The sequence below is a fragment of the Pleurodeles waltl genome, chromosome 9 (assembly GCF_031143425.1).
Source record: "Pleurodeles waltl isolate 20211129_DDA chromosome 9, aPleWal1.hap1.20221129, whole genome shotgun sequence".
Lineage (NCBI taxonomy): Eukaryota > Metazoa > Chordata > Amphibia > Caudata > Salamandridae > Pleurodeles > Pleurodeles waltl.
The window spans coordinates 809,138,933-809,715,648 of record NC_090448.1 but is presented as its reverse complement, the minus strand read 5'-3'; the positions used below and the strand labels follow the sequence as shown (position 1 = coordinate 809,715,648).

The following is a 576,716-nucleotide window of genomic DNA, read 5'->3' as shown; positions in this document are numbered from 1 at the left end:
CAAATCACAAGCGCGCAGCTGCATATTATTTTTCACAGTGACCATGTACAAAAGTGTTAGGATTTCTCTCAAATGAGGGCTATTCTTTTTCCAAAAATCAAACAAGCTAATGAAACTCGGGGTGTCTTGCTCTAAAATCCTTCGTTTTACTTGTGCATTTTGCAACGGTAACTCGTAAATCACATTCTGAGCTCTCTCGTCCGTGTTATCAGTTAAGGAATGCATATTGTTTGCCAAAAACCCTGGCTCACATGGAAACTCAGTGCAGCTCGGAGCTGTCTTAACCCCCTCATTACTGGAATGGGACAAGAAAGATTCTTCATTTTTATAACTTTCAGCATTATTTTGAATTATTGTATCCTGGCTAATTTGCTCACGTAAATTCCTATTTTCATGTTCCAACTTCCTACATTTCTCCTGCATTTCTCTGTAAGCAGATAAAGGTATCCAGACCTTTCTGTCATCATTACTTCCAAAACACACGTTTTCTACATATATACAACGGGAATTATTTCTCAAAACAACATCAGGCATTTTAGCTACACATGCATTTTCTTCTGTAATTCCCCAAACAGAAAACAATTCACAGTTTTTCTTAGCACCATCAGGCAGTTCATCAACACATGTATTCTCAGACATGGTCTGCCGTGCTACTGTGATTCTCCAAACAGAAAACAATTTCTGTAATTCTCCAAACAACAAAAAAACAATTACACTTTTAAAGTGTGCACTTAGAAATCTACTAACTCGTCAAACCCCTTTAATCACCTCTTAATGACCGACCCCACTTCTGGTACCAATTGTAGTGCTTTCCTCTTATTTAGTCTCTAAGCACTAACATAACACAACAGAAATGCACTTCTGAGGTCAAAGAAGACTTTTATTGTTATTTTATTCTTCCCCAACCACAATGTTTATGAATGAATGACGAATTAGTAGCTTTCAAGTCCGCGTTAATCAAACAAAATATATCAGTTTGCAATATACACAGCAGGTTATATTTATAAGATATTGAATGCAAAGCAAAACAAATACTTCACCGTGTAGGAAGTATTTACAGCTACATCTTTCTAAGGTCTGCAAGCTGATGACCCCTGTCAGCCGCGAGAAAGAGTGTCATCTACCCACACGGGATGCTGGCAGCTGGCGCCAAGCTCCAGCACGAGGTCCGGCAGATTCGAATCTGACTCTCTGCAGCCTGTTACATTCGTTACAAAGGTGTGCCCCCTCCTCTCAGACCTGGGAAACTGAGCAAGCCTTTTGGAGACTGGCCAGGTCTCCAAGACTACTCCTGTTCCCAAGCTCAAGGGAAGAGAAACGACGCCCATGTACTCTCTCTTATCAGGTCTAGTCTACTGTGAGAGCAAAACATCTTGGTTCTCTGGTGCAAAAACACAGCTTGGAAAAATACAGCTGGGATTCTCAACTGCAATGTCTAACTCCACGTTAAAGGCAATGGGCAGCTAACCTAAATATCAAATGCAATGTCATGTTAAAGGCAATAGGCAGCTAACCTAAATATCAAATGCAATGTCTAGTGTCAAGTCAAAGCCAATAGGCATCTAAGCTGAATACAAAATGCAATGTCTTATATCATGTCAAAGCCCATAGGCAGCTGAACTGAATATAAAATGCAATGTATAATATCATGTCAAAGCCAATAGGCAGCTGAGCTGAATACAAAATGCAATGTATAATATCATGTCAAAGCCAATAGGCAGTTAAGCTGAATACAAAATGCAATATATAATATCATGTCAAAGCCCATAGGCAGAATATCTGATAGCATGTCAAAGTCAATAGGCAGCTAAATTGAATACATCATGTCAAAGTCAATAGGCATGCAATGTCAAAGCCAATAGGCGGCTAGACTGGATACAGCATGTCAAAGCCAATAGGCAGAATACAGAATGTAATGGCTAATGCAATGTCAAAGCCCATAGGCGGCTCAACTGAATACAGAAAGTAATGGCTAATGCCATGTCAAAGCCAATAGGCGGCTAAACTGAACAAAACATACCATGTGCTACTGGTGAACATTGAGCAACTAATATGCGCAGTGGTGAAACACAAAGTCATTGGTCAAAACAAAACTCCATCAAATAGCAGGACAACACCCCTGCCCAATATCCCTCCGCAACAGGGCAGTTCCAGAACATATGTCCAAATTCAGCCCTCTCCAACCCGCACCTCGGGCATCCCAATCCCTCCACCCCAAAGTATCTGCTGATCCGTTCAGGAGTAAGATAAGCCCTATGTAGGACATAAAAATTAATCAGCTTAAATCTGGCATTGCGAGTCATCTTAGGGAAACCACCAAGCGTACGCTCCCAATCCTCGTCGGATATAGCTGTGCCCAGGTCTACCTCCCAGGACGATTTGAGCTGAGTCAAAGGTGTGGCCATATCCTCCCGAATTCTGTTGTAAAGGTTAGAAACTGCTCTGAAGGCCCCCGAAGAGGTCACCAAATATGTACAGGTTGTTTGTGTTGCGGGCCCCCCAGTTCCTGTTAACCAATGTTTTCTGATACTAGCCGCCACAGAGCCAAATAATAAAAAGTGTCCCCTCTGTAGATTAAATTGTGACCGCAGTGCTTCAAATGACATCAGTGTTCCCTCCCTAAACAGTGCTCCCACCGACTGTATCCCAGCTTCCACCCAGGACCGGAGGCCGCCCCAGTCTCCACGATGAGGTAAAGCCCTTAAGGACATGAGGGGCAGGTCCGGGGAGTAAGGAGCCCTTACTTTGAATTTACGCAAAAATCTCCTCCAACATCGCGCAAGGACTTTAAACTCAGGGGAGTCATTCTTCCCCATACTCGGGTACCCTAGTAACAATTCGTATAATCTAGCTTCTGGGGGAGTAAACGCCTTAACCCTCAACCCTGTTGCAGCCCTGCTGGATATCCATTGTGCCAACCATTGAAGTTGCGCTGCCAAGTAATAAGCCTCAAAATCCGGGACTGCTAGGCCACCATCTATTGAACGCCTCTGAAGTTTGGACAGAGCAACTCGCTTTCGACTGTCTCCCCAGATAAATGCTATGACCATGGTCTCCAGTTCTGTAAATATGGCCTTAGGGACCCATACCGGCAGGACTGTGAAATAGTACAGGAGACGAGGCAGTACCACCATCTTAAGGATGGCTACCCTCCCCGCCACAGATAAAGGCAAGGTTTGCCAAAAAGCCATGTTGGATCGGGTAGAACTCAGTGCGCCTCCAATATTGCTGTCGATTATATCCTGTGGGTCGTGAAAAACCTTGACCCCCAAGTATGAGAGGCATCTTGGAACCCACTGGACATTTCCCAATTCTAATGGAGGCGTTACTGTAGCATTCAAAGGAAACAAGCCGGTCTTACCCCAATTCACCCGAAGCCCAGAAAGCTCGCCAAATTGCGAAAGCAACTGTTGGGCCCGGGGTAGGTCTCTGTGTATATCGTCTAGGAAAATCAATAGATCGTCTGCATACAACGCTATTTGATGTCTCTTGTCCCCTGCCACTATACCAGGGCCCCCTCTCCCCCCACGCGCCGCCGCCGCCAACGGCTCCATAGCCAGTGCAAACAACAGCGGCGATAGGGGGCATCCCTGTCTGGTACCCCGTTCAACGACATAGTGGTTGGATATGATCCGCCCCGTACGTACTCTAGCAATGGGTTTAGTATATAGCAGTCTGACCCAGGCAATGTATTCCGGTCCCAATCCAAGATGGGACAACACTGTATAAAGGAATGACCACTCCAAGCTGTCAAAGGCCTTTTCTATATCGACTGCGAGGACTCCGGGGGCTGAGCTGGACGATTTTCGATCATTCATGACTGCTATAAATCTGCGTATGTTATCCGCTGTGCTGCGCCCCGGGATGAACCCCGCCTGATCAGTATGAATTAGTGTTGTCATGTGGGGGAGCAGTCTAGTGGCCAGAACCTTACTGAGGATCTTGTAGTCCAGGTTCAGCATGGATAGAGGTCTGTATGCCCCAGCTTCCGTCGGATTTTTCCCTGTTTTAAGCAAGGGTATTATTACTGCCTCCCTCGCTGTTGCCGGTAAGATTCCCCTATCTCTGGCAGATTGATATAGAATCTCGAGTCTAGGAGCTAACTGATCTATATATGCGGCATAGAATTCGATGGGAAGACCATCTGTACCCGGAGTCTTTCCCCTCGATAGCTCACTAATGGCCTTCCGAATCTCTGGTTGTGTAATGGGGCCCTCAAGTTGTGGTGTAGCATCTGGCGGCAGTGTCTGCAACTGCAGTCCAGATACATAATTATCGATAGAGCTACCGTCTGTACAGAGAGTGCTTTTATATAATCGTTCATAAAAGGCCATCAGGTGAGAGTTAATTTGCTCCTGCCCGTAAAGGGAATTCCCATCCTCCGAGATCATTTCCAGGATGGGCGACGTCTTATGTGTTTGCGATACCACCCAAGCTAACATCCGACCTGCTTTGTCTCTCTCCTCATGTGCCCGTGTAATATAGTTTTGGTAGTCAAAACATCGAAGGCGCTCCACACAGTCAGCCACCGTTGCTCTAAGCTCTAAGATAGAAGGCTGAAGGAGCGGATTTTCAGGCCTTTTTTTCTCCATCTCCCGCAGTTCACTCTCTGCTTTTTCAGTATCCCTGAGTAAAGACCTTCGGACCCCCACAGCACCCGCAATACAGCGCCCTCGCACTACCACCTTAAAAGCGTCCCATTCAATCAATGGGTTATTTGTCGAAGCCTCATTATCTGTAAAGTAATGGACAATATGCTGTCTTAGCTCCTCCTGAAAGAGTTTGTCTTCTAGGGATTCAATCTTCAGCCGCCAGGTGGGGATGCGGGGAGGGGGTGAACCCAAGCCTATCTCCAATAAAAGAGGATTATGATCGGAGATAGTGCGGGACAGGTATTCAACATTATGCACTCGAGGGGAAATGTCTGGCGAGCAGAAAAACACATCTAAACGGACATGGAGCTCGTGCCAAGGGGAGAAGAAGGAATAGTCTCTGGCCCCCGGGTGCAGCTTTCTCCAGACATCCACAAGTCCCCAACTCGCCTGCCAGGAAGAAAATAATCTTGCTACTCTCATCAAAGGAGAATCGTGTAACGGGGGGTGGGAGCGATCTCTAGAAGGATCGGCCACACAATTAAAATCGCCCCCCATCACGAGGGGGAACTGCATATAGGCGGCCAAGTGGCCCGATAAGCGAGTGAAGAACTCCCCCTGATCCCCGTTCGGGGCATAGACATTAATCAACGCCAGATCCCTTCCCTCCAATCGCCCTCGGATTGCTACAAAACGACCCTCCGGGTCTATAAGCTTGTCCAAAAGTTGGAATGGGACCCCAGCTCCGATCCATATCAAAGTACCCCTGGCAAATGCAGAATAAGAGGTATAGAATGTCTGGCCTCTCCACCTTTTCTGCAGAGCAAGCCCTTCAGACTGGGTTAAGTGTGTTTCTTGAAGCAGCGCAATCTGAATCCCCCTCCGCTTCAAATGAGAAAATACCTTATATCTTTTAGCCATTGTGTGCATACCCCGTACATTCCATGATAAAAATTTATAATTGCCTAATGACGCCATAGCTGTGTTTCAAGCCCCATCTGTGTCCAATCCTGTGTAGAGCTAGCATTTACCACTAGGAACCCTGTTCTCACTTCACACACCATCAGTAGATCAGTGATAGATACCCACCATTCATCACTCCCCGTAAACATACCCCAACAATTAACACCCCAACTCCCTCTCCCCAGGACAAAAGTTAAAACAGCTCTCATCCAAACGACTCAAAATCTTAACTAGCTTATTGTAATTGGGGTTACTCCAAGTTCTTCGAAGGCCATCCCACTGATCCCCACTACCGGATTACAGGGTGTCGTAGTACTTGTGGACCCATTTTCTCGCCCATCTGGTGAGGATAACCTCCACGGCAGCAGCCAGAGCTCCCTCCTCACTAAGCACCACGATGTCCGCCACTGGAAACCCTCATTACCAGGACAACTGCCACAAGAGCAGTTTGGCATGAGGGTTTTCATATGATACAGTCAGAGGTGCCCGGAGTTATGACTGGTCCCGATCTGTCGGATACCCAAGAGGACTCTGACTCATGCTCTGAATCAGATGGTTCACAGTTCGCTGCAGACTGCACTTGTGACCCGCGATCCGAGCCGTTCAATGAAGCTGCTGCCTCCATGGCTTTTCGCCTCTCCGTTTGCATCTCCCCATGCGAAGGACTGTTTACAGTACGGGCCGTTTTGTGTTTAGCCTCTCTCTTCCGCCCATGACCGGGGACTTGTCCCGGAGAACCATTCCCCTCTTGTGGAAGCTGGTCAAGCCATTGCCATACCTCTTCCGCCGTAGTGAAAAACTGTGTCCCTTCTTTGGTTACTACTCTAAGTTTTGCCGGGAACATCATGCCATATTGCAGACCTAATTGGCGCAGTTTCTGTTTTGCAGCATTGAAGGTGGCCCTTTGTTTCTGAACTTCCCGGGAAAAGTCTGGGAAAATACGAACCTTGTGGTTGTCCATTGTACGATCTCCTTTGGTTCTGCTTTGATGCAATAGGTAGTCTCTGTCTCGGTAATGGAGCAGCTTGGCTATTATAGGCCTTGGGGGAGTTCCCGGTGGGGGAGGGCGTGCTGGTACTCTATGAGCCCTTTCAATGGCAAAAAAGGGAGAAAGTCCATCGCCCGCTAAGCCCTCTCGAGGCCATCGCTCGAGGAACTCCGCCAGGCCTGTTTGAGGGACACTTTCAGGCATTCCAATCACCCGAATGTTATTGCGCCGTGACCTATTCTCGGCATCTTCTGCTCTTAGTTCTAAGGTCCTAATTCTGGACTCCAGCAGCTTTGTGGCCTTAGTAGAATCCTTGACCTCCGGGAAGAGCTCTTTAAGTTGTCTGTCTGTGGTGGACACCTTTTCAGCCAGGCGGCGGTGATCGTCTCGTAGTACTGTAAAATCCGTGGCTAATGCATCAATTTTCCCCTCCAGTGCTACCCGGGAAGCCGTTATAGCTTGCAGGACATCTTGAAGTGTGGGATCGGTATGTTCACCCCCCGAGGTGTCATTTCTGTGTTCGGGCGTATCTGCCTGTGTCTCGCCTGTGGGCCCCTCTTTTTGTTCTGTGTCTCTTCGGTGACCGGTTTTACCCATTTTCTGAGGTGTAGCTTCAACAACGACTGTTCAATGGTCATTAAACATTTATTCTTTCATCACAACTCGGTGCCCTGCTCCGCTAGGGGGAACTCCAGTCCTTCATTAATAAATTGCTGTTTCCAGCACACTATGCCCGCGTATGAGATTTATCGCCTCTTGTTACCAGCCATCCTCCTCACTCTAGACTACTGACCATTCCTGAGGGGTATTTCACTCCAGAAGGATGGGCCCCTCACACCCACCTCCTAGTCAGGGTGCGATCACATCAAGCCCAATTTCTTCACCGGTCATGGGGGGTACCTTCAAGTCTGACTGGCTCTCATCCTGGATTTTGGGATCGCCTGCGCTCTTATGCTCTCAGCACCGCGCAATCGGGGGAATCTCCGCAGCACGGGGTCCTTTGTGCCGCTTCACCGTCTCGTCCGTGAGTCAGGGTGCGATCTCATCCACCCCGATTATTTCGCTATTCATGGGGAGAACCTTCAAGTCGGAGTGGCTCTCAACCTGAATTTGGGGTCTCCTGCGCTCTTGTGCACACAGCGCCGCGTCATCAGGGGGAATCTCCGCAGTACGGGGACTTTTGCGCCGCTTCTCTGTCTCGTCCGAGTTCGCCCCTTCTAACCATTAGCTTCGCCTTTCTCGCTCCAGCCCCCCTCCGGCGGACCAAGGAGTCGGGCCGCACCGGAAAAGGCCCCTCGGATCCACCGCGTCTCTCTCAAGCAGTCGTCGCCAAAGGTAGGTTGTCTCTGGAGCCCCAAGAGAGATCCCGGCGCTATCGCCCCTTATCGAGTCCCACCCGATTCAGCCTTAGGGCGCGGGACGCCGCGCTGCGAATGCCCCGCGGTCCCTATCTGGTCTCCGCCGCAATACTGGACCTCTCTGTTCGTCGCTATGAGTCCCCAAAAGTATCTCCTAGTGCACCCTTTGTTCTCTGACTCCCGGGGGGATACACTGGAAGGGAGCAAGAACCTGCCTTTACTGGGTCCTCCGCCTCCAGAAACGCCGTTCAAGTCACGGCCGCCATCTTCTTTTTTTCTCTCCCTTCCTCGCGGCACTCCGTCGGGCGCTAATTCGGCCCCGAAATTCTCCCTTTTCCGGGGTCGGACCCCGCCAAATGAGTCTCCGGACCCCCCCGACCCTGCTGATAGTCCGTGGGGCGTGCAGGGGGTCCACCTCCTTTCAGACTGGACCGGAGTGGGGATCTCTGGTAGGAGCCTCACGGAGAGGCTTCCACTGCCATCGGCGTCAGGCCACGCCCCCTCATGGACAGAAAAATATATGTATGCACTTATTTATCAACTAATATACCTGATCTTTTCACAAGACTGTATACATGACAATTCCCTACATATTTGAATACACTAGATCGGCCCCTGTAACGCATGAGAGCAACTTTTTGGGATGCGGTGAGCGCTGTCCTTATCCTTCCATAGCTATGCGAATAAGCTTTTCTGTTATAATGAAACATGATTGGAGAAAAGGGAATCCCACTGCAGTGTCGGACTGGCCTAAAGGGCAATCAGAAAGCCCCTGGTGGGCTGGTCTTACAGACCAGTGTGGATCATTTTTTTTAGTTTTTAGTGGCTCCGTTTTATGGCCAGGTGGGTGTATTTTTATTGTTGATGTTCCACTCATGAAGACAAGTATTGGCTCTAGCAAACACAAATGCATGCCTCTCCCATATGTTGCAAAATACCCATACAGCATGTCTTTACAAGTTCTAAACTGCCCTGATTTGCAAATTTAGGACACTTTTTTTTAGCTCTCTGGTTTGCTAATGGAATCCACTATTATTTTTTATACCAGGCCTATTTTGTGTCCCAGTCCAATCCTGCTTTGGAGTATAGATTATTGAAAAATTTAATTTATGGGGTGTTTATGAGGAACTCGACTTCTATCACAAGGACTGAACAGGACATTGACCTCACAAATACCTCAACAATGAAGCTTACCTCGATTTGCAATGAACGAAAATGTACAGCCAGCTGTGATATGTGATGTCAACACTGCTTATTGCCTCACCCTGATGTTCTCTTTCTTATTTCATCTTAAAGTCTTATCAGATTCCTGGAGGATTGCCTGAGAGGAAGGATGGTGGAGGAGTTAATTCTTTGTCAGGACCGGAGAAGAGGATTATGCATAACTATCTTCACTTTATTAATACAGCAGATTCAAAGAACAAAAGAAAAAATAAAGACTACATATCCCATGAGACCCATGGAATCAGAGTCCATACATAGTCTAATCACAACAAAGTCCACCATATAAATAGGTATGATGACCCTTCCTGTTCCTCTTCCTCACTGGTCATTTGTTAAGTTAATTTCCTTCATTAACAACTCCCCTTTTGTCCTGTACTCTTGACTGTGGGAACAGTGTTTTTTAATACGATAATATTATTTGTATATCGGTAAATCTATTTAGATTACTAGCGTAGTAGGTTTCTGCCCGAGCGCTTCTTTGTTATTTTTCTCATAGGTCCTGCGAGGGCTCTCGAGCGCCTCTGGACGACCTGTCCGGCACGTCAACAACCTCTGAAGCAGCTTCGTGTGAGTGCTTCAGCTGACTCCTTCGTGGTTTCAGGGAAGCCCTGTCAGGAAATTCTTTGAATTCCTTTCAGACACATCACTTGCCAGAACCAACCCTCGCTTTTAATACAGGTTTTGGCGTTCTTCTCTAATACAATAGCACCACTTTGTGGTGTTTATATTTTTCTGAATAATATTGTAGGAGGCTGGCCTGGTTTGTAGTGGGTACCTAAGATACTTACAGCTCATACCAGGTCCAGTTATCCCTTACTAGTGAAATGCAGGCAGTGTTCTAGCAGCTTAGGCTGTCTAGGGGTAGCTGTAGCAGAGCAGCCATGGCTGAACTAGAAGACATGCAAAGCTCCTGTAAAACCATTATAGTTACACAGTACTTATACACAATAAAAGACAAGACTCACTGTTACCAAAAATAAAGGTACTTTATTTTCGTGACACAAGGCCAGAAGTATCTTAGAGACAATAATACTTCTGGAGGTAAGTATTATACACAATATATTCACTAGTAACCAAAATCAGGTAAGTAAACAGTCATAGAATAGTGCAAACAGTAGAAAATACCATAGATTGCAATGGGCCTAGAGGCAACACAAACTATATACTAAAATAGTGGAATGCAAATAACAAATTCCCCCCTAGGCAAGTGTAGTGTGTAGAGGGGCGCTGGAAGTGTAGGAAAACACCAAAGGTAAGTAAAGTACTCCACCCCAGAGCCCAGGAACGCAGGAGTAAAGTACAGCAAGTTTACTCAGGACACACTACAAGTCGTGATAAGAGATTTTGCAAGAACCAGGCAAGACTGCAAGCAACAAACAATAGATTCCTGGACATGAAGACCTGGGGAGAGAGGAGACTGAATCCAGAAGTCAAAGAAGAGTCCAGGAAGGACAGGAGCCCCTGCCAACCTAGAAGGTGGTGCAAACGTGGATTCTCCAATAAGAAGAAAAATACAGAAGTTCACCAAAGAAGATGGCTGCAGGTTCCTGCTTGGTGCAGGTGATGTCCCACGTCAAGTTGTTGGATGCAGGCTGTTTGCGTCGCTGGATTCCGCCAACAAGCCGTGGTTCAAGCAAGTACCCGGTTTCCGCCAAAAAGGAGCTGTCTGGACCAAGGAGGGACCTTAGGGTTCTAAACTCAGACTGAGGAGACAGAGGAAACTCTCATCACTTCAGAGAGCTCTCAGAAGATCAGGCAGCACCAACGGAAGTCCCAGAACATGGGACAAAGAAGATGAAAAGTGCGGTTGTCGCAGCACTACACTGGAAGGTCCCACGCTGCCGTAGAACAACTCAGGGAGCTGTGCGTCACAGGATGGAGTGCTGGGGACCTGGGCTATGCTTTGTACAAAGGATTCTTGGAAGAAGTGCACAGAAGCCCAAGGAGCTGCAGAAGATGCAGTGCACAGCAATACTGTCACAGCACGGGGAGGCAAGCTGTTATCTCCACTAAATTTGTACAGCTGGACCTTTGGACAGTCTAGGTCACATTGGTCCACCACCTGTGTTCCAGGGAGCACACTCGTTGTCAGGAGAGGTGTCCCAGAGTACCGGTCATCATTGCGGAAAGGTGCCCGCAGAAGCAGGGAAGTGACTCCATCACTCCACGGAGATTCCAGCAGTTCTTCTGGTGCAGGGTGAAGACAGGTAGTCCTCAGAGCATGCACACCTTGGAAACTGTTGCAAAAGCTGGCGGGAGGTGAAGTTGCAGCTCATAGGAGTCGTCCTGGATACTTTGTTGCAGTTAAGCAGTTCCTGGAGCAGTCTGCGGTTGATCCAACGGTCAGAAGCTGAAGCAGAGGATGCAGAGGAGTCCTGGAGGAATCTTGCAAACCGAATCTAAGGAAAAACCCTGAGAGGGGGATTGGCTACTTACTCAGGTATGCACCTATCAGACTCCGACTTCACCTGCTGGCACTGGGCACTCAGAGGTCTCCAGAGGGTCCCCACAACTTGGAATCCAAGATGGCTAATGCCAGGGACACTCTGGAGGAGCTCTGGGCCCCACCCGTGGGGGTGGTGATGGACAGGGGAGCGGTCACTCCCCTTTCCTTTGTCCAGTTTTGTGCCAAAGCAGGGACTGGGGGGCCCTGAACCTGTGTAGATTGGCCTATGCATGGAGGGCACCATCTGTGCACCATCAAAGCATTTCCAGAGGCTCTGGGAGGGTACCCCTCCCAAGTCTGTAACACCTATTTCCAAATGGAGAGGGTGTAACACCCTCCGCCCAAAGGAAATACATTCTTCTGCCTTCCTTGTATTGAGCTGCTCAGTCCCCAGGAGGGCAGAAACCTGTCTGTGAGGTGGCAGCAGCTGGGGCTGCAGTGGAAACCTCAGAGGGCTGGTTTGGCAGTCCTGGGGGGTCCATGGTGGAGCCGCAGGGTGCATGAGATTGGCCCTCCAATAACAAATTTGGAATAGGAGAGACAATTCCATGATCTTAGAACTCTCACATGGCCATATTCGGAGTTACCATTGTGAAGCTACATATATGTATTGACATATATGTAGTGCACGCGTATAATGGTATCCCCATACTCACGAAGTCCGGGGAATTGGCCCTGGACAACGTGGGGGCACCTTTACTAGTTCAAGGGTGCCCTCTCACACAGTAACTTTGCACCTAGCCTTCAGTAAATGAAGGTTAGACATATAGGTGACTTATAAGTTACTTAGTGCAGTGTAAAATGGCTGTGAAATAGTGTGTGCACTATTTCACTCAGGCTGCAGTGATGAGGTTTGTACGAGCTCCTTATGGGTGGCAAAAGAAATGCTGCAGCCCATAAGGATCTCCTACAACCCCAATGCCCTGGGTACCTAGGTACCATATACTAGGGACTTATAAGGGGTGTCCAGTGTGCCAATTAGAATTGGAAGATGTAGTCACTAAAGTGTAGTGACAAATTTGGTAAGTAGAGAGAGCATAAGCACTGGAGTTCTGGTTAGCAGAACTTCAGTGACACAGTTAAGCATACTGACACATGCACACAGGCCACAAACAATGAGCACTGGGGTCCTGGCTAGCAGGATCGCAGTGAGACAGGCAAAACGCACTGACAAACAGGCAGAAATTGGGGTTACCATGCCAAGAAAGATTATACTTTCCTACAAATATTATTTAAAAAGAATACCAGCGAGGGGGCTACCCATACATATTTATATTGGGTGAAATTTTATATTATATTAAAAAAAAAATGTTTTCCTTATTCACAAAAAAATTAATAGATATATTATTATTGTTTAAATATTACTGTTAATAAATCTGTGCTCTCACCCTCATAATATAGACAATAATATTGGCAGCGAAAGTGCATCCTTTCAGGATGCAGAACAATAGTGGCCGCCTCAGCGTTTTCCCCCAAAGGTGAATCAAGTGCTTTCCATCACCATTTCTAATGCCCTGGCACCTCTTCGGGAAAAAGTTGATAGGCTTGCTAAGAGCATTCCAGGGGTTTTTAGCAAACCCATTCAACCTAAAACAGGTCATAGTGGTAATAAATCCAGGATTAAAGAAGGCCACTAAGCATGATGCGGGGTACCTAGAAGGTTTCGATAAACTTACAAAGACCTTCCATAAGAGTGTGTGCACGCTTAAACATTTGCTCTACCCGGAGGAAGACCAACCTGGAGAAATGAGCAACTTCATCGCAAAAAATCCAGACTCTTTCTTTGGGGTCTCGCATGTAGGGGAGGGTGTATCGGATGCCATATTTTCCTTTCATGAGGACAAAGAAATGAGTAAGCTTTGGTGTCCCAACTCTGTTACCCCTGATTCTCCAGGTGAAGACATGGGTCAATCTGACATGTTTAACCCTTCAGATATTTATCACCCCAGATCCTCTGAATGGGTCCCTGAACCTAAAGTGGCTGACTATGTGGGCAATAAAACTCGCCAACCTTTAGAAAAAGATGTCAGGGCGAAACTTAGGGCAGAATGTCCCAGACCTTCCCTTTCTGGCAAAGTTGCAGTTACACCTGACATTGATCCTTAACTATGTACCTTTTTTAGCAAATATATTAAGGATCCCAAAAAGGGAATAGATAGATCCTGGAGGAGTTGCCAGGATGAACGTCTAGATGTTGTTGAACCTCTAATACAAATCATCCAGTTGGCTGAACAGGATAAACAATCTGGAAACCCGTTATCTATTGACATTATCGCCTGTTGGGCACAAAGGGCCATGTGTATCTTGGGGAATGCGAACTGCGCTTTGGCGGAATAACGCAGGAGATCCTTTCTCATTAAAATAGACCCTAAACTTTGGGAACTGGCGACACCAGAAGCGGGAGCCAGAGCCCAGGGCAACCTCTTTGGGGATCCTTTTGTTAAGGAACTAGGAAAATTTGTAGCAACTTTCTCTGCCTTAGACAAAGCCCAAACTTCTATAAAAAAAGATTTTCCCTGCTTTTATTGATGGGGCCGGACGAGGAAGGGATTGCTCCTCCGGTCATTTTTACCATCAAGGCCCCTCCAGAGGATATCCCAACAAAACAACGGCTGGAATGACGGTCGCCAGGGAACTTTCTATCCTTCCAGAGGTTCCGGCAGAGGCAAAACCCCCATAGGAGACCACATTGATGCCCTTTCCCACACAAAAAACCCTCATTGCCCTGTTCACTTTTTTTCGTGCTTTGTTGATTGTTGCATGTTTTACTGCCCCTCTCATATCCTACATGGCATAAATTCCGTCCACACCAAACATGCCCCAGAAAGTCTGTGCTTGAGACTCTCCAGATCCTTCTGCATATGTTGCAGCAGTTTCAGTCCCATTAACTCTACCAAATCGTTTTCCCCCACGTTCAAGACCGGACATCCTTTCTTAAGCACCATTGTTGCTAGCCAAGGCAGTAAACTACCCCATTGCATGCCACTCTTTCCCTACCAGAGCACCTCAGGCAGTCCAAGGTTGTGTTCATATGTCTGCGTTCAGCGTATTTAGCCGCTCAGTGGATGAACGAGTGCCCCACTATCCAAGTCATTGCCTTGCTTCTTGTTGGGCCTCTCACACACCCTAAGGAAAAAGAAAACATAATAGCCGCCCTCCACTGAAGCCATAACCCTCCCTCCTCTACACCCCTTCACTTTCGAACAATAATGCTCGCTACACTTGGACCTCCATCGCCCAATCTTGCGAACCTTCAGCATACCCCACCACGGATGCGCTGATGATGTAGCTGCCCCAAATCCGAAATGAGTGGGTCCCAAACGCAACTAGATCTCGGCCTAGCGCCACCAATGATCTGCACAACACCCTCAAAAGCTGAAAAGCCGTGACCCTGCTGCCATCCTGATGACAAAAAACACCCATTGCTTGCCCCCAGGCCATACCTGAAACAACCGCCACTCTATCACAGGGTGCACCGTCTCACCCCTTTTTTCATTCAGCCATACCCACTTACCTCTCCCCACCTGATCCGTCTTGGACTTCCGCAACCATATCCCCAGGTGACCAGATTCCATCCTCACCTCTTCACATCACACACCATCCTCACTTCCCAATCCTAGGACTTCAGACACCCAGAATGCCCCAAAAACTATCCACATCATGCACAAGCGGAACAACGCCACCTCGAACTTGTCATAGCAGCATCTATCCAGGCATCCCAAAATCTCCCCCAACAATTCAAATGTAATGGTTTCCCTCAATCTTCTCCCAGCGCCCACTTTCACGTTGCCCCACCCTTTCAGTACCTTGCCCAACATTTTGTCACCCGCCGGATCAAAACCCCACAAGAGCTTCCCATAAAAGGACAGACCAGCCAGTTTGCCTGCAATGGTTGTCGGGGATAAACCTCTGTCCATTAGTTCTAAAACATAAAGCATGACTGATGCTTTCCTGTCCTAGCGATCCCTGCTTGTGGTCTTCCCTGCTCCCTCCTGGAACGCCTAAAAATCTTTCCATGCTAGCTGATAGCATTTTCTGATAGACTCAGCTAAAGACATCTCCTACAGCCTACGAACTCTCAATCCCTGCCAGTTCACCAGCGCCACAATAGTCATGTTATCCACATGAAACATCACCGTCCTGTTCTGCAACTTGTCACCCCACACAGCCAATGCCACCAGCAATGGAAAAAACTCCAAGACTGCAATGCTGCGCCCCTGCCACAACCACTGCTGTGGCCAGCGCTCCGCATACCACCTGCCATCCAAGAACAATCCTAAACCATCCACTCTAGATGCATCTGAAAAAATGTGGACCTGCCACATTACTTTTTCCTCCTGAAACCACATAAGCACACCATTGAAGTCTCCCAGAAAAGAGAGCCACACCCTCAAATCCACCCTTATCGCCAAGGAAAGTCGAATCCTGTGGAGCGGCAGTGTGGCACCGGACATGGCCAGTCCCGGACATCTGCAGGATGTACGCCCCCCCCTCAGCACTCTGCAAGCAAAGTTGAGAAAACCCAACAGTTTCTGCACCCTCCGAAGCTCCAAGCTACCCTCACCAATCACCGCCTCCAAAAAAGTCTGAATCTCCCATACTTTCTGCCCTGGCACTCTTGCTACCATGGTGATCGTATCAAGCTCAATCCCCAGAAAAACCAAGGTTGTACAGGGGCCCTCTGTCTTTTTGGGGGCCAAAGGAACCCCAAACGCCTTTGCCATGACCTCAAAATTCTGCAGTGCTCCCCCACAAGCATCAGAAGCCAGTTGTCCCATGAACAAGAAGTAATCTAGATAGTGCATGACCTCCTTGTGCCCACTCCCCCTTGTGAAAACCCACTGGAAAAAGGAGCTAAAGCCTAAAAAAGAATGTAAGGAATAGCACAACCTATAGGCAGTACCCTGTCCACAGATGGCTCCCTCAAACTGCATCCCCAGCAAGGAAAAATCCTCAGGATGAATGGGCAACAAATGAAATGCCGATTTAATGTCGCACTTTGCCTACTCCGCTCCCTGTCCACACTGCCTGATCAGGCCAATGGCATCATCAACTGATGCGTATACCACCTTGGTATCCTCTGTGGCTATAAAACCATTGACAGATGCCCCCTCATGCCAGAATAATTGATGTATCAACCGGGAATCCCCTTCCCGCTTTTTAGTCACCACCCCCAAAGGAGATATCATCAGATCAGGTAACGGCCATTCTGAAAAGGGGCCCCAAATCTTCCCTTCCTGCACTTCCTTGCTCAATTAGTTCCTTACCACTTCTGGAAGCTCTTTGGCTAACCAAAATTGTCATCCCACCTCTGCCTTCTAGGTCGACGCCCACTGCATCCATAAATCTGAGTCCACTTCCCCCCATAGCTTCTCAGGGTTTAGGCTAACCCACGCTATGAATTCCTCATCATAGCTGAGCCAGGCAAACCCCCCAAAATGCATCTGAGCTTTCCTTTTGATGTCCATGTATTTAAACAAAGCAATGCCCCTGTCTGGGAATTTATCACAATATACGCTAGCGTGTATCAGGAACTCGAATGTCCAGTTCTCCATAGCAATGGGAACACTGGGTATCCTAGCTAGCTCCCACTCTTCTTCCTTTGACCCTTTGTCTGTATGGCCCTATGAAGGAGTATGAACACATCAACATACTCATGTCGCCAGCTTCTACCCTTCGTCTTGTCTGACAAATGGGACCCTAAAGGCCTGGCTAAGCCCATGTATGACAGGTGTTTCCTGTGACCTGTGTCCTCCTTACCTTCCTTGCTTACTGCCTCCCCTGTTGTAGCAGAATCCGCCAATGTTCCTGAAACACCTACTCCGTCCTTGCTCACAGACTCCTGTGGGGCCTTGCCATCCTTACCAATCACCCCATCCCCCACTCCTATCGATTTGCACTCCTTCTTTCCCGAGCCCACCCCGGCCCTCCCAGACCGTTCACCAATCCTTCTCACCTGCTGTTAAACCCGTTTCACTCCTCCTTGGGCACCTGGCTGCTGTGCTTGCTGGCTTCCGCCACTCTTGCGTGCCTCCGGTGTCTGCATGTGACTCCTGTAAGACACCAATCTCTGCCACCTGTGAATCCCACCTCCACCAGCCTTCACATCCCGACTACCCTCACCTTCATCCAAAACCTCACCTTCCTCCCACTTATCACTTGCATCCTCATAATCCAGCTCCAGCACAACCTCACCATCAAACGCTTCATCTAAACCCCGCTCCTTCACTCGCTCAACTGTGGAGGTGCACCTAGACCCTTCCCGGGTCGTCTGTTCCTTGGGTATAGCACGTGGTCCCTTGTGGTAGGGAGGGCCATTGTTAACCCCCCTAGTTCTTCAGACCAACGTCCAGGGCTGTCATGCTCCCCGCTGATGTCACCAACTTTCTGCCATTCTCGCCTGCTGGCCTCACTCCACCACCCGCCGGGCCGCTCCAACCTGGTGTGTCCACTACGCTACTGGACCCACAAGCCACACCAGCTCCCTCTGCCTGACCTCCATCTCCCGGCTCTTTAAACACCCACAACCAGTGGCCCCTGGGACATGTAATCTCTGGCCCCAACCTGTCTCTCCCTTTCATCAGTGTCCATTTTTCCATCTTGACTTGCTGCGCCTGCTCCGCCTCCGGCTCTCTGGCCCTGCACAACCTTTCCGAAAGGGCCTCAGTCTCCTCCGCAACCCCTGCGCTGCTCTCTAATCCTGGCTTCCAACTACACCACCACCTCACCCCGCCGACGCACCCCTTTGCTCGGTGCCCTGTGATAATCCGGCCGCACCATTCAAACCACCCCCCACAACCCCACTCCCACTGTGCATTGTACCATCGTCCCCCACCTTCTGCCTGTGAAACTGTCTCACATCTAGGCCTACTGGTGTCTCCCCCTACCTGCTTCCTCTTGGTGCCCACATTCTGCTCATGGGCACCTGTTTCCTGTCTTCTGCAGCTTGCTCTGACCACACAAGTCCACAGGGCCCACAAGCCCCATGTCCTCCCCTGTCCCTTCATCCTTCCCACCAACCCCTGGGCCTTCTCTGCAGACCCCATGACGGAGTCCCCCTCTCTTCCTCCCTACCTACCCTCGCTATGGGCTGCCAGGACCCCTGTCCCTCCTGATCCAGTGGGGCTCCTACGCCTCACTGGCACTTTTGTGTTTCCTGGCTTATGGGAAGTATTCCTACCCCTCCCCCACCCCTGTTTTTGCTGTGCCTTCCGTGGCGAGCTGCACACCAACACCGCAGCCTCCACACCCTTCGCAGCAGCCTTTTTCGGCCTTTCCAGACTGACCCAGGCATCCCCCAATACTCCGGGCCGCAGTAAATCTGCGCACCCGGCTTCTCCAAGGACGCGGAGCGCCGTGCATACCGCGTCCGTATCATGTTGAGCAGCCATCGTACTGCTTACCAAAAGGCCCTAAACTCCACTGAGTATATAAGGAAAGGAGCTCTAAACGCTCCTTTCCTTTACCGCTATTATCCAGGAGAGGACGTCACTTCCTCTCCTGGCCCCCTAAATAAAACTGTCCCATACCTATGTGACCCCCTGAGCCAAACCTGCCCCCCTCCCTCTGTCCCACAAAACTTCCCGGGGGAAGACTAGTCTGCGACTAGCTTCCCACAGGCCCCTCCCAAGTGGCACAGCTAGTCGATCTTCTGTGACCCTTTTTCCTCCTGCCTTACCATTGCCATAACCCCTTAGCCCCCTTACCTCATTGGTCAGTTTTTTTCATTCCCATATCCATCCAACTTCCTCTCATTCTGAGAAAGACAGTGAAGTTAGTGTATGCCAGGTATGTTGGTTTGACGGTATGCTACCACCTTTGTTTTATTTCATGGCACATGATGGACTTCCCTTGACCACCCTTAATGGTTTTATTTTGTGGCACATGACCGACATGCCTGGACCACTCTTAGTAGTTTTAATTCGTGGCACATGATGGGGATACCTAGGCCCGTATTTATAATTTTTTAGCGCCGCATTTGCGCCACTTTATAACGCAACAGTGGCGCAAACTTACAAAATATAATTGTATACTGTAAGTTTGTGCCGCTTTTGCGTCAAAAAATGATGCAACTGCGGTGCTAAAAAAGTATAAATATGGGCCCTGGTATGCTATTACTGTACATAGGCATGCAAAGCAGAGTATGTCCATAAGTGGAAGTAGTAAGGGTATATTTTAAAAATGATAAACCTGTTAATGCACCAAACATTTGTTTACTAAAAAATAAAAAACTGGTATGAAAATATTTTGTTTTGGGAAAAAGCTAGTTTTTGATAGCAAATGTGTACATTTTTATGAACTATTAAGTTGATGTTTGGTGGCAAAATATTGCATTTGAACATATATTTAAAGCTGGTATTTGCCAGATAATCACTACTGGTGTTTGCGACCTTAGCTTGTAAGATTTGTGTCACCTGTATTGCCAAGTCCCTTCCTCGGTGTATCAGTGATGCTATGAGAGAGAACTGTCTTGCATAGGGTAGGGTGGAAACATTAATGGATTTGAAATCTAGAGCAGGACATGCTTGGATAAATGGTAGTGTCTGTGTAAATGTGTTTTCTGACTGTATTGAAAGTATTTAATTTTCTCAACATTTTCTAGTACTTTCTTTGGTGGTGAACCAAAAAACCCGGGGGAGGTTCTGGTCTAATCTAATGTGAAAATTGTGCTACTAAGGCCCAGATTTAAGAGGGCCTAGCTCCTCCTTGCGCCACATTAGCGTCATATTTTTTTATGTTAATGTGGCCCAACGAGGCCAGAAACGCTGCACCATATTTACAAAGTGGCGCAATGCATGATGCCACTTTGTAACCTCTTGCACCACATGATGCCCACGCCAAATATAATGTATGCAAGGGGGGTGTTCCTCCGTTAGGGGGGCTAAAAAAATGTTGCAAAGAAATCTAAAAGATTTATTTGCGCCATTTCTTTGCCATTTTTAATGCCTGCTCAAAGCAGGCATTAAAAAGGGGCACACCATTATTTATAATGTGCCCCAGGTACTGTTCAGGGTTAGCGCCAAACGTTTGGTGCTAACCCTGTACAGTACATCAATAGTGTCAAAAATGTTGGTGCTATTGCCCCTACCCTGCGCCATGGTGCACCATATTTTAAATATGGTGCACACATGGTGGCAGTAGGGGGCGCTAAGGGATGAAGAAAAGTGGCACTGCACTGGGTGCAGCGCCACTTTTCTTAAATCTGCCTCTAAGTATTTTACTCTGCTAGGATCCATTTCTATCAATGAAGCCAAACAGGAGAAAGACTGGCCCTCTCTCTTTACTCCCTTGCTCAGTGCAATTCCCAATAGGTATTTACACACCCGGCTTTTAAAGATTACTAGCCACCAGTTGCGGCTCACTGCGCTCACAAGGGGTGGGGCGGGTGCGGTATGTGGGGGTGGGGGTAAAATATAATTTAAAAAATCAATAATAAAAATAAAAAACTAACCTGACCTGCCGTCGCGCTGCCCGTATTTCTCCCATCGCTGCAGGCACAGGCTCCCAGCCCTGCAACCAATCCTGATGCTGCTCAGAGCAGCGTCAGGATTGGCTTGGAGTGCCCAGCCATGGCTCTTCCAGGCAGACTAGGAGCCTGTGCCTGCTCTCTCCAGCCCGGCAACATAGTGCATGAGACGGCTGGCCAAACACACATGCACTCTGAGGGGAGTGCACAGTGCGCTCCCCTCACTGCTCGTTACCCTCTACGCCCCACCCCTTTCACAATGAAAGGATAATAAACACTGTTTCATTGTGAAAGGTTATGCAGCTTCTGCTACTGGGGTGGAGGGGTGATGCTCTTCCTCCCTAACGGAGGAGCCGTCGCTGCTAGTCACCACTGATGAGTATGTTCTTGTGTCCCCTTTTCCTGGAAAATTTCAAGGATCTGAGGAAGTTACACAAATGGCCAATAACTTTCAAAGGCTTTGGGGATGCCGTGACGTGGAATAAATAAGAGCAGGGTCAATGACTGTGGCAATCTGACTCGACGATTTGGTGGAAATAGGGACATAGTAGGGCCTGGTGTGGAGATGGTGTGAAGTGAGGTCCATTCTGCGGGTGCAGCAGAGTTACATAAAAGTATCAGGGGCACTGGTACCTTGTTTGTACTGATGCATAGCACAATTATTATACAGTGGCCCTTTATGACAAATTGTTGTTCTGAACTAATTAGTAAATACTCTGACCACGGGATGAAGATAAGTACTGGTTTCTTAGTAGAGGCTACACGAATGTGGAGCAGAACATCCAGCGAACATCCAGAGCATCTTCAGTTCATACAACAACTGTCCTACAAAATATCAACATTCTAAGAATATTCCTACTCACAGCTCAGCCCCAGAATGTATTACATCATCACAGTTCTCATCACAGGACTACACATCTTCCCTTCTTCGCACAAAAAACAACATAAAAATTCACTTAACATAACATCAACAGACCAGAGAAAAATGTAGCAATAAATAAATACCAACATTTATATGAATATGTAGAAAAATATATTAACCAAAAATCCTTCACAATATCTCCTCAGAATAACTATGTTTCTTAAACTCTGCCTCTTTTTCTTATTATTATTCCTTTCATCCTCATCATTTTCTTCATTGGGTCTTTTCACATCAAATTGTTCAGTTTCTGGATCACCAGCTTGACAGCAGCATTTTACCTTTACAACTTTAGCAGGATTACATCAATGACCTCCTTCAACTTGCATGGCATTGCAAACAATCTTCAAAACTCTAACAGATCTCCCAAGTTTGCTCTTCCCCTTTTTTACATGTATGGGTGACCTAATACGAACCATATTTCCAACTTGTAAAGGTGTTTATTTGACACCCTTTTTGGAGTCATACCATTTCTTTTATTTTTGTTGAATTTGATTCATGTTTTCTCTTACCATCTGCATCAAACTTGAACCATCAGATTTTTGTTTGAACCACTTTGCCATCCATGCTTGTCTAAAGCTTCTCTTTGCCATTCTTCCCCTTACTAACTCAAAATGAGAGACTTTTGTAGATGAGCGAGGTGTAGTTCTGTAAAACCAAATCATACTATTTAAAGACTTCTCTATATCAGGGTGTCCATTTTTGGCCTACCTAATACACTCACCCACAACCCGATTCATCCTCTCCACCAAACCATTGATTTCTGGATGATAAAGAGAACTCTTCACATGTTTAATGAAACAGGATTCCACAAACGTTTTAAAATCATGGCTTACAAATTGAGTATCATTATCTGAAATGAGAGTCTCTGGGAAACCTTCTCCCATAAACATTTCCTAAGGGAAGTCAACTATGACTCTAGTGGTAGGTTCCTTAACCATTTTAATCTCAGGCCATTTAGATGCATAATCCATCAACACCAAAATGTACTTATTACCACAAGACAACGCATCATAAGGTTCCATAACATCAATCCTTTACTTTTCCCATGGCATGTCTGGACACTCGATGGGCATAAGAGGAGGAGTGACCATTCTCAAGCTTTTATCAACCGATCCACAAACACAACAATTGCCTATTACCTCCTCCACCTCCACATCTGTTCTTGGCCACCAAAATGTTTCTCGAATACGACGTCTGGTAAGGGACATACCCAAATGGCCCTCATGTGCCTTCTTGATAATGTCCCCTCTGACTGAATGTGGTGGAATAATCTTATCTGTACGTAATAACATTCCATCTTCAATAGAAATCTCTCTACTTACTTTATAGTAAGGTTGCAACAACGGAGACAACATTTTCTCACAGGGCCACCCATTTCTAACCATTTTGTAAGCTTGTTACAAAATATCATCTGTCATACCAAGCATCATGCTCTGTCCATGTCCTCATATCAGGTACATCCAAAGATACTACAATACAATCTTCACAATCTTCCTCTACCAGATCAGAAAATTGTACTTCCTCATCTTCTTTCTTTAGAGGAAAATGTGACAACTCCACTCTGACCTAGCATCACTTTAATTTCTTCAAATGCTTTCATACACTCGTTCCCCCACACAAACTGTATTCCTTTCTTTAACAAATTGCTAAAGGGGCGCACCATGGTAGCAAAGTCTTGAATGTATCTGGAGTAAAAGTCACATGAAGCAAGTAAAGATTTAACCCCTGTCTTGTTTGTAGGAGGAGGAGCCATGGTAATTGCATCAACTAAACCTGGTCTCAGTCTGATTCCTTCTGCTGAAATCACTTGTCCTAAATACTCAACATTCTGTGCACCTAAACTTACTGTTTTCTGTTTTCAATACCACACCTTGTTTTTGAAAAATGCTTAATACTTTTTGAAGAATTGCTTCTTGAGCTTCTTCATTGTTAGCAAAGACCAGAACATAATCCTGAAACACAAGTACAACCTCAATCTCTTTAAGCAAATTATACATGACTCCTTCAAAGACTGAAGCCGCGGAGGCCAAGCCATAAGGCATGCGTCGATATTGAAAGGTCCTATATGAGAAATAAACGCAGTGAAATGACGTGAATCAGGATGAAGTTCAACTTGATGATTAGCACTGGCCAGATTGAGTTTAGAAAAAATGTTGGCACCCCTTAGACATGCAAAAATACCACTGACCTTTGATAGTGGGTGTGAGTTTACCCAAATTTCCTTGTTCAAGGACCTAACACATTATCTTAATTGTCCATCCCTTTTGCGAGCTACAACCAAAGGTGACAGCAATAATGAGGACTCAATGGGCTCAATAATGCCATTGTCGCACAACTTCATACGTTTTTTTCCTAAGTCTTCCCTAATACTTTAAGTAATATTCTAGAGTTTGTGTTTGGTGGGAACAGCCCCTTCTCTGATTTTAATGCTGTGTTTGAACCCATTAATTTTTTCCTAAATGATTTGTGAACACAGAAGGAAACCTGACCTTCCATTTTTTACTTTCCCCCTCACAATCCACAACTAGAACCTGTTCTTTCGCTCCAGGATTCAATACCATGCCAAATAAACCCTGGTGAAACCACCCCAGGATGCCAAGTCCTTTGACAGCAACATATGTTTTACCTCTGATCCTTCTACCTTTGAATTCTAAATCATCCTCAATGTAATCCAAAAGTTCAATTCTACGACCATCATATAAAACAGGAGAATGATCAAGAAGGATCAAATGTCTATCACCCCATGTTTCATTCAACAAAGATTGTGTGATCAAGGTGATTCTAGAACTAGAATCAACTAGTAATTTAGGAGCATTGTCCCCTACTTTTATTTCTACAATAGGGTCAACACAATCCTTACAATAATTGTCTTCTTTAGCATCATCAACCACAAAAACAATTTCAGGCTCTGATTCATTCTCAGATTCCACAATGCAAACTGTTGATTTATTTTGTGCCCTTTTTTAAAATACACTTTTTTGCAATAGTTACAAGAAACATTGATTGCTGAACACTTTCCCCCTTTTGCACGTGAAGCGTTACCACACCGAAAGCACACATTTTTTGTTGTTGAACCCAGAGTTAAAGCTCTTGTTTTATCTTGCTACTTCTTCAGAGGTTTGCTGATTGCAGTTACTTTCAGCATTTCAATTGGGTTATCATCAAGCTTCTTTAAGGAAACTTGTGAAATCTCACAGTTTTTTGCTACCTTGATGGTCTCTTCAAGAGTTGGATTACTCAAGGCTAATAATTTTTGCCTAATTTGTTTGTCTTTACATTGATACACAAACTGATCTCTAATAAGTTGGGCTGTGAAATTTTCAAATATACAAACTGAAAAAAGTCTGTGTAGTACTGAAATGTATGCCTCCACATCCTCTCCTTCATTTTGTTTTCTTTTAAAAATGTATGTCTCAAGACAATAAGACTGGGTTGCTCGTCAAACCTATTCTTCAATTTCAAAACAGATGTTTCATATTTATCTAAAGCACTATCAACCTCTTGTACAGGTATATCAGGTGGGTGTTTGTAGACAGATCTACCTTCAAACCATAAAGAATGAAGACATTTTTTTTTTTTTTCTTTCTGCACTAAATCCTAAGGCTCCAATGGCGTCTAAATACATTTCAAAAGCATCACATCATACATTCCACTTAACAGGAGGTTCGCCTGGCCTATCTAAAAGTGCTGGTGGTGGTGAAACCTCTTGAATATTAGACATGCTTAATGTTAAAACAACTAATTATAATATACGAGCTCTGTTTGAATCCTTTTTCTACTAGATAATATAGTAAGGTGTGCGAATCACTTTGATCCGCGCTGGGAATCCAAACAAAACACAGTATATAAATAAATATAGTATGGTGTGAGAAGTAAGGTGTTTGAATCACCGTGATTCACGCTAAGAAACAACAAAAACACAGTATTTAAGTAAAAATAGTATGGTGTGTGAATCACCGCAATCCTCTCTTTCAAGGCAGAACCAAGCACTGTCAACCATATAGAAACAGAACACGTTGTAGTTAAAAAAAAAACTGGATATCCTTGATTAGGTGTGTGAATAACCGCGATCAGTACAGTGACTGATGGAGCTCAGCAGACAACCGGCATACTGTGATGAACACAAGTCAGGCAACGCCAAACAAGAATGCCTCACTCATAGGACAGCGTACAGAAAGACATCACAAACAAGCAAAGTCAGGCAGAATAGGTCTGCATGTAAAATGCGATGACATGGCGCTACAAACCAAGAACGCCTCACTCCTCGGACGACGTACGAAGATAACGTCACAAACAGGCAGGATCAGGCACAATAGTAAAATGTCTGTACGTCTGACATCAAACGTGATGAAATAGCAAAGCAGATTCCTCATCGCAAATCCTCACCAGTTTTTCACAAAATGTAATATTTCCAAAAATATGCAAATGATGTTAAGATACACGTTCCTTTCCCCATCTATGTTCCTCCTTCCCCGTGGCACATCCACTGCAGGCTTGTTTATTACTATGGCAGTCTGAACTATACGTTGCCAAGTAATCCATTGCCATAGTCTCCACAAGCTGACAAATCAGAAAAGTAAGCAAATCCAGGGCAGTACTGTTCTGTGCTTAACTCCACCGTATGTACCACATAAATCTTTCTGTACAAAATAGGAAATAATTCCTCAAACAAACCATGTGTAGGTGCGTGTAGCCAGCTCATCGCCAAAAATGCTGTAGTAAGTACTCTGACCACGGGATGAAGATAAGTACTGGTTTATTCATAGAGGCTACAAGGTTGTGGAGCAGCACAGCCAGTGAACATGCAGAACATCCTCAGTTCATACAATAACTGTCCAACACTTGCAATATCAACATTCTAAGAATGTTTCTACTCACAGCGCAGCTCAAGAATGTATTATATCATCACAGTAATCATCACAGTACTACATACTATTATTCCATCACAGTTGAAAAGTGGAGCATGTCCACCCTGTGCAGATTAAACTACTGAACAATGCTAATACAGTGCTCAATGTAAAAGGGATCATGATTTGTTTGGATGTGAGAGTGCTGTTGTGTGGGAGACAGATGCAAGGGAGTAGCCAGAAAGGTATAAAAATACCCTCCACTTTGGTACATCTCTCTAATACATTGAGCAACCCCTTCCACCCTAGAATAGTTCCCCTCACCGTTCCACCCATCCATCTGTCCATCTATTTAGCCTTCCATACATCCATCCTTTTTCTATTCCATGCAGCCATTGTGCAGCATTCTATTAATCTATCTATCCTTATATCCATCAACCAATGTATCGACCCACCTTCAAACCATAATTTTATTTGTTCATCTATTCATCCAGCCATACCTGAACTATTCTATCCAACCATCCTTTCAACCTTCCATCCATCTACTCACTCTTCCATTCATTCAGCCTTTTACACATCCATCTATCCATCCATAGATCCTTCAGACCATGCTTCCATCTTTTTATCCATCCATCCGTTCACTCGTCCATCCATCTATTCACCCAATGATCATTTCACCCTTTTATCCATCTATCTTTTCATGCATCCATCTAGCTCTTCACTATTCAATCATTCTATTCATTCACCTGTACTTTCGCTTTTCCATACATCCATTGATCATTACACTCTTGCATTTGTCCTTTTATATTTCTATCCATTGCCGTTCCTTCTTTACACCTTGTATCCTTTCTCCTTTAATTCTTTTTACAATTTCTTTAAACATTTATTCATGTCATCAATATATCTTTCCTGTCACCCTTTCTTTCATCTTTTTCCTTCTCTTGATATTTTCTTCCTTCCTTTACTACCTTCCTTTTCTACTGTTCACCACCTGCCCATTTTCTTTCCTCTCCTACCTATTGTTTATTTCTTACCTTTCTTTTCCATGCATGTCTCTCTGTTCTTCTTTCTCCCATTTTTATCAGTTCTGTTTCCTAATCTCCTTAGCTATTCTTTACTTCAAACCCCGAATCTTTGTCATGATTCTCACCAACTATATTTTTGAGCTTTTATCTGCTGCCCTACTAAAAGAAGAGTTCTATAATAACTAATTGACTTGTTTTCAACCCAGTTAACCAACCCTTAATGCTCAGTGGGAAATACTCACAACCCCATCTAACTTTAGCTGCTAAAGCGGAGGTACAGGCACATCACAAAAGCAAACCAGGGAAAGGCAGGAACATCACATGGGTCAATACGAATTAATACATTTAGCTTAGGGGTGCACACTGATCTGATTCCAGCCATTCCCCAACATTTGACGGGCCTAGGGAACCAAGACACTGACACATGAAGGCCCTTATTTTGTGCAGGTAATTATTCCCAATTCATGTGTAAATGATTGCTTGTGCACCAATCCGGAGCACTGCCGTTGCACAAATACTGCAGAGACGCTGCGGTTTTCCAGCAGATTTTACCAGGTTATGGTGGTCAAATTGACCTTGGAGGTCAGGTTACCGCCACGCCGGCGATGGCGGTAGTACCATCGCCAGGCTGGCGGTAATGACCACCAAATCATGACCATGGCGGTGATTCCTCCCATAGACAGCCAATGTATCATACCAACACCAGCGTGGTACGAACACTGAACAAGCCACCTACAGGGAGGCGGAAGACATGGATCTGCCCACCAAATAATGGCATAGCACACCGCCAGGATTTCCAAGGCGGTAGCAACAACACCAAAAGCCTGGCAGAAACACATAATTTAAAAGAAGACACTCACCTCCAGGGACACAGTGGAGTCTGCGGCCGCCATGGAACCAGAACTGCAAGTTTTCCCGATGCTGTACCACGCCATGGCTGTCCTGGAGCACCAACGTAGATGAAGACGATGACGGTGGTGAGTACAGCCGCCTAGCGCACAAGGGAGAGAGGGGGGAGAGTGACACACACACACGCACAACACACACTACACATACACCACAACCCAGAACCTGCTGCAGAGCAAATCGACAGTAACAAGAGCCAGGAGCAAAGGAGGCCAGGACACGTACCTCTAATCCAACCACTGTAATCATGTTGGATGACAATTCACAATCAAAGAACATACAACTGCACATGTACATGCAGGCCCAAAGACCAGTAAATAGTCCCGAAAGCCCACAGGGCAAAGTCCTTGCCCTAACTTGACTCCTGACGACATCGGGACTCCACTGTTCAGGGGCATCATGTTGGAAATGGGCAGGCACCTCAGGGGGCAGGGGGTGGGGTGGTTGGGGGGTGCATCTCATTGTGAGGGGGCTCCTAGCCCACTGGTTCTGGAGGGGACCGTTGCCCACTGGACACTGAGTAGGCTCATTGCCCACTGGATACTGAGGGGGGTCCTTTCCCACTGGATACTGAGGGGACTCCTAGCCCACTGGTTCTGGAGGGGCTCCTTGCCCACTGGATACTGAGGGGCTCCAAGCCCACTGGTTACTGGGGCTGTCCTAGCCCACTGGTTCTGGAGGGGCTCCTTGCCCACTGATTACTGAGGGCTGTCCTTGCCCACTGGTATTACTAAGGGCTGTGTTTGGCCACTGGTTACTGAGGGATGTCCTTGCCCACTGGTTCTGGAGGGTTGTCCTTGCCCACTGGTTACTGAGGGCTGTCCTTGGCACCTGGGTACTGGGGGCTGTCCTTGGCCACTGGTTCTGGAGGGCTGTCCTTGGCCACTGGTTCTGGAGGGCTGTCCTGCCCACTGGTTATGGAGGGCTACCCTTGCCCACTGGTTTTGGAGGGCTGTCCTTGCCCACTGGCTCTGGAGGGCTGTCCTTGCCCACTGGTTCTGGAGGGTTGCCCTTGCCCACGGGTTCTGGAGGGATGTCCTTGCCCACTGGTTCTGGAGGGCTGTCCTTGCCCACTGGTTCTGGAGGAATGCCCTTGCCCATTGGTTCTGGAGGGTTGTCCTTGCCCACTGCTTCTGGAGGGATGTCCTTGGTCTTTGTTTTTTTTGGTGCCTCCTTGGCCTTTGTTTTTGTTGGGGCCTCGTTGGGCTTTGTTTGTTGGGGCCTCGTTGGTCTTTGTTTTTGTTGGGGCCTCCCTTGGCTTTGATTTTGTAGGGGCGTCCTTGGCCTTGGTCTTGGGAGGGGTCTCCTTGGCCCTAGGTTTTGGAGGTGGCCCATGCTCCTGGTTGTGTGTTTGGGAGGGGGCGGCATTTTAGTAGCTCTCTGTTTGGTGGGTGGAGGACTGTCTTTTGGACTGGGGCAGCGTAGCACTCATGTGCCCCTTAGTGGCTGCTGGAGACTGTGTGGGTGGTCCAATGTCAGACTGTGTGCTTGAGGGGATGTCCTGGGGGGTGTGGCCTTCCTCTTATGGGCAGGACAGGGGGGAGAGGAGGGAAGAGGTCAAGGCGAGCAAGGAAAAGCTTCTTAGGGCCAATGGGGCAGGATGTGGGAGGAGGGATGGGAGTGGAGGTAGAGGGAGTGTTTGTAGGAGGAGGTGTGCTGGACTTGGCTGCAGGTGCATGGACAGTGTGCGTGTGTGAGGTGGATGGCTGTTGGGGGTCTGAGTGCAAGGGTTTGTGTGTCTTTGGAGGGGGCAGACAGGGTGGGTGAGATCAAACACGATGTGCGGATGGATGTTTGGTGGTGTCTGCAAGTGAAGTGCGTGTGCTGCATGATGTGAAGATGGTGGTGGTGGTGACTGCACATGTGGTGTGTGGGGTGCAAGTCTGTGGGTCAGCTGTAGTGGTGACTGTGGGCAAGGCTGTGTAGGTGTTAGGTTCAGGGACTGTTGATGCACTGCATGCAGGTGTGAGTGCGGACGTGACTGTGAGGGAGGAGGAGGGGGAGACAGTGGAGGTAGTGGATGATGTTGTGTCTGCATCTGTCTGTTGGCTGTGTGATTGCTTATGGACTGAAGTGTGCTGTCTGTGTTTGTCTGTGTGAGTCTTGTGTGATGTTTTGTGTTCATGCTTGTCTTAATGTATGCGTGGGATGGGTTGGCGGTGATGAGACTGGGACTGGAAAGTGGTAATCGGAGGGGGGACGCAAGAAACATGGACACTTGCTGCCATCAGAGAGGAGGCAGAGCCTGAAACGGTCTCGGTAGGGCTGCCAAGCCATGGTGAATGCCCTCGAGGAAGGCATTGCATTGCTGCATCTACGATGCCAGCCCCTGGATGGCATTCACTATGGTTTACTGCCCTACAGAGATGGATCTCAGGAGGTCAATAGCCTCCTCACTAAGGGCAGCAGGGCTGACTGGGGCAGGGCCCTTAGATGCCTGGGGTGAAGGAGATGCCCACCCTCCTCGGTAATCGGGCACGGGCAACTCGGTGGGGACTGCTTGGAGGGCGGTGCTGGTACAAGGGGTGGCAGCAGAACCTGTAGCTGGGGTGGTCCCAGAGGGGTCCGCCACCACCAGGGAGCTCCCATTGGAGGAGGAATCAGAGTCAGTGGTATCACCTCCTGGCTCCGTCGTGGTGCTCCCCTCGCCCTCCGTCCCACTGGTCATTTCAGCATTGGTGGATTCTTCCTCCTGGGTCCTGTGGGCTGTAGCTCCTTCACTCGCTTGTGCCCCTGCTCTTTTGCCAGATGATGCTAATGCACTCAGGGACAGGATGACAAAAGGAGAGAGAGAGAGGGGGAGAAAGAAAGGGAGCACAGGATCAATCACAGCACCAACAGCACAGATGGCATACACATCACTATCACACACTGAGACTGTGAATGGGCAGTATGGACCACACTGGCATTCCATTGGCTAAGTATCACAGCAGGTAGGAGCCAAACACTGCCAGCTACACACCCACTGGGACCAACTGTGCCTTATCTGCCATGGAAAGCCAGCTACCTAGCTATCAAAAACATGCTTTACACCCTATGAACCTAAGCTGGACCTCGACCTGTATCAAGGGAGACAACCGAAAGAGAACTTATGCAGGTAGATACTGCTCGTGGTCCACTCTCTACTAGCGAGCGTGAAGATAGATAGAGAAGAGGACTGTGCCTATATTGTGGTGCAGCTGGCCATTTGCTCTGCACTTGTCCAGTTCATCCTATGAAGACCTCAGGAAACACCACTTCTCGTCCTCTGTGAGAAGGGAGGGGATGGGATCTTCTGCGATACCTTCCATCAGTTCTTCCAAGGAAAATGCCACTAATCTATTTTTGTTACCTGTTATCCTGCAATTACCTGATGGGATGGTTGTGAAGAAAGTACCCTGGCATTATTAGATTGTGGAGCTAGTGGCATTTATATGGATATGACCTGGGCTAAAAAACTACAAATTTCACAACTGCCTAAAGACGTTCCAGAACAAGTGCATACTGTAGACTGATCCTTATTATCATCCGGCCCTGTCATTAATACAACTTCAATTCTAGTTCTACACTTTGGGAAACATCAGGAACATGTCTCTTTTGATTTAATTTCCTCTCCCAACCATTCAATAATCCTAGGAATACCATGGTTTATGAGACACAATCCATATATTAACTGGGAAACTAGAACCATTTCTCTGTCATCTGCGTTTTGTCACGATCATTGCTATGCTTCTGACACCTATTGGTCTTCCAGAAAAATAATATCCTCAGAACCAAATTTAGGACAATCCATAAACTCAGTCCAAGGGGTACCAAGTCATTATCTGGAATTTATAGACGTATTTAAAAAACCATCAAAGCCTGTACTACCTCCACACAGAGACTATGATTGTGCCATTCTCCTGGAACCTGGAGCGATAGTTCCTTTTGGAAGAATGTATTCTCTCACTGAACCAGAAAAACAGATTCTCAAGGACTATCTTCAAGAAAATCTATAGAGTGGTCTTATTACACCATCTTCTGCTCCTGCGGGGGCTCCCCTCTTCTTTGTATCTGAAAAGACGAAAGATCCTGTGTAGACTTCCGTGGATTAAATAAAATCACCATAAAAGATCGATATCCACTATCCCTCATCAAAGACATTTTGGAGGCTGTCAGAGGGGCACAAATGTTCACAAAATTAGATCTTTGTGGAACATATCATCTCTTGCGTATTAAGGAGGGAAATGAGTGGAAAACTGCCTTTCGAACACCCTTTGGACATTACGAATATAAGTTAATGCCTTTTGGTTTAACAAATGCCCCCTCCGTTTTTCAAAGATTTATGGATTCAATATTCTCCGACTTATTAAATCACACTGTAGTGATTTATTTAGGTGATATCCTCATATTTTCCTGACGCCCTGAAATTCATCCTAAACATGTAAAGCAAGTCTTAAATTGACTTAGGCAATATCAGCTCTACTGTAAGCCGGAGAAATGCAAATTTAATAAGACCCAGGTGAAATATTTAGTCTATCACAATAATCGGATTGGTATCTCTATGGATCCGGAAAAAGTTCAAGACATTCTAGATTGGTCATCCCCTTCCTCAATCAAAGAAACTCAATGTTTCTTGGGGCTGGCCAACTTCTACTGTCAATTTATCCTGGACTTTGCTAAACAAACCAGTCAAATCACACAAACTCTCGAAAAAGAGAGTTTGCAAAACTTTTTCACCTGGACGGACATGGCTGAGACTGCTTTCCAAAACTTAAAACAGGCCTTCATCCAAGCACCCATACTGAGACATCCGGACACCAATAAACAATTTATAGTTGTTACTGACGCCTCAGAAAGAGCTATCGGGGCAGCATTACTACAACAACAAGACGACGATGGATTAGAACATCTGATCTTTTATCTATCTCATGTGCTCTCTGATTCTGAGCAAAATTATTCAGTACTGGAAAGATAACTTTTGGCTCTAAAAACAGCCTGTCAAGAGTTGAGACAATTCTCACGGGTTCAAAAGAACCTTTTGAAGTAAGAACGGACCATTGTAATCTGCAATGCTTAAGCAATTTTCAGTGTCGAAACAGTCGACAAGCTCGTTGGGCCTTTTTCTTTAGTCAAAACGATTTCTATATTACCTATATTCCAGGATCTCAATATATTTTGCCCGATGCCCTATCTCGCCATTATCCTGACAGTTCTAATACCCCTTCACAATATCTACTTGAGCCAGACAATATAATTGGTGTAGTCCAGTCATTCCTCGATGAAGTACAATCTGAATACTCAACCCTTTCAGAACAAGAACAAAAGGATCTAAGTCCCAAAGTACGCAAACATAAAGAATACTACTATTAGAAGGACACCTTATTTCTACCTTCAAAAAAAGTGCAAGAAAAGGCACTTCAGATGTGTCACGATTCCCGTGTAGCCGGTCATTGGGGTATTAAGGCCACGCAGGAATTACTTCTCCGCTCTTTTTGGTGGCCTACGTTGAAACAAGACACAGAAAGATACGTGGAATCTTGTCCCATTTGTGCCCAAGTGAAAGTACCCCGTACTAGGCCCGCAGGACTACTTCAACCATTACCAGTTCCACCAGCCACCTGGCATACAATATCAACTGATTTTATGTGTTCTTTGCTTCCATCAGCGAGAAACCGAGTTATAATGGTGACAATAGATTCATTTACTAAGATGGCTCATTTTACTGCCTTGAAGAAATTACCCACATCTCAAGAAATGAACCAGATCTTTATTCAAAATATTTTTCGTCTCCATGGTCTCCCACAAAGTATTGTGTCAGACAGTGGTCCTCAATACATATCACGGTTCGGAAACACTTTGTAAGCTCTTGAATATCAATGTAGCTTTATCTTCTAGATTTCATCCCCACACCAATGGGCAGACAGAACGTCTAAATTAGGGATTTGAAAAATATCTTTGTTGTTTTTGTAACTCCACTCAGAGCAACTGGAGCACTTACCTTCTCATTGCAGAGTTTTCTTACAATAATACCATCCATAGCGCCTCTAAAGTCACTCCTTTTGTCTGCTCATATGGATTCCATCCTACATCTTTTCCTACCACTCCTAAGACCTCTTCTACACTTCCTGCTATCACCTCTCTTTCCAAGAGACTACATAGAATCCAACGGTTTATTCGATCTAATCTACTAATCACTAAAAGATACATGAAAAGAATGGCCGATAAGAAACGAAGTGAGGCTCCAGCTTATCACGTCCAAGATAAAGTCTGGCTTTCTTCAAGATTTTTGCCCCTAAGTCTTTCCCAAAATAAGTTTAAACCCCGTTACTATGGACCCTTTTGTATTCTTCAAAAATGAATGCTGTATCTTTCCGTCTCCGTTTACCTTGAACCTGGAAGATCCATCCAGTATTTCATGTCTCTCAATTGAAACCCTATACACCTGATCCTTTTTCCCGACATTTCACATGTCCTCCTCCTTTGTTGGTGGACAATGAACCTGAATGTGAAGTACAAGAAATATGTGACTCTTGTATATTCCGGAACCATCTCCAATACCTTATTCATTGGAAAGGCTACCCTCTTAGTGAATGTTCTTGGGAAGATGCCTCTTTTGTTCATGCCCCACTTTGATTTGTCAGTTTTTTTGGCTGTTTCTGCACAAACCCAGGGCTCCCGGGGGGAGGGGGGGGACTTACTGTTGCAGCGCGAGCCACGGCATGAGCCAAACATTCAGCTCAGGGTGCGGCCGCCTTCCGCGGTGGCAGGACGTGCTATGTCCCTGCCATTCCATATATTAATCGAGGCCCCAAATTGGGCATGGGGCCTCGACGAGTTACGGGGGCGGTGCACACCTGCTAGTTCTTGCCTCCCTCCATACACACACTCACCCTCACTTACCTTATGCTTCCTTTTTCTTTCTTCTTTTCTTCTTTCCTTGTTTCTCCCTGTATTTATTCCCTTCTTTAGTTGCCATGATCCTTTCTCCTTCCTAGCATGCCTTCCTTCTCCCTGCATGCCTTTTGAACCTTTTTTAACATGGTGACTTCTCTATAGGTTTCTAAGCTATTGTCCCAAACCAATATGGTGTCTTTTACTTCCTGTTTGTCACTTCCTGTTCTTTGGGTATATAAGGTGTTTGATTCCTGTTCTCTTTGCGCTGCAACACTTCCTTTGGGTGGTGATCTTCGCTCCTGTTTCTTCTGCGTCAGTTATATTTTTTCTTAGCCTGTTCCAGCTTTTTTCATTGTCAATTTGTCTTTTGTTCAGATTTACTTTTTACTTTTGTTTTTGTTCCAGGAGTTCCTGCTTAGGTTTTTTTTTCCTTTTTTGGGATTTTTCCCTTTGGGACTCCTTCTGGAGGGCACGGACTGCCTTTGGCGTTCCCGCCGTCAGCAGCACCGTGGCTACCAGAAAGGGTCGCCCCTACTTGGGTCAAGGCAGAATCTATAGGAACCAAGACCTCGCCGCATTTCCAGTGGGCCACAGACATAGACAACGAGTAGTTTGTGACAGTGTGTTGTATTTCCCTGTTAGCTTGCTTTCTGACCCGTGAAACTGGTAATGCTAGGCTAATGCGGCACACAGGAAAAGTAAAAGCCTGTGTTACCAGTAATTCTATGTGCTTTACTGTCACACACTGCTGGCAAACTAGAGGACTTTAATCTAGATCACCAGTGCAGTTCCCAAATAGCTACACATTATGACCGCTTCTTCACATCTCACAATAGCATTCATTGATTGGATCATAGCAACAAACCCCATCCCAGCAGATCTCCTTCGCCCATTTCTCTCTCCCACCATGCCTGCTTGTGACCAAAACTCTAAACAAAAGTATCAGGTTTGGCAACCCTGTGTGGTGACCAGCTAAATAGACTGTGGTCTTAAGTAATATCATAAAGGGACCTGCAGTGCTACTCAAAGTTGTCAGCTGACAGAAAGCCATAAATTGTGCATCTCTCTTTCACTCCTCTTCACCCATCACACTGCTAAGCGGCATGTCACATACATGATAACCGCTCCTTGTTGGTCATCACGCATGTCATCGAAACACTTCCTGCATATGATCCAAAACTAAAGACAGGACCCTTCCAATCACACACCCTACACAGTGTAGCTTGCTACTCATGCAGGATAGCACTTCAGTGCCCCACATAGGGGTAGTAAGTGCTATATAAATGCTACAATATGATTAGAGAGAAAATGTTAGTGGGTATGAGGTTCAACCTTAGCCTGTTGAACATTTAATATAATTTTGTGGGAAGCTGGTCCTACTGATGTGAATGTTAGCTCCAATGTCTTCTCAAACATATGTTAACTCATTGTTCTCTCTTTCTTCCTCACCTATACTTACTGTGTCACCTAAAGGATTTGAGCTTACAATTAGAGACATTTTATCAGCTGCAAATTGTCCCAAAAGGATAAATCATGGAAATGTGAGAACACAACACAAGTTTAGAAATGCCTGTACTAAACACAAATTTCCGAAAGACCAGTGCTTTATTACTTAGTTCTAACATTGATGACTCTTAGGGGAAATGTAACATAACATTCACCATGTAAAGTAGCTTGCTCTTTATGCAGGGTATCTTGCAGGGCATATTGGTGGCCTCGCTGGCTGTAAACATGCAGCAATCAGCACCTTATTTATTGCTTCAGTCTGTGTGCAACAAGTTAATTAAAGCTAATATGAAGCTTGAACCTTCTTAGGTTTCAATTTTATGTCATGTAGGTGGGTCTTTGAGGATTCATCTGGAAATGTCATTTCTAATAACTCAAAGTCAATGAGAAAGTTGACAAAAAATACAGATAATGTATATAGTTCATATTCTCCTTGAAGGATTTTTAATGCTTTCAACATAAAAAGGAGATCACATGTGTTAATAAACAAGAAACAAAAAAGACTTAGGGCCTGATTTAGAACTTGGCAGATGAGCTACTGCGTCACAACAGTAACGGATGTCCTATATGCTGAAATCTAAATCCCATTATATTATATACAATGGGATTTAGATTTCGGCGGACGGGACGTCCGTCACCGTTGTGATGCAGTAACCCATCCGCCAAGTTCTAAATCAGCCCTTTGCAAAGATCCTAATATTTCTACCATTGACGTCAGTAACACAGATGGAAACATTTGAAAATTAAAACTAGGTGAAAAGCTAATTGGACAACGCTGAATCAGCATGGACTGAGTCAAACACAGATTTAGAAGCTGATCTAATTTCTGACCCCCTTTACAGTCTATACCGGAGGATTTGGGCCCATATGTACAAACGTTTTTTTACATTTCTTAACTGGCCGAATCACAATTTTGGCTCATTAAATACAAAGCTCTCTTTTCCAATGTACAAAAGGGCTCAGTGGTGTCGCAAACTGTGATTTGCACCCTGTAGAAATCACAATTTATAATTCACAAAATAGGAAATCTCAAATAGGGATTTTCTATTTGCAATTTCCTAACCACATGTACATAGCCTTTCCTAAATGCCAAAGGGGCACTTAGGAAATACTATTAACATCTGATTTAATCCGATGGTAAGCAGTTGCAATTTTTTAAAATGCACCCAAAATACAGTTTTTATAGTTCCATGTACAGCGCTCACTCGTCCTGAGGGCATAGGAGCGCTGTACATGAGCACCACTTTTGAGGTAAGTATGTTAAGCGGGGGCTTAGGCTCAAAGGTATGAAGGAATTTGTGTGCGTGGGGCGGAACATATGTGGGCAAAAGACAAAAAGGACAAAAAAGGAAAAAAAGAATTTGGAAAAAGATAGTCTCGGTTATCAGATCACTAACTAGATAGGGCAAAAAGTAAGAAAAAAAGGGAAAGCGTCAGCATGTCAGAAGCTCAATTAAGAGTCTTCTTCTTAGTCTTAGGGATAAAGCTATAAGTCTCAGCAAGGCATTTCAAAGGGGCAAGTGCATAGAGAGGAATACATCTCAGGGTCCAAGTGGTTCAGCAAACAATGGCAGGGCAAAAGGATTCTCCTTCGAGCTCCAGGAATTCTCTGTCCAAAGTCCACCTGGGCATCAATAATTTAAAGTTCATTTGGCAAGCTGATTCTTCAGTGCAACAATTCATTTGATGTAGAAGTGGCAACATTCAATCAAATTTGATCATGCTACACCAACTCAAAACATTTCCCAGGTTTGGCATGAGAATGGAATCCATCGGTATACTTCCACGCAAAATTGAAACAAATGTTTAAATTGCCAGTCCACAATCCAGGATGTTTTCTTTTCAAGAACATATTCTCACAACTCTCTATGTGTGGAACAATAGTTATCTATTAGCAAGCTATCATTCTCATGGGAACGGAGCCTGAATGAAAGGTCCACGATAGCAAGTTTACTTGAAATGTTCTGCACAGTCACAAATATGGGGCCCAGCAGGCTTCACTTAGGCTAATGCAAGTGAGTTAAAACAGCACATTAATACATTCAAATAAAACACAATTTAATAAGCAAACTATAAATTCAGTACTAATAAATCATGATTAGCATTCATGGAACAGTAATTTTTAAAACAAAATAACTTTGTCAGTACATTTCCATTATTATGACACTGAAGTGAGTTTCTCTATTTTTGCATACCAATTTAAAACACTTAGGGGCTGATTTAAGAGCCCCTAGAGCCTCTCTTTGCGCCAAATTAGCGTCATTTGTTTTTACTTTAATAAAGCCCAACGAGGCCAAAATTGACACCCCAAATTTACAAAGTCATGCATTGCGCCACTTTGTAACCCTTTGCTCTACTGCACCCGCCTGCAAGGGGATCTTTAATCCCTTTTGAAAGTGCACTTGGGTTGCTGCCTGCACAGAGAAACACTGAGCAGCTTTTAAACAGCTGCTCCGTATTTGTCCTGAATGCTCTGTCTTCAGGGCAGTGCAATTCTCGCTTGAATTCATTGTTAATACCAGTGACGACTCCTCTGCTATGGCGGAGGAGCATCGCCCTCACGCCAGCAGCAACGGCTGGCTATCCTTTCATTATTAAAGGGGTGGGACATTGGGGATGACAAGCACTGAGGGGAGTGGAGTGCACATGTGTGTTTCGCCGGCTGTCTCGGGCCGGACAAACACACATGTGCACTGTGCTCTCTCCAGCCCGGCACTGTGTTACCGGGCTGGAGAGAGCAGGCACAGGCTCCCAGTCTTCCTGAGAGCACCCTCGCAGGGAGCTCCCAGCCAATCCTAACGCTACTCTGAGCAGCATCAGGATTGGCCACAGGGCAGACTGGGAGCCTGTGCCTGCCTGCTGCTGAGGAGACAGAGAAGCAGCGGTGCGCCGCGGCATGCAGGTAAGTTTAAAAAAATGTATTTTGTAATTTTATAAATATTCCTCCCCGCGTGCGCCGCCCTGCCCCATGTAATCCCAGCGAGCCGCAACTGGGTAATACGCAAATGAACTCACAGCTCCACTTCTTGTAGTGCTCTGACTAAGTCTTCTCTCGGCTACAGAATGTGTGAATGCTCACTTGCAATTTCGTTCCTGATGATGAACAGGACTTACTTTATGTTACCATTCTTGTTGTCTCCCCAAACCTCACATGCCCTCTCACTTTATTCTTTATTTTCCGTGTTTATCATATATGTAAGGCACACAATTACCTTTGTGTACTGCTCTAAATGAGATAAAAAAGATTGGGAGTCTCTAAAAGGTTTATGGCCTAAGGGGCCATAACTAGAAATCCTTTTCAAGTGGAGTGACAAATGTAATTAAAGGTGTGGCTTAAAACATGTGAAGCAAAATCCAGTGCTCCACACAGTGTGCCACATGACCAGTATTTGGTGCCTCTTTGTGAGTTGTTTGTTATGACATGCAGACATCCCACATAACAACAAACATGGACCTAAAACGGACCAAACTTACTGGCTTTCACAGTGCTTACCGGCTAAATGAGCACTATATTGATGGTGTCATGAAAACAATTCAGTTTTGAAATTTCCAGAGTATGAGACTGTGAATTAGTCACTACTATGGCCGATGGAAGGGGTAAGGGTTTCAGGGATATTTCGCGAACTCCTGTTCTCCCCTTGACATCACTTTTCTCTGCAGTTTTCTCCCTCTCTCAGACCACAGCTGCCCTTTTCTCCCAACATCTTTTTGATATCCTCCATCAGCATATTTCACATGTCGTCTCCACCCTCTTTATCATTGTCTTTTCACTCTGTCCTTCAGCATGTTTTCCTTGTATCACCACACTAGTCAACATGTCCTCTCTCTCACAAACACACATACACTCTCTGTCCTCACTTGTAAATAAAGTATTTTCATTTCTTTTGATGCTGTCAATATTTTAACAGCTGTGTATACCACCTTCACACACTCTCACATAAAATAGTAATTACAACTGACATGTTTTGACCATCACTTTGTGCTCTCTGTAGAGAAGCTAAGGATTGAATGAGCATGTAATTTGAACACCTTTATGACCTAAAGATATGCACTGTGAGAAATTTAAAATGCCTTGAGCCTCAACTCTAGAGCCCCCAGTGGTGCCCCATCTTGAACTCAGACACCTAAAGGTGACTCTATTTCACAGTGCACTATTTGAGAGTCCTATGTTGCATGAAAAAACACAGAAATACAACATCTGGAAAAAGCAAACAAAGTGAAATCAAGATAGATTAAACAATGTGTACAGGGACTACGTTGCTGACTTACATTACCTCATGGGTTTTCAGTTATTGCTGAGGAATCAATTAGTAATTTTGTCTGCAAAGTTAAGGGCATGAAAATAGGGCCCGTAGGCACCAGTTTCACAGTCAATTTTTAATTGCTTCGGCGTCTGAGACATAGCAGAATCCTCAACATTCAAAGCTCAGCCCTACTGCTTTTAAGTTGCTGCTGAGGTGTAGGAGTAAGGAGAAGGTATGCATAATGCTAGTCTCTGATCTTGCCTTAAAATACCACCTTTTAGCAATCTGAAAGTTAAATTATCTTCATTTGGTGGGTTGGGGAGGCTTCTGGATAGAGCCAACCGCCAGACACCTGTAAGTAATAGAACGAACAGTTATAGATGGAGCATAAGCAGAGAGGATTTTCTGCAGATATGAGGTCTAAACCATTAAGTACCTTGTGGTAAAAGAACAAGCTCGTAAACAAGGGCCAGCATTTTGAGAACTGATGTATTGCTGCAACAGAAAAACGTTTGCTGTGGTACAACACTTTGATACAACATGGATGTGCTGTATTTACGGTACGGTGAAGCATGTTGTAAGGTCCCAGGGTGTGTCAAAAGTTTTGACGCATCTGTGGAAAGGATGATGTACAGTATTGTTACGCATCTGCTCCAAACATGAAGCAAATCTCATTTGCGGTCCATAAAGCATTTTTTATGTGCCACAAATCAGATTTGTGTCACATTGGAGTGCGTCAGAAAAGCTTAAAAAACAACACGTTTCAAAAATAAAAAGTTTTGCAATTCAGTAAAAACAAGAAATGGAGGGGGCTGCAAGCACAAGCTTTGAGGGCAACAACTCCAACAGCAGCCCAGATGTCCAGAAAGAAGTCCAGGGGAAGAGGAAGAGCAATTTCAGTGAAGAGGAGAACCAAATATTGATAGATAAACAAACACCTTCTCATTGTCACCTCCAAATTGCCATTAGGGAAGAAGGAAGCCATTTGACAGTCCCTAGTGGATAAGATTAACAGCGTTGGCCAAACAAAAACGACTGTGTCTGAGCTGAAAAGAAGGTGACATGATCATAAGTGCAGGACCAAGGAGAAACTGACCAAGAATCTGAGGGCAGCCATGCGGACTGGAGGAGGACCAGATGAACAGGAGGAGGAGTTGGACCCACTGGATGAGCAGGTAATGTCACTTATCCCAACAGAGTTGGTGGCAGGAGTTGCCGGATAGGACAGTGCTGCAGTTGAGGACCAGGATGATCTACAGGGTAAGTGTTATTAATAAACAATACGGTTAAACAAGTCATGTTGTGCTGTTCAGCAAAACACTTTGCTGGGCAGAACTGTGCTGCGTGCAAGGGAAAGGGCAGCAATATCTAAAATGTCAAACCATACTTCATATAAATGTCAGTTATTTTGCCAAGCGATAAGTTGTCCTCTCCAGCTCTGCAAAGTTTTTCATGTCCATGTAAGATGTGATGCCCCCGTCCAGGTTGACCATTGAATACTGCAACTTGTGGTCTAATGTTTAACATGAGTGACCAGGACTACAAGTCCCACAATACAAAACAAAAAAACGGGAATGGAGCAGCACATCATGCATGGAAAGGAGAAACCTGCAAAACCTTACTGTGACAATACCGGTCCTCTTGTACCATGAGGCAAATGTATGTGTCTTGGGCCTATCCAGCCAAAAATGAAGTGTAAAACTAATGGAATGCACAGATATTGCCACGTGTAAGGCAAAAACTGGTAGAAATACTTGTTCAACACATCTATGTGTAACATAAAGTGAATGTCAATAAAATCTATATGTCAACAAAATTAATAGTCAACATCTATCATAGATCAGCAATAACATTTTTAAATGTCATTGCAGAGGGACAAACAACACCTCCTGTCCAGCAGCCTGTCCTGGATGACCAAAGTGTTGGTGATGACATCTGCCCCCAATGGATAATGATACCTTCCAACAATTGTTGGACTTCATAGATTTTCAATCTCTGGTCATGGCAAGGGATGACAGCGTCGCAAAGTCTCCAGGGGGAACCGTCACCCACAGGACATACCCCATCTGCCAGTCCTAGGACCCCAAAGTTGTCTTCCAACGGCGAGTCGTCGGAGTCCAGCAGTGAATGGTTGATGTGGTATGGGCGGTGATGGAGACTATAGCGGGTAGCCTAGAGGGAGTCCGTAGGTGCCTCAGTCCTTATAAGGGTACATCTGAGGCAATTAAAGGCACCTACCCTTAGCTCCATAGGATAGATGAGTCTCTGGCTGACATTGCTGGTGTCATGAGGTAGAGGCAAGAACAACAGGTCTTACCCTCCGACTCCAGTGAGGTTGCCACCAGGCTGGGGACCATTCTTAACATCATGGCATCTATGGAGCACAAGTTGGACTCCTACATAACAACAATGGCTGCCCTCCATAGTGACATTGTTGCATTGTTGAGAAGCCATCAGTCCTTTGTCAGTGCTGGGCTGCCTTCCTTGCTGCAACAGACAAATGCTGCCGTGGACAGGAGAGCCACACTTCTGCCCTTGGTGTGCATGTGCCTAAGATGCCTTCCACACAAACACCCCAGCTGCAGGTGAGGCACAACAACCATCATAGGAGCAAAATGTGTACTTCTTGAATTTCCATCGGGGAACTGCCAGGTACCATTTGTCTGTGCCTTCTGCCAGTTCCCGAGTGGTCCTGTGTCTTAGTCAGTCAGCATTGTACCCTTTTTGTGTTCCTGGTAATCTTATCCGCTTATGGACTGATGATGAAGCCTGCCTTCCTTAATAGCAAATTCTACCTCTTCACTGAAATTCTCATCTCCTCTCCATGTCGCAAGACATGTCTCCTAAATGGACTATGGGGGTCATTCTGACCCTGGCGGTCAGTGTTAAAGCAGCGGCCAACCCGCCAACAGGCTGGCGGTAAAAAAAATGGAATTCTGACCCTGGCGGGAACCGCCAACACAGGCCGCCGCTTTAACACTCCGACCGCCACGGAGGCACAAACAAACAGCGCGGCAGTCACCGCCAACAGACAGGCGGCAGACAATGTACCGCCCACACTATCACAACTCACCAATCCGCCACCTTTTCCGGGGCGGGAGCCCCGCCGATAAAAACACGGCGGAAACGGACTACGAACGGGAAAACGCTCACACGAGGACGGAGAACAGCATGGAACCCGAATTAAACATCCTACCAGCTATTGTCTACCTGCTCATCTACCACGAGTACGAACGCCGGCGCAGACGACAACGGTGAGTACTGCACCTACGACACAGGGGAGGGGGGAGGAGGAAAGCTTACGGGCACACACATATGCGACCCCCCCCAACTATCTACACACCAATGCCGAGCACCAAGTCACAGTGACACCACCCAAACCCCCCGGAATTATGCAAAGACATAATTAAAGTGAGAAACAAAATTTATGTATAAAAGAGGTTCTTTGAAGTCATGGTAAAATAGCAATATGAATTGTAAAAAATCAAGTAAGAACATTGCGAAACCGATAAACATAGGCAAGAAGTCCTGCACAGTCACTTAAATTTCCACTGTCCATGGGCCAAAGTGTCTCAACACATGGGCAAAGCCCACACAGGAGACCTCAGTCCGTTGGAACACTGCTGGGGCATCAGATGACAAAACTACAGGCACCTCAGGGGGAAGGGAAGGGGGGGCACCTCAGCCACATGAGTCCACGACACCAGATCCACGAAGGGTCCACCATGCCCACTGTGCCATCCTGGGGAGTGCAAAGCCACAGTCTCACAAGTCTCTACAGTGGGTGGTCTGCCCACTGTGCCATCCTGGGGAGTGCAGAGACACAGGCCATCAGGTGGATTACAGACTCCACAGGTAATGGAGGAGGCAGTGTGCCCCGAGTGCAGCGTGACCACTAGCTCGACACAGAACCGGCACTGTCAATGGGCCAGCGGTGCTTGACAGGAAGGGCCCAGCGGAGCGGTGCTTGACAGGAAGGGCCCAGCGAAGCGGTGCTTGAGACGGCGGGGCCCAGCAGAGCGGTGCTTGACAGGAAGGGCCCAGCGGAGCGGTGCTTGACAGGAAGGGCCCAGCGGAGCGGTGCTTGAGATGGCGGGGCCCAGCGGAGCGGTGCTTGAGACGGCGGGGCCCAGCGGAGCGGTGCTTGACAGGAAGGGCCCAGCAGAGCGGTGCTTGAGACGGCGGGGCCCAGCACAGCGGTGCCTTTCTGCACGGCGGGGCCCTCTTCAGCGATGCCTTTCTGCACGGCGGGGCCCTCTTCAGCGGTGTCTTCCTGCACGGCGGGGCCCTCTTCAGCGGTGTCTGTCCAGTCATTCAAGGGAGCCAGACCTGGCCAGGACTCCCTGCTTAGTCGCCCTCCGACCGTGCAGTTGCTGGACCCTTCTGTGACGGAGTCCTGGGCCCGTGGGTGTCCTCCCTCACACCCGGGATGGGGCTTGTGGGGCCCTCCTGGTCCGCGCCCCTGCTGGCTGACTTCTCCGCCCTGCTACCCTTGCCCTCCTTCAATGAGGCTCTCTGGCCCTTGCCTCCCCTGTATGTTGTGGCAGGTGACGGCCCAGGACTTTGCTCCTTGGGGGCAGCCGTGTCAGTCTTCTCGCGGCGGCCCTTGATTTTACGGGTCCTCTTTCCAGGGGGGGGGCTGGCTGTCCCCTTGCTGCTGGCCGATGTATCAGTGCTGGGAAAGAGTGGACTCCAAAACCCGTGCACAGAAGTTATGTTTGGAGAGGTAAAGCTTTTTAGGACCAATGTAAAGGGTAGGTGTAGTGGTTATGGGAGTGGAGGAAGAGGATGTGGTTGTAGGAGAGTCAGGTGTGCTGTCTTTGGGTGCAGGTGCTTGTGCCGTCGGCTGTGGTGAGGTGGTTGGCTGTTGGGTGGGTGGCTGCCTGCGTTTGTGTGTCTTGGAAGAGGGGGTGACAGACACAGTGGGAGAGGACACAGGGGACGTGTAAATGGCAGTGGGGGTGGTGACTGCACGAGTGTGGACTGTACTGGAGGGTGTGCTGGTGATGGAAGTACTGGCTGATGGTGGTGTGCATGCAGGTGTGAGTGGAGACGTCACAGGGAGGGAGGAGGGAGACGAGGAGGAGGGGGACACAGAGGTGGTAGTGACTGTTGGCATGTCTGCATCTGGGTGTTGCTTGGGTGAATGCTTGTGTGATCTGTGGTGCTTATGTCTGGATGAGCTGCCCTTGGGTGTTGAGGTGTGTGCAGGCTGGTCTGATGGTGTGGATGGGATAGGCTGAGGAACAGTGACAGAGACAGGGTGGAGCCAGTTAGAAGAGGGAGGCTGGAAACAGGTACAATGGCTGCCGTCAGTGCTGAGGCCAGAGCATTGAGCGATCGTTGATGGGCAGCCTGACCCGAATGAATGCCCTCCAGGTATGCATTGCTCCGATGCACCTCCCTCTCTACCCCCTGGATGGCATTCAAAAGGGTAGACTGCCCAACAATGATGGTCTGTAGGAGGTCAATAACCTCCTCACTGAGGGCAGCAGGTGTAACAGGGGCAGGGCCTGAGGTGCCTGGGGCGAAGGAGATGCCCGCCTTCTTGGGCGAGAGTGCACGGAGCGAAGGCTGAGGGGCTGCTGGGAGGGCGGAGCTGGTGCGCTGGGTGGCTGCTGTACCTGTTGAGGCGGGGGGCACGGATGTTGCCGCCACCGCTAGGGAGCTCCCTTCCGAGGACGTGTCGGTGTCGCTGGTGTCACCACGCGTCCCCGTTGTGGTGCTCCCCTCGCCCTCCGTATCACTGGTGACCTCGGTGTCTGTACCATGGCCCACCGGGGCCTTGTGAGTTGCAGCTCCCTCGTGCTCCGATGCCAATTCTCCTCCGCCTGATGATGCTAATGCACACATGCACAAGAAGATAAAGAAAAAGGGTGGGGGGAGAAATAAAAACAGGTTGAGTGCATGCATTGTCAACACCGTTGGCGGAGAGGACAGACACAGGAGCCTCATGCACTACGCCGTGCAATCAGGGTACACTACTCAGTACTTGTGACTAGGCCAACAGGTCTATGGACAACAAATGCGCACATGGGTGATGCTGGACCATCGATTGCTGTACTTGGCACCCTACAGAGGTGGGGGGCGGGGGCACAGGGCCATGCCTAAAGGAGGGGACTACACTACAGAAAGCGCCCTGGCCTAATGTCACCCACAGACCTCCTCCCCCACCCAGACGCCTCCACTGCGTGTATAAATAGCAGAATGTGCTGCTACTCACCCCCTTGTGTCTGCTGTGATGTCCTCACGCGCCCATCCAAATCGGGGTAGGCCACCGCCAGGATCCGGGACATCAGGGGGGGTCAAGGTACGACTGGCACCCCTCCTACGTTGGGAGGCCATCCCCAGCAGTGACTCGGCGGTCTTCCTGGTCCCGCGGCGGATGTCCTCCCACCTCTTTCGGCAGTGGGTGCCCCGTCTGTTGTGGACCCCCAGGGCCCGGACTTCCTTGGCGATGGCACACCAAATGTCGACTTTCTGATGGGCGCTGACCTATTTGACATGTACAGGGTGGGAAAGGAATTTTCATAATTTTTCTGCATGTTAGATGTGATTGCCCCCCCTCCCCAACCCTGCCATGTGGCACATGCTCTCATCTGTCATGCCTTGCACTCCTCATTCGCTCCCCACACCACCATCTTACATCCACCATACACAACCCAGGCATAGCACATTCAACGTGCACCCAGTGTACTTACCTGTTGGTCTGGAGGACCGTAGAGTAGCGCATACTGGGGGAGGACCCCATCCACAAGTTTCTCCAACTCTTCTGAAGTGAAGGCAGGGGCCCTTTCCCCAGTCGCAGCAGCCATTGTTTCTTCCAGACCGAGGTCACAGCAGCACTTGCAGTATAGGTCCTCTCCTGTGGATGGTCAGGTCTCGAGTGGTTAAGCAGATAGAAAATGGCGGTCACGCCCGCGGCGGTGCGTACCGCCGCAGTGCGTACCGCGACCACCGGCGCACATCGTCATTGGCTCCTGAGACCCATAGGGTTCAATGTTAACCAATGCGCCTTCGCACTGCGGTCTTCGACCGCCTACCGCCATGGTGTGCCACGCCAGCGCGTTGACCTCATATCCCACTGTCACACTTCTCAGGTCAGGCAGCCGCCATTACAAGGGCCCACATGGCTTAATTTGTACTGCGTCACACAGGCCTACTCCTTGCATTGCCACTCATACAAGCCTTTCAATCCATAGCGATTCGTGTACTGTGCAAGCTGGGTGAACGTACCTGTGGGTTGCTTGACTCAGTGCTCCATGTTGTCCTTCCTAGGCACCGTCCGCTGGGACTTGCGAGGAGAAGGATGAATCCTCCCGTGTACCGACCGCTGGTGGATCTGTCGACAATGGAAGAACGACATATTATACTTCGATACCGACTTGACCGAGCCACTATACATGAACTGTGTGCCCAGCTGGAGCCTGACCTGATGTCCCCCATCCGCCAACCCACAGGGATTCCCCCTCTGGTGCAGGTTCTGTCAGTACTCCATTTTTTGGCAAGTGGGTCTTTTCAGACAACAGTGGCCATGTCATCAGGGATGTCTCAGCCTATGTTTTCTAAGGTTTTGTCCAGAGTGTTGTCTGCCCTGATGAAATACATGCGGAGATACATTGTTTTCCCTGAGGAGGGTGATTTGGCCACTGTGAAGGGTGATTTCTATGCCCTTGGACATATCCCCAACATCATTGGTGCCATTGATGGGACCCATGTGGCTTTAGTACCCCCAAAAGACGATGAGCAGGTGTACAGAAATCGAAAAAGTTACCATTCGATGAATGTCCAGGTGGTCTGTTTGGCTGACCAGTACATCTCCCATGTAAATGCCAAGTTCCCTGGATCAGTGCATGACGCGAATGTCATGCGAAATAGCAGCATCCCTTATGTGATGGAACAGCTACAGAGACACCGTGTGTGGCTAATAGGTGACTCAGGTTACCCCAACCTGCCTTGGCTATTGACCCCAGTGAGGAATCCCCGGACCAGGGCAGAGGAACGCTACAATGAGGCCCATGGGCGAACTAGGAGGATTATAGAGCGGACCTTCGGGGTCCTGAAGGCCAGGTTTAGGTGCCTGCATATGACAGGTGGATCCCTAATTTACTCACCAAAGAAGGTGTGTCATATCATCGTGGCCTGCTGTATGCTTCACAATCTTGCATTGCGACGCCAGGTGCCTTTCCTGCAGGAGGATGGTCCAGATGGTGGTGTTGTAGCAGCTGTGGAGCCTGTGGAGAGTGAAGAGGAGGAAGACGACGGGGACGACACGGACAACAGGGACACAGTTATACGACAGTATTTTCAGTAGCACACAGGTAAGAATCACCCACGCCTTTTTACATTTACTTCTGCCCTCCTGCATCTCTACTTTCTGTGTTTCCCCCAGTTCCTTTTAACTGATTTTTGACTTTCCCTTCCCTTTTCAGAGCTGTATGACCCACAGCGTGACTGCTGCTTTGTTTGCCCATGGACTAATGCTTATAGACATTGGTATGTTGTAATCACATTGTGACTGAACATTATTGCACCGTTATGTGTAATACATTTGTAAAGAATACAAGCAGACTTCTGATTTTTGAAGTGCAATTGGTGATTTATTTTAAGTGCTGCATATGGGTCCATGATAGTAAAACGGTGATGGGTGGGGGTGGAGTAATGTCCATGGCAGAGTCCAGTTCTCAGTCGCACAGGTGCATTGTCCATATGCCTGTGGAAGGATGGAGCAGGGGCAGTTCAAGGTTGGACAGGGTGACAATGTGGGACAGTGGGATGACATCAGGGGGTATTGTTTGCTGGCGGGGGTCTTGGCATCCTACTCTGTCTTCTTGTGAGATCTCAGGTTCCGCTTGCGGGGTGGTTGATCTTCAGCAGGAGGTGGGGTTCTGGTGGCCTGTCGTTGTGTGGGGGCCTCCTGTCCACTAGCGCCGGCGGAGGTGGTAGGCTGTTCGTGGTCCGGGCTAGTGACAGGGGCCCTTTGGGGTGCCACATGGTCCCGCAATGTGGTGACTATCTGGTTGAGGGCCAGGACGATGGTCCCCATTGCGGTACCTATGTTCCTGAGTTCGTCTCTGAACCCCATGTACCGTTCCTCCTGCTGTGCCTGGATCTCCTGGAACCTGGCTATCATCTGTTGCCGTCGCCATCGTCTCCTGGGAGTGGTGGTATGCTCCCATGATGGTGGTGAGGGCCTCTTGGAGAGTGGGTTCCCTGGGCCGGTCCACCCCCTCTCGCACTGCAGCCCTCCCAGTTGCCCTGTTTCCCTGGGCCTCTGTCCCCTGGACGGTGTGCCCACTACCACTGCCCCCAGGTCCCTGTTGTTGTTGGGGTGGTGGGTCAGCCTGGGTGCCCTGTAGTGGCGGACACACCGCTGATTGAGGCGTCCTGGAGACAGAGGCATGGGCCCTCTGGGTGGGAGCTGTGCTGGTATTCCCAGAGGGGGTTGGGTCTGCTGTGGCCTGTGTCTGTGTGTGGGGAACCGACTGTCCAGAGGTCCCCGATGGTCCGGGCTGGTTATCAGGTTCTAGGTCGACAGAGCTGCTGTCATCACTGGGGGCCTGTTCTGGGGGCGGGATGGACAAATCTGGACCCTCCTGGCCGGTGTGTTGGCGTTCGGGCCCTGCAGGGGTAAAAGAGTATGGTTATTGCTTCTGTGTGTGCCATGGCGTGCGATTTGTGGGTGCCCTTGTCCCCCAGTGCTGGCATTCCCTTGTGGGAGGAGTTGTGAGGGTGGTTTGTGGGGGGGGTGGGTATGTGCAGTGGTCATGCTTAGGTGATGGGTGTCCATGGTTTGTGTTGGCATTCAGGGCTTGGTGTTGGTTTGGGTGGGTTATGCTGGTGAGACATTGGCAGGGAGGATGTGTGCTGGGGGGTTGGGGGTGAGGGTGGGGGTGTGGGTTGGCATGCTGGTGGTTGGGGGGGGTAAGGTAGTTGAGATTAGACTTACCAGAGTCCATTCCTCCGCCTACTCCAGCGAGGCCCGCAGGATGCAGGATGTTCAAGACCTCTTGCTCCCATGCTGTGAATTCGGGTGGAGTGGGTGGGGGTCCGCCGCCAGTCTTCTGCACAGCGATGTTGTGTCTTGACACCATCGACCGCACCTTACCCCGTAGGTCGTTCCAGCGCTTTCGGATGTCTTCCCGGTTTCTGGGATGCTGTCCCACAGCGTTGACCCTGTCGACGATCCTTTGACATAGCTCCGCCTTCCTGGCTATTGTGGTGTGCTGCACCTGTGTGCCGAATAGCTGGGGCTCTACCCTGATTATTTCCTCCACCATGACCCTGAGTTCTTGGTCCGAGAACCTGGGGTGTTTTTGGGGTGCCATGGGGTGGTGTGGGGTGGTGTTTGTGGTGATGAGTGTGGTGTGTGTGGTGGCGTGTGGTGTTTTGTGCGTGGATGTAGCGTGGGTGATGATGTTGTGTTCCTGTGTGTGTTGGGGTTTTTGATAGCTGTGCTCTCTCTCTCTCTCTCTCTCTCTCTCGCCTTCTCTCCGAATTTCTAGTAGTGGGGGTTTGTGGGTGATGTGGGTGTGTGTTTTATATTGTATTGGATGTGTGGGAGTGGTGTTTGTATGTGTATCAGGTGTGTGTATTTCAAATTGTCCAATGTGGCTGTGTTTTGGAGCTGGGTGTGTATTTTGAGCGCGGCGGTGTGTACCGCCAATGGAATACCGCGGTTGAAAGACCGCCGCGTGGATTCGTGGGTCGTAATGGCATGGGCGTGTTTGTGTTGGCGTGACGGTGGAGGTTTGGTCATCTCCAGTTTATCGCTGACCGCTGATGTGGCGGCCTTCCGTGGATGTCGGGTTTTTGGCGGCTTGGCAGTTGTGGGTCAGAATGACCGTAGCGGTTTACCGCGCCCGCGGCGGTAGAATGGCGGTCTTCTGACCGGCAGTAAGAGCCTTTTACCGCCGAGGTCAGAATGACCCCCTATGTCTGGACATCTTTTGCTCACAATCAGTGTTGGTGTTGTTGCCCCAAACACTGAAGGGAAGCTCATGCTGAGCTAAACAGATATTTATCAATAGAATTCACTACTATAAACCAGAGTGGTGTATGTTTGTTGATTAACAGACTACCTTTACCATGGAGGATGTGTATTAACATTACACACTCTATAGCATCTCAAAGAGAGTGCGCAAAGGTCACTAAATATTGTTATGCACCAACAAGGAGTACATCCACTGCAATGGCATAATGAGGAATGTGTTGCTTCACAATGGAACTTCAGGGTGTGACAATACGCTCCAGGCATTTGACTGACACACAGTGGGAAGCTCCAACTAAACATAACAATAACAATGGTGTCTGTGAGATATGTGAGTCAATAACAGGGTTGCACTCATTCACATATTTCTGGCTCAGTGAACATGACAACTATGATAGCCTCAATGCTCACACTGAGGAGATGCTAAAGTACATAAAATATCAGATGTGCACTAATGATAGGCAGATATTCATGCCCATACTCTTTCAGAAGTAGCATCATGCCTGTGCCACACAAGGATGCACAAGGCCAGTCCTAAATCTTGCATGTCAGAATGCAAAAAATGCACACACCATTAAAATGGGAAACATTTTCAATGGCCAAATGCAGATTAATGCTACTTTGGGGTAAGACAGGCAAATGTGCAACTCAGTACCTGATAAGGCATCAAATGTATTAAATGCAAGTGTAACCGCACGTTACATATATGGTACATTGCACACACACATTTCTGCATAACAGACAGAGCGCAGAAGCAGTAACAAAGCAACACCCCCCCCAGGGGAAGATGACATGGGACACTTATGGCCATGATTCAACAGAATTAGTTACCCAAAGTGTACTGCATGTAATGCAACACTTACCAAGTACTCAGTGGCAATGATGATGACGGTTTTACAGACAGATGTGGATACGTTCGTTTTTGGAAACCAGTCAACCACAAAGAGCCACATGCACAATGGTGCAAGGGTGTGTGCGGTACTGCATGGTACCAGTGTGCCTCACTGCCATCTGGAATCTGTATTCTGTATTGCTAAAACTATGGCAACTATGTTACCTTCACACCGAGTGCAGTAGTAGTATGCTGCCTGTATTGAGCTGTGAGAAAATAATAAAAAATAGACCCACTTATAGTGGCTAATGCTCTAAAAGGCACCCTGTTTCACTCAGTTGTCATGTAACATTTCCACAGAGGCTTCTGACAAAACAGCAGTTACCTACAACGCCAACGGTTCAACCCACATCATGTACTCAACTTAAACTATTCCATGCTAGCAAATCATAATAAAGACATGATGACTAAGTAGTGGAGGTAGAAATGTGTTTACATATAATGGAAATCTAATCCAACTACACTTATCTAGCCCAAACTAACTATACTTAAAACTACCTTACACTATACTAACTAATCTAAAACTACCTACACCTACTTAGCCTATCCTAACTAACCTTAACTCTACCCTACATTAGCTTAACCTATCCTAAATTATCTTAACTACTATACACAAAGGACTAGTTAAACATATACCCTCCACCTTCCTAAAACACATACATCAGTACAATACAGAAAACAAGCACATCTTAAAGATACACAACCTATACATTGAAGTCTAAACAAACATTTACTTTTTTAAATTTATTTTTTTATTTTTGCTTTTTCTAAAATACACACTAAACATCAACTGCCACCTACTAACAACCCTGCCCATATAAAAACACATAAAAACGACTGACTAATTACATGTATTGTAAACCTACAAAAACCTACACTATACCTAGTCTAAATCCTAACCTACACTATGCCTAAATTGCTATAACTATTACAAACGTAAAAAATGGGGAAAGGGAAATGTCTGGGCGAGAGTCATATTTGTGCACTGATGCGCTCCATTGCCTGTTGTAGTGTATGCATCAGCTCAGTTCAAAAACTTTATTCGGCAGATACATTATAGCCATAAAAGTACAACAAATAAATAGATAAAACATTCCCAGCCAGGATCGTAATGTCAATTATCATAAAAATGAAAAACAATCAAAACAGACCAAACAGCACATACAATTATCATATCCAAATTATTCAAAAGCTAAAAACTGAAGCTTTTCCTAGCATAAATGGCATTTAAAATAAATAGTGCCACCTTATAGTGCACATAGGAATTGTTTAAGTTTAATAGAAATTCCAGTGCACCCAAGTGTGTTCTTATATTACAGTCAATAAAAAGGGGTTTGAGGTAAAAAATACTAAGGTGTGCATACAGTTTACAAAATAGCATAAAGTGCAGAGTGCTCTGTTTACTAACTCCATCGTAGGGGCAGCAGTCCAACTCATAGGGACAGGTCCTCATCCTGGGGAACGCTACTAGATGATGCACTATTCCCAATCTGAGTCTTGTCAGAACAAACCGATGCTGCATATTAGTGATGCTTGATAGATATCTTTTCTCTACTTACCCCCAGACAAAAAGGACATGTATGTACCAATGGTATTTTGTTATTTTGATGGTTTTCCTGCCACCCGGCCTATATTGCAGGAAGGTATCCTTAATAAATTTCTTTGGGAGTGTCAACACTTGTGTTGGGTCCACATTTATAGTTACAGAGTCTTGAAAGAAGAGTCAATATAGGAGAGCCAGGGGATACATAAAGCACTATCCAATTTGAAACAATCTAGGATAAGTTGTTTGGTAAAAATAGTTTTGTCTTTGGACCAGATACTGTGCCATAGGAGCAACGGGCTCAGCTGCAACACGTCCTCCAGATACTGGAGCCCCACCTCGTGATGTACAATCCAGTTGGATGTAGAGGTAGGTAAACTTAACAGCTGTTTTGAAAAACAAATATCGTCTATTTGCAGGGAAGTACTCTTAGCATGGCCCCACACTCCAGCTCTGTAAACTACCACAGATATAACTCTGGCCCTATACATTTCCACCATAAGTGTTATAGGATGATTCCCCAAATTGCTGGCAAATCTAAAAATAGCATATGAGTTCCTTTGCAATTTATCCCTCCCCGAGTGGATATGCTGTTCCCATTGTTGAATTAAGCCTCAGCAAGGCCTACTAGTGCAAGGGGTACACCCTTCTCTGCACAAAGTCCTCAGACCATGTAGGAAGAAGTTGGCACAGAAACTGAAATAAAAGACAAAGTTGATTAAACCTCATGAGGTGGTACTACAGTTCAAACAGCACCCTTCGGTAATGTTTGAAGTAGCACACTGAACTAAGAGAGCATGGTCCTTTTATACCCACGCAGGGGCTAAAAGAAGGTGGTACAATTATAGAAGCAAGACTTACATACATGTAAGGTCATATGGAAATGCACAGTCGACAGGTAGGAGGGGCTAACAGTTTCAAGGACTAGTTGACACATTACTGTCTGTTACTGATTACTAACAGCTGCAGATCTTACTGAGCATGTGCGAAAGTGGGAGATGCTAAATATAACTTGTCACTAGACAGATTTTCAAGAGTAGTTAACAGAAAGGTAGGACAGAGCACATGGCAGAGAAAATGGCTGCCATGAATACAAAATGGATTCCGCCAAATGTTCACAATAGTTGCTAAATACAAGATGTCTTCGGCTAATGCGTAATCTAATCGCTATTAGGTTACAACAGACGACCCTTTCAGCATTAGCTGAAGACATTCGTCTTTCTGGGATAATCTAAATATTCATCTTGTATATTTATGCTCATCATTTCAGCTATTTCCTTATCTAACGTATGTTGTGCTTTCATTTCTGTAATATTTCTTTTGGTAGGCATACAAGCAGTAATACACATGGAGCAGAACATTGGACCACACTGAATACAGATACAGCATGTGAAAAATATTGCAATCATTACACACAGGATAGTCAGTAGTTTCCAGCCCCAAGTTTAAACAAGAGCCCAAAACCATCCAGAAAAAGTCCAAGTACCAGTCTCTGTGTGGATTTCTGCAGCAATTTTATGCAATTTAGATATTGCATCATATACTGAAGGTGAGTGATCTGGAATAAAAACACAGCAACTACTACCGATGATGCAACACGCACCACCTCGATCAGCTAATATCACATCTAGTATCATATGATTTTGGAGCGCTACATTCCTCACAATTTGGAGCTCCTCTGTAATATTCCCAAGTGCCAGAGCTGCCTGATTGGTAACAGCTTCCACAACCCTAGTCAATCGTCTCACTTTCCTACTGTTTAACGCAGCACCCACAAAGGAAAACAACCCTAAATTAAAATCAACATATTGTTGCTGGCTAGTATCCGTTTGGTCTACCTCATTTGTACTTATTGTCCTTTTATATCTATTTTTAATGATGTCATTGAACAGTTTAAAATCTCGGTGATATGATGCAGGGGCCAAAAACACAGGGGGTAATAGAAAAGATACATAACGCACACCTGACCACCCAAAAGGTAGTTGGTAATATCCATAGTTACCACAAACAAAATATGTATTATGTGAAGCTGTAAAACTACTATTATTTACACCCTCAATAGTTAAAATCAAGGCACAATCGCTTATCCCACTGGAATTCGCCCAATGCTACATATATATAAATCTGCTTTAGTTTTTGTAACAGAAATCACAAATTGTTCTTTCTTGGCAGAGTCTCTTATATTTGTGAAGACATATGGGCCCTCATTCTGACCTTGGCGGGCGGCGGAGGCCGCCCGCCAAAGTCCCGCCGTCAGGTTACCGTTCCGCGGTCGAAAGACCGCGGCGGTAATTCTGACTTTCCCGCTGGGCTGGCGGGCGGTCGCCTTCAGACCGCCAGCCAGCCCAGCGGGAAAGAGGCTTCCACGATGAAGCCGGCTCGGAATCGAGCCGGCGGAGTGGAAGCTGTGCGACGGGTGCAGTTGCACCCGTCGCGTATTTCACTGTCTGCGCAGCAGACAGTGAAATACATGTAGGGGCCCTCTTACGGGGGCCCCTGCAATGCCCGTGCCAGTGGCATGGGCACTGCAGGGGCCCCCAGGGGCCCCGCGACCCCCCCTACCGCCATCCGGATCTCGGCGGTCCGACCGCCGGGATCTGGATGGCGGTAGGGGGGGTCGGAATCCCCGCGGCGGTGCAGCAAGCTGCGCCGCCGCGGAGGATTCAATGGGCCGCGGTACACTGGCGGGACCCCGCCAGTGGTGCCGGTCCGACCGCGGCTTTACCGCCGCGGTCGGAATCCCCATTGGAGCACCGCCGGCCTGTCGGCGGTGCTCCCGCGGTCCTCCGTCCTGGCGGTCAAAGACCGCCAGGGTCAGAATGACCCCCATGGTATTGAAACATTGTCCGGTTGATACTCTTCCCATTCCCATTTTGTTCCTTTGGCTTGGGGATACCCATCTTTGTCTTGGTAGCATACTTTATTAAGGCGAAAAAGAAGTCCGCCCTCTGTACGTTTTCCAGATGCCAACAAAAGCGTATACCAAGCTTGACAAGAACCATTGTGTGAAAAAGGAAGAGGAATGAAAGTTGTTCCTCCTTTCTTTTGATGCGCAGGTATCATTCCACATACCCAACAGTTAGTAGTATTTGTAGCATTATGAGTATAATGCAACATCTGAATGAAAGTATTGTTGAAGTACGATTGACGGTGCTTCTGCTCCTGATAGGGAAGTGTAAAGTAATAGTGATCCTCTGGTACTGGAGTAGTGGCAACAAAAAACTCACGAGCAGGAGCCTCCTTTTTAACAAACCAGGTGATTATTGCTATAACCACCAAAACAACAATAAACCCCATAGTACAAATGATCAGTTTGTTATTCATTTTAGCAACATTGATAATCGACCCTTCCTGAAATTAATTAAAAACAATCGTTGGAGCTCTCATCACTGGGCAGCCGCTGATTTCTTCACCACGGGCCAAGACGGGTGTCACTACTCTAATGCATGGCTGATCCCCCCCCTTGCCACATTGGCTCTCCGTTTCACTAACCCAGGGCGGTAGCTCAACCAGTTTTCTCCAGCACTACGGGGTCTTTTCTCGGTCTCAAATTATATCGCAACACTCCAGAAATCGTATGGTCTGGGGAGAACTCCGCAGATTAGTCAGGTGATATAGCACGGCCTTTCTCCGTAGTCAAGATCTCTCGATGATCGGTCAGCATAGCAGGTTCCACCAAGGTAGGTAGCACTCTCCTGCAGTGAGTACTATGGACCCAATTCTTTCGGTTCGTCACTCGAACTGCTGTCCTTGTCACAAGGAGCACCTGTTCTGGGCCTCGTCACCTTGGTTCCAAGCTGCTTGATCTTTCAAAGGACTTAATCATCACCTGGTCACCAGGTCGGAGTTCATGGCCTTCACCTGTAGATCTGTCAGGAAGTGCTTCTCGAACCTGTTGATGAATAGAAGCCAAATTGTCAGTTAACTGTGCCAAATAATCATTCATCAGGACACAAGGTACATCATATACAGAATTTGGCTTAGGAACTCCCCAAATGTTCATTGGCCTTCCAAACACTATTTCTTAGGGAGTAAGGCCAATTCGAGAGTGTGGCACTGACCTAATAGACAATAATGCCAACGGTAATGCATCCGGCCAAGTAAAGGATGTGGAAGCCTGTATCTCCGCTAACTTCAGCTTCAAAGTAGCATTATACCTTTCCACCAACCCTGCTGATTGTGGGTGGAAAACCGCATGGAACTTCTGTTTGATCCCTAATCCTTTCAGGACATACTTAATAACTTCCCCAACAAAATGAGGTCCGATATCATTCCATAAAAGTCTGCAAACACCAAACCTAGGGAAAAATTCTTTCAAAAGCACCTTCGCTGTGGTAATGGCAGTATTATCCTTTGTGGGCTACGCCTCTATCCATTTACTGAAGGCACATACCACCACCAAGACATACTTTAAATTGTTGCAGCGTTCAAGGTGAATATAATCCATTTGTAGAACTTCAAAAGGTGCAGTTGGTGTAGCAAACCCTCCCGCAGGAGTACGTGTCCCTTTTCCAGGAATGTATTGTAAACAGATCAAACAAAACTGTACTACTCTCTTAGCTGTAATGGAAATTTCTGGATGCTCCCAAACTTGCGTAAGTAACTTTGTTATTGTTGAAGCTCCAACATGTGCCAGCCCATGTGCCATCCGAACCATAGGTTGTACAAAAGCTATAGGCAATTTCCATTTATCCATCTGCTTATTCCGCCAACAGCCCTCATCATCCAATTCTCCTTCTTCAGTCCATTGCTCACGTTCTTTCACAGAAGCAGATTTCTGTATATCTAATACGTCTTGTCTAGCATTATGCCAACGTTCAGCTTGTGACTTCACTACATACATAGAAGTAGTACTTCGCTGCATCACAGTCTCACGTGCTACGCGGTCCGCAAGGGCATTACCTTGCCCTATCTTATCGGTCACTTTCTTGTGTGCACTACATTTCACAATAGCTAGTTTCTTTGGATATGTCAATGCAGTCAAGAGGTTATGCACTAATTCTCCGTGCATTATCTGCATCCCGGGAGATGTGAGAAAGGCTCTCTCTTTCCAAAGCAAACCAAAATCATGAACCACTCCAAAAGCATAGCGGCTATCTGTATAAATGTTCACACATAAGTCATTACTAAGCTCACATGCTCGTGTCAAAGCTATTAGTTCAGCTGCTTGAGCTGACTTCTGTGGTATATGAGCTGTCTCCACTACTGTGTGTATCATGGTGATTGCATATGCAGCTGAGGTCATACCGTCTGGCAACTTCAAATAAGACCCATCAACCCACAATTCCCCGTCTACATCTGGAAGCGGCGTATCTTGTAAATCAATACGACCCTTTGTCTGTTCTTCGGTAAGGAATATACAATCATGTGTTTCTTGTGACTGAGGGTGAGTCACCGGATATGGCAACAAAGTGGCTGGATTTAGTGTTGCACATCTCTTCAGTGTAATGTGAGGAGCCACCAATGTCAATTCATATCCTGTCAGGCGAGCGCTAGTTAAGTGTTGTGTCTTTGTTTGATTTTAAAGAGCATCAACCGCATGGGGTACTAACACCAACAGCTTATGTGACAAAACTATCCCTTCACTCTGACTTATTGACACAGCTGTTGCGGCAACTGAACGAAAACACCCAGGCAAAGCTCGAGCGACAGGATCAAGTACTGCTGAAAAATATGCACAGGGACGCTGCTCATCGCCATGTGTCTGTACTAAAACTGACAATGCACATCCATCTTTCTCATGTATGTAAAGTGCAAAAGGCTTCATGTAATCTGGAGTACCGACCACTGGTGCTGAACAAAGGGCTTGTCGTAGCTGCCGGAAAGCAGTCTCACATTCATCTGTCCATGGGAGGGGCATTGGAGTATCTTTAGTCAAAAGTGCTAGCAAAGGTTTGACAATGTGTGAAAACCCTAATACCCATTGCCTACAAAAAGAAGTACGACCAAGGAATGCACAAACATCTTTCTGAGTAGAGGGTACTGGTGTGTTTAAAATTGCTTGAATACGATCTGATGTAAGTGCACGGCCCTCCTTAGACAAAAGGTGACCTAAATAGGTTACCTTTGGTCTACAATATTGCAATTTCTTTCGTGACACTTTATGATGGTGTGAAGCAAAAAAAGAAAGTAAGGACAAAGTGCACTTTTCACATTGCTCAGGGGTATCAGCTGCCAACAAAATATCATCGACATATTGTATGAGAGCCACACCTTCAGCCAAAATCAAAGAATCAAGTTTTCCAAAGTGATAGTACAAGAACTAATTGCTCCCTCAACTTCCTCATAAAAGGCGGCTGTATTTTTCCACGGGTCAGGTAATGCTATTTTAAGTGCCATTACATCTGCCCTATTCCAAGGAGTATACACCCAATTATAAATAAAATAACCCTTAGCATCAACAGATGTTTTATCATCACTTGTACCCAATCCTTTAGGAGGAACATACAAAGGCGCGGCCTCCCGCATTGGTTTCGCGTGAACTATCATAATCTTATCTGTTCCAAAGATGAAAGCTTGCACCCCGCCGGTCTGAGATGTCCGTGCAACTACGTCCACGGCCCTTTTCTCCTCTCGCAAACGGTCTGCCACAACACATAATTTCACCAAACGCCTGATTGCATCAGCCACCTGGGAGAAAACAAAAAGACCATCACGCATTTGCTTAAGATCAGCTGCTACATCATCGGGCTCTAACTCATCAGAATATTTCCGATATAGTTCAATAACTTCTGTGCCAAATGCCTCAGTAAAATATAGCTGCTCCTTTTCAGTCCACCCTTTCATGTTGTCTAAAAGTTCAGAAGCAGAGACATCGCTTCGAATTGTTTTACGAGTAATAGATCTAAGCTCAGACGCACGGTCAGCAGGCAACATAGAGCGACTGTCTCGCATCTTCTGTTGCTCCGAACCGGAGACCTCAGCTAACTCATGAGGGGCAGAAGGAATGACATACGGAGGTGGAGGGTGATCTAGTAACAAAAAAATCATTGTGTGCTTTATTAAGGATTGGATAGAGAGGTTGCCTAACAGTGTATTGGCCAGTTACCTGTAATTTACGTTCTTTTTCTTCTATCGCCTTTAAGTCTTTCTTTCTCATTTCCAATGCTTTCACATCTACATTCTTCCGCTGCTCTTTCTCAAGCAAGGCTTACTCACGCTTCACTCGTCCACGCACTTCTTTCTCCCACATTCGTACACAGTCAAACATATCTTGCCTAGACTTTCGCTTACACATACATTGGTCCACATACTCAATCTTTCGCAAACCAAATGACCCATGCATAGGCCAACGTAACTCAGGATCCGCACAAGTGTAGTTATTCCATAATGTGCTGAACATTCTAGAAGAAAGACCGTATTTAACATACATATCTCTATTGGGCGTCCCCTCTGGGGGTGCCGGTTGCGATTCTTCCAGTCTCAAATTGGTACCATTACAAAAGCAACACATCCTACGAAGTGCGCTAAAAACAGGCATGCCAAAAATAGTGCAGAATATGCAATATTATAATCAAAGTAGCACTTAAGGTGCCGTTCAAATCAAAATTAAATTGGAGAAAATTCTCCTCATTGCCTGCCTATATAAATTGCAATTTATATATCAATTCAAAGGACACAAATTGACTAGTCACCCAAAACACGAGAGCCACAGTAAGTAGTGCTAAACTTCATTACCAAACAAAGGCATCAAAACCCACAGCAAGTGCCGTAAAACGGCTCTTACCAATCACAGGGCGTCCAGGTTCCAACTGCCAAGTTCTAAAATCGACCAAATGGTCAATGCATGACGAATGAACAAAAAGGATCTCAGTCGAGGACCGGCGCCACCTGGATGGTCAAGTCAGAAGGAAGGGAAAAATGCTGTGATTGCCAAGACTCGGGTCTCCTCAGGCATTTATCGTCCGCAGCGAGATCCCAATCCTTCGTCGCGACCAATCCGTCGGGCGTCTGAGTCGCCGATGAGTCCCTGTTCGGGCGCCAATTTGTTGAAGTAAGCCTCAGCAAGGCCTACTAGTGCAAAGGGTTCACCCTTCTCTGCACAAAGTCCTCAGACCATATAGGAAGAAGTTGGCACAGAAACTGAAATAAAAGACAAAGGCTGTCATTACAACTTTGGCGGTAAAAGCCGCTTACCGCCGTGCAGAAGACTGCCAATACACCGCTGCAGCCGCGGAATTCCGCCACAGCTATTATGACCCAAATCTGGTGATCCGCCGAAATTCAGACACCCATACAAGTCCGCCACACCAAAGGTCAGTGATAAACTGGCGAAAACAATTCCTCCACCGCCACGCCAACAGAAACACGCCCATGCTATCACGACCCACGAATCCACGCGGCGGTCTTTCAACCGTGGTATTCCATTGGCGGTACACACCGCCACGCTCAAAATACACACACATCTCCAAAACACTGCCACATTGGACAATTCAAAATACACACACCTGATACACATACACACACCACTCCCACACAATCAATATTATATAAAACACACACCCACATCACCCACAAACCCCTACGACCAAAAACTATAGACGAAGGCGACAGACAGAGAGCACAGTAATAGACCACCCCACCACACAGAGGCACACAACACCATCACCCATACAACATCCGCGCACAAAACACCCCACACCACCACACATCACCACACTCATCAACACATACACCACCCCACACATCACCTACACCACCCCATGTCACACCAAAGACACCCCAGGTTTTCCGAGGAGGAGCTCAGGGTCCTGGTGGAGGAAATCGTACGGGTAGAGCCACAGCTATTTGGAGCACAGGTGCAGCACACCTCCATAGCCAGGAAGATGGAGCTATGGCTAAGAATCGTGGACAGGGTCAACGCTGTGGGACAGCATCCAAGAAATCGGGAGGACATCAGGAAGAGGTGGAACGACCTACGGGGGAAGGTGCGTTCAGTGGTCTCCAGGCACAACATCGCGATTCAGCAGACTGGCGGCGGACCCCCCACCTTCTCCCCCACAACCAACAACATGGGAGGAGCAGGTCTTGACCATCATGCATCCAGAGGGCCTCGGAGGAGTCGGTGGAGGAATGGACACTGGTAAGTCAAATCTTAACTATCATATCCCCCACCCTACCTGCATGCTATCACACACCCCCACCCTCACCCCGTCCCCATCACTCCAACTCCTCACTAATGTACTAATAACACAAACCACACATCCCAACACCAAGCCCTGCATGACACAACTAAGCATGGTCACCCCTCACTAAAGCATGCTCACTGCACATACCCATAACAAACCCCCAACCATCATCACACAAGCCCCCACAAAGGAATGCTTGCACTGGGATACACGCACACCCACCCATTGCACACCATGACACACACACATGCAATAATCATGCTCTTATATCCCTGCAGGACCAATACGTAACGTCACCAGACAGGAGGGTCCAGACATCTCCACTCCACCCACAGAAGAGGCCCACAGTGACGACAGCAGCTCTGGCCAACTGGATCCAGATGACCAGCCCGGACCATTGTGGGCCTCGGGACAGTCGGTTCCCCTTGCACAGGCACAGCCCAACACTGACCTTCCACCCTCTGGTAACACCAGCACAGCACCCACCCAGCGGGCCAATACCTCCGTCCCCAGAACACGTCAATCAGCTGTGTGTCCACCACTACAGGGAACCCAGGATGACCCACCACCCCAACAACAATAGGGACCTGGGGGCAGTGGTAGTGGGCACACGGTCCAGGGGAAAGAGGCACAGGAACACAGGGGAACTGGGAGGGCTGCTGAGCGACAGGGGGCGTACAGGCCAAGGGAACCCACTCTCCACGAGGCTCTCTCCTGCATCATGGGGGCATACCACCACTCCCAGGAGACGATGGCTACGGTCCTGGCCAAGTTTCAGGAGACCCAGCGCCTGCAGGAAGAACAGTATTTGGGGTTCAGCGAGGAGTTTAGAACCATCAGCTCCGCCCTGGGCACCATCGTAGGGGTGCTGAAGGACATACAAAAGACCATGAGGGACACCGTGGCACTTCAAGGGGCCCCTGACACTAGCCTGGACGATGAACTGCCCACCGCCTCCGCCGGCGCTAGTGGACAGGGCGCCCCGCCACAGGACCACCACACCAGCACCCCACCCCCTGCAGACGGAGAACCACCCCTAAATCGGTTCCTGAGATCCAGGAACAGGACAGAGCAAGATGGCAAGACCCCCGCCAGGAAATGAGACCACCCTGATTGTCCTCCCACTGTCCCACTTTGTTACCCTGTCCAGATTGGAACTGCCCCAGCTCCACTTCCTATGCCCATATGGGCAAAGCACCTGTGAGACAAATAGACTGGACTCTGCCATGGACATTCCTCCACCATCACCCATCACCATTTTACAACCCCCCTCCATTATTGAGCACTTAAATAAACACCCTTGAACCATTAAACAATCTGAAGTCAGTCTGTGATTTAGAAAATGTGTATTAGCTATAACAGTGACAAAATCCGTTCGAAATTTTAATGTCAACATACCTATATCACACATCACAAGTCCATGAAGGATGCAAGCAGATGACACACGTTGGCAACCACACCTGTGAAACCGTAATGGAAATGTACAACTCAGTTACCAAATACTGCTTCAAATTGACAGACAGGATAGAGGTAGAAGTGTGAAAGTGAATGTAATAGTAAAAAAATTGTTCTTACCTGTGTGTCACTGGAAATATTGCTGTATGACTGACTCCCTGTTGCCAATGTCTTCTTCCTCAGCTTCCTCCTCATCACTGTCCACAGGCTCCACCGTCATTTGGACCATCCTCCTGCAGAAAAGGCACCTGGCGTCGCAAAGCAAGATTGTGAAGCATCGAGCAGGCGATGATGATCTGGCACACCTTCCTTGGTGAGTAGAACAGGGAACCACCTGTCATATGGAGGCACCTGAACCTGGCCTTCAGGAGGCCGAAGGTGCGTTTGATCACCATCCTAGTCCACCCATGGGTCTCATTGTAGTGTTCCTCTGCCCTGGTCCTGGGATTCCTCACTGGGGTCAGTAGCCAGGACAGGTTGGGGCAACCAGAGTTCCCTAATAGCCACACACGGTGCCTCTGGAGTTGGCCCATCACATACGGGATGCTGCTATTCCGCAGGATGTAGGCGTCATGCACTGAGCCAGGGAACATAGCATTTACCTGGGAGATGTACTGGTCTGCCAAACATACCATCTGTACATTCATCGAATGATAACTCTTCTGGTTCCTGTACACCTGTTCACTCCTGCGGGGGGGACCAGAGCTACATGGGTGCCATCAATAGCACCTATGATGTTGGGCATATGTCCCAGGGCATAGAAGTCACCTTTAACTGTAGCCAAATCCTCCTCCTGAGGGAAAACGATGTAGCTCCTTAACGTGTTTCAGCAGGGCAGACAACACTCTTGACAACACGTTGGAAAACATAGGCTGGGACATCCCTGATGCCATGGCCAATGTTGTTTGAAATGACCCACTTGCAAGGAAATGGAGCACTGATAGCACCTGCACTTCAGGGGGTATTCCTGTGGGATGGCGGATTGGTGAGATCAGGTCTGGCTCCAACTGGGTACACAGTTCCTGGATTGTGGCATGGTCAAACCTGTAGGTGATGATCAAATGTCACTTCTCCATTGTTAACAGGTCCACCAGCGGTCGGTACACCAGAGGATTCCGCCATCTCCTCAAATGTCCCAGCTGACGGTGCCTAAGAAGGACAACAGCGATCACAGAGTCAACAAATTCTCAGGTATGTACCCACAGCTACACAGAACACGACATCAAATACAAAACTCTTCCTGTATGTTTGTTGAGTGTAGGCCTAGGTATGTGTGACGCAGTAGTAAATTAAGCCATGTGGGCCCCTGAAATGGCGGCTGCCTGACCTGTAAACTGGGACAATGGGATGTGAGGTAACTGCACTGGCGTTGTACACCGTCACGGTAGGCGGTCGTAGACCGCGGCGCAATGCTCCATTGGTTAACATTGGACCCTATGGGTCCCAGGAGCCAATGATGAAGTGCGCCGGTGGTGATGATACGCACCGCCGCGGATGTCACCGCCGCGGACGTGACCGCCATTTTCTATCTGTTCAATCACTCGATACCTGATCTTCGACAGGAGAGGACCTACACTGCAAGTGCTGCTGTGACCTCGGTCTGGAAGAGACAATGGCTGCTGCGTCTGGGGAAAGGGCCCCTGCCTTCACTGCTCAGGAGTTGGAGAAGCTTGTGGACGGGGTCCTCCCCCAGTACACGCTACTCTACGGTCCTCCAGACCAACAGGTATGTAAACAGGGAGCACGTTGTATGGGCTATGCCTGGGTGGAGAGGGCTGGATGTCAGTAGGAAGGGGGCAGAGTTCTGCAAGCATGAAGGACTGTGAATGCATGTGCCACATGGCAAGGGTAGGGATGGGGGCCACTCACTTCGACGGTGCAGTTGGTAATGACTTCTCTTCTTCCCCTGTACATGTCATGTATGTAAGCACCCACCAGAAGAAGGACATTTGGCTTGCCATCGCCAAGGACGTCCGGACCCTGGGGGTCCACCAGAGACGGAGCATCCACTGCCGTAAAAGATGGGAGGACATTCGCCGCTGGAGCAAGAAGACGGCGGAGGCTCATCTGGGGATGGCCTCTCAACGTGGGAGGGGTGCCCGTCGCACCATGACCCCCCTGATGTACAGGATCCTGGCGGTGGCCTACCCTGAGTTGGATGGGCGCTTGAGGGCATCACAGCAGACACAAGGGGGTGAGTACCCTCTCATTCTGCGGACTTTGCGTGCAGTGGAGGGGTCTGGGTGGGGGAGGAGGGCTGTGGGTTTCCCTAGGCCAGGGCGAGTTACGTAGGCTGGTCCCTCCAGAATGCAGGCCATGTCCACTCAACCCCACCTCTGTAGAGTGCCAAGTACAGGTAAACATGCCCCTGTGTCATCTATGTGGACAGATGACACTCATAGCCATGTAAGCCATATCCCAGGAATTGCATCTGTAGAGGCCAAGAGCACGGCGTAGTGCAGGGGGCTGCTGTGTCTGTATTGTCCGCCAACGGTAGCGGTAAGCCATGCACTCAACCTGTCTTTCTTCTGTCGTTGTCCCCCCCTTTTTTTGCTCTCCCTGTTCTTTTGTGCATCAGCATCATCAGGCGGAGGTACAGTGGCACTGGAGCATGAGGGAGCTGCATCCCACATGGCCATGGAGGGCCACACCACGGACTCTGAATACACCAGTGGGACGGAGGGTGAGGGGAGCTTCACGTCGGTCACCGGATCAGCAAACAGCGACACGGACTCGTCCGCCGATGGGAGCTCCCTTGTGGTAGTGGCACCATCTATGCCCCCCACTTCTACAGGTACAGCCGCCACCCCCCCTACCAGCACCGCCCTCCCAGTAGCCCCTCAGACTTCGCTCCGTGCCCGCTCACCCAGGAGGGTGGGCATCACCTTCTCCCCAGGTACCTCAGCCCCTGCCCCTGCCACCCCTGCTGCCCTCAGTGAGGAGGCCATTGACCTCCTCAGATCACTCACTGTTGGGCAGTCTACCATTGTGAATGCCATCCAGGGTGTAGAAAGGGAGTTGCAACACAATAATGCATTCCTGGAGGGCATTCATTCTGGTCAGGCTGCCCATCGTCGAACCCTGCAATCTCTGGCCTCTGCACTGATGGCAGCCATTGTTCCTGTTTCTAGCCTCCCTCCTCCCCCTCCAACTTCCTCCACCCAGACCCAATCCCCTGTACCCCAGCCTATCCCAACCACACCATCAGACAAGCATGCACACACCTCAACACACAAAAGTATCTCAGGCAAACATAGGCACCACACATCCCACAGGCACTCACACAAGCATTACCCACATACAGGCACAGCAACATCCACTGCCTCCACTGTGTCCCCCTCCTCGTCGTCTCCCTCATCCCTCCCAGTGTCGTCTACACTTTCACCTGCATGCACTACATCTACAGCCACTAGGACTCGCACCAGAACACCCAGCACCACACCCCGCTCACATGCACTCACCACCCCCACTACCATTTACACGTCCCTTGTGTCCACTCCCAGTGTGTCTGTGATGCCCCCTCCCAAAGTACACAAACGCGGGCACCCACACACCCAACATCCATCCACCTCACGACAGCCTCCAGTACCGGCACCTGCACCCAAATCACCTAAAGTTACACCTCCTACAACCACCTCCACTTCATCCACTCCCAGACCCCCCCCAGCTACCCATCCCAGTGTTCGTCAGAAACTTTTCCTGAGCAACATTGACCTCTGTGCCACCACCCCCACCCCTCTAATTCATAGGTCCCATAGAAGCACCTCAGCCAAAAAAAAGTCCGGTATCAGTGGTGCGTGTTAGAGGTCTGTGGAGTGCACCGGCCACCATGGCAGCCAAAGCACTGCCAGTCCACCCCCTATAAAGCACCTTAAGTTGGAAAGTGCCCGACGGGAGAGGGTGAAGACTCCTGCCGGCAAAACAGCTCCCAAGGGTCCTGAGGGGAGTGCCGAGTCAGCTATGACTCCTCCCAAGGTGGTGAAGGGGCAGAAGAAGTCTCCAAAGTCTGGTAAGAGCAGCACGGCGGAAAAGGCTGCCATCCTCCCCGCCTGCCGGGACGCCACCACCAGCACTATCGTCACTGGTCCGGAGACCACCGCCAGAGTCAGTGCCCTGGAAGGCAGCACTATCGTCACTGGTCCGGAGACCACTGCCAGAGTCAGTGCCCTGGAGGGCACCGCTATCGTCACTGGTCCGGAGACCACCGCCAGAGTCAGTGCCCTGGAGGGCAGCACTATCGTCACTGGTCCGGAGACCACCACCAGCGTCAGTGCCCTGGAGGGCCCCGGCAGCCACAGCCCCGCTGGGCACTGAGGGACCATCATGCCACACACCACTGAACAGGTCAGAGACAGCAAAGTCAAGCACCGCTGAACAGGGCAAAGACCGCCATGGCAAAGACCGCTGAACAGGGCAAAGACCGCCATGGCAAAGCACCGCTGAACAGGTCAGAGACAGCAAAGTCAAGCACCGCTGAACAGGGCAAAGACCACCATGGCAAAGACCGCTGAACAGGGCAAAGACCGCCATGGTAAAGCACCGCTGAACAGGTCAGAGACAGCAAAGTCAAGCACCGCTGAACAGGGCAAAGACCGCCATGGCAAAGCACCGCTGAACAGGTCAGAGACAGCAAAGTCAAGCACCGCTGAACAGGGCAAAGACCGCCAACTCAAGCATCGTTAGCCCATGTATAGCTGCGACAGATACGGAACTGGGACCGTCACGGGGAGCGTGCGGCACTCTGGGCACCAGTCCCCCTCCAGAACCAGTGGAGAACAGCATCCACTCCGTCTGACCTTCACAGGATGAAGCACTCTGGGCACCAGTCGCCCTCCAGAACCAGTGGAGAACAGCATCCACTACCTCTGTCCTTCACAGGATGAAGCACTCTGGGCACCAGTCCCCCTCCAGAACCAGTGGAGAACAGCATCCACTACCTCTGTCCTTCACCGGATGAAGCACTCTTGGCACCAGTCCCCCTCCAGAACCAGTGGAGACTGTTATCCACTTGAGAGACAGTGGCTTGGCACTCCCCAGGATGGTACAGTGGGCAAACCACCCACTTGTGAGACTTGAGAGACTGTGGCTTTGCACTCCCCAGGATAAAGCAGTGGGCAAACCACCCACTGGAGAGACTTGAGAGACTGTGGCTTTGCACTCCCCAGGATAAAGCAGTGGGCAAACCACCCACTGGAGTGACTTGAGAGACTGTGGCTTTGCACTCCCCAGGATAAAGCAGTGGGCAAACCACCCACTGTAGAGACTTGAGAGACTGTGGCTTTGCACTCCCCAGGATACATCAATGGGCATGGAGCCCCGTCTTGGATCTGGCGTGGTGCTGTAAGCCGGCTGAGGTGCCCCCTCCTTCCCTTCCCCCTGAGGTGCCTGTTGTATTTCTATCTGATGCCCTTGCAGTGTTCTCTCCATTTGTGGACAGGTATCTAGTGTGGGCCTCGCCCATGCTTTGTGGGCCCAGTGGTCCACGGACATTGATATGTGCATACCTGCAGTACTAATTGTGATGTATAATTTTTAGAATGTTTATATATATCTGTATATATTTGGTTACTGTATTTTGATACATTACAATGGTTGAACTGATTTCCTTTTGTCTTTGCATTCTTCCGGGGGGGGGTTGTGGGTTGTTACTGTGATGTTTGGAAATGCATTGGTGTGTGTGTTGTAGTGTGCGAGGGTTGGGTTGGGGGTGGGGGTATTACGTGTGTGTCCCCCTGACTTTTGCCTCCCCCCTCCCCTATGTCGTAGATGCAGTACTCACCGTTGTCTTTGGCGCCGCCGTTGCTGGTGTTCGTAGAGGAGCAGGTAGACAAGCGCAGGGAGTATTTGTAGTTCCAGCTCCATGGTGGCCTCCTTCCTCGTGGAGTGTGTTGAGGTGAGCGTTTTCCCATTGCAAGAGCTGTTTCCGCCGTGTTTTTATCCACAGTGAATCCGCCCCGGAAAAGGTGGCGGATTGGCGGGTTGTGATACTGTGGGCGGTACATTGTCTTCCGCCTGTCTGTTGGCAGTGACCGCTGCGCTGCTTGTCTGTACCGCCGTGGCGGTCGGAGTGTTAAAGTGGCTGTCTATGTTGGCGGTTTCTGCCACGGTCATAATTCCCTTTTTTTCCGCCGCCCTGTTTGCGGTATTACCGCAGCTTTAACATCGTCCGCCAGGGTTGTAATGACCACCAAAGGTTATTAAACCTCATGAGGTGGTACTACAGTTCAAACAGCACCCTTCGGTAATGTTTGAAGTAGCACACTGAACTAAGAGAGCATGGTCCTTTTATACCCACGCAGGGGCTAAAAGAGGGTGGTACAATTATTGAAGCAAGACTTACATACATGTAAGGTCATATGGAAATGCACAGTCGACAGGTAGGAGGGGCTATCAGTTTCAAGGACTAGTTGACACATTACTGTCTGTTACTGATTACTGACAGCTGCAGATCTTACTGAGCGAAAGTGGGAGATGCTAAATATAACTTGTCACTAGACAGATTTTCAAGAGTAGTTAACAGAAAGGTAGGACAGAGCACATGGCGAGCACATGGCAGAGAAAATGGCTGCCATGAATACAAAATGGATTCCGCCAAATGTTCACAATAGTTGCTAAATCCAAGCTGTTATATTTATATTTCTTCCGCTAATGCTTAATCTAATCGCTATTAAGTTACAACACCATGATCCATTACTTGTAAACAGAACACCCAGATAGCTGAATGAACTAACAATAGTAATTTGGGTATTCTGCATATAAAAGCTTCTACATTTCTTTGCCTTTTCTCCACAGGCCATAGTAAAGGTTTTTGATTTATTGATCACCATTCCCTTAGATGTCAGAAATTGCTCAAAGCCATTCATTAATTTCTGAAATCCAATTGGAGTCCTAGAGATCAAGACTGCATCGTCTACGTATAGTAAAACAGATATAGAGCGCCCTGCCAAATAAGGTGGGTCTGCCTGAATACCCTGCAGGAAGTTATCCACCCCATTAATGACTAGCGAGAATAATAACCGGGGGAGGATGCAACCTTGCCGAATGCCTCTCTCAATCTTAAAAAGGGTGGTGCATTCTCCCATTGGCCCAAAGCAGACTTTACATGTTAAGTTTTTGTATAGAATGGCCAGGAAATCAATAATATACCTTGGGGCACCCAATTCTAATAATGTAGGCCACAGAAGGGCATTCTCTACTAGATCAAAGGCACTACTGAGATCCGAAAAACAAAGATATAGGGACATATTTTTAGTGCCCTAGCACCACCTTGCGCCAGATTAACAAAATTGTTTTTGACGTTATTGTGGCCCAATGAGGCTGAAATCCCCACGCCTTATTTACAGGGTGGCCAATGCATGCATTGTGCCACCCTGTAACCCTTCGTGCTACATTATGCCAGCGCCAGGCATAATGCATGCAAATGGGGGATTAGAGGAGCCCGAAAAATGGCCATTTTTACGGCACTTTTAACACCTGATCAAGATCAGGCGTTAAAAGGGTCCTTCCGTTCTTTAGAATGGGTTCTATGTACTCTGCAGGATTAGCACCAATATTTTGGCGCTACACCTGCAGAGTACATCAATAGCATTATGAAAAATTACGCTATTGCCCTCTACCCTGCGCCATGGTGTGCCGTATTTAAAATACGGCACACACATGGTGGCAGTAGGGGGGTTCTAAGGGGTACTGGAAAACTGGCACCGCACTCGTTGCAGTGCCACTTTCCATAAATCTGCCCCATAGTGCCCCTGCTTTAGCCTTCGTATATTTCCCTATCAGCAGGTCAAGATTAACACATTGCTCAATGGTACCTAGACCTTTCCTAAAACCAAACTGGACAGCAGAGAGGATGATATTATCCAATGCCCATTCATTGAGTGTTGTCAGTAAACCCTAATTAGGACTTTTATAGATGAGTCCAGCAGTGATATTGGGCTACAATTTTATCCTTTTTATGTATAGGTACGATAGTGGAGGACGTGCAAGACATCAGGATATCCCTGGTTATTACTGTATTATACACCTTAGTCAGGATAGGTTCCCAAAGATTACTATTAGATTTAAAAACAGCCACCAGTACCCCATCCGGGCCTGGGGCCTGCTTCTGGCGCTAGCTAAAATAGCCAAAAGAACCTAATCCATAGTAATATTTAAATGATTAGGGTACCCATCCCCTGGCTCCTGTGGTCCGATTATATCTGCTTCCCCTCTTTTCTGCTTAAAAACCTCAGAAAAGTGGTCCACCCAAGCTAAGCAGGACACACTAGAGCCTAATTCAGGAGACACCCTATCAGACAAAAAAAGAGTCATTTACTATTTCCTAGAACAAATTATTGTTGTTTGTTTTTGTAGCCAGGACTAGTTTTGACCAGACCTCTTCCCTCAACTGTTTCTTCCTTCACTCCAAGGCTTCCCTGTATTTAATGACCTATATTGCCACCAGGTCTCTAGGTGATGTGTGGAGAGCTATCTTGAGGTACCCCTTAGCTTTAGTGCACAGATGGTCAAACCACCCTTGTTTCCTCTCAGTCTGCCTGGCTTTCGGTTGGCATGTCAGGAGAACCCTAATATAAGAAATAACATGATTGAAGCAGCTAAGCAACCATAAAAGTTAAATTTAGTGTTACAAACAGTAGTTAAGTTCATACCAACACCCCCCACAATATTCTGTAGTAGACCCTCTGGGTCAATATCTTTCCATTTCTGTCTCACACCATTAACTCTGTGTGCTTTAACCTGGTTCATGATAGTATGAGAAACGCACTTTGGGCCCCAGAATACGGTTGAAAGGATAATTGGATCATGGTCACTCAATGATGATTAAACAATATGGGGAATATCACATACATTATTGGCAAACAAAGACACTACAATGTGATCAATAACAGATGATGAGTTAGTACCTCTAAAGGATGGCATCTCCTCCCCACTGTCTCCATGTTTTATCTCAATAACATCAAATTATTTTTGGATAGGGTCAAATTAAGTGCCTCACCATAGTCGTTGTGCAAAAATGGTCGTAGCCTACCCCCTAACGACTGATAAACCCACAGGTCCGGGATGCTGGGAAAGAGCATGGTTGGATATTAAAGTCGCCAACCCATACTATAATAAAAGTTGAGTGAATTGGGTGTAAAAGGTTGTGTAAACCCTGATCCAAAGCGCGGACTAGTCTGCAATGAATAGAATCAAAGACATTGTTATAGTAGTTGATTAGTACCACATCAACCATACTTCTATATTTTAACCACAACAATTAAAAATTGGGAGTCTCCCTGGAGTTTTAGTTTTTTTTACCCACTACAGGGAGTTTGTTTGTGATAAGCACCTGGAGTCCACCCTTGGCCCTGTGTGGTAAATTATTGTATGGGAATGGGGGAAACACACCATGTTTCTTGAATGCAGATTATATAAAGGTCATAGACAATAGTACACCACTCCTCTCCCTCAATCTTATTACATAAACCTTGCACATTCCATGTGGCAATATTATGACAGTCACTGTTACTCTTAGTACATTCATTTCCCCCAGGTACCGCCTCAGGCGGGCTAATAGTACATAAATTCATTCCAGATGTTTCCCCATTGGGATTGTTATTACATTTCACACTAACAACCCCATCTGGTCCCTGAATCATGTGAGAGGCAGTAAACATTGTCTCCCCGGTAATCCCCACTATAGTGGGCCCCCTCATCTGTCTATTCACATGGCCCCTATAAATTTGGCAATCATTATCTGAGTGAGCCCAGGACCTGGTATCTATTACTTAAAGGCACTGGTAAAGTGTTGGGTGGCTCAGGACGAGGATGCACCAGGGCATGCCCTGATTGTGCAAACTGCAGGTGTCAGTAAAATACATCCACCGGGAGCTATAGCGGAGTGATACCACACGATGGACACAAGGCATCCCTAAATAAAATATCCCTCACAAGTCTAGGGTTCCAGAAGTTAATGATTATACAGCCACCCCTGGAGTTTTTCATGAGGGGCCCAACCCACTCTTCTAGTTAAAAGAATTTGGGGGGCATTATCAAGTGAAAATAATTTATTTTGGGCCAACCAGTGCATAACTTTATTCTTCAGGGACTCATGGGATTCACTCTGTCCAGGCCATAAAGGGGGAACATTAGCCGTGGTAATTACATAGGAGCAGCACTCCAGTGGTAGATCAATAGTAGGGAGTTCCCCCAAGGAGAGAAAGGTGGCAGGTGCCATACTCTGGTTATTACATGGCTGGAGTGGGATGGTCTCTGTAGGAGTTATTATAGATCTTGAGCGACCCAATGTTGAACCATGCAACCTATTATTGATGATTGAGCAAAGCCCACTAGTTTGACCTACTCCATTGTCCTCCCTTGACTGACCCATAACAGGATCCCTCTGCCTAAGCCCCTCATAATTTTCAGCTACAGGATCTATGCCCTGTGGGGTAACTGCAGGGCCCAGCCCATTTGGTGGAGCAGCTGTCGGAATGTTAGGGACCACCATAGACAAAGAAAGCTTCTGGCACATGGCAGCTATTTTCTCTACCTCTCCTTTGAGTTTGTCCAACTTATCTTTAAGTGGCTTAAGCAAGTTTTTAATAGCAGATATAAAATTGTTCCATGATACAGGATCAGGGTTGGCTGATACAGGAGGGCCCAAGTCACCATCAACCCCCTTTCTCACCGTTTCTTCCTCTTTGCGGCAGGTGATTGCGCAACTGGTATGGGGGTAACGGTGGCTGAATCCATAGGGCCTGGATATTCTTCACCATTCCTCGTTACATCCATCTCTGGACTGTGATGAGCTTCGGTTACTATAGCCACTGGGCTTGAGAGGCCTCCTATTGCTTAATTCAATCCAGCAGCCCCTAGAGATAGGCACCTTTCAGCCAGGCCTATTTCGTTGGTGGTAACCCCCACCGCCCGTAATAAAAACAAGTCAATGGTGAAGCAACTTGTTTCAGTGACTGCTGTCTGACCTCCAACTTTGTTTGCCTGTATTTTATACTAGACATTAGCACCCTGTTCCATAAATCAACCTAGCACCTAGAATAGGCGGCCAAGGTACCTGGCCTTAGTCCTCTATGCAGAAAGGGTAGGTTAGCAGCAATAGCACAAATTGACATCCCAGTTACTTATTCATCTCTACTTATTTACCAGCCTGTTTACTATATCCACACACCATTAATAATGCTCCCTCTTGGCCCGGTCTTCGCCTGGGGACGTGCCTGGGTGCGTCCCGCGCAAGTTCCAGGCAGCAGAAGAGCAAATCTTGATTTATGTGCCTTCGGGCACGGCAAAGCGCAGTTGGCAGCCTCCTCCCACCTGTGTACCTGAGAGGTGTACTCCTTCTGGGCTCGTGACCCTTGTTTCAAACTGCAGAGTATTCCACGCAGCGGAAGTGCCTAGAAGGTGTAGTCCTTCTGGGCTCTAGACCCTCATTTTAAAAAGGACCGATTAGGCGGTTCTCTAGTCTATGCATCATTGCACGCATGCTTGACAGTTCACCCTCAAAGACTGCCATCCTTAATTTAAGTTCCTGTAAGTCTATGAGCGCCTGTACCTCAAATGTGGACCCTATGGCAGGGGTTGTCTATATGGCCTATGTGGCTGGCACATGATGGGCAGATGGTACAACTGTCAGCTGTTGGGTACCCTCTGGTTGTCTTTTGTCCTTTGACTATCCCTGGTGTTCCTGCCTGCTTTCCATGTTCCGGCCACCGTTCCTTGCTCTTGCAGGATAGCCATCTTCTTGTATGCCTTTGTCACATAACGGATGTGGCGATCTTGCCCCAAAGGGATGTAATCATTCTTTGCCTCTTCAGCTGTCATGTTGTCTGGAAATCTGTATCATATAAAGTTTCAAATGTACATGATGTCTGTAATAGTAGGCTTATATTTACAGACCATAACATGTGTCTGGCCTGCCGAATATTGAGAGAGAGATACAACAATACACCAATACACCTTCTGTACATACACTTTTCCAAATTGAACAAAGGGGAACATACTCAAGTGCTGGCAGTGTAGGTATACAATATGGCAATGTCATTACAAATTTCCTTGTAATCATATTATTCCTGAGACAGAGTATCAAGTATGATGTTGTGCACACATAGAATCAGACACATAACCGCATATGGACATGTTGGAGTTGGTATTGTAGCATGCAACTGGGTTAACTTTTAATCATTTACATATGTGAAATGATTTACTTCAAACAAGTACAGGTTGTGTGCCTCTTGTATTCGTTTACTCATCTGGCAATACACGAGGCAACACACATTCCTGTATTTACTGACACTGTGCTAGGTAGTCAGAACATGCATGGAGGATGGGCAGCTACCTCCTGTAAAACTTACCTGTTGTACACCTCACTAATATAGACTTTGCAAAATACCAAGAACCCTAACACAAAACATCTGGTATACAGTTGTAGCAATACCCTGGTGACCTTAACATATCCTAGTGTCTGTACACACGTTGGCAAGGCTACTTTCCTTGACCCACATTAAAAATTAGGCTATGCATATCAGGAGTGTATGCATGTGTTAGAAATGGGGTCTTTGGTTGGCAGTCAGGTAACCCCCTGTACAAGTAAGGACCCTCACTCCAGTCAGGTCAAAAGAGAAACACTCCTGGTTAACCCCCACTTACCCCTTTGGTAGCTTGGCATGAGCAGAAAGGCTTAACCCCAACAATGTGTAAAGTATTTTTACCAACACACGCAGTAATACAGTGAAAAAACTACAAAATGGACACCACACCAGTTTCGAAAAATAGGTAATATTTATTGAAATCAAACAAGACCAAAATGACAAAAATCTAACATGCACAAGTCAAGATATGAATTTTCAAAAGAATGAGTCTTACTCCATAGGAAATGGAAAAGTTGCTGTTACACAAAGTACCTGGTTTGATTAAAAAATAGAGCCACACGGGTGAGCATGTGTCGAAAAAGTTTGCGATGCATCGATTTCTCACTCGCAAGCAAGACTGTGTGTTGTTTTTTTCTCTGGTCGGGTAGGCACTGCATCGTTTTTCTCTCCCACAAGAGACCGATGCTTGGATTTCCGGACAGGCACCTGGGATCCACGCAGGCTTGTGTTGACTTTTGACTCCCAGCGATGATGCGTGTGAAATCTGGCCGCATGGTGCTGTAGAACGCCGCTACATGGGGTTTGCGTCGTTAAAAGCAGCCTCAAGCGGGTGTTGCATCATTTCTCCAGCTGCAATGTGTCCATCTCCCAGCCGCGATGCTGGTGGAGCGTTGATTTTTTACAGCGAAGTGGGTGGCACGTCGTTTTTCAGCCATGTTGTAGTTGGTGCGTCAAAGATTTCCCTGCATAGCGTTCTGTGCAGGGATTTCAGCACTTGTTCTGCTAACCTCACCTCTCAAGGGCCCAGGGATAGAACACCACTTGGCAGGGCAGGAGTCTCAGCAGAGAGTCCAGGTGCTGTCAGAGGAAGTCTTTGATGGCGCTGAGACTTCACAACAGGATGCAAGCTCAGTTCAAGCCCTTGGAGATTCTTCTCAAGCAGGAATGCACAACAAAGTCCAGTCTTTCTCCCCTTTCTCAGGTAGAAGCAGCAACTGCAGGATAGCCCAATAGACAGTCACAGGCAGGGCAGCACTTCTCTTCAGCTCTTCAGCTCTTCTCCTTGGCAGAGGTTACTATTGATCCCAGAAGTAATCTAAAAGTCTGGGGTTTCGGGTCTACTACTTATACCCCTTTCTGCATTGAAGTAGGCAAACTTCAAAGGACAGGCTCTGTTGTTCACAGGCCAGGCCCCGGACACACACCAGGGGGTTGGAGACTGCATTGTGTGAGGGCAGGCACAGCCTTTTCAGGTGTAAGTGACCACTATTCCCTCCACTCTAGCTCAGAAGGCCCATCAGGATATGCAGGCTAACCCCCAGCTCCCTTTGTCTCACTGTCTAGAGGGGATTCACAAACAGCCCAACTGTCAGTTTGACCCAGACAGGCAGGCAGAATCACATAATGGTTTAAGCAGGAAAATGCCCTCTTTCTAAAAGTTGCATTTTCAAACTAACAAATTAAAAACCAACTTTACCAAAAGATGTATTTTTAAATTGTGAGTTCAGAGTAACCAAACTCCACCTTTCAATCTGCTCCCAAAGGGAATCTGCACTTAAAAGTTATTTAAAGGCAGCCCCCATGTTAACCTATGAGAGAGATATGCCTTGCAATAGTGAAAAACTAATTTTGCAGTGTTTCACTGCTAGGACTTGTAAAACACATCAGTACATGTCCTACCTATAACATACACCTCATCCTGCCCATGGGGCTGCCAAGGGACTACCTTAGGGGTGCCTTACATGTATAAAAAGGAAAGGTTTGGGCCTGGCAAGTGGGTACACTTGCCAGGTCGGATTGGCAGTTTAAAACTGCACACACAGACATTGCAGTGGCAGGTCTGAGCCATGTTTACAGAGCTACTTATGTGGGTGGCACAACCAGAGCTGCATGCTCACTAGTAGCATTTCATTTATAGGCCCTGGGCACCTCTAGTGCACTTTACTGCACTCACTAGTAAATCAAATATACCAATCATGGAAAAGCCAATGACACATGTAATTTACACAGGAACACTTGTACTTTAGCACTGGTCAGCAGGGGTAATGTGCCCAGAGTACCACAAACAGCAGAAACACAGTCCAGTTCACATTCAAAACATGGGAAGTAGAGACAGAAATGACAGGGGAGACTATGCCAAGGATGCCAGGTCAAACAGCATGTATGCTGCAATTCACATCTGTACAAGTATTTTGAGCCATATGTATAACCTGGTGTGTGTCGCTCTTGTACCACACAACGTGGTGCAAGAGTGACGCAAACCTTAAGTGAGATTTGTGAAGCCATGCAAGGTAACCTTGCATGGCCCTACATGGCTTCATAAATCTTGAGTAATGTAACGCAGCACAAATTTCTGGGTTACATTACTCTGCGCCAGGGAGGAGTTTCCATGAGTGTTCCATGGTTGTCCCCACACAACATGAATGGATTTTGACACAGAATGCGCCAAAAATACACTCCTCCCCAGGAGAGTCGTAATCAAGAAAAATATCTTAATTTCTCCTTGGTTTTTCTTCTTTTTTGTGTGCTGCAGAATGCAGAACACATTGAAAGAAGAATATGCATCTAAGGATTGTTTTTTTGCAGGAAGGTTTACCTTCCTGCACAAAAACAATTCTGCATGTAACAAAGGCATCCTTGCACCATGGTGCAAGGGTGTCTGTGTTGGCACCAGACAGCCAAAACAGCACCAGCACAGGGGTAAAGGACAGGAATAAATATAGTGCTTTCCTGCCCTTTCCCTGTACCACAAGGGAGATGCAGCAAGGTGACTAGCTATTCTGCCTTTCACCACAAAGCCCATAAATATGGGCCTTTGTGCTGTATTTTGCAGCTAACCTTGTGCCATGAGTCAAGGGTGACAACATTGGTGTTAGCCAGTAGAAGTAACACTGCCAGTATGTGAGCAGTGTAATGGGCTGTATGCTGCTGCTGACCCAGTGAATATCTGCCTGTGGTCATTTCCACATTGAATCAAAATTACCAACGCCCTCCATTTTGTAAATGCCTCCCAGAAATGGGACATAGGGTATATGGGGGTATGAGGTGACCATTTCACTGCATCTGCATGCACAGACTGGTGATATGTGCCAAATGCACTGCAATCAAACCTGTTTGCACTGAGGTAGGATTCCTTACATCCTGTCATGGCCTGCCAAGTCACATGTCCATCCCCTGCCATGTGGACATCTGCACTCATAATGTCAATAAGCCAGCCACTCTGATGATGATTTACCCAACACCATGGTAAAAACAGATTTGCAGGCCTACATCCTTACAGCCTCCATGCCATCTGTGTAAATGTTCCTCGTCATTGTCTATTTTTTATTATACAGTGTCCAACTTTAATTGTGTTTGGACACTCATTGTAAATTTGTTACAGGTGGTTGATACACGCCCATACACATGACGATGTTACACCTATCATAGATCACACACAAACCTTCTATAGCTATAACCATGTACTAATTACACTCATTTGTATCTCGGTTGTATGGTGCAGGTCCACATGCAAGACAATAATTAGAACATTGCTTTGTGAATATTGCAAATACACCCTGTGTACTTGTCATGAACAGTACTATGACATTCCAGTGATCTTGTACTCATTGGACTCACATGTGTATACATTGTCTGTAAATATGTGATGCAACTAGTCACCTTACATGGCAGAGGTGCCTGTATGTTGACACTCAGAGCTATCCCACATCACAAGCCTGAAGCATGATTCAGGCATGTAATGTTTTGTGTACTGGTGGCATCATTTCAGACCATCTTGTCCCATGACATGGTAGGGGGAACCATTGGCCCTAGGCAAAGTAGAGCTGCTATATAAAAGGACAGATATGCACCGTATGTAACCTTGTAAGGGCAATATCAGACTATTAACCCATTAGCTGTTGGGCTTTTTCCGCCCAGTGCTGAGCCCTTTTTTGGCTATTTGGGGTAGTTCACACTTAGGGCTCCATAACGTTTTTTCCACATAAGCTATTCACACCAAATCTGTGTCCTTTTTTCCCACCCCCTGGGGATTCTAAAGGTACCCAGGGTTTAGCCAAAATACAGCTAAAATGTGTTTTTGGGGGGGAAAATGGGAAAACATTGCTTCAGAAGAAAGCTTCTATTTTTTCCCCTGCAAATTGCATCAACAAAGGGTTTGCGCTGCAAACTCACCATCTTCACAACTTTCAGGAACAGGCAGACTAGACTCAGAAAAACAAACTTTTCAACACAGTTTTGGCATTTTACTGGGACATCCCCCTTTTTTCCTATTTTTCATGCTTTCAACCTCCTTCCAGTTAGTGACAGAACTAGGTATAAAACCAATGGTGAATCCTAGAAGGCTATACATTTATGAAAATTAGACACAATTCTGAATTCATCAAGGGGCCATTTGTGTAGAGCATTCAAGGTTTCCCTATAGAAAGTAACAGTTGACGTAAAAACATATTGACATTGTGTTGGAAAAAACAGACATTTCTGTCTACATTTTCATCTGTAACTTTTTCCAGCTATGGCAAATTTCTGAAAGTAATATACCGTTATGTCTGCTGGACCCTTCTGGTTGCGGGGATATTCAGGGCTTGTAGATTTACCAAGAACCTGAGGTACCCAGAGCCAATAACTGAGCTGCACCTTGCAAAGGGTTTTCATTGTGTACCAGATATACAGCAATTCATTTGGTGAAATAGAAAGAGTGAAAAATAGGTATGAAGGAACCTATATAATTCTGAAATTGACACAAGATATGGAGTTTAGAAGCAGTGGTAATGTGCACATCTCTGAATTTGGGGGTCCACATACTAGCATTTCTCAAAATGACTTATTTCTTACAATCTGTCTTAAATTTGGAAGGCACAAATGCAGAGAAAGACAATTGGTAATAACACATGCTCTGCTATTCTGTTTTCCCCAAGTCTCCTGATAAAACTGGGACCTCACTTGTGTGGGTAGGCCTGGTGCCTGTGACAGGAAACTTCCCAAATTGCAATGTGGACACATGGGCTCTAGCTGAGCCAACCCCTAGGGAAACCTGGCAAACCTGTACATTTTTTAAAACCAGATGCCTAGGGAAATCCAGGATGGGATGACTTGTGGGGCTCTCACCAGGTTCTGTCACCCAGAATCCTCTGCAAACCTCAAATTTTGTATAAAAACACATTTTCCTCACATTTCGGTGCTGCAAAGTTTTGCAATCTCAGAGGAGCCACAATCTTCCTTCCAACCAGCATTTCCCTAAATCTCTTGATAAAAATAGCACTTCACTTGTGTGGGTAGGCCTAGACCTCGTGGCAGGAGACACCCCAAAATGCACCATGGACACATCACAGTTTTCCACTAAAAACTGATGCGTTGTACACAATATGCCTAGCTGTGAATTTTGGGCTTTAGCTCAGCTGGCACCTAGGGAAACCTAGTAAACCTGTACATTTCTGAAAACTAGACACCAAGGGAATCCAGGATGGGGTGACTTGTGAGGCTCTCACCAAGTTCTGTCATTCAGAATCCTGTGCAAACCTCAAATTTTGTCTATAAAAACAAAACACATCTTCCTCACATTTTGCTGGTGCAAAGTTCTGCAATCTGATGTAAGCCACAAACTTCCTCCACACATCATTCTCCTAAGTCTCCAGATAAAAATGGTACCTCACTCGTGTGGATAAGCCCAGGGCACACAACAGGAAATGCCCCAGAAGGCAACGTGGACACATCACATTTTTCCACTGAAAATGGATGAGTTTTTCACAAAGTGTCTAGCTGTGGAATTTGGGATCTAGTTGAGCTGGCACCTAGGGAAACCTAGCACACCTGTGCATTTTTTACAACTAAACACCTAGGGGAATCCAAGATAGGGTGACTTGTGGGGGGAGCTAGGATGGGATGACCTGTGGGGCTCTCACCAGGTTCTGTCACCCAGAATCATTTGCAAACCTCAAAATTTGTCTAAAAATACATTTTCCTCATATTTCAGTACTGAAAAGTCCTGCAATCTGAGGGGAGCTACAAACTTCCTTCCACCCAGCATTCCCTCAAGTCTCTCAATAAAAATGGTACGTCACTTGTGTGGGTAGGCCTAGTGCCTGCAACAGGAATCGCCCCAAAACACAGTATGGACACATCACATTTTTCCACTGAAAACAGATGCGTTTTTTGCAAAGTGCCTAGCTGTGGACTTGTTTGACTCTAGCTCAGCGGGCACTTGGGGAAACCTAGCAAACCTGTACATTTTTGAAGACTAGGGGGGTTATTACAACTTTGGAGGAGGTGTTAAATCGGCCCAAAAGTGAAGGTAAAGTGACGGATATACCACCAGCCGTATAACGAGTCCATTATATTCTATGGAACTCGTAATACGGCTGGTGGTATATCCGTCACTTTTGGGACGGATTAACAGCTCCTCCAAAGTTGTAATAACCCCCTTAGATACCTAGGGGAATCCCGGATGGGGGTGACGTTTGGGACTCTCACCAGGTTCTGTCACCCAGAATCCTTTGCAAACCTCAAATTTTGTCTAAAAACACATTTGCCTCACATTTTGGTGCTGCAAAGTTTTGCAGTCTCAGGGGAGCCACAAACTTCCTTCCACCCATCATTCCCCCGAGTCTATCGATAAATATCGTACTTCACTTGTGTGGGTAGGCCTACTGCCCGCGACAGGAAACGCCCCAAAACACAATATGGACAAATCACATTTTTCCACTGAAAACGGATGCGTTTTTCGCAATGTGCCTAACTGTGGATTTTTGGCTCTAGCTCAGCTGGCACCTGGGGAAACCTAGCAAACCTGTACATTTTTGAAAACTAAGGGGCATATTTATACTTTTTGGTGCAAACCTGCGCTAAAAATGACGCTAGGCTTGTTAGAGGAAAAACCAACCTAGCGTCATTTCATGACGCACAACCATCCATAATATATGACTCATGTCTTATAAAAGACAAGAGTCATGCCCAGTACCCCAAAGGCCAGCTCAGGGGACCAGTGTCACCTGGACATGGTCGTTGCACCCAGTGGCATGCAGGGGGCCTATCAAATCCAGACATTTCTGAACAGTAGACATCAAGGGGAGTCCAGAGAGGTATTGCTTGTGTGGATTCCCCTACATTTTTTTAAAAACTCAGAATACCCTGTCATAGTAATTCAGTGCAAGCGCTGCACCAATGTTTTTGATTCCACAGGGGTAGATGATGTGTATCTGTACTGCCTTTACTATCTGCCTTCTACTTTTGCAATATCCCTGAGAAAGCACACCTGCTGTGAGCTTTTCTTACCCATTCATGTCTCCATCCTCATCAAAGTCCTGACTAATCCTGTATAATTGGCTAGTGAACCTATACTAAAGCCTTCCGTCCCTAGCTACTTGAAGCTCAAGAAACATGTCTTTCATGCATCATCAGTGCACTTACCGTGCTAAACTCAACTTTTTCCAATTTGTGAATGCAAGTTGAGGGTGTCCGAGTATGCCTTGCAAGGCCTATTCATCAAACATAGTGAGCATATCTACCATTTAAACTAAGGCAGACATGATGGTGAATACTACCTAAGGTCTCTAAAGTAAAAAGCCAAACAAATATCCTGTGGGACTCATTTACCAACACTTCTACTTTAGCTTTAAAAGTGAAGCTACAAATTGAGTTTGCATGCTTTCAAACAAGTAGAAATATTGGTGAATATGTCACACAGGACATTTGTTTGACTTAATACACTTTCTCTGGTTCTCGTTGGCAATCAGGGTGGTCCTTGTGTAGTATACATAAGTTCCCTAACAGGCACTTCAAAATTCAGTCACCCCCTTAATATTTTTCTACACAGAATACTCCGTGACAGCGTGGCATATGTTCTATCCACTAGTGTGGGGACTATAATGCACGTTAATTGTCAAACATGACACCTAACACGTTCTTCCGGCGAATAAAGGTGTTGAGCAGGCCATAAGGAAGCCCTTGATTTCCTGAAGTAGATGAACTAAAATACTGTGGTTGCTTGCCTAACGAAGTAGTGGCCCATGGATAGGTATCCATGCACAGCCACTGGAAAGTTTACCCAATGGCAGCTCCACCTCGCGCAATTTTCCAGAAGTTTGCTTCAGTATGATACAACATAAAGTAGGAAAACACAGGCCTGGCTGAGATGGGAATTGGATACAGTAAACATGACTCTCTTGCCTCTTTCCCTGCTTCAAGCACCCTTTTAATCAATGACATGGTTGATACTTTTTGGGTGTTTTAGGAATGCGATCAGCAAAGTGTCACTCCTGCAGCCTTGACACATCCTCCAGAACATATGAAGTTGAAGCTGCTGCTTCTGTAGCAGCAGTGAGGCTTTCAATCACAGACAACTGAAAGTCAAGGAAAGACATGAGTCTTCCTGTGGTTGTCTGACAATAAACAACATACTCATTGTATATTGCCATCTGGATGAGGTGGGTAAACAGTTTCTTGTGCCAACTGTGAGTTTTACAACTCGCATTGCATGGTTGAAGAACCTGGTCGTTCTTGTCCACCCGCCCTGGTACGTATTGTAATCAAGTATACAGGTAGACGGTCAGGCATCTGACCCCAAACCATGATGGGGGAAGTGCTTAAATCATGAATTGTAGTGAGTACTTACACATCACACCTATCTGAGAACTTGACTGCAAGCAGCTCGTTGGAATGCCACGCAGTACTTTGGGATTTCGGGAGCTTCTTGCAAACAAGCTCCTGCGGGAATCCTTTGTGGTGACAATTATCTGTACCACAGGCCACAGTGACAGATTTGTGGAGCTTACTGAACAGCTCTACTTCTGTATAGAAAAATGTCGACATTAAGGTTATAACCTTTGTAAAGGAGTGGCTGGGCAAGCTCCCATACAATCTTTCCTGTGAGCCTTAACGTGGGAGGGCAACCTACAGGGCGAAGCACTCTGCAATCAGCATACAGTCGTGGTCATCTGGCTGGAACCTTCCTCTAATGTACATGGGTCAAAGTAGTGTTTTTATAATAAAACAGCTGATGTTCTAAAAAAGGATCCCCACTAAAGAGTGTGTATGTTTCTGAGAACATTAGAGACAAAGCGTACCACGTTTGCCGGCAACCTATCTTACTGCAGCCTTGAGAAAAGCACAGAGTGAAAGAAATGTCTTGTTTAAGAACACAGTGCTGGCCTAGGTAAAGAACAGCTAGATAGAGAAAATAAAACGAGGCCACAAATGTGGCTATTGTTAAAATAGTAAAACAAATTGAATAAAATATGTCTAGGTTAAAGTGCACAGCAGCAGGCCTAGTTTGCTAAAATTACGTGCATGAAACTATTACTAAAATGGATACACAACAAACAGTATTAGTGACCATGACAATGTGACCTTGGTTCAATGGAGTGAGGCCGACTTGGACACTCCCCTCTTAGTGTCTGTTGCTGTATATTACAATCACCCCTGCCCAACATCATGTTGATCAGAATATGTGTACACAATAAAACCAAGCGCAGAATGCATGTGACTGTGCAAGACATATGCAACACATTGGTTCAAATGTGGAACAGTGTTCACATGGTGAATGTGTGTGTGCTGGCAGTGTGTGTTCACCCTCACACACTGTAGCACAGTCCAAAGGGAGTGTAGAACCAAACAGTGTGTTGAGTCTGAATGTGTGTGCTCCATGCCATGATGTTGGTGTTAGACTGATACGTGTGGACCACTGTATTGCTCCCATAAAGTCCTGTAACTGTAAACAGAGAAGCATGTAATGTGCATGGCCACACAGTACAGCACAAGTAGTCAGCCTGCTGCCCGGCTATACCACAATGCATATTTTTAAGCAATGTGCTGTTTATAATTTTGTACAAATCATCTCTGGCTTATATCCTATGCTGGCCCATTTTAGGCTTTTTTGGGTCAACACAGGTTCCCTTGCACCATGGGGGATTATGTTGCATGCAGGAATGTATTAGTGCATGAAGGTTAACCTTCCTGCTACCCAAATTATCCTGTGAGCCATAACCCACCATCTCTGTGTGATGCAAACTGCAAGGCACATTGAATGAACAACTCCTTGTAATACCACTTGTGACGGGTTTACATCTTGGTGCATTCCCAGATACACATGGCTTGCTGAGTCTGGGAATGCATCTCATACCAGGGGATGCGATTGGGTAGCCGCATGCAACACACATTGAACCGCTCTCTGGTGCAGAGTAAGGAAATGCATTGATGGGCAAGGCATTGTGTCACCCAAATTCAATCACACTTTTCAGGGCAAAACAAGGAGCCCTTGGGTGGGTTAACAGTTATCATAATAGAATGGGGTTAAGCACGTTCCATGTTTTGTTGTGCATGCACCACACAAATCAAGTCCTCCAAATGTCCTTGAATGCAGAAGTGTCTCTGCCAGCACATTATATGGAGGGCCTACCCTAGCTTCATGTGTAAATCATGTATGCCTAACAAAGACATGTGCAATATTGGATTCATACTTGGGGTGTGCAGGGAGCTCCTCTCCGTTGGCAGAGCTAACAAAGTTTTTGGAACTCCATTCCGCTAGCCCCGCCAGTGGAGTGGAGCTCACCCGCTCCGTGCTGTAGCCCAGTATGGGCCTGCACAGCGCAAGCACAGACAGTCTTAACTGGGCTGCAGATAACTGGGCTGCAGCGCGCACCGGAGCAGAGGCCAGAGGGAGAAAGCCGCTGAAGACTCATTGCCATCGGACAACGCAAAGAGGGCGACCCCCTGGAAGACCCAGGTAAGTCCTTGTCTCTTTCTTTTGTTGTCGTTGTTGTGCACACTGGTGCACAAAGAAAGACTGAAACGACAGCTTTTGCTGCCTACGGCTAAGATGCAGTTACTTCAATAAAATCTTATTGAACTATATTCTGTCTCTGATTGTCCTTACATATGTGAGACTAAAGTAACTGAGAAAAACGGCGGAGATCTGAGGGACCATGATTTCCCTAAGGAGTCAATTGTGTCATTCGCTTGGTTCCCAATCATCCCTGCTCTTGGGTGGAGATGAGGCACTGCTAGTTAGCCAGAACAAAACCCGGATTAGGCCGACAGGTGTCACCTGTAGTGGGTTCAGACTGAGTCCCCCACAGTGCAAGTGATTCTGCTGCCAAAATCCAGTAGTCCCATTAGGATAATGAGAGCCTACGCGAAATGGCACCCAACGTTTGGCCAGGCACTAATTTTTGGGGCCTCCTGAGTATCTCTGTCTCACTACATGCAAAGACTCCTCAGTACTATATACGGAGATGTCCATGGTATTTAGGATTTTCCTCCTCAGCTAAGGAGGAAGTACCTAACTAACGCTGTACGTTGTTCAAGCTTGAACTCTAAAAGGATAATCCCCATTTGGTGTGCTTATCTCTGAACAAAAGTTTACCATTCATCATGGCAAACCCGCAACAGGTAGCAATTGCAGTCAATATGCGACCACCCCTTACTGCACATTTGTTTGCACATGGCCTAACGGCCCAAGGGGGTTCAGTTACATTTGTTGTTGAGGATCATCCAGCCTATAGAACAGAAATTTTCTATTCTTGGGTGACAATGCCAGCAGCTGATGGGAACACAAATACATTTTGTCACTATACACCTGCACAGTACAGAGGATAGGCATATCTAGAAATATCTCTATGTTATCAAGAACATAATAATTGGTTTGATGGTGCCCTACCCCATACAATTCAACATGTTAGGTTAGGTCCTCTAAGTAATGATGGTCCTACCTGGCCTTTATTGGCCACATATACACCACACCCTGCTGCTTCGAACTTGACGGTAGCTGAAGTCCATTGCTTATAAGCTGAGCTTATGGCAATACACAGACGATTAGTACAGTTCGTAATGCAAACATTAAATACAAACCCAGCACATGCTGCCCCGGCGCAACCACATGCAGAAACACCAGACATTAATCCTGTGACTGTACATTCAATAATGGGTAAAGTACCTGCTAAACAAGAAGGGATTCCATTTTGGTTAGCTCAAAAACTAAATGTACAAGGGGCAGTATTTCCCATACGGTACCTCAGGATAAGCATAGAATATTAACTATGTGCTAGCCATTTGGGATGGTTCCCACTGTAGATAACTGCAATACTTGAGGAACGGTATTTGCCACGCTCTATACTACAACACAGGGTACACCAACACTTGTCAATCTACAGGAAGTGTTAAAACAAATCCAAGATGAATATTGGGCTGCCCTGGACTTGGGAATGCAACTAATGGGCAATTTTGCCACAGTATCTTGAATTATATTAAGTAACCTTAAAGGGGAAGCAGTTGCACTAGCAGTACTCTTGTGGCCCGGGGACGTTCCTCCACAGGATCAAGAACGTTAGCTGCCAAACATTATCGCGGAGACCTACTCTAGTATTGGTCGAGATAGGCTGGGGGCCAGACCCACAACACCACTGTTTCAGGGTAAATCTAATAAAGATTCTACCACGCAAGCTCCTGAGGGATCTAAAAAACACTGGGATAAAAAACAACAAACACCTAAAAAAGAAAGGGGAGAATCTCCGCATACGGAGACCCCACAGAATAGATATAATCTTAGAAATAGAGATAATATAAAAATGCCTGACAGAAATCAATGTACTGATACACGCCAATCTCGTTCCTTTCAGTACTCACTGGAAAAACGCTGTGAGAGAGGTGGTCGGTCAGAGCGAAGAACTCAGTATGTGAAATCGAGACAGGAATCACAACGCTCTACAGAAGCTTCTGTTAAAAAAGAAGAGAAACTTCCCCAACAAAAACCCCAATTTAAAAAGAAGAAAGTGGCAGTAGTTGTGATTCGTCATGCCACAAGAAGAGGGCTTGATTGAAGAACAAGAAGTGGGCATTAGCTCTGCTAAACTGCGTGGCAGAGTTCACAATAGTTTGACGGAATCTTCAAGAGCATCTGGAGGTGAAAGCAACTGAGGACTTCTTACAAGCTGAAACTGCAGACATGCGAGTCTCCACTCCTGACAGGGTGTACAAAGTAATGTTACAGTTAGAAGGAGACATTGAACGCAATCTTTTGGGACAGTGTCGTAAACATATATGATATTGTACTGGCCGAAAGGAATTGGCCATCTGAATTTGTCCGTACTTGCCCATATGGGGAACATGTTATTAAACCTTCTTTGTTGCCTCTTGTTCCCAATGAGCTTGCAGAATCCTACGCCATTGATTATGCATTGGCGCAGGCACCCGCGTTATATCGCAACCACATAGGGTGGGATAAAGATTCCCGCTATCATGTAATTCCAATAAAAAATCAACCTCAAACTCAACCCCAATTTCCTATAAAACATGATGCTAAAGCACACATCTAGAGTACCAGGACGTAATGGAACCTTGTGTTTCACCAGTGATTAATCCTTTATGCCCAGTAGCTAAACCGGACCATTCATACAGAATAGTCTTAGACTACAGACATTTACACAGTCATACATGCACATATGCTATACAAAACTCTCACAGCACAGCACTCATGAACTACATAGTGTGCAGAAAATACAAAAAACACTGGATATTTCCAATGGTTTCTTCGACGAAAATATAGCGCCTGAGAGTAGAGACTTAACAAGTTTCAACGCACTAGGCTCCAGAAAAAATTATGTTGTTTACCCCAGGGGTAGAAGAACAGTCTAGGACTGTTCACGGCTCGTGTGACTTCAATATTGCACGACATTGACCCTGAAGCAATGTCCTATGTAGATGATATTTATCTCACGGATGATGAATTACGGCAACATCTAAGACGGGTAGCCCGCATTGTTGTAGGATTTGCCGAATTCGGCTATAAATTCAACTTCAAGAAAACAAAAATAGCCTTCTTTAGCATTCAGATTTTGGGAAATGAGCTATCAATTGAAGGAGAGTGCATAGCGCCACAATTCTTTGAAAAATGTGCACAGCTACAACCTCCAAATACTATTAAAAACTCCAATCACTATTGGGTTTCCTAAATTTTGGCAGAATTTATATTCCAGATTATGCATCACGTATAAAACCCTTATATGACTTAATATGTCCCAATTTTTCCAGTAAATTCTGGACAGTCGAACACACACGCGTTCTCAGAGCTCTGCAAACAGACATGCTTTCAGCACAACACTTACACACAAGGGATAATAAAAAACATCTGGTCATCAGAGTAATTGCTGGTGCCATTGGTTTCACCTATGTAACTTTTACTGAGGGTGAGACAATCCCGATTGCATACAAATCACATTTATATTCAGCAGCAGAACGCTTTGCTCCCACTGAGAAAATTGTCACTGCTGTACAGATGGCTGTCATTAAAGAAAGACCCAGTGGAAACGCATTATTGTCGTATCTCCAAATCCAGCCCTTGAGGCTGTTACCAAAGCCAGTGTTCCAAACGCTAAAGCATTACATCCATGTTGGATTCAATGGGCAACGTCTTTGACAGCCATTGATGTTGACTATATCTTTGACTTAAAATTACAAACTCAATAATTTTTGCAATATGAACTAGAATACCCTGTTCCGGCAAATACATTGCCAATTGATCAATATCAAAGAGTCATGTACACCGATGGCTCAGCACAACCGCAATAGGCAAAGAGCATTAATACTCCGCTGCTTGCGCAGTCTTAAGTGGCTACATGGAGGGTAATACATTTTATCCACAACATCCTTTCACGCAAATCTTAGGGGATTGCACTGCACCACTGGCAGAGCTAAAGGCTCTGGTGATGGCACTGGAACACACGGATCCTACACAGCTAACACTGATTGTTTGTGATTCATACTATTGTGTCCAGTCCTTCAATGAATACCTGCATTTCTGGTGCCAGAATGGGTTCAGAGATTACAAAGGCAACACCATCAAACACAGGCTTCTGTGGGGGAAAGTAGCGGATCTGAAGGAAATGCTATCAAATGTCCATGTTGTACATACACTTGGACACCAGCGCGTTGGAATACACGTGGCTGGAAATACACTGGCTGATGAAGCAGCCAAATCAGCAGTAGCTATGGCTGCTGTTCCTGCAGTAATTCGTTCTAGAACGAAACCAGACAATGACATATTGTCACTACCTGAACGCTTCTTACCGCTGTAATCTGCCAGTCTTTGGGCACCACCTGGTTTCTTGCTTGTTCTGGATTGACCCAGGTAAGGGCGATCCTTTACAGTAGCCATTATGCTGCTGATAATATAACACCAAGCAGGCCGTAACCTCCAGAAGGAGTCCCAGAGAAAAAAAACTAAACTTCGGAAAAACCTCAGATCAAGGAACTCCTGAAAAAGAAGTAAAAGGAAAAAAAAGAGGCACAAAAATAGTCTGGAACAAAAAACTGCAGACAGAGAAAAACAGGTGAAGTCCAAAATCACAGGATACGAGAGCGAGGAACACAACCAGGACGGAAGTGTTTGCAACGCAAGGAACAGAAGACAAACTGTGCTTATAATCTGACAAACAGGAAGTGACATGCAGGAAGTATTTAAGACACCATCTGGGATTGGGAAAAGACACATTAAAATGAATGGGAAAATAGCAATAGAATAAAAAGTAGGGAGCAAAGCATGCAGGGAATGAAACACAGACTCCTGGGAAGGAAAAGATATGGCCAAAGAAGAAAAAACGAAAGGAAGAAAAAAGAAGAAAAGGAGAAAAACAGCAAAAAACAGGTAAGTAAAACTAGGAGGGAAAAAAGCAGGCGCAGCGCAAAACAGAGCCCAAAGGAAAAGTTTCAGGTCGTGCTGCGGCCCGAAAAACAGGTTGCGACCCGAAAAGCAGCCACGGCAGAAACGGCTGTCCGAGACACGGACCGCCGATATGACCGCAGCCCGCAAGTAGGGAGCCGCTGGCCTTCGTGGCATCACAGTAGGTCCCCTCCCTGAAGTCCTAGGCTTGTCTGGAAAAGGCTGAAAAAATGTGCGGACCAAGCAAGGAGCATGGAATGAGGAAGCATCCTCCCACGAACAATCACTAATGGGGTATCCCTTTCAGCGAATCAAGAATTGGAGACGATTCCGAAAAATGCGAGAATCACATATATCTTGTACTTCATACTCAGGATGGCCGCCAACCAAAAGAGGAGGAGGACAATGGGCATTTCTCTTGTAGGAATCAGGAATAAAAGGTTTGAGTTTAGACACATGAAAACCAGGATGAACCTTTCAAGTCAATGGTAGACGAAGTCAATCAGACACTGGATTTAACACATGCAGGACTCTAAAAGGTCCATAGTAACGGGGTTTGAATTTATTCTGGGACAGTCAAAAAGGCAAAAACTTAGAAGAAAGCCAGACTTTGTTCCCAGGCTGGTAAGATGGTGCAGGACTACGCCGAGTATCAGCTACCTTCTTCATGTAACATTTTGTAGCTAAGAGATTGGTACATAGCAGGTCCTGAACCTGACGGTGATTTGGAACAACTGAGGTAACTGCGGGAACAGAGGAATCCTTATTAGTGATGGTAGGAAAAGCAGTATGGTGAAAACCATAATTACAAAAACAAGGTGTGGACTTTGTTGCACTATGGGCTGTATTATTATAGGAAAATTCAGCCAATGGTAGATATGAAGACCAATTACTTTGAGTTGCATTACAAAAGCAGCATAGATATTTTTGTAATCCTTGATTTAGGCATTCTGTTTGATCATTGGTCTGAGGATGGAATCCGGACGATAGAGCCACCTCAATATGTAAAAACTTCCAAAATGTTCTCAGAAAATGGGACACATATTGAGGTCCTCGATTGTAAGTGATTACTTGAGGGAGGCCATGCAATCAAAATATATATCGTACAAACACTTGACTCATTTCCATAGCGGTGGGTAATTTCTTTAGGGCTGATAAATGAGCCATCTTAGTAAAAGAGTCAACCGTTACCATTATGACCTGATAACCTGCAGAAGATGGCAAGGAACATATATAATCTGTGGTCAAGGTATGCCATGGAACAGATGGCATAGGCAAGGGCATCAATAAACCTGCTGGCATAGTCTGAGGTGTCTTAGTTTGAGCACATATTGGGCAAGATCTTACATATGTTTCAAAGTCAGATTTTAACGTGGGCCACCAAAAGGAGCGGAGGAGCAGTTCCTGTGTGTTCCTAATTCCACGAAGTCCAGCAATAGGGGAGTCATGACACATTTGCAAGGCTTCAGTTTGCACCTTCTTAGTAGGCAAAAATAAGGTGTTTTTATGATAGTAATATCCCTGATGCTTCTGTAAGTGGGGACTTAAAGTGTTCCATTCTTCCATGGGTAAGTTCTGATACTCTATTTTCACACGGTCGCGACTCCCACTATTTGACATGGCTCTATGATGTGTGGAAAAGTAGTAATTGTGCTCTCTGGATATCGGCGGGATAAAGCATCTGCTACAACATTTTGAGATCCAGGTATGTATGTTACTACAAAATTGTATTGGCTGAAAAAGAAAGCCCATCTGGCTTTCCGACTGTTCCGGCATTGAGAATAGCGGAAGTATTGTACATTGCGATGATCTGTTCTAGCTTCAAACATTTCATGTGAACCCATTAGAAAATGCCTCCATTCCTTGCAGGTAGGTTTTAATGCTAGTAATTCCATCTCAAACACAGAATAGTTTTGTTCTGCATCTGACAATATATGGGATAGATAAAAGACAGGACAGGCCATCATTGTCTCATCTTTGTAGTGACACGGCTCCAATAGCTCTATCTGATGCATCAGTGATCACTATAAATTTCTTTGTAGTGTCAGGATGACGTGATAGCGGAGCTTGTGTAAAGGCACGTTTTTTATTCTAAAAGGCTCTTTCTGCTTCTTCTGTCCAAATGAAACCCTTCTTTAGGCTTTCTTTTTTGATGGTCTGGGTTATATAACCTTGTTGTTGGGCAAAATCCTTTATAAATTGTCTATAGAAATTGGATAACCCTAGAAAGCACTGTGTCTCCTTAAGAGAAGCAGGAGAAGGCCAATCTAGTATGGCTTGTACTTTTCTGGGTCCATGGCGATGCCAACTTGAATGATACGGAAACCAAGATATTGGACCTCGGTCTTGTTGAACTCATACTTTTCGGGCTTACAGTACAGATTGTTTTGTCGGAGTCTTTCCAGAACCTGAAGAACATGCTTAGTATGGTGTTCAGGACAACGGGAATATACCAGAATGTCATCTAGATATATTATAACACTTTGGTTCAAAAGATCAGAGAAAATTGAATCCATAAATCTTTGGAACATGGAAGGTACATTAGTCAGGGCAAAAGGCATGACGTGGTATTCAAAATGGCCTAACGGAGTACGAAAAGTAGTCTTCCATTAATCACCTTCCTTAATTTGTAAATGATGATAGGAACCCCACAGATCTAACTTAGTGAATATCGTGGCCCCTTGGACTGCTTCCAAAATATCCTTAATAAGAGGTAGGGGATACCTATCCTTGATGGTAATTTTATTCAACTCTCGAAAGTCAATACGGGGTGGAGATCTTTAGTCTTCTTTGGTACAAAGAAAAGAGGAGCCCCGGCAGGTGATGAAGAGGGAACAATCAATCTGCTTTGCAAGTTTTCATCTATGTATTCCTTATGTACCTTCCTTTCCTGCTCTCATAAGAAATACATTCTTCCCAATGGAACCACTTCCCCAGGTATCAAAGGAATAGCACAGTTATAATCCTGATGAGGAGGCAAAATGGGTGTTTTGAGGTTTCTAGAACTCGTTGGAGTATCCTTGAAAGCATCTGGGTACTCCTTGAATCATATTAATGGCACTGCTTGCTTCATTAGAAGAGAAAATTGACCCTTTTGAAGACCAATAGGAATCTGTTAAATAGCAATGTATTTGGAAAAAATGGGATGAAAGTGATATAGTCTGTGTCTCCCAATTTATGTATGGATTATGTCATGTTAGGCAAGGAATACCCAGACTCATAGTATGTTAGGGGAAGATATCAAGCCAAAGGCAACGTATTCCTTATGTCTTCCGAATTGCAGGCAAAGGGTAGGAGTGGTATCCACCACTGGTTCGGAGGTTAAAGGAGAGCCATCTACTGTTTGAACATGTTCGGGGATCTCTTTAGGAGCACGAGGTACTCCTTTTTTCTTAGCCCATTTCTCATCTAGGAACATTCCACTGCCTCCACAATCCAATGACGTGATTACTTATTCTTCCTGGTAAGGGCACTGTAGAATTACTGAAAATATAAAAAGAGCTGTGGTATCTTCTCTCGAGGAGAAGATGGAAGGTATCTCAATACCTACGATCCTCTCCTTTCTCACAGGGGACGGAAGTTGGCGTTTCCCGACTGTCTGATGGGATGGATTTGACACATTCGAATTAAATGACCCACACTTCCCCAATAAAGACACAAGTCTTTGCGTTGTCTGTTTTCTCGCTCTGCTTCAGATAACGGTCCACGAGCAACATCTATTTGCATGAGTTCTTCTTCTGGTTTCTCTGATTGGTTTTCTTCAGGCCGACGTGCAGAACGGCACATCGTCACTGACTGGGACCTGAAACATGAACCTTCATTTCTCCAATCTACGTTCTCGTAAATGGCACTCAATATTAAGTGCCAGGTCCAGCAGTTCTTTCAATGATTCTATCTGGGTGGAATGTACCAGTTCATCCTTTATTTCGTCTCGTAACCCTTGACAGAAGAGTGTCACAAAAGTCAGTTCATCCCATGTGGTTTCAGCCGCTAGTTGTTTGAAACAGGTTATGTAAGTCAGGACATCCTGATTACCTTGTTGTATCTCACATAACGCCTCTTCTGCAGCGGCTTCAGTCCAGGTCATTCGTACATCTGTTTAAAGGCTTGAAGAAAATCTGAAAAGTTGGATAATAAAGAGTCATTGGCAGCTACCAAAGGGGTTGCCCAGGCTAGGGCTGGGCCAGACAGGGAGCTTATCAAATAACCAACCTTGATCTTATCCTGGGTAAACTGAGAGGGTTGAAATGCAAAATATACAGTTAAAGAGTCCAGAAATTCCTTTAACTTGTTTGGATCTCCAGAATAACGTGGTGTTGAGGCGGAGATAGTAGGTACATCAATGGATGGAGACGCCAGAGCTTGTCTCAGAGCAGTATTTTCAGCACGCAGTTGTTGTAATTCCTGTGCCTTTTGCTGTACAGTATGAAGCATAGACTGTGCAGTTTCCACAACATCTTCAGGTGGTCCTCCCATGGTTCCAGATCGATGCACAGGTTTTTGACCTTGCAATCTGTCACGACCTAAACACTTCTTACCACTGTAATCTGCCAGTCTTTGGGCACCACCTGGTTTCTTGCTTGTTCCGGATTGACCAAGGTAGGGGCGACCCTTTCCAGTAGCCACGGTGCTGCTGATAATATAACACCAAGTAGGCTGTAACCTCCAGAAGGAGTCCCAGAGGAAAAAACCCAAACTTGGGAAAAACTTCAGATCAAGGAACTCCTGAACAAGATGTAAAAGAGAAAAAAAGAGGCACAAAAATAGTCTGGAACAAAAACTGCAGACAGAGAAAAACAGGTGAAGTCCAAAATCACAGGATACGGGAGCGAGGAGCACAACCAGGGCGGACATGTTTGCAATGTAAGAAACAGAAGACCAACTGTGCTTATATACTGACAAATAGGAAGTGATATTCAGGAAGTATTGAAGACACCATCTTGGATTTGGAAAAGCCACATTAGAGTGAATGGGAAGATAGCCAGAGAATAAAAAGTAGGGAGCAAAGCATGCAGGGAAGGAAACACAGACTCCTGGAAAGGAGAAGATATGGCCAAAGATGAAAAAGGAAAGGAAGAAAAAAGAAGAAAAGAGGAAAAACAGCAAAAAACAGATAAGTAAATCTAGGAGGGCAAAAAGCGGGCACAGTGTGAAACAGAGCCCAAAGGGAAAGTTTCAGGTCGCGCTGTGGCCCAAAAAACAGGTTGTGACCCGAAAAGCAGCCTGCGCCAGAAACGGACGTCTGAAACACGGACTGCCGATCTGACCGCGGGCCGCAAGTGGGGTGCTTCCGGTCTTTGCAGCGTCACACGTATGGGCTGCCGTGAAAGCCACGGCTGAAGGCACGCCCTTTCCAAAAGCATTTCCTTCTAAATATTCCTACCGAATGGGAGGCTTCCGTGATTGAGAAGTAAAAATACCAAGCGTAGGGGTCGGATAATTCCCAATAAAGACCTGAGACCAGAGTTGATTAAAGCAGTACATGAGAGGGTTGCATCTGCCCATGCTGTTGTGGCGGCTACAATATCATTATTGCATGTACGTTATTGGTGGCCAGGTTTATACAACCAGACCAAGCAGTATGTACTTTGTTGTGACATCTGCCAACAAATTAAGGGCTCCACCGTCAAACGCCCACTGCAGACACCCCTCCTAATTTCCAACAAACCTTTACAATGTGTGTACTTTGACCATCCATTGTGGTCCCCTAACACCATGTGCATACAAATACATCTTAGTCGCTGTTGACTCATTCTCCAGATTTCTATGGGTATGGCCACAACGCTCGGCTGAAGCTCGGACTGTTATTAAAGATTTGCAAGTCTTTATCGGCACATATGCAGTTGCGACTTTCCACTTGAACCAGGGCCCTGCTTTTGCCTCAAGGGCATTCAGGGACGCCATTGATTCATTAGGGGTCCAACTCCATTGCTCGTCTCCATTTCATCCCGAGGGAAATAGTGTTGTGGAGCGACAAAACTGTGATTTAAAGCAATCCTTAACAGCCAGAGTATTAGGTACGGGTCGTAGTTGGCTCAATCACCTGTATGGAGTCCAGAGAACACTTAACAATCTGCCTAGAAGGTCCCAGGGGGGTCGTACTTCATACGAGTGCCTGTTTGAAACTCAAATGTATGTTCCAGATCTTGATGGTTCTGGCGTGGAGGTGTCAGAAACACCTTTTGATATAAATGAACTTGTCACTGTCTTGCAGGAATTACAACAGTTCAGTGACGACAACGCTTCTCCCAGTGCTGCTTCAACAGGAATTAAGGATGTATCAATAACATCTACCGGCTGGATTCCAAAGGTTGGGGATCCAGTACGTAAAAAAAGTTGCTGTGAAAAAGGAGTTTGGTCCTTCTTATCATGCACCAGGACCAGTCTTGGGAATACACAGTACCAGAACTGTCATTCTACCACCGTTGCCTGGTGCTAAAGAAAATCATTTTGTATCTATCGACAATGTCAAGTTACACCATGTGGCAGATCCTACACAGCAGACCAAGAAGAGCAGCCAGTAGTTCCTGAATCCCTCTCACTACTGGCCCAGATGTCCCTCTACATGTTTTGAGCAGCAACACTGACACCTCTTAGAGCTTGGGGAAGGTGGAAAATGATCTTGCATTAGTTCCACTAACATCTGTTACAACAAACAACACAGAAATTATTGATCGATTTGACACAACTTCTACACATACGGATGGCGTCATATACTGTGAACCACCACGGGAGACCCCTACCAGTTTCCCACCTTCAACTACGTCTCCAGCTTTTGCACAAACTGCTTCTGGATACTTTGCTGACATCAATGACACCTTCTCGGACTCATTTGCCTCTTCTACACCTGAACTGCCAAAAACATGTAAGCTGATAAATTGGCTTAAAACAAATTACTTTATTTTCCCATGGAACTATCTGTGGCTTTCCTTGACTATATTCGCTTTCCTCCTTTGGATCTCTTTGTTATCACTTTCTTTCTACTAATACATGGTCATTACCTTCCTCAAAGATCAACAGTTGAACGGGTGGATGAGCTCCTAAAACCCAATTTTTATTCTCACTAGTTCCACAGAGACTTGTCTTTCGTGAACATTTCCGCTATACCAATTACACACAATGGGAATATTGTCCAACTCCACCACAAGAGAGTTCTGAAGCATATTCTGAAAAATGTGCATATTTTTCTGGGCACAATGTTAGAAATGCTGAGTCATATTATTTCAAATTGCCATTAATGGAAAATGTACATATATTATTGACAGATCTGCGGGAACTTACTTTTTCCTCCTACACGACAGAGGGAAGTAGCTTAGATTTGGCCCCATATCACTACTTCAAATGTGAATTTTGACAAGTTGAGCAGTCTCAAGGCTTTATTGTTTCAAAAACATGTGGCGCTCCCATCTGCACGAGAGACCTATGCGTTTCAGGTTGCAAAGTCATCAGCAGAGATACAGTCCTTTTTAAGTGCCAACTTTCTGAGACACTTTGGTGAGCTCAGGGGAAGAAAAATGGTGTGTGCGTCGGTTTCGCCCCTTCACAAACAGACTTGCATTGTTATTTTTCACTCAGGGAAGACGTGTCTCGTTTTATGGCACACAGGCCGACTCCTTCTATGGGTCGCGGGATTACCAGCTGTCCCAGGGTCTGTGCGTGGAATCTTAGACTTGTTAACTGGCTGCGCGTCGTTCCGGGGAGCTGTGCGTGGAATTTTCTTCCTCACGGCAGGCGTCACGTCGATTTCCTCTCTGGAAGTCGGGCGGCGTTGTCCAGGCGAGGCCGTGCGTCGAAGTTCCAGTCACACCATAGGCGTCGCGTCGAGCAGGGCCTTTCCGGATTGGCGTGCAGTGAATTTCTCACCGCGGAACAAGCTGTGCGGCAAATTTTGCAGCGCACACGGCGTCCAGTTGAAAGAAAGAAGTCTTTTTGGTCCTGAGACTTCAGAAAACAGGAGGCAAGCTCTATCCAAGCCCTTGGAGAACACTTTTACAGCCAGACAAGAGTTTAGCAAGGCAGCAGGCCAAAAGCAAGGCAGCAGTCCTTTGTAGAAAGCAGACTGGTGAGTCCTTTGAGCAGCCAGGCAGTTCTTCTTGGCAGGATGTAGGTTCTGGTTTCTTCTCCAGCAAGTGTCTGAGGTGGTAGGGCAGAGGCCCTGTTTTATACCAAAATGTGCCTTTGAAGTGGGGGAGACTTCAAAGAGTGGCTAAGAAGTGCACCAGGTCCCCTTTCAGTTCCATCCTGTCTGCCAGGGTCCCAGTAGGGGGTGTGGCAGTCCTTTGTGTGAGAGCAGGCCCTCCACGCCAGCCCAGGAAGACCCATTCAAAATGCAGATGTATGCAAGTGAGGCTGAGTACCCTGTGTTTGGGGGGTGTCTGAGTGAATGCACAAGGAGCTGTCAACTAAATCCAGCCAGATGTGGATTGTAAGGCACAGAAAGATTTAAGTGCAAAGAAATGCTCTCTTTCTAAAAGTGGCATTTCTAGAATAGTAATATTAAATCCAACTTCACCAGTCAGCAGGATTTTGTATTACCATTCTGGCCATACTATATGACCTTCCTACTCCTTTCAGATGAGTAGCTACCACTTCAATAATGTATGAGGGCAGCCCCAATGTTAGCCTATGAAGGGAGCAGGCCTCACAGTAGTGTAAAAACAAATTTAGGAGTTTTACACTACCAGGACATGTAAACTACACAGGTACATGTCCTGCCTTTTACCCACACAGCGCCCTGCTCTAGGAGTTACCTAGGGCACACATTAGAGGTGACATATGTAGAAAAAAGGGAGATTTAGGCTTGGCAAGTACTTTTAAATGCCAAGTCGAAGTGACAGTGAAACTGCACACACAGGCCTTGCAATGGCAGGCCTGAGACAAGGTAAGGGGCTACTTAAGTGGGTGGCACAACCAGTGCTACAGGCCCACTAGTAGCATTTAATCTGCAGGCCCTAGGCACATACAGTGCACATTACTTGGGACTTATAAGTAAATTAAATAGTCCAATCAGGTATGATCCAAAGTTACCATGTTTAAAGGGAGAGAGCATATGCACTTTAGCACTGGTTAGCAGTGGTAAAGTGCGCAGAGTCTAAAAGCCAGCAAAGTCCAAAAAGTGGAGGGAGTCAGGCAAAAAGTTAGGGGTGACCACCCCAAGGCATGTTAGGTCTAACAAGCTTCATATGTGTTATTTTAGCAAACTAGGCCTGCCGCTGTGCACTTTAACTTAGACATATTTTATTCAGCTTTGTTTATTATTTTAACAATAGCCACATTTGCGGTCTTGTTTTATTTTCACTATCTAGCTGTTCTTTGCCTAGGCCAGCACTGCATTCTTAAACAAGACATTTCTTTCACTTTTCTCTAGGCTGCAGTAAGATAGGTCGGTGGCAAAAGTCGTATGCTTTGTCTCTAACGTTCACAAAAACATACACACTCTTACGTGGGGATCCTTTCTTGGCACATTAGCTGTTTTATTATAAAAACACTACTTTGACCATTGTACGTTAGAGGGAGATTCCAGCCAGGTGACCACGACTGTATGCTGATTGCTGTGTGCTTCGCTGCAGCTGCTTATGTAGACTACAGGCCTCTTGCTCAGGTATGAGGGATGTTGTCTTCCCAGGGGAACCTGAAAGGCAGAATTAGAGCTTAACATGGTGTGTTATAACATAGCCTAGGTAAGAGCTATTCTTAACAATCGTATTGACAATATGGTAGTGTTATTTTTATGTTTCACTCTCCTTGTCACGATTTTAATCCTGTCATGCTTCATCGTCCTAGTTATTGTAATACATGCTTTATTACCTAAGGTGCAGTTACTTCAAGAAAATCTTCTTGAACTATATTCTGTCTCTGATTATCCTGGCATATGTGAGACTAATGTAACTGAGAGAAACAGATGAGATCTGTGGGACCACGATTTACCTGAGGAGTCAATTGTGTCATGTGCTCGGTTGCCCAATCATCCCTGCTCTTGGGTGGAGATGAGGCACTGCTAGTTAGCCAGAAGAAAACCCGGATTAGGCCGACAGGTGTCACCTGTAGTGGGTTCAGACTGAGTCCCCCACAGTGCAAGTGATTCTGCTGCCCAAATCCAGTAGTCTCATTAGGATAATGAGAGCCTACACAACACTACTTTAGCTCTGGCTTATTCCTGGCAAAGTTAGGTGCAGTACATCTACTCTGCAGGCAGGTCTTTGTGTGGACCTTTGGGTCCAGAAATACTTCAGTCCAGTATACAAGCCTATGTATTGGCACAAACGCAAATGCCAGTTCCCTTTTGGATGATACAAGATTTGAGATCCCCTCAACTAAGCTCCTGTACACTCAGGTCAGAGGCAAAAACTCTTGCCATGCAAAGATAAGTTTATATCCATATTCCTCCATCAGACCATGTGCAATGAGTTGTGTGCACGCACATACAGTTTTGTCTCAGTTTTGACATGGACAATTCACAGTCTTGACATCTCTGTATCCTTCAGTTGCTCAGATGTTGGCATAAAACATATGCAATGTCATACTTCTCTGGCTATTTACTCACTGTACAATGTCAACTACTCATATTATTGTATTACAAACCTTTGTTTGCTCATTGCATTGCTGTGCAATCCGTGCAAAATGCGTCATTTGTCTACATTAGCATGATGTGGTCTATATGTCAATGTAGTCAGGAATTGGGTCACATGTGCTGTGTTCAGAGGAAAGCCCCACATGCAGGTATGTGTTCTTTAAAAGTGACAGCTTTTACAGGTTCACATGACATGAAGCCTTTATCCATGACAACTGTCACTCATTATTTCTGATGGTATCTGCAACTACATTAGTTCCTGCAAAATACAGCCATTCTTCATGCTACCATATTGGTGAGACACACTACAATGTGAGGTTTGTCTCAGGTATGGTAGTTGTTGGTTTGTGTTTCAAACTTCGCTGCGTGCCATCTAGAACACATTTTACTGCTGCAGAACACACCAATCTGCTATCTGTGCAGCTCTGCACTGCTCAAGCGCGTGAGGAAAGTAATGATCAATTTGGAATTGGAAATGTGACCTGCCTGGCATGTCCCTTTAATGCTGTACAATGCATCACATTGCATGTCTGTATTGGTGATAAATGAGAGGCATGACCCCATGTTGCCAACACAAAAGAATGGATTCAAATACCCATTTTTATGTTGTACATTTATATTATTTTCAGATATTTTGTTCATCAAAATAAAAAAAGTATTTTATGAAAAAGAATTTGCACAATGTGGTTGTGTCACTGCCTTCAGGCCACTGTGTGTTAGATCTCTTCTCCATCCTCCTCCTCTACCTCCATTGGGTCCTACTCATCATGATTCACGTCCCACTGGAAATTTGTCTGTATACATATGTTGTGGAGGATGGCACATACTAGGATCATCTTGCAGACCATAGGGGTAGAGTTTAGCAATCTCCCCCCTGAAATCTCCAGGCATCTGAACCGGGACTTCATCACACCAAATGTTCACTCCGCGATATTCCAGATCTTGACCAGTGCCTGGTTGTAGTGTCGCTCTACCTCAGTCTGGGGATGGACTCAATAATAGAGAGGGGCTCCTCAGACCAAGAGGACAGAGCACCTGTATCAGCAGTAACAACAAATTCACTCTCGGAGAAGCAAATCAAACATCCACAACGCTCTTACAACTACAGACACCACTCTTTTCTTGTATCCAAGATGTTTCCAGCCACCAGTATATGAAACTTTCAGTCAACCAACACCACTCTGTTCTAATATTACCAATTTATCTACACCATCGATTGGTACCCTGTCCGTTTGCACAGAACTTTAATCACATAGAAAATCAGGTTTTACAATCCATAATCAAAAATTCATCTTCAATATTGTGCAATAATATTCAAATGTATTTAAAAACAAACAGTACTGTAAAGTAGGCTTCACAGTCAAACCATTGATCATTTATGAATAGCCCTCCTCCCCACAATACAGCGAAAACATCTATAAAAAACTTTATCAAAAACATAAGCATATTAAAAGGGGAGAAAATACAAGACAGTATGCATAAATCTCTTCCAGTGTTGCTGGCACGCTATGATCATAAATAGTAATATATTGTGCTTCCATAGGACAATCATCTATCATATTAAAGTGCTTAGTGGATCCTGCATAAACTAGATACGTCGATGCATTCTGGTGGATCTTGTGATGTGGTACGACCTACTTCAGGACAAATATATCCATAAACAATCTCCCACAGTAGTTCACAACATACAATATTTTAAAAACCTTCATAAAGAATGATTAACAATTACTTCATTGCACAATTAAGTGAAACCAAAGTGTATGTGAAAACAATATTCTGGGGGCACATTAATCATACTCTCAAAACTAGTCTAGTGATGTACAATTTGAATCAACTGATTACATATGTCAATGATCTTGCTCTTTGTTACAGCAGCATTCCTATCCCTATGTGTTAGGTGTTCTGAATAACTTGTACGGGTGGGCGGAGCTCACAGAGTTCTGCATGTGGAGGAGTGCCGCCTGCTACACCACCGTGGCTAAATGCGCCCAATCTCAGAAGCGCTAAGCAGGGTTGGTCGACCTGACCCTGCTTAGGGCTTCCGAGATCGGGCGCATTCAGGCCAGGGTGTTATGCTGTAGGCAGCAAAAGCAGCTGTTTCAGGCCTCTTGTGCTGACACAGTCCATCGGCCTGGAGTCTGACGCTCTCCACACCTGCACACTTCCCTTCACCAACTACCCTCTTTCACAAACCTGCAAGCATACCTCCTGTCTTTCACTAGCCTTGCAGTTGCTTCCTCTGTACTTATATACAGCCTCAGATGGCCCTTTCCTTAAGGCCCAGCACTAGCAGCAGGAAACCAGCTCACCACCAGCTGCCTGGATTTTTTAGAAAGTGCCTAGCCTGGCTTGCCACTGGGCTCTAAGGCACTCTCTCAGGCCACATACATCTGTATGTGGCAGGGGCTGCCGGTTTACCACTCAGCAGCTGATGCTCACCCGGTCTCCAGCTCTCACTGCTGACCTCAGCACCGGACCCCATACTACCACTTCCTTTCCCAGGGATTCTGGGGAGATAGCTTCTTTTCAAGTGGAGCTGTGACTGCAGGTTTCCTTTTTTCCAAGCACAGACACCCCTCATATGCAAATACTGTCCATGCCCAGTGCCGGCCCCATATACACATAGAAGAGAAAGCAAAACAAGGGTCTTACCTTTGTCAAGGAGGGTCTCCATTGCAGGCAGCCTGGTTCTCTGGCTCTGCCCCTTGCTCCTGAGCTGCTGAGGGCAGTGAAAGGATGGAGGCCTGGATCTGGAGTTGGCACTGGTGCAGCCCCTCAGCAACAACCTGCAGCAGCTCCAAGTGTAAAGTGCGGCCCTTTTATGGGCCACACAGTGCAAGTGCAGACTGTCTGTGCTTGTGCTGTGTGGCCATAACTGGGCTGCGGTGCACGCCGGTGTGCTCTGCTCCTCTGCCAGGGCTAGCAGAGATTTTGGCTGATCTCAGCACTCCAAGCAGAGCGCGGATGCCAAAAGCAACCTTAACTCTGCCAGTGGAGCGGAGATCACTGCCCACCCTTAATAACTTGTACACATTTCTCACAGTATTTCACAATATGTGTTAGATATACAGTTGACCATAGGTTTACACATGGCTCTTCCCGTTCTCTGTGTAATAGCATATGATGAGCCTGGCCTGATACTTTGGACCACTCTGCATCCTGACTTTCATGTTCATTCACTTACTGTTATGGGTATTTAGAGATGTTCTTGATCACGGTCTGTTCTGTGTACTCACTACATGTGTAAAGTGACAGATTATTGATCAGACCTTTGGTCACTTGGTCCTCCCTAGGTAGGTAGTGACATTGCCAACATGTTTTACACTCACACATACATATGTCATGTAATCCCACTGATGTTGTTTGTGGACTACATGACATTGACGTAGCCATTTAAAATATCACTTACTTTAGCATGTGATTTTGGTGCATACATGTGGTGTGGTTAAAACATGCAACATGGATTGATATACAATTTATTGCCAGCCTTCAGCTCTAGTTTTTGACAGAGAAGTTGTCATGGGACACTTTGATTGACACATTTGTCTTGCAATGTGGGCCACCTTTATGAGGGACACGCTAATGTTGTTACAAGTAGCTACATACTACAAAACCTGGCACAATACTTTGTTTTTAACATGTATGTGCATGACTGTAACTTGAAGAGGATTCTGTGCTGCTATGCTTTAACTCTGTCATCATTGCTGTGACCACTGAATGTTGAAATTGGTATCCTGAGAACTGTGTTGCCTTTTGCAGGTTGCATTTTAATCTATGTCCATGACTGATGTGTAACATATTTTACAGCATAGTGTTTGACTTTGTGTGTTTCACATTGCTGGATTGATATGCATTTCATTTGGGCATCTTACACCACACAACTGGTGAACTATCATGTTGCTTACATAAGTCAATATGGCTTAATCCCTTTGCACATATATGTGTACCTAGACTGTCAGTATGGGTGATACATATGTGTGTTTCGTACTGTCGGTGTCACATTGTTCCACAATATTGAAATTTAGAGTTTTCTGGGGCCTACACCTACTTTGCTTGCCACACATGGACTTTGCATCAACTTCTTTCAGTGTTGCGCATTTAACTTTGGACAAAATGCAAGTATACCTCCATGTGTGACACACTTATTAATTTCCACAGTATTAGTTATCACACCATTAACCTTGTGGACCTTTGGCTGATGCCAAGAGAAGGTATATTACTGAGGATACACTCATCTCACACTTATCTACTGTGTAGCCTTTGCACTCATATGGACTTGTCTGGCATAGACATGATTTTTATTGTGATTCATTGACCAGTGCAGATGATGTGGTTCAGTTCATTCGCACAGAGAGGAAAGAAACATCACTGCTCACAGATGTTCTGTAGTTACTGACATTGACATATTAATGAAGGAATATTGGTCAGTTAAATCATTAGCTACATGTCGCTGTACATTGTTCCCATTATGTTCACATGGCACAAAGGGCCAGAAATTTTGGAAGGTGGCAGTGCAGCGTATCAAGTATCAAGTCACATGTCTATACTGCACTGTGTCACTGGGAAAGGCCAGTAGTGCACAGTATTTTGGCCAAAGAGCTCATTCCTGTCCTTTCACCCAGCACTGGCACACAAAGACTGCCTAGCACAAACATTGGCACCCTTGCACCATGGTGCAAGTGTGCCTGTGTTGCATGCAGAATTGCAGGGAACACTCCTGCACATAAATAACCCTTAGAGGCATAGTCAGCTATGTGTGTCTACCAAAGAATGCAGCACACATAGGAAGCGGAAGTGACTTCATGGACTAGAGATATTTACACATCAACTGAGGGGTACTATTTTTTGGACACATTCCCAGGTTTCCCTTGTTTGGTATACATGATATATGTCAACAGTCATGAAAGATGAATACAAAGACCCACACAACACACATGGAACATCTTCCATACACACAGTGATGCAACATACCATCTAGCACAGGATTTTGTTAGTCCAAAATGTTTTGCCATTCCAAACCTCCCAAAGTTGCTTTGTGTGTCTTGACATATCAGACTTATGGATTTGCATTACACAAGTACCATGATGCAAGTTTTAGGCACACCTCTCATAGAGATACCCCTATCTCCGTCAACAGACACAGAGATGGCTATTATGTCGTACACTTCAACAGTTTAGTTGGTGTATTATATGCCTAAGATTTACTTACCAATAAGTAGGGCATTCCCACATTGTCCATTCTGGAAGAGCTTGTTTATGATGCTTTGCCTGAAGATGAATGCATCATGTGCGCTTTCAGGGTATTTTGCACGCACATTGGTGAACCTTCCCGAATGATCCACATTGGCCTAGAGATTGATGGAGTATGTATATTTTCTGTTGCAGAACTGGTGTGCAGTTTCTGCTGGGGGAACCAATTGCACATGTGTGCAATCCATAGCACCTAAGACATGTGGAAACCCTGCAATGGCATAGAAGCCTTGCGTGGGCTCCATCTGTTGTTTTTATCTTGTGGAAGAGGAGGTACTGTGATGTGAGGCGAGTGATGGCATCTAGGACATGGGCAAGAAAGCAAAAAAAGATGTCTAGGATATCCCTGCCACCCATCCTGTTGTGACCTGGAATGACCCAGAGGCCATCATATGTAGCACAGCTATCAGTTTCACCTTGGGAGGAATGCTGGTGGGCCTGACATTTGGTGGCAGCAGACTTGGCCCGATCTTCTACAGCAATTCTATAGTTGATAAGGGAGATGTGCTGGGGGAACAAAAGCTCCCTCCTCCTTTTCTGCCTACGTGGTGGTGGTGGTGGGCTCCTCGCTATCACTAGTTGCAGAATGATGACCTCCATGACATAGTTGAGCTTGCCAAAGTGTTTTTGAATGTTCAGGTTTCTGTAACTGGGTTACCGACGTACAGAACGATTGGCACATTTGAGGCTTTGCGTGCAGCATCCATATGCTGCGTCAAACTTTGGCAGAGCCATAAATATCACTGTGTTAGTTTAGTTTTCCTTTACATCTTGCAGGGAACTGCCTACCTTGCATATATTAATTTCTGCATGGTGCAGCTGGTTTAGATGCAGCTTTTATACAACACAAATCTAAAAATAGAACATATTTAGGCAAATGTGTTGTCTCATAGATTTGGAGTAGTGCTTGCATTGCCAATGCGTGAAAACTGTAGACGCAATGGCAGTGCAAGCCTTTTGTAAATATGCCCCTTAAGTATGTAGCCACAGGAAGCCTATGGAGCTTGGCATAATGACAAGCCATCAAGAGATGGCTACTGAATTCTGGACCATTGGAAGACAGTTGGTAAGAAAGGCAGAAAAACTGAGGTAAAGGGTATTACAGCACTCAAGATAGGACACAATGATTGTCGGAAGGTAAAATGGCAGAAGGAAAAAGGGAAAAGGTGGAAGAATGTTCCTGAGATTCCTTAAGTTAAAAAAATAGCCAAATAATTCTTATCAATTTGGAGAGCAAGAGTCAGAGACTGACCAAACAAGATGCCCAGATTGTGGATAGTTGCCACCAAGGGAGATAGGGGGCAGGTTGAAAATCCTCAGATGAGACAACAAAATCGTGGGAGATGCTTCCATGTCAAGGCTTCTATCTTGTTCAATGTGTGAATTTGGCATGTGAATTTGGCATTGAGGGAGCACACAAGCTCCACTGATGCCATTTGTTAGTGCCAACTGAGAGAGATAATGTTTATTTTATTAGTTAATTAAAACCATAAAAGTATTCCTTCAACATACAATTCAACAGAACAATATTAATGCACTAAAACATATGTATTACATAAAATTATAAAATTGGGAAGAGTTAGATACATTCTACAAATTTTATTTGCTCCTACTTGGTGCAAGACTTCATAGCGGTCTGGCTGTGTGACCAGCGATGTTACCAAAAGACCTTTCTATCTTTGATGTGGTTACTCAAGGTAGATGGATTTTGTCTCTATTTGTGCCCTCCCTTTCACAGTCTTGTTTCGCAGATGTTACTTTACCAGAAAGGTTTTCCAAAAATTGAGCCAATATAATATTCAATATGGTGTTTTGTGGATTGAATGCTTCAGTTGGTGCTTGTCTACAGGATTTAATCCCTAGCCATTTAGTTCTTTTCTCAGTAAGCATTTTCTTTCAACAGCCAGGGCTGGGCAAAAGCAGACCACATGCACCAGGTTTTCTACCACCAGATGACAAAGGCGGCACTCATGCACGCCTGCTTGTGGCCCCTTTATCCATTTTGGCAGGAGGTCTAGCGTTGGAACTTCACCCAGTCTGAGCCTTAGAAAGCGTTGCTTAATTTTCCGTGAGTAGGGAGCAGCCATAAGTGACGATTCTTTGAGAGTTTTATAAGAGTTAAGAATCAACCAGCCATGTGACCTTTTAGTCAGAGCCTCCATGTCTTCTAACCAGCTTTGTAGTTTACTTGACTTGTTAACTGCTTTGTTAAAAGCTGGCGTGGGAAGTGACTGGTCCCATACCTCACCTAGGTTCAAGAGGCTTATACTCTTTTCCAGATACCTTTTGTAGTTACTATTCCCTCTTTCTAAAGTAAGTTCCTGCCAGACTAGATTGGCTATAGAGCCTTTTTGGGCGTGACTCAGTTTGTACCAGTATTTGCTGAATGCCGCGGGACGCGCCAGCGACTGCTTAACCAACATGACCTGGGCTGCAGAGGCATGCCTTGGTAACCGAAAGACACACTTATAAACCTTTATCAGAAGCTTCTCCAGGAGAAATACCTCCATCCCCCTCATTATTTCGGCCCCATAGGAGAGGGTTGGCAATAATTTTGCTCTCATTATGGCTGTTAAAGGGTTCAGGGCATGGCCACAGATTGAATTTGAGAGCTTGCAAAAGGCGTAAGCAAGTGTCAGCGCCTTATTTTTTATTGCTTCTCTTTGTAGCGCGTATTTGCACCTGGCATCAACCACAACACCTAGGTATCTATAGGAGCTTACTTCCTCCAATGTCTTTCCATTCAGGTACCATTTAAGCTGGCTGGTGGGTCTGCGGTTTATCGTAATCATTTTAGATTTATTATGGTTTACTTCTAATTCATTTATCCTTGCAAACTCTTCTAAATTGTTTAGCAGTTTTTGCATGCCTATTCTGGTGTTGCTAATTAGTAAAAGGTCATCAGCATATAGCATATTAGATAGTTGCTGGCGGCCCAGAGAGGTGGAATGGGATTATTCATTGTTTAACTTGGCAGAAAGATCCGCTACATACAGATTAAAGAGTGTTGGGGCCAATACACAGCCTTGTTTAACACCATGTTTTAACCGCCCTGGATAGATGTGAGTCTCACCCTAGTTTTACCTTCACCCATGTATCAGAGTAAATTATTTTGATAGCATTTAAAATAGTGACTGGTAGTCCCCAAAGCTGCAGTTTAGCCCACAGTTTGCCACGAGGGACACAATCAAAGGTGGCTTTAAAGTCAACAAAACACAAATAGGTGGGTGCCCCAGTTGCTTTTGTTCTGTTGGTAAGAAGTCCCAGTGCCATGAGGTATGTTAGAGTTCCTTGATGTTTGGTGAAACCGCTTTGATTTAAAGGCAGAATGGTTTTATCCGTAATCCAGGTCTCTAAGTGGTTTAACACACAAGATGAGAAATACTTGAGGTCAACATCTAGGAGAGCAATATAACTCTGTAATTACCTGGAGAAGCCACGTTCCCTCCTTTGTAGATGGGGTGAATTATTGAGCCTTTCCAGGTTGCCGGGACAATTCCTGTTGTGAGCACACAGTTGAACATTGCAGCTAGGACCTTGGCCCATCTTTCTGTTTCCTGTTTAAACAGTGCCTGCGGTAAACCGTTTGGTCCTGGTGCACAATCAGTTCGCGACTTCCCAATGACTTTTATTAATTTGGGTGCTGAGATCTTCAAACTTTCTGCACCATTGGGTTCCTGGTTTTTCAAAAACCCCTAGGTTTGCGGCTCATTTTGGTGGCCGACTCCTTTAGATGCGAATTTAAATGGCCCACCCATGCTTCCTCTGAAATGTTTGCATTATTAGCTGCCTTTGGGCCCTTATCCATTGTATTAATAATTTTCAAGAATCTTTTGGGGTCAGATGTTTTAGATGCAAAGTGAAGTTTGGCCCAAAGCGTCTCCTGCGGATGTTTTTTTAAAGGACCACAGTTCCCCTTTTAGAAGTTTCCTTTGCTCTCGCAGGGCCGCCAGTAGTGATCCATTGTCTGGGTATTTACGCATTTTCCTTAGTAGTTTACCTGCAGCTGCTTTTCTTCTACGGACTGGCTTAGGTAGCTGTAAACGTTTTTGATGGTTCAATTGTGCTCCCTTTCTTGTGTTTCCTACTGAGTCTTTATCAATAAGGTCGGCGGTAAAGTTCTCCCAGACCATTGTCAAATTTGCCCCACTCATGGCCATTGATTCTAGCCTTAGTAAAGCCCCTTCTGCTTGGCTTTCAATGGTGTTGGATGACCATTTAAGCCATTCTAGGTTTTCGGTGCCAATCACCCCTTCCAAGGCCACCGCTTTCTCTGGTTTATATGGTGATGAATGAATCCTGATTACCTGTGGCCTGTGATCACTTTCCACACGGTCCAAGATGCTGAAGTCACTCACTAATGTATACAGGGCGGGAGTTACCAGTGTGTAGTTAAGGTGGGAGACTGTTTTCCTGGAGGATCTTGTCCACACTGGTGGGATGTCAGGCGACTTTCGACCATTTAGTGCAAAAAGGCCTACCACTTCAAAGGTGCTTATAAAACTCTCACCTAACTTGTCTTTCCTACTTTTTATTGGGAGGGTTTGGGCGGGCGCTGTTGCTACTGTTTGGGTGTGATCTTCACCAGGATTGTGGAAGAGGTTGAGGTTGAAATCACCCGAAATTAGCCAATATGCCGATTGCACCATACTTTTCATCCTTATCAGTTTGTTTAATACCTTATTTGCTTCAACTGTTTTGTTTTTTGGGTTGATATATATATTGACTAGGATCAGTGGTTCGTGTATATTCTTTCCCCAACCATCAAGCATGACTGGTTGAAAGGGTAGATCTTCGTCCTTGTGGTCTGAGATCTTTGCTTGGATGCTCGCGCTAATATATATCGCTAGGCCACCCTTCGACCGACCAGGCCTGTTAGTTTTTGTGGCTGGACTGAGATATTCTATAAATCCTACTAATGGTATTGATTCCATCGCCCAGGATTCCTGTAGGAGTATAATATCAAAGGCGCTAAAAAACTTTGTTACCGCTGGATCCTCCATCTTTGCCCGCAGGCCACCTATGTTCCACGAGCAGATATTCAGTGTGCCCTGTGGTGATGGGTCTTCAGCTATTCTGCTGTTACCCATCGCTCCTGAAGGGGAAGACAACACTAGCCATTCCCTTTCATGGTGGGATCTCTGACCTAGGACCAGTCTTTTCCTGCCTTCTTCTTTCCATATTTGAACTTTCAGCGGGAACTTGGGAGGTCTTCTCTCGCTAATCGTTTCTTCAGAGACTCTGCTGTAAGGGATGACTGCGCATGCTCCACGCAAGACGGCCCACGTGCCTATGGGCATTTCCAGATGTTGAGAGTCTAGTAGTGGGGGTGGATATCGTTCCCCTTTATAGATGACCACCTCAACACCCCAGGCTTTCAAAAGGTCCTTTCTCTCCATAATCTGTTTGGGTAGGACCGGCTCTGCAAAGATGATAAGTGTTGGGTCTGTGTGTTGGCTGCCTCTTGCTTGAATAAATTTGATTGCAGCAATGTCGTCCGAGGCCACGTGCTGTAGGTCCGGGAGTGCTTTTATGAGTCTTAAAATAGTAGATCGATTGAGAACATCTGTGGGGGACCTTGAGGGGAATTCCGTAATCCAGAGCAGCTGGTAATTTGGTTTGTCATTTTGTTTACCTGTCTGAGAGGCCTGGATTTGCTCTGCATGTATGTTATGTTCCATGTAGCCCAATTCACCCAACCTTGTGCCATGGTCATTCCTCTTACTACTTGAAATTACCTGTGATGGTTGTCTGACTTGTCCAAGCATAGTGGTTTTTAGCCTAGTGCTCTGCTGGGCCCTTTGGGGACTTGTACAATTTTCTGTATGTTTGCCAAGTGCTGCCAGGGGCCTCAAAGGAGACTTTATTGGCTGGACAGCACCTATTGAGTCAGAGGGGGTATTTACTCCTGCTTTTGTGTCAGTGCTAGTACTTGCTGGAACAGAGATCTCTCTGTTCTGCCTTCCACTTGGTGCCATGTGCTCCTGGCTTTGTTCATTTGGGATGAATTTGATGGTTTTTAAGATGGATAATTGGAGCGATCGTGCAGACCTCATGCGTTTTCTTGCCCGTTTTCGTTCTCTTTTCAATAGAACCCGGGTTAAGGGTTTCTCAGAGTTCCCAGGCTTGGCGGTAGCTGGCGACGAACAATGATTCTCCATCATTTCTATACTGAGGCTTACTCAAGCATTGCTTTCTGCCAGCATTCTTTTCTCTCTTATGGTTGACGGTGAGGCTGTTTTGGGGGGCGGAGCCTCTCCTCTTGTTTTTGCACAAACAGGACAGATGTTAGCATGGTGGCAAGGGGAGTAGTATGTGACTGTTCCTCATTCTGGGCGGAGCCGATTTCTTTTAGTATTCCTTCTAGGATTAGCAGCAGTTGAGACAATTTGTCTACCACCTCCTTGCAGGAGCAGATAGTAAAGTCATTAGCTTGTTTAGCTTGCGCCCTTGTTATTAAAGCGTTTAACTCTTCCATCTTGCTGTCGATGCCGGAGACAAATACCGCCATTGTATTTAACAAGTCTACTTGGATATCCATTTTATTTGAGTGAAACTGCATAACCGTTGCTTGCATTGAGTTTAGGATTGCATCCCACATATCGTCTTCTCTTATAGCATCTGGGGGTCGTGGTTGTGATTGTGGTTGAGAGCTAGGCTTGTAGTCCCCGCTTAGGGCATCTTCCATTTTCGTTGCGTCATAGGCATGATTCTGGGCAGCTAACGCTATTTCTTCTTTGGGTGATCTAGTTGGGTAACCCTGTTCCGTGTCCCAGAGCTTCAGTTTCCCACTTTCACGTGGGAAGGAATGGATTTTTGGGCTTTGGCACAGAGGGCCACCTTGCCGGGGGTCTTGTTCTAGAATTTCCGCAGTTGCTACCATCTTTGAGTCCAAAATCGATTGGTTTACTGAGCTGGATGTCCGATTGTACTTGGTGGGATCTGACTGGTGCAACCTGCTTTGGGTTGTGGGTGACGCGCCACTTTACTTGAATATCCCTTGCGTTTGTAGAGGGCAGGCAGGTGTAGAAATCGCGAGCCTGTGATGCTGATGTGCGGTGATTCCGGTATTGATGCTAACAGGTGTTAGCCAGACTGCCTCTTACTGCTTTCTGTTCCTAGTGGGTGTGAAATTGACTCTGGTTTGTACGAGATCCGTCTGTAGATTCGTCTGTTTAGATTCAAGCTCTGGCTCCACTGTTCTCTGCTGTTGCTGTTCGCTGAGCTGGCGCACTTCCACGCGCTACCCTGTGGTTGCACTTCCTCAGGCTTCTTCAGGGTACTGAGGGCCAGAGTCCAGAGACCAAGGACCGAGGACGAGTTACGGCCCCGGATGCAGGGCCTGCCTGGTCCTGCACCACGCGCCACCCTGTGGTTGTACTTCCTCAGGCTTCTTCAGGATACTGAAGGCCGGGGTCCAGAGACCAAGTACTGAGGAGCAGTTACGGGCTGGGATCTAGCACCTGCCTAGTCCTGCACCAGCCCTGCAGTCAGCCCTAGTTGTGGTCGTGGTGAGATCCCGGCGATGCCCCGGTCCGCGTCCAGGTCCGGGTTGGGTGGGACCGAGCAGGGTTGAGGCCAGGGCAGGGGGCTGCAGGGGGTTGCAGGTGGACAGGCGATGTTTTAGAGACCAGGTGCCTGAGAGTGTCGCTCTTTCCCCCCCTGCTAATCGCCTGCCTCCCGAGGGTACTGGAGACCTGCTGAAAGATGGCGACAAGGCTCAGGGCCTTGAACTTTCTAGCGGGGTTTGGCCCGGGTTTCAGCGTGTCAGCGTGTCTGACCTCCAAGATGCTCCTACTTGCTCCCCAGCTATACGGAGCTGGAGAGGATTTAAGGTGGGGCCCCCGCAAGCCGCACCCGCGGTCGGGCCGCTTCCGCAGGGGTCAGCTGAGGGGTCGCTGGGGGCCGCTTGCCTAGATTGTCGCTGCCGTTAGCAATTGGGGAGGAACCGGCGAGCGGACCGCTCATCTGGGGAAAGCTGCAGTATCCACTGCTGCAGCTCCGGAGCTCTCGGACAGCCGGACGGACGGGTTGCGGGTGCTGGTGTGGCTGTGGAGTGCGAGCAGCAAGGCCTCTCCGGCTTCCCCTGCTCAAGGCTCCAAACCCCCCGACGAGGGCGAGGGCTGCGCTGCGGACTCCCATGGACTTGTTGAAGTAAGCCTCAGCAAGGCCTACTAGTGCAAGGGGTTCACCTTTCTCTGCACAAAGTCCTCAGACCATGTAGGAAGAAGTTGGCACGGAAACTGGAATAAAAGACAAAAGTTTATTAACCTCATGAGGTGGTACTACAGTTCAGACAGCACCCTTGGGTAATGTCTGAAGTAGCACACTGAACTGAGAGAGCATGGTCCTTTTATACCCACGCAGGGGCTAAAAGGAGGTGGTACAATTATGGAAACAAGACTTGTATTCATGTAAGGTCATGTGGAAAATGCACAGTCGACAGGTAGGAGGAGCTAACAGTTTCCAAGGACTAACAGCTGCAGACCTTATTGAGCATGTGCGAAAGTAAGAGATGCTAAATATAACTTGTCACTAGGCAGATTTCAAGAGCAGTTAACAGAAAGGTAGGACAGAGCACATGGTGAGCACATGGTAGCATGTAGCAGAGAAAATGGCTGCCATGAATACAAAATGGATTCCGCAAAATGTTCACAATAGTTACTAAATACAAGATGTCTTCTGCTAATGCTTAATCTAATCACTGCTAAATTACAACAGACGACCCTTTCAGCATTAGCTGAAGACATTCGTCTTTCTGGGATAATCTAAATATTCATCTTGTATATTTATGCTCATCATTTCAGCTATTTCCTTATCTAACATGTGTTGTGCTTTCATTTCTGTAATATTTCTTTTGGTAGGCATACAAGCAGTAATACACATGGAGCAGAACATTGGACTACACTGAATACAGATGCAGCATGTGAAAAATATTGCAATCATTACACACACATGACCTTCCAACAGGTAGTTGGTAATATCCATAGTTACCACAAACAAAATATGTATTATGTGAAGCTGTAAAACTACTATTATTTACACCCTCAATAGTTAAAATCAAGGCACAATCGCTTATTCCTACTGGAATTCGTCCAATGCTTCGTATACATAAATCTGCTTTAGTTTTTGTAACAGAAATCACAAATTGTTCTTTCTTGTCAGAGTCTCGTATATTTGTGAAGACATATGGTATTGAAACATTGTCCGGTTGATACTCTTCTGATTCCCATTTAGTTCCTTTAGCTTGGGGATACCCATCTTTGTCTTGGTAGCACACTTTATTAAGGCGAAAAAGAAGTCCGCCCTCTGTACGCTTTCCAGATGCAAACAAAAGCATGTACCAAGCTTGACAAGAACCATTGTGTGAAAAAGGAAGAGGAATGAAAGGTGTTCCTCCTTTCTTTTGATGCGAAGGTATCATTCCACATACCCAACAGTTAGTAGTATTTGTAGCATTATGAGTATGATGCAACATCTGAATGAAAGTATTATTGAAGTACGATTGACGGTGCTTCTGCTTCTGATAGGGAAGCGTAAAGTAATAGTGATCCTCTGGTACTGGAGTAGTGGCAACAAAAAACTCACGAGCAGGAGCCATCTCTTCAAAAAAACAGGTGATTGTTGCTGTAACCACCAAAACAACAACAAACCCCATAATACTAATGATCAATTTGTTATTCATTTTAGCAACAGTGATAATCGACCCTTTCAGGAATGAATTAAAAACAATCGTTGGAGCTCTTATCCCTGGGCAGCCGCTGATTTCTTCACCACGGGCCAAGACGGGTGTCACTACTCTAATGCATGGCTGATCCACCCCCCTTGCCACATTGGCTCTCCGTTTCACTAACCCAGGGCGGTAGCTCAACCAGTCTTTTCAAAACAATTTTCAGATTCTTTCCTTGGTCTCAAATTATATCGCGACACTCCAGAAGTCGTATGGTCCAGGAAGACCTCTGCAGATTCGTCAGGTGATATAGCACGGCCTTTCTCCGTAGTCAAAATCTCTCGATGATCGGTCAGCACAGCAGGTTTCACCAAGGTAGGTAGCACTCTCTTGCAGTGAGTACTATGGACCCAATTCTTTCGGTTCGTCACTCGAACTGCTGTCCTTGTCGCAAGGAGCACCGGTTCTGGCCCTCGCCACCTTGGTTCCAAGCTGCTTGATCTTTCAAAAAACTTAATCATCACCTGGTCACCAGGTCGGAGTTCATGGCCTTCACCTGTAGATCTGTCAGGAAGTGCTTCTCGAACCTGTTGATGAATAGAAACCAAATTGTCGGTTAACTGTGCCAAATAATCATTCATCAGGACACAAGGTACATCATATACAGATTTTGGTTTAGGAACTCCCCAAATATTCATTGGCCTCCCGAATACTATTTCATAGGGGCTAAGACCAAGTCGGGAGTGTGGCACTGACCTAATAGACAATAATGCCAATGGTAATGCATCTGGCCAAGTTAAGGATGTGGAAGCCTGTATCTTCGCTAACTTCAGCTTCAAAGTAGCATTATACCTTTCCACCAACCCTGCTGATTGTGGGTGGAAAACCGCATGGAACTTCTGTTTGATCCCTAATCCTTTCAGGACATACTTAATAACTTCCCCAACAAAATGAGGTCCGTTATCACTCCATAAAAGTCTGCAAACACCAAACCTAGGGAAAAATTCTTTCAAAAGCACCTTCGCTGTGGTAATGGCAGTATTATCCTTTGTGGGGTACGCCTCTATCCATTTACTGAAGGCACAAACCACCACCAAGACATACTTTAAATTGTTGCAGCGTTCAAGCTGAATATAATCCATTTGTAGAACTTCAAAAGGTGCAGTTGGTGTAGCAAACCCTCCTGCAGGAGTACGTGTCCCTTTTCCAGGATTGTATTGTAAGCAGATCAAACAAAACTGTACTACTCTCTTAGCTGTACTGGAAATTTCTGGATGCTCCCAAACTTGCATAAGCAACTTCGTTATTGTTGAAGCTCCAACATGTGCCAGCCCATGTGCCATCTGAACCATAGGTTGTACAAAAGCTATAGGCAATTTCCATTTATCCATCTGCTTATTCCGCCAACAGCCCTCATCATCCAATTCTTCATCTTTAGACCATTGCTCACGTTCTTTCACAGAAGCAGATTTCTGTATATCTAATACGTCTTTTCTAGCATTATGCCAACGTTCAGCTTGTGACTTCACTACATACATAGAAGTAGTACTTCGCTGCATCGCAGTCTCACGTGCTACACGGTCTGCAAGAGCATTACCTTGCCCTATCTTATCGGTTACTTTCTTATGTGCACTACATTTCACAATAGCTAGTTTATTTGGATATGTCAATGCAGTCAAGAGGTTATGCACTAATTCTCTGTGCATTATCTGCATCCCGTGGGATGTGAGAAAACCTCTCTCCTTCCAAAGCAAACCAAAATCATGAGCCACTTCAAAAGCATAGCGGCTGTCTGTATAAATGTTCACACTTAAATCAGTACTAAGCTCAAATGCTCGTGTCAAAGCTATTAGTTCAGCTGCTTGAGCTGACTTCTGTGGTATACGAGCTGTCTCCACTACCGTGTGTATTGTGGTGATTGCATATGCAGCTGAGGTCGTACCATCTGGCAACTTCAAACAAGACCCATCAACCCACAGTTCCCCGTCTACATCTAAAAGGGGCGTATCTTGTAAATCAACACGACCCTTTGTCTGTTCTTCGGTACGGAATATACAATCATGTGTTTCTTGTGACTGAGTCACCGGATATGGCAACAAAGTGGCTGTATTTAGTATTGCACATATCTTCAGTGTAATGTGAGGAGCCAGCAATGTCAACTCATAACCTGTCATACGGGCGCTAGTTAAATGTTGTGTCTTTGTTTGATTTAAAAGAGCATCAACTGCATGGGGTACTAGCACCAACAGCTTATGTGACAAAACTATCCCTTCACTCTGAATACGATCTGATGTAAGTGCACGGCCCTCCTTAGACAAAAGGTGACCTAAATAGGTTACCTTTGGTCTACAATATTGCAATTTCTTTTGTGACACTTTATAATGGTGTGAAGCAAGAAAAGAAGGTAAGGACAAAGTGCACTTTTCACATTGCTCCGGGGTATCAGCTGCCAACAAAATATCATCGACATATTGTATGAGAGCCACACCTTCAGGTAAAACAAAAGATTCAAGGGCCCGTATTTATACTTTTTGACGCTAAACTGCGCTAACGCAGTTTAGCGCCAAAAATTTTTGCGCCGGCTAACTCCATTCAGAAGCGCCATGCGGGCGCCGTGTTTATTGAATGGCGTTAGCCGGCGCAAGCAGACCGGCGCTGCCTGGTGTGCGTGGAAAAAAACCACATACACAAGGCAGCGCCGGTGTAGGGAAAAATGGCGTTAGGGCGTCTTAAAAATGGCGCAAGTCAGGTTGACGCTGAAAAATCGTCTTAACCCGATTTGCGCCATTTTAAACGACGCCCAGACGCCATTTACAGAGTCATGCCCCCTTGCCCAATGGCCATGCCCAGGGGACTTCTGTCCCCTGGGCATGGTCATTGGGCATTGTGGCATGTAGGGGGGCACAAATCAGGCCCCCCTATGCCAAAAAAAAAAAATAAAAAAAAAAAAGATGTATACTTACCTGAACTTACCTGAATGTCCCTGGGGTGGGTCCCTCCATCCTTGGGTGTCCTCCTGGGGTGGGCAAGGGTGGCAGGGGGGGTCCCTGGGGGCATGGGAGGGCAGCTGTGGGCTCATTTTGAGCCCACAGGTCCCTTAACGCCTGCCCTGACCCAGGCGTTAAAAAGAGGCACAAATGCGGGGTTTTTTGCCCCGACCACTCCCGGGCGTGATTTTTGCCCGGGGGTATAAATACGACGCATTTGCGTCGCCGTCATTTTTTTAGACGGGAACGCCTTCCTTGCATCTCATTAACGCAAGGAAGGCGTTCACGCAAAAAAATGACGCTATTTGCCCATACTTTGGCGCTAGACGCGTCTAACGCCAAAGTATAAATATGGCGTTAGTTTTGCACCGAATTTGCGTTGAAAAAAACGACGCTAATTCGGCGCAAACGGAGTATAAATATGCCCCTTATTTTCTAAGCAAGGTGTTCATTCTAGGGCCCGTATTTATACTTTTTGACGCTAAACTGCGCTAATGCAGTTTAGCGGCAAAAATTTTTGCGCCGGCTAACGCCATTCAGAAGCGCCATGCGGGCGCCGTATTTATTGAATGGCGTTAGCCGGCGCAAGCAGACCGGCGCTGCCTGGTGTGCGTGGAAAAAAACCACATACACCAGGCAGCGCCGGCGTAGGGAAAAATGGCGTTAGGGCGTCTTAAAAATGGCGCAAGTCAGGTTGACGCTGAAAAATCGTCTTAACCCGATTTGCGCCATTTTAAACGACGCCCAGACGCCATTTACATGACTCCTGTCTTAGTAAAGACAGGAGTCATGCCCCCTTGCCCAATGGCCATGCCCAGGGGACTTCTGTCCCCTGGGCATGGTCATTGGGCATTGTGGCATGTAGGGGGGCACAAATCAGGCCCCCCTATGCCAAAAAAAATATATAAAAAGAAAAAAATTATACTTACATGAACTTACCTGAATGTCCCTGGGGTGGGTCCCTCCATCCTTGGGTGTCCTCCTGGGGTGGGCAAGGGTGGCAGGGGGGGTCCCTGGGGGCATGGGAGGGCAGCTGTGGGCTCATTTTGAGCCCACAGGTCCCTTAACGCCTGCCCTGACCCAGGCATTAAAAAGAGGCGCAAATGCGGGGTTTTTTGCCCCGACCACTCCCGGGCGTGATTTTTGCCCGGGAGTATAAATACGACGCATTTGCGTCGCCGTCATTTTTTTAGACGGGAACACCTTGCTTACATCTCATTAACGCAAGGAAGGCGTTCACGCAAAAAAATGATGCTATTTGCCCATACTTTGGCGCTAGACGCGTCTAACGCCAAAGTATAAATATGGCGTTAGTTTTGCGCCGAATTTGCGTCGAAAAAAACGACGCTAATTCGGCGCAAACGGAGTATAAATATGCCCCAAGGTGTCCAAAGTCATAGTACAAGAACTAATTGCTCCCTCAACTTCCTCATAAAAGGTGGCTGGATTTTTCCGCGGGTCAGGTAATGCTGTTTTAAGTGCCATTACATCTGCCCTATTCCAAGGAGTATACACCCAATTATAAATAAAATAACCCTTAGCATCAACAGAAGTTTTATCATCACTTGTACCCAATCCTTTAGGAGGAACATACAAAGGCGTGGCCTCCCGCATTGGTTTCGCGTGAACTATCATAATCTTATCTGTTCCAAAGATGGAAGCTTGCACCCCGCCGGTCTGAGATGTCCGTGCAACTACGTCCACAGCCCTTTTCTCCTCTTGCAAACGGACTGCCATAACACATAATTTCATTAAAAGTCTGATTGCATCAGCCACCTGGGAGAAAACAAAAAGACCATCACGCATTTGCTTATGATCAGCTGCTACATCATCGGGCTCTAACTCATCAGAAAATTTCCGATATAGTTCAATAACTTCTGAGCCAAATGCCTCAGTAAAATATAGCTGCTCCTTTTCCGTCCACCCTTTCATGCTGTCTAAAAGTTCAGAAGCAGAAACAACGCTACGAATTGTTTTATGAGCAATAGATCTAAGCTCAGACGCACGGTCAGCAGGCAGCATAGAGCCACTGTCCCGCATCTTCTGTTGCTCCGAACTGGAGACCTCAGCTAACTCATGAGGGGCAGAAGGAACGACATACGGAGGTGGAGGGCGATCTAGTAACAAAAAATCATTGTGTGGTTTATTAAGGATAGGATAGAGAGGTTGCCTAACAGTGTATTGGCCAGTTACCTGTAATTTACGTTCTTTCTCTTCTAGCTCCTTTAAATCGTTTATTTCTTTCTTTCTCATTTCCAATGCTTTCACATATACATTCTTCCGCTGCTCTTTCTCAAGCAAGGCTTGCTCACGCTTCACTCGTCCACGTACTTCTTTCTCCCACATTCATACACAGTCAAACATATCTTGCCTAGACCTTCACTTACACATACATTGTTCAACATATTCAATCTTTTTCAAATCAAATGACCCATGCATAGGCCAACGTAACTCAGGATCCGCACGGGTGTATTTATTCCATAATGTGCTGTATATTATAGAAGAAAAACCATGTTTAACATACATATCTCTATTTGGCGTCCCCTCTGGGGGTGCCGGTTGCGATTCTTCCAGTCTCAAATTGGTACCATTACAAAAGCAACACATCCTACGAAGTGCGCTAAAAACAGGCATGCCAAAAATAGTGCAGAATATGCAATATTATAATCAAAGTAGCACTTAAGGTGCCGTTCAAATCAAAATTAAATTGGAGAAAACTCTCCTCATTACCTGCCTACATAAATTGCAATTTATATATCAAATCCAAAGAATACAAATTGACTAGTCACCCAAATCACGAGAGCCACAGTAAGTAGTGCTAAACTACATTACCAAACACAGGCATCAAAACCCACAGCAAGTGCCGTAAAACGGCTCTTACCAATCACAGGGTGTCCAGGTTCCAACTGCCAAGTTCTAAAATCGACCAAATGGTCACTGCATGACGAATGAACAAAAAGGATCTCAGTCGAGGACCGGCGCCACCTGGATGGTCAAGTCAGAAGGAAGGGAAAAACGCTGTGGTTGCCAAGACTCGGGTCTCCTCAGGCATTGATCGTCCGCAGCGAGATCCCAATCCTTCGTTGCGACCAATCGGTTGGGCATCCGAGTCGCCGATGAGTCCCTGTTCGGGCGCCAATTTGTTGAAGTAAGCCTCAGCAAGGCCTACTAGTGCAAGGGGTTCACCTTTCTCTGGACAAAGTCCTCAGACCATGTAGGAAGAAGTTGGCACAGAAACTGGAATAAAAGACAAAAGTTTATTAACCTCATGAGGTGGTCCTACAGTTCAGGCAGCACCCTTGGGTAATGTCTGAAGTAGCACACTGAACTGAGAGAGCATGGTCCTTTTATACCTACGCAGGGGCTAAAAGGAGGTGGTACAATTATGGAAACAAGACTTGTATACATGTAAGGTCATGTGGAAAATGCACAGTCGACAGGTAGGAGGAGCTAACAGTTTCCAAGGACTAACAGCTGCAGATCTTAATGAGCATGTGCGAAATTAAGAGATGCTAAATATAACTTGTCACTAGGCAGATTTCAAGAGCAATTAACAGAAAGGTAGGACAGAGCACATGGTGAGCACATGGTAGCATGTAGCAGAGAAAATGGCTGCCATGAATACAAAATGGATTCCGCAAAATGTTCACAATAGTTACTAAATACAAGATGTCTTCTGCTAATGCTTAATCTAATCACTGCTAAATTACAACAGACTCTCCTGGCCGGGCTAGACGTGACCGCAAGTGATCATTGGCTGCTCCGGAATCACGCGGGCCATGCGATCCTGTACCAATCTATCTCTACGCTTGCCAGTCAATGACCCTTCCCATTCACCGTCCCACAGCTCCTGTCTAATTCGTTCCTTCCTTCCAGTGAATTACCTTCCTCCCGCAACCGGCATCTTCTACAAGGAGCTCCGTGTTGCTCCGGAGGAACACCCGGTCCTGCTGACAGAAGCACCAATGAACCCTAAACTCGATCCTGTCAGGAGCAGCGGACGGACACTAATTAAGTTGAATCAATCAGTTCTTGGTCCCAGCTCCACACAGAGAAAAGGAAATAATGCCAGGGCTTCCATTCTACAAACGCCAATTATTCACACATGAAAAGATACTCTGCATGTCAGCCGCTCATAAACAACTTTACTTGGACCTTCTAGACACCTTTCGCAAAGTGGATTCTGGCTGGCAACTACCACTACTAACTCTTCAATGCTCAAGGGTATCTCTTCCTGACACTGCCTCGCTGCCACTGCTGTGCTGCCGTGCCTGTCCGCCCACTTCCGCTTTCACGTACCTGCGCTCTGCCGTGGACACCATGTAAGGGGCCAACCATCTACGGGACTGAGAGCCTTGATTGCAGGCAAGGAAATCCTGCCATTATTTTTAATTTTAAAGAAGTACTCTTCCACCTGTCCTGAAGCTATCTCTTTGTGAGGCAGGGAAGAATTTGCAGAAATTGCAGCAGAACATGGGGTCCCTGGGTGAGTGTCTCTGCCATTTTGGTGTCGAAAGCACAGAGCCTGGAGGTGGTTCAGGCACTTCTTCACCACTGTCTTTAAGCTTCTCAGGGAGCCGGGGGTGACAAGCAGCAGGATGAGGGTGGTGGTCTGCACCCCCTGAATCGAGGGTCCGTGGCCGATATTCAGGTTGTTGCATCCCGAAAGCTCTCGAGCCCCCAGCCTCCATCTTATCACCAGTTCATCACCATTCTGGAACCAGTTTATATGGATGAAATCAGCCTTATTGCTCCAACTGGCAGTTAAAGAAGTGCCTGGGTAATTACAGTGTGGTGTGGTGATGACAGTTATAGTGTGCTTTTGGTGGAGAGGCAAAGGAGGAAGTAAGTCATTTTTGCTGTTTTCTCTCTATTAATAATTAGGGCCATCTTCTGTGGTCATAGTGGCATTTAGGATCTATCATGGACCCTGCGCTTCATGTTCTCCACCTGCACTTTGCTATAAGAGGACAATGACTGGAATTTCAAAAGGCAAAGGGCAAAAAAGACCCAGTAAAATGAGGAAGGAAGGAAGGGACAAAAAACTAAAGGATCCAAGTGGTTTTAATTCCTTCACATCTGAATGGTTTTCAGTATCGAATGAAAATGCCTCTGTCACCCTTAGCTACCTCGATCAGGAATTTCATTCCCAAACACTTTAATGTTAGTACTCTCTCTCCCTCAAGGATTAGCCAAAGATGGGGTGTTTCCAGAAGACAATAATGGACAACAAGAGAACATCCTGAAGGACTCTTTGCCAGACACTCTGGACAGGGGCACTAGACTTTTGTGCTCACCCTGTCTGAAAGTGTTGGCAGCCTATTAGTGGCCTAAAGGTCTGGAGTCTTCAGGCCCCAACATAGCACTGACTCTCAGGAATAGAGTAGGTCCCTGCTTCAGAAGGATTCATTGCCTTGTGCGACTAATGTAAGTCAAGAATCAATGGGAGCATCTATTGCTATTCAGCCATCTGGTTTGTCGTCCTTGTTGGATGTAATCCAATGTAATGTTATTTATACAAAACACACTACAGTGCATCTGACATACACTTGTGGTTGTTAGTACAAATCAAGTTGCTCAGTCAAACCATTTAAAAGACATTCTTGTTGAGTTATGTAAATCTAACAAGAACATGCCAATAAAAAGGGAGGTAATGGAAGCCAAGGTAGTTCATCCTGGGGACGTTTTGGGGCAAGGGCCTGGCATATCAAAGGGTAGAGGGGAGCAGTCAATCCCAAAGATTACAGTTTTTATCTCAAAAACTCAAAACTAGTTGGGAAAAAACAGTTTATCTTTAGTCCCCCCAAGTTCTCCTTGAGCAATTTTTCAGATTAGATACTGGCTTCCAACTCCCCAAAAGATGCTACACATAAGGTAGCTGTTATATCGGCAAATAAAGCAATAAATCAGGTAAACCTCAGAAACATGTATTTAATCCAGGAGTAACATGAAGCAATAGCTATAGCCTCCCTAATGCCCAGCGAACTGCCTGGGAGCTCAGTGGGGTGTGTTGTAGTGTAAGGTGATATGTAAAGCACAACAGTAACCAGTGCTTAATTTGTAAATAAAAACGTGCCGGTTCCCAAACCCTCCTCTTAAACACTTGGCTGCTGCAATTAAATGTGCGAACATGGAATGCTGACGCAGCGTAATCCTGAAGCCATCCGGGGCCTCTTTAATCCATTTAAAGCCACTTCCTGCACCTTCAGCTCACTCTTGCAGCTTTCTGCTTCTACTTTTGTGACTTTTTTTTGTTTTTTTCTTCCTCCGTCTCTCCCAAATGTGTCTTTTACTCGCAGTAAATGCTTGAGGCTGAAAAGTAAGCGACGGCCCGCAAAAAAAGTGCTGGTGCTCCACACCAGAAGCAACAAGCACAAATTAAGCACTGACAGTAACCAAGAAAATGGGCATCCCTGTGCTATAATCTGGTAGAGACAGAAAAGCATGGGCAAGAGTTGCTTCAAAGATTAGCACCTAAGCCTAAAAGTAGTTTCCTCCTGTACAGTTCATCTTGTACTTAGGAGGAAGAAGACAACCAGAGTTAGAAGACTTGAGAATTCTCTTAAAGGAGAATGGGGGGATCACATTTTTAATACTTCTGTGGTCATTTTTAATGACCCTATGTGTCAGAGATGAAATCGTAAATTTGATGTTCTTTCCTATCAGTAGATTCATAAGTTTGGAAGAAAAGAACAATGTATTCAAAAGCTTGAGCAAAAGACATGCTGCTGCATTAGTTGCTGCCTGAAGTTACTGAATCAGATTGACAGGGAGGCCAAGGTACGGTGGGTTAGCATAATCTAGGTAATGAAAGCGTGCACCACGTTTTCCTTCCTGAGAGAGGAAGGTACGCCCTTCAACAGTATATAAGGGAATAAGGATTGAGGAAAAATGGGGGCACAGGTAATGGTAAGGAAAAAGAGAATAAAAAAACACATCTTACTTCAACAAAACTGTAAAGGAAAGAACAGGAAAAGGGAGTTAAAATCAATCTTGCAATATTCTGCAGGAGATAGTTCTAATTCTAGCAAAGTTGTTTGCCTGTTCCGAAATAGAGCATCTTCCAAAGAGTGATCTCTGGTGCCAAGAGATACACTTGATTCTTTAGAAGACTGCCTGCAATTACGTTGACAGTTGTTTTCCAGTGTAGAATGGAAATCATTCATTTGTGTTTAAAAAAGGGACCATTTAAAACTTTTTCAAAGTAAACATCCTTACTCATGCTCCCACTTCCATGCATCCTCTGAACAACACATGTGGCAACTCTTCTGACATTCCAACATGTCCCATCCTGTGTATTGACACAAATGGCACTCTCTTTGTTGATATTTCCAACCTTGATGGGTCTTGAAAACTTGACACAATCCTTCTCTACAGAATCATGAGACAAATGGAACCAAATCCCTGTCCAATATGTCAGTTAATCTAACCTGTGTGTAGTAGTGCACCCCTCACACTAAAGTAACACGGACACAGTAGTTGTTTAAAAGAATCTTCTTTTATTGCCAGTTCCTACCATACAGGAAACAGGTCCGCCTGGTTCCACTGCTGCAACCGTAATGAACCAGGAGCGCTCAGTGGAACCATACCATGTCATACTTAAACATTTCATCAGATACAAACCATAACACATACCCTTCCCTAATAATAAATAAATGAAAGAAGAGGAAATTACAAAATTTCAAATGATTAAAAATGAAAGCAACTAACAACACCACCCCCCTTAATTAAAATAAGTGAAAAGAAAAAAACCTAAAAACTGAAAACTACTTTATGCAATGACAAAATCCTTCATCCATTCTGTTATCCTTCTACCACCTTCAGAACACTTGTCCCGCAAACTTCCTTTGAAACCTTTTCCAACCTCACTAGTACTTCCTCCATCCACATTACCAGCACACTCTTCCCATGTCAGCATGTTAGTCACATTGCTATCTGGCAATGTTGACCATTCACCTCATAACTCAAGTATATCCTCTGACCAGATGGGATCCGTCATATTCCTCAACCCTGTATCTCCACACTCACTCTGTTGCACATTAGAACATAAAGCCACATGCTTAAGATTCCACACTTTCCCACTTTCCAGTTTGACTGCATTCCTTGGAATTTCCACCACTTTCTCAGAACAGAAAAATTGACTCTCGCTCTTAGGTACCTTAACCGGTTTCCTGATCCGCTCCCAATCACCCACCTTAATGTGGATCAATTTGACCTTGTTGCAAGCCTCATAGTATTTCTTGCTTTTGCTATGTGTGTCCTCTACTTAAACATTTTCTTTACCAACTCCGGTGACCATTTCTCAACTGTACTTTCACACAACCATTCCGGTGTAAATTTACACCTGGAAATCCTTCCTCTCATCATTACAAAGAGAGGCATACCTGCCAAGTCATTCCTGGTCACTCTGTAAGCCCACACTGCTTTTTTATTGCAATCCTCCAATCATACTTTTTACTAATAGCACCCTGAATAACCCCCTTGATCATACGATTAGATCTCTCCACTGTGCTGTTTCCACTGGGATTAAAGAAGGTGGTAGTCTTATGCCTTACACCTACCCTTTCAAAATATGTTTTAGCCGCATTAGAAACAAACTGCACTCCATTATCACTCAGGAGTACAGCCAAATCCTTCCGACCAAAATGTCTTGTCCACAAATTCCATCACTGTGGCAGTGTTTGCCCTCTCCACATTTTCTACCACAGGACATTTGGTGAACAGATCTACCAATACGATTGCATACTCTTGTGCTTCACTTACCGGGCCCAACAAATCTACTGCTACACTCTCCAGGGTTGTTTGGGAATTAAACCTGCACTCATGGGTGATCTCAAGGTACTTAAAGTTTCCTCGGATGAAGAACAAATACCATACTTCCGGATGAACCATTTCCACTGCTTTATCAACTCCAAACCATCAAATGACTCCTTTACAATTGCATTGGTCCTAACTATACCAAAATGGCCTTCATGACAAAGATACAAAATGACGTCCTCCACCTCAAATGTATCACATTTCTCTCCGTGGGCTCTCAAGCCCACCAGGGTGCTGAATTTTGGAACTTGCCAGTGCTCTAATAAGCTTCTGTACCTTACCCTCCATGCATGTCGTGACTTCCAGCCATATGGACCCTCTTTGAAAATTACCATCCATTACCAATCTATGCCGGCCTTTGTGGAAGCCGGTCTGCTCATGCTTGGAACTCCATTACCTAGAATCCCCTGCTCACTGCTTCTTCTCCACCCCTGGAGGCCAAGGATGGATGGAGGAATTCAGAACACCTGTGACTGACTGTTGCTAGCCTGCTCACACCTGATGCATGTGATTACTGTGAGCCCTTTTAAGCCTCCGCTACCTTCAGCCCAGTGTTGATCATTGTAGCTGTTTTCCGGTGAGACCGACCCTTGTCTTCCTGCCGTTTCTGAGCCATAGTTATTCCTTGTTTCTGTTCCAGAGCCTTAGTTAGTCCTCTCTTGTTTCCTGAGCTTTTATTATTCTTGAGCCATAGGTATTCCTTGTTCCTGAGCTGTAGATATCCTTGCTCCTGAGCTGTAGCAAATCCTTGTTCCTGAAGTTGCACTCCCCGGAGTGCTACCTGGCCTTTTGAGCCCTAGCAAGTCCTTGTTCTTGAGCTAGCACTCCCTGTAGTGCTACTTGACTCCTGAACCTCAGCTATTCCTTGTTCCTTGTACTTTTTCTTGCTGTAATGTTTCCTGGATTCCTTGACTCCAGCACTCCTTATGCTCCCTTCAAGCCTCTTCTGTATTTTCCTTTCCCCGTCCTTGTCTTTCTTTCCATTTCTTTGTTCCAGTTCCAGTTGCTGTTTTCCTGCTTTCTTGCCTCTATTTTCCTTGTATGTTTGTTACTTGCTTTCTGCCAAATGTGTCCTTTGTTTTCCTTCTTTAGTGTTATGCACTTCTCTTTCCCAGCTCCTTGTCTATCATGGTTGTATTTAGTTCTCCACCCTTGCTGTTACCACCTTGAGTGTTCCTTTTTGATCGCCCGGATCTGTGGGCTCAGCAGACAACTTAAGTGGTGTTTCTTGTCCACTGTGAGTATTGTCTTTCAAAGTTACCTTCATAACATCGCCATAGGGGACAGCTCTAGAGACCCTGCCTTTGCATGTATATCCAATATATGGGTGTTAGCAGTCAGAATCTGTAACAGCAATTGTGGGTGAGTAACTTACTGAGCTGCAGTCAACCCTGTGTGGAGCTCCCAAGTGCTTTACCCCACGTTCTCTTTATTGTTTATGCTGTGATATATATATATATATATATATATATGTATGTGGGTGTTAGTCTGGGTGCCGCATTGCCTCTTGAATACTTGAATACCTGTTCATTGTGAGTCTTATCTCTCTTATTCCCCTTGAATACAGCTTCCCCTTTGAATACCCTCTCTCATCTGACACCCCCAACAGTTCCTGACAAAACGGAGGAATGATCTTGCAACCTCTAAAAACAATATTTCTGTCCACTGACAACTGTAAACTAATCACCCAAAATGGTCTGCACTCATCAGGCAAAAATTACTTCTTAGGCCAACCATCAGACATGTACTTCAACATCTTTTACAAAATGTTATAGTTTTTCAGTTTTTTCCCCCAGTCCTTCTGCTTGATATCTGGTGACCCTGAATCATGAACTAACGCAACTTTAAAATCATCCCAAGGGTCATCCTCAATCACTTCTAAAGGACATGGCATTCTGGACAAACAATCTGCCACCAGGTTGTCCTTCCCTGGAACATATACTATGCTGTAAATGTCATCCTTCATTCACATTGACAGCCTCGCAATTCTGGCTGTTGCAGAAACACTCCCCTCTATAGTCTGCAACGTAACAGAACTCCTTTTCACACAACGGATCCCACGTAAACTTCACATGCTTCTTAAGCAACTGCTTAATCTTAAACATATTTTCTGCAGAATTGGGGATACATTTAGCTATCCCCAGGAATGACCTCATCCTTGTTTGTGGGAGCAGGGGACCCAGTGATAGCAACTATCAAGGAGGGTTTAGGTTTAACCCACCCCTTCTCCAATCACATGTCCCAAATAAGTCACACTCCTCTCTGCAAACTTGCACTTACTGTCAGGCAATCCTTTGCTCGCTAGCATACCTAACACTTTCTGAAACCTCTCATCATGTTTTGCTCTATTTTCGTCAAAAATCAAAATATCATCCTAGAAATATAGTACTCCACACTCCTTCCAAAACAAACTGTGCATGAGCTGTTGAAAAACAGCTGCCGCCGATGGAAGGCCAAACTGTATACTCGTAAACTGAAAACTCCCAAACGGCATAATGAATGCAATTATCTTCCTGGACCTCTGTGTAAGAGAGTACCTGATGATATGAGCTGGAGAGATCAATAGTTGAAATCTATATAACTCCCCTTTGGACTTGACACCACCTCTGTGATCTTAGGCAAAGGAATTCTGAGCAGGTTCAATAATAGCCATTCTTTCGGTACCATCATTGGCATAATTCTCATTTTGTGAACATTTTGAATGGCATTACTCTTGAGCACGATGTTGTGCTCAAATTCTTCAAACAAACCTAATTATTTATCAAAGACTTTTTGAAATTCCTTTGCCATCTCACTCTACCAAGCTTCTATCATCCACTACAAAAAAACTTTCTCCACGCTGTTCGGGTCCACAACAAAATATAGGTTGCCTTGAACCTGCCCTCCCAGGACAGTTGGCTCTCTTTTAGACACATCTAATTTACCCCTTGAATGTCTGCCGTAAAAAAAAGGATAACAATCTGAAACCTGAAATGACAATCCTTTCTTAAGTAAAACTTCCAGGTTTCATATCCGATGGCGAAAGCTGCGTGCCAATTTTCTCTACAAATTTGTTCCTCCAAACCTCCTCGTTGACAATAGTGAAAGGCGATCCTGAATCTGCATAGATTTTTATGCAAATCCCGCCTATAAATATATTTAATTCAGGTCACCTTTAATACTCCTTTCCCCTATATGAAGAACAATTTTTTCTTGCAAATTCAGTACACTGTCCAGCTTCTGAGACTCCTCATCTCCTTCCTGCACACATGAACTTCTTCCCTCATAAATACATTTCACTTTGTATTTCTTCTTGCACACCTTAACATAATGGCCAATAGTACCACAACTATTGCGCTTCTGCTTAAGAGCAGGACATGTTTTGGTAAATGCAAGGTTCTCATTGCTGCCACAACAATAGCGCTTCCTGTCATTACTTCCACATTTATCTTTATTTATCCCTCTTTTTCTCATACTTTACTTTGTGAGGCTTTACTGTACAGATAAAACTTTGTTCCTCGTCCAATTGCTTCAATTCCGTCGCACATTTCCCTGATATTTCTGCTTTATGCACTATGGTCAACACCTCCTCCAGTGGTGACTCTCCATTAACCCATAGTCGTTCTTGTATTGCTGGATTATTGGCTGCATGACCAACTAATCTCTAATTTAATCATCATAGATTTCTCCAAATTTACAATCAATGGGCAATTTGTTTAGCTCAGCGACAAAGTGGTCAGCTGACTTGCCTTCTCCCTGCTTATGTTGAAAAAATTGAAATCTGGTAATGCCTACGCACACTTTAGGTGCAAAATATTTATCCAGATCCTATGAAGCATCTATATACACATTAACATTCCCACCAACTGTAGCTTTTGGCATGCAACTATATGTTTTCAGGCTTACAGGATCCAAGGAATGCAAGACAATCCTCTTTTTCTGTTCTGCTGACATTTTGTTTGTGATGAATACCGATTCTAAAGTGCACGCATCAAGGAGATGGCGCCTGCAATGCTCCACTCACCGAACGTTGCCCACACCACACCCTGCCCCATGGGTTACCCAGGGCATACCTTTCGGGTGTCTTACATGTAGAAAAATTTGAGTTTTAAGCTTGGCAAGTACTTTTAAATGCCAAGTCGAATTGGCAGTGAAACTGCACACACAGGCCTTGCAATGGCAGGCCTGAGACAAGGTTAAGGAGCTACTTAAGTGGGTGGCACAATCAGTGCTGCAGGCCCACTAGTAGCATTTAACCTACAGGCCCTGGGCACATATAGTGCACTCTACTAGGGACTTATAAGTAAATTAAATAGTCCAATTGGGTATGATCCAATGTTACCATGTTTAAAGGGAGAGAGCATATGCACTTTAGCACTGGTTAGCAGTGGTGAAGTGCGCAGAGTCTTAAAACCAGCAAAAAATGTATCTAAAAAGTGGAGGGAGCCAGGCAAAAAGTTAGGTGTGACCACCTTAAGGCTGTCAGGTCTAACATGTGTCCCCCCAACTGAAAGTGGGGAGAGCTACCCAACCTCCTGGGAGTTCTCATCGCTAAGGCGGAAGCATCTGGATAGACCATCAGCATTGGCGTGGTCAATCCCCGTGCGATGCTCCACCATAAAGTCAATCCCCTGTAGGGAAATGGACCACTTCAAGAGTTTAGGATTCTCTCCCCTCATCTGCACGAGCCATCTGAGGGGCCTGTGGTCTGTCTGAACCCGGAAGTGAGTCCCAAACAGGTATGGTCTCAGCTTCTTCAATGCCCAGACCACAGCAAATGCTTCTCTCTCAATAGCACTCTACCTCTGTTCCCCTGGTAATAGTCTTCTGCTAATAAAGACTACTGGTTGGTCTGAGCCCTCCTCATTTATCTGTGCTAGAACAGCCCCTATGCCATACTCTGAAGCGTCTGTCTGCACAATACATTCCTGGGAGTAGTCAGGGGCCTTGAGCACATGGGCCGTGCACATGGCTTGCTTCAGGGAGTCAAAGGCTTTCTGACAAGCCTCTGTCCAATTCACCAACCTACGTTGCTTTTTGGAAGTAAGTTCTGTCAAGGGTTACACAATGGTACCATAGCCCTTGACAAAACTACGGTAGTATCCAATGAGGCCTAAGAAGGCTCCCACTTCGGTCTGTGTTCTAGGTGGTAACCAAGCCTTGATAGTTTCAATCTTGGCCTGGAGTGGCTGCACCTTGCCACCACCTACTAGGTGTCCCAAGTGCACCATGGAACCGTGCCCAATCTGGCACTTACTAGCCTTGATGGTCAGGCCTGCCTGTTGCAGAGCTTGAAGCACCTCCTTGAGGTGGAGCAGGTGTTCCTCCCAGCTGGAACTATAGACAGCTATGTCATCTAGGTAGGCTGCGCAGTAGGCATCCTTGCCAGCTAGGACACCGTTAACCAACCGTTGGACGGTAGCGGGGGCATTTTTTAACCCAAAGGGCATCACCCGGAACTGGTAATGGCCATCAGGTGTGGAAAATGCAGATCTCTCTTTAGCCCCCTCAGTCAAGGCGATCTGCCCTGATGTGAGATCTTGCCCTGATGTGAGATCAAACGTACTCAGGAACTTGGCAGCGCCTACCCTGTCAATGAGCTCATCAGCTCGGGGGATGGGGTGAGCGTCAGTCCGTGTGACTGAGTTGAGACCCCGGTAGTCCACACAGCACCAGAGTTCTGGCTTTGCACCGGGGGCAGCAGCCTTAGGTACCAGCACCACAGGGCTGGCCCAGGGACTGCTGGATTTCTGAATAACCCCTAGGGCTAACATCTTGGAGACTTCTTCCTTGATGCTGGCCTTCACCTTATCTGACAACCTGTAAATTTTGTTCTTTAAAGGGGGACTGTCTCCCTTGTCAATGTCATGGCCACACAGATTGGTGAGTCCATGAGTAAGGGAAAAGAGGGAAGAGAACTGCTCCAACAACTCATAGCAGTCTTCTCTCTGATCTAGAGTCAGGGAGTCAGAGAGATTGACACCCTCCACTGACCCATCACCTTCTTTGGCAGAGAGGAAGTCAGGGAGAGGTTTACTCTCCTCTTCCATGCCCTCATCTGTCACAAGGGGCATGCTGTCCTCAGACCTCTCAAAATGAGGTTTGAGTCCGTTATGATGGAGAACCCTTAGTGGGTGCCTAGGGGTCTTGATGTCCACTAGGTAATTGGCCTCCCGCTTCCGCTCCTTTATCTCAAACGGACCAGCGGTCCTGGAGAGCCCTAGGCTCTACTAGCTCCATTACCCAAATCTTGTCTCCAGGTGAGAACTCAACCAGAGTGGCCTTCTGGTCATACCACTCCTTCATCACCTCTTGACTGGCCTCAAGGTTACTCTTGGCCTGCTTCCAAAAGCTTTGGGTTAGGTTGCGGAGGGCCAGCATGTAGCTGACCACATCCTGGGGAGGGGTCTTGGGAGCTTTCTCCCAGCCCTTTGACTATGCTTACCGGTCCCCTGACAGGGTGACCATAGAGGAGCTCAAAGGGGCTGAACCCCACCCCTTTCTGGGGCACCTCTCTATAAGCAAACAGCAGGCATGGCAAGAGGATGTCCCACTTACGCCTCATGGCCTCAGGTAGGCCAGTGATCATGCCCTTAAGGGTCTTGTTGAATCTCTCAACAAGCCCATTAGATTGAGGATGATAAGGGGTGGTAAACCGGTAGGTAACCCCGCACTCATCCCACATGGACTTCATGTACGCAGACATGAAGTTTGTGCCTCTGTCAGACACAACTTCCTTAAGGAATCCCACATGGGCAAATATTCCCATCTGGGCTCTGGTCACCACCGGTGCAGTCACTGTTCTCAGAGGGATTGCTTCTGGATAGCGGGTGGCATGGTCCACCAAAACCAGGATAAACCTGTTGCCCAAGGCAGTTTTGGGGTCCAAGGGACCAATGAAGTCAATGCCCACCCTTTCAAAGGTGGTACCAACGACGGGGAGTGGGATTGGGGGGCTGTAAGCCTTTTCCCTGTCTTCCCACTAGCCTGGCAGGTAGGGCAGGCCCTGCAGAAATTATCTGAGGCTACCCACATTCTAGGCCAATGGAAGTGGGTGACAAGCCTGGCAACAGTCTTGTCTTGGCCCAAATGTCCTGCCAGGGAGATGTTGTGAGCCAGACCCAGTATGATGGTCCAATAACACTGGGGGACCACTAGCACATGTGCTGCCCCAATGGCCAGAAACTTAGGCTCACTGTAAAGGAGATCATTCTCCCAGTAGATATGGTGATCGCCAGAGGCTACACCAGCTGCTTGGGCTGTGGCCTGTAGCCTCAGACCCTCAAGGGTGGAGCATTCTTTCTGCACTTTGCAGAATTCTGCCCTGGTTGGCCCACCCTCTAATTGCCAACCAGCAAGTTCAGACAGGTTGCCCAGGTCAGCTCTGTCCTCTACAGTTAGCTCAGGGGCCTCTTCCTTCTCAGGGGCCCCGTCCACCACTGTGGGAACATCTGAGGCGGGTTTCCCATGCCTCTTGCCCTTCCTCTTTGCAGCTGTCTGGGCCATTGTTCCAGACTCCAGACGCCCTTGACTCCCTTCCCGGGCAGCCATGGACTTTGTGGTCATGCAGACCCACTCAGGCAAACCTAACATCTCCAGGTGGGATCTGAGTTCTACCTCCTTCCAGGCAGTATGCTCAAGATCATTGCCTAACAGACAATTTACACGCATAGCAGGACTCACACCTACTTTCAAAGTACCAGAGACCCCCCCAGTCAAAGGGAACCAGAGCCACCTGTAGGTTACTCTCACGATTGTCAGCGACTATGACCTGGTGGAATGTATTAGGGACTTTCTGCTCTACTGACACCAGCTGACTCTTGACAGTAATCATACTGGCTCCTGTGTCACGCAGAGCCTCCACCATTTGCCCATCAATGGTGACCCACTGCCTATACTTTAAAGTATTGGCAGGCATGTGGGCTTTAGGCACCATCTCTCTATCTCCCAGGGAAACTAGGGACACCTCTGTCTGTCCCCCAAAGCTAACTGGGACTATCTCCCCCCTGAGCTCTACACTAGCCAACCAGGGTATCTGTCCAGTGGTGGTCTATGCTCTTTTGGAGCACTGGGAGACGCCCTTAAAGTATCCATGCTGGTAGCGCTCTAAGCATTTGGGGATGAACTTCCCTAATTTCCTGTCAAAGAACCCTGGTTTCTTCCCAAATCTAGAGGAGGAATAGTTACCACCCTCCCCTTGGGAATTGTGTTGGGGGCCTTTTGAGAGTTCCTTATCTTTAAGTTTTTCTTCCCCCTCTTTCTTCTGTTGGGAACCCTGACCACCTTTGTGGGTGTCCCCCCCCAGATGCCTTCTCAAACACTCTGGTGCTAACCTAGAGGTCCGCCTTCACAGCAAGCCTCCTGGGATCCGTCAGCTTACTATCTACCAACTTTGTAAAAGAAATACTGAGCATATGCTCTCTAACAATCAAATCATACAACCCTTTGTAATCATTTACTTTGCTGCCCGCACCCATCCATTCAGTGCCTTATTGGAGAAATCAAAACAATCTACCCAAGTTTGTGTGGAAAGTTTGGTGCTGTCCCTAAACATCTGACGGTATTTCTCAGGGGTCAGCCCAAACTTGGCCAGTAAAGCGGCTTTCATGGGTGCATAGACATTCTGATCATGTGGAAGTAGTGTAAGAAGTGTATCCCTCCCCACTGCTGGTACATAAAACCACAAGGCCGCCCCCATTGCTCCTCAGAGGTCCCATGGGCCCTTAGTGCAACTTCATAGGCAGCCACCCACTTGTCAATGTCATCTCCCACCACAAAACTTGGCACCACATTCTTGGGTACACAAACCTTTTTCTCCCCAACAGGTCCTGCATGTATGCTGCCACCATCAATGCTGGATTCAGACTGTCTCGCCTTGATCTCCAGCTCCTTGAAACTCAGTTCATGAGCCAACAAAAGTTTCTTCTCAGCCAAGGCTCTCTCAGCTGCAGCTTCAGCTCTCTTGGCTTCAATTTGCTTGGCTGCTCTTTCGGCTTCAGCTTGTTTGGCTTCTCTCTCTGCCCTCCTTTAATCCTGTTGAGCCTCAATTTTCAACCTTGCCATTTGCAATTGAAACTGTCTCTCCTCTCTCCTTTCCTCTGTGGTCAGGCCTTGATCAGAGACACTGCTCCCTGGTTTGGCAGAGGGCACAATTGCAAAAAATCCTCTGAGGGGCCATCCTCTGGATCCTCCTCCTCAACATTCTCATCAGAATGGGCTTTGGCCCAGGGCCTCAGCACCATTTGGAATTTCTTCTTTCTGGAAGCCTTTTGGGTAGTGTTAGACCTGACAGCCTTAGCGTGGTCAACCCTAACCTTTTGCCTCCCTCCCTCCACTTTTTAGCTGTTTTTTGCTGGTTTTAAAATTCTGCGCACTTTACCACTGCTGACCAGTGCTAAAGTGCATATGCTCTCTTCCTTTAAATATGGCAACATTGAATCATACCCAATTGGACTATTTAATTTACTTAGAAGTTCTTAGTAGAGTACACTATATGTGCCCAGGGCCTGTAGATGAAGTGCTACAAGTGGGCCTGCAGCACTGATTGTGCCACCCACTTAAGTAGCTCCTTAACCTTGTTTCAGTCCTGCCGTTGCAAGGCCTGTGTGTGCAGTTTCACTGCCAATTTGACTTGGCATTTAAAAGTACTTGCCAAGCCTAAAACGCCCCTTTGTCCACATATAAGACACCCCTAAGGTATGCCCTAGGTAACGCATGGGGCAGGATGTGGTGGAGGCAAAAGGCAGGACATGTACCTGTTTAGTTTACACGTCCTGGTAGTGTAAAACTCCTAAATTCGGTTTTACACTTCTGTGAGGCCTGCTCCCTTCATAGGCTAACATTGGGGCTGCCGTCATGCATTGTCTGAGTGGTAGCTGCTGATCTAAAAGGAGTAGGAAGGTCATATTTAGTATGGCTAGAATGGTGATACAAAATCCTGCTGACTGGTGAAGTTGGATTTAATATTACTATTTTAGAAATGCCACTTTTAGAAAGTGAGCATTTCTCTGCACTTAAATCTTTCTGTGCCTTACAATGTACATCTGGCTGGGTTTAGTTGACAGCTCCTTGTGCATTCAGACACACCCCAAACACAGGATATTCAGCCTCGTTTGCATACATCTGCATTTTGAATGGGTCTTCCTGGGCTGGGAGGGTGGAGGGCCTGACACTTGCATGTCAAAGGACAGTAGCCTGCCCTCACAGAAAGGATTGCTACACCCCCTTCTGGGACCCTGACAGGCAAGATTGAACTGAAAGGGGACCTTGTGCACTTCTACGCCACTCTTTGAAGTCTCCCCCACTTCAAAGGCACATTTGGGTATTCAAACAGGGCCTCTGCCCCTACCAACTCAGACACTTCCTGGAGAAGAAACCTGAACCAGAATCTGCATCCTGCCAAGAAGGACTGCCTGGCTGCCCAAAGGACTCACCTGTCTGCTTTCTGTGAAGGACTGCTGCCTTGCTGTTGCCTTTCTGCCTTTCTGCCTTGCTGCTCTCTGGCTGTGGTGAAGAAGTGCTCTCCAAGGGCTTGGATAGAGCTTGCCTCCTGTTTCCTGAAGTCTCAGGACCAAAAAGACTTAATTTCTAGAAGAAGGACTCCTTGTGCAGCGAAATTCGATGCACAGCCTGCCAGAAACTATGCACAGCCTGCACTACGGTAAAATTTTCACCAGACGCCGAACCGGAATGACGCAGTCCGACTTCGCATCGAGAAGATTGACGCAGTGCCAGCGTAACAACCGGAAATTAGATGCACGGCCCACCGGATCGACGCACAGCTGAGCCGGAACGACGCAGCCTGACTTCCAGAGAGGAATCAACACATCGCCTGCCATGCAGTAGAAAATTTGACGCAACACCCACCGAATGTATGCAGCTCCTGTGACTTTGTCCTGCCAGCGCAGGAAATCCACACATCGTCCTCGGGGCATCCGAAAACCCACCAACCCGAAGAGGATCCACGACTGAGTGCCGTAAATCGACACACATCTACCCCTGCGTGAAAACGAAACAACGCATCACCGTGGGCGGCCAGAGAAATTGACGCACACCCCTTTGTTTCCATGCATCTGTTCCTCTGCGGTTCCTTGCGGAGATTTTGCACGTGAACCAGGCACTTTGTGCTTGAAAGAGACTCTGGGGGTCATTACGACCTCGGCGGTCTTTTCGCAAGACCACCGAGGTACCGCCGTGCTGAAGACCGCCAATGGTGGCGGTCTTCCGTGCCACGTATTATGACCGCTGGCAGCCCGCCGTCCTTTTTCGTACGGAAAGCCGTCAGCAGCCATACTGGCGGACGGCGGGAAAGTGGAGGTTGCTCAACCTCCACCGCCACGTCAACAGAACACCACCCACTGAATCACGTCCCATGATTCGGTGTGGCGGTGTTCTGGTGACGGTGTTCTGGTGGCGGAGCTGCCCCCATGGATCCTGTCCCCTCCCGGAGGATCAACAGACAAGGTAAGTTGATCGTCTGTTAGGGAAGGGGGTGGGGGGTGTTGTGTGTTGTGTGCGTGCATGGGGGTGTGCGTGGGATCGCCTCATTCCTCTCCGGCAGAACCCAGAGAGTCCGGCTCTCACCCTTCCACTCCGTAGCCACTAACCTCATCTGCGGTGTCCCCCAAGGCTCCTCGCTAAGCCCGACGCTGTTCAACGTCTACCCCTCGCACAACTGGCCCGTCAGCACAATCTCAGCATTCTCCCCTACGCCGACGACACCCAGCTCATCCTCTCCCTCACTAAAGATCCACACACCGCCAAAGCCAACCTCCATGAGGGATTGAAATCCATCGCCGAGTGGATGAGAAACAGCCGCCTGAAATTGAACTCCGACAAGACGGAGGTCCTCATCCTCGGACGCACCCCCTCGGCCTGGGACGACTCCTGGTGGCCCACCGCGCTGGGACCTCCCCCAACACCAGCCAACCACGCACGCAACCTCGGCTTCATCCTCGACTCCGCCCTCAACATGTCCAAACAGGTCAACGCAGTTTCCTCCTCCTGCTACAATATCCTCCGCATGCTCCGTAGAATCTACAAATGGATCCCGACGGAAACCAGAAAAACGGTGACCCAGGCCCTCGTCAGTAGCAGACTTGACTACGGCAATGCACCCTACACAGGCATCCCAGCAAAAGACATCCAACGACTCCAACGCATCCAAAACGCCTCCGCCCGCTTGGTCCTCGACGTACCCCGCCAATGCCACATCTCCCACCACCTGAAGGACCTCCACTGGCTCCCCGTGGATAAGAGGATCACCTTTAAGCTCCTCACCCACGCGCTCAAGGCACTCCACAATGCCGGACCCGCCTACCTGAACAACAGACTCAGCTTCTACGTCCCCTCCCGCCAACTCTGCTCTGCCAACCTCTCCCTTGCCATCGTTCCCCGCTTCCAACACAAGACTTCCGGCGGCAGATCCTTCTCCTACCTCGCCGCCAAGACCTGGAACTCCATCCCAACCCCCCTGCGCCAGACCCAGGACCTACTCACCTTCAGGAGACTCCTCAAGACCTGGCTCTTCGACCAATAGCAGCCCCCCCCCTCAGCGCTTTGAAACCCTAACGGGTACGTAGCGCGCTTTATAAATATTGTGATTGATTGATTGATTGATTGATAGAGGGGGTGAGTGAGTGAGTGTATGCGTGCGGGGGTGTTGTGTGTATGGGAAATGTGTGCGGGTCGGACGGTGTGCATGTCTGTTTGTATGTGTGCGGGTATGTGTTGTCGGGGTGTATGTGTGCGTGTAGGGGTGTTTGTGCATGTTGGGGGTGTGTGCGTGTAGGGGTGTGTATATGTGCATGTTCTGGTCGTGGTGGAGAGGGGGTTGTGCCACCTTTGGGGGGTGGCAGGGGTAGGGGGTGTGGGTGGAGGATTTGTGGTGGGTAGTGGGGGAGACCCCTATCAGTGCCAGGGAAGGAATTCCCTGGCACTAATAGTGCCTACCGCCATGGATCTCATGGCGGTTCCCAACCACCCGAGATCCATGGCGGAATGCAGGGTCCTGATACCGTCGGCGGTCTAGTGACGACAGCCGGGCTGGAGACCGCAATCCCCAGCTCAGCGGTCTTCACCACCATGGCGGTCGGAATGGTGAAGTGGCCACTGGCCTGTTTGCGGTCTTACCGCCGCTTTAACACCGACAGCCAGGGTCGTAATGACCCCCATTGTTTGCTTTTAAAAGACTTAAGGCACTGTGGCCCTCCTTACAACCCTGGTGGTAAATGCCTCCTACCGCAGTATTTCACTACAGCTATTGTGATCCACACTGATACATCCGCCACTATTCAGACACCCACACAAGTCCGCCAGACCAAAGGTCAGTGATAAATTGGCGGTAACAAAACCCACTCCGTTAGGCCAACAGGAATATGCCCACAGTATCATGACCCACGAATCACCGCGGCGGTCTTTCAATCGCGGTAAACCATTGGCGGTACACACCGCTGTGCTCAAAATACACACACACTTACAAAACTACACCACATTTGGCAATTCCAACTACGCACACCTAACACACATACACACACCACACACCACACACTCACACCATTATAAAACACACACCCACATTACCCACAACCCTTTCACCGAAGAAAAAAAAAATGCGAACAGAGAGAGACACAAGCCAGGAGCACCCACCCAATCTGAGCCACATAACATCATCACCCATACACCATCCAGGTACCTCACACCACACACCACAACACATCACCACACTCACCCTCACACATATCACTCACACCACATCCATGGCACCCCAAAGACACCCCAGGTTTTCAGAGAAGGAGCTAAGGGTCATGGTGGAGGAAATCATCCGGGTAGAGCCACAGCTATTCGGATCACAGGTGCAGCAGATGTCCATTGCTAGGAAGATGGAGTTAAGGCGGAGGATTGTGGACAGGGTCAGTGCCGTGGGACAGCACCCAAGAACAAGGGATGACATCAGGAAGAGGTGGAACAACCTACGGGGGAAGGTGCGTTCCGTGGTTGTAAGACACCAGGTAGCCGTTCAGAGGACTGGCGGTGGATCCCCACCTCCTCCCCCACAACTAACAACATGGGAGGAGCAAGTCTTGGCAACAATGCATGCTGAGTGCCTCGCAAGAGTAACAGGAGGACTGGACTCTGGTAAGTCAAATCTTTACTACTATATCCCCCACCCTACCTGCATGCCATCACAAACTCCTACCCCTACCCTCACCCCCATCCCTCCACCACCTCACATATACCCCACCATCACAACCCACCCATCCCAATACCAAGCCCTGCATGTAACACAAATCCATGGACCCCCATCACAGACCTACCTGGACACTCACCATCACCACAGCATGCCCATTAGAGAGAATCACCTAGCCCACAAAATCACCACTCACACATGGCAAAGCTGACAGGGCAATCATAACCAGACAGGGAAACTAACCCATGCACAAGATGGCACACGCAGATACAGTAACACTGCATGTTCATTCCCACAGGACCCCTACTCAACGTCACCGGAGAGGAGTAGCCACCAACATCCAGTCCCCCCCAGCGGAGGCCCACAGTGATGACAGCAGCTCTGCACGCCTGGATCACGATGACCAACCTGGCCCATCAGGGACCTCTGGACAGTCGGTTACCCTGCCACAGTCGCAACCCACCACAGAGCCTCCCCCTCAGGAAACACCAGCACAGCACCCACCCAGCGGGCCTATGCCACTGTCCCCAGGACACGTCAATCAGCAGTGTGCCCACCACTACAGGTACCCCAAGCAACCCCACAAACACAGCACGATCAGGGACCTTGGGTCAGTGGCAGTGGGCACACAGTTCAGGGGACAGAGGCAAAGGACAAACGGGAAGCTGGGAGGCTTGCTGTGCGACAGGGGAAGGACAGGCACAGGGAACCCACCCTCCAGGAGGCACTCTCCAACATCCTGCGAGCATACCACCATTCCCAGGAGACCATGGGTCAGATACTGTACAAGTTGCAGGAGACCCAGCAGCTGCCGGAGGGACAGTACCACGGGATCAGGGAGGACCTCAAAAACATCTACACCATCCTGGTCACCATCGCAGGGGTGCTGGCACACATGGGCAAGACCATGAGGGAGGCAGTGGCACACCAGCGGGCCCCTGACACTAGCCACACCGAAGAATAGCCCTCCACCTCCGCCGGCGCTAGTGGACAGGAGGCCCCGCCACAGGGCCAACAGGCCACCAGCACCCTACCCCCTGCAGAAGGAGAACCACACCGCAAATGGTCCCTGCGATCCAGGCAGAAGCCAGAGAACATTGCCAAGACCCCCGCAGGAAATAATACTCTCCTGATTGTCACCCGTCTGTCCCACTCTGTCACCCTGTCCACCTTGAACTGCCAGTACTCCCCTTCCTATGCCCCATTGGACAATGCACCTGTGATACAAAGAGACTGGACTCTAACTGGATATTCCTTCACCATCACCCCAGCCCATTGCACATCCCCCTCTACGTCTGAGCACTTAAATAAACACCCTTGGAACTAATACTAATCTTGAGTCTGTCAAATGATTGAATCATGTATTAGTACAACATTCTGAAAACATTGCAAGTCATTTATACAGTCACTTATACATTGGTATGACCTTTAGTGGGCAGCAGTAAACATACCAGGAGCTAGAGTGGGCCACAGAGATCTGAAAATAGAGATGCCAAAGGGTACAGTAAGTATCCATAAACATAGGGAAATCAGGCTGCCATGTACAATGTCACACAGAAAACTGAAATGTAAAGTGAAGTTACAGTGTCTTACCTGTGTGTCACTGGAAGTACTGCTGAATTATATTACTTCTGTTGTCCACATCTTCTTCCTCTGCCTCCTCTTCCTCACTGTCCACAGGCTCCACCGCTGCCACAAGACCATCTCCAGGCTCAACCTCCTGCAGAAAAGGCACCTGGTGTCTCAAGGCCAGGTTGTGCAACATGCAACATGCAACATGCAACAATGATCTGGCACACCTTCTTGGGTGAGTAGTACATGGATCCACCTGTAAGATGAAGGCACCGGAACCTGGCCTTCAGGAGGCCAAAGGTTCTTTCAATGATCCACCGTGTTCGCCCATGTGCCTCATTGTAACGTTCCTCTGCCCTTGTCCTGGCATTCCTCACTGGGATCAGTAGCCATGAGAGGTTGGGGTAACCAGAGTAACCTGCAAATATCAAGGCATACCTGTTAGACACACACTAACCCTTAGGGACAACCACATACCAAGACACCAATTTATACTGGGTGGTGACCTTGGGCTCACCTATTAGCCACACCCGGTGCCTCTGGAGTTGGCCCATCACATATGGGATGCTGCTATTCCTCCAGATAAAGGCATCATGCACAGAGCCAGGAAACTTGGCATTCACATGGGAGATGTACTGGTCCACCAAACACACCATCTGCACATTCATAGAGTGATAGTTTTTTCTATTCCTGAACACTTGTTCATTTCTCCGTGGTGGGACAAATGCTACATGTATACCATCTATGGCACCAATGATGTTGGGGATATGTCCCAGAGTATAAAAGTCAGCTTTCACTGAGGCCAAATCCTTCACCTGGGGGAATACAATGTAGCTGCACATGTGTTTCAGCAGGGCTGACAACACTCTGGTCAACACGTTTGAGAACATTGGCTGAGACATCCCTGATGCCATGGCCACCGTTGTTTGGAAAGAACCACTTGCCAGGAAATGGAGCACTGACAGGACCTGCACTAGATGGGGTATACCTGTGGGCTGGCAGATAGCTGACATCAGGTCTGGCTCCAATTGGGGACACAGTTCTTGGATTGTGGCCCGATCATGTCTGTAGGTTAGGATAATGTGTCTGTCCTCCATAGTCGCAAGGTCCACCAGGGGTCTGTACACCGGAGGATGTCGCTATCTCATATTCATCCTCAGCGGCAGAAGCCTATGGAGGGAAACATTGAGCAGAGGGTCTTATTCACACATCAATTGAAATAATGATGCATCTTTTACTTTACAGAACCTTTATGTGAATCTGAGAGTCAGTTGCTGTGCCAATGTCTGTTGTGACGCAGTTAGGTGCCACGGCCTGTGCCCCTCTGAAATGGCAGCTGCCTGACCTGTGAGGATGGACAAGTGGAAATGAGGTAATTCCGCTGGTGTGCGCCGTTGCGGTAGGCAGTCGACGACCACAGCGCAACTTCACATTGGTTATCATTGGGCCCTATGGGTTCCAGGAGCCAATGGCGATGTACGCCGGCAGGGACGGTTCACACCGCCGCGGACGTGACCGCCATTTTCTATCTGTTCACTCACTTACTACCTGACCTTATACTGTAGAAGACCTAAACTGCAAGTGCTGCTGTGACCTGTGTCTGGAAGCGAAATTGGCTCATGTGTCTGGGGGAAAGGGCCCCTGCCTTCACTACGGAGGAGTTGGAGACACTGGTGGATGGGGTCCTACCCCAGTACACTTTACTCTACAGTCCTCCAGACAAACAGGTAGTACACTGTGAGCATGATGCGTGGGCCATGAATGTATGGATTGCTGTGTGTAAGCCACATATAGGGGGAGCTGAGGCGTCCTGGCCAGGGTGATGCATGTATGGTAGTCAATGTATGTGCGTCAGGCGATGGGAGGGATCTGGTGGGCCATGAGTGTGACGATCTGGACGGGTAACTAATGCCATTTTCTGCTGTCTTTTCATTGCAGGTCAGTGCCCATCAGAAAAAGGGTATTTGGAGTGCCATCGCCAAGGAGGTGCGGACCCTGGGGGCCTTTGACAGGTGGAGCACCCACTGAAACAAACGGTGGGGGGACCTGCGCCGATGGGCAATGAAGACGGTGGAGGCACAGCTGGGGCTGGCCTCCCAACGAGAAGGGGTGTCCGTCCTACCCTGACGCCCTTGATGTTCCGCATCCTGGCGGTGGCCTATCCGGAGTTGGATGGGCGCTTGAAGGCATCACAGCAGCCACAAGGGGGTGAGTACAGATTCAGATTCATGACTGTGCGCGCGTTAAGGTTTACCTGGGTGGGGGATGTGGGTGCCCCTAGGCCAGGGCGCACATGACAGGATAGGTCCCTTGTTGGGCAGGCTCTGAAGCACTCTACCCCCAATAGTGTTAGTGGGTATCTACCACTGGGCAGGGTCCTGTGGGTTTCAGGTGTGCAGCTAATGGTGTTAGGCATTGTACCCCATGGGCTGGTGACTATCTTAGTAACTGGTAGTGCATGACCTAGTGCATGACCTAGTGCATAGGGCTGCTCCCTGTGAGTTGTGTACGCCAACGACAGTGTTGTTGCTGGCATTGAACAAGTGTATCCTCTCCCCCCCCTTTTTGTTTTGTCACCCTGTCCTTGGGTGCATTAGCATTATCTGGCGGAGGAGCAGAGGCAACGGCGACGTAGGGAGCTGCATCCCACATGGGCCTGGAGGCCGAATCCACCGACGATGAGGGCACCAGTGGGACGGAGGGCGAGGGGAGCACCACGACGGGGACAGGAGGGGATACCACAGACAGCGGCTCCTCCTACGATGGAGGCTCCCTGGTTGTGGTGGACTCCTCTGTGCCCACCCCAACCAACAACAGGTACAGCCACCATCCCCCTACCAGAACCGCCCTCTCAGCAGCCCCTCAGCGTGTTCCCGTGCCCGCTCACCCAGGAGGGTGGGCATCTCCTTCGCCCCAGGCACCTTAGGCCCTGCCCCAGGCCTCCCTGTTGCCCTCAGTGAGGAGGCTATTGACCTCCTGATATCCCTCACTGTTGGTCAGTCAACCATTCTGAATGCCATCCAGGGTGTCAAGAGGCATTTGCAACAAACAAATGCATACCTGGAGGGCATTCACTTTGGCGTGGCAGCCCAACAGAAAGCATTTCAGGCTCTGGCCTCAGCACTGATGGCAGCCATTGTTCCTGTCTCTAGCCTCCCTCCTCCAACTTCCTCTACCCACTCCCAATCCCCCCAACCTTAACCTATCCCAAGCACACCTTCAGACCATCATTCACCTAAATCACCACACAAAAGTGGCTCTGGCAAACACAAGCACCACACTTCATCTCACAGGCACTCACATAAGCACCATACCCATGCAGACACACCAACATCCACTGCCTCCACAGTGTCCCCCTCCTCCTCCTCGTCCACCTCCCTCCCGGTAGCGTCTCCACTCACACCTGCATGCACTACATCCTCATCCACTACCTCCATCACCAGAACGCCCATCACAACACACCCCTCACTGGCAGTCACCACCTCCACATCCATGCACCCGTCCGCTGTGTCCTCTCCCAGTGTGTCTGTGACCCCTCCTCCCAAAGAACATAAACGCAAGCACCGGCCCACCCATCAGCCATCCACCTCACAACAGCATCCAGTCCATGCACCTGCACCCAAACTCAGCAGACAGACACCTCCTACAACCACTCCCTCTTCCTCCATTCCCAAACCCTCTCCCTCTTCTCGCCCCAGTGTCCCTAAGAAACTTTTCCTGGCTAACATTGATCTCTTCCCTACCCCTCCCCCCGTCCTTACCCTCGGGCCAGGGTGGCGTGAACCCAGCCCAGCACCTCAGCCACCAAATCGTCATCCGCTGTGGTTCCTGCAGCTATCAAAGGCTCAAAGGGGGCACCCGTCAGCCCAGCCAGTGTGTCACCAATCCCTGCCAAAGCCATTCCGCCACTTGGCAAGGTGAAGAGAGGGACAGGATCAAGCAAGGGGAAGGAGCCACAACCACCCAGCAAGGCCACCTCAAAGACTCCAGCTGCCAGACCCAAGGTCACACCACCATCTGCCAAGGTGAGGAAGGTGCAGAAAAAACAAGCCATGGCACTTCAGCCGTCCGAGGATGTAGGTGAAGGCCTGGTGTGTACCAGCACAACCGCCAGCACCACCACCTGCACGCGGCCAGCACCACCAGCAGCCCGCCGCTAGCACCGCCACAAGCCCCGCCACCTTCACCGCCGCAAGTGCCACAACTGTCAGCAGCAGCAGCCCCAGTGGGCAGCCGTCCGAGGCTGCAGGGGAAGGGCTGGAGCCTCCCTCCACCACTGGCAGCACCGGCACCCAGGTGAGGGACTGTGAACTGCCAGACCCCAAGTGTTGCATCACTGGGCCAAAGCCCCCTCCAGAACCAGTGGAGATATGCATCCACTCTTCCCCTCCTTGGCAGGATGAAGCACACTAGGCACAAATTCCCCTCCAGAACCAGTGGAAGAAGGCATCCACTCACCCTATCCTTGGCAGGATAAAGCACACTGGGCACAAAGCACCCTCCAGAACCAGTGGAAGAAGGCATCCACTCACCCTATCCTTGGCAGGATGAAGCACACTGGGCACAAAGCACCCTCCAGAACCAGTGGAAGAAGGCATCCAATAACCCTATTCTTGGCAGGATGAAGCACACTGGGCACAAAGCACCCTCCAGAACCAGTGGAAGAAGGCATCCACTCACCCTATCCTTGGCAGGATGAAGCACACTGGGCTCAAAGACCCCTCCAGAACCAGTGGAAGAAGGCATCCACTCGAGAGACTGTGGCCTTGCACTCACCAGGAGCAAGCAGTGGGCAAACCACCCACTTGAGAGACTGTGGCCTTGCACTCCCCAGGACCAAGCAGTGAGCAAAGCACCCACTTGAGAGACTGTGGCCTTGCACTCCCCAGGACATCACTGTGGGCATGGAGCTCTCTCCAGGAGCAGTGGCGTTGTCCCATCTTCCGGCTGAGGTGCACCCCCCTTCACCCTCCCCCTGAGGTGCTTGTGTGTTTTCGACCTGATGCCCCTGCAGTGTTCTCTCCGTATTGAGGCAGGAGTCAAGTGTGGGCTTGGCCTATGATTTTTGGCCCAGTGGCCCACGGACATTTTGAGTGTACAATGTACCGCCTTATGTACATATTGTATATTTTTGAAAATACTATTTTAGAAATTCTTACGTATATCTGACTATTTCTAATATATCATTGATTTGACTCTGTTCCTTTTGCCATTGCGTTCTTCCAGAGGGTTACGGGGTGTAAATGTAATATTGATGCATATGTTTGTGTGTATCGTGTTGTGGGTGAGGGTGGGGTGTGTTGTGTTGCGTGTGTGTGTCACTCTCTTTTTCCTACCTTCTCCCCTGTCTCCTAGGTGCAGTACTCACCGTTGTCATTGCCGCCGCCGTTGGTACTTGTGGTAGATGAGGAGGTAGACCAGCATGGTGAGGACCTGCAGCTTTGGCTCCATGGCGTCCTGGTTCTTCATTGAGTGTCCAGAGGTTTCCCTTCTGTGTACTGTTTCCGCCGTGCTTTTGATGGCATTGGTACCGCCCCGGAAAAGCTGGCGGATGGGCGTGATGGGGTGGGCGGTACATTGTCTTCCGCCTGGCTGTTGGCGGTTACCACTGCGGTGTTTGTTGCTCCCGCCATGGCAGTCGGAGTGTTAAAGTAGCTGTATGTTTTGGCGGTTTCCGCCGTGGTCGTGATCCCATTTTTTTTACAGCCAGCCTGTTGGCGGTATTACTGCCGCCTTAACATCGACCGCCAGGGTTGTAATAAGAGCCTTTATGTCACTTTCAGTGATATCCCTACATATACTTATTGCATTTTTTTTTTTTTTACCTGATTCTTATAAGATAAATATTATATATTTTTCTAAACACTGTGTGGTTTATTTTTGTGGTGCTATCTTGTGTTATTTTATGAGTTATTGCACAGATACTTTACACATTGCCTTCTAAGTTAAGCCTGACTGCTCAGTGCCAAGCTACCAGAGGGTGGGCACAGGATACTTTGGATTGTGTGTGAGTTACCCTGACTAGAGTGAGGGTCCTTGCTTGGACAGGGGGTAACCTGACTGCGAACCAAAGTCCCCATTTCTAACATTGGTGATCACCGTTGAGGATAGGACTTGTATTTGTGCAGTGACATACAGTAGCTAAGTATTTCACTACCTACCCACAGTTAAAGGTCAGCTTGATTTTGATCTTTTCTGCAATTTCATTTTTCCTGACAATTTTTGACTAAAATCCTCATTCAACAGGAGGAGAGGAGGACAGAGAGAGAATCCAAACAGGCTGAAGCGGAAAGAGCAGCCAAACAAGCTGAGGCTGCAGCTGAGAAAGCCTTGGCGGAAATAAACTTTTGTTGGCTCATGAACTGAGTCTCAAGGAGCTGGATATCAAGGCAAGACAGTCTGAGTCCAGCAGTAATGGTGGCAGCATACATGCAGGACCTGTTGGGGAAAAAAAGGTTTTTATACCCAAAAGTGTAGTGCCAAGTTATGTGGTGGGAGATGACATTGATAAGTGGTTGGCTGCTTATGAAGTTGCACTAAGGGCCCATGGGGTCTCTGAGGAGCAATGGGGGGAGACCTTGTGGTTTTATGTACCAGTAGTGGGGAGGGACACACTTCTTACACTAGATCCAAAAGATCAAAATGTATATGCACCCATAAAAGCCGCTTTACTTGCCAAGTTTGGGCTGACTCCGGAGAAATACCGTCAGAGGTTCAGGGACAGCACCAAACTCTCCACACAAACTTGGGTGACTGATTTGATTTCTCCAATAAGGCACTGAATGGATGGGTGCAGGCAGCAAAGTATATGATTACACAGGGTTATTTAATTTAATTGTCAGAGAGCATATGCTCAGTATTTGTTCTATAGAGTTGCACCAGCACCTGGTTGACAGTAAGCTGACGGATCCTAGAAAGCTTGCTGAGGAGGCGGACCTCTGGACCAGCACCAGAGTATCAAAAAAGGTACGGGGGGGCCAAGAAGGGTGGTTGTGGTTCCTCCCAACAGAGTGAGTGGGAGGTTAAAGATGACCCTGACAAGTATTATAGTAAAGGTTGAGGAAAGGGTTCCCATGCCCCATCTGAGAAACAGGGTGGTGGTTCTGGTGGGTGGTGGCCCAAAGCATCCTAATTCCAACCCTGCTGCTTTGAGTGTTCCCAGCTAGGACACAGGAAGGGGGACTTTGTCTGTCCAAAGAAATCACCCACTGGTGGGACCTCTACAGCGGTGGCCAATGTGGCCCTAGGGGAAAGTAGTCCCCAGGGACAGGTCGTAGACCATGCCTTAATCTCCTTTAGTTGGGAGATAGACTCAGAGGGTGCGTTGGTGATCCCTGAGGGTGGGAGTTGTCACTTCCACCAGGTGGTAGTGAACAGGGTCCCAGTCACTGCTCTGAGGGACACAGGGGCTAGTCTTACCATGATGGTGGAGAGACTAGTTTCACCAGAGCAGTACACCGGCTTGGTGTGTAGGGAAACTCCAGCCCATGGGGAGAATTTCTTCCGCCCCATGGCCCTGGTGTCCCTGGAGTGGGGTGGGGAGGTGACCCAGAGGTGGGTCATACTTAGTCCCAAGCTGCCCATTGACTGCATTCTGGGAAATAAGTTATCCCTAGGGTTAGGAGAGCTGAGTGGGTTGACACCTAAGGGTGCCCTGACAGTTTAGTTATCTGGGACGACCACTCCCCAGAGAAGGGTACGTGAGCCCAGATGTGGGGGCAAGGTGAGGAAGGACTCACCCTTGTCCTCTGTTTGGCCTCAGGGTACAGAACCTGGGCTGAGTGACCAGTGTCAGGGTACCACACCTGAACTGGTGGGAGGTAGAATGGAGAAGGGGTGCAATACCCCTGGGGCTACTGCCCTCCATTCTAAGGTGCCTCAGGAGCCCCTTAAGAGCCCCCTACCAGCCCCCCAGCTGGAGGAGGAGCTCATCCAAAGGCCCCAGTCAGAACAGCGTAGAACTGGCAAGTGCCCCTGCAGTAGTGGGCCATTGTCCATGTTCTATCGCCTTAAACAAGGAAGTCCATCAGAGTGTTGATCAGCCTACCCTGGCTTTAGGCTGTAAGGGGGATATGTTGGAACTGGCCTTTCTGCAGGGTCACCCCCAAACTTTTTTCCTTCCTCCTTCTATTTTTCTGCCCTCATTTTTGCTGGCTTTAGGACTCTGCACACTTTACCACTGCTAATCAGTGCTAAAGTGCATATGCTCTCGCCTTAAAACATGGTGATATTGGCTCATACCCAATTTGCTTATTTAATTTTCTTGTAAGTCCCTAGTCAAGTGCATTACATGTGCCCAGGGCCTGCAAATTAAATGCTACTTGTGGACTGCAGCACTGGTTGTGTCACCCACATAAGTAGCCCCCTATCCATGTCTCAGGCCTGCCATTGCAGGGTCTGTGTGTGCAGTTTCACTGGCACTTCGACTTGGCATTTAAAAGTAATTGCCAAGTCTTAACTTCTCCTTTTTCTACATATAAGTCACCCCTAAGGTAGGCCTTAGGTAGCTAATAGGGCAGGGTGCTATGTAGGTAAAAGGCAGGACATGAACATGTGTGTTCTATATGTCCTGGTAGTGTAAAACTCCTAAATTCGTTTTTACACTGCTGTGAGGCCTGTTCCTTTCATAGGCTAGCATTAGGGCTACCCTCATATACTGTTTGAGTGGTAGATCCTGATCTGAAAGAAGTAGCCAGGTCATATTTAGTATGGCCAGAATGGTGATACAAAATCATGCTTAATGGTGAAGTTGGATTTTATATTACTATTTTAGAAATGATACTTTTAGAAAGTGGGCATTTCCCTCCACTTAAATCCTTCTGTGCCTTCCAATCCACGTCTGGCTAGGTTTAGTTGACAGCTCCTTTGTGCATTCACTTAGACAAACCCCATACACAGGATACTCAGTCACACTTGCACACATCTGCATATTGAATGGGTCTTCCTGGGCTGGGAGGGTGGTGGGCCTGACACATGGCAAAGGACAGTAGCCTGCCCTCACACAAAGGACTGCCACACCCCCTACTGGGACCCTGGCAGACAGGATGGAACTGAAAGGGGACCTTGTGCACTTCTAAACCACTCTTTGAAGTCTCCCCCACTTCAAAGGCACATTTGGGTATTCAAGCAGGGACTCAGACCCTACCAACTTAGACACTACTGAGGTAGACACTCTACTTCATCAAGACACTTCCTGGAGAAGAGAACCTGAACCAGAACCTGCAACCTGCCAAGAAGAACTGCTTGGCTGCCCAAAGGACTGACCTGACTGCTTTTCTGAGAAGGACTGCTGCCTTGCTGTTGCCCTGCTGCCTTGCTGCTCACTGGCTTTGCTGAGAAGTGCTCTCCAAGGGCTTAGATAGAGCTTGCCTCCTGTTCCCTGAAGACTCAGGACCAAAAAGACTTCATTCCTGCAAGAGAACTCCCTGTGCAGTGAAAATCGACGCACAGCGTGCAAGAAATGACACACAGCATGCATCCCGGTGAGAAAATCACTGCACGCTGAATTGGAATGATGCAGCCCGACTTCACAAGGAGAAGATCGATGCAGCGCCAACGTAGCAACCAAAAATTTGACGCTCTGCCCACTGGATCGACGCAAAGCCAAGCCAGAAAGACACAGCCCGACTTCCTGAGAGGAATCAATGCAGCACCTGCCGTGCGGTAGAAATTTCCACGCAACGCCCACCGGATCGACACAGCCCCTGTTACTTCATCCTGCAAGAGCCGGATTTCAACGCATCATCCCTGGGGCGTCCAAAAAACCCCGCAACCCAAAGAGGATCCCACTGCACCGGAAATCGTTGCAAAGTCTTCCCTGCGTGAAAACTCAATGATGCGTCGCCTGTGTGCACCAGAAAAATCGATGCACATCTCCCCATTTTCCACGCATCTCCTCCTCTGCGGTCCCTTGTGGAGAATTTGAACGCAAACCAACTTTATGCTTGTAAGAGACACTTGTTGCTTTTTAAGAGACTAGAGACACTTTATTTCATTTTTCCAGTGATATCTTAACATATACTTATGCTTGCAAACTAACTCCTCGTTTAATTATTTGCTGGCTGTTAAGGTAGACTACATATATTATTACCCTATCTTTCCTGTTTTTCTTCATTCACCTCTTTTACTAAAGACGCAGACTTTTCTATTGCTATGCCAGTCTCCACAACTTCCTCTTATGTGGATCAGCAGTTTTGGATACTTTTCCTGTTCGTATGGACTAATAGTTAATCTCTTAACATTTCATCTGTGGAGACACCAAAGCTGCATGTAGTTAAAAGACTTCTCAAGGCAGTTAAAATGTGTCTGATGTTTCTTGTCCTTCTGCTTCCTGGTATAAAAGGATACATCTCTAATGTGATGATACTTGTAGCTGGTTTAAAGTAGTTTTCTAACCAAATGGGTCCTAAAAATCATATTGCTCTCCCCGTTTGCTTGCTTCCACTTTATGTAATGTTGTAAATTTATATTGTCCCTGAGATCCAAGGCTATGTAGAAAGATACCCTTTTCTACGTTCCACAGGCATTCTATTGCCATACATGGCAGCCACGTAAGTGAGGAATTCTTCATTCCATCTTTCTCATCGAATTAGTGGATCCTTTCTTCTCTGGATAAGCTTTTATGGAGGAACAAATTGCATACTGTCTGCTAGTATGTGTTGTGTGTCCAGCAATAAATATTATTTTATATGCTGCAAGTGTGGTAATTGCCAATGGACTGGTAAGTGTGATTGAAAGTGCAAGGCAGTAACACTAAGATATAATACAAGTTCGAATTTCAAATCTAGTCAATATGGCACAGAATAAAGGATGAGCAATAACTGGCTGAAAATGGAGGTTGAATAAACAATGCTATGTGTTGCTTACTTTTCAATCAGAGTTATTGTGTCGCACATGTATCTGCATTATTGTTTTTTTTCCTGTAGAGGGGCGGCCGCGTATTTCAGTGGTACACATTTTCATTCACAATAATGCTAAACAAAATGGCTGTTGACGTTGAAAGAGAGGCTTGCAGAGCCGAACGTTGGAAGTACTCATGGAGAATATAGAGGGTACGCCCCTTCTTATGTTCCACCCAATGGAGTTCCTGGCTGAAGCAGCCTGGTTCAGCTATGGGTGGGACAGGCAAGGTGACAGATCTCCCCTGAGGTGGTCTTAATTGTCTTCTGTGTTCAGGTGTGACAGAGTTCACTTGAAGAAAAGGAGAACACTGGGAGCCGACTGTGTGCAGGGTGGTGTAGGTATGCCCAGTTACTGCCTCTCTAGGAGACATGTACTTCTTATTAAATGTGGCACAGTCCTCAGCGGTAATACAACTAGGTGTTGCAGTGGCATAAGTGCTCAGCTTTTGGGTGTGCGCTTAGGCTCCAACAATGGGTGGCAGCAACTTCGGAATATCCACAGGATGTCTCCTCCACACCAGAAAAAGTGCTACATCTGCAAATAAATCAAGAAATCAGGGATACTCAAATAGCAGTGCTTAATTTGTGCTTGTTGATTCCGGTGCTGAGCACCGGCACTTATTTGTGAGGGCCGGGGCTTATTCTTATGCCTCAAGTATTTGCGGCGAGCAAAAGACACATACGGAAAAGACGTAAGAAAGGAAAAACTAAAAAGCGTCATAAAGGGAGAAAGTAGAAACTTGCAGGATGAGCTGAAGAGGCAGGGGTGGCCTTAAATGGATTGAAGAGGCTCGAGATGGCTTCAGTATTACACTGTCTCAGTATTCAGCGCTGGCAGATTTAATTACAGCAGCATCGAGTTTAAAAGAAGGGTTTTGAGCACCGGCACCTCTTAATATACAAATTAAGCACTGTCTAATAGGATTTGTTTAAGACAAAAGTAACTTGAAGCAAAAGCTAGACTCTCAATAACGGCCAGTAAATTGATTGGGGCTTAAAGAACCTTGAAGAACCACTGAATGAAAAAAGGGGGGAGGGGGCAGGAAGAAAAAAGAAGGAAAACATAACAGTGGCTTAAGTATCAGCTACCACACTGTGCTTCCGATGTGTCCTGTTAACACCCAAGAAGACCTCCTCCCCCCTGCAATATGGATAGAGATGCAAGGATCTGGTGTTGAAATACTTAAATTCTAGCCCTATTGGAGGGTGGTAAGGCAAATCTGCCCAAAGTGTCTACATATGTGGTAAATCCATGAGCATACTGGTGAATTCAGAATTGAGCATGGAAATAAATGATGTCATTATGTAGGCCCAATATCGATTTTAGTAAGATGAGTCAATGACCAATTGGGACTTTGTAGCAATTATTTTTTCTGAACAAGTTCAATAGACACCATTGTGCAGCACACAGTATATGGCCAGGGAGTCTTTTCACTGTTCCTGATGAACACAAGGTGAAGATTTGCACCAGTTTATGAGGTGCAGCAGGGGATGTGTGGGGAAGGAGGTTGAAACAACATAAGCATAGCAAATTGAGGCTCAAGGATGGAGGAGTCAAGACCTTGCAAGAAGAAATCTAAAAAGAGTGGATAATAAAAATAAGGGCTGAGTAGCGAAGAGAGGCAGTTCTATGCCGCTTAGCTGTGTGGAAAAGTACGGAGACTCCCCTCCATCAAAGAAGTAGATGGAAAACGGGAGTGCTGCCTACTGTGGATAGTAGAATGAAAGTTGAGGCTAGGCATGTGGAGGGTATGAGGTCAAATTTATGGTACTCAATCTCGTACACTCATAAGAATACTGCTAGCCCATAATACTACTGATCATGCACTATGCCGACCCTGTACTAATACTGAGAGGCTTTTTTTCAGATCCCGAAATACTCTACGGATACTGTGTATTACTAGCAGCGTGTATTCCAGGTCTTCAGGAACAAGTGCACAATTATTGGATAAACATGTCATTGCCTTTGTACACTTGACTCTCCCGGGGTAGCAAGGGTGAGTAGTCACAGCTTACTCCACCAGTGGTAGGAACTCAGAAGCTCTATGAAACTCTATCAACTCAATGCCCAGTGACAACTTTACCGTTTTTAAAAGAATAGGCATTTAATTTACAAGTAGAAAAGTAGGTCAGGTGATAATAGACTAGCAATGCAATGGTGAAAGCGTGATTTCTCTGTCCTTCCTGATCTCTGAATGTCCCCCTAATCATCTGTAGAAAACAAAGAATTCCGTTCACCTCTATGAAATCATAAACCGCTGTCTTAGAGGTACTTTTGGACAACTGTTCTCATAGTATGACGAGCCCTGAACCACAGGGTCTTTGCTGGACCAGACTCATTGGCGTGGTTTTTCCCCAACTTTTTCCCCTCCATCCTCATGTTTTTGCTGACTTCATTTTTGCTGGCTTTAAGACCCTGCACACTTTACCACTGCTACTCAGTGCCTAAATGCTTATGCTGTTTCCTTTTGAACGTGGTGAAATTGGCTTAGACCCAATTGGCACATTTAACTTACTTGAAAGTCCCTAGCAAACTGGTAGTACATGTACCCCGGGCCTGTAAATTAAATGGTACTAGTTGGCCTGCAGCACTGTTTGTACCATCCACTTATGAAGCCCTCTAAACATGTCTCAGGCATTCCTTTTCAGCCTGTGTGTGCAGTGTAAACTGCTATTTCAACACCATTTCTTTGAATGCATATAAATCACCCTAAGGGTAGGCCATAAACAGCCAATAGAGCAAGGTACAGCACATTTAAAAAGTTTAACAGGTACTTGTAACTTTTACATGTCACGGCTGCGAAAAACTCATAAATTAGTTTTTCACTACAGGAAGGCCTACTTCTACTATAGGATTACATTGGGTTGCCTTATAAAAATTAACAAGTGATAACTTTCGATTGGGAGCAAGTGGGAATGTCGAATTTGGTGTCTAAAGAATTGTAATGTAACTTCCTCTTTAATAATAATGTTGGATTTTAAGTCACAATACAAAAAATGCCACTCCTGGAAAGTTGGCATTTTCTTGTTTAAACTATTTGGGACCTGCAACCTGGGTCACATGAATAGGTGGAGCTGGCATTTGGACTTTGTGTATTACTCCCAGACAGTGACACAAAGGAGAATAGGTGTTGGCAGAATGGGTCATCTTTGACTTGAGGAGGGGGGGGAGCTGTCACCTACAACATCTGCACATTACAAAGGCTCTGCCTAAGCACACTCAAAAAGGGTTTGGCTCTAGTCTTTTGTGACCCCAGACAAGCTGGGGTCCAGGGCAAAGAGGCACTACATTTTAAGTGCTACGGGGGTGGAAAGCCCCAGCGCCTTCTTCTCTTTCAAAGTGGACACCAGGTATAAATAATGGTCCCTCAGGCCCAACTCTTCAGTACAACCCCGGACCTGTGCAAGCCTGGGAAGGACTGTTGTGCCGCTCTGCAAGAGTACTGTTTCTCCTGATAACCTGCTGCCTTTATGAAAAGACAGGACCTGTAACTTGCACCCAAGACCACCAGATTGACTCCAAGGGCTAGTTGGCTGGGCTCCTGATCAGAACCTCGGGCACAGAAAAGGCTCCAACCCCTCAACCTAACACCTGGACCCTGTCTGCTGTGAGTCTTATCCCCCAAGTGGTTCCACCCCTAGCTTGGACCCTTGGAAGTGAGGCCTGAAGGTGCTCTGCCTGTTCAGGTGTTGTCAGAACTGACACAGTGTTATGCATCTTCTCGCATTGATGCTTCTGAAACCCACAGTGTGGTGCTTCCTTAATGCAGGCCTTTTGCGTCACAAGCTCCTCATTGGAGCCATCCTTCATTGACGATGCAGAACTCCACATCATAGCCCAATAGCTTCTTTGGAACCGCTGGTGCTCAACGCATCTTCGACACAGGACTTCACGTCACACGCCCCAAGTTGATGGCATCTTCAATGACGATGTAGGATTCAGCATCACAGCCTCACAGCTCCTCAGAACCGCAGATGTGCAACACATTCTTGACCTGGGGTCTTGCAAAGCTAAGCAACCCAAATTTGACATACTTTGTTCAGCTGGTCTAACTTGATCCTTGTATCCAGCCTGTGCTCCATTGCAGTTGGCCTGAACTTGTTACTTTTTCATAGTATGGCGCGACCAGATATCTACAGTTGGTCTTTTGTGCTTCTTGGCACTATTTGTTTACTTAAAACTTTGAAATTGCATATCCCCAGTTCTACTGGTTGAATTTTTGTTGTTTTGGTCTCACAATGATTTAGTAAATTTCACTCTATTTTTCTAAATTGGTGTGGGGTTGTTCTTGTGTAGTGTTTCACTTTCTTCCTGTTTGGAGTGCTCCATAAAAATACATTATACTTTGTCTCTAAGTAAAGCCTGACTGCTTGTGCACCAAGCTACCAGAGGGTTGGGCACAGGTTAATTTGCTTGTGTCTCACCCTGAAAGAGATTGTGGTTGCTGTTTGAGTAGGGGTTCACCCCCTCAAACAGTAAGCCAGTTTCCTGCAGTCCCCTATCTAGAACTGTGTAGCATTTCGTGATAGTCCAGTTTAGGTACAGCGTATAGTGGGGGTAGCATCCGTGTGTACATTTATAAAATTGTGTAGGGTTAGACTTTTCAATGATATGATATTTAGTAATGCCTCCCTGCCCACAAGGTTAAAAATGGTTAAAAATAAAAGTGTCTGTATCTCAGGCCTTGCATTTCTTTCTAGTCAATATGTTTCAACACCCTGTGTGAATATAATGCTTTCAAAAGGATTGCTTCCACAATTATAAAGGATACAGTGATCAAGCTGTCACCTGAAATAAAATGTATTGACTGTTCCTTGTGACGGTGTGAACTCGCAAACAAAAGTCCAGGGGAGACCAGGGCCAGCGTTTATATGTTCACACGGGTGGACTCAATTCTTTGTGTATGAGGTAATGTTAGGAACCACACAGAAAAACTGAAGGTCAATGCAAGCTTTTTTCAAGAATATGACAAAAACACAATTGTTGAGCTTATACATGAATAGCAAGATGGTAAAGCTTTCTTTACCATGTAATGGATTTCATCCATAAAGCCACTGTTGGGTATGAGCCACTAATAATTAGGACCACTGGTGACACTGAGCTGTCTCTGAAACTGAGAAATTGATCACACTGAGCTACGAAGAACACTCAGCTGTAGATGTTGCTCGGATATCCATAATACAGAGCTAGTATAAAGACAGAGTCACTGGTGATCAGAATATTAATTCCCAGTACTGAGCATGGGTGATACTGAGCCACTGGTGACACGGAGCCACCGATGATAGATGACTCTGGTAATTCCGTTTCACTGAAAATAGGGAACCTCATGTAGGGAAAATACTGAGAAACTGGGGATCAACATATTCAAACGTTTTGGATATTAGTTTGCGACACTTAGAAAAAAAAGTTTCAGGCACAATTAATACCCGTTCCTGACACTGTTCTGATAAACTTGAAAAAATATGGATGCTCTGCCCATCTCTGTCAGTGGCGTGTGTTTATCGTACATTTTGATGGTGCAATTTCTGCTGCAGTGCTTGTGGGTATTGGTGTATGGCTAATCTGTCTTTTTCGTATTTACACCATTGTTGGCATGTTTTTCTGTTGATTGTTGTATTTCTTAATGTGGGTTTATTGCCTGGTGTGTGTGTTGGGCTACGTCGGTTGGTGTGTGTTTCTGTCTTTCTCCCCTAGTGAACTGGGGGCCAGATGGAAGGGGCTACAGCACTTTAATAAAAACTCATCTTTGATGGCAGGCTAATATTGTCCTCAATTCTCAAATGATGATACTGACATAGTTTTTGATAATCATGCACCAGACTGACATCTGTTCAGTATAACTATTCCTGCACACACCTAAATAAACAAAACAAATTGAAGCCATAGACCAGCAGTGCGCCACATAGGGACAGGATCGCCGGATCCATAACCGATTTTCAGGATATCTACAGCAGATAAATGTACAGTCACTGAATCTAAATGGATTTCATTTACACAGTGGTTATCCTGAACACCCTGCATCGGTTGGCACTTATGTTGAGCTATTCTGCCACACACCTCTAATCACCACAATAAATATATTAAGCGTTATGTTTTTAAACTTTTAAATCATGTCTTTAACCAGTCAGAAGCCTGGAGCGAACGTATCCTTCAGGCACCGATGATAGTCTTACTTTTCTTGGACTTTGAAAAAAATCTGTTAGTTTGATTTCTGCAGCCTAGTGTACCCCACAGGAACCTTTCTAAGGAGGTAAAATTATTCAGACCTGCCCGGGGCTGTCCCAGGGTTCACAAGAAGATCTGGGGCAAGTGGTGGGCTCATCATGGGCTTGAAGCTGACACTGGTTGACTATCACTGTGATTGTATCTGGCTGACTACTGGTTCACTCTTAGTAATCCTCTTGGCTTGATAGGCAACGGTCCTTGTTTCGTTTTGTTTATGTTGTTGTGCAACTGCAAATAAGCAATAAAATGTGGTTACAATTGTTTAGTCCTTTGACTGGACAAAGGCATCTCTGTGTACCTTGTTGATATGAGGTTCAAATCCCACCAGGCCACCTCACCTTTGCATCCTTCCAAAGTCAACCATAAGTGCAATTGTTAATTAACACTGGATTTCACCTATGCTCAATTTGCAGTGCATATTCTATCAATTGTCAATACATCACCGGAGACGTCTCTTATGATAATTTTGGGTTCATTGGGTTGTGGGCATCTCTTGCTCTTGAGAAGATCAAGTCTCCGTGGGTCTCACTTGGCGAGGGCTGTTTAGCCAGGTGAGCACTGCAGCTGGCATAGAGCTCCTTGGCGTGGGCGTTCTGTACTATGACCTCTGGACATTTTTGATTGCATCATTCAGTTGGCTGGTTTCACCAACTGCTTGAAGAAGTAATAACACGTTAACAGGGTTTGGTATTAAAACTCTGAGTAGTCAAGAGGAGCCAGGTCAGAAGTGAGACGGTGTGAAGCTTTCTGGTGAGTGTAAGTGGATTTCTGCAAGCAGGCTAATGGGTGTCAACCCGGATACTAATGACATAGAGCTTGGATGTCTTATCGTAAAGACTAGTGGAGACACAAGAGGCTGTCTCCAGCCCCACAGACATCACAAAGGAGAATACTGCCCTGTGGGTTTCATATTCTCCTGATTCAGCCTTTCGTTTATGCCAGATGATATCGTGCAGCACAGGTATGTGATCATAACTGGGTCTGGAGAGAATCCTTTTATTTGTCTGACTTTGAGATAAAAACGTTTGATGAGAGTCTGACTTGCTACCTGTGTGTTAGTGCCCTTCAGTACCACTAACTAGCTCCCTACCCATTGTGACTTACTTTGTGACCATGTTTAATGCCCTTCCATTCAAGTGACAGGCCACTGGGACTCTCCAGTTTCTTTAACTGGACAACTGCCAATTTAAAACCATGTAACCGATTCTTGCACCTATGTGACTGTGACTCCCCCGGCTCATGTGAATGTTTTTTAGTTCATGTGACTGCTCCCTCCCTGCAATGACTTGTCCCTCCCCCACTGCTGTGGTCTGCTACGTTCGACTCCTCGTACCTGCATGCATCTGATGGGATCAGATTAGACCATCTGGTGCTGAGAAGTGGGTTTTAGAATCTTTGAAGCAGCAAGAGCAGGGAGAGAGTCATTCAAGAGATTGTAGTGCAGGCAGCAACATCTTCAGCTGTTCTGTCTGGTCAGGGAGTCAGGGAGACAGATATCTATCTATTACATGTATATGTTTCTGGTAGAGACATCACATTTGCTGTCAGTGCGTATGTTTCTATGCATAGTGAAAGATACCACTTGTTCTGTCACTTTATAAGTTTCCATGTTCAGTGAGAGACACTACGGGATATATTTACTAAGATTGTGTGCCGTTTGTGTCACAAAAGTGACGTAAATGAATGGCAAATCTTTTTTCCCCTAGTTTACTCACTTGAAAGTTATGTGCTGCTTTGCATTACTTAGTTCCAAGGGGGCGTTCCAATGGGCCTTCCCATGCACCCCTCATGGTTTTTGATGCAAAACTCTAACCCACATTTCATATAGGTCCTTTCTTTTCTGACTTTGCTTTTGTGCTGCACTGTACAACACACATACAAAGTTGAAAAAGTTTTTGAGTTAGTCTAAGCATAGTATTCCTTCCATTACAAAATCTATGTTAGACTCAAGCAGATACCCTTGCACTGTGGTGCAAAAGTGTGTATGGTGCCTGGCTGCCAGATTGTGTGATGGCATTAGGAAGAGGGGAGAAGATTGCCATATTTCTGTCTCCTCTCGCAGTGCAGCATTTTTGGCTGCTGCGCTACATGAGAATTTGGTAAACAGATCCCTATATATGTTTGTGTGGTAAATGAAAGGTACTATTCCTGCTATCTGTATATGGTACTGCTATCAGTAAAGCACAACTCCCTTTCTACTCACATTAACCCTTCTGAATTGTCTCCTTTCACTCTTGCGTTATATACTGGCCTGGGCAGAGGCAGGGGTAGCAGCTGCCAATAACGCTTGCTGGGACAGTGTGCTGGGAGGTCAGGAATAATAAAATACAAAATTACATACCTGCTGCTGCTGGACGACACCTCAGTGCTTTGTCTGCTTGCTCCCCTCTCCTCCAAGTCCATATGCTTCTCTCATGCTGTTACCCATCATGAGAGAAGCGCTGGCATTGGTCTAAGCAGGCTGAAATTACGCTCAATTGGGGCCTGGGAGCCTGCGCTGGTTCTCTTTCCGGCTGTGCAACACAACTTGGGTTGAGATTTTTAAGTGCGCATGTCGGTTTGGCTGGCCTAAGATGGCCAGCCAAACTGCCATATGCAGAGTTAGGGCCAAATTTACAAGGCCGGAGGTGCAGAGTGGTGCAGCAAGTGCTCACTGCACCACCCTGCACCACAGTGAAAAGGCATAAATGCACCATGTCTGCAAGATACAGCATAATTCTGTCCTTTTCCCCTGCTCTGACGCACAATGGGCTGCCATGCGCCAAAGCATGCAACTTTGCACCACAGTGCGAGGGTCCCTGCATTGTGGGGATGATTGTTTTTGTGCAGGAGGGGTCTCCTTCCCACACATAAACAATCACAAGGGGTTTTCTTCTTTCTACGTGTGCTGCACTTTGCAGCACACATGGAAAGAAAAAAAATGGGGAGAAATACATCTATTTCTCCTGTTGCGTCACACTTACGTCACTCCTGGAGTGGTGAAGGCCTTTGACGCATTCCCAGATTTACAATAGCTTGTAAATCTGGGAATGCGTAAAAATACATAGACGTTGCCTGGGATCCTCCACGCAACATCCATGGAAATGGCTCCCTGATCCAAAGTAAGGCAACGCAGTGGCTTGCGCTGCATTGCCTTACTCCACATCTACAAGGCAATGAAAAGGCACCCAAAGTGGTTTTCTGTGGCCTTGTAGATTTGGGTTAGAAGCCTGAGCCGCAGGTGCGTTGTGAGGATGGCCTCACCCACCCTAGACTGGCGGACTTGATAAGTGAAAAATAAATTAATAATAAAATAGTTTGATTATCATTTTATTTTTCTGCATTCTGCTGCCTTATAGCAGTGGGACAATGCTCCTCTGCCATAACGGAGGGGCTGCCCCTGCACAGAGGTGTCTGGTTTTTCCTCCAACGTTGTCATTCATCTTCCAATCTTTCAGAGGTGCTTATGAATTCTTATGCATTGTTCCTGCAGGTGGCGAAAGAAAATCCAGCAATGGGATTCAACTACTTGATAGAGGCAGTCGGAGGTGTGGGATGCTTCCAGATTATATTTATCATATTCTCACTCCTCTCAACTACCATGTCTGCCTGCCAAATATTCGTGCAAAACTTCTCCGCACATGTGACTGCTCATCACTGTCACCTCCCTTTTCTATCCAATGAGACGCGCAGGGTTAACCTCACCCACAAGGATTTCCTGAAGGCCTTCATCCCAGTTGGTGCCAACCAGCAACTAGAGAGGTGTTTTCGTTTCACCACGCCTCAGTGGGGCCTACTGACCACCAACGACACAGAGGTGAACAGGACAGAGGCAGTCAGAGAGCCATGTTCTGATGGATGGACATATGATACCAGCCTCTTTTCGTCAACCATTGTTTCTGAGGTAAGACACTCTAGCCATGTTGTAACAAAGTGGAATACTGGTGTATAACTCTCTTTTAGGGGCACACAGGCCTTCATTTTCATGTTGCCTGAAACCCTGTTTGAGACTTTTGGTGGTGATACCTGTGCAATTGTTGCACATTTGAGAACAGTGCAGCCTTAACATGTATATGCTGATTTTATGGCTCATTAACGTAACACAAAGTCCAGGTTTTTACAATTTCTGTTTTGTCATATGCCACAACTTTCTGCTTGACAACGGGCTGTGGCCTGTAAAGCAACTGCTGGGGTGTAGTTAGCTACACCATAATGACTGCTATTTATGTATTAAACATTGCCACCAAACTAGTGTAGTACTTAGGCATATGTTGGGCTCATTATCAGTACCAAAACACAATATGGTGGGGTAACTATATCCAATAGAATCCAGATATATTTGTTAAGTGCAGCTCATCACCCGTGAGAGTATACAGGCACTGTGGGTACTGCTGCCGGGGCAAAATTGAGTAACCAGATCTTGAGTCCTTTTCTGCATGAGGTCTGTAGGTGGATTGGGAGGGTGTTGCAGAACATCGCAGTGAGGTGGGAGAAAGAGCGTTCTCCACTGTTGCTGCGGCAGATGCGGGGGTGGGGATGGATGAGGAAGAGGTAGGCAAAGCGCAGGTGCCTGGACGAGAGTTGGAATTTCAGTTGGTTGTTGATGTACACAGGTCCTAGGTCGTGGAGGGCTCTGAAGGCATGAGTCAGCATCTTGAACAGGCATCTCTTCTGAATGAGGAGCCAGTGGAGTTTCTTCAGGTGGGGGTGAAGTGGGTCTGCTTGGGGGGGTCAAGGATGAATCTGGCAGCTGAGTATTGTATCGTCTGTAGTCTCTTGAGGAGTTGCCTGGTGATGCCTCCATAGAATGCATTGCCATAGTCCAGTCGGCTGGCAACCACAGCTTGTGTGACTGTGTGTCTGGTATAAATGGGGAGCCATTTGAAGATCTTGAGGAGCATGCAGACAGTGAGGAAGCTGGAAGACGAGACTGCGTTGATCCATTTTTTTTTGTCAGTTTATTGTTCAGGATGATGCCTAGGTTGCAGGTGTGGTTGCTTAGAGTAGGTGAGGAACCAAGTTTGGAGTGCTGTCATGCGTCATTCCATGGAGAGGCGTTTCCGAAGATCAGCACTTCCATCTTGTCTGTGTTGAGCTGTAGGCAGTTGGTTCTCATCTAGTCCATAATGTTCGTCATTCACTTATGGAAGTTTGACAGCATGGTGGCAAGGTCTTCTGATAGTGAGAGGATGAGCTGGGTGTTGTTGGATTTAATGTTTAGTCCATGTGTTCTTACGACATTTGCTTAGGGCGTCATGTAGGTGTTAAACAAGGTGGGGCTGAGGGATGAACCTTGAGGGACGCTGCAGATATTGTTCTTATGGTGAAGGGCGGGAGGTTCTCTGGGTTCTACCTGTGAGGAAGGAGGCAATCCATTTGATGGCATTTCTTTTCATTCTGATGTTGTGCAGCCTTTTGATCAGGATGTAATGTTATACTGTGTTGAATGCTGCTGAGAGGTCAAGCAGGGTCAGGCCCGCCATTTTTCGTTGGTCGAGGAGGGATCGGATGTCATCGGTGGCTGAAAGCAAGGCAGTTTCGGTGCATTGGTAGGTGCGGAATCTGGATTGGGAGATATCTAGAAGATTGTGGTTCTCCAGGTGTTCTGTGAGTTGTCGGTTGGTGGCCTTCTCGAGGACTTTGGTGGTAGTTCTTGAGTTTGTTGTGCTCAGTGTGTGGTTTCTTGAGTATGGGCTTGACTTCTGTGTGTTTCTATTCTTTGGGGAATGTGGCCATGGTGATCGATGTATTGAGAATGGTGGCGAGCTCATCGCTGATCGCCATTCTCCTGAGGTTGAAAATTTGGCGTGGGCATATGGCCACAGATGCTCCTGAGTGGATGGATTTCATGATGGAAGCCGTGTTCTGTGTGGTGTGCTGGTCCCAGGTGGTGAGCAGGTGGTAGTGTTCTTTGTTTGTGAGGTCGAAGTGGCTGAGGAGGTCAGTGGGCTGGGGTTCAAAGTTTTTGTAAATGGTGTAGAGCTTGTTGTGGAAGAAGTCCACCAGGGAGTTGCAGAGTTCTTGTGAAGGAGTGATGATGTTTTTGGTGGCTGAGGGATTGAAGTCTCTGACGGTGCTGAAGAGTTCCTTGCTGTGATCGGAACTTGCTTTGTAGTAGTAGGCAAGGGTGCTTCTTTTCATCTTTTTCAAGAGTTGGTGGGATTGGTTGAGGGCAGTTTCTAAGGTGGTAAGTTCTGCAGGCTCCCTGCTTGTGTGCCATTTCCTTTCAACTTGTTTGTAGGTACGCTTTGAGGTTCTTAGATCAGTCGTATACCAGCTGGCTTGCTTGGAGGATCCTTTGGACTTGTTGGGTTTTGTTGGAGATGACTATGTTGGCACAGTCTGTGATCCAGGAGGAAAAGTTCTTGACTGCCTGTTTGAGGTTGGTTGCGGTGTGAGGGTGAGAGGTGTTGAGGACGTCCATCCACTGCCAGGCTGAGATCTTGTTCCCACTGCAGCGGGTGTACAGGGTAGTTTGGGCGTAGTGCCAGGGACTCCCTTGATAGTGAAATAGACAATAACGTGGTCTGTCCAGGTGAGGTTGGTGACATGTCTGGATTTGATTCAGTCATTGGCAGAAAAGAAAGGGTCGGGTGTGTGTCCTGCAATGTGGGTGGGGTAATTAACCAGCTGGGTGATGCTGATGTTCATGCTTTTGAGGAGTTTGGCGGTGTTGGTGTCATTGGGGTCATTGAGGTGGAAGTTGAGATCACTGAGGAAGATGTCGTTTTTGGAGTGTAAGGTGAGTGGAGCGATGAAGTCAGGGATGACGTTGCAGTAGCTGGGGCGAGGTCCTGGGGGTCTGTAGGCGAGGGTGCCTCAGATTGTGGTTTTGCTGTCAGTTTGGAGCTAGAAGTTGAGATGTTCTATGATCCTGGTCACGTTATCTGGGATGGTGGTGCAGTTGATGTTTTCCTTGTGAATAATGGTGATTTCACCTCCATACTTGTTGATCCGATCTCAGTGTGCGATCTTGTAGCCTTCTGCTGAGGCAGTGGCAACGTCAAGTGCAGATGCAGGGTAGAGCCAGGTCTCGGTGAGGAAAGTGACACTGCGGGTGAGGGAGGTGACGGTGTCCCACATTTAGGCAACGTGTTTGCATAGAGATCGTGCGTTGAGCAGGAGGCGATGGTTATGGTCTGGAGTGGTTGAGGTCAGAGTGGTGGTGATATCCGTACATGCTGGAGTTTGGTGCTGCAGGAGCAAAGGCAGTGTCAGCAGGTGAAAGGTCCAGTTATGGAGCAGACGGGCTTGCCTTTGGCTCACCGGCAATGCACCTGCTGTGCTTGTCCATGCTGCGGCCTCCATAAGTAGACCTGGAAGGTGGGAGAGGCTAGCTGGCTGCAGAAGGGACAAGATGGGAAGGAAAATGGCGGATGCCGAGGGCAAACAGAAAATCACTGAAAATAAACAGAAAAATAACAGAAAATCCAATTAACACAGCCACGTACAGCAGAGAGGTTACAGGCACTAGACAGGCAGTCCCAGTGTAGGTGAGTAATGGTGCACTGACTATACAGGGGATTATCCATCCCTCAGTATCTGAATGTCATTGGTTTCCCCCTCGTAGACATTCTGATTCAGGGGAAAGATCAATTCCTTGGAAGAAGAATCCTCACCCACAGTAGGTGGCATGCTTCATCATAGGCAATGTTTCCCCACCCTGGTAGTATGATACCACCAGGGAATACTTGACCTCCAACCGGAGGGAATGCTTCCTGGACAATGTGGGATCCAGATTAGATAAATGTACTTAGAGATCACCAGTTATAAGCTTTAATAATAGTAACCTCTGGTGCCTCTAAAATTAGTTATGCAACGGAATGTGAGCACGATGGCTCAATGCAGTGCCCATGTGCCTACATGATGCTCCCCATTACAATTGCCTATATAAATCATGTGCATTCATCAGGGCCATGTATCCCGAAAATTATGTCCTATTCACTACTTAGACCTAAATGCGATTATTTAAGACATGAGTGGTTCCTACCAGTTCTGAGAGTCAATAAACCCTAACTTAGGGAATACCTTGGGAAGTCGTGCCCTGGCTTAACTCCCCTTCTCTACTTATGTGATTAAAGTAGTCACTTATCAGTCTCATACTGTCTATCTGTCTGTAATTATATTTTGATATACATATGTATTCACTGAAAAAAAACAAAGGGTACAAGGACTTTTTAGTTAGGTTGATGTTTTACCCATACCAAAACATAGAAATTCAGCAGTTATAGTTATAGTTATACTTATGTTAAGAAACTATAACTCATTGCCCAAAGTTACTTTCCAGCACGAGTTATAGTTTCTTTAGATATGTATAACTATAAGTATAACTGTAACTGCTGAATTTCTATGCATTTGTATGGGTAAAACATCCACCTAACTATAACATCCCTGTAACCTTTGTTTTTTTTTAGTTAATTTCTATGATTTTTTAATGCACAAGGTAATATTTCAGTCAGGTTGCAGCCAGCCAACCAGGGCCTTGCTTTTCCCAAGGATACGAAGAATATCTGAGCAGGATCCAGGGAGGATCCTCAAATCTATGTCTCGGCTGAAAAGAAGGGCAATTTATGGCCCATGAGGGGTCCCTAAGGGACTCGCGCCGTAAATATAACTCATACCCCTGACATGCAAAATGTTTGCTTTTTGTATTATTTGACCGCTAATGTTTAATTTATATTTTTAATATTGTTATAGAAGTTTTCATGAGTGCTGTAGTGTCTGAGGTAGTTAGTGGTGTATGGCGAGGGCAAGTGTTGTAGTTACCTTAGAGTTATTTCAAGTAACTATAACTCACGCACTAACTATAACTGCAGAATTTCTCTGGTTGTATATCATTAAATTCAGAACCTAACTATAACGTCCCTGTAACCTTTGTTTATTTCAGTGACTTTCAAAGTTTTTTTAAACATTTTTATTTCCTAACTATAATGTCCCTGTAACCTTTGTTTTTTTCAGTAAATTTCTACAGTTTTTTGACGTAAAGTAATTTTCATCACTATATGTTAATACAGCCACCACTGCGCATGGCAATTGCCTGTGCGCAGTGACGGTTGGCCACAGAGCTGGCGGCAAACCCCTATAACAACCCAACCCTGTGTATGGTCTTGCCCCCCCCCCCCTCCCAGGGCACCCAGTCACAATCTCAGGGACCCTGGGAGTCTGAAGATCCCCACGGTCCTAGCTGGCTCCCTGCCTCTGTGGCAGCCAGCATTGCTGTCACAGAGGAGGGAGCTGCTAAAGGAGCTCCCTCCTCTGTGAGAGCATTTGTTTCCTCTTTCTCCCTGACTGCATCTTTGTGGACAGAGAGACAGAGGAAACCTCTGCTCCCAGCGAGGGAGAGCTGTTTGACAGCTCTCCCTCGTTGCAAGCAAAGTGTTTGCTGTGACTTGGCAGCAGCTATAAAGCTGCAGCCAAGCCACAGCAAACAGCTATGTCCCTGAGTGGGCTCCCCAGGACATAGCAGGAACAGGCCCTTGGGGTGGTGGTCCCCTTGGCCATCATTGGCTCCTTGAGGATGGCCGTACCGCCCCCCCTCCAACAAATAGCCCAGGGGAGGTAGTGGTCCCCAGGGTGCGGGGGCCCACAACGGACCCCCTTTTCTTTTTTCAATATTTGCCCGAGGGGGGATGCTCTCCGGGGCTGGGGAGGGGGGGGTGTGCCCTCTCGCATACAATTACAAGTTTGCCTCAGGGCTGCAGCGGACCGCACGGTCGCCACCGCATATCAATACCATTACATGAATGCCCCTGTGGCTGTGGGAAGGAAGGGCCACAGACCCCCCTGCATACCATTACATGACTGCCCCGGGGAGGTGGTGCTCCCCGGGGCAGTGGAGGAGTCCCATATACCATTGCAGGAAAGCCCAGGGGAATTGGTGGTCCCTGGGGCTTTCCAAAGCCCACAAAGGGGCCTTAAAAAACAATGGCGGGAGCTTGTCTTTTTAAATTTGTTTGCCGGAAATTAGCAGCGAAAAGAGAAAATGCTTTTTTGGTCTGGCGGGCACCCCAACACCAGAGTTAAGGAGTCAAGGTGTCTCTACCCTGGCTCCCTTTCTTCTTTACGTACTTTTTTTTTTTAGAAACTTGGCTGAAGCCGAGTCCCAAGATGACTGCCAACACTTCTTGGTTGAAGTGTTGGCAGCCAATCAGAACTGTACATTTCCCCGCACAAGCTCGTCATTATTTACACAGGTTTTGTGGCCGGAAATATACAAATTTGGATGTGCCTGAATTTCTCAAAAACTACTGAATGGAGTTACACCAAATAAGCAAAAGTGTAATGTGTGTACCAAAAACTAACTTTCTGCCAAATTTGGTGTAATTCTGTCCAATGGATGAGGTTGTAGCCTGATTCAAAGGTCCCATGGAAATTAACATGGGAAATGCTACTTTTTTGCCCCCCCCCCCCTTTTGCTCTGGCGCTTACTTTTAATTTAGCCCCCGTGTGGGTCAGGCCCCAGGGTCATTGTGCTAATTTTAAAAAATCGAGATGGACGCAGAGGGTCCTCCTTCAAGGACTTAATGAAGCCATTGGGACTACCACCACCCTGGGGCTGAATTCTGCATTATGCGGGGGTCGAGCAGACCCCCCAGGCCCTGGGTGCCACCACCCCCCTGTGGCCTCAATGTTATAAAAATGTGGGGGGCTGTGTAGACCCCCTGGGCCCAGAGGGTCACCACCTACCCAGGGCTGAAACAAATCCAGTAGAAAGTACTCCACTTGGGTTGGCATTCTGGACAAAATGCTCGCCTCTTCTTGGATAAATATGCACAGCAGGATTCATTCTGGCATGACGCTCAATTCACAGAAATAGAAAGCTCAACAGAACGCATTTACACAAATAGACAAAGCAGGTGCTCAAGCTGAGGCCACACTTCTGTAAAGTACTAATTAACCAACTATCTTGTGCATTATAAAGTGTTTTTTCTCTGCATTTCGAGCTTCAAAAAGTTGTCTGTAAACCTTGATGAAGGTGATTGCATCCCCAGTGTGCATGGCTGAAAGCCTTGTGTGGTATGGGCTTGGGTGGGTATATTGGGTTGGCTGCAGTGTCTGGCCTCAGACAAGGCCCTGTGGCAAAATCCGTGGGGTTGGGTGTACATAGGGCGTTGGCCGCAAGGCCTGGCCGCAGCCAACCCCGCCGCATATGGGCGAAGGCTGTGTGTGGCGCGGGTTTGGATGGTTCAGACGTGCACTGCAGTGGTTGGATTAATGTAAAGTAATTAAAATTACTTTACGTTAAAAAAAACATAGAAATTCACTGAAAAAAACAAAGGTTACATAGAAATTCTGCTGTTATAGTTAGAGTTATTACAAGTAGCTATAGCTCGTGTCCTAAGGTAGCAATAACCCGCGCCCTCACCCTGCACTGCTAATTACCCCACATATTACAGCACTCATGACATCTTTGATAACATCAGGGATAATATCAATGTAATATTTGCAGTAACATTTTGAGGAAAAACTGGGCATGAGCTATAGTTACCTTAGGGCACTAGTTATAGTTACTTGAAATACATATGACAGCTACATTTCTATGGTTTTGTACTCTCAAAATGTGAGCCTATCTCTAACATCCCTGTAACCTTAGGTTTTTATATGATTTTCTCTGTTTTTTTAAATTCTATTTCCTAACTCTAACATCCCTGTAAACATTGGTGTCACAGAGAGAGAGCTGCTAAAGATGTAGCTCCCTCTCTGTAAGAGCAATTGTTTCCTCTGTTTCCCTCCCTGCATTTCTGAAGGCAGGAAAACAGAGGAAACCTCTGCGTCCAGCAAGTGGGAGCTGTTTGACAGCTCTCAGTGCTGGAACTGGAGTGTTTGCTCTGACTTGGCAGGAGCTGCTAAAGCTCCTGCCAAGTCAGAGCAAACAGCTATTCCCCAGGGGGTGGGCATCCCAGGACACAAGAGGAGTTTAAACAGCTGCGGGGAGGTGGGTGTCCCCAGGGCTGAAGGGGGACACACTGCCCCCCTTAATTTCCATTCATGGTGGGCTCCGGTGGGGTGCAGCGTGGCCCTCCTGCATATAATTCAACATTTAACCCGAGGAGGTAGCTGTCACTGGGGCTGCGGATGGGGCCACATGCCCCCCTTTAATTTTCATTAATAGCCCCAAAGAGGTGGTGGTCCCCAGGACAGCAGAGGGGCTGTACAGCCCCCTGCATACAATTCACCATTTGCCCTGGGGAGGTGACATTCCCCGGGGCTGTGGGGGGTCGCGCAAACCCTCCCTTAATTTCCATTAATAGCCCTGGAGAGGTGGTGGGTTTCAGGACTGCGAGGGGGTGGTGGGGTTTGTTCACTGAACTTTCACATCTCTAGATATACAAATTAGTTTTTTCTTTAATTTCTCAAAAACCACTGAACGGATTTACACCAAATAACAAAAAGGGTGTTTTCTCAACCAAGAGCTACCTTTCTGCCAAATTTGGTGTAATTCGTCCAGTGGTTTGGGTGCTGTTCCTGTTCAAAATCCCTATGGGAATTAACATGGAGAAAACACGTTTTGGAATCCCCCTTTTCTCGGCCCCCGCTTGACGGATTATCCCCAAACTTTCCAGACAGCAGCTGATGTGAACGTCTACATTTTTTGGAAACTTCGTGACGATTCGGCAACTGGAGCCAAAGATGTAGGCAGGTTAAAAAACGCTTTTTCAATAGAAACTAGAAACTAGGTCCTAACCCCTGTAAGGTGGACAAACCAGTAGACTGCATAAGCAAGAGTATGTTCACCAAATTAATTAACTTGGATGCCCTATTGCAGCATGTCCTCACCAACATCCAATGTCAAGTGTTCACAAAGTAGCTTTCATATCAGATGTTCACATAATGTATTCCATGTCACAGAAACTGTCTCAGCCCACATCTTCCTCCCTCAATGAAGGAACAATACTCAGTCGTCAATCTTGCTTGAGGAAGAGGCAGTCATTCCGTCAGACTTGTTCTCCAAGTGGGTTCTCTGTCCTGAGAAATGGTAAATAAGATAACCCTGTTGAGCACCACAGAACCTCGACTATCCTGTAGGACAATCTGCCTACATTTCCTGCCCATGCTATCAAAGTGCTGAGCTCCTACATATAGGGGACAGGGGTGAAGGCCAAATCTGTGTACGTTTGGAATCAAATGATGACATCTGATGAAGCAGAAAAAGAAAGACTAACATTCATATATCATGTAACAAAACCGTATAAGACAATGTGATTTTAGCAAAGAAAAATGATGTATGTAGAAAAATGTGCCCACAAAGTAGTTCGCCTTAGAATAAACAAGCTTAATTAATCATGAAAATCGACAAATGTATGACTGTGTCATAAATGAAACTATATTCTATGATTTTCTCGTTAAACTGTTATATGCTTAGCTTAAATTTAGCAGAGGCTTTGGCCTAGTCGCCTGGTCTCAATTTTAACTGCATAGCTTTCACTTGTATTAACAAAGACGTGTTTTTAACCTTTAAAAGCTGTATTTTTCTTGTAGAATGACTAATACACTTATCTTAAAGTTGCGTGCTAGGCAACTTTCATCCCCTTTGAAGCAAGGTCAGTTTCTGCAGGTGCAGACAATGAGGAAACTGATGAAAAATTAATTGGCAACTTTGTTGCTACCTGTGTTCCAAAACTCCAAGGACATCTTATGCGTAGATGAGCATTAAGAGAAAAGACACTATTGATTGGTTAAAGAGAAACCATCCCATGGACCCTCCAATGGAAGAACCTGAAGAATTTGGAACGTTTCTTATTTAATCCCACCGGACGAAGAGAAGCCAGCCATTTTCTTTGATGCCATTTTGAAGCCAGATTTGAGAAGCCATTTTGATGACACTTTGATGCCTTTTCTCTATCCCAGAGAGAGACTTTAAAGAATTCTCACCATAGAGACTTTAACTTTAACTTTACTTTGCCTTGCCCATATAATAACTTTTGCCCCCCCACTTTCCTTGCTGCTGCAAGGAAAACTTACCTTAAACTTTGCCCCTTTGAAGTCTGCCCCATGCTGATCGAACCGGTACCTGAAGGATGAAGACTTATCTTGAATGCTGATTATAGTTGGTAATTATAAAAGGATAAAATGTACTGTTCATTGTATTTTCCTTCTTAGGTACCAACTGCTTATTTTGACAGAGCCTAAGCTAGAAATTTTCTAAATTTGTGTTGATTAAATTCATTTTTGCATGAAGCCCCACATGCCAATGCTAATCAGAGGTTAGTTGAGGTATTCATTTGATTCACCATGCTGAATTGAAATCTTGTTATGCTGACCGATGTATGCAATTAGCCAAATTCAGTTACTTTTATTGGTGATTTGCATTGCTGTAGCTGAGTGCATCATAATCCAAGTTTTGCATAGATTGCGTTTCTTCCGTCGCTATGGACAGCCGGTAATGTTCGTATATGTGTACCATTTGATTTGGAGACTTACTTACATTGTGTTAGCTTTGTTAATATAGGGAAATAAACTCATTAAGTTTTAATAAACGGGTGTGGTTATTCATGACTGAAAGGTCATGGTGTGTTTAATTATACATTTTCTGTTTAACTAATTTGTTGATTGATCACTAATTGAGTATTGGTTATTGATTATAAATGATTATTGATTTGAGGGATCCGACAATTCTTTGGATGAGGAGAGCTCATTCAGGTCAAAAGGTTCACTGACCTCCAGCGTGTCCAAGTATAAGTAATTTATAAGGACTGGACGTGCTATCAGTAAATGGTAGCAGAGATTGATGGTTTGGCCCTTTGGGACCCCATCCGAACAATAGACAGATTCAAGTTAGAATTTTCTTTAATAAAACAAGTTGGAGAGATGATGATACCCTAAATCCCCAATGACTTTCCCGGAATCTCAGAGCTTGTGAATGGAGGAAATGGAGGTGTGAGAATATTTTCGGCGTTTCTAGTGACGGTATGAGTGAAGTTAGGGTTTCGCGCTTGCATAGCTTATGCCGCAGATGAATTGTGAAGTTTGTGAGGATTTTAGGGGGTTACGAACTCCAATCAAAAATGTTTTTTAGAGGAGTGGTACTCCAAAGTGTAAGAGTAGGGAAGTCGTCGAACTTCATATGTGTGTAGCGCTTTGTGCAGGAAAAATTGTCCACGTGGTTGTTGATGTTGAGACGTGACCTGCGAGGTCAAGAGATTCCGGAGTATGTTGAAATGTGTATGAGACACTTGTTTGATGTTGTAATTTGTTCGATTTAATAGGTTGATCGGGCGTGGTCAACGAGTCAGTACGAATATTGATGAATGAAAAAAAAATTCGACTTTGAGATTTGACAAATTCTAAGGTGCACTGGAATAGTTCATTGATCAGTTGAGAGTAAAGTTTGCAGGTAAAATTTTGCTTGCGAAAGTGGGAAACCGAGAAAGATGGAATAACTGCTGAGGCTAGTGAAAAATCCCTAAGGTTTCTGAAGTGATTGTATTACCTTTCCTGTAGTAAACCGACAGATTTGTTTTCTTCTTTTTGATTAGTGCTCTCGATATATTGCAGAAATTAGTTTTGAGTGAAGCTGAATGAAGGAGGACAAGCCACAAGTCTTTGTCAGCCACAGTGTGTGAGTGTGACGTCACTAGGAACCGCGCTGGGATAGGTTTGGTTGGTGAGAAGGGTCGCGCATGGATTGGACGCAGTCCGTGAAGCGCCATTGGTGGGGAAAGGCAAGCGAAGAGTATTCTGGGAATTAAAGTCATTTATTGATTACATTTTGAGAAAAATAAAAGACGGAAAGATGACATTTTTCAAAGCATGTAAGAGTGCCTTAAAAGTAGAAAAGACACTAGCGGATGCTAGATGGGATAGTGCTCAAAAAGTTTGGAGATCAGATATATTGCAGGGAGTTAAATTGTTTCCAGCAATTACTGACGAAGCAGAGATGGAAGGAAGGAAAGCTACCCATAAAACAAACAGGAGTCAGTCCAAAGATAGAGAAAACAAGAGAACCTCGAAAAGGTCAGATGAATCAGACGATGAGGAATTCATTCAGCAATTGCTAAATGACCGTCCACCACCATATGTGGAAAACAAAAATGCCCCAAGCACTAGTACTGCCCCTCCAGAACCAATACAGGGTACTGTAACACCGAATTTGAGAAAATTGGAGATGCAGAGTAGTCCTAATATGCCTTTTACACCAGAAATACCACAAGTTCAGAGAATATATCCTGACATGACTAAACTGGAACGTGTTAATGATTATCAGCCACAGGTCCAAAGACGCTATTATGATGAGCATAATTTGGAAATGACTTCTAATTTAATGGTGCAGAGAGGACAGAATTACCAAAGACCGACATTGATTCAAACCGAACCAACACAAATTTTGATGCCTCAAAAGCAGATTCAAGAAATGCCAAAGTACATTCAAACAGCAGAAACACAGTTAGACATGTCAGCAATGATGAACCATAATGCGGGAATTAACATGCCACAGAATTTGGGTAACAGACAGAATCCGGATGCAATATCTTTGCCTGTCACTGTAGGTCCGCCAGTACCATTATATATACAAGCAAAGCCAAATGTATGTGATCAAAGTGTAATGACGCAGAATGAGACAGGAAGAAGATACATAGAAAATACCCAAGAAACGACTCCAGTAGGAACATTGTCAAATAGATCTGGGTCTTTCTTGGAATTTAGTCCAATTCCAATTTGTGTTCCGTCAACTGTGGTAAGGTCAAGTCCACCACTAATAATACCGCAAACTTCAAAAACAGAAATATTACAGAAACCATCAGTAGCAGTAGACATAGATGCTACATTAATGGGACTAAACGCACAACAGTTTACACAATGGTTGAACAGTCTGAATTCCCTACAGAGTACACCCAAGGGGAAAGGAGAAGAATATTTGAATCAAATAAGATTGGGCATGGAAGCAGGTGAGCTCGTAGATGGAACGATGTGTTTGAACAGGTTAGAATCATACACAGAAGAAGAGCTGAGATACATTGCCCTAGAATTACAAGAGAAGTAAGCAGCATACATAAGAGGTTACAAGAAATTGCAGACAGACACAAAATAGACATAAATAAAACAAAGCATTTGAGCAGAAGTTACAGGTTAGACTTTGAGACAAAAGATTTTGAACATATGAGGTCTGCAGGAATGAAAACACACCTTAAAGAAATATTGCAAAGCGCGCAGGTTTGGAGATGTTTAGACAAGTGGGAGAGTAGGTGGGTTAAGAAAAAGGATAAGAAGAAAGAAAGTATCCCAGATCAAAATGTCAAAACACATCAGAATGATCATCTTATAACCATGTTACCGATGAGAGAAACAGCAGGAGGAAAACTTATCCATGTACCATGGCACAGGTGTGACATTCAATCTTTTACGGATGATTACCCTAAGTTAAGAGAGAAACCGATCGAATGGTATCAACAAACAGATAGATTTGTGAAACTCGCAAAATGTCTTTGGGAAGACCTGAATACTTTATTCGAAATTGTAGTTCCAGCAGATTTGTGGGAAGATTGTAAAAGGGCTGTAGAGTGGCCAACAAGTGAACCGGAAAGAGATAAGGACACAGGTGCACCATCGCCTAGGGTAATGAGCATATACCATAAAGTGATTGAGTATCTGAAAACAAAAGTTGCGTCGAAAAATGTAGATTGGCAGAAAATTTACATAACAGCACAGGAAGTTAAAGAGTACTATGCATAATATGAGAGATTGTTGAAAGCATTTAAAAATTACAGTGGCACGGAAACGATTGAGGCAAAGGACATGCTCCATTTTGTATTCAGATTTGTGGAAGGATTGAGACCCGAAATTAGCCAGATGATTAAAATGCATTTGATTTGTTGACAGTCAAAATCGATCGATGAAGTGTTGAACTATGCAAAATACTGCAGTGATGAGATTGAGACAAAGCAGAAAAGGTTGAAAGAAAAAGTGATGGTGATGCAGATTAGAGCAGCTCCATCAGGTTTGCAAGGTTTTCAACAACAATTGCCGCAGCAGCAACAGCAGGGAAATGCTATGTTTCAGCCACAGATGAGAGGCAGAGGCCAAAGAGGTTTTGTGAATAATGGTCCTGACTTAAATATTGTTGTGATTCCAAATGGTATACAGGCAATGAAGAAAGTGATGCCATGTCACACGTGCGAAATCGTCGGACATTGGAAACGGGAGTGCCCAATGTTGGTGCAGGAAGGTGTAGGTCAGCAAAAAAATGATGTCAGTACATTTCAGAATATGAGAGGACCAAAATTGAGAGGTCCAAACCCAAATTTCCCAAATAATGTGAATCAGATGCAAGGTCTACAACCTATACAACAACAGCAGGTGAAAATGCCTTGTGTACAAATGGTACAATCACAGCCAATGCAACAGCAGTTTCCTATGGTACCTAATCAGCAAATGCAAGTACCCTTAGCACCAATGAATCAGCAACAAGTAATGCTTCCTCAACAGGTTACAGGTCAAGGAATGAATCCAAGTAACAGAGTACACCAATTCCCGTTACACAGTGAGAATGGAATCAACAATGAATGGGAGAGTGAAAGTTCAGATGAGGAGGGAAATTGTATGCTTGCAGCATCTTTGGAAGTTGATCAAAAGGGACCATATGTGGAAGGAAGAGTTATGGGTCACAATGTTTCATTTCTGGTTGACACAGGAGCTACACACTCTACAGTCAGAAGTATCGAAGTACCAAATTTGCCACTTTCAGGGAGAACAGTTCAAGTAGTGGGAGTGGCAAATAGGTATCTGACAAACCCAATTACAGATCCAGTGCAGGTCAAAATTGGTAACTTTCAAGGGTTACATAAATTTGTGGTGTGTGACTCAAGTCCAACATCCCTATTAGGAAGAGATTTATTATGCAAACTAGGATGCTCAATTATGTGCTCACATAATGGAATTGAAATTCAGACAAACAGTGATGAGGAAGAAGAGGACAGCTTAGAAGAAGAAGAAGAAGAAATGGAAACTGTTGATGAAGAGTATCCCCTGATTACTCTCTATCCTATGCTCACTGAGGCAGATATTCCAGCTGATTTACAGGAAACTGTTGAGAAGGAGGTGTGGGATATGACAGGGAAAGAAGTAGGATTGATCAAAGGAGCAGAACCAGTGAAAGTGACTGTAAAACCTAATGTACATTTTCCTCAGACTCCACAATACCATGTCACAAGATACTCTCATGAAAGTTGCCCAACTCATTGACGAATTTGTGAAACAGGGAGTACTGAAAGAAGTACTAAGTGGTCCATGTAATTCACCAATCATGGGACTAATGAAACCAAGTGGAAAAGTCTGAATTGTTCAAGATTTGAGAAAAATAAATGACTTAATAGTCAAATGTTTCCCGTAGTACCAAATCCAGCTGTAATAATGTTTCAAATTCCCTGTGATGCAGAGTGGTTCTCAGTCATCGATTTGTCACAAGCATTCTTTTCTCTGCCTCTTCATGAGGACAGCCAATTTCTCTTTTGCTTCAAATTCCTGGACAGGGTCTACAGTTTGTGTCGAATTCCTCAAGGGTTTTCGGAGTCACCATCAATTTTCTATCAGATTTTAAAGAAAAATCTGGAATCATTGGAATTACCTTTTGAATCAACCTTAATACAGTATATTGACGATTTTCTGACCCCCACCTCCTCCCCCACAACTAACAACATGGGAGGAGCAAGTCTTGACCATCTTGCATCTTGAGGGCCTCGCAGGAGTCGGTGGAGGATGGGACACTGGTAAGTCAATTCTTAACTATCATATCCCCCACCCTACCTGCATGCTATCACACACCCCCACTCTCTCCCCTCCCCTATCACTACAACTCCTCACATATGTACCCATGACACAAACCGCCCATCCCAACACCAAGCCCTGCATGACACAACTAAGCATGGACACCCCTCACTAAAGCATACCCACTGCACATACCCAGTACACCCCCCCAACCATCACCACACAACCCCACACACAGGAATGCTTGCACTGGGGTACACAAACACCCACCCATTGCACACCATTACACACACACATGCAATAATCACGCTCTTATGCCCCTGCAGGAACCCAAAGGACTGTCACCACACCAGAGGGTCCAGACAACACCACTCCACCCCCAGAAGAGGCCCACAGTGACGATAGCAGCTCTGCCCTACTGGATCCTGATGACCAGCCCGGACCATCCTGGGCCTCGGGACAGTCGGTTCCCCTTGCACAGGCACAGCCCAACACCGACCTTCCGCCCTCTGGTAACACCAGCACAGCACCCACGCAGCGGGCCCAAACCTCCCTACCCAGGACAGGTCAATCAGCGGTGTGTCCACCACTGCAGGGCACCCAGGGTAACCCACCACCCCAACAACAACAGGGACCTGGGGGCAGTGGTAGTGGGCACACGGTCCAGGGGACGGAGGCACAGGAACACAGGGGAACTGGGAGGGCTGCTGTGCGACAGAGGGCGGACAGGCCAAGGGAAACCACTCTCCACGAGGCCCTATCCTCCATCATGGGAGCATACCACCACTCCCAGGAGACGATGGCGACGGTCCTGGACAAGTTGCAGGAGACCCTGCGCCTGCAGGACGAACTGTATTTGGGGTTCAGGGAGGAGCTCAGGATCATCAGCTCCGCCCTGGGCACCATTGTAGGGGTGCTGAAGGACATACAGCAGACCTTGAGGGACACTGTGGCACTCCAAGGGGCTCCTGACACTAGCCAGGACGATGAACTGCCCACCACCTCTGCCGGCGCTAGTGGACAGGACGCCCCGCCACAGGACCACCACACCAGCACCCCACCCCCTGCAGACGGACAACCACCACGCAAGCGGTCCCTGAGATCCAGGAACAGGACAGAGCAAGATGGCAAGACCCCCGCCAGGAAATAAGACCACCCTGATTGTCCTCCCACTGTCCCACTTTGTTACCCTGTCCATACTTAAACTGCCCCAGCTCTACTTCCTATGCCCAGATGGGCAGTGCACCTGTGAGACTAATTGACTGGACTCTGCCATGGACATTCCTACGCCATCACCCATCCTCATTTTACAACCCCCTCCCATTTCTGAGCACTTTATTAAACACCCTTGAAACACAAAACAATCTGGAGTCAGTCTGTGATTTAGTAAATATGTATTATCAATGACAGTGTCATAATGGGTGTACCATTCTAAAGCTAACATACCTATGTCACACATCACAAGCCCTTGAAGGATGCAAGCAGTTGACACATAGGTAACCACACCTGTGAAACGGTAATGGAAGGGTACAACTCAGTTACCAAATAGTGATTTAAATTGAAAAACAGGATAGAGGTAGACCTGTGAAAGTTAATGTAATGCTAAAAATGAAAATGTTCTCACCTGTGTCTCACTGGAAATATTGCTGTATGACTGACTCCCTGTTGTCGTTGTCTTCATCAGCTTCATCCTCATCACTGTCCACAGGCTCCAAAGCTGCTACAACACCGTCATCTGGATCATCCTCCTGCAGAAAAGGCACCTGGCGTCGCAAAGCCAAATTATGGAGCATGGAGCAGGCGATGATGATATCGCACACCTTCTTCGGTGAGTAGAATAGGGATCTACCTGTCATATGGAGGCACCTGAATCTGGCATTCAGGAGGCCGAAGGTGCGTTCGATCACCCTCCTAGTCCGTCCATGGGCCTCATTGTAGCGTTCCTCTGCCCTGGTCCTGGGATTCCTCACTGGGGTCAATAGCCAGGAAAGGTTGGGGTAACCAGAGTCCCTCAATAGCCATACACGGTGCCTCTGGAGTTGACCCATCAGATCAGGGATGCTGCTATTCCGCAGGATGTAGGCGTCATGCACTGAGCCAGGGAACATAGCATTTACCTGCAAGATGTACTGGTCTGCCAAACAGACCATCTGGACTTTCATGGAATGATAACTCTTCCGGTTCCTGTACACCTGTTCACTCCTGTGGGGGGGGGGGCCAAAGCCACATGTGTCCCATCAATGGCACCTATGACGTTGGGGATATGTCCAAGGGCATAGAAGTCACCTTTCACAGTAGGCAAATCCTCCACCTGAGGGAAAATGATGTATCTCCTTACGTGTTTCAGCAGGGCAGACAACACTCCGGACCACACGTTGGAAAACATAGGCTGGGACATCCCTGATGCCATGGCCACAGTTGTCTGAAAAGACCCACTTGCAAGGAAATGGAGCACTGACAGCACCTGCACGTCAGGGGGGATTCCAGTCGGATGGCGGATTGGTGACATCAGGTCTGGCTCCAACTGGGTACATAGTTCCTGGATTGTGGCACGGTCAAACCGGTAGGTTACGATGATATGTCGCTCTTCCATTGTCAACAGGTCCACCAGCGGTCAGTACACCGGAGGATTCCGCCATCTTCTCATATGTCCCAGCAGACAGTGCCTACGAAGGACAACAGTGAAGAACCAGTCATCATTCATCCAGGTATGTACCCACAGTCACACACAAGACTACACCACTCACAAAACCCTTCCTGTATGTGTGTTGAGTGTAGGCCTAGCTATGTGTGACTCAGTAGTAAATGAAGCCATGTGGGCCCCTGAAATGGCAGCTGCCTGACCTCTAAAGTGGGACAATGGGATTGTGGGGTAACTGCGCTGGCGTTACACACTGTTGCGGTAGGCGGTCGTAGACCGCGGCGCAATGCTGCATTGGTTAACATTGGACCCTATGGGTCCCAGAAGCCAATGAACAGGTGCGCTGGCGGTGATGATGCACACCGCCGCGGACGTCACCGCCGCAGACGTCACCGCCATTTTCTATCTGTTCAATCACTAGATACCTGACCTTCGACAGGAGAGGACCTACACTACAAGTGCTGCTGTGACCTCGGTCTGGAAGCGACTATGGCTGCTGCGTCTGGGGAAAGGGCCCCTGCCTTCACTGCACAGGAGTTGGAGAAACTGGTAGACGGGGTCCTCCCCCAGTACACGCTACTCTACGGTCCTCCAGACCAACAGGTTAGTACACAGGGAGCACATTGTATGGGCTAGGCCTGGGTGGAGATGGCTGGTTGGAAGAGGGAAGGGGGCAGAGTTCATAGAACATTAATGCATGGGAATGAATGGGCCACATGGCCAGAGTAGGGAGGGGGCCACTCACAACGACGGTGCAGTTGGTAATGACTGTTCCTCTTTCCTTGTGCATGTCATATAGGACAGCGCCCACCAGAAGAGGGACATTTGGCGTGCCATCGCCAAGGCGGTCCGGACCCTGGGGGCCCACCAGAGACGGGCACCTACTGCCGTAAGAGATGGGAGGACATTCGCCGCTGCAGCAAGAAGACGGCGGAGGCTCAGCTGGGGATGGCCTCCCAACGTGGGAGGGGTGCCTGTCGCACCATGACCCCCCTGATGTTCCGGATCCTGGCGGTGGCCTACCCAGAGTTGGATGGGCGCTTGAGGGCATCACAGCAGACACAAGGGGGTGAGTACACTCTCATTCTTCGGACTTTGCGTGCAGTGGAGGTGTCTGGGTGGGGGAGGTGGGCTGTGGGTGTCCCTAGGCCAGGGCGAGTTAGGTAGGCAAGGCCCCTCCGTAATGTAGGCCATGTGGCACTCTACCCCACCTCAGCAGAGTGCCAAGTCGAGGTATAGTTGCCCCTGTGGCATCCATGTGCGCCGATGTCAACCATTGCCATATAGGCCATATCCCAGAAATTGCATGTGCAGAGGGCAGGAGCACGGCGTAATGCAGGGGGCATCTGCGTTTGTCTTGTCCGCCAACGGTAGCGGTATGCCATGCACTAAAACCCTCTTTCTTCTGTCTCCCCCCCTTTTTCTGCTCTCCCTGTACTTTTGTACATCAGCATCAACAGGCGGAGGTAGAGTGGCACCGGAGCACGAGGGAGCTGCATCCCACATGGCCATGGAGGGCCACACCACGGACTCTGAATGCACCAGTGGGACGGAGGGCGAGGGGAGCCTCACGTCGGCCACCGGATCACCAAGCAGCAACACAGACTTGTTCGACGATGTGGGCTCCCTTGTGGTGGCGGCACCATCTGTGCCCCCCACCTCTACAGGTACAGCCTCCACCTCCCCTACCAGCACCACCCTCCCAGCAGCCCCTCAGTGTTCGCCCCGTGCCCGCTCACCCAGGAAGGTGGGCATCACCTTCGCCCCAGGCACCTCAGGCCCTGCCCCAGTCACCCCTGCTGCCCTCAGTGAGAAGGCCATTGACCTCCTCAGGTCACTCACTGTTGGGCGGTCTGCCATTGTGAATGCCATCCAGGGTGTAGAACGAGAGTTGCAACACGGTAATGCATTCCTGGAGGACATTCATTCTGGTCAGGCTGTCCTTCAGCGAACCCTGCAATCTTTGGCCTCAGCACTGATTGCAGCAATTGTCCCCTGTGTCTAGCCTCCCCCCTCCAACTTCCTCCACCCAGACCCAATCTCATGTACCCCAGCCCATCCCAAGCACACCTACAGACCAGCATGCACACAAGTCAACACACACAAGTAGCTCAAGCAAACATAGGCACCACACACACCACAGGCACTCACGCAAGCCTCACCCACATACAGACACAACAACATCCACTGCCTCCACTGTGTCCCCCTCCTCCTCTTCTCCCTCCTCCCTCCCAGTGTGGTCTACACACACACCTGCATGCACCACATCTACAGGCACCATGAATCGCACCAGGACACCCAGCACCACAAGCCGCTCACCTGCACTCACCACCTCCACTGCCTTTTACACGTCCCCTGTGTCCTCTCCCAGTGTGTCTGTGACGCCCCCTCCCAAAGTACACAAACGCCGGCAATCACTCACCCAACATCCATCCACCTCATGACAGCCTCCAATACCTGCACCTGCACCCAAAACACCTAAAGTGCCACCTCCGACAACCACCTCCTCTTCCTCCACTCCCAGACCCCCTCCAGCTACCCATCCCAGTGTTCGTCAGAAACTGTCCCTCTGTAAAGTTGACCTTTTTGCCCCCACCCCCCCTCCAATTAATCAGTCCCGTCGTAGCGCCTCAGCCAAAAAGCCTCCAATACCAGTGGTGCCTGTTCAAGGTTTTTGGAGTGCACCGGCCACCAGGGCAGGCAGTAGGACCCAGAGCCAAGGCACTGGCAGCCCACCCCCTGTAAAGGCTCTAAAATTGGAGAGTGGACGACGGGACCGTGTGAACACTCCTGGTGGGAAAACAACTGACATGGGTTCCAAGGGGATTGGAGAGTCAGCTGTGACTCCACCAAAGGTGGGGAAGGGCCAGAGGAAGTCTGCCCATCCTGTTGTGAGTGTCACGGCGGAGAAGTGCGCCATCAATTCCGGCGGTCGAGACACAACCGCCAGCACCGTCGTTACTGGTCCAGAGACCACCGCCAGAGTCACAGCCCAGGAGGGCCCCACTATCGTCAGTGGTCCAGAGACCACCGCCAGAGTCACAGCCCTGGAGTGCCCAAGTATCGTCACTGGTCCGGAAACCACAGCCAGAGTCACAGCCCAGGAGGGCCCCACTATCGTCACTGGTCCAGAGACCACTGCCAGAGTCACAGCCCTGGAGGGCCCAAGTATCATCACTGGTCCGGAGACCACCGCCAGAGTCACAGCCCTGGAGGGCCCAAGTATCGTCACTGGTCCGGAGACCACCGCCAGAGTCACAGCCCAAGAGGGCCCCACTATCCTCACTGGTCCAGAGACCACCGCCAGAGTCACAGCCCTGGAGGGCCCAAGTATCGTCACTGGTCCGGAGACCACCGCCAGAGTCACAGCCCAGGAGGGCCCCACTATCGTCACTGGTCCAGAGACCACCGCCAGAGTCACAGCCCAGGAGGGCCCCACTATCGTCACTGGTCCAGAGACCACCACCACCGCCGGAGTAAGTGCCCAGGAGGGCCCAAGTATCGTCACTGGTCAGGAGACCACCGCCGGAGTAAGTGCCCAGGAGGGCCCAAGTATCGTCACTGGTCAGGAGACCACTGCAGGAGTAAGTGCCCAGGAGGGCCCAAGTATCGTCACTGGTCAGGAGACCACCGCCGGAGTAAGTGCCCAGGAGGGCCTAAGTATCGTCACTGGTCCGGAAACCACCGCCGGAGTCAGTGTCCTGGAGGGCCCCGTCTGCCACAGCCCCGCTGGGCAAAGATGAAACGTCATGCCACACACCAATGTCCAGTGTAGAAGACGTCATCCCACACACCAATGTCCTTATCAGAACCGCCATGGCAAAGCACCGCTGAACAGTCCTGAACCGCCATGTCAAAGCACCGCTGAACAGGGCAAAGACCGCCATGGCAAAGCACCGCTGAACAGTCCTGAACTGCCATGTCAAAGCACCGCTGAACAGGGCAAAGACCGCCATAGCAAAGTACCGCTGAACAGGGCAAAGACCGCCATGTCAAAGCACCGCTGAACAGGGCAAAGACCGCCATGTCAAAGCACCGCTGAACAGGGCAAAGACCGCCATGGCAAAGCACCGCTGAACAGGGCAAAGACCGCCATGTCAAAGCACCGCTGAACAGGGCAAAGACCGCCATGGCAAAGTACCGCTGAACAGGGCAATGCACTGGGTAGGAATGAATGGACCGCCACATCAGGCATCCTTATCCCATGTGCAGCTGGGACAGTGACAGGACACGACCTTTCACTGGGAGACTCATCCAGTCTGGGCACCAGTCCCCCCCAGTACCAGTAGAGACCTGCATCAACTTGAGAGACTGTGTCTTTGCACTCCCCAGGATGGAACAGTGGGCAACCCACCCACTGTATAGACTTGAGAGACTGTGGCTTTGCACTCCCCAGGATGGAACAGTGGGCAACCCACCCACTGTAGAGACTTGAGTGACTGTGGCTTTGCACTCCCCAGGATGGCGCAGTGGGCAACCCACCCACTGTATAGACTTGAGAGACTGTGGCTTTGCACTCCCCAGGATGGAACAGTGGGCAACCCACCCACTGTATAGACTTGAGAGACTGTGGTTTTGCACTCCCCAGGATGGCACAGTGGGCAACCCTCCCACTGTAGAGACTTGAGAGACTGTGGCTTTGCACTCCCCAGGATGGTAGAGTGGGCAAACCACCCACTGTATAGACTTGAGAGACTGTGGCTTTGCACTCCCCAGGATGGCATAAATGGGCATGGAGCCCCGTCGTGGATCTGGCTTTGCAGTCATCTGGCTGAGGTGCCCCCCCTTCCCTTCCCCCTGAGGTGCCTGTAGTATTTCTATCTGATGCCCTGGCAGTGTTCTCTCCGATTGTGGTCAGGTATCGTTTGTGGGCCTCGCCCATGCATTTTTGGACTGATGGTGCACGGAAATTGTTATGTACATATCTGCACTACTTCTCGTATTGTATATAATTATGACTGATTTTCAAATATATATCTGTATATTTTTGTATGACATGTATATTGGCACATTACATTGTTTGACCGTTTTTCACTTTGTGTATTCATTCTTCCGGGGGGATTGTGGGTTGTTACTGTGTTTTTTGTGAATGCATTGGTGTGTATGTTGTAATATGCGAGGGTGGGGGTGGGGGTGTTTGGTGTGTGTCCCTCTAACTTTTGCCTCCCCCTCCCCCATGTCGTAGGTGCAGTACTCACCGTTGTCTGCGGCGCCTACGTAGCTGTTGGTCGTAGAGGAGCAGAAACACAAGGGGAGGGAGTATTTGTAGTTCCGGCTCCATGGATTCCTCGTTCCTCGTGGGATATGTTCAGGTGAGCGTTTTCCCATAGCAAAAGCTGTTTCCGCCGTGTTTTTATCCACGGTGAATCCGCCCCGGAAAAGGTGGCGGATTGGTGGGTTGTAATACTGTGGGCGGTACATTGTCTTCCGCCTGTCTGTTGGCGGTGACCGCCGCGCTGCTTGTCTGTACCGCCGTGGCGGGCGAAGTGTTAAAGTGGCTGTCTTTGTTGGCGGTGTCCGCCAGGGTCATAATTCCCTTTTTTTGTCCGCCGGCCTGTTTGCGGTATTTCTGCTGCTTTAACACCGTCCGCCAGGGTTGTAATGACCACCGAAGTGTCTCCTTCAAAATTGCAATACTGCCAAAAGAAAGTGAAATATTTGGGTCACCAAATAGAAAAAGGGTCGAGAAAAATAATGAAAGAAAGAATAACGAGTGTACTACAAATGAGTCCACCCAAAACAAGAAAAGAGGTGAGAAAGTTTTTTGGGAATGGTGGGCTACTGTCGCCAATGGATTCCCAATTTCTCAACTCTAGCCAAACCTTTACAGAAATTGACCCAGAAAGATGCGCAGGATGAAATAATGTTGAAAAGAGATGAAATGGATGCCTTTATTGAATTAAAGGAATGCATGTGCCGAGCTCCAGCTTTAGGTATGCCTGATTACACAAAGCCTTTCACATTGTTTTGTCATGAACGTGATGCATGTTCCTTGTCTGTCTTCACTCAAGCCCATGGTGGCATAAACAGACCAGTAGCATATTGTTCAGCTACTTTGGACCCAGTCGCAGCAGCCTTACCAGGATGCTTGCGTGCTGCAGCAGCAGTTGGTATGAGCCTGAATCAAAGTGAAGGAATAGTGATGGGACATCCTTTAACAGTTATGGTCCCTCACTCAGTCGAAATACTTTTGACATGTTCCCGAACACAGTACATGACTGGTGCTAGGCTTACAAGGTACGAGACAATAATTTTGGGATCACCTAATGTGCAGTTAAAAAGATGCACTATGTTAAATCCAGCAACTTTGTTTCCCAGTGAAAATGTTGACATTGAAAACGCCGATGATTGAGCATGACTGTCTTCAAGTGACTGAATTTTGTACTAAACCAAGACCTGATATCAAAGATACTCGATTGGAAGAAAATGACCAGATTATTTTTGTTGATGGTTTATGTTAAAGAGATGCACCAGGAATATTGAAAGCAGGAAATGCTGTATGTACAATAACTGGTGTTCTGGAAGCATCTTGGCTTCAAGGAATTTATTCTGCACAAGTAGCGGAACTAGTAGCCCTTACTAGAGCGTGCCAACTTTCTGCATTAATGAAAGTCACCATTTACACTGACAGTAATTACGGATTTGGAATAGTGCATGATTTTGGACAATTGTGGTCACAAAGAGGCTTTATGACCTCTTCAGGATCACCAGTGAAAAATGGTGAAAGAATAAGAGAATTGTTACATGCTATCCAGTTACCAGGAGAAGTAGCAGTGGTAAAATGCAGTGCACACTTGAAATCACAAGACTTTGTTTCTTTGGGAAATGGATATGCAGATCAAATCGCAAGGTTTTGCGCATTGTACTGTATATTGCTCAGAGACGAATGGAATTTGATAAGTGAGCCAGAACTTGAACCAAGTGAAGCCTTTCCTCTAAAAGTTGTAGACACAATAGAAGAATTGAAATTCCTACAAAATAATGTTAGTAAGGATGAAAAACTCTCATGGAGTAAATTACAATACGTAAAGAAACCAGATGATTTGTGGGTTTCAAGTGAAGGGAGATTAGTTTTCCCAGACAGTATTTTGATGCAAATAGCTAGGTTATATCATGGACAAGCACACATTGGAAGAGATGCCATGATTAGATTATTCAAAATTAATTGGTTTAATCCCAACTTTCGCCAAGTTGCTGAAGCAGTTTGCCATTGTTGCGTCATTTGCCAACAAAAGAACGCAGGGAAGGGAACCTTAGTAAATTTGAGCCACATTGGAAGAGCAGGTGGGCCATTCAGCAGGATGCAAATGGATTTCATTGAGATGCCTATGCATGCAGGATTGAAATATGTGTTGGTGATTGTGTGTATTTTTAGTCACTGGATTGAAGCATACCCTACACGCAGAAATGACAGTCTCACAGTTGCAAAACTACTCTTGAGAGAACTAATAACACGTTTCGGATTTCCGATCTCTTTAGAATCAGATAGGGGAAGTCACTTCAATAACGAAGTAATCAAATTGCTATGTGCAGCACTGAACATTGAACAAAAGTTGCTTTGTAGCTACCGCCCTGAAGCATCAGGACTAATGGAGCAAATGAATGGCACGCTGAAATCAAGAATGACGAAAATATGCGCATCCACAAACTTGAAATGGCCTGACGCGTTGCCTTTGGTGTTAATGTCAATGAGAAACACAACTGATAGAAAAACTGTACTATCACCACATGAAATACTCATGGGCAGAGCCATGAGACTTCCGGCAGTTCCTGTGAATGCCCTTGTAAATATTACAGATGATATGGTATTGGACTACTGCAAAGGTCTGGCTGATGTGGTTCGCTCTTTTTCTCACCAGGTAGAGGCAACTACCTTGCCACAGATCCAAGGTCCAGGACACGCCCTGAAAGCAGGTGACTTGGTTGTGGTAAAGAAGCACGTGAGAAAGTCGTGTTTGGAACCCCGTTGGAAAGGACCTTTTCAAGTGATTCTGACAACTACCACCGCTGTGAAGTGTGCGGGAGTTCCCAACTGGATTCATGCCAGTCACACGAAAAGGGTGACGTGTCCCACAGAAGAGGAAATTGAAGCACTGAAGTTACCAACAACTAACAGGAAAGTACTAGGCACTGAGACAGAACGAAGAGAGCCTGAAAACGAGCAAGAAGAAATTGAGACGGAATAAATATTCTCTGAGGAAGACTCAGTCGATCCTTTTGAGGACAACAGAGAAGAAGCCTCAGGAGGTGACAAAGACCCTATCTCAGGTGAAGAAGCAGGACAGCCTAATAAGAGGAAGGCTTTCCCAGAAGCAGACGATACGGGAAAAGAAGGAGAAAACCTGATTGACCTCCTAGGGGAAGGAGACAAGACAGAGCAAAGCGAAATTGTTCCAATTCTTCCAGAACCGGTTGCAGGTCCATCAGGTGAAAGCAACGTGAAACGGAGACAAAGCATATCACCAGTGAAATCAAAGACTAAAGAAACATTAAATGAAAACAAATGGCCAAAATTGAAAGAGAAAAGAAAACAAGTGTCTATCATAACAACATTGAATGAAGAAAAAGACACAGCCAAAGAACAAGACATAAGCGAAAGGGAATCAAAAGGAGATGCAAAATTGAAAAGGAAAAGAATAGCGAGCAGAAGATATTCTGGTCCAGAATGGGCGTACACAGCCACTAACGATTGGTCAGACGAATTTCCATCTCTTAGTCTTGAAAACGAAGAAGCAAAACAACACTTTGGTACTTGAAAAGTGAATTTCATGAACATTACCGAATAAGACATTGATAACCTGATTGACTTTTGAAACCGATTTTGATACAAAGCTGCTAAACCGATAAGAGACTAAGCTGTTAAAGAAAACTGTGTGAACTTTGACCTCCTTGATCCTACATATATATATATCTGCAAATTTGATTTGATAAAGTATCTTCAACTTTCTGATTCTCTATAGATCATGACAGACAATACTACACAAGGACATAAGATGAAATATTGTAATACATGTGAATAGGTCTAATAATTACATGTGTACTAATAATCATTGCAATAATTCTTGGAATGCATGGAGGGAATGAAAGAGACGCGAATGATGCTTCTATTTTTAAAATTACTACTGAATTAACTCCTTTGGAGAAACTCGAACGAGACGAAAAATACTTACATGACTATACTAATGACAAGAAAGAACTCTCATCTAATGTTTTCTATCGCTTGCTGAATGAGTATGTTGAGACAATGGACGCAAAAGATTGTTATATATGTACACAAATCCCTACATCAGTAATAGAAGGGGTGACATATCATAGCATGCCCCTTACGTATGGAATAACATGTAGTTTGTTACTAACCAGATTTTATGGCCAGGAGTATATTCAATACTTCTATTCCAATCATGATGTCGTATTTTCATATGTCCCCATAATTGAGTATTTGAGCAAAGTAGCAAGAGATTATTACATAAAATTAGTTAGAGGTTTCTTTGAACCATTATCACCTTTTTCCACAGTTCACACTCATAAAGAAAATCTTACATGCTTACTTTCACCCGTAGAGAAAAGCTTTTTAGACCACACTGAAGATAGAAGGAAAATGGTAAAGGAAAAATTAGAAAAGGAATTACATAAAAGGACATCTGTAGACAACTATGCTTTTGCCACAATAAAGACACAAGGGAAACTAGCTTTAGATGCATTACACATAGCGAAACTTTGTATATATAGACCTAAATCATATTATGACACAATCTTTGTAGGAACGAGTGAACGTAAACATGTGTTTTTATTCCAGAATAAATGGACGTTGATGTTGAATGGCCTAGATCCAGCTACTCCAGGAGTATATTATATTTGTGGACTCAATGCCTATTATCGTCTTCCAAAGGGATGGTATGGGAGATGTTATTTGGGAATAGTATTTCCAAAGATTTATCAACTAGATGACTTAAAGAAATTTCCAAAGCTCTCTGAATTACATCGTATTCAGAAAAGGGAGACAGCTTCTGGTGTGGGAGGAGACATATTTGGAGCAATAATTCCTTCAGTAGGAGTTATATTGAATTCAATCAAAATACAAAAGTTGTCTACTATTGTGGATAACATGCTGACAAATTTCTCAGGAGCAATGATCCTGATGGATACTGAAGTTGCTGCAGAAAGAGCTATGACTCTTCAAAATCAGCTTGCTTTAGACATTCTTTTAGCAATGAATGGCGGCGTTTGCAAAATGCTTAGTGCACGTCACTGTTGCTCTTATATACCAAACAACAGTAAACAAATTAGAAATATGCTTACAAATTTAACTAACAATAGTACAGATTTGAAAGAACTGAAAGAACCAGGAGTATGGGAAAAGGTTGGAAAAGGATTTGCTTCCGTGTGAAATTGGCTCAGCAACATTTGGAACTGAATATTACTGAAAATAGTAAAAGGGATATTAATAATACTAATTTGCTTAATAGGTATTTGGGGAATATGGAAAGCTATTAAAATACTGAAATCAAGAAACAAGAGAAGAATTGAAAAGAAAGAACAAAAGGAAATGGTAAAATTATACAGTGAAAAATCAAAGGGAGTAAAACGGAAATGTGAAATGATTGAACTGCAAAATTATTGAAACAGAATTTTAATTAAATAAAATTTGTGAAAGATTTAATGTGATGACATAATTAGTCATCAGAGGAGGGATTGATGAAGCAGAAAAAGCAAGACTAACAAACATTCATATATCATGTAACAAAACCGTATAAGACAATGTGATTTTAGCAAAGAAAAATAATGTATGTAGAAAAATGTGCCACGAAGTAGTTCGCCATTAGTATAAACAAGCTTAATTAATCATGAAAATCGACAAATGTATGAATGTGTCATAATTGAAGCTATATTCTATGATTTTCTTGTTAAACTGTTAGATGCTTAGCTTAAATTTAGCAGATGCTTTGGCCTAGTCGCCTGGTCTCAATTTTAACTGCGTAGCTTTCACTTGTATTAACAAAGACGTGTTTTTAACCTTTAAAATCTGTATTTTTCCAGTAGAATGACTAATACACTTATCATAAAGTTGCGTGCTAGGCAACTTTCATCCCCTTTGAAGCAAGGTCAGTTTCTGCAGGTGCAGATAGTGAGGACACTGATGCAAAATTAATTGGCAACTTTGTTGCTACTTGTGTTCCAAAACTCCAAGGACACCTTATGCGTAGATGAGCATTAAGAGAAAAGACACTATTCACTGGTTAAAGAGAAACCACCCCATGGACCCTCCAATGGAAGAACCTGAAGAATTTGGAACGTTTCTTATTTAATCCCACCGGACGAAGAGAAGCCAGCCATGTTCTTTGATGCCATTTTGAAGCCAGATTTGAGAAGCCATTTTGATGGCACTTTGATGCCTTTTCTCTATCCCAGAGAGAGACTTTAAAGAATTCTCACCCTAGAGACTTTAACTTTGACTTTACTTTGCCTTGCCCATATAATAACTTTTGCCCCCCCACTTTCCTTGCTGCTGCAAGGAAAACTTACCTTAAACTTTGCCCCTTTGAAGTCTGCCCCATGCTGATCGAACCGGTACCTGAAGGACGAAGACTTATCTTGAATGCTGATTATATTTGGTAATTATAAAAGGATAAAATGAACTTTTCATTGTATTTTCCTTCTTAGGTACCAACTGCTTATTTTGACAGAGCCTAAGCTAGAAGTTTTCTAAATTTGTGTTGATGAAATTCATTTTTGCATGAAGCCCCACATGCCAATGCTAATCAGAGGTTAGTTGAGGTATTCATTTGATGCACCATGCTGAATTGAAATCTTGTTATGCTGACCGATGTATGCAATTAGCCAAATTCAGTTACTTTTATTAGTGATTTGCATTGCTATAGCTGAGTGCATTATAATCCAAGTTTTGCGTAGATTGCGTTTCTTCCGTCGCTATGGACAGCCAGTAATGTTCGTATATGTGTATCATTTCATTTTGAGACTTACTTACATTGTGTTAGCTTTGTTAATATAGGGAAATAAACTCATTAACTTTTATTAAACGAGTGTGGCTATTCACGACTGAAAGGTCATGGTGTGTTTAATTATAGATTTTCTGTTTAACTAATTTGTTGATTGATCACTAATTGAGTATTGGTTATTGATTATAAATGATTATTGATTTTTGATTTGAGGGATCTGACAATTCTTTGGATGAGGAGAGCTCAACCAGGTCAAAAGGTTCACCGACCTCCGGCGTGTCCAAGTATAACTAATTTATAAGGACTGGACGCGCTATCACATCTATGTTGTAATCAAGAACAGTGTCGTACATATTAGCATAGACTACGCCTCTGAATGTACTGAGCTTATTTTTTATACACCATGCTGCCAAATGTGATTATCGCATGCACAGTTCCAAGTAAAATTAGTCAGTCCTAAAAAAAGGGAAGCCCATGGTATTGCCCTAGTGGAACACGATCTGCTAAGAAACTGTCAAACTCCTGCTTTCATGAAACAAACCCCGTGGAGGGAAAATGAACTAATCTGAAACCGCCTCTGGCTCCTCTTTTCTCTCTTTGACTCTTACAGTGGGACTTGGTGTGTAACCTGCAGGACCTGCGGCAGTTGTCGCAGTCTGTGTTCATGGCTGGGGTCTTGCTGGGTGCTATTGTGTTTGGACGTCTGGCAGACAGGTACTTGCTCATTTCCGTCTTGCTTCTTTGTTCTCCAAATTCTCACCTATGCCTCCCTGACCAGGTATCTCTGCAAGGACATAGTCAGCCTTACTGCTAAAAAAAAGATGTCTGCCCTATGATGCTAAATTCATGGTGTTAGCGCTGAGTGGGATAGTGAGAGTTTAAGGCCCAGATTTAAAACAACTTTGCTTCGGGTTTGCATTACTTTTTATTAATGCAGCCCACAATGCAAAGTCTACTGATGGGCTTTACAATCCAACGTAACTCACAATTTGCATTGGATTATATTCCAAAGCAACGCAAGACAATGCAAGGCTCTGCTTTGCCCCAGATTTATCAAACTAGAGTGCACACATTAATACTGTAAACAATTCCACCAGTTCGGTCTGAATGTAGTCCAAAAGATGAAAACCATCCAAGGGTCTTGAAGTGTGTTAAATTCCAAAACTTCAGCCTTCTTGTTTAATCATGAACAATTGGACATCCACAGCTGACGTGTTTCACCCCTAACAGGACTTTCTCAAGGTAAAGCATATGTGGTTTCTTATACATAAAACAGCAATCAGATAGCCAAAGTCAATTTTTACATCCATACTTTCTTTGCCAAGGTAATGGAGGACAGTTTTTCCACCTTGTCTATTTGAATAAAATAGTGGAGATGACGGTATGTTGACTGAGGACTTGTAGCCATAATACAATCTACAATCATAGTCTAGAACCCAGTTTGCAAGTCACCAACATTCGTAAATGTATACGATTGAACATTGGTGACAAACAACCTAAGAATAATAAAGTTTTGGAAACAAACACACTTCAAGACCCTTGGATATTTTTCATCGTTTTGGACTACTTTCAGCCCAAACTGGTTGTACTTTGTGCACATTAGTTTGATGAAACGTGTATGTATTCTATCACATAGACCGCTTTGGGTTCTGAGGTAGCTGGATCCACAGTGTATGCACCAGTCTTAACACTTTTGGAGTATGGATATTGAGTCACTGGACTACATATGAGTATTAGCTACTATTGTAACTCATTCTTTGCCTTGCCTTGCTTTGTGTCAAGGGGAGTTTCATGGATGGTGTATGGGATTTCCTATGCAACCACCTATGGGTTTTGATGCAAATTCCTACCTCCAAAGGATTGTAGACAGGGATCTGTACCAGAATCCTGCATGTACCTGGGGCAGGCATAATGAGGAGAAATTTTCCCATTTCTTTTTTTTTTTTTTAACTTAGAATGTGTGCTGTAGGATACAGAATGCATGCAAAGAGGAGAATTCCTGAAAGCATAGATTTTGTACTGGAAGGTACTCTTTCCTGCATAACAAATTGTGAAAAGATGATCCAGCTCAGGGAAAGAGAAGAACTGAGCCATTTTTTAGTAAACATGGCACAGTTTTGCTCTCTCCTGTTCATTCAACACAGCGCAGCAAATTGATTTGCTGCTCTGCGTAGCTTCAGCCCCTACTACATCTGGCCCTGCTTGTCCTGTTGGTGCCTCTAATACTAAAAATCAGTAAGAATTAGTGAGGGCCAATCATATGTCTCTATACAGCCTTTATGAGGTGTCAAACTGGCAGAATATTTCCTGAATTCCCTAAAGAAAAGTCCACCTTTGTCTTCCTAAACACAGGGAGGACTCATTTATTTGTTTATTAATCTAGGGCCATATGTGCGAACACATTTTCCCATAGACACAGAATGGGCAAAACTGCTTGCTACATCTGGCCCTAGTCTTGTAGGTAACATCAAAGTATTTGCGAGAAGTCAGAGGTGTTCCCACTTCCTTTTCTGATGAGTCCGCATGGTTGACTTTGGGAGACAAATATTGCTTTCTAATTATAGAATATCGATTAGCAGCTATGCCTCTTTAGGTTTGCAAGGTGTTGTCCCCCGCCCCACCCAGACTTAGCATAATCTTTTATAAATGTTTTACTTTTCCAGTTTTAAGAGAGTTTAACGTTTGACCCTGAGACTGTGCTCTTGCTATCTTTCCCTCTTGTCATGTTCACGTGGCAATGGACACAGGTTTGGACGGCGCGCCTTGATTATCTTGTCCTACCTGCAGATGAGTGTTGCTGGCACTTGTGCGGCTTTCCTGCCATCCTTCATCCTCTACTGCTCTTTCCGTTTCCTGACAGGCATGGCTTTCTCCGGACTCCACCTCAGCTCGATCTCTCTAAGTGAGTAGAAAAAATAACATTTTAGTAAAGCAGGGCGAAGAAAAGTAGGAATAAGTACTGTCAAAACTAAAGGATCTGGCTTATAAGTGAAAGTGCATGTTCATTGACCAGTGTGTTTAAGTGATTTATTGTATTGACATTTTGAATGCAACAATGATTCAATTGGTTGATGAATGGATGCTTCCATCGGTACACTTACTTATCCATCCATGCATCGATCATTTGTCACCTGTGCACAATTGGTTGATGAATGGATGCTTCCATACAACGCACTCTCTCATCCATCCAGGCATCGATCACATGTTGTCTGCGCACAATTGGTGGATGAATGGATACCTCCATCCACGCACTCACTCATCCATCCATGCATCGATCATGAGTCATCCATGCACTTTGAGCATTGGACCTGCACTGGATATGCACTAACAAAGATACTGGGAAAGAGGTGCTGTCAAAAATGACCAGCCAAGCCACACAGATAGGCTCACTAGGTGCTTCTTAATTCACAAACTTGCACCCAAGGCAGAGTTCTTAGATGACAACCACCCAGCGCATGCCATTTTGCTCTTTTTAGGGTCGAGCATGCAAAGCGTTCTCTCCCTGTTGTAATATCTCTATGGGCTTTGTAGGCAGCCCATGCCAAGGCCATCAGTTTGGTTGGTTCATGGGCTTAGCTTTTAAAATTCGCTTGATTTCATTAGTGAAAGGCATGCCTACCTCATGCATTTCTGGTGTTAAGCCCTCCTGGAGCGCACTGGCCAATTACTGAAAACATACTATTTTTTCTCTTTATTTCGTAGGCAGCGCGATCTCGCTGGGCAGTAATTGAGCGCTTTGCATGCCATCGACCCTGTTACATGGATAATTGCATTTTTGCCGGTTACATGGATGATTGCACTTTTTGCCAGTTACATGGATAATTGCACTTCAGCTGGTAACATGGATAATTGCACTTTTGCCGATACGTTTTACTGCAAGCCAACTTCTGTTTCCTTTTTGGTATCTGCTTCGTGCTCATGGCAGCGTTGGCTCGCTTATGTGAAACTGTTTATGTTTTCATTTTCAGTTTATGTCGCAAGAAAAGTCCGGTTAGGAGTTTACAACAGTGATAGCTGTAACTCGAGAAAACGCGAGACCCATTGCATTGCAAATGCTTTTTACAATTTAGATAAGGGACGCACCCAGTTGCTATGTACATTTCTGCGTGGGACTTGTCTAATGCGGGGCACTCACGATGTAGGTCTTGTATTTCCCTGAGGAAACCGAGAAACATGTATTGTTCTTTTGCCCTAAATACATTAATCATAGGCGTAAGTACATTGTCCCCTTATGCCGGTGCTTAAGTTTTACAAATCGTATTGATGCACTGAGAATGTGCAAGAGGATCTATCACTAGTGGTAGTGGTGTTGGTCTCCAAGTTTCCCTTTGCGGCATGGTCTTACTGACAAAAACTGATGAAAATATTACAGTGAATAGATGTGTGTGGGGTCCACCTCCATGATTCTTGTATTAGCAATTTAGAATTTTTTATCTGTGCAGGCATTGATTTTAGAGCCCCGCCTGCTGCTGCCTGCCTCTTCCAATAGGTTGAAGGCAGTGTTGCTCTTGTTGTGCTGCCTTCTAAGTGGTTTGGCAGCCCATACGTCACTTCCTGTACTTGGCCGAGGAGCACCGGCCAAGTACAGTTAACTTACGCCTCACATGTTTTTCTGTTGTTTGGATGGACTATTTTTCTTTGTTTTCAGCCTCTCGTGTTTGTCAGCACTCATGTTCAAGCTCGCAGTTCATTTTTTGCGTTTGCCTACCACTGGGTCCTTCCTTTTACATAGTCAGCAGTAACAAGTAGTTGTGTTGTACTTGTCGGTTTTTACTTTTTTGTCACTATAATAAACATGAAATCGCCCTAGGAATGAATCCTCAGACTCTCCCGACACAGCTGGAGAGCCTATACTACAATATTCACTGCACTCGGGAAACCTCGACCCATAATGTTCTGCAAGCTTTCGTTTTACCACACAGTTGTGCCCATAAATCAGCCTGCGGTGATCCTAGGACAATGGGACCACCCCCAAAACATTTATAACGATGTGCTCTTTCTGTTCAACCAATCTTGTGGGTCACACTAGGAGAGAGGGGACACAAATATCATAACCTATTCCATCATTTAGTGCATGTTTAACTTCTCTTATAGCTGAATTCTTTTTTTTTATACAGCTAGGAGGATTTTATGTTATAATGGCCTTGTTGGTACCTTGATATTTCTGCATGGCAGACATGTTATGCGCTATGTGCTCTTGACATTGAGAGAATAATTGTTCCAAAATAATAATACTGACTTAGTGGGCTTGACAAGAACATCTAGCCACCACTTATGGTACTGCGCCTTCTGTTAAGAACAATGACAATTTACTTCTGATAAAGATTTAATGTATTCATGGAAATTCAGCCCATAATGCTTTGCAGGCATTAGTTTTACAACAGGTTTGTGCCCATAACTCAGCCTTTGGTGGTCCTACAGTATGGGGACCATCCCCAAAACATTTAGAATGGTGTGCTCTTTCTGTTCAGGCAACCTTGTGGTGGCCCAAATATCATAACATCTTACACCACTCAGTGAAGCTTTAAATTCTCTCATAGCTGAAACATTTGTTTCTACAGCTGAGAACAGTTTGTGTTGTAAGGGCCTTCTTAGTATTCTGACAATTATGTCTGGCTGATAGATGTGTAATGCACTACATAAAAAAAGAATTGCTCCAGGGTGCTACTGATTTAATTGTCTCAACAGGACATCTAGCCACCACCAGTAGTACTGCATCTTCTGTTAATGGGATACCTAGCCACCACCAGTGGTACTGCACCTTCTGCTATTGAATGAACACACTTTATTTCTGATAAACGTTTAATGTATTCATGAAAAATCAGCCCCTAATGCTTTGCAGGCATGCGGTTTACAACACATTTCTGCTCTTAACTCAACCTGTGGTGGTCCTAGGGCAATAGAACCACCCCCAAAACATTTTGAATTATATGCTCTTTCTGTTCAGGCAATCTAGTGGGTCACACTGGGTGAGAGGAAGCCCAAATATCAATACCTCTTCTACCACTCAGTGTATCTTTGAATTTTCTCATAGGTGAAAGAATTTTTAAATATATAGTTGAGAGGAGTTTGTGTTATAAGAGCTTTGTTGATATTAGTATTCTGACAGTCCTGTTTGGCCTGCACGTGTGTAATGCACTGCGCTTTATTCAAAAGAATAATTGATCCCAAGGCATTACTAATTCAGTTGGCTCAACAGGGGCATCTAGCCCCCACCAGTAGTACTCCAGCTTCTGTTTTGGATTTTACAGGGACATCTAGCCATCACCAGTGATACTGCACCTTCTGCTGTTGACTCTACAGGGACATCCAGTAATGATCTGCGTCACAACATCCTTGTGCCACTGACTCCACAGTGAAATTATATTTAATTTAAAAGGCCTGTGAGGCATAAAAGGCCTGCTAGGCCATGTTTCCTCCAAATGCTATTTTTACTGTTGTTCTCTGTAGGGGCTTTTCCGACCATTACAGTCCAATGCCAATTGTATGAAGGAATACACAAACGCAGTTTATTTCTGATAAATGCTTAATGTGCTGCATGGCTAAATATTTATAAGGTCCCAAATGCGAGGTTGTCATTATCATTTACAATGCCAACAGCTCTAACTCTTGCCAATGCGTGAACTATTGCATTGCAAATGCTTGTTTTATCTTAGTATCCCATTGTCAGTTGTATTTAACTATTGTGTTTTATGATGTATTTATGCTTGCTATTTTGCACATTCTTGAAGTTGTGATCTAATTCTCGCTCAATCAATAAACTATGAACCTTTGAAGTGGGGTAGCGTAAAGGCAAAGTGAGTGACCTTGTAGAAGAAAAGGTGAGGGAGAGGAGAAAGGGTTTAAATATGGTTACGAAAAAGATGCCAACGACAAATAGCCCTAAATAGTAATGGATCAATGCAGATGCCTGACACCCCAGGGCCTGTACAAGAAGTGCATTCCTTAGAAGGTATTGTTTGTCTTTTATGGCAGCTAAACATCTTCCTAAATAGGGACCTTTTGGCCCAGTCAGGCTGTATCTAGCTCGGTCCAGAGAGGAGAGACACATTCTGGAACTGTCCATGCCTGCCAGAGGCTGGTGGTTATTATGACGAGTCATGGTGTCAGCAGTCCCCCTAAATCATGGAGGGGCTGAAGATGATCTGTCACACTGACCCTCAGGAATTCGCTATCTCTGGGGTTGCCAAAGCAAAGCAGACTTGAGGATAGGGTGCTTGCCTATGTCAGGTGCTGGAGAGAAGGGCAATAGTTTCTGCTTGTTAGAACATTTTAATTTTGCTGCATTAGACGAAGTTCACAAAATTTTGCATTGCGCAATTTTGCATAATTTTTAAGCCAGGAGTTTTAACGCTGGCTAATGCCTTTCCTACGCACCATGCGGGCACCTTATTTAAGGAATGACGTTAGCCGGCGCTGCGGACTGGTCTGAGTAAAAAAAATTTACTCAAACCAGGCAGCACCGGCGTAGGGGAAAATGGGGGTTGTGCGGCAAACAACGGTGCAAGTCAGGTTTGAGGCAAAAATCATGCCTCAAACCGGACATTTTTTGACGTACAACCTCCATTGAAATGACTCCTCTATTAGCAAAGACAGGAGTCATGCCCCCTTGCCCAATTACCCTGCCCAGGGGACTTCTGACCCCTGGGCATGGTCATTGGGCACAGTGGTATGTAGGGGGGCCCAAATTAGGCCCCCCTATGCCACTTTAAAAAAATAAAAAAATACTTACCTGTACTTACCTGGGATGGGTCCCCCCATCCATGGGTGTCCTCCAGGGGTGGACGAGGGTGGCAGGGGTTGTCCCTGGGGACAGGAAAGGGCACCTCTGGACTCCTTCCATGGTCAGAGACCATGGAAGTGAGCCCACAGGTCCCTTAACGCCTGCCCTGACCCAGGCGTTAAAAAACAGTGCACATCAGGCTGTGCGCCATCTTTTAAGGCCTGCCCCCTCCTGTGCGTCAAAATGTCGCTGGAGTATAAATAAGGTGCACAGGCCTGAAAGTAATTTTTTGGGCGGGAACACCTACCTTGCATGTCATTAACGCAAGGCAGTTTCCTGCATCCCAAAAATTACGCACACAGAGGAATTTTGACATCCGCGGGCTCGGGCGTCAAAGTTTAAATATGGTGCACGGTTTGCGCTGAATATGCAATGCACATTCGGCGCAAACAGAGTATAAATATGCCCCATAATGTCATTCGTGCACGTTTATATAACTTCCTGGAAATTTCTCAAAATGTTGACAAAAAATAACTGCATGATGTCCCACACTTGTCTGATAGGCACTGTGTTTATCACTGAGTTTGCAGTTAGAGATGTAATATAAAATGTTACGTTAAGGCCCTGTGCAGCGCCAGTATGCATCACATAGAGGACTTGACCGTGCTCACTGCACACAGTTGCATTGCACAAACAGGACATGGCTATGCAGAGCAAGTCCTTTATGTTACACACCGAGGGATGGGCTATACCCACTTACCCACTTTTCATGTACTCGTTAAAATTTTTTATACTGCACTTATGGATAGTGGGGCATATTTATCAAGCTTTCCCGCAGTGCATTGCAGCAAGCCACCTTGTTGTGCTGCATGAAAGGGAAAGGGCAGGAATGCTCTCTACTTAACATTATAGGGCACGTTCCTGCCATTTTCTTGCGCTGGCACACTTTTGGCTGCCTAGCACCAATGCAGGCACCTTTGCATCGTAGTGAAAGGGTGCCCACGTTGGAGACAGATTTGTTTTTGTGCAGCAAAGGACCCTAAGCAATGCACCTTTTATCGTCCGATTTCTTTACTAAATGTCGACGCCAACGTTTTACAGGCATCGTGGCACATAGATGAGCCCCTTATGTGCAAGGATAACATGAAAAGTATTTGTCACCTCATGGACAAAACACAACATTCTCGCAACCCGACTCTTCTCCTGTCTATTGATGCAGAGAAGTCCTTTGATCGGGTGCAGTGGCCATATCTCCACGTCGTTCTAACGCGCCTGTGCCTGGGACAGCGTTTTTGTCAATGGGTTCAGTGTTGCTATGCTTCCCTCAAGGTCAGGGTGTGGGTCAATGGGTCCTTATCTAGGCCCTTTCCAATCGCTCGGGGAACCCGACAGGGTTGCCCCTGTCACATTTACTGTTTGTCCTTTACATGGAGCCATTTGCAGAACACGTAATCATCCACATATTTTGGGCATCCATATGGGGGCAAGGAACAAAACATTTTGCTATATGCAGACAGTGCCCCTTTGACCTTGTCTTACCCTTCTACGTCCCTGCATGTGGTGATGGGGGAACTAGAGGCCTTTGGCAGAGCCTCTGGCTTTAAAGCTAATACCAGGCAGGGAACCCCATCCCCCACGGCTGAGTTAAAACTTATGGGCATGGGGTGTGCAGCACCCTCCCAAAGCCTCCTTAAGGTCCAAGAGGACACCACCCCTCCGAGGCCAATAAAATTAGTAGGGGGAGATGGGCCCTCCCTCCTGTGCGTTGCTATCGCCCCGTGATCACTTCCCTTGGAGCTGGCTCAGTGACAGTGTCCCAGGGTCCCCATTCCTTGACACACTGTCTATTTCCTACCCAAGGGAGCATGAGCAGGAAAGTTTTTTGTGCTCCCACTATGCAGCAGGGAAAAATAGAATTGCTCCTGCCTGGCAGGAGCAGAAAGAAAAGCGGCTCCCACTGGGTGCGAGGTATGGCGGCTCCCACTGCTCACAGGATGGGTGCTGATAGGGGAGCCAGTGAGGCTGTGAAGGCATCGGGGCTCCCCCAAAGCCCGAACATCAATGTTGTGGGGGTGCACCAGGCAGGCACCAGGGCATCCTAGTGATTTAAAATAAAATGTGCCCAGCTTATACAGTGGCGCCGTTTCCAGGAAGTTAGAAGGTCTGTGGGGCCCTGCTTCTCTCCCCATGACCCCTAAAGTAAAACATGTTTTGAGGTGTCCTGGGTGGGCACCCTGGGTTAAAAATATTATCAAAAAATGCTGTACCTCGTGCCTGCGTGGACCCCTCAATCTCTTCGGATGGCCCATTAAAAAAATTAAAGCAGTGAATATCCCAGGTGAGAGAATAATAATAAATAAGAGGCCGGAGCTGCTCATTTATTATTCACTGCTCCTGGCAAGCAGTGCCCCATAAAGCCCTAGGAATTTTTAAATAACATTCTTTATTCCTGGTGGTGCCCCCCAGAAGGGGAAGTGGCACCACCAACCGCCTTTATAGTGTTGTTGGAGGCTGCAGGGAGTCCAGCAGCCTCCCCTTAAACATTAAAATAAAAATACAGTAAGTCTCCTGGGTCAGTAAATCTCTGACATAAGAAAAGCTTATCATATTTTTTAAAGCGTTCTGAGCTGGAGTTGCAGGACTTCCTTGTGGTGCTATGGCTGTACCTTGTCACCTGAATAACGGTAAAAGAAAAGCTCAAAGACACATTGCTGTTTTTTTTTTACTAATGACTAATTTAAAAAAAATCACTTTAAAAAACATTATAATGTGTGACTTTGTATAATATACATTTGATTATAATTATTTGTGATTTTTTCACAAAGCTAATTGGTCCGCTTTAGAGATATTAATATGCTGAGCAATTCATGAAGCCAATATGCCTACTTTATTTATTTTGGTGCTCTGAGCCTTTGACAAAGTCAGTAGGTTTGCCTTACTTAAAATGACATCCTTTATATTGTAACACCTTTAGCCATGCGGCCCGCTGGTATTGGATACCAAAGTAGGAGGTTGGATGCAGGCCCTGCGCCCAACCCCATCCTGTGCATGGCCAAAGGCCACTATGCACTGCTAATTACCTCACATACTACATCAGTCATGATATGGTCTATGGCATCATTGATAACATCACTACAACATCTGTTGTTATGTTATGTCGTTATGCTCTGTAGATTTGTTGAGCCCACTTGCCAACTGTGAGGGTATCGAGGCAATTAAGCAGGTGTGTAGGTCAAGTGAGTAATCGAAAGGAGAACCACATGATTCAATCAATCAATCAATCACTCAGTGATTTCTAAAGCGCTGCTAATCACCCGTAGGGTCTCAGGGTGCTGTTTGCGGGCGAACTGCTCAATCCAGGAGCCAGGTCGTGAAGTCCTTCCTGTACTGCTTCAGTGATGCGGACTGCTTGAGTTTGAGAGGCAGCATGTTTTCCATGTCTGGGATGCGAGGTAGGAGAAGGATCTTCTTCCAGTCGTGCTTTTCTGGATCTTGGGAACGGCTGCAAGGGCAAGCTGAAAAGAACAGAGATGTCTGTTGGGTATGTAGAAGGTTGAGGTTTGCCAGTCCTTTGTTGTGAAGTGCCTTGTAGGCGTGGATCAGGAGTTTGTATGTGATGCATTTATTGACTGGGAGCCAGTGTAGGTCTCAGAGGTGGGAGGAAATGTTGCTGTGTCGGGGGTGTCCAGGATGAGCCTAGCTGCTGCATTCGGAATTCATTGTAGTTTTGATTGTAGTTTCTTGGTGATGCCGGCATAGAGTGCATTGCCATAGTCCAGTTTGCTAGTGACAAGTGCGTGGGTGTCTTCCTCATGTTGGAGGGGATCCACTTGAAAATCTTTTGAAGGAGTCAGAGGGTTTGGAAGCATGACGATGAGACAGTGTTGACTTGGGGGGTCATGGATGGAGAGGAGTCCAGGATAATGTCCAGATTGCATGCGTGGTCTGTTAGAGTGGGGTCATTTCCTCGCTAGTTGGTGAGTTGAAGAGCCATATCTTCAGCATTTTTTGGAAGTCAAGTTTTGAAGAAGAGGTCCTGATGTGTTAGGGAAGGTTGTTCCAGGTCTTGGTAGTAATGTAGAAAAAAATCTGTGACCTGCAGGTCCGCTTCTGTTGCTGCATGGGATATGTGCGAGAGAGAAAAACGTAGATCACAGTTGTCTGGTAGGTTGGTAGAAGTGTAGGCGGTGGTTGATGTAGGTAGGTCCAAACTTGTGATGGGTGTGTGAGCAGCTTGAATTGGCCGTGTTTCTGGATGGGGAGCCAGTGACGCTCTCTGAGGTGAAGCGAGATATGGGTGTACGAGGGAGGCGAGGATGAGTCTGGCGCCGAGCCTCACACCACAGCAGGACCCTTCACCTGCTTGCACTGTCATTTAATTTGTGACTACGCTCCTTCATGCACCACCAACACTCCTCCATGCACCACCTCGACACAGGCCTCCACACGCACTACCCCCCCACCACCTCCCCACCTTTCCTGCATGCTCCTCAAACAAAGACTTGCTCTGTAAACATGCCATCACCCCAATTCATCAAAATTGGAATGCAGGCCCCTACTAGGAGCATGTGGTATGGTTTATTATACCCAATCCCTCTCCCAGCACTCAACCAGCTGAGGTTGAGTTATACCTATATAATTTCCTACAGCAATCCCCTACTTTGTTTCCAAGGCTCCTATATTTTCTCAATTTTTGGGGACCCCCCTGGCTGACAACATATTTTCTGCTACCATGACCCAGTCGATATTCTGGGTCCATGACTTCACCGAAGACTCTACTGGGATAGGCATAGTATTGTCTTTCATTGTATATAACAATGCTATTTCTATAGGCTTTTCAAAGTCAGCCCCCTTAATTCTTTGAATCTGCTTTTTTACTCCATAGTCAAAGTTTGGTTAAAATGCTTACTTGTCCACATCCCTGAATTCTTATGTTCCCCTCAGTTCCGTTGAATTTAGCCAGTTGCACCTGATTATAAGAAGCCTATAGAGTATTTTAGGTGGACTAGCCCAAAGTCCGATCCAATGATTAGTTGTAGGCGTAACCAGAGAAATTTGCTGTTGTGAAATTACTTGTAATTACCTCAAAATGACTTGTAATTATGGGTAATTGTGTGAGAAGGATAATCCAGCATTCAGTGCTATTTTTTTGGTGCAAAATGCACACTCTTGCATCCAAAATGGGCCAGAGGATGCATTTTGCACTAAGGAACTAGCACAAAGTACTACAGAACATGAACAGCAGTAGCCAGCAGCTGCTTGCTCTCTCTTAGTTTGTTTTTCTGCACTCCTGCAGTAGGATGTTTGCCTCAAATTACTTTTATCACCTCAAATTTGCAAAATTGTGTTATTTTGGTAATTTCGCATCACAAGAGTAACGCATAATTACTGAAAGTACTCCAATTACTCTGCGTAAACAAAATTTTGCACAGGCCAAATAATGATACCTTCTCTTGGGTACCTATATGCCTCTTCTCAATCATTACTGTTCAGATGGTCCAGGTCATTTTGCGCCAGTCATGTGGCTTTGCAGGTTATTAATCTGTGTTCTATCCACCAGGACCCATATTTACTAAGCCCTCATGTTGCCATTGTGCCACACAAGAGCTTAAGTGATATTTAATAGGCCATGCAAAGCACCCTTGCATGGCACTGTGTGGCTTAGTGAATCTAGAGTAATGTAAGGCAGTGCAAATCACTGCCTTGTGTTGCTTTGCATTGGGAAGGCATTCACACGCATTCACCTTTGGATTTTGGCAAGTTCCAAGATTTAAAAAGGATTGTAAACTTGGGAACGAGTAAAAATGCCATGCCAACAGGGAGGACTATATATATATATATATATATATATATATATATATATATATATATATATATATATATATATGTCTCCCTGCTATTTCCTCTTTCTATGTGTGATGGATTTTGCAGCACACATAGAAAGAGGAGAATGCATCTGAAGATTGTTTTTGTGCAGTAAGGTGTCCATTCCTGCACAAAGCAATCTTGCCTGTAACTCAAGTACCCCTGCACCATGGTGCAAGGGGAACTGTATTGGCGCTATGGTGCACACAGTGTGCATGGCAGAGCGAGTGATCAGGAATTTACCATATTTTGACAAATTTGGCGGTTTCCTGCTCTCTCCAATTGACGCAGCGCAGGAAGTTGTCTTGCTGTGTTGCGTCAAATGTTCATAAATCTGGCACTCAGAATAATCCATGCTTGTGTAAAGGGGCAAAAAGCTCTCAATTCTTGTGGAGATTCCTCGTTTATCCTTTGCTTGTGTAAGTTATAATTCCTTAGTGCACAGGGTACTTGGAGATAGTGTTAGTTTCGGGACTCTGCCAGTTAGTACTCCATTGTAGTACCTAAATGCTTTGAGCCCTCTGGGGTCCCTTATTTCACCTAGTTTTGAGATGCCAATCAAATCACACTTTTGGAATTCTTCCACCTTCCCCAGTTTATTCAATGTTACTGATACTTGTAGGGAAGCTTCTAGTTTGGGTTGTTGTTCCCATCCAATTAGTAGGTTTGTCTTTTGCCATGTTTTACCCACAAGCAATGTGTGGGATGTCAATGTTGTTGGAGTACATCTGCCATACAGTGGCTCTAAATAACCTTTATCCCAGCTGCTCTTTTATCTGCCAGTATAGATGGTTTCTGTTGTTCACTGACTGCCCAGACACAGAAAGTAGCTGTTATTGGTGCACACTTGGTCAAGTAATTCCGCCCTCGTAGACTCCTCTCCAGAAAGTACTCACCAGTACCTTTCTGGTAATTCCACCATCCCACAGCAAGGTCCGGGCTAGCCCTTCCTTTCTTCCAAAGTAGCCCTCTGGGGTTTTACAGGGGATATTTTGGAGTACATATAAGAACTTGGGCTGAGAAGTCATTTTACATAGAGTGACACGCCCAATCAGGGCTAGAGGGAGTTTCAGCCAGTGTTGAATGTCTTCCTTGAAGTTTGTCAGTAAAATCATTAAGGGTCTAATTTAGAGTTAGGAGGATTAGGTACTCCATCTCAAATGTGACAGAGTACTCTGTCTGCCAAATTCTCATTCTGCCGTCTCGATTTAAACATAGTGGATGGTCAACCTTCCATTGGCTGTGCCCCCGTTGGCTCTGTCAAATTAAATCTTATTGTGATGGCTTGATGGAATGCTTGTGGCTGGACTCAGGGCATCAGACTGCCCACCCTATTTAAGATTGGCGGTCTGATGTCTTTTATTTTTCCTGTGTCGCTTCCAGAGAAGCCTGAGTTGACAAACACAAAAATTGAAAAAATTACCCCCTGATCCAGGGAAGAAACTACCTAGGTGTCATTAGATATTTGTTTTTCAAAAACAAACTCCAATTTTTTGGCAAAGGCCATCAAAACAGATGGCAACCATCCACCAACTGTTTTGTACCTTCAGCGGAACCTCCATACCTGCAGCTTCACTGAAGGTGCTGAGATCACCAACCAACTGTGTGAAGTAGTAGGCACACTGAGATCACCACTGGGCCGGTGGTGATCTCCAAATTTGACCGGTGGTCGTCTGTCAGAGTGACAGATGTATTACCTTCCTCATGTATAAAAGTGTCACTGTCTTTGGTCACTTTAATGCCAACATAACAGAAGCCCTCTCTAGATACCTTCAGTGGTCATTTTAACTTTTTTGGGGAGTGTGGGGGAAGGGAAATTAATTTAAGGGATACAGAATAAACTTAAACTAATGTACTCTAAGGCCTGAAATTTATCATATATTGCAGCTACTCTCAGCAACCTTAAGATGCATTCCTGGGGTCTGCCAGATATATGACGGGTTTGTCTATGCAGAGCAAAATCATATCCTACCAGCCCGATTCCATTTCATTCCTTTAATGTGGGTGGCAGGCTATTGGCTCTATGACTAAGATGAATAAGAGGGGGACAAAAGACATCCCTCCCTTGTCCACAGCCTCAATGGCAATGACTCAGAAATTGTCCCATTTGCCTATAGTCTGGCTCTGAGATGTGTATATATCATCCATGCCTTGGCAACAGAGTTTGGGCCATCCTTGTAAATATTGTGAGAAGGAACAGCCATTCAATTAAGTGAAATGCCTTCTCAGAGTCCCGGTTTAGGATTACTGCAAGTTCACGCAGATACCAAGCTCTACCCAAACTGCAATAGAGGCGATGTAAGTTATGCCTGGTGGAACCAAGAGGCATGAATCCCTGTTTAGCTGGGTGTATCAGTGTGCCTACTACTTCATACAGTTGGTTGGCAGGGATTCCCCTGCTTATATATACAGATAATATTGTCTAGGCATGTGTCTCCTGGCAAGTAGGCCTCCTCCCTGGCCGTCCTCATCAGAGCAGCATCCCTCTCTGCTGCCTAAGTTTCACTGGAAGTCATTAACCATTTCCACTGGTAACCCATTATGTCCAGAGACTTTCCCACTTTTCAATTGCTTTATTGCAGCTGCAATTTCTTCCATCTCAGTCTCTGCCTCCAGACCCCTCAGTCATCATAGGCAAGACACATAGGGGCATAGTTATACTTGTTTTGTGCTGAATTTGCATCATTTTGTTACGCAAATTCGATGGAAAACTAACTCCATATTTATACTTTGGCGCCATTTTTTTATGCCTGGGTCAGGGCAGGGGTTAGGGGACCTGTGGGCCTATTTCCATGGTGGAACACCATGGAATAAGCCCACAGGTGCCCTATCCAGGCACCAGGGACACCCCCACCCACCCCAGAGGGGACAGCGGAGGATGGGGGACCCCATTTCAGGTAAGTATAGGTAAGTACAGGTAAGTATGTATTTTTTTAAGTTCTATTGGGGGCCCTGAAATGGCCCCCCCTACATGGCACTGGGTGCAATGACCATGCCCAGGTGACCCTGGTCCCCTGGGCTGGCCATTGGGTGGTGGGCATGACTCCTGTCTTTTCTAAGACAGGAGTCATGTGGTATGGATGGCTTTGCATCAGAAAATAACTCTAGGCAGGTTAGAGTCATATTTGTTACTCGAACCTGCCTGACATAATTTCTTGGTGCAAACCCCCGTTCTTCCTTACCACCAGCCCCACCAGACTAACTTCATTTTTTTACACTAGCCTACCCTTTGCACCGGCTTGCGCCATTCCATAAATATGGTGCCTGGCTGGTGCACAGAAATGGTGCAAGCTGGTGTGAAACTTTTTGGTCAGACTGGACTGTTCCTGCATTATCAGCAAAGAAGGTATCAGTAGTGATGTTGAGACATTTCCTTACTCCCCCGTCCTTGGTCTTCCATGTCTCCAACCTCCAGCCTCCCTTTAATTTCCCTGACTTCCCCTGCATTGTTACATAAGCAGGGGGTGTCCCCATTTCCTTCTAGGAAGATATTGTGCAGCCGTGCTTCTCCAGCTCTGTGTGCTCAGTAGGAATATGTATTTTAGAATACAAACTCCGTGCGTCTGAAATCAGGAGCATTGACTAGCATTTGGATGTATTTATTTCCCTACAACGACCTGTATGGATTCTATAAAACCTCATATTGTGGTACCATTCATCGCACTTTGTGTCCTTTGTGTTATATCTGCTGCTTCGTGCTTATGAAATTTAAAACCCGCCAGGATCATCAGTGCTTCTGGGGTTTTAACATCAATTCACTCAGATTATATAGGACCATGCTCTGGAGCCTAGGTTGGAGGTATGTTGATATGACAGCTATTTTCTCTTTTCCCAGTGCTGCGAAGCAACGTTCAGGGCAAGTCTAGCTGTGGTTTCTAGTTAGTGGTAGGAATTTCCTGGCAGGAACCAGAGTCCCTCTCAAGCCTGAAGAGAAACACGAGTGACCAACACTTTTAGTAAACTCTATCTATGGATGTGCTTCTGTTCCCCCAGGTATGTCTCCTGTAGGAGGACAATGTCTTATCCATACCTTCTCAGATATTGCAGCACAACTCTATGATTTAGTTTGTGATTTAAGCCATTGATATTCTATATTAATATCTTCAACTACTCTTTACACTCACATTTGAATATTTTGTGTGTTATTCTGTTTGTCTGGTTCTGGGCTTTAATCCATGAACACGCAATTGTCCTAACTTTGTGGTCATCAGCATGTGTTGTGCTTTTGGTCTGAACTAACTTCCTTCGAAGACTCTATTAATTAAATAATAAGTGCCAGTGCCTAAAGATAACTCAGAAGCTCGCAGCTGAAGCTCTCGGACCTCTGGATTGACAAATATGAAGGCAGCTCAGTCGATTTTACATCATACTTTTTTCATCCACCACCTTCTACTCGTATCCCATTTATCTCACTTTTGCAAGTTATTTTTCTTTCCTGCTTTCTCCCTCATGTCACTGTTTTTCTTTTTTTTCTTCCTCCTTTTCTCTTTTTGTGTTTTTCTCACTTCCACTCTGGGTCAAAGTCTCATGGTGAAAAATAAGTGCCTGTCCCCTAAAATAAGCACTGTTGTGCCCCATCCCAACCACAAGCTCAAGTTAAGCGCTACTCACTTCCCGCACCATCCTCCCTATTACTGTGTGTGGCATGTGTAGCAGGTCTAGAATCTTGCTGAGACTCCCTGACTTGCCAAGTTGTGCCAAATCCAGTCCCTGGGCCCCTAGAAAGAGAAGCTGGAAGAACCTGAGTGAAAATCCACACACAAGAGCTGAGCGACAGAAAAATCAATGCAGTGGCTGCATCTTGACTGAAAAATCGACACAGCGCTAGTGAAATCAACATATGGCCAGCTCAGTGTAGATTCATCGCTGCTGTGCATCCTGATTTTCCACGCACTGTCCCTGGGCATCAAGATCTTCAACATCTCTGCACAGGCCCAGGGCTGCATGTCCGGAAATCGATGCATCGCTTACCCGGGCAGGAAAGAATCGATGAACGGCCTCACTTGCTAGTAAGGCATCAACACATCGCTTCCTTTTCTGACACACGCTCGCCCATGGGGCTTGATTTTGGATGCATACCAGGTATCCTGTACTAAAATCACACATCCGTTGATTTTTATGCATTAAGACTTTTTACTTTAAAAATTCACAGCTTTGCTTGTGTATGTTGGATTTTTGTTGTTTTGGTCTTGTTTGGTATAGATAAATGGCTATTTTTCTAAACTGGTGTGGAGTCATTTTGTGGTGTTTTCACTGTGTTACTGTGTGTGTTTGTGCAAATACTTTGCACATTGCCTCTGAAATAAGCCTGACTGCTTGGGCCAAGCCGCCAAGGGGGTGAGCAGGGGTTATCCTAGCTGTGTATCTCTCTAACCCTGACTAGAATGAGGGTCCCTCCTTGGACAGGGTGCAAACCACTGCCAACTAGAGTGCCCATTTCTTAAAGTCCCCACTTGCCAGAAAGGCCATACTGCACCCAATTTACTAACTGTAAGAGGATGGCCTGATTTGTAGTGGGCACGTATGGTACTTACACCTTATACCAGGTCCAGTTATCTATCCATTATTAGTGAAATGTAGGCAGTGTGTAGAAGCCAGGCTCTCTATAGGTAACTGTGGATGAGCAGCCAAGGCTTATCTAGGAGACATGCAAAGCTCATGCATTACCACTGTAGTCACACAGTACTCACGCACATGAAAGAAAACCCTCAGTGTCACCAAAATAAAGGTACTTTATTTTGGTGACACAAATACCAAAAATACCATAGAGGCTATACTCCCTTAGGAGGTAAGTAATACACAAAGTATATACACTAGTATGCAGAAATAGGTGTAAAAACAGCTAGAAAAGATTGCAATTAGTGAAAATCACAATAGTTACAAATGGGTCTAGGGGGAGCAAAAACAATATACTAAGAAAGTGGAATGCGAAAGTCGGTCTCCCACCTAGGCAAGTGTAGTGTGTAGAGGGAAGCTGGGAGTACTAGAAAACCCCAAAGGTAAGTACTAGAACCCCCTCCCCCCTCCAAGTGACCAGGAAAGCAGGAGTCAATCACAGTAACTTTCCCAGATCAGACACAGAAACAAAAAGAAGAATCATGGAAAAAACAGAAAAGATTGCAAGACACCAACAGTTGATTCCTGGACCAGAGAACCTGTGGAAGAAGGGGATCAAGTCCAAGAAGCACAGAAGAGTCCAGGAAGAACAGGAGCCCCTACTAACCAGGATGAAGGTGCTAAAGGAGAACCACAGGTGAAGAACAGTCAGTACTGCACCCAAGAAGACGAAGTTGGGTTCCTGGAGGATGCAAATGATGTCCCACACTGGATGGAGGATTGCAGTCTGGTTTGCGTTGCTGGAGTTTGCCATCAAGCCTTGGCACATGCAAAGCTCACAGTTAGTAGAAAATGGCGCTGCCTGGGGTCAGGAACAACCGGCTGGACTTTACCCAGGAGGGGAAGTCAGAGGAGGCTCTCAGCAATTCTGAGAGTCCACAGAACACCAGGCAGTATGCACATGAGTCCCACAGCACGGGGACAAGGAAGGTGCAAAAGAGGCCCACACAGCACAACGACAAAGGCTCCCACATCACCGGAGAACCACTCAGGAAGGTGTGCATCGCAGGATAGAGTGCTGGGGACCGGAGCTACAAGATGCATGAAGAGCTTGAAGGAAGGATGCCAACAAGTCTTGGCAGCTGCAAAACACGCAGTGTACAGGGGGTACTGTCTTGCGTGGGGAGGCAAGCTCTTACCTCCACCAAAGTTGGACAGTGGGATGTGAGGACTGTGGGGACCACTTCAGTCTACCACCTGTAATGCAGTATCCACGCAGCTCAGCAGAAGAGGGGATCCTCGCAGCCAGTTGTTGTTGCAATTGGTGCTTGCTGAAGCAGGGGAGTGACTCCTTCACCCCAAGGGAGATTTCTTTGCTCTTCTGGTGCAGGCTGAAGACATACTGTCCTCAGAGGATGCACAACTGGGAAACAGTTGCAGTTGCTGGCAGGAGCCGGAGATACAATGTTGGAGAAGGCATCTTGCTTCTTTGTTGCAGCTTGTAGAGTTCCTGGAGGGTCCAGATGGAGTTTCTTCAGTGAGAGTCTTGCAATCTGAATCTGAGGACCTACCAAAAGGAGAGACCTTAAATAGCCCTGAAAGGGGGATTGGTTATCTAAACAGGTAAGCATCTATCAGGGGAGGGCTCTGGCGTCACCTGCTGGCACTGGTCACTCGGATGCTCCCAGAGTTCCCTGCCAACTTGGAATCCAATATGGTAAAACCCGGGGACTCTCTGGAGGAGCTCTGAGCACCACCTTTGGGGTGGTGATGGATAGTGTAGTGGTCACTCCCTTTTCCCTTGTCCAGTTTCGCACCAGAGCAGGGCCTGGGGTTCCCTGAACCGGTGTAGACTGGTTTATGCAAGGAGAGCACCAAATGTGCCCTTCAGAGCATTCCTAGTGGCTTGGGGAGGCTAACTTTCCCAAGCCTGTAACACCAATTTCCAAAGGGAGATAGTGTAACACCCCTCTCCCAAAGGAAATCCTTTGTTCACCCTTCCTGGGCTCAAGCTTTGCAAGCAATAGGAGGACAGAAACCTGTCTGTGAGGTGGCAGCAGCTGGGGCTGCCTCGAAAACATCAGAGGGCTGGAATAGCAATACTGGGGGTCCTCTAAGGAGCCCCCAGGGTGCATGGAATCATACAACCAATGCTTGCAAAAGCCTTGGGGCATGATTCCTACATGTTTGATACCAAACATACCTATGTTCGGAGTTACCATTATGTAGCTGGACATAGGTAGTGACCCATGTCCACTACACGTGCAAAATGGTTTCCCCGCACTCACATAGTCTAGGGAAATGATCCTGGAGGTCATGGGGGCATCTCTGCTAGTGCAGGGGTACCCCCACACACAGGTACTGTGCAACCTGCCCTCAGGGCTGGAGGGCCTGCTATAGGGGTGACTTATAAGTGACCTGGTGCAGTGTAAATGGCAGTGAAAAGGGATTGACCCTTTTCACGCCGGCTGCAATGGCAGTCCTGCAGCAGCCCTTGCAATGGGCTCCCTAAGGGTGGCAAACTATATGCTGCAGCCCATAGGGATTCCCTGGAACCCAAATGTCCTGGGTACCTAGGTACCATATACTAGGGACTTATAAGGGGGCACCAGTATGCCAATTGTGGGTGACAAATGTGTTAACAGTAGCCTGAAATCAAATTTAAGGGGGAGAAAGCATAATCACTGGGTTCCTAGTTAGCAAGATCCCAGTGAACACAGTCAAGCACACTGACATCAGACAGAAAATGGGGGTAACCATGCCAAGAAAGAGGGTACTTTCCTACACTAACCTATGTGCTAAACATTAAAAAGTAAATCTCCAAAGGATGCAGAGAAGGGGCCCATGGTATTGAACCAGCAATCTTCAAGGAAGATCCACCTTATTGGGCACCCTCCTCATGGAATGGATTAGTGATTTGCCAATATATAAAAGAGATCCAAGAGTATACCTGAGAACTACCACCTCGAGGCCCTGATAGACAATGAAGCAAAATACTTTGTAGGAACCATTCTGGAAGAATTACACACTTCGGCTGAGGAAAACCATATAATTCCACTAAATCAGACTGGTTTCACCCAAAAAAAGACACGTGTCAATAAGTAACTTCATGGCCCTGTCCTTGCTGAGTAATTTTGCAAAGTCTTACAAACAACCTGTTCATCTATGCTTTATCAACTACAAATCCACATTCGATAGGGTAAGCCGCAGACAACTATGGGCAAAACTTGTGGTTTGGAAGGTGCTGGTAAACCTTCTAAGAGCACTACAAATGCTACATTTAAAAATGTGGACCAAGGTCATACTGGGAGATGGCTCCCAAATGTCCAGGATGATACCAACAACAGAAGAACTAAAACACGGCTGTGTTCTGTCCTGACTCCTTTTAATCTGTTCCTTTCTGATCATCTGCCATTACTAAATAAAATCAAGTCATGCACCAAAAATGGGAGGAATCTTGCTATCATGACTTTGTTCTGGTCAGCTGGACAAAAGTGGGGTTGCAACATCTTCTTGATGCAACCTTGAAATATACAAACAAAAATGAACTGACCATAAATGTGAAAAAAAAACATATTAAACATTCCATCGGAAAAACTGAACAACTATAATTGACATTTGGGAAATTAAAAGTTTGAGTCAGTGAATGTATGTAAATACCTTGGTGTTTTATTCTACTCTAATGGGAGGTTTGCAACAAAAACTGAGGAAACTAAGAAGAAAGACAAAGCACTAGCAGTTGGACTAGCTCTGCTGCAAAATAAGATGAAGGGCTACTTGCTTTGTCTGATTCTGGAGGTTTGTAAAGCTAAGGTCCTCCCAACCCTGGCTTATTAGAACGAGGCTCTGAAGGATCAGGACAGCACCGTATTGGAAAACACTGTCATAAAAATCTTCAAGACCATTTTCCACCTGCCACCGGATACATCCCCATCAAAAATCAGGATGAAGTTCAGCCTGGTAAAACAATCTTTGGGCAGGAAGATGGCTTTTGTGAACTGTTGCCAAAGCTTCAAATTTGCGAAGTAGGGATCCTTGGGCCACCATCTTTGGTTGGAAATACAGGTGAGGTATCGCTCACCCATGAGAGATTTTTTTTACAAACGTCACTTACATCCCTGGGCCTTTCATCCATATGGACCTCTAATTTCAGCCGCAGCAAATTGAAAAGAATATTGTAACTAAACAATAAAGCATTGTCTCACCTGGAAGACAAGCAGTTGCTGATAAGGAGGAGTCACAGATGGTTAACCCTCAATAACTTTAGGAAAATATCTCCTCAGGCATATTTAGCGACTCCTTATAGCATGTATAATAAGGAGCACTTTTTAAAATACAGATTGGGGATGCTGCCATCACTAAGACATCTTCTGCCTTGGAATAGAAAGGATAGTGGGGAACTCTGCAGACTCTGTGAACAAGCGCCAGAGAATATCATTCACATGCTGTGTCTTTGCAAAGCCTCTCGGAAAGAGTGTTGATGCTTCTCTTTGGTGAGTGTGATGTGGGCATCTTGTAACGGCTTGGCAAATTCTCAGAAATATGTCATCATGGTCTTCATATGACTTGCCAAAGAGTAGAATGGTATCACTCCAATTAAGGAAATTGGTATACCTTGAATTGATTTTCTTATTGATTTCTGAAATATTTCAGCTGCAGACGAAGCACCGAAGCTGAGGCATTTCTAACTGTAAAGTCTGCTGTGAATAGTGAATGTTGTGATATACCTCAACCCTTATTTTATTTGCAGATGCTGACAGCCTTTGTTGAGGTCTTGACTAGCTATCACACAGGCACCATTCAGCTGCTTTACCGTGCCCTGAATTCAGGATGCTACACACCTCTCTCTTTGAATTGCTTGAACAGGTTGATGCATGTCAACACAAATGTGTATTTTACCACCTGCTTGACGTTTTGATGCAGCTATGTCCATTATTAGTGATTTCCTTGTCTGAATGAATTGGGTAGTGTTTCAGATCGATGTAGGGTCCCCATTCTTGAGAGCGACCCAGATTGAAGTCAAAGAAATGGTTTTAATCTTAATTTTTTTTTATTTTTTTTCTTTCTCTCCTTCTTTCTTCCTTTCTTCTTTCTTTCTTTCTTTTTTTCTTTCTTTCTTTCTTTCTTTCTTTCTTTCTTTCTTTCTTTCTTTCTTTCTTTCTTTCTTTCTTTCTATGTTTTATTTGACTGTTTCCAACAAATCACATTAGATTGATTAAGTTGAAATCGGGTATAGTGAATATACACGCATATGCAAGTGATCCGCTTTCTGTGGTACTAACTTTTCACTGTTTATGTTTGCATTTATTTTTAATAAAGATGGGGCTTATTACCTTGAGAAAGGCTCATGTGAGCTGAAACTGTTTTTCTGCTGCATTAAAGGATTTGATATTGTCACCCTGGTGACAGTGTCAACCAGAATGGGATAGGATCACCATTCACTTTACCATTTAAGATGAGTACAGGTCAGTGTTTGTCCTCCCCAGCCATGACATTAATGGATCTTGGCCAGGCTGCACTGCAGGGCCAGTAGAAACTCCTCATTCTCATTGATCTGCTAGGAGCTGAAACTGGTAACGAGCCGATTGAGATGATTAACCAAGACAAAGAGAAGACATCTGAGTAGCCAGTAATGTAATCATGTGCAAGTCTTGAGAGAAATGTCTTCAGCCCTGTATGTCGAACCTGTCACAACATCAGAGTGCAAAGGAGCTCAGGGCATGCCCTGTTTGCAGTAGGGTCTGACACTTTTTTTTCTTCAATAAGCAGCAACAGTGTTCTGTGCATTGTCTTTGATCCTTTCAAGCTGTTTCGTGCATTCCATGCTTGAGATCAGGATAGGCTTTAGGGTAGTGCAACTGGTGCAGTTGCACCTGGCGCTGACGGGAAGTAGGGAGGCTGAGCGATTTACAGTCCAGCGCAAATCACAATTTGAGTTTTATTGTATTGCAAAGTAATGCAAAAGTGTGGAAGGCACTGCTTTGCTTTTAATTTGCATCTAGGGGCATTCCACTGGAGGGGTGTTCCTATGCCACCACACATGGGTTATGATGCAAATCCATACCTACCTTAAATTGTAAAAAATCCTGCTCCTTCTCGAGGCAGGCATAACAAGGAGAGATATTTTTATAGCTCCTGGTTTTTTTCCCTTTTGCATGTGTGCCGAACTGTAGAGCACACAAAGTATCAAACGCCTTAATGTGTATGTTTTATACTGGAAGGGACTCCTTCCAGCACAAAACCTACGTTTTCCCACAATGCAGACACCCTTGCACTAGTGCAGACAAAAATGCAGCTGCACAGTGAGAGAACATAATAGCATATTAGTAGATATGGCACTGTTCTGCTATTTGCCTTTCACACAACAGAGTATACAAAATTTACTGGCTGCACTCTGTAACCGGATATCTGGGCCTTAGATCATTGTAAGTGTATAATGTTCTTGTGAGAAAGCGCCAGCAACCTCCAGAAGAGATACAAGAAATGTACACTTCTACACACTGAGCAGGCTACTTGTGAATCCTCGCTTACAGCTTAGGCTAAATATTTCAGGAGCAGCTCAGCTTGTATGATTAACAAGGGCAAACAAAATGGTGGTTGGCTATCACAACTGCATTAAGGCAACTACGCACAATTTCTAACGCTTCCCTTTTGCACACTATTGTGCTATCACTTGGAGCAATTCTTTAGACCATAATCTGCTAATCTCAAGGATCTTTTCATCGTAACTGATGCAATTTTGTTAACCATACTGAGAATTGCTATCAGTACCATTATCTCCTTCGGGAAATATGAGAGGTAAATATGGGAATGATTCTTTATTTTGCATGAGACAATAAATAGCATTAATTATCATGTAAAAAAAGAAAGATATGACGAAAACAATAATTACTATACCCATTATTTTCATTTTAAGAAATACTCCACCAGTCAGATCAAGCCCATCATTAACTTTTCACTGTTCCTTTATGCTATTTGAATGTTGTCTATTTGGTCATGAATAATGAATGAGACATTACATGAGAATGAAAAATAGTCAGACTCTGCTATGGCACACATATTGTAGCAAGGACAAAATTTAGAGCCATTACAATTTGTAGAATAGCAGCCTCTTACGTGATCCAGAATCAATTCCAATGCAAGGGCTGTCACACTGGCAGCCTCCTCTAGAACTTTAGCAATAGCTGTTACTTCATGGATTGTGAGTCCTAATATATACATGTGGAGCAAAATGGCTAAAAAAGACACAGATTCAGAGATGAATTGGGTGTTCTTTCCTGTAAAAAAGTGCCTTTTTTGTATGGTCACCCCAACACGTTTTGCTCCAGTGCTGTTGGTTATGACCCTGAAAGTGTATTGGAGTCTGCTAACCAGGACCTAGTGTCAGTACTCTTCCTCTAAGTTTGATATGTGTAAATTAGTATCCCCAATTGGCAAGAACCTTAACCCCCTAGTTCCCCGGGACATGGTATCAGTGGTACCCAGGGCATGGGTGTTAAAGGGGTCACCAGGACCTGAAGTACTGATTGTGCTACCCCGAGTGATCCAATTGAACAGATGTCAGCAGGCCTGCCATTGCAGCCCACAGGAGCAGCGTAAACTTCTCGAACTTGCTATCTACAAAATGTATCTCCCTTACCAGCCCACAATTCTGCAACCAGACTTAGGCCCAAGTTGAAACCGCCGGGTGGCCTCCAATGCAGCCGCACTCCCGCAGGGTCTATTAGGAGATCCCCGCTGGGCCGACGGGCGGAAACTTGGTTTCTGCCCGCCGGCCCAGTTGGGATCTCGGCTGCAACACGGGAGCCGTCTCCAAATGGAGCCAGCGGTGTTGCGGCAGTGCGACGGGTGCAGTTGCACCCATCACGCTTTTCACTGTCTGCTATGCAGACAGTGAAAAGCTCCATGGGGCCGTGGCAGGTGGCCCCTGCACTGCCCATGCCACTGGCATGGGCAGTGCAAGGGCCTCCAGGGGCCCCACGACTTCCCTTTCCACCAGCCTTTTTATGGCGGTTCATACTGCCATGAAAAGGCTGGCGGGAGGGGGACTCGTAATCCCCTGGGCAGCGCTGCCCTGGGGGATTACAACCGCGGGACAAAAGTGGCGGGAAACCGCCGGTCCTGGCGGATCGACCGCAGCGCTTCGACCACGGTCGTAATGCCGAGTTTGTACCACCAGCCTGTTGGCGGTACAAACTCCAAAATAGCCCTGGCGGTCTTTTACCACCAGGGTTGTAATGAGGGCCTTAATCCACAATGTAAAGACCTAGTATATTCATATTTTCATTTTAACAGACATCATCTTTGCTTATATTTCCTTCTTTGTTATACATATCAGTGTTTCTCATAACATCAATTGCTGCATTTCTACATTGAAGAAATCTTACATGTACATTGAAAAATAAAAAAATAGAACAAGCATAATCAGAAATATCATCATAATCTACATTATTAACAATAAATCACAGAAAAATTTGTCGTGGCACATGCCATGCTTGCCACTCGGCTGTAACCACAGGAAAATGGGAGCATAATGGAAATGGATTCCAGCTAAAGCTGCAATGTAGTTTATCTACTTTTGTGCGCATGTGGCCTAGGATATGTTGGGTAAACCAGGAAAGAATTTCGGACACGCTATGGGGATCATAAGTAAGCGATTAGAACCAGGAAGATGCAAGCCCCATTGGTTAAACATTGTGCGGAAACTGGGCATGAGGAGGATGATCTCAAATGGCTGATCATAGAAAAAGTCAAAGGGAAAATGGGCCATTCACAGACCAAGGTATGGAAAGAGAGAGTAACCTTTTGGATTTTTTCATTTAAGACAAACATGCGGGGTCTAAATGAAGAAATGTTATAGGTTGGACCTTGAGAACATCACTTAATACCATTAATGATTTGAGGTATTGGGAAGTATGGACCAGTGAAAGACTAGAAGGGCATTTTGTGGCTCTGGATGCAGCATCATTGTTAAGTGTTGATGGCATTAAATACAGGCTACAGTTGTCTTTTGGAACACAAGATAAGGTTTTGGATTAATCTGAATGTGGCTCATTTTTGATACAGTAAATATGACATCGGTAATTGTGTACATGAGGGTCTGATAACAGTTAACATTTGAACAACTGTGTTCGGAATATCTGATTACCACAATAAGCTGGCGCCCGTGGAGAAAGGATGGAAATGCTTAGTGGTCTAGATGTTTTTGATTGAGCACAGCATAGTATAAAATCTATCTTTTAAGACAATTAGGAATTTTACTATTCCGCCGATTGAGGCTGACTGTTAGTACAATGTAGAGCAGGATATATTCTGTTTTTGGTTCGTGGTACAGCAGCTAGTTGCAGGAGATGGAAGCGTTTTTCCGATGGCACAAGAAAGGTTATGCAATAGATGACACAGGCAGAGGTCCAGCTGCAAGGGAGTCAGGGGGGTTAGACTTCCTTCAAGTAGCAGTGCGGAAGTAAGAGTGCAGAAGCAGGCAAGGAACAGCTGGTGAGTACAACACGCCGTATCTTGCCCCAAGAGAACAGGGTGAGTCAATATGCGACGTTAGTGAAAGCTCAGCCGGTTACGTACTGGTCGTTACTCGGTGACCTAGAAAACAAATGAAGGTGGTGTGTGACAAAGAGTGTAGTGTTAAAAGTCTTATACGAGTACCATTTTTTTCATAGAGAGACTGAGGCTGTATGCTGGTGATAGCGCGTCCAGTCTTTATAAATTACTTGTACTTGGACACGCCGGAGGTCGGTGAACCTTTTGACCGAGTTGGGTTCTCACTCATCCAAGAATAGTCGGATCATTCAAATCAATCATCAATAACCATTTTAATCAATAACCAATAATCAATTAATAATCAATCAACAATTAGTTAAACAGAAAAATCAGTAATTAGACACACCATGACCTTTCAGTCATGAATAACCACACCTGTTTATTATAGGTTAATGAGTTTATTTCCCTATATTAACAAAGCTAGCACAATATAAGTAAGTCTCAAAATCAAATGATATACGTATACGAACATTACTAGCTGTCCATAGCGACGGAAGAAAAGCAATCTACGCAATATCTGAAATATAATGCACTCGGTTTTAGCAATGCAAATTACTAATATAAGTAACTGAATTTGACTAATTGCATACATTGGTCAGCATAACAAGATTTCAATTTAGCATGGTGCATCAGATGAATACCTCGACTAGCCTCTAATTAGCATTGGCATGTGGGGCTTCATGCAAAACGAATTTAGTCAACACAAATTTAGGAAAACTTCTAGCTTGAGTTCTATCAAAATAAGCAGTTGGTACCTAAAAAGGAAAACACAATGCATAATACAATTATCCTTTCATATTTACCAAATACAATCAGCATTCAAGGAAAAGTCTTCGTCCTTCAGGTACAGGTTTGATCAGCATGGGCAGATTTCAAAGGGGTCAAATGTTACTGCATGGACAAAACGGGGCAAAATTAAAGTTAAAGTCTCTAGGGTGAGAATTCTTAAAGTCTTTTTCTCTGCGACAGAGAAAAGGCATCAAAGTGTCATTTAAATGGCGTCTTGAATCTGGCTTCAAAATGGCATCAAAGAAAATGGCTGATTTCTCTTTGTCCGGTGGGTTTAAGTAAGAAACGTTCCAAATTCTTCAGGGTCTTCCATTGGAGGGTTCATAGGGTGGCTTCCTTTTGACCAATGAATAGTGTCTTTCTTTTAGTACTCATTTATGCATAAGGAGTCCTTGGAGCTTTGGAACACAAGTAGCAACAAAGTTTGCCAGTTATTTCTGTATCAGAGTCTTTATTGTCTGCACCTGCAGAAACTGACCTTGCTTCAAAGGGGATGAAACTAGCCTAGCACAAAACCTTGAGATAAGTGCATTAGTCATTTCTACTGGAAAAATACAACCTTAAAGTAAAAGTATGTTTTTGTTAATACAAGTGAAAACCACGCAGTTAGATTTGAGACCAGGCAACTAGGCCAAAGCCTCTGCTAAATGTAAGCTAAGCATAAAACAGTTTCAGCAAGAAAATCATAGAATACATTTGCAATTATGATGGATTACTGCATTTGTCGATTCTTCATGATTAATTAAGTTCGTTTATAATAATGGCGAACTCCCTCGTGGGCACATTTTCCCACGTACATTATTTTTCTTGGCTAAAATCACACTAGCTTATACAATTTTGATACATGATATATGAATATTTGTTAGTCTTTCTTTTTCTGCTTCATCAATCCCTCCTCTGATGACTAATTATGCCATCACATTAAATCTTCCATCACAAATTTTATTTCATTAAAATTCTGTTTAGCAATTTGGCACTTCAGTCAATTCCCTCTTCCTTTTTGTTCCCTTTGATGTTTCCCTGTATATTTCCACTATTTTATTTTGTTCTTTCTCTTCTCTTCTCCTTTTGCTTCTTGATTTCAATATTTTAATAGCTTTCCATATTCCCCAAATACCTATTAAGCAGTTTAATATTATTACTATTCTTTTTACTATTTTCAATAATAGTCCGTTCCAAATGTTGCTGAGCCAATTTCCCACGGAAGCAAATCCTTTCCCAACCTTTTCCCATACTCCTGGTTCTTTCAATTCCTTCAATTCTGCACTCTCGTTAGTTAAATTTGTAAGCATTTTCCTAATTTGCCCACTGTTGTCCGGTATATAAGAACAACAGTGACGTGCACTAAGCATTTTGCAAAGCCGCCATTCTTTGCTAAAAGAATGCCTAAAGCAAGCCGATTTTGAAGAGTCATAGCTCTTTCTGCAGGAAGTTCAGTATCCATCAGGATCATTGCTCCTGAGAATTTTGTCAGCATGTTGTCCACAATAGTAGACAACTTTCGTATTTTGATTGAATTCAATATGACCCCTACTGAAGGAATCATCGCTCCAAATATATCTCCTACCACACCAGAAGCTGTCTCCCTTTTCTGAATACGATGTAATTCAGACATCTTTGAAAACGTCTTTAAGTCCTCTAGTTGATAGATCTTTGGAAAAACTATTCCCAAATGACATCTCCCATACCATCCCTTTGGAAGACGATAATAGGCGTTGAGTCCACATATATAATATACTCCTGGAATAGTTGGATCAAGGCCATTTAACATGAACGTCCATTTAGCTTGAAACAAAAACACGTGTTTACATTCACCCGTTCCTACAAAGACTGTGTCATAATATGACTTAGGTCTATATATACAAAGCTTCCCTATATGTATTGCGTCTAAAGCTAGTCTCCCTTGTGTCCTTATTGCGGCAAAAGCATAGTTTTCTACAGATGTTCTTTTGTGTAATTCCCTTTCTAATTTCTCCTTATCCACTTTCCTCTTATCTTCAGTGTGATCTAGAAAGCTTTTCTCTTCAGGCAAAAGTAAGCATGTAAGGTTTTCTCTATGGGCTTGAGCTGCGGAAAAAGGTGATAGTGGTTCAAAGAAACCCCTAACTATTTTTATATAATAATCCCTTGCTATTTTACTCAAGTACTCTATTATAGGGACATATGGAAACATGACATCATGATTGGAATAGAAGTATTGAATAGACTCCTGGCCATAAAATCTGGTCAGTAACAAGCTACACGAAATTCCATATGTAAGCGGCATGCTATGATATGTCACTCCTTATATTACTGAGGTAGGTATTTGTGTGCACACATAACAATCTTTCAAATCCATTGTCTCGACATACTCATTCAACAAGCGATAGAAGAAGTTAGATGAAAGCTCTTTCGTTATCGTGTAAATATTTCTCATCCTGTTCGAGTTTCTGCAGAGGAGTTAAGAGGAGTTAATTCAGTAGTAATTTTAGGAGTAGAAGCATCATTCGCGTCTCTTTCATTCTCTCATTGCATTCCAAGAACTATTGCTATAATTATTAGTACACATGCAGTTATTAGACCTATACACATGTATTTACAACATTTCATTTTATGTCCCTTTGTAGTACTGCCTGGCATGATCTATATAGAATCAGAAAGTTGAAGGCACTTTATCAAATCAGATTTGCATATATATATATGGATATATATATATATGTATATATATAAAGCTGAACGACTTCAATTCAATGTTCACACGGTTTTCTTTAGCAGCTTAGTCTCTTATCGGTTTAGCAGCTTTAGTCTCGAAATTGGTTTCAAAGTCAATCAAGTTATCAATGTCTTATCTGGTTCAAAAGTCAATCAGGTTGTCAATGTCTTATTCAGTAATGTTCATGGAATTTCACCTTTCAAGTACCAAAGTGTTGTTCTGCTTCCTCGTTTTCAAGACTGAGAGATAGAAATTGGTCTGACCAATCGATAGTGGCTGTGTATGCCCACACTGGACCAGAATATCTTCTGCTCGGTATTCTTTTCCTTTTCAATTTTGCATCTCCTTTTGATTCTCTCTAGCTTATGTCTTGTTCTTTGGCTGTGTCCTTTTCTTCACTCGGTGTTGTTATTACGATAGACACTTCTTTTCTTTTCTCCTTCAGTTTTGGCCCCTCATTTTCTTTTAATGTTTCTTTAGTCTTTGATTTCACTGGCGATATGCTTTGTCTCCGTTTCGCGCTGCTTTCAACTGATGGACCTGCAACCGGTTCTGGAAGAATTTGAACGATTTTGCTCTGTTCTGTCTTGTCTCCTTCCCCTAGGAGGTCAATCAGGTTCTCTTTTTCCTTTCCTGTATCGTCTGCTTCTGGGTGAGCCCTCCTCTTATTAGGCTCTCGTGTTTCTTCACCTGTGACAGGATCTTTGTCACCTTCAGGATCTTTGTCACTTCCTGAGGCTTCTTCTCTGTTGTCCTCAAAAGGATCGACTGCGTCTTCCTCAGAAAATATTTCTTCTGTCTCGATTTCTGCTTGTTCGCTTTCAGACTCTCTTTGTTCTGTCTGAGTGCCTGGTACTTTCCTGTCAGTTGCTGGTAATTTCAGCGCTTCAATTTCCTCTTCTTTGGGACACGTCACCCTTTTTGTGTGACTGGCGTGAATCCAGTTGGGAACTCCCGCACACTTCACAGCGGTGGTAGATGTCAGAATCACTTGAAAAGGTCCTTTCCAATTGGGTTCCAGACACGACTTCCTCACATGTTCCTTTATCACGACCCAGTCACCTACTTTCAGGGCGTGTCCTGGACCTTGGATCGGTGGCAAGGTGGTTGATTCACCCTGGTGAGAAAAAGAGCAGACCACATCAGCCAGACCTTTGCAGTAGTCCAACACCATATCATCTGTGATATTTACAAGAGCATTTGCAGGAACTGCTGGAAGTCTCATGGCTCTGCCCATGAGGATTTCATGCGGTGATAGTCCAGTTTTTCTATCAGGTGTGTTTCTCATTGACATTAACACCAAGGGCAATGCGTCAGGCCATTTCAAGTTTGTGGATGCGCATATTTTCGCCATCCTCGATTTCAATGTGCCATTCATTTGCTCCACTAGTCCTGATGCTTCAGGGCGGTAGCTACAATGCAACTTTTGTTCAATGTTCAGTGCTGCACACAGTAATTTGATCACTTTGTTATTGAAGTGACTTCCTCTATCTGATTCTAAAGAGATCGGGAATCCGAAACGTGGTATTAGTTCTCTCAAGAGTAATTTTGCAACTGTAAGGCTGTCATTTCTACGTGTAGGGTATGCTTCAATCCAGTGACTGAAAATACACACAATCACCAACACATACTTCAAGCCTGCATGCATAGGCATCTCAATGAAATCCATTTGCATCCTGCTGAATGGCCCACCTGCTCTTCCAATGTGGCTCAAATTTACTACTGTTCCCTTCCCTGCGTTCATTTGTTGGCAAATGATGCATCATTGGCAAACTGCTTCAGCAACTTGACGGAATTTGGGATTAAACCAATCAATTTTGAATAGTCTAATCATGGCATCCCTTCCAAGGTGGGCTTGTCCATGATACAACCTAGCTAATAGCGTCAAAAGACTTTCTGGCAGAACCAATCTCCCTTCACTTGAAACCCACAAATCATCTGGTTTCTTTATGCATTGTAATTTGCTCCATGAGAGTTTCTCATCCTTACTGACATTATTTTGTAGGAATTTCAATTCTTCGATTGTATCTACAACTTTTAGAGCAAAGGCTTCACTTGTTTCAAGTTCTGGCTCATTTATCAAGTTCCATTCGCCTCTAAGCAATACAGTTTAATGTGCAAAACCTCGCGACTTGATCTGCATATCCGTTTCCCAAAGAAACTAAGGCCCTCATTCTGACCTTGGCGGGCGGCGGAGGCCGCCCGCCAAAGTCCCGCCGTCAGGTTACCGTTCCGCGGTCGAAAGACCGCGGCGGTAATTCTGACATTCCCGCTGGGCTGGCGGGCGGCCGCCTTCAGGCCGCCCGCCAGCCCAGCGGGAAAGAGGCTTCCACGATGAAGCCGGCTCGGAATCGAGCCGGCGGAGTGGAAGCTGTGCGACGGGTGCAGTTGCACCCGTCGCATATTTCACTGTCTGCCAAGCAGACAGTGAAATACTTGTAGGGGCCCTCTTACGGGGGCCGGTCGGACCGCCGGGATCTGGATGGCGGTAGGGGGGGTCGGAATCCCCTCGGCGGCGCCGCCTTGGAGGATTCAATGGGGCGGCGGTACACTGGCGGGAGACCGCCAGTGTTGCCGGTCCGACCGCGGCTTTACCGCCGCGGTCGGAATCCCCATTGGAGCACCGCCGGCCTGTCTTTGACCGCCAGGGTCAGAATGACCGCCTAAGTCTTGTGATTTCGAGTGTGTACTGCATTTTACCACTGCCACTTCTCCTGGCAACTGGATAGCGTGTAACAATTCTCTTATTCTTTCACTATTTTTCACAGGTGACCCTGAAGAGGTCATGAAGCCTCTCTGTGACCACAATTGTCCAAAATCATGCACTATTCCAAATCCGAACTGACTGTCAGTGTAAATGGTGACTTTCATTAATGCGGAAAGTTGGCAAGCTCTAGTAAGGGCTACTACTTCCGCTACTTGTGCAGAGTAAACTCCCTGAAGCCAAGATGCTGTTATTGTACATACAGCATATCCGGCTTTCAATATTCCTAGTGCATCTCTTAAACATGAACCATCAACAAAAATTATTTGATCATTTTCTTTCAATCGGGTGTCTTTGAAATCAGGTCCTGGTTTTGTACAAAATTCAGTCACCTGAAGACAGTCGTGCTCAATGTCTTCAGCGTTCTCAATTGCGACATTTTCACTGGGAAACGCAGTTGCTGGATTCGACGTAGTGCACCTTTTCAGCTGCACATTGGGTGATCCCAAAATTATTGTCTCGTACCTTGTAAGCCTAGCACCGGTTATGTGCTGTGTTCGGGAACGTGTCAAAAGTATTTCGACTGAGTGAGGGACCATAACTGTTAAAGGATGTCCCATCACTATTCCTTCACTCTGAGTTAGGCTTACAGTATACCAACTGCTGCTACAGCACGCAAGCATCCCGTTAAGGTTGCTGCAACTGGATCCAAAGTAGTGGAAAAATATGCTACTGGTCTGTTCATGCCACCATGGGCTTGAGTCAAGACAGACAAGGAACATGTATCACGTTCATAACAAAACAATGTGAATGGCTTTGTGTAATCAGGCATACCTAAAGCTGGAGCTCTGCACATGCATTCCTTTAATTCAATAAAAGCATCCATTTCATCTCTTGTCAACACTATTTCATCCAACGCATCTTTCTGGGGTAGTTTCAGTGAAGGTTTGGCTAGAGTTGAATAATTGGGAATCCATTGGCGACAGTAGCTCACCATTCCCAAAACCTTTCTCACCTCTTTTCTCGTCTTGGGTGGACTCATTTGAAGTACACTTGTTATCCTTTCTTTCATGATTCTTCTCAACCCTTTCTCTATCTGATGACCCAAATATTTCACTTTCTTCTGGCAGAATTGTAATTTTGAAGGAGACACTTTGTGTCCATTCCTTCCCAAATGATTCAATAGAGCAATAGTGTCAACCGTACAATCATTTTCTGTTTTGAATGCGATCCGCAAATCGTCAATATACTGTACTAAGGTTGATTCAAATGGTAATTCCAATGATTCCAAATCTTTCTTTAGAATCTGATTGAAAATTGATGGTGAATCCGAAAACCCTTGAGGAATTCGACACCAACTGTAGACTCTGTCCAGGAATTTGAAGCAAAAGAGAAATTTGCTGTCCTCATGAAGAGGCACAGAAAAGAATGCTTGTGACAAGTCTATGACTGAGAACCACTCTGCATCACAGGGAATTTGAAACATTATCACAGCTGGATTTGGTACCACGGGACAACATTTGAATATTATGTCATTTATTTTTCTCAAATCTTGAACAATTTGAACCTTTCCACTCGGTTTTATTAGCCACCTTGATTAGTCAATTACATGGACTACTTAGTACTTCTTTCAGTACTCCCTGTTTCACAAACACGTCAATGAGTTGGGCGACTTTCATGAGAGTGTTTTGTGACATATGGTATTTTTGGAGTCTGAGGAAAGTTTACTTTGGGTTTTACAGTCACTTTCACTGGTTCTGCTCCTTTAACCAATCCTACTTCTTTCCCTGTCATATCCCACACTCCCTTTTCAACTGTTTCCTGTAACTCAGCAGGAATATCTGCTTCAGTGAACATTTGATAAAGAGTAATCAGGGGCTACTCTTCATCGACAGTTTCCACTTCGTCCTCTCCTAAACTGTCCTCTTCTTCCTCATCACTGTTCGTCTGAATTTTAATTCCATCATTTGAGCACATAATAGAGCATCCCAATTTGCACAATAAATCTCTCCCTAACAGGGATATCGGGCTTGAGTCACACACCACAAATTTATGTAAACCTCGAAAGTTACCAATTTTGACTTGCACTGAATCTGTAATTGGGTTTGCCAAATACCTATTTGCTACTCCTACTACTTGAACTGTTCTCCCTGAGAGTGGCAAATTTGGTACTTCGATACTTCTAACTGTAGAGCGTGTAGCCCCTATGTCAACCAGAAATGAAACGCTGTGTCCCATAACTCTTCCTTCCATATACGGTCCCTTTTGATAAACTTCCAAAGATGCTGCAAGCATACAATTTCCCTCCTCATCTGAACTTTCACTCTCCCATACATCGTTTATTCCATTCTCACTGTGTAATGGGAATTGGTGTACTGTGTCATTTTGATTCATTCCTTGACCCGTGACCTGTTGAGGAAGCATTACTTGTTGCTGATTCATTGATGCTAACGGTATTTGCATTTGTTGATTAGGTACCATAGGAAACTTCTGTTGCACTAGCTGCAACTGTGCCATTTGTACACAGGGCATTTGCACCTGCTGTGGTTGTATTGGTTGTAGACCCTGCATCTGATTTACATCATTTTGGAAATTTGGATTTGGACCTGTCGATTTCGGTCCTCTCATATTCTGAAATGTATTGACATCATTGTTTTGCTGACCTACACCTTCCTGCACCAACATTGGGCACTCCTGTTTCCAATGCCCGACGATTCTGCACGTGTGACATGGCATCACCTTCTTCATTGCCTGTATACCATTTGGAATCACAACAGTATTTAAATCAGGACCATTATTCACAAAACCTCCTCGGCCTCTGCCTCTCATCTGTGGCTGAAACATAGCATTTCCCTCCTGTTGCTGCTGCGGCAACTGTTGTTGGAAACCTTGCAAACCTGTCTGAGCTGCTCTAATTTGCATCACCATCACTTTTTCCTTCAACTTTTTCTGTTTTGTCTCAATCTCATCACTGCAGTATTTTGCATAGTTCAACACTTCATCGATCGATTTTGACTGCCAACAAATCAAATGCATTTTAATCATCTGACTGATTTCGGGTCTCAACCCTTCCACAAATCTGAACACAAAATGGAGCATGTCCTTTGCCTCAATCGTGTCCGTACCACTGTAATTTTTAAACGCTTCAACAATCTCTCATAGTATGCATGTATCGACTCCTTGACCTCCTGTGCTGTTCTGTCAATCTTCTGCCAATCTACATTTTTCGACGCAACCTTTGTTTTCAAATGCTCAATCACCTTATGGTATTAGCTCATTACCGTAGGTGATAGTGCACCTGTGTCCCTATCTCTTTCTGGTTCACTTGTTGGCCAACCTACAGCCCTTTTACAATCTTCCCACTAATCTGCCGGAACCACAATTTCAAATAAATTATTCAGGTCTTCCCAAAGACATTTTGCGAGTTTCACAAATCTATCTGTTTGTTGATACCATTCGATAGGTTTCTCTCTTAATTTAGGGAAGTCATCCATAAAGGATTGAATATCACACCTGTGCCATGGTACATGGACAAGCTTTCCCCCTGCCGTTTCTCTCATTGGTAACATGGTTATCAGATCATCATTCTGTTGTACTTTCTCATTCCGGTCTGGGGTACTCTCTTTCTTCTTGTCCTTTTTCTTAACCCACCTGCTCTCCCATTTGTCTATACATCTCCAAACCTGCGCGCTTTGCAGTATCTCTTTAAGGTGTGTTTTCATTCCTGCAGACCTCATGTGTTCAAAATCTTTTGTTTCAAAGTCTAACCTGTAACTTCTGCTCAAGTGTTTGGTTTTACCTATATCGACTTTGTTTCTGTCTGCAATTTCTTGTAACTTCTTATGTATGCTGCTTACTTCTCTTGTAATTATAGGACACATGTATCTCAGCTCTTCTTCATTGTATGATTCTAACCTGTTCAGACCCATCGTTACCTCAACTAGTTTGTCTGCTTCCATGCCCAATCTTATTGTATTTAAGTATTCTTTTCCTTTCCCGCTGGGTGTACTCTGTGGAGAGTTCAGGCTATTCAAACATTGTGTTAACTGTTGTGCATTCAGTCCCATTAATGTGGCACTTACGTCTACTGCTACTGATGGCTTCTGTAGCACTTCTGTTTTTGAAGTTAGCAGTACTATTAGTGGTGGACCTGACCTTACCACAGTTGACGGAGCACAAGCTGGAATTGAACTAAATTCCAACAAAGACCCAGATCTATTTAGCAGTGTACCTACCGGAGTAGTTTCTTGAGTATTTTCTATGTATCTCCTTCCTGTCTCATTTTGTGTCATTACCCCTTGGTCGCATACACTCGGCTTTGCCTGTATATGCAATGGCACTGGCGGACCTACAGTGATAGGCAAAGATATTGCATCCGGATTCTGTCTGTTCCCCGAATTCTGTGGCATGTTAATTCCCACATTATGGTTCATCATTGCTGGCATATCTAACTGGTTTTCTGCTATTTGAGCGTACTTCGGCACTTCTTTCATCTGCTTTTGAGGCATCAAAATGTGTGTTGATTCGGCTTGAATCAATGTTGGTCTTTGGTAATTCTGTCCTTCCTGTGCCATTGAACTAGAAGTCATTTCCAGATTATGCTCATCACAATAGCGCCTCTGAACCTGTGGCTGATAATCATTGACAGATTTCAATTTCGCCATGTCGGGATATATTCTCTGAACTTGTGGTATTTCTGGTGCAAAGAGCATATTGGGACTATCTTGCCTCTGCGATATTCTCAAATTCGGTGTTACAGTACCCTGTATTGGTTCTGGAGGGGCAGTACTAGTGCTTGGGCCATTTTCACTTTCCACATATGGTGACAGGCGGTCATTTAGCAATTGCAGAATGAACTCCTCATCGTCTGATTCGTCTGACCTTTTCGAATTTCTATTGTTTTCTCTATCTCTGGACTGACTCCTGTTTGTTTTATAGGTAGCTTTCCTTCCTTCCGTCTCTTCTTCGTCAGTAATTGCTGGAAACAATTTAATCCCCTGCAATATATCTGACCTCCAAACCTTTTGAGTGCTATCCCATCTAGCATCCGCTAGTGTCTTTTCTACTTTTCTCACTCTTGTCTCAAATTTCTTTTGTAGCTGTCTCCTAGCCATTTGCTCCCAAATTGCTAATGCTTCAAACTGTGCTGGTCTTGGAGGTACTTTCATGTCATATAGCGTGAATCTTAGAAACTCCAAAACTCTTAGATTAAACGAGCCATGGATAGGGAAAACTACACTTCCATGCTTTTCTGTTAATTTACACTATTGCTTTAACCAAAGACATGGTGCAGCACCCTTTTGTTCGATCACAATGTAAGCTGGTGCACCCTCGGGCGGTGTTTCTTCTCCTACATTTGCTCTAATATATACGTCCCCCCTTAAGGCACTCTTAAGTGCTTTGAAAAATGTAATCTTTCCGTCTTTTATTTTCTCAAAAAAATGTAATCAATAAGTGACTTTAATTCCCGGAATACTCTTCGCTTGCCTTTCCCCACCAATTGCGCTTCACGGACTGCATTCAATCTGTGTGCGACCCTTCTTACCAACCAACCTATCCCAGCGCAGCTTCTAGTGAACTCACACCCACACACTGCGGCTGACAAAGTCCTGCGGCTTGACCTCTTTCATTCAACTTCACTCAAAACTAATTTCCACAATATATCGCGAGCACTAACCAAAAGAAGAAAACAAATCTGTTGGTTTAATACAGGAAGGGTAATACAGTCGCTTCAGAAACCTTAGGGATTTTTCATTAGCCTCGGCAGCTATTCCATCTTTCTCGGTTTCCCACTTTCGCAAGCAAAATTTGACCCGCAAACTTTACTCTCAACTGATCAATGAACTATTCTATTGCGCCTTAAAATTCGTCAAATCTCAGAGTCAAAATTTTCTTTTATTCCTCAACATTCGTACTGACTTGTTGACCACGCCCGATCAACCTACTAAACCGAACAAATGACAACATCAATCAAGTGTCTCATACACTTTTCAACATACTCAGGAGCAATGTTCCCTGTAAGGCACACGCGCGAGTGCGTGCACACCTTTCCTTCCCCCATCGCGCAGGCCCCTTTGGCAAGCGCGCACGTTGTGCTGCTATCAAATGTTCCACCATTCCTATACTTTGTGGTAGTTTATATGCGTTATCACTTTCTAAGCCTAAATAAGCCTTTTAGAGCGATATACGTGCTCCCCTAAGGCAGATAATGCTCATATTTGAATCTGGATTGAAGTCAATGAAAACAGCGTTTAAATGCCGCGGGGAGTGTTTTAAACATCATTTGGCGTACTTTAGCATACAAGCGAGGAAGTGATATTTGTCTTGGAAATTAATGGTTAATGAGCTAGGAAATGCTTCAGAACAGTAGAAAATGTGCTGTTATCAAATGTTCCACCATTCCTATACTTTGTGGTAGTTTATATGCGTTATCTGAGCACCACCCTTAGGGTGGTGATGGATAGTGTAGTGGTCACTCCCTTTTCCCTTGTCCAGTTTCGCACCAGAGCAGGGCCTGGGGTTCCCTGAACCGGTGTAGTCTGGTTTATGCAAGGAGAGCACCAAATGTGCCCTTCAGAACATTCCCAGTGGCTTGGGGAGGCTAACTTTCCCAAGCCTGTAACACCGATTTCCAAAGGGAGATAGTGTAACACCCCTCTCCCAAAGGAAATCCTTTGTTCACCCTTCCTGGGCTCAAGCTTTTCAAGCAATAGGAGGACAGAAACCTGTCTGTGAGGTGGCAGCAGCTGGGGCTGCCTCGAAAACCTCAGAGGGCTGGAATAGCAATACTGGGGGTCCTCCAAGGAGCCCCCAGGGTGCATGGAATCATACAACCAATGCTTGCAAAAGCCTTGTGGCATGATTCCTACATGTTTGATACCAAACATACCTATGTTCGGAGTTACCATTATGTAGCTGGACATAGGTAGTGACCCATGTCCACTACACGTGCAAAATGGTGTCCCCGCACTCACATAGTCCAGGGAAATTATCCTGGAGGTCGTGGGGGCATCTCTTCTAGTGCAGGGGTACCCCCACACACAGGTACTGTGCACCCTACCCTCATGGCTGGAGGGCCTGCTATAGGGGTGACTTATAAGTGACCTGGTGCAGTGTAAATGGCAGTGAAAAGGGATTGACCCTTTTCACGCCGGCTGCAATGGCAGTCCTGCGGAAGCCCTTGCAATGGGCTCCCTAAGGGTGGCAAACTATATGCTGCAGCCCATAGGGATTCCCTGGAACCCAAATGTCCTGGGTACCTAGGTACCATATACTAGGGACTTATAAGGGGGCACCAGTATGCCAATTGTGGGTGACAAATGTGTTAACGGTTGCCTGAAATCAAATTTACGGGGGAGAAAGCATAATCACTGGGTTCCTAGTTAGCAAGATCCCAGTGAACACAGTCAAGCACACTGACATCAGGCAGAAAATGGGGGTAACCATGCCAAGAAAGAGGGTACTTTCCTACACTAACCTATGTGCTAAACATTAAAAAGTAAATCTCCAAAGGATGCAGAGAAGGGGCCCATGGGATTGAACCAGCAATCTTCAAGGAAGATCCACCTTATTGGGCACCCTCCTCATGGAATGGATTAGTGATTTTGCCAATATATAAAGGAGATCCAAGAGTATACCTGAGAACTACCACCTCGAGGCCCTGATAGACAATGAAGCAAAATACTTTGTAGAAACCATTCTGGAAGAATTACACACCTCGGCTGAGGAAAACCATATAATTCCACTAAATCAGACTGGTTTCACCCAAAAAAAGACACGTGTCAATAAGTAACTTCATGGCCCTGTCATTGCTGAGTGATTTTGCAAAGTCTTACAAACAACCTGTTCATCTATGCTTTATCAACTACAAATCCACATTCGATAGGGTAAGCCGCAGACAACTATGGGCAAAACTTGTGGTTTAGAAGGTGCTGGTAAACCTTCTAAGAGCACTACAAATGCTACATTTAAAAATGTGGACCAAGGTCATACTGGGAGATGGCTCCCAAATGTCCAGGATGATACCAACAACAGAAGAACTAAAACACGGCTGTGTTCTGGCCTGACTCCTTTTAATCTGTTCCTTTCTGATCATCTGCCATTACTAAATAAAATCAAGTCATCCACCAAAAATGGGAGGAATCTTGCTATCATGACTTTGTTCTGGTCAGCTGGACAAAAGTGGGGTTGCAACATCTTCTTTATGCAACCTTGAAATATACAAACAAAAATGAACTGACCATAAATGTGAAAAAAAACATATTAAACATTCCAACTGAAAAAATGAACAACTATAATTGACATTTGGGAAATTAAAAGTTTGAGTCAGTGAATGTATGTAAATACCTTGGTGTTTTATTCTACTCTAATGGGAGGTTTGCAACAAAAACTGAGGAAACTAAGAAGAAAGACAAAGCACTAGCAGTTGGACTAGCTCTGCTGCAAAATAAGATGAAGGGCTACTTGCTTTGTCTGATTCTGGAGGTTTGTTCAGCTAAGGTCCTCCCAACCCTGCCTTATTAGAACGAGGCTCTGAAGGATCAGGACAGCACCGTATTGGAAAACACTGTCATAAAAATCTTCAAGACCATTTTCCACCTGCCACCGGATACATCCCCAGCAAAAATCAGGAAGGAGTTCAGCCTGGTAAAACAATCTTTGGGCAGGAAGATGGCTTTTGTGAACTGTTGCCAAAGCTTCAAATTTGCGAAGGAGGGATCCTTGGGCCACCATCTTTGGTTGGAAATACAGGGGAGGTATCGCTCACCCATGAGAGATTCTTTTTACAAACGTCACTTACATCCCTGGGCCTTTCATCCATATGGACCTCTAATTTCAGCCGCAGCAAATTGAAAAGAATATTGTAACTAAACAATAAAGCATTGTCTCACCTGGAAGACAAGCAGTTGCTGATAAGGAGGAGTCACAGATGGTTAACCCTCAATAACTTTAGGAAAATATCTCCTCAGGCATATTTAGCGACTCCTTATAGCATGTATAATAAGGAGCACTTTTTAAAATACAGATTGGGGATGCTGCCATCACTAAGACATCTTCTGCCTTGGAATAGAAAGGATAGTGGGGAACTCTGCAGACTCTGTGAACAAGCGCCAGAGAATATCATTCACATGCTGTGTCTTTGCAAAGCCTCTTGGAAAGAGTGTTGATGCTTCTCTTTGGTGAGTGTGATGTGGGCATCTTGTAATGGCTTGGCAAATTCTCAGAAATATGTCATCATGGTCTTCATATGACTTGCCAAAGAGTAGAATGGTATCACTCCAATTAAGGAAATTGGTATACCTTGAATTGATTTTCTTATTGATTTCTGAAATATTTCAGCTGCAGACGAAGCACTGAAGCTGAGGCATTTCTAACTGTAAAGTCTGCTGTGAATAGTGAATGTTGTGATATACCTCAACCCTTATTTTATTTGCAGCTGCTGACAGCCTTTGTTGAGGTCTTGACTAGCTATCACACAGGCACCATTCAACTGCTTTACCGTGCTCTGAATTCAGGATGCTACACACCTCTCTCTTTGAATTGCTTGAACAGGTTGATGCATGTCAACACAAATGTGTATTTTACCACCTGCTTGACGTTTTGATGCAGCTATGTCCATTATTAGTGATTTCCTTGTCTAAATGAATTGGGTAGTGTTTCAGATCAATGTAGGGTCCCCATTCTTGAGAGCGACCCAGATTGAAGTCAAAGAAATGGTTTTAATCTTAATTTCTTTTTATTTTCTTTCTTTCTCTCCTTCTTTCTTCCTTTCTTACTTTCTTTCTTTCTTTCTATGTTTTATTTGACTGTTTCCAACAAATCACATTAGATTGATTAAGTTGAAATCGCGTATAGTGAATATACACGCATATGCAAGTGATCCGCTTTCTGTGGTACTAACTTTTCACTGTTTATGTTTGCATTTATTTTTAATAAAGATGGGGCTTATTACCTTGAGAAAGGCTCATGTGAGCTGAAAATGTTTTTTTTTTTCTGCTGCATTAAATGATTTGATATTGTCACCCTGGTGACAGTGTCAACCAGAATGGGATAGGATCACCATTCACTTTAACATTTAAGATGAGTACAGGTCAGTGTTTGTCCTCCTCAGCCATGACATTAATGGATCTTGGCCAGGCTGCACTGCAGGGCCAGTAGAAACTCCTCATTCTCATTGATCTGCTAGGAGCTGAAACTGGTAACAAGCCGATTGAGATGATTAACCAAGACAAAGAGAAGACATCTGAGTAGCCAGTAATGTAATCATGTGCAAGTCTTGAGAGAAATGTCTTCAGCCCTGTATGTCGAACCTGTCACAACATCAGAGTGCAAAGGAGCTCAGGGCATGCCCTGTTTGCAGTAGGGTCTGACACTTTTTTTTCTTCAATAAGCAGCAACAGTGTTCTGTGCATTGTCTTTTATCCTTTCAAGCTGTTTCGTGCATTCCATACTTGAGATCAGGATAGGCTTTAGGGTAGTGCAACTGGTGCAGTTGCACCTGGCGCTGACGGGAAGTAGGGGAGGCTGAGCAATTTACAGTCCAGCGCAAATCACAATTTGAGTTTTATTGTATTGCAAAGTAATGCAAAAGTGTGGAAGGCACTGCTTTGCTTTTAATTTGCATCTAGGGGCATTCCACTGGAGGTGCATGGGTGTTCCTATGCCACCACACATGGGTTATGATGCAAATCCATACCTTCCTTAAATTGTAAAAAATCCTGCTCCTTCTCGAGGCAGGCATAACAAGGAGAGATATTTTTATAGCTCCTGGTTTTTTTCCCTTTTGCATATGTGCCGAACTGTAGAGCACACAAAGTATCAAACTCCTTAATGTGTATGTTTTATACTGGAAGGGACTCCTTCCAGCACAAAACCTACGTTTCCCACAATGCAGACACCCTTGCACTAGTGCAGACAAAAATGCAGCTGCACAGTCAGAGAACATAACAGCATATTAGTAGATATGGCACTGTTCTGCTATTTGCCTTTCACACAACAGAGTATACAAAATTTACTGGCTGCACTCTGTAACTTCTACGGATATCTGGGCCTTAGATCATTGTAAGTGTATAATGTTCTTGTGAGAAAGCGCCAGCAACCTCCAGAAGAGATACAAGAAATGTACACTTCTACACACTGAGCAGGCTACTTGTGAATCCTCGCTTACAGCTTAGGCTAAATATTTCAGGAGCAGCTCAGCTTGTATGATTAACAAGGGCAAACAAAATGGTGGTTGGCTATCAGAACTGCATTAAGGCAACTACGCACAATTTATAACGCTTCCCTTTTGCACACTATTGTGCTATCACTTGGAGCAATTCTTTAGAACATAATCTGCTAATGTCAAGGATCTTTTCATCGTAACTGATGCAATTTTGTTAACCATACTGAGAATTGCTATCAGTACCATTATCTCCTTTGGGAAATATGAGAGGTAAATATGGGAATGATTCTTTATTTTGCATGAGACAATAAATAGCATTAATTATCATGTAAAAAAAGAAACATATGACGAAAACAATAATTACTATACCCATTATTTTCATTTTAAGAAATACTCCACCAGTCAGATCAAGCCCATCATTAACTTTTCACTGTTCCTTTATGCTATTTGAATGTTGTCTATTTGGTCATGAATAATGAATGAGACATTACATGAGAATGAAAAATAGTCAGACTCTGCTATGGCACACATATTGTAGCCAGGACAAAATTTAGAGCCATTACAATTTGTAGAATAGCAGCCTCTTATGTGATCCAGAATCAATTCCAATGCAAGGGCTGTCACACTGGCAGCCTCCTCTAGAACTTTAGCAATAGCTGTTACTTCATGGATTGTGAGTCCTAATCTATACATGTGGAGCAAAATGGCTAAAAAAGACACAGATTCAGAGATGAATTGGGTGTTCTTTCCTGTAAAAAAGTGCCTTTTTTGTATGGTCACCCCAACACATTTTGCTCCAGTGCTGTTGGTTATGACCCTGAAAGTGTATTGGAGTCTGCTAACCAGGCCCTAGTGTCAGTACTCTTCCTCTAAGTTTGATATGTGTAAATTAGTATCCCCAATTGGCAAGAACCTTAACCCCCTAGTTCCCCGGGACATGGTATCAGTGGTACCCAGGGCATGGGTGTTAAAGGGGTCACCAGGACCTGAAGTACTGATTGTGCTACCCCGAGTGATCCAATTGAACAGATGTCAGCAGGCCTGCCATTGCAGCCCACAGGAGCAGTGTAAACTTCTCGAACTTGCTAGCTACAAAATTTATCTCCCTTACCAGCCCACAATTCTGCAACCAGACTTAGGCCCAAGTTGAAACCGCCGGGTGGCCTCAAATGCAGCCGCACTCCCGCAGGGTCTATTAGGAGATCTCCGCTGGGCCGGCGGGCGGAAACCTGGTTTCTGCCCACCGGCCCAGTTGGGATCTCGGCTGCAACACGGGAGCCGTCTCCAAATGGAGCCAGCGGTGTTGCGGCAGTGCGACGGGTGCAGTTGCACCCGTCACGCTTTTCACTGTCTGCTATGCAGACAGTGAAAAGCTCCATGGGGCCGTGGCAGGTGGCCCCTGCACTCCCCATGCCACTGGCATGGGCAGTGCAAGGGCCCCCAGGGGCCCCACGACTTCCCTTTCCACCAGCCTTTTCATGGCGGTTCATACTGCCATGAAAAGGCTGGCGGGAGGGGGACTCGTAATCCCCTGGGCAGCGCTGCCCTGGGGGATTACAACCGCGGGACAAAAGTGGCGGGAAACCACCGGTCCTGGCGGATCGACCGCGGCGCTTCGACCGCGGTCGTAATGCCTGAGTTTGTACCACCAGCCTGTTGGCGGTACAAACTGCAAAATAGCCCTGGCGGTCTTTGACCACCAGGGTTGTAATGAGGGCCTTAATCCACAATGTAAAGACCTAGTATATTCATATTTTCATTTTAACAGACATCATCTTTGCTTATATTTCCTTCTTTGTTATACATATCAGTGTTTCTCATAACATCAATTGCTGCATTTCTACATTGAAGAAATCTTACATGTACATTGAAAAATAAAAAAAATAGAACAAGCATAATCAGAAATATCATCATAATCTACATTATTAACAATAAGTCACAGAAAAATTTGTCGTGGCACATGCCATGCTTGCCACTCGGCTGTAACCACAGGAAAATGGGAGCATAATGGAAATGGATTCCAGCTAAAGCTGCAATGTAGTTTATCTACTTTTGTGCGCATGTGGCCTAGGATATGTTGGGTAAACCAGGAAAGAATTTCGGACACGCTATGGGGATCATAAGTAAGCGATTAGAACCAGGAAGATGCAAGCCCCATTGGTTAAACATTGTGCGGAAACTGGGCATGAGGAGGATGATCTCAAATGGCTGATCATAGAAAAAGTCAAAGGGAAAATGGACCATTCACAGACCAAGGTATGGAAAGAGAGAGTAACCTTTTGGATTTTTTCATTTAAGACAAACATGCGGGGTCTAAATGAAGAAATGTTATGGGTTGGACCTTGAGAACATCACTTAATACCATTAATGATTTGAGGTATTGTGAAGTATGGACCAGTGAGAGACTAAAAGGGCATTTTGTGGCTCTGGATGCAGCATCATTGTTAAGTGTTGATGGCATTAAATACAGGCTACAGTTGTCTTTTGGAACACAAGATAAGGTTTTGGATTAATCTGAATGTGGCTCATTTTTGATACAGTAAATATGACATCGGGAATTGTGTACATGAGGGTCTGATAACAGTTAACATTTGAACAACTGTGTTCGGAATATCTGATTACCACAATAAGCTGGCACCCGTGGAGAAAGGATGGAAATGCTTAGTGGTCTAGATGTTTTTGATTGAGCACAGCATAGTATAAAATATATCTTTTAAGACAATTAGGAATTTTACTATTCCGCCGATTGAGGTGACTGTTAGTACAATGTAGAGCAGGATATATTCTGTTTTTGGTTCGTGGTACAGCAGCTAGTTGCAAGAGATGGAAGCGTTTTTCCGATGGCACAAGAAAGGTTACGCAATAGATGACACAGGCAGAGGTCCAGCTGCAAGGGAGTCAGGGGGGTTAGACTTCCTTCAAGTAGCAGTGCGGAAGTAAGAGTGCAGAAGCAGGCAAGGAACAGCTGATGAGTACAACACGCTGCATCTTGCCCCAAGAGAACAGGGTGAGTCAATAGGCGCGGTTAGTGAAAGCTCAGCCGGTTACGTACTGGTCGTTACTCGGTGACCTAGAAAACAAATGAAGGTGGTGTGTGACAAAGAGTGTAGTGTTGAAAGTCTTTTACGAGTACCATTTTTTTCATAGAGAGACTGAGGCTGTATGCTGGTGATAGCGCGTCCAGTCTTTATAAATTACTTGTACTTGGACACGCCGGAGGTCGGTGAACCTTTTGACCGAGTTGGGTTCTCACTCATCCAAGAATAGTCGGATCACTCAAATCAATCATCAATAACCATTTTAATCAATAACCAATAATCAATTAATAATCAATCAACAATTAGTTAAACAGAAAAATCAGTAATTAGACACACCATGACCTTTCAGTCATGAATAACCACACCTGTTTATTATAGGTTAATGAGTTTATTTCCCTATATTAACAAAGCTAGCACAATATAAGTAAGTCTCAAAATCAAATGATATACGTATACGAACATTACTAGCTGTCCATAGCGACGGAAGAAACGCAATCTACGCAATATCTGAATTATAATGCACTCGGTTTTAGCAATGCAAATTACTAATATAAGTAACTGAATTTGACTAATTGCATACATTGGTCAGCATAACAAGATTTCAATTTAGCATGGTGCATCAGATGAATACCTCGACTAGCCTCTAATTAGCATTGGCATGTGGGGCTTCATGCAAAACGAATTTAGTCAACACAAATTTAGGAAAACTTCTAGCTTGAGTTCTATCAAAATAAGCAGTTGGTACCTAAAAAGGAAAACACAATGCATAATACAATTATCCTTTCATATTTACCAAATACAATCAGCATTCAAGGAAAAGTCTTCGTCCTTCAGGTACCGGTTTGATCAGCATGGGCAGATTTCAAAGGGGGCAAATGTTACTGCATGGACAAAACGGGGCAAAATTTAAGTTAAAGTCTCTAGGGTGAGAATTCTTAAAGTCTCTTTCTCTGCGACAGAGAAAAGGCATCAAAGTGTCATTTAAAATGGCGTCTTGAATCTGGCTTCAAAATGGCATCAAAGAAAATGGCTGATTTCTCTTTGTCCGGTGGGTTTAAGTAAGAAACGTTCCAAATTCTTCAGGGTCTTCCATTGGAGGGTTCATAGGGTGGCTTCCTTTTGACCAATGAATAGTGTCTTTCTTTTAGTACTCATTTATGCATAAGGTGTCCTTGGAGCTTTGGAACACAAGTAGCAACAAAGTTTGCCAGTTATTTCTGTATCAGAGTCTTTATTGTCTGCACCTGCAGAAACTGACCTTGCTTCAAAGGGGATGAAACTAGCCTAGCACAAAACCTTGAGATAAGTGCATTAGTCATTTCTACTGGAAAAATACAACCTTAAAGTAAAAGTACGTTTTTGTTAATACAAGTGAAAACCACGCAGTTAGATTTGAGACCAGGCAACTAGGCCAAAGCCTCTGCTAAATGTAAGCTAAGCATAAAACAGTTTCAGCAAGAAAATCATAGAATACATTTGCAATTATGATGGATTACTACATTTGTCGATTCTTCATGATTAATTAAGCTCGTTTATAATAATGGTGAACTACCCCGTGGGCACATTTTCCCACGTACATTATTTTTCTTGGCTAAAATCACACTAGCTTATACAATTTTGATACATGATATATGAATATTTGTTAGTCTTTCTTTTTCTGCTTCATCAATCCCTCCTCTGATGACTAATTATGCCATCACATTAAATCTTCCATCACAAATTTTATTTCATTAAAATTCTGTTTAGCAATTTGGCACTTCAGTCAATTCCCTCTTCCTTTTTGTTCCCTTTGATTTTTCCCTGTATATTTCTACTATTTTATTTTGTTCTTTCTCTTCTCTTCTCCTTTTGCTTCTTGATTTCAATATTTTAATAGCTTTCCATATTCCCCAAATACCTATTAAGCAGGTTAATATTATTACTATTCTTTTTACTATTTTCAATAATAGTCCGTTCCAAATGTTGCTGAGCCAATTTCCCACGGAAGCAAATCCTTTCCCAACTTTTTCCCATACTCCTGGTTCTTTCAATTCCTTCAATTCTGCACTCTCGTTAGTTCAATTTGTAAGCATTTTCCTAATTTGCCCACTGTTGTCCGGTATATAAGAACAACAGTGATGTGCACTAAGCATTTTGCAAAGCCGCCATTCTTTGCTAAAAGAATGCCTAAAGCAAGCCGATTTTGAAGAGTCATAGCTCTTTCTGCAGGAAGTTCAGTATCCATCAGGATCATTGCTCCTGAGAATTTTGTCAGCATGTTGTCCACAATAGTAGACAACTTCGTATTTTGATTGAATTCAATATGACCCCTACTGAAGGAATCATCGCTCCAAATATATCTCCTACCACACCAGAAGCTGTCTCCCTTTTCTGAATACGATGTAATTCAGACATCTTTGAAAACGTCTTTAAGTCCTCTAGTTGATAGATCTTTGGAAAAACTATTCCCAAATGACATCTCCCATACCATCCCTTTGGAAGACGATAATAGGCGTTGAGTCCACATATATAATATACTCCTGGAATAGTTGGATCAAGGCCATTTAACATGAACGTCCATTTAGCTTGAAACAAAAACACGTGTTTACATTCACTCGTTCCTACAAAGACTGTGTCATAATATGACTTAGGTCTCTATATACAAAGCTTCCCTATATGTATTGCGTCTAAAGCTAGTCTCCCTTGTGTCCTTATTGCGGCAAAAGCATAGTTGTCTACAGATGTTCTTTTGTGTAATTCCCTTTCTAATTTCTACTTATCCACTTTCCTCCTATCTTCAGTGTGATCTAGAAAGCTTTTCTCTACAGGCGAAATCAAGCATGTAAGGTTTTCTCTATGGGCTTGAGCTGCGGAAAAAGGTGATGGTGGTTCAAAGAAACCCCTGACTATTTTTATATAATAATCCCTTGCTATTTTACTCAAGTACTCTATTATAGGGACATATGGAAACATGACATCATGATTGGAATAGAAGTATTGAATAGACTCCTGGCCATAAAATCTGGTCAGTAACAAGCTACACGAAATTCCATATGTAAGCGGCATGCTATGATATGTCACTCCTTATATTACTGAGGTAGGTATTTGTGTGCACACATAACAATCTTTTGAATCCATTGTCTCGACATACTCATTCAACAAGCGATAGAAGAAGTTAGATGAAAGCTCTTTCGTTGTCGTGTAAATATTTCTCATCCTGTTCGAGTTTCTGCAGAGGAGTTAAGAGGAGTTAATTCAGTAGTAATTTTAGGAGTAGAAGCAACATTCGTGTCTCTTTCATTCTCTCCTTGCATTCCAAGAACTATTGCTATAATTATTATTACACATGCAGTTATTAGACCTATACACATGTATTTACAACATTTCATTTTATGTCCCTTTGTAGTACTGCCTGGCATGATCTATATAGAATCAGAAAGTTGAAGGCACTTTATCAAATCAGATTTGCATATATATATATGTATATATATATATATATGTATATATTTAAAGCTGAACGAGTTCAATTCAACGTTCACACGGTTTTCTTTAGCAGCTTAGTCTCTTATCGGTTTAGCAGCTTTTGTCTCGAAATTGGTTTCAAAGTCAATCAAGTTATCAATGTCTTATCTGGTTCAAAAGTCAATCAGGTTGTCAATGTCTTATTCGGTAATGTTCATGGAATTTCACCTTTCAAGTACCAAAGTGTTGTTCTGCTTCCTCGTTTTCAAGACTGAGGGATAGAAATTGGTCTGACCAATCGATAGTGGCTGTGTATGCCCACACTGGACCAGAATATCTTCTGCTCGGTATTCTTTTCCTTTTCAATTTTGCATCTCCTTTTGATTCTCTCTCGCTTATGTCTTGTTCTTTGGCTGTGTCCTTTTCTTCACTCGGTGTTGTTATTACGATAGACACTTCTTTTCTTTTCTCCTTCAGTATTGGCCCCTCATTTTCTTTTAATGTTTCTTTAGTCTTTGATTTCACTGGCGATATGCTTTGTCTCCGTTTCGCGCTGCTTACAACTGATGGACCTGCAACCGGTTCTGGAAGAATTTGAACGATTTTGCTCTGTTCTGTTTTGTCTCCTTCCCCTAGGAGGTCAATCAGGTTCTCTTTTTCCTTTCCTGTATCATCTGCTTTTGGGTGAGCCCTCCTCTTATTAGGCTCTCGTGTTTCTTCACCTGTGACAGGATCTTTGTCACCTTCAGGATCTTTGTCACTTCCTGAGGCTTCTTCTCTGTTGTCCTCAAAAGGATCGACTGCGTCTTCCTCAGAAAATATTTCTTCTGTCTCGATTTCTGCTTGTTTGCTTTCAGACTCTCTTTGTTCTGTCTCAGTGCCTGGTACTTTCCTGTCAGTTGCTGGTAATTTCAGCGCTTCAATTTCCTCTTCTGTGGGACACGTCACCCTTTTCGTGTGACTGGCTTGAATCCAGTTGGGAACTCCCGCACACTTCACAGCGGTGGTAGATGTCAGAATCACTTGAAAAGGTCCTTTCCAATGGGGTTCCAGACACGACTTCATCACATGTTTCTTTATCACGACCCAGTCACCTGCTTTCAGGGCGTGTCCTGGACCTTGGATCGGTGGCAAGGTGGTTGCCTCACCCTGGTGAGAAAAAGAGCGGACCACATCAGCCAGACCTTTGCAGTAGTCCAACACCATATCATCTGTGATATTTACAAAAGCATTTGCAGGAACTGCTGGAAGTCTCATGGCTCTGCCCATGAGGATTTCATGCGGTGATAGTCCAGTTTTTCTATCAGGTGTGTTTCTCATTGACATTAACACCAAGGGCAATGCGTCAGGCAATTTCAAGTTTGTGGATGCGCATATTTTCGCCATCCTCGATTTCAATGTGCCATTCATTTGCTCCACTAGTCCTGATGCTTCAGGGCGGTAGCTACAATGCAACTTTTGTTCAATGTTCAGTGCTGCACACAGTAATTTGATCACTTTGTTATTGAAGTGACTTCCCGTATCTGATTCTAAAGAGATCGGGAATCCGAAACGTGGTATTAGTTCTCTCAAGAGTAATTTTGCAACTGTAAGGCTGTCATTTCTACGTGTAGGGTATGCTTCAATCCAGTGACTGAAAAGACACACAATCACCAACACATACTTCAAGCCTGCATGCATAGGCATCTCAATGAAATCCATTTGCATCCTGCTGAATGGCCCACCTGCTCTTCCAATGTGGCTCAAATTTACTACTGTTCCCTTCCCTGCGTTCATTTGTTGGCAAATGATGCATCACTGGCAAACTGCTTCAGCAACTTGACGGAATTTGGGATTAAACCAATCAATTTTGAATAGTCTAATCATGGCATCCCTTCCAAGGTGGGCTTGTCCATGATACAACCTGGCTAATTGCGTCAAAAGACTTTCTGGCAGAACCAATCTCCCTTCACTTGAAACCCACAAATCATCTGGTTTCTTTATGCATTGTAATTTGCTCCATGAGAGTTTCTCATCCTTACTGACAATATTTTGTAGGAATTTCAATTCTTTGATTGTATCTACAACTTTTAGAGCAAAGGCTTCACTTGTTTCAAGTTCTGGCTCATTTATCAAGTTCCATTCGCCTCTGAGCAATACAGTTTAATGCGCAAAACCTCGCGACTTGATCTGCATATCCGTTTCCCAAAGAAACAAAGTCTTGTGATTTTGAGTGTGTACTGCATTTTACCACTGCCACTTCTCCTGGCAACTGGATAGCGTGTAACAATTCTCTTATTCTTTCACTATTTTTCACAGGTGACCCTGAAGAGGTCATGAAGCCTCTCTGTGACCACAATTGTCCAAATTCATGCACTATTCCAAATCCGAACTTACTGTCAATGTAAATGGTGACTTTCATTAATGCGGAAAGTTGGCAAGCTCTAGTAAGGGCTACTAGTTCCGCTACTTGTGCAGAGTAAACTCCCTGAAGCCAAGATGCTGTTATTGTACATACAGCATATCCGTCTTTCAATATTCCTAGTGCATCTCTTAAACATGAACCATCAACAAAAATAATTTGATCATTTTCTTTCAATCGGGTGTCTTTGATATCAGGTCTTGGTTTTGTACAAAATTCAGTCACCTGAAGACAGTCATGCTCGATGTCTTCAGCGTTCTCAATTTAGACATTTTCACTGGGAAACAAAGTTGCTGGATTCGACGTAGCGCACCTTTTCAGCTGCACATTGGGTGATCCCAAAATTATTGTCTTGTACCTTGTAAGCCTAGCACCGGTTATGTGCTGTGTTCGGGAACGTGTCAAACGTATTTCGACTGAGTGAGGGACCATAACTGTTAAAGGATGTCCCATCACTATTCCTTCACTCTGAGTTAGGCTTATACCAACTGCTGCTACAGCACGCAAGCATCCCAGTAAGGTTGCTGCAACTGGATCCAAAGTAGCTGAAAAATATGCTACTGGTCTGTTCATGCCACCATGGGCTTGAGTCAAGACAGACAAGGAACCTGCATCACGTTCATAACAAAACAATGTGAACGGCTTTGTGTAATCAGGCATACCTAAAGCTGGAGCTCTGCACATGCATTCCTTTAATTCAATAAAAGCATCCATTTCATCTCTTTTCAACACTATTTCATCCAACGCATCTTTCTGGGGTAGTTTCAGTGAAGGTTTGGCTAGAGTTGAATAATTGGGAATCCATTGGCGACAGTAGCTCACCATTCCCAAAAACTTTCTCACCTCTTTTCTCGTCTTGGGTGGACTCATTTGAAGTACACTTGTTATCCTTTCTTAAATGATTCTTCTCAACCCTTTCTCTATCTGATGACCCAAATATTTCACTTTCTTCTGGCAGAATTGTAATTTTGAAGGAGACACTTTGTGTCCATTCCTTCCCAAATGATTCAATAGAGCAATAGTGTCAACCGTACAATAATTTTCTGTCTTGGATGCAATCCGCAAATCGTCAATATACTGTACTAAGGTTGATTCAAATGGTAATTCCAATGATTCCAAATCTTTCTTTAGAATCTGATTGAAAATTGATGGTGAATCCAAAAACCCTTGAGGAATTCGACACCAACTGTAGACTCTGTCCAGGAATTTGAAGCAAAAGAGAAATTTGCTGTCCTCATGAAGAGGCACAGAAAAGAATGCTTGTGACAAGTCGATGACTGAGAACCACTCTGCATCACAGGGAATTTGAAACATTATCACAGCTGGATTTGGTACCACGGGACAACATTTGAATATTATGTCATTTATTTTTCTCAAATCTTGAACAATTTGAACCTTTCCACTCGGTTTTATTAGCCACCTTGATTAGTCAATTACATGGACTACTTAGTACTTCTTTCAGTACTCCCTGTTTCACAAACACGTCAATGAGTTGGGTGACTTTCATGAGAGTGTTTTGTGACATATGGTATTTTTGGAGTCTGAGGAAAGTTTACATTGGGTTTTACAGTCACTTTCACTGGTTCTGCTCCTTTAACCAATCCTACTTCTTTCCCTGTCATATCCCACACTCCCTTTTCAACTGTTTCCTGTAACTCAGCAGGAATATCTGCTTCAGTGAACATTGGATAAAGAGTAATCAGGGGCTACTCTTCATCGACAGTTTCCACTTCGTCCTCTCCTAAACTGTCCTCTTCTTCCTCATCACTGTTCGTCTGAATTTTAATTCCATCATTTGAGCACATAATAGAGCATCCCAATTTGCACAATAAATCTCTCCCTAACAGGGATATCGGGCTTGAGTCACACACCACAAATTTATGTAACCCTTGAAAGTTACCAATTTTGACTTGCACTGAATCTGTAATTGGGTTTGTCAAATACCTATTTGCTACTCCTACTACTTGAACTGTTCTCCCTGAGAGTGGCAAATTTGGTACTTCGATACTTCTAACTGTAGAGCGTGTAGCCCCTATGTCAACCAGAAATGAAACGCTGTGTCCCATAACTCTTCCTTCCACATACGGTCCCTTTTGATCAACTTCCAAAGATGCTGCAAGCATACAATTTCCCTCCTCATCTGAACTTTCACTCTCCCATACATCGTTTATTCCATTCTCACTGTGTAACGGGAATTGGTGTACTGTGTCATTTTGATTCATTCCTTGACCCGTGACCTGTTGAGGAAGCATTACTTGTTGCTGATTCATTGATGCTAACAGTATTTGCATTTGTTGATTAGGTACCATAGGAAACTTCTGTTGCACTAGCTGCAACTGTGCCATTTGTACACAGGGCATTTGCACCTGCTGTGGTTGTATTGGTTGTAGACCCTGCATCTGATTTACATCATTTTGGAAATTTGGATTTGGACCTGTCGATTTCGGTCCTCTCATATTCTGAAATGTATTGACATCATTGTTTTGCTGACCTACACCTTCCTGCACCAACATTGGGCACTCCTGTTTCCAATGCCCGACGATTCTGCACGTGTGACATGGCATCACCTTCTTCATTGCCTGTATACCATTTGGAATCACAACAGTATTTAAATCAGGACCATTATTCACAAAACCTCCTCGGCCTCTGCCTCTCATCTGTGGCTGAAACATAGCATTTCCCTGCTGTTGCTGCTGCGGCAACTGTTGTTGGAAACCTTGCAAACCTTGCAAACCTGTTGAGCTGCTCTAATTTGCATCACCATCACTTTTTCCTTCAACTTTTTCTGTTTTGTCTCAATCTCATCACTGCAGTATTTTGCATAGTTCAACACTTCATCGATCGATTTTGACTGCCAACAAATCAAGTGCATTTTAATCAGCTGACTGATTTCGGGTCTCAACCCTTCCACAAATCTGAACACAAAATGGAGCATGTCCTTTGCCTCAATCGTGTCCGTACCACTGTAATTTTTAAACCTTTCAACAATCTCTCATAGTATGCATGTATCGACTCCTTGACCTCCTGTGCTGTTCTGTCAATCTTCTGCCAATCTACATTTTTCGACGCAACCTTTGTTTTCAAATGCTCAATCACCATATGGTATTAGCTCATTACCGTAGGTGATAGTGCACCTGTGTCCCTATCTCTTTCTGGTTCACTTTTTGGCCAAACTTCAGCCCTTTTACAATCTTCCCACTAATCTGCCGGAACCACAATTTCAAATAAATTATTCTGGTCTTCCCAAAGACATTTTGCGAGTTTCACAAATCTATCTGTTTGTTAATACCATTCGATAGGTTTCTCTCTTAATTTAGGGAAGTCATCCATAAAGGATTGAATATCACACCTGTGCCATGGTACATGGACAAGCTTTCCCCCTGCCGTTTCTCTCATTGGTAACATGGTTATCAGATCATCATTCTGTTGTACTTTCTCATTCCGGTCTGGGGTACTCTCTTTCTTCTTGTCCTTTTTCTTAACCCACCTGCTCTCCCATTTGTCTATACATCTCCAAACCTGCGCGCTTTGCAGTATCTCTTTAAGGTGTGTTTTCATTCCTGCAGACCTCATGTGTTCAAAATCTTTTGTTTCAAAGTCTAACCTGTAACTTCTGCTCAAGTGTTTGGTTTTACCTATATCGACTTTGTTTCTGTCTGCAATTTCTTGTAACTTCTTATGTATGCTGCTTACTTCTGTTGTAATTATAGGACACATGTATCTCAGGTCTTCTTCATTGTATGATTATAACCTGTTCAGACCCATCGTTCCCTCAACTAGTTTGTCTGCTTCCATGCCCAATCTTATTGTATTTAAGTATTCTTTTCCTTTCCCGCTGGGTGTACTCTGTGGAGAGTTCAGGCTGTTCAAACATTGTGTTAACTGTTGTGCATTCAGTCCCATTAATGTGGCACTTACGTCTACTGCTACTGATGGCTTCTGTAGCACTTCTGTTTTTAAAGTTAGCAGTACTATTAGTGGTGGACCTGGCCTTACCACAGTTGACGGAGCACAAGCTGGAATTGAACTAAATTCCAACAAAGACCCAGATCTATTTAGCAGTGTACATACCGGAGTAGTTTCTTGAGTATTTTCTATGTATCTCCTTCCTGTCTCACTTTGTGTCATTACCCCTTGGTCGCATACACTCGGCTTTGCCTGTATATGCAATGGCACTGGCGGACCTACAGTGATAGGCAAAGATATTGCATCCGGATTCTGTCTGTTCCCCGAATTCTGTGGCATGTTAATTCCCACATTATTGTTCATCATTGCTGGCATATCTAACTGGTTTTCTGCTATTTGAGCGTACTTCGGCACTTCTTTCAACTGCTTTTGAGCCATTGAACTAGAAGTCATTTCCAGATTATGCTCATCACAATAGCGCCTCTGAACCTGTGGCTGATAATCATTGACAGGTTTCAATTTCGCCATGTCGGGATATATTCTCTGAACTTGTGGTATTTCTGGTGCAAAGAGCATATTGGGACTATCTTGCCTCTGCGATATTCTCAAATTCGGTGTTACAGTACCCTGTATTGGTTCTGGAGGGGCAGTACTAGTGCTTGGGCCATTTTCGCTTTCCACATATGGTGACTGGAGGTCATTTAGCAATTGCAGAATGAACTCCTCATCGTCTGATTCGTCTGACCTTTTTGAATTTCTATTGTTTTCTCTATCTCTGGACTGACTCCTGTTTGTTTTATAGGTAGCTTTCCTTCCTTCCGTCTCTTCTTCGTCAGTAATTGCTGGAAACAATTTAATCCCCTGCAATATATCTGACCTCCAAACCTTTTGAGTGCTATCCCATCTAGCATCCGCTAGTGTCTTTTCTACTTTTCTCACTCTTGTCTCAAATTTCTTTTGTAGCTGTCTCCTAGCCATTTGCTCCCAAATTATTAATGCTTCAAACTGTGCTGGTCTTGGAGGTACTTTCATGTCATATAGCGTGAATCTTAGATTCTCCAAAACTCTTAGATTAAACGAGCCATGGATAGGGAACACTACACTTCCATGCTTTTCTGTTAATTTACACCATTGCTTTAACCAAAGACATGGTGCAGCACCCTTTTGTTCGATCACAATGTAAGCTGGTGCACCCTCGGGCGGTGTTTCTTCTCCTACATTTTCTCTAATATATACGTCCCCCCTTAAGGCACTCTTAAGTGCTTTGAAAAATGTAATCTTTCCGTCTTTTATTTTCTCAAAAAAATGTCATCAATAAGTGACTTTAATTCCCGGAATACTCTTCGCTTGCCTTTCCCCACCAATTGCGCTTCACGGACTGCATTCAATCCGTGTGCGACCCTTCTTACCAACCAACCTATCCCAGCGCAGCTTCTAGTGAACTCACACCCACACACTGCGGCTGACAAAGTCCTGCGGCTTGTCCTCTTTCATTCAACTTCACTCAAAACTAATTTCCACAATATATCGCGAGCACTAACCAAAAGAAGAAAACAAATCTGTTGGTTTACTACAGGAAGGGTAATACAATCGCTTCAGAAACCTTAGGGATTTTTCATTAGCCTCGGCAGTTATTCCATCTTTCTCGGTTTCCCACTTTCGCAAGCAAAATTTGACCCGCAAATTTTACTCTCAACTGATCAATGAACTATTCTAGCGCGCCTTAGAATTAGTCAAATCTCAGAGTCAAAATTTTCTTTTATTCCTCAACATTCGTACTGACTTGTTGACCACGCCCGATCAACCTACTAAACCGAACAAATGACAACATCAATCAAGTGTCTCATACACTTTTCAACATACTCAGGAGCAATGTTCCCTGTAAGGCACGCGCGCGAGCGCGCGCACACCTTTCCTTCCCCCATCGCGCAGGCCCCTTTGGCAAGCGCGCACTTTGTGCTGCTATCAAATGTTCCACCATTCCTATACTTTGTGGTAGTTTATATGCGTTATCACTTTCTAAGCCTAAATAAGCCTTTTAGAGCGATATACATGCTCCCCTAAGGCAGATAATGCTCATATTTGAATCTGGATTGAAGTCAATGAAAACAGCGTTTAAATGCCGCGGGGAGTGTTTTAAACATCATTTGGCGTACTTTAGCATACAAGCGAGCAAGTGATATTTGTCTTGGAAATTAATGGTTAATGAGCTAGGAAATGCTTCAGAACAGTAGAAAATGTGCTGTTATCAAATGTTCCACCATTCCTATACTTTGTGGTAGTTTATATGCGTTATCACTTTCTAAGCCTAAATAAGCCTTTCAGAGCGATATACATGCTCCTCTAAGACAGGTAATGCTCATATTTGAATCTGGGTTGAAGTCAATGAATACAGCGTTTAAATGCTGCGGGGAGTGTTTTAAACATCATTTGGCGTACTTTAGCATACAAGCGAGCAAGTGATATTTGTCTTGGAAATTAATGGTTAATGAGCTAGGAAATGCTTCAGAACAGTAGAAAATGTGCTGTTATCAATGTTCCACCATTCCTATACTTTGTGGTAGTTTATATGCTTTATCACTTTCTAAGCTTAAATAAGCCTTTTTGAGCGATATACGTGCTCCCCTAAGGCAGATAATGCTCATATTTGAATCAGGATTGAAGTCAATGAAAACAGCGTTTAAATGCCGCGGGGAGTGTTTTAAACATCATTTGGCGTACTTTAGCATACAAGCGAGTAAGTGATATTTGTCTTGGAAATTAGTGGTTAATGAGCTAGGAAATGCTTCAGAACAGTAGAAAATGTGCTGTTATCAAATGTTCCACCATTCCTATACTTTGTGGTAGTTTATATGCTTTATCACTTTCTAAGCTTAAATAAGCCTTTTTGATCGATATACGTGCTCCCCTAAGGCAGATAATGCTTATATTTGACTCTGGATTGAAAACAGCGTTTAAATGCCGCGGGGAGTGTTTTAAACATCATTTGGCGTACTTTAGCATACAAGCGAGCAAGTGATATTTGTCTTGGAAATTAATGGTTAATGAGCTAGGAAATGCATCAGAACAGTAGAAAATGTGCTGTTATCAAATGTTCCACCATTCCTATACTTTGTGGTAGTTTATATGCGTTATCACTTTCTAAGCCTAAATAAGCCTTTTAGAGCGATACACGTGCTCCCCTAAGACAGATAATGCTCATATTTGAATCTGGATTGAAGTCAATGAAAACAGCGTTTAAATACCGCGTGGAGTGTTTTAAACATCATTTGGCGTGCTTTAGCATACAAGCGGGCAAGTGATATTTGTCTTGAAAATCAATGGTTCATGAGCTAGGAAATGCTTCAGAACAGTAGAAAATGTGCCGTTATCAAATGTTCCACCATTCCTATACTTTGTGGTAGTTTATATGTGTTATCACTTTCTAAGCCTAAATAAGCCTTTTATAGCAATATACGTGCTCCCCTAACAGGTCATGTCCTTGGGGTGTGCAACCAGGTCACAAAACTGCCTTGATGCCCTATTGCATGGAGCAATGATATCCCTTTTTTGCTTTAGTGGTATGGAGAGGCTAATGCCAAAGATCTTGGCTAGTTATGCGCTGCGCGCGTGTGAATGGTCAATTTCTTGGCGCACGTATCCTTGGCTGCAGCGCACAGAGACCGCACACTGCTGCACACAGTGGAAAAAAATTAGACGGAACATTGCTCAGGAGTCTCTTGACCTCGCAGGGCCCGTCTCAACATCAACAACCACGTGGACAATTTTTCCTGCGCAAAGCGCTACACACATGTGAAGTTTGACGACTTCCCTACTCTCACACTTTGGAGTATCACTCCTCTAAAATTTTAATTGGAGTTCGTAACCCCCTAGAATCCTCACAAACTTCACAATTTATCTGCGGCATAAGCTGTGCAAGCGCGAAACCCTAACTTCTCTCATACTGTCACTAGAAACTCCGAAAACATTCTCACACCTCCATTTCCTCCATTCGCAAGCTCTGAGATTCCGGGAAAGTCATTGGGGATTTAGGGCATCATCATTTCTCCAACTTGTTTTATCAAAGAAAATTCTAACTTGAATCCGTCTATTGTTCGGATGGGGTCCCAAAGGGCGAAACCATCAATCTCTGCTACCATTTACTGATAGCGCGTCCAGTCTTTATAAACTACTTGTACTTGGACACGCCGGAGGTCGGTGAACCTTTTGACCAAATTGGGTTCTCACTCATCCAAGAATAGTCGGATCACTCAAATCAATCATCAATAACCGTTTTAATCAATAGCCAATAATCAATTAATAATCAATCAACAATTAGTTAAACAGAAAAATCAGTAATTAGACACACCATGACCTTTCAGTCATGAATAACCACACCTGTTTATTAAAGGTTAATGAGTTTATTTCCCTATATTAACAAAGCTAGCACAATATAAGTAAGTCTCAAAATCAAATGATATATGTATACGAACATTACTAGCTGTCCATAGCGACGGAAGAAACGCAATCTACGCAATATCTGAATTATAATGCACTCGGTTATAGCAATGCAAATTACTAATATAAGTAACTGAATTTGACTAATTGCATACATTGGTCAGCATAACAAGATTTCAATTTAGCATGGTGCATCAGATGAATACCTCGACTAGCCTCTAATTAGCATTGGCATGTGGGGCTTCATGCAAAACGAATTTAGTCAACACAAATTTAGGAAAACTTCTAGCTTGGGTTCTATCAAAATAAGCAGTTGGTACCTAGAAAGGAAAACACAATGCATGATACAATTATCGTTTCATATTTACCAAATACAATCAGCATTCAAGGAAAAATCTTCGTCCTTCAGGTACCGGTTCGATCAGCATGGGCTGATTTCAAAGGGGCAAAGTTAAAGCAAGTTTCCTTGCGGCAGCAAGGAGAATGGGGCAAAAGTTACTGCATGGACAAAACGGGGCAAAATTAAAGTTAAAGTCTCTAGGGAGAGAATTCATAAAGTCTCTTTCTCTGCGACAGAGAAAAGGCATCAAAGTGTCATTTAACATGGCGTCTTGAATCTAGCTTCAAAATGGCATCAAAGAAAATGGCTGATTTCTCTTTGTCCGGTGGGTTTAAGTAAGAAACTCCTCAGGGTCTTCCATTGGAGGGTTCATAGGGTGGCTTCCTTTTGACCAATGAATAGTGTCTTTCTTTTAGTACTCATTTATGCATAAGGTGTCCTTGGAGCTTTGGAACACAAGTAGCAACAAAGTTTGCCAGTTATTTCTGTATCAGAGTCTTTATTGTCTGCACCTGCAGAAACTGACCTTGCTTCAAAGGGGATGAAACTAGCCTAGCACAAAACCTTGAGATAAGTGTATTAGTAATTTCTACTGGAAAAATACAACCTTAAAGTAAAAGTACGTTTTTGTTAATCCAAGTGAAAACCACGCAGTTAGATTTGAGACCAGGCAACTAGGCCAAAGCCTCTGCTAAATTTAAGCTAAGCATAAAACAGTTTCAGCAAGAAAATCATAGAATACATTTGCAATTATGACGGATTACTACATTTGTCAATTTTCTTGATTAATTAAGCTCGTTTATAATAATGGCGAACTACCTCGTGGGCACATTTTCCCACGTACATAATTTTTCTTTGCTAAAATCACACTACCTTATACAATTTTGATACATGATATATGAATATTTGTTAGTCTTTCTTTTTCTGCTTCATCACTGGTGGCAGCCAAAGAGGAACCAAATTGACTAGGTGGCCAGTAAATCAGTGCTCGGAGGTCCATGGAAAGCAAATTTAGCTAACTAGTCCCAGAGTTACATGACATGTTAAGTGTTCCATTTGGTTGGGCCATTTCGTGGACGGTGGGAGCTGTGAATGTGTTTGTTTCTTGGAGCTGTTGTTTCATCCACGAGCCTATTGGATGCATATACACTGAGAGACACATAGCGTGTATTATATATCTAGAAAAGTTTGGTTTTCATCTGTCCCCAGCTACAGGAACGAATACAAGGACCAGGCGGTGCATAAGCATTAAAGGAAATATACCCATCCTCAGGACTAACCTTGTGAGTAATGTCAAAAGGGAGAGGTAATTGGAGCCTCTAGTTAGCCTTCTTTAAATATATTAGTCATCCCAAATGAGTAACTTTGGTTGCTATCTGTCCCCCACTACAGAAGCGAACAAAGGACTGGACTGTGTATGAGCATTAAAGGGAACCTATTCTTCACCTGGATTCACCAAAGGTGTAAGGCCAGCAGGGAGAGGTGGCTGTAGTTTCTAGTTAGCTTTCTCTAAATACATTAGTCACTCTAAAATGAGTGTACTATCAGGTTATTAAAATCACTGGGTTTTCTCTATTAGCAGCTTCAAAATTAGTTATGGAACAGATGTAACCAGCTTCTGAATATCAACACGTGAGTGTGAACGTTTGGTAAATGAATAAATAAATATATGTGAGCCGCACATTGATGCTGATATCCAAACCACTAATGTACTTATAGTGATTTGCCTTGCTTGAAATATGTGGTCGGCACAAATACTTTGCATGCCTTGCACCAATGATCTTACTTCTAACACTGGTGACACCGTGAACACGTTTGGGTGACATTCACTTTGGTATCTTGTGCTTGATGATCTTGGTGCACCGTGAAACTCTTTTAATAGTAAATAAATTGTCAACAGCTATGTTCACTAGTAATGTGAAAATGACCCTCAGTTTTTGTTTATTTTAGATTTCCCATTTTGTCCTGTCTGTTATTAATTAGTTATACACTGAGGTCCTGAAGAAGGTGGATAGAAATGTTGTACTCCAATTGAAATGTACGTTGACAGTTTTTAAACCCAGTTTGACGACACCACTAGGAGGAGAAAGAAGATCGGACTCCCTCTAGCTTGGGACGGGGTTATGATGTCTTTTCAAACTGATGGTTGGAAAGTGTGTGATTCATGGTATGAATGGTGTGACAGAGATAAGTGTGAGAAGGAGGGGACATATGGGTTTTTGAATATTTGTCTGTTGTTTTGGTAATAATGTAGATTATGATATTTCTCTAATTATGCTTGTTCTATTTTGTATTATTCAGTGCACATGTGTAATTTCTTAAATGTAGAAATGCAACAATTGATGCTATGAGAAACAATCAATCACTCAGTATTTATACCCGTGAGGATCTCAAGGCACTGGGGCGAACGGTGGGTCCTCATCTGAAGAGCCACACCTTGAGGTTCTTCCTGAAGATGGTGAGTGACGGGCTTTGCCTGAGGTGCATGGTGAAGTTGTTCTAGCTCTTCGCTGCAGTGCAGGTAAAATACCATCCTCCGGCGGTGGTTTTGTGGATGCGAGGGACAGTGGCCAAGGTAATCTGGGCAGAGGGGAGGGATCTGGCGGGTGTGTGGAAGAAGACATAGTGGTTGAGGTAGGCTGGTCCTGCATTGTGTATGGCCTTGTACATGTGGGTGACAAGCTTGAAGGTGATTCGCTTCTCGACCGGTAGCCAGTGGAGGGTCCTCAGGTGTTGAGAGATGTGTTCTCAGGGGGGGAGTTGGGGGAGGGAGGTCCAGAATGAGTATGGTGGCTGCGTTCTGGATGAATTGAAGTTTTTTGATGTTCCTAGTTGAGGTGCTGGCAGAGAGGGCGTTGCCGTAGTCGAGCATGCTCGTGGCTAAGGCTTGGGTGACTGTCCTGCGACAGTCTGCTGGGATCCATCTGAAGATCTTCCGGAGTTTGCAGAGTGTGTGCCAGTAGGAGGACGTGACAGAGTTTACCTGGCAGGACATGGATAGGGAGGAATCAAGGATGATTCCTAAGTTGCGGGCATGCTCGGTCTGCGCATGGGGTGGGGCTGAGTGATGTGGGCCACCATGAGTCATCCCAAGCTGAGGTGGCGTTTGCGAAGATGATGAGCTCCATCTTGTCAGAGTTGAGCTTGAGGCATCTTTCTCTCATCCAGGTGGCGACGGCTTCCATTCCTGCGTGAAAGCTCCTTTTGGCCGTGTCTGAGTCTTCGGTGAGGGAAATAATGAGTTGTGTGTCATGGCATATGACACGATGTTCATAACGTGGCTTCTGAAGATGGCAGCAAGAGGGGCCATGTATACGTTGAACAGCATGGGACTCAGTGAGGATCCTTTGGAGACTCTGCAGTTGACTCCTGTGGGTCTGTAGGTGTAGGGAGGGAGTCTGACCATCTGCATCCTCCCGGAGAGGAAGGAGTTAATCCATTCCAGGGCTCTTCCAAAGGATTCCTATGTCATGAAGTCTGGTGCACAGAGTGCTGTGGGATACCGTGTTGAAAGCTGCTGAGAGGTCAAGGAGTAGGAGTGCTGTGGTGTGGCCGTGGTCTAGAAGTAATGAGATGCCGTTGGTGGCTGCGAGGAGTGTGTCTCTGTGCTGTGATTGTGTACACTGATATGTGTCAAAAAGAAGGAAATAAAAACACAGATTATGTTTGTTAAAATGATAATATGAATATTCTGTATCTTTTCATTGTAGATTAAGTTCGGTTGCAGAATTGTGGGCTGGTAAGTGGGAGCAATTTTGTAGATAATGTGTAATTTTCCCCCCGATCCTTGCCAGGAAAATTAGTTTCGTTTTGGGGGTTCCCCTATATTTCTTTAACTGCTCTAACTCGACCTTGCCCAGACCATGTGTAGCAAGGTCAAGGCACTGCTTTTAATGTATCCAGTCACCCCTAAGGTAGGCCTCCTGGGCCCAGGATGCAGGGTGCATTATATTAAAAGTGTGGACATATAAGTGCAAGCCTATATGTCCCTATAGTAGCCTTTTCAATTAAAGACTACTATAAGTTGTCAGTGGGACGTAGAATAACATTGGTTGCATCTAGGCACTCCTGACAATGCCAGCGCCATTATGGTCCTTCTGCAGTATGTCGTCTTTGGTATCAAACAACTTGTCTCATTAAACTGGTTTTGGATCTGAAGTCAGATTTAATGTGACCCAGGTGACTACCTTCGAGGTTGACCACCTGGTTGCCCCAGCATTTTCTGTGCACTGGCTGACAGCCTGCAACTACTGCCACTAAGACTGGCCCCTGCAAGGAAGTGCGACCACTCCCAGGAGTCACCTCCCTTCTTGACAGAAAGTCTAGTAAAATGGCAAATCAAGGCGGTGAGCTTCAAAGGTCACATCACCTTTGGTATGCAAGTAGGCTGCCCCAGAGGGGGGCAAAGACATCTCCCTGCCTCCAGGCACATTTGCAGCCATGCAGGTGGAAAATTAGGTAGTCAGGAGAAGTACACCCCCAGAAGGCTAGCCATGCCTCTGGGGTGGGCTACCCAGTCTATACAGCTGAGGATGGGTTTTGCCATTTTGAAAAGTGGTAATTCGGAGGGTTGTGGGTAGGAAAGGTGACACACCCCCAGATGTGAAGGGCAGACTAGCTGCTGGCACTAGTAGCCCATTGACCACCTGTCCCCACTCCCCTAACACCTCTAAATCTAGGATTTAGGGGGAGGGCACCCATGACCTCAGGTCCGCACTGAACCGCAACCAAGGAGAAAGAAGAAACCTGTGTCTACCATGCGAGGAGTGCACAGAGAAAAGGGCGCAAAACTCTGAACCTGTGGTATCCACCCTGCACGACCATGGCTCATTCTGGACCAGAGACCAGTTCCAAAAGGAAGGAGAACCACTCTGCAACTGAAAGGCATCACCAGAACTCCCTTGCACTAGAGGTACTAGTCCACTGCAGCCTACCCCAGAAACTAAGACGTTCCTAGCCATCGGGCAATGCCAAGGAATTGCCCAAAAGTAAATTGGCTAGTAGCTTCTTGGAAATGTAGACCTGACCGCTAGCAAGTTTCAGTCGACTAGCGCTGTCCCCCGGACTCCAGGATGCTGTATCATCAAAGTGATGTGTGTTCTGCTGCCAAGGTTTGTTTGTGATGAGTCCAGCTACTGACCCCTTTGTTTGACGCTGCACCATGAGGGAACACCACTGCAACTTCAACCATACACTTCACTGGCTCCTTTGTCGAACATTTGCATCTGTTTCCTCATCAGCACTGTCTCAGTGATAAAACCAGCACCAGCCACTCCTGTTTAGCACCAAGGATAGCTAAGCACACCCCTGCACCCGAGATGCCCAAGCTAGGTAGAGTAGTTCTGCCTGGTAAATCCACATCCAGGGGCCCACATTAGCTTAAGCCTCACTGGGCTCCCTTGAAATGGAACTGTGGCTCCCATGTTCAGCAACGCACCCTGGACCCCCAAGAGCCAGGTAAAGTTGGTCGAACTGTTGAAGCTTGGTCTTGGGACCCGCAACACATTACCTATCAGTGGATTCTCTCAACTCACTCTTCAATTGACTGATTGTCACTAGTGGTTTTCTCCATTGACCACAAAGGTAAAGATTGACAGCTTGTAAAGTACTGATTTATTTCTCACCCTTAAATCCCTAACTACTACTAATGTTATATGTATCTGGTTGACTCAAAATAAAAAACTGCTCTATTTTCATAATTTGGTGTCAGGTTTCTTTCAAGTCGTGTCGTATACTTATCGTCCATGTTGGTACTCTGAAACTCTTAACACATGTTCCTCTAGTAAAGCCTGACAGCTCTTTGCCTCACTACCAGTACGGAGCTAGGGATTTATTATTGTGAATCCAAAGGACCACAGGAGTGTGGGGTATTGTGAGAGTATTGCTAAGTGAGATTTAGACATCCTCAATACATAATACTCCACTTTCCTCCATTTCCCAATGTGGCAGGCTAGTGGGGGTGTGATATATAGCCAGGACAATGTAAGGGGGGTAGCATTATCCTGACCAGTCTGCTATGAAGGTATGTGTTCCGTTACCACAAGCAAGATGGGCCCCAGGTTGTTCTTACAGCTGACAGAGGGATTATAGAACTCCTTATGGCAACTGAAAGTAGTAAGGTTCAACCTCCAATTTTGGTTGGGCAAAAACAGTAATGTCACACTCACTGGGTTCTACAACAATGCTGCCATTTTGAATTTCAGAGGCTACTCCATGTCAGCAAGATCAATGGCACATGGCAGAACATTTTGAATGGAAAAAGGAAATCTATACTGTCAAAAAGCACAAGGACAGTAATGTTGTCACTCTAGTCGGAATAGTGCAAATAAATGTATAGATTAAGAGATGTTTCTTCTTCATCAAAAGGAGAAGCACCCAAAGACACACCCCCTGACCATCAGTGGGCATGTGAGTGCAAATCCAACATGAAGCAACAATTTGTCTGTACTATTCCAAAGGGTGAAAATAAGTGTTTTTGGGCACAGTCATGACGGTCAATCCAGTGGTGGGCCACAGGCAGAGTGAAGCATATTTCATGACACCCACAACAGGATAAACCAGACAACAATACTAGTGTCAAAACGAGCCAACCATACTCACTTCAGAATCCAGTTCTGGGAGAGCTGCCAGCTACAGTGGTTGGAGTTGCTATTGATGAGATGTTGGGTTTGCATTCTGGAGTAAGTGAGGCAGCAGAGGCATAGCAGCTGGAACCACTCCCTGGTGTCTAACAGCATGCTAGTTCAGAGAAGCGTGGATTTACCAGTTTTGTCATCTGCCGAGGTGGATAATGTCCTGCTTTCTATGACTAATGCTTGATTTGGGCTTATCCTAAATTGACATTTTCCTTTAAATTCGGCATTTGGCCACATGCTCTGTTTTAAATTTGCAAATTAGTATGCTTGTGTGTCCTCTTAACTTGTTAAAATTTGAATAGGGTTTTTGATATATTTTAGCTTAGGGCATTTTAGCTTCGGCTTAAACCACTTTCTACCGACAAGGGTGTTGCTTCCATGTCAAGATGGTGTGACCCAGATACTAAACGTAGGGAAGACTGAATTATAATTTGTCTTTCAAAGCCTTATGTCACTATTTAGATAATTCAAAGAAAAGATGCAGCAAAGCAACCTTACAAGGATCAAGAGAAGCAGATACAAGTAACAAATTATGTACCTATTTAACTAAAGTAGATCCTTTGAGGAAGACCAAAGTGTCTAAAGCCCGCTTCAAAGCTGGATGGTGACTCACTAAATCCTTGTAGGAAGAAACAGCATGTTAGCTGGGCCAAGGAAAATGAGAAGGCAAAATAATATTAGCTAGTTTACATACAAGATAGAGTAAAAACAGAACAAAGGTTAGCTATGGTGAACCAATTGCCAGTAGCTGTAATATATAACAATTTGGTCACGGGTTGGGTACAGCAGGAAAACTCTGTACCACAACAACATTGATTGATCTGCCATCTTGGGCAAATCTGTGCAGTTCTTTATCATTTTTTTTATTGGCAAAACCAAAGTATATCACACACAGTGGTTGCTAGAATTCATTGCATTATTAAAGTGGCAATGACTGGCTATATCCCAGTCTTTCCTGCAGGATGTTATTGATCGTACAAAATGTGTGGCAATTTTGTCACAGGATTAGCTGTAATTCTGACAGGATCAGCAGGGAGGATGTGACCAACATCATTTAAATGTTGAGACAACAGAGGAAAAGGCACTTGATGAAGTATATCAGCAAAAGAATTAGACACAGTGGTAATTTCGGATTGTACTGTATAAGGTAAGCCCCTTTTCAAGTTTTGCTATAGGGTTTTGGGGGTGTGGTGGATGTGGGAAGCACTATTAAATGGTAGTTATAGTTTTGGTTTCTCATTTTTGGAAAGTTTATTTGTAATCGGTGTTATTTTATTTAATAATGTTCTGTGTTGTGATTTGATTTCCTTGGATTTTTGGGGTTTCCTGGAGCACAGAGGTACTGTAGGGACAGGAGTAAAGAAAAGGGCAGAAAGCAATACCAACATACACCTTAAAAACCTAAAAAACATTTAATTCGTCAAACCTCCCCCTCTAAACATATACATTATTGCTAAAAAACATATGCCTACATAAGACACAATGTAATAAGAAGCACAGCCAAAAAAAAAAGGCGTAGACTATGGATTCCCTCTAAATCACTTATTCCACTACGATATTACATCCAAGAAGAAGTAAGATTACCACTCCCGATCCTAACGTAAGCATCGATGGTGGGGTACAATTTCTCATCATTGTAAGGGTTAATGTTTATTTATTGGTTATACCTAAGGAAGGCCCAAACTAACAGGAATAATGGGACATTTTGTATCATTCCATGAGAACTATCAAAGGGGTACCAGCAACTCATTCTCTTTTTATAATGTGCTGGTAATTTATCTTATTTCAAAACAATGCTGCCTCCAAATGAGACCATTAAGAACAGGATAGACAAAGATCCCCTCCCAATACAATTAAAACCATAAACCTAAGAAAATCTATCCAGGAGACCAAATTTGGTTATGTACCATTAATGTTTTCTATTTATGTGGAAGATTGCCAAGTCCAAATATATCACTCTCGTACATTAACCACACATATTCCATTGCAATGTCTCTTTGAGTAACGTATGGTAACTCTACAAATATTACCAAAAATCATATGAGATATGAATGCCCATTTCACCTCCGCAAACATCCTTTTAGTTCAATAAACACACAAATGAAAACCAAAATGCAGCCAAATCACAAAATCAAACAAAATGCTAATTGTTGACTTGAATAATGAACATTTTATCCATATTCTCCATCAGTAATTATAACTCCTTTCACAATAATTTTATTATATGAACATGAGGCCCCCAAATATTCTTAACATGCACTAGTAGCCTATCATTAAAAAACAACATGCCCCATACCAGATAAGAATGCTCCAAATCAAATAAGTTAGAAGCATACTTTTGCTTGGAAGCTGACATCCAATGAAAGAGTTCCTTGTTAACCAAAATGTCTTTTAGAAAAAAATAGTAGTTTAATTCTTTGACCTAGATAAACACAGCATAACAGTTCATAAGGTCAAGGAAGTCATAAAGGGAGGACAGAACAGCCTTTAAAATAACCTAATCCAGACATACAATGTCACATTCCTAACAAGCCGAAAACATGCATTTAAGTAGAAAGCCCTTATTCTAACAGCACACCACCTGTAAACATTTCTAGTCAAATGTCAAATTCTTGGCCTCAAAAACTAAAAAGGAAAACTCATATTACATTGCATCTCACCAATGCAATGCAATTCAAATTCCAGTGACTGTGATAAGCCACTCTCCTGATCCTTCAGATCACTCAGTCGGACAGTATGGTAAATTTAGCCTTGCTGCCAATTTTGCTCCTATTTAAATGCTATGCAAACGTCACATGGCCAAAGCCATTTATAGTGAAATACACACACCATTATACTATCAAATGTTTTAAATCTATTTGTGTAGCACAATTTGACTCTAGGGAAAACAACTGGAAATTATCCAAATAGTGAATAGTATATATTTACTCACATGTTGCCAAGTATGGTAAGAAATCACCATCAAAGAACCGTCCTCATGGAACAAAACGTCTCTCTGTATCATTGCCATTCCAAAAATGAAAGAGCTGTCCCATTCGAAATATGCAGAAAAACCCCTAATCACTACAGAGTATTTTTTTCTTTTAGTTTATAATCTAAAGTAAACCAAACAATTATGCCATTGTCGATTAAACGAAAATAGAGTCATAAGCCAAAATCGAGCCCTGTGTTGGTCTAACTAGACAGAATAGGACCAAGAGCATTTAGCCCATCACTCCACAGGTTCCCTCTGTCATTTCCATGCTATTTAAGGATGTCCTGATCCAGAGTGGAGAAAAAGGTCGTTCCCAGTTGTTAATCTGACAGTCACCTAAAAACCACAGTAATGTATGTATGAACGCGCATCTAACAACATGGTCCACTTGTGCCACGCCCTACATCAAAGTCACTATCACACAAATGAAAATAAAAATGAACATAATAAGGATAAAAATAAAATAGGATCATTATCCATAGTCGAACATTGTGTTGATTCTGTAACCTGACACATGGCAAAGAGCATCTACCCCACCACTCCACAGAATCCGTCTGCTACTGCAAACCTTTTTGACACATCTTCAACCAAAGTGAGGAAAATACGAAGACCATGTTGTTCATCCAAATTTGTAACTTGATAGTTGCCAAAGGGCTAGTGCAATAAATCACCTCCATTTTGACTCTCATAAATATCAACATAGACCCCTAGTACTGAACCCTTATAATGGGTCACTATCACATCCCATATGACCCATTCTCATTCATGACCGTGGGACACAGGCTTCAAATAACCAATGATATACATCCAAGTAGCCATATAAAAAGTCATAAGGCCCCACAGACAGTATGAAGACAGCGGGTTTCCTGATGACAGAATTACCCCTCACTGGTGTGTGTGGAAAGATTATAGGAAACAATGGAACTCATTCTCAGTATTGTGTCCCCTCTCAACACAACGGAGCAGATTGATCCAGCCTGCTTCATTATGTCTCAACATCAGCTCCCTATTGCCACCCCTAATATTCTGGGGAACGTGATCAATCCTGTGGAGCCATATATCAACCATACCTGCATTATGTTCATCCATATGTGTGGTCATGGGGTACCTATCATCCCTACTGTGTATGGCACGTATATGCTCCTGTATACATATCTTGATGGGTCTCAATGTACTACCAAGATATATAATGCCACATCCACAACCGATGACATACGTCACAAATTCGGTTTTATAATTGATGTAATATTGAATACTATACTTTCGTCCTGTGTTATATCTAAATTGTTTAGTCCTGTTCTTACCATATCTACATATGTTGCATTCACCACACATGTAGAACCCCAATTAAATTCTCACAGTCATGTGCTGGTTATCGCAGTGTCTGTTACATAGCTAGGGCATAGTAAATCCCTAATTGTTCTACCTCTACGGTATGTCACCATAGGTTTTGAAGTAATGTTATCCTTGATCCCCAATACATGTAATGTATGTGAAGATTGTGTACACTTTATGTATGTTTATTTTACAGCCCTGAGAAAGTTCACATGTGGTGAACGAAACGCGTTGGCTGTTGTTCTGTGGTGTATTGAAGTAAATAATGACTGCATTGGAGCATCATGCCTGGATGATTCTACATTTCCTTTAATTCTGTTGGTGCGCCTCCATCTATAGTATAATGGCATATTGGTGTTTGGATATTCATCATGTATGTGCATATCCTAGTGAATGGTTTGAGGCGCATTTGAGTGCCCCAGCCATCATACATGTCTGACATTGGATTAGTTTCAATAGATAGACTAGAGCAAATATTATGTGTTCCTATATTTTAACGCTATCATGTAAGAGAAAGTCTTCTTCATTATGTGTGGTGGTTAGGTGTTCAGTAATTTGGTTATTTTGGTATCTTCTAGGAGCAGGAGTAGTATCATTGGTGGCATTTTTAGTCCATGCTATTAAGCATTTAAAGGTGGGTATAACTGATAGCTGGTAAAGCAAAAAGGGGGACTGGGAGGATTAATGGTCCAGTGTATAACCTCCCTTGATTAAAACTATACGACAAAAATAATGATACACTGTTCCAAAGAAAGGTAACAGGAGAAAGAACACAGGGGAGTCCTAATTTTAGGAGCAAGAGTCCTCACACACCCAACTGGGTGTCATGCTTCATCATCGGATATGGTCCTCGTCAGACCGGCGCTGCAATGTCTGACGGGCACCCCCCAAAGGGGGGCTCTTTGCCGGAGATGTTTTCTCAATAACGCCAAGACCCCAAGAGTGAGTTTGGAAGAAAGCAAGAAGGAGAGAAACAAAATAAACTAAAAATGACTCAAGACCCAAACCTCAGGGTAACAATTTTATTAGTCCACGGTGGGTAATGGCCAAGATTAAAAAATAATAAGGAGAGTGAAAATGAGATAATGATCAATCACTCTCTACCACATGTATAGGGAACTGGGAGGTAAGGAACTTCCAAACCTTCCCTTGGAAAGGGTCAACATGTTTCGCGTCTCTGTGGTCCGACAGGATCCGGTGACGCTTCTTCAGAACCAAGTGGATAAATACTTCTCCTCTTATAAACTGAATAGACTCCTATAATTTGAAACTGTCAGTTATAATGTTTCCAGTCACTTACACTATTCCGGTATGTCTCGAACTTGTTATTCCTAAAAGTCAACCCTCCCTATTGAGGAACGAGCTTCATGGGACAACGTGGGCCTAAGGCCTGGCGCCAAAATTTAGAAAGCTCCTGGTCCTATACGGGTAACCTACCCCTGGCCGTGCTCCCGTATCAATAGCTGATAGCTGGCCTGTGGTGCGTTCAGGTACTTTAGTAAGTATGTCTTTTAGTATTTTAGTTGTGGGCTCTTGGGAACTAGCCCTTGTTTCTCTTAGATCTTGTAGAACATGCCTTACTTCAATTTGGGTGACATTTGGGGGGTGATTGTGTTCTGTTGCATTAATACCAACACCATCCTTTGTAGTCGCCCTCCCATAGCAAGCATTAGAGTATTACTTTGTAGATTTCCAATTGATCGTTTCTGTGCTTGCACTTTCTTGGCTGTTAGTGTAGCCCATGTGAGAGGGTAATTGTTTCCCCTTCTGCCAAATAATGCATTTTGCTCTTTCTGTCAATATGTCTGAAAAGTGTGATATAGTACAATTAATTAAATGTTTTAAAACATTATTTTTTTATAACCTAAACACATGGTTATGGTAATCGTTTTCTATTTTATACTTACATATGTGTTCTTGATAGTAGTTGCTGTCTTTATTTTTCCGGTTTTCCATTGGGGATTTTGTAATGTGGGTCAAATGGCTCCTTTCCTGTTGGGGAAAATGTTATTTTAGTTGTAGTTTAAACGTTTGTTTGTTGGTAGCTAGTAGGAACTGAGGGATTTTAGTTTTCTTTATAGCGTGAAAGGGTGCTTTTTTCCAGGTATGTAATCACTGTAGTTTCTAGGTGGCTTTGTAGTTTGTTGATGATGTAGTAACTGTCTGTACTTTCTAAAGTTTAAGACACAAAAGGTGTGTGTGTTTGTTTAGTTATTTATTATTTTACATTTTTTAATCATGTTATTTGTAACTAAGATCATTTAAATGGTTTACTTACTTTAGTCGGTATTTGTACACATTCTTCCACTTCTATTTTCAGATTTACTGTGACAAATCAGCAGAGTATTGCCATCTGGTATCTTTTGTAGATTTTTGCTTAGTAAGCAATCACAATTTGAGTTCCTTTTATATTCAGGAAACTGTTAAAAACTCACTATTTTTAATATGACCTTGAGGAACTGGCTTATTACAAAGTATTGGAAGGGTTCTTTTGCAACTATCTCATGCGCAATATAAATATAATTGAATTGAATTGAATGTTCTTTATAATAATTTGATGCCTTGAACTAAAAATAAATTTGAAGTGTTTAAGTTTATCTTAGTTGTATGAAATTGCCATAATGTTGTTAGATAAGTTATATATTTTTTAATTTTTTTGGTTAAGGTAAAAAACTGTTATTTTAATCTCTTGTAATGAAATGCCTTTTTTTGGTGATATTAATGTTGTCGATATTGTGTCTTGTGATATTTTTGACAATTCATTTGTTTATTTGAAGATAACAATATTTTAGTTTCTGATATTTTTGTTGTTGATACCACTAAAACTATATATTTTTAACTGTAATATTTTCGTTATTGATATTTGTGTTTTTATTAGTTAAGGATAGGAAAGCGAAGACACTGGATGGGTAACTCAGGGAGACACGGGAACAAGAGTTACAACGCCTGTTCGCGGGAATAAAATTGTATTGTTGTTGCAAGCAAACAAAGCTCATATCCCTGTACCAGACAAAAACTTATACATTTAAAATTCTTATGGCGTGCATATACAACACAAAGTGCCTTTGCTAGACTTGGCTCTTTCAGGTCTTTGTAATGACCCAAATGATGTGCAGAGGAGGCTGATTTTACACACCTGGCTTGGACATGCACCCATGTGTGAGGTTTCTGGAGGGATGTTTTTTCTGTGCTTTCATGCAAGAAATAAACCGCTCTGGAGCCTAACCCTCTTACCGCCCTCTTCAGATATGTTCGGGATGTGTCACTGGGGGTTTATAGATTCACAGAAATTGTGCTACTGCTGGCAAAGAGAGGTGGCCATGCAGTGGGGCAGCCGTTGAGTTCCAACGGCCCCAGCTTGGCTCAAAAGCATGACTTACTGTGACACCAATAGCAAAATATATTCAACATTCCACAATGTTACCACTCACGTCCAGACCTGATGATATCTGGAGGCCACTCAGGGACTACCTGTTGCAGTGGAAATCCCCGGACTCTGACTAGACCCCACTGGTTATGCCACGTACTCACCTCACACACCCCTGTCCGTTCCCTGCTAGACGAAGAGATGTGTGGTGATATACTGTGATACCAGTTTTTTCACTGTCTAATTGCCAACATGTATTATATTCTCTATTGTAATGGAGGAGTAAGTGTGTGTTAGAAATGGGGTCTTTGGTTGGCTATCAGGTTACCCCCCATCCAAGCAAGGACCCTCACTCTAGTCAGGGTAAGTCACACACAATCCAAATTATCCTGTGCCCACCCTCTGGTAGCTTGGTACTGAGCAGTCAGGCTTAGCTTAGAAGGCAATGTGTAAAGTATTTGTGCAATAAATCATAAAATAACACCCTATAGCACCACATAAATACACCACACAGTGTTTAGAAAAATATATAATATTTATCTGGATACTTGCAGGTCAAAACGATCAAAGATGCAATAAGTAAATGTAGAGATATCACTGAAAAGTGATATAAAGGCCCATATTTATATTTTTTTAGCGCCGCAAAAAGCGGCGCAAACTTATGAAATACAATTGTATTTTGTAAGTTTGCACCACTTTTGCGCCAAAAAGTGACGCAAACGTGGCGCAAAAAAAATTATAAATATGGGCCAAAGTGTCTTAAGTCTTTTTAAAGCAAACAAAGGCCCTCCATACAATCCTGGCGGTCCAAGACCGGCAGGGCTGTTGTGACTGAAGCACTGCCAACAGGCTGGCGGTGCTTGGTTGCACCGCCGGGGTCGGTGGTTTCCCGCCACATTTGCCCCGGCGGTGATAATCCGCCAGGGCAGCGCGGGGATTACGAGTTCCCCTACCGCCAGCCTTTTCCTGACTGTTTGAACCACCAGGAAAAGGCTGGCGGTACGGGGAGTCACGGAGCATCTGGGGGCCCCTGCACTGCCCATGCCAATGGCATGGGCAGTGCAGGAGCCCCCTGACAGGGCCCCGTGCAGCTTTTCTCTGTCTGCATAGCAGACAGTGAAAAGCGCGACGGGTGCAACTGCACCCGTCGCACGGCCGTAACACCGCTGGCTTCATTTGGAGCCACCTCCCATGTTGCGCCCCACATCCCCGCCGGCCCAGCGGGGATGTCAAAATGGGCACCGCGGGAGTGCGGCCGCATTGGCGGCCGCACAGCGGTTACAACTTGGCGGGCGGCATGTTGTAATGACCCCCAAAGTCTTTTTCAAGCACAAAGTACCTGGTTGGTGTGAAAAATCTCTGCAAAGGGCCTCCGAGGAGGAGAAGCATGGAAACACATGAGTGTGCGTCAATTTCTCGAGCCGCACACGGCAATGCGTTGTGTAGTTTCCCCGCAGGGACAGCTGTGCTTCGATTTCCGGCGCTCAGTCGTGGATCCTCTTCGGGTTGCGGGGTTTTCAGACACCCCGGGGTCTGTGTGTGGAATACTGGGTTGCGGAGTGAAGTCACAAGCGCTGCATCGATCCGGTGGGTGTTGCGTGGAATTTTCTCCTGCATGGCAGCCGCTGTGTCGCTTTCTCCTCTGGAAGTCGGGCTGCGTCATCTCAGGTCAGCTGTGAGTTACTCCGGTGGGCCATGCATTGAAGTTCCAGTCGCAATGCAGGCGCTGCGTCGATCTTCTCCTTGCGAAGTCACGCTCCATCGTTCTTTTTCGGCCTGCTGTGAATTTCTTTCCACAGGGCAGGCTGTGCGTCGGTTTTAGCAAGCTGTGCGTTGAATTTTCACCGCACAAGGAGTCCAGTTGCAAGAGAGAAGTCTTTTTGGTCCTGAGACTTCAGTGAACAAGAGGCAAGCTCTATCCAAGCCCTTGAAGAGCACTTTTTCACCACAGCCAGAGAGCAGAAAGGCAGCAGGGCAACAGCAAGGTAGCGGTCCTTCACAGAATGCAGTCAGGTGTGTCCTTTAGACAGCCAGGCAGTTCTTCTTGGCAGGATGCAGGTTCTGGTTGCATTTTTCTTCTCCAGGAAGTGTCTGAGTTGGAAGGGGCAGAAGCCCTGTTTATATACCCAAATGTGCCTTTGAAGTGGGGGAGACTTCAAAGAGCGGCTTAGAAGTGCACCAGGTCCCCTTTCAGTTCAATCCTCTCTGCCAGGGTCCCAGTAGGGGGTGTGGCAGTCCTTTGTGTGAGAGCAGGCCCTCCCAGCCCAGGAAGACCCATTAAAAAAATGCAGATGTATTCAAGTGAGGCTGAATGTCCTGTGTTTGGGGTGTATCTGAGTGAATGCACAAGGAACTGTCAACTAAACCCAGCCAGACGTTAATTGTAAGGCCCAGGAATATTTAAGTGCAGAGAAATGCTCACTTTCTAAAAAGTGGCATTTCTAAAATAGAAATATTAAATCCAACTTCACCAGTCAGCGGGATTTTATATCACCATTCTGGCCATACTAAATATGACCTTTATACTCCTTTCAGATCAGCAGCTACCACTCAAACAATGCGTGAGGGCAACCCCCAATGTTAGCCTATGAAGGGAGCAGGCCTCACAGCAATGTAAAAACGAATTTAGGAGTTTTACATTACCAAGACATGTAAACTACATAGGTACATGTCCTACCTTTTGCCTACACAGCACCCCGCCCTATGGGTTACCTAGAGCATACCTTAGGTGTGTCTTATATGTAGAAAAAGGGGAGGTTTAGGCTTGGCAAGTACCTTTTGTAAATGCCAAGTTGAATTGGCAGTGAAACTGCACACACAGGCCTTGCCTTGCAACGGCAGGCCTGAGACAAGGGTAAGGGGCTACTTAGGTGGGTGGCACAAGCAGTGCTGCAGGCCCACTAGTAGCATTTAATCTACAGGCCCTGGGCACACATAGTGCACTCTACTAGGGACTTATAAGTAAATTAAATAGCCCAATTGGGTATGATCCAATGTTGCCATGTTTAAAGGGAGAGAGCATATGCACTTTAGCACTGGTTAGCAGTAGTAAAGTGTGCAGATTCTAAAAACCAGCAAAAACAGTGTCCAAAAAGTGGAGGGAGGCAGGCAGAAAGTTAGGGGTGACCACCCTAAGGCTGTCAGGTCTATCTTGTGTCCCCCCCAGCTGAAAGTGGGGAGAGCTACCCAACCTCCTAGGAACTCTCATCGCTAAGGTGGGAGTATCTGGAGAGACCATCAGCGTTGGCGTGGTCAATTCCCGGGCGATGCTCCACCGTAAAGTCCATGTAGGGAAATGGACCACCTCAAGAGCTTAGGATTCTCACCCCTCATTTGCATGAGCCATCTGAGGGACCTGTGGTCTGTCTGAACCCAGAAGTGAGTCCCAACCAGGTAGGGTCTTAGCTTCTTCAGTGCCTAGACCACAGCAAATGCTTCTCTCTCAATGGCACTCCACCTCTGTTCCCGTGGTAATAGCCTTCTGCTAATAAAGGCTACTGGTTGGTCTGAATGGTCTGAACCCTCCTCATTTAGCTGTGCTAGAACAGGTCCTATGCCATGCTCTGAAGCGTCTGTCTGCACAATAAATTCCTGGGAGTAGTCAGGGGCCTTGAGCACGGGGGCAATGCACATGGCTTCTTTCAGAGAATCAAAGGCTTTCTGACAAGCCTCTGTCCAATTCACCAACCTAGGTTGTTTCTTGGAAGTGATTTCTGTCAAACGTGACACAATGGTACCATAGCCCTTGACAAATCTGTGGTAGTATCCAGTGAGGCCTAAAAAGGCTCTCACTTCAGCCTGTGTTCTAGGTCGTTGCCAGGCCTTGATAGTTTCAATCTTGGCCTGGAGTGGCTGCACCATGCCACCACCTACTAGGTGTCCCATGTACACCACTGAACCCTGTCCAATCTGGCACTTACTTGCCTTGATGGTCAGTCCTGCCTGTTGCAGAGCAGGGAGCACCTCCTTGAGGTGGAGCAGGTGTTCCTCCCAGCTGGAACTGTAGACAGTTATGTCGTCTAGATAGGCTGCACAGTAGGCATCCTTGCCAGCTAGGACCCCGTTAACCAACCTTTGGAAGGTAGTGGGGGCATTTTTCAACCCAAAGGGCATCACCCAGAACTGGTAATGGCCATCAGGTGTGGTAAATGCAAATCTCTCTTTAGCCCCCTCAGTCAGGGCGATCCGCCAGTACCCTGATGTAAGATCAAACGTACTCAGGAACTTGGCAGTGCCTAGCCTGTCAACGAGCTCATCAGCTCGGGGGATGGGGTGAGCGTGAGTCCATGTGACTGAGTTGAGATCCCAGTAGTCCAGCAGAACCGGAGTTCTGGCTTCACACCGGGGGCAGCAGCCTTAGGAACCAGCACCACAGGCTGGCCCAAGGACTACTGGATTTCTCAATAACCCCTAAAGTCAACATCCTGGAGACCTCCTCCTTGATGCTGGCCTTCATCTTATCCAAAAACCTGTACATTTTTTTCTTCAGAGGGGGACTGTCACCTGTGTCAACGTCATGAACACATAAGTGGGTCAGCCCAGGAGTAAGGGAGAACAGGGAAGAAAACTGCTCTAACAGCTCATAGCTGTCTCCTCTCTGATTTAGCGTCAGGGAGCCAGAGAGAATGACACCCTCCACTGACCCATCACCTTCTTTGGCAGAGAGGAGGTTAGGGAGAGGTTCACTCTCCTCTTCCATGCCCTCATCTGTGACCAGGAGCATGCTGATCTCAGACCTCTCAAAGTGAGGTTTGAGCCTGTTGTGATGGAGGACTCTTAGGGGGTGCCTAGGGGTCTTGAGGTCCACTAGGTAAGTGGCCTCTCCTTTATGTTCCTTGATCTCAAATGGGCCAGTCCAGCGGTCCTGGAGAGCTCTGGGCTCTACTGGCTCCATCACCCAAACCTTGTCTCCAGGTGAGAAATCAACCAGAGTGGTCTTCCGGTCATACCACTCCTTCATCACCTCTTGACTGGCCTCAAGGTTACTCTTGGTCTGCTTCCAGAAGCGTTGGGTTTGGTTGCGGAGGGCCAGCATGTAGCTGATCACATCTTGGGAGCTTTCTCACAGCCCTCTTTAACTATGCTCAGTGGTCCTCTGAGGGGGTGACCATAGAGAAGTTCAAAGGGGCTGAACCCCACGCCTTTCTCGGGCACCTCCCTGTAGGCAAACAGCAGGCATGGTAAGAGGATGTCCCACTTACGCCTCATGGCTTCAGTCAGGTCACTAATCATGACTTTCAGGGTCTTGTTGAATCTCTCAACAAGGCCATTGGATTGAGAATGATAAGGGGTGGCAAACAGGTAGGTCACCCCACACTCATCCCACATGGACTTCATCTATGCAGACATGAAGTTTGTGCCCTTGTCAGACACAACTTCCTTAGGGAATCTGACATGGGTGAATATTCCCAACAGGGCTCTGGTCACCACCAGTGCAGTCACTGTTCTCAGAGGGATCGCCTCTGGATAGTGGGAGGGATGGTCCACCAAAACCAGGATAAACCTGTTGCCCAAGGCAGTTTTGGGGACCAACAATGTCGATGCCCACCCTTTCAAAGGGGGTACCAATGACTGGGAGTGGGAGCAGGGGAGCTTTAAGCTTTTTCCCTGTCTTCCCACTAGCCTGGCAGGTGGGGCACGATTTGCAGATCGGAAGTGGAAGTGGGTGACAAACCTGTCAAAGGTCTTGTCTTGGCCCAGATATCCTGCCAGGGGAATGTTGTGAGCCAGACCCAGTAGGAAGGCCCAGTAACACTGGGGGACCACCAGCACACATGCTGCCCCAGGACCTGGTACCTTAGGCTCACTGTAAAGGAGATCATTCTCCCAGTAAATATGGTGATTGCCAGAGGCGTCACCTGCTGCTTGGGCTGTGGCCTGTCACCTCAGACCCTCAAGGGTGGGGCATTCCTTCTGCGCTTTGCAGAATTCTGCCCTGGTTGGCCCACCCTCTACTTGCCAGCCAACAAGTTCAGGCAGGTTACCCAGGTCAGCTATGTCCTCCCCAGTTGGCTCAGGGGCCTCCTCCTCTTCAGGGGTCCCATCCACCATTGTGGGAACATCTAATGCGGGTTTCCTGTGCCTCTTGCCCTTCCTCTTTGCAGCTGTCTGGGCCATTGTTCCAGGCTCCAGACGTCGTTGACTCCCTTCCCAGGCAGCCAAGGACTGTGTGATCATGCAGACCCATTCAGGCAAACCTAACATCTCCAGGTGTGATCTGAGCTCTACCTCCTTCCAGGCAATATGCTCAAGAACATTGCCTAACAGACAATCTACAGGCATGGCAGGACTCACAGCTTCTTTCAGAGTACCAGAGTCCCCCCCCCCACTCAAAGGGAACCAGAGCCACCGGCAGGTGACTCTCACGATTGTCAGCGACTATGACCTGGTGGAATGTATTAGGGACTATCTGCTCGGGTGACACCAGTTGACTCTTGACAGTAGTCATACTGGCTTCTGTGTCACTCAGAGCCTCCACCCTTTGCCCATTCATGGTGACCCACTGAGGTACTGTTTTTTTCAGAACCGGTACTGATCCGGTAACCCAGTGGTGCCAGGGTACACCCAAAGACCTCGGGTACTTTCCAGATTCAGACCACAGAAACTCAGAGTCTTCTAGGTGAAGTCAAAGATTGAATTTATTGGCTGCAACCAAGTAACAAGCGTCCTAGAAGTACAACAGCACGGTTTGTATGTTCTCAGGAGACTGTGTGTCAATGCAAAGTCAGGTTTCCTTATATACAGTTTTTTAAGCTTCAGGCAAACATTCTTGACATTTTGGTTGGTCATTCACATGTTTTCACTACAAAGGAAAAAACAGTGTCATGATGAAACCTCATATTTCATGTCATCCAACCCATAATAAATTACCCGGCAAGGCCTAGTATTTTACATCAGATAAGTGTGGACCCCCAATAAAAACGGGCACCTCCCCCTCGTAAAGTAAGAAGAAGAAAAGAGCAGGTGCAGGTGTGAGCAAGATTAGGCAGGGTGTGTGAGCGATAATAAGGGTTTTATGGCATGGTGTGCCTTGATGCTATCTGATTCGGCAACTCGGGAGAGGGACTGACCAAACAGGTTTGGCCTGAGGCAATGGTTCCAGCTTGCCCAGGTCAGAGAAAAGTCAATCAAGGTGTACGTGTCCTTGGAATCAAATCTGACTGTATTATAAGCCTATGTGAGGGCAACTTTTAAAAATGGCTGCTGCGTATAAAATGGGAGCCACGAGTGCAGGACGAAAATGCCGATTTCGAGGTGAAAACGATGCTGGAATTGAGCGAAAATGCTCATGCTTAGTGTACTAGTCATTATCGGTCTTTTGATACTAAAATCGTACTGCTGTGGCAAAGTAAATTACATGGGTCCAGAATTTTTAGAACCACAAACCCTCCTTTTGCCCTTACATAGGCAATACACCTATTCTCATGCTAATCTGAGTCCAGGTCTATGTTTCTAAAGTCGTTGAGATGTTGCTGTAACATCATCCTAGTATTTAGCTCGTCTCTTGGTGCAGGTTTCCTTATGCATGATGTAACACAGAGGCCACATATGGCAGGACAAAGTAAGGAATATCTCTATCTGCAGTAGGTGGCATAAGATCATACACCCAACAATTAGTGATGTTCACTACTAACTAATGTTGATGCAGAAGCTGTACAAAAGAATTGCTTACGAATTCTGATCTTCTAACCTGCTCATGTTCAGGAAAAGGGTGAAAAGAGTGCAAAGAAACAATAGTAGGAAAAGACATAGGTTGGGAAGTGGGTGCAGAAGTCAATTGAGTAGAGAAAAACAATCCCACCCATAAATGACAACGTCATGTTTAAAAGACACTAGAAAACACGTTATTAAGAACATATAGACAACGGGAGAAAGTAGTGACCACTATTACAAATGAAATAATAATTTTTCACAACCCTAACCAAAAAGCAAATCCTAAAATTATCTAGTAACATTTTTAGGGCTCCTCTGCATTTCAGTAATTTTGGTATGTTCAGGTGGAACAGTGGTAACTCTCATCAATGCTCTAAGGTGAAAAGGGGGTACTCTTTCCACAGAAAATGGACTTTATTCTGCTTTTACTAAACAGAATAGTACTTTAAAACAATGCCAGCAAAACAATCAGTCTCCTAACACCTAGTCTATACAATCACACGGAAACCTCTTGTGAAACCAACTATGCCCAGAGTCCGTTCAAAAAGCCTCTCTGGCAGGCTTCTATTGTCCATCAAATTTTCTTTTGTTGTTTTCTTTCGCATGGGCCTCTCAATTCAGGCCTCTTCGTGAGAAAAGTACTGCTTAGTTGGAGTGCCCTCCTGGCAAACACCCACGGCTCACTCGAAAGTCTCAATGTCTTAAAGCAATACACCAGTGTCTCTCCTCTGTGGCAGACACTACAAACAATGTGCTCTTCATTGATCAAGGGCACAAATCATCTCGTGCAGACCCAAGCACCATTAATTGGGAAATAGCTCAAGCTCAGCAGCACTTTCAGACTCCAACACTCATTATTTAGTGTCAGAGGACGCTCAAGCTGCTCTTTCATGGGCACCACAATATAGTGCCTTTTTCCAAACTTGAAATCTCCGGTGCACTGCCCTTCTTCCGTTGGAGCAAAGAAAAGGGGGGGTGTGGCCAAAACTCAGGCCAAGGGGCTCAAGGGATTGCACACTGTCAGAGGTTACCAGCACATGACAGGTAGAGAAATGAAACCTCAAAACAGCTCTGCCATCAACAACAGGAATCCTTCTCTTTAGCTCTTTTACACTGAAACTTTGGTTTTGTGATGTCCAACGCCGTCTGATGGAGCAAGTACGATACCATGCGCTGGCGATCGCTGTACAGCTTTGCTACTTTCTGGGTGCTGAGACTGTAGGGCCAAAACGTTCGTCTTTCATCTGTAGCTGTCACTGATGGGAATTAGGCTTAAATCAATGTCCTGCAGGTTAGTATGACTTGATACCCGCAGAATCTAGTGACGTAGGAAATGTGCCACAGTTGTTAGTTCCCTTCAATTTAGTACAAAAACAGTTCATGGTTTTTAACAAGTGGACTGCAAGCAGGTGGTCTGCAATCTTCAAAGGAGTAGCCATACACCATGGGCATAAAATACAAAGACAAAGGCAGAAGGGCAAAACAGGGTCTCTAGCATCTTTAATTGGGTTCTCTCCATTATTCTCTGCCATCTATAGCTACATGAGAATTCTATCTGAATGGATTTCCTCACACAGTGGCATTGTCTAATGGGGTAAACACATATTTTCCTCAATGATTAAGTCTAGGTGTTCCTCCTTATCTTAGAACATCTCAATAGAGAAATCACATGATACCGATTATCAGGGACATGTAGAAACCTTCCTTTAAAAACTGTGCATCAGGTGCACTATGCAATACACAGGCTAATAGTCAAATGTGCAAACAAAAAGACAAGAACTAGAGGGTCCTGATATTTGCATGATTAGGACACATCTGATCCCACCAAAAATTAAAGTAGCAGGAACAGAAGGGAACCGAAAACCAAATTAAAATAGACATTGAAAATTCGTCATGTTCAAAAAGGTAAACATAAGATATCTGCTATTGAGATGGAAAACTTGTCTTACTATAATATTGAGTCAGTTAACCAGTCTATCGCTACCCTGACAGTCAGGCTGGAAAACATTGAAGCAGGCCGAAGGCAAATTCTTGAAAACCAGTCTGGTCATACCAAAGGGAATTATACATAACATGGGGGTCCCTGGTACATCACTGCAGTCTGGAAATGTGAACCTGAACAATACATCAATAATAATAAAAGGTCTGACTGGTGAAAGGAATTTGAAAAAGAGAAATGGGACTAGGACATAGCTAAAATCTCAATAACTAAGCATGATGCGACATTGGTCAGGGGAAGAAACAAAAGAAAAAATCTATAGGAAGAACAAAAAAATTATTTGGGTGATAGTCAGGCATGTGACACAACACCGAGAGTACGGGTGATACACAAAGGCCAAAGTTACACAAATTTTAACTCTACCGTTGGCGACTACACCATATACGGTACTCCTAGCTAATGTTTCAGTTCCTTCTTCAGGAAAAAATGAAAACCTGGTTTTCTTTTAAGGAACAAAAGCCATATGCTACTTAGGAAACAGAACATCATTAACTAATGTAATATAGAAATTAGGCCACCTTGAGTCACAGATCTATAATTTCATCCTTAGGTCCAATCAAGGCTACATAAATGTAAGGCTGCCTGTTCCTTTAAGGGAAGGGGCAGTAACGTGACTAACTGCAGGTGACACACTTTGATCCTGTATATCTCTTTTTATTTTCCTTCAATACCATTATAGCCAAATAGACATGCACTGGTGAAGTGTTGTCTCTTATGTTCACAGCATGAAATATCATCTGTGGAATTTAGTAACCAGAACAAGTTCAACCAACTGTTGCGTAGCGATGGGCATCGTCATGACCATCTCCTCACAACACAAGGGAGCTTGTAATAGTATCAAAAGCAGCATCAAACATGCAAAAAACAAATAAAAAATAATAAAAACGCACAAAACCTCAAGCCATCAGATATACTTGCTGTGTATCAAGCACAAAAAGCATAGACAAAACAATAGCATGTGTGAATAAGCGGTGACACACAACACCATGTCATGTACTTTATGCACTGTAAACCTGCAGCCCAAAACCCAATATTTGGGCCTGTTTAATTTGTCAGGTTTAAAATCTTTACCCTCCTTTTGACAGTAGATCACCAGGCAATGGAAATCTGCTGTCAAATATAACTTTACTGTTTCTCTTCTAACATACAGGACCAGCAAGAACAATTCATGATAGGACCAAATACACGAAAATAAATTTCCATTACTTAACTGTTACCCTCTTGTCAGTTACTTCGCAACATCAAGCCACCTTAGTTTTACCTTTCTAAAAGTAAAAATTGTTACACTGACACTCCATATTAATTTGGCACCTACAATTTCCATTGTGAAAAATAAGTCTTAATTGGTAAATCGTTCTCATTAAGGCATGTAGCCTTCAAAATTTTAGAAAAGGGCTGCATCTTATTTTCTGTCTAAGACTTAATGCAACACTTCGTTTTCTGTCAAATAAAAGCAACTAGCAGGCATCATTTTATTTTTTTAGAGCGGAGACACAAATGTATCAGTTCTGCAGAGCATTTAACATGATGTTGGGACTTTCGAAGAAACCCCTTTTTTTTATATTTTCCCTTTGGAATTAAGTTCTTTAATTGTATTGATGTTCTTCTGGAGAAACCAGAAATCCCACTTTTAGAGGCCCGTAGGGTCATTCTGCATTTCACAGAGACAAGGCCCTAATTTGAAAGGTCACAAGTGTCAACATGACAGCCTCCTCCATTGTTTATGGGAAAACTAAAGATAGCATCTCAGCAGCGTGACTTGAGCCAGCCTCTGTAGCTCTCCTAGCTTCTGCCACTCTGAATCTGTCAAAGACAGTAGGCCTTCCTGTTTTCCTTCTAACCTGCAATAATTCACTGTATTTTAAAAAAAAAAAATTTTCCTTTTTAGGCGCTAAAAAAAATTATCTCTATTTCCAGATTATTAAACTACATTTACTGTGAATAATTCACAAACCTTAATAACACACATACCAGTTGTTAGAATAAATGCTTGTTGCAATCCCATGCAATGGTACATATTTCTTCAACCTCACATGAATGAACGTCTCAGTAGGCCCTGCTGAAGTTAGAACCTTCAACCTCAACATTAAAACAAGCCTTTGTACTGGCACATTGACTCATTGAATCATAAGAAGGCACAACCTGCAAATATATATCAAACCTAAATGTATGCATTTACAGAAGCCTGAGACACTTTAAAAAGTACTCTGAATGAAAGAAAATGCAGTTTAAACAGTGCTTTTGCCCAAAATCGACTTTGATATTTTAGGCATTAAAAATCAATATCCTACAATTTTCTTGCATAATATGCATTACCAGAATGTCTATTACACAATCCATGAGCCAGCCATTGAAAATATTAACTTATACTTTATAGAAATGAGCTTGTTTGCTCCTGCGCCAAGGGAAAATTGCACATACAAATGTCATTTTAGCGGTGCAACATAACTTAAATTAAATTTTAATGCTAGGAGGTCATAAATAGTATAGGTATTAAGCTTTATAAATATTAAAAAACGATTTTGAAAGGCACTTATTTTTTAAATAATGTTTCCATAATTAATAATTTTTTTTTTTTTTTTTTTAAACAATTATTCTTTTTTTGTGATAATTCCACATATAAAAGCAAGCTGCATCCCTTGCCTATTATTTGGGATACATTAACTCACAAGCCTAAGCGCATAAGCCTAACTTGAAATGCGTCACATTTTTGCGCCACTTTCATTTAAAAGGAAGGTTATGCAAAATTCCACCCGTGTTTAACTGGGAAAGTGCTGGCTGAATTGAACATTCCTATCAAATATACTGCAGCTGAAAAGTTTGCCTGTGAACATCTAATACAATGCATCTAAGAAAAATGCTGTAAATGTATTTATTTTTTTGCAAAAATAGATAATTTCGTTTTTTTTTTGGGGCCCTTTTTATATCTATTGAATGTGTTTTCTAATTTATTAAGCATTTAACGGCAGTTTTGTATATGTGCACAATTGCTCATTCTATAAATTAAAGAGCAACATATAGCTATGTTAGCACATCACATGGTTCATTTCCGGATTTTTTCTAAGTTTCTACTTAATATTAATTAACCAACATTTTACTTAACAAACTGAAAACATCAAGAAGACCCACAAACACACATTGAGCTCATTTCAGATATAAACAGAAAACACTCAGGACACACAATACAGCGCGCTTTAGCCATTTTTCAGAAATAGCGCCGTCGCAATTTACTTTCAGAACCGTTTGCAGATCCTAGTTGTAAGTCATATTTACAAGAGAAAAGAAAACTTTTCTCAATAGTGTTCCAAAAAACTGCAAAAACAGCCTCACAGACATTTATTTCCAAGAATAGCGGACCCATACTTTATTAAACGTGATGGGGCCCACTCCGTGCTTCACATATAGTTCATAGGTTGGAGTTCCAATCGGAGGAACCGGACATGAGTCCTCCAACCGGGAGTCCCTTTTACAACCAAGACAAAACAAATTTCCAAGTCTGCTAAGACCAGGCATCTTCGCTCACTAGTCTAGCTTCAAACTTCAAAGGATTATCGTTTACGATAGTCTCGTGAATACACGAGTCCTTCGGCTTTGGTACTTGCAAGTTCCAAATCAAAGTGATCCCGAAGGGATACCAAACCAAATGTCCAACTAAGGACCAAACCAAGTGTCCAACTAAGGACTGGGAGACGCTCCACTTATACTTAACTGAAAATATCGATGATGTCACCAGAAGACTCGTCTTATCGTTTCGCTCTACCAAACATCAAGGGTCCAAATCAGGGCGATAGCCAGGGCAGCAGTCCTTCGTAGCCGTCGGGAAGCGGGGAACCTCGCAGCAAAGACTTTCGGACCACGTCGACATGCAGGGGTCGATGAAGTGGCGGCCTTCCTCCAGAATTTTCACACGAAGCTCATCACGGACCTCAGGCTTGGACCGGTACCGCTGGTATCGCCCCACGTTGGGCGCCAACTGAGGTACTGGGTTTTTCAGAACCGGTACTGATCCGGTAACCCAGTGGTGCCAGGGTACACCCAAAGACCTCGGGTACTTTCCTGATTCAGACCACAGAAACTCAGAGTCTTCTAGGTGAAGTCAAAGATCGAATTTATTGGCTGCAACCAAGTAACAAGCGTCCTAGAAGTACAACAGCACGGTTTGTATGTTCTCAGGAGACTGTGTGTCAATGCAAAGTCAGGTTTCCTTATATACAGTTTTTTAAGCTTCAGGCAAACATTCTTGACATTTTGGTTGGTCATTCACATGTTTTCACTACAAAGGAAAAAACAGTGTCATGATGAAACCTCATATTTCATGTCATCCAACCCATAATAAATTACCCGGCAAGGCCTAGTATTTTACATCAGATAAGTGTGGACCCCCAACAAAAACGGGCACCTCCCCCTCGTAAAGTAAGAAGAAGAAAAGAGCAGGTGCAGGTGTGAGCAAGATTAGGCAGGGTGTGTGAGCGATAATAAGGGTTTTATGGCATGGTGTGCCTTGATGCTATCTGATTCGGCCACTGGGAGAGGGACTGACCAAACAGGTTTGGCCTGAGGCAATGGTTCCAGCTTGCCCAGGTCAGAGAAAAGTCAATCAAGGTGTACGTGTCCTTGGAATCAAATCTGACTGTATTATAAGCCTATGTGAGGGCAACTTTTAAAAATGGCTGCCGTGTATAAAATGGGAGCCACGAGTGCAGGACGAAAATGGCGATTTCGAGGTGAAAACGCTGCTGGAATTGAGCGAAAATGCTCATGCTTAGTGTACTAGTCATTATCGGTCTTTTGATACTAAAATCGTACTGCTGTGGCAAAGTAAATTACATGGGTCCAGAATTTTTAGAACCACACCACTGCCTATACTTTGAAGTATTTTCTGGCCTGCAGGCTTTAGGTACCATCTCTCTTTCTCCCAAGGACACTAGGGAAACCTCTGTCTGCCCCCCAAAGCTAACTGAGACTATCTCCCCCCGAGTGCTACACTAGCCAACCCAGGTGTTTGTCCAGTGGTGGACTATCCCCTCTTAGGGCACTGGGAGTCACCCTTAGAATGTCCATGCTGGTAGCTCTCTAAGCATTTGGGGATTAATTTCCCTTATGTCTTATCAAAATACCCTGGCTTCTTCCCCAATCTAGAAGAGGAATGTTGATCCCCCCCTTGGGAATCCTTTTGGGGGCCTTCTGAGAACTCCTTATCTTTAAGTTTTTCTCCCATCTCTTTCTTCTGTTGGGAACCTTGACCCCCATTTTGTGGGTGTCCCCCCCCAGATGCCTTCTTGGACACTCTGGTGCTAATCCAGAGGTCCGCCTCCTCATCAAGCTTCCTGGGGTCAGTCAGCTTACTATCTACCAAGGGCTGGCACAACTCTGTGAAAGAAATATTGAGCATATGCTCTCTCAGAATCAAGTCATATTACCCTTTATAATCATCTAGTTTGCTGCCCTGCACCCATCCATCCAGTGCCTTGTTGGAGAAATCATAACAATCTACCCAAGTTTGTGTTGAAAGTTTGGTGCTGTCCCTGAACCTCTGACAGTATCTCTCAGGGGTCACCCCAAACTTGGCCAGTAAAGCATCTTTCATGTGTGGGTAGTCATTTCTGTTCTGTGGAGCAAGTGTAAGAAGTGTGTCCCTCCCCAGTGATGGTACATAAAACCACATGGATGCCCTCCCAATGCTCCTCAGGTGTCCCATGGGCCCTTAGTGCAACTTCATAGGCAGCCAATCACTTGTCAATGTCATCTCCCACCACAAAACTTGGCACCACATTCTTGGGCATACGAACCTGTTTGTCCCCGACTGGTCCTGCACGTATGCTGCCACCATCACTGCTGGACTCAGACTGTCTAGCCTTGATCTCCAGCTCCTTGATACTCAGTTCATGAGCCAACAAAAGTTTTTTTTCAGCTAAGGCGGTCTCTGCTTCAACCTGTTTGGCTGCTATTCCAGCCTCAGCTGGCTTGGCTTCTCTCTCTGCTCTCCTTTCCTCCTGTTGAGCCTCAATTTTTAACCTTGCCATCTGCAATTGAAACTCTCTCTCCTCTCTCCTTTCCTCGGTGGTCAGGCCTTGATCAGAGACACTGTTCCCTGGTTTTGCAGGGGGCACAATTGCAGCACTAATCTCATCTAATGAGGGCAATAAATCCTCTGAGGGGCCATCCTCTGGACCCTCTTCCTCAACATCCTCCTCTATAGGGGCTTCTGCCCAGGCCCTCAGCGCCATTTGGAATTCCTTCTTCCTGGAGGCTTTCTGGATAGGTACACCCATATCCCTGCAGAACGCCCTCAGCTGTTTTACAGTGTAGGTCTCCAGCATGGCCATATCAAAATCTTCATCTCCTGCTTGAGACCCAGACAGAGACATGATAAATGAGGATTTTAGTCAAAAATTGACAGGAAAAATTAATTGCAAAAAAGAGATAACAATCAAGTTGACCTTCAACTGTGGGTAGGTAGGGAAATACTTAGCTACTGTATGTCACTGCACAAATACAAGTCCTATCCTCACTGCTGATCACCAATGTTAGAAATGGCGTTTTTGGTTAGCAGTCAGGTTACCACCTGTCCAAGCAAGGACCCGCACTCTAGTCAGAGTAAGTCACACACAATCCAAATTATCCTGTGCCCACCCACTGGTAGCCTAGCACTGAGCAGTCAGGCTTAACTTAGAAGGCAATGTGTAAAGAATTTGTGCAATAAATCATACAATAACACAATATAGCACCACAGAAATACACCACAAAGTGTTTAGAAACATATATAATATTTATCTGATAAGATGCAGGTCAAAACAATTAAAATGCAATAAGTATATGTAGGGATATCACTGAAAAGTGATAGAAAGTGTCTTAAGTCTTTTAAAAGCAAACAAAGTCTCTTTCAAGCACAAAATACCTGGTTTGTGTGCAAAGTCTCCACAAAGAACCGCAGAGGAGGAGATGCGTGGAAACATACGGGTGTGCGTCGATTTCTCAGGCTGCCCATGGCGATGCGTCATGTAGTTTTCACGCAGGGACGGCTGTGCATTGATTTCCGGCGCTCTGTCGCGGATCCTCTTCAGGTTGCGGGGTTTTTGGACACCCCGGGGTCGATGCGTGGATTTCCTGCTGCTGTTGCTGTGTGAAATACACTGGAATGTAGGAATGTTCCAATTTTCTAATAAATCATTAGAAAGGAGTAAAACTAATATGCAATTCTTTTTTGCAGTCTTAATTTGAAGGATGGCATGGAGTCATGGATGTTTCCCGAGGATTATCTTACACTTATTATTAGTAATGATAAATGAAATGCCTTTATTAGCCAAACTGACACTCCCTTTGGAGGAGGACTTATTTTACATCATCAGACCTAAATCCAAAGTAAGAGTAAGAAAGGCAGAAGATGGAAAAAGAAGTGGGGGGACAAGAAAGATGGGAAAACAGTCAATGGGTCTTGGGGAGTTGTGCAGCACCTGGCAGGAGGTGAAAGGACGGGCTTACACTTAGAAAACCGTTACGTGAACGTCATTTTTTTGCATATTGCAAGAGCTTGCACTTAAGCTGTTTGGGATGGAAGGTGCAGAATACTGCAGAAAAAGGCAGTACAATAGATTATGTTGATGGCTTTCTATTATGCTTTTGAAATCACTGCAAGCGGTGAGCTGAATTGTCGGCATGGATCTGAGAGTGGTTATAAAGGGAATAAACACTTAGGCCCTAATTTATACATTTTTGCGCCGCATTTGCGCCATTGTTTTACGCAAAAGCGGCATAAATTTACAAAATACAATTGTATTTTGTAACTTTGCGCCACTTTTGCACTAAACAATGATGCAAATGTGGCGCAAAAAAAGTATAAATCAGGGCCTTACTTTGTTATGAAGTCATCAATAAATGGAGGAAAGCCTGTAACTTGTAAACTTAAATTGAAACAGTACGCAAGCTATGATGAGAATATAGAAAAACAGGTGTAAGTGTAAGCAACCCCACTTTAGAACTCAAAACAAAGAGTGAGAGGTAAAGCATTAGAGAAGGAGAGGGAAAATAGGGGTTCAGTGAGAGGCAACACGCAAGAGTAATGAAAAGTGATCTGTAGAAAGAGAGGGAAAAACACAAGGCGAGGGAGAGAAATAGAACAAAAATTGTAAAATACAGGGGGAGTGGAATAAAGGAAAAATACGTGGGAGTGTCAGGGAGTAGAATGTAAACATTAAGGGAGAGAGGGAAGAAGAGGTAAGAAAGTAAAGTAGATGTCTGCAAGCAAGAGGAAAGTCAGATTATGCAGGGAGTTGAAGATTGGAATGACCGAAGAAAAAAGTCAGAAATTGGTTTGTATTGTGTTCACATCCCAGGTCGTGGCAAATATCCTAACTTTATTCTGGGCATTTCATTGTTGTTCTGTGCTGGAGGATGTGTAGATGTAGCGTAGTCATCATGGTGCCTTTGTGGTGTTCAACAAAGTCTATGCTGAATATGCCCCTCTTACCAGACAATCAGATTCAATAGTTGCCCCTTTCTCTTACAGTTCTAGAGTGGATGCCTATTCGAGGGCGCACAATGGCAGTAAGCCTGCCAGGGCAAGGATTCCCCCTGGGGCAACTTCTCGTGGCGGGAGTGGCGTATGGGATCCGGGACTGGCGGTGGCTACAATTTGCTGTGTCTGCACCGTTTTACCTCATCTTCCTCCTCTCGTGGTAGGTGGCTCTTGAATGTGGACATTGCAGTAATTGCAATTGCAGTAATCATGATCAAAATGTAGCTGTTCACTGATGTGTGTCTTTTTCCTTTGAACTCTCTTCTAGTAATGGTTATTGTTATGTGTTATGGTGGGCGTTTTCAGATTTTGCATAGCTATTCATTCTCCAAATCCTTGGCCTTTTCAAGTGTTGGTGATCTAGGTGTACTAACTGTGTTAAGGGTTGAGGGTTTTCCCCATGGGGAATGATCAGGCCGGGCTCCGGTCATCCTACAGTGAATGTGGAAAGGGTTAATTTGCCAGCATGGAGCTGGTACGCTCAAGGAGGCTCTGAAATCTTCACAAAGCAGTGCTTTAAATGGGTTAAAATGAGTGCAGATATTTATTCAAATGAGCTAGAAGTGTGGCAAGTGGGCGAGGCAAGGGTGAGGGTTAATTGCAAGACATGATGATACTTAATGACTTCCATACCAATTGCAACACATACCAAAACACAAGAGAAATGCGTTTATATAAACTAAACAGGTTAACTCATTACTCAAAATGAAAGCTAAACAGGGTAATATGTTAACATTTCCTTCTTTTGTAATATTTGCTGCTTCAATACAGTTATTTGTTATTGTTTGACACATTACTATACAAACAGAAAGAAACAAGCAGGCATGCACACACAAAGCATTCTACACATTTCCTTTAAAATACCTCCCACTTCCTCTCGCTTTTCTCTTACACTAAAACACGCAGACACAAGCAGGCTTGCACACAGGCATAAGCAGACACTCACACAAAAGACTCAGATTAGATTAAAGCCATTTCAAACTCCTTACCCCCAATGGCTTTCTTAGTTGCCTCTGTCAGCGGGCTGCCTCCATTCCCACGTTTGCACAAATGCACACAATGATGTGACTCTGATTGACAGCACAGGGCCTGAACGGGCCCTGCTCTGTCAAACACAGCATGATGGGGACCACCAAGACATTATGCAAATGAGCCCACACGGAATAGTACAGAGGTGGCTCAGGGCTACAGAAGTACCGTGGCTGTCAGAGACCGGTTCCACTCTGGCGTCTTAGTGCTCACTAGCAGCCAATGAACCGACTCTTTCGTGAGTACTGGTACTCTCCTCAACAGTAGAGAAGTGCCAGTACTCAGAGTGATAAATATAAGAAGTGCCCATTTAAAGCACTGGCACAAAGTACATGTTTAGGGAGCAGCCATGGTCATCCAGTGGGCTGTGTGCTAAGTGACAAAGGTCTCAATGGAATTGCGTCATAAGTGGATTTCAACAGGTGGAAAATTCAGCTGTGGTCATCTTCCAGATGATCCATGAAAGTGTGTTCAGTGTCGTTTGTAGGTTGGGTGTTTTCACTAAAGTGGTGAACAGTTTTCTCCTGCCAGTGTCGTGTTCTCTTGCAGAGATATTCCATTGGTCATCGAGGGTCCTGTGGCACATGACGTATCCCTTTGAGTGCAATCAGAGTTATACGGAGTTGTGGCCAGTTTGCTGTTGCAAATACTACCCCCTGTTTGTCTCACCACAGTGTCACCTTGTGAGGAGCTGTTGCCACATTGTAAGCACAGAGCGAGCTGGAAAGCTCTACTAGTGTAGCTCTCCACCTTGTGTTTGAGGCTCTGTACCCTTATAGCTAATTCAGGGTTGTCATACTCTCCAGCGGGAGTAGGCTCAGGAACCTTTGTTTTTGTAGTTGTGAGAGGCAGGGGCGGCTCCTGTAGGGGCAAAGCCGTGGGGCGGGGCACAACAACACAAAGAAATAAAAAAAGAAAAAGAAACTTACCACTGCCACTCTGCCTTGCCACTCTTCTGGCTCCCGTTCCACTCGCTGCAGGCACATGCTGCCAGCCTGCCCTGCGACTGATCCTTATGCTGCTCTCACATAAGAGTAGCATTAGGATTGGCCGGAGCACCAGGTTTGGCGCATCTAGCCAGAGTGGGAGCCCCTGCCTCCTCTCTCCAATCTGGCATCACAGTGCCGAGTTGGACAGAGCCCAGTGTGCATGTGTGTTTGGCCGGCCAGAGACTTCCGGCCAAACATACATGCGCACTGAGGGGAATGCTGCGCACTCTCCCTCTGTCCCTGTCATCGCCCATGGGCCATAGCGGAGGAGCCACGCCTGGTAAAAGGGTAGGAAAAGCTTCTTATGCCTTGACAGGCTCTAGAACCTGTCGCCGCTCTATTGCCCTGCCCCCTTCTACTGCCCTCCAGAGATTTCTAGGCAGTGAAGAGATGAAAGCCACACCCCTCACATGCGTTTATCAGTTGGCAAGTCTGCAACCAGAGCACTGATCTATGTGCATGTGTGTTTTTTGTTTAAACATCCAAAATATAGGTCTTTCATATACTGTTACAGACAGTAAAAGAGCTGTTCTGATCACGTGCCTTTGGCAGTTTTCAATGTAATAGACACTCGCATTACTTACTGTGTACTGCACTGAATCTATTACTCTGATAACATGTCACTGGCTGCTTGTAAAGCGATAGTCAATAAGTCATCTGTCTGTTTACATCCCACTATTTTTATCGGTCCCTTTACAGACCTGGTGTCACCAACATGCAATTGAAAGGGCTGTTTACATGTTGCTGGCTGTGATGTGATAAACATTAGGGGGCAGGTTTAATATTATTTCATGCAATGCAGCACAGTAAGGGGACTAGCTGTGCTGAGTGAAAAGGAAAGAGCAGACGCGCTCCATATTTACAAAGATATGCAGAATGCAGCACACATGGAACTTTGAAGTAACCAGAAGAAATAAAGATATTTCTTCTCGTTATACCTCTGTTGGGTAGACACACCTTTTGGCACAAACCTAGGTTCACAAGTGTTTGTAGGTCTGGGTTGCGTCAAAATACATGGGTGGGTGCATGGGTATGTCCATTCTCCACCCTTGTGACACATACCAGGCACAAACTAATGTAAGGCAGTGCTATGCCCTGCCTTATGCTACTTTCCATGCAAAATGGCTTTTGAGCATCTTAGTAAAAGCTAAAAATAATTTTGCGTCAAGGCTGCATCCCAAAAGTGGTGCAACCCTGAATCAAAATCATAGTGAATCTAGACCTAACTGCATTGCTTCGTTGGCATTTTATTATCTGCTCTGGTTTTACACAGGCAATGCACTTGTATGCTAGCATGCCACTGGCTGTTTGTCAAGCGATGGAAAAATCATAGCATCTGTCTGTTTAAGTGTTGTGGCATCCTGAGATTGTGCCCTTTTTCGTTTACAGGTTTGATGTCATAGACAGGCAGTTCATTAGTCTTGTGGCATGTCACTGACTGACTGGTATGTCATAAACAGTACCCGAATTGCATTATTTATATTTAATGAGTCTTTCTAATGAAATGCACAATTGTATTGACTGATGTAGTAGACGGTATTGGAGAAAACTATGGGCCTGATTACAACTTTGGAGGAGGTGTTAATCCGTCCCAAATGTGACAGATATACCACCAGCCGTATTACGAGTTCCATAGGATATAACGGACTCGTAATACGGCTGGTGGTATATCTGTCACTTTTGGGATGGATTAACACCTTCCTCCAAAGTTGTAATCAGGCCCTATGTCTCATCATGTTCCCGGTTAGTCCCCAAAAGTGCTTACTGCAAACCTTAATAATAGGTGAATCACAGAAATTACTGTCAAGGTTATCCACCACACACTGGCAATGGAGCCCAGGTTCTAAAAAGAGCAAAGTCACAAATATACAATCTGCTGCACACGTTTTCTAGTGTTGGTCACATGATCACATTTTCTCCAACTGTACAAGCATGTTCCTATCAGACTCATGAGAATCAGCGGATGTCCTTCACCAGTAAGAAAAATGTGATAAATTAAGTTGAGCAAGCTAGTTTGTAGTTTGCAGATTTCATGTCTCTGGTGCCAAGGCGCAATGTGTCAAAGCCTCAGAGTTGGCACATTTGGTGGGCAAGGTTTGCATGAGAAACAAAACATGGATGCAGCAGGTTTTATCTACAAAACATTTAGCAGTGCATTTAAAACTGTACACAGTTTATGAACTGGTCTATGTGCATCCCAATGGTTTTGTTTAAAGTTTGTTTTAAATTTTAGGTGTGACAAGTGTGTAAAATTTCAGAGTGATTTGAGACGCTGCTCAATCAGGGAGATGATGAATGAGAGTAAATCCTGGTTTTTGAGACAAGCACATTCTAGTCTTCCTTACCGGTTACTTTCTAAGATTCTTTCTCTTTCCCAAGGTTTATACCTGAATCAGCCCGTTGGCTCATTCTGAATGACAGAACCCCTGAGGCCATCAACAACCTGAGGAAAGTTGCCAGGATCAATGGAAAACAAGAGGAAAGCCAGAAACTCACCGTGGAGGTTAAAACAAATTATCAGTCCATATGTTTAAGGGGAAGGTTTGAAAGATTATTTCCAGACTCAGGAGGCATGGACGTCAATTCACCACAAGGCGAAGGGCTTCAGAAGTGATATCACACATGTTGGACCTAGGTACCAACAAAGGTTTGACCCTTTTGTCCCACCTAACGATCCTTGCCAGCTTTCTATTTGCTGCTGAGGGTCTCAAAGAAGTAAATAGGGCTCTTTAAACCATTTTTAGGTCCAGCGCGGAAGCGCTTTCAGATCTGTTATCTATCTGTAGGCTTTTTACCACACCCATCTCACTCCCATAACTTTCACTCGTTCATGGACTTGCCTTTCAAAAATACATTAATGTAATTGGTAAATGTTTTAAGCTTGTCCCGCCTTGTGGTGCTTTTGTTAGCTCCTTGTAGACTGACCTTGTTACATGAATTATTGCACTATTGCTGATATGTTTTGCTGTGACTGAACTACTTTTTTTTCTTTTTGCCTCTCCCCTTGGCGCTCATGCTCATGGCTGCCACGGCGCTTTGAAGTTTCATAGATCGCAAACTTGTTCTTTTTCATGCTTGATCTGGTTTTTCCTTTCCTTGCTATTAGAGTCAAACCCAGCAGACAAATATTCTTAGTTCATTCACTGAAGTCGAACTCCTGCATTTGCTATGATTTTATAAACAGTGATCACGATATGAAGAACCACGGAAAAGGACGAAATCAAAATCAGAGCATGTTAGTTTTCCATATGTCTTTGTAGACTAAGGGGGTCATTCTGACCCTGGCAGTCATGGACCGCCAGGGCCAACGACCGCGGAAGCACCGCCAACAGGCTGGCGGTGCTTCCATGGGCCATTCTGACCGCGGCGGTACAGCTGCGGTCAGAAACAGGAAACCGGCGGTGTCCCGCCGGTTTCCCGCTGCCCCAGGGAATTCTCCACGGCGGTGCTGCAAGCAGCGCCGCCATGGGGATTCCGACCCCCTTCCCGCCAGCCTGGTTCTGGCGGTTTTCACCGCCAGAACCTAGCTGGCTGGAACGGGTGTCGTGGGGCCCCTGGGGGCCCCTGCAGTGCCCATGCCATTGGCTTGGGCACTGCAGGGGCCCCCTAACAGGGCCCCACATAGATTTTCAGTGTCTGCGTGGCAGACACTGAAAATCGCGACGGGTGCAACTGCACCCGTCGCACCCCTTCCTCTCCGCCAGCTCCATTCGGAGCCGGCATCCTTGTGGAAGGGGGTTTCCCGCTGGGCGGGCGGGCGGCCTTCTGGCGGTGGCCCGCCAGCCCAGCGGGAAACTCAGAATGACCGCTGCGGTATTTTGACAGCGGTGCGGTCATTCGGCGGCTCCCGCCGGGCGTGCGGTTACCGCCGCCGGCGGGAGTCAGAATGACCCCCTTAGTCTGATTCATGTTGTCTGTGTCTGTCTGAGCCTGCACTGCTGTTCATTGCAGTCACTGCCACGCTTTTTACCAGAAAAAGCAGGTGAGGTGAAGGTTCTGAGTTCCAAAAATGTTACTCCCACAATCTTGGTGGCCTTCCTTGGCATGTGCTCCTGAAGTCTTGGGTCCTCTCGTTCAGCAATCTGGGTGCCCTCCTTACCATGCGCTCCTGAAGTCTTGTGTCCCCTCCTTCAACAGTCTGGGTACCCCTCCTTACCATGTGCTGGTGAAGTCTTGGGTCCCCTCCTCCAGCAGTCTGGGTGCCCCTCCTTACCATGCGCTCCTGAAGTCTTGGGTCCCCTCTTTCAGCAGTCTGGGTGCCCCTCCTTACCATGCGCTCCTGAAGTCTTGGTGCCCCTCCTTCAGCAGTCTGGGCTCCCCTTACCATGTGCTCCTGAAGTCTTGGGTCCCCTCCTTCAGCAGTCTGTGTGCCCCTCCTTACCATGCTCTGGTGAAGTCTTGGTGCCCCTCTTTCAGCAGTCTGGGTGCCCCCCTTACCATGCGCTGGTGAAGTCTTGGTGCCCCTCCTTACCATGTGCTCCTGAAGTCTTGGGTCCCCTCCTTCAGCAGTCTGGGTGCCTCCCCCTTACCATGCGCTCCTGAAGTCTTGGGTCCCCTCCTTCAACAGTCTGGGTACCCCTCCTTACCATGCGCTGGTGAAGTCTTGGGTCCCCTCCTCCAGCAGTCTGGGTGCCCCTCCTTACCATGCGCTCCTGAAGTCTTGGGTCCCCTCTTTCAGCAGTCTGGGTGCCCCTCCTTACCATGCGCTCCTGAAGTCTTGGTGCCCCTCCTTCAGCAGTCTGGGCTCCCCTTACCATGTGCTCCTGAAGTCTTGGGTCCCCTCCTTCAGCAGTCTGTGTGCCCCTCCTTACCATGCTCTGGTGAAGTCTTGGTGCCCCTCTTTCAGCAGTCTGGGTGCCCCCCTTACCATGCGCTGGTGAAGTCTTGGTGCCCCTCCTTACCATGTGCTCCTGAAGTCTTGGGTCCCCTCCTTCAGCAGTCTGGGTGCCTCCCCGTTACCATGCGCTCCTGAAGTCTTGGGTCCCCTCCTTCAGCTATCGGGGTGCCCGCCTTACCATGCGCTGGTGAAGTCTTGGGTCTCCTCCTTCAGCAGTCTTGGTGCCCCTCCTGACTATGCACTCTTGAAGTATTGGGTCCCTTCCTTCAGCAGTCGGGGTGTCCCCCTTTACCATGCGCTCCTGAGATCTTGGTGCCCCTCCTTCAGCAGTCGGGGTGCACCCCTTACAATGCACTCCTGAAGTCTTGGGTCCCCTCCTTCAGCAGTCTGGGTGCCCCTCATTACCATGCGCACCTGAAGTCTTGGGTCCCCACCTTCAGCAGTCGGGGTGCCCCCCCTTACAATGCACTCCTGAAGTCTTGGTGCCCTTCCTTCAGCAGTCTGAGTGCCCCTCCTTACCATGCGCTCGTGAAGTTATGGTGCCCCTTGTAGGAGGCTGGACTGGCTTGTAGTGAGTACCAAGGGGTACTTACACCTTACACCAGGCCCAGGTATCCCTTATTAGTGTAGAGGGGTGTCTAGCAGCTTAGGCTGATAGAAAAGGTAGCTTAGCAGAGCAGCTTAGGCTGAACTAGGAGACGAGTGAAGCTCCTACAGTACCACTAGTGTCATATGCACAATATCATAAGAAAATACAATACACAGATATACTAAAAATAAAGGTACTTTATTTTTATGACAATATGCCAAAAGTATCTCAGTGAGTACCATCAGTATGAGGATAGCAAATATACATAAGATATATGTACACAATACCAAAATATGCATTAATAGCAATAGAAAACAGTGCAAACAATGTATAGTCACAATAGAATGCAATGGGGGCACATAGGGATAGGGGCAACACAAACCATATACTCTAGAAGTGGAATGCGAACCACGAATGGACCCCAAACCTATGTGACCTTGTAGAGGGTCGCTGGGACTGTAAGAAAACAGTGGGGGTTAGAAAAATAGCCCACCCCAAGACCCTGAAAAGTGGGTGCAAAGTGCATCTAAGTTCCCCAAAGAGCACAGAAGTTGTGATAGGGGAATTCTGCAGAAAAGACCAACATCAACAATACAACAACGATGGATTTCCAGACGAGAGTACCTGTGGAATAAACGGACCAAGTCCAAAAGTCACGATCAAGTCGGGAGTGGGCAGATGTCCAGGAAATGCCAGCTGTGGGTGCAAAGAAGCTGCCACCGGATGGTAGACGCTGAGGATTCTGCAAGAACGACAAGGGCTAGAAACGTCACCTTTGGAGGATGGATGTCCCACGTCGTGAAGAGTTGTGCAGAGGTGTTTTCCTGCAGAAAGACCGCAAGCAAGCCTTGCTAGCTGCAAGGGTCGCGGTTAGGGTTTTGGGATGCTGCTGTGGCCCAGGAGGGACCAGGATGTCACCAATTGCGTGGGGGACAGAGGGAGCGTCCAGCAAGACAAAGAGCCCACTCAGAAGCAAGCAGCACCAGCAGAAGTGCCAGAACAGGCACTACGAAGTGGAGTGAACTGGAGCTCACCCGAAGTTGCACAAGAGGGTCCCACGAAGCCGGAGGACAACTCAGGAGGTCATGCAATGTAGGTTAGAGTGCCGGGGACCCAGACTTGGCTGTGCACAAAGGAAATCCTCGGTGAGTGCACAGGAGCCGGAGTAGCTGCAAAACAAGCGGTTCCCAGCAATGCAGTCTAGCGTGGGGAGGCAAGGACTTACCTCCACCAAACTTGGACTGAAGAGTCACTGGACTGTGGGAGTCACTTGGACAGAGTTGCTGAGTTCAAGGGACCTCGCTCATCGTGCTGAGAGGAGACCCAGAGGACCGGTGATGCAGTTCTTTGGTGCCTGCGGTTGCAGGGGGAAGATTCAGTCGACCCACGGGAGATTTCTTCGGAGCTTCTAGTGCAGAGAGGAGGCAGACTACCCCCACAGCATGCACCACCAGGAAAACAGTCGAGAAGGCGGCAGGATCAGCGTTACAATGTCGCAGTAGTCGTCTTTGCTACTTTGTTGCAGTTTTGCAGGCTTCCAGCGCGGTCAGCAGTCGATTCCTTGGCTGAAGGTGAAGAGAGAGATGCAGAGGAACTCTGATGAGCTCTTGCATTCGTTATCTAAGGAATTCCCCAAAGCAGAGACCCTAAATAGCCAGAAAAGGAGGTTTGGCTACTTAGGAGAGAGGATAGGCTAGCAACACCTGAAGGAGCCTATCAGAAGGAGTCTCTGACATCACCTGCTGGCCCTGGCCACTCAGAGCAGTCCAGTGTGCCAGCAGCACCTCTGTTTCCAAGATGGCAGAGGTCTGGAGCACGCTGGAGGAGCTCTGGGCACCTCCCAGGGGAGGTGCAGGTCAGGGGAGTGGTCACTCCCCTTTCCTTTGTCCAGTTTCACGCCAGAGCAGGGCTGAGGGATCCCTGAACCGGTGTAGACTGGCTTATACAGAGATGGGCACCATCTGTGCCCATCAAAGCATTTTCAAAGGCTAGGGGAGGCTACTCCTCCCCAGCCCTGAGACCTTATTCCAAAGGGAGAGGGTGTAACACCCTCTCTCTGAGGAAGTCCTTTGTTCTGCCTTCCTGGGCCAAGCCTGGCTGGACCCCAGGAGGGCAGAAACCTGCCTGAGGGGTTGGCAGCAGCAGCAGCTGCAGTGAAACCCCGGGAAAGGCAGTTTGGCAGTACCCGGGTCTGTGCTAGAGACCCAGGGAATCATGGGATTGTCTCCCCAATACCAGGATGGCATGGGGGGACAATTCCATGATCTTAGACATGTTACATGGCCATATTCGGAGTTACCATTGTGAAGCTATACATAGGTAGGGACCTATGTATAGTGCACGCGTGTAATGGTGTCCCCGCACTCACAAAGTCCGGGGAATTGGCCCTGAACAATGTGGGGGCACCCTGGCTAGTGCCAGGGTGCCCACACACTAAGTAACTTAGCACCCAACCTTTACCAGGTAAAGGTTAGACATATAGGTGACTTATAAGTTACTTAAGTGCAGTGTAAAATGGCTGTGAAATAACGTGGACGTTATTTCACTCAGGCTGCAGTGGCAGGCCTGTGTAAGAATTGTCAGAGCTCCCTATGGGTGGCAAAAGAAATGCTGCAGCCCATAGGGATCTCCTGGAACCCCAATACCCTGGGTACCTCAGTACCATATACTAGGGAATTATAAGGGTGTTCCAGTATGCCAATGTAAATTGGTAAAATTGGTCACTAGCCTGTTAGTGACAATTTGGAAAGAAATGAGAGAGCATAACCACTGAGGTTCTGATTAGCAGAGCCTCAGTGAGACAGTTAGTCATAACACAGGTAACACATACAGGGCACTCTTATGAACACTGGGGCCCTGGCTGGCAGGGTCCCAGTGACACATACAACTAAAACAATATATATATATATACAGTGAAATATGGGGGTAACATGCCAGGCAAGATGGTACTTTCCTACACAACCCCCCCAAACGAAGGACAATAAGACTAGCCATGACCTGATGAGTCTTCATTGTCTAAGTGGAAATATCTGGAGAGTACATCTGCATTGGAGTGGGTACTCCCAGGTCTATGTTCCACTGTATAGTCCATCCCCTGTAGAGATATGGACCACCTCAATAATTTAGGGTTTTCACCTTTCATTTGTTTTAGCCAAAGTAGAGGTTTGTGGTCTGTCTGAACAATGAAGTGAGTGCCAAACAGGTATGGCGTCAACTTCTTCAGTGCCCAGACCACAGCAAAGGCCTCCCTCTCTATGGCAGACCAACGCTTTTCTCTAGGGGTCAACCTTCTGCTGATAAAAGCAACAGGTTGATCCTGGCCATCAGAATTAAGCTTTGATAAGACTGCCCCTACCCCTAATTCAGATGTATCAGTTTGGACAATGAATATTTTGGAGTAACAGGGGCTTTTCAGGACAGGTGCAGAGCACATGGCCTGCTTCAGCTCCTCAAAAGCTTTCTGACAGCTAGCTGTCCACAATACCTTTTTAGGCATTTTCTTAGATGTGAGGTCATTAAGAGGGGCTGCAATGGAGCCATAGTTCTTTATGAACCTCCTGTAATACCCAGTGAGGCCTAAGAAGGCTCTCACCTGGGTCTGAGTTGTAGGGGGAACCCAATCTATAATAGTTTGGATTTTCCCCTGAAGTGGTGCAATCTGTTCTCCACCTAGCAGGTGTCCCAGATAAACCACTTTCCCCTGCCCTATCTGGCACTTTGGAACCTTGATAGTGAGGCCTGCCTTCTGCAGGGCCTCCAAAACTTTCCATAGGTGGACCAGGTGATCATCCCAGCTGGAGCTAAAGACAGCTATATCATCTAGATATGCTGCACTAAAAGCTTCCAGCCCTTGCAGGACTGTGTTCACCAACCTTTGAAAAGTGGCAGGTGCATTTTTCAATCCAAAAGGCATTACTGTGAATTGGTAATGGCCTCCAATGGTTGAAAATGCAGTTTTTGCTTTTGCATCCTCTGATAACTTGATTTGCCAATACCCTGCAGTCAAATCAAAGGTGCTTAGATACTTGGCAGATGCCAGTGTATCTATTAGCTCATCTGCCCTGGGTATAGGGTGAGCATCAGTTTTGGTTACCTGGTTGAGATCTCTATAGTCTACACAAAACCGCATTTCCTTCTTTCCATCCTTGGAATGAGGTTTTGGTACAAGTACCACAGGAGAGGCCCATGGACTTTCAGAGTGCTCAGCCACTCCCAGTTCAAGCATTTTCTGCACTTCTTGCTTTATGCAGTCTCTGACATGGTCAGGCTGCCTATAGATCTTACTTTTGACAGGCAAGCTGTCTCCAGTATCTATAGTGTGCTCACACCAAGAAGTGGTGTCTGGCACAGTAGAGAAGAGTTCAGAAAACTGACCCAGGAGATTTATGCAGTGGTCTTTCTGCTCAGCAGTAAGACAATCTACCAAAACTACACCTTCCACTAAAGCATCTTGTTCTGTGGAAGAGAAGAGATCAGGGAGAGGGTCACTCTCTTCTTCCTGTCCTTCATCTGTTGCCATGAGCAGGGTGAGATCAGCCCTGTCATAGTAAAGTTTCAGGCAATTGACATGGAGCACCCTAAGGGGACTCCTGGCAGTGCCTAAGTCAACTAAGTAGGTGACTTCACCCTTCTTTTCAACAATTATGTGGGGTCCACTCCATTTATCTTGGAGTGCTCTTGGGGCCACAGGCTCCAAGACCCACACTTTCTGCCCTGGTTGGTACTGAACCAAAACAGCCTTCTGGTCATGCCATTGCTTTTGGAGCTCTTGGCTGGCCTGAAGGTTTTTACTGGCCTTTTTCACTTACTCAGCCGTCCTAGATCTTAGGCCAAGTACATAGTCCACTATGTCTTGCTTTGGAGCTTTTAAAGGTTGTTCCCAACCCTCCTTAACAAGTGTTAGAGGACCTCTTACAGGGTGTCCAAGTAGGAGTTCAAAGGGGCTGAAGCCCACTCCTTTTTGGGGTACCTCCCTGTAAGCAAAAAGGAGGCAAGGTAACAGGATATCCCATCTCCTGCGGAGTTTTTCAGGGAGTCCCATTATCATACCTTTGAGAGTTTTGTTAAATCTCTCCACCAGTCCATTTGTTTGTGGATGATAGGGTGTGGTGAACTTGTATGTAACACCACACTCTTTCCACATGGCCTTTAAGTAAGCAGACATGAAATTGCTTCCCCTGTCTGATACCACCTCTTTTGGGAAGCCCACCCTGGAAAAGATTCCCAGGAGGGCCTTTGCCACTGCAGGAGCTGTAGTGGTCCTTAGAGGAATTGCTTCAGGATATCTGGTGGCATGGTCCACTACCACCAAGATAAACCTATTGCCTGAAGCAGTAGGAGGGTCAAGGGGGCCAACTATGTCAACCCCTACCCTTTCAAAGGGATTCCCAACCACAGGCAGTGGAGTAAGGGGTGCCTATGGAGTGCCACCTGTTTTGCCACTGGCTTGACAGGTTTCACAGGACTTACAAAATTCCTTTGTGTCCTCTGACATTCTAGGCCAATGAAACAAGGGAACAAGCCTGTCCCAAGTTTTCATTTGCCCCAAATGTCCAGCTAAGGGAATGTTGTGGGCTAGAGTTAGGAGGAACTTTCTGTACTCCTGAGGAATCACCAATCTCCTGGCAGCTCCAGGTTTTAGATCCCTTGCTTCAGTGTACAAGAGGTTGTCCTCCCAGTAAACTCTGTGAGAGTCACTGACATCCCCATTTGCTTGTTTGACAGCTTGCTGCCTTAGACCCTCTAGTGTGGGACAGGTATGCTGTGCCACACTCAGCTCCTCCCTGGCAGGCCCCCCTTCACCCAAAAGCTCAGCAGTGTCTGCTTCCAGCTCCTCTGGTGTAGGTTCTGCAAAGGGTGGAAATTCTTCTTCCTCAGAAGTTGAATCCACTGTAGAGGGAGGGATAGTAGGTAGTGTTTTACCTTTACTAACCCTAGCTTTAGGGAGCACTTGGTCCATTCTTCCTGGATCCAAGTCACCCTGTCCTTTTTGCTTTTTGGCCTGAGCCCTGGTTAAAGCAAAAATATACCCTGGAATGCGCCTCCAACTCCACATCTGACCAAGCTGATGTCTCTAAATCATTCCCTAGTAGACAGTCTACAGGTAAATCTGAGACAACCACAACTTTCTTTGGACCAGTAACCCCCCCCCAGTTGAGATTTACAACAGCCATGGGGTGGCTAAGTGTGTTGTTATGAGCATCGGTTACTTGGTACTGGTGACCAAGTAGGTGTTGTTCAGAGTAGACCAGTTTCTCTATTACCATGGTAACACTGGCACCTGTGTCCCTGTAGGCCTGAACCTCAACACCATTTATTAGGGGTAGTTGCTTGTACTTATCCATATTAAGGGGACAAGCAACCAAGGTGGCTAAATCAATAGCCCGCTCAGAGACTAACACAGCCTCTGTGGTCTCCCTAACAAGACCAACCCCAACTAAATTACCAAAAGTGAGCCCAGCTACTCCCTTGGATTGGCTATTAGTAGGTTTGCTCCCACCACCACTGCTACAACTAGGGGCACTAGGTGTAGCAGCAGGGGTTGTAGTGGTAGGAGGATTGGTGCTTTTCTTTGGACAACTGGGATCTGTTGTCCAATGGCCTTTTATTTTACATAAATAGCACCATGGTTTCTTTTCTTTGTTTTGATTTGAAGAGGATTTGAGCCCACCACCCCCACCAGAGTGTTTTTGTGGGCCTGATGAAGACTAATTTTTAGATTTGTCCCCACCCTTGTCAGAAGACTTACCATCCTTCTTCTTGCCATCTTTGTCACCCCCTGTATGAACTTTTCTGTTCACCCTTGTTCTGACCCATTTGTCTGCCTTCTTTCCCAATTCTTGGGGAGAGGTCAGATCAGAGTCTACCAGGTACTGGTGTAACAAATCAGACACACAATTATTAAGTATATGCTCTCTCAGGATTAAGTTATACAGGCTTTCATAGTCAGAAACTTTACTGCCATGTAACCACCCCTTCAAGGCCTTCACTGAATGGTCAACAAAGTCTACCCAGTCTTGTGAAGACTCCTTTTTGGTTTCTCTGAACTTCATCCTGTACTGTTCAGTGGTTAAGCCATAACCATCTAGGAGTGCATTCTTAAGAACTGTAAAATTATTGGCATCACTTTCCTTCACGGTCAGGAGCCTATCCCTACCCCTTCCACTGAAAGATAGCCATAGGATAGCAGCCCACTGCCTTTGAGGGACCTCCTGTACAACACAGGCCCTCTCAAGTGCAGCAAACCACTTGTTAATGTCACCCCCCTCCTTGTAAGGGGGAACTATCTTGTGCAGATTCCTAGAATCATGCTCTTTTGCAGGATGACTATTTGGAATACTGCTGCTGCCACCATGGGGTTCAAACCCCAATTTCTGTCTTTCTCTTTCTATCTCGAAGGACTGCCTATCTAAATCCAGCTGTTGCTTCTTGAACTTCAGCCTGGATTGTTCCACTCTCAATCTATTGAGCTCCCTTTCTAACACTCTGTCATCAGGGTGGGTGGGTTGGGCATGCCTTGAAACAGAAGAATGGTGAGAATGAACAGAGGGAGTCCTGGCCCTAACAGATGGCACACTAACATTCTGGCCTACAGAAGTAACACTTCTACTGTGATGAGAAACAACACTATTACTGTGATGTGAATTCAAATTAGTACCAGCTATGCTAGGTGGCCTGCTAAGGGGCAGGTTGGAAAGATTCCCTCCCAAATCTTTTGCTAGGGGTGCCCTAGAATCAGAGTGGGAACCATCAGCTAATTTCTCACCAGAAGTGCCAACTAAGGTCTTATCTTGTTCAATGAGCATATTAACCAACAGTTGTCTTGAGGGATTCTTCCCTACCCCTAAACCTCTATCAACAAAGAGACTCCTTGCTTCCTTCCAGCTAAGGTTGTCATAAGCTATGCTGGACAGATCAAGAGTTTGGCCTGTACCAGACATGATAGAAAAGGTTTAAGGGACAGAAAAAGAAAAAAAGTTTCAGAACTTTTTAAAGAACAGAAAAAAAACTTTTTTTAACTTTTCAAGAACTTTTTGAAAGTTTAGAGGTACTTTTCAGCACTTAGAAAAGAAGTGAGAGAAGAAAAGCAAAACTTTTTGGTTAGGTGTACATACACTGAACTTGTTTTGTATATTTTTCTCTTATGAAAAGTACAATGACAAAAGTGGTAAGTAGTTGCAAAGTACTTATCCCACCGCTGCACAACCAATGTAGGAGGCTGGACTGGCTTGTAGTGAGTACAAGGGGTACTTACACCTTGCACCAGGCCCAGGTATCCCTTATTAGTGTAGAGGGGTGTCTAGCAGCTTAGGCTGATAGAAAAGGTAGCTTAGCAGAGCAGCTTAGGCTGAACTAGGAGACGAGTGAAGCTCCTACAGTACCACTAGTGTCATATGTACACTATCATAAGAAAACACAATACACAGATATAATAAAAATAAAGGTACTTTATTTTTATGACAATATGCCAAAAGTATCTCAGTGAGTACCCTCAGTATGAGGATAGCAAATATACCCATGATATATGTACACAATACCAAAATATGCAGTAATAGCAATAGAAAACAGTGCAAACAATGTATAGTCACAATAGAATGCAATGGGGGCACATAGGGATAGGGGCAACACAAACCATATACTCTAGATGTGGAATGCGAACCACGAATGGACCCCAAACCTATGTGACCTTGTAGAGGGTCGCTGGGACTGTAAGAAAACAGTGGGGGTTAGAAAAATAGCCCACCCCAAGACCCTGAAAAGTGGGTGCAAAGTGCACCTAAGTTCCCCAAAGAGCACAGACGTCGTGATAGGGGAATTCTGCAGGAAAGACCAACACCAGCAATACAACAACAATGGATTTCCATACGAGAGTACCTGTGGAATAAGAGGACCAAGTCCAAAAGTCACGATCAAGTCGGGAGTGGGCAGATGCCCAGGAAATGCCAGCTGTGGGTGCAAAGAAGCTGCCACTGGATGGTAGAAGCTGAGGATTCTGCAAGAACGACAAGGGCTAGAAACGTCACCTTTAGAGGATGGATGTCCCACGTCGTGAAGAGTCGTGCAAAGGTGTTTTCCCGCAGAAAGACCACAAACAAGCCTTGCTAGCTGCAAGGGTCGCGGTTAGGGTTTTTGGATGCTTCTGTAGCCCAGGAGGGACCAGGATGTCACCAATTGCGTGAGGGGACAGAGGGAGCGTCCAGCAAGACAAAGAGCCCACTCAGAAGCAAGCAGCACCCACAGAAGTGCCGGAACAGGCACTACGAAGTGGAGTGAACCAGAGCTGACCTGAAGTTGCACAAGAGGGTCCCACGAAGCCAGAGGACAACTCAGGAGGTCGTGCAATGCAGGTTAGAGTGCCGGGGACCCAGGCTTGGCTGTGCACAAAGGAAATCCTTGGTGAGTGCACAGGAGCCGGAGTAGCTGCAAAACACGCGGATCCCAGCAATGCAGTCTAGCGTGGGGAGGCAAGGACTTACCTCCACCAAACTTGGACTGAAGTGTCACTGGACTGTGGGAGTCACTTGGACAGAGTTGCTGAGTTCAAGGGACCTCGCTCGTCATGCTGAGAGGAGACCCAGAGGACTGGTGATGCAGTTCTTTGGTGCCTGCGGTTGCAGGGGGAAGATTCCGTCAACCCACGGGAGATTTCTTCGGAGCTTCTAGTGCAGAGAGGAGGCAGACTACCTCCACAGCATGCACCACCAGGAAAACAGTCGAGAAGGCGGCAGGATCAGCGTTACAATGTCGCAGTAGTCGTCTTTGCTACTTTGTTGCAGTTTTGCAGGCTTCCAGCGCGGTCAACAGTCGATTCCTTGGCAGAAGGTGAAGAGAGAGATGCAGAGGAACTCTGCTGAGCTCTTGCATTCGTTATCTAAGGAATTCCCCAAAGCAGAGACCCTAAATAGCCAGAAAAGGAGGTTTGGCTACTTAGGAGAGAGGATAGGCTAGCAACACCTGAAGGAGCCTATCAGAAGGAGTCTCTGACGTCACCTGCTTGCCCTGGCCACTCAGAGCAGTCCAGTGTGCCAGCAGCACCTCTGTTTCCAAGATGGCAGAGGTCTGGAGCACACTGGAGGAGCTCTGGGCACCTCCCAGGGGAGGTGCAGGTCAGGGGAGTGGTCACTCCCCTTTCCTTTGTCCAGTTTCGCGCCAGAGCAGGGCTGAGGGATCCCTGAACCGGTGTAGACTGGCTTATGCAGAGATGGGCACCATCTGTGCCCATCAAAGCATTTCCAGAGGCTGGGGGAGGCTACTCCTCCCCAGCCCTGACACCTTATTCCAAAGGGAGAGGGTGTAACACCCTCTCTCTGAGGAAGTCCTTTGTTCTGCCTTCCTGGGCCAAGCCTGGCTGGACCCCAGGAGGGCAGAAACCTGTCTGAGGGGTTGGCAGCAGCAGCAGCTGCAGTGAAACCCCGGGAAAGGCAGTTTGGCAGTACCCGGGTCTGTGCTAGAAACCCGGGGAATCATGGGATTGTCTCCCCAATACCAGGATGGCATTGGGGGGGGGCAATTCCATGATCTTAGACATGTTACATGGCCATATTCGGAGTTACCATTGTGAAGCTATACATAGGTAGGGACCTATGTATAGTGCACGCGTGTAATGGTGTCCCCGCACACACAAAGTCCGGGGAATTGGCCCTGAACAATGTGGGGGAACCTTGGCTAGTGCCAGGGTGCCCACACACTAAGTAACTTAGCACCCAACCTTTACCAGGTAAAGGTTAGACATATAGGTGACTTATAAGTTACTTAAGTGCAGTGTAAAATGGCTGTGAAATAACGTGGACGTTATTTCACTCAGGCTGCAGTGGCAGGCCTGTGTAAGAATTGTCAGAGCTCCCTATGGGTGGAAAAAGAAATGCTGCAGCCCATGGGGATCTCCTGGAACCCCAATACCCTGGGTAACTCAGTACCATATACTAGGGAATTATAAGGGTGTTCCAGTATGCCAATGTAAATTGGTAAAATTGGTCACTAGCCTGTTAGTGACAATTTGGAAAGAAATGAGAGAGCATAACCACTGAGGTTCTGATTAGCAGAGCCTCGGTGAGACAGTTAGTCATAACACAGGTAACACATACAGGGCACACTTATGAGCACTGGGGCCCTGGCTGGCAGGGTCCCAGTGACACATACAACTAAAACAACATATATACAGTGAAATATGGGGGTAACATGCCAGGCAAGATGGTACTTTCCTACACACCTCCTTCAGCAGTCAGGGTGCCCCTCCTTACCATGTGCTCCTTCTTTCCAAACCAGATTCCTCGCTTGTATTTGTGCCTGTCTCTCTTCCAGTATCTGGAGAAGGGAGGGCCGCTTAGCCTGGCTCACATTGTCCATATAATATTCGTGACGAATTACGCCACAGCACAGTATTTTAGACATCGCCCATGCCTTATCAGCCTAGTGCATTCAGGGGTAAAATGGTTCCCAGGGCCAAAAATCTGTTAAACATTACGTGAGGAAAAGCTAGTGCCTGTTCAGCTTCAGAACAGAAGTCTTATGTAAAAAAAAAAAAGCACTGAAAAGCCAAACGGTCTTGACATAAGAAATGCGTTGTGTTGTGGTGACCAAAGAGATGCGACTTGAACTACAATTGAGTGGAAATAAAACGTGTTCAGTTATGTTTGTTATGTTACGTGGTATCTATCATGTTACCAACACTGCCTGTGTAAGGCACTTGTACTTCCAGCTTCCAGTAATGCTTTATGAGCCTCGGAAGCCTTTACAACACCTCGTTGGCTGGAGTCAATAAGGTCCATAGTCGCTTAACCAAATTCACAGAGTTTGCATGGAAATTCATGCATAAGTCAGAGTAAGTCAAGACTATAGCACACTTGGCCGCAAAAACATGTGTTTTCATCACCCCTATTATGTTTGGAAAGAGACACAAAATTGCGTACATAATGGTTGATAATCTATATTTGCGTGTTCTTATTTAAGAGGGAGAGAGGGGGGAGGGTGTGTGCTTATCCGTGTGCTTTTCATTTATTTCCAGATCGTCTTGCCCGATGTGTTGTGCTGAAAGTTTGTGTCTTGAAATCCACAGTGTTAGAGCCGAGCTCAGCTGATGAATGCGCTGTGTAAACACAGGAAGTCTGTGATGTGCTTATTGTATGGAGTCAGAGGGGCAGGAAAAAGTGTTCCCAGTCTCCTTCCCTACACATTATACACAAAGGCTGCCCTTCGAGAAGTAACACATCTGCTTCTCTTGGCCAGGCCTCAAAAACATGATGTATCCTTTTATTTTATTGCACAACTTCTATTTTCATGCTCAAATGACTCATGTCAAGAGATCCATTTCCATCATCAGTGCAGCACGTCTACCCCCATTCCCCTGGTGTACAACCAGGAGAGGAAGGGAAGCGCAGATTGAAAGAACAGCCCAGATGAAGAGGAGAGCATGAACGTCAAATAAAAGAAATGCCAGGGTTTGCCAAAGTGACATCACACGCCCCTTGACCTCCACTTTCACTCACACATATACTTACACATACGCTCGAATTCACAATTACATACTCTCTCTCTCATAAAAACATACTCACCCGCAAGCACACACACAACAAACATTTAAAAGCATTTTTTACTTACGTCAGTTGCCATGGAAGGGCAAGTCCAATTAATAGTACTCCATTTTTATTACACTAATAGTGAAAAATCCATTATTATGCACTATTAGTCTAATACAAAATTGACTGAAAACAAAGAATGTGGAGCCCCCAACTGGCGTGCATAAGGACGACCCACCACTGTGTTCCTGGCACTGAATTTGCCACCTCTGAGGCCAGGGGTCACAAAGGCAGTGCCAGGGGTCGCAAAGGGCAAGCCAAGGGTCACAGCTGTGACCTCTGGCGACCCCTAAATGACGTCCATGGAGGGGAGTAGCAATGACCAATGTGTCTGCATCCTTGTTCACTGGTGCCAGAGCAGCTTGCAACCCACCACCCATAGCGGAAAGAAAGCATTTGATTTAAATTGTAACACAACTGCTGCTCAGTCACTAGTGTGTGCATCGCCAAAACAACATGTGGACAGGGCTAAATCAACTCTACCACAGCATCACTAAGTACCATTGCAGCATCACTAAGTACCACCTCGGCATCAGCACGCCACCACTTGAGCACCACCTCAGCCCAGCGCAGCACAACCTCTACATCAGCACAGCACCACCTCCGCAGCAGTGCACCACAACCATCTCAGTCCCACCACAGCACCAGCGCAGCCCCATCTGAGCAGCAACTTAGCACCAACGCAGCACGCCTTCAACATCAGTGCAGAACCACCTCAGTATCAGCACATCATCACCTCTGCACAGCACCACCTCAGCATGACTCAGAGCCACCTGAGCACCACTACAGCACCACCACCTCAGCATGACTCAGCACCACTATAGTATCACTCAACACTACCTCAGCATCACTCTGCAGCATCTCAGCATTGTTCAGCATCAGCACAGCACCACCAGAGCACAACCTCAGCATCAACACAGCACCATGTCAGCATCAGCACAGCACCACCTCCTCATCAATGCACCACCACCAGTGCTGTACCAGCACAGCACCACCTTACCACCAGTGCAGCACCACTTCAACAACAGAAATAGCGCCATATCAGCATCAGCACTGCACCACCTACACATCAGTACATCAGCGCAGTCCCCCCTCAGCACCAGCACAGCCTCCCCTGAGCAGCAACTCAGCACCAATGCAACACCACTTCAGCACCAGCGCAGCCCCACCACACCATCAGCGCAACACCACCTCTGCACCACCACAGCACCACCTAAGCACCAGCACAGTACCATCTCAACATTAGAACAGCACCACCTCCTCATCAGTGCACCGCCACCCATGCAGCACCACCTCAGCACCAGTGCAGCACCTGCACAGCACCACCTCAACAACAGTAACAGCTCCATCTCAGCATCAGCATTGAACCACGTCCACATCAGTGCACCAGTGCAGCCCCACCTCAGGGCGGCCCCACCCCAACAGCAACTCAGCACCAAAGCAACACTACTTCATCATCAGCACAGCACCACCTCAGCATCAGTGCAACATAGCCGCAGCACAGAACCAAATCAGCATGACTCAGCAGCACCTGAGCACCTGCACAGCACCACCACCTCAGCATCACTCAGTACCACCATAGCATCACTCAGCCCAACCACAGCATCACTGCACCACCACAGCATCACTCAGTGTCACCTCAGCAAAATCGCAGCATATTCTTAGCATCACTCACCACCACCACAGCACCACCTCAGCACAGCACCACCTCTGCATCAGTACACCACCAGCAGTGCATCACCAACTCAGCACTAGCTCACCCTTACAACAGCATCAGTGCAGCACCACCTCAGCACCAATGCAGCAGCACTTTAGCTTTAGTGCAGCACCACCTTAGCACCAGTGCAGCATCACCTCACCACCAGCACAGCACCAACTCAGCATCACTCAGCACCACCTGAGCACCACCTCAGCATCACTCAGCACAACCTGAGCACCACCTCTGCACAAGCATGCCCTCACCTCAGCACCATTGCAGCACCACCTTAGCACCAGTGCAGAGCCACCTCAGCATCAGCGCAGCACCACCTTAGCATCAGAACAATCTCAGCATAAGCACAGCACCAGTTACGCATCTGTACACTACCACCACCACATCCCCACCTCAGCGCAGTCCCACCTCAGCAGCAATCCAGCACCTAAACAGCACCACTTCAGCATTAGCACAGCACCACCTCAGCATCAGCAAAGCATCACCACAGCACCAACTCAGTATCACTCAGTACCACCTCAATATCACTCAGCAGCACCTGAGCACCACCACAGCAGCACCTCAGCAACAGCACAGCACCACCTCAGCACCAGAGCAGCACCACCTCAGTATCAGCACAGCACCACCTCCAGATCTGTGTACCACCACCAGCCCATCCCCACCTCAGCACCATTGCAGCCCCACCTCAGCAGCAATTCAGCACCAACGCAGCACCACTTCAGCATCAGTGCTGCACCACCTCAGCATTAGCGCAACATCACCTTTGCACAGCACCAACTCAGCATCACTATGTACCACCTGAATACCAGTGCAGCACCACCATCTCAGCAAGACTCAGCACCACCTTAGCACGCTCTCAATATCACTCAGCATCACCTGAGCATCACCTCCCCACCAGCACACCAACACCTCAGCACCACCTCAGCATCACTCAGCACTACCTCAGTCTGCCCTCGGAATCTGGCATCTGTTGATTCTCCTCTGGTGTCCATCCACTGCTCGCGTTTTAATGCAGGTACTATTTCCCAAACTACAACCCCTCATCATAACAAAACAAGCAATAACAAACACGCATTAGAGGAGGCAGAATGAAGTTACCCGAAATGCAAGGACAAAAAACTAGAAGACATTTTTTATGTTTATTCTTTTTTAATAGGGCCGTTCAGTTGTGCATTATGTCTTCTTGTATATACATGTATATATGTACATGTATATATATATATATATATACAGATATATATGGTAACAATAATACTTACAACACTTTTTCATTATAACTTTTTAACATGCTGCATAGCAGCCAGAATGCTCTACAACATAGCTTAAAGACCTTGGCAAAGCCAGTAGCTCTGGCTAAACACTTATAAGGTCCCAAAGGGGAGACCAATTGGCTATGACAATGCTTGTTTTCCTGTTCCTGCCACTGCCTTCTTAACAGGGATAGCAATGCCACTGCCATGGATACCAAATGCGGTATCACAGGGTGCCAACCACCAGGCCGGGGCTAGCAGCTGCTATGACCACATTCCTCTAACAGATATACATGGCTGGCAGACCTCTTGGGTACTTAGAAGTCTTCCTTAAAGACTTGGCATCCGAAAATCTAAATAAGCATGTGAAACCTGAATTAGAGAAAAGCTGCCCGGTGACGTCTTAGGGACTTGGAGGCCCCCAACAAGACATATTCTGGATGGGTCTAGACAAAACAAAGTTTGAATTTTATTACTTATTTCCTGCTAACTCAAGTCCGCATGAATCCAAACATACTAACTTATATATGAAACTTTAACAGGATCACACAAAAACAGTTGAAATATGCCAAAAATCCTTAAAATGACACGGCTAGAGAGGGATACTAAGAGGTGGAGGTCAGCATATAGCAAGAGGGGTTTAGACAGAAAAATAGAATAAGTGGAGGTCAAAGGGAGAAAGTTAATTTTCACAGGGGGACCCTTGGAAGATGGGGGCCCTGGGAAATGGCCCACTTTGTCCATGCCTTAAAATGTCTCTGAAGCTTCCCTGTCTCTGGTGGGGCCTCACAAAACACAGTCTTTGCAGCTCATCTTCCCCTCATCAAAAGAGCAGATCAATGCAGGACCTTGCTGTGATTCATGTTTGTTCTTTGCTCCTCCACAGGGATTGAAATGTTCTGAGAGATACCCCACAAATCACATACACAGCAACAAAATGTAGCCAGTCCAATTGCAAGCAACTGTATTATATAGATGTTAACCACAAAAGACATAGGCCCTCATTCTGACCCTGGCGGTCTTTGACCGCCAGGGCGGAGGACCGCGGGAGCACCGCCGACAGGCCGGCGGTGCTCCAATGGGGATTCCGACCGCGGCGGTAAAGCCGCGGTCGGACCGGCACCACTGGCGGGCTCCCGCCAGTGTACCGCTGCCCCATTGAATCCTCCACGGCGGCGCAGCTTGCTGCACCGCCGCGGGGATTCCGACCCCCCCTACCGCCATCCAGATCCCGGCGGTCCGACCGCTGGGATCCGGATGGCGGTAGGGGGGGTCGCGGGGCCCCTGGGGGCCCCTGCAGTGCCCATGCCACTGGCATGGGCATTGCAGGGGCCCCCGTAAGAGGGCCCCTACATGTATTTCACTGTCTGCTGCGCAGACAGTGAAATACGCGACGGGTGCAACAGCACCCGTCGCACAGCTTCCACTCCGCCGGCTCGATTCCGAGCCGGCTTCATCGTGGAAGCCTCTTTCCCGCTGGGCTGGCGGGCGGTCTGAAGGCGACCGCCCGCCAGCCCAGCGGGAAAGTCAGAATTACCGCCGCGGTCTTTCGACCGCGGAACGGTAATCTGACGGCGGGACTTTGGCGGGCGGCCTCCGCCGCCCGCCAAGGTCAGAATGAGGGCCATAGTTTGATTACAACCTTGGCGGATTGGATACTCTGTCACAAAAGTGACCGATTCCCGTCTGCTGCATTACAAGCTCCATTACATCCTATTGAACTTCTTTTGTGACGGAGTAGCCCATCCGCCAAGGTCGTAATCAGGCCCATAGTGTTTGATACAATGGGAGTCAACAAGTACGGCTAATGATTCTCTCGTAAGTGTACTTACCTGCAATGCAGTGGCAGTTTGATAGTTCACAGTACCTATATTTCTATAAGTCTCAGCATGGGCTATGAGTGGATTGCCTTGTCACAGAGATGTACATAGTTCTTCTCCTTAAAGATACTCACTCTAAGTAGCATTTATCATCATGTTCACGTTCCGCATCCATAGTGGATTCTTGTGCATTTCCTTTTGTAAGAAGACCATGGCCCATATTTATACTCCCTTTGCGCTGGATTAGCGCCATTTTTTTTTAAGCTAATCCGGCGCGAACTTAACACCATATTTCTATTTTGACGCTAGACCTGTCTAACGTCAAAATATCAGAGTATGCGTCATTTTCTGGATGCGTGAAACCGCCTTGCGTCAATGAAATGCAAGGTTGGCGTTCCCGTCCAAAAAATGACTCAAACACCTGTGCACTATATTTATCCAACCGGGCAAAAATGGCGCACGGCTGGGAGGTGGAGCCGGAAAATGACGCAAATCCCGATTTGCATCAAATTTTAATGCCAGGATCAGGGCAGGCGTTAAAATGGGGCAAACACACCACCACTTAAGAAAAACTCACACATTCAACATCATTGCTAAAAAAGGATGACATGGAGGTGCTACTCATGCAACATGCCAGAAGATGCAGAGCACAGGACCAACAGCAGCAGCTACCACCACACCAACATGGACCCCAAAGGCAACGCAGAAGGCAGGAGATGCTATTCAGGACCAGGACAACCCTTCTGGGCCTCAGGGAACATGATATCATCCAGAGGTACAGACTCAACTGACAAGCCATACAGCACCTGCTGCACCAAATTGAGCCACAGTTAGCAGCAAGCTTGCAGACACCTCACATTATTACACCGGAGACCAAGCTGCTAGTTGTCCTGCACATGTTGGCAAGTGGCTCATTTGAAACTACTGGTGCCCTAGTTGCCGGGGTCTCACAGCCCTCATTCTCCGCCTTCCTTCCCTTGATGCTATCATCTCCCTCACACCCCACCACATCAGCTTCCCCAACACACAGCAGAAGAAGCAGGAGACCAAATAGGGGTTTTATCAAATTAATCGCTTCCCCCACGTGCTTGGTGCCATTGACTGCACACATGTCTGGATTGTGCCACCTGCTGCAACCGAGCACCTATACTGCAACAGGAAGCACACCCACTCCATCAATGTGCAGGCCATTGTGGATCAACAGAGATTGTTCACCAACATCATGGCAAAGTATCCTGGGAGTGTACATGATTCCTTCATGTTCCGCCACAGCACCATCAATCAGCACTTCCAGGATGGATGATATGGCAATGGCCTTCTTGTTGGTAAGTACAGAAACCTAGTAATTTACACACAGCACAGCAACCCTGTAGGACACACAAGACATACACCACTGCATTGACACGTGGCCAGGAAGACACTGAGGTGTGACACTGGTAGTCATGTTTGATATCCTGACCCGGTGGGATGCACACCTATGGACAAAAGACGGCTGCAAATAACAATAGATGCCACTCTAGAGCCACAAGGGACTAATTTAAAACCACACAGTGACAATGACATGGCCTTAACTGGCAGACAAACTTGGAAGATGAACCATTCAATATCACATAAGGCCACTGTCAATCACACACACTTCCAAGCAATGTGTCCTGTGTACGGGGTGTGTAACGTGTGTTGCTGCAGGTCAAACACCATGAGACACATAGCATGATGACACTGACTCAAATGAAGATGACATGGAATTATTGAGGCAGTATCAATATCTCACATCACTTCTAGGGTGACATTGCCAGCTAGCAATAAGGAAGTGGACTGTGCTATGAAAACATGTTGATGTGACACTAATGCAAAGTGCACACTGCTACTCATACTGAATGAGACAATTTCCCATATACATAATAGATGTACAGGGAGATGGACTTCCTTCACCCCCACAGCCAAGTTAGCCAGCACACCTGGAGCAAGTTCAGTAGTGTAGGTGCACAGTTGCACATGTGCCAACTGGGTGAGGGAACACAAATAGGTTTGCATAGAACTTGTCACACATGGGATAATTGTGCATTGTCAATAATGAACACTCAAGTGCTGCCAACGTATGGAGATGTGTTGTGCATTGTCACCTAGGCAAATCAAAGGGCCTTACTGTTGCATTTCACCTGCAATTCTATATGTCTAATTGAATGGGATGTCCAGGCCATGTAGTGCAACCATGTTACCACCACACTGGAATCTATTGTGTGTGTGTGGAAGTATCATGTCACCTCCAGTGAATGCACATGGACACATCTTTCTCACTACATAACGCATGGGAGATACACACTGAACTGCAAGATTCTAAATATCCCACAGATATCAGGTCAATTAGTCAAACACCAGTTTTGTTAGTCAAACAACCAATGCAGAAGGAACATCACAGAAGCCTAGGATCCCACACAATACCACAAACACATATGAGTCACAGACGTCACAAGATAACAACTGCCATGCAAAGTGGCATTCCCGGTGTAACCAACAACAAAATACTTACCCCCATTTTCTCTTTCAGCTGGTCAGGGTTACCGGATCCAGCCATGGATCATGACCCCATTTGCCAACCCACGCACAGCAGCAGAGCATGCCTATAATGAGGCACATCATAGGACACGCACCATAGTTGAGCGGATTTTTGGCATCCTGATGTCCAGATTCAGGTGCCTGGGCATCACCGGAGGCAGCCTTCTATATTCCCCAGAAATAGTCTGCAAGATCCAATTCTGACTCCTGTGTGCTTCCCTCTTCAGTATGGCATGCCATAGTTCTAGTTCATCAGTCTGCATGGACTTCAGGTCCCATAATGTACTGCCTGGTAGTCGGTAAGACATGTAATCTGCTGTCCTTTGCTGCCCATGTGAAATGTCCGGTTGGCCCCTTGAACTGGATTCTCAACTCCAGGACTTGTGAGAGACTGAAGCTGCACACACCTGTGAGCACTCTCATGCAGACCAGCCATTTGACTCTGCCATGTCCTTGCTGCTGCCTGGAACCGCTTAAAAGCTTCAATTTCCTGAATCTCCTTGTTGTGCATTGGAGTACAAATCATTTGTGTACCAGAGCCCTCAGGGGATTGTGTAATAGTACAGACTACGCCAGAAACTGATCTTTGTTCCCACAGTGTTGTTCCTGCTTGTCCCAGTCAGACTCTGCTCACTGTGTATTTGCCTTGTTTATGTTTGTTCCTGACAGAGCCTGCATCCTGTTAGCCAGACTGGTTCCAGTCTTTGCATTAACCATAGACATTCCCTGTGGCTACATTTGCCTCATAGTTGGTTTCCATGACCTCTATTTCCTCTTGGGGTATTGTGTCTGGTACATCTACAATCAGTCCTCAAATGTATAGTATAGTTTAGTTTGTTTTCTTATCGCATTTTGTTCTGGGACATGTTTTCAAAGGGGCAAATCCAGCCCCCATCCCTTGTCTGGTTTTGCATGTATTCATTAGTGCCAAACAGTGGCAGTGTGCAATGGCTGGATGCCTGGATTTGGTACTGTGCCTCCAGCCCAACAAACAAGGGCTGCTAATGTGTATGTAAGGACAATGCATGTTTGTGCCCTGATGGTCCAGACACAGATTCACTTCTGCCGCCACCTTTTGATGTGGCTTGTGTGGTGACTAGCTGTGAGATTAATCAGCAGAGAGGCACTGATGTTCCCTGTTGTGGTGGGAATTTCAGAGCCCTACCCTGTGTACAAATGTAGTGATGAACCCTGCCTGTTTTCTATTACTGATCCATAACGTATTGGAGCTCACCAAGGTTGCTCTGTCAACAGCCTTCTGAAATGTCTGCTGTACCATAGCTGCCGTATCCCCTTGTATGCCGTTAGGTGATCTTTGGCTTTAGGTTAAATCTGCTTTGAAGGATACTCTGTTAATTCAAGGGTTGGCTACACAGACTCATGGCTAGACCTGCACGTAACTGTTACACCATGGAGGCCAATACTGACACAGGGTACACATGGCCACACACTTGAACTGGACACCTTTGAGCAATGAACCACTGGAAATATGTGAACACATGCAGCATGGTCTGCTGGTCCACCAAAGCCACAGGAGAAACATAGGTCATTTACATGAGTCAAACTGTGGTGTACATAACAATTTTATGATTGGATTTGAGTCTCTGCATCACAAACACTGTACCTACCTAGCATGTTCAAATGCCTGACTCATGGGTAGTATACACACAAGTGTCCATGAAGTGGTAGCCAACATTTCATGACATGTGAGGGGTAACATATCTGACATAGCCCTCATCAGCCGTCCTCAATCTTTCCTGTGTATAGTTAGTCATGGGAAATGTATTGTCCCCAATGTCAAGCAAGTACACAAAGCATAAGAGGCAACAGATATTACAAACACATATCATGACTGATGTACCTCATTGAATGGCATCTGATGGTTATACCCATTTGTAACTCATTCATACACATACATTGCGCCAAATGTTTTGCATACCGTTCCCACAGAGGCACACAAATAATTTGAACAGACAATTAACACACAAAACACACAGGCCATGATTCATTTTTTAGTAGCGTAGCCTTGCTGTCCTCTATTGATGCAACACCTGCGCAAACTTGAAAAATCCTATTTAATTACCAAAGTTTGTGCTGCTGTTGCGTCAGTTAAGAGAGCTAATCCTGCATAACAACATGAGTATTATGGGCCACAGTAGTATGGACTGCCACATGTGCCCAAACACTAGAACACACACTGCAGGTCATACCATCCTATATTTGTCTAGTTATAGACTGCAAGCATGTTATATTTAGAAAAATGACTCAGACACAGTTTAAGACAGAATTTTTTATACAAACGCGTCAAAAATGACAAAATTGCATTAAATAATGACTCATATGCATTGAAAATTACGCTTATGCGTTAAAAATGGCACTTATGCATTATAAATTATGCATATGCGTTCAAAAATGACGCATATGCGTTCAAAAATGACGCTCATGCACATTATACATCAATTGGTCCCTAGCGTTAATTCCACCAGCACACCCCAGACATGCAGATATCTATTGAAAATATTGACGCAAACCCCCTAAGCGTAAAAAATTTACACGCAAGACAAAAAAACAGGCCGCAAATGAGACAGGAAGTGATGTAATAGGATATCCTGTTTGCAGAAATGGTACAGTGGGTTTACTTTCACTTTCACTTTGCAGTCTGTGATTATTCTAGAATGTGTGGCTGTGTTTTGACTTGTCTCTCTGTGAATATTGTGAATTTGTCTCCTGTGTGCCATTTATTGTATTTAGATTTGTCTTTGTACTGTTGGGAGTCTGTTTGTGAGTAGTATTAGCTGTGGTAGTGTTGGGCTGTCAGTGGGTAAGATAAGTTTCCTTTTTCTACCTCCTTTCCCTGTTTTTCCCTCTTTATCTTTTTATTTATTGTTTTGTTGTGATGTTGGGAAGGCTACAGCGAATGGGTGAGGAGGAGCTAGCGGCATTTGTGTGGCTGGTGTGCCACTTCCTCCCCCTGATGTTGGAGGCTGGGGGCCGTGTGATACAGGGGTATCACACGGAGGCAAGAAGGCTGAGGTGGGCAAAGGTGCTGTTCCACCTGAGGTGCATTTTCAACACCCAACGCAACTATCACCAGCTGAAGCATCGCTGGGCTGACCTGGTGGCCCGAAAGCAGGACAGGCTGGACCACCTGGGTGTGGTGATTGATGGCCCTGTTGGTGAGTACTAAATTGACTAATGTGTACAGTGCAATGCTCTGGAGTGACAGTAGTAGTTGTTGTGATATGCTGCATGCAATGTTTGTGGACATGTGGAATGCAAGTTGAACAAACTGTGAGTGTACCAGCAATGGGATGTATTTCACATGGTAATATATGGAAACAATGTAGTCCACAATTTTGTGGAACCATGTCCGAGCAGTATTCAGGGCCATACGTACCAAGCTCTTACTAACCTTCACTATTATCTTAGGCCCATATTTGTACTTTGATTGCGCTGCTTTTGTGTAATTTCTGGACGCAAAAGTAGCGCTCACTTGCTACATTCAAATATATTTTTCTAATTTGCACAGCTGTTGCCTCAACAAATGAAGCAAATGCAACACAAAATAAATTACAGATCTGGCCCTAAGTTCACTGTTTCTGTGTGTTTACGTCTGGACAAATAATCATTCACATGGCCAGACCCAAATGGGCCATTATGCTGCCAGATTGCATTAGCACAAAACAGGGTCATCTCGTGGCATTTCAGAGTAGGCAAAATCCTATCATTGAGTAGCAGGGCCCAACACATTTTTTTGCTTGGGCACAATTGCTGGGACTGAGCTAGTGCAGTTACCATCTGTGTCACTTTGGTGCCAACCCATTTTCTAAAGTGAAAGGGTCAGCATGGGATCCCTGCTCTTTGTGAATGCATGGTCACAAACTATTTTTGATCATGATGTTGTGCAAGGGACCACTGACTGCTTCCATGATACTATTTTAGTGAATAAATAGGTTGTTATTTTACTTTTGGTACACCTCTGCTGAAATATTGCAGCATTTCTACAAATGTTAACTTCTCAGTATGAAGGCAGTCACAGACATGGTGGTCTGCCTAGATCAGCAGGCCAGCATTCCTGTGAGTGGCACCATTCCTAAGGTAGGTGTTTTCAGATAAAGACCTACCTCATCATGACTGCAGAAGTAGATCATCTGCAACCCCATTTTTTATTAGCGGACAGTGTCAGTTCAGGTGTACTACCACTGATCACCCAACTTGGCAATTCTAAGTTGCTGATTCTGGCAATGTGTGATTTACAATACCTAATATAGGTACACAGGGCCCAGAGTAATACATATCAGGTGCAATGACTACACCTGTGCCCATGCATTCTGTCAAGGATGATCAACTAAGACACTGTCAGCATACATCTTTTTGCTGTTTTGAATCAGAAAAGTGGCCAATCCATGTTTAGCGTAACATTGTCATCAAGTAACACACAGGATCCCTGCCATTATGTTGTCATAGGGGGCATATACGGCTCAGGGTACACTGCCAATGTGGCATATGTAACCTACATACAACACTGGCACACCTATTAAGGACCACTGAAAGCACAATAATTCCTGAAAGCAAATCAACCCACATGAGCATCACACAGTTACTCATTGTTCCTTGATGCACAACCACAATACCTGAGTCACTGGTATTGCAGTGCACCAGGAATTTGGCATTGCATGTGTCTCCTCTTCTGCTTTCCCTCTTATCTCATAACTGAGCATACAGAACCTCTCTGGAATGCACTTCTGAGTTTAAAGAAGACATTTATTGCTATTAATTCCCCACCCACAAGTTCCTGAGAGACGAAATTAATAGATTGGGAGCACACGTTCAAAAGTAGTCGCAGCAATGAAAGCAAAATATATCAAAGTACTTCTCAGTTGCAATGTACACAGCAAATATAGGTGATTATATTATAGCATAACTTCAAAGCAAAGCATAAAAGTAAAAATTGATCACCGTAGGGCCTATTGCTCAGCTTCATCTTTCTGGGGTCTGCAAGTTGATGACTCCGGTCAACTGCGAGAAAGAGATTCTTCACCCAAACGGGAAACAGGCAACTGACGTCTAGTTCCTGTCTGAAGTCAAGCAGATTTAATCTAACTCTCTGTAGCCCAGAGTCATCCTTAAAAGCAAACTCAGTGTGAGAGCCGAAGAACCTTGGAGAGAGGCCAATTCTCCTGAGCTCCCCGTTCTCAGACTGGATTGCGAGGTAAACACAAAATCTACGTGCTCTTATCAGTTAAGGTCTGGTGTGAAGAAAACAGCTTGGTCCATCTTGTGGAAAAACACAGTTTGGAAAAACACAGCTCATCTGCAATGTCTCAACTGCAATGTCTAACCCCACGTTAAAGCCAATAGGCAGCTAACCTAAATATCAAATGTAATGTCTAATGACATGTCAAAGCCAATAGGCTGATAGCTGAATACAGAATGAAATGGCTAATGCCATGTCAAAGCCAATAGGCAGCTAACCTAAATATCAAATGTAATAATGTCCAATGTCATGTCAAAGCCAATAGGCAGCTAAACTGAATACAAAATGTAATGGCTAATGCCATGTCAAAGCCAATAGGCAGCTGAACTGAATACAAAATGTAATGGCTAATGCCATGTTAAAGCCAATAGGCAGCTAAACTGAACACAACATATAATGTGCTACTGGTGAACATTGAGCAACTAATATGCGCAGTGGTGAAACACAAAGTCATTGGTCAAACACAATTAATAGCATCGCATCTCCCAATTACAAAAGATGAAATGGAGTACCCTCTGGAATGAATTAAGCACAAAAGTGAGTAATCATGTTTGTCACCACATGATTGTTAGGGCCAGTGCATGTGTGCATATGTGTGTCTATCACTCACTGGAGTGACAGTGTCAATGCACGATTGCAGTGGTATGTCTGTTGGGGTCTCTACATGCCTGATGTGCAGCTCTATCATATAAAATGTCACACACAGTAATTTGTTGTTCCAACTTTTGTACAGTGAGCAGACACTGAGCACATATTACCCTTCCATGTTTTACAGGTGGACCAGCCCCCTACACAATAGGTGAAGTGGCTCAATTTGCGGACTCAAACATATCCAGTAAGTGTTAATATGTTTGCCCTGTGTTTGTGTTTGGAGCTGTTGTGTGATTGACTCCTGTGTGTTGGACTCATTGCAAGATATGATGAGCTGGCACGTGATCTGATATGTGACTTGACTGGAGGTTGACATAGTGTTCCAATGAAGAGTTAGACATTCACTGGCAGAGAGTCATATATTGGGAGTCGAGAGCTGCGCAATAAGCATAGGCAGGTGAACAAGGTGATTTGTTGCTACATGTATGCCAAAAATTGATTTGGAGGTGGCCAGTGTCAATTTAGTCAGAAAGTCATACCCTAATTCACACAGGACAGTGATGCATCAGTTTTACACACCAACCTGCGCATCCCTGATAAGTAATGAACATGTAGGACTGTATGGGTGACTGTCCTACAGCATCTAACTTCACATGTTGTACTCCATTTACGTGGCACTTGAGTGAAATGTCATAGGCGTGCATGCAGGTAAAGACCAGATGGGTGCTTGCATCAATGTGGTTGATTTAGGAAATGTGTCAGTGAGATCTGATGTTGATGGTTGTCCACAAATAGAAACATGAATGTAGATGTGATTGTCCAATGGTTGATTCAATCCTAGTTGGCAGGCCTCCTTACCTGTGGTGGACTGACTAAACCCATGTACAGCTGGACAAAGCTTCGTGGTTGTCCTTTATGGTTGAAAATATGTATTGCATGCCCACCCCCTCACAAGGCACAGGTTTAGGCGGAGAAAATATGTGTAGCTAGGTGTGATGGTCACAGTGTAGGTGACTGACAAGTAATTCAAGCATTCATGTGTGGCAAACTACAATGCCCCCTTATGATTACCAGCTGCATACTATCCTGCCAGTTCCATATACAAATCATACGTCGTGTGTGCTTTGAATTTGATCCAGAAGATAGGGATTAGTTGGCCTGGCACATGTTGAGTACTTGCAGCATTTGTTATGTGACGAATAGCACTACAAATATGGACAGATCATTTAATTAAGTACACACCTTGTTGTGCATTGCAGTGCTGTTAGATAGTTGATGGGTAGGCTGCGTTGGCATGTCATTCCTCAGGGACATTCTATCATCTGTACTGTGATTTGGACTGCATGTGCTATTTGTGAGGAAGTGTTAGAATATCATCTGTGCATGTATCACTCAATAATGTCACTAATGTTTGCCTGTCTCTATTTTTGCAGCTACCAACATGAATGCACAGGAAATCCATGAATTTCAGAGGTGGGCAGTGCGGTACCGATACATCCACGATGTGGAAGCTGGGTTCCGTATGATGGCTAGGCTGTATCGTCATGAGAGAGCCACAGGGGCATGGAGGGCATTTAGCCAAGGCGTTGGCCACAACTACCACCACCACAACAACTCAAAGCACAGTGGATACTCGGATGACAGTCACTCCAGTTTGTCCCTCAACCTCGTCAACCCAAGGCCCTACAGCAGCACCTTCTGCACCTCCACCTCCAACCACGGCACCAGCACCTGCTACTCAGACAACCATAGTTGCAGTAATGGACAAGGCAGATTTCAGAACCCTACAACGTGACATGCAACGTATGATGCGCCGCGTGGACACTCTGTAGCAGGAGGTGGCCAGCAACAGCAGGAGATTGCGAGAGATAAGGAAAATCCTGAGGAGGGCCAATCTTTGAACTTATTGATCCTCACCCCTAAATCCGTCCCCTCCCTCCTCTTTCCTCATACTTTTTCTTTAGTGGGCTTAGTGTTAGCTTAGAGCAAGCTGTTAGTTTAGTTAGGATAAGTGGGTTGAGGGGTGGGGGGAGTTATATTATTACATGTTTGTTTGTGGGTTGATGATGTTGGGGTTTATGTGTATTATAAAAAATACAATTAAAAATAAAAATAAAATACAAAATATATATATATATTTGTTTAGGGTTAGTTAGTATGTGTTTAGGTTAGTATATGTTGCCCTACACGTGTCCCGTCATATACGGGGGTGGGGGACTGATGTTTAGAGTGTTTAGTTACATGTGGTAATTAAGTTTAGCTTAGGGTAGTTAGGGCAAGTTGTGGTTAATGTATAGTTAGGATAGGTTAGGTTAGTTTAGGTACTTGCCATAGTTTAAGTTTCTTTTCATACATATATAATAAGGTTTACTGTATTCTTTTACAGTATGTGTTATATGCTTGGGGATCAGGGCCTTTGCATGAGTGTACAGTGTCCAATCTGTGTTTACATGTGTGTTCCATCCTGCATCCACATCCCATTCTTGACATGGTTACTCCCACTTCCAAATGAGCTGTCACATTGGCATCTACAACAAAGTTATTTCTCTATGCATCTGCCATCCATTGCACCCACCACTCAAGGTAACTATGGTTCCCAATGTGTAGTAAAGTTTGGTGTGATTTTCAAACTGTCATCGATTGAGTCCGGGGTTGTAATCTTGGGTACTGTGGGACGTCTGCCTGCAGCCTGATGTTCATGTAAACTCTAATAAACTGAGTGGTGTCATAATCTTATGAAGTTCAGGATACATAAATCACACCTATGATTTATTACATTGTACTCCCAGGTGACGTTATTGTCCATACACTCGTACACATCCATTCCTGCAGTATGGTGTGGGTGTGGGATTAAAGTTAAGAATCATATGTCACATACATAATGATTGTCTTGTAGAGAATGTTTGCCACATTGAGTTTCATCTTGTAGATACTATGGACTACACATATACATTTCTACACAGCATTATACTGTTTGTGATGCTGTAACTTCAGAAATAAGCCAAAGGCAGCACAGATGATGATAAAATCCAGACCCTTGTGCATCGATATCAACCCACATTCTTTCTACACTATTGTATAGACATTCTGTGGCCATTGACATGTTACATGCATCACAAATCTCCTACACAGTTGACGTGTCACATTACACGAAGACAAAGTGGTTGTGTAGGTGCTGTTCATTTTAAAGTGGTGTAGTGCAATATTTACATTGTCTACGATTGTAAGTCCATTAGTGTGACGCCTTCTATTGTGACGCAACACAAATGCAATGGTGAGGGACATGTCATTGTACATGCTGCGATTGAGTGTCATTCAGTGCAGAGGAACATAAATTGCCAAATAGGTAGTGAGAGACAATTGCAGTCCATAGTGGTAAGGTAAACAGTGTGCTGGAGAACAGTGCATGTTACTAACTGTAGCAAGACTGGCATGTTCACAACCACAGGACGTAGGAAAATCAGTGCCCATGTGGCATGGACTGGTGCTACCTGGTACTCCTACGGCTGAAGGTGATCTCTTCCACATCTTCATCTTCTGATGTGTGTGTCGTCTCCTCTACCCTTGGTGGAGATGGGTTTGAGGGGACAACACACACTTCAGTGTTTGAAGATGTGGACTCTGAATTCCCGGTAGCTGCCAACTGTGGGGCTAATAAGGGCATTACTGCAGCAAGGATGAGCTGCTGGTTATTGAGTATGGCAGCTACATCGGTGTGGTAGGCAGCCATGTCGGCCCTGAGGGGGTCATGATTGCAGCTGTGCATGCAGTGAAATGTTTGGGATGCCAAGTGTTGTGTCAACTCCCTAACTGCTGTAGTCAAATCCCACACACACTGTTGTAGTCCTTGCAATAGGGATTGTTGGACTTGCATGGCTGCTAACTGTTCTGCAGATTACATCATGTACATGCACATCCCCTCAAGGCTGGCTGCCATATTTTGCATCCCCACTGCACCTCCTTGGCCAGCTCCCACTGTACTCCCACTACTGTCCTCTCAAAGGTGGTTCCAGTGTCATCAGAGTCCTCAGCTGTGCTGGAGCTGGCAGGTCATGCTATTGGAGTGGTGGGTAGATCCTCTGTGATGCCTGCTACATCTGTGCTCCTCCTTGCGAGTGAAGGTGGGGCTGGAGGGTTCCAAGGACATCTTGGAGGGTTTGCTGGCTAGTGGTTGTCAGCTCGTCATCCATGTCATCTGGGTAGTCCAAGACAGGCATATCCACTGGAGAGCCATCGTCCTCTGCAATGAGATATTGTACAATTAGTGTGTCTGTGTTGTGGCAGTTGAAATGTGATGTCACAGACTTCCTATTAGTAGAACATTGTAATCTTGGTTCCTGTTCATTGTTCCCGTCATTAATATTAGCCTATGCCGCACCTGCATGTCACATGTAGTGTGGGCAGTTTGGGGAATTGTCTACGTCACATCCTCTAGGTGTAGGTTCAGTCCAAATTGTGTGTTGCCACCTTCTTGTCCTACTCAACCCTCCCTCTACTTCCATTAGCATGGTGAGGCCTTGAAATGCCTGTGGGTGTTCTGATGCCACTTGCTCCACACATAACAATATAGGACTGACCCAGTCTCTGATATTTCACATACTCCTATACTTTGCTGAGACCTAGCACATATCATGTATTGCATTGGCATGACACGATACAGGTGTCAGCATTGGTAGTGTGTCATGTTGATGTTTGCCAATGTGCGCTACATTGCATTGCACTAATGGGCCTGGCAGTGTTCCATTTTCTCTTATGACTGTGCAGGTGTGTTTCACTAGCTAGACACATATGAGCTCCCCCTCAATGCTGTTGTCTTAGAAGTATGACAGTTGAGATGTTGCAAGGTGGCATTTCAGCTATTGTAACACAGGCACGGGGTAGACCCTGGAATGGGCAGGATGGGTATGAAATTACTGCTGTGTGCTTCATAATGTAAGTAACAATACATGATGTTTATTGCGCCTATAGACAAGAGCATTTGAAAGGATTTACACTTTGTTAGGAATTGAAGGGGATTGGTCATGTCGTCATCCTGAACCCTCTATTTTGGGTGTGTTTGTTCCATGGACACCTAACTGCCATTTGCTACTTGACCAACACACACAGCACAGGTGGTAGTGGCAACTGTTGTCAATGGTAAATGCCACTTGCCGAAATGGCCTGAGACTGGACATTGTCCCCTCGTTCACGTTGTGACTATACCAGCTGTCCTGTGACAGCAGCCCAGTTTTACATTCTACCCTACCCTCCTGGACTGGCTTTGCCTTTCCAAGAGCCTTGGCATGGCAGAGTACCCCCATGCAAAGGTTGTTGGTGTTGTGTTGTACGGTGCTGTGCCCCTGGTTTCCCCTGCACAGCCCATGCACCCGTTCCGTGCCCCTTCCACTGCCTGATTTCCATGCTGACATGCATTATGTAGTAGGTATGTACCTCCCCCTGCTTGCAGTTAACATTTAGGTATTTTGGTCCCCCATGCAACTTACCCTGCATATGTGTTGTTTCCTGGTAGTCTGCGCTGTCATGTCCTGCGATTCCTGTGACGATCTCCTCTGGGATGACGGCTGCCACCATGTCCTCCATCTTGTCCAGGGCCTCCTGCGGTGCTGGACTCCCACCGCCAGTCTGCAGTGCTGCCTTCCTGCTCCTTGCCATTTTTGTCTCCGTCCTGCGCTTGCAGTCATGCTAGCGTTTCTTAAACTCCATGACCGTTCTCCAGACCTCTGCCACACTGTTGATCTTGTCAACACTATGTTGCCAAATTGCCTCACCTCTCTGACCAGTATTTCATGCTCCTCTGCACTGAAAAAAAACTTCCTTTTCTTCTTCTCCCTCTCCTGGCTCTTGTCTGTGTCCTCCTGGCTGGTTCCTGGTAGATTGGGGTCTCCCTGAGGTCTCTCCTGTCTTCTGGGATCCATTTTGAGACTCCTTAGCACTGTTTGCTGTATTTGCGCCGCTTTTTGATGCTAATGCAGTGGTAAATGGCGCATATCCAGTTTGCAACATCGCAAACCGGATTAGAGTCATTTTCCCAGCGTTAACGTCATTTTGCTTTACGATGCTGCGCAATGGTTAGAGTTAAAAAAATTACTCTAACCTGTGCTTTGCACCACTGTGCATCAAAGTATAAATTTGATGCCCGAGTGGGGCAAAGAAATTGAGTTAGCCCACTTTAAAGTTGTTGACCCAAAATTGCGTTTGCGCAGTTTTGCATCAAAATTATAAATAAGGCCCAATGTTCTTTGTCATGCTTCACTGTGAGGAAAAAGTAAAACATATATTTGAGCTAATGCGCAAAAGACAGTTCTAGGCAATGGAAGTGGTTCAGGAGGGAGGGATATCAATCATTACAAAGGAAACAAAAAAAAAACATACTTTCATTCACAATGCGTTTTTGTTTCCTAGCAAACGGTTTTAATGAACTTTAACGTAAGCTATTGTAATGCGGCAATCTTCCCACTTCGGGATTTACTTTTCGGGGGGAAAAAAAAAGTTTAGTGAATGGCTTCGTCCTGTTGACGAAGCAATACCTAACTATAAACAGCGTTTTACAGTTTATAAACTGTAAACAGCATTCACTGGAACCGCCATCATAGCGGTTCCTGCCTATGCTTTAGAAATTACATTCAGATAATCGTTCATCCCTCAATTTGACGAGGAGCACTCGGTCCCCTGATTGACGTCTGTCAAAAAAAAAATCAATTCCTTAATATCTAAACTAAAATGCGTATTAAAATATTTATCTTTAATGTATTTCACGAACACTGTACTGTGTTTACACATTATTTAAGTACATTTGAACCAAAAGTAACAGTCTTCAATGTTTTACTAAAAATATCTTAATAATGGAACTAACCTTAAAAAAGTTATGTTTCAAGGAAGCTAACATCAGACATTATTTAAACTCAACACTGCCATCTACTGTGTTTTAAGATAATTATCACGTTAACTTTAAAACGATTTATTTCAAATGATCTTTATTTTGTCCTTTAAGACTATGTTAGTAGTTTGAATAATTATATACAATTTTTTTAATTGTTTTACAACCCTCGAGCATTCCTTCAAAAATAAGGTGCCCATATTTGAGGAATAAATGTACATTTATACTATGTAAATGCAGATGCGCACTGAAAAATGCGCGGTAATGTAAGTCAATGTAAATGATTCATAGTAACTGTAAAATAGCAGAGTTGAGCTACTAGGCAGAATTTATTTTATATGAACCCGCTCTGCCCCTAATCGAAAACCTCTAATACAGATTACCACTGTTTGCCAGAGAACGAGAAAGTGGCGGGTCGAGTGAGTCCGAATGTTACCAGTTTTGAGTGTTTGTAGAGGTTATGAGGAACAGCGAACATGTGTCCTTACCTTTCAGCACCTGGAAGCAGCCTGAGAATGGATTTAATACTATGCAAACAAACACTGGGAAAACCACTATTTATGAAGTGTGCACTACATGCTGTTTGCTTTGCCAGCGTTTGTGTACCGGAGAGCAAGCACAGACAAAAGAATCTGAAAAATGGAATGCCACAGAAAAGAAGCATAGACAATTCTCTGAGGTTTGATTTTTTTTTATTGTGTGCTGTTGGCATTATATGCTTTTGCCCTCTCTTGCTTCCCATTGCTGCTTCGGTCCGAATGCCTATTTTGTAAAAAAACAAACAAATAATAATAACAATAACAATAATAATCATAAGCTTAATCATAATCATAATCATAATTATAATAATTATAATAGTGATAAGCAAAGGTGCCTACATTTCTTAGTAAGTGACTACCTTCTTCTCCCACTTGCACCACCCGCTTCCTACAATGGCTCCACCCATTTTCTTCACTGATTGCTCCTATAGCCTGCATGGACAATGACCAAAGTCGGATTGCAAGAAGCATGACTGCCTTCCTCACGGGAGGTACTGGGATTTTTTAAATCAATAACATCTTTATAAAGCAGTCAATAATTCCTACACTTCTATCTGGAACAAGAGGGCCGTCAGTGCTCCACAAGCTTTTTTAAGAGGCAATGAACAGAAGAAGCCCCAGATCAGGAACATTTCCAGAATTGATAATAAATACCTCTTTCCTAGAACAAGTAGAATCCCAGCCTATGAACAGTTAGAATCCTGGCAGAAGAGCATCCTTATCTTGGGCTATTATGAGCAGCAGCACAATTAACTACATTTTCCTGGTTCAACCATCCAAATTGGCAATGCAATCTAATTCATTTAAGGGTATACTTAAGAAAAGTGGAGCTGCACACAGTGCAGCGCCACTTTCCTTGCACCTCTTAGCGCCCCAATATTGCCACCATGTATGTACCTTATTTAAAATAGGGCGCCCCAGGATGGTAGTTAGGGGACAGGCATCAGAATTTTGGATGCTAGTCCGGAGCTTTGCAGGATTGACGCTAATCCTGCAAAGCTCATTGAGGCCCATTGTAATCAATGGCGTGCCTCCTTTTAACGCCTGCCCTGAGCAGGCGTTAAAGGTGCTGAAAAAATGGCGCAAGGAAATCTGTTAGATTTATTTGCGCCATTTTTCACCCCCCCCCCAAAGGGGGAATGACCCCTTTGCATACATAGTGCCTGGCGCAGCCATAATGTAGCACAAATGGTTAAAAAGTGGGGCAATACATGCATTGCACCACTTTGTAAATATGGCTCAGTGATTGTGGCCTCATTGGGCCACATTAGCCTAGAAAAAACATGACGCTAATGTGACGCAAGGAGGCACTAGAGGTTCCTAAATATGCCTCTTAATTTGAACCTTTTCAAGTTGGCTAGGGAAAGCGCAGTGTTAAAAGGATGTAGAGCCATAGATATGTCAGTGTGAGAACTGGGACTCAGAGAGAAATAAGAAAGTTGATTTCAACTGTTTACAACAAAATTGCTAACCAACTTGAAATCTTTCTATTGAGATGCATTAGGTTGCATTATTAATTTAATTTTTTTGGAGCAGAAAAATAGGACATTGGTCATTTCAACGAGATCAAACACTGCATCAATGTACAAAACGATTTTGAAATCGTCAACAGTTGCATCACCATTAAACTATAATTTAATGTAAACTACATTTACAGCATTAAAACAACACAGAATTAACAAGCATTGTCAAAGCCAATAGATCTTGCGTACACAAGAGCTATTGCCTTTAGAAATGTGTTTTTGCCATGTTATACACCAGTGTGGCTGCTATTCAGCATAGCTAAAATGTAATGGCATAGAGAAGAGTGGGTGGGGGGAGTAGGGTGTTGTAGACTGGATTTCGTGGAGTAGAGTGTCGTAGAGTTGTGTTGAGCGTCAAAGCGTTAAGTAGAGGGGAGTGGAGTTCAGTGGTTCAGTGGCAGAGAGTGTCGTAGAGTGCAGTGTTGAAGAGTGGCACAGAGTAGAGTGGCGTGGGGTGGGGTGAAATAGGGTGTAAAGGGTTGGAGTGGATTAAGGTAGTGGGTGGATTAGATTGGAGTAGATTGGGATGGATTGAATTAGGTTAAAGTGGGTTGGATTGAGTGGAGTGGACTGAAATGGGGGAGGTTGATTGGATTGGGGTGGATTGGAGTGGACTAGAGTGGGATAGACCAGACCGGTTTGGAGTGAAGTGATAGAACTGGGATGGGGTGGAATGGACTGCAGTAGGGTGGATTGGACTAGACTAGGGTAATTTGGAGTGCAGTGAATTAGAGTTGAGTGGAGTGGGGTGGAATAAACTCAACTAGCGTGGGGTGGATTGGAGTTAGGTGGATTGGACTGGAATAGGGTGGACTGGACTGGGATGGTTTAGATTGGCGTGGGTTGGCTGAAGTGGGGTGGATTGGAGTGTGGTGCACTGGATGAATTGGATTTAGTGGTGTAGACTGGGGTGGGGTATATTTGATTGGGGTAGAGTGGGGTGGATAGGAGTAGAGTCAGGGGATTGGACTGGAGTGGGGTGGATAAGAGTGGGGTGGGCTGGATGGGGTGGATTAGATTGGCATGGAGTGGATTGAATTGGAGCGGGTTGGATTGGATTGGGGTGGGTGAACTGGAGTGGGGTGGATTGGACTGGTGTGAGGCCAATTGGATTGGATTGGTGTGGATAGATTTGGGATGGACTGAGGTGGGGTGGATTGTAGTGGCGTGGATTGCATTGAGGTGGGGTGGATTGTAGTGGGGAGGAATAGAGTGGGATGTAAGGAGTGGGGTGAATTGGATTGGTGTGGGGTGGGATGGATTTGAGTAGAGTAGATTGGATTGCAGAGGGTTGAATGGATTGGAGTGAGATGGATTGAATGGGTGGGTGCAGTGGGGTGGATTGGGCTGGGGTAGGGTGAATTGTGATGGGATGGTTTGGATTGGGGTAGATTGGATTTAGCATGATTGGAGTGGATTGGATTGGATTAGTGTGGGGTGGATTGGATTGGAGTGGGATGGACTGGATTGGAGTGAGTTGGATTGGGGTGAGGTGAGGTGAATTGGATTGGAGTGGGGTGGATTGGAATGGGATGGATTGTTTTGGGTTGTAATGGGGCAGATTGTTTTGGTTTGGAGTGGGGCTTATTGAAGTGGGGCATATTTTTTGGATTTGTTTGGGGCAAATTGGAATGGGGCAGATTGTTTTTGGATTGGATTGGGGTGAGGTTGTTTGGATTGGAGTGGGGTAAACTGGATTGGGCTGGATTGTGTTTGATGGATTCTGGCAAATTGGAATGGGGCTAACTGGGAAAGAGTGGGTGGATTGGGGTAAAGTGGGCTGGATTGGAAAGGGACAGATTGGAGTTGGGAAGATCAGAGTGGGGAAGATTGTTTTGGATTGGCGTGTAGAAGATTGGAGTGGGATCGATTGGAGTAAGGTCAAATGTTTTGGATTGGAGGGGGCAGGTTTAGAGTAGGATGGATTGGAGTGAGCCCTGCAGATTTGTTTGGGTTGGAGTGGGGCGGATTAGAGATGGCAGATTCTTTTAAATTGGAGTGGGGTGGATTGGAGTGGAGCAGATTGGAGTAGGCAAGATTATTTTAAGATTACGCTGGAGCAGATTCGTGTGGTACAGATTGTTCTTGATTGGAGTGGGATGGAATAGAGTGGGGCACATTATTTTGAACTGGAGTGGGGCAGATTGTTTTGGACTGGCGTGGGGCAGATTGGAGTGGGATGGATGGGAGTAGGTAGATTGATTTGGTTAGGAGTGGGGCAAATTGGAGGGGGGTGGATTAGAGTGGGGCAGATTGTTTGGATTGGAGTGGAACAGATTGGAGTGTGGCAGATTGGAGTGGTGCCGATGGGAGTGAGGCAGATTGTTTTGGACTGGAGTGAGGCAGATTGAGTGGGGCAGATTGTTTTGGATTGGAGTGGGGCAGATTGTTTTGGACTAGAGTGGGGTTGATTGCTTTGGATTGGAGTGGGGCAGATTGGATTGAGGCAGACTGGAGTGTGGTGGATTGGAGTGGGGTGGATTGGATTGAAGTGAACCAGTTTGGAGTGAGGCAGATTGATTGTACTGGAGTGGGCTGGATTTTTTTGGAATGAAGTGGGCTGGATTGGTGTAGGACAGAGTGTTTTGGAATTGAGTGGACCAGATTGTTTTGAATTAGATTGGAGCAGATTGTTTTGGATGGCAGTGGTGCAGATTGGAATGGGCATATTGTTTTGGATTGAATCTGGGCAGATTGTTTTGGATTGAAGTGGGGGAATTGGAGTTTGAACACATTGGAGTGGGGTGGGTTAGGAGGATTGGAGTTTGATGACTTAGAGTGGATTGGATTGGGCTGAGTGGTTTGGATTGGAGTGGAGGATAGGATTGGTCTGGGTTAGATTGGATTGAGTGGGGAAGATTGGTGTTGGGTGAATTGGTGTGAGGTGGGTTGGAGTGATGCAGATTGTTTTGAATTGGAGTGTGGCAGATTGTTTTGTATTTAGTGGGGCAGATTGTTTTGGCTTGCAGAGGAGCACATTACTTTGGATTGGAGTGGAGCAGATTGATTTGAAATGGAGTGTGGTAGATTGGAGTGGGACAGATTGTTTGGACTGGAGTTGGGCAGATTGGAGTGCCGCCAAATGTTTTGTTTGGAGTGGGACAGATTGGAATGCAGCAGATTGTTTTCGATTGGAATGGGGTAGGTTGTTTTAGATCGGAGTGGGGCAGATTGGAGTGCAGCAGATTGTTTGGGACTGGAGGAGCCAGATTGTTTTGGATTAGAATGGGGCATATTGTGTTGGAGAGGATTGTTTTGGACTGGAGTGGGATGAATTGGAGAGGGGCAGATTAGAGTGGGACGGACTGGAGTGTGGTGGGTTGAGAGGATTAGAGTGGGTTGGATTGGAATGGATTGGATTGGGTTGAGTGGTTTGGATTGTCTGGGATGGAATGGATTGGTCTGAGTGGATTGGACTGAGTGGGGAGGATTGAGGTAGGATGGATTGGCATGGATTGGAGTATGGAGGATTGAGGTATACTGCACAACTATGTATTGAAGCATCATTTCAGAAATTACACATAAGAAAGAAACAATGTTGCGTTGCAATTTTTGACCAAGATAATCCTTATCTTTTGAAAACAGTGTCAGCGCACCAAAACAAAATAAACTATGAGTGCAAAGTGAGAAAAGAAGACTGATCAAAAAATAAAATTAATTATGGAAAGTAAATCTTTGCAATTTAGTTTGTCCTGTTAAGCCCGCTTTTTGCCAGTCACATGGCTTCCATTCCATGCCACTAAAAGTTAAAAAGAACAAAATAGTACCCCAATCACATTAGGGAGCTGCCTACAGGCATCGATAAAGCTGCATCAAACAATGCTTTGTCCCTGCTCCACAGAGATAAATGTAAATGATGCTAGACCTCCAGTGACAAATTCGGAGGCTGTAAAGAAGAGTGCCCTGCAAACCAAGAGAGCCTCGCAAGCGAGATGCATACGCTAGCACATGCTCTTGCATGCTCAACCCTAAAAACCTACTACAGTATCTCTTTTTTAAAGTGAATCCCTTCTCGTTCAAAATAACAAGTAGAGCTGTTTCTTCAAAAGAACATAAGAGCCATGTATTTGCATTGCATGTTTAAGAGCAGTAAGTATAAAAAATGTACATTTGGGAGTGGGTTTCTAAAAACTATATGATAAAAAAAAGGTATGATATTAAAAATGATAATTTATCATTAAAATTTCCTTTTTCACACAAAGTATTATATGGATGTTAAATACTTTAAATGTTAAATACCTTAGCAAGCAGTAGATGGCAGTGTCCAACCCATAAAAATCTCTACTTGCAATTTCTAAAAAAACATGACTGAGTGTATAAATAGAATGTTCAAAAGTATGAAGAATGCACCCTGTGATGCTCATTTAAAACAAAACTAGTTATGTGCTTTTTTAGATATTATGTTATAACTCGGCTTTTCGGCCCTGCCCAACCTAGTAGCCAAGGGTCAGATGTACTATTAATTGATTGTAAAACACTGGTTGCAGTTTGCCAATAGTATCTGTCCAATGTTGTATCTAGAGGGAGGTTAAAGTATCTTCCCAACATTAGCTATATTATGTTGTCTGGAAGGTACTGACTTATTTAGATCACTTTGAAATCGGAGCCATCGCAATTAAGAGCCTATCTATCAATTACATAAAGAAGAACATAATGCATTTGTAATCCAAGATTTTTGTACATATTGAGCCTCAGTCAGTCCTACTCTAGTTTGTTCTAGAAGAATAACGTCAACTTCAAGCTTGTTAGGAAGACATTCTGATATCTTCCTTTATTTAACAGGTTGGTTGAGGCTTTTGGTATTCAATGATATTATTTTCAAGGCATTGTTGGACATTTATTAGATAGGTTTTGTATAGTGAAGTTAGTACATTAGGCTGGGTAAAAAATACAGTATCTGATATGATAGACATATGTGCAACCTTCACTTAAATATATGGAACATTATGGAGTTTGTGGAAGTTACTAAGCACAAATTGGTATATCATTTCACAAAATAGCAACAACTTGCCCTCCTGGATAAGGGATAAGGTAAGGTGAGGGATGGAATGAGAAAAGGGTGCAAGGAGATCAGAAAAGATGAAAAGAGATAAGATGAGAGAGTATAAAGGTAGAGGAAAGGAAAAGAGAGAAATCAGAAATATATTAAAAAAAGGAGAAAGACTAAAAGCAAAACGTTCCTTCCCCTTCTATCTTACCTCCCCTTCCCATTAGGAAGATAGGAGGTAGTAGAGGCCTCACAATTATGCCAAACGTACCCCTTACCATCTCTGGAACAATTACAAACTAAGAACAAAGCATACAAGGATTTTTAAAATATACCCAAATTCGATGATATACACATGCTCTATTTAAAACTAACATAAGACCATTCAAAATGTATAGTTAGAGAGATACATGACCATTGTGCCATTCTTGAAGAAAACTTGAAACAATGCTACGGGGTCAACTATACTAATTACTTAGGGCCTGATTTATAGCGTGGCTACTCTTTCAGAGCAATGGAGTATTTTACACCATCGCACTGACAGAGTAACCACACTCCAAATTTAGAAATGTCCCTGCCTCAGAAGACATTTTTTACTTTGGTATGAACCACTGTCACAGCGGTTCTAGTTAATATAATGAAAGTGTTCCATACGGCTCCTGTCAACATATCTGAGTGATAAGCACACTTTAAAAAAAAAAGTTTATTTTCGAAAAGAGAATCCCAAAGCAGGACAATAAAAAAGCAATGACCACTCCCCCACTATGGGCATTTTTTATATTGACGTGGGAGATCATTGAAATGCCTTTACTTTCACTTACCACCATGTTTTGGATGGCTGTAAGCAAAAGTAAACGCTTGCCATTTGTTCCCCTGTTTTAAATAGGGCATCCATCAAGCCATCGAAGGTGTATGTCAGTGCTAGCATTTTGAAGGTCCACCCAGCTCTAAGGGCCATATGTACGAACACTTTTTCCCATAGACACAGAATGGGTAAAAACCTTTGCTACATCTGGCCCTAAATGAGGCGGTGGGTCTTTACTATGGAGGAAAGCATACTCCGTAACGACAAAGTACCCCTTCCGCTGCACGATAAATCAGGCCCCTAGTTCTATTAAAAGAGTTATGTCCAAACGTTGGCCTAAAGCAGTGCAAAGTAGGACTCCTGTATATATATATATATATATGTTCTTTCTAACTGTTAGACCTGACAGCCTTAGGGTAGTCACCCCTAACGTTTTGCCTGCCTCCCTCCACTTTTTGGATACTGGTTTTACTGGTTTTGGGACTCTGCACACTTTACCACTGCTAACCAGTGCAAAAGTGCATATGCTCTCTCCCTTAAACATGATAACATTGGATCATACCCAATTGGCTTATTTAATTTACCTTATAAGTCCCTAGCACAGTGCACTATATGTGCCCAGGGCCTGTAGATTAAATATTACTAGTGGGCCTGCAGCACTGCTTGTGCCACCCACTTAAGAAGCCCCTTAACCATGTCTCAGGCCTGCCATTGCAAGGCCTGCGTGTGCAGTTTCACTGCAAATTCTACTTGGCATTTAAAAGTACTTGCCAAGCCTAAAACTCCCCTTTTCTACATATGTCACCCCTAAAGTAGGCCCTAGGTAACCCATGGGTCCGGGTGCTGTGTAGACAAAAGGCAGGACATGTACCTATGTAGTTTACATGTCCTGGTAGTGTAAAACTCCTAAATTCGTTTTTGCACTGCAGTGAGGCCTGCTCCTTTCATAGGCTAACATTAGGGCTACCCTCACATACTGTTTGAGTGGTAGCTGCTGATCCAAAAGGAGTAGGGAGGTCATATTTTAATATGGCCAAAACGGTAATTCAAAATTCTGCTGACTGGTGAAGTTGGAATTAATATTGTTATTTTAGAAATACCACTTTTAGAAAGTGAGCATTTCTCTGCACTTAAATCCTTCTGTGCCTTACAATCCACGTCTGGCTAGGTTCAGTTGACAGCTCCATTGTGCATTCACTCAGACAAAAACCAAACACAGGATACTCAGCCTCACTTGCATACATCTGCATTTTGAATGGGTCTTCCTGGGCTGGGTAGGTGGAGGGCCTGACACTTACATGTCAAAGGACAGTAGCCTGCCCTCACACAAAGGACTGCCACACCCTCTACTGGGACCCTGGCCGACAGTATTGAACTGAAAGGGGACCTCGTGCACTTCTAAGCCACTCTTTGAAGTCTCCTCCACTTCAAAGACACATTTGGGTACTTAAACAGGGCCTCTGCCCCTACCAACTCAGACACTTCCTGGAGAAGAGAACCTGAACCAGAACCTGCAGCCTGCCCAGAAGAACTGTCTGGCTGCCCAAAGGACTCCCCTGACTGCTTTCTGTGAAGGACTGCTGCCTTGCTGTTACCCTGCTGCCTTGCTGCTCTCTGGCTGTGCTGAGAAGTGCTCTCCAAGGGCCTGGATAGAGCTTGCCTCCTGTTCCCTGAAGTCTCAGGACCAAAAAGGCTTCATTCCTGCAAGAAGAACTCCCGGTGCAGTGAAAATCGACGCTCCGCCTGCCAGAAACGACGCACAGCCTGCATCACAGTGAAAAATTCACTGCACCCGAACCGGAACGATGCAGCCTGACTTCGCAATGAGAAGATCGACGCAGCGCTAGCGTAGTGACCGGAAATTCAAAGCATGGCCCTCTGGATCGATGCACAGCTGAGCTGGAACGACGCAGCCCGATTTCCAGAGAGGAATCGACGCAGCACCTGCCGTGCGGTAGAAATGTCTACAAAACGTCCACCAGATCGACACAGCCCCTGTGACTTCATCCTGTCAGTGCCGGAATTCAATGCATCGTCCCCGGGGCATCCAAAAACCCCGCAACCCAAAGAGGAGCCAAGTCCGAGCACCGGAAATCGACGCAAAGCCTTTCCTGCGTGAAAATAAACAACGCATCATCGTGTGCGGAGATTTTGCACGCAAACCAGGTACTTTGTGCTTGTGAGAGACACTTGTTGCTTTTAAGAGACTAAAGACACTTTAAATAATTTTTTACAGTGATATCTCAACATATACTTATTGCATTTTAATTGTTTTGACCTGCAGTTATCCAGATTAATATTACATATTTTTCTAAACACTGTGTGGTGTATTTATGTTTGCAGGCAAAGTGCTGTGTGTGAAGGGGCCGTATTTACAAGGTGGCATTAAGCCACAAAAAGTGGCACTCTGGTGGTGCTAGGGGCTTGTAAATATGCCCCTTAGTTATCAACGGTTGAAGACTCTGCCACCACACCTCAACCTGCCTTTTATGGAATACAGCACAAAGTAACTAATTGTTGTAGTAAGTCATGGCAGTAATAGCAAAATACGAAACTGTGGGCGTTTAAGGTGCCTTGATGCTCAGGCTATGCTCCAGAAGCTATGCAACTGAACGAGAATTTCTGCATTGCCACCACATACTTTCTGTGAAAGTAAAGGCAATTGAGGGGGAAGAGGAAAGCTTAGCACTTTATAGGTAGAGAAGCAGGCCTGCACAGGGAGCAAAAACAACCCACTGAGAAGTGTGATTGATAATACACCTATGTTTCACTATGTGCAGTGTGCAGACCCTTTTCTAAAGCTGCCATGTCCTACTTCGGGAGATTGGGTAGAAAGAGCATTCACTCTCTGAGACCAAGCTGGTTTCACTTTGTAGGAGGCTGCACCAGCATCTGCCTCACTGTGTGATACAAACAGCCCGACCTCAATTTTCACACACTGTAACAGGCTGCAGTGGACTTCAGTTCTGAGGGCTTATCTGGAGTTGGAGTGTAACAGAAACTTCAGACGAAAGAGGTGAAAAGAAGCATCATCACAAACCTTCATTGTGGTGAGCTAGAACACTCAAACTTACAACAGGAAGCTATATTGGGACACATTTACCATCATGTTCACTTTCTATTGACACAAAGGGATGAGTACTAACAGCTGCTCTATCAATCTCAGTTGCTCTGAACAAACAGAGGGACATTCACCACCAATAGATCAATCTATCTATCTATCTATCTATCTATCTATCTATCTATCTATCTATCTATCTATCTATCTATCTATCTACAGCAGTGGTTCCCATTCTGTGGTTCGGGGACCCCTGGTGGTCCGCAAAGCCTTCTCAGGGGGTCTGCAAGAGCCTAGAAAATTAAAAAGTATTAACAAATATTGACAAATTAGGTCCCCAGCTTCCAGTAATGACTCAGGCGGGGGTCCCCGGATTCCCATTAATGTTAAAGTGGGGGTCCACAGAAACCAAAAGGTTGGGAACCACTGATCTACAGGACATTAAACCTCATTCTGTCATAAGGACAGGCTGTGGCTCTTAATGCTGCTGCAAGCCCCCTTAGTAAGGGGAAGCCACCGTACCCGCACTCTTTTGTCAGATATGTGCTCGGTCTCCTACATCTCTTCAAGTCAGGCTGAGTAGACAGTGCTGTGGGGATTTTAATACCCACATACCTCAGTGTACACAATTGTGCTGCTACATGTGCCTTTGGAAACAGTGAAGCCATCCTACCCCTCAGTTATACCAGTGCAGTTGTGTGAAATGTTGCATTCCATCATAAAATATCTGTTTTTTGGCATTTGCGTGCATCACAACATGAAAGTAATGTTGATGCATGCATAGTAATGACTGTGGCAGCTGCTTTAGCGAATGTGTGTTTATATGTGCAAAGTTTACTGTGATATGGCGGTTCAGGGCCTGGAGCACAACTGTTTAGTTTTGGAGGGGAAAGGATACAGCTGGAGTAAACATAAGGGAAAGGGGAGACTCAAAACAAAGCAGAACATCGCTCTAGTGGTTTGATGTTCAAGAAAGTCTTTCCTTTCCTTGTGTATACTCTGCAGCTTTGACATTGTTTTGAAAATGTAACTTGGAAACTGGCAAGTTTGAATTGCAGTTTGGTAAAAATGTAGGTATTGCTTTGGGTTGCTTTTTTGTTCAAACTTTTTTTATTGGACTTCTATAAGATGAAAACATACAGTACATGAGTATAATGCGGATTTCTTGTATATGCTTATTGACAGCACTTAAAGTAAATAGTAAACATGTTTATATCACAGTTATGATTAAGACATTGTTGGTGGCTATGTCACTGGTGAAACAAAAGAGGTTTATAGTGCAACATGAAATCTTAACACCGTTATGGAGTGCATATGAGCAGTGATGCTGTGCAGTATGGCTTAAAGTAAAAAAAAAAACACTTGCCACCTCACGTTAAGGTACTTTTTTTTTCTTTACTTTAAACCTTGGTGCACAGCAGCCCACCCTGACAAACATTCACAAAGCCAGGGGAGCTTGCATAGGCGAAACACGTTGGCTTTGCCAGTGCTTCTTTGACTAGTTTCTTCATGGAATATTTCAGGGCGATCTGTCAGATGCGCAACCAGAATAAAGGAAGGATCCCAAAACTTAAACTCTCCATGCAATTTCCATAGACTTTTTTAGATAGTGTGACTGCAAAATTGCTGAAGGAATTTGTCAGGAAGCTAGATTTTGGTCCAGAAAGTATGCCCTGTGTGATGTGGTGTAAATCCGTTCAGTAGTTCTTGAGATATTAAGGATCAAAAATATTTGTATATCTGGATGGTTGGGTTTGTAAGAGTTGTGTGGCAGTCCTGCAGTCATGTGAATTAACAAATGGAGCAATATGAGTTGCTGGAGAGACCTCTTTTTCCCATCAGCTGCCATGTTCCCGTGGGAGTGAGGGGCTCCTCCAAGCTTCAAGGGAGCCGGTACTCTGACTGGCTAGCTGCTGGAGTTTTAGAAATGAAATTGCTGCCATTTACTGGAGATGGTAAAAAACTATTGGTGTTATGAAAACGAACAAAAAAAGCTATATGGGGGCAGCATAAACAGATCCAATAATCATAATAATTGAGAGGAGAACTATAAGACATGGGTACTGCAATGAAAAAAAAAGTAAAAACATTAAACAAAAATATTTAAAAAAATGTTGCAATCTAACTGCACTCTCGCAGGTTCATGAAAACTAGAAAGGGATAGGCAGTCTCTCTTCACAGTCTTCTCCACACCCCTGTCACTGTAGGCAGCAGTCTCACTAGAGAGGCCACTACCTCCCCACACCTTACTATGCATGTCTGCCACCATGTCTGCCACCATGGGGAGAGGTCTCAGTGGAGAGACCAGTCTCATTGCACATCCTACTATGCATGCATGCCACCCTGGAGTGAATTGTCAGCATAGACACCAGTCTCTCCTTACACCCTTCTATGCATGCCTATCACCCTGATGAGAGGGCTCAACAGAGATTCTAGTCCTTCCCTATACCTTAGCATGCACATCCACTACCCAGAGGAAGAAGTCGCAGAAGAGAGGACAGTCGCTCCGTACACCGAACTTCACATGCCTGTTAACCTGGGGAGAGGGCTCTGGGGAGAAACCAGTCCCTGCCTACACCCTTCTATGCATTCCTGTTCCTGGTTCCCTGTATTAGCAGATATGCCAGTCCTTACCTTTTATCTACAAAGAGGTCAGTCTCTCAGCACACCTGTCATGCACGCCCATACCTTGGAATGACATCTGAGCCCAGAGGTCACTCACTCCCTACACCTTACTTTACATGCCCATCACTCAGGGGAGAGGTGTCAGTGGAAAGGCCAGCCCCTCCCAAAACCCTACTATGGGCACCCATCACCCTGAGGAGAGGTTGCAGCTGAGAGGGTAGTCACTCATTACACCATTGTAAACACGCACTTCACCCTGGGGAGAGGTCTCAGCGACCTGCCAGTCCCTCTCTCTACCTACTATGTACGCCTGTCATATATAATAAAAGGGGAGTTTAAGGCTTGGTAAGGAGGTTTTAATGACAACTCGACATGGCAGTTTAAAAACTGCATTCAGGCTGCAATGGCAGGCCTGGGACATGTTTTAAACTGCTACTTAAAAGGGTGGCACAATAAGTGCTGCGGGCCCATTTAATTTAGAGGCCCTGAGTATATGGTATACCAATCTACAAGGGACTCACAAGTAAATTAAATATGCAAATCAGATATGAGCTAATCAAACTATATTTAAGGGAGTGAGCACAAGCGCTTTAGCACTGGTTAGCAGTGATGAAGTGCATAGAGTCCTAAGGCCTACAAAAATTAAGCAAAAACTGGAGAGTAAAATGCAAAAGGTTTGAGGTTGACCCTGCAGAGAGGATCAGCTCCAATAGGTGTTAGATAGAGGAGAGGCCAGTCTTTCCCCACCCCCTACTATGCAAGCCCATCACCCTGTTGAGTGGTTTCAGCAGAGAGGCCATTCTCCTACGACAATCTACTACACATGGGCATCACCCTTGTGAGAGGTAGCAACAGAGAGGCCACTCCCTTCCCACATCCTATTACAAATGCCTGTATCCTGAGGACAGGTCTAAGCAGAGAGGCCAGTCCCTCAGTACAGCTTTCTATGCATGCCTGTTACCCTGTGGATAGATCTCATTGGAGAGGCCAGTCCCTCCCTATTATGTATGCTTTTCACTTTGGTGAGATATCCCAGCAGAGAGGTCAGTCCCTCCGCACACCCTACTGTGCACACCTTTTACCCTGGAGAGAGTTCTGAGCAAAGAGGCCAATCCCTCCCCACAATTTACTACAAACACCCATCACCCTGATGAGAGTTGTCAGTAGAGACACAAGTCTTTTCCTACACCCTACTATGCATGCCCATCACCCTGGGGAGAGGTCTCAGCAGAAATGCCAGACCCTCCCTACACCTTTTTATGAATGTCTGTTATGTTGCGGAGAGGTCTCAGCAGAGAGGCCAGTCCCTTTGTATGCCCTACAATGTGCATTTGTCACACTGGGGAGAGGGCTCAGAGGAGAAGCCAGTCCCTTACTACATCCTACTACGTACGCTTGTCACCCTTGGGGGACGTCAAGGCAGAGAGGCCACTCTCTCACACATCCTACTACGCATGCCTGTCACACTGGAAAAATGCCCTTATGGAGAGGCCGGCCTCTTCCCACAATCTACTATGCATGGCCATCACCCTGGGGAGAAGTCTCCGCAGAGAGGCCAGTCTCTCCCTACATCCTACTATGCATTGCTGTTACCATGGGAGAGGTCTCAGCAGAGAGGCTAGTCTTTTAACACACCGCACTATGCAGGCCTGTTAGCCTTGGGAGAGGTCCGAGCCCACAGGCCACTCCTTCCCCACAGTGTACTACTCATGCCTGTCTCCCTGGGAGAGGTGTCAGTAAAGATGCAAGTCTTTTCCCGTACCTTACTATGCATGCCCTCACTCTGGAGAGAGGTCTCAGTGGAGAGACCAGTCCCTTCCTACACCCTAGTATGCACGTCTGTCACCCTGGGGAGATGACTCAGTAGAGAGGCCAGTCTCTTCACACAAACCACTATGCACTGCTGTCACTCTGAGGAGAGGTCTCAGTGGAGAGACCAGTCCCTCACTACACCCTACTATGCACTTCTGTCACCCTGGGGAGAGGGCTCAGTGGAGAGACCAGCCTCTTTTCACAATCCACTATGCACTGCTGTTACCCTGGGGAGAGGTCTCAGCAGAAAGGCCACTGCCTTTCCTAAACCCCACTATGTATGCCTGTCACACTGGGGAGAAGTCTTAGAGGAGAGGCCAGTCTCTCCCTGTACCTACTATGCATACCTGTTACCTTAGGGAGAGGTCTCTGCAGAGGGACCAGTCTGTTTCTCTGCCCTACTATGTACGCCTGCGAAACTGGGATGAAGTCTGAGTGGAGAGCCCACTCCCTCTCTACACCATACTACGCATGTCAGTCATCCTGAGAGAGGTCAGAGCTGAGAGCCCACTCCCTCCCAGCATCCTGCAACACCCCCATCATCCTGTGGAGAAGTCTCAATGAAGAGGCCAATCTCTCGCTACACCCTACCGTTCTTGCCTGATACCTTGGGAGAGGTCTCAGTGGAGAGGCCAGTCCCTTTCAACACCCTACTGTGTACACCTGTCAGCCTGGGGAGAGGTTTGAGCAGAGGATACAGCCCCTCCCCACACCCTATTATGCATGCCTGTCATCCTGGGGAGAAGTCTTAGCAAAGGGGCTGACTCTTCCCTTGGGAAAAGGTGTCAGTGGAGAGGACAGTCGCTCCCCTCACCCCATGGAGAGGTCTAAGTGAAAAGGTCACTCTCTCCCCATACCCTACTGTGCATGCAGGTTACCCTGTGGAAAGATTGCAGCAGAGAGGCCAGTCTCTCCGTACACTTTACTGTGCACACCCATCACCCTGGGGAGAGGTCTCAACAGAGAGGCCAGTCCCTCCCTGTGCCCTACTATGTACACCTGTCGCTCTGGGAAGAGGTCACAGCAGAGAGGCCAGTCCCACTCTAAACCCTTTAATGGACTGCTGTCACCCTGGAGAGAGGTCTAAGTAGAGAGGCAATGCTCTTCCTACAATCTCCTAGGGACAGCTGTCACTCTGGGGAGAAGTCTCAGTGGAAACGCCACTCTCTCCCTACACCCTCCTATGCATGCTTGTTACCCTGGGGAGAGGTCTCAACGGAGATGCCAGTCCCTCCCCTCATCCTAAGTACACCTGACACCCGGGGGAGAGGTTTCAGCAGAGAGGCCAGTCTCTCTTCAAACCCTACTATGCACACCTCACACCTTTCTATGCATAGCCATCATCCTGAGGAGAGGTGTTAGTGGAGAGACTCGACTTTTCCACGTCCTATCAATCAATCAATCAGTATTTGTAAAGTGCGGCTACTCACCTGTGAGGGTCTCAAGGCACTGGGGGAGGGGAGGGGCCTTATCCGAAGAGCCATGTCTTCGGGTTCTTCCTGAAGATGGTGAGCGACGCACTTTGTCTGAGGTGCAGTGGGAGGTTGTTCCAGCTCTTTGCTGCAGTGTAGGTGAAAGCTCGTCCTCCGGTGGTTTTGCGGATGCGAGGGACCGTGGCCAAGACCATCTGGGCGGAGTGAAGGGATCTGGTGGGGGTGTGGAAGGAGACGCGGTGGTTCAGATAGGTGATTCGCTTCTCCTATTAAGCATGCCCCTCACCCTGGGGAGAATACCTAGCGGAGGGGCCTGTCCCTCTCTACCCTCTACTATTCACGCCCATTATTCATCAGATACATTGAAGCAGAGAGGCCAATCTCTACAGTCTACCATGTATGTATCTCACCCTGGGGAAAGGTCTCAGTTGACAGGCCAGTCCCTCTGTATACCCTACTATGTACACCTGTCACCCTGGGGAGAGGTATCATTGAAAATACTTTTCTCTCTGCACACTCTACTATTCATGGCTGTCACACTGGGTGGAGGTCTCCGTGGAGAGGCCACTCCCTCCCCACACCATACTATGCATGCCTGTCACCCTGTAGAGAGGTCACAGAAGAGAGGACAGTCTCTCCCTGCACCCTTCAATGCACACCTGCTACCCTGGGTAGAGGTCTCAGTTGAGAGGCAAGTCTGACCTTACACCGTACTACGTATGCAGGTCATCCTGGGGAGAGGTCTCAACAGAGAAGCCAGTCCCTCGGCACACCCTACTATGCACACCCTTTACCCTAGAGAAAAGTCATCCCATGCCACTCCCTCACCCACACTTTACTGCACACACCGGGTTACCTTGGAAAGAAGTGCAGTGGGGAGGCAGTTTGTCCCTACAACCTGCTATGCACACCTGTCACCCTGAGGAGAGGTTGTAGCAGAGAGGCCAGTCTCTTCACACACTCTAGTATACACACCCATCACCCTTGGGAGATGTTTCAATGGAGAGAGGCCAGTCCCTCACTGTAGCCTGACTAAATATGCCCATGACCCTGGGGAGAGGTCTCAGCAGAGAGGCCACTGCCTCCACACACCCTACTGCGTATGCATATCACACCTTACTATGAAAGCCTGTCACCTTGGCGAGAGGTCTGAGCTGAAAGTGCAATCCCTCTCCATACCCTACTAAGCATGCCAGTCACCCTGGGAAGGGGTATCAGCAGAGGGACAAGTCCCTCCCCACACGCAACTTTGCATAATAGCTCAAACCCCCTACTGGTGATTAAAGAGAAGTGTCATGTACCCTTACTCTAGGGATTGATTTGCAGAGTACAGTGATGGAAATCCCTACACTGTCTATAGTGAGCTGGTCAACATATTTCTCGCAAAGTTAGTCATAGGGATCTGTGTGCGATTCGGCAGGACCTATACATAAAATAACCTAATCCTCACAGTTAAATTGAACATACCATGTTTTACATTCAAAATAAGTAAATCTTCATAGGAACCTAGAAAACAAAAAATTATCATTATTCGCATAGTACAATAACAAAAGAATAGTCTATTAAGTGCCAGTGCGTGTCAGGTAACACAGTGGAACCACCTCCAGTCATTTCAGTGCTGAAAGGAACGTGGAACGTGAACTTTGCTAGTGACCATAAGTCATTCTAACAGACTCATATCAAACACATGACAGCTATTACCCTCCTCAATTTTGAAGGATGGGCCCAATAGGGTTAGCAACACGTTTGTTTGCCTTGACAAATCTATTAATATGTTCATAAGTTAGGGAAAAGAATAAAAATATGGTCATTCAAACCAGGGAAGAAATGGAAATATCCTATGAAAAAATCATAATCATAGATATAAAATGTTCTGTCATTACCAAGTGATTCCACGTAGTCTATGGCAGATAATGTACCCTGTAACCTATTTCCGTACCCCAATCATGACAGCTCCCACCAAATGAAAGGAGGAAGAATATACTGTGAATATCGCCGTGCCCAAATCATGACAGCTCCCACCAAGTGACAGGAGGAAGAATATTCTGTGGACAGTATATGATGCGGCCTTCTAATGATATCACCACACCCAGAGCTTATGACAGCTCCCACCAAGGGGATAACATAATATGCACCTTGTCACATAAAGTTGTATGCTTCGAACCGCTGACCTGAAGAAAATACATGGATATAGTGTGCCTAGGGGCGTTTCTATATTATGATTGTCGACACCTTTAAAGTGTGTCTGGAAGCCCAGGCAAAACCGTCAGCTGCTTCCCGTAAGAGGGGCAGCCAGCGGTAAAAGAAAGTTGTTTGCCTGTTTAGCGTGTGTGCATTCCCATGAGGGTAAAAGGCCGCCAGAGTCATGACCCCGTCAGTCGCGCCTTGTTTGAGGAGCCATCCGCCGTAACAAAACTAAACACATTTCCGATAAGGGAGATCGCCCCGGTACAGAGACATCAGCCCAATTTGGGTAAGAGAAAGGACAACTTATGCTGATATGCCTGGATGTTGAGGCCCTCTATATCAATATACCGCAAGACGCTACCCTTGAAGCAGTAGAAGAGATGCTTTATTCTACGACATAGGTTCATAAAACACCTAGACGGTTCATCTTAGAGTGTGCCACTCTGGCTTTGAAAGATAATTTTTTCCAATTTGAAGAACAACTATACCATCAGACACAGGGGATATCTATGGGGAGTACTTTTGCTCCCAGTCTAGCCTGTTTGTATATGTACACCTTTGAAAAACAATATATCCTAGAACCCACACAACCTTTCTTTTCCAACATTTTACTTTGGTGACGATACATTGATGATATCTTTATAGTCTTGAAAGGTGACAATGTTCGGGCGACAGAATTTATCAGTTGGATCAATAATCTTGACCATCACCTACACTTCACCGCCACTATCTCCAATGAAGAAGTGGCTTTCTTAGACCTCTGTAATATTTTAAGGGACGGGGTCCTGCACTCATTTATGTTTCAAAAACAGACAGCTAAAAATAGCCTACTTTTGTTGAATAGCCACCACCCAGACGCTTTGAGGTTCAACTTACTGTATGGCCAGTTCTTAAGATTGTGGCGTAACTGCAGTGACACGTCAGACTTCAATATACATGCAGACATCTTAAGCCAGAAATTAAGAGACCGACATTATCCAATCAAGTTGATTTCTCAAGCTAGAAATAGGGCTCGTAACACACAGAGGGAAATTTTATTGACTGACTCCCTGAAATCCCAACAAACCAGACTTACCTGTGTCACGACATTCACACCTCTTAGTAACCAAATTAAGAAAATTATCAACAAGAGATGGCCCATACTGACCAGTGCCGGAGAGTCCCTCAAATTACCATTATTTGCATTTAAGAGGACTCAGAATATCAGAGATTTGATGATACATACCAGAGCCAGAAGCAACACAACCCCTGACAACACTATAACACAGACCTGGTTGAGGGTTAGAGACCACCATCCTTGTGGCAACTGCAACGTCTGCCCTCTCTCTATGAATACCACGGAGGTCAATTTAGGGGGGACTTTGGTGTGGCACCTGAACTGACACACTAACTGTCATACTAAGAATTGAATTGATATGATCCAATGCCCATGTGACCTTCGCTACATAGGGATGACTTCCAGAATGGTTAAGACTCGTATCAATGAACTTTGAAGTACAATTAGATGCCAATGAGCCTCCACTAGACTGTCTCTTCATTTTATTGAACAAAATCACACACCTAACAATTTAAAATGGGTTGTACTGGAGACCATTACTGACAGTAGGGAATGTGTTGAGAGATTGTTTAAGAAAGAACAAAGATGGACGTTTAAACTTAGGACCCATACCAGAGGCTTGAACGATGAAATTCGATGGTCTGAATTTACATTACACCAGGTAGAGACACAATGGTTATGCTCTCCCTGGATCTAGGAGTTCCATCTAGGACTATTCGTGACACAGTTAGGATACTAGACCCTAGATCTTATAAGGGCTGCCCACAGCACAAAGTACGCTTTCATATAGACAATATTTCATGTTTAGGACCCCTTTAAAAAACATCTCAGGATGACTATTATTTGTTTTCGGGTCTATTAACGATATTTTCACATTACAAGATGGCCACCAACACCTGGTACTGAATATATAGTCTCTTTTCTTCCACCTATCTTTCTCTCTGATCAACCATCTTTCAACATTAAAAGATGGCCGCCATCTCCATAAAACAGACTCTACAGTCCTTTTTCTATTTCTAGTTACCTTCACCCCCTAAATAAATAACACTGCCCCTCTGTGTCTCTCCTATCAGGTAAAGCATGGAATAGGGGTAAGTGCTACGGAGGGCATCCATCCGGGAACAATTACGTTGTCCTTTCTCTTACCCAAATTGAGCTGATGTCTCTGTACCGGGGCGATCTCCCCTATCAGAGACACGTATAGTTTTGTTGCCGCTGATGGCTCCTCAAACAAGGAATGGCCGATGGTGTCATGGCCATGTCAGCCTTTTACCCTCATGGGGATGCACACACGCTAAACGGGCAAACAACTTTCTTTTACCGCTGGCTGCCCCTCTTACGGGAAGCAGCCGACGCTTTTTGCTTGGCCTTCCAGACACACTTTAAAGGTGGTGACAATTACAATATAGATAAGCCCCTAGGCACACTATATCCATGTATTTTCTTCAGGTCAGTAGTTTGAAGCATACAACTTTATGTGACGAGGTGCATATTATGTTATTCCCTCGGTGGGAGCTGTCATAAGCTCTGTGTGTGGTGATATCGTTAGAAGGCCGCATAATATACTGTCCACAGTATATTCTTCCTCCTGTCACTTGGTGGGAGCTGTCATTATTTGGGCACAGCAATATTCACAGTATATTCTTCCTCCTGTCATTTGGTGGGAGCTGCCATGATTGGGGCACGGCAATAGGCTACAGGGTATGTTGTCTACTATTGACTCTGTGGAATCACTTGGTATTTACAGAACATTTTATATCTATGATTATGATTTTTTCATAGGATATTTCCCTTTTTTCCCTGGCTTGAATTACTATATTTTTATTCTTTTTCTTAACTTAGGTACAGATTAATAGATTTGTCATAGCATGTAAACCGGTTGCTAACCCTGTTGGGACCATACTTCAAAACTGAGGAGGTTAAGAACTGTCATGTGTTTGATGTGAGTCTGTTGGAATGACTAATGGTCACTAGCACGTTTCACGTTCCTTTGAGCACTGAAATGACTGGAGGTGGTTCCACTATGTTACCTGATAAGCACTGGCACTATTGTTTTGTTTTTGTACTGTGCGAATAATAAGTTTGTTTATTTTTTGTTTTCTAGGTTCCTACGAAGATTTACCTATTTTGAATGTAAAACAGGGTATATGTCAACTTGACTGTGAGGATTAGGTTATTCTATGTATGGGTCCTGACGAATCGCGCACAAATCCCTACGACTAACTTTGAAAGAAATATGTTCGCCACTATAGACAGTGTATGGATTTCCATCACTGTACTCTGTAAGTCAATCCCTAGAGTAAGGGTATGTTACACTTCTCTTTAACCACCAGTAGGGGATTTGAGCCATTATACCTGCCTTCACCTTACTGTTGTTGTTTTTAACCTTGGCAGGGGTTCCATATTCTCAATAAAGGTCTGACTACTGGTTCTCCCTAGTCAATTTTAACAATTTCATCTACCAATCCCACATTATTGCACTCACCACCAGCAAACATCTTCATAAGATCTCTGGCAAAGAGCCCCCTTGAGGGGCCCATCAGGCATTGCAGTGCCGGCCTGACGAGGAGCAAAGCCCGATGAAGAAGCATGTCACGAGTCTAGTGAGGGCTCTTGTTCCTAGTGTTGAACACTCATAGGGACCATCTGATTCCTCCCCAAATAGGTAGTGAGGACCTGCTTCTCCTGTGGAACTGTGCATCAGTCTCTCTCTACACCTACTATCCATGCCTGTTACCCTGGGGTGGGATCGCAGCAGAGAGGCCAGTCTGTTTCTCTACCCTACTATGTGGTCCTGTCACCCTAGGGAGAGGTCTACGCAGAGAGGCCACTCCCTCTCTACACTGTACTATGCATGCCTGTCATCCTGTGGAAAGGTCTGAGCAGAGAGGCAACACCCTCCCCACATCCTACTACACGTCCCGTCACCCTGTGGAGGAGTCTCACCGGAGAGACTAGTCTCTCCCTACACCCTATTATGCATGTCTGGTACCTTAGGGAGAGGTCTCAGAGGAGAGACCAGTCCCTTTCTACAACCTACTGTGTACACCTGTCACCCTGGAGAGAGGTCTGACCAGAGTGGGCACTTACTCCCCACACCCTACTATGCATGCCTGTTTTCCTATGGTGAGGTCTGAGCTGAGCAGTCACTCCCTTCTCACTTCCTTCTAGACATTGCTTGCCACCCTGTGAAGAGGTGTCAGTGGAGAGGCCAGTCACTCCACACCCCCTACTATGCATGCCCATCACCCTGGGGAAAGACCTAAAGAGAGAGGTCACTCTCTCTTCACACCCTAGAATGTATGCCAGTCACACTTGGGAGTTGTCTTAGTGGAGAGGCCAGTCTCTCCACACAGCTTAGTATGCACACATAGAAGAGTGGACAGTTCATGCATTGTATCTTAGATTACATATATGAACTTGCAAGACTCACACAGGAGTTGGACATATGTAAGTGTGTAAGTAGCTGTTTGGGTGCTCCCTCTCCCAAAATTGTCTGGTGTCTTTTGTATTGAGCTGTAGATGTATTTGAGAAGCTGTTGCTGTATTGTTGAAGCACTTTAAATAATATATATGTATTTGGAGGCTGGTCTTAGTAAACCCGGTCATAAGCATTGTTCACTCAGAGAAAATTACTTTGTAGATGGATGAGTTCCCCACTAAAGTCTATGACATCCAAGCATAACCAAGTAGAGAGATCTTGGCAGACATGTCATGTTGTCGTAAAACGTGAGCATTCATCCTGTATAAAATTCTAAGAAAAGGAAACAATATTTTATCAAAGTGCACCCTAGAGAATCTGCACCTTATTAAAATGGGATAACACAGGGCCTAGTATTTCTCTAAAATCTCCCAGACAGAGCCATTAGTTTGTGCTGAGTTGTCACTAAAGTGGCTACTGTTACAAAATCCAATCATACACCCTGCTCAGCCAGAGAAATGGACTGGGCATATGGGTGAGTTTCTCAGTAAAACCTTTCCCACCCATCCTTCACCCTGTAGGCAGGCATTAGGAGAGAGGGCACTTTGTCCTAAAAGCCAAGCATTTACCCTGTATACAGTTCTCAGAAAAGATGTGAGTGCTGTAGAAAAGAGTACCATTGAAAAGCTGCCCCTTCCTAAAATGCAAATACATAGGGCCTACTGTTTCCGTTAGAGAGCCTTTGCTTTGTAGGAAGATGTCACTAGAGAGGCTGCTTGTAGTAAACACCATCATGCATCCCATTCACCCCGAGAAATGGTGTTTGCAAAGGGGTCAGTTCCTTACTAAAGCCTTTCACCGCTCTCCATTGTGTGTGCCTGTCTATGAGGAATACACAAACCCTAAGTCTCAACTACACTCAGTCATGTGAGGCAGAGACAGGCTGCAGGCACCAAATGGCTTTGGCAGGAAAATGCAAACTTTCTAAAAGTGGCATTTTCAAAATTGTTATTTAAATTATGAATTTATCATAAGAGAGGATGTTTCATTATAATTTCAAAGGCACCAAACATGTACTAGTTACATGTTCACATTTGGGAGTTATAGCTTTTTAAATGTAATAAGGACACTCTAGTGTTATCCTATGGGAGAGGTAGGCCTTGCAGTAGTGAAAAGCGAATTTCACTACCAGGACATATAAAACGTAAAAGTTCATGTCCAACTTTTTAATTACATCCTGCCCTCTGGGCTGTCCAGGGCCTACCCTAGGGGTGACACATAATTTAAAAACAAAAGTTTGGGCCTGCCAAATGCGGTTTTGCCAGGTTGAAATGCCAGTTTAAAACTGCACACACAGGCTGCAGTGGCAGGCCTGAGGCGTGTTTAAAGGGCTAAATATATGGATGGCACAATAAGTGCTGCAGGCCAACTTGTAGTATTAAATTTACAAACACTTAGTACCACTTTTCTAGGGACGTATATGTAAATGTATTGTGCCAGTTGCGGATAAGCCAATATTACCATGTTTAAGGCGAGTGCACATACACTTTAATACTTGTTAGCAGTGGTGATGCACAGAGCCATAAGGCCAGCAATAACAAGATCAGAACAAAATGGAGGACGGAGGCAACAAGATTGGGAGAAGATCATCCTAATCCTGACAGTTCTAATGGAGATGATAATAGAAAGGTTGGACTTTGTAAACCCAACCATTCATCTTATTCATAGAGAGAAAAGGTATCTACAGAGGTTTTAATTTCTCAAGTTTCTCACTAAAGCTTTACACACCCACTTTCACCCTGAGAACTCTCAGCAGGGAGACCATGTTATCATAAAACTCAACCATTCAACCTGTAGAGAGGTGTATGAAATTTAGTCAGTCCTTTATGAAACTGTAGCATAGAGAATCAAAAGTATGTTGTAATGTGATTGTACAGGGCCTAGTTTTGCTGTAAAACCTTCTACTTAGAGACTTTACTCTTTATAGAGGTGTCACTAGAGATGCGGCTGTTAGCAAACTTACACCCCATTCATACAGAGAAAAGTTCCTTGCTCAGAAGTGAGTTCCTCCATAAAGCGTTTCACACCCATTGTTCACTCTGTAGAGAGGTCTCAGCAGAGAGGCAATGTTGTCATAAAACTCAAGCATTCACCTTATATAGAGGTATAAGAAAAGAATCCAGACTCATGTGAAACTCTATCACAAAGAATCTGCATCTAGTGATAATGAAATAACACATGGCCTAGTCTTTCTTACATAGCCTTTACTGAGTACAGAGCTATAAGTGCTGGCACACAGAAAAAGGTGTTTGCACAGTACTGACTTCGTCAGTAAAGCTGTTCACACCCAGCCTTCACCTTGTAGAAAGGTCTCAGCAGAGGGGCAATGTTGTTATAAAACTGAAGCATACGCCCTGCATAGAACAAGGAGCCACTCCACTCTCATGAAACTCTACCATCGAGAATCAGCATTCTGTTATAGTAAGATAACACAGGGCTTAGTGTTTCTTTAAATCTTTTTCTACACATAGCCTTTACTGAGTACAGAGCTGTCAGTATAGAGACTGCTTTTACTAAGCCAAGCATAAACCCTATGAACAAGATGGCCACCTAGAAGTGTCCAGCTGAAGCTCCTTTCCTGAGATGAATATTCTGCCATAATCCTGTGGCTCGGGCCCCCTTACATATTAAAAAAAGAACTGAGGTCAGAGGGGCTGCTGCAACCCCCCATTGACTCTGAAACGGCTCCCCCACCTCAATGTGAGGATGACACCTACGGTGCCCTCCTTCCCAGGAAGACCGACGTCGGAGCACCGGCTGTGGAAGGCAGGTTGGGTGATGATAGCGCATCCAGTCCTTGTAAATTACTTATACTTGGACACGCCGGAGGTCGGTGAACCTTTTGACCGGGTTGAGTTCTCCTCATCCAAAGAAATAGTCGGATCCCTCAAATCAGTGATCAATATTCATTTATAATCAATAACCAATACTCAATTAGTAATTGATCAACAAATTAGATAAACAGAAATCAGTAATTGGACACACCATGACCTTTCAGTCATGAATAACCACACCTGTTTATTAAAAGTTAATAAGTTTATTTCCCTATATTAACAAAGCTAGTACAATGTAAGTAAGTCTCAAAATCAAATGATACACATATACGAACATTACTGGCTGTCCATAGCGACGGAAGAAACGCAACCCACGTAAAACTAGAATAATTATACACTCTGATATAGCTGTGCAAATCACTAATAAAAGTAACTGAAATTGACTAATTGCATACATCGGTAGGCATAACAAGATTTCAATTCAGCACGGTGCATCAAATGAATACCTCATCTAACTTCTAATTAGCATTGGCATGTGGGGCTTCATGCAAAAAGAATTTAATCAACATAAATTTAGAAAACTTCTAGCTTAGGCTCTGTCAAAAGAAGCAGTTGGTACCTAAGAAGGAAAACACAATGAATAGTACATTTATCCTTTCATAATTACCAAATACAATCAGCATTCAAGGTAAGTCTTCGTCCTTCAGGTACCGGTTCGATCAGCATGGGGCAGACTTCAAAGGGGCAAAGTTTAAGTCAAGTTTTCCTTGCAGCAGCAAGGAAAATGGGGGGGGGGCAAAAGTTATTGTATGGGCAAGGCAAAGTAAAGTTAAAGTTAAACTCTCTAGGGTGAGAATTCTTTAAAGTCTCTTTCTCTGGGATAGAGAAAAAGCATCAGAGTGTCATAAAAATGGCTTCTCAAATCTGGATTCAAAATGGCATCAACGAAAATGGCTGTCTTCTCTTCGTCTGATGGGATTAAATAAGAAAAGTTCCAAATTCTTCAGGTTCTTCCATTGGAGGGTCCATGGGGTGATTTCTCTTTGACCAATGAATAGTGTCTTTTCTCTTAATACTCATCTACGCATAAGGTGTCCTTGGAGTTTTGGAACATAAGTAGCAAAAAAGTTGCCAATTAATCCTGCATCAGTGTCTTCATTGTCTGCACCTGCAGAAACTGACCTTGAGCTTTAAAGGGGATGAAAGTTGCCTAGCACGCAACTTTGAGATAAGTGTATTAGTCATTCTACTGGAAAAATACAGCTTTTAAAGATTCAAAACACGTCTTTGTTAATACAAGTGAAAACTACGCAGTTAAAATTGAGACAGGCAACTAGCCCAAAGCCTCTGCTAAATTTAAGCTAAACATATAACAGTTTTAACGAGAAAATCATAGAATATAGCTTCAATTATGACATATTAGTACATTTGTCGGTTTTCATGATTAATTAAGCTTGTTTATACTAATGGCGACCTACTTCGTGGGCACATTTTTCTACATACATTAATTTTCGTTGCTAAAATCACGTTGTCTTATACAATTTTGTTGCATGATATATAAATGTTTGTTAGTCTTTCTTTTTCTGCTTCATCAGTGACTGTTGTAGGTCAGACAAGGCTCCTTGGAAGCCCCGGGATGGAGATTGCGCGTAGCAGCAGGCTGAGTGCATCCTGATGCCTAAACAGAGGAGGAGCTCTGGCAGCGCTTACCGGCCCACACGTAAATGACCAGGACTGAGCCATAACGTGGGTTTGGGCCGGGACAAACACAGAAGTGCCTACCGGCAAGGGCAACCCTGGCCCAAATTCCAGCGCTCCTGGTGCTCCAAAACAGAAAGTATGTGATGGGGCCCTGCCGAACTTCATAGTACTTATAAAGTGAGCAGCAGAGACTGGAGTGCCGCAAACAAGATTTGTTGCACAGCCATATTTACTCTCTGAGGGCTGAGTGAGAAAGGATTACCGCAGTGGATACTTGAGCGGGAGAGGGTTTTACATGAAGCTTTACCACAGAGAATCTGATGTTTGTTATAATAAGATAACACAGGGCTTAGTCTTTCTCTAAATCCTTATACACACAATTCTGATGTGTACGGCGCTGTCACTACAAAGGTAACTGTACAAACCCCATCGTTGCATTCACCCTTTACAAAGTTGTAAGAACTGGAGCCAGTTAATTACCAAACTCTACCATAGACAATCTACAAGCTGTGAAATCATAACACCATAGGGCACAGTTTAACACTCTAATTAATTGAACAGACAATTATAAATTCATAATCCCCTCCCCCCCACCAGCGCCTTGAGACCCTCATGAGTGAGTAGCGCGCTCTATACATTTCTTTGATTGATTGATTGATTGATTGATGCTGAGGAGTTACTAGAGAAGGTACTCTTACCAAACCCAATTATACACAATATTGACGCACATAAATGGTCAGAGTATTGAGTACCTCACCAAAGCCTTTAATACCCAGCTTTCACCATGTAGATTGGTGTCAGTAAAAAAGCCATGTCGCTATAAAACGTAAGTATTCCCTTGTATAGAGTTCCGAGGCGGTCTCTCATGGAACTATGCCTTTCAGAAATCTCACCCTGTTAAAATGTGGTAATACAGAAGCTAGTGGTTATGTGAAATCTTCTACACAGGCCTTTTATTCTGTTCAGAGGTGTCAGTAGACAGGCTGCAGTTAGTAAATCCAATAATTTATGGAAAAGACGGTAAAAAATATTGAAATGAGGTAGGAGCTCCCAGTATTTTATTAAAACGTAATATTATAATGGTACCTTTATAATACTGGTGAAACTAGTAAAGATGTATTGAGGTCTAAGGAAAGGTATAATTCGTTTCCCAAAAATTAAAATACCAGAAAAGAATCTGAATAGTTAGCTACATTTAGAAAGAAGAAATTCGGAGAACTTCACTCGAAGTTCTTCCATTCTAGAATATTGAAAAATATTACGAGAACCATGAAACCAGTTAAAAGGATGAAAAAAAATGACAGAAAGAGATTAACTCACTAGTAGCCATGTATTTTTTCTGAAAAGAAAACTATTCATTCTGATTTTAAATAAATTGAGATGTTTAGAGAAACTTGTTAATTTACTTAAAAAGAAATGTGCTCAAAAGATGAAAGTCAACATAACAAACTTTTGCATTGTTTTTCAGGGAGAGTGGAAACACACTTGGAGTGATGAGCCTTTGTTATTTAGGTTACTTACAAGTGAATGAATTCGTTTTTGCAATTGAATATGATGCTCATGCGAATTAAATGAATGAAGGTATACCACTTGAGACAGAAAAAATAGTCCATAGAAATATAGAAGAAGATATAACCAATGAAGTATTACATCAACTTACCCAACGCCATGTTTTCGAATGGAAGTGCTGGAAAATTTGCAACAGAAAACAAAAGTCTATTGAAAAACTCAGACAATTCTTAACTAAGTAGAACAGAGAAACTGTGAAACAAGAAATCAAAATTCTGCAATACTTTTATCCTTGTCTAGTTAGAAGACTAACAAACCTTCAAGGATATCCATTGTCTTGCTTGTCACAACAGATTTGTGACAGTACTTTCCATCACATACAAATGGTGCCTGTGTACCATACTAAAATATGCAACCAGCAAGAAGGTTGTATTTTGACAGAAGTCTAGACTTTCATCTTCAAACACTGAATAACACATTACCAAGAAGTAGTTATTCTGAAATGCCCTCTGTTATAGATTATATTCACGTGACATACTTTGGCCTGGAAGGCCAACTGAAGAGAATGAGGAGATTGTGGAAATTAACAATGACATTTCCAGTGCAAATAATGTTTTAGACAAATTCAAAAGGAAATTGTTGCATTTGCTAAAACATCTGCAGAATTCCTGACAAAGTTTATATTTTTGTAGGCGAACACACTGCAAGGCAAAAACCCTGATATTTGTGAAAAAACGAAGAGAGTGTTCTAGTGCAGTGCTTTAAATTGGCTCTTTACATAATAGCCAAAAATTAGTTTAACTAATGTATATGCCAGGCACTTTGTAGGTAGTGTTTGACAGACCAGATAATAATAAAATGCCTGCAGGAGGTGCTCATAATAACTTAGGAGTTTTTTTTCCCATTCCTACTGAGCTTGAAAACATCAATGCCTATGAGAGTATTCTCATACTTACAGGTCATCTCTTTCAAACATTTTTAGAATGCAGACCAAAAACAAAAAATTACTGATTCCTGAATTATTAAGAGGTCTAAAAGGTAAAACTGATGTGTGTTCAGGAAAATCGTGTAATTAGACATTATGGCCCTCCTTACAACCCTGGCGGTCGGTGTTAAAGCGGCGGTAATACCGCCAACAGCCCGGCGGTAAAACAAATGAGATCACGACCACGGCAGAAACCGCCAACAGATACAGCCACTTTAACATTCCGACCGCCATGGCAGTAGCAACAAACACCGCGGAGGTAACCGCCAACAGCCAGGCGGAAGACAATGTACCGCCCATCCCATTACAACACGCACATCCGCCAGCTTTTCCGGGACGGTACCAATGCCATCAAAAGCATGGCGGAAACAGTACCCAGAAGGGGAACCACTCACCTCTCAACACACAGCGAAGAACCAGGACTCCATGGAGCCCGAGTTGCATGTCCTCCCCATGCTGGTCTACCTCCTCATCTACCAGGAGTACGAAAGTCGGCGGCGACGACCACAGTGAGTACTGCACCTAGTACACAGGGGAGGGGGGGAGGGAGGGATAAAAAAAGAGTGACACACACACGCAACACCCCCACCCTCTCCCACAACACCATACACACAAACACATGCATCAACATAACATTTACATCCCGTAACTACCTGGAAGAAAGCAAGGACAAAAGGAATAGAGTCAAATTATTTTAGAAATAGTCAGATATACGTAATATTTTGAAAATCAGTATTTACAAAAATATACAATATAAACTCATAGGCCAAGCCCACACTTGACTCCTGCCTCAATACAGAGAGAACACTGCAGGGGCATCAGGTCGAAAACACACAGGTACCTCAGGGGGACGGGGAAGGGGGGAGTACCTCAGCCAGAAGATGGTATTACTCCACTGCTCCTGGAGGGGGCTCCATGCCCACAGCGATGTTCTGGGGAGTGCAAGGCCACAGTCTCTCAAGTCTCTCCAGTGGGTGGTTTCCCCACTGCTTGGTCTTGGGGAGTGCAAAGCCACAGTCTCTCCCGTGGGTGGTTTGCCCAATGCTTGGTCCTGGGAGTGCAAAGCCACAGTCTCTCAAGTGGGTGGTCTGCCCACTGCTTGATCCTGGGGAGTGCAAATCCACAGTTTCTCAAGTGGATGGCTCCTTCCACTGGTCCTGGAGGGGGCTTTTGTGCCCAGTCTGCTTCATCCTGAGAAGGAGGGGATGATTTGATGCATTTCTCCACTGGTCCTGGAGGGGGGTTTGTGCCCAGTCTGCTTCATCCTGCCAAGGAGGGGGTGAGTGGATGCCTTCCTCCACTGGTTCTGTAGGGGGCTTTGTGCCCAGTCTGCTTCATCCTGTCAAGGAGGGGGTGAGTGGATGCCTTTCTCCACTGGTTCTAGAGGGGACTTTGTGCCCAGTGATGCAACACTTTGGGGTGTGGAAGTTCACAGTACCTCACCTGGGTGTCTGAGGCACGAGATTTGCAGGGACCAAGTTGCATGATAGTCCATGGAGACAGGGCTAGACTCCAAACGGCTGCAAACTGGTGGTAGTGCCGGTGCTGGTGGGGGTGCTGCCAGTGGTGGAGGGAGGCTCCAGCCTTTCTCCTGCAGCCTCGGATGGCTGCCCACTGGGTCTAATGCTGCTGGTAGTGCTGCTACTGTCAACGGTGCAGGTGGCGGTGCTTGTGGCAGTGCCTGCGGCGGTGCTAGCGGGGTTGCAGGTGGCGGTGCTGGCCATGGTGCAGGTGCTGCCAGTGGTGGAGGGAGGCTCCAGTCCTTCTCCTGCAGCCTCGGACGGCTGCCCAATGGGGCTGCTGCTGACAGTAGAGGTGCCTGCGGTGGTGCAGGTGGCGGTGGTTGTGGCGGTGCCAGCGGCGGGGCTGCTGGCGGTGCAGGTGGCGGTGCTGGCAGTTGTGCTGGTAGCCATCAGGCCTTCACCTGCAGCCTCGGACAGTTGAAGTGCCTTGTCTGGTGTTTTGTGCCCCTTCCTCACCTTGGCAGATGGTGTCACCTTGGTTCTGGCAGCTGGAGTCTTTGAAGTGGCCTTTCTGAGTGGTTGTGCCTCCTTCCCCTTGCTGGATGCTGTCCCCCTCTTCACCTTGCCAGGTGGCGGAATGGCTTTGGCCTTGGCAGGGGCTGGTGGCACACTGGCTGGGCTGACAGGTACCCCCTTTGAGCCTCTGATAGCTGCAGGAACCACAGTGGACATCGACTTGGTGGCTAAGGTGCTGGTCTGGGTTCTGGCCACACTGGCCCAAGGGGAAGGACGGGGGGGTAGGGAAGAGGTCAATGTTTGCCAGGAAAATCTGAGGGTGTCTGTCTGCTGAGTTTGGGTGCAGGTGCATGGGCTTGGTGCTGTTGTGAGGTGGATGGCTGTTGGGAGGGTGGGTGCTTGTGTGTTTGTGTACTTTGGGAGGAGGGGTCACTGACACACTGGGAGAGGACACGGGGGATGTGTGCATGGATGTGGGGGTGGTGACTGCCAGTGAGGGGCGTGTAGTGATAGTTGTGCTGGTGATGGAGGTAGTGGATGTGGATGTAGTGCATGCAGGTGTGAGTGGAGACGCTACTGGGAGGGAGGTGGATGACGAGGAGGAGGGGAACACAGTGGAAGCAGTGGATGTTGCTGTGTCTGCATGGGGATGGTGCTTGTGTGAGTGCCTGTGAGATGAAGGTTGGTGCTTGTGTTTGTCTGAGCCACGTTTGTGTGTTGATTTGGGTGAATGCTGGTCTGAAGGTGTGCTTGGGATAGGCTGGGGTTGAGGGGATTAGGACTGGTAGAGGAAGTTGGAGGGGGGAGACTGGACACAGGGACGATGGCTGCCATCAGTGCGGAGGCCAGTGCCTGAAATGCTCTCTGTTGGACCGCCACACCAGAGTGAATGCCCTCCAGGTATGCATTTGTTTGTTGCAAATGCCTCTCGACACCCTGGATGGCATTCAGAATGGTTGACTGCCCAACAGTGTGGGATCTCAGGAGGTCAATAGCCTCCTCACTGAGGACAGCAGGGCTGACTGGGGCAGGGCCTGAGGTGCCTGGGGCAAAGGAGATGCCCATCCTTCTGGGTCAGCGGGCATGGGAAACACGCTGAGGGGCTGCTGGGAGGGTGGTGCTGGTAGGGGGGGTGGCGGCTGCACCTGTTGTTGGCGTGGGCACAGAGGTGTCCGCCACCACCAGGGAGCTTCCATCGGAGGATGAGTCGCTGTCTGTGGTGTCCCCTCCTGTCCCCGTCGTGGTGCTCCCCTTGCCCTCCTTCCCACTGGTACCCTCACCGTCGGTGGATTCGGCCTCCAGGCCCATGTGGGATGCAGCTCTCTCTGTTGCCGGTGCCTCTTCTCCTCCACCAGATGATGCTAATGCACACAAGGACAGGGGGACAAAACAAAAAAGGGGTAGAGACAGAGGATACACTTCCTCATCGGGAGGCCAGCCCCAGCTGGGCCTCCGCCATCTTCCTTGCCCAGCAGCGCATGTCCTCCCACCCTTTGCGGCAGTAGGTGCTCCGCCTATCAAAGACCCCCAGGGTCCACACCTCTTTGGCAATGGCACGCCAAATACCCTTCTTCTGATGGGCGCTGACCTGCATGGAAAAGACAGCAGAAAAGGGAATTAGTTAACCTTCCAGACCGTCACACTCATGGCCCACCAGATCCCTCCCATCCCCTGAACGCACATACATTGACCACCATACATGCAGCACTCTGGCCAGGACGCCTCAGCGCCCCCCTCCATGTGGTTTACACACACAGCAATCCATACATTCATGGCCCACGCATCATGCTCACAGTGTACTCACCTGTTTGTCTGGAGGACTGTAGAGTAACGTGTACTGGGGTAGGACCTCATCAACCAGTTTCTCCAACTCCTCCGCAGTGAAGGCAGGGGCCCTTTCCCCAGACACTCAAGGCATTGTCGCTTCCAGACAAAGGTCACAGCAGCACTTGCAGTGTAGGTCCTCTCCTGTTGAAGGTCAGGTAGCAAGTGAGTGAATATTAGAAAATGGCGGTCACATCGGCGGCGGTGCGTACCGTCACTGCAGGCGTACATGGCCATTGGCTCCTGGAACCCATAGGGCCCAATGTTAACCAATGCAAAGTTGCGCGGTGGTAGTTGACCGCCTACCATAACGGCGCACAACGCCACCGGAATTACCTCATTTACACTTGACCCTCCTCACAGGTCAGGCAGACGCCATTTCGGGGGGGCACAGGCGATGGCACCTAACTGCATCACAGCAGACATTTTGCGAATCAGAGAAGCCGGTGCGACTCGCAATTTCCGATTCGCAAAATCGTATGCAGTACGGTGTTTCAGACACCAACTGCGAGTCGCTATGGGGTCGCAAAGACCCACCTCGTTAATATTAATGAGGTGGGTCGCATTTTGCGACCCCATAGCGAGTCCCTGCACTCACAGGGATGGTGGCCTCCTGAAGTCAGCAGACCTCCATGTCTGTGACTGCTTTTTAAATAAAGCAGTTTTTTTAAATTTATTTTGCAGCCCGTTTTCCTTAAACCTTTTGGTTTTGGTTTTTCAGAGTAGGCAGTGGTCCATTGCACCACCGACTGCTCTGAAAAACCCTCATTGGCAACATTCACAAAGGGGAAGGGGACCCATGGGGACCCCTTCCCTTTTGCAAATGGGTTACCACCAGTGTGACACTGGTGGTAACTGCGAATTGCTTTGCGAACGCATTCGCAGTCACAAAGCAATTTAGCATAGCGATGCGAGTCGCAAATAGGAAGGGAACACCCCTTCCTATTTGCGAGTCGCATTCACAATTTGCGAGTCGGTACCGACTCGCAAATTGTGAATGTGCATCGCAAAAGGCTTTTTGCATGGCGCAAACTACGATTTTCGCAGTTTGCACCATGCAAAAAGCTTTCTACATCTGGCCCTTAATATGCACAAAGAACGTCACACTTTGAATTAAGCCTTTCAAAGAAATCCCAAAAAACTTAGGATAAATGTGTGCACCTCAACAAACATGGCACACCAAAGTTGTCAATGCCATGAAAAGATCGCACGCACAGCCGATCTGAAATTCAAGATTTTACTGCCTGGAATGAATCGCCCACCTTGCTGTTGATTCGTAATACACAATGCAAATGTCATGAAATGATCGCGCACCCTGACGATCCTAAGGCCAAGAGTTTTATGCAAGGATTGAATAGCGCACACGGTTGCCGATTCAAACAAGAATATGCAAATGCCATGAAACGATCGCGCACACTGATGCCGATCTGAGCGCCAAAGGGTTAAATGCCAGAAAGAATTGCGCACACTGCCGATTCAATCAAGAATATGCAAATGCTGTGAAATGATTGCGCACACTGTTGCCGATCTGAGCGCCAATGGCCAAATGCCAGAAATGAATCGCACACACTGCTAATTCAATCGCGTATAAGCAAATGCCGTGAAACGATCGCGCACACTGTTGCCGATCTGAGCGCCAATGGTCAAATGCCAGAAATGAATCACGCACTCTGCCGATTCGAACAAGAATATGCAAATGCCATGAAATGATCGCGCACACTGTTGCCGATCTGAATGCCTAGGGTTAAATGCCAGAAATGAATCGAGCACTCTGCCGATTCGAACAAGAATATGCAAATGCCATGAATACACAGTCGCGCACACAAAGAGTTTCACAAACTAGGCCCAAAACTCGAAAGTCTTTGAAAACGGGCTTCGGGGGCCCAGCCCGACCTCCGCCTTACCGTCCTGCTCAAGGATCACCAATACACTGAGGGCAGGCCTGGAATATCAAAGTAGGCCTCCGGGACAGGAGCTCAGGATGTTACTGCTGCTCTGCACCGGGACCCCTGAATAGTGAGCACGTGGAGCTGGGCTGGCTCCCTTATATAGAGTCAAGCCCAGCCCACAAACCACACCCAGTCATACTGCAGGGAAAGCTTTGAGAAAGTCCTGGAAAGGGACCACACCCTGACACACTCAGTAAGCCTGCAGCAATCCCTTGAAAATTAACAGTTATTGCAAACATCATTAATAGTGGTTTCAAGGTAAAACTCTGCAATGCAAAAGCTTTACAAACTGCATTTAAACACAATGCATGAATTATGCTTTTGCATACAGACTGGGTTTTTGCATTTTTGTCGCCCGTAGAGTGCTCACTGTCCTGATGTTGACACAGATCATCGTTGCCTGTTGCATGTTGCACAACCTGGCCTTGAGACGCCAGGTGCCTTTCCTGCAGTAGGGTGAGCTTGGAGATGGTCTTGTGGCAGCGGTGGAGCCTGTGGACAGTGAGGAAGAGGAGGCAGAGGAAGAAGATGTGGACAACAGAAGTAATATTATACAGCAGTACTTCCAGTAACACACAGGTAAGACAATGTAACTTCACTTTACTTTTCAGTTTTGTGTTGGACATTGTACATGGCAGCCTGATTTCCCTATGTCTATGGCCACTTACTGTACCCTTTGGCATCTCTATTTTCAGATCTCTGTGGCCCACCCTGGCTCCTGGTATGTTTACTGCTGCCTACTAAAGGTCATACCAATGTATATATAACTGTACGTATGACTTGCAATGTTTTCAGAATATTGTACTAATACATATTTCAATCATTTGACAGACTCAAGATTTGTATTTGTTCCAAGGGTGTTTATTTAAGTGCTCATACGTAGAGGGGGATGTGCTATGGGCTGGGGTGATGGTGGAGGAATGTCCAGTTAGAGTCCAGTCTCCTGGTATCACAGGTGCATTGTCCAAAGGGGCATAGGAAGGGGGGTAATGTCAGTTCAAGGTAGACAGGGTGACAGAGTGGGACAGAAGGGTGACAATCAGGAGAGTCCTATTTCCTGGCGGAGTCTTGGCAATGTTCTCTGGCTCCTGCCTGGATCGCAGGGACCGTTTGCGGGGTGGTTCTCCTTCTGCAGGGGGTGGAGTGCGGGTAGCCTGTTGGTCCTGTGGCAGGGCCTCCTGTCCACCAGCACCAACGGAGGTGGAGGGTTGTTCTTCGGGATGGCTAGTGTCAGGGGCCCGTTGTTGTGCCAGTGCTTCCCTCATGGTCTTGCCCATGTCAGCAAGCACCCCTGCAATGGTGACCAGGATGGTGTAGATGTTTTTGAGATCCTCCCTGATCCCCATGTACTGTCCCTCCTGCAGCCACTGGGTCCCCTGCAACTTGTACAGTATCTGGCCCATGGTCTCCTGGGAATGGTGGTATGCTCCCAGGATGTTGGTGAGTGCCTCCTGGAGAGTCGGTTCCCTGGGCCTGTCCTCCCCCTGTCGCACAGCAGTCCTCCCAGTTTACCTGCCTCTGTCCCCTGAACCGTGTGCCCACTGCCACTGACCCCAGGTCCCTGATTGTCCTGTGTTTGCCTGAGGTCCCTGTAGTGGTGAACACACTGCTGATTGATGTGTCCAGGGGACAGTGGCATGGGCCCGCTGGGTGGGTGCTGTGGTGGTGTTTCCTGACGGGGGAGGGTCTGTGGTGGGTTGGGACTGTGGCAGGGTAACCGACTGTCCAGAGGTCCCTGATGGACCAGGTCGTTCATCGTGATCCAGGCGCGCAGAGCTACTGTCATCACTGAGGGCCTCCTCTGGGGGTGGGGGGCGGGACTGGATGTTGCTGGCGACTCCTCTCTGTGACATTAAGTAGGTGTCCTTTTGGGATGTAAATACGGTGTTATTGTATCTGCGTGTGCCATCTTGGGCATGGGTGTGTTTCCCTGTATGGTTGTGATAGCCCTGTCAGCTTTGCCTTGTGTGCATGGTGATTTTGTGGGCTAGGTGATTCTCTCTCATGGGCATGCTGTGGTGGTGGGTGTCCATGCAGGTCTGTGATGGGTGTCCATGGATTGGTGTTACATGCAGGGCTTGGTTTTGGTATGGGTGGGTTGTGATAGTGGGGTATATGTGAGGTGGTGGAGTGATGGGGGTGAGGGTATGGGTATGAGTTTGTGATGTCATGCAGGTAGGGTGGGGGATATAGTAGTAAAGATATGACTTACCAGAGTCCAGTCCTCCTGCTACTCCTGCGAGGCCCTCAGGATGCATTATTGCCAAGAATTTGCTCCTCCCATGTTGTTAGTTGTGGAGGAGCAGGTGGGGGACCACCACCAGTCCTCTGTACAGCTATCTGGTGTCTAGATACCACGTAACGCACCTTCCCCCGTAGGTCGTTCCACCTCTTCCTGATGTCATCCCTTGTTCTTGGGTGCTATCCCACGGCGTTGACCCTGTCCACGACTCTCCGCCATAGCTCCATCGTCCTAGAAATGGACGTCTGCTGCACCTGTGATCCGAATAGCTGTGGCTCTACCCGGAGATTTCCTCCACCATGACCCATAGCTCCTCCTCTGAAAACCTGGGGTGTCTTTGGGGTGCCATGGATGTGGTGTGAGTGATATGTGTGAGGATGTGTGGGGTGATGTGTGGGGTGATGTGTTGTGGTGTGTGCTGTGAGGTGCGTGGATGGTGTATGGGTGATGGTGTTCTGTGGCTTAGATTGAGTGGGTTCTCCTGGCTTGTGTCTCGCTCTGTTGGCAATCTTTGTTTTTGTTGAACGGGTTGTGGGTGTGTGTTTTATAGAGATCTGTGTGTGTGGGTGTGGTATGTGTCAGTGTGTCAGGTGTGTGTATTTTGAATTGTCCAATGTGGTGTAGTTTTGCTAGTGTGTGTGTATTATGAGTGCGGCGGTGTGTACCGCCAATGGTTTACCGCGGTTGAAAGACCACCGTAGTGATTCGTGGGTCCTGATACTGTGGGCATATTCTTATTGGTGTCACAGTGTGGGTTTTGGTACCGCCAATTTATCACTGACCTTTGGTCTGGCGGACTTGTGTGGGTGTCTGTATTGTGGCGGATTTCTCAGGGTGGGTCATAATACCCGTAGCAGAATACCATTGCGGTCACGGTATGTTGGCGGCCGTCAGCACGGCGGTAGGCTGCATTTACCACCAGGCTTGTAATAAGGGCCTATATGTGTTGTTATTAATGCAGTAATTTCACATGCTCTAACTTCTGTAATGTGCAAAGATATAGGTAGTGCATGGAGAAGGGGCGACTTATAGTTCATGTAGTCTGGTGATTGAGGTGAGAAGACTGTACAGAGGTACGTGAGTTATCTGAATTTTAAGGTGGTGTGTAAGTATAAATCTGAGTTATAAGTATGATTTTTATTACTTTGAAAGTGGTGCTTAAATGATAAAATAAAGATATGACTACTAGTGTAGAATTTCTAATGTTTGCTTAATTTAAGTTTGGTTTGTATAGCAAGCATAAAAAAGGTTTTCCTAACTAAAACCTATCTTTAACCTTTGTTTTATGTGAATTTCAATGGCTTTTCTAATGTTAGCAACAAAAGTGTAATATTGGTACAGGTTAGTGGTGTTGAGTGGAGTGTTATTAATTGGAGTGTGTTAGAATATAGTGGAGGATAGTGTTGTAAAGTGTAGTGTTTTGGTATACTAGAGTAGAATAAAGTGTAATTAGGTATACTGGAGTGGCGCACACTGGAATGGCATACAGCGGAGTGGAGTCTCATGGAGTGGCGTACATTGCAGTTGGATACAGTATACAGTGGTGTATATTGCAGTGGCATAGGGTGTAGTGGTATACAGTGGGACAGCATAGAGTGGAGTGTGGTAAAGTGGAGTTTTGTCTTGTAAATATCAGAGAGCATATTTGCACAGACTGTAGTGGCATACTGTGGAGTGTGGAGTGTTGTATAGTGTAAGGGCATATAGTGGAATATTGTATACTAACATAGTGTACAGTGGAGTGGCATACAGTGGAGTGGCGTACTGTGGAGCGGGGTGCAGTGAAGTGGTATAAACTGGTACCGCATACACTGGAGTGGGGTGCAGTGAAGTGCCATGCAAAGGAGTGACGCACAGTTGAGTAGTATACAGTGAGCTTATATAAAGTAAAGTATTGTGCAGTGTAATGTTGAAAAGTAAAATTGTGTAAAGTGGAGTGGCGTATATTGGAGTGCTGCACAGTGCAGTGGTGCAGAGTGGAATAATGTACTTTACAGTGGTGTGCAATGAAATAGGTAACAGTGCAATGGCATATACTGAAGTAGTCTAAAGTTCATACAATTAAGTAGCATTACAGTAATAATGTAGAGTTTACAGTGTCAAGTCTTGAAACATACTTTGGTGTTGCATATAGTGGCGTAGCATACAGTAGAATGCTGTACAATTCAATAGGTTTAATTTTAAAAGCGAGTCTAGTGATGTATAGTAAAGTGTTGTTACGAGGTGTGGTGCAGAATGTAGTTTTGTAAAGTGAAACATCATACAGTACATTTTGGTACAGTGAAGTGATGTGTACTGCAATTTAGTAGAATTGAGTGCCGTATAGTGCAGTAGCGTGCCCTGGAATAGCGTGCACTTCAGTAGTGCACCATAAAGTGATGCATTGTGGAACAGCATATAGTAGAATAATGTAAAGTGAAGTTAGGTGCAGTAGAATAGCATAGAGTTGTGAGCAGTACAGTGTAGTGTCGACAAGTAAACTGGCATACACAAAATTGTAATATACAATAGTGAATAGTATGATAGCATAGAATATAGGGATGTAGACTGGAATGGCAAACCATGGAGTTGGGTGGAGAAGAGTGGAGTAACATACAGTGGATTAGCATAGAATTTAATGGCATATACTGGTGTGTCATAAAGGGGAGTGGTATACTGTAAATAGCATAGAGTGCAGTGGTGTAAAGTCAACTCTTATACATTGGTGTGGTGTAAAGTGGACTGTATATTTAATATGAACGATACTGTAAAATTATGTGAAAAGATGGGAATGTTATATCTGAACAATATGAATTTTAATATCTAAATTTTAAATCTGCCTACATATAGAAATAGTGGAAGTAATTGTAAACGTATACATTGTATAGAACATAGTTATATATTCTGCTATGGTACACTGTTCAAAGTTCATGGTATACCACAGTACATGGGGCTTGAAACTGATGATGTGATTAGTTGATGGCTGTGTTTACCACAGGTAGAATACAGCTGTGTAGGTTTTATGACAATTTTGCATTATTGTTCGTTCAGGGTTTCGCTGACGTCTGGGTTAAGGCGTTACATATAGTTAATTATTATGTTTTATTAGTGCTAACAACTCATTACCACTATTATGAAGTAGTAATTGGTTAAGGTTTTTGTTTTGAAAATTCTATATGTTATTGACATATGGATATTTACAAATTTTATACCTTTATTACACTGCCCAGTTTGAGAAATGTCCTTCAATATCTGACTGTTGGTTTTCTTGCTATGCGAAATGCAAAAGTCTGTGTAAAATGCATTGGTTTATATGCCCATTTTGGGATTCACTTTTTTCTTGGTACCCCTTGCCGAAACACAGCAAAACGTTCAGGACTCCAAGAATGAAAAGGGGCAGCACTACGTTAACTATAACTCACCACTGTACCATGCAGTGTTTTCAGTCAAATCGTGTAATTTCACATCATAGGTATTGCTATTACTACAGTGATTTCACATGCTTTAACTTCGTAATGCACAAAGGTATAGGTAGTGAATGGAGAAGGGCAGAGTTATCATTACTGTAGTGTGGCGAGGGAGGTGTGAGGACTGGGCACATAGGTGCACGAGTTATGTCAATTTCAAGATGGTGCGTAAGTTGAAACGTGAGTTATTCGTATGACATATTAGTGTGAAACTGGTGCTTAAATGATAACTTTAAGATATAACTATAACTGTACCATTTCTAATCTTTGTCTATTTTAAGGTGGGTTTGTATACTAAAGATAAACAAGGTTTGCCTAACTATGACTTATGTTTAACCTATTTGCAAAATGGTCTGTAGTTTGCCACATACTGTGTGCTGATGCTCGCTTGAAAAAAAGACCCCATTCTAATATACACATTTCAAAGAAGATTAGCAGCACTCTAGAGGTTCAATTCTCCATTCTATTGTTTTATTAAATCAGCATAACTGTATCAACACATGCCAGCCAACGAGTTACAACCTCTTGGACTTGTTTACGGCTGGTGAGTGCTTTTTCAGTGTTCATTTTTATACTGGTCCATCCTGCCTGTAATTCGTCATTTTGGGTCTGATAGTTTTCATGAGTTATATACAGCAAAAAAGTGTTAAAAATAATTATATACAATGGCAAAGCTTATTAAAATTCAAATTTAGTTGTTCAATAAATAATTCCTCTCAGTGAGGTTATTCTGAGGATTGTTTTAATGGCGAAGTTTCCAGACAGACAAGTCTATTATTCTGTTCCATTTTGTTGGGAAGTCATCACTCTTTTATTTCCACTCTAAGTGAGAGATTACTTTATCACTTTTCCGTTTTGTGGGACCTGCCCAAATGCAGGCCCGGAACAGTGCGTCTCCTTTAAGAGGTGGAGCACATAGCCTTTAAGGCTACTCATTGCACCGCAGGAAGCCGCCTGTCATTCTCATCCTTTCCCCCATTGTGGTTTCCTATCCACACTTACCAGTTGGTGGGCGTCCTGTTCCCAAGGTCCCTCCTTCTTCTCCCAGGCTTCCTGGAGTCTTCGTGGTTCCCTATTCTTTGCCCAGCTGCGTCCAATCGTGTTGGGTAATTCTTTGGGTTTTTCATGTCCAGAGGTTCCTTCCATTTCCTAAGGACAATAGAAGAGGTTCAATGATCAGAAAAGCAACGGATACTGTCGATTTGGGGTAACACATTGAGTGCCCTACAAAATGTAAATTAAGGACAAATATTTTATTTTGTATTGATATGGTAGCTTATTACAATATTCTGCTGATGCTGAATTCTGTAACAAAAAGACACACATATTTCAGTGAATGAAGGGATTTAGTTTCAAGATGCTAGCTGGACTCATTTTCAATTATTTGATAACTGAAGTACGGAATTATTGAGCTGCATATAGTCTGAGTTGTATTATTCAGTGTTTTGAATATTAGTTTAGTAGAAGCATGAAGAACTGCCTTGAATCTGCAGATATGTAGATGTTTATTTTTTCTTTCTACATATACCTCTTTTTGGTACCGGCAAGTTCAATAACCGCTCCATGAAGAAGATAGAACAGCATAGGTATGCAACCCAAAAGGAAGTCTTGCATTCATTTGTATAATTTACAGTTACATGTTTAGAATTACGAATGTTTTCCTACATTTTAGATAGGAAGATAACACGGTTGAGCAGCTCTGCAGTACCCCTTAGACGGAGGAGGAGATTGGCAGGTACTTCACTATATCAGGGTTCTGCATAGCATAGAGGAGATACACACTTATACACTGCTATATAGTAAATATTGTTTTTCTTTAATTACAGGAGGAAATTGTGAGGGAGCTTGGTGACTCAGTCGTAGCGACCCTTGCTTGACGATTACCAATGTTCTTCTTTCCCCTCTTGCCATTATGAGATTATACACTTTGACTTCAGTTGGGTCTTCTTGCCTGGCAAGGAGGTTTTGACTTTTTGACATGGCTGTATTTCACTCCTGTGAGAAGTACTAGGTGAGAACCTGACAAAGTTACTTATGGGAGTTCTCATAGTGTAAGGATTTTTCGGTCAAGTTTTATATTCCATTCTTACAGTTCTCCAATTCCTCAATTTTAATATACTTTGTTATTGTGGATTTTGCTTTTAAGTTAGTACACATTTTTCTCTTCTTGTAAACATTTCTTTTTTATTCTAAATGAATGTACCATTCTTCATTGCTGTTTAAAACATATGGAATCTTTGTCAGAAGTCTTAAGATATATCCGGATTCTCGTTGTCACAGCATTCTCATTCTGTCTCCTCCTCTTTCCCGTTTTCATAATATGTTCAGTTACATAGTACTTTCTGATTTCCATTTCTCTCCTTTGTGAGATCTCATCATGTGCTTTGCTACAGCATATGTTGAGTATTTTCAGCCACTCCTATATGTTTGAGGACTAATTTCTTCAGTGGGCAGATGGTGCTTCCTACGCATCCTAGGCCACATTTGCATTCCAAAATGTGCACAACGTATGTCATCTCACATGTTATTCTTTGATTGATCTTAATATATTGGCCATAGTTTTTTCTTTTTATTTCTCTCATAGTTTTCCGGATGTTGGAGGCCTTGCATGTTATGCACTTGCTGAAACCATTTTTCGAGTTTTTGAACCCCGGCAGCTGTTGTTTATCTTCAAAATGACTTTTAATTAATTTAGCCCTTAGTGAAAGTGGCTTCCTGTATGTGACTGATACAGTGAGTTTTAGTTTGGTTCCTATCTCTGGATCTTGTGTTAGGAGATACCAATTTTGTGGAAGATTTTCCTATTTTATTGGCACTCCTTACTGGATGTTAGAGTCAGCCTTATTTCTCCATGCTTCAAGTTTGTCTTATTTTGTTCATTTGAAGTGATTAATATAGCCATTCTGTTATTCTGTTTGGATGTTTCATAGTCTCTCTGGACAGCTCACAAGCTATGTCCCGCGGAGCCCACCCACAGGACACAGCAATTTCACTGCCTGCAAGGGTACGGGCAAGGAAACCTTTGTTTGCTCTCTCTTAGCGGGAGCATTTTTTAATCTCCAGCCAAGCGAGAGCAAACACCAAGTCTGCTCACAGCAGGCAGGAGCTTTGAAAATGCTTCTGCCTGCTAGGAGCAGACTTTAGTTCTGTTTCACTGCCTGCAGTGATAGACATGAGGGACCGCAGTGATAGACATGAGGGTCTTTAGGAAACTGACCAGAGTTAAGGAAAATTAGATTTTTAAGAAGTACTAAGGTATTAAGGTATTACCTTCTAAGTACTACTGTGTTATTAAAATGCAAAAAACGACACCACCTCACAGTATACCATTTCACTTTACTGTGCACCACTATACACCACTATACACTACTGCACTATATGTTCACTGCCACTGCATTCTACTGTACACCACTGCACTCTATGTTACTGTACAATGCACCACAACAGTTGGAACCACTCTACTCTGTACCACTGTACTCTATGCCACTGCACTCTACACCATTACACTCTACACCTTTGCACTCCATGCCACTGCACCTTACTCTGCACCACGCTTCGCTTTTTCACCCTACACCACTCTACACTAGAGCACTCTATGACACTGCACTCTATGCCACTCAACTCTATGCCACTCAACTCTACTCTGCACCACTCTACTGTATGATACCACACTCCATGCCACTGTACTCTACTCTGCACCACTCTACTCCACCCTAATACAATGTATGCCACTGTACTGTATACCACTACACTCTACACCACTGCACCACTGTACTGTGCACCACTGTACTCTGTGACACCTCTCTCTGCACCACTATACTCTGCAAAACTGTACTTTACATCACTGAACTCTATGCCACTGCACTCTACTCTGCACCACTCTGCTCCATTGCTCTAAATGCTATTCTACTGTACTCTGCTGCACTCTACACCACTCTCCTGTACTGTACACAACTCTGTTCTACACCATTGCACTCTATGCCACTGTAAACTAGTGTACACTACTGTACTCTATGCCACTGTATTTTACACCACTGCACTCTATGCCACACCACTGTACTGTGCACCTCTCTTCACCACAACACTCTACATCACTGCAGTGTTCACCACTGCACTCTACTTGGCACCACTCTGGGCTTGGCACTCAATGCCACCCTACTCTGCGCCGCTCTATGCGATCACACTTTACATCACTCTACTCTACTCTGCACCTCTCTACTCTATGGCACTGCACTGATTAATATATCTATTGTGTTATTCTGTTTGGATGTTTCATAGCCTCTCTAGACAGCTCACAAGCTATGTCACGGGGAGACCCCCCCAGGATACAGCAGTTTTACTGCCCGCAAGGGTACAAGCAGAGAAACCTTTGCTTGCTCTTTCTTAGTTGAGCATTTTCTGATCTCCAGCCAAGAGAGAGCAAACACCCAGTCTGCTCCCAGTAGGTGGGAGCTTTGAAAATGCTTCTGCCCGCTAGGAGCGGACTTTATTTCCATTTCCCTGCTCAAAGTGATAGACATGAGAGTCTACAGTGATATCACAAAATAAAATGATAGACGGATTGCTGAAACTTTTTAAACGCTCACCCCCAGTCACAGATCTGGGTTTAATCCATCATTATTTTGTCTACCACTTCACCCCAGTTAGGCCCCCACTATATGCAAATCTGTCTTGACCCCCCTCCTAATGGGAGCATATGCATATGTCTGGGTCCAAACTGGGGTGGCATGTTGAGCAAAAGAATGATGGATTAAACCCAGATCTGTGACTGGGGGTGAGTGTTTGCATTGTTCGGCACTCCGTCCATCATCCTTTTGTGTTGCTAAAGTTGCCCTAAGTGGGAAGGGTCTTGTGCTCACTGTGCTACTGGATTCAAGCTAGCTTTGCTGATGAAGGGTGATACTCTGAAACCAGTCCTAGGATGCTTGTTTTCAGTCCAGGGAGGACTTGTCTTGACAGTTCGGTCTGGACTTTTCCCATAAGGAACAGAGTCAAGGCTGATTTGTATATGGCTGGGTCTAAACTAGGGTGGCATGATGAGTGAAAGAACCATGGATAAACCTCAGATCGGTGACTGGGGTGAGTGTTTGCATTGTTCAGCACTCAGTCCATCATTCTTTTGTGTTGCTAAAGTTGTCCTAAGTGGGAAAGATATGTTCTTACGTGGGGCCTGTGCTCACTATGCAACTGGATTCAAGCTAGCTTGGCTGATGAAGGGTGATATCCTGAAACCAGTCCCAGGATGCTTGTTTCTGATCCAGGGATTCACCTGCTTGACAGTTTAGGCTGGACTGTTCCCATGAGGAACAGAGTGAAGACTAATTTGCATATCTTTGGGTCCAAACTGGGGTGGCATGGTGTGCAAACGAATGATGGATTAAACCCAGATCTGTGACTGGGGGTGAGTATTTGCATTGTTTAGCACACTGTCCATCATCCTTTTGTGTTGCTAAAGTTGCCCTAAGTGGGAAGGGTATAGCCTGAGGTGGGTCTTGTGCTCACTGTGCCGCTGGATTCAAGGTAGTCTGGATGATTAAGGGTGGCACTCTGAAACCAGTCACAGGTTGCTTGTTTCCAGTTCAGGGAGGACCTGGCTTGGCAGTTTGGGCTGGAATGTTCCCATGAAGGATAGGGTCAAGACTGATTTGCATATGGCGTAGTCCAAACTGGGGTGGCATGGTGAGCAGAAGAATAATGGATTAAACCCAGCTCTGTGACTGGGGGTGAGTGTTTGCATTGTTCAGCCCTCCGTCCATCATCCTTTTGTGTTGCTAAAGGTCTGCAGTGATAGACATGAGGATCTTTAGGAAACTGACCAGAGTTAAGGAAAATTAGATTTTTACGAAGTACTAAGGTATTACCTTAAAAGTACTACTGTATTATTAAAATGTAAAATACTACACCACTGCATGGTACACCACTTCACTCTACTGTGCACCACTGTACATGACTGCACTATATGTTCACTGTACTCTGTGCAACTGCATTCTACTGTACACCACTGCACTTTATGTAAATGTACTATGCTCCACAGCAGTTGGCACCACTCAACTCTGCACCACTCAACTCTGCATCACTCTACACTGCATCACTGTACTCTATGCCACTGCACTCTACGCCATAACACTCTACACCTTTGCACTCTAAGCACTCTATGCCACTTCATCTTACTCTACACCACTCTAGTCTACAGCACTCTACGTCACTGCACTCTATACCACTCTTCTCTACTCTACACCACTCTGCTCTATGATACCACACTCTATGCCAGTGTACTTTACTCTGCACCACTCTACTCCACACTACTACAATGTATGCCACTGTACTGTATCCCACTACACTGTACACAACCGTCCTGTGCACCACTGTACTCTGTGTCACTTCACTCAGCACCACTATACTCTGCAACACTGTACTTTACGTCACTGAACTCTATGCCACTGCACTCTACTCTGCACCACTCTTCTCCATTGCTCTAAATGCTATTCTACTCTACTCTGCTATACTCTATGCCACTCTAGTGTACTCTGCAGAACTCTGTTCTACACCACTGCACTCTATGCCACTGTACACTAGTGCACACTACTGTACTCTATGCCACTGTACTCTTCACCACTGCACTCTATGCCACACCACTGTACTGTGCACCACTCTACACCACCGCACTGTATGCCAGCCTACTCTGCGCGACTCTATGCCATTGTACTTTACATCACTCTGTTCTGCTCTGCATCTCTCTAATCTGTGGCACTGCACTGTGCGCCACTGTACACTACTCCACATTAATCAAGTCTATGCCATTGCACTGTAGCACTACTGCACTGTATACCACTGCACTCACCTCCAAACCACTCTACTCTATGCCACTGCAATTAATCCTATTACACTGTAGTCTGAACCATTCTGCTCCACTGTACTTTACTCTAGTCGACTCTACTTTGCACCACTCTATTGTATACCACTGCACTCTACACCACCGTACTGTACACAGTACCATTCTATTCTATGCCACTGCACTTTTCTCTGCACCACTGCACTTTGTCACAGTACTCTACTCTGCACCACTACACTCTGGGCCACTGCACTGTACCCTACAGTACTATGCGCCAATGCAGTCTGTGCCACTGTACTCTGCACCACTGTACTCTACACCATGGCACCCCAAGTCATTGCACTGTATTCCACTGCACTCTATGCTGGTGCACTTTATGCAACTATACTCAATGCCACTGCACTCTACTCTGCACCACTGTATGCCACTGCACACTATGATACTCTACTCTGCAGCACTCAATGCCTCTGCACTCTGCACCACTCTACTCTACTCTTATCCACTGTACTCTACACCACTGCACTCTACACCAATGTACTCTGCACCACAACATCCCACAATACTACACTCTTCACCACTGCATTTTACACAACTCTATTGAATGCCACTGCACTCTACACCACTGAACTGTGCACCACTGTAGTCTGCACCACTCCACTCTGCACCTCTACACTCTGCGCTACTGCATTGTATGTCACTGTACTCTACCTCTACACCACTGCAGTCTATGTTACTGTACTCTACTCTGCACCGTTATAGTCTACTCAAATGCACTCTACACCTCTGCAGTCTATGCCAATGCAGTGTATGCCCCTGCACTCTACTCTGCACCACTCTATGTCAATGTACTCTACATCACTGTACTGTATGGAGCACTAATCAACGCCATTGCACTCTCTAGCACCCTACTCTACTCTGCACCACTCTACTCTATGCCACTGCACTCTACTACGTACCACTGTATAACAACTGCACTCCAGGTAACTGCCGTCGTTACCACTGCAGTCTATGCTACTGCAGTCTACTCTGCACTGCTGTACACCATTGCATTATATATTGGAGTGGCATCTCATACTATACAGTGGAGTGATGTGTCATGCAGTGCTGGAAACTGTTGTAGAGTGTAGTAGGGAGTCATACAATAGAGTGTACGAACATAGCATTGAGGGCAAACTTGGACAGTGGAGTGTATGGGGATAAAGTGGAGTAGAGTCTAGTAGAGTGGCACAGAGTGTAATAGACTTTCGTAGTGTGGAGGAGAATACAATGGAGTAGCATTGAGTGGAGCGGCATTAAGTGGAATAGCATAGAGCGGAGTAACATATACTGAAGTGGCGTACGGTGGAGTGGCATTGAGTGAAATAACATATAGGGCCTCATTCTGAGGCCGGCGGGCGGCGGTCGCCGCCCGCCTAGCGGGAACCGCCATATGGCCGCTCCGCGGTCGAAAGACCGCGGAGGCCATTCTGGCTTTCCCCCTGGGCTGGCGGGCGACCGCCAGAAGGCCGCCCGCCAGCCCAGCGGGAAACCCCTTCCCACAAGGAAGCCGGCTCCGAATGGAGCCGGCGGAGTGGGAAAGGTGCGACGGGTGCAGTTGCACCCGTCGGGAATTTCAGTGTCTGCTAAGCAGACACTGAAATTCTTTGTGGGGCCCTCTTACGGGGGCCCCTGCAGTGCCCATGCTATTGGCATGGGCACTGCAGGGGCCCCCAGGGGCCCCACGACACCCCATACCGCCATCCTGTTCCTGGCGGGCGAACCGCCAGGAACAGGATGGTGGTATGGGGTGTCGGAATCCCCATGGCGGCGCAGCAAGCTGTGCCGCCATGGAGGATTCAACAAGGCAGCGGAAAAGGGACACCGCCGGTTTTCCTGTTCTGACCGCGGCCATACCGCTGCGGTCAGAATGCCCTGCGGAGCACCGCCAGTCTGTTGGCAGTGCTCCCGCCGACCCCGGCCCCGGCGGTCCTTGACCGCCGGGGTCAGAATGACCCCCATAGTGTAGTAGCCTACTGTGGTGTGGCGTAAAGTGTTAAAGCGTATAAGGTTAAGGTGTACAGTGGAGTGGCATACAGTGGAGTGCTGAAGAGTGGAATAGCATACAGTAGAGGGTCAAAATTTGAAGATGCGTACAGTGTAATATGGTAGAATGGAGTGGTATACAGTGAAATAGCTTAGAGTGGAGTACATTGGAGTGGCATACAGTAGAATGGGGTAGAGTGAGTAGAATATCATAGAGTGGAGTGGCATACAGTGGAGTGGTATGGAGTGGAATAATATACAGTGGCATGGAATAGAATTAAATAGCATATAGTGGAGGGGTATGGAGTGGTGTCCAGTCGACTAGCTTGAAAGGAGTGCCGTAGTGTGGAGTGGTGTACACAGGAGTGGAGTGGAGTAGAGTGGAGTAGTGTATAGTGGAGTGGCACACAGTGGAACAGCCTAGAGTGGGGTGGTGTACAGTAGAGTAGCATAGACTGGAATAGCATATAGTGGAGTGGTGTATAGTGCAGTAGTATATTGTGTTGTAGTATAGAGTGGTGTATTGTAAGGTGGAGTACAGTATAATAGCAAACAGTGGAGTGGGGTGCAGTAGAATGAGATAGAGTGAAATACCATACAGTAGAAGGGCAAATATTGAAGTTACATACAGTGTAATAGTGTAGAGTAGCATAGCACATAAGTGTGTATAGTGGAATGGTGTAGCATGGAGTAGTTTCAGGCCTTCAGAAATCATAAAAATGTAACTAGACCTGCAGGTTGAGTAACTTGAATGATCTACTCAACCACACCTGTAATGTACTTGACCTGTAAACAGGGCTTAAATTGTGTGATCCTAGTTTACAGAGTCACCTTTTTCTTCATTCTCACATATGAGTGTACCTTCAAATATGTGAGCTCAGCATTTCTGCTGTACAAAAAAACTGCTTTGTTTGATTAAAGAGACTAAAGGTTTGCTCCATGTATAAAAAGAATCTAGCCCACATAAATGGGACACATGATACATTACTTACCTCTTAGTTTACTAATAGCAATGCTACCAAGGCAGGGGTTTTCTAGGTTTATGTTTAAAAACTCATTTTTAATAAATATATCACTTAAGCAAGATGTGGTCGCACACTGTCATTTACAGACAGAACATTTTCAAAAAATGTCCAAAAACCTTTCCACTAACCTGCAGCTTTACTGACATAACTTTGTAATGTACTACCAATATGGGAAAATTGGGTTTCGGAAAAAATATTTATTCTTTGCACATCACCAAGTTAACAATGGGCTTTCACAACTACCGAAATATATTTTTAACCAATGCACAGTTGTCTTAGCTATTTAAATGTTATGTGTTATGAAAAAAACAGACAAAATCCTGGAACACTGCAGTCAGAAGGAACATTAATTGTAAGACAAACTGACTTTTGACCCCTGTCTCTCAATACAGAGCATTTGTGACAAGAACAAGATTTCAAGACATCTTTATTGCTTCCTCACTGTCTGACTGAACAGAACACCTGTTCTTTGTCAACTCGCCAGAAGGGGTGAGTAGGTCCTAAAAATAATTGGACCTGATAAAATATGACTCACCATAGCTAGTGGGCGAGTAGGTTTTTCAAGGCCTGAGTGTACAGTTGAATGAAGTAGAGTGAAATAGCACATAGTGGAGTGGCAGGAGTGGAGTGGCATCCAATGGACTGGTGTAGAATGGAGTGGCATATAGTGGAGTGGTGTACATTGGAGTGGCCCATAGTGGAGTGGCATAAAGTGGAATAGTGTAGAGTGGAGTTGTTAGAGGGGCATAGACTGGAATAGTGTATAGTGGAGTAGCGTACAGTGCAGTGGCATACAGTGAAGTGGTGTTGACTCGAGTGACGTACACTGGAATGGAATGGGGTTGAGTGTAATAGCACACACTGAAGTGTCATACCTTGGAGAGCTGTTCAATGGAATAGTATAGAATGGATAGAGTGGAGTGCCATACATTGGTTGGTGTGGAGTGGATTACCATAAATTGGTGAGGTATACAGTGAAATGTCGTACAGTGGACTAGCATATACTGGAATAGCATATAGCAGAGTGTTGTACAGTCAAGTGTCGTACACTGAAGAGGCGTAGAGGGGACTTGCATTCAGTGTAATAGAGTAGAGTAGGCTAGCATAGAGTGGTGTTGTGTACAGTTTATTAGCGTAAAGTGGAGTGGCGTAGAATGTGATCATGTGTTATGGAGTAGGCTACACTGGAGTGGAGTATAAAGGAGTGTTGTAGACAGAAGTGGCGTCCATTGCTGGGGAGTCGAGTGTAATAGCATACAGTCGAGTGCCAGACATTGAAGTGGGTCTAATCAAATAGTGTAGAATGAAGTGGTGTAGAGTGAAGTGCTATATGCTGGAGTAGAATAGAGTGGATGGCATAGAGTGGAGTAGCATACAGTGGGTTGTTGTAGAGTGGAGTGCCATACAGTAGAATAGAATAGAGTAGAATAACGTAGAGTGGAGTAGCATCCACTGGAGTGCCGAACAGTGGGGTGACTTGGACTGGAGTGTGTACAGTGGTGTTGTATTCCCTGTAATAGCATATAGTGGAGTGTTGTAGAGTGGGGTCTTCTATAATGGAGAGGAATGGAGTAGCGTTGAGTGGAAAAGTATATAGTGGAGAGGCTACAGTGGCTTGGCATAGAGATTTAGGGGGTCATTCTAAGTCTGGCGGGCGGCGGAGGCCGCCCGCCAGACTTCCCCCACCAAAATACCGCTCCGCGGTCGAAAGACCGCTGAGGGTATTTTGGGATTTGCCCTGGGCTGGCGGGCGACCGCCAAAAGGCTGCCCGCCAGCCCAGGGCAAATCAACCTTCCCACGAGGACGGCGGCTCAGAATTGAGCCGGCGTAGTGGGAAGGTGCGACGGGTGCAGTGGCACCCGTCGCGTATTTCAGTGTCTGCAAAGCAGACACTGAAATACAGAGTGGGGCCCTCTTACGGGGGCCCCTGCAGTGCCCATGCCATTGGCATGGGCACTGCAGGGGCCCCCAGGGGCCCTGCGGCACCCCCTACCGCCATCCTGTTCCTGGCGGGAGACCCGCCAGGAACAGGATGGCGGTAGGGGGTGTCAGAATCCCCATGGCGGCGGAGCACGCTCCGCCGCCATGGAGGATTCTCAAGGGCAGCGGAAAACCGGCGGGAGACCGCCGGTTTTCTGATTCTGACCGCGGCCAAACCGCCGCGGTCAGAATGCCCTGCGGGGCACCGCCGGTCTGTCGGCGGTGCTCCCGTCGACCCTGGCCCTGGCGGTCTCTGACCGCCGGGGTCAGAATGACCCCCTTAATTTCAATTTAGCAGCAATGTAGATTATGGTATGCAGAGTACCATAAGACAGCAAATTGTTCTGCCTTGTGTTTTTTCCAGATTTACCAAATAATGCTGAGCCATGCATGGCGGCCTTGCATTCTATTGTAAATCTATATTAAGTATTGCATTGTCCATGCAACACCATGAGTAATGCAGGGTATCTCAATCCATTTATACAGCTATGCCCGAGTTATATTTTAGGCCATGGTATACTGTGATAACTTAGCAGTTTACCGTGGTACATGGTGATGACAAGCAAGTATATAACATTGGTAATGGCTGTTTTTTGAGAATGAAAAGGCAGCCATATTGTTTTAATTACGTTTTGGCTGTGTTCAGTGTGAAGGCCTAAGGTGTAGGTAAGTAGTAGGTCCCTACCAATTTCCTCTTCATTAAAGTGGTAATAAGTAGGAAAATGTATTTATATTTTTTAGTATATTTTTAAATAGGTTTATGGCCATGCACTGTGGTAGCTTCACAAAAATTCAGTAAGAGTGGTGACAGATGTCACTAACTTTCAATGCCTCATAACCTTAAAATGTCTTACCCTACTTAACTGCAGTACCCAAAAAGCATCATCCCCACAGCATAATGTATGTTCCTGCAAACTTTCATGTAAATCCATTCAGCTGTTTTTGTGATGCATCAAATGCAATAGTCTATGGAGAATTAATTTGTGGAAAACATGTTTCAGGATCCCTTATTATCTTTGCACCCTCTTAACGATTCACCACTAGAATTTACATAATCTCAAAACGTAGAAAATAGTATAGGTCTGAAAAGTTTTGTGGTGATTAGTCAAATGCTTAGAAAGTTATTAGGGGAAGTAATATATGAGGAATTTCTATCTTTGGGGATACTAACTGTAACTACAGAGTGAAATCAGATTTAATGGTATTGCTTTCTTTTTATCAATTGTATTTGTTATGTATCTGCATAATTTTGTGATCATAAATGTGTCTTTTAGTTGTTCATGTAGTAATTCTAAAACTTTACATATGCAGTCTTGTTTATTTGTTGGGCTTTCTTGCTACTTAGTGTAGGAGTGTGCTACATATGAAGCCCAAAGTGAATGAAAGCCAATCATTGTTGTTATAGAAATTAAGATTATCATTTTTTTCCTAATGGCGAATTATCATGTCCTCCATATAATAGTTTGTGTACCTCACTGCTATGACGCTTTTCCATTTTGTTGCACAGGAGTAGATAAGAAAGATAGGTTTTGTTTGTCTTGTTGGGCATAGTTTTATTTTGTGAGCCAGAGGCCATGCATAGAAAACATATGTAGATTAAGATTAATCGTATTTGCTATGTATTTGTTTTTATAGGTTTCCATTACCATGTGGCCATAAATGGATCTATCAGTTGTTCATGTAGTAAATCAGATACTACAAATGCAGTCTAAGTTTAATTTTTGGGCTTACTTACTAATTTTAGTAAGATTGCTGTTCATTCACTTTGGCCTTCATACGTAGCACAATCATTAGTATTGTTTTAAAAACTGAGCTTGTTATTTTTTCCCTATTGGCCACCTTACATCCCCTCCAAAATAGTAGTTTATGTGGGTTGCTGCTATGTCAGTTTTTCATTTTGCTACACAGGGATGCATAAGAAAGATGTTTTTTGTTTGGCTTGTTGTTCCAGTTTTATTTTGTGAGCCAGACAACATGCAAACAAGTATGTAGATTAAGACGTATTCTATTCGTAATGGCTTTTTCAGTTGTTCATGAGGTAAATCTGAAATTTTACATATGCAGTCTAGTTTATTTTTTGGGCTTCCTTGCTTCTTTTAGTAGTATTGTGCTACAAGATATCACTATGTTGAAAAACCTTATAACTTAACATTTACTTACTCATGTATCAGCTTTAATATCCTTTATTTTGGCTAAAAGCCATAAAAACATCTGTATAAGAATAATATAATATATTCACACAATGGTCATTAAAAATCAGATAGAAAAAAGTGCCATGCAGTACAATAAATATCCCTGCCCCACTCTAAAAAGTTAGACTAATATAAACATATATATATTGATTAAAAGCCCATTAAAACACTCAATAGAATTACGCAGTTGTAGCCTTTCTGCTTAGGTCCCTTAAATTAATCTGCATTTGACCAGATGTCTTTGCGTATTTGCAAATCAGTCAGAGAGGTATTCTCTGGATCTTACCACCCATTCACATTTGAGATACCTCACGACTGCAAAGACTACCTTATCACTTGTGTCACTTGTCAATATACAAAGAGATGCCTTATAATTTCTTATCCCAAGAGATCTACATAAAGCGATAATCCACTTTTTCCTAGGGACCAAGTATCTAGGGCAAGAAAATACAAAATGTGCAAGGGACTCAGGGTGCATGGGGCAAAAATTGCTGTTGTCCTTGCTCCAAATTGTGGTAAACCTCTTTAATAGCAAAGTCCCTAATCTAAATTTAATAAAAAGGCTTTTAATGTAAGGAGGATTTACATTGTCCATATAGGTTTCGAACTTTGGGGAACATTTGTGATCTAGAAACTGTATTGTCCTACTGCCTTGCCCCTGTTTGGACCACATCTGCATCAAAACTATCTCCCAATAGCATCGCTTTATACGTGGTTTCACTTCCTTGGCTAAGCTGCGGGGATCTCTCCATACCTCCTCCATTTTAATACTTTGGCACTTATCTCTAACTCATTTATACCATGGAATTGACATTGCACCCTCGAGAGTTAGTAACTCTGCAGCGGCTACTTGGAAGGATACCAAATGGTCAGATGACCAGAGGCGCACCCAACACAAAAGTGGTTTCAAAGCGATTTTGTTATGGATCTCATTAAGCGCTATCAGTTGGTCATTTTCTTCCTGAATTTCTTATTCGAGTTGAAAACCATAACATTTGACTTATCTGGGTTTATTTCAAGGCCCCTCTTCTCACAGAACATAGAGAAAGCATCCAATTAGTTTTGGAGACCCATTGGAGTTCTTGAGATCAGTAAAGTGTTCTCTGCAAACATTAAAATAGGGACCGGGGCTCCTACTAACTTAGGTGCATCGTGATTTCATCTCATCAGCTGATCTACTGCACCGTTAATAAAGAGGCTGAACAGGGTAGGGGCTAGTACACAACCTTGTATGACCCCTTTTGCAATGGGTATAGCTTCTGTCAAGTTACCACCCTGTGACCATCGGACCTGGGCATAAGTTCCCCCGTGAAGGTGTTTTATCAATCTCAGTAATTCACTGTTAATATTGTAAGACTCCAGGATATTCCATAGCAAGTCGTGTGGGACCAGATCGAAGGCAGTCTTTAAATCAATAAAAGCTACGTACAGATGATCTTTCTTTAGGTTCAGGTATTTCCAGCAAAGGAGATTAAATCTAAATACCTGATCTATTGTCCTAACTCCTTTCCTGAATCCTGTTTGAAAATCAGAGAGGACGTGGATATCCTCCATCCATGTCTGCAGTCTGGTCAATACCTGCTTACAAAATACCTTTTAGCTCACATCGATTAAACTTATTGGTCTAAAATTAGCCGGTGATTCCCTGTCATCCTTTTTGTAAATGGGGACTATTGTTGCTTCTCGCCATGTAGAGGGGAGCTCACCAACCCTCAGGATTGCATTGCTAAGTGTATTTAGATACAAAGACCAGATTCTAGGTCGAGATAAGTACAAGTCGCCTGGAACACCATCGGGCCAGGGGCCTTTCCTTTATGCAGTGTTTGAAGAGCCAGAGTAGTTTCTTTTAAGGAGAAAAAACCCAGATCAAAGCTTACCAGGTTAACTTTCCCAAGAGGTAGAGTATGAGGGATACAAAGCCCTTCATGTGTAAGTAGGGGTTCACTGGTGCAGTTGTTTGAGTCGGCCCTATAAAGATTTTCAAAGTGTGACACCCAAATTGCTGGCAAAATTGTTCTATAACTCTCCGCTTTTTGAGGATGTTCATTTCCTACCATCCTCTGTTCTCAGACTGCCCTCAGGTCAGCTGTCTGAGACACATGGTTCCAGAGCTGTTTTTATTGGCTGACCGTTTCTCACTTTTCTGGTATTGGGGGCTTTAAGTCAATCCACAGTTAAAGTTGCACTCCTTGGTCCCTGACCAGGAGTGCATGTATTTATGCGAGGTATGTAGCTTAGATTTCCTCTGGAAAACAAATTAATCATTGTGGGGGGAAGTGTTTGGATCAGAATAACTTGGGACTGAATACCAGGTATCAATCTTTGCTCAAGCGCTAAAAATCCCTTCACTCAAGACTGGCTATTCAATTTCAGCCCTATAAAGTCCGATTCTAGACCTTCATTTGAATATCTCTGGACATTAACTATATCTTCACGTATAACTGACCTACATTTCTTTATTCCCCTTGTCCAGTGTATCACTTTATTTTTAAGTGAGTCCCTTTGTTCTTTGTGACCATTGCTTAACTTTGGAATATTCAACATGTATATATCATGCTGACTGGGCATGATCTGGGTCTGTAAAGTCTCCCATGTGGTATCCCTGTTCCTGTGTTCAGGGTTTTCTTTCATATACACCCCTCAATTTGCTCCTCTCATTGAGTTAATTTCACACAGTCTTGAATTGGTCTCTTCGGATGCCACACAAACTTTCTCAAGACAGTTCTGTGAGGCCATTCCATCCCTCTTTCCATTACATTCCCTTGCAGTGAGGGTTTCACTTGTCTGGGTTTGCTCAGGTTTAAGGGTGGATTTCCTTATATTCCCAATTCCGGCAGTAATGCCATCCAGTTTCTCGTGTATCATACGACTCAAGGATGTCATATATTCTCTCAAATTCACTATTTCATCTCTCAACTTTGTTAGCTGGACCTCAAAATTTACTTACGCTTCCTATCTTCAGGACCCCCACAGAATAATTTGAGTCCCTAATAGGTGATGCTGCCAAATTTCATAGAAATCCAGCTGTTTTTGAGCTATGTGAAATATAAAAGACCACTGAAAATTCATTGGATTTGAAACCCATTTTGGGACCCCCCTTTTTGCTCTCTGCTCCCTTGGCCAAATGCAGTGAAACTTTCAGTCTTCCCAAAACGAAACAACTACAGAGTGGCTATCAACGTCCTTGTAACCTTTAATTTTTTAAGTACATTTCTATGTTTTTTTTAAATTCTATTTCCTAACTATAACTTCCCTGTAACCTTTGTTTTTTTCAGTGACTGCACGACGGCAGTTGGCCACTGAACCATGGCCTGCAGCAAGGCCCTGCAGCCAACCCCTCTAACCACCCAACCCCACGCTGCGCACTGGCTTTAGCGATGCTCAGAAGGAGTTGGCCATAGGTCCCTGTGGCCCACTTTCCTGGCCAATTTCGGCCCTATGGACCTCAGCCCTAGGGCCTCGAATTAACATATTTATTGTTTTTGGGGAGGGGGCCGTGTGGCCCCCTCCCCTGGCAGAGCTTTGCCCCTAAGACTCAATTCCCCCGGGGTCCGGCCATCTACATTTTTGTTTTGTTTTTTGGGAAGAAGGGGACCACTCGGCCATGTCACCTGGGTGGGAAGGCCCTCGCAGTCCCAGCTGGATCCCCACCTCCTGTGGAAGCCAGAATTGCTGTCACAGGGAGGGAGCTGCTAAAGCAACTCCCTCCCTCTCTCTGAGAACAATGTTTCCTCTGTTTCCCTGCCTGCCTCTCCGAAGGCAGGGAAACAGAGGAAACCTCCACTGAAGCCGAGTCCCAAGATGACTGCCAACCCTTCCTGGTTGAAGTGTTGGCAGCCAATCAGAGCTGTGCATTTCCCTGCATGAGTTCGTCATTATTTGTGAAGTCATCGGGGAGGATCCGCGGCCCTAGAGATACAAATGTATTTTCCCTTTAATTTCTCTTAAACTACTGAATGGATTTATGCCAAATAAGTGAAAGCATAATCTGTGTAACGAAAGCTAGCTTTCTGCCAAATTTGTTAATTCCATCCAGTGGTTCGGGCAGTAGTCGTGTTCAAAAGTCCTGTGGGAATTAACATTGGAAACACACGTTTTTTTGCCCCCTCTTTTTCACTGCCCCAGCTTGACGGATTACTCCAAAACTTTCTGTGCAAAACAAGAATCCCCAGAACACTGTTTTTTGGGAAAATTTAATTAAGATTTGTTAAACTGTACCAAAGATATGGGCAAGTCAAAAAATGCTTTTCCTTTGGCATCATGGTCCTAACTATAACTACCTACTAGCGACCACCAGTAGGTAATATACATACATATATATATATATATATATATATATATATATATATATATATATATATATATATATATATATATATATATATATTCACTTAAAAAAACAAAGGTTACAGGGACGTTATAGTTGGGCTCACATTTTAAACGTACCAAACCATAGAAACTCACCTGTTATGTTTAGAGTTCTCTCAAGTAACTATAACTTGTGCCCTAAGGTAACTGTAACTCGCGCCCCCGCCATGCACAATTGTCTGATCAATAATTTTACTGCAGATGTTACAGTGACATTGTCAATCATGTTGTCAAAGATGTCATGAGTGCTGTAATTTGTGCAGTGATTAGCAGTACATGACAGCTCTCACTTGAAGAAGGCAGACTTTGCTTTTGCTTGGTGGGAGCTGTAAAGCTCCCACCAAACAAAAGCAACCAGCTATGTCCCCGGGGTGGGCACCGCGGGACAAAGTAGGAGCTGGCCCTGGGGGTGGCAGTCCCTAGGACCATCTGTTGCTCCTTGTGGCCCCACCCATTCCAACTCTCTATTTCGCCCCTGGTAGGTGGCGATCCCCAGGGCTGCGGGGGTCCGAAACAGACCCCCTTGATCCTTTTTTTACATTTGCCCCTGGGAGGTGGTGGTTCCTGGGGCTGTGGAGGGTCCGGGCAGCCCCCTCACCTTTGATTTATACTGAGGGTCCCAGTGACGTGGCGGTCCCCGGGCTGCGGTGGAGCAAAGAGGCCCTCCCTGCATTTATTTTGTAATAAGTGCCCCTAGGAGGTGGTGGTACAAGCAGTTGCAGAGGGGCCAGGTGCACACCCCGCATTTTTAAAAACATGAGCGGGAGGTGGTTAAAATTGTAATGCCCCCGGGACCTGAACCTCACAGGGGCTCTTTGTAAAACAAGAAAGGGAGGCCACAGCTGTTTTTTTCTTTTTTTTCTTTTTAATTTTGCCAGATCCATGGATCTGCCGCAATCCACTGCTAAAATTTTAAAAAATGCTTTTTAGCTCTGGGAGAGTCTTTCTGGGAGCCCAGCACCAGAGCTAAGGGGTGATGGTGTCCCTACTCTGGCCTCCTTTGTTTGTTTTATTACATTCTTTGCTGCCAGCTTTTCCTTGTTGAAGTGTGGATAACCAGTCAGATCTCAGCACAAGATCGGGAGGGGTCACAAATCCTTTGCATCCCTATATATACAAATTTGGATTTTCTTTAATTTCTCTAATACTACTGAAAAGATTTACTCAAAAAAACAAAACAAAAAATGGCTTTCTGGACACATGAGCTACCTTTCTGTTAAATTTGGTGTCATTTCGTCAGTGGTTCGGTGATATCTGTTTAAAATTCCTATGGAAAAATGAATGGGGAGAAAGCGTTTTCGGACCATCTCTTTTTCTTAGCCTCTTCTTGACAGATCACCCTGAAATTTTCCAGACAGCAGCTCATGTGAGTCTGGAATTATTTTGAAAAATTTCAGAAAGATTTGTCAAACTGCACCCAAGATATGGGCAAGTAAAAAAACGCGTTTTATATAGACCCTAGGTCCTAACTACAACCACCTAGTGGCGACCATATACATATATATATATATATATATATATATATATATATATATATATACACATGCACATTTAGAGTGTCACATGCTCATATAAAGGAGATCCTCTCCACCTACAACTTGGGAATTAGGGTTTCCTTCTTTTTTGCATTATTTATGCACACTCTGAGCAACAAAGGTAATTGCTTGGACATATGCTGGTTGCTCCCTTGGGTGTGGGCAAAGCTATGCTTCTCCGACAAGCTCTAACAAGAGAGAAGCACATGTGTCAAAGCTTGTTTTCTTTTAGTTATTATAGGTTGGCTAAGATGGTATTTTATTAATCCAAATCAGAAATAGTGTGCTTGGATGATATAATACCTTTATCATTTTATGGCTTGGTGTGGCTTCTGAAAGGCTTTCATTTTTCTAGCATAGTGGCAGTGGCATTGGGCTTATCCTATGTTTAAATATTTTGCAAGAAAAACAGATAATTGAGGGGAGCAGGTTTAGAGTGTCAGTGGTGTTGCAGAGTACTTTTATAAAAGAGTTGATCTCCATCTAAAATCTGGAAATCTATCTATCTATCTATCTATCTATCTATCTATCTATCTATCTATCTATCTATGTATCTATCTATCCATCTATCTTTCTATCTACAAAAAAACAAAGATTACAACCTATGCCTGATTTAGATCTTGGCAGTTGCATCTGCAAGCCACGTCGGCGGTGGACTCAAAAAGACCGCCAAGTCAGCGGTGTTCTGTCCGCCGTATTTGGATGTTAAAGCTCTGCAAGCAGCGGACGGGCTAACGGAGGAAGGACATCATGGGACCCAATGGATGGCAGACAACAGCAGTGGTTGTAGAATAGAGGTGAGTTAGACACACACTCTACCTTTGCCATATGTGTTCCTCTGCACAACACACAACACATCACATAGACACCTCTTTCCATAGCCATTCCACCACAACGCAACACATACAAACTGCATACATCAAGTAGACATTGATGGAAATCTGCAACACTACATTTACCCTTGACACTGCCCCACACACGACACAACCACAACAACCAACACAACCACACACAGCTACACAAACACACTCACATACAACTACACACATCATGAAAGCAACAACCACACAACACCACTCACCTGAATGTTGCACTCAGCAACACAACATCAAAGCCATATGTAGGTGGCACACATGCTGACATACCACAGCACCCACTCCAGCTTCCTCACCCAGCCAATCGCACCACATAGACACATGCATGTACTGACTCACTCACAACTCACAGCACATGATGATAGGTACAGGTCCCTTGGCAATGTCTACACATGGACACACTTGACATGTGTGAATGTAGCATAGTATTGTTGCCATCATTCATTTTCCAATGAATACTGACACCATAATGATAGTTGTGTATGTTTGGTATGTGCTGTATATCAGTGTTTCCCCATCCGTGTCTGACACTTGTGTCCCTGATACATGCATGTTACAGTAACTTTAAAAATGTACTGTGACATGAATTTGTCAGCAGTGGTGCTGACCTCCCATGCAGTTCCCACCCAACATACCCTGGCAATGTGGCGTCCCTACCTTCAAATCCAGGTAAGGGACGATTGTGTTTTCTCTGTGGGTCAGTGACCACAGTGATGGCAGGTGTTGTCCAGTCGTGTCCAGTCGAAGACAGGGTGGATTGGGGAACAAAGGTGAGTTTTCAACCCTCCCCACCGATCTGCCAATTCAGACATGGAGGTCAGACCTCCATTTTTTTCTTGGCGGTACGGCACATCCAAATATGCACAGCAAGAAGGGTGGCTAGGGTCTCACCGGCATCCCCTTTTCCTTCTCCCGCGTTCGACATGGACGGTATTTATTTGGCATAGATGGCAGTTCAAATGCGGGCTTTCGGCTGTGGGACCACCAACATCTAACTATGGTGGGCGGACCATCACATAGGTGAATGGGTTTCCAGGGAAGAGCTGACAGTGGGACTGTTACTGACAAAATCTAAATCAAGCCCCTAGTTATAGTTAGGCATTAATACTTTACAACAACAGCTTTAAACTACAAAAGCATTTGAAGGATCATAGTTATCGTTTTTTTAAAGACTTCATTGAAACATTATGTATGCAATGTATACTACTGTCCACAATTTAACATTAAATATCTACTTCACTCATACTGTCCAGTTTATTTTGATGTTCCACTGGGAGTAACAGTAGTCAATATAATGTTATTCCTTTAATACTATGGCCCTCATTATGACATTGGCTGTAAATTCCGCTTACCGCCACGCTGATGGCCGGCAACTTACCACCGTGGCGGATATCTGTTCACCATATTATGACACACACACACCAATCCGTCAGTATTCAGCCACAGACAGAAATCCGCCAGCCTACAGGTCAGTGATAAAGTGGCAGTATCAAAACCCACACCGTTACACCAACAGAACTACACCCACCACATTATGACCTATGAATAACCACGGTGGACGTTCAACGGCTGTAAATCATTGGTGGTACATACCGCCGCGCTCACAATGGGCACTTATATACAAAACAACACCACATTGGACAATTCAAACAACACACACCTAACACCCACACACACACCACTATAAAACACACACCCACACTACCCACAACCCTTTACAAACAACAATTACTGCTAGGAGATTGACACCAAGACCACTGACACTGACACTATTCACAACTATACACCACTCAGGCACTACACATCACACACCCCAACACATTACCCAACACACCCTCACCAACACACCTCACATAACACCATGGCACCACAAAGACACCCCTGTTTCACAGAGGAGGAGCAAAGGGTCATGGTGGTGGAAATTATCAGGGTAGAGCCACAGCTGTTTGGAGCACAGGTGCAGCAGATATCCATAGCTAGGAAGATGGAGCTATGGCGGAGAATCGTGGACACGGTCAACGCCGTGACACAGCACCCAAGAACTAGGGATGACATCAGGAAGAGGTGGAACGACCTACGGGAAGCAAGGCAGCAAGACACCAGCTCGCAATCCAGAGGACTGGCGGTGGACCCCCACCTCCTCCCCCACAACTCACAGAATGGAAGGAGCAAGTCTTGGCAATACTGCATCCTGGGAGCCTGGCCGGAGTCAGAGGAGGACTGGACTTTGGTAAGTCAACTCTCTTCTTCTATCACCCCCCTACCTGCATGCCATCACTTACACTCACCCACACCCTCACCCTCACTCCCATCACTCCACTACTTCCCACACACCCCACCATCACATCTCACTCATCCCAATGCCAAGCCCTGCATGCTGTACCAATGCATGAACACCCCTCACAGCTCTTCATGGACACTCATCACTAAAGCATGCACACCGTAGAGAACTAACAATCCCACCATACTCTAACATACACAAGTAAAAGCTGCCAGGGCAAATCCAACCAAAGAGGGGAAGCCACGGATGTGCAATATGTCAGACACAGAAACCATAGCACCTCATTTACATCCCCACAGGTTCCCCAGCCAATGTCAGCAGAGAGGAGGTGCCAGGAATATCCAGTCCCCCAACTAAAGAGGCCCACAGTGATGACAGCAACTCTGGTCTTCAGGATCTGGATGACCTACCTGGCCCATCAGAGACCACTAGACAGCCGGTTACCCAGGCCCAGTCACACACCACCACAGAGCCTCCCCCATCAGGAAACACCACTGCAGCACCCACCCAGCGTACCCATACCTCTGTCCCCAGGACACATCAATCAGCAGTGTGTCCACCTCTACAGGGACCCCAAGGCACACCTCGCCCCCAAGACAATCAGGGACCTGAGGTCAGTGGCAGTGGGCACATGGTTCAGGGGACAGTGGCACAGGCCAACAGGGACACTGGGAGGACTGCTGTCCACCAGGGGGGAGGACAGGACCAGGGAACCGACTCTCCAAGAGGCTCTCGCAGAGATCCTGGGGGCTTATCAAAATTCCCAGGACACGATGGGCCAGATCCTGGACAATGTGCAGCCGAACAGGCGGCTGCAGGAGGGACAGTACCAGGGGATCAGGGAGGACTTGCAGGCCATTAACAACACCCTGATCTCCATTGCAGGGGTGCTGGCAGACATGGCCAACATAATGAGGAAGGCAGTCTCACACCAGCGGGCCCCTGCTACAAGCCAGACATCTGAACAGCCTTCAACTTCCGCTGCCGCTAGTGGCCAGGAGGCCCCGCCACAGGACTCACAGGCCACCAGCACCCCTCCCCCTTCAGAAGGTGAACCATCCCCCAAATGTTCCCTGCGAGCCAGAAACACTTGCCCAGACCCCCACCAGGAACTTAGACTCTCCTGATTGTCACCCTTGTGTCCCACTCTGTCACCCTGTCCACCTTGAACTGCCATTGCTCCCCTTCCTATGTCCCCATGGACAATGCACCTGTGCTACCAACAGACTGGAACAATATCCTGGACTTCCCTCCATCATTACCCCATCCCATTGCACTTTCCCCCTATATATTAGCACTTCAATAAACACCCTTTGAAAAAAAAACATTTTGGAGCATGTCATGTATGCCAATTATTATGTATTCATTATAACAGGTACAAACATTGCAAATCAACTGTACAGAGAATGAGCATAGATTAATGAACTGTAGCTGGCTGTAGTGATCACACCAGGAGTATATATGAGGTCACCAACATCTGCAAAATGAATTGCCAGAGGGAACAGTAAATGGGCCTAGAAGTTGAAAATATCAACATGCCATTGCCACACAATTTAAAACAAATGCCATTGAAATGTGAAGTAACACTGTCCTACCTGTGTGTCATTGGAAGTATTGTCAGATCACATTTGTTCTGTTGTCCTCATCCTCTGCCTCCTCATCCTCACTGTCCACAGGGTCTACTGCTGCCACACGGGCATCTCCAGCCTCCTCCTCCTGCAGGGATGGGACATGGCATCTGAGGGCTAGGTCATGCAACATGCAGCATGCCACCACTATCTGGCAGACCTTCTTTGATGAGTAGCACAAAGATCCACCTGTTAGATGGAGGCACCGGAACCTGGCCTTCAGGAGGCCAAAGGTCCTTTCAATGATCCTTCTGGTTCACCCATGTGCCTCATTATAACATTCTTCTGCCCTTGTCCTGGCATTCCTCACAGGGGTCAGCAGCCATGATAGGTCTGTGTAACCAGAGCCACCTGCAAATATTGAGGGACAATATTTAGCCACACACCATTCTATATGGCCCACACCATACCCATACACCAACATATACTGGATGGGAACCAGGACTCACCTATTAGCCACACCCTGTGCCTCTGTCCTGAGGAATAGCAGCATCCCAAATGTGATGGGCCAACTACAAAGGCATCATGCACCGACTCAGGATACTTAACATTGACGTGGGAGATGTACTGGCCCGCCAAGCACACCATCTAAACATTCATAGAGTGAAAACTCTTAGGATTCCTGAACACCTGTTCATTCTGGCGGGGGGATAAATGCAATATGTGTTCCATCAATCGCCCCAATTATGTTGGGGATATGCCCCATTGCATAAAACTCGCCCTTCACTGTGGCCAAATCCTCAACCTGGGGGAAAACAATGTAGCTGCACATGTGTTTTATCAGGGCAGACAACACTCTTGTCAGCACTATTGAGAACATTGGCTGTGACATTCCTGCTGCTAAGCCCACTGTCACTTGGAAAGAACCAGTTGCCAGGAAATGTAGTACAGATAGCACTTGCACAAGAGGGCGGATCCTAGTGGGTTGACAGATAGCAGATATCAGGTCAGGCTCAAATTGGGCACACAAGTCTGTGATTGTGGCCCTGTCAAGTCTATAGGTGAGGATAATGTGCCTGTCCTCCAGTGTTGCCAAGTCCACCAGGGGCCTGTCCACGGGGGTATGTCTCCATCTCCTATTCATCCACAGCGGTAGGTATCTAAGGGACAAAAGAATGAGGAGGCTGTCACAAACTGAACAGTGGAACTAGAACAGAACCGCGGGCGTGGCCACCATTTTCTATCTGATTCCTCACTTTTTACCAGACCTTCCATAGGAGAGGACCTACACTGCATGTGCTGCTGTGACCCGTGTCTAGAACCTACCATGGCCCGTGTGACCGGGAAAAGGGCCCCAGCCTTCACTTCGGAGGAGTTGGAGAGGCTGGTGGATGGGGTCCTACCCCAGTGCGGACTGCTGTATAGGCCTCCAGACCAACAGGTGAGTACACTGTGAGCACGATGCATGTGGCATGAATGAATGGAGTTTTGTGTGTGAAGGCCTCATGTAAGGGGGGTGGGTGGATGTCCTCTTGGCGGCGTACAGGTTGTGTGTTGGCCATGTGTGTGTAAATGGTGATGTGAAGGGGTATGGTAGGCCAAATGTGTAACAGGTAGGACTGTTTGTCTAAATATATTTTCCTGTGTGTATTGCCTCTGCAGGTCAGCGCCCAACAAAAGAAGGGTATATGGCGTGCCATCGCCAAGGAGGTGCGGACCCTGGGGGTCTATGAAAGGCAGAGCACCCACTGTTGCAAACAGTGAGAGGACCTGAGACGCTGGGCACGGAAGACGGCGGAGGCCCACCTGGGGATGGCCTCCCAGTGAGGAAGGGGGGCCCGTCGAACACTGACCCCCCTGATGGCCCACATACTGGCAGTGGCCTATCCAGAGCTGGATGGGCGATTGAGGGCATCACATCAGCCACAAGAAGGTGAGTACAGTGCCCATCATTACAACTTACGCATGCAGGGTGGTATCCTGGTGGGGGATATATGTCAGTGGGTGCCCCTAGGCCAGGCCTGAGAATGCAGCATAGGTCCCCTGGTGGCTAGGGTTCAGAAGTGAAAATGTTGCTACCTAGCTCGTAGGCATCCACTACTGGTCAGGGCTGCTTGGGTCCCAGGTGTGCTGCATTTGGCGGTGTGTGCCCCTCCCCATGCCTTGGTGACTAACTATTTCTCTGGTAGTGCAATGCATATAGCATAGAGCTGTTCCCTGTGTGTGAGTGTACTGTGTACGCCAGCAGTGGTGGTGGTGCAGCCATTTACCCTGTGTATCCTTTGTTTCTTCCCCCCCTTTTTTGTTTTGTCATCCTGTCCTTATGTGCATTAGCATCATCTGGTGGAGGAGCAGAGGCACCAGCGACGGAGGGAGCTGCATCCCACAGGACCAAGGAGGCAGAGTCCACCGACGTTGAGGGCACCTGTGGGACGGAGGGCGAGGGGAGCACCATGGCGGAGACTGGAGGGGACATTTCTGACACAGATACCTCCTCCGATGGAAGCTCCCTAGTGGTGGCGGACACTTCTGTGACCACCCCAGCTACAGGTACAGCCGCCAATCCCATACCAGCACCACACTCCCAGCAGCCCCTCATCGAGATGCCCGTGCCCGCTCACCCATGAGGGTGAGCATCTCCTTTGCCCCAGGCACCTCAGGCCCTGCCCCAGTGAGCCCTGCTGCCTTCTGAGATCCATCTCTGTAGGGCAGTCAACCATTGTGAATGCCATCCAGGGGCTGGCAGCCCAGATGCAACAATCTAATGCATTCCTGGTTGGCATTCACACTGGATTGGCGGCCCAACAGAGATCGATTCAGGCTCTGGCCTCCTCTCTGATGGCAGCCATTGTCCCTGTTTCTACTGTCCCCCCTCCAACTTCCACTGCCCAGTCCCAGTCCCATTCCCCTCAACCCAAACCTATCCCAAGCACACATACAGACGAGCATGCACACAAGACAACACCCAAGAGTGTCACATCCAAACACAAGCACCACACTTCATCCCATAGGCATTTACACAAACACCATCCAGTTGCAGTCACACCAACATCCACTATTCCCACTGTTTCCCACTCCTCCCCCTCCACCACCTCCCTCCCAGTCACGTTTACACTCACACCGGCATGCACTACATCATCATCCACTACCAGAATCATCATCACACCAAGCAGAACACACACCTCACTGGCAGACACCTCCACAACAGCCATGCACACGTCCCCTGTGTCCTCTCCCACAGTGTCTGCCCCCCCTCCTAAGGTACACAAATGCAAGCACTCAGATACCCAGCAGCCATCCACCTCACAACAGCATACAGCTTACAGCCCATGCACCTGTACCCACAAGCAGCAGACAGACACCTCCAGCAACCACTCCCTCTTCCTCCACTCCCATTCCTTCTCCCTCTTCCCACCCCAAGGTCCCTAAAAATGTTTCCTATCCACCATTGACCTCTTCCCTACCCCTCCCCCTCCGTCCTGCACACATGGTCAGGGTATCATGAACCCAGCCAAGCACCTCAGCCACACAGTCCACAGGCCCAGTCCTAACCGCACCCCCTCGTGGTGGAAAGGGATCCAGACAACATGTACTGAAGGGGAAGGAGCCTGCACAAGCCAGCCTAAAAGAGAGGGAGACAGCCCAAGCCGGCAAGAAGGGCAAGGAGCCTGCACCTGCCACACGAAAGGCCAAGGAGTCTACTCCAGTAGGCAGGAAGAGTAAGGAGCCTGCACCAGCAGGCAGAAAGAGGAAGGAGCCTGCACCAGCATGCAGGAAGAACAAGGAGCCCACGCCTGCAGGCAGGAAGGACAAGGAGCCTGAACCAGGAACTGTGAAGAAGCCCCCACCACCAACCATGGTTGTGCAGCCGTCCGAGGTTGCAGGGGATGGGCAGGAGCCTCCCCCCACCAGCAGCACCACCACAGTGCAGCCGTCCGAGGTTCCAGGGGATGTGCAGGAGCCTCCCCCCACCACCAGCACCTCCACTGTGCAGCCGTCCAAGGTTGCAGGGATTGGGCAGGAGCCTCCCCCCACCAGCAGCACCACCACTGTACAGCCATCACCTCTGGCGGACGGTATGTAGTCTTGCCTCCCTGGGCTGCTATGTGGCCTGTCCACTCCAGAACCAGTGGGTATGACACCCACCTGGGAGACTGTGGCCCATCACTCCCCAGGATCAAGCACAGTTGCCCTATCCACAACTAGTGGTTATGACACCCTCCTGAGAGACTGTGGCCCATCACTCCCCAGGATCATGCACAGGACACGTTGTCCCTCCAGAACCAGTGGGTATGACACCCACCTGAGAGACTGTGGCCCATCACTCCCCAGGATCAAGCACAGGGCACATTGCCCCCTCCAGAACCATTGGGTCTGACACCCACCTGAGAGATTCTGTGGGCCATCACTCCCCAGGATCATGCACAGGGCACGTTGTCCCCTCCAGAACCAGTGGGTATGACACCCTCCTGAGAAATTGTGGCCCATCACTCACCGGGATCATGCACAAGGCACGTTGCCCCCTCCAGAACCAGTGGGTATGACACCCACCTGAGAGACTGTGACCCATCACTCCCCAGGATCAATCACAGGGCACGTTGTCCCCTCCAGAACCAGTGGGTATGACCCCCACCTGAAGGACTGTGGCCCATCACTCCCAGGATCATGCACAGGGCAAGTTGCCCTCTCCAGAACCAGTGGGTATGACACCCACCTGAGAGACTGTGGCCCATCACTCCCCAGGATCAAGCACAGGTCACGTTGCCCCCTCCAGAACCAGTGGTCTTGTTACATCTCCCGGCTGAGGTGCCCCCCTGTCCCCCTGAGGTGCCTGCCTATTTACCAAATGATGCCCCTGCAGTGTTCTCTCCGTGTTTAAGCAGGTGACGTTTGGCCTTGGACTTTGGCTTGTGGCCATGTGGCCCACTAAAATTGAGGACTGGGCTGTGTCCCTTTTTCTGTAAATATGTATATATCTAGTATCTGCCCACTGGAGGGTAATGTACTGTGTTTTAATAATGAGGCTTGGTAAAATTATACCCACTTGGGAAAAACAAACTTGCAGGACTACGTGTACCAGCATGCACTGGCTGTGACTCACTGGAGGCCCACTATAGGGGAATATTTAATGGTTAATCATTTGCCTGCAATTACTTGATGGTTTGCCTCGCTGGCCTGTGAACAAGGGCAAGGATGTCTGAAACGTGTCGGGCCTGAAGAGAATGAATTCTATGTCTGTTATCGGCTTTGCTGGATCTGAAAATAAATATAAATAAAACCTGTTGAGAGTGCGCCTCCGTTTGGGACAACCTTTCTTTGTGGATAATTAATGGCCTGTCCAGTCGTGGAGGCAGCACCACTGCAGAAGGAGCAGGGCTGTGTGACCTCACTTGATGTCGCGATCAGAACAACAGGTTAGGAAATACAAGCAAATCTGTTAACTTGACTTCGAATTCTGCCCATTGGAGGGTAATGTACTGTGTTTTAATAATGAGGCTTGGTGAAATTATACCCACTTGGGAAAAACGATCTTGCAGGACTACGTGTACCAGCATGCACTGGCTGTGACTCACTGGAGGCCCACTATAGTGGAATATTTAATGGTTAATCATGTGCCTGCAATTACTTGATGGTTTGCCTCGCTGGCCTGTGAACAAGGGCAAGGATGTTCGAAACGCGTCGGGCCTGAAGAGGGTGAATTCTGTCTATTATCGCCATTCCTGGATCTGAAAATAAATATAAATAAAACCCGTTGAGAGTGCGCCTCCGTTTGGGACAACCTTTCTTTGTGGATATCTATTATCTTGCCTAACTTATTATGTCTACTGTATTGATCTTATTACAAACACTGACGAAATCGCTTTGTGCTTGCATTATTCAGCCGAGTTATGGGTTCAAATTGTTTTTGGAATGCATCTGGTTGTGTGTATGGTGTGTGTGGGGGGGGGTGTGTGTTGTGCATGTGTGTGTCACTCACTTTCCTCCCTGGTGTGCTAGGCGGCTGTACTCACTGTTGTCGTCTTCGCTGGCATTGGTGTTTGTGGTGGAGCAGAACTTAGAATATCAAAGGGAAAACATACAGTTCTGGTTCCATGGCGGCGTGGTTCTTCCCTGTGTCTCCAAAGGTTAGTCCTTTCCCTTATGAGCTCAGTTTCCGCCAGGCTTTTGATTTCGTTGGTACCGCCCCGGAAAAGGTGGCGGATTGTGTTGTTGCAATGTGGTGGGCAGAACATTGACTTCCGCCTGGCTGTAGGCAGCTACCGCCGTGGTGGCTTTTGTTTCCGCCCTAGCGGTCGGTGTGGTACATTGGCTGTCTTTCATAGATCTTTCCACCATGGTCATAATTTGGCAGTAGTTACCGCCAGCCTGTTGGCGGTATTACTGCCACTTTATCACCGACTGCCAGGGTCGTAATGAGAGCCTATGTGTGGCTAATCCAGTTGTAGCATTAACAACACAAGATAAGTTTGAATTGGTAACTTTTTGAAGGTCAGCAGTTATAACTTTGTATAAGGAAACGATTCCTGGTAAAAGCTTGGCCTGATAATTATTTTAATATAGGCTGATATTCAGAGCATATACATAAACCATTTTCATGTTGTAGTCCATAATATACCCCTGTTTCAATTTCCTGAAATATTGCACTTCGATTACAATTTAATAGTGATGAGATGTAGTCGAAAATGTCATTGTCTGTACACATTTCTCCCACAGCAAGTTCAACGTCACCCATACCAAAAGTTCCTTCATTTACAATATTTGGTACCCCAAGTAGGTCTGCAAGACTGAATTTAGAAGGCTTATCGGTACTTGCAGTATTGCATAACATTTCTGATGGGATTTTTTTTCATCTAAAATTTCTTGGTTCAACATGTCACATTAATCTTGAGCTCTGGTATTGTGATATTGGGTTTGTAGTCAGAAAAATCTTCCTTGTCTTATATAAATGTTTCAATAAATTCTTCCTCTTCTCGACGTGGTTTAAACAACTGTAACAGTGCCCGAACAAATCTTTGTATCATATTTATGTTTGTGGTGATTAATTAGTGTGGGTTTTGAATGAAGTATTAAGCAGTCATGTGTTCCTTGCGTATACAATTTTCCAGTAAGAACATCCTCAACAACATTTTTTCTGTAAGTATAAAATTGAGCAACTTCAAAAAATGATAAGGGCTTCTGTTAGGGTAGTATGTGTCTATTAAGTTTGTTTTGACAATGTCCTTGTTTTCAGGATCTAAGTGAGCAAGACATTCAATTTCTGGCAAACCTTTTAAAAGTCTTCCTTGTGAGGATGCTAACAGTAGCTATGTAATAGCCCAAGAGATAGCATGCAGATTTGGAGATCTTAAACAGTCACATGCCTCATAACTGCTAACCTCTTATGAGATAGCATTTGAAGGCGTAATCAATACAGCCTTTTAGTTAAAGATTGCTTAGCACATGTTTCTTCCAATGCTTCTTTCATCTTAGGCTTTAGTGTTGGTATTATATAACGGGCAACAGCAGTTGAACTGACAGCTACAAATTGGTTATTAGCATTCCACATATGCAGTTTTTAAGAGTTGTGTTTTTTGGGGACTTTCTTTTAACAACATGTCTAACAGAATACATAAGATTATCTACTCTTCATTTTTAAATTGGTCTTGGGAATTCAAAACAACATTTAGTATACTGCGTTGATCTGTTTTGAAATTTTTGTGAACAGTATTTTTCGCATTTGTGAGTAAGAATTTGTTTAAACAATTTTTTGTTTGTTTCTTTATTTGGAATTTCAAAAATAACATATTGTTCAATGAAATAAATAACAGATTCATTAAAGTCATATCCAAATTTCAGTATATTTTTTATCCATAACAACATGTGAATATGAGGTGCACCTTTCGCTTAAAATGCATATCGCAAAAAGAAATCAACAACCTGTCCTAGGGATTTTTTTGTATTTGTTAGGAATTTATGTATAGTTTGGAATTTGTGATTACAAAATCTGAAAACATTTGCTGAATCTAAGAACATAATTTTGCTTGTTTTCACAGCCACATCAGTCAAATTATTGTAAAGATTCAAGTAGGAAAGTCTATAAATCATCCCATAAGTATTCAGCACAGCTTAAAGTGAGGAGCCAAGTTGGTGGTCCTAAATTCCTCAACATACATTTTAGTTCTCCATGTCTTCAGAACCAATATTCATTTGTACCTTTTTGACATGTTATGTTAATTATTAGGTTATATTTCAGATAGTGGTTCAGTTTAAAATTCTGGCAGTGTATTTTATGTTCTAACTAGTATGAAATAGGATTTGTATTTTGGAAATGCTTATCTATACTTGACAATTTGTTGTCTTTTATTGGAACTCCATTAACTTGTGGTGAATCCATTTTAGTTCCCCACTGGGCACAAGAGATAGCTAAGCCATCGGCTTGCAGGCCTGTTGCCCTTTTTACCTAGTAACCTTTCACCCACTTAGCATGCTCTGTTTTATCCTATTTATTTCATAATTTATTTTTAACACTTAACAGTTGCTTACCTTTTATAAGAAATGTTTTGCCTTATTGTCATCAGTGCTATTCTGTCATTATCAGTGATGTATATAGGTATTGTCATCAAATCCCTTTCACTCTTACGTTTAACAGAAACATTGTGCACACTTGTTAGGGGTTGTTTAAATAATTGGCGACACAAGTATAAATACACCTCACATGGACAAGATCATTAGAGGGGTTCGTCCAGATGCCGTCTATGCTGCACGTCACCTTGCTGCAGAATTTAGTCTTTGTGTTTCCACGGAGTCTGACCTAGAGACCTCATTCCAAGGTAACGAGGGTTGGGGGCGCTTCTCATGGACATGGTTTTTGCAGATTAGGGTTTATCACACCTAGCTCTCGTTAGGGTAGATATTATGTTTTTGTTAGGAATTTCATATCTTATGTTTATTGCAATATGTTGGTGTTAATTTTTCACAACTCTTATCTTCATGATTTTGCTTTTATTATTGCTCATTATCCTAACCATTGCCATTCATGCATTTAAGTGTAGATTGCAGTCTTTTCAATAAATATATTGAAATCTCTCCTGCATCTGCTTCATTGGCTATGTGTGAATGATAATTATTGCTAATGAGAGAAAAGGGTAACTTCCGTTCCACCACGACTCCCCTGAGAAGTTGCATCCAGAGACCATGCATAAAGCTGCCCGAAATCACCTTTACTGTCTGATTTTCGATGATGTACTGCTTGTGAACTTTGTGAACTGGGTAGGGTCGGCCGACAGTTGTGACTTATTGTAGGAGTGTAGGAAAGTACCATCTTCCTTGGCATGTTACTCCCATTTTTACCTGTATGTCAGTATGTTTTTGCCCGTCTCACTGGAATTCTGCTGGTCAGGACCCCAGGGCTCATACTTTATGGCCTAATGTGTGTGTCTGTATAGTGCTTGACTGTGTCACTGAGGCTCTGCTAACCAGAACCTCAGTGCTTATGCTCTCTCTGCTTTTAAATTGTTCACTATAGGCTAGTGACTTAATTTACTAATTTCAATTGGCACACTGGACCCCCCTTATAAGTCCCTAGTATATGGTACCTAGGGACCAAGGGCATTTGGGTTCCAGGAGATCCTTATGGGCTGCAGCATTTCTTTTGCCACCCATAAAAAGCTCAGACAAACCCTTTCACAGGACTGCCACTGCAACGCACGTTATTTCACAGCCATTTTCACTGCAGTTAAGTAACTTATAAGTCACCTATATGTCTAACCTTCACTTGCTGAAGGTTTGGTGCAAAGTTACAAAGTGTGAGGGCACCCTTGCCCTAGCAGAGGTGCCCCCACATAGTTCAGGGCCATTTCAAGGGACTTTGTGAGTGCGGGGACACCATTACATGCGTGCACTACATATAGGTAAATACCTATATATAGCTTCACAATGGTAACTCCGAATATGGCCATGTAAGGTGTCTAAGATCATGGAATTGTACCCCTATTCCAAATCTGGTATTGGGGAGCCAATTCCATGCATCCTGGGGGCTCCACTATGGACCCCAGTACTGCCAGACCAGCTCTCTGAGGCTTGCACTACAGCTACAGCTGCTGCCACCTCACAGACAGGGCTCTGCCCTCCTGGTGTCTGAGCAGTTCAGTCCCAGGAAGGCAGAACAAAGCATTTCCTCTGAGACCCTCTCCCGTTGGAAATAGGTGTTACAGGCTGGGGAGGGGTAGCCTCCCCCAGCCTCTGGAAATGCTTTGAAGAGCACAGATGGTGCCCTCCTTGCATAAGCCAGTCTACACCGGTTCAGGGACCCCTTGTCCCCTGCTCTGGCATGAAACTGGACGAAGGAAAGGGGGGTTGACCACTTTCCTGTCCATCACCACCCTAGGGGTGGTGCCCAGAGCTCCTCCAGTGTGTCCCAGACTTCAGCCATCTTGCTTTGCAAGGTGTGGGGGCACTCTGGAGGGCTCTGAGTGGCCAGTGCCAGCAGGTGACGTCAGAGACCCCTCCTGATAGGTCCTTACCTGATAAGGTAGCTAATCCCCCTCTCAGGGCTATTTAGGGTCTCTCCTGTGGGTTCTCTTCAGATTTCACTTGCAAGTTTCCAGCAGGAATCCTCTGCAATTACTACTTCATCTTCTGACCTCGAATCAACCGCAGCCTGCTCCAGGAACTGCTGTACCAGCAACAAAGTATCCACAAGGGATACTTTTCTTCTGCAACTTCAGCTCCAGCCAGCAATTGCAACAGTTTCCACGGTGTGCATGCTCTGAGGACTCCCTGTCTTCACCCTGCACCAGAAGGACCAAAGAAATCTCCTGTGGGGTAACGGAGTCACTCCCCTGCTCACACAGGCACCTTCCGAGTTGACGACTGGTACTCCTGGACTCCTCTCACAGCGATGAGCGTGCTCCTAGAAACACAGAGGGTGGACCCCATCGACACAGACTGTCCTGAGGTCCTGCTGACGCAATTTGGAGGAGGTAAGACATTGCCTTCCCTGAGAGCAACAGTACACCTATGTGTAGTAAAGTACCATCTTGCCTGGCATGTTACCCCCATTTTTTCACTGTATATATGTTGTTTTAGTTGTATGTGTCACTGGGACCCTGTCATCCAGGGCCCCAGTGCTCATAAGTGAGCCTGAATGTGTTACCTGTGTAGTGACTAACTGTCTCACTGAGGTTCTGCTAATCAGAACCTCAGTGGTTATGCTCTCTCATTTCTTTCAAATTGTCACTAACAGGCTAGTGACCAATTTTACCAATTTACATTGGCTTACTGGAACACCCTTATAATTCCCTAGTATATGGTACTAAGGTACCCAGGGTATTGGGGTTCCAGGAGATCCCTATGGGCTGCAGCATTTCTTTTGCCACCCATAGGGAGCTCTGACAATTCTTACACAGGCCTGCCACTGCAGCCTGAGTGAAATAACGTCCACGTTATTTCACAGCCATTTTAGACTGCACTTAAGTAACTTATAAGTCACCTATATGTCTAACCTTTACATGGTAAAGGTTAGGTGCAAAGTTACTTAGTGTGAGGGCACCCTGGCACTAGCCAAGGTGCCCCCACATTGTTCAGGGCTAATTCCCCGGACTTTGTGAGTGCACCATTACACGCGTGCACTACATATAGGTCACTACCTATATGTAGCTTCACAATGGTAACTCCGAATATGGCCATGTAACATGTCTATGATCATGGAATTGCCCCCTCTATACCATCCTGGCATAGTTGGCACAATCCCATGATCCCAGTGGTCTGTAGCACAGACCCTGGTACTGCCAAACTGCCTTTCCTGGGGTTTCACTGCAGCTGCTGCTGCTGCCAACCCCTCAGACAGGTTTCTGCCCTCCTGGAGTCAAGCCAGGCTTGTCCCAGGATGGCAGAACAAAGGACTTCCTCTGAGAGAGGGTGTTACACCCTCTCCCTTTGGAAAATGGTGTGAAGGCAGGGGAGGAGTAGCCTCCCCAGCCTCTGGAAATGCTTTCATGGGCACATTTGGTGCCCATTTCTGCATAAGCCAGTCTACACCGGTTCAAGGGACACCTTAGCCCTGCTCTGGCGCAAAACTGGACAAAGGAAAGGGGAGTGACCACTCCCCTGACCTGCACCTCCCCTGGGAGGTGTCCAGAGCTCCTCCAGTGTGCTCCAGACCTCTGCCATCTTGGAAACAGAGGTGCTGCTGGCACACTGGACTGCTCTGAGTGGCCAGTGCCACCAGGTGACGTCAGAGACTCCTTCTGATAGGCTCCTTCAGGTGTTGCTAGCCTATCCTCTCTCCTAGGTAGCCAAACCCTCTTTTCTGGCTATTTAGGGTCTCTGTTTCTGGGGAAACTTTAGATAACAAATGCAAGAGCTCATCCGAGTTCCTCTGCATCTCTCTCTTCACCTTCTGCCAAGGAATCGACTGCTGACCGCGCTGGAAGCCTGCAAAACTGCAACAAAGTAGCTAAGACGACTACTGCAACTCTGTAACGCTGATCCTGCCGCCTTCTCGACTGTTTTCCTGGTGGTGCATGCTGTGGGGGTAGTCTGCCTCCTCTCTGCACTAGAAGCTCTGAAGAAATCTCCCTTGGGTCGACGGAATCTTCCCCCTGCAACCGCAGGCACCAAACAACTGCATTACCGGTCCCTTGGGTCTCCTCTCAGCATGACGAGCGAGGTCCCTCGAATCCAGCAACTGTGTCCAAGTGACCCACACAGTCCAGTGACTCTTCAGTCCAAGTTTGGTGGAGGTAAGTCCTTGCCTCCCCACGCCAGACTGCATTGCTGGGAACCACAACTTTTGCAGCTACTCCGGCCTCTGTGCACTTCCGGCGGAAATCCTTTGTGCACAGCCAAGCCTGGGTCCACGGCACTCTAACCTGCATTGCACGACTTTCTAAGTTGGTCTCCGGCGACGTGGGACTCCTTTGTGCAACTTTGGGTGAGCACCATTTAATGCATCCTCATAGTGCCTGTTTCTGCCACTTCTCTGGGTGCTACCTGCTGCTGATAGGGCTCCTTGTCTTGCTCGACGTCCCCTCTGTCTCCTGACGCAATTTGCGACATCCTGGTCCCTCCTGGGCCACAGCAGCATCCAAAAACACTAACTGCACGATTTGCAGCTAGCAAGGCTTGTTGGCGGTCTTTCGGCGGGAAAATACTTCTGCACAACTCTCCATGGTGTGAGGGATCCGTCCTCTAAAGGGGAAGTCTCTAGCCCTTGTCGTTCCTGCACAAACCTAAGCTTCTACTGTCCAGTAGCAGCTTCTTTGCACCCACAGCTGGCATTTCCTGGGCATCTGCCCATCTCCGACTTGCTTGTGACTTTTGGACTCGGTCCCCTTGTTCCACAGGTACCCTCGACTGGAAATCCATCGTTGTTGCATTGCTGGTTTGTGTCTTTCCTGCAGAATTCCCCTATCACGACTTCTATGTCCTTTGGGGAACTTTAGTGCACTTTGCACTCACTTTTCAGGGTCTTGGGGTGGGCTATTTTTCTAACCCTAACTATTTTCTAATAGTCCCAGCGACCCCCTACAATGTCACATAGGTTTGGGGTCCATTCGTGGTTCGCATTCCACTTTTGGAGTATATGGTTTGTGTTGCCCCTATCCCTATGTGTCCCCATTGCAGCCTATTGTAACTATATATTGTTTGCACTGTTTTCTAAGACTATACTGCATATTTTTGGTATTGTGTACATATATCTTGTGTATATTTGCTATCCTCTTACTGAGGGTACACTCTGAGATACTTTGGCTTATTGTCATAAAAATAAAGTACCTTTCTTTTTAGTATATCTGTGTATTGTGTTTTCTTATGACATTGTGCAAGTGACACTAGTGGTACTGTAGGAGCTTCACTCGTCTCCTAGTTCAGCCTAAGCTGCTCTCCTAAGCTACCATTATATATCAGCCTATGCTGCTAGACACCCTATACACTAATAAGGGATAACTGGGCCTGGTGCAAGGTGCAAGTACCCCTTGGTACTCACTACAAGCCAGTCCAGCCTCCTACACTATGCACCGCATCTTCTTCACCTCCTGAGGCCTCTGTGCACTATTTGCTAAATTCCTTTGTGCACAGCCTGGCCCAGGTCCACAGCACTCTATCCTGTGACGGTCAACTCGCTGAGTTGACCTCCGGTGGCGTGGGACCCTTCTTTGTAGTGCTGCACCAACCGCATTTTGCACCTCCTTTGTCCACGTGTCCTGGGATTCACGTGGGTGCTGTCTGGCATCCAGAGGGCTCTCTAAAGTGCTGAGAGCCCCCTCTTCCTCCTCACACAGAGTTGAGGGCCCCAGTTCCCTCCTGGGTCCAGCCAGTGCCATTTTGACGCAAAATGCAACTTTGTCGTAACCAAGGCCTGTTGGTGACTTCCAACACGAACTCACATCTGCATCCATCTTCACCTCGTGGGACATCCTTTGCATCATGCAGGAGCCCGCTGGCATCTTCCTAGGGTGCATTCTTGCAGTCTTTGTCCAACCAGGGACTCTTCTCATGCACCCTCTTCTGGGTTGGCAGGGGCTCCTGTCCTTCCTGGAACTTCTTTCGACTTCTGGACTTGGTCCCCTTCTTTTGCAGGTCTTCATGTCCAAGATTCCAACAGTTGTTGTTTTCAGACTTGGCTGGTTACTGCAATAATCCATAACACGAGGTGTAGTGTGTCCTAAGGAAACTTGCAATACTTTACTCCTGCTTTTCTGGGCTCTGGGGTGGGGTAATTTACTTACCTTTACTGTAGTCTTACTCTCCCAGCGATTCTGCACACACTACACTTGTCTAGGGGGGAATTTGTGATTCGCATTCTACTTTCTTAGTATATGGTTTGTGTTGCCCCTAGACCTCTTTTCTCCCATTGCATTCAATAGCATTTCCTATTGTTTGCACTATCCTATGTCTAATCACTTGCCTTATTTTGGTGTCTTGTATATATTTTGTGTATAATACTTACCTTCAGAAGGAGTATTGCGTGTAAGGTGTTTTTGGTACTGTGTCACCCAAATAAACTACCTTTATTTTTGGTAACACTGAGTATTGTCTTTACTTGTGTATAAGTACTGTGTAACTACAAGTGGTATTGCATGAGCTTTGCATGTCTCCTAGTTCAGCCTAAGCTGCTCTGCTATAGCTACCTCTATGAGCCTAAGCTGCTAGAACACTGCTACTTCACTAATAAGGGATAACTGAACCTGGTATAAGGTGTAAGTACCCAAGGTACCCACTTACAAACCAGGCCAGCCTCCTACAAGGAGTGACTCAGTTGCCTACAAACAGCACCCCTAAACCAGCAGTCTCACTAAGGAGCGAAAGTCCATCTACGACGTGGCACCACAAACAATGGTGTTTTGGCACTAATTTTCTCTGTCTCCCACTCAATAGGTACCCTAAGTACCATTATGCCGACACGTCCGTGCTCTTATGGGTAATCCTCCTCAGCTGAAAAGGGAGAACCTATCTGGGCTTTAGGTTGTTCAAGCTTGAACCTTAAAAAGGGTTTTCCCTGTCTGGTATTCCTTCTCTGTACCCATTATTCAACGTGGCTAATGCCATCGACATTCCAGAAAATGTCAGACATGCATTAACACAACATCTAATAGCTCATGGCTTAAGAGATGAGGGCAGGAATATCATATTTATAGTGGAAGGACACAAGGCTTACCAGACTGAAATATTCTATTCCTGGGTTACCTTTCCTGAGGAAGACAGTAACATATACATTTCACACATATGAAATAGCGAACATACCATAACGGTACCAAGCTTATCAGTAGCCTGAGATACCACTTTCAAGAACATCAAAACTGGTTCATTGGCACCCTACCACATGTAATACAACCTGTGAGATTAAGTCCCTTGTTAATGACAGACTTTCATGGCCCATGTTTGCCACGTACACACCACTTCCTGGTGTACTAAACATGCAGGCAGTTGATCAGCGCAACATTTATAATGAGCTAGTAGTACTATACAGATGACTCATTCAGTTTGTAATGCAAACTTTGACTCAGCGTTGGCGGCTCCAGCTGGATACCAATTGGCTGTTACTGGGATTAACCCACAAACAGTACATTTTCTCATGGGCAAGGCACCCACAGCATGTGAGAAAATTCCGTTCTGGATAGCTCAAACAACGAACCAACTGGAAGATGTGTCTCCCCATACGGGACCCCCAAGAAAAACATAAAATTCTTACTATGTGCTTGCCATTCAGAATGGTTACCTCAGTGGACGACTGTACCCCACAGTCTTCGTTGCAATTAACACTACCTTGCATGGTACCCCGACACTTTCCAACTTACCGGAATTGTTAAAACTAATTCAAAATGAAAACAGGGCGGCTGCAGCCCTGGATTTGGAGTTGATACCAAATACCATTAAAAGGGGAACGGTAGCATTGGTTATATGCCAACCGCCTTGGGGGATTCCACAGTGAGAACAGGAGCATCAACTACCGAAAATTATTTTCAAAACCTACACTAGTATAGGACGGGATAGTTTGGGAGTCAAGACGTAAAAACTGGAAATTCAGAGTACCACCCCTAAGGACAGTACTAAACAAGCACAAGAGGGTTATAAAAAACGCTGGGATAAACAAAAACAAAATAAGACAGAAGTGGTCAGAGAGCAGTCTCTCCACATCCAGAGAGCTCCGAAAGGAGATAATCTCAGAAGTAGAGAAACTTTCAAGACTTCTGACAGATATACTGATACACAACCCTCTTGTTCCTTTCAAGACACACCAGATAAATTGAGTGAGGGAGCGGGTCGGTCAGAGCAACGCACCGACTACGTGAAGCAGAATAAAGCCTCACAGCGTTCTTCAGACAAGAGAGAGGACAGATCTCTCCAACAGAAACCCCAAATTAAAAAGAAAAAGGTGGCTGCTATAACTGTAAAAATTGCCAGCAACATTGAGGACGTTGTTGGGGAACACGATGTGGGAAGAGACTCTGGTAGGCAGCCCAGCAGAGGTCACGATTTGTAGCGTCTTAAGGATCATCTGGATGTGACAGCAACTAACAACTTTCTTGTAGTCGAGACTGCAAACTGGCGCATCCTCCCACCTGACAGGTTTATGATTTAAATATCCAAATTGAGGGAGACATAGAGCTCACTATTACTAAAATATTTTGAAAATAACGTAATGGTGATATCCTGTTGGCAGAAAAAGACTCGCCACCCGAGTATGTCTGCAAGCTCCCACATGGGAAAATGTAATTTTGCCTTCTTTCTAAGATCTCGTTCTGGAAGCAGTAAAGGAAGCCTATGCTGTTGACTGGGCTTTGGCGCGGGTGCCCGAGCTGTACCGCAACCATGTAGGGTGGGATAGGGATTCCCCTTGTCATGTAATATCTATTAGGTCTGCACCTCAACCTTAATAACCAGTCAAACATGAGGCTAAATTCCCAGTAAGGGAGATCCTCACTTAACTCGAGTACCATCCATTTTAGTTCCCCACTGGGGTACAGTACCCCACTGTGGTACTGTATGGGCTATGTTAGCAGCCCATTCTCATATATAACCAATCAGCCTGTTTCTTTCATAAGTATAATATGTTACATATAATGTTATTGGCCAGTGTTCTATCTCAGTACATCCATGTTTTACTTTACTACATTCCATCACTGTTTCTTGAAGGTGTTTGGTAGTCTGAGAAAATCATGGTTCATCTGTGGATAACTAGTCACATTATTATCTTTTGGGCTAGACAGTATGCCAAGAAGAGGAGAATTGAACATAATTTAGTTATGGCTAATGTTTAGATCACATGGATGGCTCAAAGAGGTTTAAGATGGAATAACATCCTACCTCTCATTTCGTCTCTAATTGTGAGCTTCACCATTTTATAATTATTAATTGTGGAGGCAATTATATTGGTCACCTCACTGGTGGATGATTGAAATACGGACAAAAGCAACTTTCAAATATTTAATGAGTTTATGTGTTCACACCCATTTTGTATATTCCTATATATTTGCCAAAGGATAAAATGGAAGTACTCAGTTAAAAATGCAGGAAGTATGAAAAAACATGCAAACATAGCAACGAAACGGTGTCTGCCTTACTACTAGATCACACCATGTTTTCCACATCTCAGCTCAACATTGTTTGCTAAACCTTACTTTTATTGTGCAGATGGTGTACATTTTACCGCAACTGGCAATAACTCTTCACTAATAATTTCTGCCAGCTCCTACTAAACCTTATCTAAATCTAAAGTACACACTTGTAATAAAAGGCTCTTTTGAGTGCCAACCTAACAGAAGAATGAGTAAATATGAATATATATTGGTTGATTTTAAAAAATACTTCTAATGTACTATGGTACTCTATACAGAGTTACGCAAAAGTACACCAGTACTCTGTAATTGTTTTTAAATACATTTATACATCTCCAAACATTATTGCCTACATATCACCACAATACTGACTTCATTAGAATTACAATTATAGGACTCAACTTTTTAAAAAGATATTCTTAAGGTGTATTTCAAAACACTCTAAAAATGCTGCATAAAAGAACATGGCTGCCTTCAGGGTTTGGAAAAGTACACTAGCCAATCAGATAATTCCATGTCATCGCTATGACCCAGGTTTTACTGTGGTACAACCTAGGCCACAGGTATAGCTAAAAGAAATCCTACAACTTAACATTTACTTACTGTACTTGCCTGCACTACCCCACAGAATCACCTCATCCCTTTAAATGTAATATTGCCAAATTGCACAAAACTTCAGCTGAAAGTTTTCACACTACATGAAATACAACAGTCTATTGTAACTGCTTTGGATTTCAAGTCCCTTTAGTGACCCCTCTTTTTTCTTTACACCCCGTTTATGAAACACCACAAAACGTTCAGTAACCTGAAACTAAAAAGTTTAGTGGACATTTGTCGAATGTGTACAAGGTTATTAAGAAAAAAAATCCCTATCTTGGGTCATATATGTACATATATTTTTTTCAATGATGACCTCATTACACACTCCTTTCATCTTGCTAACTAGACAACACTAACTATAACTCGACACACTACCATGCACTGTATTCTCACAAATAATAATACTCCACTGTACAACACCACACTGTGTGAGACTCTCCTCCATCTCTACTGCACACCAATGCACTCAACATCACTGAACTGAACTATACATCACTCTAGTCTACTGGACTCCACTACACTATAGCATATAGTGTAGTAGCATACAGTGGAGTGCAATACAGTGAAGTGGTGTATTGTGGGGTGGGTTATAGTTTAATAGTATACAGTGGAGCGGCGCACAGTGGAGCGACATATAGTGGGATACCATACAGTAGAGGGGCAAAGATTGAAGTTGCATACATTACAATAGCTTAGAGTGGAGTGGAGTACAGTGGAATATCACAGAAAGGAGTACAGTTGAGTGGTGTACAGTAAAAATAGCATAAAGGGGAATAGCATAGAGAAAAACAGCATGAGTGGAGTGGTGTTCAGTGGAGTGGTGTAGACTAGCATGGTGTACAGTAATACAGTGAAATAGCATAGAATGGAGTGCCGTAGAGTGAAGTGGAGTTCAACGGACTAGTGTAGAATGGTGTAGAGTGAAGTGGTGTACACTGGAGTGGCATAGAGTGGAGTGGCATATAGTGAGGTGACATACAGTAGACTAGTGTAGAGTGGAATGGTGTACAGAAGAGTGGAGTAGACTTGAACAGCGTATAGTAGAGTAGCATACATGCAGTAGAGTACAGTGAAGTGGTATAGGCTGGAGTGGCGTACACTGGAATAGGGTAGAGTGTAATAGTAGACAGTGGAGTGGCGTAGATTGGAGTGGTGTCCAATGGAATAGTGTAGAATGGAGTGGCAGAGAGTGGCGTGGCATATACTGGTGTGGCGAAGAGTGGTTTAGCATACAGGTGAGTGACATACAGTGGAATAGCTTAGAGTGGACTGCCATAGGGTGGAGTTGTGTACACTGTAATAGCATAGAGTGGAGTGGCAAAGAGTGGAGTGTTATAGAGTGGAGTGGCATAAAGTGCAATAGTGTATAGTGGAATAGCATACAGTGGAGTGGCATATAATACAATGGTGTAGACTAAAGTGGCAAAAAGTGGTGTGGGGTAGAGTGCAATAGCATAGAGTGGGAAGGCATACATTGGAATGGTAGCCAATCAAATAACATAGAATTAAGTGGTGGAGAGTGGAGTGCTATACACTGAAGTGGCATAGAGTGGAGGAGCATACAGTGGAGTAGCATACAGTGAAATAGCATACAGTGAAATGTTGTAGAGTGCAGTGGCACACAGGGAAATACAGTAGAGTGGAGTAGCGTGCAGTGAAATACAGTAGAGTGGAGTAGCGTGCAGTAGAATGGCATATAATAGAATAGCAAATAGTTTAGTAGCATCCAGTGGAGTGGCATACAGTGGAGTGGCGTAGATTAGAGTGGCATAGAGTGGAGGAGAGTACAGTGTAAGAGTGTAGAGCTTAGTGGAGTACAGTGGCGTTGCGTATAAGGTAACAGCATAGAGTGGAGTGGCGTAGAGTGGAGCCTTGTACAGTGAGGAGGCATAGAGTGGAGTGACGTAGAGTGGAATAGCGTATAGTGGAATGGCATACAGTGCAGGGCAGTACGGATTTATGTGAAAGCAGCAGTGTAGATTATGGTGTGAAAAGTAATGCAAAACAGAGAACTTTGCTGCCTTGCATTTTTCCAGATTTACCAATCAACGCTGGGCCATGCATTGCTTGTGTTGCTTTGTTAAATCTGATTTAAATATTGCGTTGCCCATGCAACACCATGCATGATGCAAGGGTACTACAATCCAATAATACAACTAGGCCTTGGTTATATTTTGGGGCATGGAATACCATGACGATGTTGCAATATATCATGGTACATGGTGATGGCAAGTCAGAATATGATTGGGTAATGTCCTTTTTTAGAAAATGAATGTTTTCCATATTGTTTTTACTACACTTTGGCTGTGCTCAGTGTTGGTGTCTTAGGTATAGGTAAGTAGTAAGTCCCTACCTATTACCACTTTAAAGAAATTTATTTATCTTTAATATATATTTTTATATAAGCTTACGGCCATTTGCTGGGGTAGTTTCACAAACTTTGTGAAATTCTGCGAAAGTTCTGTGGTGACAGATAAAGCTATCTTTAAGTGCCTTATGGGGGGTGGAGCTAGCTGCCATGCTGCGGGGACGCCGATGGCACGAGCACCCTGCAAGATGTGAAACCTAGCACCTCTAGGTGCCACACACATACATTTTGGCTCCAGGCCATCAGGAACTCAGTAGGACCCACTGATAGTGAGTCAGGCGGCCCACTCCAGTGGTGGAGGCCAGAGCTCGATTGGGTGCAGCGCCCAACATTGCCAAAATGGTAGTCCTACGTAGTTAGGAGAGGCCACAAACACAACGAGAGAAGAGCCCTTCCAGGTGTCAACCTGGGCAGGAGAACTGGGTGAGATGTGGCTGAGGGCGCCTTTGACTGGGGACTTTTAGACTGCCCTGATGTGCTTGGCCTTTGTGTGTTGGGTGGGGCAGCCTTGCCGGCATGGCCTGAGGAGGACATCAGGGGCTCCTGGAGCCCATACGAGTGTCCCACATTGCTGATCGGCACCACAGAGGTGACCAGGGAGCTGCCAAGTAAGAGGGGCTCCTGCAAGACTTTCAGTTGGTACTGGAGTGCTCCCCCTGGTTCCTCTTCTTTCTCCATGTCCAAGGATTTTTCAGCTGCGGCCCCTGTTGCCCCCCCCTTCTTTCACTTTGATCTGGGATTCTTTGGCTGGGCTATTGAAGCTTTGAGTATGTGGGGGAGAGCTACCTGTCCTGTGGATAGTGGATACCCAAATTGGATCAGATGGTTGTTCTCCCATTGGGACTGGGACTTTTGCTGTGGGGTGTGGGCTGGAGCTCCATGTATACTTTGCGGTATGCGGCACATGCCCAGTTCTTCTGCACAGTACTGCTGACTCTTGGCATGATGGGGCCCACACTGTTGCAGGGGATGTTGGCCATCAGACGGTAGGGAACTCCCTGACTGCCGGAGCATTTGTTACCTACTGTCGAAATCTAGTTTGCTGCCACTACTACTGTAAGTCCACTGCTGGGTGATTGTGACTAACTGACCAAGGCCTCTTAAGACCAGATACTGTAGGCAGTGACCTCTGTCATTGTTCTACTCCTGGGTCCCACGTACATGCACGTGCTATGGGTCACACTCAGAGAAGCAAAGAAGATTGTGTTGGCAGGTGCCCCACAAGAGGAGATCAAGCAGGGTGGGAGTGGCGTAGATACCTCTCACATTGGCACTAAGGCCAATATTTATACTTTTTTAGCGCCGCATTTGTGTCAATTTTTGGCGCAAAAGCAATGCAAACTTGCAAAATACAATTGTATTTTGAAGTTTGGGCCATTTTTGCATCAAAAAGCAGCACAAATACGGCGCTAAAAAACTATAAATATGGGCCTAAGTTTGACAAGCTCCTGGCCTCGATTGCCACTTCGAAGGCAAAATAGACTCTATTGCGGTGGAGCTGGGCCTCATTCGAGAGGCCTCTAGGAAAACGCTTGAGAGAGTTGGTGCCTCGGAGGTATCTGTACAGACATTTACGTCTGAGGCCCAGAACACAGAATGCTGCCTCATGGGACTAGAGGCCCATACACAACATTTAGCCTTTGTGGTGGAAAACGTAAAGGTTTCCCTTTATCCTGACTACACTCTCCAGGTACTGACACAAAGAGCCTAATTTCTGGTGGTCAAAAGGAGACTGCATGAACTGGGACTGCTCTAATCATTGCTATCCAGGCAAGATTGTGGTTTTGCCACACCTCCTTTACTTTTCTGTGGCCTTGCTCGTTGAGCTCCCGTGAGGGTTCCAATGAGAGCAAGATGGTATTCTCCTGACATTATATTGGGGGACCTTACGGTGTCAGATGGCACAGCGGAAATTGTGTTTGCCGGCAGAGGAGAGCGGATAACCTGCTCCAGATTTTTAACTTTACTATCTGGTGGCACAGCTGCAATGGGTAGCTCAGTGGCATCTGTGCTATTGGATAAAATGGACCTTCGGGAACTCGGATTGCCATCCAAAGACCTTTTAACTATCATTTTATTAAAACCTGTACCCGCCTCCATAGTGCACGAGGAAAACATACTGATCAGGATGGTGTGCCTTGTCTGGGCAAGGGCATTACAAAGAACACACTCTAGAGTCCCCTAAACCAGTAAGCTAACCTTGAAGCCCACTTAGCACTGGCCACGGATTTGGGGCTGGATGGGCCTACACAGATGGTCGGAGGTGGGGCTTTCGATGATGGGTGAGTTTTTAATGAGCTTACTCCTATCTGGAGCTACAAGAGATGTATAACTTCCTGGTGGGGCACTTCTTGCTCCATGGAGCTTTGTTGGGTAGGGTCCGCAAGCGGTGCGATCAAGGCAAAGCGGAACATCCAGAACACAAGTGTCTACATTATTTATTCCTCATTACAGGTCGAACAAGGGCTGTCACATTACTTTACAGGGCTTTGTTGAAAGTGGCCCAGTTTGACTTGCCGTACTTGTAGCAGCGCTGGGAGGGGTACTCAGTATCTCTGTTGACTGACGCAGCTTGGAAGAGGACCCTAAAACTCATCCCAAGGTGTCCAGAAATGCCCACTTTAAACTCCTTCAATTTATTACCTACCTAAGGCATACCTCACACACTGATGCTTGCATAACATGTTCCCTGATATTGCATCGACATGCTCTCGATGCAGCTCGGATGATGCACGATTCTTCCATATGGTGTGGTCCTGCCCGATTTTAACACCCTACTGAGCCACAGTTTTATAGGTTATTTGCTGAGCTACAGATAGGAATTTTGAATATACTCCACAATTATGTCTACTAGGCCTACATAACCTCAGGCTTTAAATGTGATGGACATATTCCCGAACATGACACTTCTACTTGCCCTTAGGCAGTTGTTGGTGAGCTGGAAGTCTGCCAGTGGGCCTGATATATGTGAGTGAGGATTGGAACTGGTAAAATGGGCAGATTGCAAGATAGAAGCGAATTGGAAGGAAGGAAATAGAGGAATGCACAGGGTTTCGATATTACCCTCTTGGGAAGCAACGATAGGGGCCTGTCCCAGAATAACTACCAGAGGGCAGATCGTAGAAATGGAGGCACCCCTGCGGGTCTCCTTGCTGTCTACTGGAATGCAGGGCTCGATCTCAGCTCCGGTGGCATCTCCCTGAACTCCGGGGACCACGATGGTATAAATGAATTTGGGTTACCCGATACGTATGGATGTGACAGTGGTGAAGAAGGCCAATGGTATGCTGATGTGGGTATGCACTTACACTTTACGTCCATGGTCAAGGTCTGTGTATCGAGGCTCCTGTGCTGGTCCTTTTTCACTGTGCCATATTGCTGTTTACTGTGATGCTTATTGTTCATGTGATGACTGTTTCATTTTTGTTTGCATACCTGAGAACCCACACACACCCCACTGTAATACATAGATTTGTTTGTTTGGTTGACAAAAATCCAAATGAAAACATTTGTAAAAAACAAGTTTAAATGCCTTAAAACTTAAAAACTACTTACCCTACTTAACTGCAATACCCTAAAATACATCATCTCTTCGCTATAATGTATAATCCTGCCAATTTTCATGTAAATCCATTCAGCTATTTTTGCGCTGCATCAAATACAATAGTCTGTGGAAAGTGCTTTGGTGAAAAAATGAGTTTTGGGACCCATCTTTTATCTTTGCACTCTGCGAGAAATTGGGCTGTTAGTTGACTGGTGTCTGAGCCCTAGGTAACCAAATGCCCTTGCAGGGTGAACAAAAAAAGTGACTAAATTAGCCTGTGCTTAATCCTGGGTATCTTGACACAAAAAGCAGTCAGGCTGCACCTAGAGGCAATGTCTTAATCTTAAACCAGTTTGGAAACGTAGAGTACATTGTAACAAATTATTTGACACCAAAATGACAAAAATCCAATCAGTAGAACCGTAGTTATGCATTTTTAAAGTTTAAGATTCAAAATAGTGGCTAAAAGATCAAAGCACTAACCGCAGACATCTGGTTGCGTGAAACCGATCTAAGTCTAAAGTTAAGGCTGACTGTGATGGACATTGACTCGGATAGAAGAAATGGATTGTGTCCGGTCAACACTTACCTTCAGACTTAGAAAAATTCCAGAAGAAAAATGTCTGAGAAAGTAAAAGCTCAGTGGTGCAAGGCTGTAGGAGTGTCAGAGGAGGGAACGTAGTCGTCAGATGGCCGTGGAGCGAAGCCATGGTGAAGATTTTACCTTTGGACTTAATCGCCGAAATGGAACTCAAAAATCTCCAGTGAGATGAGGCAGAAGGCTGTAGCCAAAGAGAGTTCCATAAGATTGGATACCTCTCTAGCGAAGAACCACTGAAATAGATTTGTTGCTGTGGAGAAGAATATAGTGTGGGATGCTGCAAAGTTAGGTCGACTGGTGATGTAGCTGAGGCAGATATGCAAGCAGGTTGGTCCTGGTCTCCCCCTTGTTCTCAGAGCTCTTTGTGACAAAATTCTGTCCACTCAGTTTTAGAAAATGGACATCTGGGCACCTTACGCACCAAAAAAAAGGGTCAATGGAGTGGATGGAGACCTATTGGGGGTTTAGGACTCACACAGGCTGGGTTCAGTTGTGGGTTCAAGGTAGTAGGAGCCTATTATATCCCTGTGGCTTGGAACAGGAAGCCAGCAAACTAACCCTTGTAGTTACTTCTGGTAGACCTGGGTGCAGGTGTAGATGCAGGGCTCAACAGCAGGGCTGGCCTCTGAGGGTTCAAGGCAGACTGCAGGCAGAAAAGTAGTCCTTCCAGGTGCTGCAAGAGTCTTGCAGAATGCATGCAGGTAAAAGCTGCAGGCAGCCCTATGAGAGTCCTTCAACAGATCTAGTAGTTAAGTGAAGATTGGGTCTGAATGTCTTGTTTTTATACCCTGATGGCCTTCTCCTGTAAGGTCGGGGACGATTCTGGTATGTTCATTGAAATTCTTTGAATTTCCTGACTCCCCTCACTGGCTCCAAGCTGGATCCACTAACAATACAGGATTGTTAGGACTTTTGTGCGGAGACAGGACACAGCCTATTCTGGTGTAAATCCTGCCAGAGAAGGCCCATTTTAGCACACCTCATCACTCCAGACAATGAGTGTCTGGGATGAATTCACAAAGTCTAACTGTCAGTTACATCCAGTTAACTGACCCAAGACAGGCTGCAGGTAAAACAGTCTAAGGGTAGGAAAATGCCAACTTTCTAAAAGTGGCATTATTAAAATTGTAATAAAAAATCTGACTTTAACATTAAAGATGGTTTACTATTACAATTTCATAGGTACCAAACATCACATGTCTGCCTCCTCTCATTTAGGAATTACAGAATATTAAATATAATAAGGGATCCCCAATGATGCTGTATGGGAGTGTTAGGTCTCACATTAGTAAAAAACAAATTAGGGTGTTTTTTCACTACCAGAAAATGTAACACTTAAAAGTACACGTCAAACCTTTAAATTTCACAGCATCCTGCTATATGAGCTACCTAGGGCTACCTTAGTGGTGTCTTCTCTGTAATAAAAGGTGAGTTTAATGCTTGGCAAGGTAGTTTAAATGCCAAGTTGACATGAAACTGGAACACTGCATTCAGCCTCCCCAGGCTGTGGCATCTTAGTGCTCACAATCCTAAGACACTACATCTCCCCCTTGTTAAACAAAAAGACATAAAAAACATGAACAAATAGCAACATTACATTTCCCCGATCAGCTGTCTCGGTGTTCACGCAGTTGGGCCAGATCACATGATATGAGGTAGCTGAGCTGTACCCAGGGTAAATATCAAGGGTATAGGGTATGATGTCTTATAAAGGCTTTCAGGTGGAACAACCTCCTCTTGGCTTGCAGGGACCGATAATCGGCAAGGCAGATGTTTGGAATATGGAAAGTCCGTTGTGATGGATTTGCTGGGATAGTGCGCTGTTTTCATGTATCCCTTGCACTTCACAACTTTCAAAGGTTCAACATCAAATGGAGGATCTGTGTTTAGCTTCCATTTTGTTTGATGAGAACCCAGTCACATTCATTGAACATGACCTCCCAAATTTGATGATGTTAATCAGAATATGTCTTTATCTGATGTTTCAGAGCAGTGTCAGTAGCACAAACCTCGTCATCATTCAAGGTTCGCTGAGGGGTCCACTGTGGTAATTTGGGGCCATATGTAGCAAAGGTTTTTACCCATTCTGTGTCTATGGGAAAAAGTGTTCGTACATATGGCCCTTGGTTCTTATAGCTCTCCAAACGGTTCACAACACCTTTGGCTTGAGGCCACATAGGTGTACTTTTCTGATGTTTCATATTGAGTCTAGTTAGAAACTCCTTAAACTCCTTGATGTTAAACGGTGCACCATTGTCAGACTTGAGAGTGTCCATTATGCCCTGCACTGCAAATATCTGCATCTAGCCACTCAATGACTTTGTTGTGAGTTATTGATGACATGTCCTCCACCAGAGAAAAACAGGAATGCTTGTTGATGACCACCATATGATGGTGTCTGTATGCCAGGGTCTCAAAGAAGTCTGCGTCTATTCTTTCCTGTGCAGGAAGGTCAGACATGTTTAGTGGATGCTGGGTTACCTTACGTACTGCATCACTTTTAGTACATTCTAATTCCTCACTCCTCATCCCTACTTCTCATCCTTCATCCCCACTTCTCATCCCTGCTTCTCATCCATCTTCCCTACTGCTCCTCCACCATCCCTGCTTCTCTTCCATCATCCCTACTTATCTACCATCATCCCTATTTCTCTTCCATCATCCCTACTTCTCATCCCTGTGTCTCCTCTCTGCTTCTCATCCATCATCCCTACTTCTCTTCCATTATATATCATCCCTATTTCTCATCCATCATCTCTGCTTCTCTGCCATCATCCCTACTTCTCATCCATTATCTCTTTTTCTCATCAATCATACATACTTCTCATCCCCATTTATCATCCAATATCCCTACTTTTCATCCATTATCCCTACTTTTCATCCATCATACATCATCCCCTCTTCTCATCCATCATACATCATCCCTATTTCTCATCTCTTAAACCTTCTTCTCATTCCTACTATTCATCCGTCATCCCTATTTCTCATCCATAATCCTTACTTCTCTTCCATCATCCCTACTTCTCATTCATCATCCCTACTTCTCTTCCATTATTCCTACTTCTCATACCTACGTCTCATCCTTGGTTCTTATTCAGCATCCCTGCTTCTCATCCATCATCCCTACTTCTCTTCCATTATCCCTAATTCACATCCCTACTTCTCATCCATTATTCCTATTTCTCATCCATCATCCCTACTTCTCATTCATGATACCTCATCCCTACTTCTCTTCTATCATCCCTACTTCTCTTGTATAATCCTTACTTCTCATCCATTATCCCTACTTCTCATCCATCAGCCCTACTTCTCATCCATCATACATCATCCCTACTCCTCATCTATCATCCCACGTCTCATTCCTCATCCTCAATCCCTGCTTCCCATCCCTTCTTCTTACCCATCGTCCCTACTTCTCTTTCATCTTTCCTGTAGAAGAGTAGCCTCTTTTTAGCATCATTATCCCTACTTTTTGCCTGCTGTCAGTGTGTTTTAACTGTGTTCACGGGGATCCTGCTAACCAGGACTTCAGTGACTTTGCTTTCCCCCTCTAAATGTGTTTGCTAGGGCTTCACACGCCCACATTAGGCAGACTGGTGCCCCCTTATAGGTATCTAGTATATGGTACCTAGGTACCCAGGGCATTGGGGCACCAGGGATTTCCCATGGGCTGCAGCATGTATTAGGCCACCCATGGGAGCTCATGTAAAATGTGTCTGCAGGCCTGCCATTGCAGCCTGGTGAAAAGGTGCATGCACCCTTTCACTATAGGTCACTGCACCAGGTCACTGTAAGTCACCGCTAGGGTGGGCCCTCGTAGCCCAGAGGGCAGGGTGCAGGTACCTGTGTGTGAAGGCACCCCTGCATAAGCGGAGGTTCCCCCACAAACTCCAGCTCAATTTTCCTGGACTTTGTGAGTGCGGGGAAGCTATTTTACCCATGTACTGGACATAGGTCACTACCTATGTCCAGCTACATGGGGGCGATGTCACATCCCGCTGCGGATAGGTGGTCACTTTGCAAGGTGACCAATCCCACTGCCAGGGCTATTTAGGGTCTTCCTCTTGGGTGGATCCTCAGATTCGATGTGCAAGATTCCAGCAGGACTCCTCTGCATCATTTACTTTGACTTCTGGCCACTGGAACCGCAACTGGACTTCACAGGAACCTATAATCTGCAGCTACCCCGATTACTCAGCACTGCAACATTGTTTCTCAGGCTCCTTCCAGCAACTTCAACATTTCCTCACCTGTGCAGCTTCTGAGGGCGGCAAGTCTTCAGTCTGTACCAAGAAACAAGAAGGAATCTCCCTTGGAGTGAAGGAGTCACTCCCCTGCATCTGCAGGCACCAACTGCAACAGTGACCGGCTGGATGGATCTCCTCTCCTCTAGAGCTGCGTGGATCCTTCATTATGAGTGGTGGTATGGAGTAGTCCCCTTGGTCCTCTCTACCTGCTGTCCAACTTAGGAGACGGTAAGTCCTTGCCTCTCCACGCAGGACAGTACCCGGAGCACTGCGTCTCTTGCAGCTATGAAGGCTTATTGGCATCTCCTCCAAGGGATCTCCAGCCTCTGTGTACCCCCAGCCCCCAGCACTCTGTCCTGTGACGCACAGCCCTCTGCGTACTTCTCCTGCGACGTGGGACTCCTTTCTAGTTGTGCTGCGTGGACCTCACCTCGACTCCTGTGCTTGCTGCCTGTGGGTCGTCTGTGGGGGATACCTCCTCTTCCTGTGACTTTCCTCACTGCTGAGGGTCCCCCAGGGACTCCTTTCTGTGAGTTGAGTCCCCCTGCACCATGCTGGTCCCCAGCAGCATGCTTTTCTTTATCCACGACATTTGTCTTTGCTAAGGTTTGTTGGTGGTTTTTCCACACCACTGACCAATTACAACCCTTCTTCTGGCATGGGACGTCGACTGAAACAGTCCAGGAACTCTTCAGCTGCTCCAGTGCTGCACTACAGACTGTCTTCATCAACCATTGACCTGGTCCTGCGTCCACAGATGGGTGGGTAATGGCTTCTGTCACCACCGGACACTCTAACGTGAACTGGACTTGGTCCCCTTCTTTTCCAGGTCTTCCTCATCCATGACCCACCTTTGGTTTCTTGCAGTCTTGTCTGGGTCTTGCAATATCCTTCTCTGAGGTCCTTTTGATGGGTTTGAAGAGAACCGGGTACTTACCTCTCTTCTCCTGGTCGCTGGTGGGGGGCAGGCTTGTACTTACCTTGTGGGCTTCCTAGTTCCTCCAGCTCCCCTCTACCGATTCCACTCTCCTCCCAGGCCTTCAGTATTTTCTCTTGCTTTCACTGCTTTCTTTTGCATTCTATGCTAATTCCTGACTGCTAATGTACATATAATAGTGTGTTTTACTTACCTCCAGTTGAGGTTTTGCCTATATAGTATTTTAGCATTTGTGTCACTAAAATAAAGTTACTTTATTTTTGTAACACTATGTGGTTCTTTCATGTGTAAGTGCTGTGTGACTACAGTGGTATTGCATAAGTTTTGCATGTCTCCTAGATTAGCCTTGGCTGCTCGTCCACAGCTACCTCTAGAAAGCCTAGCTTCCTGGGCACTGACTATACCGCACTAATAGGGCATACCTGGACCTGGTATAAGGTGCTAATACCTTAGGTACTCTCCACACACCAGGCCAGCTTCCTACATTGGTGCTGCAGCGGTGGGATAAGCACTTGCAATTGCCTTACCACTCTGTCACTAGGTACTTTCCACAGGAAAGACCATTTACAAACTAGTAGGTTACACACTGCACTTGGGCCCTCATTACAATCCTGGCGGTCGGTGATAAAGTGGCCGTAACACCGGCAACAGGCCGGCGGTAAAAGAATTGGAATCATGACCACGGCGTAAACTGCCAACACATACAGCCACCTTAACACTCTGACCGCCACAGCGGCAGCAACAAACACCGTGGCGGTAACGGGCAACATCAAGACGGAAGACAATGTATCGTCCACTGCATTCCAACCCGCCCATCCACCAGCTTTTCTGGGGCAGAACCAATGCCATCAAAAGCACAGCAGAAACACTACTCTGAAAGGAAACGACTCACCTCTCGAGATTCAAGGAAGAACTAGGACGCCATGGAGCCCGAGCTGCAGGTTTTCCCCATGCTGGTGTATCTTCTCATACACCAGGAACACCAACGCCGGCAAAGACCACCACGGTGAGTACTGCACCTAGCACACAAGGGAGGGGGGAAGAAAAAAGAGAGTGACCCAAACATGCAACACGCAACACCTCCATCCCCACTCTGACTCACAACATTATACACACAAACACTTGCAACAACATGACATATACACCCTGTAACCCACTGGAATAACACAAGGACAAAAGGAATGGTGTAAATTGAGTGTAATATTAGTAATACTTAGAAATACGTTCAGAAAGCAAAAACAGTATGTACAATATATACAATATATACAAAAGGCGGGACAATGTCCACACAAAAATTGTCCGTGGCCCACTGGGCCAAAACACATAGGCCAAGCCCTCACTTGACTCCTGCCTCAATACGGAGAGAGCACTGCAGGGGCATCAGGTCAAAAACACACAGGCACCTCATGGGGACAGGGAATGGGGGGGGTACCTCAGCTGGAAAATGGTACTACGCCACTGCTCCTGGAGGGGGCTCCATGCCCACTGCTTGGTCCAGGGGAGTGCAAAGCTGCAGTCTCTCAAGTGGGTGGTTTGCCCACAGCTTGGTCCTGGGGAGTGCAAAGCCACAGTCTCTCTAGTGGGTGGTTTGCCCTCTGCTTGGTCCTGGGGAGTGCAAAGCCACAGTCTCTCTAGTGGGTGGTTTGCCCACTGCTTGGTCCTGGGGAGTGCAAAGCCACAGTCTCTCAACTTGATGGCGCTTCCACCGATTCTGGAGGTGACTTTGTGCCCAGTGTGTTTCATCCTGGCAAGGAGGGGCTAAGTGGATGGCTTCTTCCACTGGTTTTGGAGGGGGCCTTGTGCCCAGTGTGCTTCATCCTGGCAAAGAGGGGCTGAGTGGATGGCTTCTTCCACTGGTTCTGGAGGGGGCTTTTTGCCCAGTGTGCTTCATCCTAGCAAGAACGGGCTGAGTGGATGGCTTCTTCCACTGGTTCTGGAGAGGGCATGGTGCCCAGTGTGCTTCATCTTGGCAAGGAGGGGCTGAGTGGATGGCTTCTTCCACTGGTTCTGGAGGGGGCTTTGTGCCCAGTGTGCTTCATCCTGGCAAGGAGGGGCTGAGTGGATGGCTTCTTCCAGTGGTTCCGGAGGTGGCATGTTGCCCAGTGTGCTTCATCCTGGCAAGGAGGGGCTGAGTGGATGGCTTCTTCCACAGGTTCTGGGGGGGTGGGCTTTGTGCCCAGTGTGCTTCATCCTGGATGGGGCAAGGTCACAGTCTGTCACCTGGGTGTCACACCAATAGGTGGTGCAGGGGCCAGGATGCACTACAGCCTATGTAGTAACCACTACACATGGCATTGACAGCTGCTCAGTGAATCCCAGTTGCGCTACAGGTGGTGGTGCTGGCAGTGGTGGTGGTAGCCTCCAGGCCTTCACCTGCAGCCTCGGACGCCTGCCTACTGGGGCTGCTGCTGCTGCCAGTGGTGCTGCTTTCGTCAGAGCAGGTGGCGGTGCTGGCCACGGTGCAGGTGGCGGTGCTGGCGGTTGTGGTGGTAACATCCAGGCCTTCACCTGCAGCCTCGGACTGCTCCCCACTGTGGCTGCTGCTGCTGCCAGTGGTGCTGCTTGCTGCGGTGCAGGTGGCGGTGCTGGCCGCGGTGCAGGTGGCAGTGCTGGCAGCGGTGCAGGTGGTGGTGCTGGCGGTTGTGGTGGTAGCCTCCAGGCCTTCACCTGCAGCCTTGGACGGCTGCCTACTGGGGCTGCTGCCAGTGGTGCTGCTTGTGGCAGTGCAGGTGGCGGTGCTGCCCACGGTGCAGATGGTGGTGCTGGCCACGGTGCAGGTGGCGGTGCTGGCCGCGGTGCAGGTGGCATTGCTGGCGGTTGTGGTTGTAGCCTCCAGGCCTTCACCAGCAGCCTCGGATGGCTGAACTGCCATGACTGGTGTTCTGTGCCCCTTCCTGACCTTGGCAGATGTTGGTGACTCCTTGCTTCTGCCAGCTGGAGTCTTTGACTTGGCCTTGCTAGCTGGTGTTGCCTCCTTCCCCTTGCTGGATGCTGTCCCCTTCTTGCCCTTGCCAGTGGCGGAACCTTCTTGGCCTTGGCAGGTGTTGGTGGCACACTGGCTGCTGACGGATGCCTCCTTGGAGCCTCTCATAGCTGCAGAAACCACAGCGGACGTGGACTGGGTGGCTGAGGTGCTGGGCTGGGTTCTGGTCACCCTGGTCCGAGGTGAAGGACAGAGAGAGGGAGGAAGGGGTAGGGAGAGGTCATTGTTGGTGAGGAAAAGCTTCTTAGGGACACGGGGGCAGGAAGAGTGTGAAGGTTTGGGACTGGAGGAAGAGGGAGTGGTTGTAGGAGGTGTCAGTCTGCTGTTTTTGGGTGCAGGTGCATGAGCTGGATGCTGCTGTGATGTGGATGGCTGTTGTGTGGGTGTGTGCTTGCGTCTGTGTACTTTGGGAGGAGGGGTCACAGATACAGTGGGAGAGGACACAGGGGTGTGTGCATGGATGTGGGGGTGGTGACGGCCAGTGAGGGGCGTGTAGTGAACGGCGTGATGGTGATGGAGGTAGTGGATGAGGATGTAATGCATGCAGGTGTGACTGGAGACGCAACTGGGAGGGAGGTGGACGAGGAGGAGGAGGGGGACACAGTCCAGGCAGTGGATGTTGGTGTGTCTGCATGGGGATGGTGCTTGTGTGAGTGCCTGTGAGATGAAGTGTGGTGCTTGTGTTTGCCTGAGCCACTTCTGTGTGTTGATTTGGGTGATTGCTGGTCTGAAGGTGTGCTTGGGATAGGCTGGGTTTGAGGGAATTGGGACTGGGTGGAGGAAGTTGGAGGGGGGAGGCTGGAGACAGGGACAATGGCTGCCATCAGTGCGGAGGCCAGAGCCTGAAATGCTCTCCGTTGGGCTGCCATGCCAGAGTGAATGCCCTCCAGGTATGCATTTGTTTGTTGCAAATGCCTTTTCAACACCCTGGATGGCATTCAGTATGGTTGACTGCCCAACAGTGAGGGATCTCAGGAGGTCAATAGCCTCCTCACTGAGGGCAGCAGGGCTGACTGGGGCAAGGCCTGAGGTGCCTGGGGCGAAGGAGATGCCCACCTTCCTGGGTGAGCGGGCACGGGAAACACGCTGAGGGGCTGCTGGGAGGGCGGTGCTGGTACGAGGGGTGGCGGTTGTACCTGTTGTTTGGGTGGGCACACAGGTGTCCGCCACCGCCAGGGAGCTTCCATCGGAGGACGAGTCGCTGTCGGTAGTGTCCCCTCCTGTCTCCTTCGTGGTGCTCCCCTCACCCTCCATCCCACTGGTGCCCTCATGGTTGGTGGATTCGGCCTCCAGGCCCATGTGGGATGCAGCTCCCTCCGTCGCTGATGCCTCTGCTCCTTCGCTAGATGATGCTAATGCACACAAGGACAGGGTGACAAAACAAGAAGGGGGGGAGAGATAGAAAATGCACTTGGTCAATGCCAGCAACAACACTACCGTTGGCGTACACAACACACAGGGAACAGCCCTATGCACTAGGCCATGCACTACCAGTTACAAAGCTAGTCACCAGCCCATGGGGAACATTGGCTAACGCCATTAGCTGCACACCTGAAACCCACAGGACCCTGCCCAGTATTAGATGCCCACGAACACTATTGGGGTTTGGAGTGCTTAAGAGCCTGACCAACAAGGGACCTACCCTGCCAGTTCACCCTGGTCTAGGGGCACCCACAGCCCACATCCCCCTCCAGGTAAAACCTTAATGCGCGCAAAATCATGATTCTGAATCTGTACTCACCCCCTTGTGGCTGTTGTGATGCCTTCAAGCGCCCATCCAACTCCGGATAGGCCACTGCCAGGATGCGGAACATCAGGGGGGTCAGGGTACGATGGGCACCCCTTCCTCATTGGGAGGTCAGCCCCAGCTGGGCCTCCACCGTCTTCCTTGCCCAGCGGCGCAGGTCCTCCCTCCGTTTGCGGCAGTGGGTGCTCCACCTGTTGTCAAAGACCCCCAGGGTCCGCACCCCCTTGGCGATGGCACACCAAATACCCTTTTTCTGATGGGCGCTGACCTGCAGGAAAATATGCATAGAAAAAGGGATTAGTCATACCGTCTGGACTGTTGCACTCATAGCCCACAATATCCCTCCCATCCCCTTACGCACAGACATTGACCACAAGACATGCAGCACTCTGCCCAGGACCCCTCAGCCCCCTCTCCCCACACGAGGCATACACACACAGCAATCCATACATTCATGGCACACGCATCATGCTCACAGTGTACTCACCTGTTTGTCTGGAGGACCATAGAATAAAGTGTACTGGGGTAGGACCCCATCCACCAGTCTCTCCAACTCCTCCGAAGTAAAGGCGGGGGCCCTTTCCCTAGACACTCGAGCCATTGTCGCTTCCAGACACAGGTCACAGCAGCACTTGCAGTGTAGGTCCTCTCCGGTTGAAGGTCAGGTAGCAAGTGAGTGAACAGATAGAAAATGGCTGTCATGTCTGCGGCGGTGCGTACCGTCACCGCCTGCGTACATCGCCATAGGCTTCTGGAACCCATAGGTACCAATGATAACCGATGCGAAGGTGCGTGGCGGTCGTCGACCGCAACGGTGCACAATGCCAGCGGAATTACCTCATTTCCATTTGTCTCTCCTCAGAGGTCAGGCAGCCGCCATTTCAGGGGGGCATGGGCCATGGCACCAAACTGCGTCACAGCAGACATTCGCACATCAAGTGACTCTCAAATTCACATACTGTTTCTGTAAAGGAAGAAATGCAGATTTATTTTAACATATGTGTGAATATGACCCTCTGCCCACCGTTTTTCACCCTAGAGTTCAACTGCTGAGGATGAATAGGAGATGGAACCATCCTCCTGTGTACAGACCCTGGTGGACCTGGCGAATATGGAGGACAGGCATATTATCCTGACTTACAGACTTGATAGGGCCACAATCCAAGAACTGTGTGCCCAATTGGAGCCAGACCTGACTTCAGCTATCCGCCAGCCCACAGGTATCCCCTCCTCTAGTGCAGGTCCTGTCAGTGCTCCATTTCCTGGCAAGTGGTTCCTTCCAAGTGACAGTGGCCATGGCATCAGGGATGTCTCAGCCAATGTTCTCCAACATGTTGACCAGAGTGTTGTCTGCCCTGCTGAAACACATACGCAGCTACATTGTATTCCCCCAGGTGGAGGATTTGGCAACAGTGAAGGCTGACTTTTATGCCCTGGGACATATCCCCAAGATCATTGGTGCCATTGATGGTACACATATAGCATTTGCCCCCCCCCTGAACCCTCCCAGAGAAATGAACAAGTGTTCAGGAATAGAAAAAGCTTTCACTCTCTGAATGTGCAGATGGTGTGTTTGGCGGACCACTACATCACCCATGTGAATGCCAAGCATCATGGCTCTGTGCATGATGCCTTTATCTTGAGGAATAGCAGCATTCCATATGTGATGTCTCAACTCCAGAGGCACCAGGTGTGGCTAATAGGTGAGCCCATGGTCCCCACCCAGTTGATGTAGGTATTTGGGTGTGGGTTTGGCCCTAAGGGTGAGTGTGTGGCTAAAAGGTATCCCTCGATATTTGCAGGTGACTCTGGTTACCCCAACCTCTCATGGCTACTGACCCCAGTGAGGAATGCCAGGACAAGGGCAGAGGAACATTACAATGAGGCACAGGGGCGAACAAGGAGGATAGTTGAGAGAACCTTTGGCCTCCTGAAGGCCAAATTCCGGTGCCTCCTTCTGACAGGTGAATCCCTGTACTACTCACCCAAGAGGGTGTGCCAGATCATCGTTGCATGTGCATGTTGCACAACCTGGCCTTGAGGCGCCAGGTGCCCTTTTCTGCAGGAGGAGGAGACTAGAGATGGTTTTGTGGCAGTGGTGGAGCCTGTGGACAGTGACGAAGAGGAGGCAGAGGAAGAAGATGTGGACAACAGAAGTACACTCATTCAACAGTACTTCCAGTGACACACAGGTAAGGCACTGTAACTTCACCTTCCATTGCAGTTTTGTGTTTGACATTGAACATGGCAGCCTGATTTCCCTATGTCTATGGCCACTTACTGTACCCTTTGGCATCTCTATTTTCAGATCTCTGTGCCCCACTCTGGCTCCTGGTGTGTTTACTGCTGCCTACTACAGGTCATACCTATGTAAATATTATAGTACATTTCAATTGCAATGTTTACAGTGTGTTCAACTAATACATATGTAAAAAAATTGACAAATTCCATACTTGAATTTGTTCCAAGGGTGTTTATTTATGTGCTAATAAGTGGAGGGGGTATTGCAATGGGCTGGGTTGGTGATGGAAGGAAAGTCCAGGGTAGAGTCCAGTCTATTTGTAGCACAGGTGCAATGTCCAAGGGGGCATAGGAAGGGGAGCAATGGCAGTTCAAGGTGGACAGGGTGACAGAGTGGGACAGAAGGGTGACAATCAGGAAAGTCTTATTTCCTGGCGGAGGGATTGGCAATGTTCTCTGGCTTCTGCCTGGTTCGCAGGGACCGTTTGCGGGGTGGTTATCCTTCTGCAGGGGGTAGGGTGCTGGTGGACTGTTGTTCCTGTGGCGGGCCTCCTGTCCACTAGCGCCGGCAGAGGTGGAGGGCTGTTCTTTGGTGTGGCTAGTGTCAGGAGCACGTTGGTGTGCCACTGTCTCCCTCATGGTGTTGGCCATGTCTGCCAGCATCCCTGCAATGGTGACCAGGGTGGTGTGGATGTCTTTCAGGTCCTCCCTGATCCCCAGGTACTGTCCCTCTTGCAGCCACAGGGTCTCCTGCAATGTGTGCAGTATCTGGCCCATGGTCTCCTGGGAATGGTGGTATGCTCCCAGGATCCCTGCAAGTGCCTTGTGGAGAGTGGGTTCCCTGGGCCTGTCCTCCCCCTGTCGCACAGCAGTCCTCCCATCTTCCCTGTTGTCCTGTGCCTCTATCCCCTGAACTGTGTGCCCACTGCCACTGACCCCAGGTCTCTGTTTGTCTTGGTTGTCTTAGGTTTGTGGGGATGCCTGCGGTCCCTGTAGTAGTGGGCACACTGCTGATTGACGTGTCCTGGGGACAGATGGATGGGCCCGCTGGGTGGGTGCTGTGCTGGTGTTTTCTGAGGGGGGAGGCTCTGTGGTGGTTTGGGACTGTGGCAGGGTGACCGACTGTCCAGAGGTCCCTGATGGGCCAGGTTGGTCATTGTGATCCAGGCGTGCAGAGCTGCTGTCATCACTGTGGGCCTCTTCGGGGGGACTGGATGTGGCTGGCACCTCCCTCTCCGGTGACGTTGAGTGGGGGTCCTGTGGGGGTGTAAATGCAGTGTTAATATATCTGTGTGTGCCATCTTGTGCATGGATATGTTTCCCTCTATGGTTGGTATTAGCAAGGCAGCTTTGGCTTGTGTGAGTTGTGCTTGGTTTGGCTAAGTGATCATCTCTAGTGTGCATGCTGTGGTGTTGGGTGTCCATTCAGGTCTGTGATGGGTGTCCATGCATTGTTGTTGCATGCAGGGCTTGGTATTGGGATGGGTGGGTTTTGATATTGGGGTATATGTGAGGTGGTGGAGTGATGGGGGTGAGGGTAGGGGTTTGGAGTTTGTGATGACATGCAGGTAGGGTGGGGGATATAAAGATTTGACTTACCAGAGTCCAGTCCTCCTGCTATTCCTGCGAGGCGCTCAGGATGCATGATCGCCGAGACTTGCTCCTCCCATGTTGTTAGTTGTGGGGGAGGAGGTGGGGGACCACTGCCAGTCCTCTGTACAGCTACCTGGTATCTTTCAACCACAGAACACACCTTCCCCTGTAGGTCGCTCCACCTCTTCCTGATGTCATCCCTTGTTCTTGGGTGCTGTCCCACGGCATTGACCCTGTCCACTACGCTCCGCCATAGATCCATCTTCCTAGCAATAGACGTCTGCTGCACCTGTGATCCAAATAGCTGTGGCTCTACCCGGATGATTTCCTCCACCATGACCCTTAGCTCCTCCTCAGAGAACCTGGGGTGTCTTTGTGGTGCCATGGGTGTAGTGTGAGTGGTATGTGTGAGGGTGTGTGGGGTGATGTGTTGTGGTGTGTGCTGTAAGGTGTGTTGATTGTGTATGGGTGATGGTTTTATGTGGCTCAAATTCAGTGGGTGCTCCTGGCTTGTCTCTCTCTCAGTTGGCAATATTTGTTTTCATTGTAAGGGGTTGTGGGTATTGTGGGTGTGTGTTTTATAGTGGTCTGTGGGTGTGGTGTGTGTATGTGTGTCAGGTGGGTGTAGTTTGAATTGTCCAATGTGGTGTAGTTTTGTTAGTGTGTTTGGATTTTGAGAGCGGAGGTGTGTACTGCCAATGGTATACCGCGGTTGAATGTCCGCTGGGGTGATTCGTGGGTCATGATGCTGTGGGCGTATTTCTGTTGGTGTAATGGTGTGGGTTTTTGTACCGCCAGTTTATCACTGACCTTTGGGCTGGCAGACCAGTGTGGGTGTCTGTATAGTGGCGCATTTCTCTGTGTGGATCATAATACCCATAGCAGTATACCGCCGCAGTCACGGTATGTTGGCGGCCGTCAGTACCGCGGTAGGTGGCATTTACCACCAATGTTGTAATGAGGGCCATAGTCTCCTACATTTTGGAAAGCTAGGGGTGCAGCATAGCCCTTGCTCCAAACATCTTTGGGAGCCTAGTAGATAGAATAGTTAGGGTCACCTACACCACTCTAGCTATACAACATGTCTTCAGTAGAGCACACCTCTCAGGCCCTGGACTCCCAATATGGGGGTCCAATTTTCCAAGAGTTGAGGGAGATGTGTGCTGATAGAAAACTGAAGATTCCGTAAAAATGAAAGCTAGCATGCCTTTCAATATGTTTCATTCACAAACCCTTAATGTCAGCAGCATGCACTGCCTGCTAACATCCATTATTTGCACATAAATAACATGTATTTATTTTTTCCTAATGTAATTAAAGTAAACATTTGGGTCAGAGAGAATATTAGCCGATTAGGGAAACTCTCATCTTCGTGTTTCCCGTTTTCATGTTAACACACTGCATCTGAATGGTGTTTTGATCTCTTCATCCCTAATTGCCACATAGTGTTTTCCTTTTTAAGTATATTTTGAAATACTATTTGTAAGCCATGCATCAACATAGCTGTCAAGTTTCCCAGGTCCATGCTTGATGTTCTACTCCAGGCCAGATTTTTTCCAGTGAATTCTGGGACTCATGGTACTGTTTTATAATGGAATGAACAGTACTAAAAGTTCCAGAACTTAAAGAAAAAACCTGCAATGGAGCAGTACATCATGCATGTACCTGGGAAACTTGGCAGGGCTGTATCAAATTATTAGTTGTCTTTAAATATACAAAGTATAGCTATTTTATTGAACCTCACACCTCCAGATTTTTATATTTTTCATGCAGATTTCAACTTTTTGCACCAGCCAGTTGTATGCATATTTTTAACTGCCTGTGTATGGTTTTGTTGAAATCTAAGAACTGATAGAGACTTCAAGTTGCAGATTCCTTACTTTAGAATTTCCCACAGGCGTCAGACTGGATCCAGAGATGTTTCTTCGAGCAATACCGTTGTGCACCGCTAGGTGGCGTTGGTCGACTGTGTATCCGTCGTTTGTGTTGAGGTCGCTGTGATGTCGTTGGGGTCATACATAAGCACTGCCTCAGTGACGTCAGTTCTCTTCTTTCCACGGCAAGCGCTGATCCAGAGAGAGCTACCCTGGTCGTTTTTTTTACCAATTTCAACACTTTTGTAGTGTTTTTTTGGTGACTTTTGGGGCGGCAAGAGATGTCCCCCAAGACTGGGTTCAAACCATGCGAGGACTGTCACCGAATGATGTCGGTGATGGATCTGTACTGGGTCTGTTTATGGTTTTTGGAGTGCAACCATGACCAAAGTCATGTTCCGAGTGCTGGCCATGCACCCAAAAGCTTTGAAGAAGTAGTCCCTAAGGTTCATGGCAGCCTGGCGCTCGACTCTGCATAGCTCCCAGTGTGACTCAAGAGAAAGGTCTCTGGACCGCTAACGCAGTCACCGCCACTCATCCGCCTCAAAGTCTTTGGGTCACTCAGGAAAGAAGTCAAAGAAGGTTAGACATTCTTCAACTTCACCCCGTCTCTCGGCCATTGTGACACGGGACGAGATTCGATACTCAAGGCCTCCATTTGCGGAGCCTACTTCTGGGTCCGCTCTGGGCTGCCCCAAGTTTCTGGGAGGCAGAGCAGCCCCTGCTCAATTGAAAGAGTTCTATGAGGCCAAGGCCATGCATCTCATATTTAGGCAGTCCGACCCCAATGTGGAGACGGCGGGGCCTGAGGGTTCGGACGGGGGTCCTTCAGGTTCTGCACTAGTGGCTTCGGCCTCAGCCTCCAGGGGCCCCTCCGGATTCAGTGTTGGATCCATGCCAACACCAGTTGTACCATTGCAACCTTTCCCTTTCTAAGTCGTCAATGCTCAAGTTGTCGGTTGGGCTCACAATCGATGCCTACCCAATCCTAATCCCTTATGACCCGGATCCCAACCGGTGTCGGCCGACGCCACTTCTGACTTCGATGGGGCATACTCACCCCAGGTCGCATTCAGACCCTTTTTCTTATAGTTACGAAAAAGAGGAGAGATTGGAGGGGTCGATGAACCCTCATGAATACCAGCTAGATGACCCTAATATGAACTGGGCACAGGAATTGGTTGAGGCCAGTGGTCTGGATACTCTCCCGATGCTGGCATTGTTTCTCCTCCTACGGTGGCTACAGCGGAGTGAGCCTCCTACTCAACATTGGTCAGTAGGGCCGCTGAGGTCTTTGGCCTCGAACTGCCCTCTGTAGCAGTCAGGACTAACCTCTTTACAGGGGTGCTTTAACCTGGGGCTTCCAATATGGAGTCTCTACTCCCATTCAATAAAGCCCTCACCAATGTCCTTCTGGGTACTTGGTCCAGACCGAGCCCAATGGGCTCCTGTGAAAAGGACAATCGCTCGCCGCCATCGGCCCACCCCGAAAGACCCTAAATTCCTGTCCCAACACCCCACGCCTGAAAGCCTTGTGATTCAGGCTTCCTCTTCTTCTGACGCATTCCCTTCCATTCCCCTGATAGGTAATCAAAGACACTGGACCAACTTGGGAAGATGTTTTATTCCTCTAGTCTGGCATTGCTGTCAGTGAACACTGCATGCCTTTTGGGCCACTATACCTATTCATTGTGGGATACGATTGCACAAATCTTGTCGCATATCCCGGAGGAAGCCCGGGTTCTCGTCTCTCAAGCTGTTGCTGATGGGAGAGATGCGGCAAAGTTCACTATTAGATGTGGCCTGGACACAACCAAATCTCTGGGTAGACTGGTTGCGTCGACAGGGCCCTTGAGGCACCATGCCTGGTTGAGGACATCTGTTTTTTGGGGGGATGTCCAACAAATCCTTATGGACATGCCCTTTGATGGCACCCGTCTCTTTGTAGACAATGCAGACTCGGTGCTTCAGAGGTTCAAGGAGTCCCGGGCTATGCCTCAGTCCCTTGGCCTTTCGACTGTCCCTGGTCCCCAACAGTCCCCCTTTTGTCCCTTTCACGTCTCTTTCTCAGCCACAATGCCACCCATGCTACACAGACCCTGCGTTGCCAGGGGCGCGGAATCCCACGGGCTTGTGGGACAGGGAACCAGAGGTCTGCTCAGTCCACTCCCCTACTGCAGCAGCCTCCAAGCCTTCCTAGTCCGTTCCCCTATCTCAGACCAGTTGTGGCAGAATTAGCCATCACCTACCCCACTTGGAATCCATCATAACGGGTTTTGCAGATCGTCTGAAGGGGCTACTCCCTCCCCTTCGAGACTGCCCCTCCGGCCATACCTTCATCCTATTGCCGCTTAGCGGAGGATCATCTGGCACTTCTCTGTGAGGAAGTCACAGCTCTCTTGGCCAAGGGCGCCATAGAGAGGGTCCCTATGCCAGAATTAGGTTGTGGTTTCTATTCCTGCTACTTTCTGATGTAAAAAAAGGACAAGGGCCTCCGTCCTAACCTAGACCTTCGGTCCCTCAATCTCTTCCTCAAAAATGAGAAGTTCAAAATGCTCACTCTTGCTGAATTCTTGTCTGCCTTGAATCCAGGAGACTGGATGGTATTGTTGGACTTGCTGGACGCTTATTTCCATATACCCATCGTGCCTGCCCACAGACGTTACTTTTGATTTGTGGTGGGTCACCAGCACTTTAAATTTTCTGTGCTCCCTTTCGGCCTTGCCAGCTCCCCTTGGGTGTTCACGAACGTGATGGCAGTGGTTGCAGATCATCTGCACAGGTTAGGGATTTCAGTCTTTCCCTACCTCGACAATTGGCTGTTGAAGGTGGACACGCCCCAGAAAGTCGTCTTTCACCTTGAAAGTATGGCGAACCTTCTGCACATGCTGGGGTTCACTATAAACATGCTGGAATATTTGTATTTGTATTTATTTATAAAGCACATTCTGGCCATACCATCGAAGCACTGTCAGAGAGAGAAGCAAATGAATGCAGTAAGAGTGCAAAAATAGACAACAGCAAAAAACGGGGGGCAGGTTATAGGTCAAAAAGCCAGGTTTTAAGCTGTTTCTGGAATGGCAGGAAAGCTTCTAATTTCCTGATATGTAGCGGAAGAGTATTCCACAACTTGACAGCTGCTACTGAAAAAGCCTTGTCACCCCATTTCGATTTTCTTCAGCGGTGGACCACGGCCAGTTGAAGGCTGGCTGATCTTAAATGGCGGCTAGGAGTATAGCACTTTAAAGTGGAACAAAGATATTTGGAACCCTGAGAATGTGAAGCCGTATAAGTGAGAGAGAGAGAGCTTTAAAGGAAATACACTTCCCTAAGGGCAGCCACTGAAGCTGCCTGGGGCTCTCATTTGCAGATGCCATCTGAGGCAGATCCAGCACTAGGAGAGCTGCAGTGTTCTGAATGAGTTGCAGCTTATGAAGGGAGCCTTTATTAACCTTCAACAGTAAGGCATTACAGTAGTCAAGTTTGGACATAACCAGAGCCTATACAACAGAAGTCCTGAGATCCTTAGGGAGGAAGGCTAATATTTTCTGAAGGGCTTTGATCATCCAGAAACAGATTGTAATGGTTTGATTGGCCTGTAAATCAAAAGACAAGGAGCTGTCAAACAAAATCCCTACATTTTTGGCAACAGGTAATGGAGATGGCAGGTCCCTGCAAGATTGAAGTCACACCTGACTCCATCTCAGACACTCCCTTTCATCTGAGCTGTTCTGGACTCAGTGCATTTTCGGGCCTATCCTCCAAAAACGCGAGTCCAGGATTTTCAGACTATGATTCCAATGTTTGAGCCTCTACCCTGGGATTTGGTGACAATGACTCTGAGGCTGTTGGGCCTCATGGCCACCTGCATCCTGCTTGGTGACACATGACAGATAGCATATGCTGGTTCTGCAGTGGGGCCTGAAGTTCCAGTGGGCACAACATGGTCCAGATTTCGGAGGGGACTGCGAAAGTCCTTGAGTGGTGGTTTTCGAATCAGGATTGGTCAATGGCAGATCTCTTTCCATTCTCCAACCAGATCTTACAATAGTGACATACGCATCACTCCAGGGATGGGGCGGCCACATGGGAGAGGCGGAGATCAGAGATATCTGATCAGTCTTTTGGAGCTCTGGGCGATAAGGATTGCATTGAAAGCATTCCTTTCGTCTCCCAAAGGGAAAGTAGTGCAGGCGTTCACGGACAATAAACCCGCCATGTGGTATTGCAACAAACAGGGAGGAGTAGGGACCTGAACCCTTTGTCAAGAGGCTCTGTGCCTCTGGACTTGGCTGGTACATCAGGGCATTACCCTGGTGGTTCAACATCTGGTGGGCTCTCTGAACGCCAGAGCAGATGAACTTAGCCGTTGATGCATAGTCAATCACAAATGGCATCTCAATCCGGAGGTGGCGGAAGGTCTCTTTCAGCAGTGGGGAAAGCCTTGGTTGGATCTGTTAGCCTCTGCAGAGAATACGCAATATCATCTTTTTTGAACATTGGAGTTTCCAAGGCAGAATGCGCTCAGTGACGCTTTTTGTCTCGTGTGAAACTCAGGCCTCCTTTACACCTTCCCGCCTATACCACTTCTATCCAGAGTTCGTAAGAAGATCAAGAACGATGGGGCCCAAATAATCCTTGTGGCTCTGGACTGGGCACGAGCAGTATGGTATCCAGAGCTACAGAGCATGGCCACAGATCCTCCAGTCAGACTGCCTCTTTGGGAGAATCCTGTGTCGCAGCAACAGGGGACGGTTCACCACCCGAACCTGTCCAATCTTCGCATTCATGCGTGGAAATTGAGCAGCTGCAGTTGACAGCTTTTGACTTTCTGCCCGATATTTGTGACATTATCTTGGCAGGCAGGCGTTTCTCCACCAAAACGGTATACACCTGTCATTGGGATACATTTGTAGCATGGTGTACCAACAAGCCCATTGATCCCCTCTTTGCTCCCTTCTCTTAAAATCTCTTGTTCATCCTTTCTTTAGCCCAGCAGGGCTCTGCTTTGGGCACCCTTCTTGGCTATCTCAGCCTTTCTTAGATTGTCAGACAAACCTTCCCTTTTCATGTCTTCTATTGTTGGCAGATTCCTCAAGGGACTCACCCATTTGTTTCCTCCCACTCCATTTATTATGCCCTAGTGGGACCTCAATCTTGTATGCCCCTTTTGAGCCGTTGCACAATTGTCCCTTGCGACACCTTACTCTCAAAACTGTTTTTCTTGTTTCCATCATCTCTGCCAGCAGAGTGAGTGAGCTTCAAGCTCTTTCTGCCAAACCCCCATTTTTGTCTGTTCACCCTGACAAAGTGGTGTTACGTATGAGGGCCTCCTTCCTTCCCAAGGTTGTGACCCCTTTTCATGTAAGCCAATCCATCACTTTGCCTACTTTTCACGCACCCCCAAATCCTTTTCATGAAGAGGAGAGACTAAACCGTTTGGATCCAAAAAGAGTGCTGGCGATCTACCTCAATCATACTAAAGATTTCCAGGTGGATGTTCAACTCTTTGAGGGATATATGGGTGCAAAGAAAGGTAAGGCGGTGCAGAAGCATACCATCTCAAATTGTGTGCTACTTTGCATCAAAATGTGCTACGCTTTGACAAAGAAGCAGTCCCCTGAGGGCTTGTTTTGCTCACTCCACCAGAGCAACTGCTGCTACCACAGCATTAGCACATGGAGTTCTTGTCCTCGATATCTGCTGGGCAGCAAAGTGGGTATCTCTGCACATATTTACAAAACATTACTGGACAGCCAAAGTCCTCAGAAACGACTATTTTGTGGTTTCGCTCCTGCAGTACTTTTTAGTATGATCTTGGTTCACAGTCCACCACCGAGGATGGAATGGCTTGGGTATCTCTTCTAAGGTAAGGAATCTGCAACTAGAAGCCTCTATCAGCTGAACAAGTTACTCATCTTCGATAACTATTTATCTTGCAGAGATATATTCTAGTTGCAGATTCCTTACCGATTCACCCATCCTCCCCGCTTGCCAACTTACTTCTAGGGACACGGATTCCCTTTTCGGGGCCTAAGTGCCTAGGCTTGGAAAGTTGGGAAAAGAAACTGATGTCACCGTACCGAGGCGGCGCCTATGTACGACCCCGACGTCATCATGGTGACAACAACGCCAACGACGGCCACTAAGTCGACCGACGCCACCTAATAGCGAACAATGGTACTGCTGGAAGAAAAATCTCCAAATCCAGTGTGATGCCTGGGGGAAATTGTAAGGTAAGGAATCTGCAACTAGAATATGTCTCTAGCAGATAAGTTGTTACTGAATGTAAGTAAATTGTTCTTTAACATCACAGAAAGATTCGGTTGAATTTTTTTTTCATTTCCATTTTTGTTTGCTTTATATGTGAGATTTTAACAATGGTTGAGCAAGCAATATTTACATTTGTTGGTGTTAAATGGTGTCTGAGATATTTTATAAATATTCTTGTATCAAACTGGCAGTATTATGCAGTATGACTAGGGAATCTCAAAATATAATACTGGCACGTTACCCAGAAGTGGACCTCGGGTTCACACTAGTAAACTGTAGCTCAGTCCTGGTAGCGTGACAAAGAGCAGTCAGACTACTTAGAGGAACATGTGTAAACATATTTGAATGTTGTAATTAAAATTCTTCCAACTCATGTGTTTACATTATCTTGACAATACCGCTAACAAAATCAAATACTTTTCACTCAAAAGTAATTTGCATGATTATCTCCAGTGCTTATTGTCTCTCAGTGAAGCATGGTCAATGCATACCAGGAGTGCACTACTCATTATCAGAGAACCCCAATGCTGCAGTGCACCACATCCTATTACTTCTATACTGTGACCTACACACTGCCTTGTCAATTCAACTTGCTAATGATGTATATCATCTGTTACTATTCTAGTACTAGCAATCTTGCTCCTTTTTTCCAAATTATAGAGCTCCTAGAATTAGACATAATAGACCTCATTATGACATTGGTGGTAAATCCCGATTACCGCCACGCTGACTGCGGCCAACATACTGCCGCTGCCATGGTGAACATCCGTTCACCATATTATGACACACACACACACCAATCCGTCACTATTCAGCCACAAACACAATTCCGCCACAACAAAAGTCAGTGATAAACTGGCGGTATCCAAACCCACACCATAACCCCAACAGAACAACGCCCACCACATTATGACCCACGAATCACCACAGCGGACATTCAACGGCGGTAAATCATTGGCAGTACATACCGCCACGCTCAAAATACACACACACATACAAAACATTACATTGGTCAATTTAAATAACACACACCTGACACCCATACACACACCAAACCCACACACCCACACCACTATAAAACACCCACCCACAGAACCCACAACCCTTTACCACTACAAACCATTGGCACAAGACTGACACCACGATCACAGACAAGGCCAGAGCCACACACCACCATCACCTATACACAACCCACGCACCTTACATCACACCCCAACACATCACCCTACACACCCACACTACTCCCACCCACGACACCACAAAGACACCCCAGATTCTCAGAGGAGGAGCTAAGGGTCATGGTGGAGGAAATCATCAGGGTAGAGCCACAACTATTTGGAGCACAGGTGCAGCAGATATCCATTGCAAGGAAGATGGAGCTATGGGAAAGAACAAGAGATGATAACAGGAAGAGGTGGAACGACGTACGGGGGAAGGTATGTTCCATTGCAGCAAGACACCAACTCGCTGTACAGAAAACTGGCGGTGGACCCCCACCTCCTCCCCCACAACATGGGAGGAGCAAGTCTTGGCAATCATGGATCCTGAGGGCCTAGCAGGAGTAGCAGGAGGACGGGACTCTGGTAAGTAAACTCTCTATTATTATCACCCCCTTACCTGCATGTCATCACATACCCCCACCCTCACCCTCAATCCCATCACTCCACCACCTCACACACACCCACCATCACATCTCACCCATCCCGATGCCAAGCCCTGCATGCACCACCAATGCATGGACACCACTCACATCCCTGCATGGACACCTATCACTAATGCATGCACCCTAGAGGGAATCAGCTATCCCACCACATACCAACTCACACAAGTAAAAGCTACCAAGGCGAATACAACCAAAGAGGACAACCCACAGATGCACAATATGTCACACATAGAAACAATAACACTACATTTACATCCCCACAGGTACCCCAGCCAATGTCAGCGGAGAAGATGTGCCAGCAATATCCAGTCCCCCAACAGAGGAGGCCCACAGTGATGACAGCGACTCTGGTCGCCTAGATCTGGATGAGCAACCTGGTCCATCAAGGACCTCTGGACAGTCAGTTTCCCAGCCACAGTCACACACACACACACAGAGCCTCCCCCCTCAGGAACACCACCACGGCACCAACCCAGCGTACCCATACCTCTGTCCCCAGGACACGTCGATCAGCAGTGTGTCCACCACTACAGGGACCACAGGGCACACCTCGCCCCCAAGACAATCAGGGTCCTGGGGTCAGTGGCAATGGGCACACGGTTCAGTGGACAGAGGCACAGGACGACAGGGAAACTGGGAGGACTGTTGTGCGCCAGGGGGAGGACAGGCCCAGGGAACCGACTCTCCAGGAGGCACTCACTGAGATTCTGGGAGCATACCAACATTCCCAGGATACGCTGGGCTAGATCCTGGCCAACGTGCAGGAGAACAGGTGGCTGCAGGAAGGACAGTACCAGGGGATCAGGGAGGACTTGCAGGCCATTAACACCACCCTGGTCTCCATTGCAGGTGTGCTGGCAGACATGGCTAACATTATGAGGAAGGCAGCTTCACAACAGCGGGCCCCTGCCACAAGCCAGACATCTGAAATGCCTTCCACCTCCGCTGCCGCTAGTGGACAGGAGGCCCTGCCACAGGACCAACAGTCCACCAGCACCCCTCCCCCTTCAGAAGGTGAACCACCCCGCAAACGTTCCCTGCAATCCAGGCAGAAGCCAGAGTCTATTGCCAAGACACCCGCCAGGAAATGAGACTCTCCCGATTGTCACCCTTGTGTCCCACTCTGTCACCCTGTCCACCTTGAACTGCCATTGCTCCCCTTCCTATGTCCCCTTGGACAATGTACCTGTGCTACCAATAGACTGGAACTATACCCTGGACTTTCCTCCATCATCACCCCATCCCAATGCACTTGCTCCACTCCTCCTTAGCACTTTAATAAATACCCTTTGAATAAATACAAGTATGGAGTATGTCAAATGATTTAAGTATGTATTCGTTTAACCAGGTTCAAATATTGCAATTCAACTGTACAGTAATGTTCACATAGGAAAGACCTATAGTTGGCTGCAGTGTCACACCAGGAGTGATTGTGGGGCACCAACATATGCAAAATGAGTTGCCAAAGGGTACAGTGAATGGGCATAGAAGTGGGAAATAACAGCATGCCAGTGACAAAGATAAACAAGAAAATGTTAATGAAAGATGAAGTAACACTGTCCTACCTGTGTGTCATTGGAAGTATTGTCGAATAACTGCAGTTCTGTTGTCCTCATACTCATCCTCTGCCTCCTCATCGTCACTGTCGATAGGGTCCACTGCTGCCACACAGCCATCTCCAGCCTCCTCCTCCTGCAGAAAAGGCACATGATGTCTCAAGGCAAGGTTGTGCAACTTACAAAATTCCACGATTATCTGGCAGACCTTCTTGGGTGAGTAGCACAGGGATCCATCTGTTAGATGGAGGGACCGAAACCTGGCCTTCAGGAGGCCAAAGGTACGTTCTATTTTCCTTCTTGTATGCCCATGTGCCTCATTATAACGTTCTTCTGCCCTTGTCTTGGCATTCCTCACAGGGGTCAGTAGCCATGACAGGTTGGGGTAACCAAAGTCACCTGCAAATATCAAGGGACAACATTTACCCACACACTATCCCATATGGCCCACACCATACCCATAAATCCACATCCACTAAGTGGGAACCAGGGCTCACCTATTAGCCACACCATGTGCCTCAGAAGTTGGGCCATCACATTTGGGATGCTGCTATTTCTCAGGATAAAGGCATCATGCACAGGCCCAGGATACTTAGCATTGACATGGGAGATGTATTGGTCCGCCAGGCACACCATCTGGACATTCACGGAATGAAAAGTCTTTCTATTTCTGAACACCTGTTCATTTTGCCGGGGGGGGGACACATGCAATATGTGTACCTTTAATTGCCCCAATGATGTTGGGGCTATGTTCTTTTGCATAGAATTCAGCCTTCATTGTGGCCAAATCCTCAACCTGGGGTAAACCAATGTAGCTGCACATGTTTTTAATCAGGGCAGACAACACTCTGGTCAGCACTATTGAGAACATTGGCTGTGACATTCCTGCTGCCAAGCCCACTGTCACTTGGAAAGAACCAGTTGCCAGGAAATGGAGCGCAGATAGGACTTGCACAAGAGGGGGGATCCCAGTGGGGTGACAGATAGCAGATATCAGGTAAGGCTCCAGTTCGGCACACAGCTCGGTGTTTGTGGCCTGGTCAAGTCTATAGGTGAGGATAATGTGCCTGTCCTCAATTGTTGCCAAGTCCACCAGGGGTCTGTACACGGGGGTATGTCTCCATCTCCTATTCATCTGCAGCGGTAGCAATCTACGGGGCAAAAAGTGAGGAGCCGGTCACAAACTGTAAATCGTAGCCACACCAATGCATGATGTTAATTTTTAATGTATAAGTGGCATTTATCCTGTATGTCCAATTGTGATCTTTGATGCAGTTCTAATCCAGAGCCTGCCCCTCCCCCACTGAAATGGTGTCCGCCTGTCCTGTGTGGAGGGACAGGTGGAAGTGGGGTAATTCCGCTGACATTGTGCGCTGTTGCGGGAGGCAGTCGGGAACCTCTGTGCAACGCCTCATTGGATAATATTGGCCCCTATGGGTTACAGTGGCCAATGGTTATGTACGCCATCGGTGACAGTATGCACCGCCGCGGACGTGACCACCATTTTCTAACTGATCACTCACTTGCTACCTGACCATCAACAGGAGAGGACCTACACTACATGTGCTGCTGTGACCTGTGTCTGGAACCCACCATGCCCTGGGTGACTGGGGAAAGGGCCCCCGCCTTCACCTCAGCGGAATTGGGGCGGCTGGTGGATGGGGTCCTATCCCAGTACGGGCTGCTGTATGGGCCTCCAGACCAACAGGTGAGTACACTGTGAGCAGGATGCAGAAGGCATGAATTCATGGAGTGATGTGTGTGAAGGTCTCGTGTAGGGGGGGTTGGTGGATGGCCCCTGGGCGGCAGGCAGCTTGTGTGCAGGGCCCTGTGTGTGCAAATGGCGATGTGAAGGTGTATGGTGGGCCATAGGTGTAACAGGCAGGACAGTCTGACTAATACCTTTCCCTCTGTGTATTTCTCTGCAGGTCAGCATCCATCAAAAGAAGGGTATATGGCGTGTCGTCGCCAAGGACGTGCCGACCCTGGGGGTCTACGGCAGGGGGAGCACCCACTGTCGGAAACGGTGGGAGGACCTGAGACGCTGGGCACGGAAGATGGTAGAGGCCCACCTGGGGATGGCCTTCCAATGAGGAAGGGGTGCCAGTCGAACCCTGACCCCCCTGATGGTCCGCATACTGGCGGTGGCCTATGCAGAGCTGGATGGGCGCTTGAGGGCATCACAGCAGCCACAAGGGGGTGAGTACAGCTCCCATCATTACAACGTATGCATGGTAGGGGGGTGCCCGGGTGGGGGATGTGTGTCAGTGGTTGCCCCTAGGCCAGGCCTGACATTCCAGAGTAGTTCCCGTGTTGGCCAGGGTTCTGAAGTGAGAATCCTGCTACCTAGTTTGTAGGCATCCACTACTGGGAACGGCTGTGTGGGTCCCAGGTGTGCTGCAGTTTGCGGTATTTGTCCCTCCCCATGCCCTGGTGGCTAGCATTGTTACTAATAGTGCATTGCATTGTGCGTAGGCCTGTTCCCTGTGTGTGAGGGTGGTATGTACGCCAACCGTGGTGTTTGTGCAGCCATTGACCCAGTGTATCCTTAGTCTCCCCCCCCACCCCATTTTTGTTTTGTCATCCTGTCCTTATCTGCATTAGGATCATCTGGCGGAGGAGCAGAGGCACGGGCGACAGAGGGAGCTGCATCCCACAGGACCCAGGAGGCAAAGTCCACCGACGCTGAGGGCACCAGTGGGACGGAGGGTGAGCGGAGCACCACTGCAGAGACTGGAGGGGACAGTTCTGACACAGATACCACCTCCGATGGAGGCTCCCTGGTCGTGGCGTATACAGGTACAGCCGCCACCCGGTACCAGCACCGCCCTGCCAGCAGCCCCTCATAGAGTTCACTGTGCCCGCTCACCCCGGAGGGTGGGCATCTCCTTTGCCCCAGGCACCTCAGGCCCTGCCCCAGTGAGCCCTGCTGCCCTGAGTGAGGAGGCTACTGACCTCCTGAGATCCATCACTGTAGGGCAGTCAACCATTGTGAATACCATCCAGGGGCTGGCAGCCCAAATGCAACCGACCAACGCATTTCTGGAGGGCATTCACACTGGCTTGGTGGCCCAACAGAGATCAATCCAGGCCCTGGCCTCCTTTCTGATGGCAGCCATGGTCCCTGTTTCCACCCTCCCCCCTCCAACTTCCTCTTCCCGACCCCATTCCCCTTATCCCCAATTTATCCCAAGCACACAGGCAGACGAGCATGCACACAGGACAACACACAAGAGTGGTACAGGCAAACACAAGCACCACACATCATCCGACAGGCACTCACACAAACACCATCCATATGCAGACATAACAACATCCACTGCCTTTACTGTGTCCCCCTCCTCCTCCTCCTTCTCCTCATCCTCCACATCCCTCCCAGTTGCGTCTACACTCACACCTGCATCTACACTCACACCTTCATGCACTACATCCTCATTCACTACCACCATCACCAGCACACCTAGCAGAACATTTACCTAATTGGCAGACACCAACACAATAGCCATGCACACGTCCCCTCTGTCCTCTCCCACTGTGTCTGTCCCCAACCCCCCCCGAAGGAACACAAACGCAAGCACTCAGACACCCAACAGCCATCCACCTCACAACAGCATCCAGCCCATGCACCTGTACCCAAACACACCAGGCAGACACCTCCCACAACCACTCCCTCTTCCTGCACTCCCAAACCTTCTCCCACTTCCCACCCTAATGTCCCTAAGCAGCTTTTCCTCTCCACCATTGATCTCTTCCCTACCCCTACCCCCGTCCTTCACATCTGGCCAGGATGGCAACAACCCAGGCAAGCACCTCAGCCACACAGTCCACGGGCCCAGTAGTCTCCACACCCACTTGTGGTGGGAAGGGATCCAGGGCACCAGGCCGCCTCATAGAAAGGGTGCCTGCCTCAAGTGCTGCCCAGAAGGGCAAGGAGCCCTCCCCAGCTGCTGCCCTGAAGGGCAAGGTGCCATCCCCAGCTGCTGCCAGGAAGGGCAAGGAGCCTGCCCCAAGTGCTGCCCTGAAGGGCAAGGAGCCTTCCCCAGCTGCTGCCCTGAAGGGCAAGGTGCCATCCCCAGCTGCTGCCAGGAAGGACAAGGGGCCTGGTGCTGAGACTCAGTCAGAGCCCCCACCACCAACCATGGTTGTGCAGCCGTCCGAGGCTGCAGGGGATGGGCAGGAGCTTCCCCCCATCACCACCAGCAGCAGCAGCACCACCACCAGCAGTGGGAAGCCGACTGAGGCTGCTGGGAATAGGCTGAAGCTTCCCCCCACCACCAGCAGCAGCAGCACCACCACTACCACCAGCAGTAAGCAGCCGTCCGAGGCTGCAGGGGATGGGCTGTGGGCAGATGTCCGAGGCTGCAGGGGATGGGCTGGAGCATCCCCCAACAACCACCAGCAGCAGCACTACCACCACCAGCAGTGAGCAGCCGTCCGAGGCTGCAGGGGATGGGCTGGAGCTTCCCTCCACCACCACCAGCAGCAGCGCACCACCACTGAGCAGCCGTCACTGCCGGCGGATGGTCTGTAGTCCTGCCTCCATAGGCCGTTGTGCAGCCTGCCCCCTTGCACTCCCCAGGATCTGAAGCGCAGGGCATGATGCCCCCTCCACAACCAGTGGGTATGACACCCACTCACCCCATCCTCCCCAGGATCTGAAGCACAGGGCACGATGCCCCTCCAGAGCCAGTGGGTATGACACCCACTCATCCCATCCTCCCCAGCAGCTGAAGCACAGGGCACAATGACCCTTCCGAACAAGTGGGTATGACACCCACTCACCCCATCCTCCCGAGGATCTGGAGCACAGGGCACATTGCCCCCCCAGAGCATGTGGGCAAGTCACCCACTTGAGAGACTGTGGCCTTGTACTCCTCAGGACCAGGCACAGGGCATGTTGCCCCCTCCAGAGCATGTGGGCAAGTCACCCACTTGAGAGACTATGGCCTTGCACTCCCCAGGACGATGCACAGGGCATGTGGCCCCCACCCGAACCAGTGGTTTTCTATCATCTGCTGGCTGAGGAGGCCCCCGTTCCCTGTCCCCCTGAGGTGCCTGCCTATTTTCCAACTTGCCCCTGCAATATTCTCTCTGTGTTGGTGCAGGAGACAAGTGGGGCCTTGGACTTTGTCATGTGGCCCTGTGACTCACGCTCATTGAGGACTGGGCAGTGTCCCTTGAATTGTACACATGAATTTACCATTAGATTGAATGTTCGTATTTTTACTGCATTTATATTATTACACTCACTTTCATCTATTCGTGTTGTCCTTGCATTATTCCTGAGGAGTACGGGGTCAATATGTTTTATTACTGCATCTGATTGTGTGTATGGTGTTGGGGGCGTAGGGGTGTGTTGTGCGTGTGTGTGTCACTCTCGTTTTCCTATCACCCTCCCCGTTGTGCTAGGCAGCTGTACTTACCGTTTTCGCCTTCGCTGTCGTTGGTGTTCGTGGTGGAGCAGGACATAAAAGATCATTGGAAATATTTGCAGCTCGGGCTCCATGGCGGCGTGGTTGTTCCCTGTGTCTCCAAAGGTGAGTCATTTTCCTTCTGCGCAGTGTTTTGGCCAGGCTTTTGCTGTTGTTGGTACCGCCCCGGAAAAGGTGTCGGTTTCCAGGGTTTTAATATGGTGGGCATAACATTGACTTCTGCCTGGCTGTAGGTGACTACCGCCGTGGTGGCTGTTGTTTCTACCCTGGCGGTCGGTGTGGTAAACTGGCTGTCTATGGGAGTTCTCACCGCCATGGTCATAATTTGGCGGTAATTACCGCCTGCCTGTTGGTGGTATTAGTGCCACTTTATCACCAACCGCCAGGGTTGTAATGAGGCCAATGTCTTTAACAAACCTATCTAGTTTTCTCCTATAGGACTAATGATTAAAATTCAAGACAGTGCTTAATTATAGACAGGAATATACAGCAGCCCTGGATGACAGTATAAATAATCTCAGGCGCATACCACCCAGACCCAAGACACACTACACATCCACTCACTCAGCTCTGTTTAGGTAGTACTTACAGCACTCACCAAATATACTTTCCATAATCTTGGATATTGGTTTGATAATATGCAGTAGCCCTCAACTATATCAACAAACACCATTGTTCTAGACAGAACTACAAATGTGTTTGCCTGACTGCACAACCTAGACCGATCTTTAAACTGTGGTAGGTACACCAGAGCCCCTAAGACTTCCAGGTCCTGCTTTAGGTTGATTGCAGTAGTATCACTGGGTATGTCTGGTGTTTCTGAACAAGGATGTTCAGGGGCCAGAAACATTGAACCTCAAAATACCAGCCCAAAAATCACTTATGGGTTGAGCTACAAGAACAGCCTGTCCCTGGCAACTGCCTGGGTGCTTTGTGGTGCACCGAGGAACTTGTAAGGCTCCCCTAGCCAGAACACATCCTCCCTCTCCCTCTTCCACTCTTCACATCTGCCTCAATGCTCTCCCCACCTCAATCTCCTTTAAGTCACATTTACCAATTGCCAAAAGTATATTGTAAAAGTGCACTCTCATTGATATGGCTGTCTCCCCACAAAATGATAGTGACGACCAAGCTCTCTGCACATCCTTCTTATCCTCCACATTTAATTGTAGTAAACTGACTAAATGGGTGAAGGGAAATATTTTAACTGCGACAAAAGATTATAAAAATGTGAGATGGGAAACGGTGTCAGAAGATGCGAAGTACCAGATATCAATATATAAAGTAGTTATATTGACTCTTCTTCCCCTGAAGCACATTGATTTTGTACTGGTTGACCTGATTAATTTGCATGGTACTTTGGTCAACCGGTTAAGACCATTTTTTCAGGTAGTAAGGAGGCGGGTAGAAATCATGGATAGACCACTGAGATGGTTCTCTAGTTCTTGCCGACAGGCCAAATTACAGCTGTTGGGAGCATTGCAGGTAGGGAGTCGCAGGGAGATAAGAGCAACTAGAACTGCATATAAAACAACACTGAAAAATGCTAAAAAAGAATGGGAAACCAAATATTAGAATACCTCCACAAGAAGGATGCAAAACTGTTTTATAAATTGGTGGCAGAAAAAAAAATCCCAAAACGTGGAGAGCTCTCCAGCAATCCTGCCAGAAACCTGTGTGTCACACTTTGGAAACCTGTATAGAGCGGTTCAGATCAGCTGCATCAACGTTCCTCCACCAATACTAGAGGGGCCTTCTACCTTTCATACACCAACTTCCAGGGTAGTTGTTTCATCTAATTTTGATTTGAACCCTTTTTCCCTAAAAGAAACTACTCTGGCTCTTCAAACGTTACGTAAAGGAAAGGCCCCTGGTCTAGATGGTATTCCAGGTGACTTGTATCTATCCCGACCCATAACTTGGTCTTTATATCTAAATGTACTTAGCAATGTGAGGTGGTGGGCTTCCCTCTACATGGCAAGGAGCATAATAGTTCATGTTTTTAAAAAAGGGTCAAGGGAATTACCAACTAACTACAGACCAATAAGCTTAATTGACGTGAGCTAAAAAGTATTTTGTAAGCAGGTCCTGACCAGACTGCAGACATGGATAGAGGACTCTCAAACCCTCTCCAATTTCCAGGTGGGATTCAGGAAAGGAGTGAGCACAATAAACCAGGCATTCAGGTTCAACTCCTCTGCTGAAAATACCTGATACTCAATAAAAGCCACTTGTATGTGGCCTTTATTGATTTAAAGGCCGCCTTTGATCTGGTTCCACGGGACTTGTTGTGGAATGTCTTGGAGTCTTATCAACTTGACAAAGAACTGTTGAGACTGATAAAACATCTCCATGAGGGAACTTATGCTCAGGTGCGTTGGTCTCAAGGTGGAGACCTGACAGACGCCATACCCGTTGATAGGGGAGTCAGACAGGGGTGTGTCTTAGCTCCCACACTGTTTAACCTCTTTATCAACGGTGTGGTAGATCAGCTGATGCATTTTAACCATGATGCCCCGAAGTTAGCAGGAGTCCCACTCCCCATTTTGATGTTTGCGGATGATACTCTATTGATTTCAAGAACCCCAATGGGCCTTCTTGTGCATTTTCTATCTTTTGTGCCAAGAGGGGCCTTGAAATAAATCCAACTAAGACCAAGATTATGGCTTTTAATCCGCATAAGTCATTGAGGGGAAAAATTACTATAGCTGGACAATTGGTAAAGAGAGTTAGCCAATTTGATTATTTGGGGATCAGACTAGCGGATGACCTACAGTGGTCGGCACAGATTGGAAAGAGTCTGTCTGTCCTTCGGCAGAGGTCAGGAGTGATAGGGAGAAAAATTGCAAACATCTCACCTGCCATTACAGTATATAAGGCAGCGGCAGTGGCTGCTTCAATTTATAGTGCCGAGTTATGGGGGCACTGTAACTCCAGAAGCTTGACAATGGTAGAAAATCGCTTTATGCATAACTTTTTGCGTTTGCCAATGAGCACTCCTCTCACCACCCTCAGATTTGACTTAGCTTTAAATGAGATCCACAATGAAATTGCCCTGAGACCTCTTATGTATTGGGTTCATCTTTGGACATCTGAACATCTGTCCACCTATCAAGTAGCAGCAGCTGAACTGCTAGCGGATGGTGGCACAATGGAGGAGGTGTGGAGAGATCCTTGTAATTTAACCAAGGAAGCAAAAGTACGCATAAGGCCGTGTTACTGGGAGATGGTTCTGGTGCAGACCTGGACCAAAAAGGACCAAGGTAGCAGGACATTACAGTTTCTAAACCATAAATGCAGTCCCAAGTTTGAAGCCTACATGGATAATATAAACCCTCATTCCATTAAAAGCCTTTTTATTAAATTTAGGCTAGGGATTTTGCCACTCAAGACATTCACTGCAAGTTGGAGCAAGGAGGATAACAACTCAAGGTTCTGCCATTTTTGCCACGAGCACCCAGAGACACTTGCACACTTTATGTTCTTTTGCCCTAGATATTTGGTCCCCAGGAAGAAGTGGATTATTCCATTATGTAGATCACTAGGGATAAGGAAATACAACACATCCCTACGAATTCTGGCAAGTGACACAAGTGACAAGGTAGTTTTTGCAGTCGTAAGATATCTCCAAAGTGCATGGGCTATAAGATCTTGATAAAATCCTGCCGACTGATTGTCAAAGCCAAAAACATTTCTGGCAGAAGCAGATAATTAAGTGGAACTAAGTTAGAAAGGTTTTTAGTTCTATAATATTTAATGCTTGTCTTACACTGTTTTATACCTATGTGTTCTTATAAACTATTTTAGAAGAAAGTGATAGGATCTCTTAATGTTTTATATGGCACCCTTCTCTTTTTATCCTTTTTCTATTGTATTGTGTGAATATGGTATGTTGTTTTATTGGATACTTTGATGGGTTTTAGCCGAAATAAAGATAGATATATTGTAAAAGTGGGTGTTAATTCCCAAACAATGAGGAATTGCAAACAGAGTTTCTCCCAGAAAAACAACTGAGCTAAACTATGTATTCCCCTTTGCAAAAGGATTAATTTGTAATAACCTGAATTATTTGCAGGGATATGTTTGAAAACATTATTTCCAGCTACATTTTATCACTTCACATAATGCACTCACTTTGCACTCACTTTGCAATAAGGGCCACAGTTGGAAAAGTGCTGCCCAACCAACTGCACTATCTTCAAAACACCAACATACACCCTTTAACCACTCCAATAAACCAGAATAAATGTTGCACACCATCAAGCACTCAATACTGCATCACAATTATCTCCCTTGATTGAATTGCTTATATGGAGAGTACCTTAGACCTCCAGGGAGATTGACATTTGACAATCCAGTCTGAAAGTGGATAAACCATTTAGTGCACCAATCTGTACAAATAAAGCACAAAATAAACTCTCCCACAAGTAATTTCTGAAATGAGCTTTGAACAAACTGTCTCCTAAACTTACACATACCTACATCAAATTTCAGTAGACACAAATATTTGATGAAATTTCCAGGTCAGTTTAAAAAGGAGTCTAGAGAAGGCAATACTATGCTATAATATCAGTAGGATTTACACAAATTCCCATAACATCATACAACAAAAGATCATTGTCAAACTCCACACAGGTTTAGATTTTTACATTTACAATCTTATTTAGGCCTCACCTGGTCTCCTACCATTCTGCCAAGAATTACCATCACTATCCCATGGCAAAGGTCGACTTGAAAGCATAACACCACTCACTTGTTCTCACTTGTTCTCACTCACTCATTCACACTTACCATCTCTCATTGACACTCTGATTCACTTGTACTTATTCACACAGACTTGCACTCACTATTACTCTCACTCCCTCTCCCTCATTCTCATTTACTCTAACTCGCTCATGCTCACTTACCGACATTCAATCTCATTTATTCTCACTCACTAACTGTCCCTGACTGTCACTTTCGCTCCCACACACAGGCTAGTGTGTTAGTAATGAAGGCGGTGAGCCTCAAAAGCTTTCACCACCCGTGATGTGTAAATCCTTGTCCCCAGTCAAGGACAAAGCCATTCCCGCCTTGTTCAGCTTGACAGGTGGAAAATGTATTTATGCAGGAGCCTTACACCTCCAAAAGACTAGCCACACCTTTAGGGTGGGCTAGGAGGTCTGTACAGCCGAAGGAATGTTCTGCCATACTGGCAAACCCTAGGAGTACTGGGTTATGGGTAGAAAAGTGATGTACTTCCACAGGAAGTCGTCATTTCAAAGGTGGACTAGCCACTGGGACCAGTAGCCCATTGGCCACTATCCCTTACACCCTTTATGCCCTCTAAACTAGGATTTAAGGGACTCCCTTGACACCAGACCCCCAGTTCTGACTTGCAGCCAAGAAGAGGCACAAAGAAGACACCGTCACCAACAACAGGACCTAGGACTCTATCGCCATGCAAAGAAACAATACTTAAGTGCCCTGAGGAAACTACTACTGAAACTGTGTGATCGACTTGTGCCTGTGTTGAAAACTCATTGGTGCCAGCAAAAGGGACCCCAGTGGACAACGAGAACACAAGACAGACTCCCCTGTCTGGTCGTACCCTGCACCTCCCCTGTCACCTGCAACCTGCAGAAGTAACGACTTGCAGTGTCCAGAAAAGTGCAACCCATCAGGCTCCCTGTGAGTGAGCCCAAAGAAGATCAAGGTCCTGGGTGTGGTAGTGAGGCTCTCACCAAGTTTTGAGCTGGCAGTCCCTTCCAGGCGACCTTCAGCAGCCGAAGTGCCAGTGGACTACTTCTTTGACTGACAAGGCTTGTCTGTTGCCAGCCTGGCAACCAGTAGCTTCTCGGACATCACCGACTCCAGAGCAATTCCCAGCGTAGAGACGACATCGGCAACGACCCCTCTCCTGAGATCCTTCATCCTGAAGGAGGTGACTTCGAGAGGAGCAGCAAAGCATCTTTGGCACGACTAGCCCTGTGATTGACATCTGAAGGCCACCTCTGTATCTGGAGGCCCCGGACGTGGTGCCAAAGTTTCAGCTGTTGATACGAGGTCCTGGCCCCCCTTACGCCTCTACTTCCCAAGGGTAGAGTGTAAGTCCACCCCGGAGTGCGCTTTTGTCAAGTGCTGCAATTTGACAGTGCCCGTGGATCCCATCACGACCAAGGACAGCCAGAGCATTTTTGCACCCAGACTCCCTGGGCAAGGTAACTAAAAACTAACTGTTGAGGCTTGGTCTAGGGACCCACAAGACCTTGACTCAAAGTGGGTTCCCCGGAGCTCACCCTACAAGTGATCAAATGCACACTGTGATTTCCCCTATTGACTTCAATGAGAGTGGTCTGACCATTAAAAGTATTCTGTTTTCCAACACTTTACAAATTCCTGATTCCGGTTGTACGTAAGATAAAAAGTTTATTTTGGTGTCTAAATTAAGATAAAAATTTGCTTTATGCTTCTTAATTGGTGTTGGATTTCTTTTGAGTCATGACGTTTACTTGTCATCCACGTGAGTGTTGTAAAATGATTTACACATGTTCCTCTAAGTAGCCTGACTGCTCTTTGTCACACTTCCAGGACTGAGCTAAGATTTACTAGTGTGAACCCGAGGTCCACTTCTGGATAACGTGCTAGTATTACATGGTAAGATTCCCTAATCATACCACATAATACTGCCAGTTTGCTACAAGAACATTTATAAAATAACTCAGATACCTTTTTAAACCAACAAATGTAAATATTGCTTGCTCAACCATTGCTAAAATCCCACAAATAATGAAAAAAAAACGGAAATGCAAAAAACAGTCAACCAAATCTTTCTGTGATGTTAGACTTAGATTTAAACAAAACCATAGACAGGCAGCTAAAAATATCCTTACAACTGACTGGTGCAAAAAGTTGAAATGGTTATTCTTTGTGTATTTGAAGACACTAATAATTTGATGCAGCCCTGCCAAGTTTCCCAGGTCCTTGGGTGATATAATGCTCAATTACAGTTTTTTTCTTTGAATTCTGGAACTTGTCGTACTGTTCATAAATTATAAAACAGTACTGTAAGTCCCAGAATTCACTGGAAAAAACCTGGACTGGAGCAGCACATCACGCATGGACCTGGGAAACTTGGCAGCTATATTGATGCATGGTATTACAAATAGTCTTTCAATATGTTTTACTTAAAAAGAAAAACACTATGTGGCAATTAGGGATGAAGAGATCAAAACACCATTCAGATGCAATGTGTTCGCATGAAAAAGGGAAACATGAAGGTGAGATTTTCCCCAATTGGCTAATGTTCTCTCTGATCCCAATGTTTACTTTAAATACATTAAGAAAAAGATAAATACATATATGTGAGCAAATAATAGATGTTAGCAGACAGTTCATGCTGCTGGCATTAAGGGTTTGTAAGTGAAACATTTTAAAAGACATGCTAGCTTTTATTTTTACTGAATCTGTGTTTACCTTGAACTTTCCCTTTATTCAGGCCCAGCTCTTCTTGATTTCCTACACAACTGAAGCTCAACTGTGCCTGAAATCTGCAAACTGCAGGAAAAGAAACAAAAAAGCTCCCAGAGCTAAAGCCAGCCTGGACTTTAACATTTTATTTGTTACAAAAAAAAAGGAAACCAAAAAGGGTTTCTGATGAGTTGGATTGAACTGTCTCCAGTATTGATTTTAAACATTTTCCTTCCTGCACATGAAACTGAAACCTGAAAGGTTTGACGAACTGTGTAACCCTTATTCCAAGAGCTGATTTATGGTCCAAGGGAGGGCCCTTTGTCTTCCCCACACCAGCATAGCTTTCTGAGAAGGCCTGTATGGACAGAGAAACACTTACTTAAATAAAATGAAATGTTGTACAGTCTTGAATTCACTGGAAACAAACACCCAGTTGTATTTCCTATCCTCCCTCTTCATCCAGCACATGCCATGAAAAGGCTGTTTTACCGTGGAATAGAATGCAGCTCTCTCTCTTAACTCTGATTGCCAGTTGCAAACCACTCAGTGGGTAGGTGTGTTTCACAAAACTGAAACTGTGTTGGTATGACTGAGGGATGAGGAATGAGGAGTAGGGATGAAGGATGAGGTATGAGCAGTAGGAATGATGGAAGATGGATGAGAAGTAGGTACGAGAAGCAGAGATGAGAAGTAGGAATGATGGAAGAGACGTAGGGATGATGGAAGAGAAGTAGGGATGATGGATAAGAAGTAGGGATGATGGAAGAGAAGTAAAGATGATGGATGAGAAGTTATGGTGATGTATGATGTATGAGAAGCAGGGATTATGGATAAGAAGCAAGGATGAGATTTAGGGAGACTTGCAGGTATGACAATCTGGGATTCTCTTAGCACAATGCCTTCTTTGGTGACAGACCGCTCATTATGGACATTTCGGTATTTTTGAAACTTGACATAGTCACTTAAAGGTCAACCACTATGGGGCATATTTACAAGCCCCTTGTGCCTCCTTGCGCCACACTAGGATAATTGTTCTATGCTAATGTGGTGGTAAGGAGGCCATTTCCCCATGCCATATTTACAAAGTGCTGCAATGCATTGCAGCATTTTGTAACCCCTTGAGCCACATCATGCCTGCACCAGGCATAATGTATGCAAAGGGAGCGTTCCCCCACAGGGAGGCCTGTAAAAATCGGGCAGTGAAATTTACAAGCTTTCACTGTGCCATTTTTAACGTGTGCCTGAGGCAGTTATTAAAGTGACACTACCATTAATTTCAATGGGGCTACCTTGACTTTGCAGGATTAGCGCCATCATTTTTGGTGCTAATCCTGCAAAGCGCCACAATATCATAAACATTTTTGGTTTGATGCTATTGTCCTATCATGCCCGTGGTGTGCCATATTATAAATTCAGTGCACACATGGTGTCATAAGTGGGGTGCAAGAAAAGTGGCGCATCAGTACTGATGCGCCACTTTCTTGTAAATATGCCCTTATGTCGTCATGATTGTCCTGAAATAATGTTTTTAAAGGCAAACATGTCCTCATCAACATTTGTAGCTGCAATGATCTGCCTGATGGAAACAGCTGCAGGTGTGCTAGACTTTGCAATGAAGTTGATGTATTTCTCAGCAGTTTTTGATGTTGAGCTGTGCCGCTGTATGGGTACTCACAAGAAATGATATGTAGGGTTTTGATTCATGCCTTGCTTGTGCACAATTGTGTAGTCATACTCTTGTGTAACCCCCACCGAAGGCTTAATTTGAGCCGGTGGTTTCCAGTGCGGGGCACCGGTACTAAACTTTCTGTCTCAAACATTTACTTTGAACAAACAACACGAGGGAAAGACAGAGTAAGAGAAAAATTAAAAAGCGCCAAAAAGGGAGAAAGCTGAAAGCTGCAAGAGTGAGCGGAAAGGGTAGGGAGTGACTGTAAATGGATTAAAGAGGCCTGAGATGGCTTCAGGATTATGCAGCCTCAGTATTCCGTGCTCGCACATTTAATTGTAGAAGCCGCATGTTTGAGATGAGAGCTTTGGGCACCGGCACATTTTTATTTACAAATTGAGCACTGACCCACCTTTCAATGTGAGGGGGCATCTTGGTCTTCAGATTTCTAAAAACGGTGAGCAGCGCCTGGTGGTCTTGGACGATCATGAAATGCTTTTCATAGAGAAACACATGAAAATACTCACAGGCCCATACCACAGCTAGGCTTTCTTTTTCTGGCTGGGAATAGGCATATTCTGTGTCAGACAAGCTTCAACTGGCATACGCCACAATGTGTCTCTGAGCATTTGAATGTCCTTTATGCTGAGCAAGGAGTGCTCGCAGCACCAACGGGCTCACATCAACAGTGATCTCAGTATGCAGTTTAGGATCAAAGTATACATGTCATTCACATTTTCAATTGCATGTTTTACACTTTTGAAGCTGTGGTCACATTCATTGGACCATCAGAACTGGAGATTTCATTTTGTCAGGTCTCGCAATGGGACACTCACTGTGGCAAAGTCACAAATGTTCCTTGAACAATAGCTGGCCATGCCTAATAAAAACTGTACCATGGTGACACCTTGTTGAGGACTGGTGGCTGATAGTGCTTACACTTTATCAGGTGTCATCCTTCCATCAGAAAATACGTGCCCACAAGAGCTTGAGTATTGTTTTGTGAAATTTACTCTTTTCGCAATTTCATGTGAAACCTGCATCTGCAAGTAACTGACACACTTGTTTGAGAGCCTTAGCATGCTCCTTCCGTGTTGTGCCAAATACCAGTATATCATCATTGTTATTGCAAGCATGTGGAAGAGGTTGAATAATTCTGCATATAACATCTTGGAATATTTCTGCAGCAGGTGACACTCCAACGCTCAATCTTTTGTATCGAAATAAACCAACATGAGTCGAAAAAGTAGTTATGTACCTGAAGCTGCTGAATATATTCCTATTTCCCATACCTGGTTGTCGCTGCCTTCTAGCATTATCTTTAAATGATTGATGGCTCAGTGTCGTAGCGCAGCACCGTGTTCTTTCAGCCTGCCTGGCAAGTCTTGGTGGGCTTTTCCAACGGCACTCTTCTTCTCCACTAGGCCTCCTATGGGCTGGATTAGAACTTGCACATACACCAACTGCAGGTATCTTTGCTCCAGCTTTGGGCACACTTGCCATGCACGAGCAGTTGCTATTTTCTTAAAATGCTCAGGGAGAGCAGTTCTGTTTCTTTGGGGCATTTATCCCCTACTCATTGCCAGTCGTCACATCCTCCCCAGCCCAGGAGCACATACAAGAACTATCCACACAGGGAGGTCGTACTTAATGTCTTTATTCATCAAAATGCAATATTCAACTGATTTATCATTCTATAAATAATATCAAAACCACACCTTACCTGCCCAAATATTTGCATAATCCCTTCACTGAGTCTGCTCCAGGCCCCGGGGCTCTAGTGCTCACAGTACTAAAATATTACATTGGGTAAGTTTGTTTTTGTGAGCCAGAGAGCATGCACACAAAACATGTGGTTTAATAGTTTTTGTTTATAGGTTTCTATTAGCATATATCCATAAATTAGTCTTTCAGTTCTTCATGTAGTAAATCTGAAACTTTTATTTGTTTTGTGCTACAAGATATCACTAAGTCGTTGGCCTGTTTAACTTCATAACTACTTCATAACATAACTTGCAATAGCACAAAGAATCATCTACATAGTCTCATGTACGTTGCTGTAAAATTTGATTACAATCCGTTCACCAGTTTTGCTGATACACGAAATACAAAAGTCTATGTCAAATGCAATGGAGCGCAAGTGTGTTTTAGCATCTCCCTTTTTTCTTTGCACCTCCTTGGCCAAACGCTGTCAAACTTTAAGTCCTTCGGCAATGTAACTGGTGCAATAGGTCTGCAAAGTTTTGTGAAGATTTGTCAAACAGGTGCAAAGGACCTGATTTAGAGTTCGGCGGGCTGGTCACTCCACCACAATCGTGGCGGATATCCCGTCCACCGTATTACGATTTCCATAGGATATTATGGAATTGTAATACAGCAGATGGGGAATCTGTCACGTTTGTGACATAGTACCCCATCTGCCAACTTCTAAATCAGGCCCAAAGTTATTTAGGAACACAAATCTTAAGAATTCCTATCTCTGGTAACCCCAACTTCAACTACAGAGTGGCTACCACCGTGTAATATTGTTTGCTTGTTTAAAATGATGATACAACATGTTTCAAAAAACAATATAGCCACACAATACACACAATACAACTATAGAATATGTGTAATAAAAAACATTTTCTTCTTAAAAGTGAAAAATATCACAAAAAATTGTAATTATTATAAAGTAATGAAAAGTAAATAATGGTATGCATTCGAAGAGATGTGTTGAAAATATATATAGTACAAAAATATAAAGAATTATAGTTACCAAAAATATATTAATAAAGAAATACACAGTTTAGGCTATAAATTGCTGTAACGTTTTAACATTTAACATACTAAATAGAAATACACAAATTCTGACACTTTGTGGATATCACATATAGGTGTCTATTTACAGCACTTCAACATACATACACTCTCTTAAATTAGTGCCTCTTCACCATATTTTTATTTCTATTCAGTTGATAGAGACCCATATGAAGGAAGCCTCAAGCATGACACCATCTACCTCCTTTCTGGACTTGGTGCGTACACCTGGCATCCGCAGGATCTCTTGCTGCCTTATGTTTCTTTGGTAAGTGGTTATGAATTGGCACCGCTGCTTTGTAAGCGGAGTGGGCTGAAGGGGATGAAAACATTGTGATTGTGCAGAACCATTGAAAGTTATGACCATCTTAAAGATCCAGCTGATAATGCTCTTAGTCAGCCATTCCATAGGAAAAGCCTTTCTGTCTCCATGTCCCAGCCATTCATGAACTTGACCAACTATGGGTTTGTATATTTTTGTATAGCATTTATTTGTATATTTGTATATTTGATATGACTTACAATATGCAAAGCAACAGAATACTGTATGAAAAGTGGTGGCCTCGATGTTACAAGGTAGGTGGCAATAACAAATCAAAGGAGGTAGGCAGGAGAAGAGGATTCCAAAGGGTCAGGGAGCGGAGAGAGGTGGTTGGTGGGTAAAAACTACGTGGGTAAGATACTATATGATGAGAGGTTCTTTCATCTGCTTTTGGAAGAGATGGCAGGTGAGTAACTGTCAGATCTGGGCTAGAAGATTGTTCCAGGTGTCCAGGGTATAACATAAGGGTTGCTGGTTGTTTTTCTCCATCTTGCATCTCATGATGCTGAATGCTGCTGTTCTGGAGGTGAAAGGAACCACCACATATTGTGTTCAGATTTGTAAATGATGCAGCATGTTTTGAAGATAATGCTTACTAACAGGTATGGCCACTGGGTTTCTCTGAGAGCTGATGTGATCTTCCCAAGCCTTTGGAGATCCTTGCCTAGATGGGCCCTGCATGGAAGATGTTTTTAAGAGTGGTGAGGTAGAATTCTGCCACATCTTCCAGCAGGACACTGCCTCCATGAAGGTGCAAGAGAACCAGAGCTGGTGCAGTAGTTCTTAAATCAGCCTTTTTCAGCTGTGCTATTTAAAGCAGCAATAGCAGGTGCAATCCAGTGGTTATTTTCTATGTGATGTGGATCTTAAGCTGATAGAAGTGAAAGTCTGAACGTCACCTGTCTGGATGATTAGTCAGTTGGGATTTAGGGTTATGTAAATTTTAAATTTAGACAAGTTGTGTTTTTTATGTTTAGTATCAGGTGTGATGAAGATAAATTTGGTAGAGTGCTGGGCTGGAGGTAACCTTTAGAAACCAAAGTTTGAACGTTAGCAAGACAGTGCAACAGATTTAAGGATGAAACGTTCAGGTAAAGTTGTCTGCTCTATCACACACTGGTGTATCTTAATGTCCTAGCCTGCTAGCAGGACTCCAAACAGATCCCACGTAGGGGTTGATGACCACCTGATAGAAAACTGATGCTTGTAGTAACCCTCAGGTTACAGGGATGCTTTCCCATCCAGAGGTTTCCATCTAGACAAGCTGGGCTTTGTTCATTAGGGAATATGAGGACAGAAGTTACTTCTGTTTGTGATATGGAATGAAATTGAATGGAAGCCATGTTTGTAGGCTGAATCCAGTGTGGTGGTCTCAGATTATGAAATTGATCTTGTGACGCTGGGTGGTTATGGCCTTTCCAATGAGAGAGAAGAAAGGTGAATGATCTTTAGCTTGCAAGGCTATCTGGGTCCAGGGTGGGCTCTGTTAATATGGCTAGTATTTGCCCCATCTCAAGTGTGTTGAAGTAGATGCCTTGAGTGAGTGACCTGCTGATGATCTCCAGAAATCAGGCAGCATGGGAGGTCATAGTGTTGTCACTGATCTCTTTTCTTATGGATGCTGAGAAGATGTTATCACCATGTGATGTCACTTTCAGAGATTATTGGATGGCAGATAGATAATATGAGTAGAGGATGTCAAGGGTTGTCCATTCTGTTGCATTTCCAAAGAACGTTTGAGGGGGTGAAGTTAGGTAGGTCAGAATTTCTGATGTGCTGCTTGGTTTTGTGAACCTTATTAGAAATAAAACAAATTTATGGCAGTGCATTTCTTTGTAGGGTGGACTGGAGGAGCAGTTAAATTTGGATATGTATAGTATTCGAGTGTTGTTGATGAAAGTCATGCTTCTGTTGATGACGTTATTGATCTAGATAGTATAGTAGGTAGAATGGGCTACAGGAAAAAATATTTTTGTGTGGAAGTAAGCTTTTTCAGTAGCTGTAGGTCTTCTTGGTACTTGGGGTGTTTCATTTTCTGTGATCGAGTTTGACTGATGCATGTGCTTCAGTCATTGTCAGTAGGGCATAGTTGAAGATACAGAAGAGAGTTTTAGTGTTGGAGAAGAACTTTGTGGTGGTGGATGGTGTCAAGTGGCTTTTATGCTGTCTGTTGGCAGTAGAGTTATTGAGTCAAGTGATGATCTTTTGAGGAGCTTCTTTGGTTTATATTGTCTAGAATATGTGGATGACAATTTGTGAAGTTGAAAAGTGATGTGTGATACATATGTTTTCTGATCAATCCACTTGTTTTGAAGGATATCCTGTGAGGATGTTTATGTTGAAGACGTTGAAGTCCTGTGTGTTTAATTTGGTGTGCTTTGGGAGCATGTGTATGATGGTCCTAATCATAAAGAGTAAAGAGGCTTTGATAGTCCTGGGTGCAGCATTTCCTGGAAGATTGTAAGATTGACAGTTTAACATCACAGAAAAAGCTTTTTGGTGTAGGAGATGGAGATTTTTGTGAGTGGGGTTAATAAATTGTGAAGGAAGTTGAGACTGGTTCAAGGTTGTCGTAGATAAGATGGAGTGTGAGAGTCAGAGTTGTTGTCAAAGGGAAGTGACAGGAGAAGAATTCAAATAAGATGAATGTGGATGTTGAGATCATGGAGCAAAGCTATGGTAACCAATACAGTACTACTTCCTTCCTTGTCTGGTCTGTTGTTTTACTGGGTGTTGTAGCCCTGTGGGTTCAGGACATAAAGGAAGTGCTTGGTTGGGGAGAACCATGTGTGGTAATCAAGTCTGAAACATCTCATTCATGCAGGAAGGTATAGAGTATGTTTGCAACATGCTGTATTGTGTGAGTTCTGCTTGTTTTCTGGAAGTGGTTGTGAGGGGAATATTGATGAAGAGGGTGTACTTCAGTATGGTGTGTGTCTGCATTGGTGCATATTGATTTAGATAATGTGTTGGCATGTTGTTTGTAGCACCTGATATGCTTGGTGTGTCCGGTTGGATAAGTGATTGTGTAGTGAGAGGCAGGCTTAGCCCTTACCATGCTCTACTGAGGCACAAAAGCAGATACTTTTGTACTTGTTCACCTTGAGCTGAAGTTGCCCTTGCATTGTATGTCTGGGGGAAAGAGAGGTAGAAGGAAGAGACGAGTGCTGCTAAGGCAGGGTAAGACTTTTATTTCCTGCTTTGTTGCTTCCAGTGAATGGTGTTGGATTAGACTTGACTCTTTATAATCCTACTTCTTGCCGGGACTCCCTGTGCCCATCTAGACTTGAAGTCAAATTATTACATTCATAATCCACTCCAGTAACCTCATCTGCTATCCTCTGCACTTTTTGTGAGAGGATAAAACCAGATCACTTATATAAAGGACTCATTTAAAAGTTGTATAATTTTGTTGTTGTATCCATAGCTATCCAAATGTACACCTACTTTTAGAAGAATTCTCCATCCCTTACAGAGCAGACGTGTTCAATAAACCCCCTTCATTCCTTCATCCTCAGGTTCTCAACCAGCTTGGGCTTCTATGCCTTGGCCATGGATTTACAGAACTTTGGCCTCAGCCTCTTTCTGGTCCAAGTCTGTTTCGGCACCTTCGACATCTTCGCTACACAAGCATCTATTTCAGCCATGGATTTCTTCGGCCGGCGGCTGTCCCTTTCCTTCAGTCTTCTCATAGCAGGACTTCTGATCATTGCCAACATATTTGTGCCACAAGGTTAGTCTTCAACTTGTTACTCACCCACTCCACACCACTGATTTTTCAAAAAATGTCATCAAAAATATTCTTGTTTATTGCACAGGATTCCATGGCCTATAGTGGAACAAGATCACTCCCAGCTCTCTGTGCATAATGTTAGAATTCTGTTTTGCCATTTCTCCTCAGAATCATAGTATGGTTTTAGGGGACGGCACCATTAGCTTGAAGGGCATCCCTCATCATTATTATCATGATACTCTTTGTTTCCTAACACTGATTAAATCTAATAGCACATCACCTTCATCTGCTTTCAGAATTTAGATCTGATATTACCTAACAGCAGTTTGCAAAAACATAATGGTCCGGATTCACAAATGTAAACATACACTGTTGTATAAGTTTACATTTCTTTGCTATTCAAAAAGGTATTTTACTAGTACTATCTTTACGACTACAGAGTCTCAGCACATAAAAAGATACAGAAAAGTGTAAGCTTACCTTGTGAATCAGGTCCTATATTTGAAAGCAGTGATTAAACCTTGTGCAGAATAACTTTAACATACATGGGCAAAGAAAGCAGGTCATGTTTTGACCTCCAGCCTTTTGCTTTGTTAATGCTGGTTGTGCAATGTTTTTTTACTAAACTTTGTTGTTGGAGAATCCATCAGGTCGTCCTGATTCCAAAAAGAAAAGATATTAGCTAAATGCACAAACATGCATTTAGTCTCAAAAATAACACGTTGACATTTTAGTTCCTGACACCTAAGGGCACTACTTTGTGTGTGGATGTGCTCAGGGATATTTTAAGGATTATGTGGGCAAAACATGTTTTGGGGCCTACTGCTCAGAACAACTGTGAATTTAGTATGCTTTTCAGGCTCATTCACACTCTTGGCAACTATAGTCAGATCACTGACAACCCTTTCCCTTGGCCAGCCCACATCTGGGCTCCACCGTGGAGCAAACAGTCTGTCTCAGTACCAAAGAAGCAGAAAGACTAGTGGTCTGAACAAGCCTGCTGCATGTGATGCAGTGGACTGTCTCACCATTTGGGCCTGTGCATATGAAGAGTGTTTTTTGTTTGCTGAACTTTAGGCCCTGCTCCTTGAGTAACGGACAATGAGTCAGGTGGCACTGGGCTCTGATTGCACCAGCCGCTTCACATTAACTCTGCAGTCATGGAGAGAGCAAATAATACTGCCACTGGCCGACGCCCACACTACCTCCCTGGTGCGGGTCATGACCAGTCACACCGAGGATTTCTTTATTTTTTTTTAATCCCCTGGAGACACAGAAGCTTTTCCGTGTCTCCCCCCGCCCGCCCCTTTGTGACATCACCTAAACGGCCTTCCCCACGTTCAGGAAGGCCTCATAAGAGAGGGGAGACTCTCCCCTTTCTTACGAGGCCTTCCTGAAAGTGTTTCCTGGCCCCCGATCGCAGCACAGCTGCGATCGGGGGCCAGAAAACACCACTAGACACCAGGGATTTCACTTGAGGGGGTCGGCCCCCTCGGAAAACGGGTGGGTGTCCCCTGGGGGGAGGCGCAATCACTTTCGATCGCGCCCCCTCACCCCCCCCGGGGCAAAATTTTATTAAAAAAATAAATAAAAATAAAAAAAAAATGGACAGGGGGTCGCCCGTGGGCAGGGCGACCCCCTGTGGGGGCAATATTTATTTTTGTAGTTGTAGGGTTTCGCTGGGGGCTATTTTGGCCCCCAAGGAAACCATACAACAACTAAAAAAAATATAGATCTATATATATAAATCTATATATATAGATATATCTATAGATATCTATGCAGATAGATATATCTATATAGAGATAGATCTATATATATATATATGTGTGTATATATATATATATATATATATATATATATATATATATATAACTTTTTGTCAATTTTGTCACTACATGTGTGGTTTCCCTGGAGGCTGCGATCGGCCCCCAGGAAAACCAGACCCACATATAAAAGTGATCTATATATATATATATATATATATATATATATATATATATATATATATATTTGCCACCAGTTGTCCTGTAGTTGCAGCTTGCGTCTTCAAAGCAATGCACATACTTCAACTGACGCATTTCAGCTGTAGCTTTTAGGCACCAATAAAAAAGTCAAGAAAGTATTGTGATTATGTTTCTGCTACAAAAGGATCAGACTTTTGTCTAGTGGCAGTTTTAGTGCGATAAAGAAGCGCAGAAGGTTTATATGCCTACTGCAAAGAGCAAATCTGTATTTTATGTCAATAGCTGAGTACATTAGTAAAGTCAGCCATTACCTGCGCTATAATACAAATGAAATGTATGTGCGGGGTGGGGGGTGGCTATGGAGAGATATAGGGCACTTTTGCTGGGTGGTAATGAGGGAATCCGAGGGGGAGGGAGTGGGAGCACCAATAATGATTGTTGGACTGGGCGCAGGAGGTGCTAAAGACTGTGACGAACGGTATGTGAGAAGGTTTTTTTTTAGTGTCTTTAAAGAACGTTCTGATTGAGGGAAGAAGCGCAGGTAAGGTGGCCTCTACTGTTGCACGTATCTCACACACACCATCAATTTTGTGACTGTCTACGTAGGCTACTGTTTTAGAGCAACAGTTTAGCCAATAGCAGAGATGGCATCTTGATGGATGACTGCTGTCGTCACTCGGGTTATAGAGGACAGCTCTGACATGAGATCAGAGACTGAGACATCAGATACTGAGACAGCATCTGAGGGATAGGACGATGGCGCAGACTCTGAGAGTGATTTTTCAGTCGGAGGAGTCCCATTCGATAACTCCTCTTTCAGTAAATTATGAGGGAGGTGATGAGGACAGTCCTGCTGTCCCTTCGCAAGCACAGTCTGTGCAACGGGGTAATAGTGGGTTAGCCCAATCCAGAGAGCAGGTGAATGCGGCGGCAAGCAGAGAGAGAGAGAGAGTGCTCTCTTGGGAGCTCCCCAATTTAGTTCAGCCCCAAATTCCATTGCCCAAATCGTATTGTGGAGACATCAAAATTATCTATCACAAAACAAACTGGTTTTGTAAGGCAGGCACCTCTGTTTTTGGCCCTGGGCTCGGCGGCCATATAGAGAAACATACTAAACCCAAACATTTCTGGAAACTAGACATCTGGGGGAGTCCACAGAGGTGTGACTTGTGTGGATTCCCCAAAGTTTTCTTACCCAGAATACCCTGCAAAGCTGAAATGTTGAATAAAAACTCTATTTTTCTCGCATTTCTGTCACACAAACTACAGGAATATGCTCGGATCCACAAAATTCCTACCACCCAGTGATTCCTCACCTGTCCTGATAAAAACACTACCCCACTTGAGTGCCTATACCTAGTGCCTGCGTCAGGAATGGAATACCCCAGGGTCAACAGCTGCCTCATGTAAGGACCAACATTGACCGTTGTGTGATCTATTCCTGTTGTGGGCACCAGGCCTACCCACGCAAGTGAGGTATCATTTTTATCAGGAGACTTGGGGGAATGCTGGGTGGAAGGAATTTTGTGGCTCCTCTCAGATTCCAGAACATTCTGTCACTGAAATGAGAGGAAAAAAGTGTTTTTTGGGCCAAATTTTGAGGTTTGCAAAGGATTCTGGGTAACATAACCTGGTCAGAGCCCCACAAGTCACCCCATCTTGGATTCCCCTAGGTGTCTAGTTTTCAAAATTGCGCTGGTTTGCTAGGTTTCCCCAGGTGCCGGCTGAGCTAGAGGCCAAAATCCACAGGTAGGCACTTTGTAAAAAACACCTCTGTTTTCTGTGAAAAAATTTAATGTGTCCACGTTGTGTTTTGGGCCATTTCCTTTCGTGGGCGCTAGGCCTACCCACACAAGTGAGGTACATTTTTATCGGGAGACTTGGGGGAACGCTGGGTGGAAGGAAATTTGTGGCTCTTCTCAGATTCCAGAACTTTCTGTCATCAAAATGTGAGGAAAAAGTGTTTTTTTGGCCAAATTTTGAGGTTTGCAAAGGATTCTGGGTAACAGAACCTGGTGAGAGCCCCACAAGTCAGCTCATCCTGGATTCCCCTAGGTGTCTAGTTTTCAAAAATGCACAGGTTTGGTAGACTTCCCTAGGTGCCGGCTGAGCTAGAGGCCAACATCTACAGCTAGGCACTTTGCAAAAAACACGTCAGATTTCAATGTAAAAATGTGATGTGTCCATGTTGCGTTTCCTGTCGCGAGCATTAGGCCTACCCACGCAAGTGAGGTACCATTTTTATCTGGAGACTTGGGGGAACACAGAATAGCAAAACAAGTGTTATTGCCCCTTGTCTTTCTCTACATTTTTTCCTTCCAAATATAAGACAGTGTGAAAAAAAGACGTCTATTTGAGAAATGGCCTGTGATTCACATGCTAGTATGTGCACCCCGGAATTCAGAGATGTGCAAATAACCACTGCTTCTCAACACCTTATTTTATGCCCATTTTGAAAATACAAAGGTTTTCTTGATACCTATTTTTCGCTCTTTATATTTCAGCAAATGAATTGCTACATACCCGGTATAGAATGAAAACCCATTGCAAGGTGCCCCTCATTTATTGGTCTGGGTACCTAGGGATCTTGATGACCTACAAGCCCTATATATCCTCGCAACCAGAAGAGTCCAGCAGATGTAACGGTATATTGATTTAAAAAATCTGACATTGCAGGAAAAAGTTACAGAGTAAAACGTGGCGAAAAATGGCTGTTTGTTTCAGCTCACTTTCAATTTTGTTTTATTTCAGCTGTTATTTTCTGTAGGAAAACCTTGTAGGATCTACACAACTGACCCCTTGCTGAATTCAGAATTTTGTCTACTTTTTAGAAATGTTTAGCTTTCTGGGATCCAGCATTGGTTTCACACCCATTCCTGTCACTAACTGGAAGGAGGCTGAAAGCACCAAAAATAGTAAAAATGGGGTATGTCCCAGTAAAATGCCAAAATTGTGTAGAAAAATGTGGTTTTATGATTCAAGTCTGCCCGTTTCTGAAAGGTGGGAAGATGGTGATTTTAGCACCAGAAACCCTTTGTTGATGCCATTTTCAGGGGAAAAACCACAAGCCTTCTTCGGCAGCCCTTTTTTCCCATTTAAAAAAAAAAAAACGAAATTTTCTCTGTATTTTGGCTATTTTATTGGTCTCCTCCAGGGAAACCACAAACTCTGGGTACCATTAGAATCCCTAGGATGTTGGAAAAAAAGGACGCAAATTTGGCGTGGATAGCTTATGTGGACAAAAAGTTATGAAGGCCTAAGCGCAAACTTCCCCAAATAGCCAAAAAAGGGCTCAGCACTGGGGGGGGGGAGGCCCAGCAACTAAGAGGTTAAAAGGTTAGAGCGCTTGCTTAATCTAACAAGATCAAATGTTTGTTGGGCATATTACATTTTTTGATTTTAGCTCAGATAAACAGACAAATATATACAATATTTTAATAATTTAATTATATTTAAATATATCCTCTTTACATTTGGTTCCATTATATATTTTTTCCAGTGTATTTAAACATGTTACCAATTCTGCAATATTAAAATAGATGACTGCTGCTTCCATCAGTTATACAATATCAATCGTATACATTGTCAGGCATACCCTATACTAGCAAAGTTAGAATCCGATGGTGGACGTGGCTGATGGCTGACGTATTAATTATAGACAGTGCAGTGGTAAGTGTGGTCTGTACCTACCTTTTCTGCATCCGTGGTCCCACTTTGGGCATGATACTCTGTACCTACTTTTTCTGGCATCCGTGTTCCCACATTGGTTATGATGGCCAGTGTTTAGGGTATCTGTTGTCTAAGCGTCCATGGACAACATTTCTATCATGTTGGCAAAAAGTTTTTTTGTATGTCAGTTGACTCCCAACTCTCAAGTGTAGCAGACCTCCTCAACTTTTATTACTCGTTTTCTTCTGCTGGAACCCAACATGACTGAAGGTGACAATGGCCTCCAACGTCACTCCTGAGGAGTGGGATGTCCTTACAAAGGGGGCCCTGGCCCACTGGCCAACTACAGCCAGCTGTGTGGGCAAGAAGAGAGTCAGGTAAGCTCTATGCATGAAATGCACTTCAATTTATATTCTGTTTATTACTAAAACGATTGTGACTTCACAGTTCTCACATCCCCCTTAAGAGTAATGTTACATAAGACGTTAATGCACTACTTTGTGATTTACTCACAACCTAATGCAAAATCACATTTAATTGTACCTTCTGTATCTAAAGTGTATATATGGAGACCAGATAAATCATAATTTTTCACAGAAATGTAAGAAACTGAGCGCCCTAGGTGACCACCCAACTTATAACAGTATGTCTATTTTTTGTACATAATATACTCCACTAACAATAATTGCTTAATAAAATTCTACATTTAAATGTTGAGACAAAATATTAAACCAGTAGTATGTTCTGTTTCTATTCAAAGGTCTGGCATTGGTGAAGGCGCGCAAAATCGCTCTTTGGCATTATGGAGGTTGTGTAGTCAACAAGGGTGACAGAATGTACCATCCATAGTGACAGTAGGCATATCATGTTTTAAGGCAAAGGTTTTTTAATATTATACATGTTTTAGTACATTGATGTTAAAGCCAAAGGAGCCGACTGTGGAATTTAACTGAGCAACTGTTAAGTCAATGGCGATCGTGCCTTTAAACAATTCACAGTTCCTTTGACTTTGTCAGAAATGTCTTCTTTTGTGGACAGGGCACTCCCTGACATTTTGAACAAAACCATCTTAAGTTACTTTTGGCAGTATAGTTACTCCATCACAATGTGACATTTAAATCATAGCCGCAAATAGAAGTCTTACACTGTAGAAGGCACTAGCACTACAATGGACAGCCGATCCATCAAATTATCATGGAGTAACTTGTCTTAAAAAAAGCAACAAGTGCCCCTGAATATGGACCCTATTGCCATCACACAATTCTGAGTGATGTTCATGGTAGAAGTAACATAGACGTTTCTAAACAATAAAATAAAAATAAAAGCATTATTCGTAAGTTGTTTGACAGTGTATTGTCTCAGATGGTAATGCATATCTCATCCACCAGATAAAGTTTTACATTGCATTTCACACACTTGAAATACGATGGATGGTATTTTCTTCAAAGTTGTGAAGCTCCTCAAACAAAATGTCGATCCCCACCAATTTATGTTAGTAAAAACAAAACATATATTGACATAAGTATGCTAGATTACTTGATTGGTTTAAGTAAACTTCATTGTTAATGTTTTTTATTATTCTCTTTTCTTACTCACCGCAGGCCACTCCCGACAGCAAGAAGATGATCTGGTGAGCCACTGCAGGCAAGTGCACCAGCAGGGGGTCTTTAAGTGCCTCAGCATCCACTGCAGGTAATGATGATAGGTCCTTCGGGCTCATAGAGTTAACCAAACCGGGAAGATTCTTCCAGCAAAAAATATGGCTGCAACTGTCACTGAACCCCAAGATGCGGATCATTCTGACAGTGTCCCACCCTGACTTAGATGAGGACCTCAAAGCCATGGTACAGTGACAAGAGGATGAGATATTCACCATAAACAATTATGCATATTGTTCTTAACCATTTGTTCAATTTTCCAACTTTCAATATAACATCACAGTCTTGATGACTTGATTTAGAGATTTAGGAAGTGGTTATAAACACCATGGTTATCCTCTCCAGCGTATTAATAATGCCATTGGATATACACACTTTTAGTTGAAATAGTAGTTATTTGTTTTGCATAGTTATTAAAAACAACCTTTGCATACAATAAAACTGTATGAAAAAGTGCAACAACAGCCCGAACAGTTCCACTGCACCACAACATTATGCTAAGAAGGACAATATCAAAACTAAGAGATACTTCCAGAAGTAAGAACAGGAGTTGGGGAAATGGCACAGTCATTGAGTTTTTGACCTACTCTAGGGTGACCAGGTGTCCTAGATTTGCCAGGACAGTTCTGTTTTTTCACCAGCTGTCCCAGTAGATTCCAGGAAATTTAGCTCATGTCCTGGTTTTTTAGTGACAGTCGCCTGAAAACGGTGGGAGGTGATTTTGTTGTTTTCCAAAGCTGCGATACTTGGCAGGTGTTATCAGAAAGCAATTTAATTAACAGACATTATACCAGCTTTAAAAATTGTGTTTTATGTTCTTACTTCCTCTTCTGTAATTCTGTGCTGGTGAGATGTCAATCTGTGTGCTCTGTTTAAGTAAAATTGTAGTCCTTCTACTATTTTTGTCGAATATCCTGGTTTTTGGCTTTAAAATTCTGGTCACCCTATGCAATCCTATTACAAATTTGTTTAAACAACTGTTCAGAATAATGTTAGTGGGACTAAAACAAGCGATCACCTCCTGTCTACATGATCAAAAACCACGTTGGTTAAAAGTACTCTTAAAAAAGGTCCTCCTTTCAATTTAGACACTTGGACAAATACAGAATAAGGGCCTCATTTACTACATTTTGACCCAGGGAAGTTCTGCAAGCCTTTTTGCTGCACCGCCCTGTGTCAAAACAAAAGGGCCGGAATGTGCCTTATCTAAAAGAGATGATAAATTCCTGTCCCTGTCCCTTGCACTGACGCAAAAATTACTGACTTGTTCCACTGCAGGCACCCATGCACCATTGTGCAGGGGTGCCTGCGTTGCAGGGATGATTGTTTATGTCCAGGAAGGGACATCTTCCTGCATACAAACAATCATTAATGGTGTTTTCCTCTTTCTATGTGTGCTGCTGGATGCAGCACACATAGAAAGAGGACAAAACAGGAAGAAACAATGTTATTTCTCCTTGTTGCACCACTTTATTGCCACCCCTGAGGTGACGTAGGAATCTGCCACATTCCCATACTTGTAAATCTGGAAATGCATCAGATTCAATCAGATTCCATGGGTGTTGCATGGTAACACCCACAGCAACACGCATGGAATGCCCCTTTCATGTGGAGTTATGCTTGAAAGGGGTTGTTGGAGTGTGTCTTTTAAAATCATTATTAACATGAAAAGCTTGCAATATATTGTGTAATGAAGCTGCATAGAAAATGTGTTAACATAGAAAATAATGCACGCATTTGAAATGTGCCCACGGGGAGGGGCTACCAATGTATACGAAGACTAATGAAACTTATTAATGATGAATTAATTATGTACTAATGTTTTTAATTTATATTAGCAAATCATAATTAGAGACATGTATTAGGGTGTTGTTAACTAAATTACTAGGTCTAGATGTTTTTCCTAAATGCTGTTTTCCTGAAGGACACAACTCTGTACTTTTTCAGAAACTAGAGATGTGTGTGTAGCCGTAGTAAATTCTTTTTCATGGGACCCGACTTGCTCAAGGAGACATTCTTGCTGAATGCAACAGTGTAATTCGTAACAGGTGCAAGGCTGCCTGGAGTAGGAGAAACCAATGGGACTACTGACTGGAGCGTAAAGTGTAACTTTTCTTACCTGACATTCCAACCGATGAAGACGTCAATAATACGAGCCAATCAACGACATGAGAACTGTGGTTTGTGGAAAATTCTAGTGAGGTGTGTGAAGAATTATTGGACAGAGATAATGATGCACCAAATATTATCCAATGGGGAATTAAGGGCTTGTTCGACAGTTTTGATTTAACCGCATAACCCGAGGAGAAATCAGCCATTATTCGGACATTCCACTTGAAGCCATATATAGCCATTATTCTTTTGAGACTTTGCCGTTTATCCTTCCTGATACTTTAACCATCCTCTATCCACGTCCTTACTGATACTTACTTCTCCTCCATATGAGGGAAGAGCCTTATTCTTTAGCTATGCCATACTGAGACTTTGCCCTGTCCCATCTTTGCTGATGGTGAATCGACTGATGTCCTGAGGACAAAGCCTGACGCTGTATGCTGATTCGTTGGATGGGTAACTATCTGATGATAATTGTAATTGTCTGTTTGCCTTTCCTCTCTAGGTACAGACTGCTCTTTTGATAGAGGCCATAGTTAGATGTTTTCTAAATTTGAGTTTTCTAAATTGTTTTGCATGAAGCCCAACATGCTGATGCTAATTCGAGGTTAGTTAAGGTGTTCACTAACATCTGATGCAAATAGACAAATGACTGAGTTCTTGCCTTGTTGAATCTTGCACTCTGAGACTTTGCTATACTGTTCTTATTAATGATGTGTTAATGCTGAATGAATATCCTCGATGTATTGATTAATTGTGTTCTAATTATAAATCTGAAGAGTTACAAATGAGATTGATTGCTAATGAGATTAACGGGGTTAATATTGGATTGTAACTAATAGGGAAATACATATTCTAACTCTTTCCTTGAGTTTGCCTCCCTGCTAAGATATAAGGACTTTGTCCAGAAAGCCTATTCTGATAACTGTCTTTTCTCCCAAGAATCTTTCTGTAAGCCTTTTTTGTACTTCGAAAATTTATTTGAAGCATGAGATTATGTGTGTGTTGACGCAGCATTCTCATTGGTTTGTTGAGTTTCTCTTTGCTACTAATCATGAGGTGGACGTTGCTTTCTTTCTTGACCCTTGAGGATCAGTTACAGGTCTAGATGGTGTAGTCCGCTTGTGGGGCAAAGATTTGTTTAATGAAAGGTTAGTGAACAATTTCGATAGAGACTGTGCTTAGGTTCCTCCTATGAGCCGCACTGCAGAGTTTTCAGTAACCTCTATTGTATACTCAGAACATTTTATTTGCTGATGTATGGGGCATTTAACATTAAGCACAATATTTTGTGGCCAGTGATCGCATTCCACTTTTTTCTCAATATGGAATGATTTCATTGATAGGAATAAAAGCAGGGTGAACATTGTAAAGTCAACAGTGGAGTGCACATTTGACGAATGGTAAGTCCATACAGGAGGGGCATCCTTCTATTACCTTCGGCTTAGTGCTCTCACGCCTACGGCTTTGATATTGTTTACATGCGAGTCTGCCTTTGAGTCTTCTTGCCTGTTGTTCCTTCCAGGCTGGTGAGCAATGGACCATTAATGATCCTGCAGGATTAAATAATCATCATGGGGGAAGGTCAGCAGCAAGTTCATATTCAAGTCCCCCCTAACTATGATGTCAGTATGAGGTCGATCTTATATCCTACTTGAGAGCAATGTAGACAATGTCTGTGAAAAACCTGCAGTCTGGATGAATATTTATATATTGATTTATATATTGATGGTCCCCTAATACCTGCCCTGACCCAGGCATTAAATAATGTTGCAAAGCAAGTTTGCACCATTATTTGATCCCCTCCTCCACCCGTGCGTGATTTTAGCAGAAGGGACAAATATGTTGCTAAGGTCATAGAGTCATTCTTTGCACAGGAATGCCTACTTTGCATCTCATTGACGCAAGGTAGGTTTCCACGTTAAAAAAATGACTTTAACTCCAAACTTTGATGCTAGACGGGTCTAGCGCCAAAGTATAAATATGTAGTTAGTTTTGCACTCAATTTGCGTAAAAAAATTACGCAAATTCGGAGCAAAACAAGTATAAATATGAATGTCGGTCTGGGCCGTTATTGTCAGGCCACATTCGGAGTTCATTTTGCAGGGCGAGCTGATCAGGGTACGAAATGGTGTGTATGTTTGGACCATGATTCTCCATGATCAAAAGCATTCGCTTTCTAGGAGGACTTGTCTTTCAGTCGAGCCCGAAGCCCAGGTTACAAGAGTTGGCTCCCTCACATTGTTCCTCACAGAAAGTAAAAATGTAACACTTTCAAGGTCTATTGAGGACAGGTTCACAAGCATTGGCACAGCATGTAGGAGCTTTAGAATATTGCCACAGTTTAGAATATCATAGAGACCCCTAGAATGATATCCTGATAAGAGGACTGTGAACTACTGGCTGTGAGGGAATCGGATCTACGCTTGTGGAAGTCTCTCACATCGCTATACGATGAGAATTCCCTAGCTTGAAGATCGAGCTCAAATGATGCAGCGATTAGGACATTTTCCTTATGTGCCACAGTTTGAATACACACATCAGCATGGTTGGACATTGTGGCTACTACGGGTTGAAGTGTTGGACACACACTCATGCCAGCTAATGTCACAGTCAACCTTGCTGTGATGGTCATGTGGGTCCCTGTGGCCTGTTCCACAGTTGTGAGTGTGTCCCCTAACAGTTGCACACCTATTGGTCGGGTAGTCTGAACAGTGCTTTTCTTGGAAAGTTTGTCGAGGCCTCTCTCATTTTACTGAACTTACTGGTCATAGATGCACATAAAGATAAGACCCCTTTCGATTTCATTTTAGGGGGGTCTGGTGACTTCGAATTCACTGATGCTGTTGATATTTTGTATCTGCAGTAGCTGTTAAAGCTGTAAAGTGGGTTCTTTTGTGAGATTCTGCGTCCTAGCAGTAGCACAGGGGAAATAAAATCCGAGGTGTTTTGTTTTTTATGTGTTTACCAGTGGCTTCTTATCAAATACAGGAAAAGGCTTCCTTTCAGTCGGAGTATTTTTACTGACAGCAAGTGATACTTGCTTTTCTTCATCTTGCACTTTTTCAAGTCCTTATTGGTCGAAGATTCATTATTCTCATCTATGATCACATTTACATAGCTTGTAAGTAGTGTTGATGATGTGCAATTTTATGTTTTATTTCTGGACTTGTGCACTTTTTTACTTTGCTTTTGGTCCTTATGCTCTCCGGCTAAGATTGGAAGGCCTCTTGATTAATCACACCATATCCCTTAAAATGTGTGCTATTTCCAAAGGGCACTGATTCCGTATTCATGTTAATTTCTTCAGATTTCTCCATTACTGTGGTCGTAATCTGTGTCAGAAAGTCATTACCCCCTGAGCTGTCCTGCTTTATCTAAGTCCTGTGTGGCTTTCTGCTTTAGCTGGACAGGGGGGTAAGTTTTTAGGTCGAACCTAGGCAGTGCTCATGCGCTGTCTCTCGACATACTGTAATCTACTTCTGTAGGTTTTCACCACGGCCATCACTTTCATTTGTTCCTTTGCCTGCCTTTCAAAATTCCTTTGATTTGTTAGGTAAATGCTTTAGGTTTATCCCACCTTGAAGCTATTTTGTTACCGCCTTCCACACTGGCCCTGTTACATGGATTATTACACGATCAACTATATACCTTAATGTCAGCGCACTACTTTTTTCTTTTGCCTCTCTGCTTCGCTCTTGAGGTGGTATGTTGTTTGTTCCTCTAGCATCTCACTGCTTCTTTACATCAAAGGCTGAAGGGGGATTCTTTTTTATTTATTTATATAGTGCAAACTCGACCGGAAGATTGGAGTGCTTTACATAAGCACTGGTTAAATGCAGCCCCATTCCTAAATTCTTCCCATGTTTGGCAGTTGAAAAATATACAAACTGGCACCTTTTTAAATAGAAAAAACACAAGGGAAACCCTCAATCTAGCTCTCCCCAGCACAGTGGGAGAGCCAATATTACTACTATTTCTATTAGCCAAGTGCAGTGAATATACTATAATATTCACTACCCTCGGTTAACTCCCCCATAATGCTTTGTGGGGCATTGCTTTTACAACACATTTGTGCCCATAACTCAGCCTGTGGTGGTCCTAGGACATTGGGGCCACCGTCAAAACTTTCAGAATGATGTGTTCCTTTTGCCCAGTTCATATTCTGAATCTTCCCACTAAATTGGAGGAAGGGCAAAATTATATCCTCTCCCACCATTTAATGACTTTTTAAGCTCGCTCATGGCTGGAGCTTTTGCTTTACAGCTAGGAGTAGTTTATGTTCTAAGGGCTTTGTTTCTAATAGTATTATAGCAAGCCTGCTAGGCTTGAAACGTATGATGTGCTCTGCTCTCTAGGGTCTGAATATATGGATACACTGCAATGCTCTTTGCTATTCTCTTTTCATATGGTTATGCCCTCTAGGGGCTGACTATATAGTTAAATGACCATGTTTCTTCCAAATGCTATTTTTATCAGGGTGCCCTCTAGGGGATGTTCTGACCATTACAGTCTAATTCCAAGGGTATGAAGGAATGCACAAATACTGTTTGACTTTGATATAGGTTTAAAGTGCTGCATGGCTAAATACTTATAAGGTCCCAAAGGCTGGACGTATTGGCTATACCAGTGCTTGTTGTGAAATGTCTTTGATTCAGTATTAGGAGCGTAATGATGAAAGCTATTATGCCCGAAGGGCCCCATACTACAGGTATGGCATGAGGATGCTAGATTTGTTTTAACTCTTGTATTAAAGTGCATTGATAAAAAGGCAATGTGCCAAGTTTATCAATCAGTGGTGCACAGGAGCATTTCGACTGTGTTGTTACTGTATAATTTTGTGCTCAGGTTCTTAATTTATTCAGTGCTGCCAGTTTGTAATCAATACCTAAGACAATTACTGCTAACATATTTAGCAGGTCCACTTGCAGATCCATCTATTTGTTTGGTAGGACAGAGCATCTACTGCCAGCTGTGATGTTTTCAGGAACAGTTCCTATATTTCTCTGCATGGTGGACTGCACCACTTAAGTTAATGTAGATGTTGACATGGATGGTTTGGCATACTTATGGGCATATTTATACTTTGTTTGCACCGAATTTGCATCAAAAAGTTTGATGCAAATTCAGCGCAAACCTTACACCATATTTATACTATGACGCCTGACCCCGCGAACACCAAAATTCCTCAGTGTGTGTCATTTTCTGGATGCAGGAAACCGCCTTGCGTTAATAACATGCAAGGTAGGCGTTCCTGTCCAAAAAATGACTTTAAGGCCTGTGCGCCTTATTTATACTCCTGTGTCATTTTGATGCACAGGAGGGGGCGGGCCTTAAAAATTGGCGCACAGCCTGATGTGTGCCGTTTTTTAACTCCTGGGTGAGGGCAGGTGTTAAGGGACCTGTGGGCTCATTTCCATGGTCTTTGACCATGGAAGCAGTCCACAGGTGCCCTTCCCTGCCCCCAGGGACACCCCCTGCCACCCCCACCCATCTCTGGAGGACACCCATGGATGGGGGACCCATCCCAGGTAAGTACAGGTAAGCTGAGGTGAGTATTCTTTTTTTTTTTTTTTTAAGTGGCATGGGGGGCCTCACTTGGCCCCCCTACATGCCACTGTGCCCAATGGCCATGCCCAAGGGACAGAAGTCCCCTGGGCATGGCCATTGGGCAGGGGGGCATGACTCCTGTCTTTGCTAAGACACGAGTCATTTCAATGGGGGTTGTGCATCAAAAAATAGCGCATGTCCGGTTAGAGTCATGATTTTTTACTCTAACCTGACTTGCACCATTTTTTGACGCACAACCCCTATTTTTCCCCTACACTGGTGCTGCCTGGTTAGAGTCATTTTTTTTTTTTACTCTGACCAGCCTGCAGCGCCGGCTAACGTCAATCCATAAATAAGGTGCCCGTCTGGCGCATTGGAATGGCGTTAGCCGGTGGTACATTTTTTACGTAAACCAGTGCTGGCGCTGGTTTGCGTCAAAAAGTATAAATATGGGCCTTATTGTCTGTAATTGATTCTCCAGTGCTGCTCCTGGTTGTGGCATTGTCTGAACAGAGCCCTAGGTTGAGACTAAGTTGAGTTTCTGGCTATTACTTGGGCTCTGGGTGTCACAGGAACATTCTTCCTCCTGTGCAAGCGGGGTCTCTATGTTTGGCTATACGTTGATATTGGTTCCTTCATTGCTCCTCAAAACTACGGGTGTGTGACCAGAGTTTTATTCTGCTGCTCCCCTCTTCTTGAAGTCAGACCGTACTGGGCAACTGGCAGTCCAGGAAGCCATGTGTTATCACTTACACTTGTAGTAAGATAGATTGGACATCCTCCACATTTGTGACAGAGTAACCCATCTGCCCAACTCTAAATCAGGATCTTAATGTTTAAAAGAATTTGGTATTATAAGTACCTTAGGATTTATTAGAATTTGCACAGATTTGGATATCTATTCCCACACAAATGTAACATATATCCAGTCCATCTTATCACAAGTAAATTACATATACTTTGTCAGACAGGACATCTTTCACATTTGTGATTAAGTAACATAAGTGCTCAAATATAAATATGGCGCAGTGGCAATACTGTATTTGTAACTTAGCTGATGCCATTTCTGTTACCGGTGGATTATGCCCTCTAAAATATCTCCTCTCTGCCCTTTCATTAAGTGGTTCTTGATACTCACACTCCTGTGGTGCATGTTTTGGACATGCTCATAAGGATATTAAACATGATGCCTTGCCACAACTCTATTTTAATTTATATTATGTGACATGGATATTTTGCCTTGGCCGGTACTTCAGGCTGTATTTTTGGAGAAATCATCAAGGTCCTTAGCAAGTGTGTAAACAAACCTACTCCATACTGTAGGAATCTGAACACCTAGCCTGGCACTTGCCTGTGGCTTCCAGTTCCTGCTTTTCTAGACTGATACAGTGACACCACAGCTGCCTGGGTTTCCCGCCGGGGTTCTCTCAACTGAGTTTTCCCACTCACCATTCTTCTCGCCAACAGAGGTCCTGCCCACCCGGAACCTACTTAATGCAGGCCACATCGTGACCACATTAGTAGGCACCTGGACATTTAGCATGGCCCTTGCCTGTGGCTTCCAGTTCTTGCTTTTCCAAACTGATCCAGTGACAGGTTTTCCTGACCGGGTTTTCCTACTCAATGTTCTTCCCGTCGACTGAAGACCCGCCCACCCCAGGACCTACTTAACGCAGGTCGCAGCACAACTGTGCAGCGGATGCTGTGCTGGTGTGCCAAAGGCAACCCTGCCTGCGCCCGTCCGTGCCTAGCACCTCGACCCCTGGTCCTCCCTCCCCCCAAATATACGCCATCCCCAAGCTCTACACTCTCGACCCCAGACGCCACAACAAACAATGCCACCGCGCTAACCCACGCTCCACATTAGGACCCCTTATCTGCACCCACTGCCATTTCACCTGCCACAGGACACACACAAGCCTCACCTCGAACACATCACAGACAACACCTGAACAAAAAAAAACAAATTGCATGAGTCCTTCTCAACACACGCTCACTATGCAAGCATTCCAATAAATTATGGGACTGCATCACCACCCTCGCACCTGACATCATCTTCCTCACCAAGACCTGGCTCAACCCCACATCTGCCCTAGACATTGCCAATGTGATCTCTGACAGAAATAAAATCACTAACCAGGACTGCACCAACAAGCTGGGGGGAAGAACAGTCAGTATCCACAAAGAGACCATGCAGTGAACCCCCACCACCGAAAACACCACCACCCCTATGGAACATCTAAACTTCAAGCTGGCCATGGAAAACAAAACAACCATCAGCGGCACCCTCGCATACCAGCGCTCATGCTCCAGCTTCTGCAACACCATTGCAGACTTCATTGCACACCTAGCTTTAGTCTCCAAGGACTACCTCTTTCTTAGCAACCTAAATTCCCACATCGACGACCCCAACCACAACAACACTGCACACTTCCTCAACAGTATGAGCAGCCTCGGATTGACCCAGATTGTCCACAACCCTACATACACTGCAGGACACACGCTGGACCCTATTTTCACCTCCAGCAACCGCTTTACAACCATGTTACAGAACTCACATGGACCGATCACTCCATTGTCCACTTCAGCATCTCTAGCCCCTGCACCTCCACCACCAAGATTACCAGCGCCACCCGCTGGAGATGGAACAAAATCTCAGAGACCAATTGGGTGGATGCCCTCAACCCCTATAACACCGCTACAGCCACCAACCTCAAACAGGGAGTGAAAAACATAAACGCCGGGATCACCAATTGCGCCGACAACATTGTCCCAATCAATAGCAACATCCTGAGAAAACCCTCCAAAAAGTCCAGTTGGTACACTGAAGAACTCAGGACAGCGGAATGAGATTGCAAGCAGCACCAGAGCAACCTTCAAGACCTCCCTCAACCTATACCACTGCCTACTAAGGGCAACAAAGAAGACAGCCCTTGCTATGCACGTTAAAACCAGCGCCAACAACACCAAGGAACTTTTCAACATTGTTAAGAAATTATCCAACCCAGCTGCCAGGGAAAACAATATCACCCTCTCACAGGAGCTGTGTGACAACCTTGCCCACTTCTTCCATGACAAGATTGCAATCATATACAGAAACTTCGAACTCCAACCCACGCCTATGGACTTCCTTGACAGAAACGCCACCACTGTGAACAACGTGAACCACTTACTGACCACCTGGAACATCCTCTCTACCCAGGACATCACCTCCACCATGAAATCCATCCACTCGGGAGCTCCCACAGACCCATGCCAGCACTACATATTCAACCTTGGAAACCAAAGAATTGGCCAGGAACTCACCACCTTGTTCAACACTTCCATCAACACCGCAACATTTCCTGATGCATGGAAACATGCCAAAGTTAGACCACTACTCAAAAAACCCTACACTGACCCCAGCAAACCCCAAAACTACTGGCCAATTTCACTGTTCCCGTTCCCAGCAAAGGTACTGGAAAAGATCATCAACAAACAACTCGCATCATACCTGGAGCACAACCAACTACTCGATGCCTCCCAATCTGTCTTCCGCAGCAATCACAGCACCAAAACTGCCCTGATCGCAGCCACTGGCGACATCCGAACCCCCCTCGAATGAGGACAAACAGCAGCTTTGATCCTCCTCATCCTCTCTGCAGCCTTTAACACTGTATCCCACCACATGCTGATCAAAATACTCCACCACATCAGCATCCAAGGGGATGCGCTCAAATGGATTACCTCCTTCCTCACCAGAAAAGCCCAGAAGATCTACCTCCCACCTTTCATCTCCGAACCCAACGAGATCACCTGTGGTGTCCCACAAGGCTCACCCCTCAGGCCCTCACTCTTCAATGCATATATGACCCCACTGGCCAACATCGTCAGATCTCATGGTCTCAACATAATTTCATATGCAGATGACACCCAACTCATCCTCTCACTCAACAACGACACCTCCCCCACCAGAAGCAGCTTCCACCGACCCATGACAAGCGTTGCTGATTGGATGAAGAACAACTGCCTGCAGCTGACACAGACAAGATGGAAGTACTGATCTTTGGCAACAGCAGCAACACATGGAACGACTCCTGGTGGCCATCAGACTTAGGACCCACTCCCTCCGACCATGCCAGACACCTCAGAATCACCATTGACAACAAGCTCACCATGAAAACACAGATCAATGTCGTCTCCTATGCCAGCTTCTTCACTTTATGCACGCTATGTAAGATCTTCAAATGGTTATCTCTACACATGAGATGCAACGTGACACTGGCCCTCATCACCAGCCGACTGGACTACGGCAACGCCCTCTACATAGGAATCACCATGCTCCTTCTTCAGAGACTTCAGACCATACAGAACACCATAGCCAGACTCATCCTTGGTCTTCCCCGACAAAAACACATCTCACCCCACCACAGAAAATTCCACTGGCTCCCCGTACAGAAGAGATGCCAATTCAAGCTGCTGTCCCACGCACATAAGGCTCTACACAACCAAGGACCTGCGTACATTAACCACCACCTGAATCTCCACCAACCGTCGAGAAGATTATACTCTGCTTCCCTTTCACTTGCCCATACTCCCCGCATCTACTGAAGCAGAAGTGGAGGACACTTCTTCCCTCATGTCACAGTAAAAACCTGGAACAGCCTCCCCACACACCTCTGAACTATCACCTCACTCCTGGAATGCCAAATGGCCCTCAATACCCTGCAGTTCAAATAAGCTTCCAGGACCTGCAAGCACTTGGATACCCTATTGGTTGATTACCTGTGCATTATAAATTCTGACTGATTGATTGATTGGTAGAAAGATGCCCAAGGCATTTATATGCACCAACCTTATTTTTTACTTTGGTCCAGAAAGTCATGCAAGTGTGAGAGCAAGCGTGAAGCCTGGGCATGGCTGATGAGTATACACTATGCATAGAACATTACTGATAACAAAGGGCTTGATTTATATTTGGCGAGTGGGTTACTCAATTGCAAATGCAACAGATATCCCCTCCGCTGTTTTACGATCTCCATATGCTAGTATGGGGAAGGAGTATCAGTCGCATTTGTGATAGTGTAATCCTCTCTGCCAAACTCTAAATTAGGCCCAAAATCTCAAACAAAATACCAATTTGTATCTGCATTTCTTTTTGCTAGATGGAATAGTCAAATAAAAAGATGGCAGAACAAGCATGCATCATTTTTGCAAGAGCATAGAAGCCCATTGTAATTTGTAAGGGTTGACTAAAACATATGTCAGATGTGTGGTTTAGACTTTGATTTAGAGTTTGACAGACTGGTTACTCCATTACACACATGACATGACAGATTTCTCATCCGCCTTGTTATAGAACATTATATCATCTGTGACTTGTAATAAGGTGAAAAGAATATCCATTATGCTTGTGACCTAGTGACGCATTTGTCTAATGCCAAATCAGGCTCTTAATTAAACGTAGCTTGACTTGAAATTAGTTAAATGACAGGTATAGTGCATGATCTGGAGTTCTGCAGATGGGTAATTTGTCACAATAGTGGCAGATATTCCATCCGCCTTATTATAATTGCTATATTATATGATGCACGTTTAGTTAGGCTAACAGAATATCGTTGACATTTGGAAGGCTATTTTTGATCCCTATTGTTTGCCCTTTGTTGAGATTAGTATGGCAAAATGTTTTATGATTGGCCTTCTTTGAGGTGTGCATTTGTATTGGCCTCTTTAGTATCTAACTTATTTGTGCATATCTATGGTTTTGTTCTTCCTCCTGAGTAAGCAAGGGAGGCATTGGCCAGTTCCTGGAGGTCACATAGTAGAGCCACTGGGATTCTGAAAGTGAAGCCTCCAACGAAGCACCCAATGGCAATGAGGGTGAGGAGGATGGCTAAGAAGCCAATGCAACATTGGAATCTGAAGTCTCCTACTCGGGCCATGCCCTTGTAGTGGTACATGAACCAACACAGAATGTACTATCCATTCCATTGTCTACCACCACCATCACTATGACCCTCTGCACCCTCTTGCCTGTTCCCACTATAAAAAGGAAACACGCAGTCTGTCTGCTTGACGTACTGGATGGCATGCTCTCTGCCCTATCTGCCTTCCAGAGAGGTTCTTGTTCTCTCCTATCGCATCAGCTGTTGGCACACTTATCCATAATCTTCTTTCTTCCCCCATTCCCCCAACACCATTCCAAACCCTGTCCCCCATCCAAAGCTCAAATACCATTCCACCACTGGTGCAGATTCAAAGCCCTGACCCGCTCTAGAGACCACACCAATTTCTCCTTCAGAACCATTCCCTCCACCTCCCTTCACCATTCACATGTTCCAACAACACCCCGAGGCCCTTACCATTCATGTACCCACAAATATTTCCACAAGAAAAACCTCACAATTACGATTGTCATCTCTCCTTTAGAACAACCTGGCCCAAAAACAATCCTTATTACCACACCCCATCACAAGATGTAGGTGCCTGGATTACCATTTGCCCCAAGGAGATGGAGAGGCCCCTGAGGAGGACATTGGTGCAAATGTTCAGAGGCAGACCCGATGGCTGAAGGCAACAGAAAATAGCCTGCAATAGATATTAAAAATAAAACACAATACATCTGGAAGTCTTAAGGAACACCTTGTGATATTGTGCATACATATAGTGCATGTATGCTTTCACTTAGATTAAGAATATAAATGCAATGTTAATGTGATTCCATTCCTTGATATTATGTACCAGATCTAAAGAGGTAATATATCAGCTGGTGAATCAGTGTTTTTTTAGTTCAAAATGTTAATGTTATCACTGACATATTTCACGAACTAAAAACATTACTTTAACCTTTGTTCTTTACTATATATATATATATATATATATATATATATATATAGTTATATATATATATCAAAACAAATCCCTTTCAGGGTTAGAGTGATGCATAAATTATGCAAAAAAGATTAGAGAACTCTGGGTAGTTCCCAAGTTTAGGTGGAGAGCAGCTCTAGTAAGGAGCATCCTGCAACACCAGCGACACTCTAGATTTGCTCACCTCAAATGTCTGTTTATCTACCAAAGTCTTTAAGCATTGGATCAGCACAGTGCTATCCACGCCGAGCTAGATAGTGACAAAGTCTTTTGTCATTTGTACAGCAAAGTCTTTAAGCATAGGTTTGACACAGTGTCAACCTTGCCGAGCTGTAAAATGACAAAAGCCATTTGCCACTCCAGGCACAGTATTTCAGCTTTGGACTGGTAAAATACCACCTACATAGATATAGATATTAGTGGCAGTCACCACTAGATGGTTATAAAAATTCAGCAGTTATAGTTAGAGTTAGTCAAGTAGCTATAGCTCACGCCCTCAGGTAACTATAACTTGCGCACTCGTGGCCTAAGGGAACTATAACTAGCGCCCTCGCCATGCACTGCTAATTACCTCAGATATTACAGCACTCATGACAACTTCCATAACGTCATTGAAAATACCAATGAAACATTAGCAGTCAAATATTGAAGAGAAAACTGGGCATGGTGGGATGTGAGTTATAGTTACCTTGGGCATGATTTATAGTTACTTGAAATAACTCTGACTATAACTGCTGAATTTCTATGGATTTGTGCGAGTGAATTCAGCACCTAACTATAACATTCCTGTAACCTTTGACTTTTTAGGTGAATATATATATATATATATATATATATATATATATATATATATATATATATATATTTATATATATATATTTATTCACTTAAAAAAAAAGGTTACAGGGAGGTTATAGTTAGGCCCCAGAGACCCCATCCAGGGGGGCCAAAATGTAAATGAAAGGGGAGAGTGGCCCCCATCCCTGGGCCTAAAAGCACCAAGCCTAAAAAGACCCTGTGGAACCTATCCCTTGGGGCTGCATAATATAATAAAGGGGGAGCTCGCTGTTTCCCCCGGAGCTTCAATAGGCCCGGGAGACCCCATCCCCTGTTTACAAAATGTAAATTAGGGTGGAGGAAATGCTTACCCTGAGTCTTAAAAAGGCCTCTGGACCTCATCACCCAGGGCTTTGACAATTTTTAAAAGGGATGGGGGGCCCTGCAGCCCCCTCCTTGAGTCTATAAAGGCCCAGGGGACTTCAAACCTCCTTCCCCGGGACTGGCTCACTTTCTGTGTCTCAGGGAGGCCACCCCCAGGACACAGTAGTTTCCCTTACTTCACCGATGTGTGCAGGGAAATGTGTTTGCTCCTATCTGGCTGTAGCTTTTTAAAATCTTACCGCTAAACAGGAGCAAACACTAAGGGCGTGATTTAGAGCTTGGCAGATGGGATTGCACAAATGTGATGGATATTGCGTCCTCCGTATTACGATTCCATTATATCCTATAGACATCGTAATACCACAAACAAGATATCAGTCACGTTTGTGATGGAGTAACCTGTCCGCCAAACTCCAAATCAGGCTCTAAGTCTGCTCCTAGCAGGTGGGAGATTCAAAAATGCTCCCCCCAGCTGGGAGCAAACTTGCATTAAGTTTCCCTGCCCGCACTGAAGACCCAGTGCTGGCAGGGACAAATGGTAAGTCACTTTGCTTTCTTACTGACAAACTGTATTTGTTAAGCAAGGTAGATATCCTGCCTATCACCTCCAGCCCTGGCCCATGGCATTTCTCCACCAAAAACTGCAGCATGGTTTATTTGGGGCTACAGTGTAGGCAATGAAATGTGCGCAACCTTGAAGTCTGCAATGCATACAAACTGAAGACAAGGTGTTTTTCCTAGTGCCCACTCAGACACCTACTAGCACTTTACTTATCATAGTTTCTTTCAGTCTCAGCCTACCCAAAAATGCATGTACCAAATATTTCTGCCCAAATGACTTTTATTCCATGGCTTCTATCACAGATTTACGGTTGCCAATTTTTTCCTTCCATCAACCAGCGTGACTAATCAGAAGAATAGTACATTATCAGTGACACCCAACCATTCCATAGCTAAACCTCTACCTAGCCAAGCCTCTATAACTCACCTCCCTGTAGACTACATTTTCCCAAAGCCAAGTGAAGGTTTTTTAAAAATAATTTGTAGTGGAGCCAGTGTGTAATGTGGGACCAAGTGCCTGGTTTAGAGTTTGACGGATGGGATACCCTGTGGTAAACGTGACAATAAAATAGATATCCTGTTCGCTGTGCTACAGTGCATCATATATATTCCATGCACTGTCTGCTGTAGTGCAGTGAATGGGATATTAATTATTGGTGACTTTATGTGACAGAGTATCCCATCTGCAGACTATCTTAGCCCTTAATTTTGGATTCAGGGTGGAACTGAATAGGGTGTCGGAGAAGAGCTGGGCCATTGGAATTATAAGTTAATAACATAACATGCTACTGCTGCCCCAGAAAAATTCTGCAGAGTAAGCAAACTTGCCAGCATGGCTCCATTAATGTTGGATAGTCAAGCATGTATATTATGCAGCATATTTATGCCTTATGCATTAATGATACCTAATTTATTTATTAACACATAAAATGTCTGGTCAGTTTCACAATGAAGTCCTTTAAACTAAAATCACTTTTTGATTATGTTTGTGTTCTGGCTTAATTTCTTGGAGTCAGTACTGTTGTATTACGTGATGCATGAGTGGGAAAATCTTGGCCCAGGCTATGACTAATCATCACATCCAAATTAGATTCCAAAGATTCTAGGGGACCAGCAACATTCTGCTTCTGTGCCACTATAGACAGTCTAGAGAGTATAAACAAGTGTTTGCACTGAGCATCACAATTCATGTTTTTGTTTTTACTTTCTTGACATAGCTACACCTACTGCTGGTCAGCAACCATCCCAACAGGAGATAGCCACCCATTGCCACAAATTAGAGACTGTGGCAGTAGAATGTCATCAGCTGGTGGCCTCAGATGACCAGTTGGAGACACAGGGCTCTAGTTCCTTGGTCTGCCAGCCAGACCTGCCTCCAACCTAGCCACATCAATGCCAGCGCCACCGCCACCTACAGTGGAGTCCACTGCTTTCCAGAATTCCACCAGCCTCTCTTCTTGTCATCATCTGACCTCCACCTCGCCCTAAGTGACCTGGCACTGCTCAGGGGCAAGGTGACACTGCTCAAGCATGGGCGGCAGAACCCTGCATGGGAGGTGGCTGACATTAAAACTGAACTGCCTCATTGATCTCTCTTATTGAACTTTTTTTTGGTTTGGAGGGACTTTTGTGGGTGGGAAGGGTGGGAACGGAATTTGGGAAAATGGTGAATGTAACATTTGAAATTTTTTCGCTGGTTGTGAGTGGAGAGGGTGGGAATGGAACAGGAACATTTAACGTTATTGCTCAGGGAGGGGGTGGGCCTGTCGTGGGTTGAGGGGGTAGGAAAGGAAGTTGGAGAAAGGGTCAAAAGGACATTTTTGTGCTTGGGAAGGGGGTTGGACCTGTTGTGGGTGGAGAGGGTGGGTTTCAAATGTGAAAAAATTGCTTTATTTTTTTCTTTGTCACTATATGTCTTTGCATTGCTAGTTAGCGTAGAATAGAATAGTGATTTTGTGACAAGAGTGAGCCGAGAACCTGTCCTCTGAAATTGTCACATTACAAACAACAACCAGCAGTACTAACCTCTAATCAATCTGGGGGACTTCTAAGTAATCTGGGGAGCTAGTAACTAATACCTTTATGAAAACAATTCAAAATAACTTTACAGAAACCTCTAGTCAGGACTCAGAAGAAGGTTAGGTTACTCCAATTTGCATAGTTTTTGTAAGCAACACAAGGCATGATTCACAGAAGTAATGAGTTACAGTTTTAGTGTTACTTTACTATTGCAGTGTGAGTTTACAACTAATAACTTTTCAATCACTAAGTTTATGAGTAGTAACTTTGCAAGTAGTACATAACCACTATAAATTTAAAAAGGAGTTACAATTGCTACTAGTTCATTTTTACTTGCACAACTACTACTCGTAAAGTTACTTGTAGTACAGTTACACTGCAAGAGTAAACTTACACCAAATGTGTAACTTTACCTTTCCGAATCAGGCCACATAGTGCATACTCTTACTACCTATCATGGGACATACATTGTTCTAAGTGAGACCCTGTACTATGATGATCATGTCCCGTTCATGTCTGGGTGAGTAGAAGGGCTGGTGTGGCTATTGTTTAGTTAAGAAGATCCCACAAAAATGTGTTGGCGTCGCTTTCACCACATCTGCCTTGTCAAGTTTGTGATCCATTTATGATGTCAATTCTTAAGTCACTACTCAATAGATCACACACCCCAAAAGAAGTGGGCTAGGTGTTTGATGAATTGATAGGAACAGGGAGTTGGGGAAGGTGATACAACGATAAACACAACATTCATCAATTCAATGAGCAACACATCATCATCACATATGTTGACGGGGAACCAAGGAAAGACACAGTTTAGTTACTAAATGCGTTGCAAACAGTCTGTCAGCCCCAAGCCCTAAATCATCTAATTGTTCTGTTACCTCTCATGCTGTATGAGGACCAAGAAGGCAAAGCATTGGCTGGTCAGTCATGCATAATTAACTGAGAAGTGAGAATAATCCAAGACAAGTAGCTGCATGAACCTGGCTGATCAATCTCACAAATGTCATTACTCCTAATAATATTTAGCTGAGTGTGTCCATCATGTGATGTGACGTGTTCAGTGACAGTCCCTCCAGTTCACAACCACTTAAATAAAGGACTTATGAGCCAGCACACTACTCTGCATTTCCTAAATCAAGCAACTCTCTCCAGTCCACAGGACTGAGTAGGCCTCTTTGAGTCATATTGTTTCCCACTGAAGTAGATAGGCATTAAGGGGGTCATTCTGACCCTGGCGGTCATTGACCGCCAGGGTCAACGACCGCGGGAGCACCGCCAGCAGGCTGGTGGTGCTCCCAAGGGCATTCTGACCGCGGCGGTATGGCCGCGGTCAGAAACGGAAAACCGCCGGTTTCCCGCCGGTTTTCCGCTACCCTGAGGAATCCTCCATGGCGGCGCAGCTTGCTGCGCAGCCATGGGGATTCCGACCCCCTCACCGCCATCCTGTTCCTGGCGGTTTTGACCACCAGGAACAGGATGGCGGTGAGGGGTGTCGTGGGGCCCCTGGGGACCCCTGCAGTGCCCATGCCAATGGCATGGGCACTGCAGGGGCCCCCATAAGAGGGCCCCTAAAAGATTTTCAGTGTCTGCCATGCAGACACTGAAAATCGCGATGGGTGCAACTGCACCCGTCGCACACTTCCCACTCCGCCGGCTCCATTCGGAGCCGGCTTCCTCGTGGGAAGGGGTTTCCCGCTGGGCTGGCGGGCGGCCTTCTGGCGGTCGCCCGCCAGCCCAGCGGGAAACACAGAATAACCGCGGCGGTCTTCTGACCGCGTAGCGGTATTCTGTTGGGGGAACTTTGGCGGGCGGCCTCCGCCGCCCGCCAAAGTTGTAATCACCCCCTAACTTCCTTCTTCTGGCTGTTGGGGTAGTCCTGTCCTGACTCCGAGTCCCAATCAAAATGAGATTGATAGACATAGACCTGTAGTGTTAATGAACGAAAACAGTAAAATAATTTGAGCATTTTGGGTAGTTTTGTTAACTTAACTGACTGGTCTCTGAAGAACCTGAAACACAGAAGCACAGTTAAGGAGTGGACCATAAAAGTAAAATTAGTGTAAAGTGTGAAAGCAAGGCAATCATTCAGGCAGGATCATCCATCTGCCCCAAATATTACAAATTAAGGGGCATTTTTAGAGGAGGCTTGCGCGGCAATGCTCTGGGAGCGCAAGCCTCTAAACCATATCTATGAGCCACGCAAAGCCACTTTGCGTGGCTTTTCATGGCCTCCTAGATACGGAGTAAGGCAAAGCAGTGCAAGCCACTGCATTGCCTTATTTGGGGGCGTTCAATGGGCTTTGCGGTGGGTTTTCCCATGGATGTTGACACTACCCCATATTTACTTAATGATGTAAACCTCGGACAGCGCCAAAACCTTATGCCTCCTCAGGGGTGGCGCACTGAGGAGAAATATTTTTATTTCCCCTCATTTTTTCCCCCTTCCATGTGTGCTACATTCTGCAGCACACATAGAAAGAGGAAAACGCCTCTCAGGGTTGCTTTTGTGTAGGAAGGGGCCCCTTCCTGTACAAAAACACTGTTGCATGCAACGCAGACATCCTTGGACCATGGTGCAATGGCGCCTGCGTTGGCTGTAGGCAGCAAATTGTGTATAGGCAGCAAATTGTGTACTTTAAAACAACTGTTTAAGGCATCCCCTTAGGGGCCAGACAATATATGAATGTGTTTTGGGGTAATGTAAGACCTGATAGAATTAATCAGTAACAACAGGAGAGCCTGGGTCAAAGTTTAGGATGGAGGAGTTAGAAGCTGCAATCAGTGAGTTGCCCTCTGGTAAGGCTGTGGCGCTGGATACAATCCCCTTTGAATTTTATAAGATTTTTAAGACCATACTTTTTGCAGTTATGCTAGAACTTTTCGTATTAGTGCAGCAAGGTGGTCGGCCTCGAGAATTTTTGTATGTTGCTAACATAGTGGTTTTTGTTGAGAAGGGTAAAGCACCACAGGATCCGGGTTCATACTTGCCCATAACATTAAAAAATAGCAATGCCAAAATTTACTCCAAAGTTCTTGCTACCCAATTGAGCCCTATTATCAGTAAATTAGTCTCAGTGAATCAGCACAGATTTGTGCCAGGGAGAGATATCACAGACCATATTAGAAGTGTTATAAATGTATTTGATGCTTCTAACATAGCAGGTGAACACATGGCATTAGCTGTGTTGGATGCTGAAAAAGCATTCAACAAGGTCAATTGGAAATACCTGTGGGAAGTCATGAATGCATGTGGGTTAGGGGACGGCTTTATTCAGGCTGTGCAGGCTATCTATATTAGACCAGCAGCCCAGTTACAAATGATGGGAGGTCAGTTGAGTATTATACATATCAGAAGAGGTACCAGGCAGGGCTGTCCAGGTTCCCCACTGATTTTTGCATTATATATGATGCCCCACTTTGATGGTTGGAAGATAACCCGGTTATATTACCAGTAATACTTTTTGGATTGATCATGAAAATCTTAGCCTATGCAGATGATGTGGCAATTGTAATAGCTAACTGAGATGTGGCTTTGAGGGAAATTGAAGAGGTGCCACATAGGTTTGGTGAGTTTTCAGGGTACTCATTGGCTAGAGGTAAAACTCAGTTGGTGGTCAAAAACCGCACCACCACTCAAGATGTCTGGAGGGTAGAATATGTGGTGTATATGGGGAACGTTAAAATGCTCAAGTAGACCAGATAGTTAAAACAAACTTGACACCCATTTTAGGGAAGGCTAAACTGGATTTTAATAGATGGAACAATCTCCATATGTCTTTAATTAATAGGCCGATGCAATATAATTGAAATGTTATTTGTTCCAAAGGTTCTATGCCTCTTTCATGCTATTCCACTAGAATTTGAAAGGATGTGATTTGTAACTATGGATGCTTCGATCACGAGGTTCATATGGTCGTATGGCAAGACCAGGAGGTTAAGTAAATATCTGGCCTTACCGTGAGAAAGGGGTGGACGGTCTCTATCGAATCTAAAATTATATCATCTGGCCGCTACTCTCCAGTGTAAGAGGTCTCTTGTGATGAGAGAGGAGCCAGGGCTTAAAGGGGCAAATTATGTACCTAATATCTTCAAATTATTAGTTGCTTTAATATTCAATGGTGATTTGTTAGTGTTGGTAGAGCCCAGGTATTATGAGAAAGTCCGATACTGGAGGCAGTATTTAGGAGTTGGACCACTTGGCATAAAAAGTGGGCCTCGGCAAGCTTAACCGGTATACCCCACCTCTGAATAATCCCCTCTTGCCAGAAATATTTGAGGATAAGTGTCTTGCTAGGTGGGGTTGGAAAGGGCTCTGGAAATTATGTGATTTCTTTGAAGGGGCTGGGATGAGAACTTCTGAGGATCTTTGGGATCGGTATGAGTTAGATCACAAAGATTTTTTCAACTACCTTCAAATATGAGATTTCTTGCACAAGAAAACAGAAGGGCCGGCAGGGTTTTCCAAAATTCCCCTTATGGAGGTGTTGACTGGTCCTGGAAGCTGCTGAATAAGTCTAATATATTCGATACTTAGCTTGGAGCAGACCAAAGACTTAGAGAAGTATAATGTTAAATGGCAATCAAGAATTAACGCTAAGGATCTTTGCTTCCATGAATCTCTCAAACTGGGCTGTACTTTGCTAATCAGATCTTCAAGCACAACATTATAAGGTGATCTTTGTATTATGTATTACACCTGCGAAAATTGCTAAGTCGGGGGGGCAGAGAGGGTGGGCTGTTTGGGGTGTCAATGCACTGAAGCAGATCTCATACATATATTTTCCACATGTACAAAGTTGGATCCTTGAGGGATGAGATCACAAAATATCTGAGAAAAGTGCTGAAGTGCAATATAGATTTAACTACGAGTGTTACGCTTTTAGGAATATCAGAAACATCGGATATAGTAGAAGGAAGGTCCTTTTTGAAAGGTCCTTTCCTTTCAAAGCAATTGCTGTATGTCGCTTGTGTATAACTGCTGCTTGGCTTGACCCACAGCCTCCTCTTTTCAACAGTGGTTGGGATGCCTCCTCTCTGTGTACAATCAGGAGATGGCACTGTACCAGTGCAAGGGGAGGAAGGCTAGGCATAAGGGACAGGAAGTTTGGGATCTGCTGGCAGAGTGGGTATAGTCTCACAAGTCGGCTATTAGGTAAGGTTGCAATAGCGGCGGGGGAATGTTAATGTTTCATATGAACATAGGCACTTATGTGATTTCTCTTTTGATTTCTCCTCCATTTTAAGAACAAGTTGCACTTTATTGCAACTTTGGCACTTTTTTGCACTCTAAGCACTTTTAATGATGGTGGGTCTTCAAGAGGGTGTGGGGAGTCAGTAATTGGAGGAGATAAATACCGACCGGGATGAGTATTTGGTTTAAAGATAGCTCAAAGACCTGCTATGATGTATTGTTTCGGTTATTTACAGCTATCTTTCATTATCATATGCTCTATTTAGGGCAACAAACATCCTACCTATGTTTTAATTTAATAGTGATTCTGTTTTAAAGATTCTGTTTTGTTAAGCTGCTGTTGCATGAAGACACTTTATTAAGGGGTTGAGGTTATTTTTTTTCTCTTTGTGAAACATGTAATGTATTGCCCATCAAGCATCTAATAAAAAAATTAAAAAAAGAAGTACAAGTTATAATCATACTAATTTATGTAAAACTCCACTTTAACCTTTTCCCCCGTAAATATATCTATCTATCTATCTATCTATCTATCTATCTATCTATCTATCTATCTATCTATCTATCTATCTATCTATCTTTCTATCTATCTCTCTATCTATATATATCTATATATATATCTATATATAGAATAATAATATACACATATGGAATGCACTGCTTATGCACTGCTGATGACCCAACACATTACATCACTCATGACATGCTAAATTACATAATTGATGACATCACTGATGACATTATCCAATCCCCTGCTCCTCAACAAACTAGAAGGTAAATGGACCATAACAAATATATAAAGCGTAGATTGACTATATGCACATGTGTGAAAGTCCAAAATATAAATTATGTAGTACTGGACACAAGTTTGATTCATTATGGTAAATGTTATATGATGCATAGTTTAACTACTAGTAAACTTGTAAGGGCTAACAGTAGTTCAGATAAACAAGGCAGAGTCTGAGCACAACTTGTGTGAGTTGCAGGCGAACGTTACAAATAGGTTACAGCTTAAATCAAAGTCCTGGTTTCAAAATATGTGATAACAACTAATGCTTACCTTACAGCACATCATTCACCTGTGGATATCTGTGTACAAACTGCTGTTAAAGACTAAGGGCCAGATTTGCCAAAGGATTTTGCATTCGTAAATGGTGAGAATCAGTAAATTCTACTGTTTGCGAATGCAAAATCATCTTTCACAATGTATGAAAGCCATTCGCAGTGCAATTCTAAGGATTCGCACTGAGATAATGCAAATTGCATGCTGTAATTAGCAAATAGCGATGTGATTTTGCGAATCGCAGTATGTGATTTGCAAAATCCAAATCGCAATACAATGCATCAACAAGTCACAAATTGCGATTAGTCGCAGAGTGGGTTTTTGCACGTGCAATTTACCACAAATTGAAACCAGGTGGTAAATAGGTGCAATCTATATAAAGAGACCCAGAATGACTCAACCTCTTCTCCACAATGGCTGCACTCATAGCGAGGAAGATGAGGATCCTGGCAGGTTTGAGGAGAGGGAGGAGGGGACAGGAGCGCATTTTCAGAGTGCGCATTACCTTTTTTGAACAGACAGGGGAGGAGATATATGATAAGTACAGATTAACCTCAGCCATGATATTTGACCTGATAGCTGATCTACAACCCCTACTGCAGTGAAACACACAAAGGACCAATAGAATACCCACCCATGTGCAGATATTATGCTCCCTGCACCTCTTAGCCTCAGGGAGCTAGCAGCAGCTGAAAGTGTCTCACAGAGTGCGCTTTCACGCTTCTTCAATGCATTACTCAATGCCATGCTTAGCAAAATCCATCTGCACATAAGATTCCCCAACACCCCACAGGATTTGCAACAAACAAAATACAAATTCTACCAGATTGCCCAATTCCCACATGTCATTGGCTGCATCAATGGGACACATGTAGCTATCTATCCAAGATCGTCCACAGAGTGTTTATCCGAACAGAAAGAGTACACATTCCATGAACATACAAGTCATAAGCAATGCCTCTAACGTTATAACGGATCTTGTGGCCTGTACCCAGGTAGCACACATGACTCCTACATCTTCAGGCAGAGTGGAATACACACAAGACTACTTGCTGGGGAGTTGGCAAAGGATACCTACTTGGTAATGTAATAGTTGACAATGTTGCTTTGATGTCCATGTGATGTCACGGATAACAATTACTCATTTTACTCTCCTTTCATTCTAGGAGACAGTGCCTGTGCAGTGCGGTCCATCATACTTACACCCTATCTGAATCCTGCCACGCCAGGCGAAAAGAGGTATAATGCAGCACTCAGGACGACATTCAGCATTGTAGAGAGGACCTTCGGCCTGCTGAAGACCAATTTTCAGATGTCTGCACAACAGTGGTGGTGCACTGCAATACAGCCCCGAAAACACCTGCAAAATCATGCATGTGCCATGTTGCACAACATCACAATAACGAGGGACATACCAGTGGAACCCACAGAGCCTGATTCCGATGAAGATGATGATCCTTTGCCACCTCTTCAGCCAGCAAACAGAACCAGTGCAGCAGAGGACAGAAAAAGAAGTGCTGAGATCACGTGCAACTAGTTTTGAGTAATGACAACACCACGTCAACTTTTATGTTTTGTTGTAGGTAGCATCTTTATTGCCTTGACTTCAGGTAATATATGTGTGATTAGGACATAGGTAAGCACTATATACAAACAGGTGCTAGTTACAGTGTCACACTATTAGCATCATAGTATCACTGCATTGCTACATGATATGAAAATCCCCTGTACGCCTCACATTACTTCATTACTTTCTACGTCCACGCACTCCACTTGAGTGCTCAGTGGTCTCGGTGTTCCTCTTGTTGCCGGTTCCGAGACAGTTCTGTGTCTGGTACTGCGACGCCTAGGCTCCATCACTGGGGCTATAAGACTGCTGAGGCTAGAGAGCTCCTCACTATCCCGACCACCCAGTTCGCTGTTTGCAGCAATCTGTGCTGTCTGCATTGTCTCCAAAACATTGGTGATTTGCACCAATCCTAATGCTACATCCCGACTTTAATGTGCCATCTCCACTTGCATGCATGTCGTGACACCAAAGCAGTAGTGGTAGTGAGTGGATTGACAGATCTGCAGAACCCATCCAACCTGCCCATCAATTGGTGATGGCGCCTACGGTGGCTGACATACTCCTGCTGCATCACAGTGCAGAGTTCCCTAATGGCATTTGTCATCTCCTTTGCATGTTCTGCTGCTGTTTGCAGTCCCTCATGGAGTTTGCACATGTTTTCATTGGGAGATTCCAACTGCTTGTGCAGTGATCCCATGTTGTCATTGAGAGACTCAAACTTCCTGTGCATTGCTCCCACGTTATGATCGATTGACACGAACTGCCTTTGCATAGACCTCATGTGTTTACATTGCAGGTGATGCACTTTCAGCATGGAAGCCTCAAGGCCACCAAACAGTGATGGGCCCTCACCTTCCTCTGTGCACTGTCTGCCTTCTTCGCAACGCCTCCTGAGGGGAGTGGACTGACGCTGGGGCAGGGACTGCTGTATGTCGGTGCTTCTAGCCTCTGGGGGTGGTGTGGGTACTTCATACAGCATTTCATCTGAGTCCAGGTTGTACTCAGGGAAGGGTGGCACTCTTGGCCTGCGTCTAGTTGGTGCTTGTATGAAGGACTCACTGGTGTTTGAGTTGGACTGTGGCTGACGTTCGCTATCCCCCACATTTCCACCTTCTGCTGCATCTGGGCCCGGAACATCTGCAACAACAATGTGCAGCATGTCATTTGTGGATATTTACTCTAACAGTTGTGTAATTGTATTAAATTTACCCTGGCATAGTATTTGTGTTGTGTATCTGTTTGGTTTTACACTATCTCGCTATTTATGTGGTAGATGCACTTTAGGGGTGTGGACTACCACTCCCATAATGCATTGTTGTGTTGTATGTAAAATGTGGCATTGACTATTTATCACACTGCATAGTGCCATAGCTATTTTCTAAGGGCCATTTGTACATGCACATGTGGGGAAACACATCATTACTGCCCTTACCTCTGCTGGTGCTGGGTGTGCCTGAGGTGTCAATGTTAGTGACACCACTGACAACTTCAGGAATCATTGTCGACTCCACCATTGCTTCCATTGGTGTTGAGGGTGTCTGGGTGGGTGGTCCTCCTCAAGTGCTTCTTGCCTCCATCAGCTTGCTTGCTACCCTCTCTTTGGCACGCGAACGCAAGTCGTACTAGTGCTTGTGTATCTCCTCAGTGGAACACTGCGCAACACCCACTGTGCATATTTTGGTCTGGATGTCTGACCACAGTTTTCTCTTCTCACTTTCTGGAACCTGTAGTGAGTGTTTTCCAAATAATTTGTTGTGGTTCCAGACCACCTACTCGGTGAGCTCCTCAAATTCCTGCTCACTGAATTTAAGCTTATGCTTTCTCCTTTCTCCTTCATATTCCCATCAGTAGCCATTGTTTTGTTTAGTCCTGGCTGACTCTCAAGAATGCCCCCCTGGTGCTTGGCTAGGTCTCTCTGCCTGCCCCTGTAGCTGGGGCTTCTGGAAACAGAATGCACCGACTCACTTCCTGGTTGTGACATCATCAGGCTGTTCCAGTTTGCCGGTATCACAATTTGCGATTTGCAATTACTGATTCGCCATTTTTGCGATTCTGTATTTGGAACTGGCAAATTGCGATTGCGATTTTTAAGAAATCGCTATTACTGATTTGCAATTTTCATACATCCCATTTTGCATTTCTTAAATAGCGATTTCTTAAAAATCGCTATTTAACCCTTCCCCGCCACGGACGTAATGGTTACGTCCATGGCGCCATACCGGCCCTCGGGGGAAGCACTAGCGCTCCCCCCAAGGGCCACCCCCCCAGGTCAGGGCTGAAAGGGGAAGCCCTTCCCCTTCAACCCCCGACCCACCCCCCCTGTGACGTCAGGGCGCGAGCGCGCGCTGACAATCACAGAGCCTACGAAAGAGAAATGCTCAGCATTTCTCTTTCGATCACGTGGGGGAGGCAAGGAGAGGCTTCAAAGGGAAGGAAATGTATTTCCTTCCCTTTGAAGTCTCTCCCAGGGTTTCAAAAGCCGGATTGCTTGCAATCCGGCTTTTGAAACCCCACTAGACACCAGGGTTTTTTTTTTTTTGGGTGAAAGTGACATAAGGAAGCGACCCCTTGGGCAAGTGTCGCTACCAGGGGGGCATTTTTTTTTAAGGCCTTTATTGCCCCCCTTGGGGGCAGAAACCTCTAGACACCAGGGATACTTTTGTTTTTTTTAAATTTTGTTTGGTGTTTTAGGTGTGGGGAGCGACCCCTTAGGCAAGGGTCGCTCCCATAGGGGGCAAATTATATTCAGGCCATTTCTGCCCCCCTTGGGGGCAGATTGGCCTATTTTTATGAGGCCAATCTGCCCCCAAGGGGGGTAGAAACCACTAGACACCAGGGAGTTTTTTTTGTTGTTTTTTTTCATGTAAGGGGAGCGACCCCTTAGGCAAGGGTCGCTCCCCTGGGGGGCAAATTTATTTTAGGCCATTTCTGCCCCCCGTGGGGGCATATCAGCTTATTGTAATTAGGCCGATCTGCCCCCATGGGGGGCAGAAACCACTAGGCACCGGGGATTTTGGCAAGGGTCGCTCCCCTGGAGGGGCAAATTGTATTTAGGCCATTTCTGCCCGCATTGGGGGCAGATCGGCCGATTATAGGTCAATCTGCCCCCAAGGGGGGCAGAAACCACTAGGCACCAGGGATCTTTTTTTTGCGCTGTCACGCAAGGGGAGCGACCTTGTAGGCAAGAGTCTCTCCCCGGAGGGTGTGGGGGGCAAAATTATTTTAGGCCATTTCTGCCCCCGGGGGGGCAGAAACCTCCAGGCAACAGGGCAATTTTTTTTTTCTTTTTTTTTTTGTTTGTTTGTTTTTTTAGAGATGGGGAGCGACCCCTTAGGCAAGTGTCGCTCCCCTGGAGGGCCAAATTGTATTTAGGCCATTTCTGCCCGCTTTGGGGCAGATCGGCCGATTTTAGGTCAATCTGCCTCCAAGGGGGGCAGAAACCACTAGGCACCAGGGATCTTTTTTTGCACCGTCACGCAAGGGGATGCGCAAAAAAAAAAAAACGGTGCCTAGTGGTTTCTGCCCCCTTGGGGGCAGATTGACCTAAAATCGGCCAATCTGCCACCAAGGGGGGCAGAAATGGTCTAAATACAATTTGCCCCCCAGGGGAGCGACCCTTGCCTAATGGGTCGCTCCCCATCTCTAAAAAAACAAACAAACAAAAACAAAAACACAAAAAAAAAAATTGCCCTGGCGCCTCGAGGTTTCTGGCCCCCCCTGGGGGCAGATTGGCCGATTTTAGGTCAATCTGCCTCCAAGGGGGCAGAAACCACTAGGCACCGGGGATTATTTTTTTTGGCGCCAATGTCACACAGGGGGAGCGACCCCGTAGGCAAGGGTCGCTCCCGGGCAGGGGTTAGGGGGGCTAATTTATTTTAGGCCATTTCTGCCCCCAGGGGAGGCAGAAACCTCTAGGCACCAGGGCAAATTTTATTTTGTGTTTTTTTTTTGTTTGTTTGTTTTTTTAGAGATGGCGAGCGACCCATTAGGCAAGGGTCGCTCCCCTGGGGTGCAAATTATATTTAGACCTTTTCTGCCCCCCTTGAGGGCAGATTAGCCGATTTTAGGTCAATCTGCACCCAAGGGGGCAGAAACCACTTGGCACCGGGGATTTTTTTTTTGGCGCCAATGTCACGCAGGGGGAGCGACCCCGTAGGCAACGGTCGCTCCCGGGGTGGGATTGGGGGGGGTGGGGGGCAAATTTATTTTAGGCCATTTCTGCCCCCCGGGGGCAGATCGGCCTATTGGTATTAGGCCGATCTTCCCCTAAGGGGGCAGAAACCTCTAGGCGCCAGGGCAAATTTTATTTTGTGTTTTTTTTTGTTTGTTTTAGGTCAATCTGCCTCCAAGGGGGCAGAAACCACTAGGCTCCGGGGATTTTTTTTTGGGCGCCAATGTCACGCAGGGGGAGCGACCCCGTAGGCAAGGGTCGCTCCCGGGCAGGGGTTAGGGGGGCAAATTTATTTTAGGCCATTTCTGCCCCCAGGGGGGGCAGAAACCTCTAGGCACCAGGGCAAATTTTATTTTGTGTTTTTTTATTTTTTTTATTTTTTTTTTAGAGATGGGGAGCGACCCATTAGGCAAGGGTCGCTCCCCTGGGGGGGCAAATTGTATTTAGACCATTTCTGCCCCCCCGTGGGGGCAGATTGGGCGATTTTAGGTCAATCTGCCCCCAAGGGGGCAGAAACCACTAGCCACTGGGGATTTTTTTTGGGGCGCCAATGTCACGCAGGGGGAGCAACCCCGTAGGCAAGGGTCGCTCCCAGGGGGGGTTAGGGGGGTGGGTGACAAATTTATTTTAGGCCATTTCTGCCCCCCTTGGGGCCGGCTGAGCTAGAGGCCAAAATCCACAGGTAGGCACTGTTTTCTATGAAAAAATGTGATGTGTCCACGTTGTGTTTTGGGCCATTTACTGTCGCGGGCGCTAAGCCTATCCACACACGTGAGGTATCATTTTTATTGGGAGACTTGGGGGAACGCTGGGTGGAAGGAAATTTGTGGCTCCTCTCAGATTCCAGAACTTTCTGTCACCGAAATGTGAGGAAAATGTGTTTTTTTAGCCAAATTGTAATGTTTGCAAAGGATTCTGGGTAACAGAACCTGGTCAGAGCCCCACAAGTCACCTCATCTTGGATTCCCCTAGGTCTCTAGTTTTCAGAAATGCACAGGTTTGGTAGGGTCCCTAGGTGCCGGCTGAGCTAGAGGCCAAAATCTACAGGTAGGCACTTTGCAAAAAACACATCTGTATTCTTTCAAAAAATGTGATGTGTCCACGTTGTGTTTTGGGGCACTTCCTGTCATGGGCGCTAGGCCTACCCACACAAGTGAGGTATCATTTTTATCGGGAGACTTGGGGGTATGCTTGGTGGAAGGAAATTTGTGGCTCCTCTCTGATTCCAGAACTTTCTGTCACCGAAATGTGAGAGAAAATGTGTTTTTTTAGCCAGATTTTGAGGTTTGCAAAGGATTCTGGGTAACAGAACCTGGTCAGAGCCCCACAAGTCACCCCGTCTTGGATTCCCCTAGGTCTCTAGTTTTCAAAACTGCACAGGTTTGGTAGGTTTCCCTAGGTGCTGGCTGAGCTAGAGGCCAAAATCTACAGGTAGTCACTTTGCAAAAAAACACCTCTGTTTTCTTTTAAAAAATGTGATATGTCCACGTTGCGTTTTGGGGCATTTCCTTGGGGGAACGCTGGGTGGAAGGAAATTTGTGGCTCCTCTCTGATTCCAGAACTTTCTGCCACCAAAATGTGAGGAAAATGTGTTTTTTTTAGCCAAATTTTGAGGTTTGCAAAGGATTCTGGGCAACAGAATCTGGTCAGAGTCCCACAAGTCACCCCATCTTGGATTCCCCTAGGTCTCTAGTTTTCAAAACTGCACAGGTTTGGTAGGTTTCCCTAGGTGCTGGCTGAGCTAGAGGCCAAAATCTACAGGTAGTCACTTTGCAAAAAAACACCTCTGTTTTCTTTTAAAAAATGTGATATGTCCACGTTGCGTTTTGGGGCATTTCCTGTCGCGGGCGCTAGGCCTACCCACACAAGTGAGGTATCATTTTTATCAGGAGACTTGGGGGAACGCTATGTGGAAGGAAATTTGTGGCTCCTCTCTGATTCCAGAACTTTCTGTCACCAAAATGTGAGGAAAACGTGTTTTTTTAGCTAAATTTTGAGGTTTGCAAAGGATTCTGGGTAACAGAACCTGGTCAGAGCCCCACAAGTCACCCCAACTTGGATTCCCCTAGGTCTCTAGTTTTCAAAAATGCACAGGTTTGGTAGGTTTCCCTAGGTGGCGGCTGAGCTAGAGGCCAAAACCTACAGGTAGGCACTTTGCAAAAAACACCTCTGTTTTCTTTCAAAAAATGTGTTGTGTCCACGTTGCGTTTTGGGGCGTTTTCTGTTGCGGGCGCTAGGCCTACCCACACAAGTGAGGTATCATTTTTATCGGGAGACTTGGGGAAACATAGATTAGCAAAACAAGTGTTATTGCCCCTTGTGTTTCTCTACATTTTTTCCTTCCAAATATAAGAGAGTGTGTAAAAAAGACATCTATTTGAGAAATGCCCTGCAATTCACATGCTAGTATGGTCACCCCGGAATTCAGAGTGTGCAAATAACCACTGCTCCTCAACACCTTATCTTGTGCCCTCTGTGGAAATACAAAGGTTTTCTTGATAGCTATTTTTCACTCTTTATATTTCAGCAAATGAATTGCTGTATACCCGGTATAGAATGAAAACGCACTGCAGGGTGCAGCTCATTTATTGGCTCTGGGTACCTAGGGTTCTTGATGAACCTACAAGCCCTGTATATCCCCGCAACCAGAAGAGTCCAGCAGACGTAACGGTATATTGCTTTCAAAAATCTGACATTGCAGGAAAAAGTTACAGAGTAAAACGTAGAGAAAAATTGCAGATTTTTTCACCTCAATTTCAATATTTTGTTTTTTCAGTTGTTATTTTCTGTAGGAAACCCTTGTAGGATCTACACAAATTACCCCTTGCTGAATTCAGAATTTTGTCTACTTTTCAGAGATGTTGCGGTATCTGGGATCCAGCATTGGTGTCATGCCCATTTCTGTCACTGACTGAAAGGAGGCTGAAAGCACAAAAAATCGTAAAAATGGGGTATGTCCCAGTAAAATGCCAAAATTGTGTTGAAAAATTGGGTTTTCTGATTCAAATCTGCCTGTTCCTGAAAGCTAGGTAGGTGGTGATTTTAGCACTGCAAACCCCTTGTTGATGCCATTTTCAGGGAAAAAAACACAAGCCTTCTTCTGCAGCCCCTTTTTCCCATTTTTTTGAAAAAACCGAAATTTTCACTGTATTTTGGCTAATTTATTCGCCTCCTTCTGGGGAACCCACAAAGTCTGGATGCTTCTAGAATCCCTAGGATGTTGAAAAAAAAGGATGCAAATTTAGCGTGGGTAGCTTATGTGAACAAAAAGTTATGAGGGCCTAAGCATGAACTGCCCCAAATAGCCAAAAAAAGACTTGGCACCTGAGGGGGAAAAGGCCTGGCAGCGAAGGGGTTAAAAAATGCAAACTGGGAGCTTGATACAATTGGCCCTAAGAGCTGTCACATAGTGCTATCGACAAGATTTAAATCCTGCAGATATTTATTTACAGAGGTTTGATGAAAATTCTGAGACATTATACATTGTTAAAGAATGTATAATGTATGAGTGATTTACAAACAATTCAAGTGGAAATATGATTGCAAGCATTGTCCTAATTGAGTGCACCATTATGATCATTTCAGGAATATGTGTAAGGTAACTTTACAAATTACACAGGGTTGTACACAGGATCTTGGTGTGCATGCTTTATAAATGGCTAATGTGAAGCTTTTGACTTAAAAATATAGGTCCGTTGAGGTATTTAGCAAGTACATCTTATTAGGGTAAATCATCATTAAACACTCTTTTGAACGGTATTCAAAGTTTAAAGTATTGCTGATCACATGAATGTCTCCAGGGACATTAGTGGGAAAAATCATAAAGGTAACTTACACTTGTGAGTAATTTACATGTGTATGGTTCCTCTTACATAAATTGCTGATCATATTCATTTCTTCAGTGATATTAAGTTTCTCACACGCCTGAATCTCGGTAAAAAAGAGCATAATATCCACTAAATGTGCATGATTCCACAGATATGCTTCAAGTTGCGTATCATGCAAATGTTTACACCCATTATTGCTACAAGGTTTATAAAAATTGGGTATAGATGTACATCTCTGAATACCTTTCAGTATGTACAGCAAGCTGTCAGACTCATTAAAAGATGTAATTAGTGATGTCATCAGTCAATAATGTCATCAATGATTTCATTTGAGATGCTACTATTGGTGTAATCAGTGATGCCATTTAACATGTAATTAGGGGGGTGCAAGTCATACTTATTTCACTGAACTATAACTGGTGAATTTCAATGGTTGTTTGGTTTAGAAACATTGGTTTTTAACCCATTAACACACATAACTGTACTGTCACTTTAAACTTTTTCCCAGTAAATATTTGGGAGGGTTTTATTGAAAGGGAAGGTCATATTAACATATCTAACCATCACATCTTTTCTCTTTTACATTTTTCAGTGAATTTATGTTTTTCACCATATTCAACCAACACCCCATTGCACACTCAGGAGGTTGACTCAGGGCCATACCCCACAGGTGACTAACCCACAGCAGCCTCCCGTCAATGTTCAGCTTGCTTCCTTTGTCCCCCTCCTTCCTGCACTGCGTTCCCATCTATGTGCCCTTGCTGCCACCCTTCTGCTCTCAATGATGAGCATGCTGCCCCTGTCTTTGCCAGCCTGCCCTGAAAAGTCAGCTTACTACCCCTTCCTTGCATTCCTCCCTCTTGTACTCCCTTCTCTGTATTTGTGCCCTGTCCCTGCTCACTCCTTCAAGCCTTCTGTGGTCCGTTGTGCTGACCCTGCTGGACTTCCCTGCTTGGTCAGCTCATTGCCTTTGACTTTCCTTCCTCTCCCTTGCCTTCCTTTCTCTATGTGTGCCCTTGCCCCCTTCCTCCTGTCCGCCTTGGTCCATTGTGTTGTCCCAACCTATTTCAGCCTACCCTCTGTGGTCAGCATCCTGTCCTTGCCCCCACTCTCCTGCCCACTGTTCACTGTCTGTGTGCCCCTGCCTCGCCAGCCCTTTGTGGTCAACAAGCTGTCCCTGCCCAAGTTGCCCTGTCCCCTGTGGTTAGCTTTCTAACCCTGTTCCTGTCCCCTGCCCTCAATTTTCCGGCTGCTTGCTGCTGTTCCCTCCTGTCTGTCCTCTGTGGTCTGTTGTGCTGCCACTGCACATGCCGGCCAGATGGCATTGCTCAACCTGCTGATCCTAGCCCCATCCCCTCACTCTCCTTTCTCTGTCTGCATGCTACTGCACCCTTCTGCATGCCCAGCGTGGTGATCTTGCTGCCCCTGCCCATTCTGACCTGCCCTCCAGTGTCAGGTTCTGCTCCTTTCTTGACCCCCTTCTGCTGGTCCATTGTTCTGCCACTGCCCTATCTGCCTGCCTGGATGACTTTCTGCCAATACCCTTATACTCCAGTGTCTATGTATATGACATTGCACCCTCCCTCTTGCTGTCCGCTGTTTGTTGTGCTGCGCTGTTTGTTGACTGGACTGCTTATTCTGCTGGGCCTATCTGGTCAGCTGGCTGCACATTCGCATGGCTCCTGCACTTTGTGGTCCATTGTGCTACTGCTTACCCTGCTGTCTGCTCTGCCTCTTCATCTTTCTGCATTTGTCCCTTTGATCCTGCCTTCCATTGTGCATGTGTGTTCCCCTGCCCCATCCTTCCTACTCTTCATACTTAGCTATGCCAATTTCCATGCTTCCTGCCCTGTCTGGCCAGCTTGTGGCCTCTGTACCCTACTCATGACCTCAGTTGTCTGTGTGTGTGACTCCTCCACACCCTCCTGTCCTCTGTGGTCCATTGTTCTGCACTGGCCCTGTCTCTTACCAGGTCAACTTGATGCCTCTGCACCTGCTTCCTCACCTCAGCCCTTTGTCATCCGTGTAAGTCCCTATTCACCCTCCCTCCTGCCCTCTGTGATCTGTTGTATTGCTACTGCCTCTGCTGCTTGCCCTGTCCAGTCAGCTTATTAGCATAGCCCTCTGTTGTCTGAGCATAATGTCACCCCTCCCTCATGCCCTCTACTGTCTACTGTGCTGTAACTTCCACTGCCGCCTGCACTCCCTGGTCACTTGCTGTCCCTAACCCTCCCACCCATATCCCTGCCCTCCATTATCCATGTGCATGCCCTTATCCCTCCCACCTTTCCCTCTGTGGTCTGGTGCACTGTCACTGTCCTCTCAGGCCATTTTGCTGCTCCTGCCGTCCGTTGTCAATGTGCATGCCCCTTCTTCCTCCCTCCTGCTTTCCACAATCCGTTGTGCTGCCACTCTGCCTACTTGTCTTCACTTTATCCTCCTAGAGCACTAACCATAATATTTATGGCAGAAGGAACCCCCTCATTTTGATCATTTCTAAAGAAAATGCTTTAGGATTACCACTTTGATTCTATTAAGATGGCTTCAGGAATTTCACACTGTTGTCATTAAATACAAATGTTTGTGCTCCAGTTGTTTATTAGAGCATTATTGGAAGCTTCAGTAGCACTCTGGGGAGTTAACTGACAGACTGCTGCTGGTGTTGAAAGCACATGATGAGAAATATATTCGAGAAGAAAATGCCTCTTGCTAGACCAATAATCATAATGTCAATGACAAAGGAAACTTCCTCATTTTGTTAATTTCTGAAGGAAATCCTTTATGTTTTATAGCTTTATTTCAACAAGATGCTTTCAGGTATGCTACACTTTTGTCCTGAATAGGAATATTACTCCTGTAGTTGAGTATTGGAGCACTGTTGGAAGCTGCAATAGCACACTGGGAAGTTCACTGACAGACTGCTGCTGGTATTGAAAGTACATGTTTCAGTCTGCAGGGCAGAATGTTTTACTGATAAGGATAACAAACATATTTGAGAAGTCATAGACAATATGTGCTTGTTTTAGCTTTCTGGCGCACTAGCTATAATGTATATAATAAAACATACATGGGAGGCTGATTCACCAAAATGCCATTAGTGGTGGACGTGACATCACATATAATTTGACCTTAATGACATCACAGGAAGTGAGATCATATAACCATGATTTCTTCCAAGAAGACATGAAATATGACCCTAACATCACCATAATTGGCATTGCTGAAGTTCCACAATAACTGCATGAATAATGTAACATTATGGCACAGACAAATGTACTTTTAAATATCACCTACATTATAGTGCTCACTTAATCTTTGAATATTCTGGGGCATAATACGTGCTCTGAAATGTAGTGAGTGAGGGAGAATTTTTCTTGTAGGTTTTTCCCCAAGAAATTTTTGAAAACAATGGGGTGAAATAATGCATTAGAACAATTTTCACATAAATGTGTTAAAATGCCACAGTAGCTGAAAGGGCACCCACTAAGTATTTAATCGTTCCATGGTGTGATAAGCCAATAAAACCTCATCTTCCCCAGGAGTTGATCTCATTTTTAAAAAAGGTGCTTTTAGTGCCACAAATGTCAAAAATGACATGCTTTGTGCCGGAGTCCGTATTTTGTCATGGGCCCCCCCCCCCCCATATGCCTTGGGTGCCCCCTTTCATAAAAAAATAACATAACATATGCCAGTGCCAGAATTTTACAATTTATGCTTTCCAAATACCATAGGTGACCCTCATTAAAAAAATTGCACCAACATTTTATGATGGTTGCCACCCTCCCATATGCCAGATTGTCCACCTTTATGCCATGACTTACCTCCAGTGTGCTAGTAAGAGCATTTTGTGGATTTGTATCCAAACACCAAGAACGTCCTCAAGTATGCAAGTATTTTTCGTTAAGTACCCCAGATGCTATGAGTTACCTGTAATATGCCTGTGCCAGTATTATACCGTTGGTGCCCTTTATGCCAATAGTTACCCCAGTGTGCCAGCACCAGTATTTTGTCACAAGTGTCTGTCATGCTAAGAAATGCCTCAAGTACGTCAGTGTTTGCATTTTGCCCTGTCTGTCTCCAGGCTGCTAATGACAGACTTGAAAGCATCACATCACATTCTCTCTTTTTTTTTATTGTTTTGTTTTTTTATTCGAGATTTTATGAGCATAATTGACAATGGGCCATCCAAAATATTGATCAAATCATGATTACAAATTGTTCATACAGATCACAGTACAATAAAATACATTGCCTTTTATACCTCTTTATGTAATAATAATAAACTAATAATTTGTTGAGCCACGTTAATTTATACCCTTCAGGTTGGTTTCTATCGTTTTAATCAACTTTTTACGATGGAGAAGACTTGCCCCATATGGAATGATACTTCCAGGTGGCCCCGATTTTTTATGCATACAAAAGCTCTCTTGACTGGACTGTTTTCATTTTTTTCCGAAAGATCATACACAGGAGATTACGGGGTCTTACATTGTTGCAAAATAAGAGATCTCACTATTAATATTGCAAAAAAAAAATATTGCTTAGAATATTTAGACAGCCCAGGATGAGTGGATATACCAATGAGTGCTCCCACTGAATCGGGGAGTAAAGATACCTGAAGCTTTATGCTAATCAAAGGAAAAAAATGGCTCCAAAATTTAGTGATAATTATGCAAAGAAAACAGACATGAAGCTAATCCCATACTGTGCAAAGACATTGAAAACAATTGCTTGGTATTGATGGAGCCATCTTATTCAGTTTCGCAGGAGTATAGTAGAGCAGCCACTTGAAACAAATGCAATTTTTAAACAATTTGCTCCTCTTAATGCTTTGCACGAAGAATCGTTATGATGCTTCCATGTCAGGAGATCGATTGCGCAGTTTGAAGCAGCTGCTATCTGGCTTAGTGCGGCAGGACGAACTCTAGCTGATAGTTCTTCAAGAAGAATACTATACCAGATACTGATCCCTGTCCATTTCTGATCCCACATAGCTTGTGTAATTTTAGATGACAATGATTTGCTGAATACTGGCCTACTGAACCCATACATTGGATAAAATGGGCTATCTGAGAATAGGAAAAATGTATACGTGCTTGTATATCTGGATTATTAATCTGAAGTTGTTTCCATGTTATAACACTATCCCCTCTTAGAAAGTCCAACAATATTCCTAGTCCCAGATTTTCCCAGTCATTTATAGTGTTCGCAGTCAGAGGAAGCCCTATTGCAGTGGCTTCCCTTAGGGAAATGGTTGAATGATAACGAATAAAATGATAATTTTGCTGAAGTTCTGCAGCTCTAGACCTAAAGAAATTCAGGATCTCATATCTAGTATGCTTCGGCAACCATGGCATTTTGAGAAAGTGAGCTAGTTAAATATCATATTTCAGAAGCATCTGCTTTAAATAGAAGTTTGAATCAACATGGGTACATGTTTTTTTATTTTATTAAATGAGTTCCATTACTTTAAGATCCTTGAAAATCTTTTGAGGAACCTTGAATATAACATTGGAAAATATAAGCAAAAATAAGGGCAAAATCATCATTTTGATTAAGGCAATACAACTTATGATCATTAAGGGTGTGTTCTGCCATTTGAGCATAAGAGCCTGGGCTTTCCTAAGGACGGTGAGATAATTCATTGAATAGAGATCGGTTATATTTGAAGAAACATATATGCCAAGATATCAAATAGGATTGGGAGTCCGAGAGTTAACTTGCATCTCAACTGGCAAGATGATATCTTGTGCATTAAAAAGCAATGCCTAGTCCAATACCCTCCCAAGTTGGAAAAAGCTTGGATAATGCTAAAGGCCCTTTCGATGTTCTGTGATTCAGCCACAAGATACAAAATAGTGTTGTCTGCAAAGAGTTTTATCTTGAGGGCACCTGACAGTGGAGCTTTTATGGAAATATCCTGCCTCAGCGCAGAAGCTAAAGGTTCGGAAAAAAGAGTGAAAAGGACCGGGGACAAGGGGCCTCCCTGGCGAGTCCCACACCGTATCGAGACTTTACCAACCATTCCTGAATTAAACAAGATCTTGGCTGCTGCACCTTGATACAGGTTCGTAAGAAATTGCACTAGTTTCTGGGGAAATTTGAATCTTTGGAGAATAGCTAAAAGAAGCTCCCATTTTTCTAAATCAAAGGCTTTTTCCGCATGAAGCATAATTATGGTTGCTTTGATTTTATTCACGTAATAGTAATCAATAGCTTGGAGCAGGAAATTTGTGTTGGTGGAGATAAATCTTCCCGGGAGAAATCCACACTGAGCCTGGTGTATCAAGCCATGAGCTAGAGGTGTTATACGGGCTGCCCAGATTTTCATAAGTATTTTATAGTCACTATTAAGAAGACAAATAGAACGAAAATAATTCGTTTTTTCACAAGGCTTATCTTTTTTTATCTTTTTTAAGAAAACTGATTATTACTGCCTGAGTAAGTGAGATTAGTACACTTTCCCCATCGAGTATTGCATTAAAAAGTGCAGCTAGGATCTCTGTTATCTGGGATGCCAGAATCTTATATAATTCTGCTGCAAGACCATCTTCCCCTAAAGCTTTACCATTGAAGATTTACGAATGGCTTCGGCTACCTCCAGCTTGGTAATTGGCTGTAATAATGCAGACTGCAGCTTTTGGCTTAACCCCAGTAGAGAGACTGCATCAAGATGTGCATTGATAAGCTCTTTGCATATAACTGTGTCTGGGGTATAAAGTTTTGTATAATCCTCTAAAAAGACCCTGCCTATCTCTTTAGCCTGATCAACCTTACATCCTAGGGATTCGTCAAAAATAGATTTGATTAGTGAAGCATTCTGGTGTTTTTTAACATAATGTGCTTGAAATTTGCCTACGTGCTCACTCTCTTTGTAATACTGTTGAAAGCACATCTTGTGATTAACAATCTCTTGCTTCAAGCAAAAATTCTTCCATTGATTGTTTTGCTCCTGGAGACAAATCCCCGACTTGCGGACTCTTGCTACCTGATGTTGGTATGTAAGCCTACTCACTTTTTCTTTCCTTGTTTTACTAAGAAATTTTAAGATCAGAGATCCAATCTTGATTCATTAATAATGATTTATCTAAGGACCACCTGGGTCTTTCTTGATGCTGATCAGGGAAAGATAATTAAATAGACGGAACGGAATGATCAGAAAAAAAGGGTTGGACATGATGTCTGAGCTGACTCTTTCCCAAGAATAGGACACTAAAAAGAAATCAATTCTTGATGCTGAATAAACCTTTTAGAGAAACAGGTATAAGTTCGGTCTTGTGGATGATCCAGCCGCCAGGGGTCTTGTAGAGCCAAATCACAAATACATTTTAGCAGAAAGCGATGGGACAGTGGTTTGTTTTGCATACGATTTTTGCGAGAAGTATCCAAGAGTCATGTCTTGGATTATATTAAAATCACCTCCAATTATTAAGTGGTCAGAAAAAATGTGCAGAAGGTTGTAGAGGGTTTGCAAAGAAGTAATTTCAAACTCAACGGGGCCGTAAAAGTAATATGTATTAACTGCCCACCCTCCTTGCTACTGATTACTATCCATTTTGCTTGGGGATCACAATAGACTTTAAAAATGTCCCCTTGGAATTCCTGAGTGAACAGGATTGCCACCCCGCATACAGCTGCGCTGGCAGAGGCAAAGAAAGAATGAGAAATGGAGTTAGGAAGTTTAGGACAATTTGCCTGTTGTTTGAGATGGGTTTCCTGAAAAAGAATCACCTGGGTTTGGAAGGATCTTAGCCAATTAAGTTTGCTCTATACCTCTGTGTGTTATTCAAACCGTTCGCATTACACAACAGTATTTTAAAAAACCTAGCTGGATGAATGCTAATTTGCCTATTGATTCTAATAAGATTTTTTTGAGAGCCTGTTAGCGTTAAGCCTGTCCTTCCCTTGTAGCTTATTCCTGACAATATAAAGCCCCTATCATTAAGAATTTTTCCCCATTATTTCTCGGTGGCATCATGGAGGACCATAAATTAGCGATTTCTTGGAATTTGTAATCATCTCTTTTCCCCCCTCTTGTGCAAAAACCCCATCACCCAGTGCTCCCCCCCACCCACAAATCCTAGGCCTAACCATCATCGCCTCATCTTCCCAGTGACCCCAACACATCCCAAAGGTGGACCCCCAACCCTTGAATGAGAGTGCATTGATACGTCACCCGTCAGGTCTGTGTCTGGGAAAAGTGGCAGGCGTGGACCAGTGAGGACCAGTAAGGAACAGAAAAAAGAAGGGGGTGGGGAGAAAATTTATAGAATAATACATATAGAATCATATATCATCATATATATTCAGGAGGTGCATATCCTTCCCCCTCCCTTTATGTCCATGAAACTTGTGAAGATCATTTAACATGCATCTAACACATATATTACACATATATTACTCCTTGAGAGCGTCAAGGAAGTTTTTTGCTTGTTCAACACTTTGAAAAATATGAGCCGTGCCCTTATGAAAAACCTTTAAGTTCGCCAGTTGCACTATGCCAGCGGTGTCCCCTAGTCATGCTCCGTGACTAGTTTGTGTCGGGTCAGAAGGCAGGATGATGGGCCAGTGAGCGAGCGCAGTGGAGCGAAGCAGAGAGCCACAAGGAATGAGAAGGAGTGATCGAATGCAGCAGGCGGAGATGACAACAACACAACCCGAATTGAGTGTCGGAGCCCTGGAGTCTTGGAGCAGTGGTGAAGGGGCTCGGAAACAGCAGCGGGCAGGCTCAGAAAAGCTTGGTGGTGTGGCGCAATGAACAAGGAGTGGGAACCCGGAGCCGAGCAGAAAGCGGAACAGCCTGCATTCAATCCTGCAGTCGTAGGAGGCACCAAATTGAATGTACCTCTTGTCAAAGGGGTCCCCTCCCTTCCCGTAGCACGTAAGCCTGAAACAGCATGGAGGCATGGAGGCAGTTTAGAGGCACAACAGCAGTGAGCATGTAACGGGCAGTGCGCTCGTCAAAAGTGCCGGAAGGCAAAGAAGGACACAATGTTTGCTGCAGTGCAGCATATGCAACATATGCGGTGTAAAAAGAAGCTTTTAAGTATAATGAGTACATAAATAGGAAAACAAAACAAGGCTAATATTTTGAAATATTCAGAAAGACGTTTGCTTTCGTGATATGACTTTGGTTCTACCTTTTATCTGTGTTGATAACTACCAAGACAAATCGATATAGTTATGAAATCGAGAACGGAGAAACATCAGGCATAGCTGCATCGCCTCCTACCTTTAAAGGATAAAGAGAGGAAAGCAAGCATCAATCAGCGACATTATAAGGCAAGAGGCACCAGTCTGCATTATTGTGCTTGCAGATGACATCAAAGCTTGTGGCTGTTTCTTAACATACAATATTACTGCCTCCTTCTAGGAGACAAGGAATATAGATCATATCAGGGTCATTTAGGACATGGGACAACTAGGTCCCTGCCTTAGGCAGCCCCCGCGGCAGCGTACGAACTCAGGGTAGCAGCGGAAGTGGTCTGTGTAGCACAGATGCGGCCTGTTGCATCTTGGCTTTCCTTCGGCTCGCCCTCTATTGTTTTCCCTGGAAAGTATGAAACGCATTACCCGGGACGCTTCTTCCAAGACCCATGCAGTGGGTAGATGTTCGAGAATAAGCAAAACTAAAGGCTTCACCCCGTTATTTGCAGAAAAACAAAAAATGGGGTCAAAGAAAGATCATATTGATGGTATGGTAGGTCTTTAAGTTGGGTAAAACTCCATCACAACATCTATGTCACCCTAGCTACCACCTCTGGCAAATCTTCGTACTAGCCATCAAGAAGCAGGAAAGACCAGATCATCAGCAAGCCCGGGCTCGCTATCCCCATCATTGATGCCTACCATCAATCAATCAATCAATCAGTGTTTATTGAGCACGGCTACTCACCCGTAAGGGTCTCAAAGCGTTGGGGGGGGTCATGTAGCATCCATCACTGAGGTGGTTCTTCATAGAGCCATGTCTTCAGCTCCTTCGTGAAGTTGAGGAGGGGGGTAATCTGTCTGAGGTGGAGCAGGAAGGCGTTCCAGGCTGTGGCTTCGATGTGGGAGAAGGAGCGTCCCCCTGTTCTTATTTTCCTGATGCAGGTACCTCGGCGAGAGAGAGCTGGGCTGATCAAAGGATCCTGTGGGGTACGTGAAAGTTGAATCGCCTGTTCAGGTAGGCTGGTCCTGTGTCGTGGAAGGGCTTTGTGTGGGTGGATGAGGATCTCCAAGGTGATTCTTTTTCTATTGGAAGCCAGTGACGTTTTTGCAGGTGTTTGGAGATGTGGCAGTGTCGGGGCAGGTCGAGGATCAATCGGGCAACAGTTCTGGATGTTCTGTCGTTTGCAGGTGAGTTTCTTGTTGATCCCGGCATAGAGCACGTTGCTGTAGTACAGCCTGCTGGTGATGAGGGTGTGTGTGACGGTCTTTCTGTGTTCGAGAGGGATCCATTTGAATGTCTTGGCAGGAGTCAAAGGGTGCGGAAGCAGGTGGATGTGACTGAGCTGATTTGGCGGTCCATGTTCAGTCTGGAGTCCAGGATGATCCCAAGGTTTTGAGCTTGGTTCGTTGGGGTGGGCGGGCTTCCGAGGGTGGGTGGCCACCAGGAGTCGTCCCACGCATCGGGTTGGGGGTCCATGATGAGTACTTCTGTCTTGTTCGAATTGAGTTGAAGGCAGCTGTTTTTCATCCAGTTGGCAACTGCTCCCATGCCTTCGCGGAAGTTGTGTCTGGCTGTGTTGGGTTTGTTGGATTGGGAGAGGATGAGTTGGGTGTCATCGGCATAGGAAACAATGTTGATTCTGTAGCTCCTGACGATGGCGGCCAGCGGGGGTCATGTAGACGTTAAACAGAGTAGGGCTGAGGGAGGATCCCTGGGTAACTCCACAGGTGGTAGGTGTGGGGTCCGAGAGAAAGGGGGCAAGTCTCACTCATTGGGTTCTGCCGGAGAGGAAGGATTGTATACAGCTGAGGGCCTTGTCTCTGATGCCGGCTTCGTGAAGTCTTTGTATCAGGGTGTGGTGGGAGACTGTGTCGAATGGTGTTGATAGGTCTAGCAGGATGAGTGCCGCCATCTCTCCATTGTCCATCAGGGAGCGGATATCGTCGGTTGCAGCCAGGAAGGCTGTTTCGGTGCTATGTTTTTTTTTTTATCCGTATTAGGAGGCGTGGAGGATGTTGTGGTCTTCGATGAAAGTGGCGAGTTGGCTGTTGATGGCTTTCTCGATTACTTTAGCTGGAAAAGGGAGCAGGGAGATGGGCCTGAATTATTTTAGGTTGGTGGGGTTTGTCGAGGGTTTCTTGAGGAGGGGGTTGAATTTGGCGTGTTTCCAGTCGTCGCGGAACAAGGCTTCAGTTAGGGAGCGGTAGATGGTGAGGCGGCGATGGTTTCAGCGGCTCTGTTGAAGAAGTGGTGTGAGCATGGGTCTGTGGGGGCCCCGGAGTGTATGGACTTCATTGTCTTCAGAGAGTTTTCGGTGGTGAGGGGGGTCCAGTTGGTGATCGTTGGTTTGTTGGTTTCGAGTTCCAGTGTAGGGGGTTCTGTGCATAGGTCGTCCTTGTTGAAGCTGTCATTGATGGTCTTGATTTTGTGGTGGAAGTAAGTGTTGAGTCTGTCGCAGAGGTCCTGTGAGAGTGGGATGTCTGCTGTTTCACTGTTGGTACCATGGACCTAATAATCTCCTTGCCTTTCTGTCAGCAATGGGACGAGACCCTCTTCAGTAAATATAGATACTGCTTCACCTCCTTCTCCTTTGCATATGAAGGCCCAGGCTGTAGGAAAACCCTCTTATCCTCTATTCTCAATGCTCAATAGTAAAGGGGCAGAGAGAGAGAGAAAAGCACCCTCCTGATTGAGAATGCATTAGATGAACAACAGCCTCAGCCACTTCAGGCTTTATCGATCCTCTTCCTCTGGCGTCAGATTTATAAATCATTTCGGATGATAATCCCGCTCTACTTCCAAGCCTCCTACATCAACCAACAGCAACTACTCAGTCTAATCCCACGGTCGAGACCATGTTGAATCTTATTTTAATGGAGCTACGTGCCTAAAACTAACTCACGAACAGGCTCATAAACAAAACTACTGAAAAATAGCTCTAGATGTTCTAATCTGAGATTTTTCGGAATTCCAGAAGAGATAGAAAGCGCATCCTCAGTTACAAAAGTGATAACAGATTTGATTCCCAACCATATTCTTCTTGACAAGACTTTGGCTTACCGAGACCTGACCATGATGTGGGCACATAGAGTTCAAGCAGCACAGCCTCAGAACTCCAGATATCCACGTACTATCCTGCTCAATTTTGGTGATTACACGAGAAAGGAACAGATCTTATCTCAAGCCATTAAAACAAGAACGTTTAAAGTAAAAAGTGATTTCTCTTTTTGGGTCTTTTCCAATATGTCCATAACTACAGCACGTCGACGTTGTGAATTTGTTAGCTTGACCAATGATATCACATCACATTCTCATTCACACTTTTTCCCTCACTGAAGTTCACTCATTCATTCTCATTCACACTCTCACACACAATCTCATACCACTTTGCACTCATTCATATTCATTCATTCTTATTCTTTCTCACTCACTCAAATTCACTCTCCATCTCAGTCAATTATTCTCACTCGTTCACAATGACAGTCAAATTCATATATTCTCAATCAATACCTGTCACTAACTCTCAACCACTTTCACTCACACACACATGATTACACACACACATGCTCCCACATATTCTTGCTCACTCCAACATAACACACACTTTCACCTTCAGCATGCATTCATCATATATTTAAAACTATTTTTCCAGGGGTCACAAGGGACAAGTTGCAGCTTGACCCTTGGCAACCCCTAAATGACCTCCATGAAAACAGACCCAATCATTTTCTTACTTTCTAAAGTAAATGCTTTAGGTTTACAGCTTTGAATCCACCAAGATGGCTTCAGGTGTGCCACGTTTCTGTCATAATTACAGAATGTTAGCTTTTTGTCATCAGTGATGTCAATGATGCCATTTGAGATGTCATCAGTGATGTCCCAGACAACCTCCACTATATATGTCCAAACTCTCTAAATAGTGAGGAATGGTTACTTGTAAAAGGGGTGGGTGAAGACCCTGGTCACAGGCTAAAGCCTGTATCAAACTTGACTTACGTATGATTGAAAATTGTGTGCAGTGGAGATTTGCTGCTTGTGGAGGGTTGGGTGCAAGACCCTGCTAGTGGCTACGGCTGTGATGTCATTAGTGATGTCATCCTCTAGTCCCCTTTAAGTTGGCTAATAAGCATATCTGGACACCAAGAGTTCACCAGAACGGACCACTGAGGGCATGAGGGAGTGGACAGGGGCACCCATACAGAGAATGGAGGACAGGCAGGAAGGCGCTGGAACAGTAACCTAATCATGGAGAGCAAGCCAGCATGGGCAAAACCATTAAAAAGACAGTGAATGGCAAGCTAGATGGGCAGTGGCACACAGACAGAAAACAAAGGATAGGCGGGAGGGGTGCAGGGGCAGCAAGCTGATTGTTCAGGACAGGTCACATGGCAGGGACAGGAAGCTGACTGTGGAGGGAAAGAGGGAGGTAGCAATAGCACAATGATTGTGAATGAAGGCAGGCAGAAGGGTAGCAGGGAAAAAAGGCAGCAAGCTGACCATGCAGCCCAGACTGTTGTGAGTTGGAAGCCTGTGAGGGGAGCTGGGAAAACTACCTACTGATCATGGCCAAAGGCAGTGCACAGTTGAGAGTTTGACTGACTATGTGTAAAAATCCCAGGAAATTCAATGAAAAAATACAAAAGCTAAAGAGATATTATAGTTGGGTATAATAATATGATCTTTCTTTTCATTAAAAAACCCAGAAAGTTACCTAGAAAAACAAAGGTCAAAGTGACATTGTAGTTAGATGTTGAAATAGGTTACAAACTAGCATTTAGACATCCAAAATAATACTAAAATTCACCAGCCATAGTTCAGAGAACTAACTTTAATTTGTAGCCCTGTCAAGATCGACTCTACTCCACTGTGGACCTCCCATATTACACCATTGTTTATGACCTCACATATTATACCACTTATGACATGTTAAATGACATTATGATGACATCACTGATGTCTTCTAAAATGACACCATTGATGACATCACTACTGTAAATAAATACCTCTTTTCTTCCCTGTTTTCCCAGTGATTTTGTCTCCGATATTATTCACAAATCTTAACTTTTGTGCAAATGTTTGCTTTCCCAAGTTTTTTAAATGAAATAATCACTTGGCACTTTCATTGTGGGACAGGCCAGCATTAAGAAAATTTTTAATACTACATTGATGCTAGTATGTGTTCCAGGGAATTATGTGCCTGTTACCGTGTGCATTAGTTGAAAGCTGGACCACATGCAGGTTTCCCCTAAAAATGGGTCAAAGTGGTGAAAACAATGATTTGTCATGGCTCATTTCCTGCGGAAGCCACGATCTGGAGGACAAATGTAAAGCTTACAGTAAACACACATGTTGTGGAAAGGTTAGGGGTGGATGTAGCGAGCTGGAAGAGCTGTACAATGAGGAAAGTGCACAAAATGTTTTTGTGCCTTGAACTAAGGAGCATATTTATACTTTGTTTGTGCCTCATTTGAGTCATTTTTTTAATGCAGATGCGGCGCAAGCTTAACTCCATATTTATATTTTGACGCTAGACCCGTCTAGCGTCAAAATATTGGAGTTTGCACCATTTTTTAAATGTGTGAACCCTCCTTGCGTCAATGAGTTGCAAGGTAGGGGTTCCCATCCAAAAAATGACGCTATCCCCACAGCGACATATTTATCCCCCCGAATCTAAAGTGACACACGGGTGAGCAGTGGACCCAAATAATGATGCTAAGCTTGCTTTGTGCCATTATTAAATGCCTGGGTCAGAACAGGCGTTAAGGGACCTGTGAACCCATTTCCATGGTCAAACACCATGGAATGAGTCCACAGGTGCCCATCCCAAGCCCCAGGAACACTCTCACCCACACCAGAGGGACACAACAGGAATGGGGACCCCATCCCAGGTAAGTAGGGTGAGCATAGGTAGATAAAAATAAAAAAAAGAAATCTAAGTGCCATTGGGAGCCCTAACATGGGGCCCCTACATGGATCTGGGTGCACTGGCCATGCCCAGGGGACACTGGTCCCCTTTGCTGGCCATTCCATTGGGGTGGTGGGCATGATCCTGTCTTTTCCTGAGACAGAGGTCATGTTTTTGGATGGTTGTGCGTCTGAAAATGACGCAAGGCTGGTTATTGGATTTTTTTTGCCTCTAATCAGCCTAGTGTAATTTTTAGATGCAAATCCCCCTTCACCCCTCTCGCCACCCCCACCCGGCCAGCATCAATTTTTTAGACACCTTCTCAAGTTTAGCGCTGGCTTCCGCCATTCTGGCATTGTAAAATGATGCAAGCCGGCACTAAACTTTGTGCCACAAAACTGCGTTAGCACAGTTTTGTGGCAAAAAGCATGAATCTGGGCCAAAATTTAATATTGAGGGCGTTTGACTGTGCAGCAAATGCTTCTCAGAATAATGTTCCATAATAATATGAAATGCTGCTGAATTTAAAGCTAATGGTTTCAGAAGAAGCTTTTTTCTATGATCCTTTCTGGTAGTTCTTCTGTATCTATTATGGCCTAAAGACATTAATTGCTCTGTCATGCCGTTTTTGTTCAATTACTACGCTTTCAAAAACACTATTATATTATAAAGGACCTTGCCCCCATCCTAGATAGATGATTATTGATTCCACTGCACAGGAAGTTTGGTGAAATATTTAGTTATAGGCACTATTTTATTTTATTTTATGTTCTTAACAATGTGGTTGTTGAGCTCATTCAAGTAGGACACTTTAGAGAAATTAGTGAAGACTTCTTTTAAAATACATTCAGGTAAATACTGCTCTGTTAGCTCCCTTTCCTTGCTCTGAAAAGACTGTATGACCTTCTTTTACTGATGTTTCACTCATTCTTCATGCCATTAGATTTTTAAAGAAAAATGCTGGCTAAAAGCAACCTTAAACCACTTACCGACTTTAAATGTTGGTACCTGGCTATGCCTAAGGCGTTGTCGGACGCTAGTGTAGAAAAGTACCACAATAGAGTCAACAATTTTGATGCTATTGTGCTAACGACCGCCATGGTGTGCCATATATAAATGCGGCACAACCAAGTGTCATTAGGTGCTGGTGGGGGGCGGTGCAAGAGAAGTGGTGCATCATCTTGATGCGTGACTTTCTTGTAAATATGCCCCTGAGTACCTTTCATTTCGCCTAAACAAACTCCACATTAGTTGTATAAGTGAATTTATAAACTTTAACATACCCCAGCAGCATCTTGGTGCTATAAAGATAATCACAACTGATTTCCATCCAGCGAGAGCATTAGCAAAGATAGAGTCAGGTTTTAGTGACTTTCAAAACTTACTCTGGGAGTTATAGCCTAGATTCAGGCTTGCACTGTTGACTCTGACACTGAGATCACCAAGTTTGCGAATGAGAATCTGGTGACCAGCGGCATCAAAGGATGCTGACGAATCAAGCAGCATCATCATGCAAAATGATCCTCATCTGAGAGTCATCACAGTTTATCAAGTCCAGTGGTTGATACTATGTCTGCGATTAGCGCAGAAGCCTGCTTGTATAGTGTGAAGTATCTTATTAGACTAAGCAAGCACAGAAACTGCTCCTAAATTGCTCTCTCCAATAGTTCGGACATATTAAACATTTTAGTTATAGACCGATAGTTTTCAGGAACTTCTGGATTCAATTAAATTTTTTTAAAAGAGAAGTCACCCCTGCTGACTTCAGCTCTATTAGAATTTTACTTGCCATAAGTGAAACATTAATTATGCTCTGCACATCACTTGAATCTCGCTGTAATAGTTCTTCAGGCAGTTTGGTTGGCATGATGCCATCCGGAGAGCGGGATTGTCAACTACGGTGTATTAGGTGAATACAATCCAACACTGTGGTTCCCAAACTTTTAACTTCTGTGGACCCCCACTTTATCACTACTGGACCTGGGCTCCCCCACTGAATCATTATTGGTATCCGGGGACCCCCCCACTGAGTCATTACTAAAATCTGTGGACTAAATCTGCTAATATTAGTTAATTTTCTAAGCGGTCAAGGAACCCTGTCTCCGGACCACAGGTTGGGAACCACCGATCTAACATATTCAAAGGGGAAAATGTAAAAAAACATGGATGTCACTGGGACTAATTATACCTTGCCTGCTAGTTGGATTCACTCCTACTTCTTGGGCATACAGTGCAGTATTAATGTTAAACAATTTATACTGAATAAAATCGTCAAATTGATTACACTTGTTTTGGCAGCTAATATGTCAGATCCCTTGCAGGATCGAGTTTAGCTCCCTAAGAGTTAGGAAAACAGCTGCTGAAATCTAAAGAGCAGAAAAAAATTCGGATTGAGCGCTTGCCACCATGTTCTTAAGGAGGGGAAATAAGCTAGTCTCCATTCCCTTTCCGTGAAACAGAGTTTCTGGTTAAGCACTTCAAGTTTAAAAGACAATCAAACTTCTAAACGACTTTTCGTTTTAAATATCCTCCAAACATTTGGTGCAGTTTGAAGTAGCATGTCAGGATCTCCAAGAGGTTAGCGAGGGGCGCTTAGTGATCGCTCCTATTGTAACTTAGTTCCGTGTTCCGTTTCAGAGTAGCCCCTTTTCAATAAATTTACTATTTGCTGTGGACATATTTTCTTGATTAACATCCTCACTGGTAAATTTTAGATGTGATTTAGATACTCCAATGTCAAAACACTTTGGGGCATATTTATATTCTGTTTGCGCCGGATTTGCGTCATTTTTTATTTTACGCAAATCCGGCACAAACTTAACTCCATATTTATACTTTGGTGCTAGACCCATCTAACGCCAAAATCCATGGAGTTTGCATCATTTTTAAGCATGGACTCCTCCCTTGCCCTAATGATATGCAAGGTAAGCGTTCCCGTCCAAAAAATGACTCAAAGGCATTTGCGCCTTATTTATATTCCCACGTCAAAATGACGCACAGGAAGAGGTGGGCCTTAAAAAATGGCACCCAGCCGGATTTGCAGCGTTTTTTAATGCCTGGGTCAGGCCAGACGTTAAGGGACCTCTGGGCTCATTTCCATGGTCTCCGACCATGAAAGCAGTCCACAGGTGCCCTTCCCTGCACCCAGGGACACCCCTGCCACCCTCACCCACCCCTGGAGGACACCCATGGATGGGGGGGACCCATCCATGGTGAGGGCAGGTAAGTGCATCTAAGTGCAGGTAAGTATAATTTTATTTTTTTAATTTAGGGGCATGGGGGGGCCTAACTTGTGCCCCCCTACATGCCACTGTGCCCAATGGCCATGCCCAGGGGACCAAAGTCCCATGGGCATAGCCATTGGGCAGGGGGGCATGACTCCTGTCTTTGCTAAGACAGGAGTCATTTCCATGGGGGTTGTGCGTCAAAAAATGACGCTAGTCAGGTTAGAGTCAATATTTTTTACTCTAACCTGACTTGCACCATTCTTTGATGCACAACCCCCAATCTTCCCTTCGCCTCGGCCGCCCGGTTAGAGTAATTTATTTTGAAGCTAATCAGGCCACAGCACCGGCTAACGTAATTCCCCTAAATAAGGCACCTGGCTGGCGCGTTGGAATGGCATTAGCCGGCGGTAAGCTTTTTGACGCAAATCTGCACTAGCGCTGATTTGTGTCAAAAAGTATAAATATGGGCCTTTGAGTTTTATTCTTTGCTGTAGTTAAATACAAATTTATTCTAAATCGAAATGTTTGATATTTGGAACTAATCCCATATTACCAAAGCAAGCACATTTTAATATGGCCTTTGTCCTTTCCAAAATTAATGTCAATGTTCACTCTTATCTGTTGATAGAATGCGATGGCCACTAATGCGATGGCCACTAAAGTTGCTCCTTGACAAAACTAAGCTGTCGTTAGAGAGGCCTGTTAAACCCTTGCATGGACAGGAACATTACATCAGTGGCATATTTGTGCCTCTGGGTTCGATTTCAAATAACTATTAACTGTCACAACAACAAAAGTTCTGTTTTCATAAAACTTGATATCTCTCAACCATTTATTCTAAGGATTGAGAGAGTTACTTACTTATTTTTGTAAAGTAAATAATTCTGAAAAGTGCACATAAGCCATATAAAAATATATTTGCGTAGCTAATATGGGATATGTCACAAATAATGATTTCTTTTCCCAAATAAGAAGAAAATTACACTTAACTAATTATTAGATTGGGTGCATTCTCAAAGGGACCACCATTTATTTTATACAAGTAATGCATGTTTTATGCTACACCTATGTTTCAGTAATGTAAGATACCTACACAAGAAACATTTGTGATGAACTGCACATCTTATGTTGTGATGTTGTATGTATCAAATGAAATATGTAACTTAAGAGTTAGACTTTCAAGCTAAAATGACCTTCATCATCATCAATTGTTTTATTTCAGTTGAGAACCACAAAGAAATTTGAACATTGTCATAAAAGTTTATTACAACACATACAAACTATATTCTGATGACTGTAGTCATACTGCCACATTTTAACAATGTATGTATCTAGTAATGTCAGCATCCTCATGTACAAAGTTACATATACTTCTATTTGAGATGTACCTCAAAGCTCCCTTTGAAAAAATGTAAGCGACAAAGTGACAGGAGCATCCTCTAGAAACATTTCATAACATATTTTTCAATGAAACACTAGATGCTTTCCAAATCATGATCTTACCTTTCATTTATTACACGATCTGAATTGAAAATCTATGCCTAGGTGGGCCGAACACCCACTCTAAAGAAGTTTGTCTCTTAAATATTTGCTAATCAGTTTGGTTTAGTAGACAGTATGTCTCCCAACATTTATCCCGTGGTTAGCTAAGTAACACTTTATTCGTGGATCAATAGATTTAAAGCAATACATTTCGTTTTTCCAGGAACAAGTCATAATTTCAAAGTGAATCCATTACCTTTCTCCTCAAAGGATATAATAATATCATTGAACCTAAAATGTTTTAATCACCCGAGATTACCCTGACATACCTCTATCCCAGAGACATAATATCCATACCCTAAATTGTTACTAAAGTTGTTATTCCCAGGTCTAGCCTGCAGGACCATTTTTAGGGTCGAGCCTGCGTTGCATGCGCTCGCGCATGCGTATCGCAGCGAGACTCTTTTGTATTTAGAAAAGGGTTCGGAGCCCTGTCAACTTCACGTCAGTGTTTTTTATTGGTTCGTGGGCTTCCCTAATAAAATCTGCTTGCTTTTATTAGTCGAAGGCACCCATACGTCGAGGCGCAGCAACCAAGTACAGAAAATATGCGAGGCTCGCTGTTTTCCATCTGGCTCGTGGACTTTTTTTTCTCTAAGTTACGAGCGCGATCTCGCTTGGCAGAAGTCGAGCGCTTTACATACTTGATTTCACTTTTTCGGGTTATGTACGTAAATGCACTTTTGCCCGATAGGTGAAAAGTCGGGTTAAGAGTTTACAACGCGATCAGCTCTAACATGAGAAAATGCGAGACCCGTTGCATCGCAAATGCTTGCGCTTTGAAGTTTCATATAAGCGAACTCAATCAGTTGTATTCTCATTTAACTCGGGCGTCTCTCAACCTTTTGCCAGATTTGAAAGCTTGCTATTTGTTCTTAAGAATATTCTAGTACTGTTTTGTTGAGTTAATGAATTTTTTAAAACTTTTGTATGTCTCAGTTTCTTAGCCGTAGAGTTGATGTTCTACATTAGCGGGGTTTCACGTTCAGAGGCCTGTGTGTTTTGCAGGAACTTACGCTGATCACAGTCGAAAACTGAGTGTCTTTTAACTTTTACTTTTAACCTCTCTCTTAAACGGTGTGTTTACAAAATGTTGTACATCTGTGTATGGGTGCCGCTACCTTGTGCGCAAGGACGCCTATTCACCAAAAGACCAGGGGAAGCGGAAGTGACATCAAATACCCTTTGACCTCTAACAACATCACTAGGGTGGTACCAGCATTACTGCCTCCATGCCATACCTTTTATTTACTGTCCAAGGAATAGAATAAGAGTAAAGCATGGAAAATACAGAAATTAAACAAGAATCTTACTGCTTCATAATGAGTGCAGTGCAAAAAGGAATGCAAAAAAAGTACCATTGCACTATATAATATGGGTTTTCTCATTAATGAGTTTTTTCCATGCAGTTGGGATTAATGTTTTTGTGACTGGCTCTACCGCATGATATTCCCTTTAACACACATCTTTGTGCGCACAATCTCCTCAGCGTATTTGGAAATTGCCATGCAGATAAATATGGGGCACAAAATCTGTGACGTTCCAGATTTGAGACACAATTTTAAATCATATGAAGAAATAGTAGTGTGTGCTGATTGCCTCCTTACACACACATGCCACACGCACTTTTTTATGCAGGCCCTTCAATAAAAACACCTAATCGTGTTTCATTGACACAGATGGTGGCAAAACCACCACTGTTTCCATTTGAAAGGTAAACATACATCGGAATATTCCAAAAGAAAATAATTTCAAGGGTATTGTTAAATTATTTAAACAGTCACAAAATTATTACTAAACAAAAGCAGAATTGGCATTTAAAAAAAATAGAGTACTTTCCTAAAATATTATTTTCTATATTCTCAAAACATAAACAAGGGCCCATTATGTTTCTCTGGAAAAGTTGGTACCTCGGTTCTAGGGGCAGTGGTTGAGGTGCCAACTGGCAATCCAGAGTAAGCTTTTGATAAATGACATCCATGGAATAGTGATTGTTTGGGATCCTGGTATGGACGTGCAAGTAGAACTGGTGCAAATTCTCCTCCTACATGTTCAACACGGAAGAATTCTCCCCCCTGTGTGAGGGTGACACTCCTAATTTATTTCCCTTGTTACACCCCTGTGGTTGTCTTGTTCCTTTTGTCTCTCTCTTCACACTCATGGCGGCACATTGTATCGGCTCCCTTATGTCAACTGTTTTACTTTTTATTTTCTATTTATGTGGCAAGTAAAGTCCAGTTAGGAGTTAATAGATCTAACTCGAGCAAACACAAGACCCATTGCATTGCAAATTATGTTTTTAGGGTTGAGCCTGCGTCGCATGCACTCGCACATGCGTATCGCTAACGAGACGCTTTAGGTATTAGAAAAGGTCTCGGAGCCCTGTCGACGTCACATCAGTGTCTTTCATTGGCAAGTTGGCTTGCCTGTTAGAATCCGCTTCTTTTGATTAGTGGAAGGCACGCATAGGTTATGCCTTTTCCGGTAGTAAGCCCTCCTCGAGCGCAGCAACCAAGTAAAGAAAACATGCGAGGCTCGCTGGGGTTGTGGACTACTTTTTCTCTGTTTTCGCAGCGCGCTCTAGCTGGGCACAAGTCCAGCGCTTCGCATACTATCGACCTTGTTACTCAGTTAATTGCACTTTTGCCAATAGGTATTATTAGTGTGAACTGCGCTGTTTTTATTTTTTTAATGCAAGAAAAATCCGGTTGGGAGATTACAACTGTGAACAGCTGTAACTCCGACAAATGCGAGACCCTAGTGCATTGCAACTGCTTCTTTAATTGGCTAGCTTGCAGAGGACATCCGGATCAGTTGTTGTGAAGAAGAGGGACGGGTGTGTGATCTCTAATGCCGTTTTTTATCGATGGAATTGAGCTCCCTCCTCATGATCCTATACTAGAAACAAAAAAATAACACATGAGCATAATCATTTTTTTTCAAAACCTCCCTTGAATATGTTCATGTTGTTTAGTGGACGAAGCTGATTCAGTCTCATTCTGTTGATCTTCATTAAATGGTGAAAGACGTTACAAATGAGTAATAGTTGACTCGTTCTTGTTCTTTTCTTTTTCTCAGAAATGCACATGGTGAGGACAGCACTGGCTACAACCGGTAAAGGCTGCTTTGCTAGTGCTTTCTCCATCTTGTTTACGTTCTCTGGTGAGCTGTACCCAACAGTGATCAGGTAAGGATTAAGGGTAATAATTTTGTTTCAAGCTAAAATACAGGCGCTTAAATGCTCAAGTGGTGGCTTTCTTGATTGGAACAGCTTGTTTCCAATAGCTTGTCAATGATGAGAAATTCAAAAAGTGTGTTAGCGATGCATGTCAATGAGCAGTTTATTTTAATCATATGAGCCAAAGTAGTGTTCATTCAGAGACAAATTTATTTCAGCGCATGGAGAGGAATCTGAAAATTCTGCATTCTTCCTTAACATCATTGTTCCCATTTCGTGTCTTCCTAGGCAGACGGGGCTGGGATTTCTCTCCATGATCGCTCGAGCTGGGGCCATCCTCGCGCCGCTGATTCACATGATTGCCAATTACGTCTCCTTCCTTCCTCCTGTGATCTTCAGCGCCAGTGCCATAATGGCAGGCCTCACTGCCTACACGCTGTTGGAGACTCGGAATTCAACTCTACTGGACACTGTGGAAGAAGTGGAGATCAGGTGGGTGCCTGCACTCTAGCTATTTCTCCATCCTTCTCTTTTAATTTTTGTTAATCATGCCTTCTAAACGCAGCTATTTCCTTTAAAAAAACGCAGTTGAAGGAACCTTATGGTTACCATCAAAACCCTAATATATAATGAAATTACCAATCTATGATGAGCAGCGCAGCCATATCTCTCTCCAGTATATTGCATATGAACATAGTATCCACAATGCACTTTCCCAGATGTTTAGCGTGGAGTATAGCCTTTCACCACACCATGTGCCCAGTATTGCTTGCCACAGTATTCGGTCGGTTCAACTTTTAGCTAAGCATTGTACCCTTGTCCTAATAACAACCACTGGGTGTGAAAATATCCAGAGGCAGTGCAAAGTAGGCACAGGATGCAGGGGGCTCCTTTGACAAACCTTGTGCCCAGCACTGAAGACTTCAGTGCCCAATAAGGCAAAGGCATCATCTTTGACCATGATCGTTTCACCCCAACCACGCCAACCTTCTCCACTGTACGATCTGGACATTGCCTTTGGGCAGCTTTTGTTTGTGTTCTGTCTTGCAATGTATTCCCTAAGGAAATTTTATAGGCTCATGCCAATTTTTGGATCCACCTATAACGTCAGCATGACCTATAACAACATTCCAACATTAATAGAAGTTGGACATATTTTGGCCCAGATTAAGAGGGCCTAGCTCCTCCTTGCACCACATTTGTGTAATTTTTTATCGCTAATGTGGTCCAATGAGGCTAAGCTCACCACATCAGATTTACAACGTGGTGCAATGCATGCATTGCGTCACTTTGTAACCCAGTGCGCCACATTATGCCAGTGCCAGGCATAATGTATGCAAGGGGTGTGTTTCCCCATTAAGGGGGCTGAAAAAATGGCACAAAGAAATCTTAAAGATTTCTTTGCACCATTGCTTTCAGCATTTTTATTGCCTGCTCAGAGCAGGCATTAAAAGGAGGTACACCATGGTTACAACAGCCCCTTTGTACTGTTCAGGATTAGTGCCAAAATTTTGGCGCTAACCCTGAATAGTACATCAATAGCTTCAAAAATTCTAACACTATTGCCCCCTACCATGCACTATGGTGTGGCGTATTTTAAATACGGCACACACATGGTGGAGCTAAGGGGCGCAATGAAAATGGCGCTGCACTGGGTGCAGCACCACTTTTCTTAAATCTGCTTCTTTGTTTTTAGAAAAACTCATGCAATTTTCTCAGACTGGGGCAAACATTTATAAAGAATCTAATGGTGTTTTTTATGTGCCAGAATTACCAGTTTGTACCAGTACCAAATAGTGTATGGAAAAGGTTATTGTCCCTTGCCGTGCTCTGCACGCTCCATATACTGGTATCAATTAGGGCTACGGGCAAGAGGAAACTGAAATAGATTAATGGCATCGCTATTTAATTATAACAGGGAATAAAATATTTACCTATTTGTCATATAGGTACATATGTTGTTCTAGTTTGGTGAAATTTAATAAATGCACTGTACATACTGAGACAAATGTTTGGTGTTGACATCTTTCTGCTATGGGAATTAAAATGATAAACACAGAGAGTGGGACGACCCCTTTAATTTTCTTCACTGCTTAATTAATGGGCACTAAAGTTTCCTGAATGCTTTTTGGGTACATTTTAAACAGATATTCAAATTAATCCACTCTTATTATCAATCAAATACACTGTTGTTATAACTCATCCACAACTGAGTGGCAATGACTGAATTTCTAAAACACTGCTCTGTAATCCACATTGTCATAGCAAAACACCGATGGTGATAACAATTAATCTAAATAAGCTCCTATCTGAAGGAATTTTGTCTCCATGATAAAAGGACCTGATTTTGAACCTCAGACTGAGTGAGCAAAGTAATTCTTAAATATATTTGAAGCACAACAGCAAGACCGGCTTTAGTACTGGTGGTGGCACCCAGTGCAGCAAACTCCCCCCCCCCCCCACCCTCATGATCTCCTCTGCCGATTCCTTCACTAGCTCCCAGCAAAGTGCCTCTAATCTCTCCATAGCCCCTCTCTCACATAACATTTCATTAGTTTTAAAGTACTGGTAAAGGCTGACTTTACTAATCCACTCAGCTATCCACATAAAATACAGATGTTCTGTGCGGCAGGCATATTAACCCTCTGCTTCACTTAATGGTGAGTCAAAACAGTCACTAGCCAAATGATCTGTCTCTCTAGCAGGAACAATAATCACAAGAGTTATCTTGACATTTTTGTTTGCTGCCTGGAAGATAGACACACAACAAACTCTGCAGCAGGTGTTTTTGAATCATTAAAGTTATGCTAAAATCAGCCCTTCACCTGAGGTCAGTGCCCGCCTCCAAGTCAGTGCCCGGTGTGGCTGCACGGGACACACCACCCTAAAGCAGACCCTACACACCAGTGGAACGGGGTTAGTACAGCAATACTGTTTTACTTACTTCTACATGCTTGATGTTACATGATATGATGGTTCAAGGGCTGCCATCTTCCCAAAAGAAAAATACCAGCCTTCACTTCATGTTTTAAGAGTCTGCAAAGCCCCAGTCAGGATGCTTAAATAGAACACCTCATAAAATTATCTGTATTAATCTGAATAATTACTTCTTTATTTTTATTTACATACCAGTCAGGGATCACTAAGGCAGCTCTAGAACACATTTCAGAGCACTTTTGTATTCTTCATGGGAAGCTATTCATGTAAAAATTACAGATTTCCATAAAGGACACCCTGAAATGCATGTTATGCTGCCAAATGAATATGACACATATAAGAATGATTGTAATATGTGTCAAAATAAATATTATACCTGGCAGAATGGATCTGACTTGTACCAGAACAAATATGAAATATAACAAAAAAGAATATGTTACTTAGTGATTCATTTGAATAACACACACCGTAAATTGAATAAGAGATATACTGAAATATATATCAAATATAGTGAAATGAACATGGCCCTCACTGTAAACAATATAGCAAGCACTGAAATGAAAACAATATGCATCAAAAACAGTGAGATATTTCTTAAAATGAAAGACATATGCCAAGAGGAACATGACAAGCGTTGAAACAATATGACAGATTGAAATGAATGTCAGTTACAGCAGTGAATATATAATATTCTGAAAAGAATCTATTGTACACTGAAAATAATATCACTTACCTTGAAATGAACATTACACATGTTGCAATGACTAGCAATTGCATTGAAATGAACATTACAGAGATTGGAATGAATGTGAGATACACAGAAATGAATTAAAATCAATATGACATGTTTAAATTAATATAAGCGTCATTAAAATTAATTTGACATGCCTTAAAATGAATATGACCAACACTGAAATTCTCATGGCATTCCTCAAAATGAACATGGCATGCATTGAAATTAATATGATACGTATTGATTGGATATGACAGGTTAAAAAGGTTATGATGCATGGTAAATTTCAAATGACAATTGTTAATATGATTACGACATCTGTTGAAACAAATTTAACATTGATCGAAAAGTAAATGACAGATGTTAATGTAAATATGACATGTACTAATTCGTCAAAATGAATATGGCATGCATTGAAATTAATATAATACATATTGAAATGGATATGACATAGGTTAAAATGGATATGATGCATGGTAAAATTAATGACAAGTGTTAATATGATTATGACATCCTTTGAAGCAAATATAACATTGTTTGAAAGGAATATGACATGTTAAAATGAATATGATGTACTGATATGAATATGAGCGTCACTGAAATTAATTTGATACAAATTTAACATAGTATGAGTAACTTTGAAATGAACATTATATTTATCAAAATGAATACACCGTGCATTGAAAGTTGTATGGTACACATTGAAATGAATATTATATGTGTTGAAATGGATGCAACTTTTGTTAAAATTAAAATAAATGCAACATCCATTAAAAGAAATATGATTCATGCTAAGCTGAAATGAAATGTAGTGAAATGAACATGAGACTCATTGAAATTAATTCAAGATGTGTTAAAATACATATGACAAATGCTAAAAGTACAATGACACTCATCAACAGGAATATGGCATGCTCTGAAAATGTTATGATATGCATAGGAATTAATATGACATGTATTGAAAAAATTGAAACATATGTTGAAATGTATACTAACCATACTAAAATGAATATGTCAAGTGTTAATGTGACTATGACATCCATTGAAATAAATATGACAATAATTGAAAGGAAAATGACACTTTAACATGAAAATGAACTACTTTTAGATGACTATGACACTTTTGAAATGAATATGGCCCACATCAAAATTAATATGGGATTCATTAAAATGATTTACACTTTTTGAAATGAATATGAAACTATGTGAGATAAATATGGCATGCATTGCAATGAATAAGGCACATACTGAAATGAACACACACCATGTTTAAATGAATAAGACACATTTAAATGAAAATGCCATGCATTGAAGATATGTTGATTTGCTTTAACATTAATATTTGATATTGAAATTAATATCACATATTCTGAAAATATATGATATGGACTAAAATGAATTTATTAAAATGAATATAACAAATATTTAACTGAATAGAAAAAAGGAAACATCCTTTACAACGCATCCACTACCATGCATAGGTTTACTATGCAGGGCAAGTGCCACACAGGTAAGCATTTCTACCTTTACCACACAGTACTTTACTACACAGGTAAGTATTTTTTAACTAACATACTCTTTATGGGTGCAATTAGAAATAAAGGCGGTCAGTACAACATTGGCGGTAAAAGCCGCTTACCGCCATGCAGAAGACCGCCAACACGCCGCTGCGGCTGCGGAATTCCACCAAAGCTATTATGACCCACATCTCGGAACCCGCCAAAATTCAGACACCCACACAAGTCCGCCACACCAAAGGTCAGTGATAAAATGGCGAAAACAAAACTTCCACCGTCATGCCAACAGAAATACGCCCACACTATCACGACACACGAATCCACGTGGCGGTCTTTTAACCGCGGTATTCCATTGGCGGTACACACCGCCGCGCTCATAATACACACACTCTTACAAAACACAGCCACATTGGACGATTCAAAATACACACACCTGATACACATACACACGCCACTCCCACACACCCAATACAATATAAAACACACACCCACATCACCCACAAACCCCTACTACCAAAAATTGAGAACGAAGCACAGAGAGAGACACCACCAGCAAGTACAACAGCATCCACAGGCACATAAAACCATCACCCACACAACTTCCACGCACCTCACACAACACACCACTACATATCACCACACTTATCACCACACACATCACCCCACACATCACCTACACCACCACATGGCACGGCAAAGACAGCCCAGGTTCTCGGAAGAGGAGCTCAGGGTCATGGTGGAGGAAATCGTCCGGGTAGAGCCACAGCTATTTGGATCACAGGTGCAGCACACCTCAATTGCAAGGAAGATGGAACTATGGTGAAGAATAGTGGACAGGGTCAACGCAGTGGGACAACACCCAAGAAATCGGGAGGACATCAGGAAAAGGTGGAACGACCTACGGGGGAAGGTGCGTTCCGTGGTCTCAAGACATCACCTTGCGGTTCAGCAGACTGGCGGTGGACCCCCACATCCTCACCCACAACTAACAACATGGGAGGAGCAGGTCTTGGCGATTCTGCATCCTGAGGGCCTCGCAGGAGTTGGTGGAGGAATGGACCCTGGTAAGTCAAATCTTAACTATTACATCCCCCACCCTACCTGCATGCTATCACATACCCCCACCCTCGCCCTCACCCCTATCACTCCAACTCCTCACAAATGTACCAATATCACAAACCACATATCCCAACACCAAGCCCTGCATGCAATAACAAAGCATAGACACCCATCACTAAAGCATGCACACTGCACATACACATACACCCCCCTAAACCAACTTCACACAAGCTCCCACACAGGAATGCCAGCACGGGGGTACATGGTCACCAACCCATTGCACACCATGCCACACACAGATGCAATAATCATGCCTTTCCACCCCTGCATGACCCCTACCCAACGTCACCAGACAGGAGGGTCCAGACATGTCCACTCCACCCACAGAAGAGGCCCAGCGTGATGACAGCACCTCTGTCCAACTTGATCTAGATGACCAGCCTGGACCATCGGGGGCCTCAGGACAGTCGGCTCCCCTCACACAGGCACAGGCCACCACAGACCTTCCCCCCTCTGGAAACACCAGCACAGCACCCACCCAGCGGGCCCATACCTCCGTCCCCAGGACACGTCAATCAGCTGTGTGTCCACCACTACGGGGAACCCAGGATAACCCACAACCCCAAAAACAACAGGAACCTGGAGGCAGTGGCAGTGGGCACACGGTCCAGGGGACGGAGGCCAAGGAACACAGGGGAACTGGGAGGGCTGCTGTGCGACAGGGAGCGGACAGGCCAAGGGAACCCACTCTCCACGAGGCCCTCTCCTCCATCATGGGAGCATACCACCACTCCCAGGAGACGATGGCAACGGTACTGGGCAAGTTTCAGGAGACCCAGCGCATGCAGGAGGAACAGTATATGGGCTTCAGGGAGGAACTCAGAACCATCAGCTCCACCCTGGGCACCATCGTAGGGGTGCTGAAGGAACTACTTAACACCAGGAGGGACACTGTGGAACTCCAAGGGGCCCCTGACACTAGCATGGACGATGAACTGCCCACCACCTCCGCCGGCGCTAGTGGACAGGACGCCCTGCCACAGGACCACCACACCAGCACCCTACCCCCTGCAGAGGGAGAACCACCCCGCAAACGGTCCCTGAGATCCAGGAACAAGACAGAGCACGATGCCAAGGCCCCCACGAAGAAATGAGACCACCCTGATTGTCATCCCACTGTCCCACTTTGTCACCCTGTCCATAAATAACCTGCCCCAGCTCCACTTCCTATGCCTATATGGGCAATGCACCTGTGAGACTAATAGACTGGACTCTGCCATGGACACTCCTCCCCCATCACCCCTCACCATTTAACTTCCCCCTCCAATATTTTGCATTTAAATAAACACACCTAAAGCACAAAATGATATGGAGTCTGTCTGTGATTTCGAAATAGTGTATTTGCAATTACAGTGACAAAATGTTCTTGAAATAGTAATGTCAACATACCTATGTCACACAGCTCTAGTCCATGAGGAATCTAAGCAGATGACACACATTGGGACCCACATCTGTGAAACCATAAGGGAAAGTGACAACTCAGTGACCATACACTGGGTGAAAACGACAGACAGTAGAGAGGTAGTAGTGTAAAAGTACATGTAGTAGGCAGGAATGTATTCTCACCTGTGTTTCACTGTAAATATTGCTGGATCACTGAGTCCCTGTTCTGCATGTCTTCTTCCTCTGCTTCATCCTCATCACTGTCCACAGGCTCCACAGCTGCTACAACACTGCCATCTGGACCATCCTCCTGCAGAAAAGTCACTTGTTGTCGCCAAGTTGTGAAGCATACAGCAGGCCACGATGATCTGGCACACCTTCTTTGGTGAGTAGAATAGGGATCCACCTGTCATGTGGAGGCACCTGAACCTGGCCTTCAGGAGGCCGAAGGTCCGCTTGATCACCCTCCTAGTCCGCCCATGGGCCTCATTGTAGCGTTCCTCTGCCCTGGTCCTGGGATTCCTCACTGGGGTCAGTAGCGATGACAGGTTGGGGTACCCAGAGTCACCTGCAAATGGCGAGGGACAACTGTTAGACACACACTAACCTGTAGGGATAACCCCTGACAACCATTCCCACTGTCTTGCTTCCATGGGCTCACCTAATAGCTACACATGGTGCCTCTGGAGTTGACCCATCACATAAGGGATGCTGCTATTCCGCAGGATGTAGGCGTCATGCACTGAGCCAGGGAACATGGCATTCACATGGGAGATGTACTGGTCTGCCAAACATACCATCTGTATATTCATGGAATGATAACTCTTCCGGTTTCTGTACACCTGTTCACTCCTGTGGGGGGGACCAAAGCCACATGGGTCCCATCAATGGCACCTATGATGTTGGGGATATGCCCAAGGGCATAGAAGTCAGCTTTCACTGTAGGCAAATCCTCCACCTGAGGAAAAACGATGTAGCTCCGCATGTGTTTCAGCAGGGCAGACAACACTCTGGACAATACGTTGGAAAACATAGGCTGGGACATCCCTGATGCCATGGCCACAGTTGTTTGAAAAGACCCACTTGCAAGGAAATGAAGCACTTATAGCACCTGCACTTGAGGGGGGATTCCTGTGGGATGGCGGATTGCTGACATCAGGTCTGGCTCCAACTGGGTACACAGTTCCTGGATTGTGCCACGGTCAAACCTGTAGGTGATTATCAAATGTCGCTCCTCCATTGTCGACAGGTCCACCAGCGGTTGGTACACCGGAGGATTCCGCCATCTCCTCTCATGTCCTAGCGGACGGTGCCTATGAAGGACAACAGCGACCACAGAGTCAAACAACTCAGAGGTACGTACCCACAGTTTACCAAGAACACCAATTATACACAAAAGGTGGCCTGTATGTGTGTTGAGACTAGGCCTAGGTATGTGTGACGCAGTTGGAAATTAGGCCATGTGGGCCCCTGAAATGGCGGCTGCCTGACCTCTAAAGTGGCACAATGGGATGTGAGGTAACTGCGCTGACGTTGTACACCATCGCGGTAGGCGGTCAGAGACCGTGGCGCAATGCTGCATTGGTTAACATTGGACCCTATGGGTCCAAGGAGCCAATGAAGATGTACGCGGGCACTGATGGTACGCACCGCCGCGGACGTGACCGCTGCGGACGTGACCGCCATTTTCTATCTGTTAAATCACTCGATACCTGATCTTCAACAGGAGAGGACCTACACTGCAAGTGCTGCTGTGACCTCAGTCTGGAAGAGACAATGGCTCGTGCGTCTGGGGAAAGGGCCCCTGCCTTCACATCGGAGGAGTTGGAGAAGCTCGTTGATGGGGTCCTCCCTCAGTACACGCTACTCTACGGTCCTTGAGACAAACAGGTAAGTACACAGAGAGCATGTTGTATGGGCTATGCCTGTGTGTAGAGGGCTGGATGTAAGAAGGAAGGGGGCAGAGTTCTGCGTGCATGAAAGACGGTGGGTGCATGTGCCACATGGCAAGGGTAGGGATGGGGGCCACTCACTTTGACGGTGCAGTTGGTAATGACTTCTCTTCTTCCCCTGTACATTTCATGTAGGTCAGCGCCCACCAGAAGAAATATATTTGGCGTGCCATCGCCAAGGACGTCCGGAGCCTGGGGGTCTACCACAGACGGAGCACCCACTGCCGGAAAAGATGGGAGGACATTCGCCGCTGGAGCAACAAGACGGCGGAGGCTCAGCTGGGGATGGCCTCCCAACGTGGGAGGGGTGCCCATCGAACTATGACCCCCCTGATGTTCAGGATCCTGGTAGTGGCCTACCCGGAGTTGGATGGGCGCTTGAGCGCATCACAGCAGACACAAGGGGGTGTGTACACTCTCATTCAGCTGACTTTGCACGCAGTGGAGTTGTCTGGGTGGGGGAGGAGGGCTGTGGGTTTCCCTAAGCCAGGGCGAGTTCCGTAGGCTAGGCCCCTCTGTAAGGCATGGCCCTGTGGCCCCACACCCCACCTCTGTAGAGTGCCAATACAGCTATTCATGCCCCTGTGTCATCTATGTGTGCAGATGTCATCCATAGCCTTGTAGGCCATTTCCCAGGAATTGCACTGTAGAGCCCAAGAGCGCGGAGTAGTGCAGGGGGCTTCTGTGTCTGTCTTGTCCGCCAACGGTAGAGGTAATCCATGCACTCAACATGTCTTTATTCTGTCCCCCCCCCTTTTTGTGGTTTCCCTGTTCTTGTGTGCATTAGCATCATCAGGCGGAGGAGCAGTGGCACCGGAGCACAAGGGAGTTGCATCCCACATGGCCATGGAGGGCCACACTACGGACTCTGAATTCACCTGTGGGACGGAGGGCGAGGGGAGCTCCACGGCGGGGACAGGAGCTGACACCAGCGACACGGACTCCTCCTCGGATGGGAGCTCCCTTGTGGTGGCGGCAACATCTGTGCCCCCCACATCTACAGGTACAGCCGCCACCCCACCTACCAGCACCGCCCTCCCAGCAGCCCCTCAGCCTTCGCCCCTTGCCCGCTCACCCAGGAGGGTGGGCATCACCTTCGCCCCAGGCACCTCAGGCCCTGCCCCAGTCACCCCTGCTGCCCTCAGTGAGGAGGCCATTGACCTCCTCAGGTCACTCACTGTTGGGCAGTCTACCATTTTGAATGCCATCCAGGGTGTAGAAAGGCAGTTGCAACAAACTAATGCATTCCTGGAGGGCATTAATTCTGGTCAGGCTGCCCTTCATCGAACATTTCAAACTCTGGCCTCAGCACTGATGGCAGCCATTGTCCCTGTGTCTAGCCTCCCCCCTCCAACTTCCTCCACCCAGACCCATTCCCCTGTACCTCTGCCTATCCCAAGCACACCATCAGACCAGCCTGCACACACCTCACCACACAAGGGAAGCTCGGCAAACATAAGCACCGCACATCCCACAGGCACTCACGCAAGCATCAGACACATGCAGACACACCAACATCCACTGCCTCCACTGTGTCCCCCTCCTTGTCGTCTCCCTCCTCCCTCCCAGTCTCATCTACACACACACCTGCATGCACTACCTCTACAGCCACTATGTCCCTCACCAGCACACCCCGCTCACGTGCAGTCAACACCCCACTACCATTCACACGTCCCCTGTGTCCTCTCCCAGTTTGTCTGTGACACCCCTCCCAAGATACACAAATGCAGGCACACACCCACCCAACAGCCATCCCCCTCACGACAGCCTCCAGCGCATGCACCTGCACCCAAAGTCACCAAACGTACACCTCCTACTACCACCACCTCTTCCTCCACTCCCAAACCCCCTCCAGCTACCTGTCCCAGTGTGTCCAAAAAACTTTTCCTGTCCAGCCTTGACCTTTTTCCCACACCTCCCCGACCCCATCCATCTCATAGGTCCCGAACTAGCACCTCAGCCACAACGTCTCCGGGACCAGTGGTGCCTGTAGTCACAGGTATGTGGAGTGCACCGGCCACCAGGACAGCCAGTGTGGCACAGAGCCACAGCACAGCCAGTCCCCCCTGCGAAGCATCAGAAGTTGGCCAGTGCCCGTTGGGAGAGGGGGAAGACTCCAGCCACCAAAGCCGCTCCCAGGGGTCCTGGTGGGAGTGTGGACTCAGCTGTGACACCTCCCAAGGTGGGGAGCGGCCACAAGAAACCCGGCAAGTCTGGGAAGAGCAGCACGGCGGAGAAGACCGCCATCATCCCCGCTGCCCAGGAGGCCACCGCCAGCCCCAGCCCAGCTGCCCAGGAGGCCACCGCCAGCCCCATCCCCGCTGTCCAGGAGGCCACTGCCAGCCCCATCCCAGCTGCCCAGGAGGCCACCGCCAGCCCCATACCAGCTGCCCAGGAGGGCCCCGCCAGCCCGAGCCCAGCTGCCCAGGAGGGCCCCGCCAGCCCCAGCCCCAGCGCAGCTGCCCAGGAGGGCCCGCCAGCCCCAGCCCAGCAGCCCAGGAGGGCCCCGCCAGCCCCAGCCAGGCTGCCCAGGAGGGCCCTGCCAACCCCAGCCCAGCTGGGCCCTGAAGGACCGCCAGCACAAGACCCGCTGAGCCATGAAGGACCACCAGCACAAGACCCGCTGGGCCATGAAGGACCGCCAACTCAAGCACCGCTGAACAGAGCACCGCCAAATCAAGCACCGCTGAACAGGGCAAGCACCGCCAAATCAAGCACCGCTGAACAGGGCACCGCCAAATCAAGCACCGCTCTACAGGGCAAGCACCGCTGAACAGGGCACCGCCAAATCAAGCACCGCTGATCAGGGCACCGCCAAATCAAGCACCGCTCTACAGGGCAAGCACCGCTGAACAGGGCACCGCCAAATCAAGCACCGCTGAACAGGGCACCGCCAAATCAAGCACCGCTAGCCCATGAGCGGCAGGGGCACTGACGCAACTGGGACCATCACGGGGTGAGTGATGCACTCTGGGCACCAGTTCCCTCCAGAACCAGTGGAGACATGCATCCACTACCTCTGTCCTTCACAGGATGAAGCACTCTAGTCACCAGTCCCCCTCCAGAACCAGTGGAGAAATCCATCCAATACCTCTGTCCTTCACAGGATGAAGCACTCTGGGCACCAGTCCCCCTCCAGAACCAGTGGAGACATGCATCCACTACCTCTGCCCTTCACAGGATGAAGCACTCTGGGCACCAGTCCCCCTCCAGAACCAGTGGAGACATACATCCACTTCCTCTGTCCCTCACAGGATGAAGCACTCTGGGCACCAGTCCCCCTCCAGAACCAGTGGAGAGATCCATCCACTACCTCTGTCCTTCACAGGATGAAGCACTCTGGGCACCAGTCCCCCTCCAGAACCAGTGGAGACTGTTATCCACTTGACAGACTGTGGCTTTGCACTCCCCAGGATATGGCAGTGGGCAAAGCACCCACTGGAGAGACTTGAGAGACTGTGGCTTTGCACTCCCCAGGATAATGCAGTGGGCAAACCACCCACTGGAGAGACTTGAGAGACTGTGGCTTTGAACTCCCCAGGATAATGCAGTGGGCAAACCACCCACTGTTGAGACTTGAGAGACTGTGGCTTTGCACTCCCCAGGAATGAACAGTGGGCAAGCCACCCACTGTAGAGACTTGAGAGACTGTGGCTTTGCATTCCCCAGGATTCAACAGTGGGCAAGCCACCCACTGTAGAGACTTGAGAGACTGTGGCTTTGCACTCCCCAGGATTGAACAGTGGGCAAACCACCCACTTTAGAGACTTGAGAGACTGTGGCTTTGCACTCCCCATGATTGAACAGTGGGTATTCAGCCCCCTCGTGGATCTTGCGTCGTGCACTCATCCGGCTGAGGTGCCCCCCCTTCCCTTCCCCCTGAGGTGCCTGTTGTACTTCTATCTGATGCCCCTGCAGTGTTCTCTCTGTTTTGATCTCGTATCGAGTGTTGGCCTCGCAAATGCATTTTGGGCCCAGTGGTCCACGGAGTATAAATGGTGCAATACCTGGACTACTATTCTTGGTGTATATTTTGTTAATAGTGTATATATGTAAATTTTTGCGTACTGCATTTTAATAGATTACAATGGTTACACTCATTTCCTTTTGTCTTTGCATTCTTCCGGGGGGTTTGGGGGTGTAACTATAAAGTATAGATATGTATTAGTGTGTGTGTTGTAGTGGGTGAGGGTGGGGATGGGGGTGTTGCTTGTGTGTGTCCCTGTATTTTGCCTCCCCCTCCCCTGTGTCGTAGGTGCAGTACTCACCGTGGTCTTTTCCGCCGGCGTTCGTGCTCCTGGTACAGGAGCAGGAAGACTATCGCAGGTAGAATTTGGAGTTCCCGGTCCATGGTGTCCTCGTTCCTCGTGGAGTGTGTAGAGGTGAGCGTTTTCCCTTCAAAATTCCTGTTTCTGTTGTGTTTTTATCCGCGGTGAATCCGCCCCGGAAAAGGTGGCGGATTGGCCTGTCATAATAGTGTGGGCGGTACATTGTCTTCCGCCTGTCTGTTGGCGGTGACTGCCGTGCTGTTTGTTTGTACCGCCGTGGCGGTCGGAGTTTTAGAATGGCTGTCTTTGTTGGCGGTTTCTGCCACGGTTGTAATTGCAAATTGTTTTCCGTCAGCCTGTTGGCGGTCTTACCGCCGCTTAAACACCGTCCGCCAGGGTTGTAATGAGGGCCAAAGAGTGATAAGGGTGATTTTAGGGTTTAAGGATGGGTAAAGGTAAAAGGAGGTAAGGGTAATTGTGGGATTTAAAGTACAGCACAGATGTACTGTGGAGTGGTGTAGACTGGTCTGGCATACAGTGGAGTGGGGGATGAGTAGAATACCAAACAATGGAGTGGCATAGATTCCAGCGGTATACAATGTAATTGCATAGAGTGGAGTGGTGTACAATGTAATGGCATGGAGTTGAATGCCATACAGTGGAGTGGCGTAGGGTGGAATATGGCGAAGTAGAGTGGTGTATAGTGGAGTGGCATACAGTGGCGTAGAGTGGAATAACACATGTATGTAATTGAAATATAGCAGAACTTTAGATTACGGGGTGCACAGTAACACAAAACAGTGAATTGTGCTGCCTGGCATTTCTCCAGATTTAAGAAGAAACGCAGGGCCACACATGGTGGTCTTGCATTGCTTTGTGCAGTTGACTTAAGTATTGTGTTGGCCATGCAACACCATGTGTGGCACAAGGGTAATGCAATACAATACTACAGGTTATCCTTAATTATACACTGTGTCATTATACCAGCATGACAGTATATGGTTAGCTTATGTTGTCTTCACAAAATTAAAAGGTAGCCATATTGTTTTTAATACAGTGTGACTGTATTATAGATAAGGATCGTATAAATAGGTAACTAGTTGATTTTATTGTTGTGCGTTACCTATTACCACATTATTAAATATTTACTACCTATTTTTAAAACATGTTTAGAGACTACCATGCTAATAACCATCAAGTTTGTTTTTCTTCTTAAAAATTTTTGTTATTTTTTAAATGTTTTGAAAGTAGCACAGTAATTTCTAGGTATTACTGCAGTATTGCACAGACTTTTCTAAAGGATTCAATATATCCAAAATTGTAAATACACTATAGTACACTATATTCGTGAAATATAGTGTATAACAGTGTCCTTGCAATTCTTGGGAAAGTGGTGGGGTGAGAGTTAAGGATGGAAGTGTGATGAATGAGGGATAACGGGTAAGTCATGAGGACAATGGAAATTGGAGATAGCAATGAGTGATAAGGAATGAAGACTAAGAAGAAGCATGAGGTCTGAGGGATCAGACTGTCCTAAAATAGACAGGGTGGTGTACATTTTAGGACATCATAGTGTGCCAATTTCACTTTTCATGTAAAGCAAAAAGAAAAGATGAACAATAAGGGATATAGGGGGTCATTCTGACCCTGGCGGCACCGACCACGGGAGCACCGCCAACAGGCTGGCGGTGCTCCCACGAGCATTCTGACCGCGGTTAGGATCAGCCGCGGTCAGAAGCGGAAAGTCAGCGGTCTCCCGCCGACTTTCTGCTGCTCGGGGGAATCCTCCATGGCTGCGGAGCGCGCTCCGCAGCCATGGGGATTCTGACACCCCCTACCGCCATCCTGTTCCTGGCGGGTCTCCCGCCAGGAACAGGATGGCGGTAGGGGGTGCCGCGGGGCCCCTGGGGGCCCCTGCAGTGCCCATGCCCAGGGCATGGGCACTGCAGGGGCCCCCGTAAGAGGGCCCCGCAAAGTATTTCAGTGTCTGCCATGCAGACACTGAAATACGCGACGGGTGCAACTGCACCCGTCGCACCCCTGCAACTACGCCGGCTCAATTCTGAGCCGGCGTCCTCGTTGCAGGGGCATTTCCTCTGGGCCGGCGGGCGCTCTTTTGGAGAGCGCCCGCCGGCCCAGAGGAAATGTTAGAATGGCCGCCGCGGTCTTGTGACCGCGGTGCGGTCATTTGGCGGCGGAACCTTGGCGGACGGCCTCCGCCGTCCGCCAAGGTTAGAATGAGGCCCATAGAATCAGTGATTAGGGTAAAAGGTGAGGAGTAATGAAGGGAGTGTGAGGGAAGAAGAATGAGGGATGAGGTGCAATAGATAAGGTGGACTACAAGGTATGAGTGACTGGAGGTGAGACATGGAAGATGGTTTATGAGGAATGGGGTGGCAGATGGGGCCGTAGGAGTGATAAGTGATGTATGACAAATAAGGTTTAAGGAAGGAGGACTGAAGAATGAAGGGTGATGACTGAGGGATGAGAAGTGAGCAATTATGTTTGAAAAGGGATTAGGTAGTGCAAGTTTGAAGGATGATAAGTGAAGAATGATGGATGAGGAGTGAGAGATGAGAACTAAAGAATGAGAGCTGAAGTGTGAGGGCTGAGAACTCAAGATTCATTGGAGAGACTTCAGTGAGGGATGAAGAACGAGGGAACATTGAGGCATGATGAGTGAGAAATATGGGGTGAATATGGAGAGCGGTGTCATGAGGAAGGAGAGGTAAGAATATACCAAAATGGTCAGGGTGGTGGACTTGTTGGGAAAACATAATTGATGCATGATGGGCAAGAATGACACTATGCAACCTAAATTTCACTGTGAAGCCAAGAAGTCAGGCAAGGTGACAGAGCAATTTACTCTGTCGCCCAAGCGGAAGTCGGGCAGACCAACAAAATATTTATGAGGCCCTAAATGCCCTTCTTCTGGTTCTCACTTTTTTTCAGCCACCATCCATTCCCCATATGCAACTCATCTCCCACCTCTCGTCCCTCCACATCCCTCACCCTGCATCACTCAACCTATGTTTTAATGCCTTATCCCTCATTCTACAGTTGTCCCTCCATATCCCTCATCCGTATTCCATCTCTTCATTTCCCACTCTTCGACTCACTGTTCATCACTCACTTGGCACACTTAATTCCTCATCTCTCCTTCTTTGCTCATCCCACACTGCACCTACCACTCCCTCTTAGAAATTAGTAAAATGGACAAATGGTACCTTAAAATATGTACCAACCTGTCCGTTCCAGGACATGTTGATCAATTCCATCTCTTTTCTCATTCCATACCCTCTTGTCAAAGTAATAGCTAAGAATAAAGTCTTTAGAATTTCACAGTAAAATTCGGATCCTATCTCCAATTGAAATCAGCATCCCAACTATTTAGTTCATAGTTCCAGTCGTTTTTCAATCCATCATAATTACATGAGTTCCAATTTTATAGAGATTTTGCAAAGTCATTCATATAATTTTGTATCAGAGTTCACAAACAGTTCCTCCTTTGCTTGTTTATATGTACCCCTGGACTTCTTCAGGACCTCCCAAAGTATTATACTCAAGTGTAAAATGACCTAAATCAAACTGAACAGTATATCCCATATTAGAATGTTATCATTACAAAGTATTAGTCAACATTCAATAGTGGGAAATGTACATTTCTCATAATGAAAATTCTAGCTTTAATTAAACTATAATTTAAAGTGACTCAACTGTCAAATTACAAAATTACAAAATTACACACAACGTACATTCAGTTAATGTATTTGAAACAGCCATTCCTGACCATCTCTTCTTATAACTTCATTTCCTTGTTTGACCTTCATAGCAGAAAATTCCATAGACCTTTAAATAATATATACAGTATCTTAACATACCCTTTTCTCGCAAAGCTATATCACCTGTAACGAGTCATTCTATTCTATCTCATTTTCAAACCTAACAATTGTATCTAAAAGTGAATGAGTAACATAATGGGGGTTATTCTAACTTTGGAGGAGTGTTAATCCGTCCCAAAAGTGACGGTAAAGTGACGGATATACCACCAGCCATATTACGAGTTCCATAGGATATAATGGACTCATAATACGGCTGGTGGTAAATCCGTCACTTTTCCGTCACTTTTGGGACGGATTAACACCTCCTCCAAAGTTGGAATAACCCCCAATATTCTTGTAAGTATTAACTTTTAATCCCTACATCTCCATACACCCCATAGTATTGATGTCCTTTGTATAACACTCACCTCCTGTTCGTGACAGTTCCATATGTATTATAACTCACCACATTATAACAATATCTGTCATAATAAAATCATAAACATATCGGTTAGGTAAAGGTTTCTTTTCAGTATTTATCCACAGTTTTCCTGCCACTTTCCAATCCTGTCCTACCTGTATCTGCACTCCGTGAGGCTTCGAAACGCGAGTACGTCGTTTCGTTTTCATTTATTATGGTATCAAACTGAGTTCACCCGACTCGGTTTCTTTTAAGCAGCATGAACTTGGTAAACATAGACAGCGGACTTCACTTTTCTCCGCGTCTATGTAGAATAAAAATAGAAAACTGACTGTTTTATATTTGTCACTACTATTTTCAGATTTCTTGCGGTTCGTAAAACTCCATTGCGCGAGTACGCCATCTCTTTTATATTTATCATATATTCATTTAAGTATCGATTCGAGTTCACCCGACTCGAATTTCCTTTATACTCAATGTAGTTGATAAACATAGACAACGGACTTCACTTTTCTCCGTGTCTATGTTACATAACAATAAAAAACGGACTATTCCATGTTTATCATTGTTGTTTCCGAGTTTCTTGCACTTCATTGAGCTCAATTCATCTCAAAACTGATCAGCACATTTAATGAACCTTATTTTTCTCCCCGTCTACATATAATAGAAACAAAACACGAATTGCTCTATTTCTTTCATGTCTATTTATGAGCTTCTCGATCCTCTCACCAATCATCAGATATATCTGGAACCTCTTGTTCCCAGTTTTATATTCACTCACCAGATATTCTTAGTTTATACTTATAAGAATACCAGAATCCGGGCTTGTTACTATATTCTCATTATTATATACACTCCTAAGGTTATATCCATCCTATTATTTTTCTTATCAGTATATAATAGATGTACAGAACATTCTTTTTCTTAGTAATTGTCATTCTTATTTCTTCTGTTATCTCCATGTACTTATTGTAACTTAATTATGTCTCAATAATTCTTCCCACTATTGAAATTAACTCATGTCTTGAACACAAGTGATCTTAAGAGAAATAAGATGATTTCCATATCTTCAAAATTCATTTAAATGTGTAGAAACTTTCTTAAAGTCACTATTCTCATGTATATCCATCGAATAATCTAAATTAATATTGAGGTTACATATTTAAGGGGGGCTCCACAATTTATCCTTTTAGTCGTTTATCTTAGCTGTCTCCAAGAAAATACTCCATCTCATGATCTGTATTGAAGAAGTCCTGGGTACTCCCCGGATGAAACACGTGTTGACGGACAAATGGACAAGTAAGAGAGAAGGACATATAAACAAGCAAAGGAGGAACTGTTTGTGAACTCTGATACAAAATTATATGAATGACTTTGCAAAATCTCTATAAAATTGGAACTCATGTAATTATGATGGATTGAAAAACGACTGGAACTATGAACTAAATAGTTGGAATGCTGATTTCAATTGGAGATAGGATCCAAATTTTACTGTGAAATTCTAAAGACTTTATTCTTAGCTATTACTTTGATTTGAAAATATACTAATGAGATACTTTCATAAGAGACTGTGGATTGTTTGATTGTCTTTACGTGTGCCTTCACATTCTATGTTATATTGGTTAAATAGTTTAACCTTGTAGGGGTGAATAGGGGGTGAGACCCCAGTGCAGAGCACCGTAATCTAATTATATTTAAATCCCCAGATTGGGAAATTTGGAGCACCTTTTTCACTCTCTGATATCACCCTCCTTTTAATGGTTACCATACCCTCTTGTCCTCACTCCTCTTTCTTTGCTTCTCAGAATGTTTTAATCAACCACCATTCCTCATTCTTATCCAGCACTCCTCAATGCTGAACCCTGATATATGACTCCTTATCCTTCAATTCTCATTTGTTAACTTTCATCCTTCACTTTTAATTACTCCTTTCCCCACTCTCACTCCTCAACCCTCACTTCTCATCTTTTATCTTTTCCCTCACTCTCCTTCTCCTTCAGTCCTAATGATTTAAACTTCATCCTTTATTCCTTTAGCCTACTGCCTCACTAACCCACCCACTTCCCTCACTCTTCTTCCCTCAATACACACTCTTGACCCGATTTCTTATTCTACAGCACTGATACCTCACTGCTCACTCATCCTCTCTTCAACAGTGACACAGGACACATGGGCCCATATTTATACTCTTTTTGCGCCGCATTTGCCTTATTTTTTTACACAAAAGTGGCACAAACTTACAAGATAAAATGTTATTTTGTAAGTTTGCGCCACTTTTGCGTCATAAAAGCATAAATATGGGCCATAATGTTTTCCTGAAATGTCCATCACCCTGATCATTTTGGGATAATCTTATCCTCCCTCCCTAGGAAATGTTCTCTATATTCACCCTATATTTATCACCCATCATGCCTTAATGTTCCCTCATTTTTCATTCCTCACTGGAGCCTCACCAATGAACCTTCAGTCCTTAGCCCTCACAATTCATCTTTCATTCTTTACTACTCATCTCCCACTTCTCACTCATCATTCCTCACTTGTCAAACCTCCAGTCCCTAATCCCTTTTAAGACATCCTCATCGCTCACTTCTCTTCCCTCAGCCACCATGCCTCATTCTTCAGCCCTTATCCCTTAAACCTTATCTGTCATACATCACTCCTCTGGTCTCATCTCCCACTCCTATTATTCGTAACCCATTTTTAGTGTCTCACCTCCAATCCCTCATATCTCGACAGTCACACCTTATCTCTTGCACCTCCTCACTCATTCTTCTTCCCTCACATTTTCTTCATTTTTCCTCACTCACCGATTACCCCAATCACTGTCAGTATATCTCTTGTGTTTCATCTCTTCTTTTCCCTTTGCGTGATGACTGAAATTGACAAACTATGAAGTCCTAAAATGTACACCACACTGTCTATGATAGGACAATCTAAACCCACATGCCTCATGCCTCTGTTCTTATTCTTCATTCCTTATCACTCATCTCAATCTCCACTTTCCACTTTCCTCATGACTTACTTACTCATCACCCCTCATTTATCACACCTTTCTCCTAAATCCTCATCCTCACTCCATCTCCTTTCCAAATATTAGAACAAAACACTGTAATACACCATATTTCAGAAATATAGGTGGTCATTACAACCCTGGCGGACGGTGTTAAAGCGGCGGTAAAAACCACCAACAGGCCGGCGGTAAAAAAAATGGAATTATGACTGTGGCGGAAACCGCCAACAAAGACAGCCACTTTGACACTCAGGCCGCCATGGCGGTACAGACAAACAGCGCGGCGGTCACCGCCAACAGACAGGCGGAGGACAATGTACCGCCCATAGTATCACAACCTACCAATCCGCCACTTTTTCCGGGGCGGATTCACCGCAGATAAAAACATGGCGGAAACAGCCATTTCAAAGGGAAAACGCTCACCTCTACACACTCCACAAGGAAGGAGGGCACCATGGAGCCGGAACTCCATATTCTCCCTGCGATAGTCTTCCTGCTCCTATACGTGGATCATCAACGCCGGCGGCGAAGACCACGGTGAGTACTGCACCTACGACATAGGGGAGGCAAAAACACAGGGACACACACAACCAACATCCCAACCCCCACCCCCACCCTCACCCACTACAACACACATACCAATGCATATCTATACATTACAGTAACAACCCCCAACCCCCCCGGAAGAATGCAAAGACAAAAGGAAATGAGTTGAACCATTGTAATATATCAAAATACAGTAAGCAAATATATACATATATATATATATATATATATATCAACATTAAACAAAATATACACCACGATTAGTAGTGCAGGTATTGCACCATTCATTGTCCGTGGACTACTGGGCCCAAAATGCATGGGCGAGGCCCACACAAGATACCCGATCAAAACTGAGAGAACTACAACAGACACCTCAGGGGGAAGGGAAGGGGAGGCACCTCAGCCGGATGAGTGCACCACGCCAGATCCACGAGGGGGCTCCATGCCCATTGATGTATCCTTGGGAGTGCAAAGCCACAGTCTCTCAAGTCTCTGCAGTGGGTGGGTTGCCCACTGTTCCATCCTGGGGAATGCAAAGCCACAGTCTCTCAAGTCTCTGCAGTGGGTGGGTTACCCACTGTACCATCCTGGGGAGTGCAAAGCCACAGTCTCTCAAGTCTCTGCAGTGGGTGGGTTGCCCACTGTACCATCCTGGGGAGTGCAAAGCCACAGTCTCTCAAGTCTCTGCAGTGTGTGGGTTGCCCACTGTACCATCCTGGGGAGTGCAGAGCCACAGTCTCTCAAGTGGATAACAGTCTCCACTGATTCTGGAGGGGGCTGTGTGGCCAGAGTGCTTCATCCTGCCAAGAATTGAGTAATTGGATGCCTTTCTCCACTGGTTCTGGAGGGGGCTTTGTGCCCAGAGTGCTTCATCCTGCCAAGGACTGAGGTAGTGGATGTATCTCTCCACTGGTTCTGGAGGGGGCTTTGTGCCCAGAGTGCTTCAGCCTTTGCAGGACAGACGGAGTGGATGCATGTCTCCACTGGTTCTGGAGGGGGCTTTTTGCCCAGAGTGCTTCATCCTGCCAAGGACTGAGGAAGTGGATGTCTTTCTCCACTGGTTCTGGAGGGGGCTTTGTGCCCAGAGTGCTTCATCCTGCCAAGGACTGAGGAAGTGGATGCCTTTCTCCACTGGTTCTGGAGGGGGCTTTGTGCCCAAAGTGCTTAATCCTGCCAAGGACTGAGGAAGTGGATGCCTTTCTCCACTGGTTCTAAAGGGGGACTGCTGCCTGGAGTGCTTCATCCTGTGCAGGACAGACGGAGTGGATGCAAGTCTCCACTGGTTCTGGAGGGGGACTGGTGCCCAGAGTGCAGCACACACCCGTGACGGTCCCAGTTGCGTCACTGCCCCTGCCGCAAATGGGCTAGCGGTGCATTCCATGGCAGTCTTTGCCCTGTTCAGCGGTCCCTGGCCTGTTCAGCGGTGCTTGAGTTGCCAGTGTCAGACCTGTTCAGCGGTGCATTCCATGGCGGTCTTTGCTCTGTTCAGCGGTCCCTGGCCTGTTCAGCGGTGCTTGAGTTGCCAGTGTCAGACCTGTTCAGTGGTGCATTCCATGGCGGTCTTTGCCCTGTTCAGCGGTCCCTGGCCTGTTCCACGGTGCCCAGCAGGGCTGTGGCTGGCGATCCTTCATGGGTCAGCTGGGCTGTGGCTTGCAGGGCCCTCCTGGCCAGCTGGCCAGTGACGATGGGGCTGGCCTCCTGGGCAGTGACCCTGGCGGTGGCCTCCTGGCCAGTGACGATGGGGCCGGCCTCCTGGGCAGTGACTCTGGCGGTGGCCTCCTGGCCAGTGACGATGGGGCTGGCGGTGGCCTCCTGGGCAGCGGGGATGACGGCGGTCTTCTCCGCCGTGCTGCTCCTCCCAGACTTTGGAGATTTCTTCTGCCCCTTCCCTACCTTGGGAGGAGTCACAGCTGAGGGACCCTTGTGAGCGGCTTTGCTGGCAGGAGTCATCCCCCTCTCCCACCCGGCACTGTCCAACTTCTGGTGCTTCACAGGGGGGGACTGGATATGCTCTGGCTCCGTGCCACACTGGCTGTCCTGGTGGCCGGTGCACTCCACATACCTGTAACAACAGGCACCACTGGTCCCGGAGATTTGTTGGCTGAGGTGCTAGTACGGGACATATGAGTTGGAAGGGGGGGTGGGAAATAGGTTAAGGGGGGACAGGAAAAGTTTTTTGGAGACACTGGTACGAGTAGCTGGAGGGGGTTTGTGAGTGGAGGAAGAGGTGGTGGTTGCAGGAGGTGTAACCTTTGTGGATTTGGATGCAGGTGCTTGGCTGGAGGCTGTTGTGAGGTGGATGGCTGTTGGGTGGGTGTGTGCCTGCATTTGTGTATCTTCAGAGGGGGCGTCACAGACACACTGGGAGAGGACACAGGGGATGTGGAAATGGTAGTGGGGATGGTGAGTGCACGTGAGCGGGGTGTGGTGGTGGGTGTGCTGGTGCGGGACGTAGTGGCTGTAGTGGTAGCGCATGCAGGTGTGAGTGTAGACGAGACTGGGAGGGAGGAGGGAGACGAGGAGGAGGGGGACACAGTGGAGGCAGTGGATGTTGGTGTTTCTGTATGTGTGTGATGCTTGCGTGAGTGCCTGTGGGATGTGTGGTGCTTATGTTTGCCTGAGCTTCCCTTCTGTGGTGAGGTGTGTGCAGGCTGGTCTGATGGTGTGCTTGGGATAGGCTGGGGTACAGGGGATTGGGTCTGGGTGGAGGAAGTTGGAGGGGGGACACTAGATACAGGGACAATGGCTGCCATCAGTGCTGAGTTTGCAGGGTTCGATGAAGGGCAGCCTGACCAGAATGAATGCCCTCCAGGAATGATTTTTGTGTGTGTTGCAAATCCCTTTCTACACCCTGGATGGTATTCAAAATGGTAGACTGCCCAACAGTGAGGGACCTGAGGAGGTCAATGGCCTCCTCACTGAGGGCAGCAGAGGTGACAAGGGCAGGGGCTGAGGTGCCTTGGGCAAAGGTGATGCCCACCCTCCTGGGTGAGCGGGCACAGGGCAAAGGCTGAGGGGCTGCTGGGAGGGCGGTGCTGGTAGGGGGGGTGGCGGCTGTACCTGTAGAAGAGGGGGGCACAGATTTTGCCGCCACCACAAGGGAGCTCCCATCGGAGGACCAGTCCGTGTCACTGGTTGCAGATCCTGTGACCGCCGTGGTGCTCCCCTCGCCCTCCGTCCAACTGGTGTATTCTGAGTCCGTGGTGTGGCCCTCCATGGCCATGTGGGATGCAGCTCCCTCGTGCTCCGGTGTCACTGTACCTCCGCCTGATGATGCTGATGCACACAAGAACAGGGAGACCACAAAAAGGGGGGGGACGACAGAAGAAAGACAGGTTGATTGCATGGCTTACCGCTACCGTTGGCGCACAATACAGACACAGCAGCCCCCTGCACTACGTCGCGCTGTTGGGCTCTACAGATGCAATTCCTGGGATATGGCCTACATGGCTATGGACGACATCTGCACACACAGATGACACAGGGGCATGAATACCTGTACTTGGCACTCTACAGAGTTGGGGTGGGGTGCCACATGGCCTGCATTACGGAGGGGCCTAGCCTACGGAACTCGCCCTGGCCTAGGGAAACCCACAGGCCTCCTCCCCCACCCAGACACCTTCACTGCGCGCAAAGTCAGCTGAATGATGTTGTACTCCCCCCCTTGTATCTGCTGTGATGCCCTCAAACGCCCATCCAACTTAGGGTAGGCCACCGCCAGAATCCGGAACATCAGTGGGGTCATGGTTCGACGGGCCCCCCTCCACGTTGGGAGGCCATCCCCAGCTGAGCCTCCACCGTCTTCTTGCTCCAGCGGCGAATGTCCTCCCATCTTTTCTGGCAGTGGGTGCTCCGCCTGTGGTGGACCCCCAGGGTCCGGACATCCTTGGTGATGGCACCCCAAATATCCTTCTTCTGGTGGGCGCTGACCTACATGACATGTACAGGGGAAGAAGAGAAGTCATTACCAACTGCACCATCTAAGTGAGTGGCCCACATCCCTACCCTTGCCATGTGGCACATGCATTCACAGTCCTTCATGCACGCAGAACTGTGCCCCCTTCATTCTTACAACCAGCCCTCTCCACACAGGCATAGCCCATACAACGTGCTCCCTGTATACTTACCTGTTGGTCTGGAGGACCGTAGAGTAGCGTTTACTGGGGGAGGACCCCGTCCACGAGCTTCTCCAACTCCTCTGCAGTGAAGACAGGGGCCCTTTCCCCAGACGCACGAGCCATTGTCTCTTCCAGACCGAGGTCACAGCAGCACTTGCAGTGTAGGTCCTCTCCTGTCGAAGATCAGTTATCGAGTGATTGAACAGATAGAAAATGGTGGTCACATCCGCGGCGGTCACTTCCACGGCGGTGCGTACCTTCACCGCCGGCGTACATCGTCATTGGCTCCTGGGACCCATAGGGTCCAATGTTTACCAATGCAGCATTGCGCTGCGGTCTTCGACCGCCTACCGCGACGGTGTACAACGCCAGCGCAGTTACCTCACATCCCATTGTCCCAGTTTAGAGGTCAGGCAGCTGCCATTTCAGGGGCCCACATGGCCTAATTACCAACTGCGTCACACATACCTAGGCCTTGTCTCACAACACAAATACAGGCCACATTTTGTGTATGAATGGTGTTCTGTGTAGACTGTGGGTACATACCTCTGAGTTGTTTGACTCTGTGGTCGCTGTCGTCCTTCCTAGGCACTGTCCGCTGGGACATGTGAGGAGATGGCGGAATCCTCTGGTGTACTGACTGCTGGTGGACCTGTCGACAATGGAGGAAAGAAGTTTGATCATCACCTACAGGTTTGACAGTGCCACAATCCAGGAACTGTGTGCCCAGTTGGAGCCTGACCAGATGTGAGCAATCCGCCATCCCACAGGAATCCCCCCTCAAGTGCAGGTGCTGTCAGTGCTCCATTTCCTTGCAAGTGGGTCATTTCAAACAACAGTGGCCATGGCATCAGGGATGTCCCAGCCTATGTTTTCCAACATGTTGTTCAGAGTGTTGTCTGCCCTGCTGAAACACATAGGGAGCTACATCGTTTTCCCTCAGGTGGAGGATTTGCCTACAGTTAAAGGTGACTTCTATGCCCTTGGACAAATCCCCAACATCATAGGTGCCATTGATGGGACCCGTGTTGCTCTGGTCCCCACCCACAGGAGTGAACAGGTGTACAGGAACCGGAAGAGTTATCATTCGATGAATGTACAGATGGTATGTTTGGCAGACCAGTACATCTCCCAGGTAAATGCTATGTTCCCTGGCTCTGTGCATGACGCTTACATCCTGCAGAATAGCAGCATCCCTTATGTGATGGGTCAACTCCAGAGGCACCGGGTGTGGCTATTAGGGGACTCTGGTTACCCCACCCTGTAATGGCTACTGACCCAAGTGAGGAATCCCAGGACCAGGGCAGAGGAACGCTACAATGAGGCCCATGGGCGGACTAGGAGGGTGATCGAACGCACCTTCGGCCTCCTGAAGGCCAGGTTCCGGTGCCTCCATATGACAGGTGGTTCCCTATTCTACTCACCAAAGAAGGTGTGCCAGATCATCGTGGCCTGCTGTATGCTTCACAACTTGGCTTTGCGACGACAGGTGGCTGTGGAGCCTGTGGACAGTGATGAGGAGGAAGCAGAGGAAGAAGACATTGACAACAGGGACTCAGTTATCCAGCAATATTTCCAGTGACACACAGGTGAGAAAACATTCCTGCCTACTACAAGTACTTTCACACTTCTACCTCTATCCTGTCTGTCGATTTCAACCAGTATATGGTCACTGAGTTGTACATTTCTCTTACGGCTTCACAGGTGTGGTTTCCAATGTGTGTCATCTGCTTAGATTCCTCATGGACTTGAGATGTGTGACATAGGTATGTTGACATTACATTTGAAAACGCATTTTGTCACTGTCATTGCTAATACACATTTTCGAAATCACAGACTGACTCCAGATGGTTTTGTGCTTCAAGGGTGTTTATTGAAGTGCTAAATATTGGAGGGGGGTTGTAAAATGGTGAGGGGTGATGGTGGAGGAATGTCCATGGTAGAATCCAGCCTATTAGTCTCACAGGTGCATTGCCCATATAGGCATAGGAGGTGGAGCTGGGGCAGTTCCAATCTGGACAGGGTTACAAAGTGGGACAGTAGGATGACAATCAGGGTGGTCTCATTTCTTGGCGGGGGTCTTGGCATCGTGCTCTGTCTTGTTCCTGGATCTCAAGGCCCGCTTGCGGGGTGGTTCTCCGTCTGCAGGGGGTGGGGTGCTGGTGTGGTGGTCCTGTGGCGGTGCCTCCTGTCCACTAGCGCCGGCGGAGGGGATGGGCAGTTCATCATCCATGCTAGTGTCAGGGGCCCCTTGGAGTGCCACAGTGTCTCTCCTGGTGTTAAGTATTTCCTTCAGCACCCCTACGATGGTGCCCAGGGCGGAGCTGATGGTTCTGAGTTCCTCCCTGAACCCCAAATACTGTTCCTCCTGCATGCGCTGGGTCTCCTGAAACTTGGCCAGGACCGTTGCCATTGTCTGCTGGGAGTGGTGGTAGGCTCCCATGATGGAGGAGAGGGCCTCCTGGAGAGTGGGTTCCCTTGGCCTGTCCGCCCCCTGTCGCACAGCAGCCCTCCCAGTTCCCCTGTGTTCCTGTGCCTCCGTCCCCTGGACCATGTGCCCACTGCCACTGCCCCCAGGTCCCTGTTGTTGTTGGGGTGGTGGGTTATCCTGAGTTCCCTGTAGTGGTGGACACACAGCTGATTGACGTGTCCTGGGCACAGAGCTATGGGCCCGCTGGGTGGGTGCTGTGCTGGTGTTATCAGAGGGTGGAAGGTCTGTGGTGGCTGTGCCTGTGTGAGGGGAACCGACTGTCCCGAGGCCCACGATGGTCCGGGCTGGTCATCTGGATCCAGTTGGACAGAGCTGCTGCCATCACTGTGGGCCTCTTCTGTGGGTGGGGTGGAGATGTCTGGACCCTCCTGTCTGGTGACGTTGGGTAGTGGTCCTTCAGGGGTGTAAAAGCATGATTATTGCATCTGTGTGTGTCATGGTGTGCAATGGGTGGGTGACCGTGTACCCCAGTGCTAGCATTCCTGTGTGGGGGCTTGTGTGATGATGGTTGAGGGGGGGGGGGTTATGCAGTGGGCATGTTTTAGTGATGGGTGTCCATGCTTTGTTTTGTGATGCAGGGCTTGGTGTTGGGATGGGTGGTTTGTGTTATTAGTACATTTGTGAGGAGTTGGAGTGATAGGGGAGGGGGCAAGGGTGGGGGTCTGTGATAGCATGTGGGTAGGGTGGGGGATATGATAGTTAAGATTTGACTTACCAGAGTCCATTCCTCCACCGACTCCTGCAAGGCCCTCAGGATGCACAATAGCCAAGACCTGCTCCTCCCATGTTGTTAGTTGTGGGTGAGGAGGTGGGGGTCCGCCGCCAGTCCGCTGTGCCGTGATGTGGTGTCTTGAGACCACGGAACACACCTTCCCCCGTATGTCGTTCCTCCTCTTCCTGATGTCGTCCCGATTTCTTGGGTGCTGTCCCACTGTGTTGACCCTGTCGACTATTCTTCGCCATAGCTCCATCTTCCTAGCTATGGAGGTGTGCTTCACCTGTGCTCCAAATAGCTGTGGCTCTACCTGGATGATTTCCTCCACCATGACCCTGAGCTCCTCCTCCGAGAACCTGGGGTGTCTTTGCCGTGCCATGGGGTGGTGTAGGTGATGTGTGGAGTGGTGTGTGTGGTGATAAGTGTGATGATATGTAGTGGTGTGTGGTGTTTTGTGCGTGGAAGTTGTGTGGGTGATGGTGTTGAGTGCCTGTGGTTGCTAGTTTGTTGATGGTGGTGTCTCTCTCTGGCCTTCTCTCGGTAATTGTGATCGTAGAGGTTTGTGGGTGATGTGGGTGTTTGTTTTATATTATATTGGGCGTGTGGGAGTGGTGTGTGTATGTGTATCAGGTGTGTGTATTTCAAATTGTCCAATGTGGTGGTGTTTTGGAGATGTGTGTGTATTTTGAGCGCGGCAGTGTGTACCGCCAATGGAATACTGCGGTTCAAAGACCGCCACGTGGATTCGTGGGTCATGATAGCATGGGCGTATTTCTGTTAGCGTGACGGTGGAGGTTTTGTTTTCGCCAGTTTATCACTGACCTTTGGTGTGGCAGACTTGTGTGGGTGTCTGAATTTTGTCAGATTTCGAGATGTGGGTCGTAATAGCTGTGGCAGATTTCCGCGGCCGCAGTGGTGTGTTGGCGGTCTTCTGCACGGCGGTAAGCAGCCTTTACCGCCAATGTAGTAATGACCTCCATAGTGTCCTAAAGTGTATTTATAATATTGAACATATTTAATCCTTTAAAAAGTCAGTGCAGTAATACAGTAATGCCTGTAAGTGACTGGGCCACTGACAATTTTTTTTAAAATAACAAACATTTTGTTAAAAACAAACAATTCTTGTTAGGTACTAGCTTGGTATTCCCTAAACTTGTTTTAAAAATGTGTTAATTATATTGAAAAAAGTCCCTACTTATTACCTCTTTGATAAAGTGGTAATAGCTAACAAACAACAATAAAACCTACTAGTTATATTTATGTAGAGCCCTTACCTAGAACACAGCCAAACTGTATTAAAAACAATATGATTGCCTTTTAATTTTGTAAAGACAGCCATTAGCCAATCATATACTGCCTTGTCTTTGTGATATATCACCGTATACAGCAAATTTAAAGTTGTGTACCAGGGCACAATATATAATTATGGCCTACCTGTAGGATTGCATTGCATTACCCTTGGGTCCCTTCTTTTCACTCCTCATTCTTTACTTCACTTCTATCATGCTTAGGGTCCAGTTTAAATGTTGGCAGAGAGGGAATGGTGGTTCCTGTCAATGCTTGAAATGCCCACCGGGCCCATAGACATTTTACATTTTGGCCGTTGCCGCCCCTGTCAGGACGACAGAGTAGTTTATTTGTCACCCTGGTGGAGGGCAGACAGACAACCAAAATATAAATTAGGCCCTAAATGCTCTTCTTCTGGTATTCACTTTTTTTTCCTCTGTCCCTCTGTCACACATGGTTTCATATGGGCAATGAAACACTTAAGTCAGATTCACAAAACAATATAAGGCCGATATGCATGGCCCTGTGTTGCTTGGTAAATGTGTAGAAATGCTAGGCAGCACAATTTGCTGTTTTGTGTTACTCTATACACCATAATCTACAGTCCTGTTATTTTTCAACTCTATCCAGATGCCACTCCATTCTATGCCACTGAACCTTCACCCTGCTATACAACACTCCACTTTATGATATTGCACCATATGCCACTTCAGTGTACACTATTCCACCCTGTGCCACTCCACTGTATGGCACTCCACTCCATGCCATTCTAGTGTACCCCAATCCGCTATTCACTATTCCACTCTAGGCCACTCCACTCTACACCATTACATTGTACTCCACTCCATTCTATGCCACTACACTGTATAGTATTACACTCTACCCCATTCCACTGTACGCTATTCTACTATACACTATTCCACTCCAAGCCACTCCACTGTACCCCACTCCACTCTGTGCTATTCCACTGTATGCCACTCCACTGTATGCCACTCCACTGTATGCCACTCCACTGTATGTCTCCACTGTACTCTATTTCACTGTATGGCACTCCACTCCATGACATTCCATTGTATGCCACTCCACAATACTCTAAACTATTACTCTGTATGCCACTCCATTCTACGCAATTACATGGTATTACACTCTTCCCCATTCCACTGTACGTTACTCCACTATACACTATTCCACTCTAAGCCACGCCACTGTACCCCACTCCACTCTGCGCTATTCCACTGTATGCCACTCCACTGAATGACCCTCCACTGTACTCTATTCCACTGTGTGCCTCTCCAGTGTATTCTACTCCACTCTACACCACTCCACTCTATGCTATTCCACTATATGCCACTCAAATCTATGCCACTACACTGTATGGTATTCCACTCTGCCCCACTCCACTGTGTGCCAGTCTACGCCACTCTACTGTACACCCATGCTGTACATTAAATCCTAAAATTACTCTTACCTCCCTTTACCTCTACCCACCCTTAAACTCTGAAATCACCCTTACCTCCCTTCACCTCTAACTGAGGCAAAAAAAAGTCTGTTATTTAAAAAAAAGAATTACCTACGTAGTAAAGTACTGTGTGGTAAAGTTAGAAATACTTAGCTGTGTGATACTTACCTGCACTGTAAACCTATGCGCGGCAATGAATGCTTTCCTTCCTTTATATTTCATAAATAACTTTCATGCATGTCATTTTCATTTAAAAATGAGTCATATTCATTTAAACATGGCTTGTGTTCATTTTGATATGTACTTTATTAATTGCAATGCAAAATTTGTTGACATGGTTCATATAAATTTGAACAGTTTTCTTATTCATTTAAAAGTGGTTCATATTCATTTTAATACTTGTCATATTCCTTTCAATGACATATTCATTTCAATGAATGTCATATTCCCATTGTTAGAAATGGGGTCTCTAGTCGGCAGTCAGTTTACACCCTGTCCAAGTAGGGACCCTCACTCTAATCAGGGTGAGGGAGATACATAGCTCAGGTAACGCCTGCTCACCCCCTCGGTAGCTTGGCACAAGCAGTCAGGCTTATCTCAGAGGCAATGTGTAAAGTATTTGTACAAGCACACACAGTAACACAGTGAAAACACCACAAAAGGACGCCACACCAGTTAGAAAAATAGCCAATATTTATCTAAATCAAACAAGACCAAAACGACAAATAGTCAACATTCACAAGTAAATATATAAAATTTTAAAGTAAAAAGAGTCTTAATCCATAGGAATCAATGGATGCATTGTTTTAGCACAAAGTATCTGGTATGCGTCAGAAATAAATCCGTAAGGGCAAGCGTGCATCAGAAAAGCAATCAGTGCTTTGGTTCCTTACTCACAATAAAGGCTGTGAATCGATTCTTTCGCTGCTCGGTAAGCGATGTGTCGATTCATTCCTCGTAGGGAAGACGCGTTGATTTCCAGACAAGGAACCTCGGGTCCATGCTGTGATGTTGAAGATTTTAACACCCAGGGACATTGCATGGAAAATCCGGACATACGGCAACGGTAAAGTCGTGCTGAGCTGGCGATGCTTCGATTTCTGCAGCCGCGAGGCAGGCGCTGTGTCAATTTTGCTGTCGCGAGACAGGTGCTGCATCGATTTTCTGCCGTTTGGCTCTGGTGCGTGGATCTTCACTCAAGTTCTGCTAGCTTCTCCTTCCAAGGACCCAGAGACTGGAGTGGCACCACTTGGCAATTCAGGGGGTCTCAGCAAGAGAGCTGGCTGATGAAGTCTTTAATGTCCCTGAGACTTCTTAACAGGAGGCAAGCTCAGTCCAAGCCCTTGGAGGAACTTCACCACCAGGATACAAAGCAAAGTTCAGTCTTTATCCTCTCCAAAGTAGAAACAATAACTGCAGGCCAACCCAGTAAAGCACACACAGCAAAATGGCAGTACTGCTCCTCACAGCTCTTCTCCCTGGCAGAGGTTCCTCTTGATCCAGAAGTGTTCTACAATGGTGGGGTCAGCAGTCCAATACTTTACACTCATTTCTGCCTTTGAAGTAGGAAAACTTCAAAGGAAAGTCTTGGTAGTGCATTAGACCCTGCCTCTTTCTTGCCCTGCTGCAGCCACACTCTAGACTGCTAGGTTGGAGACTGCACTGTGTGAGGTCAGGCACAGCCTTTTCAAGTGCAGGTGCCAACTACTCCCTCCCACTCTAGCCCAGGAAGACTCATCAGGAAATGCAGGACACACCTCAGCTCCGTTTGTGTCCCTGCTAGAGTGAATTCACAAACAGCCCAACTGTCAGTCTGACTCAAACCTGAATTCAGCAGCCAAGCAGAGGCACAGAATGGTTAAGCAAGAAAATGCCTACTTTCTAAAAGTGGTATTTTCAAACAGACAATCTAAAAAGCAACTTTACCAAAAGATGTATTTTTAAATTGTGAGTTCAGAGACCCCAAACTCCAGGTCTCTATCTGCTCCAAATTTAAAACTACACTTAAAAATGTATTTAAAGGCAATCCTCATGTTAACCTATGGGAGATATAGGCCTTGCAAAAGGGAAAAATGAATCAGGCAGTATTTCACTATCAGGACATGTAAAACACATCAGTACATGTCCTACCTTTTGAATACATTGCACCCTGCCCATGGGGCTACCTAGGGCCTACCTTATGGTGCCTTTCATGTTCTGAAAGGGAGATTTGGGCCTGGCAAGTGGGTGCACTTGCCAGGACGGCATGACATTTTAAAACTGCACATACAGACACAGACACTGCAGTGGCAGGTCTGAGACAGGTTTACAAGGCTACTCAAGTGGTTGGCACAAGTAGTGCTGCAGGCCCACTAGTAGCATTTGATCTGCAGGCCCTGGGCACACATAGTGCACTTTACTAGGGACTTACCTGTAAACCAAATATGCCAAGCATGGATAACCAATCATAATCACAATTTAGATAGAGAGCATTTGCACTTTAGCACTTGTCAGCAGTGGGAAAGTGCCCACAGTACCATAACTAGCAAAAACAGATCAGAAAAAATAGGAGGAAGGAGTCAAAAGGTTTGGGGATAACCCTGCAAGAAGGGTCAGGTCCAACACACATTAACACTTGATATATTAATTTTAGCAGGGGTTATGTACAGATATGTTATAATTATCTCAATACATGTTATATTCATTTCTACGTGTGGCAGATTATTTCAGAGCATGCAGTATTCATTTTAACAAGTGTCACTGTAATTTGTAGCATTTGTCATATTGATTTTAATGCATGTTGAAATAATCTCAATAGGTCACATATTTATTTCAACGCATTTTATATTCAGCTTACCATGTGTCATATTCTTTTCAATTAATGTTGCATTCATATTAAAACTTCTTATATTAATTTCAACAAAAGTCACTTCCATTTCAGCATCATATTCATTACAATGTGTATCATATGGTTTTCAACACAAGGCTTGATCACTTTCATTAATACCATGTTCATCTCGATGTTACTCATATTCATTTTAAATTCATATAACATTCATTTCAATGAAGCTCATATTCATATTAGTAACACATATTCATTTTAACATATTTCATATTCCTTTCAATTGATGTTATATTTGTTTCAATGGATGTGATATTCATATTAATAGATGTCATTAATCTTACCATGTATCATATCCATTTTAACCTATGTCATGTCTATTTCAATATGTATCATATTAATTTCAATGCATGCCATACTCATTTTGACAAATCTCATGGGAATCTCAGTGTCGGTCATATTGATTTTAAGGCATGTCAAAGTAATTTCAATGAGATTTATATTAATTTCAACACAAGACATAATCTAAATCACCTCATATTCATTTCTGTATATCTCATATTCTTTCAGATCTCAGTAGTATTCATTTCATCACAATTCATAGTCATTGCAACATGTGTTATGTTCATTTCAAGGTATGTGATATTATTTACAGTGCACAATATATTCTTTTCAGAATATTAAATATTCACTTCTGTAACTGATATTCATTTCAATCTGTCATATTCATTTCAACCTTTATAGTATTCCTCTTGGTATATGTCACTCATTTCAAGAAATGTCCCATTCAATGCATATTGTATTAATTTCAGTGCTTGTTATCTGGTTATGGGCCATAATCATATCAGTATAACTGATATACATCTCAGTATATCTCTTATTCAATTCAGAGTGTATGTTATACATATGAATCACTATGTAGCATATTTGCTCCGCCAAGTTTCATATTTGCTCTGGTACAAGTCAGATTCATTCTGCCAGGTATTTATTCCAGATGTATTTATTTTGACACACATTAGATTCATTTTTATATGTGTCATATTCATTTCAAGCATGCTATGCATTTCAGGAGGTGTCCTATATGCATTTCTGTAATTTTTACGAGTGACTTCCCATACTGCCGTTTGAGGTATGAATGGATGAAAGGGGATTCCTGCTGGCTTTAGGGGATTTTCATAATGTTTGTACCTGCGGGGACATTAAAATACCAGTCATGCCGGTAGAAAACCATTGGGGTGGCAACCCTAGGTGGTCTGTCTGTTGCCAATGGAAGCTGGCAGGCAAAGTTGTACTGACTTGATTTTTTTAGTAGATAAATGCAAATTCATACAAATGTGCTTTGAGTTAGTAAAATAATGCCTGAAAGATGCAGTGAATGTCTTCACCCATTTTGGGCTACTTAAATAAATAAACCAATCTTGCTTTACTTTGCCTCTTGCTAGAGTGAAAGGGAAACCATTGCCGGAGGTGGAGGCGGTACCTCTGACACAGAAGAATGGAACTATTCTTCCCCAGACCGTCTAGATGGAGCAAGAAGATCTTCCAGACCACAACAAAGTATCCGCAACGAAGCTGCATGAATTGTATTTATGTTCATCATATTCACGTCTTCATTGCCATGTGGATTTCGAAACTTTGAATTTCTCCCACATCATATGGGAACTTTAGCGGTTTCAATTTGAGCCCCAGAGATTACGCATAACAGACGAGGTCAAAGCACTTTTCTTGGGAACACTTATATTCTTTGTAAACTTCCACCCTGAGGTTCTCATTTGGTGCTTTCAGGGAAAGAGTTCTGCTTTGTGGAATGGTGCATGAGGCAGTGTTTTGGCTGTAACTCGTAGATTAAACCACACAGATAAGGCCAGTGTGAACAAGAACTCCTATCATCTGTGGGATTCCTTGACCTCCTTAAAATGTATGTAAAAGTTGTGCTGGATCAAAGAGTGTGGAACTAAGAGAGACAGATGGATGCTGTCTTCTTTACTTCATAGCACTTTCCCAAGGGAATATTCAACTTCTTGCGTAAGACATCAGCGCAGTGTGTAAACCATAAGCATACCCCAAGAGACTCAGAGGGACACTTTAAGCCAGTGGTTCTTAACCTGTGGTCCGGGGACGCCTGGTGGGTCTAAGAAGCCTAATCAGGGCTCTGTGACTGCTTAGAAAATTAAATTATATTAACAGAATAATTAAGCGTATATAAATAAAAAAGCAAAATGTAAAATTGAAACATTGAACATAAATTGTTCTGTAGATGTGAAGAGATTTGTAATTGGAGGCTAAGAATTAAGTTAGTATCCTTAGATTGATTTGTGGGAGTAGTGCAAGTATATCAAACAGAATATATTGCATATAAAGTATATGGTACTGAATGGAACCTGTCGAATCTGTGGCAGGCACACCTTATTTAGTGATAGAGGTACTTTCTGGAATCCTTTTAATTACAGTGAGAGGCACTCCTTATCAAAGAGTTTAAGCAGTGACAGTTAGTGACACTATGAAAATAGTGGGGCACTGTATGAGCAGAACTTCACCCAAAGGTATTGCAGAGCTTAACATGAGCACCAGTTGCATTACATAAAGAATTTGAGGAGACAACTCGCCAAGGAGTGGATTCTGACTATTGTTGGAGTGTTCGAGATTGTTGTTTATGTTCATGGACATTGTCCTCCTGAAGAAAATTGGGTGGCTTTTCGTCATCTTTTGAGCACCCAGTGGAAGTACTTGATAATATCTAACATACCTGTAATTGGAATATCTATTACTAAGTGAGTGTGCCAGAATTGCCCAGCTGCCTTTTCCCTACTGTTCCTCACAAGAGTTGACTGCATTTATGAAGCCTATAGGAGTATATATGTTCCTCAGAACACCATCTGTTTTGATCTCCAGCCTTGATGTTCCAAAGAGTGATGTTATCTGTTTTGAAGGGTGTGGCAGGTATACCTTATTATCAGGATGATTTGATGATACTCGGACCAGCAAGTGATGAATATGATGAAAGGGTATGTGTAATGCTGGATAAATTCTTAAAAGCTAGTCTCTCCTCATGAAAGAATAAATGGAAGTTTTATGTAAGTGAGGTAAATTATCTGGGGCATCATATTTTCGTGAAAGGAGTGACTCTAAACAAACAATTTGTTGAGGGAATTATTGTGGAGCCATGCAACAAAGATGAATTGGGTTCTTACCTTGGGATGGTAGAGTATTACAGTAAGATCGTCAAAGGATAAGGAGACAAAACAGTTCACTTAAGAAGGTTATTAGGAAAAGATATGTAATTTGTTTGGAATGATGAATGTCAGAAAGAATTTGATGCAGTGAAGGATGATTTCAAAAGTGTCACGGTCGGCAAGCATCTGTTTTTGGGGATGAGACATTCATATTAACAGATGCATGTGTGGAAACAAGGTGTTTGCTGTTATTCATGTTTCACTGCTTCACAATATCTTTATTGTTTTAAGTGAAAAAATAAAGCACATACACAAATGCGAAACAAATTATGAGAAATGTATGCAGTGTATTGCTATTACACTGTAAAAAACATTTTTTAGAATACTCCTTGTAGTGTTTTGCTGAAATGGTACACAGATTGTGGGTCACTAAAGACAATTTGGAGCCCCAGGCATTGCTGGACAGAAGAACTTTCCCACTGCACCAGCTTCACATATCACATATGCTCACTTTTTTTTTCTTGATTCACAAAATCCTCTAAAAGTGGCTTGCTTGTAATTTTGCTAGCTGTACAAATCCCAGCCATCAGCTTCTCACACTACATCTATGCATGATTGTTGAAAAGTGAATTATTGGCAATGGCAGGTAAGTACCTACACTTAGCAATAGGCCACCAACCTCCACTTAGGTCCAGTAAGGTCTCAATAAATTAAACCCAGCTCAACCCTTGGTAGCTTGGCAACGAGCGACAAGGCTTAACTTAGGAGACAAGTGTGTAAAGCATTTAAAAATCACAAGACAGAAAATAAGTAAAACACAAAACACAATAAAAATCCAACACCAATTTATAAAAATAGATTATAGTTTTACCTTTAAAATGACACCAATATGATTAAAATCGGATAAGGGGAGGCAGAGATATGATTTTTTAAAGAAGAATTGTTTTCTAGTGCATAGAAGCAACTAGCGCTCAAAATGTTAAAAAAATCACACTGGACAGGGACAAAGCCCAGAGTTCAAGCCACCCACAAGGTAACACTGTTACTTGATTCAGGAAAGTGGTCCACAGCACCAGCCAAGGGTTCAGAGGCTCTGGTTTGCCTCTTGAGGTCTGGGACTACAACTCCCACAATGCACCGCTTCAATTTATTGAGTTGCTCCAAATGTCTCTAAATGTTTGGATCTTCTTACAGAGGTCCTTTTTCGGGTCCTTGAAGTGTCCACAACTTGATCCAAGGTTCAGGAAGCTCTGAGTTGCTACTTGAGAGTTGGGACTACAATTCCCAGAATGCACCTGGTCAGAATCCTCAAATGGCCACTGGATGCTGGTCAGCTCTGCTTGCAGGACTTAATGCAGGGGACTCTGGGCAGCTCCTTGGTACCTGTAGCAAACAGGGAGTCCCTTCCTGAAGCAGTAGAAGACAGGCAAAGTCCTTTTAGTGGTGAAGCCCAAGTGTGCAGTTGGTGCAGTCCTTCAGAGTACAGTGTCCAGGTGCAGGTCAGGGGTCCAGCAGGACAGACCTTCTTCTTTGTATTGTTCCTTTCAGGGATCTGAGGTGTGGGTGGGGCCGTGTGAGGTGGGCTCTGTGGCCGGGCAGTGGCGGAGCTAAGGCCTCGTGTGGCTGGCGCTGTGGGCCGGGCCGGGCCTTCGGCCCTGAAGGCCCCGTACGATGCGTACAGCACGGCCCGAGCCTGCTGGAGGAGGCGGCTGCTGCGCTCAGGAGCAGAGCAGGCAGCGAGGGCAGGACTGCGCAGGCAATGGTAGGGGGCGGTGAGGTGAGCGCATGGTGACGGTACGCGCTCTGAGCCCCCCGGCCCAAAGAGAGCCTGGAGGTGTTGGAGGGCGGCCCTGCGAGACCCGGTGAGGCCATTTTTGAGTGCCGGATCTCTCAGCGGGCCCACTGGTGAAGCAGGCTGAGGGCCCTGGAGCTCCTTCAGAACAGGGGCAAAGGAGGAACTTGGCAGGACTGATCGGCCCGCGGTGTTACGGGGTGTTGGCAGGAGGCGGCGCTGTGTGGTTGGGGCCTGCCAAACCTGGGGACCTACGAGTCCGGTCTTGGCCGAGGTGGTCCCGGGGAGCTGGGACGTGTTGATTGGTCTCCCTGGTTCAGACTA

At 45.5% G+C, this 576,716-nt stretch overlaps 1 protein-coding gene across 1 annotated transcript; it reads left to right on the top strand.

Moving 5' to 3' along the window:
* The first annotated feature begins 167,223 nt into the window (after positions 1–167,223).
* Positions 167,224–574,856, top strand: LOC138260013 (solute carrier family 22 member 20-like). Its single transcript, XM_069208073.1, has 10 exons — positions 167,224–167,623; positions 198,629–198,732; positions 200,766–200,920; positions 294,099–294,267; positions 298,505–298,628; positions 468,556–468,668; positions 472,241–472,455; positions 536,730–536,838; positions 537,118–537,321; positions 572,870–574,856. The coding sequence occupies exons 1-10, from the start codon at positions 167,234–167,236 to the stop codon at positions 572,949–572,951; spliced, it is 1,665 nt and encodes a 554-aa protein (XP_069064174.1). The 5' UTR covers positions 167,224–167,233; the 3' UTR covers positions 572,952–574,856.
* Positions 574,857–576,716: the final 1,860 nt, after the last annotated feature.

Bases quoted from the DNA above. Each gene is read 5' to 3' on its own strand.
- LOC138260013 (XM_069208073.1), top strand. From the start codon at position 167,234: ATGGGATTCAACTACTTGATAGAGGCAGTCGGAGGTGTGGGATGCTTC. The intron at 298,629-468,555 runs GTTAAAACAAAT...ATTTCTATTCAG, and splicing joins GCCAGAAACTCACCGTGGAG to TTGATAGAGACCCATATGAA. The intron at 536,839-537,117 runs GTAAGGATTAAG...GTGTCTTCCTAG, and splicing joins CTGTACCCAACAGTGATCAG to GCAGACGGGGCTGGGATTTC.